This window comes from Podarcis melisellensis, assembly GCF_964234715.1.
Source record: "Podarcis melisellensis genome assembly, chromosome: 2".
Classification (NCBI taxonomy): Eukaryota; Metazoa; Chordata; class Lepidosauria; order Squamata; family Lacertidae; genus Podarcis; species Podarcis melisellensis.
Genome location: NC_138529.1, coordinates 25,855,241 through 26,431,956, shown reverse-complemented (window position 1 = coordinate 26,431,956; position 576,716 = coordinate 25,855,241). Strand labels below are relative to the sequence as shown.

The 576,716-nt window shown below is 45.6% G+C and overlaps 6 protein-coding genes across 30 annotated transcripts in view; 3 read left to right on the top strand and 3 right to left on the bottom strand.

Annotated features, from left to right (window-relative positions):
* Positions 1–116,766: 116,766 nt before the first annotated feature.
* SDK2 (sidekick cell adhesion molecule 2) lies at positions 116,767–446,041 on the top strand. Of its 8 annotated transcripts, none has more exons than XM_081899505.1 (46): positions 116,767–117,322; positions 299,713–299,872; positions 353,465–353,571; positions 361,017–361,164; positions 369,686–369,819; positions 376,135–376,246; positions 377,276–377,466; positions 378,910–378,993; positions 380,979–381,173; positions 382,197–382,313; positions 383,760–383,927; positions 385,247–385,349; positions 386,237–386,413; positions 387,783–387,919; positions 389,163–389,310; positions 390,475–390,615; positions 391,875–392,056; positions 393,053–393,168; positions 399,843–400,038; positions 400,420–400,518; positions 401,657–401,848; positions 404,413–404,534; positions 405,519–405,628; positions 406,247–406,397; positions 407,164–407,401; positions 407,577–407,692; positions 408,592–408,781; positions 409,640–409,738; positions 410,457–410,651; positions 413,698–413,899; positions 414,296–414,399; positions 415,531–415,601; positions 416,781–416,916; positions 417,696–417,752; positions 419,094–419,195; positions 420,966–421,081; positions 423,835–424,021; positions 429,555–429,692; positions 431,050–431,211; positions 431,600–431,725; positions 434,833–434,997; positions 435,136–435,276; positions 437,103–437,174; positions 437,598–437,736; positions 437,859–438,006; positions 443,579–446,041. In XM_081899505.1, the coding sequence occupies exons 1-46, from the start codon at positions 117,241–117,243 to the stop codon at positions 443,930–443,932; spliced, it is 6,630 nt and encodes a 2,209-aa protein (XP_081755631.1). In that variant the 5' UTR covers positions 116,767–117,240; the 3' UTR covers positions 443,933–446,041. The 8 variants fall into 8 exon arrangements, with proteins under 8 accessions (XP_081755631.1, XP_081755630.1, XP_081755633.1 ...); XM_081899504.1 differs by having other exon boundaries at positions 382,197–382,319; XM_081899506.1 differs by having other exon boundaries at positions 116,768–117,322; positions 382,197–382,319; positions 437,880–438,006.
* Positions 446,042–449,284: 3,243 nt separating this feature from the next.
* CDC42EP4 (CDC42 effector protein 4) lies at positions 449,285–494,793 on the top strand. Of its 8 annotated transcripts, XM_081899873.1 has the most exons (4): positions 449,287–449,409; positions 457,239–457,325; positions 461,497–461,631; positions 491,937–494,793. In XM_081899873.1, the coding sequence occupies exon 4, from the start codon at positions 492,085–492,087 to the stop codon at positions 493,108–493,110; it is 1,026 nt and encodes a 341-aa protein (XP_081755999.1). In that variant the 5' UTR covers positions 449,287–449,409; positions 457,239–457,325; positions 461,497–461,631; positions 491,937–492,084; the 3' UTR covers positions 493,111–494,793. The 8 variants fall into 8 exon arrangements, with proteins under 8 accessions (XP_081755997.1, XP_081755999.1, XP_081755995.1 ...); XM_081899871.1 differs by lacking the exon at positions 457,239–457,325 and having other exon boundaries at positions 449,285–449,409; XM_081899869.1 differs by lacking the exons at positions 449,287–449,409; positions 457,239–457,325; positions 461,497–461,631 and adding an exon at positions 466,840–466,946.
* Positions 494,794–505,009: 10,216 nt separating this feature from the next.
* On the bottom strand, positions 505,010–512,098 carry MTNAP1 (mitochondrial nucleoid associated protein 1). 2 transcript variants are annotated; one of them, XM_081900690.1, is made up of 4 exons: positions 511,775–512,098; positions 511,494–511,611; positions 508,371–509,792; positions 505,010–506,129 (listed from the first exon to the last, which is right to left on the bottom strand). In XM_081900690.1, exons 3-4 carry the CDS (start codon positions 509,782–509,784, stop codon positions 505,987–505,989), a joined length of 1,557 nt encoding a protein of 518 aa, XP_081756816.1. In that variant the 5' UTR covers positions 509,785–509,792; positions 511,494–511,611; positions 511,775–512,098; the 3' UTR covers positions 505,010–505,986. The 2 variants fall into 2 exon arrangements, with proteins under 2 accessions (XP_081756816.1, XP_081756815.1); XM_081900689.1 differs by having other exon boundaries at positions 511,494–512,098.
* A 1,417-nt stretch (positions 512,099–513,515) lies between these two features.
* Positions 513,516–519,493, top strand: VCF1 (VCP nuclear cofactor family member 1). The gene is made up of 3 exons (XM_081899972.1): positions 513,516–513,709; positions 516,441–516,537; positions 518,826–519,493. Exons 1-3 carry the CDS (start codon positions 513,663–513,665, stop codon positions 519,066–519,068), a joined length of 387 nt encoding a protein of 128 aa, XP_081756098.1. The 5' UTR covers positions 513,516–513,662; the 3' UTR covers positions 519,069–519,493.
* Positions 519,494–519,826: 333 nt separating this feature from the next.
* Positions 519,827–537,265, bottom strand: COG1 (component of oligomeric golgi complex 1). Of its 2 annotated transcripts, XM_081899597.1 has the most exons (15): positions 536,901–537,265; positions 535,007–535,251; positions 532,800–532,981; positions 530,002–530,172; positions 529,746–529,902; positions 528,314–528,524; positions 526,860–527,648; positions 525,796–525,942; positions 524,926–525,087; positions 523,344–523,471; positions 522,276–522,384; positions 521,358–521,467; positions 521,188–521,266; positions 520,791–520,831; positions 519,827–519,988 (listed from the first exon to the last, which is right to left on the bottom strand). In XM_081899597.1, the coding sequence occupies exons 1-15, from the start codon at positions 537,246–537,248 to the stop codon at positions 519,967–519,969; spliced, it is 2,901 nt and encodes a 966-aa protein (XP_081755723.1). In that variant the 5' UTR covers positions 537,249–537,265; the 3' UTR covers positions 519,827–519,966. The 2 variants fall into 2 exon arrangements, with proteins under 2 accessions (XP_081755723.1, XP_081755722.1); XM_081899596.1 differs by lacking the exon at positions 520,791–520,831 and having other exon boundaries at positions 536,901–537,264.
* A 19,363-nt stretch (positions 537,266–556,628) lies between these two features.
* Positions 556,629–576,716, bottom strand: part of SSTR2 (somatostatin receptor 2) — a 22,409-nt gene continuing 2,321 nt past the window's right edge. For 4 of the 9 annotated variants that reach the window (XM_081899844.1, XM_081899846.1, XM_081899849.1 and 1 more), the window contains exons 2-4: positions 576,272–576,427; positions 570,167–570,308; positions 556,629–559,562 (exon numbers count right to left, since the gene is read on the bottom strand). In XM_081899844.1, the coding sequence (XP_081755970.1) occupies positions 558,350–559,468 (1,119 nt within the window). In that variant the 5' untranslated portion in view covers positions 559,469–559,562; positions 570,167–570,308; positions 576,272–576,427 and the 3' untranslated portion in view covers positions 556,629–558,349. Of the gene's footprint in view, positions 559,563–565,566; positions 565,761–568,221; positions 568,703–570,166; positions 570,309–576,271; positions 576,428–576,716 lie in introns of those variants that run through there. The other 5 variants (XM_081899845.1, XR_014165361.1, XR_014165362.1 and 2 more) reach the window with 5 other exon arrangements.

Below are 576,716 nucleotides of genomic sequence, written 5' to 3'. Positions count from 1 at the left end.
CACCACATCCTTCTTTGTTACCGCAATTGTAAGTGTCTACTCAAAACCTGCTAGTGAGTCTAGTGCTTTACAATATTTCTGTATATATAAAATAAATACATTCCAATCTTTTTTAAAGTCTTTGTTGTCCTTCTCTTTTAATCTTGCTGTAAGTTTCGCCATCTCTGCATATTCCATCAATTTGAGTTGCCAGTCTTCTTTCATTGGCATCTTGTCATCCTTCCATCTTTGGGCTAGCAGCCGTTGTAGCATACATAAATAAATTCTTGAGTTCTTTTGGAGTTTCTTGTCCTGTAATGCCTAATAAAAAAGCTTCTGTTTTTTTGTTAAATGTTAACTTAAACATTTTTTTATCTCATTATAAATCTCCTCCCAGTACCTTTGATTATTTTACAATTCACAACATGGCCCTCTTTTTTAAGTCGAGCAAAATCCAGTGCTTAGCTGAGTGGCTAAGGCCATTCACCTAACAAAGAAACTAGTCTGACCAGTTTTGTGGCTTCTTGTACTGTATTCTGACCTCACAGATGCAGAAACAGAGGCGTGGAGGCAACCCATGGATATAATTCAGAATAACCCCCAATTCTTATAGCAATATGGTTTAAAATTCGGGGCGGGGGTGCAAAGAAGGTGAAATCCATATGATGTGCACACAAACATGTCTGCCTCTACCTTAACCTATGAAGACAGAGCAGAGTTTCAAAATGTGTGCTCATTCCACCTCTCTTTCTAAAACGAATAGATTTCCTATTTCAGACCAGACAGAAACCTCCTGTCTCCATTGGTTGGGCAGAAAAGGCTTATCAGCAATGGGGAAAGATTGATAAACTGGACCAATAGGAACAAAAGACAAACCTTCTCCAATCATTGACGAGGAAATTACCACCTTCTGTGTTAGATCTATTGCCTCATTTTGTGCGCCTTTTCCAGATTTTTGGCAGGAAGCCTCTGATATTATAGCAAGAGCAACTCAGCAGGTCAGTGTGGAATCGGGACTTGGTTTGCTGTCCTTATTTCAGGAGCAGAGTAAATCACTGGTGCACAGGGATCTAATAACTCATCTCATAATGGCGGCTCGCATGGAAATTGCACATTACTGGGAAAGTGAGGAGGGTTTTGTATTGAAGAGATGGTATGATAGAGTACGGCAGTTAGCCTGGCCAATAAACTCACACAGCAATGCAGGCTTGCTAAGGGGAGATAGGGAGGGATATTTTCCTTGAAAACTGGGCTGCCTTTTCTTTCATTTATTAACGCTCCCCCTGGGGAGCCAAAGCTCCCTGCTTCTCAGAAATCATTTTGGAGAGATTAACTAACCAGAGCTTGGATCTACGCAGCTTATGGAAGGCATATGTATATATGCAGACAATGTGATATTGTAAGAACAGTTCAAGGAATGTACACACTCCGCGGCACAGATTACTGCATATCCGTTTGAACAATTATTATTTTTTATGTTGCTATTAAAAACTAATGATGATTCTCTTCAAAAGCAGAAGGAAGACCTCCTGTTAAGTAGTTTAGCCGATTCACACTTGTTGATGCAACAGAATGAAAGGACAGAAAGGGACAGACAACCACTTATACAGGGGGATTACATTTCTGAAACATGCACAGAGTCCTAAGGTAGTGGCTTCTTTAGAATGGGGCATCTGAGACCTTCCAAAATGGAAGGCAGTTAACCAAGCTCTTAAAAATACATTATATGAGGTATAATGTCCAGTACCTACCTTATGGAATCTTTCACCTCCTTTCAATGTCCGATTAGGACTTTTTAATAATTTGGACAGTTTTATTTCCCCCTCTAATGATGGGTATTTTAGATGGTTTAGATGGTTTAGATGGTTTTTAGATGGGTTCTGAGCACTGCTTGTATGATACTTCTTGTGCTAGTTAGAGTTTGATTTGGCTTTATTCTGTAATTACTATATGTTTTAATTATGGTTTTGTTTTAACATCACTTGGGATAATTCCCACCCACCCCCTCTAAAAATTGCCTGTAAGTACACATTTTTCCTGGTGTCCTCATTTGCTGAGAGGATGGGACAAAATGTAGTGATTGACCAAAATAGAATAAAGAAATATGTGGTTTATAGCAAAAATAGGATGATCAATTGTGATTACTACAATAGCGTTCAGCTTCTGCCAGCAATCTGGGGGTTAATTCTGTAGGTGTCCATAGCATTAGCAAAAACCATGATCCATACATTATACCTTATTGATCTTTGCCCAGGTTCTATATACCTCTGCTTCATTCCCCTTCCACCAAACAAAGTAGAGATTTGAGAGTGGAGGCGCTTAGAGTGACATTTGAAATGGCAGCAAAGCTGACCTCTTCGTAGCAAATACAAGCAGAGAGTTTGAAAGGCATGTGATGGAGGCCAGCTATCAAAGTAGCAGCACTTTACCAGTGTGGTTTGGGCTTTCCTGAGGCCAAAATGTCTCATGAGACATTTCCATGCAATTGAATGCTAACAGGCCTGGCTAAGGCAAGGAACCAAGCCAATGATGGTGTGTAACAGGGCATCATGCACAGGGGCCAAAGCTCATAGCAGCCATGTCATTACAGGCCTGTGAGCTTTTTGCAAGCGATAAGACTTAGACGGACTTTCACATGGCCATTTCCAAGCTGAGCAGGTACAGTTCTGAGTGCAGTTTGGGAGAATGCTGTCTTGCCCAAGGCAAGGTGGTTCTTTCAAAATGAGATCCAGAAGCAATACAAAATACACATGTGAGTAAGAAGATTAAAGATTTAATTTCAAAAGAGCAAGCAATGCATACATACCAAGCAAGGACTTCCATCTGCCACTTGGAAGCCCTCAAGAAGCGGCAAAGCGACTCCCCCAAGTAGCCTCAGTTTCCATGGCCCTGCGGTCAATCAGTCCATGCACAAGCATCAAAGAAACTCTGCCCAAACTGTCCAGTTTTATAGATAGCCTGTGTGGCTTCCAAGACTGGCTATGTGCAGATCATCCATTAGACACCCACCCCAATTCCTCACTTTCTCAAAACAATGTCCAACATCAAAGAAAGTACCCAGCACTATCCTCCACAACTTATTAAGGCAACTGCGAGTGGGACTTCACCTCCTCCCAACATTCCCAGGACATTAAAGACTGTTTTCACACCATCCAAAAACTTAAGAGGGGTAAGGGAAGGTCAAGGAACAGAGGCAGGAAAGGTAACCGTGTCAGATCACTAACTCCTTGATACGCTTTTGTCTTCCAGATGCATTTCCCATACAAATGTGCAAGCAAAGTAGCAACAGAGATGAGAATATGTTTCAGATTGGTAAAATGAGAGATGTCAGTGTTTGTGATTTTAAAGGTAAAAGTCCTAATTGATATTAGAGAATACTGGATGGATCAAGAAGGTGAAATGAAACCTAGCAGAAAAGGTATCTCTCTAATTCCAGAACAGTGGAGCCAGCTGAAGGAACAGCTTACTGATATTGATGAAGCAGTAAGAAAACTGTAAAGGTGAACCATGCAGAAACTCCACTGTTATAGGTTTAAGTAGTCTTTTTACACTAGCATTCATTTTCTAAACTATTTGTTTTCCAAGCTATTGTATATTTGGATTGCAAACAATTTGTAAGATGAGTGCTTTTTAAAATGTGCATTAAAAGTGTATTCTGGGTGAAGTTACAAATGTGTATACTTTTATTAAACAGGCGTTATGTTCTCACATCATGGTGTAAAATAAAACACATTCAATTAAAATGAAAAAGAAAGTGCACCCCTCATCCCGAAAGCCAGCAAAAGGGCTAAAGAGATGCTTAAAGTTGTAGGCTAAGTGATGGGACGTGGGTGGCACTGTGGTCTAAATCACTGAGCCTCTTGGGGTTGCCGATCGGAAGATGGCGGTTCGAATCCCTGCGATGGGGTGAGCTCCCGTTGTTCGGTCCCAGCTCCTGTGAACTTAGCAGTTTGAAAGCATGCCAAAAAGTGCAAGTAGATAAATAGGTACCGCTCCGGCGGGAAGGTAAATGGCGTTTCCATGCACTGCTCTGGTTTGGGTGTTCCACTGCACCAATAGCGGCTTAGTCATGCTGGCCACATGACCCAGAAAAACTGTCTACAGACAAACGCCGGCTCCCTCGGCCTGTAAAGTGAGATGAGCGCCGCAACCCCAGAGTCGTCTGCAACTGGACTTAACTGTCAGGGGTCCTTTACCTTTACCTTTAAGGGACAGGAGCTGGATGACCAGAGAGAGATGGGAGAATGCGAAGCAAGAAACAGCAGCGGCCACCCACTCCTTATTTTTATTTATTTGTTTTTCATCAGTTTAGTGGGAGCCAAACAATCAAAGCAGCAAAGAAGGGAACACGCAGCAGCCCCAACACAGGCCTTGCAGGGAGGGAGGGAGGGAGGGCACCCGCTAAACAAAGCTGGGGAGATGCATTTCCTATTTCCTTGGTGCACTAATCGCTTTTGTTCAGCTTGGTGCGTTTGTGCTGTGGGAGGGAGAGGCGTGGAGTAATGTCGCTTGAGTCTTTAATCTTTTGACAATGGCTGTCACAAAGGAATGTGTAATTAGGACATGCTGTACCTTCCTAGGCTGCCTGGTCCCCCTCCGCCCACCTCCCCCTCAGTTTTTGAGGCGCGCAGTGCCTGCGTCTTGGAGAAATGCAGGGCTGGGCTCATCTGATGTTTCCCTATAATTGGTTTATTTGCTTTCCTTTGTAGCTTGTCTTGTCAGAACAAGGATTGCTTTACTACCAGGCATGGTGTATAATATCTTGGCACCATTTGCCTTTGGCATTGATGGGGGAGTGGAACAAAACGGCAGTGGATATCTGAAGGCAATGAATGGAGGGTGGCACCTTTGGGTCGCCACAAGCGAAGAGATCTTTACTTATTGGGATGGACGGTGCCTCATGCTCCCAGTCCAGGATATTTTGGAGGAAACAATGTTCAATCTTCCATACTTCCAAATCGAGTGGGGAATCTTTGTTCTCTGAATACTGCTGAATTACAACTCCCATCAGCCTTGGCAAGCATGGCCAATGGCTAGGAATAATGGGAGAACAGCAACAATTGGAGGGACAGAAGTTCCCCGTCCGTATTTTAAATAAATAGTTTGTGCACTTTATATATGGGCCAGATGCTGCCCCAACCCACATAATGCACACATACTCCATGGTGCTTCCAAAAGAAGAATAAGAATAGAATAAGCTGTAGAATAAGCTTTGGAGGTGAGGCCCATTTCTGAATGTCAGGTGACTCGTACTCAGGCACTTGAAGAAATGCATAGGCTCATTCACAAAATAAAACTACTACATGCAAAATTTGTGCACAGAGAACCCCCATGTTCCAGCTGCCTGGCTGCAGAGGTTGCAAAACAGGCACCCCCTCAGCCATCCTACCACCTAGTTGTCTTGGTAATGGTGTTTGTGTGAAGGACGCTATAGTGGTCTTCTACAATGTGGGTAGGATGGGGCAGGTGGGAACCCTATGCACATGCATTAGAACATTTGTAAGGAGCCCACAGATTTGTGCATGTGGAGACCCTGTCTTTATGGACATTCTAATGAACATGCATTTGTCACGGGGCAGAGCCTGTGCACACACATCTCATGTGTTCCGTGCACCCATATTAAAAGTCTGAAAGGGTTGGTGCTGTGTTTGGGGAGAGCAAGTACCGTGGTACCTCAGGTTAAGTACTTAATTCGTTCCAGAGGTCCGTTCTTAACCTGAAACTGTTCTTAACCTGAAGCACCACTTTAGCTAATGGGGCCTCCTGCTGCTGCCACACCGATGGAGCACGATTTCTGTTCTCATCCTGAAGCAAAGTTCTTAACCTGAGGTAATATTTCTGGGTTAGCGAAGTCTGTAACCTGCAGCATATGTAACCTGAAGCGTATGTAACCCGAGGTACCACTGTAAAGGCAAGCACATTTCCTCTGCTCTGATAGATGCAAGGTCACAAACCAGAGATCATTAATCAATTTGCAAAATATGCATTAGCAGGGTTTTAAAATTACTTGTATTTTGTTATGAATGGATCATAGATAATACAAATAGGTTTTAAACTTAGCAATGGACATGTGGTACATTGATAAATAATGGAACCAAGGAAGGGAGTCAATCTGTTCTGTTTTGTTTTTGTATAGTTCTTGTTTTTATTTTTGTTATTTTTGGAAAATTAATAACATTATTTTGCAAAATATGCTGCTTGTTTGGTACTTGAGGCAAACCTTGCCCAGCCACACCAGCTTTCATGCAACATATCTATGGCAGTGTGAACTAAGCTTCTCTAGTTACAAATGATAGTCAGAGGAGAAGAAGCTGGAGAACAGAAGGAAGATGGAGGATTGCGGAGAAGCAGAATCTGAACCTCTAAACAACATGTCAGAAGTGGGTGCGACTGGAAGAGATGGGAGTCTAGGGAGAATAAGAGGAAAGAAAGAGTGCTGTGTGGCTGCGGTCTTTTGGCTACTATGTGGGTGGGGGGCGGTGAATAAGTATTTCCCTTCTTTGGGAAGTACTGGAGAGAGGTTTGCTTTCCATACTGTGGCCAAAGCAAAGTGACCCTGCTTAGCAGGTGATGGACAATTTCCAAGTCCCCACTGCTCTCCCTTCTTGGGGTTCTTTTGTCTTTAAGACCTTCAGAATAGGAGACTACCGTAAAGTGAGGTCTGTCCTCTGAGAAGTTGGCTACATGGCCACCAAAGAACTCAGGTATCAAATTGCCCCTGTATTGGATTGTGTGGCCCACCCCCAGAGCTCACCAATGCAAAGCAACAGTCAATCTCATAAATAAATGAAGCAAAAGCAAACTGGCAGTTAATGGAATAATGACAAATGTGTAGAGAAACCGAAGGGAAAATGCAAGCAATTTAAGAAGCTTAATTATTTAGCGGGAGAAGCCTGTTCTTGTGTTTGTGCATGTAAAAGTGGGGAGGGGGTTGAATGCTGTCACACTGGATTACAGTGCCTGTCTCCAGAGAGAATGCCAGCTCTTCCTTCCATACCCAAGCAGGGTTTAAGGAGAGAATATGAAACCTGTTACTGAGAGAGGCACATAGTGGAGTTTAAGAGGATATCATTAGCTTGAGATCTATAAAGAGAGTCATTTTGAATTAAGAGAAATGAGCACGTCTAAAGCAATGATGGGAGCAATTTGGATCTAATGTTTGGTTTTGAAGGAGGGAGGCAAAGGCACAGGACAGAGAATAGCCCTCTCTCCTGAATCAAAGACCAAATGCCCAGCTCCAACAGAGGGATGGTTTATACCTTGTGTCTGTTGATACCTGACTATGGAGTTAAAGGCACTGTCAGCTCTTTCTATCTACGTAGTTCCATTCTCTGTAATGAATCTAGTTTCGTTGTTGTTGTTGCTGCTGCTGCTGCTGCTGCTGTCGTTTTATTGTTTATACCCTGCCCATCTGACTGGATTTCCACAGCCACTCTGCGCGGCTTCCAGCAAAATATAAATAATAATAAAATGTCGGACATTAAAAACTTCCCTGAACAGGGCTGCCTTCAGATGTTTTCTAAAAGTTGTGTACAGTGGTACCTCAGGTTACAGGCACTTCATGTTACTGATGCTTTAGGTTACAGACTCCATTAATCCAGAAATAGTACCTCAGGTTAAGAACTTTGCTTCAGGATGAGAACAGAAATCGCACAGCGGCAGCAGGAGGCCCCATTAGCTAAAGTGGTACTTCGGGTTAAGAACACCTCCAGAACGAATTAAGTTCTTAACCCAAGGTACCACTGTAATTCTTTATCTCCATGACATCTGATGGGAGGGGATTCCACAGGGAGGGCACCATAGTCAAGAAGGTCCTCTGCCTCGGAAGTGGACCTCAGTATCTGGGCTGAAGGATGGAGGTGGAGACACCTTCAGGTATTCTGGGCCAAGGCCATTTAGCGCTTTAAAGGTCAGCACCAACACTTTGACTTGTGCTCAGAAACATACTGGGAGCCAGTGAAGATCCTTTAGAACTGGTGTTATATGGTCTCGGCGGCCACTCCCAGTCCAGCTACCACATTCTGGATTAGTTGTAGTTTCTGAGTCACCTTCAAAGGTAGCCCTCTTTGCCGCCGCTATTGCAACTTGGTAGGCTCGACGTTGAGCTTTAACCCATGTTCAGTCCAATTCAGAATGAGTTTTCCACCACCTGCAATCTAGCCATTTCAACAATTGTTACATCACCCTCAGCTCCGGGGAGAACCATAGGGCCGTCCAGGCTCCATGCAATCAGAGAGGGTGCTTCGGAGCCACAGTCAATAGCCCTGGGTTTCTAGAAGGGTTCATTCATAGTGCCTGAACAGAACACATTCTCTATGCGTTTCAGGAATGCAAAAATCCCTTACATCGGGGGGGGGGGGACTTTTCAGCTTGAGAGCTGCATTCCCTCACAGGCTACCATCCAGAGGCTAGATGTGGCCAGAGACACACTTTGTGGGAGGCAAAAAGTGGGTGGAGCAATTAATGTGACCCAGCACATTCCAGCTACAATAATGTCAGGGGTTTCTGCATACTACCATCTCTCCATCCTCCACGCAGACAAGTCAGAGGCATTCTCACAGTTAAGGACACATTCCACCCAGGCAAAAGTGCTCAAGGAAGCAAGGCAGCTAGGGAAGAGGGTTGTGGCGGGGCCAGGGTCCGAAGGGCCAGATGGAGATACATGAAGGACTACATTCTGACCCTAGGCCTCCGATTCTCTGTCCTTACTTTGCTTCCGCTTTTTCTCTCCTGCATTTCTTCTTGCTGTGGGTGCCACAACAGAGAAGACCCTTTCTCTCATTCCCTAGAAGACATCTTCTACTGACCACAGTAGGTAGGAAAGATCATACTGGAAGAGATTGTCCTTTGGGTATACTAGTATTAAGTCAGATGGCCAGGGTAAAATAACAACAACAATTGCAAACTTTATACCCAATAGCCTGTGTAATGGGAATTGGGGTTGCTTGTGCGTAAGCCGCAAACTGCTCCAGGCTGGGTTGCACAGCTAAAGCCTTTCCCTGGCTGGACAGCCCTTACACCGTGGCTGTCTCAATCACTGGCAGAATCCGTCAGTGGGCATTTCCTGAACTTCTTCCAACATAAAAGTTCCTTGACACCAAGTCTCTGCCTAGCCTCCCTGCGCGGAAGCTTTCTGCGCAGAGTGGGCGTGCCAAGCGGAGGTCCTGTACTCTCCTCGCTGATCTCGCTGGAAGAGTCTCGGAGCCCTCCCTCCGAAGCCCTCTCAGCCTCCCCTTTCTTCCTGGCGTCACGCTGATTTCCTTCCCCAGCGGAAGCTCTCCCTCTCTCCTTGCTGGTTCCCTCTCCGGCGTCATTGGGGAGCCTTAGCTCCCCTCTTGGCTCTGATGGCAGTTCCCTGACAGCCTGCAATAGTGATGTTGTGGAATGAAGGACATAGCCTTAGAAATGAGATGTCACATTCAGAATAATATCCATCTGACTACCCTATGTTGTTTTTAGTCAGCTATTCTTGAGAGTCAAGATTAGGTCTACTTCCCTGCAGGCTCATAAAAGTTTATCTGGGCTACATCACATATGGGAAGGCAAACTAACATCAGTCAGTTACATGTTACAGGCCTTTGGAAAGATGCTAAGATGCAGTTCCTGGCTGGGAAGGCAACAAACAGCTTCTTCCAGTGTCTGAATTTGTGAAATATTTTAGGTAGTGATGAAGCGCATCAGATGGGCCTCCGTGTGATGGACAGGCCAGAAGGAATTCATTTACACCTCCACTAGCATGCCAGCATGAAAGCAGCTTTGCGAGCAAGGTGCAAATGGCCTTGTCAAAAGTTTCACTGCCCTTTTGGAAATTTCCACTTCTTGCTAGGCTGATAGTTCAGAGTCTTATCCTGCACATGGCTGCCTGGGATGCAAATGCGTTTTCAGGCTGAATGCACAGTAACTGAGGACCAAGTCCTCAGGATCTTGCAGGATAGGGTCGCTACCAGGGAGCAGAGAACAACCTTTTCCACTTGCGGTTGCAATCTCTGCCAGACAGGCTCTCTCAGCAGTGGGCTACAGAAGGCAAATCAAATGTTTCCAGTTGTGAGCCTCTGAAAGCCGGGGAAGTCGTGATGGTTAAGTATGGCAGGTGTTCACCTACTCTAAATTCAGTGTTGACCAGTGTTAAAATGCAAAGTGATTTGGATTGCTTAACCCGTCTTCAGCCCCACCCCAACCCACAACATTGTTTTGAGATAGTGCCTGAGTTATTTGTTTTTGTCACCTTCTTCTGGCTTCTGTATGCAATCCTCCTAAAATGTGTGACTGGCTCAACTGCATGAGTGTTGACTCTTGGTTTTGCAGGGTCTTTGGACAATACACCTTCCATGGACTCATCTCCATCAATGAGATGACCTCCTCACTGCAGCAAGTCCAGGAGGCTGGGACCCCTCCTGGGGTGTGTGCCCATAGCAGATTCCTGATCATGTTGACAACTGGCATTGACTCTGATAACAAAAGAAAGACAACCTCATCAGGATGTCCCTGAATTTGGCCACCCTGTGGCATAAAGCCCACCCTAATTTGCAAAGTGTAATGCATCTTACCCTGTGTCTTGATGTCATTAAGAGCATCCCAATGTGGTGTAGTGGTTAAGAGTGGTGGACTCATAATCTGGTGAACCGGGTTTGATTCCCTGCTCCTCCATATGCAGCTGCTGGGTGACCTTGGGCCAGTCACACTTCTCTGAAGTCTCTCAACCCCACTCACCTCACAGAGTGCTTATTGTGGGGGAGGAAGGGAAAGGAGAATGTTAGCCGCTTTGAGACTCCTTCGGGTAGTGATAAAGCGGGATATCAAATCCAAACTCTTCTTCTTGGGAAAGAGGGTGGGCAGATGCTGGTCATAATGATCTCAGTCCCCCTTTCTAGAGAGGGAGGTGTGAGCCTAACATGGGTGTGCCATTTTCAACAGCAGCACTGCATTTTTAAAAATATATAATTTGATCCACAGCGAGAAAAATCTGAACGTCAAAATAAATTGCCAACATCTTTAGGGGCTTTAAGAAACCTACTGAGAAGAAAATGGCAGAAGAGAAAATTACAACAGGCTCTGGCAGAACAGGCTTCTGCTAATGTACACACCACAGGTCTGTAACACACACTTAGAAAGCCACTCCAGGGCAACAAGTCATGGGGAAGTGTGCTATCAAGGCACAGTTTATAATTTTTTGCTGGAAACAGAACTGTTGCATTAGTTCTGTCCTAATACAGAATTGTTTCTCTAACAACTGCCTGTCTTGCAGGCTCATCCCTCATAGCAATTTCTGGAGAAACAGTTGCCTAAATTGGCCAGAACAAATCTTGACCTATCCCAAGCTAGGACAGTGGCCTAAATAGTAGGTAACGGTAAAAGTAAAGGTAAAGGACCTCTGGATGGTTAGGTCCAGTCGAATTCGACTATGGGGTGTGCTCACATGTCTGCTTTCAGGCCAAGGGAGCCGGCATTTGTCTACAGACAGCTTTGCTAGGTCATGTGGCCAGCATGACTAAACTGCTTCTGGTGCACAGAACACCGTGATGAATGTCGGAGCACACGGAAACACCATTTACCTTCCCGCTGCAGCAGTACTTATTTATCTACTTGATGTGCTTGCAAACTGCTAGTTTGGCAGGAGCTGGGACAGAGCAATGGGAGCTCACTCCATTGCGGGGATTCGAACCACCGACCTTCTGATTGGCAAAACCAAGAGGCTCCATGGTTTAGACCACAGTACCACCCATGTCCCTTATAAAGTGGATGCCTAGAAGAAAAAAAATGTGTATAATCTCTGTGCTTCAGATTCTGAGAATCATGTTGAATTCAGAATCTTGGTGTTCATTATAAAACAAATTCCTAGCCTTGTGGTGGCAAGAGACAGGAAATAAGCAGAGGCCTGATGATGCACAGCTCTTAAGAAATGTTATCAATAGCTCTCCTCCACATTAGACACATTCCATTTTTACCATCCTCAAAGGTTCAGGAAGTTTGCATCCTTCCCATGTAAGGCTATGCCTTTGCATCAATTGTAAGTGGGAGCAATGGCCATACCGCAAATGGTTCCTGCTTAAACCAGAAGCGGTGTAGCGTTTGGCTCTCCACTGTCAACACACAGCTCTGCTCTCTGCTTCACCGAGTGCAGTGAAGTGCAGCTCCCAGTGTTCTGATATGCTCTAAGGCACAACGGAAATGGTACCAACCTTCATGCCATAAAGGAAACGCTTAGCGGAGTCACGGTGCAGGAATTGTCAGCGCAGTGATCCTGTCATCTTTGTATTATCTTATCACTTGTTACAGCACCGTCCAAGACAGCTGCTCTGAAAGGCAGTGTTGCACATTCCTCTTGGAAGGTTGCAATCAGTCTAGCCACTTCGGTTTTCTTGATGCTGTGCTCCCAGCCATAACTTCTGTCTGTGTTCGTGGGCACTTGCAGAAGCCAGCTGCTTGGACACTGAATTGTGGAAGCCAGTGAAGGCATAGAGTGAGTTGTTAGGAGTTCAGCCTACACTCGAGTAGGACCCTGGCAGAGACACATGCCCGACTGGCATGTTCTCTCCCTCCTGGTCGATCGTTCGGGAGCTTCAAATGTTTTCTTCTGCCCGAACATCACAGCGACCGATGCCAGCTGACACCGGCACACTTAGGGATCCGCAGAGTCTGCGCAACTTGTGTGACAGACAACTCAGCATTTTGGCTAATCTACTTTATTTACATATAAACACACATGGAGCACTGCAACATGACTCCCTCTCTCTCTCTAGCATCAGACAGCAAAGAGAAAGAATAAAGGACAATAGTCCCACTTCATGGAACACAGTAACACAAACATCCTGTCTTCGTCACTTCACACTCTGTGGAGTCAAAACATATACTGTCATGTGAAAGACAACAATCCCATGACTGCAATCATGTCCAGGAATTCTAACATAAGTGTCTTGCCCAAGGGAAGGTGGTTCTTTTAAAATGAGCTATACAAACTACACAAGTGAGTGAGAAGATTAAGGGTTTTTATTCCAAAACAGCAAGCAAGGTATACATACCAAGCAAGCACTTCAATCTGCCAGGTGGAAGCCCTTAAGAAGTGACAAAGCGACTCCCCTAGGTAGCCTCAGCTTGCACGGCCCTGCGGCCAATCAGTCCATGCATGAGCTTCAAAGAAACTCTGCACAAACCTTCCAATTTTATAGATAGCCTGTGTGGCTTCCAAGACTGGCTGCATGCAGATCATCCATTAGACACCCTCTCCCAGTGCCTCACTTTCTCAAAACAATATCCAACATCAAAGAAGGTACCCAGCACTATCCTCCACAACTGATTAAGGCAGCTGCGCATGGGACTTCACCTCCTCCCAAGGTTCTCAGGACCTTAAAGACTGTCTCACACCATCAAAAAATTAAGAAGAGCGAGGGAGGGGAAAGGAACAGAGGCAGGAAGGGTAACCGTGTCAGATCACTAACCCCTTGATACGTTTTTGTCTTCCATATGCATTTTCCATACAGTAAGTCAGCCGGGGCTCCCTGGCATGGTAGCTCTTTTCTGGCTTAAGAATTCTACATTAAATAGTGTAGCCATACATCCAGAATTTCCTGGACATATCTCCAGAATACTGCAGTCGGAAGCAGTGTCTGCGCAGAAATCAGTAAAAAAAATGTCTGGGAAAATCTGGACATATGCCAACCCATGTCGGCAGTGTCGTTTTTGGTGATTTTTCATTTAAAAAATCTAAAAAGCTTTTTTTGTTTGAATTTGCCAAAAATGGCTCAGCAACTTTTCTGTCCAGATTTCCACTGTTTTAAATTTGGCAGCCCTATTTAAAATATATCCATTTCTTCAGTAGCCAGTCTGCCCGAAGCTCTAAGTTCTTTTCCCCCAGAAAGTGGGGTGGAGATCATTGCCACCATGCCACCATTGTTTGATTCACAACAAAACTGAACTATATAAGGACTTAATGCTACCCTATATGGTCACTTCTCCCATATCATCTAGATCAGAGCTTTCCAAACTGTGTGTCATGACACATTAATGTGTCGGCTGCAGTGTGTAGGTATGTCAAACGAACTCTCCCCATGCTAGTAAAATTGAATTACTGTGTCACGAAATGATGTGTGTCTAAAAAGCATGTCACCAACATGAAAAGTTTGGAAAGCTCTGATCTAGATGCTTGGGCAAGCTGAGCTGAAGCACTAGAAGAAATACGCAGCATATTCCTTACTATTAACAAGATGATCACATCACTGCCATAACTCCTATTGACCCCAGGCAACAAGAGGCTGATGAGAACTGTAGCTCAAAACACCTGGAAAGCACTAGGTTGGCAAAAGCTAGTACATGTACGCTTAACCTGTACCGTTCTCCATAGAATTTATTAGCCTTGCATTAGCATTCACAGTCAGGAGGAAAAAGACATCAATGTCTCTTTAAAAGTGAAGATTTCCAGTTAGGATAAGCAAGGATTCAGAGAGCTCCTGTGCAGAAATTCAAAGGCTGCATGCGCACTGTATATTTAATGCTGTCTGACACCACTTTCAACATTTGGGGAGCTGTACTTTCTTAAAGGTACGCGGGTGGTGCTATGGGTTAAACCACAGAGCCTAGGACTTGCTGATCAGAAGGTTCAAAACCCCGCGACGGGGTGAGCTCCTGTTGCTCAGTCCCTGCTCCTGCCAACCTAGCAGTTCTAAAGCATGTCCAAAATGCAAGTAGACAAATAGGTACCACTCCAGCGGGAAGGTAGACAGCGTTTCCGTGCGCTGCTCTGGTTCGCCAGAAGTGGCTTAGTCATGCTGGCCACATGACCCGGAAGCTGTACTCCGGCTCCTCGGCCAGTAAAGCAAGATGAGCACCGCAACCCCAGAGTCGGCCACGACTGGGCCTAATGGTCAGGGGTCCCTTTACCTTTACCTTACTTTCTTAAAAGTTCTGAGAGCTGTTAGGAGACCCCCATTCCCCACACAGAGCTACAGAGAGATTGAGGGTTAAACCACTCTGGGAAATGTAATGGCTCTAATGGAATAGGGTTTCTCTTCACAACCCTCAGCACCCTTAACAAACAACAGCTCCCAGAATTCTTTGGGGGACTGTTCTATGACTGTTTAAAGTGGTATCAAAGTGCTTTAAATGCATGGTGTGAATGTGGCTGAAGTGAATGCCTGACAAGGGCAGTATAGTCACAAGCCTCATCCACAACTGATGGAGGAATTTAGAGGGGTCACAAGGTAGGGGTCAGCTGTCAGGGTACTTGAACATAGACAACTTTTAAAGAAAGCCAGTTATTGATGTCCTCCCCGCCCCCCCATACTTTTTTCTCCACTATGTAACTAGGGGTGGATCTACATGCAGTGGGGGAAAACACCATAAATAAGTCCTAAATTAAATTGTTATAACCAAAGAGGAAAAAACGCTATATAAAATCACATAGAAAAGTTTTGTGCTCTACAGCACCATCTGGTGTTACGTGTTTATAACGGATTCAAAACGCTGCTTTTTGACTAATGTAGCTGAGTCCTGAGACACAGCTGAAATGTGTTTATGCATGGAAGTGGATATAGGCTGTAGGGTTAGAGGTAGAAGATAATGTATTTTAAAATAGCATTATTTGTAAGGGATAAAATATGAAGTTTTTTATGGTAAAAGCAAGTGTGATAAAAAAATGATTAAAAATTATGATATATGTAATCTGCTAAAGATGAGTTAAAATGAAAATCAGATAGGGGGGACTTGGGGAAGCTCACCCAACAATGTTTAGAAAAAATAAGGATAAGAAAAGAATTGGTTTGTATTGTTTGTTTTTCTGTTTTTGTTGTTCATTTTTTAAAAAAATGAATAAAAAATTGGGGGTGGGAATGAAATGTATTTATGCATCTTATGCACACACTCTCTCACTCATACATGCTCACGCGCATGAAGACAAGCATGAACACACACACACACACAAGCTTCATGGCACACACATTACATTTCCATTCCCATCCAGGCAATGGCAGCCTCTCATCTCACTGCCTAGAATTCAGATGGTTTGACCTAGCTAGACTACATTATAAAGGAAGGAGCAGGCAGTGAGGAAGAAATCTGCCAAGCGCACAGAGTGCACACGGGGCACTGAAGCCACTGATATGTAGTCCCTGAGCCAAGTCAGCAAGACGAAAGCGTGGCAAAATCCCACATTTGCCAGCATGCCAACCTGAGACTCGAATTATCGGTGCCTCCGCGTGCCAGGCTTTCACTGGGCACGGATGGCTTCTCCTCGATGCCAGCTCAGTGCTCTTGGGGAATGTCAGTCAGGCTTAATGTGCCATTGTGTAACAATGAGGAATGAGCTGTTGCATAAATTAATTGTTACATTGTTTCAGGCAGATGAAGATCCACCGGGAAGGAGGTTTCTGTGCCAAGATTCTGTGATCTATGCCGTTGCTGGCTCAAAAGAAGATCTGGCAATTTGGCGGTCTCTCACCTTAGAGTGGTATTGATCAATGCAATATGGCTGCAGGAAAGGCTGGTGGGTGATCCCTGGACCCAAACACACTTCTGGCCTTTTACTGCAGTCACAAGATCTCAGGCTAGTTCCATTCCCACAGCATCTTTCCAGCGGTTCCTTCTCCCAGCCTCTCAAGAACAGATGGGGAGCAGAACATTCCTCGGTTCCCACAATACTGGATGCTGTATTATGAGCTGGTCAGTGTGTGCTTGGTCTTTTGATGAGTCTCAAACTTAGACAGATTAGTGGAAAGGGTGTAGCTCAGTGGTATAGCATACGCTTTGCATGTAGAAGGTCGCAGGTTCAATTCCTGGTATCTCCAGGTACAACAATGAAAGGCCCACGCCTGAAACCAGTCAGTGTAGACAGTCCTGGGCTAGATGAGCCAATGGTCTAAGTCAGTATAAGGCAGCTTCCTGTGTTCCTATGGGATGGTGGTCCCTAGTGGGTAGGGCATAGGACAGAAGTGGAAAATCTGTGGCCCTCCAGATGTTGCTAGACTACAGCTCCTGTCCTCCTCTACCATTGCCCATGCTGGCCAAGGCAGATAGGAGCCACAACACCGGAATGGGACCCCAGAATAAGACTTCTCCAGACACACAATTCATGTGCTGTTCATTCCTCTGAAAAGCAGGCAGGTAGGAAGTGGGAGATGCTTTTTTAAAAAATGCCTTCATCTAGTGGATTTAAGTTGCAACTGAAAAGCAGATTACATAGAGGATAAACAGTCATTCTTATGAGTAATTCAAAGAGGCCTCAGAGGCTGCCATTATTATGTCTTGGTTTGCCTGCGTCTTTCAGAGCACTGAGTATGGAGATGTAGGATGTAAATCGCAACCCTAGTAAATATCCCCAGTCCCTATATATCTAAATAGTCCTGTTATCCCCAACACAATCATTAGATATGTTCCAAAAAAGGAAAAGGAAAGTACTTATCTTTGTGTGCTTATTGGTCTGATCTAGGAGCAGCTGATTGAAGAAAGTGTCATTTAATTTCCATCAACTCCGCATCCTTTATCCTTTGTTTCAGGAACACATTGTCTACACTGAAATCCACATCTTGTCTACATTGAAATCTAAAGATAGATAGATGATAGATGATAACTAGATAGCTAGAGATAGATAGATGATAGATAGATAGATGATAGAAGATGATAGATGATGATGATGATGATAGATAGATGATAGATAGATGATAGATAGATAGATAGATGATAGATAGATAGATAGATAGATAGATAGATAGATAGATAGATGATAGATAGATAGATGATAGATAGATGATAGATGATAGATAGATAGATGATAGATAGATAGATAGATAGATAGATAGATAGATAGATAGATAGAGATAGATGATAGATAGGAAAGTACTTATCTTTGTGTGCTTATTGGTCTGATCTAGGAGCAGCTGATTGAAGAAAGTGTCATTTAATTTCCATCATCTCCGCATCCTTTATCCTTTGTTTCAGGAACACATTGTCTACACTGAAATCCACATCTTGTCTACATTGAAATCTAAAGATAGATAAATGATAGATGATAACTAGATAGATAGAGATAGATAGATGATAGATAGATAGATGATAGATGATAAATAGATAGATGATAGATAGATTAGATAGATAGATAGATGATAGATAGATAGATAGATAGATAGATAGATAGATAGATAGATGATAGATAGATAGATTGATAGATAGATGATAGATAGATAGATGATAGATAGATAGATAGATAGATAGATAGATAGATAGATAGATTAGATGATAGATAGACAGACAGACAACATTGGCAACATTAGACAAAGGGAATAACAGATACCATAAATAAGTGTAGGTCCATGCCACTAAGGCAAAGAAATAACAAAGAAATGACACTTTGTGTCAAGAGGTCATCAGAGATCACTTCCCTTGATCTCCTGGAGATGTAAAACAGATCCAGATTGCGAGATAACCAACCTCTTGGTCTGGGATTAACTTTATAGCCTCTTCAAACCCTTTTGGCTGGAGACAAGAAAGAGAAAAGTAGAATCAAGAAGCTGCATATCTAGGACAGGGCTTGTGTTTGGTCTTAAGTCACAGCTGCATAGGAAGATAAAAGAACATTGGGACCAGCACCCAAATATACTGTACTTCCACAGTCAACATATTTTGCAGGAGTTGGCACAGAAAGGAATTACAATTAGCCTCTGCTTACTTATGTGATCCTTCTTATCTGAGCACACCCCAAAGCATCCAGGGTCTTGGATAGCTTTAAAACAGGATCACGCAAATTCATGGAGAAGAATATGGCTATCAATAGCTACTAGTCATAATGGCTAAGCTCTGCTTCCATGGCTGAAGGCAGCAAGGCTTCTGAACACCAGGTGCTAGAAACTGTAGTAGGGGGGAGCGTTCTTGTGTTCGGGTCCTACAGGCATCCGTGAGAACAGGATGCTGGACTAGATGGATCTGTTAGAATTCCTGCTTCATGACTGCAGTCATGAGATTTTTGTCTTTCACATGACAGTATATGTTTTGACTCCACAGAGTGGGAAGTGACGGAGACAGGTTGTTTGTGTTACTGTGTTCTGCGAAGTGGGACTATTGTCCTTTGTTCTTTTTCTCTTTGCTGTCTGATGCTAGAGAGATAGGGAGCCATGTTGCAGTGCTCCATGTGTGTTTATATGTAAATAAAGTAGATTAGCCAAAATGCTGAGTCGCTGAGGTCTGTCATGCAAGTTGCGAAGACTCTGCAGATCCCTAAGTGTGCCAGTGTCAGTTGGCATCGGTCATTGTGATGTTCAGGCTGAAGAAAGCTTTTGAAGCTCCCAAACGATTAACCAGGAGGGAGGGAACATGCCAGTCAAGCATGTGTCTCTACCAGGGTCCTACTTGAGTATAGGCTCAGCTCCTGACAGGATCATGGGGCTGATCCAGCAGGCTCTTTTTATGTTCTTATGTGATCACTGTAAGAATGCACAAGATCTAAAACCTACGGATACGGAATGCCCATGCAAATGAGCCTAGCATCTTACGATTCACCCTTACTTTGTACTCTCCTCTGATATTTTCCCAACTATCAGAGTTAGTCTCTGGAAGGCTACTTTATTCCACCCCTAACCCCAGCATGCAAAGTGCAATGGTACTGATTCGTTATGGTAGACCCACCCATTAATCCTAGGAAAGCCGAGCTTTGTTCCTCATTGTTGCCTTGCTTGTGTGGACTGGGTCCTCTTTTGGAGGGACAAAAGAAAGAAAGAGCCTATAAGGCTGCGCTGTCATGGCTCCAATCACAGTCGTTTAGCGCTAGCCGCCATCAGTATAATCGCTTCGCACGCAGGCACAGCTTTCCCTGAATGGTGCTTATCTGTGAGAAAATGCAAAGCCAGCCACTGCCTAGGTAGGTAGAACCAGAACAATGTTTCTCTGAATCCTCCTGGAAGCTAAGCAGGACCAATGTGTGGGCCAATGATAGCGGTGAGGTTGCCTCAGCACCTGGCTGTCAGAAACAAAAGGTTTCTGCTTCTGTGTGCAAAGGCTTGGCTCTTCTGACAGAGACCGTATGTTGCAATTCTTGGTCGATAGGAACGTAGGAAGCTGCCTTATACTGTGTCAGATCATTGGCATACGTAGCCTAGTATTGTCTTTGTTGATTGGCAGGAGCTCTCCAGAGTTCCAGATGCTCTAGCACTGAGCTATGGGGCTTCCCTAGTTAAAAGCTGGAGAACAAAGAGAAAAAGAGGATGACAGAGACGGAGGAGGGCTGGTGATGTTGAAGTCGGGATAGTTACAAAGGCAGCATGAAAACAGCAGCCAAGCTGTCAGCAAAGTTGAACCAAGTCTGAGCTGGGGATTCTAGGATACCTGAGCAAAACTAAATGCAGACGAAATGTATAAAAAAAATTGTCCAGTGGCACCTTAGAGACCAACTAAGTTTGTTCTTGGTATAAGCTTTTGTGTGTATGCACACTTCTTCAGATACACTGAAACAGAAGTCACCAGACCCTTATATATAGTGGGAAGGTGGGGTGGGATAAAAGCAAGGGATAATATGCAGATGATTAGCATATGTAATGAGACAGGAATCCTTCTTAATAGAGATATTGGATTCCTGTCTCATTACTTATGCTAATCATCTGCATACTATCCCTTGCTTTTTCCTGTAGGACTACCGTATTTTTCGCCCTATAGGATGCACCGGCCCATAGGACACACCTAATTTGGGGGGGGGAATAAAGGGGGGGAATTATTCTCCCCCCCCAGCTGCGGGGGAAGCCCATTCTTTTAAAAATGCACCTAGCATAGTTTTTAGAGGAGAAAAGGATATTTGCCCGAAGCATGGGGCGCTCTGCTTCAGTGTGCCCAGCGCTCCGGGCGGCAGGCTGCTATCCGCAGCCTAGGGAGCCCTGCGGGAACTCCCGCAGGCTCCCCAGGCTTGCTGATAGCTTCCTGAAGCCTGAAGAGTGAGAGGGATCGGTGCACACTGACCCCTCTCGCTCTCCAAGCTTCAGCGAAAGCCTGCATTCGCCCCATAGGATGCACACAGATTTCCCCTTCAATTTTGGAGGGGGAAAAGTGCGTCTTATTGGGCGAAAAATACGGTAATTGCAGTCGTTAACAGTTGTCAACAGGTTTACCATACCATTGAGTCAATCACCCATCTCCTGCTACCCTCCTGAGAAAACCCCCACCCCACTCTCCCACTATATATAAGGGTCTGGTGACTTCTGTTTCAGTGAATCTGAAGAAGTGTGCATGCACACAAAGGCTTATACCAAGAACTTGCTGATCAGAAGGTCAGCTGTTGGACTCCCCGTGATGGGCTGAGCTCCCGTTGCTCAGTCCCTGCTCCTGCCAACCTAGCAGTTCGAAAGCACGTCAAAGTGCAAGTAGATAAATAGATACCACTCTGGCGGGAAGGTAAACGGCGTTTCTGTGAGCTGCTTTGGTTCGCCATAGGAGGCTTAGTCATGCTGGCCACATGACCCGGAAACTGTATGCCGGCTCCCTTGGCCAATAAAGCGAGATGAGTGCCACAACCTCAGAGTCATCCACAACTGGACCTAGTGGTCAGGGGTCCCTTTACCTTTACCTTAAGGTACTACTGAACACAGCTACCTACCTGAATGGAGACAGAAATGGCGAGGCAGGCTGTGCATGTGTTGCAGACTCATGCTTGTGTAGTCTGCAGTACACATAGCCAATGATCAGCATACACAGGAAATACGTACTGTCTCAGACCCTCCAAGTGTCCCTATTTTCCAGGGATGCTCCTGATTTCGAGAAGCTGTCCCAGTTTCTAATTTGACGTAGAAATGCCCAACTTTTCCTTAGGATGTGCCTATTTTCATTGGAGAAATGTTGGAGAACATGCTGTCTACAATCCTGCGTGTGCTCACTTGGATCATGACAACTTGCTCACCTGTGAGTGGCATAGGATTGCCGCTTGAGAGTTGTAACAAAGAAGGTTATGGGTGTTACCAAAAGGCAAGAGGCAGGCTCCGGAGCTAAAATGAAAATTCTTTGTCAAGCAGATCTGGAAATTACCCTGAACAGTAATTTTCCTTTCCACTAATGTAGGGTTGGAGAACATGTGGACCTTCAGAGGTATTCATGAGCATAAGGACTTTCCGCTAATGCAAAGCATGTTGGATAAAAACCCTTTTATTGTTTGGTCCCAATCCCGCCTCCCATTTCAGTGCCCGTGGGTTCTGCCTCATTTGGAATTTCTTGAAAGAACTTCCAGAAATAGGAAGGGCAAGCAGGGAATGAAAGGGACATTTTGTGGATGGGGGTGGAAGAAAATGGAGTTGGGGCAGGGAATTCTGAGCCACTTAAAACCTCACTGTGTTGACTGTAGGAAGGTCCCACCATTCTTATCCTATTGCAGAAATGCCCATCAGTCCCCCCCCCCCCCCCGCGCTAAGAAAGACCAAGTGGGTGAGGAGGGAAGAACCGCCCCATTAGATACAACATTATAACTGGAGGTTTTCCAGATTCCACATTCTGCCTGTGTTCTGCTACAGTCCGCCTTCAGGTGCACCAAACACGCACAACCATCAAGCTAAATGGCAGAGCACTTTGACAAGCTGCAGACTAACCTGCTGAGACAGATTTGGGCAATGTTTTAAAATATTCATTTTATGCACACTGTGAAACTAAAACATTGGTGATGGAGTGCCGGTGTTTTGCCAAAATATAAAATAAAATCTGGCAGCTGGCACCGCCGTGCACTTCCCAGTTGGCCATGGCGCAGGTTGTTCCAGTTAATGCCACCCATGATGTTTATGGTAATCAGCATTTGTTTAGGAAGGGGCACACCTGAGTGTGATCCCCCCTCACCTTCCCACCCCCTCCTCCCTTGAGTGGCTGTGCCTGCGTCAGAACTGCAGGTGAAACACACAAACCGCTTTTGCCGCACAGCCGGGGCAGCTTTCCCTGCTCCACTTCTGCTGCACTTCAATCTTATTTAGTTCTCATTTGTAAATGGGCTGCAACCCAACACAAAGAATCAGGGAGAATATAAAGCTGCTCTCCCATCAGCTTTAATTGGTGCTGGGTTCTTCATTACCTGCACACCTGTTTCCCATGCACCATATGGTCAGAGGTAAATAGACTGTAATTGTTTATCCAGAGCTGAATTTCCTCCCTTCAGTTCAGTGCATCTTGCCACTTGGAGAGAGAGTCACCTTTCTGAAAAGATTCTGGTCTGAAGATCTCAAGGTCAGAGGCAAGGGGAGACTTGTTTGTGGCCTCCCCTGTTTCCCTCCAGCTCTAATCTCTTTGCTCATTTCTGAAGCTCCCCTTAGTACCTTGAGCAACACACTCTTTGCCAAACCTTTGCTTCTCTGCTTAGCGTTGCCTGTGTCTCTCGTACAGCAGCAAGTTTAACACGACAGCTTTCTGTTTTTAAGTCTTTTTTATTTTCTGGCATTGGCAATGAGAGATGAGGGGCATGGCTCATTTTCCTTACCTGCAGCTGGAGGGAGACGAGAGTGAACGCAAGTGGGGGACTTTTCTAATTAGAGAACCGCAGGAACAGGAGGCGTCTCAGAAAGCAATCTAGTCCATCACTGTGCCACGGTGACAGGAGTCTATATTGGTTTTAAAAAATAATCATAGTACTGAAGTGCAAAAAAAGGGACTTGAAGGTCATTGCCTGCGTCTCTGCATTGGGATAAGAATCCTCAGCCCTAGCATTCTCCTCTGGTTTATAATGTGCTATTTTTCAACCAGCCACTGTTGCTTTGTCTTGAGCTGCAGGGCCATATGCAGATCTGAACGTGTGATATCTTCATGCTTCACCTGCTAATTTGTGTGCACTGAGCTCCTATCAAAGAAGCAGAGCAGCCCAATCTTTGCATTGACTGGCTATGAGCAAACTTGAGCCCGAGACAGCTTGCAGGCTGAGGGATAGGTCAAGATGACACCTCCCTCCATTCTATGCATCGAAGGCGGCCAGTCTGGCAGCTGAACCGCATTTTAAAACTGATGGGGTTTTGTTTCTTATGCTTCAAATTTCAATAGCCAATGTTTACCGTACACTCCAGCTGGGGAACTCTGCTTGTATGACTTGATATTGGTGTGTTGTCATCTGGAGGGTAGGACTTGAACCAATGGCTTCAAGTTACGAAGGAAGGAGATTCTTTCTGACAGTAAGAGCTGTTTGATGGTGGAACAGTCTCCCTCAGGAGGTTGTGGACTTGCCTTTCTTGGCGGTATTTAGCAGAGGTTGGGTGGCCTTCTGCCATGGATGCTTTAGCTGAGATTCCTGCACTGCAGAAAGTAGATGATCCGTGGGCTCCCTTCCAACTCTACAATTCTGTGATTCTATGACTTCTTCCACTTATTATTCCATGTTTGACTGCTTTGTATATGGTATGTTGCAATACCCTACTACTGCATTTTTGGGTTATTAATAATGCATGTTGAGTTAAAATAAAAATTCAAAAAAACTGGGGGAAGAACAGTGCCCTCAGCCACCCTGAGCCTGGTCTTGGCTGGGGAGGGTGGGGTATAAATAAATTATTATTATTATTATTATTATTATTATTATTATTATTATTATTGCTCTGGAAGACAGTAAACTAGGGGGCATAGGCAGACTCTGCAGCATTCATAGTTGAGTCCACTATCTGCCACTCAGCAGCTGCCACCTGAGGCAGCTGCCTAAGTCTGCCTAATGGAAGAGCTGGCCCTAAAAGTGACGGCTTTCTTCTTGGCTGCATTTTATTTAGATATTAATATAATATAATATCTATTATATTTAAAATATTTTTAGGCTGCTCTTCAGCTGAACTATCAGGGTGGTGTACAATGAGGATGATAAAATGCTGGAGTAAATATAAAATCGCATATAAACAGAGCAGAGCAAAAGCATAAAAATTCAGCATAAAGCATCCACGCAGTGGATAAAAACATTGCACACCGAATTGATACTACCTCTGAAAAGCCTGCAAATAAAAATGTCTACCAGTGGCACAGGAATGATATTAAAGTTGGCTCCAGGCGAGCCTCCTGGGGCAGCAGGTATTCCATAGCCCATGGTCCTCTTTACAGTTGCCACTCATCTCCATTCTGATCTGGAGGACAGATGGCAAATGCAGGCTGTTGCGGTAAAAAGCAGCTCTTTGGGTACTTGGTACACACAGCTTAGCAACCTGAATTGTGCTTGGAAATGGACAATGAGATCACACAAGAAATGTCGGGATTTGATACCTGTCCTGAGTTTTTTGGTACCTGTTGTTAGTAAACACATGAAGAAGCTAACTAGCTGTCGGAACCCGCCTGGGGGCACACGCAGCCTCCAGAATGAGACAAACCTCTCCAGGCGTCTTCCTGATGCAGTGCAGCCTGGGACGTCCATTAAATACTAAGTCCTGGCATGCACCAGCGACACATATCAGAAGACTATGTGCACGCTCACTCAGCAGAGTATAGCAGAAACGAAGTGGAGCCTTGGTGTGTGCATTCTAAATATTTATTAGCAATATATACAGGACAAAGTAATCATGGCGTCCTCTCCCTTCTCTTCCAAGAGAGAGAGAGAGAATAAAATACGTTATGTACTGAAGTTCTCACCCTGGGCCAGCAGAGGGGTACTGTAGATAGTTTTCACTCAGGTCCACATATGCAAATAAGGGATTGAAAGTGAAGTTCAGTGATTGGATAGTTACAGAAAATGGTTACTGTTGCGTTCTAGTGGAGCTCTATATAAGCAGGCTGGCTGAACCCTTCAGTTCAGTTCTGTTCTTGCCTGTGAATAAACAAGAGCTGTTTGAAGAATCGCTGTGTCGTCTGATATGTTCACCCACAACTTAACAAAATACAAAAGTACAGTAGAGCAGAAGAGATAAGACTGGCTTCCGTTCTCACATTTTCCAAGCCTGGTAAGTAAACACAAACATGTGATGTAACAATCACATATCCAGCAATGGAGGAGTGAAATGCTAACACTAGTCCTATCTTCTAGTCGCCAATGTGTGCAATGGGCACCACCACCATCCTGGCCAACACGCATTTGGCATCAGTCTGAAGGGCCCATATGCACTGCAGAGAGTTGGACTAGATGACCCCTGGGACCCTTCCAATTATACAATTGTATGATTCTGTGTCCTTATCTCCATGCATAGGCTTCAGCGAGATGCTTTTCAATAGCCAAACAATGGTTGGGAACCATGATTGACCATCTGTCTGTTATTATTTATTTCATTTCTAAACCACTTTATATTTTTAAGAAATGTGTTGGGTCCTGATGCTGGTCGCCCATTGGCCTAAGAATGTGGATGGCACATGCATTAGCAGCATCTAGTACATGGGTAGGCATACTAAGGCCCGGGGCCCAGATCTGGCCCAATCTCCTTCTCAATCCAGCCCGCAGACTGTCCGGGAATCAGCGTGTTTTTACATGAGTAAAATGTGCACTTTTATTTAAAATGCATCTCTGGGTTATTTGTGGGGCATAGGAATTCATTCATTTTTATTTTTATTTTCAAAATATAGTCTGGCCCCCCAAAAGGCTGAGGGACAATGGACCGGCCCCCTGCTGAAAAAGTTTGCTGACCCCTGATCTAGGAAATGAGGCTAGGCAGCATGTTCTCAGAATCCCCTCCACACATTCATTCCTGAACACTCCTAGTAGAGTATTACGGTAACTCCACAGAATCAAGGGATTCAAAGTAACCCATTCACTTAATACCACATGGGGCCATACGGGCTGTATACATACACCCCATAAAACCTGGTTTGTCCCAGCTCCACCCCTGCCCCCTTTGTCACTCCCTGTCCTACGACAGCCAGAACTCTGCTTTCTACAGTAGATCTGGCCTCAGGTCAGCAGTAAAGGCTAAAAACAACCCCATTTCTTGTTGCAAAGTATCTCGCTTGATGTCACTAAACTCTTCGGGCCATTCAGTGAAAAGGAGCTGGACTGTTGTTAATTCACTCACCATTCAGGTTCTTGGGTAGTTCAAACAAGCTATTGTTTTCTTTCTTTCTTTCTTTCTTTCTTTCTTTCTTTCTTTCTTTCTTTCTTTCTTTCTTTCTTTCTTTCTTCTGTGTTGCTTTTGTAGCTGACTGTTGAGACGGTGGGTGGGTGGAAACTTCAGTTCCTTTTTTTGCACTTCTCAGGCTGTGGAGTGATTGAGCCAAATCCTGACAGGAGGAAACATTTCCTGTCACCTTAATCTGCAAGCAATTGGTCTTTAGTGTGACAGAAAGTCTCTGTTACTTTCAGAGATGATTAATCATCGGCCAAATAAAGGCATTAATTTTAGCCCAGAGTGTAGTGGGAAAAGATGAGAGCAACATGTAATACAATATGTATGATGTCTCCATGCTGTCATCATCATCTCTGTCTCTCTCACACACACTGCCCTGTGTTTCATACCTCTTCGCAGACATCCTCCACATATGTCAATTTCTTTGTGGTTACTTTTTCTGTTAAAGTGCACTAATCCCTCCACCAGCACCAGAACCCCCCTTCTCTGCCTCATCTATCCCCAGAGCCCTGGCACTTAGGTACCCAGGCGATCAGTGATTTACGGGAAGATGACATACGACCTGCTTGCTCATCGATGTTTGCAACTAATATTGGAGCTGAAATTTCTCTGCAGGAAAAATAAAACGGGGGGGGGGGACTTTCCCTCACCACAATGCTGTCCTTTGATTGTCTGCTCTTCAAAAGGAAAGATGCAGTAATGATAAACTCCGGCTTGAAAGCCGGAGCGAGGCTTATATATATAAAAGAGGGGTTTTTACACAGGCTGGGAAACTGATCCCCAGCGGCCCAGCTTCCAGCTTCAGCCTCAGGTTAGCAGCAAACAAAAAGATTCCCTCATCTACCGTCAGACCCAAGGTTCTTCCCTTGGGCTGAAGTTAGAAGCTTGGGTAGAGAGTGCCCATGTTCCCGTTCCTGCATGCTGTCTGTTTATGGACCTCAGAGAGCTCACAGCAGCCTGCAGGGAGGTCCAAGACGCAGGCTCCAGCCGCCCCACCATCTGCTCCACCAACTCCCATGCCGTAGTCAGTGTCCTTGAAGAAGTCAGGTCATCACATGTTTGGAGATATATGGTTGGTAGCATTATTTCATATACCATCTGGGGAAGCAGCAATAACAAGCATGGGAGCACCGAGGATAAACAGCACCGAAGCACTGAGAGAAATAGCAAATGTTACAAGAACCTGCCCGTCAGTAAACTGGAGAGAATTGGCTCCTCTGCTTGGGTGAACGTCTAACAAGGCAGAACTCAGGGACACACAAAATACAATTGACATTACTTCCACTGACCTGTGTCCTCTCCTCCTGGGCCCAGCCCAGTGTTCTTTATTGCCTGAAGTGAAGAACAAGATGGTGCCCACACTGTTCAATGTACAGAAGCCAACAGAACTGCCAGTTGAATCTGATTTCAGTGTTGGCAAGAAGACAGTGTCTCACCACCACACCTAATAGCAGCAGGATAGTTATGGAGCTACAAGAAAAGTCACATAGCACACACTGCTCTGTCCTCCAATAGAAAGGTACAGTTGTTGTGCCTAATGATAGGGCCTGGCCTGCCTCCTTTTGCTACCTATAGTAAAGGTAAAGGGACCCCTGACCATTAGGTCCAGTCGTGGCCGACTCTGGGGTTGCGGCGCTCATCTCGCTTTATTGGCCAAGGAAGCCGGCGTACAGCTTCCGGGTCATGTGGCCAACATGACTAAGCTGCTTCTGGTGAACCAGAGCAGTGCATGGAAACACTGTTTACCTTCCCGCCGGAGCGGTACCTATTTATCTACTTGCACTTTGACATGCTTTCGAACTGCTAGGTTGGCAGGAGCAGGGACCGAGCAATGGGAGCTCACACCATCGTGGGGATTCAAACTGCCTAGGCTCTGTGGTTTAACCCACAGCGCCACCCGTGTCCCTATATGCATATATTATTATTATCATTGCTACTTTCTAGAAAAAGTGATGCCGGAACTCACCATGAACACCTACCTTGTTCTCTTATGGTGCCCACCTGAGAGGTGCTGGAACTGAGTTCTGGTGAGTTCCAGTTGATAAAAGTCATGATGGTGATGGTGATGATGATGATGATGATGATGCATTTCTATCCTACCTTTTTCTCCAATGAGCTCAAGGTGGTGTACATGATTTTCCTCACCCAACTAATCCAAACAACAATGCTGTGAGGTACGTTAGACTGAGAGCTGGTGATTGGCCCAAGGTCACCCAGTGAGCTTCATGACTGAGTGGGCAATTGAATCCTGGCTTCCCCAAGTCCTGGTCCAACACTCTGACCACTACACCAGGCTTGATCTTTGGTTTTTATCAACGTTTCTTGGATAAAGGAAACACAGGATGGTTCCCCCCATCCCGTTCCAGTTCACTGTCTGATGCTTGCAGGGGGAAGGGAGATGCTAAGCACGATCCCGTCTCATCAGACGCATTTCTTTTGCCAGGATGATGTATGAGGGAGTTGCATGTTGGTGGCAGCCACGGATCCCTCTTAATTAGTGAGGCCACCAGTCGAGGCACCTCAGTGAAATAATGCAATATATGCACAAGAGCAAGAGTTATTGACTTTGGAAGAGTTCAGCCAACAGCCTAGGAAGTTAACAATGTTGCTGTTAGGAAGTGTGTACGCACATGCAGCATTCATGTTTATAAATCAGTCAAATTTTGAGCTGTTGTAAAAAAAAATGTAGTAAAAGTGATAGATGCTTATGCTTGTAAGTGCTGCAGGTAGGCATAGTTTGGGCAGATATATATACAACCCTGGTTTGTAAATCGCCTTTCAGCTATGCTGAAAGGATAGTATATAAATCTTCTAAATAAGTAAACCACAGTGCCTAGAGAAAGTTAGTTCTACTTAAATCTCATTGAAATTAATGGGACTTTGAGTCAAGCAATTATTTGTCCCATTGATTTCAGTGGGGTTTGAGCATTACTTTTTCAAGATCAGGGCCCATGTTTACAAGTGTAATCACCGAAACAGTTCTTTATGCCTCCTTGGGCCTGTGAAATACTGGACACCAGGTGCAGATACAAGGACTAATGTGCACCAATAGACTGTTTATCTTTATGTTTGATTGATATGCGCATCTGATATAGTTCATGTATATGTGTGCATGTGTATGTATGGAACGACTCAAATAAAGAAGGCAATTGGATGTCAAACTGTATTTGAGTAAAGCATTTATACCCACCGGCTTTTATAGACTCCCCACTGATGGATTCCGAGCCCCATACAATTTCCCCCCAGCCGTGTGCATATCTTCCCACCCTTCTCCCTGTCTCCCAGGATGAACGCTCTATTGAATGTGAACTTGATTGACTCTTCGGTCTATAATGGAATTTTATCTGGGATTCCTGTTATGAGTAGCTTATTTTCGGCTTTCTGTCAGTGGCTCATTCCAGATAAAGAATGCAGAAGATGTGCTGGGGTGTCGGAAAATATATGCCGATCCCATCTATCATGCTGTCAAAGTATCAATCAGGACAGATGCTGCATAAAACAGACTCTGGTTGTTGGTATTCTATGTTGTTTTTTCTCCCCTACCTGCAAGGTGATAGTATAAAGGCAAAACTTTTGGTCTGGAATCTTTCTTTCTTTGACCTGATTTGCCTCTGTCTGCAGATGAGAACATTGGATTCAGAGAACATAGGTACAAATCAAAGCCAGATACGTAAGCTCCTGCATCTCTTGACTGTTCAAGGTGTCTTAGGGTTTATTAGTAATATGTTGGGTACCACACTCCATCATACTGAAGCCACAAACTGTTGTACAATTTTGAAAGTCTGGTAATAAGAATGCTCAGGGGAGTTTTGACATTACCAGACACCTCTCTGTTTAATATTACAAACTTTTGCTAGTCACACTTTGGGCTCATCCACACTTTTGCTTGACCCATATATTGATTGCATTGTGTACCAATTAATTCTCCCAGGTCTGAGAGCTTTTCTCCTTGTTCCATGGCTATGCCTAGTGAAATTCCAATCTTTCCCACTGAATTGAAGCTCAGTTAAGCAAAATCCCACTTTGGGTTTTCTGCACATCTGATAACATCCAATCCAGCAGGTAAGATCAGTTTTTCACAAGACACAGCCCCGGAACAATGAGAATAGCTCTCGGATATGTAGGAATTAATTGGTAAATAATGTGGTCAAAATACAAGTCAGGTGAAAGTATGGATGAGCCTTTTATTTTAGAATAAAATAACTTAGTGGCGATTGTTGCAATGCTTTTTAAATCCTACCCCGTCCCCCCAATAATTTACTGGTGTGCCCTGTGCCAGCTTGTCTGCAAACCTATGAGAATACTGAGCAATGCTTGAGCTATGCTTGGCTGGAGTAGGGGTTCTCCAACATCAATCCACTGGGTTCATGTTTCAGAGATCAGGACCCAGATAGAAGAGAGGTCACATTTTCAGGACCTGGGACACTTCCCAGTAAGAGCCACCAAGTAAGAGAGAAGTGGCTTCTGTATGGTTTGTTTTTGTTTGTTTGATGTGTGCGGATTTGTAAAATTAAAAATGATAAATAAAACTGAGAGAGAGAAAGAGAAGTGGCTTCAATGGTAAATTGAACTATAAAGAGCCAAGTGTCACGATCCAGGACCTGCATTGGAAAAGGAGTCATAGGTTATGAAGCAGCTCAACAGCAAGGGATGTACTCTCCCTCAGCAATCTCAGGAAGAAGTCACTAAGGCAACTCCTTCTCGCAGAGATTAAACCTCACCAAAAAGGAAGAAGAATCCACAAGGGCTGGACTTTCTCTGTCCCCTGCTTCCAAGAGCATATTATTGCCAGCATCCTCATATATCAATCTTCTCCCATGAAACTCCTGAGCTCTGGGTCAGAAAGCATGGATCTGAGAGGTTTTCCATTTGCCCCACATTTTCTAGGCACGGGTCCGAGTGGTTTTGCCTTTGCCCCACTGCTTTCATCCAGAAAACCTGCTCTTTAGCACTAAATTGGAACAAACGGCGATCTGCAGAAAACCCGATTGCTGTATGTTCCGATTGATTCAGCACTAAAGATTGGGTTTCCGCAGGGGGAAGCAGTGGGGCGAAGAGAGGTGTGGAGAAGCCTTCAGTTGCAACCTCATTAGAGCACACGCCTAAGCAACAGAGCACTGCCCCTTTAACTAAGGCTTGTTCTCCCTGGGGGAGGAGGGACCTAGAATACACACAACCCTGCAGGAGCATTTCAGTCCTCGATAGGCTTTCATCATATCTGCTCCTGCCAATTAGCCATGCGTCACCTGTCCATGGTGCATTTGTCCTACTCTATATGGTATAAGCTAACTGGGAAGCCCAGTCTGGAAATGCTTCAGTGACAAACGCTAATATGGAACAGTAGCTAGATGAGACATGCACGACTTTTGACTCAAGGCCAACACAGTCCACCTACCATGTATGGCGGTCTAACCTCCAGCTTTTCCTGCTTATCTAGAACTGGTGTGTGTGTTGCAAAGCTATTAACAGACTATGATAAGAAGCTGGACTATATTCAGCTTGGGAGAACTTGAGTTGCAGAGTCCAGACATGAGGGTGTGATGATGTGGGAAATTCCAGGCCCAAATTCCTGCTAAAGTATGCAGTTCATTTGGCGGTCAGTGGCCATAGGCAACTCGATGCCCCTTTATCTAACCTACCTCACAGGATGGCTGCTAGACTAAAATTATGAGCTTCTTAGAGGAAGGACAGGATATAAGCGCCATTCAATAAATAGGACTCTCTCTCTCTCTCTCTCTCTCTCTCTCTCTCTCTCTCTCTCTCTCTCTCTCTCTCTCCCCCCCCCCCAATCATCCTACCATCAAGGCCAACAAGAAGGAGGCCAGTGAAGCTATCACTGTGCAGTTTCGGCAACATGTCAGCCCTGATCACCTCAACTGTCACCCTCCAAAAGCTGTTTGGGAAAGGCATTAAATCTGCTCTTCAATGTGATTAATCATTGTCACTGGAGTTTGAGGCTGCCTCAAGTGAAGAATGGGTGCCACCTCCCATTGTAACAAAGGAAATGCATGCGTGCCTTCACCACCATTTAATGTGAGGCATCTCTACAACTATTACCTGGGCCATCTCCACTGACCGGAAGGTAGCTATGGTTAGGGCAGAGCCCTAGTATGGAGAATTCCCATACACAGCACAGAAAACTTCAGTGTGTTGCTATTGCCAGGTTGGTAAGGAACAACCATGCAATACAACCATGGGGATAGGCAGGGCCCACAAATTTTGGACATCCCACAAATGGGTCTATGTATGTGGTTGCAGGTGCACTGTTAGGTCATGATTGTGGGCATCTGTATGCAAACCTAGATCTGAAGTGTATATATTCCAGTCCTGCAAGGGTGAGGTGAGTGGCAAAAGTCAGAGCCTGAAGGGCAGAACCTCCCAACATTGGGCCTGGCCAACCCCAAGTTTCCATTTGGACAGTCAGTCACAGAGACTGATTTTGTCTACCCCTATCTTCCATTGTGCTTGAAGAGGGCTCTGAGGTAACAGCAGCAGTTAGATCCCAACCTCAGGCTATGAATAGACATGCTAGCAAAGTTTCCCTAAGCCTTTCAAAAGACTGAGCTTGCATCAAAATGACAGCCCATTTTTCCAAGGCCTCAAATTCTTCTCTGGCTTAGATTAACATCTGAGTCGGGGAAGAATTGCTCCACTCCAACTCCACCCTACTCATCTCCACCACCCTTCCCATCCCAAGACCTATCCCTGCCCCCCCCAAAAAACCCAACATGTTCCCCCCACTTTCCTAAAATCATTGGCAGTGGTGGTGGGTACAATGAAGCTGCCTGGGGAGAACATAGGAAGGTGGACTTCTCTCTCTCTCTCTCTCTCTCTCTCTCTCTCTCTCTCTCTCTCTCTCTCTCTCTCTCTCCTCTGTTGCCCGGTTGTGCAGCATAAAGGACTATGAGAGATGTAGTTCTTTCAAAAGCTTTGGTTGAGATACTGGAGCCACTGGCTCGGTTGGCAGGAAGCTGAAGGGGTTGGCTCAAGAAGGCCAGTGCGGGGAGACAGGTTCTGAATTTCACATTCGATTAGAAATAACCAGCCAAGCCTTGGGCTGCTTATCTCCCATCTTTGCATTAGCAAGGAAATAAATCCATATCGAGAAAGTACTATTCAGATTAGTGTGGTTGTTGACAGCTGATGTGATATGGACAACATAGGTAATGACAGAGGGTCTCTCTCTCCCCCTCCACCTTCATTATTTAGCAAGCTAATTTTTCCCTACATCCAAAGAGTTCTGCACTCATTTTTGCCTGTTCCGACTCCTTTCTGCTCCATACAAACAACCCTATCACTCTTCTTGACTATCAGCACCTCTGCTGAGAATGCAGGGAGAGGAAGCGATTCTTCTTCTTGTAAGGCTTATGCTCTCTGCCCACCCCCACCCCGCCTTGCCACCCACACCTCCTATCTCCTGTGCAGCCCTGTTTCTCCCTCCTGCATCTGGCAGGATTAATATTTATAACTCAAGGTACCAGCTGTAGCACAGACTCCGACACAATCAGGCCACTTAAATTATTACACAGGGACTAATAGCGGTGGGCCCGGCACACCATGCCTGTCTCTCGATTGTGATGGCAAAGACAGAGCTGCTTGGTCAATCTAGAGCAGGCATAGGCAAACTCGTCCCTCCAGCTGTTGGGGGACTACAACTCCCATCATCCCTAGCTAACAGGACCAGTGGTCAGGGATGATGGGAATTGTAGTCTCAAAACATCTGGAGGGCCGAGTTTGCCTATGCCTGATCTAGAGGAAATGATGGAGTGGGAGGTGAGAGGCTGAGCCAGTAATGAAGGTATGAGGAATCAAATATTGTTGGGTTCCAGCTCCCACCATCCCCAACTAGCATGGGCAATGGTTGGAAATTATGGGAGTTGTAGCCTAGCAGCATTCAGAAGGCCCTAGGCTCCCCATCCCTGCAATAACAGATACACTGACATCCATGCAGCTTGGTCACTCATGCCCTCTGCTTGTGGAACTCTGTTGGTTGGTTCACAAGGAAATCTGTTGGTGCTGGTTGGGTCCCACCATCGACAAGATCTGGTAAGAAACCAGGAACTGAGAAGAAGCAGAGAATAGGACTATCTAAGGGGGAAAGGTGTGGCTAGACTGGTCCACTGAAGGCTTTGCTAAAAAAGTTGGTTGCAATGATGAAGATGAAAGCCAGTGAGGTGTAATGGTTAGAAGGTTGGACTAAGAAGACCTAGATTCAAATCATTACTCAGATATAGGAAGCTGCCTTAGCAGTTGAGACCACTGGTTCACCTACCTCACCATTGTCTTTCTCAACTTCCAGATATTTTGGACTGCAACTCCTATCAGTCCTGTCTGTTGGCCATGTTGGCAGAGGTTGCTGGGAACTGTAGTCCAACAACATTTGGAAGGCATCAGGTTGAAGAAGACTGGTCTGCTTTGATTGGGAGTGGCTTTCTAGTATTTCAGGCAAGGGTCTTTTCCAGTCCTACCTGAAGCTATCTGACATTTAAACCGCTGTTTTTTGCATGGAAGCTGCACACGGGCTCCCTCGGCCAATAAAGCAAGATGAGCTCCGCAACCCCAGAGTCGGCCATGACTGGACCTAATGGTCAGGGGTCCCTTTACCTTTACCTTTAACCCTGTATACTTCCCTGACCTCTTTGGAGGAACAGTGGACTATAAATGCACTAGATGTAACAGAAAAGAGAGGTGAGATCTGGCAAATATAAACATTGCCCCCATAGCACCAGTGTGGTGTAGTGGTTAGAATGTCAGACTAGGACCTGGGAGACCAGGGTTTGAATCCCCACTAGGTCATGAAGATTACTGGGTGACCTTGGGCCAGTCACTGCCTCTCAGCCTAATCTACCCCACAGGATTAAATGTGGGAGAACCATGCAGACCACCTTGAGCTCCTTGAGGGAAATGATGGGATATAAATGCACAACCGGACGCCTTCATCTGACCCAGCTGTAACAAAATTTGTCTCTCCCTGTCTCTCCACAGCAGACGCTGCAGCCTTCCCATAGCTTGACCTTACCCGCAAAGGCACACTTCTCCATTGTCTCCTGGTGCAGACGGATGCCAACCAACTTCAAAAACTGACTACTTATTTATATATATTTTCTGGGCCTGGCAGGAAAGGTGGATCAGAGGGAGAAAGGTGACTGAGGGTAGCCTAAGTAAACAGCAGCTGGGGACCACTTGTAGAGCTGGATTAGAACCAGGATGAGAGCAAGCTAATACTGAAAGCATCCAGAACATGGCAGCTCTCAACTTGTGCAGGATTCAAATATACCCTAGGACAGTGTTCCCCAACCTTGGGCCTCCAGCTGTTTTTGGACTACAACTCCCATCATCCCTTGCTAGCAAGACCAATGGTCAAGGATGATGGGAATTGTAGTCCAAAAACAGCTGGAGGCCCAAGGTTGGGGAACACTGCCCTAGGACACCTGTGTAGAGGCTTGGCATGTGTGCTCAGACCTCCGGGTATAGGATGGTATCAGTGCCAGATTTACATGTAAGCTAAACCAGCTTTAGCTTAGGGCCCCACACTCTTGGAGACCCCCCAAAAAATTAAAGGGAAAAAACACCTGGATGTACATTTCCAAAATATAAGATAAAAAACAAATAAAATAAAACCTACCTACAGTAACAGTGTTTTGTGTTGTGTAGGCTCCTGTGATGTAAGTAATGGGGCCCCCGCCTGCTAGCCTGCTCTCTAAAATATCACTGGTTTGCTCATTTCTATATATACAGTAACTACATTCTGCATGTGCAAATGGTTTTAGATACTTATTAGGTCCATAAATTACCATATATTCAACACAAAAAAACAGCAACAATTTGTTGTTGACAAAGGACAGCTGGACATATAAAGGCCCCCATTACCTTCAGTAGCTTAGGGCCTCATCAAACCTAAATCCGGCCCTGGGCAGTATATAAATTCAATCATAATCATAATCTGTGTGGGCAGTGGTGGCTCAGCATCTCTGGGAGCCTTTCTCAATCTTCAGGCCCAGTGAAATCATTTCAGATGTATCCCTATGGCTATGGTATATTGTTTCATACCACACCTAGCTTGCAGCTGAACCCACACACATCACATTTCAGCGCAAACTCAACAGCTTTGTGATGAAGACGGTGCACACGCACGTTAAGTAGCAAGGTGGCATATGGTGAAGCAATCATCTTCACCACATGCTGGACACCACATGGATCCACTCAGCCCACAATCTCAGCAAATCAGCTCTTCTCTAGAGTAAGTAGTCAGGATGGGGGGCAGAAGTCTCATTCTGAGATGAGGAGAAATCCTGGACACTTTCCTATCGTCTCGACCCATCTTGTCTGCTTTTTTTTGCATGAAACATACAGAAAACCAGACCCAGGAGCCCAGATTGGTCCTTTCTGCAATCGATTTTGCACTGTGTGAAATTGCTCAGAATCTCTGTGGAGTGAGAATGGGGTGCATACAGCTTCGCCACAAGCCGTCACCACCCTGAGAGCAAATCGCCATTTCTTCCACAGGGAACTCCAATTTGAAGGGGGTTTAAAGGGGCGACATAAAGACAGGCAAAAGTGTTGTCATTTCAGGCACTTACTCACCATCATCTGTGGTGCCAGAGGAGCAACTTGCAAGAAATGGAACAGTGTCATTACACACAGCTTGGTGCCTGCCATTCATCCCCTGTCAGCAAAAGAAGACCACCCATACAGTCATTTCAATGCACACACACCATGGAGGAAGAAAATTTAAAAGATATTGGGCATGACTTGGCCTCTCCCACGGAAAACAATGGGACTTAAATGCATGCTTCACTTTGGCAGGATGGTACCACCTAAATAAGTCATGGCTTGAAAGCAGGATAGTTATTCCTGGTTAATGCTTATGTAATTTATCTTTTGAAATTCCCCACCAGGGAAATTTCAAATCTCTTCTTACAAGACATTTCTTTTCAGTAGTTAATTATAGTTTGTCTCTGATGATGTTAGCCCATCCCTCCCCCCACCGCCTTTCCTAGTCCCTAGAGCTCCTAGTTGAAGCTCTTCACACAATGCTTTCAAACCATCGATGGAACAGGCCTGTTTTATGCTGAGGGTTGAGTCATCGGTCTGGATGAGAGCAAAGGGTGCTTTCTTCAAACCATGCACAGCTCTCTAATTAGAGAGGGTGCTAAATTTCTCAGGTGTTGAATATTGAGGCTGATTCATTTCTCACCCAGAAATTGTTTTCCATTAAACATTCTTGCTTTTGAGGGCAGCCACAGATTATATGATGATGACGACGATGATGATGAAAACCAGCATCAACAGAAAACAAAGATGTATTCAGTGTAAATGTATGCTAACGGTATTGTTATTTAAGCAACAAAAACCACTCACACTTTTAATGCAATATCAGTGGTGTAGCATGGAGGGAGGCCCACGGGGTGGCCGCCTCAGGTGCAAAATTGTTAGGCGCACAAAAGACCTAGTGCTGCCTCAATACAGCTGCGTACTTCCATACCTGGACTCCCCTGAAAACAGCTTCTCCATGTGAACCAGGAAGTGACCACCCCAGACCACAGAACTACTGTTCTTTTCTTATCTCTGCAGCTGCAATCTCCCCGATGACGTGGACGCCATTAGGCAATAGGATGTGCATGCGTACTCCATCGATTTCCCTCCCAACCGCCTCCACACGGCCCTGGGCACCAGCAACCCACGGTACGCCACTGTGTTCTACTGCTGGGGAGCTCAGGAAGACTACATTTGAAATATGGGCACATGAGGTGGGAAGCACATCAGCAGCCCGACTCCCTTTGAAAATTTCAGCTGGGCAACTCTCGCTGCCAAAGAGGCAAGCTGCTCTTCGGTTCTTAAATGGAGACTTGTCTCTTCAGCAGTTCTGATGCTAGAGCAAAGATGTCAGTGGAACTTTGGGCTGTTTGGTTGACTCCTTCCCACAAATGTGCATCGCATCTCCAGGTTGTAACCAAATACTAGTTTTTATAGCATCACTATCCCTTGTCGTCATAAAATCACTATTCTTCCCCTATCCTCCACTCTATATTTATGCATGTAGCGCTTGCAGTGTAGTTCACATTGTAGTGCTGCCAGCAGTGTAGTTCACATAATTCATATATGTTTTATCCAAAAAGCCCTCCAAAGGGTTTAGATTTGTATATGGCAGGGACCAACCTCAGGCCCAGGGACCAAAAGCAACCCTCCGGCTCTCTCCAGGCCACACTCTTTACCAGCCCTGCTTTGGCACTCTGCTTGCATCCCCCCCCCCCAATCTGGCTGGGATGAGCCCTTGAACTCTGGCAATCCTTCTTGCTAGGATGGATGGAGGATAGAGAGAGGTGTGTGACATACCCTCCAACATTTCTCTGATGAAAATAGGGACGTCATATTCAATAGTAATAGTAATAATGATAAAAATATTATTTTATTTTATTTTTACCCCACCATCTCACTGGGTTGCCCTAGCCACTCTGGGTGGCTTCCAACATATATAAAAATATTAAACGTTAAACATTTTAAAAAAACCTCCCTATACAGGGCTGCCTTCAGATGTCTTCTAAAAGTTGTAGAGTTACTTATCTCCTTGGCCCGGGGGTCTCCTGACTCCATGCCCTCCAACATTTCTCCAATGAAAACAGGGACATCCTAAGGAAAAGCGGGACATTCCAGAATCAAATCCAAAACCAGGACGGCTTCTGTAAATCTTTTCAACTGAAAGTGTTTCAGAAGGGCTGATGGACAGGTGATTCTCGGGTCCATTTGGCAATGAAGGAGCTGCTTGTGGAGCCATTGTCACAAAGGTGGGTGTCTCTTCCACATTTGCTAATCTTGCCAAAGATTTGGGAATTGAAAAACATACTGTACTTTTCCGTGTATAAGACTAGGGTTTTTTACTTTAAAATAAGGTTAAAAATCTGGGGGGGGGGTCTTATACGCGGATAGTGCATATGCCCATTTTCTAAATTTGGGGTCCCCAAAAGTACGGGTCATCTTATACATGGGGGCGTCTTATACATGGAAAAATACAGTATGTTTGTTTTTTGTAAACCCACTGCTTCCTGTGTCAACTTTGAACTATATCAGACATGTTAATTGACTCAGGAACCGTCAATGTGGAAAAATCTGTGGGGAAATTATAATTTCTAAAAAGGATTGTTTCGTAAAAAAGAAAATAGCCATAACTTAATGAATGGATGCAATACCAGTCAAGCTTGACCATCTCAAGGGTATAATTAACTATTTCTATTCATAGGAATAGTGTTCTGTCACACACACACACACACAGAAAGTGCAGCCTGTTTATTTGTAAATATGGGTGGGTGGTGCGAGAGAAGGACCAGTCTATTTCCAATCCATATTAGATTCACATATGTTCAGTTGTAAGTCTGCTCTTTTCAGATTATTATTTCTTTAAGTGCAGAAAAGGTTACATTTTCCGCATCTTTCATGGACACATTTCCCACAAAGGTTCACTTTTTAAAAAAGCTGAGGATTTGCATTGTAAAACTCAGCTGCTGTATCAAGAAATGCCTGTATATATTAAAAGAATCCTGGTGAATATTCGCTAACAGAGCAATCTAAACTATAGGAAGGCAGCACAACTTTTGCTGGGTGTTACTTACCCTATTCCAAACTCTATTCAGGAGTGCAGCTACTGCTACCTGAGGGCCTGGCAGAGGGAAAACAATCCTTTAAACTCCCCCAGAATGCGCATTGCGAGTGTAATTTACCACAAGTTTTGGCTGAGCTGGCTGAGTCAGGACATAGGAATTTTGCAGGCATCTCATAGTCCTAACTGAGTCCAAGCTGAGCCAGCTCAGCCAAAATTCAGCCAATTCCAAACTCCCCTCATCCCAGGGAATCTTAGGTTTGAATTGCTTCCTGAACCTACAATTCTATACCCACTTACTTGGGAGTAAGCCCCATTGAACCGGGCTGCCTTCTGGGTATAGAATTGCAGAGGTGCATTTTCTTTCATGCAGGTAATTTTGAGCTATTTTTGTGGCAATTTTGGTTCTGACTGAACATCAGTCAACTTTTTATGCAGCTGAATAAATAAACTGAGATTGTGAGAGGGTGGTGTTTGATAAGTAGGTGGAGATAAGTGATTGAGGGAAAGAGACCTTCTGAGGGCAAATTTTGTCTCTCGTTTTTAACGCTTTTAATTGTAAATGTCTTTATGGGTTTTTTCCTCTGCTACTTTTATTGGTATAGTTTATGTATTTGGTTAATTTGTAAATGATTTACAGATTGAATAGGAGGAGAGCTATAATTGCTTTTTATTATCTATCTTTGATGACTTCTTTATGCTGAACATTCAGTCTTGTATAGTAGTAACATTTGTAGGGGGAGGGGAATATATATATATATATATATATATATATATATATATATATATATATATATCTCCCCGGCTATGACATGTCATTAAATTCATTAAAACGTATCTGAAGATCCAGGATATATTAATTAAGGAAGATAAATTATTGCTAACGTAACACAGAAATGTTAAATGAAAGTCATCAAAGGAATTTCCAGACAACTGAATATTTGTTATGGAAGATGGGATAACAGGTATGTATACGATGGCATTCCTATATTAAATGCAATAAATGAGGAAGGTCTTGCTGTAATGGTTTCAGGGAGCTTTCCCCCCCTTTTATTCTTCTTTTTTAAATACAAATTCATATCTGCTCTAAAAAAATAATAACAATCCCCAGACAGCTCATTAACAAGGCTTGAGCAAAAGGAAGTCAGAGAAATCTGGCCTATTTCTTACAGAGGTAGGTGGTAAATATGTGTCTGGCTTTAGACTGCATGTGGAAACAAGGGATGTGTGCTGGCCGCAAGATTCAGTTCAGATTCAGCATTTCAGAAAACAGCTCAAGTTTTAATTGATTCAAAGACCATCCAATTCTGCTTAGGGTCCAATTCCAAAACCTTAGTTCCCATTCATTATTACAGAGAAACCAAAATAAAAATGGTGATATCTCCCGCACCCCCTTTTGACAGGTATAGATGAAATTTGTAGGCATGGTAGATTATTTTGAGACTATAGATTATGTCAAATATCGGACAAATAGGACCAGGGGGTGTTGTTTGCTTGGTTGTTTTTTGTTGGGGTTTTTTGCTGGGTATAATGTTTTCTGAAGAAGAAGAAGAAGAAGAAGAAGAAGAAGAAGAAGAAGAAGAAGAAGAAGAAGAAGAAGAAGAAGAAGAAGAAGAAACCATCTACAACTTTTGTTTGGCAGAACTGGATGGAATTTGCAGGTATGATACCCTGAGGGGATGAAGCATGTTAAGTTTTAGAAATTTTAGAATTAAATTTAGAATGCTGTGCCCCCCCCCCCAAAAAATAAGGACAGCATTTACAGTTTTAGGGTGGTTTGGAAAGGGATTGACTCAATCTCTCCTATTGCTTTGTGGGGAATTTGTATGAAAACAGTGTGCATGAGAGATATACTCTGAGGTAAGAAGCCTGCCAAATTTCACAACTGGTGCAGGGAGGGGTTGTAGTAGGCACCTTTGCATTTATGTTTTTGGGGAGTGAATTAGATTCACTCCCCTCTCAGAGGTTTCGTGGCAATGTTTTTAATGTGAAAATGGCAATCACCAAGAGCTGCCACTAGGAAAATGCCCTGCAGAAATTCAGAAGGATGGGCACAGTAGCTAAGGTGTTATGATTAATGGGGGTGGGACAGCTTCAGGCTTGTTTTCTGCTCAATTGACCCCCGAGGTCCCAAAAACTAAATGCAAAGCTAGTTTGACAGGAGGAGGTGTGTAAGTATGTGGTACAGAGATAGAAGCACTTGAGTGTCCAGTATTTGCAAGCACCACTAGCAGAACGAGACCAAAGTGCTACATTTCTTCAGAATCCCTTCTCCTAAGCATTATGAGTAGAGATCCCTAATGCAATCATTTCTTCTTATTAGCAGTTTGACCCGTCAGTCAGAAAAGAGCTTTCCCTCCCCTTCATATTTTCCTTAAGTGCCAAGTCTGAAGAGTAATCTTTCCTCCTTCCTTCCTTCCTTCCTTCCTTCCTTCCTTCCTTCCTTCCTTCCTTCCTTCCTTCCTTCCTTTCTTTCTTTCTGCACCGTTTTTCCCCTATGTGCACCGTTCTTTCCTATATGCAGATCTCTGAAATACTCCAAATTGTTCCAGACGTTCCTCTTTCAGTTCAAGGTGCTTCAGAGAGATCCTACTTCAGTTAGCACAAGCCTCAAACCTTTCCAAACTGGCCCATTTCATCCAACAATTTAGGATTTATCTGAATTTGATGCATACCACAAAAGGAAATGCACATTATCAAATACTTCATAAATAGCACATTTTAAAAAAAACTAGGTGTTAAGGAGAAAGTTAGGCAAAAAGCCTTCTCCCTGACACCAACTGTCCTGTGTAGGTAAATTTTTATTTTTATTTTTTTTATTATTATTATTATTATTATTATTATTATTATTATTATTATTATTTTGAATGGAGAAATTTTTAATCATGTGAGGTGCCACTTACAGTGTAAAGCAAGGCTGGGCAGACATCAGGCTTGCAGGAAATATTTTTGTTTGCTTGTCTGTTTCCTGAAACCCTGAGATCTTCCAAATACCAACAGAGGCAAAAGACATACATTTAGAATTAAAGAATTCCAAGCCCAGGAACTGGTTTTGAAAACCAGAACCAAACTGAGCCCACTGTCCATTCCTGGTGACCACTTCCTAGCTTTCTTCATTTTGATAGTATACATTTGTAGAGGAGGGGAGTCATTTTGTTATTGCCTGTCTTAAGCAATTGGAAGTCAGAAAGCTTTGTGCATCTACTTTAAATTATTTAGAGGTATTTCAGTAGATCCTGATGTACGTACCTTCTAAACACGTGTGATCTAAAGCTCATACACTGGTTTATTATCTCAGCAAAACTCAATGTATATGCACTTTTTCTCCAGGGTAATATTTTTGCCCCCAACAAAAAAAATATATGCACCAACATGTAAAGGTAAAGGACCCCTGGATAGTTAAGTTCAGTCAAGGGTAACTATGGGGTTGGGGCGCTCATCTCACTTTCATGCCGAGGGAGCCAGCGTTTGTCCTCAGACAGCTTTCCGGGTCACATGGCCAGCATGACTAAACCACTTCTGGGGCAACGGGACACTGTGACAGAAACCAGAGTGCATGGAAACACTGTTTACCTTCCCGCCTTACCTATTTATCTACTAGCACTGGTGCGCTTTCAAACTGCTAGGTTGACCCTAACATGTACATCCACAGGAAAAAATATGAGCCATATTTTCCTCCTGTTGGGGGGGGGGGGTAAAACATTGTAAGGCATGCTTTTTAACAGCAGAACAACAACTAGTCTTTGTTTGCATTTTGTGAAAAAAAGAAAACTCTTGACCATCATGTGAAGTTCTGGCCTCAGAATTAGGCCAAAGCAAGGGGAGCCAAGGGGTGCCCCTAGTTGCTGCTGAACTGCAATTCCCATTGTCTTCCATCATTAACCATGCTGGCTGGGGCTGATGGGATTTGTAGTTGCACAACATCCAGAGGATACCAGGTTGGCACTTGAGCTTTCCCTAAAAGTTACTGAGCTGAAGAATTAACTTCATCAGCTAGTTCTATGCATCTTTAGCAGGCACCTAACATCTATGCAAAAAATTGGCAGAGACATGTGTCAGCTATCATCTTGCACTGAAATATTTAATTTGCTGAATGAAACTCTACATTTTAAACCATTAAAATGTCTACAGTCTAAGGCCTTTCCCTAGAACTATATATATAGTTAAGTTCCTATACGCAAGAGTTTTGTGGTTGTTGTGGCCTTGAATCTATTAGATCTCCACTCAGGCCTGTCCCCTTTTCCTTGTGCCACCATTTATTTCTTTTTAGATTTATATCTCATTTTTCAGTTTTAAAAAAAATTAAGCCTGAAGGACAGCGCACAATTACAGCAATAAACTTCTACAGATCAAAATCAATCAAAAGGAAAAACTGCAGACACATGAGGCAATGTGTACAGGCACATGGAGTCACTGTGTGGCCTTGGGCAAGTTGCTATCTGTCAGCCTCAATTCTTCATCTGTAAAAGGGGAATAATAGTTCTTAAAAGATCATCCCTTCTTAGAAAAGTTGAGAGACAGCCTTGAGCCAGATAGTGTGCACCCTGCTGTTCCTCAAGGAAAGGCTAGAGTTTTTGTCCCTTTTCTGTTCTCTCCCATCTTCCCTATGAGGAAGAAGAAAACCTTTGGCATCCCCTCTCCTCAAAAATGCCCAGTGCATTGGTCTGCCTCTTGGGGCCCTCAGCTTCCAGCTATTATTGTCATAAGATTTTCCCTCTCCCTGGGAGTAGACTGAGACTGAGAATTCTCATGCTTTGTGTCCTCCTAGAGTTTTCAGCTACCAGGTTTCACACTCCTACATAAAGGATTCATGGATGCAATCACAAGAGCCAGTAAAAGTTGGTGGGGCAGCAGCATTTACCTGACCTCTGGCGGCTAACAGATTGGGGTTGAATCCTGACAAGACAGAAGTACTGTTTTTGAGGGGCAGGAGGTGGGCAGGTGTGGGGGATTCCCTGGTCCTGAATGGGGTAACTGTGACCCTGAAGGACCAGGTGCACAGCCTGGGAGTCATTTTGGACTCACTGCTGTCTATGGAGGCGCAGGTTAATTCTGTGGCCAGGGCAACTGTTTATCAGCTCCATCTGGTATGCAGGCTGAGACCCTACCTGCCCGCAGACTGTGGGCTGTGGGGGAGGAAGGGAAAGGAGAAGGTTAGCCACTTTGAGACTCCGTCAGGTAGTGATAAATCAGGATATCAAATCCAAACTACTACTACTACTACTACTACTACTACTACTCTTCTTCTTCTTCTTCTTCTTCTTCTTCTTCTTCTTCTTCTTCTTCTTCTTCCCTTTCTTCTTCTTCTTCCTGTTGTGACACTAGTTGCCCATGTTTCACATCTCTTTTGAAGGATAAAGCAGGTTGCTGGTGGAAAAGTGTGTGTGTGTGTGTGTGTGAGAGAGAGAGAGAGAGAGAGGGGGGGGGCAGCTATGGAATCTGTTGCTAAAACTTAATTGTATGCACTTTTTTTGTTCCAGGCTGAACTTCTTCCGGGATGTGCCAGATTTCCGTATCCTGGTTTGCAGTGGTGATGACACAGTCAGATGGATCTTGGATGCCATTGGTAGGTCTTTGAGACACTTTAAAGGTTGCCAGCTACACAGAGAAGGGTGACAGAACTGGGCTCCTGAGCCTCACAGGTGTGCTGCAGAAAGAAGGTAATTGGTCAAGGGGACCCCAAGAGAGTGAAAACCTCTGATTTAAAGCATCTACAGAAACAGTGAAATGCAGGATAAAACTTCTCTCTCTGTCTCTCTCTGTGTGTGTGTGTGTGGTGGAGGGGAGAAACAAGATAAAACTCAGGTTATACAATGAGAGCTCAGGTTTCATTTTTAAGGTCTCGGGTGTTGTTGTTTTTAGAAAGTCTGGGTAAATAACAAATTTCTTCACCTGACACTTGAGAAGCTATTGAGCAAGAGCACCCTAGCCAGGAATCCCTACTGTATACTAGGGAATGGGAATGTGTGGGGCTATATCTTGAAACATCCCAGTCCATTGGCCAAGCTGGTCGTACAGAAGTCCCACACTATCTGGAGGGCAACAGGTTATCCCCTCTTGCTGTATGTATACAATAACAGCCATTTGCAGGGTACATACTTGGCCCACTAAAAAAGGAAGATGAAGTTTGAATTTGATGAGTCCAGTATCTTAGGCAGTGGAGGACAATTGCCTCAAAACCTTATTTTAAAGCAAGGATGTGGAAAAGAGGAGTTGCTTGAGTGTGACCCACACAGGCTGTAGAAGTCATGAACGTTTTGGCTTCAGTGACAGAGGTAACCGATCACCTTGTTACTGTATTCTCTACACACACACACACGCACGCACGCACAAAAACATAATGTTTTGTCCTTATATTGGTAGGGCATGGTGTTTTTTCCTCCAATGGCTTGTTTTTCCTTTTTTATTTCTGCTCTTGACAATGTCAAGAAAGAGGGCAGCATGGTATTGATTTAACATCCAGGGGGTTTTTTTTTGGTAGGTGTCCCAGACATCAGATCAATATGGCAGCTCCGCCTTCATTACAAGCCAACGCAAGCGCTAGGAATAATCCTAGCCTAGCACCCACAGGTCTGGAGGTCACTCTTCCAAAAAATGAACACAGCTATTACGCTGGGGTGGCGGTGGCAGAGGAGGAGGGCGTGTTGTCTTTTAAAGGTAGGAGGCTGTCAGGAAACGACAGAGTCAACAACCTCTTTCAAACCTCCAAGAAGATTGCAGCTTCCCTCCAGAATGTGCAAAATCAGCTTTTCTTACCGAATGTGATTCCAATGGTAGAAGGAGCAGGGAGGTTGAACTGGCAACTCCCACTAGCCCCCTTCATTTCAGATTCTCCACTGAACCATGCCAAAATGTGCAGGGCTCCAGTGGAGCATGCTCCACTTCTTGACTTTCAATTTCAACAACAACAAAAAATGGGGAAATGGGCAAGCGAGGCATGACACTTCAGGAATAAATGATGTGCCAGAAAGAGGTGTTGGGAACCGTGAACTGACCCAGCCCTGTGGCTGCAGAGATTAAAACCACAGTTCTGGAACAGCAGAGGTGCAAAGCATGTGCTCAGTTTTACCTGCTCAGTGGCCAGACCAACAGGGTTCATTTCACACAGAAGTAGAGCCACGAAAGGTTTCTAAATATATGCAGATAGCAGCACTGGGCATGTGACAGAAAATGTGATGCTATATCTACTTACACAGGGCAAAAGGGCATTCCAGGTAAAGAAATAATCGTAATTGTAATCTCTGGAACAGCTGACAGAATAGAAAGGGGAGTGGAATATATTAGGAGGAGTGTCGCTGAGCTAAATCCATGAAAGCTTCAGGGCACTGGTAAATACAGAAGTGGGATAGAGAATTCTTTATTCTTTGAGTCTCCACTAATTCTAAGTTTATGCAAATACTTCTGGGGAGCTGGAGCTGCAGTTAGGCAGCATTTATGCTAAGCATTCTGCCACCATATGGAAAGAATGTGGAATCACACATGTTGACATCACCATCATCGTCGGTTTATTTATATGCCACTTTCCCACAACTGTGCCCAAAATGGCTCACACAAGAGGAAGAAGAGTTTGGATTTGATATCCCGCTTTATCACTACCTGAAGGAGTCTCAAAGCGGCTAACATTCTCCTTTCCCTTCCTCCCCCACAACAAACACTCTGTGAGGTGAGTGGGGCTGAGAGACTTCAGAGAAGTGTGACTAGCCCAAGGTCACCCAGCAGCTGCATGTGGAGGAGCGGAGACGTGAACCCAGTTCCCCAGATTACGAGACTACCGCTCTTAACCACTACACCACACTGGCTTCAGTGGCTCACAGTGTGCTCACCACATCAATGAAGTAAGCAGTGGAACCAGTGAGTTCTCCTCCATCCTGTCAGTGTTTGATAATGAAAACAACAATAACCAAACATATTAAGACCAATTGAAAATAATCACAATGTCAATAAATACAGAAAACAAATTCATACATCATTATATTAACAATGCAAATAAGTTAACAGTTCAAAGCCTTTAACGCCCTAAACAGCCTCAGCCCAGTATACCTGAAGGAGCGTCTCCAGCCCCATCGTTGAACCCGGACACTGAGATCCAGCGCCGAGGGCCTTCTGGAGGTTCCCTCACTGCAACTAGTGAGGTTACAGGGAACCAGGCAGAGGGCCTTCTCGGTAGTGGCGCCCGCCCTGTGGAATGCCCTCCTATTAGATGTCAAAGTAATAAACAACTATCTGACGTTTAGAAGACATCTGAAGGCAGCCCTGCTTAGGGAAGTTTTTAATGACTGATGTTTTAATGTATTTTTAATCTTTTGTTGGAAGCCGCCCAGAGTGGCTGGGGAAACCCAGCCAGATGGGTGGGGTTTAAATAAATAATAATTATTATTATTACTACTACTACTACTACTACTACTACTACTACTACTATTACAGTTTAACAGTGAGCAGGAGAGAGAATGATGTCCAACAAAGGAATAAAATGGCACACTCTCAACTGTCCCGATTAAATTGGGACATTCTGCTTTGGGGAGCCATGCTCTCACATGGCACCCAAAAACACACATCTCATGTGAGATTGCAGCACCCAAAAACCTAGAACCCTGATTGGGTATGTGTGCAGTAGTGGAGTTGGAGCCGGTATGTAGGGCCCTGCTGTCTGAAGCTGATTAGGACTCTGTTATGTAACATGGGGATAGCTGTTCTGTTGGTTCTCATTGAAAAACTTTTTGACTAAAACACTCAACCCTTAATGTTATGAAGCCCCCTTACATGTTTGTGCTCTTTTGAATCATCAAATGAATTCAGTCTTTGAAAACTAATGCCTTGCATCTTGAAGTGCTTTATGTTACATTGGGGAGAAGAAAAGAGTTTTGAGCAGTGTTTCTGGGAACGGCAGACTAGGTAACAATCATCACTAGCAATTTGCCTGCTGCAGTGTAAAACTAGACATGCCTGGTCAGGAATAAGTGCCACTGAATTCAGCGCAGCTTACTCATCCCAAGTGTGTGTGTGTGTGTGTGTAGGTTTGCAGCCTTGAACTACTATCTTAGAACATATAGGTTTCTGCATTATACTGTGTGACAATCAGTTTGCAAAAAGCACCAACTGGGCTTGGGTTCCATACAAAAACAGGACAAACCAAATCAGCTTCTAGTCACATAGATCTCCCAAGCTTATTGGCACTCCAGCAAGTTTTCTACCCTAGAAACAGTTGTACTCAAAGGCAACAAAGTCTTCTGGGGGAAGATTGAACCTCTCCATGAAGGTAGTGGCTACTCAAAACTAATTGTTTTGTTCCTATGAAATGTGTTCAGTGGATTTGGTTGCATCTCCTGTGCTTTCTTTTTTTAGAAGAGAACGTGTTTCAACAGAAAGCAAAGAGATTTGATATGATTAATTTCTCAGTTCTGATAGCCTTGGTCTGGCCAGCAAAAAAAGAAAATTATTATTTTCTTATTTATAGGACATCCCTATTTTCACTGGAGAAATGTTGGAGGGTGTGCCATCTTAAAGTCTGAAGCAACAGCCACTCAAAATGGAGGGAAATAAATGGTTTCCAAGTGAGCTGCCTTCGAATAAAAGTTGAACATTGTGAAAACTACCTGGGTAGAGAAGATACGGTGGTACCTTGGGTTACATACGCTTCAGGTTTCATACGCTTCAGGTTACAGACTCTGCTAACCCAGAAATATTACCTCGAGTTAAGAACATTCTTCAGAATGAGAACAGAAATCATGCTCTGGCGGCGCGGTGGCAGCAGGAGGCCCCATTAGCTAAAGTGGTGCTTCAGGTTAAGAACAGTTTCAGGTTAAGAATGGACCTCCAAAATGAATTAAGTTCTTAACCCGAGGTACCACTGTACAGGCAACTCTGCCACCTCAGGGATTGTCAGCCACTTTGTTTTTCTGTATGTGTTCACCAGGCTGTGCTCAGGCTGCAGCTACCCAAAAAAATTAACAAGTTGTTGCTCTGTGCTGTGTCAAAGTCAGTCAGCTCACAAACTAATTTCTAGCATGCCCCAATTGCTTTTCCTATCCAGGAATCCAAGCTTTTTTGCCCTGTCTGGTCCTTTCTCCCTATCCCCCATTGGCCGAATACTGTCTGTTCCTTCCCAAATGGCTAGGGTGGTGATTTACCACGTGTGGGACATTGTTACTTCCTATCATATCTTCCAACAATTAGACACCTGCACAGCCCACCAGAAATATGGGTAAGGGTACACTTCACCTTACCCCATGTATGGATTGAAGATATACATTGCTTATCAAGTGGTTTTAGGCCAATGCTTTTATTTATTTATTTAGACATTTTATATGCCACTTAATTACAGTGATCTCTAAAAGGTGTGCAGGAAGCTCACCGTATACGATAAAGACCAAAATCAATTCAAAAGGATAAAATCTTATATATTTATATATTTATATACTGTGGTACCTCAGGTTACAGACGCTTCAGGTTACAGACTCTGCTAATCCAGAAATAGTACCTCAGGTTAAGAACTTTACCTCAGGATGAGAACAGAAATCATGCGGCAGCGGGAGGCCCCATTAGCTAAAATGGTACCTCAGGTTAAGAACAGTTTGAGGTGAAGAATGGACCTCCAGAACGAATTAAGTTCTTAACCCGAGGTACCACTGTATTTATATATACAGTGGTACCTCAGTTTTTTAACGTCTTGGAAGCCGAACGTTTCGATTTTCAAATGCTGAAAACCCAGAAGTAAATGCTTCCGTTTTCGAACATGCCTCAGAAGTTGAACAATTTCCACTGAGTCCCCCCCCCCAATTTTCTCCATTGAATTTGCAGACTGCCCTTTGCACCTCGGTTTTCAACGTTTTGGAAGTTGAACAGTCTTCCAGAACAGATTACATTCGAAAACCGAGGTACTGCTGTATATGTTTGTTTTGTATACTGCTCTTCATCCACAGATCTCAGGGTGGTCAATAACATAACATTACAATATAAAAACCCACAAGAGTTCCAGCACCTCTCAGGTGGGCGCCATTGCCATTAGAAGAGAACAAGGGAGGCGTTCATGGTGAGTTCCGGCCCCTCTTTTTCTAGAAAAATAGCTTTGGGTACATGGTTGTATATGTTCTCAAAGCAGAGCTGATCCAAGCCAAAGCCATAGACTAGAATACCCAGCAAATCCTAAGCAGTGCTGCACAAAAGAAAATAAAATTCCATTAGTAAAGGGTTTTGGAAACCACTGGCTGAAGTGACTGAAGTAAGATCGTGTTTTTATGACCTTCTTCCCAGATTCCTTTTGACAAAGATGTTTTTGCCACCCACCCACCCCTCTCTCTCACGTATTTATATAGTATATGGAAGCAACTTTCTGGTAATAAAGGATTTAATAACCCACTGTTCCATGTAGAAAGAAAGCTCATTTGTTTAATAGGCTGCTGTTTGGCTTTGTCATGTTCATTTAGTTTTTTAATGACGCGCAGTTGTGCCAATATTGATTTTAGCTTATAGGGAATTTACTATCTGGGATTATCTGAAATTTAACCATTTTATCTTCCGGGCAGGAAGATGGATTGCCTCCTGCTCATACTCTTGAGTTACAGGCTGTGCGCCATGCTTTATGATGGAGTCCGAATCACCCCCTTCCGCTGCTCGCCTAATTCGTTAAATATCACCCCATCAGCTACTGCTGAGGCTGCTGGAGGGGTGGGGAGGGGTGGTAGTTGATGTGTTTTTCATCTGGCAAAGAATAATGGAATTCTGTCAAGAACAGAAGAAAGGAAAGTGAATTTCCTCTGTTCTCTCTCCTCCGCTGCGTGTGCTGTTTTAATCTCTCTCCCTATATATAATTCTCTTCACTTCTGTCTCTCGACGGGATGCTTCTTTCCCTTTATTGCTTTCTTGGTGTGTACACAGAATTCAGCTGCACCTGATGTTTTGGCTCTGAAGCCCCTAGCAACCCTCCGGCATGACTCAAAATCTCCATTCCATGTTAGGAGATACTCCTTTGAGTGGAGGATCTGAAATATACATAGGAACTGAGAATCGCCCTCAGGGCGATGCTGGCCTCTGATTCAGGCAGCGTAGCCAAAAAATATATATATATCTGCTAATAACAATAACCTTCACCCATCTTTTCCCCCCTCCTTTCTTTCTTTTGTGTCAAAGTCCCAATGATAGAAAAGAAGCCCGGTTCTGTCAGGCGTCAGAAGACACGGAATCACTTTTCCTGTTTTGTGTCAAGCTGCAAATAAGGTTGGTTGGAAGTAGCTGGACAAAACGGAGGCAAAACACGCACGTACACAGTGGAGCATCCTGATTCATAGCTGCAATCCAATTCTTGCACATGTTTGGTGCTAAAACAAGAGAGACGACTTCTTCAGAAGCTGGAAAGAGATGCCCTTTTTATTGTGCATCCTTGATGGTTTATGTTCATGACGGTATTGGGGCAGTGATACCTGTTTTTACTTTCAATACTATTTACGCCTGTGGACATACTGCATCATTTCCACTTGGTGCATGTCCTATAGCTTCCTGCTGAAATCCTAAAACTTTTCATACTGCAAAAGTTCCTGTATAGGGAGCGGTGAGTGAGCGATCATCCTGCTTTTGTTATGCTTGGGGCGTTTTTTTGTTTTTGTGCCTGTACTCACAAATGAAGTTGTTACAGTAAGTGCCACACTTTTAACAGGTGTCCATGTGGTGCTGTGGTCTAAACCACTGAGCCTCTTAGGCTTGCTGATCAGAAGGTTGGTGGTTCGAATCCCCACAATGGAGTGAGCTCCCGTTGCTCTGTCCCAGCTCCTGCCAACCTAGCAGCATGAAAGTATACCAGTGCGAGTAGATAAATAGATATCAGCTCATCTTCCTCCTTGAGCTCAGTGGTGGCAGAAGCCGGGATGGCTTTTGTGATTCCAAGACTGTTCCTGGAAAATCGGGACCCTTGGAGGGTATGAGAGTGCAGAACTTGGCAACCGACTACAGATTCCTGGAACTCTATAAGGGCTCAGTCTCTTGTATGAACATACGAAGCAACTTTATGCTGAGTCATGGTAGTCCATATACCTTACCATTTCCTGCTTAAAATAACTTGGTCTTCCCAGGCCTGCTACTACCCAAATCCCTTTCAAACAGGAGATGTGACTTTCTTATATATAAAGCATACACGGAGTCTTGGCCTCCCCTCTCTTTTACTCTGCAAGCTTTTTTTATTTTGCCCTTATAGCTTGCAAGCACATGCTGAAATGTTGCATGTTGAACTGCAGACTGAAACCTTGGAATCCAGAGGCGTGATTTCCACTGGAGAGGAGGGAATTTGGTGCCCCATAGAGCTCCCCATGCCCTAGCAAAACACAAATAAATTATGCACAATAGTAAAAATTGCAGAATAACCTTTCAATCAATTTGCATAATTTATATAGGTCACAAAATCCAGCTTTTTTCTCTTCTCCACCTTTCCCCACTCTTAACGCAGTGTGCACACGCAACCAAGATTTACTGTGCGATCTGGCTGAATCTCACTGAGGTCTGTGCAATGCCTGACCAAATTGGTTCCAAATATTTCCGGTGCATTTGAGAGATGCACCAAAGAAAGCCCTATTCCTCCTCTAAGAAAGGAAATAAAGTCTGATTCAACCGTTGCAGCCCACAGGTGCTTAGCAGTCCTGACTGAATACTGCTCTCTGTTCTGAAATCTGAAGGGGAATCATACTAAAATTCTCCTCATCTGAATTTCCACTTGGTTTTTAGACTTCCAAATTACAATCCTAATCTGAGATAGGGTGCAGAACTGCCGTTGACTAACACATGCCAGCCTTTTTGCTCATTCCATCAAAGTCAGAAGGTCTGTGTGTGTTGGGGGGTGTTGGTGATTTTTGCAGAAACAGCTCCAGGCTGACCCAGCTGAAGGGTCCAGCCTGGGACACTTCTGAGGGGAAACAGCAGATCTGGCTTCAGAAAATCTGCATCTGACTCCTCTTTTCTCTGCTCTACCCCCATAGCACCGTGTTTTTGGACTTGCAACCTCTGATGGAAGCAGCTGCAGAAGTAGCTTCTCAACCACCCCAACTTTAAGCAAGCACAATGGGGCCTTTGCAGCTGCAGAGCCTCTCCCTATGCTAGCAGAGCCCAGTGGAATTTGGTCTATAGACAACCTCTACCATACCTTTAGGCCATCCAGCAGTACAGATCAGGTGCTTAGGATTGCTCTGTTTGCCTTGTTCCTGAAAATGAGTCAATGTATTTGGGATTTCCCATTGTTCTGCTTTTTCAAATGTCTAAATTATAGCGCAAACGCTTATCTCACCTTTCTGTTCCTTCACTACCTTTGCTCCTGTCTCTATACCATCCCATACATCACCAGTGTGTATGTTTGCACACACTGATATAACACTGCAGAAAGCAATCTCCATTGACAATAAAGCTGTCATGATGGGTATATCCTAATGAACCTCTTGGGCTTGCCGATTGGAAGATCAGAGGTTCAAATCCGCATGACGGGGTTAGCTCCCATTGCTCTGTTCCAGCTTCTGCCAAACCAGCAGTTCGAAAGCACTCTGGTGCAAGTAGATAAATAGGTACCGCTGCAGTGGGAAGGTAAACGACATTTCTGTGAGCTCTGGTTTCATCACAGTGTTCCGTTGTGCCAGAAACAGTTTAGTCATGCTGGCCACATGACCCAGAAAGCTCTCTGTGGACAAACACCGGCTCCCTCAGCCTGAAGTGATATGAGCACTGCACCCTATATATCCAGGGATCCTTTACCTTTACTTTACCTATCAGAGGCAGTTGCTGGGGATCCTGAGCGGGGAAGTGTTGATGTTCCCATATCCTACTTGTGGGCTTCCCAAAGGAATCTAGTTGCCCACTGTGAGAACAGAACACTTAGTAGAAGAAACCTGGCAGGAATGGTAAGGTTTTACCTGTTGCTGGACAGATGTCAGCAGAGATGCCAGGCAGACCTCACTGGGGAGAGGCTTTCCACAAGTGGGGAGCCAAAAACTGAAAAAGGCCCTCTCCCTTGTCATCGTCCTCCTGGTGACAATAGCTTTCCTTCTTATTGAAGAAAATTGACCAATGCTGAGTGGTCCCCGTTTCCTACCACCCTGCTGGGTATTCCAGAGAATTAAACTAGAAGAAACAAAAGAGGCATTCAGCAAAATCATCAGGATGACAGGCTTGTTTGCAAACAGAATCTGTGATTCATATAAAGTGAGGTGGGCTCAATGCAAGAGACATTAGGGCCAGGATGATAGACATTGTGCCTGTTTCCCTGTTGAGGCGTTCAGAACATCCACAGCTTTGAAGGAGTTTAAGGATAAAGACTGACAAAACATGCTAAGAGTGGGGGAAGTGGCTTGATAGCACAATCACTGCTCACAATGCAATCATAAAATGTTCAATTTGGTTGTGCAATTTCTCCATGTACTTCAGTCTGTACAGGAGAAAAGCCTACCCAACTCCACATCTCAGAAGGTGGATTCAGCAGTTTTACATCTGCTCCCTGCAGACACCTATTGGCTCCATCCATTTTAATGGATAGATAGATGATAGATGATAAATAGATATAAATAGATGATAGATAGCTAGATGATAGAATGATAGAAAGCCAACAAGGAGGTGAATGATATCCAATATTTCACACAATATGAATGACTTCTTTGCCTTTGGGGCAGAAGTTGTAGGTGTGTGTTTGATGCAATGAGCTTCTGGATCTTAGGAGACAAACAATATTCCTTCACTCTAAGGCAGATTATCTGGATGAACTGAGAAAAGCAGAGAGAGATGTAGATTGGTAAGACCTTCAGGCAGTGAGGTCCCACTTGCATGCGGATGGTTCCTCAACTATTATTGCGAGAAAGAGCCTAAATTCTTGGGCTCTTATTCTTCAAGTAGGATAGTTTTATAATGAGGAATGGGAAATGATCCATTGAAAGGCCCATTTGTCCTGTTCCCATCCAGCATATGCAGACCCTTACTTGTAAGGAAGAAGGTGATATTTATTCAGGCAATTAATGGTACTGACTCAGCAGCAGACATAGAATGAGGCAAGAAGTTCAGCACTGGACAAAAATGATAAAGATGTTCCAATAAGTTTCCATACCCTACCCACCAAGGTTTTGAAGATGAGGTGTTTCGTGCTCACTCCTGAGACTTGCTTGCCTTTCTGGGATTGCAAATGTGTGTCCTGTTGAGGTGGCTGGGTCTGTGCTCATCTGTGAAGGTGGTGCCTGGTTCTAGGCAACAAGACTATGCCCTCCTGTTCAGTCACTGCTGCCTCATGTGGTCTGCCTTCCTCCTTGGCTGCTCACAGCCCCATTACTACAAATGAAATGTCAGAACAAACAAAAGAGGACACTTCTTCAATGGATAATTAACTTTTTCAATTCACTGCCATAATAAGATGTGATAGTGGATGCTGACTTAGATGATAGTAAAAGGACAAATTTATGGAGGAACCATCCGTCAATGGTTGATTGTCATGAAATTTATACAATATCTTTATGTTCAAAACCGTTATACCTCTGAATAATCATTGTTGTTTGGGGGTGGGAGGGGGATGAAAAACAGTTTACCTTCATACTTGTGGGCATCATTGAAGAATCTGGCTAGCCACTATTGTAAACAGGATACTGACCTAGTTGGGACATTGGCATAATCCAGTAAGTTCTTCTTATGTTCTTCTCTTGTGATCTCATGAGAACCAAGTTCTTTTCCCATCACTGATGTAGCTTTGCAACTTTCAAAACACTTAAACATATTTTTAGTAAGGTGAAATATTAATATGTGGGCACATAAGAACATACGCATTATTCAAATAATGCACAACAAGCTCTGCAAGGTTATTTACACAGCTATAATCAATACATTCCCCCCCTTAAATAACTAAAATTGTGAATTTTCATTTCCCAACATTAATGCTCACTTCTAATATTTACCAAAATGAACTTTAAAAAGAGCCAAACAGGTGTTTTCCTTCTGCAGAAACTCTACAACCTCCGTTCTCACCTCCTCAAATCTAGACTCACTCTCCTATATTCCCATTTATGGGTTATTCATCTTTTAAAGCCAGACTGAAGCTATGATAACAGTGAAGGAGAAATCACTCTAAATTGTTTTCTTTTGTACCTACCGTAAGTCACAGGTCTGTTACCCTATTCCTAACACAGTTGCACATGTTTTCTTAGGTCAAGTGGTACCTATAGTCAAATGCCTGGGGCTCCACTTGCCTCTTAAAGATCATTTAAAGACTGGCTTCTTTCCCTTCAGCATCTAACACAGAGGAGGACCCAGTGGCGCTGTAGCACAGTAGCCTTCAGCCTTTTCAACCTTTAACTCAAATATGCATTTCTTACATATTTCTACAGTGGTAGTGCTGCTGCTGCTTCAAACCCACCTTAGATCAGGTTGCAACCCAGTAGTGACTCCTCCTGACCCACCACCTGAAGACCAATGCTGTAGCTGTTGGTGGCATCAGTGCTGATGCATCCCCATCGTCTATCACTCTATTCCTATCCGCTAAATTCCTCATGTGCCCTTTTATTCCATCTCTCCATCTCCTGCTGCATCAAAGAGGGTGATGCAAATGACTTAGAAAATGACCATGGTTAGGGAAGTTGTAGTAGGCTCTCCATCACTGAACATCTTTAAGAAGAGTCAGAGCAGAACCCTGAGGGACAGGGAAGGCTTTTCGGTGTAGTATGTCTGGCCTCAAGGCAGACAACAGATTACATGTTTTGTTCAACTCTCTTTGTTATGGTGTTTGTTATCTACACTGGATACACGTTTGGAAGATTACCTTTCCCCTTCTTTCCATCTCTATAATATTCTATAATGTTACTGAAGTTATCTATTATTCTTAGGAGTTTCTGCCTCTGTGGGCACGTCAAGAATGAAGCCGGATGACATCTTTTTCACAATTCCACAGAATAAACTTTTCAGCAATGAACATGACAGAATGTTTTGTGGGCCCTCCGGTGTTTTGCTAGCGACTTTGAACACTGGGACACATTTAAGTAGGGGTTATAAAACAAGGTGTAACTGCTCCTGCAGTAGATACACACACACTCAGATGCTTATACCCAGTGCTTTTTTTTCTTAAAAAAAATGTTTAGGGGTACTCTCATTTTGACTCACAAAAAACCACCATTTTATAGTTCAAATCGGGGAAAATAAATACAGTAAATGGAGAAAAGTACAAAGATTCACAAAATGTTTGGGGTATGTGTATCCCTCCATCCCCCCAGAGAAAAGCACTGCTTATACCATGATACTCTTCTACTTGTCCCGGGCAGTCAGCATCACTCCCACAGAAACATGCCCGATTACTAATAGCTATTAAGTCTTATGTAACTACAGGGCTGAAGTGGACCTGAAAATGGTGCCCTGCTGCCCATCAGGGAAGAAGAGGTGAGGGAAGACCTACATCAGGAACAAGGGGGGGGGGCTGAGATTGATGTTGGGATCTGCTACCCCAGTGAATCCTTCTACCTGTGTGGTGTAGTGGTTAAGAGCGGTAGACTCGTAATCTGGTGAACCGGGTTCGCTTCCCCGCTCCTCCACATGCACCTTGGACTAGTCACACTTCTCTCAAGTCTCTCAGCCCCACTCACCTCACAGAGTGTTTGTTGTGGGGAAGGAAGGGAAAGGAGAATGTTAGCCGCTTTGAGACTCCTTCGAGTAGTGATAAAGCGGGATATCAAGTTCAAACTCTTCTTCTTCTTCTTCTGCGTATGGAGGTTGCCTCACCTTGTAGGCCAAGGCATCGTGCTCCTCTGTCCCCAACTGTCCCCAACCCCCCAAGAGGATGAAGGATGCCACAGACTGATTTTAGATTGAAACACGCCACAACTTTTTTGAATATAGATGAAAGAGGTTTGGCTTGAGCACGGGGCAATCAATTACCTCTGGCCTGTCGGCCGGAAGTGGCACCATAGGTCGATCTGGCAGTAGGAATTCCTAGGACTTACGTACATAAAATAGGGTGACCCCTGTAGTGATCGCAATCTGGGGGAGTACCATCGGCCCTGGCCCCCAACTAGTCTTAAGGACATAGGCAACTCCCCCCCAGAACCCATTAAAGGGATACCTCAACATTGGAGGTGCAGGCAGAGACTACAACCTCTCCTCCATCCAAAACTAAGATTCACCTTGCCTCATGTGTATGCTGGCCCTGTGTGACTGGCTCCAGAGTGTCAATGCAGGAAGCGTTGTGTCTAGTGCTTCCCCCCTCCCCCCCGAAAAAAAACATGTTTAAGGGTACACTCATTTTCCTACTCGTATTGAAATACTGCCCCTCAATGCAGCCAAACTTAGATTCAGAAAATGTTTAGGTGTATGCATACCCCTGCGTGCCCCCCCCAAAAAAGCACTCTATATATTTTAATGTGCTTGCTTTGTCACGGGAATGCTTCCTGCACTTTTCCCTTACGAATGTAAAGATAGGAGAGCTGCCCTTCTGAAATGGAATGTAGATCGATATAGTCAGCATTCTGTTTTCAACAGTAGCCAATCAGATCCCCCCTGGGGTAGCCTACAAGTAGGGTGTGAAGCTAATAGCTGTCATAAGAATATCAGAGGAGCCCTGCTGAATCAGACCAAAGGCCTATCTAGTCTGGCATCTTGCTTCCCAGAGTGGCCAATCAGATGCCTGTGGGAAGCCCAAAAACAGGACATGAGGGCAATAACCTTCTCTTGCTGTTGTTCCTCAGCAGCTGGTATACTGATACTGGAGACGGTGCACAGTAGGGGTGGAGGCGAATTCGTTCCCTTTGGGTTTTTAAATGAACTGACCTCATTTACAGCTCTTGGACTAACACACAGATTAGAATGTAACAATGCTTTGGATTTTACACTCTTCTGAATGTTGCAGTTCTTGGCCAAAAATGTACCAAAGTGCCCCAAAGTCCATATTTTAGGGTAAAATACATAAATAAATGTCCATTGAGATACAATGGTGGCTTGCCGGTTCCTGCTCCAGGTGGATCATGTTTGGTCAAAACTCTCCACTATGACCTGTCCATCTTGGGTGCCCTGCTCAGCATAGTTCATAGCTCCTCTGAGTTATTCAAGCTCCTTCACCATGGCAAGGCAGTGATCCATGAAGGGGATCCTGAAGGACAGATCGTGAAGCTGAGACTCCAATACTTTGGCCACCTCATGAGAAGAGAAGACTCCCTGGAAAAGCCCCTGATGTTGGGCAAGATGGAGGGCACAAGGAGAAGGGGACAACAGAGGATGAGATGGTTGGATAGTATTCTTGAAGCTACCAGCATGAGTTTGACCAAACTGTGGGAGACAGTGGAAGACAGGAGTGCCTGATGTGCAGATTCCAGTTTCCAGAGCAATTTGAACCAACAACTGAATCCACCTTTGCATCTGAAACCCTGCCAGCTCATGCCAGCCAGGGTGGAAGTTGGGGTGTGTTGCTTTTTGCTCTTTGGAGGATCCATGGGGCTTTGGATCCAGCAGGTTGGATCCACAGCGGGGACTTTCTGCTCTCTACTACCAGTGGGGGAACTGCCAGTAAGCACTTACCTCCTGTCTTGGCAAAGCTCAGCAGCTCCACCAGAGTGGAGCCCCCTCACCACCAATGATGTGCTTCTCCACCAGTGGAGGCCAGCAGACAAGAATCTACACACCATTCTATTCCCCCCACCCCAGCCACCATTGACATGGGGAGAGGAAGCATTGTGCTCACTCTAAATTAACCACCATTGTTTACCCTTTTTCAATGTTATTCTGCCATTCGTCACATAAAAAACATATACAGCGGTACCTCGATTTTCGAACATAATCTGTTCCGGAGGACCGTCTGAGTTCTGAAACGTTCAAAAACCGAAGCATTTACTTCTGGAAGCATTTATTGAAAACTCAATATGGAAGCTGCGTGGCATGTCCGAGTTCCGAAAAATGTTTACTTCCGGGTTTACGCCATTCGAAAACCGAAACGTTTGATAATGGAGACATTCGAAAACTGAGGTACCACTGTATTGAAATACATTTTGAAAAGCACTTTTGAGAGAAAATCTATTTAGAAATGCATCTTTAAATACATATACAAATGTGATTTTTGTGTGTGTGTGCACAGAGGTTGATTTATTTTTAAATGCAGATTAATGAGAATATATATGAGTGAAAACAGGACAAAGCAACAAGGGGCTGGAAAGGGACTGATTCATCCATCACCAGCTGTAATTCTCTATGCACTGACTTGGGCGTAAGCCCTGTGGACACCAGTAAAATCAACTTCTGCGCATACATGAATAGGATTGGGCTATTAATGAAATGCTGGCTGTGCTACTGGAATATATCAAGAAATGTGTGGAATTAACTACCGTGTTTTACAGATTGTAATATTTATCTTTTTGCACTTTTCCCTAATTAGCTGTATCCCTCTTCTGCATTATTGTTCCATTTGTAATCTGCACAGGTTTGTTGTGTAAAGGAATAACAGTATAAAAGGTAAGCAGGATTCAAGGGATACAAGATTCTAAGTTACACTTAATGGGAAAAGCCATAACTCTTTGGCAGAGTGAATGTGTTGCCTGCATAAAGTTTAAAATTCAGTCCCTGCCATCTCCACTGAGCATGAATCATAGGTAAGGTAAAAAGGTAAAGGTAAAGGACATCTGGACGGTTAAGTCCAGTCAAAGGGGTTGTGGTGCTCATCTCACTTTCAGGCTAAGGGAGCTGGCGTTTGTCCACAGACAGCTTTCCAGGTCACGTGGCCAGTATGACTAAACCCCTTCTGGCACAACAGGACACCGTGACGGAAACCAGAGCACATGGAAATGCTGTTTACCTTCCTGCTACAGTGGTACCTATTTATCTACTTGCATTGGCATGCTTTCAAACTGCTAGGTTGGCAGGAGCTGGGACAGAGCAACAGGAGCTCACTCCATCTCAGGGATTCGAACCACCAACCTTCCAATCAGCAAGCCCAAAAGGCTTAGTGGTTTAGACCACAGCGCCACCCATGTGAATCATAGGTACAGTTCTAGAGTCAGGTGGCGTATACACAGTGCTATTTTTCTAGAAAAAGAGGTTCTGGAACTCACAATGAATGCCTCCTTTGATCTCTTATAACGGCAACAGAACCCACCCGAGAGGTAGCAGAACTGAATTTTGGTGAGTTCTGGCTGAAAAAAACAGTACTGCGCATACAGCTCTGGGATAGACGGACTAACAGTGTCACTTGGGAACACACTAAAGAAATTGAAGGAGTACTATTTTATCTTAGGATAAGTTGACCTATGAAATGAGGTTTTTGTGCTCAGCTGAATATAGAATACTACTTAAGGTAAACAGAATTTCTCCTGTGATCTGTGTATCCAACCTACTGATGCTGAGTCCCAGTCAGCATGCTCTCAATCCCAGAGATTTGACAACTTCCCCAACTTGTGCCTTCATTATACACCATCATTCATTCATTCAATTTATATACCACCCTTTATCAGAAGATCCCAGGGTGGTGTGAAACATTAAAAACGCATTACAGAACATCAACGATAAAAACGTAATAAAATAAAGATAGTGACAAATAGCCAATAAATAAAATAGTCATCATAATAACAGTCCTGTCCCCCACACTTTCACAAAGCATAAGTTCTTTAACAGTCATAGGCCTGGGTAAAGAGGGAGCCTCTCTGGGGAGAGCATTCCATAACTGGGGAGCCACCACAGATAAGGCCCTTAAGGCACCAGTCGAAAACATTCCTTTTCAACCAGGCCTTGGGCTGACTAACATCCTATATGCTTTTAACTGAGTTTGAGGGAGGGGTGGAGGAGTGGGGGTTGTTGTTGATGCTGCTGCTGTTATTAATTAAATTTGTATACAGCTCTCCTCTGTTGTTGTTTTTAATTTTGTGTTTTTATCTGGTATTTTTATGCTGTAAACTACCTAAAGTCTATGGACGAAGGGTGGCATACTTATCTAATAAACAACCAAACTCACTGTGTTGGGAATCCTGCCCCTTCATTTTATAATACAAATGGATCTTAAACAGCGAAAATCGAAGCCTTCCACATGATTAAATGGCTTTAGAACAGTGTCCGAGTCTGCAGTCCTAAAACACCTTTGCCTGAGAGTAGTCCCTATGAAATGCAATGGGGCTTACTTGTGAGTACACATGCCTGGGATTGGACTTTAAGTCTTATGGTCATCAGTAGGTAACAGAAGGTTAGCAGCTCTCCATTCTGGTTTCAGACTTTGTTGGGGAGTCAAGTTACACTGATGACTTTATATACCACAGAACTCAGTTTTCAACTGAGAGAATCTAAGTGCATTGGCAGTTCATATTTTAAAAAATTAATATATTTATTGTGTTTTTAAAGAAAACGTGAAGAAAAACAATCTGTGCTATTACATGGCTATTTTAGGTTTGGGTTTTTTGTTTTGGAACCTGCTGTGTAACATTCAATTGAATTATTTAAGCAGAACTTCCCAGAATCAAACTGGGTGATAAACAATTCTTGTGGTTCATTCTTTATCCTGCCCTTTCTTTCTGTGTATTTTTTTAAAAAAATAAATCAGCAGTTTCCACATCAATCCATTCCCCACACCTGAACCTATTAGAGTTGATATTGTACAAAGTGACAGTTGACAGCAAATTCTATTGACAGAGTCTCATTGAACATAATTACTCAACAAGGACCATCCTGAATCCATTAGCCACAGTGTAAGTCAGCAGTAATTTTGTGACACCTTTGACGCTCAGACAATGAGCATAGGGTCATGGAACTGCAAACGCAGCCCCAACCCAAAAGGGCACTGGGTAAAAGTCACCTCAGTCCAATGGAATGGCCTGTTTTGTGTGTCAGTTCATTGCCATTTAGGCCGAATTAATTTCACAGAGATGCATACATAGACACACTGTGTTAATCGTTGTTTCCCCCCTCTTGCCTTTGATACTGCCACATGCTGCTATGATGGACATGAAGAAACAGAGGTTTAAAGCCCAAAATCACCTCGGCCCAGTATACCTGAAGGAGCGTCTCCACCTTTGTCATTCAGTCTAGATACTGAGGTCCAGTACTGAGGGCCTGCCCCTGCCCAATATCTCAGAAGATATTGGAGAATTTTCCGTTCTGTACAAAAGAATCTATGGAAGTCCACAAAGAGAAGAATAGCACTTTCCCAGAACTGATATTCAGAGACATACTATCCTTTTTTGAAAAAAAATATTTTTTATTAGATTTTCCACAGTGATAACACAAACCACAAAGCAAAATGATACACAAAAACAGAAAAAGAAAAAGAAGAAAGAAGAAAGAGGGTGGAAAGGAAAAAGGGGGAACAATAAACAGATAAACAATAACAACAAACTTAATTCTTCACAAATCTAACCTTTTAAACCTCTTGGTTGACTTCCTCAAATCCCTCCCTTCTGAGTTTCCTTGTAATTAAAAGTAACAGCTTTCCAATATCATTATTAAACTAAAACAATTTCCAATTATAGTCCATCTTACTCACTTTTCTTAACATTCTAAATCCCATTTATTTAATTATAACTTAATTTAATCTTAGGCCTATTTGTTTCTTTCAAGTAATTTCTTATTTTTTTATATTACAATATTTATTCAAATAGTCTGTGAATTTCCTCCAGTCTTCTTGAAACTCCTCTTCCTTCTGGTCACGGATTCTTCCAGTCAAGTCAGCTAGCTCCGAAAAGTCCATCATCTTCATCTGCCAATCTTCCACTGTTGGTAGTTCTTGTGTTTTCCAATTTTTAGCAAGTAATATTCGGGCGGCCGTTGTGGCATACTATCATGAAGTAGCACACAGCTATCAAGACTAGTACCATTGGGGGTCTTGCTTGCCATACATTTGTCTAATCCATTTTTACAGCCAGACGAGTTGGTCTCTATCACTGCTTCCTTGGTGAACTACTGGCAAATGAGATTGTGCATCTCCAAATGGACTCCATGGCAGCTGTCGAAGAGCCGTTGGGTTCAAAGCAATGAAATTACTACTGATAACATATGGCCTGGATTGAAAAGGGCATCTGGAGGGAAGGTTCTCCATTGCTGACAGCTATCCATCCTCATATAATATATTGTTTCACTTCACTTTGGACTATGTAGCTGTCACTTTTCAGAAGATGTTGGGAAACTGAATAAAGTTTTGATAAGTGTTATGCAAGGAGAGGAGTTTCTGCAAATGAAGTGAGCATATTAATTCTGTTGAAAAAAGGACATTACGTTGCATGTAATCATTTTCAAATATTGAAGTGGTTCTAATAAAAAACCACCAGAGAACAGTTTGTCTCCCTTGCCAGTGACAGAACATAATGGGGTTCAATTTGTGGAAATTTAATTTCAGTTGCAGGACCAACTCACTGGCAGGGGAATGAATTTTCCAGGGACACTAACTTGATCATTTTGAAACTAGTTTGAATGTTTTAACAGTTTGAATAAATGTCTCACAAATAATCAGTGTTTGAACAAATGATATATCCACTTTGAGGGACAGGCTGACTGAACTTTAGTCTGACCTGATGAGATGGTTCTTCTATGGGTAGATTTGAATGCTGTTAATTCTCCTCTTTCAGTAAGTATATTATTTTAGTAAATGTTGGCCTGGCAAAGGAAATTTAGCATTTGGAACAAAAAGAGGGGTGGGTGGGTGTATGGGTGGGTGGGTGTAGGGGTGTGTGTGTGTGTGTGTGTGTGTGTGTGTGTGAGAGAGAGAGAGAGAGAGAGAGAGAGAGAGAGAGAGAGAGAGAGTCAGAGTCCTGATGGGTGTCACACTGAATCAGTAAAATAGGTCTTGCTGATTACCTTCCTTCATTTCCTGGACAAATAACCATTTGAGACTGCTGAGAGCTGTTGGATGGAATAGCCGTCAGTGATCATATCAGGGATTGCTTAGAGCTCCTTTGGACAACCTGTTTCTTCTGCATTCATCCTAATTTGCTTGTTCAAAACTTAATGGTGGTTAAACGATGTCCTGTTTTTATTGAGCATTCATTCTAATTTGCTGACAGGGTGTTTACACATCTTCACATTAGCCATTCACTCGTCCCACACTTTTCAATGCCCTATCACTTTCCAAACTGCAAAATGTCTGGATTTTTAAAAAAAGAATGGATTTGTTGTGCCAGGACAATAGAGCCCTTTCATCCACTTTAACAGTGAAATCTAAAGTTCCAGTATGTGATTGAGTCCCTTCCAGAAAATAGTGACTATCTGGAGGTTGCCCTGTGATGCTGCTGTTTGGTGAAATGGACATCAGTGGTCATATCAGGGATCACTCAAATTGTGGGAAATAAAACAGGGCCTGGTCTTATGATGCTATCAACCACAGAAACAAGCTACCCAAGGTAAACATGAAGCACTGATGAACATACATCCACTCCTTGGAAGGTAACACCTATAGGCCCCAACCTTTACTTTATCATTCCATCCTTGGGGTCCTTGATCTTCACTCTTCCCAGTAGACAGCACCTGCTATCCCATCTCCACTCATGGGTTACTCTATGCCAGGGATCTGAAAGAGGTAGACCTTTAAAATTCTGCCTACATCCTCCCAGTGGCTATTAAATATTGTTGGAGGACAGAGCACTGGAGATATATAGCACCTTTATAATATTTTTTAATCTACTAATGTACAAATTGAGCAGATATTATATGGTGCAGAATGAAGCACACATGCAGCAGTAAATTTACAGCAACATTATTTATTTCTGTTTATTTATTTTTTTAAGATTTATATCCCATTTCTTGATGGCCAAATAGTTTTCCCAGTGAAGCTTTAATCCAGTTCCCTAAAATCTAAAATCCATCCTGTTGATTTCTAGCTCTCTTCACAAAATACATCAGGTAACAGCGGTTACCTGCCGCAGGCACATCAAGGTGACTCAAGGTGCGTTTCAATATTAAAGAGCCACCCAACTGCCCTTTAATCAAGCTCTTATGATTCTCCATCAACTCCATACCCTCCAACATTTCTCTGATGAAAATAGGGACGTCCTAAGGAAAAGCGGGACATTCTAGGATCAAATCGGAAACTGGGATGGCTTCTGTGAATCTAGGACTGTCCCTGGAAAATAGAGACATTTGGAGGGTCTGCAACTATCAAACTAAATAGCAGAACAGCACAGTTGTAGCAGAATTCAAGATCTGAGCTTCAGGTTCAAGGACTTTGGGGGAGAGAAAATCAGTTCTACCCTTCTAATATAATTTTTAACTTTACTTTTTACATTTGCTATTGTGCTTCTGTGTCTGAAGAGATATGTAAGCATAATATGACTGAACTAATTAGAAAAGCAATGACAAACCTAGACAGCATCTTAAAAAGCAGACTTTACCTTGCCAACAAAAGTCCATATAGTTAAAGCTAAGTTTTTTCCAGTAGTGATGTATGGAAGTGAGAGCTGGACCATAAAGAAGGCAGATCGCTGAAGAATTGATGCTTTTGAATTATGGTGCTGGAGGAGACTCTTGAGAGTCCCATGGACTGCAAGAAGATCAAACCTATCCATTCTGAAGGAAATCAGCCCTGAGTGTTCACTGGAAGGACTGATCCTGAAGTTGAGGCTCCAATACTTTGGCCACCTCATGAGAAGAGAAGACTCCCTGGAAAAGACCCTGATGTTGGGAAAGATGGAGGGCACAAGGAGAAGGGGACGGCAGAGGACGAGATGGTTGGATAGTGTTCTCGAAGCTACCAGCATGAGTTTGACCAAACTGTGGGAGGCAGTGGAAGACAGGAGTGCCTGGCGTGCTCTGGTCCATGGGGTCACGAAGAGTCGGACATGACTAAATGACTAAACAACAACAACACAAAAGTGTTGTTAACTCTGGAAAGAGCTCTAGATCTTTCCAGGCTATTCATTTTTTAGTTCAGTAACACATGCACAATTCTTACACATTTGTTGCTCACAATCTAGATATCATCTGCTGCTGATTCACTTCTGTTGCGGGTATAGTTCATTTCCCCAGCACTGGATGTGATTTATTTCGCACTTTACAAAATGGGATTCTTCTCCCAGATAGTGCAGTCATGGCTATTATTACCATGTTATGGGATGTGAAGCTGCCCAAAATTTACAGCAGACTATGGACGTTGCTAGAAGAAATGCAAGTGGCTCTGAGTCAAGCCCCACACAACTCAATCCCAGTGCTGTTTCTTTATGGAGAGTTTCTGCTAAAAAAAAAGCCTGGTTCTTAGAAGGTTGTACATTGGTCCACTACAGTTCTTTATCTCCTGTCCAATATTTGTTTTTTGTTTCCCTCTTAAGTGAAATCCACATCCTCCAACCGCTTCCAGACACTCACACAGAACCTTCACCGCCTTCACTGGTTCTGATTTAAAAGAGAGGTAGAGCTGGGTATCATCTGCATACTGATGAACACCCAGCCCAAACCTCCTGATGATCTCTCCCAGTGGCTGCATGTTAATGTTGAAAAGCATGGGGGAGAGGACAAAACCCTGAGGTACCCCACAAGTGAGAGCCCAGGGGTCTGAACACTCATCCCCCACCACCACTTTCTGAACACGGCCCAGGAGGAAGGAGCGGAACCACTGTATGACAGTGCCCCCAGCTCCCAGCCCCTCAAGACGGTCCAGAAGGATGTTATGGTCGATGGTATCAAACACCGCTGAGAGATCCAGCAGAACTAGGAAACAGCTCTCACCTTTGTCCCTAGCCTGCCGGAGATCATCAACCAGTGCGACCAAGGCAGTTTCAGTCCCATGATGAGGCCTGAATCCCAACTGGAAGGGATCCAAATGGTCCGCTTTTTCCAGGCGTGCCTGGAGTTGTTCAGCAACCACTCGCTCAATCACCTTGCCCAAGAATGGAAGGTTTGAGACTGGGCGATTATTATTATTATTATTATTATTATTATTATTATTATTATTATTAATGTGTGGCTTGGGTATTGTGCTACTGCCTTTGAGATTATGTAGTATTTACTATCAAAAACTGGCTAAAACTAGAATCTATTTGGGGCATGTCTCCGCAGATAATCAAATAAGCCACTAGAGCTCATAGCTGGGCATGCTACAATTTTCACATGACGTGTGAAATATAGATATGAGTGCAATTCAGAAGCACAACACCCCTTTTAAAGGGGGAAGATGAAAAGCACCAAAAAGAATTGATCATAGACATTTTGCCATCCTTGCTAGGAAACGCCGACATTTTCGGCTCTTATAGGCCCTTCCTAGGGTCCATTCAGGCCTAAAAACAGATTAGGTACATCACAGTTTTGCAATGATAATTGTAATTCAGTTCGAATTGAATTGCCTGAACGCATGAAAGGTCTGCTCTCTTTTTATTAAGTCATGGCCACAGAAGACAAAGTAGGAAGCGCAAAGAGAGAAAGTGTGCAGCCGATGACTTTTAACATGAGTTTCCCTTTTTCGGGAAAAATACTGTCTCAAGGTACAGAATGCTCCTGCTGCCACCACCCCATCTAGGCTGCCAACTTTACACTGCCCTCTGCTACTGTGCATTAAGCAAGAGCTTTTTCTGGCGGAAATGCCCATCCACATGCCAAGAAAAGCTTCTGGTTTTTTAATATATACCAATATATATATAGTGTGGCACTATGTCAGCTTGCAAGGCAAGCTTGAGAAGTCTGACATGACCCCTTTGTGCTGTCAAACAAAGACTGCGATGAGCATGTCCAAAATGCTAAGGACAGCATGAACATCATGGGCAAAACAAGAAGAGCTGGGATATGGTGTGGCTGTCTTGGGATGCTGGAGAATGGCTGTGTGTTTAATGACTTGGTTGGCGTGAATAAATCTGGGAGATGGCATGGCTGTTCTGGGAGAGACACGGTGTTCCAGCCAAAATATGAGGATCCAAATGTCTCCAAGAACATTATTTCAAGGAAGACAGTGCTCACACTATTCTCTGAATTAACCTCCTCTTTCATGCCATCCTCTAGGTACAGGAATTTGATAGGGCATGAGCTGAGCTCACCAGCTAAAATCCAGGAAAGGGTGTGAGGGATTTTCCATTTGCAACACTGGAAAATATTGCTTTATGTCCAGTTCCCTGAGAGTGTGCTAGTCCGTGTTCCACACCTGGGTGTGCCAACTCCTTGGCTGCCTCTCAGTTCCTTTCCTGACTTACTCACTTAGCTAATGCCTACTGGAGGGGGCTGTTGCTAGAACAACCAAGTTATTATAAACAGTCAAGTCACTCCTGGAAAGGAAGTCTTTCCACTTCTGGCCCTGTGGGTTACTAAGTAGTCCATAGAAGTTGACTAGCCCTTGAAGGGTTTCACAGAAGTGAACCACCGAGGTTCCAAACTCTGCTTCTCATATCAGGGTTTCCCATGGCTATGGCCACACACTCCTCCACCACTAACTATGGAGCATGAGACTCCAGTTCTCCACACCACAGATGTCTCAAAATGCTTTTCAGCTTCAGGTAACCTCTCTGCTTCTCTCTAATCTGTTTTGTTTTGTTTTGAAGTACAGTGGTACCTCGGGTTACATACACTTCAGGTTACATACACTTCAGGTTACAGAATCCGCTAACCCAGAAATAGTACCTCAGGTTTAGAACTTTGCTTCAGGATGAGAATAGAAATCGTGCTCTGGCGGTGTGGCGGCAGCGGGAGGCCCCATTAGCTAAAGGGGTGCTTTAGGTTAAGAACAGTTTCAGGTTAAGAATGGACCTCCGGAATGAATTAAGTACTTAACCCGAGGTACCACTGTAGTTACCACTGTAGTTACACAGTACCACTCCATGGAAAAGACCCTGATGTTGGGAAAGATGGAGGGCACAAGGAGAAGGGGATGACAGAGGACGAGATGGTTGGATAGTGTTTTCGAAGCTACCAGCATGAGTTTGACCAAACTGTGGGAGGCAGTGGAAGACAAGAGTGCTTGGCGTGCTCTGGTCCATGGGGTCACGAAGAATCGGACATGACTAAACAACAACAACAACAACAACACTGTAGTTTCTCTGTAAGTCCCCTCCCCTTAGTTGGGCATACATGTGAAGAAATGTGTCTCCTTCCCCAAGCTCTGATGGTTCTCTTCATTAAGAACCTTCTAGAAATCTCCTCCCTGCTTCTGAATCTCAGCTCCCACTGTAGGCCAAGAAGATTGAAGTCCCAAGCTCTGACCAGGTATTGCCTTCAGGCAAAACCATCAAGATTGTCTCACCCATGATAATTCGACAGTAGTCCCTAACTTTGTACTGGGAGTGAGGTATCTTGCTGTTACTCACACAAAAAGTAAATGTCTTTTGGAGATATAATAACTCTCACCACAAGAGAGAAGCTTTGCTTTCTTATGAAGCCTGGGTCCTGACCTTATTAGAGTCAATAAATTGCATTCCTAGCCCTATTCCCTAGCGAACAATCTTGGGCTACTTTCCCCTCTGCCCTCTGCCTTCCACCAGGGCTCGCTCATTTTTTGTTCTCCATCTTAGGGTCAGTTTCCATTTTTCAAAGCACACCTATAACAGGAAAACACACACATGCTTTTTAAAAAACAGTTCTCTTATGGATATGGCAACAGGAGTTTGACTTTTGTGTGTGTGGTTTCATGCTTTGCTCACATACCTGGAAACAATTCATACCCTGAAATAAGCATCCGCCTTCCACTGTCTCCCATGCCACTGAACAGGAATTATTGAAGGATCCCCCTGCTCAGCTTTCACAAAAACCAGTCAAATTCATGTAATATTCGCAAAAATATTCACTCAACATTTTTGCTCAATATTCACAAAAGCCAGACAAATCTATGCAAAAAGGGTGTAACCAACTCAGAAAACACTTCCACCCATTGGAAACCCACAACAAAAACAATTAGGTCTCATTACCTGCCAAAAGTCTGTCCATATCTCTTGCCTATTTCTTTAGCCCTTTGTGGACACTAAGGTCACATCACCGGCATATATTTTAAGCATGTGACTTTCCCCAAAGAATCCTTGGAACTGTTGCTTGAAAATAATTATTGAAATTGTAGCTCTTTGAGGGGTAAACTACAGTTCTTAGTGTAGGAAGTGGTTTGAACCACGGCCGTCGACTTAATTGAAATGTTTAGGCATCACCTGAGTGAGAAAGGATGGGAATGGCTGTTATTTTCACACACATTTCATTTATTCAGATCAGTGTGTGAGCAGGGGAAGAAAGTAGAGCTCCTTCCAGTAAGGAATTCTGGACTATCACCCACAAGGTTAATTTGTCCTTCCTGGACTGCAGTTCCCATCATCCCTCACCAGTGTCTATGCTGGCAGAGTCTAATAGGAACTGGGGTTCAACAACATCTGCAGGGCCATAGGTTCCCCCATGCTTTAGAGCAGGATTTCCCAGTTGTTTTTGGACCACAACTCCCATCATCCCTAGCTAGCCAGGAGTAGTGGTCAGGGATGATGGGAATTGTAGTCCAAAACCGTCTGGAGACCCAAATTTGGGGAACGCTGATTTAGAGGAAGAGAAAGGATACAAATTTCAGTAGATAAAGAGTGGGGCAACTATTTGGGGCTAAAGAAGACCACACTGCCATGCAAGAAGACAGTGTTTGAAAACTCCAGAGGCAACGCTGCATTTCCACAAAGCAAAAATTCCTTCTGTTTATAAATCTCCATGTCAGAACAAAATTCTATTTATCCTGTGTAATTGAGAAGGTGTTGAATTGGAGGCTCCCAGTTCTCAGGCTGGCATGGCAACTTTATGAGCAGTTGAAATAATTCGTCATTTTATTTATCTGGGTATGTGTTTTTAAGACTAATAAGAACTTGGCGTCAGATCTACAAAAGCACTTTCCTCCCCCTTAACTTTGCCGTGCTCTTTTAATCTTGCACAATTGTGGCTTTGGGCTTGTTGTTTTTTTTTAATGATGACAACCCTTTTCTTCTCCCTCTATTTTGCAGGTGAACCTCTTAACAAGACGATAACAGCAGTTTGAAAGAAGGAGCTCTGGAAAAGGATTTCTGATGGGGAGAGCTTCCCCTAATTGTGGCGGGAGAATGACTGCGCCAGCTGAAGGAAGTAATAGAATTTCATTTGAACGAATAATGCTTGCCTCGTCTCCAACACCTTTCATCCACCGTTCTCAAAGTGCCTCAAATGTGCTAATTCCCTGCATTGATGTACTGCTGTCATGCTAACTGTGGGTTGCTGCAATGGTTCCCCACCTCCAATCTTCGCAGCCTGTAATAACATCTTGTGTGTACTTTTTTGAAATCTTCATGGGAGAGGCAAGCAAGCCCAGCCATTGACAAGAGGGATATTTCTGAGACAGGAGGCAAAACACTTTTAGCCACCTTTTTGCAGTCCAGATTCCCCACCCACTCCAACTTTGCATGGCTAGACTCCACTCATAATAATGCCACTTCCAACCTTAGCTTGCCTTGTGAACGTGAATTTTTGGAGTGAATTTAAAGCACAGGGCAGAAGCCATTTGCTGAAGTCTCTCTCTCTCTCTCTCTCTCTCTCTCTCTGTGTGTGTGTGTGTGTGTGTGTAACAGCAGCTTAGGGAGGGACACATTTCATAAGACCCGGGTGTGGCTGCAGTACCAGTGCTGAATATCCCACCTACAACTAGGACTGGGCAATTTCTGCCTTTCAACATTGCAATATATCACCAACTAAACATCGTGATATACCAATATATCACAATGTCTGAAATAAGGATGGAGCTATACAGAGGCGTTGGCTGGCTTCACAGTTTTTCCCACATTGTGATTTTTGCATAGCGCACACACCAGTGGCGTAGCGTGGGTTGTCAGCACCCGGGGCAAGGCAAGTAATTTGTGCCCCCAACCCATGGATTTGCGCCCCCTAACCCTAACCCCCAGATGTTGTGCCCGGTGCAGCTGGCCCCCCCTGCACCCCCCACGCTACGCCACTGGCAGCCACACCATGATTCTTGATATTTTGTCAAAATTATGAAATCCATGATATGGACTTCAAACCAGTTTTAAATAATACATCACCCAGCCCTACTTACAAACCATCTACCCCCAATAAACAGCTGCCTTTAAAAAATAAGGTAGAACCAATAAAAAAATAAAAAAATACATTAATGTGTTGCCTAGGCTGGTGCTAAGTTTCTATATTGGGGCAGTGGGTACAACTGATGAATCAGCTGAAACTGGCCAAAGTACAGCATGCTGTGGCAGCTGTTGAGGACCCCAGAAGCAAAGCTGGGTCTAAGAGTGCCCCCCAACAGCAAACTGTCTCTTTCGGGGCAAATGTAATCCTAACCCAAAAGGTTGGGATTCCATCAGTTTGCTGAGTCTGCCACCATTAGCTTATCCAACTTGTCTGAATTTTGATTAAAATTATTCAGTTAGTTAGTTAGTTAGTTAGTTAGTTAGTTAGTTAATAAGAGAAAAATATGCTAATGCCAGGTAGTTAACGTTTAGTGCAGTGTTTCCCAAACTTGGGTCTCCAGCTGTTTTTGGACTACATTTCCCATCATCCCTGGCCACTGGTCCTGCTAACTAGGGATGCTGGGAGTTGTAGTCCAAAAAGCGCTGGAGACCCAAGTTTGGGAAACCCTGCTCTAGTAGAATCGCATAGGCTGGAATGTAGCCTACTATACGAAGGAAGGCTGCATCTATTGCTCTGGCCAGGTTATTATTATGATTAAAGAACAAAGTAAACAAGTAAAAATATCACAGAACACATACATCATATAAAAATCCTTCCCAAGATACTTATACTGTCCTCAGCAGTATATATGGTTGAATGTATTCCTGCTTCCTTTTCCACAAATAAATACCAAATAAACCCCATTTTTCACTATACAGCTTATTAAGTTGCCTCGTTCTCAATATATCAGCGGACTTGACCATGCATGCCAACTTCCTGGCCCTTAAAATGAAATTCTCTGAGGTACAGAGGCTCATTTCCACACACCCCTTGAGTTGTAGTCAATTTATATATTGGCTGTTTCCCCCCTCTGCTCTGTCCACTTCGTTATTAATTTATTTGTTTGATTTCATCTTACTATGAAGACCTATAAGAATTCACCCTTCACTATACAGTCCCAGGGTGGGGTTCATACCAAATAATAATAATAATCAGTACAGTGGTACCTCAGGTTACATACGCTTCAAGTTACATACGCTCCAGGTTACAGACTCCGCTAACACAGAAATGGTGCTTCAGGTTAAGAACTTTGCTTCAGGATAAGAACAGAAATTGGGCTCCGGCGGCCCGGCAGCAGCAGGAGGCTCCATTAACTAAAGTGGTGCTTCAGGTTAAGAACAGTTTCAGGTTAAGAACAGACCTCCGGAACGAATTAAGTACTTAACCTGAGGTACCACTGTATAATAAATTTAAGCAGCATATAGCAATAACACTTCAATTAACTGTAAAACGGTAATGTAAGATCTCAACGTATTTGAAGCTCACTGGGTGACCTTGGGCCAGTCACTGCCTCTCAGCTTAACCTCCCTCACAGGGCCGTTGTGGGAATTAGAGGAGCGTGGGGAGAACCACATACACAACCTTGAACTCCTTGGAGGTAAATGCAGTAAATGAATAAGTAAATAAATAAAATAAGAAATTTTCAGCATCACTTTATGAAATAAATGAATTTTGTTGTGTTGCATCTTGGAACAACATACCGTACCTTCAAGATACAACACTGCCATTTTCTTTAACGAGAAATATTGTGCGAGTTTCTTTGTTGGTTTGTTTGTTTTTAATCTAATTTGGAGAAATTGTTTTTTTCATATTTGGGCGGGGTGGGTGCCTTGTTACTGCTGGATCGTTTAGCACTCTCAGTGTTTTGTAAAAATTATCTTGTTTTTTACATTTTCTAATTGCTGTTGTGTGTTGTTGTTTTTTAACCCTCAGAAAGGCAGCCTATATTTAAATTTAAAATTAATTAAGTTAAATTTAACTTTTTTAAAAAAGAGAAATCAGCACTACATTAGGGGAGGGGAGACAATAATTTAATCTTTAACTTTCCACCCCCATAGTTTACATTTAAAATATTATAGGGGTGCAGCTAAACATGTAATGGGAGAAGAGGTTCTGTGACCCTTAAATTGCCTGACCTGTGAGAAACCCTTCTAAATCTGATTATTCTTTGTACCTAAGATGATTCTTCTCGCTGACTGCTAGCACACAGTCCTCAGTGTGTGTGTGTGTGTGTGTGTGTGTGCATGCACATGCAACTCTCTGTCTCTGGGGACTGAGTGCTGAATGCGCCACAGGGAGTGTTTGTTGTGCTGCTAATACCCTTATTGTCTCCTGAATCCCCAGGGAAGAGATCACCATGCGACTTAATGCGTCTTCGCTCTCTCTTTCAATCAGCCGCTGCCTGAGCAATTTGCAGCCTGTTCTCCAGGAGTCTGGAACGCCATTTGCCTGTGTGTGGTCTGATTAAAGGTATTTCGCTTCTGGTGCATGGAGAATATCACCCATGTGAGGCATGATGTATATGCAGAGAGGATTAATTCCTGTCAAAACATTGGAATACATCCTAACATGGTAGTTCCCAGCACAGAATCTCCATCTCCTTTCTCCTCTAAGGCCTTGGCAAGAGAACACAGCTAGGCTATCCTGCCAGGAAGATTCCACTCAATGCAGACAGGATACCATTTTAGGGTCAAACTAGAAAAGGCACCAGGGATGCTGATGTTTTTATTCATTAGATATATAGACCGCCCTTCATCAGAAGATCTCAGGGTGGTTCACAAGATAAAAATACAAAGGAAAAACACAAATAAGTACAGTGGTACCTCGGGTTACATATGCTTCAGGTTACATACACTTCAGGTTACACCCTCCGCTAACCCAGAAATAGTGCTTCAGGTTAAGAACTTTGCTTCAGGATAAGAACAGAAATTGTGCTCCAGCGGCACGGCAGCAGGAGGAGGCCCCATTAGCTAAAGTGGTGCTTCAGGTTAAGAACAGTTTCAGGTTAAGAACGGATCTCCGGAACAATTAAGTACTTAACCCGAGGTACCACTGTATATCTATATCTATAGCTATAGCTATCTATCTTGGTTCCCCACTTTTTCCTCTGCCAAAGGCAGCTGTATTTAGGAACAGGGGTGGATCAGGATCTCAACACAGCGGAGTGAGACTTAACTCTTTCTCCCATGCTGCTTCTCTGATACAAATCCCACCAAGCTACTGTTACAGAAGGGAAAACAGACAATCACCCATAATGTCACTGTATGTTTCCGCCTTTACAGCTGATAGCAGCCTGAGGGGGGGAAATGATTTGGGTCACAGCATGACAGAATGCTTGCACCACTCCTTCTGGAATTGTGGCCCTAATTGAAGTTGCCTCTGCCAACCGCCATTAGTATACATATAAAAAAGTCAAGAGACCAAGTCCTTTAAAGAAAGGTTGAAGGAGCTGAGTAGGCTGGAGAAGAGAGGATTAAGCCTCAATACGAGAAATGTCTTTAAATATCTGAAGGGCTGTCACACAGATGACGGCGCATATTTGGGTCCTGTTGCTGCAGAGAGAAGGACCCAGACCTGTGTGCTGAAATGAGAAGGGATTTTAGACTAAACTCTAGTTTCGTTTTTAACGGAACAACCTCCTGTTGGTGCAACCTGTCTAGCAAAGCTGTATGAAGCGTCTGAAATATGTGTTGGCTAAGTCTGGCTGGAGAATATGCACTATACACAGGGCTTTTTTCATGCGGAACTCACCGGAATTCAGTTCCGTCACCTCTCAGGTAGGCGCCATCGCCATTATAAGAGAACAAGGGAGGTGTTCATAGTGAGTTCCAGCACCTCTTTTTCTAGAAAAACAGCGCTGCTCTAAAGCATTAAATCAATTAGCATTTTGAAACTTAAGTAATACAACTATGAGGTGAGAGAACCAAGAGTTTTATCATCTACACTGGGGGCGAATATCCAAAAAGGCGGCTGTTACTCTTGCAAAGACATGCCCAGGGATTGCAAGAAGAGCAGCAGTGATCTCTGGGGTATGAGGATTGCAGGTGTAAAAGCCTATTACAGTGGTACCTCAGGTTAAATACTTAATTCGTTCTGGAGGTCCGTTCTTAACCTGAAACTGTTCTTAACCTGAAGCACCGCTTTAGCTAATGGGGCTTCCTGCTGCTGCTGCACCGCCGGAGCCAAATTTCTGTTCTTCTCCTGAAGCAAAGTTCTTAACCTGAAGCACTATTTCTGGGTTAGCGGAGTGTGTAACCTGAAGCGTATGTAACCCGAGGTACCACTGTACATATTACACCCCGAGCTAGGCAAATGCAATCTCCAACAGAGACACAATCCTGAGGGAAAACATCTGTGGCAGAACCCAACAAACAGGTTGCAACTGAGGGGTTGTGGCGCAGAGGAACAAATAGTCTAGAAAGGCCCTAACTTTAAGCAGGAGGTTATTTTTTCCCCTCCGCTCCCCAATTCTTTCTAAATATACCCCGCCCTCCTTTTGGCTCATCCCTTGGCTATTTTTGGAAGAGGAAGCAGCAGTGAGGTCAGTAAGACATGCATTCCTGCAAATACGCTTGTCCTCTGAGAAGCCAATCAGGTTTCAGCAACAACACAGCCATCGATTTCCATTTTCAGCTCTTATCGAGATTTATTTATCATTCCCACAGGTAAAAATAGTGACCTTGGGCTGGCTTCATTTGATATTCACAGTGCGGGTCAGTGCATCTTCATACAGACCTCGGTGTTTGTCGATAACCAGCTTATTGTTGATCTCTCAAAGTCAATACGAGATCCTTCTGTGGTGGGGGAGGGGCCGGGGATGGAGAGAGATTGGAGGACGGAGGCCTATTTAGCAACACTAGATCTCCTTCTGCTGTGGAAAGAAAAGGCAATCCTTAACTCAAACAAAGCTTTAGCCTGAAAAATCACAGTTTAAAACCAACTAAGCTCCTAGCAAACAGAGAAAGATAACTGTATAACACAGCAAATTACACATAAAATGTAGCAGCTGGTTATTAAAGGGGGGGATTGTAATGTAAGTTGTTCACACACATACCTATGCTGAGCCAGTCTTTTAGAATATGTGGACGGCAAGAAGATCCAACCTCTCCATTCTGAAGGAAATCAGCCCTGAGTGCTCACTGGAAGGACAGATCCTGAAGCTGAGGCTCCAATACTTTGGCCACCTCATGAGAAGAGAAGACTCCCTGGAAAAGACCCTGATGCTGGGAAAGATGGAGGGCACAAGGAGAAAGGGACGACAGAGGACGAGATGGTTGGATAGTGTCTTTGAAGCTACCAGCATGAGTTTGACCAAACTGTGGGAGGCAGTGGAAGACAGGAGTGCCTGGCATGCTCTGGTCCATGGGGTCACAAAGAGTCAGACACAACTAAACGACTAAACAACAACTCTACAGCAGGTTGGCTTAGGTGCCTTTTTCAGAACTCGCCTAGTAGGACAGACATTTTTGTTATATACTGTGAGAGCTGGGTGTGTCTACTCCACCGCAGGCCCATACCCTCCAACACTTTTCTGATGAAAATAAGGACATCCTCTCCCATACCTTCCAACATTTCTCCAATAAAAATAGGAATGTCCTAAGGAGAAGCAGGACGTTCCAGGAGCAAATCAGAAACCAGGACAGCTTCTGTAAATTCGGGACTGTCCCTGGAAGATAGGGACACTCGGAGGGTCTGTGGGCTTTGCCTGTGCCACTCTAAGTGGGATTGGGTGCCTAGTTAGTCAGGGTCCTAAAAGGTGTTGCTGGGCAGCAAGTGTTATGGGAAAAGGCAGAGAAAATTGGGGTTATCAACAGAGGCTAGCAGAAAGAAAATTACACCAGGAAAGGCACTATGGTATGATGTAGGAGCCCACAACCATGAAAGACTCTGGACCTGCCTGTTACCCCAACCTGAAACATGGGGGCCAGTAATATTAATTCTTAATGCAAATGTCTGCCTGTTCCTCCTCTGTTTGTCTCAGTTCAATTTGTATAGAACCAGGATTAAGTTGTAGCATAGATGGACCCCCATACTCTTCCCTTGCCCTTCTCCCGCCATCTTTCTTACTCTATTTTTACTCTATGCAGTGCTACTGGGGATTGACATCAACTTGGATGGCTGCAAAATAGGATTGGACCCATTCATGGAGGGAAGGGCTTGCAACGTCTACTAGCCACAGTGGCTATGTGTTATCTTGAGTGCCGGAGACAGTATGCATGTCTGAATGCCAATTGCTGGGACCCACAAGTGGGTAGAGTATCGTTTCACTTGCATCCTGCTTTTGGGCTTTCCATAGGCATCTGGTTGGCAACTGTGAAAGCAGCATTCTGTATGAGATGGACCATTGGCGTGATCCACCAGGGCTCAATGCTCTTATGTCCGTATCTTAAAATCAGATGCTTTCAGATAGGAATGTTTGCACCAAACCTATGGGATATTTGGCTAGGCGAATGCTTTCAGATAGGAAGGTTTGCACCAAACCTATGGGATATTTGGCTAGAAACATGGTGGTGCTTTGTCTCACCCAAGACCCTTCCCTTGCATACGTTGTTGTTTTGCGAGAGGAATGTTTGCACCAAATCTGTGGAATATTTGGCTAGAAATGTTGGTGGCACCTTCCCTTGTATACGTTGTGGAGGCCAGAAGCTTTCCACTCCAAGCCAGCTGTTACTCCTTGTTGTGATAAATGCATAGCCAGACCAAAATTGGCCAAGCAGCAAAAATCCCCACAAAAAGATGTCTGAAATGGAGACTGGCTTGATTGCTGCTTTACACTTGCTTTTCAACCATGACCAGAATGTTTTCTGGTCAAAAGGGTGGTGGTCTTTTGAAGCAGTCTGTCTCAGCTACGACTTTGTTTCTTTATTCCAAAGAATCCTATGACATGGTGGATTTAACAACAGCGAGAGAGGCAAAGAACCATAAAGGGAGAATTAAGAATGCCAATAACTCTCCATATAAACTGTTCAGAAGAAGTCATTATCTATAATGGCACAGCCAACCAAATTGGAAAAAGACCCATTCACATCCACAGATGAGCAAAAATCCTAGACGTCCCTACATCCAGGGAAAAAAGCACAAAGGAGATGGAGATTACCTTGATGGCCATTTATTTTTTTATTTTAAGTTTCTGTATACTGTGCTCTTCAGCTGTCAGAGGCACTTACGGAAGATCAATAAAAACAATAAGAATTCATTAAAGGTGCAAAAAAGTGTGTGTGGTGTTTTGAACAGCCTGTTCAAAAGGGGTAGAGACAATGACATTTCACTCCATGGGTGATGGCTATTTCTCCACTTCACAAGGCCTAATCATCTCTGATTCTTCTAGCTTTTAGTGGGAATGGCTCATTCATCTATTTCATATTAGAACTTACTCATGAGCCAACAGCAGTTTCACTGGGGCAAGGATTGAGGTGGGGTGTGAGGAGAGAATATTCATCATCCATTTCCCAAGTGTAACTTTAATCACACATTGTATGGTAAAATTTTATAGTGATGATTTGCAGGTCACCAAGCTGTTACAATAAAATACCAAAAGCATACCAAAAGCTATTTTAAAAATAAATAGCAGTATGCAATGATGATAGGACTGTGTATAAACATCCTTGCTAATGTCACCCAAATTTTGAATGACTGGATGCTGCTCCTTGTGTTAAGTTATGCAAATTGTACAAGATGGCATGCTTTCTCTTTCTTCCCTTATTCTCTTCTGATTCTGCAACTCAAGGAAAGAGGTGAAGCTGTACAAGGAACCTTCTAATCCCCTCAAAATCTTATTTGGCAATTGCTCTCTGTCTTCCAAGGTTCCCTCAGCCGCTCTTTACAACCGTAAAGGTAGAAACCTTGCTATTTAAAATGGGAGCTGAGATTCAGGAGGCAGCAAATTCCGTGGACAGTGCCACATCCCACAAAACTGTGTCCTACACCCCGATGCAGCCTTGTTATAACAGGGTGGCAAGATGCGACAGAGGACTAGAGTTCTGACCAGATGTTTTCCCCACCCCTCATGTACAAGAAACTGTTTATACAGTGGTACCTCAGGTTACATACACTTCAGGTTACATAAGCTTCAGGTTACGTACGCTTCAGGTTACAGACTCCGCTAACCCAGAAATATTACCTTGGGTTAAGAACTTTGCTTCAGGATGAGAACATAAATCATGCTCCGGCAGCGTGGCGGCAGCGGGAGGCCCCATTAGCTAAAGTGGTGCTTCTGGTTAAGAACAGTTCCAGGTTAAGAACAGACCTCCAGAACGAATTAAGTTCTTAACCCAAGGTACCACTGTATGTACAAATTACACTTTCGGAAACCCAGTCTTCTTCTGCAAAATCACTGGAGGTCTAGGACCCTCCCCTGTCCTCTTTGTCAAAGGCAGAATTGATGTCCGGGGGGGGGGGGGAGTCAACCGAAAAATCCTGGTTTTTACTTTTTGAAATACGGCAACCCTCCGCATGCTCCAAGATCCTACACTTCTTTAAAGTGACGGCAGGCACTGTTGCTATCATCACATTTCCCCCACACTGTTAGGTGAGACATATTAAACAGCCATCTGCCGAGTGCAGTAGGTTGCAGACTGGCCTTATTTCAGGGTTGAAGAGTAAAGCTTAATTGGCATAGAAGCTAGCAGGGATGAAGAGCTCTGATCTGGGTGGCAAAGAAAAAAGGCAGCTTCCAAGTGCTCTTGTTTATTTCACGTCTTTTCAAACATGCTGCTGCCGCTGCCTTTTTTGCCTTCCCCAACTCTCTCCACCCAACCCCCGCCTCCACCCCCACGGTCATATATTATTTTTTAAACGCCTTCAATTATTTAGCATAAGCGTCGGTTTTTGAAACAATTAGTTCAGCGGCTTGCCTTCAGGTGGAGTAAGGCTGCAGTCAAAGGCATTTCCTCATCTGATACAGCCATTTTCCCAGCTGGTTTTTATTCTCAATATCACACAACCGCAATTGCACTCTGTCTCATTAGTTACATTATCTCATGAGGATTCTCATATCCTGGGTATGTGTCAGGCACTGGCTGGATGCGGAGGAGCTGTGCCAGGCCCCAGGTGGGGGACCCCCAAGCGAACCCCCGGGGGAAGAAGGCTCAGAGCCAGGGGATGGGTGGTGGACGACGACGAATGGTCAGCAGAAGAAGAGGGAGCAGACTGGGAGTTGTCAGAAGCTGAAGAGGCAACAGGGTTTAGTGAGCAGGAAGAGGCTGTGGCAGAGAGCAGTCAGGACTCAGAGACAGGAGTGGAGGGAGGACAGAAGACAGAGATGAGGCAGGCTGCTGAAAAATCCTGGGAGCCTCCCTCTCTTTCTGCAACCAGCTTCCCTCTCCGCTGGTCTCCCAGAACATGCAGAGAAATGAAGAGAGTGGAGCAATGAGAGACAAGATGGAGTCTTAGGCTGCTGGGGAAGGAGCTGGGGGAGCAGTGGGAAGGTAGGTACCTTCATTCTTTGCAACTGCTTCATTGAGTCATGACCTACAGAGAAGGGTCACTGTGACCACTAGCAATGAGCCATTTTGTTTCTTTGAATAAAGAGTTAGCTTCACTGACACCAGGTGCATTATTGTTTGATTGCTGGCATAGGCCTCACCCCAGCTCCTGACGTGGTGAGAAGCCACACAAGATACAGAGGTGAAGCAAAACAATGAAAGAGGCCTCTGTGAAGTGGCCTCAATGTGTTTATAAATTCTTCCTTTTCCACAAGCTTATGAGGAGACTGACCATAGCTCAGTGGTCAGCTTCAAGCCCCAGCATTTCCAGGCGGAGGTGGGAGAGTCCTCTGGAGAGCTGCTGCCAGTCAATGTCAACAACAATGGGTTAGAATCAGGGGTCAGCTATTTTTTTCAGCAGGGGGCCAGTCCACAGTCCCTCAGACCTTGTGGGGGGCCGGACTATATTTTTCTTTTGGGGGGAATGAATTCCTATGCCTCACAAATAACCCAAGATGCATTTTAAATAAAAGCACATATTCTGCTCATGTAAAAACACCAGGCAGGCCCCACAAATAACCCAGAGATGCATTTTAAATAAAAGGACACAGTCTACTCATGTAAAAATATGCTGATTCCCAGATTGTCTGCGGGCCAGATTTAGAAGGCAATTGGACCAGATCTGGCCCCTAGTTTGCCTATCCATGGCTTAGATCAGTGTTTCTCAACCTGTGGGTCCCCAAATGTTGTTGGATTACAACTCCCATCATTCCTAGCCAGCATGACCAGTGGTCAGGGATGATGGGAGTTGTAGTCCAACAACATCTGGGGACCCACAGGTTGAGAACCGCTGGGTTAGATAAAGCAGCTTCCGGTGTTTCTACGACTTACTTCCAGTGAAGTGTTGAGGTGGCGAGCCTGTGGTCCTCCAGAAGTTGCCAGGCACCAACTCTCACCATCTCTGGCCACTGGCCAGGCTGGCTGGGGCTGTTGGGAGCTGGAGCCCAAACACCTCTTGGGGGCTGCCGATTCCCTATCCCTGTGGCCATCTTCTAAGACCTCATCAGTATCACTGCACCAGGTAGAGAGGCAGTGGTTCCTTATGATCTTGAGTCTCCTTTGGGAGCCATAAGTCATGTTGCGATCCACATGGCTTTGCTCCCAGTCTTGTTCGTTTGTGTGCCTTACCCTGTGCTCCAAATACAGAGAGAGGGCTGCCAGCTAAGCCATTTGCCTTTATTGCCAGGAAGGCCCTGATTTTGTTTTGTTTGATTTTACCTGGGAATCTGGCTGGGAAGAAGCCTAAGCACCAACGTCTCAAAGCATTTAATTTATTAGAAGAGTAACTAAAAGAAGAGAAGACTTTATAACCTCCAATAATGTGGGTAATAATGCCTAATTATAGAAAGGAATTATTAACTTTGAGTTAGAAATAACTCAAAGTAATGTGAAGTGAAGTGAAATTCTTTACAAAGAGAGAGTGGTGATGAACATCAACTTTTAAAGCAATATTTGAGTGGTATATTAATGAGATTAATACTCTCAAGACTAAATGCTAGCCTCCTTCTTATGTCAGTTGTCTCAGATTGGCTTAGGTTTGAGAAGGAGTGATTGTGTATATGTGCATGCGTGCGCACCCATGTCCAAGGTGGGTCTAGAATCCTGGAGATGTTCTTATGCTTTTCTGGACCACGTATTGGTCCTCTCCAGTGCTATTTTTCTAGAAAAAGAGGTGCCAGAACTCACCATGAATGCTGCCCTTGTTGTCTTATAATGGCAATGGCACTCAGCTGAGAAGTTCCAGAACTGAGTTCCGGTGAGTTGCGGCTGAAAAAAAGCCCTGGTCCTCTCCAACTGCATGGACTATCTTACCCTGAATCTGAGGAACCAAACATCTCCTACATTGCCTCACCAGTTTGTGGAGCTATCCATGGTCCTGCAACTCCAGCCTTGCCACATGGGGTCCATCATCAGACCAGAACAGGACAGGGTGTTGCTTTTCCTCTGCCTCAAGCAGCAGCTTGTCTTGGGCTTGGTCCTGCTTCCTCAGCACAGCAAGAAGATGAGGATCACTTTGTCTCTAAGGCCCAAACACCAATATCAGGGACTAAAACCAGCTTGCTGAAGTCGTGGCCAATGAAAGAAGAGGGAAGCACCAAACAGAGTACTGTAGAGCGAAAAGGGAGAGAGGTGAACCTCAAAACGATGCTCAAATACATCATGTAAGAAAAAAATGTTGCCTGAAGCATTTCAGTAGGCAACTTCCTCGGGGACAGAAGAATATAATTCCTTAGAATACTCTAGCAAGGCAACATATCTGAAGACATTCTGCCCAATAAAGTCAGGCACAGTCCACAGCCATGCCATGTGGCTTTTCAAGTGTTTGGCAGCCCTCTGGTTTCTTCAGCAAGGACAAAAGCTTTGCCAAGTCCCCAGTAGCTTGCATCCATTCCTATCTGGTGGCACTGTGTTTGACTGAGCGAGTTGCGCAGATCCCTGGAAGAAAGTGAGGTCACCAGAGGTCCTAGTTATCGGCTTCCTTCTGCTACAGTTATAGATGGTGTTTGTGCTCACTAAAATCTAGATATCACCCAAAGTAAGACAAGGGCACTGGTGGCATATGCTTGATTTATTCCATTGCTGCTTTTATTCTGATGTTGTGTTAACAGCTTTTGATTTTACGTTCGTATTCTATTTTTATGCTTTGTGCCACAAACAAACAAATAAATAAAATCTGAGGGTTTTTTGAGACACTGGAATGTATTAGTTGTCACCTTCTTTATATGGCCAGGACTGCAATCCCCACACTGCAAAAACTCTTACACACACACACACACACACTGTTATTTTCTTGAACATACAGGGAGAGTTTTGTGAGCATCAAAGCTTGCATCCTGCATTTTAAAGATCAGTTGTTCTAAATAAAAGGTGTTCTCCCACTTGCTTTGTTTTGTTTTGTTACATTTTGCTCTGTTCTGTGGGACTTTGATGAGCTGTGTGAAGGCCAGTAGAATTCTGAGAGTGTTGACTTTCATATATAAAACAAGCTTCCATCTGTCATGACTACAAAGAAAAGCTTAAGATGTGAAGACGTTGGTTGTAAATAACAGAAGCCAGTGAAGATCTGAGTGAGGTTTACAATGTCCATGATAAGCCTTTTTCATTGTCTGTCAGGTTATTTGTCCATCCCTATGAATTTTAGCCACTGCTCCAGGGTCATTTGCCAAGGAATACTCCACGAGCATCATTCTTCCTGTACTTTTCCTTATTTTCCGCTTGAGAACTTTCTTGAAATTCCGAAGAACATGCATAAAGTTTGTAACTCGACTAAAGCATTTAGAAAATGCATTTAAAGTGTGGGCTTTATGGCTGTAGAATGTGTAGATTTTGTAGGACAGAAATCTAGAGCCCTTGGGTTGATACAAGAAAATGAATGCCTATGAGAGACTTCAAAGAAGTGTGACTGGCCCAAGGTCACCCAGCAGCTGCATGTGGAGGAGCGGAGATGCGAACCCGGTTCCCCAGATTACGAGACTACCGCTCTTAACCGCTACACCACACTGGCTCCAATTTCAAGACATGGATGCACTGCAAAGTAAGACTTGGGAGCACATTCTATGCTATAGTATAACTGTGGGAACCCTTGGCACTCTAGATGTTGTGGAACTACAATTCCTACCATCCTTAGCAATTGGCCAGGGTTGCAGGAGCTGATGGGAGTTGAAGTTCAGCAACATCTAGAGAGTCAAAGGTTCCCCACATCTGCTGTTTCATATACAAGGTCTCACACCTTCTTGTGAATATACTGTAAATAATCAGATTTCTCTGTGTGGCCAATTTCCCCCATACCAATCCTAGTTCAGCTTAGCAACCTCTCCTACTACATGCTATACCTCTTGGAGCTAGGAAAATGTCAACCTTCTGGTTGCCAAGATTAGAAGTGTGAGGAGGTCATTGAGGGCACCTGAACTACTTCCTTTTCTCTAAGTTGGGCTGGCTGGCATCTAAAAATTTGATCCTCAGAAAAAATTGATCCCTCAGAAAAAAATAAATATTTTTTTACTCATTCCTGGCTCCAGCCTACCTATTTCAGGCTACTTATACCAGCCCCTTTAGTGTTTAAAAAAACAAAACAAAAAGGAAATGTAAAATGTCTTAGAACAAAACCCAGACTTGTTACTGCAGAACCGTAGTCCCTGCTTTTGTCCCCTCATGATGCCAATATTAAGAGAGTGAATCAAAAAGTCTCCAATGTAACACAAATTCTCTCTCCCAAAGCAGTACTAACTGCACTGTGGCATGCTTATACCTCTCTCTCTCTCTCTCTCTCTCTCTCTCTCTCTCTCTCTCTCTCTCTCTCTCTCTCTCTTTGTGTGTGTGACAAAGCTTCATTATTCCCCCACATCTCCCCAGCCATTTAATTTCATGCTGACTGCAAGAGAAGATTGAGCTCTGGAATGTTTTCTTTAAAAACAGAAAGAAAAAGTTGCACATGAGGGGGGGAAACTAAGTGAGGGGAGATGGGAGGGTTGTTTGTGGGTTGATATACCCAAGTCCCCTGCCAAACTCATTTTCACCCTGATTTAACAAGTTGGAGATGTATCAAGTGGAGCTGTACCACTTGCTATCTGTACCACACAACTAGACAGGCTTGCCAATTTTTATTTACAATTTCCTGGTGACTAGGTGGTGCCAAGGACAGGTCAAGGGCCGGGCTGCACAAGGATATGACTGTGAGAGCAATTGTCACAGCAGCCACAGCCACTATACCATGTTGCGCAGTTGTCACTCAACCACAAAGTTCAGTAGATGACCTTGGGACAGGCACTCCCTCATCCTTAAGTAGGGATGGGGGAGAAATTTGATTCAATTCATATTTAAAGGCAAAGCAACTAATCTTCACTTTGCAAAGCAATGCCCAAACAAGAACACAGCAATGCTTCAAAATTCGCACTACTCTGAATTTTGCAGTGCAGTTCTCCAGCCGAGCAAAAAAGTGTATATACTAGGTTAAAGTGTGCGTATAAATGCTTATATTAGTAAAGTACAAAATTTGCATCCTATTAAGGGAAATTGCTCTGCAAAATCTGTACATTAAACAAAACTGCATATTAAAATGTTTTGTCATACGAAACTGCTGACGAATTTTCACGAGGACTTTAAAATAAATAAATTGCATGCTTATGTAGAAAGGCAGAGGACTGGATTTAAGATTGGAGCAATGAGAAACCAAAATGGACATTGCCCCCTAACTTTAAAGTATGGCAACAACCAGACAGAATTCCTGGCTTCTGAACAAATAAAAAAACTGGAAATTGCAGGCCCAGGTGGGGGGGGGGGAATAGCTAGGCCACATCCCCCCACCCTCATATTTGTTGGCAACCCAGACTTTCATTTTTTTTTTATAATAATGTTTTTATTTGCTTTTTTCCAAGGTCAGATACATCGTCAGTTATTCAACAAAGGCAGTTTTACAGAAAGAAAAGGAAAAAGGTTATAAGCAAAAAAGAAATCTTACTTTACAAAACAATTTTTCATGATCTACTGGACTTCCCCACATCTTCCATCCCCTGCATCTTTTTCAATAAAATAAAGTTACAGCAAATTAATACCTTGTTTCCTGTGTTTTGTACTTTCCTCAATTGTATATTAGGTTTAGGGGAAATATTGTTAGTTCACAATTCCAACAGTCCTCAATATAGAAACTTTACCCTAGACTTTAGTCATTTCATCATCAGAACTTAAATTCAGCAATATCAAAAATTTGAGATCTGAAGCTTGTTGTCTAAAAACTTAACAAATTCTCAACATTCACATAACTTATAATGTTTTTGTAAATAGTCCTTAAATTTTTTCCAGTCCTCTTCCACTGCCTCTTCTCCCAGGTCTCGGATTCTGCCAGTCATTTCGGCCAGTTCCATATAGTCCATCAGCTGCGTATGCCACTCTTCCAGCGTGGGTAGCTCCTGTACCTTCCAATATTTAGCCAATAGAATTCTTGCTGCTGTAGTTGCATATAAAAAGAAAGTTCTATCCTTCTTTGTCACTCTCTGGCCCACAATGCCCAGGAGAAAGGCCTCTGGTTTCTTAGTAAAGGTATACTTAAATACCTTTTTCAACTCATTATAAACCATTTCCCAGAATGCCTTCACCTTCGGGCATGTCCACCAGAGGTGAAAGAACGTTCCTTCAGCTTCCTTACACTTCCAACACCTTTTATCAGACAAATGGTAAATCTTTGCAAGTTTGACTGGGGTCATGTACCACCTATATATCATTTTCATAATGTTTTCTTTCAAGGCACTACATGCCGTGAATTTCATATCGGTGTTCCATAACCTTTCCCAGTCTTCAAACATGATGTTGTAACCAATGTCTTGAGCCCATTTAATCATAGCTGATTTAACTAACTCATCTTGTGTATTCCATTTAAGCAGCAAGTTATACATTCTTGAGAGCACTTTCGTCTTAGGTTCAAGTAGTTCTGTCTCTAATTTTGATTTTTCCACCTGGAAACCAATCTTTTTATCTTTTTTAAACATCTCTTGAATTTGGGCATAGAGAAACCAGTCTCGCACCTTGTCCTTTATTTTTTCTAAACTCTGCAGCTTCCAATTATCTCCAACTTTTTCTATTATCTCACAATATTTAGCCCAACCACTCTCCATGTTAAGTACTTTGGTGGTCTTCGCCTCCGTTGGTGACAACCACCTCGGTGTCTTATTTTCAAATAAGTCCTTGTATCTAGTCCAGACATTAAACAAAGCTTTCCTGACAATATGGCTCTTGAACAATTTATGTACCTTTACCTTGTCGTACCACAAATATGCATGCCATCCAAAAGCATTGTTAAACCCTTCCAGATCTAGGACATCAGTGTTTTCTAGTAGAAACCAATCCTTCAGCCAGCAGAAGGATGCTGCCTCATAGTATAACCTTAAGTCCGGCAGGGCAAACCCCCCTCTTTCTTTAGCATCTGTTAGTATTTTAAGTTTTATCCGGGGCCTTTTGCCCTGCCAGACAAATTTCGTAATGTCCTTCTGCCACTTTCCAAAACACTCCACTCTATCCACGATCTGCAGGGTTTGAAACAAGAATAACATCTTTGGCAATACATTCATCTTTACAGCTGCAATTCTTCCCGACAAGGTAAGTTTTAGTCTTGACCAGATTTCTAAATCCTTTTTAATTTCAATCCAGCATTTTTCATAATTATCTTTGAATAAGTTCAAATTTTTCCCGGTCAAATTCACCCCCAGGTATTTCACTTTTTTAGCCACATTTAACTCCGTTTCTTTCTGAAACTCATCTATTTCTAAAGAAGTCAGATTTTTCGCCAAAACCTTTGTTTTTTGTTTGTTCAACTTGAATCCTGCCACCTGACCAAACTCATAAATTAATTCTAAAGCTCTTTTAGTACTAGACTCTGGCTCCTGTAGTGTTAAAACCAAATCATCTGCAAAGGCCTTCAACTTATATTGTTTACCTCCGACCTGTATTCCTTGTACCTCCCGATCCTTCCTAATCAAGTTCAACAGTACCTCCAGGACCGAAATAAATAGCAGGGGTGATAGGGGGCACCCCTGTCGTGTTCCTTTTTCAATTCTGAACTCTTCTGTCACCACATTATTCACTATCAATTTAGCTTTTTGCTCTGAATAGATTGCTTCTATACCATTTTGAAACGCCCCTCCCACTCCCATCCCTTCCAAATTTCTCTTCATAAATTTCCAAGATATATTGTCAAAGGCCTTCTCTGCATCTATAAAAATTAATACAGCTCTTGTGTTCAAATTTGTCTGTAGTAGCTCCAGAACATCTATAATGTTCCTAGTGTTGTCAGACAGATGTCTACCAGGGAGAAAGCCTGCTTGGTCTTTATGAATTACTTCATTCAGAACTTTTTTAAATCTACTTGCCAGAATGTCAGCAAAAATTTTGTAATCCACATTCAGGAGTGAGATAGGACGATAATTCTTGAGTTGAGTCTTTTCAGATTCCAATTTTGGTATCAAAGTGATGAATGCTTCTTTCCACGATTCCGGAGCCCCCTTCCCCTCCATAATTTGGTTACACACCTCCACTAATGGTTGAATCAAATAATCTTTTAAAGCCTTGTAATATTTGGAGGTGAGTCCATCTGGGCCTGGGGATTTCCCCAATTGCATGTTCTGAATGGCACTTTCTATTTCCTGCTGTGTTATTCTGTAATTCAGGGTTGTTTGTTTATCTTGGGATAATTTTTTCAATCCGTTACTTTTTAAAAATTGAATAATCTCCTCCTCCGCCTGTGGACCTTGAGTAAACAGTTTTTTGAAGTATCTCTGGAAACACTTTCTAATTTCTTCTGGTTTCTGAATACTTTCTCCATCAACCTCCAAGTTGGTAATAGAATTCAATTTGTGTCTCTTTTTCAGCTGCCATGCTAATAATTTTCCACATTTGTTTGCTGATTCAAAAGATCTTTGTTTCATTTGTTTAATTTTCCATTCTACTTCTTGGTTTATCAATTTGGCATATTGTGCTTGATGGAACTTAATTTCTCTTAACACTTCTTTTGACTTTGGGTTAAGTCTAAGTCTTTTTTCACCCTCTCGTATCTTCTCTAAAATCTTGTCTCTTTTCCCATTCCAGAGTTTTTTCCTAATAGAATTTTGTTGAATCAGAAACCCCCTCATTACAGCTTTGCTTGCGTCCCAGATTGTTCTCTTGTCCACCGGGGTATTCATATTGATTTCAAAATAATCCTTCAACGTTTTTTGGGCCTTCTTCACAATCTCCTGGTCTCTGAACAAAGTGTCATTCATTCTCCATCTGAAGGATCCAGCTGGCACAAGTCTCAGATCCATTTTCAATGCGTTATGGTCGGAGCAGGTTTTAGGGCAGATCTCTATTTTTTTTGTCTTAGGGGCCAGCCCTCTAGTTATCCAAATTTGGTCAATTCTTGTCCATGATAGGTGAGCCTCAGAAAAGAAAGTCCCTTCTTTACCTAGTGGGTTTTTGGTCCTCCAAATGTCGATCAAGTCCATATTGTCTGTCAGTTCAAAAAAAGATTTAGGTAGTCTGCCATCTTTAGTCAAATTTTGGTTTTGTGACTTATCCATATGTGTAGAGACGACTCCATTCATATCTCCCATCAAAATGATGTTAGTGTAGTCTATATGATCCAACATTATCTCATGTAGCTTTTTGTAAAATTCCGCTTTCCCCTCATTTGGTGCATATACTCCTACTATCAAAAATTTTTCTCCTTGTGTTTGGATTTCAATCGCCAAAATTCTTCCTTGTTCATCTTTAAATATCAACTTTGGTGCTAGGTTCTCTTTTGCATAAATCACTACTCCTCTTTTCTTAACTTTGTCTGAGGAAACAAATTCTTGGCCTAATTTTTTGTTAATTAAAACTCTCCTATGGAGCCTAGTCACATGTGTTTCTTGTAGGCATATGATGTCCAATTGTTCCTTTCTCAATATGTGAAAAATCTTTTTCCTTTTCTCAGGGGAATTTGCACCATGAATGTTCCAACTAAATAGCTGCAGAGACATCTTGAATCAAATTGTTAGCCAGTAGGAGTGTCTTTCTTGCTGTCAAGATCTGGAGGTATTGCACCAGGCGGAGGTGGTGGCCAGGCACCTGCTACTCCTTTCCGAAGGTCCTCCCCGTAGTCGTTCAAAAATTTTTCTTGGTCTTCTGCTGATCTAATTCTCACTTTTTTCCCTTTAATGCTAAAGGATAGTCCTTGAGGGAATTCCCACCTATAAGGGATTGTGTTGTTTCTCAGTAGGCTTGCGAGGTCTTTATATGCAATTCTTAAATCCAACAGCTGTTTCGGAATGTCTCTGAAGATTTCTGCAGTTCTTCCCTGAATCACCAATGTATTTTTAAAATGAAGGCCGAGTATGTTATCTTTTTCTTGCTTAGATCTCAAAATGACCAAGCAATCTCTTGGTTTGTCCTTCTTTGCTACTCTTCCCAGCCTGAAGGCGGTGACAATTTTAAAGTCCTTGTCTTCTGCGATACCCCAGAACTTTGATATTTCTGCCGTCAGGTAGCTGATCAAATCTTCTTTCTCAAGTTCTGGTATATTCCTAATCCTAAGGTTGCTTTCCCGGTTTTTCAATTCTGCCATGGACAGGTAGGCTTGCTGTTCATTAAGCTGTCTGCTCAGTGGTCTTACTTCTCCTCTTACTTCCTCTATCCTCTTTTTATTTTGGTCTGCCTTTAAATTTGCTTCTTCGGCTAATTTACGATTTTCTGCTGTTGTTGCCTGCAAATTTCCAATGGCCTCTAAATTTTTAGAAACTTGGTCAGTCAATTTGTTGATTGTGGCTGTCACCTGATCAAACTTAGAGGCCTGCTCATCTGCCTTTTTATTTAACGCTGCCAGCTGTTCCAAAATTTCCTTAGATACAGGATCTAGTCCTCCTGCAGCCATGTCCCGAAAAGCTGGCTGTTTAATTTCTCCTTCTTGCAGACCTGTAACTATTGGAACTGATGATCTGCGAGGCTGCACCGGCAAGGTTGTTTGTATTAGCTCAGATTGTTTTGCTTTTTTGGCAGCTCTTGTTTTTGCGGCTCCACTCATTCCACAGCTGTCCATGTAGCAAGGTCAAATTGTAAATCCCATGGGAAAGACAAACCGAAAGGTAAACATCCAGGCAGAAGCTTTACAAAAAACCCTGCAGTTCCCAGAGACTATATATTCCACAATCCAGTAGGGGGAGCTCCCCAAAAGTTAAGAGAAAAAAAAAGGTGAAAAGTTTCCACCATTAAATTCCCCTCTTTAAAAGTTCCAAAAAGTTCCAAAAGTTAGAGAAAAACCGAAAACCAAGGGGTAGAACCTTCAAAAGTTCATTTAAACTAGCAGAGAGTACGTGTTCTTTACAGTGGTGCATGCACAGTTCCTTATTTGTAACCACAAAGGTAGCCCCAAAGTAACTTTAAAGTCTTATATACAGTTACCGCAGTCTGATGATTTTTGTATCCAGACAGCCCGAGAGCTGTTTTGAAACTTTGTAATCCACACAAAAGAGAAAGGAAGAGGTTGCTGCCTATATCCTCTTGTAAAAAAGAAATTCTCAACTTTTCTTAACTTTCCATGCACTTTAATTCGAATTTGCAAGGTGTACTCCAACTTCTTAAAAGTCCCTCTCAGCGCTTCAGATTTATAGCTCTTTGCTTGGTGTTTAAACAGAGCCGGAAGACGGACTTCCTTTTTAACGTCTCCCGCTTTCAGCCAAATTTCAAAAATTTAGAGTCCCAAATCTCAAAAACCTTACTCACGAGTAAGTTGATTCCAATCGAATGTTCAAGGAAGAAAGGTCAGCGCTCATCAGCAGCAGCCGCGCGGCTTCACTCCCGCGGAAAGAGCGATGAACTCACAGCACCGCTACCCCCTCCACGTTCCGGAGCCCCTTACGGGGTCCCTTCTTCGTTTCCGAGGTCGCTCTTGGTGCCCGCCGAGTCCCACGACCACAGGCTCACTCTACCTGTGGTTTTTCTTAACGGGTCTCCGCTTTGCCGTAGCGGACGACCCTTTTCCGCGGAGCCCCTCTTCACAGCGCGAAGAGGACCGCCATTGCTGTTTCGCGCCGCCTCCGGAAGTCCGGCAACCCAGACTTTCAAAAGCCAGATTTTTATATAACCAGGATTTACAGCCAGTATTGCTATTTTTTTTTTTACCCTGAAAATAGCATTCCTTGTATGTGAGAACAGCATATCTCAGTGGGTTTTAGCCATACCCTCTCACCAAGTCCCCTCAGGTTGCAAGCTTTGAGGGTCTGCTGTGTTGCTCATGTTGTAAATAAAGCAATGACACCAAGGGCTGGATTTAAAGTGACTAAAAAAATTGCACTTGGCAAAATGCTTCAGGTGGCTTCTTTAAAAAAAATAAAATAGTATTTTAATATTTTTATATGTTGGAAGCTGCTCATAGTAGCTAGGGCAACCCAGATGAGTGGGGTATTTTTTATTATTGTTGTTGTTGTTGTTATTGTTATTGTTATTAGATAGGTCATTCCTATTTTAATCGGAGAAATGTTGGGGGGTTTGCAGAATGGTATACATATGCTAAATTTGTGTAAAATCTCTTGTACCAGATGAAAATCAATCATTATTGGCTGAAAATAAAACAGGGATAAAAACGGGTTCAAACAATAGAATAATGACAGATCTGGTTAAATTCCAGCTTTATAGGGCTATACAACCAGTTCTGAAAAAGTCAGTGCTGCTTTGATGGACTGAGAGCTATGCCTTCTTTTCTATCCGTATGAACAGCAACTTCTATGGATGAAATCAGCAAAGTCTGGCCAGAGAACTTTGTACTACCAAGTTTGAGATTGTTTGTCATAGTTTTTCATACTACTCATGGTCTCGCTGTTTCGTCTTCTTTAAAATATCTAATTTAGGCTCCAAATTCCCAGCTGTTAGATGTCCATGCATGTGTCACTTTGCATTTAAAATAATTCTCAGCAAAAATCTGTAGAGTTGAATTAGATCAGTGAGACTTCTTTCCGAGTACATATGTCTAGGATTAGGAGGTTGCAATCTGTAAAGCAGAGTGTTGGTTTATCAGGCGCTAGAGATCAAGAAAGAAAAGAAGAACAGTGTGCATTTTGTCCTATTACAATATTTAAAATATTCTCACCTACTCTCAAGACTCTAGGGATAAAATGGGTTAATAACCTAAATAAATGCCTTTATTACAAAGGTGGTAAGATTTATGGGATAAGAAATTCAGGCTCACTCTTCCATTCCTTTATTTTAAAATGTGGATTGTTGGCTAAAGTAAATTGCTTGATAATTGCTGGATCTTACTCACTTCAATCCTTCACACTTATCTACAAGTCCATCGTATTCTAAGGGATTTGATTTCTATGCATATTTTCTTGAAATGGGCTGCAGAAGTACATTTTGTCTTTAATGCTGTGGGTGGTGGCCATGACACATGTCTTGTGAGTTGTCCAGTTGCTAAAGGGTGAGGGTGTGTCAGGAGTCTAGTCCCCAGCTTGATAACACAGTGAGTGCAGTTAATTAAAAAGGATGATTTGTTGTTAAAACAAACAGATAACTCCAGACGGCTTTAACACAGCCTCCGCCATCATCAATCAAGGTGATCTTTCTGAAGCCTGCTTCCGGCGAGACCAGAAGCAACTGAACTTTCGCTTCATACGTCTTTTGTTTTGCTTCCTCTCTTGCAGCCCTCCCATTCGTCGAGACCTTGGAGTGAGTGGGTCAGCTCCCTCCTCTTCCCCATTCTCTGAGACGCTGTCTCTTAACTCTTTCCCACTAGTGGGTGCTTATGGTGAGCTTTGACTGTGTTCTCGCTTGCTCTCCGCCATTCCCTTATCAGCCAGCATTCCAAGGGGTGGGGGAGTTGGCACTAGCCGATGTTCATCCTGCATGGCAGTTAACCCTCTCTGTTCCCGACTGCTTTCTTCATTTGGCAGCAACCCTTCCCTGGGAGCTGGCTGCAAACCTTCCCTGGGCGCTGGTTCATTCATGACAGGGTGCAACTACTCTGGCTCCATCTATGGTTAGCTGCCTTGCATCTGCTCCACCAGTTCCAATGGGCAACAGTCTCCCATGGCGAACGGCCTCTCCCTCCCTAGTGAGCCCCATCACTAACCTTGGCAGCCCCAACTGCAGGGGGTTATGACCCCAGACCAGAAGTCCAGTGATGACGGCACCTCTGAAAACGAGGTGGAACTGCTCCCTGGTACACTCCACGTGGATCTGCAAGCACCAGAGCTTGAATCTCCTCCACTGAACCCCAAGGAGATACCTCTGTCACTCCATTCCACAGATTCCTTGGAGAATTGGAGGAGCCATGGGGAGATATCGCCACAGCTTGAAAAACCGGGGCCTACAATGCGCCAAGATCTGCAGAAGAAGCACTGGCCTTTTGACTGGCCAGATGCAGCAACCAAATTTGGGACCTATAACAACTAACCTGGGCTACAAAGATCTGATCCAGGACACTACTGAAACAACTTCTGTGCTCTGCCTCAGCTGCAGGATCACTAACCATGGCCATGAAATCCAGACCTCGATCCCTCTGCAAGGCACTGATCTTCCCTCACCTTCCTGTCTTCCAGAAACTGGATTTCCTCCTTGCTTGGGCCATCACCTCTCTAATGAAGCAATGATGCTGAACTGGACTCGAAGTTTCTCTTGGGTGTCTGTGGAGAGATGCATTTAAGGTTTCTGAGCAGACAAGAGTTAATCATCCACCTTACTATCTTTTCTGTTCTCCTTGGCTATTTCTAGTATGTGTGAAGTGCTCCCTTTGTTCAAAGTGTCCTTGAGCCAAACTCCCCACTTGCATGTTCCTAGTTCTTTAGAAATGGAAGCAAAGTGACATTGCCCCTTGCTCTGCATCTTCATATACGGTAGTTGATTTATATCCCTCCCTGCTCAGAGCAGCTAACAACAGTAAAAATAGCACAGTTTACCGGTACATAAAATCACAGTCAATTAATTGAAATACATTCTAAAATCAGTTCAAAATCAAATTAATGGCAACCATTGGGCTAGAGTTCTATGAGGTTTACAGAAGGAGGGGGGTCAGACTGCACCTTGGCCAAAGGCCTCGTGGAACAGCTTTGTCTTGCAGGCCCTGTGGAAAGATGTCAAGTCCTGCAGGGCCCTACTCTTGTGACAGAGCATTCCACCAGATCGGGGCCATGGCCGAACAGATATTGCTGGTGTTATGACAGGGTTGATCCCTTAATTGATATTTTATTCTCCCATGGAGACTGAGGTGGGGTGGAAGAAGGTAACCTCTCCTTTAATCCAACTGAAGTGTATTTACTTACAACTGTTTTGTTGTTGCAGATGGGCCTTCTGGCAGTTCCCTCATTGTGAGAAGCAAAGCTGCAGGGAACCAGGCAGAGGGCCTTCTCGGTAGTGGTGCCCGCCCTGTGGAACGCTCTCCCATCAGATGGCAAAGAGATAAACAACTACCTGACATTTAGAAGACATATGAAGGCAGCCCTGTTCAGGGAAGTTTTTAATGTGTGACATTTTAACGTATTTTTAATCTTTGTTGGAAGCCGCCCAGATGGGCGGGGTACAAATATATTGTTATTATTATTATTATTATTATTATTATTATTATTATTATTATTATCTGGTGGGAGATGTACCCCAGAGGAAGGGAAGATGTGCTAGCTCCTTCCCTGTTGCTCTCTCCAGTTCCAGCTCTCCCCTTCACATCTTTGTGCTTATGACAGCATAGTACTTATGCCAGGCATGCGAAGCCTTTGATTCTTCCGTTGCTGTTGGGTCTCTAACACCCACCAGCCCCACCAGCATGACAAGTAGTCAGGGGTGATGGGAGTTGTAGCTCAACACCTACGCTAACTAGGATCCAATGACAACAGTGTAACTTCATTGCACTGTCATAACTTGGGAGTTATGCTGGCATAGAAGATTGAGTCACAGTCTTGTCCTTGTCCAGCCAGTGTAAACAGAGGATAGGTTAGCTTTGCGCAACTCATAATGACAATATAGCATGTCTGGGCTTTTTAAAAGAATATTTTGTTGCTGGGTTTTATTTATTTTTTGTTTGTTTTTTAAATTTTGCTGCTCCCCACTGCTTTTCCCTTTTCTTTGGTCAAGACCTCAAATCTGATTTCTTTTTCTAATTGCTTGGTGGTTTTTTCCCCCATTCGTGCGTCTGTGTGTTTTAAGGCCTATGGTGAGAAGGAGCAAAGAAGTAAATTGTGATCTCCTTTGGTATTTGCTGCTTTGATCCACGAATGCTTTGTTGGAGTTGATAGTGAGTTTTCACAGAAACCTGACCATCGTTGGCTTTCTGGATTCTTATAGCTCTTGATCAGTGGAATGGGGGGCGGGGGTGGGAAGCAGAGGCTTCTGTTGCTATTAGGCAGCTGAAATACACCTCGGATGTATCACAGCTGGTAGTTGGCTGTGAAGATCACTAAACTGAAGGAATCTTTGCAAAATTCAGAAGCAGGTGACAATCTTGGATATTACAGAAGGGCTGCATTTGGGAGGTAAGAGTCATGGCACTAGTGAACATTCAAAGCCAGTGATTGTGCTGTAAAATATCCACTCTCTTTAGGTTTCTAGGAAACATTATGTTCTACTAAGTGAATTTCCAAAACTGACTTCAAACATTATAAATATAATGTTATATTATGTCTGCATTTTCACACTCACTAAACACCATTAATATTGCAGGACTTGAAACAGAAGCTATTTTTATGACAGTAAAGTTGATAATGCCTGCAGAGGTCTCCACTCTTATTTTAGACTTGAGGCTCCAAAAATAACAATAAAAGATGTCACTGTATTATCCAACTTAGTGTCTTCCAGAATTGCTGGACTAGAGTTCCCATCATTATTTCATTTTTTAACTTACATAGTATATACCACCGATTCACACAATATAACATGGCAGTACTGAATATTGGCCATGCTGGCTGGGGCTCGTGAAAGTTGAGGTTCAATAATAACACGTGAAGGGAACCAGGCTGGGGAAGGCTGAATTGTGCATACACAAGAAATATATGATTAGGTAACCTTGTTATTAAGGGATGCAGGTGGCGCTGTGGATTAAACCACAGAGCCTAGGACTTGCCGATCAGGTCGGTGGTTTGAATCCCCGCAATGGGGTGAGCTCCCGTTGCTCGGTCCCTGCTCCTGCAAACCTAGCCATTCGAAAGCATGTCAAAGTGCAAGTAGATAAATAGGTACCGCTCTGGCGGAAAGGTAAACGGTGTTTCCGTGCGCTGCTCTGGTTCGCCAGAAGCGGCTTAGTCATGCTGGCCACATGACCCGGAAGCTGTATGCCGGCTCCCTCGGCCAATAAAGTGAGATGAGCGCCACAACCCCAGAGTCAGTCACAACTGGACCTAATTACAGATAGGTAGCCGTGTTGGTCTGCCATAGTCAAAACAAAAAAAATCCTTCCAGTAGCACCTTAAAGACCAACTAAGTTAGTTCTTGGTATGAGCTTTCGTGTGCATGCACACGAAAGCTCATACCAAGAACTAACTTAGTTGGTCTTTAAGGTGCTACTGGAAGGAATTTTTTTGTTTTGAACTGGACCTAATGGTCAGGGGTCCCTTTACCTTTATCTTTAACCTTGTTATTGATTGTGAGTGATGGTGGTGAAGTTCTCCTGAGCCAGGCTCAGAATCAAACGTGGAGGTTCGTGAAGCCTAATTAAAGGAAAGGTATTAGAAGCCCCCAGATTTTATTCTGTATTGGTTAAAAATCAGAACAGGTATTATATAGTTCTCCTGCAACCTGCTGCCATTTTAGGTGGGGCACTGAAGAAAGCCCCTCTACACACCACTTTTGCTCCTGCTGCCTGCAAGGGAAGAGTTTGGGGAAATGTCTGGGCTAGTGGGGATAGAGAGTAGGGTTGTTTCTTGAACCTCCATTTTGAAGTTCTTCTTGGTGGGTGGTGTTTTTTTAAAAAAAATCTCTTTTCTGAAGCTCTTCGGTCAAGTCCAAATAAAAATTGGGAGTGCTCTGAAGAACTCATCCATGCCTACTTATTGCATGGGAGGTTTCTTGCATGGCCACAGGATTAGTGCAGGAGACCTTCCTTTACCACTTGTACATACAATGGTGCTTTTGCTCATCTGGGGTTGCCATGTGTCTTCTTTTTCTAGGACGTGTCCTCTTTTCCAGAGGTAAAACTTGAGACAAATCACATTTATTTGCTTTGAATGGCCGTCATAGCGTCCTCTATTTTTGCTCTTCCAAATATGGCAACCCTAGCCTGAGACTCTGTTCTCCTGTCTTTCCCCTCATCAACTTAACAACTCCCTCTCTGCTTCTGCATGGATTAATCTTCCATCATAAGTTGCTTCCATGAATAGAACCTTTGGGGAACTGGCTTGGCTGTGTTCTTGACAATGACAGCTTTGCTCCTGTTTTCGATACAAAGCTACAATTACTCCTGTTGAGCCTTCCTGGTTATTTTTGCCTGTTTCTTTCCCACTGTGCTTTCTATAAAAAAACTTTCAGTGAGTTGAAAAAGAAGGAGAGGAGTAAACACACACATATATTTATATAAAGATACAACAAGACCGGACTCACAATTTGGCATTCTATCTCTAGTACCCTTGGAGGGTCCAAAATAAAAGGGCACAGCATCTACCAGAAAAATAGAAAGTTCTTAATAACACTGCATTACACCACACTGCACCATCCCCGAAAAAAGGCTCTATAAACACGCATATAATTCATATACTTTATTAATAATGAGGTATCAATAAAATCCGTCTACAAACATTAAATCATTCCTGTATAGCTGGATGCATTTCAACTGCGCTGTCTTCCTCAGCAGTTTCTGCTTGCAAATAAATAATATGCCTGTATAACAACATTAAGAGCTTCATGGATCCTCTAGACACTTTGATTAATCTTCAAACTGTGACCATTAAGGTCAAAACAGGAATGGATGATGATGATGATGATGATGATGATGATGATGATGATGATAATGTATTTATTTATACCCCAGCCACTCTGGGCGGCTCCCAACAGAATATTAAAAACATGATAAAACATCAAACATTAACAATTTCCCTAAACAGGGCTGCCTTCAGATGTCTTCTGAAAGTCAGATAGTTGTTTATTTTTTTGACATCTGATGGGAGGGTGTTCCACAGGGATGGTGCCACTACCGAGAAGGCCCTCTGCCTGGTTCCCTGTAGCTTCACTTCTTGCAGTGAGGGAACTGCCAGAAGGCCCTTGTGTCCGGGCTGAATGATGCTTCCATGGCCAAATAATGGTTATTGGAAATCTGCATTTTCACAGTTCTTGCGTTATTTCTTGCAAGAAAAATAGGCGATTTGAGGGGAAAGAGAGGGGAGGATATTTATTTATTTATTTATTCCAACTCTGACTTTCCTTATTGCTAAGAGAAACAAATTATTAACAACATCAGAAGCAAAGTACGTCTCTGTCACAAGAGGGCATTACATCGGAGGACACTGATGAGTTTCACCAATAACTATTTCTGATCAGAATGACAGAAGTCGTTTTTCATCCCCACTCTCTCTTTAGCGCAGATTCTCCCAGGGGCTTCTTGGAACCTCCCAGGGTAATTAAATCAGATTCAACATGTAATTATCGCTGGGGATGTGGCAGCTCCAGCTGCAATACAGTGGATGCTGGAAGGCGATTGCTAAAGCTGTTTCCTGAGCAAGGAGCTGGGGGGGGGGTTAATAGGGCAGCAGGAGGCTAGGGTGGGGAGGAGAATTCCTTGTTTGGAAATTCTCCTGCCTTCAAATACTCTCAAACTGCCAGGAGGACGAGTGTGTGGTTTTTGAGGAGAAGTGTCGCCTTTCCAAGTAAACTCTCTGTTCCCTTTCCTGTCCCTTGCATGTGGGTTTTGGGCAGAAATAAATGCAAACCCAAACCGAGTATTTTGGGGAGTAATTTGCGACACACCCTCAGAACAAAGATGCAAAATAACAGGCGAGGACATCTGCAAATAGCTCTGAATCAGCCCGTGCTCCACATGAGACAGAAGAGGGCTGTGGGTCAACGAAAAACCGAACTCTCATTATGAGTTTTCATGCTTTTCTCTTCTCATCTTTTCAAACAATTCCGCTCATTAACAGCTGGGTGCTAAAGAGAACTCTAACGAGGATCCAATGGAGCCACGTGTGTATATGTTCTGGAGCTACAGGGAGATCCCTTTTATATGCTGCTAATGTCCATGTCCGAGGATCACTTCAAACATGAGGCAAAGATGTTCCTGGCATCACAGGGATAAAGGGATCCCTGACCATTAGGTCCAGTCGTGACTGACTCTGGGATTGTGGTCCTCATCTTGCTTTATTGGCCGAGGGAGCCGGTGTACAGCTTCTGAGTCATGTGGCCAGCGTGACTAAGCCGCTTCTGGCAAACCAGAGCAGTGCATGGAAATGCTGTTTACCTTCCCGCCAGAGCGGTACCTATGGTGTACCAGTGTGGTGTAGTGGTTAAGAGCGGTAGTCTTGTAATCTGGGGAACCGGGTTCGAGTCTCCGCTCCTCCACATGCAGCTGCTGGGTGACCTTGGGCCAGTCACACTTCTGTGAAGTCTCTCAGCCCCACTCACCTCACAGAGTGTTTGTTGTGGGGGAGGAAGGGAAAGGAGATTGTTAGCCGCTTTGAGACTCCTGAAGGGGAGTGAAAGGCGGGATATCAAATCCAAACTCTTCTTCTTCTTATCTACTTGCACTTTGATGTGCTTTCGAACTGCCAGGTTGGCAGGAGCAGGGACCGAGCAACAGGAGCTCACCCCGTCACGGGGATTCGAACCGCTGACCTTCTGATCGTCAAGCCCAAGAGGCTCAGTGGTTTAACCCACAGCGCCACCCGCGTCCCTCATATCACCTGAAGCTTTTCCTTCTTCTTATCAGAGGGATAAGAAGAAGGAAAAGCTTCAGGTTGCTTGTAAAGGGAGAGAAGCAAGGCTATTGCAGGGGTGGGTGATAGATCCTGTCTCCTGATGTTTTCAGGTGCGGATTTGAAAGTGAAACTGATTCAGTTTAATTGATATTGAATAATTACTTTGCACCTGATCACTCATTTGCTCCTGCATAATGAGTGGACATACCTCTATTCCACTATTGAACTGGCCTTCGTTGTGACATATCTCTGTTGGAATTCTTGCCCGTCTTGAGGTATGTGCCTATCTGTTCAGGCACCGGCTGAATTCCTTAGACCTCCCTCCGGCGACTCCCGGCAGGATAAAACATACGCGAGGTCCGTTCCGGCAATTTTCCTCAGGCTGTGAGGAAAACACACCAACTGCTCCTCTCTCCCCTTTGGTGTCCCCAGGGAGGGGAAAGAAGCAGACAGAAATCTATTTACATCTTTTATTCCTGTCTTTTACTTCAGTACAGAGAAAACATGTCTGCACTCATCAGCAGTTAGAATAAACTCCACCTCCACCCATGTACATCCTGTACAGGTCATATGACAAACCCACTGAGCTAACATCCGGTGCTCAGTACAGAATGGACTGCCCCTTTGTTCCCATGGCAACAGTCACAAACTTCCTGTTTGGCTTTCCAGCCACAAGCAGCAGACTTGGCTGCTATAGCCTTTGCTTGCTGCCGCATTGCTGCTTTAGAATAACATACTCCCGCTAAAGTATCAATGCATGCTGCGAGCAAAGCGTCATCCAGAGAAGAAAACAAACAGTTGTTATACTTATGACACTCCCCTGTTGTTTCAGTTCCACCCTTGGAACTACCCGCCACTGGTTTTACCAATGTACCTCTCTGGTTGTGTGACTTCCAAGGAATGAGTGCTTCTGCATTACCTTGGTTAACAACTCTCTGTTGTGCCTTTGTCTCTGACTCAGACACAGCTTCAATCTGACCTTGGTCGTTTACAACAGCAACACATAAGTTAGCAAACTCTTGTGAATACCTCTTGGGTGGTACACCCTTCGTTGCTCTCTCAGACCTACGTAAGAGGTGCTGCTCTTCTTTGATTTCTGGTTCAGCCTCTGAACTCTCTGGAGAACCAGTACTAAGCTTAATCAGTGGTTCATCCTCCTCTTCTGAGGGTCTAGTCATTATCTGAGATTTCCTCTCAATGACTGTGACAACTGAGCTGTCTGAGCTATCGCTGTCATCATCAGTACTACTGAACTCAATAAGATCAAACTCATCATCATCATCATCAGAATCATCATCACCTGTGGGAAATGTTGGAACAATCACTCTCTCCTGTTCAGGAGCACTCTCTAGAAATTTTGTGAGAATCACTTGACCAGATTCAGACAAAATTACTCTGTAGAGACCCTTTTCATAACCCACAAAAATGCCTCTGGCATTCTTTACTCCACCTGGAGCTTCTGTTCTCACATGAGACCCAAAAACCTTGAAATGGGCAACAGAAGGTTTTCTGTGGAACAGTTTCTCAAAAGGAGAACATCCCAACTCTTTTGAAAACTTTCTCAACCACGTGTAACAGAATGACATTAGCGACTCAGCCCAGTACTCATGTGGCAGATGTGAACTAAGCAATTGCGCATGCATTCCCTTTTGCAATTCTTTGTTCACTCTACTACAGACACATTTGTTCCAAGCTTGTTCGGAACTAGCAGTTTTGTGTCTTATCCCTTTCTTCTTCAGGAACCTCTGGAACTCCTGCAAAAAGAAAATTGGCTTCTCATCTGTGCAAAGACAATCTATGTCAGCATCATGCATATTTTTAACCTTGTCACAAAACTCTTTAAACCTTTCTAAGGCTTCTTTCGGTCTCTCCAAAAGATAAATCCAGACAAAACCTGTAAAAGAATCAACACATATTAGGTAATACTTTGCATTGCCTCTAGATGGTGCAAAAGGACCAATAACATCAGCATACACCCGCTGAAATGCCTTGTTGACCCTCGAGGTCACCTGCTTGGTGTTCTTCTTGGCTACACCTGTAAAAGAGATCATGTTAGAATCACAAGAATTACATTTCATGTAATCACTTTGATCAAAAGTCAACAAATACAGTCCATCTTTCTCTTTGGCAGAAAGATACAGCTCTCCATCTTTGTAGATCTCACAGTTCTCATCATCATAGGACAGTTTTAGTCCCTTCTTGGCAATCTGCGAAACGCTGAGCAGATTGTACTTCAACTCTGGAACCAAATAGACATTGCTTATAGTCAAGTTCAGACTTTTAAGATACACAGTTCCAATTCCGGTGGCTTCCAGCTTTCGACCGTTGGCTAGTTGCACAGCGAAGTTTTGCTTCTTAAACGTAGAAAATAGTCCTCTGTGTCGACACATATGCTGCGTGCATCCGGTGTCTAGGATAAAGAAATTCCCCGCTTCTGGTGTGGCTTTTAGCGACATCAAAGCCTTTGCAGTCTTTGCCTTTGGCGTGGTGTGACCTTTGTCTGACGCCTCAGACTTTGTGGAGGTTCCCTTGGCTCCTCTGTTATTACGTGGCTTCTTGCAGTACCGCTGAAGATGCCCAGTCTGGTCACAATTGTAGCATCGGACAACGTTTAAAGCTACAGCATCTCCTCCAGTAGCAACAGCAGTGGGGGCGTTAGAACTCCGTTCTTTGCTCCCCTTGTCCTTGACTTCCAGGGTGGCAAGTCTGTCATGTTCATTCAGCACAATGGCAAAGACCCTGTCCGAAGTCAAATCCGCTGCTGGGAGAGACCCCAGCTGACTGGCAACTGTTTTGTAAGTCCGATTCAGACTGTTGATCACCATGAAGCAAAACACTTCCTCCTGCAGACGGAAGTTGCGTTCCACCATCTGTTGACGCAGAAATTTCATTTCCGTCAGGTGCGCTTGAACATCTCCATCAGGCGCAAGCCTCAGGTTGGTCAGCTTCTCAAAATACAGCAACGCTGAAGAACCTGCATCTCTCTGATGTGTCCTTCTCAGCGTGTCCCAAACAACTTTCGCGTGGTCTAAATCTTGTATGTGGATCAACTGCGAATCTGACACGCACAGAATTATAGCAGTTCTGGCCTTCACATCCTGTGACTCCCAAGCACGCGTTGGTGCTGCTGGAATGGGGTTCTCAATCACCCCAAACAGTCTCTGATTCTGCAGCAAGGCCTTCATCTTAAAAGACCAAGATGCATAATTGTCACTGGTCAGGAGGTCTGGAGTAGGCAGGCCTCCCCCCCTCTTGGCATCCATTTTGAGTCCTTGCATTGACTCTCAAACACAAGCCTCTAAAATCCAATAGCTGGCTTGTTTACACTCTGTGCCACCTGGCAGCTCTGAACGCTAGCTGCGTTGGAAATTTCCAAGAGCTCTTCAGACTCTGAAGACAAAACATTCCATTTTAACTTTCACTTCTCCTCTCTGAGGCATGGCCTTCGTTGCTAAGCAACAGCATTCCTTCCCTTGAACAGGATTAACCACAGGAATGTTTGGAATGCGGTTTCTCTTTTGACTGGAGCTGTTTTACCCAAACGCTGCTCCCCGTGAAGCAGAGAATAACTCAATCTGCATTCACTCTTCTAAGCCCGAAAATCTCATACCTGGGCTCCGTTGCTTGGCTTTCAGATTCTTCTGGTCAGCTTCTGGCTGCAGAGGATCAGCTTTCTCACCTCAGGCTTCCATGGAGGCCACTCCTTGATGCAGAGGTCGATGAAAACAGCAACCGGCGTCTGCTACCACTGTTGGAATTCTAGCCCGTCTTGAGGTATGTGCCTATCTGTTCAGGCACCGGCTGAATTCCTTAGACCTCCCTCCGGCGACTCCCGGCAGGATAAAACATACGCGAGGTCCGTTCCGGCAATTTTCCTCAGGCTGTGAGGAAAACACACCAACTGCTCCTCTCTCCCCTTTGGTGTCCCCAGGGAGGGGAAAGAAGCAGACAGAAATCTATTTACATCTTTTATTCCTGTCTTTTACTTCAGTACAGAGAAAACATGTCTGCACTCATCAGCAGTTAGAATAAACTCCACCTCCACCCATGTACATCCTGTACAGGTCATATGACAAACCCACTGAGCTAACATCCGGTGCTCAGTACAGAATGGACTGCCCCTTTGTTCCCATGGCAACAGTCACAAACTTCCTGTTTGGCTTTCCAGCCACAAGCAGCAGACTTGGCTGCTATAGCCTTTGCTTGCTGCCGCATTGCTGCTTTAGAATAACAATCTCCACCCATCATTTGGCCACGTTCTCCTTCCTTTCCAAGGACTGAACAGTGTAAACTAGCAGGAATTTGCCAAACTTGTGAGTGACAAAATAATAATAATGATCAAGACCTGGAAAATGCACAATTTCAGGCTTACCCTACACACAAAATACCTTTCGGTTTAAATCATCTTTGAAAAGATGATTATCGACCACCCACCCACCCACCCAGCGAGAAGGTGCATTTGTAGCTGTTCGTCCCGTGTATATCCTTTTCCAAGTGATTAAAGCTCAATCTCATCTGCCATTCTTCTTCCTAGTAACCCAGGAGAGATCTTTCTAAAGTTTTCTATGGTATGCTCCAGATTTTGTTGCCCTTAATGCTTCAATGCAGCAATGGTCCCTTGACCTGCTCTTTACACATGGCATGGGTCCTTTTTTAAAGCTAAGTGCATTTTCTTACGCTGGGGCCACCAGACGGGAAGGCTGCTTGAAAGGCTGTTTCAAATTAAAACTCATTTCCTTTTGCTCTCCTGTGCAGCTGTGCTGAAGGCATGGGATGGGGGAATAGAAATGGCTCCTAGTAGGCAAGTCCTGTCAGTTGCTCAGAGACTACAGTGGTACATCGGGTTACATACGCTTCAGGTTACAGACTCCACCAACCCAGAAATAGTGCTTCAGGATAAGAACAGAAATTGTGCTCCGGTGGCGCAGCAGCAGCAGGAGGCCCCATTAGCTAAAGTGGTGCTTCAGGTTAAGAACAGTTTCAGGTTAAGAACGGACCTCCGGAACGAATTAAGTACTTCACCCGAGGTACCACTGTATTTATGTTTCCAAGTGACCAATACATTGGAATAATACCAAGAATAATAATCCCTGTGTCGTGCACGTCACTGAGATATTCACAACTGCAGTGGTACCTCGGTTTACAGACGCTTCAGGTTGCAGACGCTTCAAGTTACAGACTCCGCTAACCCAGAAATAGTACCTCGGGTTAAGAACTTTGCTTCAGGATGAGAACAGAAATTGTGTGATGGTGGCATGGCGGCAGCAGAAGGCCCCATTAGCTAAAGTGGTGCTTCAGGTTAAGAACAGTTTCAGATTAAGAACGGACCTCTGGAACGAATTAAGTTCTTAACCCGAGGTACCACTGTACTGAATAAGCTTGATCCAAATGCACTAGGATGCAGAAGGAGCCAAGTCTGAATTCAGCCTTTGAAACCAACTTGTTCTACCAAATGCATCCATCCTCTTCTAAGGCACCCATTGTTGTCTCATAGCTTGATTCACAGAAGTGTCATGTTCGTTAACTGATTTTCGCAGCATGAAGTGATGAGCTGCAAGCTTGAGTGGATCATCGCAAATACAGGAGTTCCATCTCTGGTGCTTTTCAATAGACAGGTCATCGATTCAGCTGCCTGTTCCCATCGCAAAGGTTCTCGCTGTAAGGGTCGTAGGCGGATGTGTGAACAAGCCCTTTGAATAACTGCTATGCAGGCCCAACCCAATGAATATTGATTCAGAAGCCGAGTCCCAGTATGTGCAATGGAGTGGGGGAGTGGGGGCCTTCATCGCAAGCAAGCTCGTATAGGATTGCAATTACAAAGCCAGTCCTACGCATGTTTACTTGGAAGTTTGTCCCGCTGAGTTCAATGGAACTTACATTCAAGTACGGTAATTGTGTACACAGGGTGCAGCCTCATGTGTCATCTGCATGACTTGGCATTGCCACCAGAGGAAGATACAGTGGCACCTTGAGTTAAGTACTTAATTCGTTCTGGAGGTCCATTCCTAACCTGAAACTGTTCTTAACCTGAAGCACCACTTTAGCTAGTGGGCCCTCCTGCTGCCACCATGCCGCCACCGTGCGATTTCTGTTCTCATCCTGAAGCAAAGTTCTTAACCTGAAGCACTATTTCTGGGTTAGCGGAGTCTGTAACCTGAAGCGTATGTAACCTGAAGCATATGTAACCCGAGGTACCACTGTACGTTCAGAGAAACACATCTACAACACCTGTTCCTACTCAGATCCCTTTTTAGATCATGCATTACAATGCTGCACTGTGAAAACTGGTTCCTTTTGTTCTCCCCCTTTTGTTTCCTACATTTTATCGCATTTACAATTCATAAAAAACACACACACCAAACTGTTCTCTTATCCTGCGATTACCAAGCTTATGTAGGGGGCTTTGAATAATTTTGAACATCCAAAGTAAGTTTTGTCCATCAGGTCATTCAAATCCATGCTCCTCTTGCCATCTTCCATGTTGCTGAGATATGTTTTGCTTTTACTTTTTACAGAAGTCACATGTTAACTTGGGGAGGGGGCATTCTAATTCCCTTGAGACCAGGGGTGCTAACTCCCAGGCTAAAGGACTACAGCCTTATTGTAACCATTCTAGCTTGGGCTGTTGCTCAGAGAGAACCCTACCTGTCATTTCTACTCACTTGAACACCCTATTATTCTGTTTGGATTGAGAGAAGGCCACCGGATATGAGAAGAGCTTCCATCAAGTACAATTCTTCCATCAAGAAGAATTGGAACTGAGGAGGGAGCGCTGTTGCTCAATACTAAAAACACATTATCTGCATGCAGAAGGTCTTGGGTTCAATCCCCGTTTTCCATGCCTGAAATGTGGAAAGTTATTGTCAGTAAATAACAAGAAATAGCCTCACCTATTCTTGTGCCTTCAGTGTAAAAAGAAGGAGCTGAAGCTTTTCACAGACAGGAAGGAAATGTTGTCACCTGGTAATCCTTGCACATCATCACTGCTGTTCAAACGAGGGCATTTTTTTTCAGGCAGAACTCGCTGGAACTCAGTTCCAGCCTTTCTCAGGTGGGCGCCATTGCCATTATAGGAGAAAAAGGGAGTTCCGGCACCTCTTTTTCTAGGAAAATAGCACTGGTTAAAACTCACAACTACTGTGGTTGGCTTAAAAGTTAGCAACCCTACAGAGGCTGGTTATTGCTTGGTTAATACAGAGATGTAAAGTGTAATGCAAGTCTTATGTGATAGATGGGTAATGCTACCACCCAAAATTTAGGAAGTGGAGTGAACCTGAATGGTATACAGACCCAGTGCTGGATTTACGTATAAGCTAAACAAGCTATAGCTTAGGGCCCCACTCTCTTGGGGCCCCCAAAAAAATTTAAAGGAAAAAAACCTGGATGTACATTTCCAAAATATAAGATAAAAACAAATCAAACAAAACCTACATACAGCAACAGTGTTTTGTGTTGTATAGGCTCCTATGATGTAAGTAATGGGCCCCGCCTGCTAGCCTGTTCCCTAAAATATCACTGGTTTACTCATTTCTATATACAGTGGTACCTCGGGTTACATACGCTTCAGGTTACAAACGTTTCAGGTTACAAACTCCACTAACCCAGATATAGTACCTTGGGTTAAGAACTTTGCTTCAGGATGAGAACAGAAATCGTGCTCCAGCGGCACAGCAGCAGCAGGAGGCCCCATTAGCTAAAGTGGTGTTTCAGGTTAAGAACGGACCTCTGGAATGAATTAAGTACTTAACCCGAGGTACCACTGTATAGGGTGCCTACATTCTGGTTGCACGGCAACAAGTGCAAATGGCTTTAAGTCCATTTAAGTCCTATTAAGTCCATAAACTATCATATAGCATATATTCAACACAAAAAACAGCAACAATTTGTTGTTGACAAAGGACAGCTGGACATATAAAGAGCCCCATCACCTTCAGTTGGGACGCGGGTGGCGCTGTGGCCTAGGGCTTGCTAATCGGAAGGTTGGCAGTTCAAATCCCTGCAACGATGTGAGCTCCCATTGCTCAGTCCCTGCTCCTACCAACCTAGCAGTTCGAAAGCACATCAAAGTGCAAGTAGATAAATAGGTACTACTCCGGCGGGAAGGTAAACGGTGTTTCCATGCGCTGCTCTGGTTCGCCAGAAGCGACTTAGTCATACTGGCTACATGACCTGGAAAAACTGTCTGCAGACAGATGTCGGCTCCCTCGGCCAGTAAAGCAAGATCAGTGGCGCAACCCCAGAGTCGTTCGAGACTGGATTTAACTGTCGGGGACCTTTACCTTTTAATGTTTGATGAATTACTGTATTTTAATATTTTGTTGGAAGCTGCCCAGAGTGGCTGGGGAAGCCCAGCCAGATGGGTGGGGTATAAATAAATTATTATTATTATTATTATTATTATTATTATTATTATTATTATTATTATTTACCTTTTACCTTCAGTAGCTTAGGGCCTCATCAAACCTAAATCCGGCCCTGCACAGACCTCTAGGTTGCATAGGTGGAATAAAGCTTTATACTGGCTGCTCTTTTCATCACTTTTTTATGTTCCTTTAAAATGAACGGGGGACCCATGGCCATCCAAGACATTGTTGGACTCCCATAAACTTCAACCCCAGCCAGCATGGCCAATGGTCAAGGGTGATGGGAGCTGCGGAAGGTACCAGGCTGGCTGTCCCAGCTTTAAAACGATCTCAAATATGAAACAACAAATACAATGTTGATTTAAAATATCTTAGGAGTGCAATTAACATGGGATAATAATTCCCTGTTTCATTAGTCTTCCAGTGGGTTGGAATTCACAGTTAGGTTGCATCCCAATCTAGGGTGGGATAACACAAACACACTGCTATCTTTTCCTGTCTCTTAAGTAAAACAGGCATAGCTGTCAACTTTTCCCTTTTCTTGAGAGGAATCCTATTTGGAATAAGGGAATTTCCCTTTAAAAAAGGGAAACGTTGACAGCTATGAAAACAGAAAGAAGAAGAGGAAGAGGAAGAGGAAGAAACAACCACTTGGGGAAGAGAAAGGAAGTGTAACCAGAAGTGTAAAAGAGGCCAGAGCTCTTTTATTTTTGATTATTGCATAATGGAAGAAACTGGTGGATTCATTTCTGTATCATAAAACACACCTGCCCAAACTCTCTCTCAGGACCCGGCCCCCCTAAAAAGAGGAAAGAGTTGGAAACAACTAAAAGCAGGTCATATATTGCAGTTTTTGGTTGGAGGGTGTATGAAAAGATTTCTGGTGTTTAAAAAAAGGAAGAAGAAAAGTGTTCGAAGACCTTACAGTCTTGTAGTATATGAGTAGATTTGATTAACTTATAATATATAACTTTGCTGTTTCCTATTCGAGTTAAGAACTTTCAGGGGAATGTGCCATCTGGCCCTGGCGATTTCTCACGATTTAGCTTGCAGATTAGTTCTAAAAATACTTTGTCATTTTTCTTTGACGCTGTTCTGATTTATTGCCTTTCCAAAAAAAAATAAGTTCAGGTGTAGATATCTCACCCAACATCTTCTGCAGTAAAGACAGATGTAAAGAATTCATTGACATGCCTTAGCAATTTCCCTGTCTTCCCTGAGTGCTCCTGTTACGTCTTTGTCATCTAGGAGCTCACTGCCTGTCTGGCTGGCTTCCTGCTCCTGATGTATTTAAAGAATTTTTGTATGATGAGGTGCAATACATATATATAGCAATTCGTTCTTCAAAAGCCTCCCTGATTGTAGCCTTGCATATAATTTATCCAAGTTTGTGCGATGCTCTTTACCTAGGCAAAACTTTCAGTTTTGAAAGGAATTCACTTTGACTTTATGACTCCCCCCCCCCCATGTTGGCATTTTGGGGGCTACACTTGTTGGGTTTTTGAGCAATGATAGAGACAGGGCTATTTTCCCCAGCCAGAACTCACTGGAACTCAGTTCCAGCACCTCTCAGGTGGGCGACATTGCTATTATAAGAGAACAAGGGAGGCGTTCACGGTGAGTTCTGGCACCTCTTTTTTCCAAAAAATAGAACTGGATAGAGAGATCGTGAAAAAATAGTCTATTTATACCATTACCTTGCTGCCTTTAACTGTATTTTTCACTCTCAAGTAATTAAAAACACACACATAAGGGATGAGTAGATTTTCCATGTTCTGATTTAAGTAGGTTGACTCTGCAAATAGCTTTCCTTTGCACCAGGGAAGGGAAGCCTGTAGCCTTGGGCTATAGCATTTGCTTGCATGCAGAAGATCCCAGATTGAATCTGCAGTCTCTTCAGATGTCCCTGAAACCTAAGAGACCTACGGTTGGGATCTTGGTCTGACTAGGCATAAGGCTGGTTCCTATGCCCTTAAGGACAGTCTCACTATCATTCAATCTGAAGGAAGGGCTGTAGCTCAGTTGTCTGACTCAATAGAAGTGCCCCATGCTCCTTTGACTACAACTCCCAGGATGGACAGCGAGCAGGGAAGCCAGTAGCTGGAGTCCAAGGTAACTGGAGGTACAGGTTCCTCTCCCTGCTGTAAAAAGATATGCAGACAATGAGGTTTGCTTTGCCATTTCTGCTTCTTTTGAGGCCAGGCCAAGGTCAGTTCCCTCAATTTCCCTCCAAGAGCATAGAAGCCAACTTCTAGGGGCTGAGGTCCCTTTAAAAAGGTAAAGGATCCCTGACTGTTAAGTCGAGTCGCAGATGACTCTGGGGTTGCAGCGCACATCTCGCTTTATCGCTTTATTGGCCGAGGGAGCCCCGTACAGCTTCCGAGTCATGTGGCCAGCATGACTAAGCCGCTTCTGGCGAAGCAGAGCAGCGCACTGAAACACCATTTACCTTCCCGCCAGAGCAGTACCTATTTACCTACTTGCACTTTGACGTGCTTTCGAACTGCTAGGTTGGCAGGAGCAGGGACCGAACAACGGGAGCTCACCCTGTCGCGGGGATTCGAACCGCCGACCTTCTGATCGTCAAGCCGAAGAGGCTCAGTGGTTTAGAGCGCCACCCGTGTCCTTCATCCCCCCCAATGAAATATTTGATAAGGTTGCCCCCCCCCCCACCAGGTGATGGGCATTGCCATTCAAATGATGTGTGTGTACCACATCTTACTTGGGACCCCCTATTTCAAGTTGTCACCCCTGTCTGCAGTTATGTGGGGTTGCGATTCCAGTACAATGGTCCCTCAGGTTGAGAACTTAATTTGTTCTGGAGGTCCGTTCTTAAGCTGAAACTGTTCTTAACCTGAAGCACCACTTTAACTAATGGGGCCTCCCGCTGCCGCACCACCACTGTGTGATTTCTGTTCTCATCCTGAAGCAAAGTTCTTGACCCGAGGTACTATTTCTGGGTTAGCGGAGTCTGTAACCTGAAGCATCTGTAACCTGAAGCGTATATAACCCGAAGTACCACTGTACTTAACTACATGCCCAAGGTCCATGTTGTAAAAGGCGTGTAAAACATTTGCAACAGCGTGTTCCCCTGAAAGAGTTTCTGGATCCATTTTGCGAAACTGGGGGAGGAGGGAGTGGGGTCAGGGAGAGACACAGACTGTCTACAAAAGACAGTAAATCCGGATTATTTTTTTGATCCGTGTTAAAACAAAACCAAAACAACACCTTAACGTACCCACCCCCGGAGGCAGGGATGCCGGCACAGCACATCTTCTGCGCGCATCCCTCTCAGGATCGCGCCCTTCCCGCGCACAGAAGTCGCGCCCGCGCCTGGATCTTTTCAGAGGGGGCTTCTCATATCCCCGAAGGCGGAGGAAAGGAAGGCTGTGCCTCCGGTTCGCGCAGAGCGGAGGCTTTTCGTGCCCAGCCTTCAACGTCGCCCTGTTGAGCTACGCTCAGCCAGCCGCCAGTCCTGCCTGGCGCGCACCGGGCGCTCTGGGAGCCGGCGTCGGTCACCAGGTGGCGCTGCCGGCCTCCCTCTTTCTCCGCCTACCCCGGGCTGAGACTGCCGCCGCCGCCGCTACTGCTGGCGGCTCTACTGCTGCCAGATCTTTGGCTCACTCCGCTGCTGCCGAGCCGAGGAGCGGGAGGGCGGCAGCAGCAGCAGCAGAGCCGCTGGAGGAGCCGGCGTGCCCCCCGCAAGAGAGGCGCGTCGCGGCTGCCCTTGGAGACCCGTCGCCGCCAGCTCGCCTTCCGCCTTTCAGCCGGCGCTTGGGGTGGGTGGGGGTGCTGTGGGAGGCGGACACGTTCCGGAGAGAGAGACGCAAGCCGCTGCCTCCGGCCATGGAGAAGAAGACCGCTCGCCTGGCGAGCTGAGCGAGGGGGAAATCGGGGAGGAGAGAACCTCGGACCCCCACCCCGGTCCGGACCCTCCCCCTCCGCGAAACTTTTCCCCCCGTTTTGAAGCCCGCCGCAGTGCCTACCGAGAGAAAACTTCGCGCCGTCTGGGATTTGCGTGTCTGAGTCTGAGTCGATCCCTCCCCCTTTCTTCTCGTGACTCCACGAGTCGATCGTTGCCTTTGCAGGGATCGATCTCCGTAGCCTTGAAGTAATGTTTTGAGAAGCCCGGAGCTCGGAGCAGTTCCTGGAAACCTCCCCCCACCCCCATCTCTTCTCCCCCGTAAAGGTTTCCTCCTCCTTCCCCCCCCCACCCTGTTGAGCTTCCACGAGATCCAGGGAGCCGAGCGCCGTCCGCTCCTTCCGCGCTGCTGCTGCTGCTGCGACCCCGGCGGAGGAGGGCAAGAATTTGCAACAGCTCCGAAGTCCGACGAGGCGCGCCAGTGGGCGCCTTGCCTGCCCAACTCTCTCTGTGCTTCCTCGCCCGCCGAACCCCCTGGAGGATGGAGGTGGTGGCTGCGTTGCAGCGGACTTCACAATTCCCCGTTCCCCCGTAGACTTTTTTTTTTAAGAGTTGATCCTAGGGCGGGATGTTTCAATTGGATATAATTGCTGCCTCCCTGTTTGCTTTTTCAATGCGCCCTGGAGGACGAAGTGGCTTTCTTTAAGGTCTGGCCGAGAAGATCGTTATCAAAACGGAAGAAGAGCGGAGGGAATCCCCTCTCCCCAGCGCGGTTCTTCCTGGGATCCGGCAGCAGGCATAAGGGATATTAGATACAGTACAGAACAAATTAAAAAAACAAAACCCGCTCCAGCAGAAGTTCTCTTCCTTGCAAAGCTTCTCTGGTAACCATGGCTGGGATTGGCAAACGCTGGGAGATAATGTGCTGCGTGATCGTCGTGCTTCTGGGCAGCCCTGCAGCCACAGCCCAAGGTAAATCGAGGAGGGGGTTGCTTACGAAGCCCCCTGCCCGCCTTCAATGGCTTGCATGTGTGGTTTTGGGGGGGGGCGCTGGACGGTGCCACGGAGATAAAGGGGCGCGCGGCAAAATCTGGGTATTTAGCTCCTAGTAGCTGCTGGATAGCAAGACCCGCACTTCGCGTTGAGGGTTGTGCATGACTTTTTTGGGCTGATGGAAGTTGAACAACTCAGCCACAGGCTATGGAGAGACTGTTAAATGGAAAGGGACGGCGGCGGCGGGGGGGGGGGTAAGAGATTGGCAGAGAGAAAGAGGGGGCGAAATCCTCTGCTTTTTTCTTCTTAGTTGGGCGATGGAGACTTTTCTTCAATTCGGTCCGATCTGTGCAGGAGGAGGTTGACGGCGGGGGTGTGTGTGTGTGTTTTGTTGTGGATGCCGGGAGACACGGCTTTGGAGAAGTTTACGTCTGGTCGGTTTGCGGGACTGAAACGCCTGTTCAAAAGTAATCAAGAGATCAAAGCGGAGTGGGAAAGAGGGAGTCGGAGACGAGGAGAGGCAGGCAGGCGCTGGAGATTTGAGGGAGATAAAAAGAAAGGCTTTAAAGAGTAGGGGGAAAGGAGGAGGGCCTCCTGTTGAAGGGCACTTTCTATATTCTCTGCTGGGGGCGGCGGCGGAATTAACAGCGCGATCCTAACTCGACCCTTCTCATTTAAGAAGTGGGGCTCGATCCCTAGCAAGTGGGAAAGAAACGAGCTTTCAGCCCCAAGACAAGTCCGGTGGGGCTTGCCTTCGAGCGCAGCCGTTTCTTTTAAAAAAGCAAAGGATCGGAATGCGCGCCCGTCTGGGTTGCGCGCCCAGGAAGAAGCCTGCGGGGCGAGGTTTACCTAAAGCACCGCCGGCCCCTCTCCAAGCGCGGGCTGGCCGCCGGTGAAGCCGGCTTCTCCTTCGCGCGGCCAAAAGGCTTGAATGTTCCTTGGAGAGGGCTGCGTGTGTCTCCCTTTCTGCGTGCGTTTTGTGTGTGTGTGTCGTGCACGGCCCAGTGCAAAGCAGGCTGCCTGGGATACCCAGAGAACTTCCGGGGGAGAAGAATGCAACACGTGGGGCAGACCGAAAAGAAAAGAAAGAGAAGGAGAGAGAGAGCTCCCTCCTTCTCTCTCTGTCACCACAAAAGAAAATACTGCCTTGGGTGGTGTGTTTTTTTTCAGAGAATAAACCTTCCCTCAAGCTGAGGGGGACAATGAATTGTGCGGCGACTCTGAGGAAATAATAACAATACGGCGACTTCTCCAGGCTCCCTCTCGCCCGCCAGCCAGCCTTTTATTTTTTAAAGGCTAGATGGAGAGGGTGACCTCTTTTCTTGCACAGCCTGTTGTCTCGCGATAAGGGCTTCTCTCTCCAAAGCTGCTTACAGGTGGGCAGGCTTTTCAAAGCGCGCAGAGGCGAAGCGGGGACCGTAGGGCAGCCGTCAAGTGTCGTCGGCGTCGTCCCGGCGCCAAAGCGCCTCATTCTCTCCTCTCAGCCCCCCCCCCGCGCCATTTCACGTCCAGCCTCGTTTGATGTGTATGACTTCATTGGTCAGAGCAACCCGGCGTAGCGAAATTCCCGCGCGCCTGGCATTCCAACTGAGGCGGGGGGGGGGGGGGGAGAAGCGGGCAGAGTGAGGGACTGATTTAAGACAATGGCCGCCACATGCCATTCTTTTCCCATGCCTCAGGAAAGGGTTAATCCTCCTGCAACCCAGGAAAAGCTGGGTTGTCGTAGCAGCCGTTCTTCTCGTTCTGCCTTGTTATAAAAGCACCAATTTGTCCAAAAAACTAAAAAAAAAAAATCCTTTAAACGCCCTGGTTCACAGATGGGGGGGGGCGTTGATGAAAGAAAGCAGACGGTTTTTGGACGATTTGCAAAGAAGAAAAAAGCGAATGATGGGAGACCAACAGCAACAAGGAAAAGTTAGTTGCTGAGGGGATTAAAAACTAGGGTTGTTTGAGGAGGTGTTTTGTTGTGGTCTGGAGAATTCAATCAGTTGCCCTAGAATAGTGTTCCCACTTGGTCTACCTGTTGCCTGTAGCTGTTCGTTTTCTCTCCTTTCCTTCCCCCTCTTTTTTCTTTTTCTTTTACCACAATCTCAGGACTCTTGAAAAAGTTTCAGAAGCTTCCCAAACTCCCCTTTCCCCATCTCCATTCGTGGGCTGATCCAATATTTGGTTAGTTATCCAAACGGCAAATGACTGGCGCAGGTTTTACAGCCCGCCTGTATAATATCTCACCAGGCACCTTCTCCTCGCCTCCTTTTCTATCTCTTGACCTGTCAAGATAACAATACCAGCTAGGAGAGATTTATGGTCAAGAGGCAGGATGCAATGGCCGGCTGAACCCATGGAGGCTGGCGATAGCTCCTTGGGGCTGCCGAGGGAAATGAAGTGGGGGCGAGATGGGCGGCAGTTCCAGGGTCCAACTTGATTTATTTTCTCCCGAGGCTGGCAGTCAGGTGATGGCAAAGCCTTGCTCATAATGGAGAGCATCCGCAGCAAAAGCATGTGTTGTGGAAGCTAATGCAAAGGGCACATAACTGCTTCCCTGTGCTTCTGCTCCCAAGCAAAAATACCCCACACCTGGCTGTGTGGATGGGGGGGGGGAGTGGCAGGAGTCTAAATGTGTATGATGAACTGGTGGGATTTGCAGATTGGATGCTGCGTAATCATCTCTGGGTGGAAGAGGCAACCCTCCCCCCTGTATTTATTCCCTCAAACAGTACACTTAGATGTTTGCCCTCTTTGGGTTGAACTAGGGTATATCCTTCAGCTAAACACACTTTTGACAGCTTCTGGGGCTTGGTTGGTTTGCTTCAGCCACCAGTTGCTAAAATCTTAACGTTCCCTCCCATCCACTGTTCTCAATTTCCTCCCGTCCACTTTCCGCTCTCTGCAGAGCTGCTGGAACCTGGCTATGTAAAACCCACTTAACGTGAATCAAATGAAAAGTTTGCCATTAGAAAAAAAGCTCGTTGGCGAGTACACTTTCATGACAGGCCATGGTCTGCGAGTGCCATAAGCCAGCGCAGGACCATGCGATAAGCTAATTGCCTCCGGGATGCTTATGTGCTGTGCAGACTATTTTCAGCCACTTCTGTTATCTGAACGTGATACATAAATAGACTCCCTCTTTAGGCAGAGAGCATTGATCTGGATGCACCAGCCAATGTAGGCTCTTGGAAACTCTAAACTACCTGAAAGGGCAAGAGGAGGGATGTGTAATGATGCCAAGGAAGGGGGGAAAAGTGCTTTCTTTTTATAGTAGACTTTGGGGATGCAAAAGGGTTTCTTAATACCGCACATTAGGCTTGTGGTATTGGCATCTTCCATGATTACTGTGGGCTGAATGCAATATTTTTTTTTAAAATACCCAAATTTATTAAACCGCTACTTCATACATTGTGCAAGCACAAGTACGGTGGGCAGGTTCTATATCTTCTGCATTTCTTCGCCACCCCATTCCCCAGTGACCCCTAGGGATGATGTGCAGCTGTCAAAATGCATAGTGATGCTTGTCCAATCTTGCCTTTAAAAGTTTGGGGCACTTTGTGCCAAAGCAGGAACTAAAAGAATGTCAGTCTTAACAACTAACTTCAATGGGTGGATAACGCCACTGAAGCTCTATAGGATGCTGTTATGTGACAATAGGGTTGCCAGTGTGTATACGTATATATATATGTATATGTACTGAATATGTATATGTATGTGTGTGTGTGTCCTTCTCCTATGAGCTGCAGTCATTGGCATTGCAACCAAGCATGGGAAGCTTGACTTGCTGACTCAACAGCCGGTTGACCTAAAGAAAAATCACAGGAGCACAACGTAAGTTTGCCCCATGTTTTTCTGGTCAGTTGGGAACCCTAAATCTCCAGTTTGTAAAGGACCAGGAAGCAGATGATGGGAGAAGACCCTTTTCTGCCTCAGACCCTGGGGGAGCTGCTGTCTGAGTAGACAGCATTGGGAAGATGGGAAATATAGTCTGACCTGATGTAAGGCAGCTTCTTATGTTCTCTGTTGCAAGGCCTAAACGAAATGCACATGTGGGTGTGGTCATTTGCACTACATTGCTTTCCGTGAAGTGCACACTGGCCTACTGTCAGGACTGGTTGGACGTAAAGGAATGGTAGGAGGAAGGAGTTGGGGAACCACTAAGGGAAGAAGGCTCAGAGCCTGGGGAGTGGTGGCGGGACAACGATGGGTGGTCAAGAGGGGGGAGAAGAAGAGAGAGAAGACTGGGAAGAGGATGTGTCAGAAGCTGAAGGGTTAACAGAGCTTAGTGAGCTGGGAACGTGCTGTCAAGTGGGAGGAGGCAGAGATGAGTCAGGCTGATGAAGAGTCTTGGGTGTCTCTCCCTCGGCTGCGACAAGCTCCCCTCCCTCCTTTCTCCCAGAATCAAGAGAGGCATGAAGAGAGGTTGGAGATGCACAGACGCAGTCTCTGATTGCTTGGAAAAAGCCCTGGAGAGGAGGGGACTTAGATGGCTGTCTGGAGGCAGAGACTTCCAATCTCGGCAACTGGTTTTTCATGGAGCAAGACCACTAGGAATGAGCTGCTGTGCTCCTTAGGCTTGACTCTCTGCCAAGTATGTGGAGATTGTGCGTTTGCTAATAAAGAGTTAACTCCAAGTTTGAACCGTGTGATGGCTGACCAGCAGGCTCTGTGACACCTACAGAGATGGGTCGTAGGTTAGTGGTAGAGCATATTGTTTGCTTGCAAAAGGCGCTTGGGGACCAGGGCTGGGGAACTCTTTCTAGGTCTGAGGACGCGGGAACCATGTAATGATTAGCAAATGTCTAGTCGTGCTATTTAGGCACACGTAGCACCAGTTTGGTAGAAAGCTTAACAAAATCTTCAGGAGGCACACCAAATCTTCAAGAGGAGGAACAGTTCTTTGCCCAGTAGCTGTGTATGCTGCCCCCTCTAGGTTTCAGAGAAAGGCTATACAAGGGATATCTGTGTTCATAACGACAAAGAATTACAGCCACATTTAGTGACGCTGATGTTGAGGTCAAAACCATTTTTGTCCCACATGTTGTTTGCTGCACAGATGCACAGAGTGAAAAGCTTTGAAAGGGCTTGGCAGGCTAAATGTGTGAGAGAGACTAGCTAGAGGTGAAAATAAAACTGCATCCACAGTTCAGTGGCAAATGTGGGAACCTAGTCCTGTTCCAGCAACATAGAATCATAGAGGATCATCTAGTAAACAATGCAGGAACATGCAGCTTGTCCCATGTGGGGATTGAACCCGCAACCTTGGCATTATCAGCACCGTGGCCAATGAGTACCAGAAACCCTCTTAAAACATTGGGGTGTCAGTAGGTCCATTCCAGGATGGGGAGTAACCCCCCCCGGCATGGAGTAAATGGTTTACATATTCCTGCATTCAAGTCAGGAAGGTTTCTAGCCTGACCCTTAACATCTGTCCCTTTGCTCCAGGGGTGGCATTATGTCTTTGGAAACATTGCCCAGGCAGTGAGGCAGCATTTGTGACTGTGGAGGAGCCTGCGACTCTTTCCTTCAGGTACCTAATATCCAAGGTGCATATCACAATGTATTCTCTCTCTCTCTCCTCTGAATTTATAGCCATTGTTTCCAACAGCTGACGAAGCCAAAGCCTTCTCAGTGCCCCTGGCTCTTAATGCTGCCTCTTCTTTGCACCTAGCCTATAATTTCTCAGTAATTAAGTCCAGAACATAACAGATAAACTCGCAGTATATTATCCAGAAGGGCCCCTGTGTCAGAAACTGTGACGGTCTCTTTGATTGATTCACTTGCGCTCGCCGAGTTCCTCTTCTCCTTGTCTCCGAGTTTCTGTCTCCTGGGCTCCCTTGCATTGTGTTTGCTCTCAGGCATCAGAAGCTATTATGGCCTGCGTTATGAACTTTTCCCAATTTATTTCGTAAACTCCTGCCTCTGTTGTCTTTGTTTAAAAAACTGTAGTGTGTGTTTCACTGAAATACTGTGTGTGTGTCGGCCAAGGGAAGGAGAATTAGCACAAGGTTATCCACTTGAATTTCTTGTTGACTGATGAATGAATTGGGTTTCGTGACTGTAATGCAGTACCATTTCATGGTATGTTTCCTGCAATTAAAAAACACACACACTTAAAATATGCAGAAGAGATGGGCAAAAAAGGAGGCAGTAGTAAGGATAACCTAGTAAAAAAAAGCTGTGGTCTAAAATATTGTACTTTTACTATTAGATTCTTGAATTATTTGGAGACTTATGGTGCAATCTTATACACCAGCGATAGCCAACTTGGTACTACTTCGCTCATCTCTGATCATCGGATATTACTGGCTGGTGCTGAAGGAAGTTTGATGTCCAGTAATGTTTGGAGAGCACCACATTGGCTCACCCTGCTAGACACACTTACCTGGGAGAAAATTTCATTGAACTCATTGTACAGGATTGCAAACTAGACATTATGAGGCACCGCTGTCAACCTATGTCTTTCCCCATGGCCCATGCATTTAGCGAAACAGGTGACATAATATCAATTGGTTGCTGTTTGCAAGGATAAAGGAAATACCGAACGCAAAGAGGTCATGCATTTCCTTTACTGGACCAGGGTTGTAAATAGCCAGTCGCCAGGCTATCAGCCAGGGTAGTTTCTCTGAACCAGAATAGAACTGAATTATCTGCCACCGCCTTGAACTTTAGTATGCCATCAATTGTGGTTCAGAAGGAGCAGTAAAATGCTTTTGGTTGGTAGTCTTTGTGGACTTCCATGCAAGGCTGCACTCGGCTTTCTTACCAGGAAACGAGGGAGATGCGAGCTGGCAGTAGCTAGGCATTTCTGATAATGTATTGTTAGGCTCTTATGTTCTCAAAGCAGATGTAAAAATTAGTGCTTTGGAAGCAATAGCCACTCCTTGTGTTACTGTCAATGTCCACACACCAGCCTGTCTTCTGGATATAAGGGCGGCCATGCATTTCTGTAGTGCCCTCACTGGGGAGCTAGGACTGTAGCATCAAAAAAGCCACCCAAATCCAGCTAGTTAAGTTCTGCGCGCTTACCCATTCATGGTTGAGGAGCTATATATGCAAGCAGGTGTTCTGTTTGTGATTCCTGACTGAATCCAGCTGTATGGTTAGTCGGAAAACCTGCAACAGATCAATTATTTCGGAGACACTCTCTCTTCCCCAAACAGCTAATCTGTGCTATGTGTGCACAGCCAGATGGGGGTGATTAAATCTGGGATCATTTTGGAGTAAGTTGCTTGCTTCTCTGTTTCGTCTTCTTCCGGTTGCCACATGGAATTCTGCTAAACATTTTTGGATGGGCTGCAGGCAGAGGTGGTGACGCTGCTAGTCGTTTTATGTTTACATTTTGATTGTAACGAAGGAAGGTCACGTACTTTGTTCCTTGGGCAGAATAATTAAAGTCGATAACTTTTCCCGAAAGCTTGGTTTTGTTTTGTTTTTGTACATCCTGTTCTTCAAGAACGCATTTCTCCCTAACTATAATCTCAGGGTTTCACTGTAACAATTCCATTCATTTATGTGAGTTTAGGATCCTAGCCCACTGGTGGCCATGGAGACAGCTGCTCTTTATAATGGCCCTGTATGTAGTTGAGAAATGTTGCTATGCTTCCCATCCATCATCCCAAAGCTGAACGTGATCGTTTCGTTCACATCTTGCTCAAGCCTTGCTTTGGACATTTTTATCTCTTCCTCTTCTCCATAAACTTCTTAATTCATCCACTTCACCACTGCATTCTTGGCCATGTGTCTGCTAGGTCTGTCAGTTTCCCAGGAAATATAAATTAAGTGCCATGTTACACACTTTTGTGTGTGTGTGTGTGTGTGTGTGGTGGCCTTTGACATGTGAGATATACATTTTCAAGACCCACACAAATTTTGCATGTGAAAGAGGTACTTAATTAATTAATAATGATAATACATGTGGATGCAACAGACACGTATTTCATGAAGTGACACTTAACGGGGAGCTGCAATTGGCCACAGCTCCTTGTGGAGTGTGCACTTCGTGACAAACCCACATTTGCCTGTGTGTGGTGTAATGGGTAAAATAGCCCTCTGATGAACAGTTGGTAATGCAAACTTAAACTGGCATTGATATTTAACATTGCCTCCCCCTTTTCTTAAATAACTTGAGAAATAAGGCAAATCTCCTATCTCATGCCTGTAGTTCTGGGAACCTCAAATTATACTTGATAATTTGATTTGAGGATAGCCGGTTCTTAAAAACCACTTGTTTATCTAGGTAATGAAATGCCTAAGTTCAGAAGTTTATATTTCTGAGTCAAACTCAGGCCACCTTTTAAACTCCCTGCACTTATCTCTTTTGTGTGGTCGCCTCTGCAATTGGAAGTCCACAAATACGCTGACTAGGAGCTCAAGGAAAATACAGCCAACGATGTGATCCAACCCATGTCTCCTTTTGATGGTGTGTTTGGGGTGTGGAGGTAAGACGTTGGAAAGAATAGTCCATGGATGTGGTGCTTTATATAACCACTAATATCGACTAAATGTAAGCATGTTGTATTACAGGTTTCCCAAACTTGGGTCTCCAGCTGTTTTTGGACTACAACTCCCATCATCCCTAGCTAGCAGGATCAGAGGTCGGGGATGATGGGAATTGTAGTCCAAAAAAACAGCTGGAGACCCAAGTTTGGGAAGCTCTGTTGTATAAGAATGTATAAACAGAAGAAGATGCTGCTGGATCAGGCCCCATCTTGCCCAGCAGCCCTGACAAATCAGATGCCTATAAGAAGCTTTCACATCGGGCATGAATGCAACATCTAATATATAAGGTAAAGGGACCCCTGACCATTAGGTCCAGTCGTGGCCGACTCTGGGGTTGCGGCGCTCATCTCGCTTTATTGGCCGAGGGAGCCGGTGTTTGTCCGCAGACAGCTTCCGGGTCATATGGCCAGCATGACCAAGCCGCTTCTGGCGAACTAGAGCAGTGCACAGAAACGCTGTTTACCTTCCCGCCGGAGTGGTACCTATTTATCTACTTGCACTTTGTGCTTTCGAACTGCTAGGTTGGCAGGAACAGGGACCGAGCAACGGGAGCTCACCCCGTCGCAGGGATTCGAACTGCTGACCTTCTGATTGGCAAGTCCTAGGCTCTGTGGTTTAACCCACAGCACCATTAGCGTCCCTCACCAATATATACTGCTACTAATATATACTACTAATGTTGTAAAAGTATAGCTTTTTCTCATGATAAGAAAAAGTCGCATCAGGTCAATACACCACACTATCCTGTATAGCTGGTTCCGCTGTTTTCCCTTTGTCTGATTTGTATTGGCAGGTTCCAGTTGGGGGAGCTCTTTTCAGAAGCTTATGGGTCTGTGTTTTGGAAGCTGAGCAGGGGTACAATAGCTTGGCATCTTCCTACGAAGATCTGAGCTGACATCCGTCTTTTGTTGCATGATCGATTCAGCTAAAGAAAGGCTGGTCGATAAGAGCTTGAGAAGCAAAGGGGGGAGAAGAAGAATGAAAGAGAAACCAAACCAAAAAAATACTCAAAGCCAGAGAACCACTGCCCTAATGGCTCCGCCTGTGTAGAAGTAAAAAAAAAAAAAGTTTGATTACCCGCAGTTGTTATATACATGCCAGAATGCCAATCGGGGAAGGAACACCGAAAGTTTAATTATTGTCGAGGCAAGCCGCGCCACGTAATTATTAATTACCTAGGGCAAAAATAACTTATTGATTAAAGCCGATTGCTAATTATCCACAGTGGAATGCAATGTTTATCAGGAGGATAATATGTCACGGAGCTGATGGCATTGCAGCTCAGAGGTGGGTCTCAGCTGGAGTGCCCTCAGTGGCTCAACCTCCGCTGGGCGATTAAAGGCCACATTGTGATAGACTCCTCTTTTATTTCCTCCCACCAAATAAGTATTTCAAAGTATGGGATGAGCACAAACAGAATTTCCTGTTTCCGTCTCCCCTGCTTAAAAAAAGTCCTTGCATAGAAATCTGTCAGGAGTGTGTGCAGGAGCCAGGCCCTGTGACCAGTAGGGCTTTGCAGGACTGGGGCTTTCCTAAGTTTGTTCTCAAGAGGCGAGGCGAGGCGAGGCGAGGCAGCCAATTGGTAACTCACAGCACCTGGTGTCAAGAGCCGGGAAGGGATATAAGGTCAGCATTTCCCTTTGGCTCTTTGATACAGCAACACGCTTCTTGCCTTGCTGCGTTTGGCTTCTTGACTCCTTGCTTCCTGATCCTCAGACCCTTGGCTTCTTGACTTCCGACTCTCTGACCCTTGGCTTCCTGACTCCTGGCTTCCTGACTCTCGTTCCTGCTCCCACCCCGCCATCTTGCCCCTGGTCCCGACATCCTCCGCCAGGACTTCGCCGCCCATAAACCGGACCATGACAGAAATCGCTCTTACCCCCTCAACTTCCATTTTCCCAACACCAGATCCAGGACCCCATCCAAGGAAGTCCTGACTCAAGGAAGGAGCTGCTTAGTGCAGTTTTGGCCCTAGGAATGGCCACATCTCATTGGGCGTCCTTCCCCAGCCTGGTGCCATCCACATGTTGTTGGATTCCAGTACCCATCAGCCTCAGCCACTATGACCAGTGGTCATGGGAGATGGGAGCTGTATTTCATCTCGATGGCACCAAGTTGGAATAGACTTCCCTTAGGGATGCTAACCTACTTTGAGGACTGTGGTTTTGAGACAACCCTAACGTGGAATAAAGCTTCCTTGTTCAGCAGATGTTTCTTCTCTGGTGAAGCTTGATTGCTAATAATGCCCCACCTTAAAAATATTGTGATAGACAGAACTGGAAAAGGTGCAACGGATTAGAGCCTCTTGCCAGTGAGGAAAGTCTGAAGTTTAGGGGGGGGGGGAGAGACAACCTAAGTGTTGATATGATAAGAGTTCTATCAATTTATTTGTGATGTTGAGAAAGTAGCTTTTGTCTTACTTTCCACTATATTAGAACTTGGAGTCATGTGATGACATCAGTTGGCAACAGGATGACCAAAAGAAACAAATTCTTCACACAATTCACAGTTAACTTAATGGAATTTACTGTCACACCCTGTGTTAGAAACTCAGATAGATAGATAGATGATTGATAGATAGATAGATGATAGATAGATAGATAGATATAGATAGATGATAGATAGATAGATAGATAGATAGATAGATAGATAGATAGATAGATAGATGATAGATAGATAGATAGATGATAGATAGATTAGATAGATAGATAGATAGATAGATAGATATAGATAGATAGATAGATAGATAGATAGATAGATAGATAGATGATAGATAGATGATAGATAGATAGATGATAGATAGATAGATAGATGATAGATAGATTAGATAGATAGATAGATAGATAGATAGATAGATAGATAGATAGATAGATAGATAATAGATAGATAGATAGATAGATATAGATATAATCTTATTGCCAAATGGCGCTTTAAGCCTGGCTTACAGCCGCCACAGTGGAATGTCTAGGCGCCATTTTTGTTTGTTTGTTCATGTTTTGCAGTGGACTTTATCATCATCATCATTATTTATTGTTGTCCATTTCATTTCTGTAGTGGTTTATAGTTAAAGAACAAATCTCAATGTTATTTACAACACATTAAAGCATTGAATAAAACAACAACAACAACAAAACAACTAATAATAATCATCATCATCATCATCTCCATGTGGTTACAGTTGGACCAGTGCCAGTCACGAAACGCACCTGGCGCCTGTCTGATTTTGAACACTGCACATGACATAATGATGATCTCAGGCCAGATCCGTGGAGGAGGAACTGGTCGTATCAATGGATCGGTCTGTTGACTATGATAGCAAAATGAAACTTCCATGTTCAGGGGCAGTGTATCTGTTGAGTTCCAGTTCCAAAGGTTGGGGAGAGAGACACGAACCCTACTAATTGGCCATCATACCCTGTTATGCATTTCATTCTGTTTGGCAGTATGTGATCTCCGCAACTCCTCTTCTACTTCCTGCATCTGGAGGTGAGGACTGCTTTGCTTCTTACTTAAGATTAGCCAGTGCATTAGTTACCAGCCTTATGTGAGCAGCTGAGGAAGGAGAGTAGTTTGTGGGTGAGCAGGTTGCCGAGGAGGAGGAGGAGGGAAGAAGGAGATTAAAATTTGATGCTTCTTAGGAAGCCATTAGTGGCCTGGTGCGGCCCTGAAATTTTGATGATACGATAATCGTAAAGGAAGGAAATATTATTTGCCGTAATGCGGGCTGTTAATGACTCTGCCGGGGAGCTGAGACCCGGCAACGCAGCTGGCCTCGGGGGCCGCTCATGTGTGTGGTAATGTACAACAATTGTCTGTGTAACCTTGAGAAGTAGCTCTGGGACCGGTGGCACTCTGATCTCTTTCTGTGTATTGGTTTGTGTTCTCCCAGCAGTAGCAGACACAAAAAAAGAACATTAAACCTTTCCTTGGCTTGGAGCTGCTCTGAGTGGCAGCTCAGAGATTGCACTGGGCAAATAAGCAGACTTTGTTTACCCAAGCCTGCTTTTTACATCCAGGTCTCGAGAGGTAGGCAGAAGTCCGCAGGAAACCAGCGAGCCTGAGCACCTAGGTCAGGGATGGGGAAGTCTTTCCCAGCTCGAGGGCCACATTGGCTTCCAGGCAACTTCCCAGGGGCCACATACCAGTGCTGGACAGGGCCAGAGGCAAATGGGAAGCAACAATTTTGAACTTGGGCTTTGTACAGTACAGTGGTACCTCAGGTTACATACGCTTCAGGTTACAGACGCTTCAGGTTACAGATGCTTCAGGTTACAGACTCTGCTAACCCAGAAATAGTGCTTCAAGTTAAGAACTTTGCTTCAGGATGAGAACAGAAATCATGATCCGGCGGCGCAGCGGCAGCAGGAGGCCCCATTAGCTAAAGTTGTGCTTCAGGTTAAGAACAGTTTCAGGTTAAGAATGGACCTCCGGAACGAATTAAGTGCTTAACCTGAGGTACCACTGTAGACTAGTTTCTGCACAGGCTCTCACATCTCTCTTTATCCTCTGTTCAGGCAAACTAGAAACATTATCAGTGTTCAAGGGCGCATTCCAAAGCAAATACAATCCGGGAGGATGCAAAGGAAGGACGTCCGTCAGGGGTGTGGCCCAGAGGGAGCAGGTGTGACCTGGAGACAGTCCTGAGGGGCCAGACAGAGAGGTCTGGGTCCCCACATTTGGCCCCTGGGCCTGGGTGGAACAGCAAGGGATTCAAAACAAAAACAAAAACACCAAGGGAATGCATCTGTTAAATTCCATTTTCACTGCTGGCAGGGGAGGCTATTCCTAGGTTCAGTGTTTCTTGATGGGGAGGTTGCTTTTAGCTTTGATCTGCGTGGGGTTTTTTCCCTCTTCTTTCTTTCTTTTTTTTAATGGAAAGATGAAGGCGGCTGACACTGGAAACCCTTTGAAGAACTGAAGTGCCAGTTGAAAAGCGGGAAAAGTGCTTCTCGCTTTGCTTTTATTACTAGGATCCAACAGGAGAATCATGTCCTTTTCCAGAAGTCGTGCTGGCAAGCCGAGGGGTCGCCTGCTTCTTGCCGCCTCGCAAAGCATCACTCATTGCAGGCTCCAACAATCCTCTGATGGGTTTTGACCCACCTTGTCAAAACAACTTTCCCCTCCTTGTTTCTTTTTTGTTTGTTTTTTACTGCCATATGAAATTTCGCTCCCCGTTTTCCCTCCTCTCTTGCATCATAAAAACGGAATAGAGAAGAGTGAAGGAGGAATGCCGAAGTGGGGCGGGGAGAAGCCAGAGAAACGACGTTTGAAATATTGGGCCCCCTCCTATGGTTGCAAGCCTAGCAACAACCTTCTCTTATGATAGATTGACTTTCCATACACTGTTTGTTCAAATGGGGACAACGCATTGGTTTCCGATGTTGGAAGTGTATGTGCTTCCGTCGAAATCTGCGACAACCTCAGCAAGTGACTGGTAGCAGGGTCAAAGCCAAAGACTTCAAAATCTTTCGCTTTGACTCTGTCTGCACTCCATCCCTTGCAGTATGTACAGTGGTACCTCGGGTTAAGAACTTAATTTGTTCCGGAGGTCTGTTCTTAACCTGAAACTGTTCTTAACCTGAGATTAATTGTGTGGCGACAGCGCGGTGGCAGCAGGAGGCCCCATTAGCTAAAGTGCTGCCACCGCCACACAATTTCTGTTCTCATCCTGAAGCAAAGTTCTTAACCCAAGGTACTATTTCTGGGTTAGCGGAGTCTGTAACCTGAAGCATCTGGAACCCGAGGTACCACTGTATATTGTCAGCTGAATCAAGTGGTAAAGCTTTTTCCTGGGCTGGCTTGTTTCATGTCCTATGATATATCTATCTCTATTCACTGCTAACCACTAATGATGTCTGGGGCTGGGGACCAATGTGCTATTTCACCATCATTTCTAGCATCGCTCCCGCTTTGCAGTGGACTTGTTTGTTTATTATTTAAAAGCTATAACCCACTCTTCCTCTGCAAAGGGAGCTCAGGGAAACTCATAACAATAAGATTACATTAAAAAAATTCATATAAACATGGCAGCACTTGCGTGGCGAGATCCCACCTCCCACCAGTAGAAATAAAGACACATGACACAGTAATTTAGGTTAATGGGCTAAAATTAGGCCACAACTTTATTGGTTACAGGTGATGAGCGGTATTGGCTTAGGCATTGGTCCTATCCGACTATCCGGCTTCAGCCTGATTGCTTGAAGACCGGGAAGGGTTAACACCAGCAGGGGGAGCCCTGCTGATGCACCTCAACTAGGGACTCCCCCGGGGTCACCGCTCAGGGTGCGCTTTAGGTCCTCACTTCCATAGGCTTCGGACGAGGCAACGCCCCCTGGAATCCTTTACCGGACTACCCTTTAATATATTTGGGAGAGGTGATGGCGCTCCCCCCACAATACATCTACAGTGGTGCCCCGCAAGACGAACGCCTCGCAAGACGGAACACCCGCTAGACGAAAGGGTTTTCCGTTTTGGAGGTGCTTCGCAAAACGAATTTCCCTATGGGCTTGCTTCGCAAGACGAAAATGTCTTGCGAGTTCCTGCGGTTTTTTCCCCCTCCCCCTTTTTCTAAGCAGCTAAGCTGCTTATCAGCTGATCCGCTAAGCTGATAAGCTGCGAAAAGCTGCTAAACCGCTAATAGCGCTAATCCGCTAAGGTGTCAATGGGCTTGCTTCGCAAGACGAAAAAACCGCTATACGAAGAGCCTCACGGAACGGATTAATTTCGTCTTGCGAGCCACCACTGTACATAACAATACCCATACCAATGCCTAACCCCCCAAATCCGAGAAAGTTGTGACGATTTGCTACAAGGTAGGCGAAAAACCCAATGGCTGGTGCCAATTTGCCAAGTGGAAAAAAATCCTACCAGGCCCCTTAATGGCGACCAAGCAAGGTCAAAAGAGGAACCTTGAAGGGCGGGTGGGTGGGAAACAAACGCAACTGAGCGGCCAAAGAGGGAGATTCCTGGCTGCGCTTGCCTTAAATGAGGCAAGCCACACCCCCTGGGCCAGCCGATTGGCTGGCCCGGGGATGACGCGGCTGAGGATTTCCCAGATTGCGCGGGGCTGGGAGCCAGCCTCCGTGCCCGTGTTGGGGCGTGATGCCCGCACCACACCTCCTCCCAAGGTCGGAAGTGGCTTTGGAACTAGCATAAAACTACCATCCGAAAGTCTGGATTAGACCCACCTCAGCTGGAGAATGTGCAGGAGGCCCAGGTATTTGCGGTTCCCTGGGCTCCTTGCTTCTTTGAAGCTGAGCTGGGGAACATGTGGTCTTCTAGAGGCTGGGCAGCAGTTCCCATCAGCCCCAACCAACATGGCAAATGATATGGGGTGAGGGGAGTTGTAGCCCAATAACATCTGGGGATCACAAGTTCTCCATCCCTGCCCTGAAGGGTTGCCATTTGGAATGTACAGCTCAGCTGGGAAACGAGGCTGGTGAATGGTGTTCGAAATTCGCCAGGCGCATTTTGTACATGACTATTGCCCACTTGCAACCAAGTGAAGATGCCCAGGCGCCAGGATGGCGCTTGACATCTCCACCATCTGGAGGTGCATGCCTGGGGATTCTTGGATCTTGACTGTTTTCGCACACTGGCAACACATCCGGTAGAATTCTGTCCGCCGTTGTTTTATCTGCACAATCAGAGTTAATTCCAGGAACCAAAGTTGTATTGAAAAATATGATTTTCAAGCTGTCTGGCCCAAAAATGACAATTAGGTACAGTGGTACCTCAGGTTAAGTACTTAATTCATTCCGTTGGTCCATAGTTAACCTGAAACTGTTCTTAACCTGAAGCACCACTTTAGCTAATGGGGCCTCCTGCTGCTGCTGCACCGCCGGAGCACAATTTCTGTTCTCATCCTGAAGCACTATTTTTGGGTTAGCGGAGTATGTAACCTGAAGCGTATGTAACCTGAAGCGTAGGTAACCCGAGGTACCATTGTATTTTGTTTTGGTGACTGTAACCCTGGTTTAAGAAGCCATTTGGCGCCTAGCTTAGATATCTGAGTTCCTGACACTGTTGGTAAAGTATCTGTCCTAGTGCTTTTCTCCAAGTCGCACTGACATTTGGTCTCACTCTCATGCTCCCATCCAATTGTGAAGACAGTGGTTGTGAATCTTAAGCAGCTGGAATGGATAGCTCAGGAAGAATGCAGCTGTAGTCAGAAGTGGTTCCTTTCACAGGGTGCCCCGAGACACCATTTTAAAGGACGAAAAACACCCTAAAAATCAATGCACATTGATTTTACCAGGGATGGGGTTCAAATTAGCTGCTGGGTTGGCTTGGTGGAAAAGAGACTTGTAGAACTTCCACTTACTGCAGCCCCAGCCATCACTAGCTGCATTGATTGCATTATTAGTTGCCCATTGATCCCCTGGGAGACAAGTTTAATCAGCTGGGTTTCCTGGGCAAACAAAATGGGACTTCATCAATGCCAGCTGTAGCCCTCGTGGGCTCAGCAACCCTGTAATTGATGTCCTGGCTGTGACATGTGCCTGCCTGCTAATGCCATCTGATTTCACTGCCCCAGATCACCCCTGGCAGCAAATGGCTTCTCCCATTGTACACCAAGATTCTGTCTCATCTCAGCACAGCTGGAAAGGGCCTTTTAAAAGGGTCGGATATTTCCCCTTTAATTATAGGGATCAGGATGTTCTGGCAGCCTCTGCACAGCTGGAAGCAAGATGGTGCTGTTGTAGAAACTTGGCGGATTGGATATAGCAGAGGGACTACAAAGGGAAGGGTGCCCTTGCTTAGCAGATAGGCAGGAAAAGAGAGAGGTTTTTCAGTTCCTTTTGATCCTTAGAGGTGGAGAAAACTGAAAGCACCCTGTTCAAAATTGTAGAGGGAGTTTGGGAGAGAGGTGAGAACATAGCTCTCATCTGGGTACAAGCTGCAAGGTCTGAACCCAATCTGAGTTTCGGAAGGGATATTGAGAGATCAACCACTCAGCGAAGATGGCAATTTGATCCTATCAGCTGGCCTGGAGTCCCAGTAATTTTTAGGACTCAGTGAGAACAATTGATTTTGCTCGCCACAGATCTCTCTGACATTTCTAGCTCATGTCCCACTTCGTATATGTCTCACTATGCGTTAGAAATCAACGGTGATTTGTTTTGTTGAAGGAAAGAAGGAAGTATGAAAAATATTTGCCCATGTTAACTGCTTCTATGAGAAGATACTGAAAAGCAAAAGAGGCATCGAGACCTTTTATGCCCATCCTACCAGAATGCATATTTGTGTGCCATTTTGCATTTTTTTAAAAATAATTTTTATTCATTTTTTAAACACATAATAAAAAACAAACACCACACAAAACAAAAACATACAAAACATTAAACATATAAAACCTCATAACCTTAATTTCATACACCTTCTTTCCTCCGACTTCCCCATACCTCCCTTTCGCTGCATCCTTATTCTGCAATTCTTTAGCAACCCTTTAGTCAATTTGTCTATTAGTTCCCTTTCATTAAATTTCCTTAAACTTATTATTTACAGTTGTAATTCTCTACTTCTTACCCCTTGACATCTTAACACTCCTCAATATTACAACAGTTTTTAAGATATGTTTTGAATTTCTTCCAGTCCTCTTCCACTGTCTCTTTCCCCTGGTCTCGGATTCTTTTTAACCATTTATTTGATGTGTGCGTATCTTTCATCTGTCTGTCTGTCCGTCCGTCCACCTATCATAGTGACGAAAATCATGTGCTTTCCCCGTCCACCCACCCACTTCTTCTTTTGCAATGTCTTACACCAGTCTTTGGATATATTCTTCTTCAAGTTCTCTGCAGCGTTCTCTGTTGTTTGCTTCTTTCATTCACATAAGACCTACTGCTAGTTTTACATCCTCCGCCCATCACACAGGTGGTTGTCCCATTAGTCTTTCGAAACTGTAGGGTCTCGATATGAACACCGTTTCAATTCCATCAACCTGAATCGCCTCTTGCCCTACATACGTCCATTTTCACTTTGTGGCCTTTTCCACAACATCCACAACTTTTCATATTTGTCATATGGAATTATTAGGGTTTTTGGTTTTTTAATCTTTTAATGATATTCCTAGCATTGCACTTTCCATGGTATGTTGTGTTGTTTTTAAGCTGGTCAGACATAAACGTGCCGCCCCCCCCCCCACTTTAGGGCTGAAACATTAGTTAAAGGTAAAGGTAAAGGTACCCCTGCCCGTACGGGCCAGTCGTGTCCGACTCTAGGGTTGTGCGCCCATCTCACTCTAGAGGCCGGGGGCCAGCGCTGTCCGGAGACACTTCCGGGTCACGTGGCCAGTGTGACATCGCTGCTCTGGTGAGCCAGCACCAGCACAGCACACGGAAACGCCGTTTACCTTCCCGCTATAAAGCGGTACCTATTTATCTACTTGCACTTTTAGGGGTGCTTTCGAACTGCTAGGTGGGCAGGAGCTGGGACTGTTTAACGGGAGCTCACCCCGCTGCGGGGATTCGAACCGCCGACCATGCGATCGGCAAGCCCTAGGCGCTGAGGATTTACCCACAGCGCCACCCGCGTTACAACATTAGTTACAACCCATAAATACACTGATTGCAGATTACATGTATGCATCTCTCAGGATGCTGTCAGCAGCTCCTGGCTGGTTGCCCAGGAAAGTATAAAGATGAGGAAAAGTTTCTTACAGTCTTTTTTTTTTATTTCAGTCTTTACAGAGAGAGGCTATAGAACCCAGCCTCTTGGATAATGGCATTGTCCCGAGTGAATCTCCACCCCCAACTTTCTCACTTCCTCATTTTCATTGTCTCCTCTATGGGTGCTGCTACGTGCCCTCTGTCTTTGAGCTCTTTGCTCTCCTACTTTTAAGGCTTGCCAGGTTCTGGGAGATGGAGGGTTTGGAATGCTTTCTAATGACAACGTGTCAGCCGAGTGTTGCTCTGGCTCCCCCATGATTTCCCCGCTTTCCCCCTCATCTGCCTCTGAGCTTCTAACTCCCTCAAACCCCAGCTGTAAATCTACACTGCCTTCCTCTTCCCCATCCCTGGAAGGGTCAGGATTCGGAGGCGGTCTCCACCAGTCCTCTTCTTCCCAGTCCCTGACAGCACCTCTGGGACAGCTTCAGTCATAATCTGATTAAAAGGATGCTCTGCTAATAGTCCACATGTATTCATACTTTGGCCATGGTCTAGAGAGCTGTGTATGCATGTGATCGCACCCCCCCCTGCTGATGGCTGTAGCTGATGGAGCTCTACAACAGCACTCTTTGCCCTTCCACAGCTAGCAACTGAGAAGCCTTGCTTTTGCAAAGGGGGCTGCATTGCAACCATGGCATTCAGAGAGCTTTCAGACAAATAAAAAGAAGTTGTTTCCCAGTGTTTAGAGAGAAAAGGCACCATTAACTTGGTCAAAGGGTCTTTATATCAACTGGAATTAAATGTTATAGAATCTATTTCCATCTACTAATTAGTTAATTAGACTAATAGATGGCAATTCAATTAGATCAAGAGGTTGCCATTGAGACAGTCACATGGCTAAATGGCTTTGGACTGGCTGTGTGCCTCAAGTCCTAAGGAAATCTGACATTTTCAGGTATGACTGAAGGCTTATCCACAATTCCTCTTGTCCCCCAGGGAAAACTGTTCTTTAGCACTCAGTTGGAGCAAATGTTCTCTGGATCTATGTTGGCTCTGATGTCAGCAAACTTTTTCAGCAGAGGGCCAGTCCACTGTCCTTCAGACCTTGTGGGGGGGGGGGGCGGACTATATTTTGAAAAAAAACAATGAACGAATTCCTACGCCCCACAAATAACCCAGAGATGCATTTTAATTAAAAGCACACATGCTATTCATGAACACCAGGCAGGCCCCACAAATATCCCAGAGATGCATTTTAAATAAAAGGACACTTTCGACTCATGTAAAAACATGCTGATTCCTGGACCGTCTGCAGGCTGGATTTAGAAGGCGATTGGGCCAGATCCGGCCCCTGGGCCTTAGTTTGCCTACCTGTGAGCTAAAGGGGGGGTTTCCTTGGGAAAGGAGCAGGGCAAAGGGAAAACCGAATGGACCCATGCCCAGGAAGTATGGCTCAAGCAAAATGCAACTCAGAGCTGTGCTTTGTATGCATGGGAAAAGCATAAGTGTGGACGAGCCCTGACATAGTAACTTGGAGGAGGAGATTGCATGCTCATGTGCACATTTGTTTTTTCTGTTTTTACAGTGCAAGCAGGGCAAAAAAAGAAACCTGGTCTCATTTTTTTCCGAGAATGTGTCTCGAAAACCCATTCCAGTTCAAGCAGCGGGGAGTGATGGCAGCCCCATCAGTGCTGGCGTGACCTCCTGAGTTAACATTTAATAGGGGGTGCTGAGGGTTCTTTGGAGTGGAATTGTGTGGCTTTCAGCCATTTCCGCCGCAGGCAGGGAGCCTTTTCAAGCTAAGTAGGGTCAGGCACAATCATGGCTTTTTGGACAGGGGACTTTTAAGGAAAACTCGGGAGTGCTGGAGGGGAAACAAGCGCCACTGACAGGCTGTGCTGTGTAGCTGGAGGGCAACGTCAGGCTTCAGATAAGAACAGAATCTAAACCTGGCGCTCCTTCTCTGGCCAGTGGTATGCTGGAGGTCAAACGAAATGTACGGTCTCTCTGTGTGTGATGTATTTAAAACTCCTTTGTCTTCCTTTGAAATGGTGCTTCCCATTCCGGCAGCAGGTGGCGGGAGACAGTGACCGAATTCTGGTACATTACACAGAAGTGGGAAGAATGGCTTGCAGGGCTGATGGGTCTATGTGTTACCAGCTTTCAATTACCCAATTAAAACAAGCGTGGCATCCGGGAGCTTGTTCCTTCAGCCAGCTTGAGATGCTGTCTCTCCCGTATCCCAGCCCCTTTTCATTCTGCGTCATTCGCTGCGCGAGTGTTCTCTTTCTACCCATGTTTCGTGTCATGTTCGCTTTTTGTTGGGTGCCGGCAAATGGCTCTCCAGAACACACGCTAATGGAGAGAGCAAGCTCTCTGTGCGTCTTAGTGCGTGTGCGCTTGAGTAGCTTACTCCATCGCTAAAAGAAAGTCTGTGTGGTTCTGAAAGCACAAGGCAGCTGAGGTCTCATCTACGCGGTTTCCATTTGACAGTAGTTATAAGGCTGGCCATAACTTATAATCAACCTTTTTATACCTACTGCCCACTAATGCATCTTCAAAGGTAAAGGGACCCCTGATCATTAGCTCCAGTCGCGGACGACTCTGGGGTTGCGGCGCTCATCTCGCTTCATTGGCCGAGGGAGCCAGCGTACAGCTTCAGGGTCATGTGGCCAGCATGACTAAGACGCTTCTGGCGAACCAGAGCAGTGCACGGAAACACTGTTTACCTTCCCCCTGGAGCGGTATCTATTTATCTACTTGCACTTTGACATGCTTTCGAACTGCTAGGTTGGCAGGAGCTGGGACCGAGCAACGGGAGCTCACCCGTCCACCAGTGCTCGATGGAAGTATAGGATTAAGCTTGTGCCATAGAACCCCCTACCGCCCACCTAGAATCCTGAAATGCCCTCTAGTGGGGGGTAGTGACCAGGTTGACAACCCCTGGTGTAGCTAGACGCTGCAACAATGACTAACGTCTGCAGAGCACAGGACAGAATAGATGTGGCCAATGTAGGAGAATGCCCCTGATGACCCTTTATTGCGTACAATGGGCAAGGGTTGCATTTCATAGTAACCTTCCATCAGCTTCAGCTGGTGGCCCAGCCGGTCCCCTAACATCTGTTGTCTATGCTCTGGTAACCTCTAGGATGGATTACAATTATGTGTTATACCTCTGAGGATGGTTCACAAACTTCCGCTGGTGCAGAATTCAGCGGCCTGGTTGCTCACCGGGGCAAGATGGTTTGAGCGTGTAACACCAATCCTGGCCTGATCGCACTGGCTGCCGGTTGTTTTGTGGCATTTGGAAATATTCACATGGTCTGAAATCTGATTAATGTCCCAGATATAAGGCCATGCTGCCTGAGCAAGAGTCAGAATTCCTGGGTACCCCTCTTGTCTTTGACAGAACCACCTTGGCTCACCTGCAAGAAGTGCCCACTGGATCTAGAAGCATTTACTTTATTATTTTATTTATCTAGCAAAATTTATATACCACTTGATTGTAAGAGAACCTAAGTGGTTTACAAAAAGGAGAAGCCAAGGAAATTAGCCTTTCCTTTAAGCACTTCCTCCTTCCCAACTCGTTTCCCCCCCAGATCTGCTGAAATACAGAGTTTGTTTCAGTTTGCAATGGATTTTGCACGGCTAAAAGGGAAAAAAAAATACAGATTAATACAGATTGCTCAGTGGGAGCCTGTTTTTATATATATCCAGTGATGGGTAGGCGGTGACTGTTTATGATAGCACGAGGCACAGCATACATACTCCACAGATTGCGGAGCCAGAAATAATTGCAAAGAGCATGCAGTCTGACCTCCTGAATACTGGAGGCCTGCATGCCCTCCCCATTATTGCACTGACAAGACCAATAGCTCGTATATAGCTGGCATTTCGTAAAACAGTTTTTTTCCAATAGTATTCATTGGAAAGAATTCTTTAACCTTTGCAAGTCCATACCCCCCTTTAATTCACACTTCGTTTTCTAAGGCTTTAAAAAGAAATTGTCCCTATTTGATGTTCTTTCCTGCAACCAAAAGCACAAATCCTACTGCAGCATTATCGCGTTCCGCAACAAAGCAATGCAAAACTACATATTCCTCAGATCCCCTGCTTTGGGTTGGATAAACCTTCCTTTAACGCAAATGAACCTTGACTTGTGATGCTCCCTCTACACTATCAAACAAGAGGCTGGTGCAAAACCCTCAATAGGCGATAGTAAAAGTTTTCCTGGCTTCAGCCCCGGAGGGTGTTTTCATCCCACCTGATCCTTTCAATCCGGTGGATACTTGTGTTCTGGTGCCAGCTTCTCATTCAGATAAGTGGCTTTGGGAATGGAAGAAGTAAAACCTGCCATTAAGGTTGAGTAAGCCCAGCCAAGTTTGTTAATCGTCATGTTTGCCCAGATGGAACATGGGAGGAGGGAGGAAATAATCCCTCCTGATCGCTTGCCTCTTTCTCCTTGCATGGCTCCCCCAGCCAGGGAGGCAGGGAACTGGGGCGCAGAGGCACCGGAATGTGCCGCAAGAATAATGCCCTCCAACTCATTCCCAAGTTGCACAATCCTGGGTGAAAAATGGCCAGCGTTCGGCGCAGCCACGAATATGCCGCTGTCAGTCTTGATGTGATTGCGCTAATGACCAGAAACGAACCGCAAAACCCAGGCTGCTGAGCTGGTGCAAGTGTATACTCACTCTCCTCCAGCTTGCCTTCCCCCTGCTCCCCTCAAAAGTCACGTGAAGGGTGTGCAGCAAGAGCTGTGCTGGTGGTGATGGAGCAGGGCAAGAGGGCAGGGAGACAGAAGCCTGCACTTGACCCCCTGTGCTTTCTCCAGCTGATGCAGACCAAGCTGTTGCTGGTACCCTCCCTGCTCTGTCGAGCAAGCTGCTAGAAATGGCCCTACGGGCAAACACAGCTCAGCAGTGGTGCACTGAGCCGGGGCTGCGTGCTCTGCCTCGGGCGGTAGGATGTGCTGATCTGAGAAGAGTTGTAGGCCAGGGCAGCAGGGGTCAACGCTTGCTTTCCTCTCGGATTTCCGATTTTTAATGTGGGTGAGGTGGAGGCAGCAGAGGAAGCTGCAGTTGACTTCAGCATGGGGTGCTCCCCGCCTCACTTACCCCAGCAAAGAATTCCCCACAAGGATAATTTGTCAGAAAAGTTGGGCTAAGACATCCTTTGCCTCTCTGCTTCTGACCAGTGTCTGAAGGTTCACTCTGTGTCCTGAAATGACCTTTTGATCTCAGTGAGTCTTTCTTCATCATACATTACTACTTATGAGTAGTCCAAGGATAATTTTTTTATTGAAAATGGCAGCAGAGTAGCAACCCTGGAGGTCACAGCAGAGTAGCAACCCTGGAGGTCACACACAGACACACACACAATCTTAATGGTTGAAGCCATTGGCTTTACTTGGCTATCCTCTGTTGAACCAAAATACACCTCCTGAATTACCGTTTTTGCACCATAACATAACACTCACTTTTTTCCTCCTAGAAAGTAAGAGGAAATGTCTGTGCGTGTTATGGAGGGAATGCCTATGGGTGGCGGGGGTGGGGATCTGCTGCAGTCGTGAGCAGAGGATCCATGGTTCCCCTTCCTTCCCTCCTCCGTGTCTCACTTTGAAACAGCAAAGCGGGAGAAGAGCCGCTGAGTGGGGAGGAAAGAGGGACAGAGAGCCTGCTTGCTTTAAAGGAGCAAAGTGGGAGAGGAGAGGAGCCGCTTACACGAGTGTAAGCGGCTCCTGTCCGGTTGGTTCCTTTAAAGCAAGCAGGCTCTCTTGTCCCTCTCTCCTCCCCACTCAGCTCGCTAAATAGCAGCAAAGCTTTTCAGCTCGCTAAGCCGGGGATGAGCAGGGAAGAAGGGAGAAAAGCAGAGCCTACTTGCTTTAAAGGAGCAAAGTGGGAGAGGAGAGGAGCCTTCTCCCCTTATATGCCTCTTCTTCATTATTAGCAGCATCCTTCTCCACCCACCCCACGCATGCTTCTTCTCCCCTTAAACCCCTCTTCTGCATTATTAGCAGCATCCTTCTCCTTTTCCCTTGAGTGCTTTTCCTTCCCTCCCCACTTAAAACATGGTTACAAAGCACGGATCAACATGGATCCTCAGGATTTTTGCACTGGGTCACCCTAAATGCACCATCAGATCACATAACATGTCCATGGCTACATCTTGCACCAAAACAATCACACACCCACTGTTGCCTGGGGCCGCAGTGGTGCAAAAATGTGGTTACAAAGCATGGATCCACAGGATTTTTGCATTGGGCTACTCCAAACTCACTGTCAGATCACATGTCTGTGGCCACAGCATGAACCACAAAAATCATACATCCACTGTTTCGTTTAGAATATTTTTTCCCCTTGTTTTCCTCCTGTTTTTCCTCCTCCTCTGTTATGGTCGGGTGCGTGTTATAGAGCGAAAAATACAGTATATGTCTTTCTTGCAAGAATTTACAATTAGTTCCACCCACCCCTGCACCACATATGTAAATAGATACCTCTCTCTCTATAACTCTCTTTCTCTATAACAATATATACACAATATAATTTGATCTATCTCTTTCTTAGTGTCCTTAGGCAACATTTTTGTTGGATCTGGCTGATGACTTCAGTTTTCAACCCAGAACAAGAGTTTGGCACCGGGACAGCTCAGCCAAGCAGCAGTTGATGTCAGGAGCAAGTGTCAGGAATAAATAACACAGAGTAGGCGAAGTTAACGTTTTATTAGAAGATACAAAGTCTGCTCAGGAGTGCCAGGCTTAATAAGCACAGCAACTCTTCCCTATGAGGCAGTGGTGGAGGCCTTTCCACAGCTGCCTAAATATTCTCTTTCCCCAGGTGCTTCCCAAGCAATCTGAGACTGTGCCATGTGTAGTCCTGCTCCTCCCACTTCATACCTCTTCTGGTCTTGGGAGGCCTACAGGGAGGGGAGCTTGTTGCAGCATGAGTGGGAGACACCCTGGCTTCTTCACCAGCCTGCCTCATCTCTGCCTCTTGGCTCCCATCCTTTCCAGCCTCCGCTTCTGCCTCTGATTCTGGACTGCTCTCTGCCACAGCTCCTTCCTGCTCATTAAACCCTGTTACCTCTTCAGCTTCCGAGACCTTCGGCGCCTTCTTCTCCCTCTGACCACTCATCGTCATCCCACCACCAATCCCCTGGCTCTGAGCCTTCTTCCCCAGTTGATGCTTCTCACCATTCCTCTGTGTCGAACCATTCCATGACATCTGAGTATCGTGTATAGAGGATGTCATTAGATGAGGCTTACCAATTTAATTTATATATTCTGCAACCTTTGGGCGTCTCAGCTGAAGTTTGGTGGTTAGAGCCTGCTCTGCACTTGATGGTTGCAGAACTAAGGAAATAATTCAAAACGAAGATTACCTCTGGCCTTTTCTGTAAACTGAGACTGTTGCTTCCAATGCTGATAGTCAAATCCAGGCACAGTAAGCTGAAGAGCAGGGTGGAATATACTTTTTTTATTTGCAAAACTAAAGGAAAAAGGCTTTGACTTTCTATTATCTGGGTTGATAATCCTCTGTACATTGAAGGAGAGGGATACTACTCCATCTGATATGTCCGTCTTTAGATAAGCAGTTTTAATCCAAACTTTAGCCAATATTGCTTTGGAAAACCAACCAACCAAGGTAACAACCTGGGAACACCATTCATGTGAAAACCAAAATTTGCAGGTAAAATTCTGAGCTCCCAACATAACAATAGTTTGCATGTCCAAAGTTGAAGAGCATTCAACGCTGCATAATATAAGGCGGCAACACAAGCAAGCAGAGAGCGTTGGATTTAGCTTTTGAAATTCACCAGGCACATTTTGGACCTGGCTATCGGCCACTTGCAACCAAGTGAAGAAGCACGGGCGCTAGGATGGTGCCTGATGTTTCCACCCTCTGGAGGTGCATGCCTGGGGACCCTTGGGTCTCGCCTGCTTTCACACACTAACAACACGTCCTGTAGAATTCTTACCTCTCATATTTTATCTGCACAATCAGAAGGAATTTCAGGAACCCAAAAGCTGTTTCTACCCGTGTTTGGATCATCCATGGAGCTTTCTCATTTCAGTCGTGGGTTTACTGCAGCTTATGTAAGCAAAGCGTGACATTGAAGGAAGCTGGTGGCCCTGTCTCATGGCTGTAGACCTCATTTGGATGGAAAAGAGCCTAGTACAGTCCATCATATCGGGACTCCTGATAGCGGAAGGGAAGCAAGGTGGGGAAGAGTTTGTCAGCTGGAGCCTGCCTTTCCAGGCAGAATGACTGATGACACCAGCGCACCTGCTTAGCTCCTGCTGACAGCCTGTCTGCAAAGGCCTCTAAGCAGGGAGGCGGTTTATTACTTAGCAGGTTTCTGTGAGCTGGTAATTAAGCTGTGCCCCCATGGAGCCTGCTCGCTGCCCTTTTATAGCCTTGTCTTCCATCACTGGGCGGGCATAGGGCTTTCATCAGCTGACTTGGTTGGCTAATTGGTCTCATCCTGTGGCTGCTGTTAGCCAGATAATTGTCAGCACATGCACACACACACACACACTGCTTCTGGGTATTCAGCCCAGCCTGAACCGTGCCTTTTATTGGCCTCATCCTACCTTGGTGTTTGAAAGGCACAGCGTCTTTCAGGACTGCCTGCGATGGCATCAGCCGAGAAAAGGCTTAGCCAGGAACTCGTGTTGATCTGCTACTGGCATGGAGATAGCAGAGCGTTCTGTGCTGCTTGGCCCCGTACTCTTTGGCAGAGATGGGTGTAATATTCTTGATTCTTTTAGCACTCTAGTTTTAAAGCAAATGAGAAAATCTTTTATGACGCAGCTTTACTGAGGCTCTCAAGGGCAGTCCAAGGACACAATTCATCCTGCTTTGTCAGGAAGACTGCATTGCCTCACAGATGCTTGGGAAATGTTTCCTGATGTGCCCCCTTTAGCTCCTGCAGCTGCCAAAGGAATGTGGTTGGGGGAACATTACCCCTCCTACATTTTAAGCCAAGGCCTACTGGGTTTTGCCCATTCCACCCCAGTGCCCTGTTGTGCCTGTGTCAGTGGAATGAAATTTTGTGATTTGATTTGGGGGGGGGGCATGTGAAATGGGATACCGAGGCAACTCGAGACATATTTATCTTCTAACGCTGGCTGAGATGCCTGGGAAAATTGCTTATCTTCTTGGGAAATACTTCTGCAGCTTGATAAGAAACTACAATGTTATAGCTTTCACTTTGTCTTGATTGTGGATCTGAGAATACAATAAAAATTGGTACCCCGTTGGTATCCCGTAGTCGTGGTCTGTGCTTGTTTGTGATGGAGAAATGACTCACTTGAGATTTAGAGGAGGTCACTTAGTGTGGACAGATAGACATCCAGATCCCAGAGTTGGCCCCTGTTCCCAAGTTCCATAAAAGTATGTGGAGGTGAGCTGTGGTTCATCTCCCCACTCCCATTTGTCCAGAGATCTCCCTCTGTTCTCACTGCCACTTAACATACATAATATAGGCACTGGCTCATCCATGCATACACTAAAATATGCTTTCCCCCGAATGCCAGCGCTCTCTGCCTGGCTTTCCTGCCTACCTCCCCACCCCTGGACCAGTGGGAGGAGGACGGAGACCCTGTGTGGTCACCTCTTTAGTTTAGCTGCAGTCCAAACCACTTCAGCAGGCGCCGTGGGAAACAGAAGAGTGGAATCCCCATAATGCCTTGGACCAGAGAGAGATGCACTTTATGGTCCTTTGGCCCTGCCCTGCTGCGGAATCATAGAATTGTAAAGTTGGAGGTCCTCGGTCCAGTATACCTGAAGGAGCGTCTCCACCCCCATCGTTCTGCCCAGACACTGAGATCCAGCGCCGAGGGCCTTCTGGCAGTTTTCTTACTGCGAGAAGCGAAGTTACAGGGAACCAAGCAGAGGGGCTACTCTGTAGAACGCCCTTCCATCAGTTGTCAAAGAAATAAACAACTATCTGACATTTAGAAGACATCTGAAGGCAGCCCTGTTTAGGGAAGTTTTTAATGTCTGATGTTTTATTGTATTTTTAATATTTTGTTGGAAGCCGCCCAGAGTGGCTGGGGAAACCGAGCCAGATGGGCAGGGAATGAATGAATAAAAATAATTTAGTCCACTGCCCTGCAATGCAGAAATATACATTTGTCCCATACGGGGATTGAACCTTCAACTTTGGTATGAGCAACACCAACTGAGCTTGCGTGACTGGTTATCTCATCACCTTTTGCTAGGGGGGCATGACTGGAGCATCCAGAGCCCCAGTTCTTAAGGAAGGACGGAGCCGCAGCTCACAGTGTTGGGTGGGATGGAAACAGACAGGCAGGGGATATAAGTGGCATCCAGGAAAACCCAACCTACCCACCCCTGCCATACTATTTCCAGCACAATCCAATAGCTGGCTCCTTTCCACCCTGTCAAATCCTTCCCCTGCCCTGCATTCCTTCCTGGGGTCTCTGTTTTCAGCCTCTGTTGTCTGCAGCATCCTGACACAGCCCACCTGTTCGTCAGGAGGCGAGCGTTCAGCTCCTTCCCTCCACCTGTTTCCCCCAGGAATACTTTTGCCTGCAGTTCTGTTGCCTGGGAACACAGTAACCCGATGCTGAGAAGTGGGGTTTGCCTGTCAGGGAGGGGCCTATCTATGGTCACTGGTATGTTGCCCCCCTCCACAGCTCTGCCTTTTGTCTCCCACGAGCAAATAAAATTAGCCACAGGAGGCAGATAGGCTGCTTTCTGCTGACTTTGGGCACAATCCACAAGCTGCGTTATTGGGGCTCCTTTTCTTTTGTTCCAATATGGGGTAGGGGTGTGTGAGTTTAGGAGGAAGAGGGAGGGACTGAAATTGCACAGTAAATGTTCCTTGATAGGCTGGGATTTCTGTCAAGTTTATAGTGTGCTTCGAGGGAAGGAAACAAAGAAATGTGCATGAACAAAACTTTGTGCATTCCACAGCACAGCATCCCTTCTCTGCCTTTGCAGCCCAGTGTTATATACTAAACCAGATGGCAGCCTGTCTTTCTTATATCAGAATCAGAGAGGCCTGGATTCAGATCTTCTCCACTTGTATTTTTAATCTTTGTTGGAAGCTGCCCAGAGTGGCTGGGGAAACCCAGCCAGGTGGGCGGGGTACAAATAATAAATTATTATTATTATTATTATTATTATTATTATTATTATTATTATTATTATCCCCGAAGCTTCTTGGGTGACTGTGGGCAATCACTTTCTTAGCCTAACCTCCCTCGCAGGATAAAATGGGCTCCGTAGGGGCAGCAGAGAGCTCTTTGGAGGAAGAATGGGATGCAATTGTAATGACTGAATGAATGCCAAATAAATCCGTGCAGAGGTCACTTCAGCAAATCTCAGCAAGGCTGGACATGTCTGTGTTCAGCTGTCGAACCCCTTTTGCCCCATCATAAACACCCATAGATTACCCCATCTCTGCCTCTTGGCATTATCTTCATTCCCCCACCCCAACCTTCCTTGTACTTGTTGTTCCCCATCTGGATTTCCAGTTCCATCCATTCCATTCATATCCCTACTTGTGTGATGGAAAGCGAAACAGGAGGAGGAAGACTATGCGTGGACTCCAGCAGATGCTATACCGGGCATGCTTCTTGGTACCTAATCATCAAAATCAAAAGCTGATAAACTTTTAATATAGCTGGAAATCCGCCCCCCTAAAAAAAGAAAAGAAAAAGATAAGAAAAACCTTGTGTGCTATGTAAAAATAGACATATCCATCAATTTCCCCATAACTGAATCATTGACAAGTTGTGACATTTACTATTTGGAACAACTCTCTGTCCATGAACAAACATTTCTCTGCTTCCTCCAGAACCAGTACTGAAAATAAATATTTGATCAGCATAAAACTATTTTCTTCCCACTTTTGAATGCATCTACTTGGTGGCAATTGTTGTGGATTTGAATGAAAGGTGCCCTTTAGATCTTGCGCTTTTACAGCAGCAGCAGTGTGGGAGCTGTTATTCCGGACCTTTCATCATGGGGCCCTGGCTACTCATGCCGTTCCCTGCCATGCAATTGTTGCCTGGCCGGGCTTTTAATGTTAACAGCATCACCATGGGGGGAAGCCGTAGAAAAGCATCTCCAAGCCCCACACCACTTTTGCAGCACCTGAAAGGCCCCTAAGTGCAACCCTGGACGCTTAAGAGCAGTTGTTTGAATATGCCGCATGTCACACAATAAAAAAAGACTTGTTATTTTGGAACTGATGACTGTGAACTTTAAATTGAAAGTTTGCAAGGGGATATTTGAATATTTGTACACCTGCGGCTGGTTGTCAGAGAGCTTGCTAAGCTAACTAAATCTGAACTTATTAAGCACCTGTGCTAGGTAGGACAAACTAAATCAAATAAGGATGGTTGAAAGCTTTGAATTTGACTAGCAGATTGGATAAACCTCATTCAGGTCAGCCTAAATTAAAAGTAAACGTAGTTAAACTTTATTCTGGTATCAGTCACCATGACTTCAGCAGGATTTTGACCATGCTTTAATTCCCATTGAATCATCAACAATCTACGGCCTATCCTACACAATGACAGGTAGGGCTGGGTGATCATTTGGTATTCAACATTGCGATATAATCATCAGCTAAACACTGCGACCTACCGTTATAGCATGATGTTTGAAGGAAGGATGGAGCTATGTAGAGGCATTAGCTGGCTTCATGTTTTCCCCCGCATTGTGATTTTTGCATCTCTCTCACACACACACCACAATTTTGCCAGGCCAAAAATTATGAAGCCAATATCACGATATGGACTTCAGACCAGTTTTGGACGATATATCGCCCAGCCCCAATGACAGGCCCATCTCACAGCAGCAACAGGACACCTGGCAGAGAGATATGCATTCAGGGGACCAGACTCAGGTGCTAACTATGTCCCCATGTCTTCCCTGGCAACCTCATTACAGGACCTAACAATTACATCCAGGATATCAAGGGTTTATTCGCTTCCTCCTCTTCCAGTGTCCTTTCCCCCACCAGCTGCCAGCAGTGCCCTTCTGTATTCTACACAGGACAAAACAAAGGCAGAAGGGTAAATTGACATAAATCTGAAATCAGAAATGGCAGCGCAGCGTAAGCCAGCGGGGAAACGCCACAACCTTCTAGGACACTGCAACTGACTTTAATGTGGCCATCTTGGAGCAAAGGGACTTTGAAGAGAGACGAACATGAAGCCACTGAATTTTGATGCTGTTGCTCTTGGATTGACCCAAGACCAAGGATATAATTTACACATCATATGTGTAAATTGACTTATACCATTGCAGGATAGTCTATGCCAGGCATGTCCAAAGTTTGTTTCGAGGGCAGTTTAGTTCCTGGGGTAAAATCCCAAGAAAACCTCAACAACCTCAATCCTAAAACTTTGGTTGGCCCTTTGGTCGGCCCTCACGGCCCTTTACTTCATCAAATCTGGCCCTCTTTGAAAAAAGTTTGGGCAGCACTGCTATGCCATCAAGAACCGGTCTGTGAATTATTGGGCTAAGAACATCCTTATCACAGACTCTGCTTTTATTTCCCTTTGACCTTTTTACAACCCTCCCACTGCCCCCCACCACCCGCAGTTGTGTATAGATGTGCCTATAACTCAGGATAACACTTCAGGTGCCTGATGAAGTAGACTGTAGTCCACAAAAGCTTTATGACACAATAAATTTGTTAGTCTTTAAGGTATATCGAAGCTGTTGGTCTATCACGGCTACTCCTCTGGGAATTGTTTAGGTGTGATTGCTTTAACCTCAATTTTATACTCTGGAAAGGGGTTGTTTGTGAGGACGGCACTCTTGTGTGGCAGTGTGAGTTGTAATAGCAAGTTACACAGCTTTTCCGGAGACCCAAGAATCTCCTCTTTCAGGTTTCTAGTCCTTGTGACTGCGTAAGAAGAATGAAATTGAAAATTCCGCCGCGCAGTTTCTGTTCAAAGGTTAAACATCTGCTATGGACTGGAACGGTTTTGCAGTCAAGGAATAGGGTTGCTGTGCTCACTGTTTACTCCCCATTTTCAAGGCGCCTAGATGATGTTGTCTTGATGCGATACTGTCTTCCTTTTTTTGTCATCTCAGTCCCTCCGCAAACCCCTCAGCATCTTGCACTTAGAACGAAGCACTGAAATTAAAACAAATCTATGCAAATGTCTCTGCAATTGTTCATTTAAATGTGCTTTAAGATCTTTGCCTCCTTCTGTGCAAACACTGAGAGACAGGCACTTATTACTTCTGTTTGATGGATGGAGCTACTGAAGCTGAAACGCATTGACTTTACCAGTACTACTCAGTGTGCCAGCATTTGAACCCGAGGCTCCCAGCGCCTTTCTATTCACAGAGGCAGATTTTGCAGAATTGATTCCTGCTTACACGAATCTCAGGCCTTTTAAATATGTGATACTTACAGCCATCACTTCCTTGACAATTAAGCGATATATTACTGAGAACTTTTTTTAAAAAAAAATAGTCTTCTGATCTAACCAACCCTTTTGAACTAAAGAAGCATTAGTTGTGTCACATTGATACTTTATAAATGGCTTTTAATGTCGCCATTAGGGTGATCACTGCAGCCTATATTTAAGCTCCTAAAAACCAAGGTGGGTGGGGGGAGATTTAATTCTCCTCACACCTTCCTCAGGCGAAAAGGCTTGGCAAGGCAGAGGCATGAGGACATTCTCATAAACTGAATTATGCCTTAATAGCATCAATAGAGCTTTTAAAGCTCTGAACGGGGCCAAAACTGTAGAGCAGCCTTTTGGCAGCAAGGCAAGAGACAGCATCAAGCATAAAGCTGCGGCTGGCTGAAGCTGCGAGGGGAGTAGCCAGAACAGAAGTGGGATGCTGGGTGGATCCTAGCCAGCCAATCTCTTTAAGTGCAGAAATACAGAGACATTTTCACAAGGCCTAAGGAGGGTTCTGAAGCCTCTGTGATGCTGAAGGTAGCCATGGGTTGCTTTCAGGTCATCCTGTGGGTTGAATTCTCTCATTCAAATAGAGAGCAGCAAATAATAATAATAATAATAATAATAATAATAATAATAATAATAATAATATGCTATTGTTTATACCCTGCCCATCTGGCTGGGTTGCCCTAGCCACTCTGGGTGTCTTCTGACACATATGAAAACATAATAAAATATCGAACGTTTAAAAACTTCCTGATTCAAGGCTGCCTTCAGATGTCTTCCAAAAGTTGTATAGTTATTTATCTCCTTGACATCTGAAGGAGGCCCTCTTTCCTGGTTCTGTGTAACTTCAGTTCTCACAGTGAGGGACCTGCCAGAAGACCCTCGGAGCTGGACCTGAGTCTCTTATGCTGAACAACGGAGGTGGAGACGCTCCTTCAGGTATACTGGGCCGAGGCCGTTTAGGAATTTAATAGTCAGCACCAACACTTTGAAATGTGCTCGGAAATGTACCGGGAGCCAGTGTAGATCCTTTAGGACCAGTGTTATATGGTCCTAGTGGCCACTCCCAGTCACCAGTCCAGCTGCCACATTCGGGATTAGTTATTTCAGAGTCACCTTCAGAGGTAGCCCGACATAAGAAACATTGCAGTAGTCCAAGCGGGAGATAACCAGAGCATGTACCACTCTGGCAAGACGGTGATGTTTTGGTGTCACTATTGGATGATCTTCCCTCAGTCCCAGTTTAATTTCTCCCTCCCAGTCTGTCCACTGTTCACAGTATCCTTGGCACCCCCAGAACTTCAGCATTTAACTGTTTGGAGCGGTAAAATGTTGAATCCAAAAGGAAGTTGTGTATCCTGAACCAAGTAATGTGCACCAGAAAGCTGAAGCCCTCCACCATTCTTCAGCAATGGCCTCTCACTTCAGGTCTCCAAACATTAAGGGGTGTGTAGTATACACAAAGCTGGGTATTAATTTTAGCCGGTGTACTAGGTAACCAATTAGCAGTCGTATCCAACTTAAGTTTCAATTAGAGTAGACCCACCAAAACAGAGCCAAATTAGTCATTAGTTTCAATTGGTTTACTTGGAGTATGACTCATTTTGGACCCTACCCAAAGTCAACGGAGGCTGATTGGATAGCTTTGCCCAGCAGCTGAGGGTCTGTTTCCCTCAGAGTATTAAATGTCGTCTTCTCCTCCTGGTTTAATGGTGCAGCAAGGGCAAGGAAAGGCCCTGCTGCCACCACCTCATGGCAACAGTATGCCAGGTGGTATAATATCCCGCCCCCACCCCCACTTAAGATTCAGCTGTTGAATTCTTAAATTTGGCATTATCCCAAACATGGAGGAAGTCCTTCCATCTTGCCACGGTGACCAAATGCAGACTCTATGGCTCCACCAGAACTCCCCCTTCTCCTCACCAACACCTGATGAAGAGTTCTGGATAATTCAGCCCGGACATTGAGATCCAGTTCTGAGGGCTTTCTGAGAGAAGTGAGGTTACAGGGAACCAGGCAGAGGGCCTTCTTGGTAGTGGCACCCGCCCTGTGGAATGCCTTCCCATTAGATGTCAAGGAAACAAACCAACTCTCTGACTTTTAGAAGATATCGAAGGCAGCCCAGTATAGGGAAGTATTTAATGTTTAATATGTTGGAAGCCGCCCAGAGTGGCTGGGACAACCCAGTCAGATTAGCTTCTTATTCTTATTCTTGATTATGATTATGATTCACAGCAACAATAATGTGAAAGTTGCCACACTGACATTTTGGTTAGTCCAGTAAAGGTATTGTCCTAATATGTTTCTACCCCTTATGGACCAAATGGCTGCTTTAGCTTTTTGTATGAATTATGAAGCAACTCTTCCCTCAAGCCTAGGCTATCCCAACACACTGGTGTGTATGTGTGTTCATACATATTTTGTTCATCTTACACTATACCTCGAATGGAAGAGCCTGTGCCTACCCTCAGAGCCCTGGCGTGAGATGTCACCTTCGTGCTGTTCATAGAAGTAACGGGGGCTGAACAACACCACTCTGTTCTCTCATGCTCTCCTTTGCGCTTGCTCTCTGTCTGTTCCACAGGCTATAAACAACCTTACCTCTGCCTGACCCCTTCCTTCTTTAGTCTCTGCTGTCCTCCTTTTATTTGCTAAACCTCACACATCTCTCATAATCTCTCGCAGTAGAACTTAAAGGAGATGTGACTTTCAACAGACCACCTTAACTGTCATGGAGGCGAAGGCTCCCTTGGCATCCCTCTTGAGCTGAAAAAGAGAGCTAGCTCCATCATTTCAGCTACTCAGCAAGGACCCCTCGAAGCTTACAGGCCCAGAAAACTGCTTTCATTGCCAAGACACAGCTCTGGAACGTAGGGAGCCACCCTAATGAGGTGGCCCCTGCAGACCGCCTTTACCTCACCACAGAGTAAACACAAGTTGGAAACAACTTGCTAAGAAAGCCTAATATGCAGCCTTCAAATGCACTGGCTGTTGGATGGATGCTACGCGGGTGCTTTGAGAAAACAACAGCAATATGGATCTATTGCCCTAGATTGATTAAGCAGCAGTTCTGTGCTTGTCAGGGAGCTGCCTCTGAATGGCGGTGAGGCTACAGCTGGCTGATCTTGTCATGTGTAAAAGCACCAGTCAACAGACTTCTGAAAACGGGGCTGCCCAAATTCCCGACTCTCTATTCTGCCAGCTTCATATCATCTTGTTTTGTGTGTAGTGTCTGCTGACGGCAGACCTGCTAGCTTTGTCTGTTTGGATGGCACCGCCCCCAAAAGAGCTAAAAATTAATATTTGTGTACTCCTTCACTGAAGTTTTCCCAAACAATGGAAAGAAAAACGAAAGTGTTACAAAACTTAGGACGTGAATCAAAACACAACTTCAGCTTCCCTGGGACCAAGATAAATAAATTATATTAGATTTGCACAATGTATCCGGGTTCTGTTAACAAATTTAACAAATTGTGGGTTGTTGTCGTTTAAGTGTTGCCTTGAACATGCAATTAACACCAGTCATTTCTATGGTATTAGAAGGGGACAAATTATTTTAGAAACCTTCTATATCATTTCAGCAATGAGAGGCCACTATTGTTCCCATTTTGCAGTTCGTGAAACCCCACCTGAGCTGCTCGTTATCCACCAGTCATCAAGGTGGGACTGTAGCTCAACGGTAGAGCATTTCTGTGTGCTCTGGTCATATGACTCAGAAAAGCTGTCTGTGGACAAACGCCAGCTCCCTTGGCCTGAAAGCAGAGATGAGTGTCACATCCCATAGTCGAATTTGACTGAACTTAACCATGCAGGGGTCCTTTACCTTTTACCTGGAGCACATGCTATATATACAGAAGATCTTGAGTTTGACCTCTGGTGTCCCCAGTTAAAAGGATCAAGTGGCAAAAGTTGTGTGTCCAAAACCCTGGAGAGCCAGTATGAGGCAGAGTTGGTAATGCTGGGCTTAGTGGACAACTTGGTATAAGGCATCTTCCTCCATTTGTAATAATAATAATAATAATAATAATAATAATAATAATAATAATAATAATACCACCTTGCCCATCTGGCTGGGTTTCCCCAGTTACACTGGGCGGCTCCCAACAGAGTGTTAAAAACATGATAAAACATCAAAAACTTCCCTGAACAGGGTTGCCTTCAGATGTCTTCTAAAAGTCAGATAGTTGTGTATTTCCTTGACATCTGATGGGAAAGTGTTCCACAGGGCAGGCGCCACTACCGAGAAGGCCCTCTGCCTGGTTCCCTGCAGCCTCAGTTCTCATAGTGAGGGAACCGCCACAAGGCCCTCGGAGCTGGACCTCAGTATCTGGGCTGAAGATGCGGGTGGAGACGCTTCTTCAGATATATTGGGCCGATGCCGTTTAGGGTGGAAATGGGATTTGATTCCAGTTCTCCTGCCTCCACGCCCACCATTTCATCAATTACTGCGTATCGCAGCAGGAACTAGTTGATGTAATGTTATAGGCTTGACATTCAGCATAGGTCAGAGGGAGAGCCATAAAGGTACCTCTGGGATTTCTAGTGCGTTGACTGGTACGAGACAATGTTCTTCTGTAATCACAATGCAGATGTTTATGCAGGGTCTTCCGTAAGAAATGCCAGCTGGTTTTCGGTCTATGCTCCCCATAGCTTATTCTGCCTGTGCATGACACTTTTTGCCTCATAAATCATTGCCAGGCCTCGTGCGCAAGAATGCCAAGGTCCTCGCGGGGGGGGGGGGGGAGGCGGCGGCGGCAGGGAAACGAAGCTGCGATGCTTTCGACCATTAACAGCAGGAAGTCATTGATCTAATTTTAGCTGCACTTGCTAATTGCCTTTTATGCAACCAGCTACCTGTAAAAACTCCCTCTGTCCTTTAACCTTGAATTCCTGCCTGGACTCGGGGGCTCAACACCCCAAAGTAGCCCAGGCAGTGATAGATTTTCATTATCAAAAAGTTTGCCGGTTTTCCCGCTCTCCGGGCCCGGGAGGCTCACACGGAGAAAGGAGTTGAGTTGGTGACTGGAGATGAATGACTGTTTCCTACCCGTGGAGCAAAGGTGGCTAACGTTGCAAATTGTTTCTGGAAAAAGCTTGGCTCTGGGATACACGGGAGGTCTTGGGGGGTTAAAAGCAAGCTGAGACAGCTGGCTGATGGTCCTTGCTGCAATTTGTTTACTCTGGATATTTGGCTACTTTCCTGAGTGTTTCCATCCAAATGTTGGGACAAAGCAGGAGGCATCTTATGCAGGCAGCATCCCTCCTGAAATTGCCTGACATTTTAAGTACAGTCATCATCATTTCTCCATTATCACTTGTATATCAAGCCACTTCAGGAAAGCAGGGTCAGCCTAAGACATTTAACTGCCCAAATGGTGTCTCCTCCCATTCCGTATGGTGACCCGCTTTGCCCACTGTGCTGAGTCAAACCGGCAGATCCCTAGATAGGAATGTGCCGTTCCCCAGAGAGAAGCTCTGGTCCTCTTCCTGCTGCTGCTGCTGCAAGCTAAGCCATGGCTTAGTGCGCCATCAGAACACAGGCTGATGGTTTATCTCACTCCAGGTATACCATGGTTGTAACCAAGGTTTGTTCTTGTGTTTGCTTCGATCAGCAAAGGCAAATGACAAGCCTGGGTTCCAACAACATGCTAAGTCGAGCTATGGCTTAGCTTCCAGTAGCAGCAGGACTGGTGAAGGAGCAATACGGCCACAATCTCTCCCATGAGAACATGCATGCTCACACTTTTGTTAAGCAATGGGTTGGTTCAGTGTTAAATGCAAACTTAGCCCTAGAGTCTGCACTTGACTAACCCTGGTTTAGCGAGGGCATCCTCCACTACACCTGGGGAAAGCCAGCTACGTTAGAGACACAGGACAAACCAGCATCTTTTGCCTGACATGACTGCCTCGCTTTGCCTAATCGTAGGGCTGGCCATGCAGGAAAGGACAGTATGCACACACACTTCTATAGAATGTTCACTTCCAGCCATATCAGCCTTAATGTATACTGTTGGCATCTTCTGCTGCAGCGATAACCCAACCATTCTCCATTTTCAGTATTGTGACAATTCTACCAAAAAATGTTGAATAAACAGGCATCAGACTTGTGACCTCCTCTGCCCATGAGGAAACTATCTATATCTATCTATCATCTATCTATCTATCTATCTATCTATCTATCTATCTATCTATCTATCTATCATCTATCTATCTATCATATCTATCTATCTATCTATCTATCTATCTATCTATCTATCTATCATCTATCTATCTAATCTATCTATCTATCTATCTATCTATCATTCATCTATCTATCTATCTATCTATCTATCTATCTATCTATCTATCTATCATCTATCTATCTATATCTATCTATCTATCTATCTATCTATCTATCTATCTATCTATCATCTATCATCTATATCATCTATCTATCTATCTATCTATCTATCTATCATCATCTATCTATTTTCTATACCACTTTAGATTTTTAAGAAAAATCTCAAAGCGGTTTACAGCATATTAAAACAATAAAACATAAATAAAACAATCTGAAGAAAGTCAAATATAGAGTATACAGCCAAAGCAAATACTAAAATATTATCTTAAATATTTCAAAATAAAACATTACAAAGGAGGTCAACTACAGAATACATATTTGACATAGTAGGGCTGGGTGAGTTTGGGCCCCGCCCCCTAGGCCAGGTGGAAAGGGCCTTGCAGGGAGCAGCTTTCATATATAGATGTGCAATGTAATTTGTGTGTAATATAATGCCATTGGGTGACTGTGATCTAAATCACAGAGCCTAGGGCTTGCTGATCAGAAGGTTGACGGTTTGAATCCCCGTGATGGGGTGAGCTGCCATTGCTTAGTCCCTGCTCCTGCCAACCTAGCAATTCAAAAGCACATCAAAGTACAAGTAGATAAATAGGTACCGCTTCGGTGGGAAGGCAAACAGCGTTTCTGTGTGCTGCTCTGGTTCTCCAGAAGTGGCTTAGTCATGCTGGCCACATGACCTGGAAGCTGTACGCTGGCTCCCTCGGCCAGTAAAGCGAGATGAGCGCCACAACCCCAGAGTTATCTGCGACTGGACCTAATGGTCAGGGGTCCCTTTACCTTTAATATAATGCTGCTTCTTCAGTACAGAAGATTGTGGGTCCCTGCAGCCTGTTCTTTGTTAAGCAGTGAGGCAAACTGGTTGAGGAGCCTAGAGGACACCCCAGCACCACTGCTGTCTCTGCTCTTTGCAGGGTGGAAGCTGGTAGAGAGAGCTAGATTGCCAATGGTGCAAAGGCCTGGTTGCAAAACGTTGGCTCCCGTGTGTGCATCTATACATCTGACAGCTGCTGGTGCCGGTGTGGAGACATCCCATTTGACTGGCCAACTTGTTTGGCAATCGGCACGCAACTATTATGAAGCCGCTGCCTTGTTGCGGCATTTTTCTGCCATAATCTTTTGAACGGGCCCATAACAGCTTCAGCTACTATTTGCTCCGGCTTCCTGGCCCCAGCGCCTGCAGGTACTAATACCTGCAACACTAAACCATACTTGAAGCACAGTTAAGAGATGTCACTGTGTGGTTAAGAGATGCCACGTGATGTGCAAAAGGTATTTGATTTGTGAAGAGCTGGTGTTGGGGCTTTATAAATCCCAAGTATCTAGCTTCTGTGGCAAGCTGGTGACCTGCAAATGTTTCGGACTACCACTCCCATCAGCCCAAGCCAGCGCTGGAGGGCACCAGGTGCATGAAAGTGGCTGTATTGAATAATAAAATCATAGATTTGTAGAGTTGGAAAGGACCCTGAGGATTATCTATGATGCAGGAATACGCAATGCAGGATTATACAGCTGCCCCATACGGGAATCAAACCTGCAACCTGGGCATTATCAGCACCAACTGAGCTATCAGGCCAGAGGCCTGTTAGAAATATGCCAAAGGTTGAATAAGGGATGCCTTTTTTGGATTACTTAAAGAAATTGTAGTATGATGAACTCGCCAGCGAGATTTGAGCTATGAGCAACAGAAGTAAGTAGATTGGGGTATAGCGGTTATGATTTAGCAGACAGAAGGTAGGGTGCAGCAGAAGGGGAGAAACAACAACTCCATGGGAAATGAGGTGGGAAGTTGACAAAATAAGAGAAGAAAATTCAAATGTGTATTGGATTGTATACGTTAAGAATGTTGAAACTCAATACAAATATAATTAAAAGAAAAAGGAATATGCCAGAGGCCAGGGCTAAAGTATTTAGACCTGTGCATTGATGGTTCCCGGAAATCAATGCAGAGTCTTGAAACATGGGAATTATACAGTGGTACCTCGGGTTACAGACGCTTCAGGTTACAGACTTCGCTAACCCAGAAATAGTGCCTCGGGTTAAGAACTTTGCTTCAGGATGAGAACACAAATCGTGTGGCGGCAGCGGGAGGCCCCATTAGCTAATGTGGTACCTCAGGTTAAGAACAGTTTCAGGTTAAGAATGCACCTCCAGAACGAATTAAGTTCTTAACTCGAGGTACCACTGTACTAGGTTAGAGTATCAGACTAGGAGGACAAGGAAGACCCAGATTCAGATCCCCATTCTGTCAAGCTCATTGGGTGAATTTGGCCCAGTCGCCACCATAGAGATGTTACAAGGGAAAACGAAAGGAGGAACAGGGTATGGCACCCACAACATTTTGGTGCGATGAGCGAAACATTCCCAGCTCAAAGCCTTGATCCTGGCTTTTTTTTTCAGATTATGAATATTTCTTTGACAGCTGTATGTTGTTGCCCAGCCTATGCAGTGTGTGTGGATTTGTGCTAGGCTGCCAGCAATAAGAATGTTGGCCACTTTGCTTCTCTATCGTTTCACAGGTATGTGGACTCCCACTATAGAACCCACTTGCACCTTGTTGGCAGAAGTAGAAATGCGGTTAAGCATTCCTCTCTGTCTTTGGCCTGTCAGGCGCTTTGAGAAGTGGGACAGAAGAGGGAATCTTCTCTTTGTCCACACCAGAAGCAGAAGTGGTCTTCTTCACAGTGCAGTGAGTGATGCACAACAGACCATTCTAAACAACACCCACTGTTAGAGTAAAGAATGGGAAGTTGAAGGTTGATGTGCTGGGGAAACATGGAGATCTTGCTTTTGTTTTGGAACAGAAAAGTTTGGGAGCTACTGATGAGGAGAGCTACTTTTCCTATGTAATAATTTGCACCGTGCAGCACATCCCAAACAGTGTTAGAAACTCAGATATATCAGCTAGGCACCAAATGGCTCCTCCAGTCGCCAAAACGGAATGCCATTTTGATGACTCAAAAGTCATATTTTTCAGTACGACGTTTTGGTTCCTGAATTTCATTCTGATTGTGCAGATAAAATATCACCGATGGAATTCTTCAGGGTGTGTTGCTGGTGTGAAAACAGTCAAGATCCAAGGATCCTCAGGCATGCATCTCCAGGTGGTGGGGATGTCAGGCCGCATCCTGCAGCCCGGGCATCTTCACAAGTGAAGCAAAATGCATCTTGCGCCTGGGGAATTTCAAATGCTGCTCACAAGCCCAAGTTAACTGGCTGCAAGGCTGTCATCAGCCTGTTTGGATGGTGGCAGTAGCAGTACTTGGCAAGCTACATACCTCTGTTTGGGGACCATAGTCAACTACCCTCAGGGCAGTTTTGTTTGGCTGCAGGCTTCTTATTGAAATGAATGTTATTGTATGTGTGTGTACACCACGCTCCCACCCAAATTCCACTGAAACAGTCTCAGCAACCTGAGGTTGGTATGCACATGCTGGATATAGGGGCCCTTTCGCAGGGAAGTGTTGAATCAATTGACCCCAACATTTGTCGGAAAGTCCTGAACGTCTCTGGAATATATGGATAAAATTGGGTGCTGCAAATGAAGTCCTTCGGTTGACATACACAACTCTCCAGAGAGCTCTGTGTTTGGGAGGAACGGCATCTTGAGACCAGATACGTACGTTGCTGTTAAATGGCAATTCCATGTTCAGAGGTAGTGCAAACGTTGCTGGTTATCAGATTCTGGAGGTAACCGTTTTTGTTGCATTGGGCTTCTTTCGCTAGCGGGCGCTGGATTTGGTCAGATTTCAATCTGATCCCGTAAAGTACCGTATTTTTCACTCCATAAGACGCAACCGACCATAAGACGCACCTAGTTTTTAGAGGAGGAAAGGGAGAAAGCCCCGTTTTGGGGGGGATCAGCTCACAGTTGTGCAGCTTCTTTTGCAAAGGGGAAGAGCCCCCTTTCTTGAAGATCAGCTCAAAGTTGTTGACCTTACTTTGCAAATGGAAAAAAATCCTGGTTTTATGGGGTTCAACTCACAGTTCTGCAGCTTCTTTAGGAAAGGAAAGGGAGCCATTTCTACAGTTTCCAGACTGATAATCTAATCAGCCAATCACATGTCGCTGGGGAAACAAACAGCCTCCATCTGCAGAACCTTCAACAATGGAGGCCTGGCAAGGGGGCAGGGCCGGAAAGGGAGCCAGCGATTGACCACACATTCGCTCCATAAGACGCACAGACATTTCCCCTTACTTTTTAGGAGGAAAAAAGTGTGTCTTATGGAGCGAAAAATACGGTAGTTCTTATGTCTTTATAGGGGATGTGGCACATGATCGGGGAGCTTGCAACCTCTGGTGGGCCACCATAAGACAAAAAAAAAAGTAGCAAGGAACATCAAGTCATGGCAGGCAGGATAAGAAAAGTACAGTGGCATCTATCTGTTCAGGTGAAACTTGTAATGCCCTCTGGGGACTTCTCTCCCTCCCTCTGCCCTCTACCACTCCGTATGTCCCACCTGCCCATTGTTGTGCAACATTAAATGTAAAGTGAGTCTTTGGAGATACCGCATTACTGTCAATAAGGGAGGCACGGAGTCGGAACTTGGGAATTGGAGAATGCGGGTGGTGATGGAATCTGCCTCGCCTGCTTTAGTTTGCTGTGTATTGCACCACACACAAGAACATCTCCCATGCTAGCATAAGCTCTCCCTCCCAGCCTGGCTGAGGGCTTGAGGACAGAGAGGGCAGCTTCATGTAGACGAGCTATCCAGCCGTATTAGTTTATTCATGACTCATAATGATTTGATGAAGTGCAGAGTTATTTTTAGAGCCTTTTAATTGATCACTTTTTTGTGCGCCTGTGTGTGCAAGTTTTCCTTTTAATGAGAGGACATTTCCATGGGACGATTAGCTCAGGGGGGAAAAGGAAACAGTTTTTAAAAAGACCAGGCACCGTTTTCTATGCTGCTCTCCCTAAATTTAGAAGCGGCTAATTGAGGCGCTTTGCAAAGCTGTTAGTCTTGTTTCCTCTTTCTTGGCTTCACAATTAGAAGCCCTGCTGTGAGCTAGATGGGAGAGAAAGGCCTTTTCCACAGGAAGAAATAAACTGCAGTAGCCCCACAAATGCAAGACTGGGGAACCTGTGGCCCTCCAGATGTTGTCGGACCACATCTTCCATCATCACTGGCTAGTGGCCTCTGTGGCTGAGGATCATGGGAATTGGAGTCCAGAAGCATCTTGGAGAGCAAGCATCAGTCTCTCATCCCTGCCATAGTGGAAGGAGGAATAGTCATGCAGATGTTTGAAGCTTATATTTTTTGTTCCCAGCAAGCATGCAAGTTAGTTAAAAATAAATCACTTGAATTACTGGTATCTTGAAATGGTAAAACACAGGAAGGATGATCTTCCTACTTATCTACTACGTTGTTATTATTGTTTTGGATCTCGTGCTGGAAGAGGAGGTGCTGTAGTTGATTTTCATTGTGCCATGGCGACCTGATGAGCGAAACGTGACTGGACATTTATTTTTATTTTTTGTTTATGTTTTTCCTTTTCTTAAATAGGAAAACTGCCTGCACTTCCCATTTGACCAAGGACCAGAACTTGTGCTGCATTTGAAGTTTGATCATTTTGCATCCATGTATAATTTCTTTTCTTTTGTAAAATTTTTATTAAGTTTTAATTTTTCTACATATCAAATTAAACATTTTGCAAACTTTGAAATATCTAATGACTTCCCTTCTTCTCCCTCCATAGTTCATATTGCACATCATCGTTTCCTGCATATTTTACTATAACCATTCAAATCAATTTTCCACTTTTACATCAATCAAATATTATTAACTCTGTTGAATTTACTTTAATGCTGCCAGCATTTTCAACTGTATACAATTATTTTCCATATATTCGATAAATATTTTCTACTCTTCTTTAAATATACTTCTTGCTCTCTTATTTTGTGGGTTAAGCCCACAAGTTCTGCATATTCTAGCATCTTAGGTTCCCAATACAAGGAACGTCACTCACTTTTCATTTTGGGGCCAGCAAAACATGTGCTGCTGTTGTTGCATACATAAATAAAGTTTTCTGGCACCTAGGAATTTCTGTCTGGGTTATTCCCAACAAAAAGGACTCTGGTTTTTTTGGGGAGGGAAGGTAAATTTAAACATTTTTTTCAGCTCATTATAAATCATTTCCCAATATTCTTTCTACTAATTTCTGCTTGTTCCTGGTCCAGTGGCAGGGTTACTCAACAGCAGAATAATCTATCTACCCCAGAAAAAAGCAAAGTTTTTCAGCAGGAGGCCAGTCCACTCTCCCTCAGACCTTGTGGGGGGTCAGACTATATTTTTTGGGGGGGGAATGAACGAATTCCTATGCCCCACAAATAACCCAGAGATGCATTTTAAATAAAAGCACACATTCTACTCATGTAAAAACACCAGGCAGGCCCCACAAATAACCCAGAGATGCATTTTAAATAAAAGGACACATTCTTCTCATGTAAAAACACGCTGATTTCCGGACCGTCCGCAGACCGGATTTAGAAGGCAATTGGGCCAGATCCGGTGCCTTAGTTTGCCTACCCATGATCTACCCCATCAATTACCTTTCTGTTGAATCAGACACAGTTTTGTCCTCAACTAATTTCCATCAGGAATTTCTGTTCAGTCCAAAATGGTTTGTTTGAAGGAGTTTTGTAATCCGATGAAGAGCATTTCTTTGTGTGTTGTTTGCGAGCTTGCATTCGCCTTTGACGGAGACTCAGATCCACGTCCTTTGAAAAGTTCGGTTTTGGATATCCTTTTCATTTACCTGAAAAGCCTCGCTATCAGAAATCACTGCATTCTCCTTTCATAGGATAATAACCCTACACAACTAGTGCTTTGGACGAACCCAAAGCTTTGATGATCACTGCAAAGATGTGCAGGCAGATGACATTAGACTGTGTTGCCCTCCTGTTAGACTGGGTGGGGAATAAGGAAGGGCTGCAACAAACGCTCTAGGTCTGCAGAAGACTTTTGAGCGGTGTCAAAGGGCTGAAAGGAGAGGATGAATGGAGTTGCTGCAGTAAGGACTTGTGTGGTGCAGCAAACTTTTTTTAAAAGCTGTAGGCCGGTGGGGCCGCGGGGAGTCATATGACAGATGAATGGGTTGATATACAGTGGTACCTCGGGTTACATACGCTTCAAGTTACATACGCTTCAGGTTACAGACTCCGCTAACCCAGAAATAGTACCTTGGGTTAAGAACTTTGCTTCAGGATGAGAACAGAAATCGTGCTCCGGCGGCGCGGCAGCAGCAGGAGGCCCCATTAGCTAAAGTGGTGCTTCAGGTTAAGAACAGTTTCAGGTTAAGTACGGACCTCCAGAACGAATTAAGTACTTAACCAGAGGTATCACTGTATATGTTTTAATTGCATTTTATTGCTCTATTGCAGGCATGTCCAACTCCCAAGAGACTGTGATCTACTCCCAGTATAAAAAGAACTGGCAGTGATCTACCCATTGTCATTGGAGGGAGGAGGAACATGCGTGGGGTGGGTGGATTGCCCAGAGTTGTGGAGCTTTTGTGGGGAGGATTGCACAGAGTTTTTAAGCTTTCCCTCCGTAACTTTTTGTACACAATAAGGTTCCCGTAATCTACTAGGATCAGCCAGGGATCTACCAGTAGATCGCAATTGGTTGGACATCCCTGCTCTATGGTACTTTATATTGTTGTGGCCTGGGATCACTTTTGATGAGGAGCCAGGTATACAGTTAATATAGTGGTACCTTGGGTTAAGAACTTAATTCGTTCTGGAGGTCCGTTCTTAACCTGAAACTGTTCTTAACCTGAAGCACCACTTTAGCTAATGGGGCCTCCTGCTGCCACTGCACAATTTCTGTTCTCATCCTGAAGCAAAGTTTTTAACCCGAGGTACTATTTCTGGGTTGGCGGAGTCTGTAACCTGAAGCCTCTGTAACCTGAAGTGCCTGTAACCCGAGGTACCACTGTAAATATTTAACCAAAAGCCCATTACTTTGCTACCTTTAGTTTTCTGTTTTGTGTTGGCAGTGGCCAGGGTGGTGGGGCACAGCATGGAGGTACCCTCCCTACAGCAATGTTGCTGCAGCTTACCTGGGCGTGGTTGGAGGGACAACAAGGTGGTGGCAAGGCCAGGGTAGTGCAGATGCACCAGATTGGCTCTGCTGGGGCACCTTGACCTTGCCATCAGCTTTCCTCACCCCAAAACATCCAGGTAAACAGGAGCAACATCAATGTTGAGAGAGAAGGCAGCTCTGCAGCACTGCCCCCAACCCACTGGCCGCTACCGCATGGTGATGAAATAAAACTGGGCCAGAACACCTGACCCCCAGAGATGCTGAGTCTGTGTCGACACCCATCTAAAGGGTGACTCAGTAAATCAGTAATGAATAAAGTGGGTGGGGTAGGGTGGGAAAGTGGAATCTCTTAAGTGCAGGCCATTGTCTGGCAGTTTTATTGTTGTATTTATTCAACATCTTCCAGGAATATATGCCTCATTGATGCATAAGAATCAGCCGTTTGCACCATATAGGGAACTAACCCTTTTCCTAGCAACTTATCCATTAATCATGAACTTTTACGGCAAGAATGGCCTAAGCAGCTATCGGAGGAGAAAAGAAAAAAAGAAAAATCCTGAGACATTGATTTACTCCTTTATTAAGTCTGCCTGTAAGTTGTGACTGTGCTGCATGAAATTCATTTTTAACTCTGAATGTTTCGCTTGATGGAGAGAGGGGAAATTAATATATTGGAATTCAAAATTTTAAAAATTGAACTGAAGCTGTGTCTCCTGTTTAACAGTGAGAAGCAATTGAGTTTTTCTTCCCTGGAGTTTCAAAGAGGGCTGGAGTGTGTTACCTTAGTTGGACCAAGACTCTGGACCAGGACACTGATGTTTTATGGAAGGGAAGAGATTCGGAGACGAGCATCCTGTCATCCCTGGAGCCAAAACATTAGATTTGTTGAACACACTTATCTGACCTAAACCAGCATCAGAAATTCTGCAAAACATCTCTGCAGGTCTACAGAATAATTCATATTCAGCAAGCAAAGCACCACAGTCCCTTGGGAACATTGTGCCTCCGCTGAAATGTCACAAGGTACCCGAAGTGGCTGGTTATTTTATGCACCTTTTCTACACTTAAGCCATACCTTATTCATCTGGGGCACATAAATAGTGAAGTATTACACAGAATCCATTGTGCTCCCCCCCCCCACTTGCCACACCTGCTGGTAGTCAGGGTGCTTAGTATCATTTGTAGAAGCCGGGAGATGATAGATAGATAGATAGATAGATAGATGATAGATAGATATAGATAGATAGATGATAGATAGATAGATAGATAGATAGATAGATAGATAGATAGATAGATAGATAGATATAGATATAGATATAGATATAGATATAGATATAGATATAGATAGATGATAGATAGATATAGATAGATGATAGATAGATAGATGATAGATAGATAGATAGAGATGCATTTTTGCACAGGGGTTCAAAAAATTGGACTGTCCTTTGTACCCAGACTCCACCAGAAGACACACTGACTTGCTCATGGTTCTGGGTGCTCTTCAGCCCATTGCAAAGAGAGTAGGCAGCTCTGGCTTTCCAGATGACTGTGAGAGAGCAAGGACCAGTTACTCCCCGCCAGGCTGGGAGATGGTTGCAAATGGCAAAAAAAAGAGAGGAAATATGTTCTTACTATTTTGGAGATGCGTTCACACAGCATGGTGGGATCATCTTCTGATGCGGTGCATAGGGATCATTCGCTTCCATCAGCCTGCGGGGGGGGGGGGGAGTCACAGAACTGGCAGGAAGAAACATTCCCACTGCTTCTGAGTCATTAATGCCTGTCACGACTGTCCACCACCTCCTATACTTCTCAAACTAGAAACAATATACCATACTTTTCTGTGTATAAGACTAGTTTTTTTTCCTTTAAAAATCATGCTAAAAAATGGGGGTCGTCTTATACATGGGCGGTGCATAGGGTGGACATTTTCTTGGTTGCTGCCGCGGCTGTTAGCGGTTACTGCGTGTGTTATTGGTTGCTTCTCCAACGGGTGGTGTTGATTGGCTGACAGTGCGACAATTGGGCAGGCGATTGGCAGCTTCTGCTGTCGAGGGGACAGACAACGTGTGTGGTTGAGCAATTTTTGGCAATCCCCCCTCAAAAAAGTTCAACAACCCTGGCTAATCCCCCCCAAAAGAAGCTCAACAACTCTGTGCCATCTCCCCCCATTTTAAAAAATTTGAGTCCCCCAAAATACGGGGCGTCTTATACGCAGAAAAATATGCTATGCTGGCTCTCACAAACTCTATGCTCACCCTGCTGTTACTGTTCTGCGCATGGCCATCTCTACAACTTCCTATGGTATACTGTTTAGGAGGGTTGACATGAGCTACAATGTAAGCAAAAGGCTCGGCGGATAGGATTTTCTTTGATGTTCACGCCATATTGAGTGGAGGCGGTGAGTATTTCCAGGGTCCCTCCCTTCTGAATCTAGTGATCCAGAATTTTTTCTTGGCTTCGTCATGGCATGATCTGCCTGGCCATTCTTTACTAAATGTGGTTGTTGTTGTTTTTAGCAAAGTGAACCGCACTGCCATGGATCCCTTGGTTCTGTCAGGATCCGGCATGGTTTGGCATCCCCAGAAGAAGAGGAGGAGGAGAGACAAAGAACAGGGGGAAGCTAGAAGGTTGGCACCCAGGAGAGGAGGACAAAGTTTCTCCCGTCACAAATCTAGATGCTAAAGAACGGGGAGCAGATCTGCAGACTCTCCTCACCACCCTACCTGTGGAGAGTAGAGCCTCCTTGGGGAGGTGGGAGGACCAGCCAGTGGGAGGAGTTGAGCAGGAGGAGATGGCAGCCAAGGTGGAGTCAGAGAACAAAGCATGGCTTTGTTGAAAAGAACCAGGCCCTGACCCCGTTGGTGGAATCGGGTGTACCAGCCCAGACAGAGCCCATGTTTGCCTGAAGAGCTGTCTTGTTAAGTGTGAGAGTCTCACCAGTAGGTTCGCCCCACCTCTTGGGACATCTTTGTTCTGCATCTTTGGGCTTGTTTGTGCGCCTTGGAATCATGACTTTTGGACCCTGTGCTTTCTGCTGAGCCTGTACTGCCTGAATAAATATCTCTCCCTTACTCTCAATTAAGACCTGCTGCTGTTGATTTTTGTGATGGGAGCGTGACACCTAGCTGTTTGGCCCTCCGATAAGAGCTGACATGGACTTCTTGTTTGGGGTGGGGCATGTGTTTGCAGACAAAAGGCTAGATGTACTTTTCAGATCTGCCCAGCCCTTCTGTGATTTATTAGTTCAGAGCCTGCTCTGTGCTCCTAGTATCTCAAGGTGTCTCCTCCAGCTGGGCTTGGCAGGATTTTGGCTTCCAGACCATGCGGGAAGAATGCCATAGGGGAGGGCAGTGGGGGCACGCTGTTAGAAAGGACCATTCCCTGCTGGCATTGATGAATAGCCCACGGAATGACAGGGAGCTTCTTTGGGTGTGGGAAACAATAGATCCAATTTCACTTGGCCCTCCCCATCTCATTGCTGCCCAAATGCCTGAAAACAGCTGACAACCGTGAAAGGGGATGAAGTGAGATTAGCCCATCCCGGATGAAAGAAAGAATAGATAGCAGTGCATTACATTGTATCTGCTCCCCCAGTGGTTTCATGCTTCATGCTGCCAGGAGTGAGTCGGATCAGGATGTGCCCTGCTAGCGAGGGGGAAGGGTGCACATTATGGTCTACCCGAGAGACTCCTTAGCACAAACAGTTCCGTAACGCCAGAACCCAGAAAGGAATTCCCCATGCCTTGTTCCCCAATGACTTAACACCCAGCAGAACGACACAAACTAACATTGAAATCCTAGAGGTACAGTGGTACTTTGGGTTAAGTACTTAATTCGTTCCGGAGGTCCGTTCTCAACCTGAAACTGATCTTAACCTGAAGACCACTTTAGCTAATGGGGCCTCCTGTTGCCTCCATGCCACTGGAGCACGATTTCTGTTCTCATCCTGAAGCAAAGTTCTTAACCCGAGGTACTATTTCTGGGTTAGCGGAGTCTAACCTGAAGCATCTGTAACCAGAGGTACCACTGTATTTACTTGGAAGTAAGTCCTGCAGTGGATGGAATTCAACATAGTGTTAATTGTGGTATGTGTACATGGAAGAAGGACTTCTCCACCCCTCTCCCTGTCCCCTGAGCACCCCTAAACCTGTTCTGGATCTGTTCCCCCAGAGCAGACTTAGAGGACATAAGGGCAGGAAAGCTGGAAAGTCCCGTTGCACAAGTGGACCTCATTCTGTGCGCACAACTTGGTTGAATCTTGCCCTGTGTGCACCATGCAGTGTTCCAAATTAGCCAGGCACATTTTTCACCTGGCTATCGGCCACTGGCGACCAAGTAACGGCCATCTGGAGGTGCATGCCTAGGAATCATTGGATCGGCACTGTTTTCACACACTAATACCACATCCTGTAGAAATCTCTCTGTTATATTTTATCTACACAATCAGCTTGAGCTGTGCAGCTTGAGCTGTGTCACAATTAAGATAAAGAGGTAAGAATAGGCCAGTATCTATGTGGACTGTCATTGGATCAAGTGACTTTTCTTCTTTAAGTTCTCAAAGTTCTTAACCTAGCTCAAGGTAGCCAGATGCTTATCTGAGAATCAATCTCAGTCGTTCCTTCATTTGAAAAATAAGACTTGGGAGCCGTCTTGCCCCAAAGTGGCCACCAAACATTCAGTTTAACCTTGGTTTAAGGAGCCATTTGGCGCCTAGCTTATATATCTTGAGTTTCTAACACTTACCCTTGTACACTAAATACCAGAGGATTCTATGTACATTGCACACATCTCTCTTATCCCCATCTAAGCATTCAAGAGGCATTTCACAGCTGGAGGACACATTCCAACCAAACAAAAGCATTCAAGGAAGGGGTGGAGCAGGGCTGGGGAGAGGCATTGTGGGGGTTCAGGGAAGGGTATGTGGCTCAGATGACTAGATGAGAGTTCCAGAGGAATGATTGGAGCCCCATGGGTGCATAGCCAGGATTTTTGCTGGGGCAGGACAGGCCTTTTGTCAAGGGGGGGGGGGCAGAACCTCAGTTTGCTATGTATTTTTATTAATTTTTATTGACTTGGGGGAGGGCAGGGAGGCTGCCTTCCCCCTTGGTTATGCCCGTACCTAAGGTTCCCCATCCCTCATATAAAGGGGAAAGAGGACATGTACAGGGGGAGTACAGGATCAGGTTTAAGGTGCTGCTTTTAACCTTTAAAGCCCTATACAGCCTAGGACACTTGTACCTACGAGACCGCCTCTCCTGGTATGTCCCACGGAGAACCTTACAGTCTTCAGCCAAAAACATCTTGGAGATCCCAGGCCACAGGGAGGTTAGGCTGGCCTCAACCAGAGCCAGGGCTTTTTGGGCTGTGGCCCCGATCTGTCACAAGAGACTAGGGCCCTGTGGGACTTGACATCTTTCCGCAGGGCCTGCAAGACAGAGCTTTTCCACCAGGCCTTTGGCCAAGGCACAGTCTGACCCCTTCCTTTGGTAATCCTCATAGAACCCTAGCCCAATGGTTGTCATTAATCTGATTTTGAATTGATTTTAGAATGAATTGATTTTAGAATGCTTTGTTACTTTTATTGTTGTTAGCCGCTCTGAGCCCGGCTTCAGCTGGGGAGGGCGGGATATAAATAAAATTATTGTTGTTGTTGTTGTTGTTGTTGAAGCAATAATGTTTCTGAATACCAGCCTCTGCAAACCACAGGAGAGGAGAGTGCTGCTGTGTTCAGGTCTCGATTCCCGGTTGCTCATAAGGCTACTTTGAGAGCAGGATGCTGAATTTGATTGGGACTACTGTCCCGGTCCACCAAGACTCTTTATTATGTTCTTATCAGAAGCTAGGCTAGATATCTCAGGAAGTTTGAAGCTGCCCATTCCACTCCCCTTTGTTTTCACCCCTATTTTCTTGCCCTGGCCAATGGAGATGAACCTGGGGCCAGTCGAGCTGGGAAAGCCCTTTCTGGGGATAGATGGTATGTCGAAGCCGGGAGTCCCAAGCATCCTTGAGCACTTGATTAATTCGACATAGGCCTTCTCCCCTGTGAGCAGCCGTTCTCTGCTTCAGAAAGCACCCTGTCTCCAAAGAGAGGAGAGGGGTGGCGCCTACCTTGCTGCTCCTTCAGGCCTCGGTTACTTTAGCAACACATTTGGCCAGCAGCTAAAATCCTCTGCGTGGAGAGGGCCGTGTTTTTGTCTCCTGTTGCCGCGTCACGCCTGACTCACTTTGCAGCTGCGATGCTGTTGGTATATCTGTGCCTGCCAGTGTGTGTGAGGGTGGGGAGTGGGAGGGATCTTCAGCGGGCTAAGTGGATTGATGTTTATTTTGATAATGAGTTCTCGATGTGTTCACAAACTAATAAAATCAACTCATTAGGAGGAAGCATGTTTAATTCAGAACTTAGCTGCTAGGAGATTCCCCAGCAGTGGCTGATGGGTAATTTAAATTAGCACCCTCGCCAAAGAATATAGTGTCAATACAGACAGGCGGGCTGAGAATAATGGGGGCAGAAAATTCAATCTGAGCCCTTTGTCCGAATGCGAGAACTTCTGTCTCCAACGCTGGTCTCCTATGGGATAGTTCATGTGCGACTGAAGATGTCAGTGCCTTGCGTTTGCAACCTTTGTCTGACTTGCTTTATTGCAGGAGAGAATTCCAGACCAATTGAAACTGAAATTGAGTGGTGAGACATTCATCCGAGCCTCATCTGGCCTGAAAGGGGGGAAAATCATATGGATGTTGTCAGCATTAAGGCATAACTTCTTTAACCCACTGTCTGGGATTCACAGAAAAAGCAGAGACATCCCCACACTGGAGACTTCTCCCATTTGGAACTTAGCATAAAACTAGACCTACAGAAAATAGACTTCTACAGAGAGGATACTGTCAGAAGATGTGAAGCCAAGACTAGGAGCTTTTTGCTGCAAGGTTGGGGCTTGGTCCAGTCAACCAGTGTTCGAAATTCCCATTGTTCCAGGCACATTTTGCAACAGGGAATTTCATTCATGCAACAGGGAATTTCAACAAGCAGTTTTTGAGTTCTGGGCGCACTATTGTCCCCAAGATTTCAGATTAAAACTGCAGAGTGGAAGGAAAGGAGGACCTTTTTTCTGCCTCCCCACTTCCAACTACTCTCTGAAGACTGGAGAAGAGACCCTCTTAAGAATATTAGGGGGGTGGGCAGGGGAAGGATTGGACCATGTGAAAAATGAATGTAATATATTAGCTGCAGTTCATTCATTTTCAGCTTTGTATACTTGCTATAAAAAGTGCACCTAGACATTCCTTTGTTGCACCCATAACCTAGGATTAAGGTGTGCCATTTGCGTGTTCAGACTCAGAAACCTTCCCCCTAAATAAATTCACACTTGACTCAAAATTTTGGTTTGGTTTTTGGCAGAATTTAGGCCACAACTTTACTGATTACAGAAAGTGACTGGTTGCACAGGCTCTGGTTCGACTAGCTCCCTGCCATGCAAGTAGCGCTGACCCAGGGTTCCAGCATAGGTCAGCCAAGGGTGAACACCTGGATAAGCAGAAAGCTGGGAACGGGCTATCTCCGCTACCCAAGTGTCCCCCTGGACTCAGGCACGGGCACAACCCCCTCTCATGGGTTGACCAAACCATGGAGTCCCTGAATTACTTTAACGGAATACCCTTCACATAGGGATGGTGAGAGCGTTCTCCCATCCCTATCACCTGAACCAGAGCCTATCCGCAACCTTACAAGTTGTGACGATTTGCTACGTGGCAGGCAAACCCCAAATGGCAACAGCCAATCAGCCAAGTGGGGAAAATTCCTGCCATGCCCCAATGACAGACGACACACAACGGCATAGCAAGGTCAAGTGCAAAACCCTAAAAGTAGGGAGAGGTGGGCGGGTGTTCCGAATTCACACGCCTAAAGAGGAAGCTCTGGGTCACGTGCATGGGCATAAATAGGTCTTCTGAACTGTTTGGACTGCGTCCCATTGGCCAGATTGCACCCAGCTTCGAGGGACCTACCAATCGGGTCTTGTGGCTGACCAATCGTACCCACCCACAACACAGGGTGTCGGTTTTCCAGGTCTCACCGCAATACGTACCCTCTTTAAGGGAGGACCCGATTTAGCTCCTAGCTTTCATATCTCAATTTCTAACACTGCAATCAACTATACAGATAGATTTTATTGTCACTGTTGCAAGGGTTTGGGTGCATTAATCTGTACCCCAGAAACCTCATCCCCAGTATGGACCTGGTCTTAGCAATATTTCAACAGTACCGTTACAATAAAGTCATCAGTAGTGGCTAATAAATACAGTTTTGTTAGCACATATGTATAACTAGTACTAAAAATACTAATCCAAAAGAGTGTATGTGCAAGGCAAATCTGGCATAATATGGTTTCGCTTACCTGGGGCCAATAATAGGCTAATTCACCTGTTTAAAACTTGGCATTAGCACAGATGTGTCATAAAAATCAAGGCAGGCTTTGAAGAGAGTTGTAAGAAAAGCTACCAAGCTGTTATAGGCTAAGCCATCATCTTGTGTTCACTCAGAGCATGCAGCAGTCCCAGAGGTTACATAAGAGAGTTGTGATATGTGGCTTTCATTCCCCAGCAAACCGAGCTGAAAGTACTTGTTCCGTCTTCAGTAAAGTCTCATCATCCTTTTCTTCTCTTTTTTGGGGGGGGAGGGGGGCGGTGATGCGGTTATAAAATTTGACTTTCACGGTATCCCATGGCAACAAGTTCCAAAGTGCAATTGAGTGCCGTGCGAAAACCCCCCCAAAAAACTGCATTTTGTTTGCACGGAACTCGCCACATCTTAATTTCTTCTAGGTGTCTGTTAATATTTGTATTGTAGGAAACGTTTTATCTTTAATTCGCTTTCCTTTGCTCCTTTTGTGGTCTGAAAGCTTAATCAGCACAACTGCTACTTGGGGACGCGGAGGATAATAGCAGAAAGGGAAAAGACAGACATCTAGCGAAACAAAGATATTTCAAGGATGCAAATACTGAATATTGAATAATTGAGAAGGAAAGGGGATGTAGCTGCCATGTGTTATGCATTTGTTCGAAAGCCAAGTGGAAATTGCTAAGTTACACAACAGCTTAAGAGCAGTATTAACTTTGTGTACAGCAAGTAAATAAACTGCACAGTTTCTGTCACTTGCCTTACAAATTTCTGTCACTTTCCTGAGAGGGGTGGGTAGGTGCATTCATGGTTGAAAGCTGTTCTCCAGCAAGCTAATGGCATTTCAAAAGCCCAAGAACAGAAATCAAAAGTAAATTCCTACTCCTTTTGTTCCGATTTGAACTAAAAGGCTGAACCATGTGGCAGTAATGCTGACTGAAGCCACTAGTCAGCAGAGTAGGATCTTGGAGATTCAGCAGATCTCTTTGACTCCTAGTTCCTGAGTCGAGTAGCACCTCTCTAATGCACCTCCTTGCCTTTTTTGTAGCTAGAATGCCCCATTGTTTGTCCAAATGATGCAGAAAATCTGTGAAACCTCAAATACTGCATTAAATTTAAACAATGCAAGTTAACTCAACATACACATCTGCGTATTTACCAAACCCGTGTAATAATATATTTTGAGTGCAATTTTGTGCGTTAACACACCAAAACCTACCTAAGATCTGTCATAAGAGCAAAACAGTCGGGTTAGAATATCAAACACCCGTTTTGTTGTTTTGATGCCCTCAGTAGACTATTTGGAAACCACTCATTTATTCATGGGGGTGGGGAAACCCTGATATTGTTTAAGAGGCTAGACTAGAGGCTTAGCCACACTTGTCATGCTCCTTTCCCCTGGAGAAAGCCACTCTTTAGTGCTCAATCAGAGCAAATGGCAGTTCAGGTTTGGTCCCTGGGAAAGCAGGGGGGCAAGGGGGAAACTGCTCATTGGGGACAAGCATAAATCTGGGTGAACCCTAAGATGCTCAGTGTACTCCAAATTGCAACCACTGTTAGACACACGTGTGGCAGGATCATGTTTTGCAGTGTCATTTTAATGCATGCTTGAATGTTGACTGTCACACTCCATTGTGGCTTTTTGTAGTCTTAAAGCTGCATAAACATTCAGTTTCACCTGTGCTTTTCTTTGAATGCCTGCTTTAACTAACCTGTTTATAACTAGTCCTAAAGAAGACGCTTGAAACAGGAGATACAGTTGTGTGTGTGTGTGTGTGTGTGTGTGTGTGTGTGTGTGTATTAGACCTATATCTGTTTCAGATGCTGCTATGCTGTGCTACATCTAAAGGAAAAGGGTGACTGATTTGGGGAAGTCTCCTATCTACTAAAAGCTGGGAAATGGTTTGGAATCCCCCACCCCCAGCAATTCTCCTGTGGCAGAGCAATGTGTTCTTTCTCTTCATGCGGTTAAATATGTGGCAAAGAGGTACTATTTTTAGATGACGTGAAAATGGGTGAGCCTAATCCCCTTCTGAGCTGTGTGAAACATTGTCTAAGTGAAAAGAGATTGACTGTGTTTCTGTGGGCAGCCTACTCTGTGGAAATTGCTGTGTAGTTCAACGCTGAACTTGTTTGCTTGGATGTAAAGTTTTACTTCCATATTGCAGTCCTACAGGTTTACATTTCCTTTGTCATTTCTAGCAAAAAAACTATTGCAAGATGTAGGAAAACTACATCTGAAGCTACAAGATTTAGTCAGACAACCAGTGACTAGCACTTCAGTGAAAGCAAATTATTGGTAGACGATTGACCATCATCATCATCATCACCACCATCATCATATTTACACCCTGCCCATCTGTCTGGGTTTCCCCACTCTGGGGAAACATAGTATATAAAAACATAGTAAAACATCAAATATTAAAAACTTCTTGAAACAGGGCTGCTTTCAGATATCTTCTAAAAGTTGTGTAGTTCTTTATCTCCTTGACATCTGATGGGAGGGCATTCCACAAGGAGGGTGCCACTGCTGAGAAGGCCCTCTCTGCCTGGTTCCCTGCAACTTCGCTTCTCGCAGTGAGGGAACTGCCAGAAGGCCTTTGAAGGCGAACCTCAGTGTCCGGACTGAGTGAGGAGGGTGGAGACACTCTTTTGGGTATTCTGGGCTGAGGCCGTTTAGGGCTTTAAAGATCAGCACTAACAATCTGAATCGTATTGCCAAACTTACAGCTTTGGCATCATTCACATAGCAGCACATTTACCAACACCTTATCATCCGGGCAATTGGACCCATTGGTATCATATCCCATAGTTTGCAATCTGTGCATAGTTATAGTGTGGCCCTTCCTCTATAACAGTTACCATTTGCAATCTTGCACACACCATACATGTCAGCGGGAACAAAGGAAGCAGAGAGTGAAATAAAGCTTGAACAGGAAGCCTTTGTGTCTCTCCATTATTTTGACTTTCATTATTTTGAAAGTCTCTGTTGCAACCAAACCACAACAGAACTGCAGGGTACTGGCTCCTTGTTGCTGCAGTAGTTTATGGTCAAACAAGTATTTTATTGATTTGATGATGCACTTATTAGTCCCAACTAGAGTGAAGCCTTGAGGACATGAAACCAATATCACAGAAGACTTTACAGGTTTTGGTTCCTGCTTTTTTGTACTCAACTGTCTTTGGGTGCTAGGGAGCAGAAAGTAAGGCAAAAATCTACTGTTTCGAAGCAGCACTGTAGAGCTCATTCTGGAGATTAACCACCTGGTGGAGGAAAGAGAGGAGGCCACAATCAATGTGTTTGTAGAATGACTGCCCCGTGTTGTAGAATCCAGCCGGTCTTGACAACTGCGGTTGAAATCTTTTATTTCTAACCTTTTACTCGGGATTCGGCATGTACACTTAGCTGTTAAACATTGGTTCAGTTTTAATCAGGCACCATGTTCCCAACCCTCTCTAAAGCATGTTTCCGAGGTCAGACGTATGCTGAAAGTTGGTGCTGTCTGTCTTCTCCTCTGGTGCTTTGACTTCCTCGTCCCTTTCCTGGTTTGCAGCAACCATAGTTTGCTATGAGTCCCCAAACTGGCCAAGCTATGATTACTGGCTGGGAAACCAACTGTAAAGAATCGATTTCTGGGTTGCAGTAACAAGAGTTTGCGTGAGTAAGCCACCGGGCTTTGCATCGGTGCATCAGCTGGCGACGTGAACAGCCAGGTAACATACGCAGCTTGTTTAAGGTGCAATGTGGGCTTTCTCCTCCATGGCTGGGCAGAGGACAATTTGCAATGGGAAATTATGGCCTGTGAGGAGAAGAAGAAGAGGAGGAGGAGGAGGAGTTTGGATTTGATATCCTCCTTTATCACTACCCTAAGGAGTCTCATAGCGGTTAACATTCTCCTTTCCCTTCCTCCCCCACGACAAACACTTTGTGAGGCGAGTGAGGCTGAGAGACTTCAGAGAAGTGTGACTAGCCCAAGGTCACCCAGCAGCTGCATGTGGAGGAGCGGACACACGAATCCGGTTCACCAGATTACGAGTCTACTGCTCTTAACCACACCACTACATCACACTGGCTTAAAGTACGCCCCCCACCTCCCCATGACACAGCCGTTACCCAATGTCCACAGCTTATTCTTGGAGTGGTGGGAGTTTCAGACATAGAATTCCCTTATTACATCTAGTCTAGCATTGAGTAATGGGCAGGCTGCTTATGTGGCAGTTAGACCTGCAGAGTCCTAGTCAATGCAAAGGGCAGCTGCTCTGAAGCAGATAAATAGAATCAGAGAATCTGGTAAGCACGGGAGTGGATTGCTTCCAAGTAAGAATGGAAATGAATGTACTTTTATTTAAATTTTCAATGTCAAGTAATAAGCACAGACCAGCATAATGTTTACTCTAATTTCCCCTTCTTCTATTTTCCGTGCATATGATGAGCTATTCCGTTTAATGTTTCCCATCTACTGTTAAGATATGGATACCAGATCCAACCATTAACCGTCTCATCTTACATGCAATTCAGCAGTACTCCCTTCTTTCCCTGTGAACCAGAAGTGAACCTTCATTGTTCTAAACCAGGCTGAAATTGCAATAGCTACCGTTATAAGAGAAACAAAGCCAGAAAATGCAATGGGTTGCACCTTTTCATGCGAGATGCTGCGTTGCAATTTTTGCATAGGCCATAGAGTACACTTGAGCAGCAAGGAATGATATAGCCAGATCCCTCTAAATTCAATTTAACTGAAATATTATTCAGTCCCATATTAGCCATGTTAATATGGATTAAGGAAAGGGTTGACCATTTCCTGCTCTGGTATCCTGGTTTTGGAACAGATTTCCAGAACGGATTAAGTTTGAGAATCAAGGTACCACTGTATAAAGCTAATATTAATATTAGTAATGAAATAGGGCGTCCCTATTTTTGTCAGAGAAATGTTGGAGGCTATACCATGGCTATGCCTCAGTGGCAGAACATTTGCTTTATGTGCAGGTTCATTCCTCAGCATCTCCAGGTAGAGCTTGGAGAGACCCCTGTCTGAAACCCTAGAGGACCACTGCTACTCAGGGAAGATGATACTGAGTTAGATGGACCAGTGATGTGATTCAGTATAAGGCAATCTCCTATGTTCCTATTCCACTGCACTATGTGGCTTTCCTAAGCTGTTTTCCCTGCACCCATTCTACCTTAAAAGGCAAGGGTCCTTTAAGATAAGAGACCAAGAGGCAGATGTGCAACTTGCATGGAGGTGTGTTATGTTTCCAGGTCTGTCCCTCTTGGTTATCTGAGGACAAGGGGTGCTCACCACTGGCAATCAGGTAACTGGCAAATGTCAAGGCTTCCCTCTGCGCATTTCACCACTGTCTTTCATTTGACCTTCTGTTCATCGGGACATTTTGATTCTCCCCCAGGCTATTAGGAGGCCCGACTCGTATTATTTTTAAACATAAGGACATAAATATGGGGATACGGAGTCTGAATAAGAAGAGGAGATGGAAGCCCTTCCGTGGTTTCTTTCTGGGAGAAAAATATGCCTTTGATTTACATGTCAGAATGGATTCGCTCAGCATGAAGCAACATTTTCTTGTAATTTGGCAGCCAGGCAGAAATCATTTTTAGCTATAAAACAAGCTAATGTGAAAATGACAACTGGGCTGTTTTCAGTGCAAAATTTCAGCAAGTGTGCAGCGGAGGCGAGTGGGAATCCCCTGCTTTAGGGATGGCTTGGGATGAAATGAAGAATGCAAAGACACGTACTCTCACACTTCTCAACCCTATATGTCCAAACTTTTTACAGAGCTGAGTAGATAAGGGTCACCACCAGCCTATCCTTTTAGCTGTAGACTGAATAGCCTGCCAGATATCTCAGCACCTCTCTTGAGAGCGAGCAGTTAAGTACCGTATTTTTTGCTCTATAAGACGCACCAGACCACAAGACGCACCTAGTTTTTGGAGGAGGAAAATGGGGGGGGGGGATTCTGAATCTCGGAAGCCAGAACGGCAAGAGGGATTGCTACGCAGTGAAAGCAGCAATCCCTCTTGCTGTTCTGACTTCTGGGATAGCTGCACAGCCTGCATTCGCTCCATAAGACGCACACACATTTCCCCTTACTTTTTAGGAGGGAAAAAGTGAGTCTTATAGAGCAAAAAATACGACAATTTTAGGCCCTGGGCTTAATTGCCTTTACCATACTACCCCACCCGTCTCTGAAGATGAACTTTAATGTGTGTTCCATCACTTCTTTCAGAATATGGTAAGAAGCCAACCCTCCTGCTCATCCTGTGGAGCAAGACCCCAGACTTCTACCCCAGAGTCCTGCCTTGCTGGCATCATTGGCAAAGCCTTCTCTAGGCTCTGCACTGACCATCAGCCCAGTATGCCTCAGTTTCTCAAATGGTACAGTGAAGTGGCATATCAACTTCAGAATCCTATGCCTATCTATCTCGTCTGTCTTACCGCTATTGTTGTTTTTATATGTACAGTAGTACCTCGGGTTAAGTACTTAATTCGTTCCGGAGGTCTATTCTTAACCTGAAACTGTTCTTAACCTGAAGCACCACTTTAGCTAATGAGGCCTCCTGCTGCCGCCCTGATTTCTGTTCTCATCCTGAAGCAAAGTTCTTAACCCGAGGTACTATTTCTGGGTTAGCGGAGTCTGTAACCTGAAGCATCTGTAACCTGAGGTACCACTGTATTTGTTCAATTTTGGCAGTTTTGGCTATTTTAATATTTCTTGTAAACTGCTTTTATTACAGTCAATGATGATGATGATGATGATGTAGTATTCTACCTTCCAACAAAAGCTACTCAAAGCAGTAAAGCACAAAATGACAAATGGAAAATAAGAACAGGCAAGAAAAATATTACCGGCATAAGACAAGGGTCCTAAAAAGGGTCCCTGCTCCCCAGCAGTTTGCAGTCTATGCACTGATAACATGGGGAGATGCATGGCCAAGGAAACAATTGAATGGAAGAGGCAAGAGTAAAAATGTGTGGATAAGATTGAATGCAGTTACACACATGCAGACTTCGCTTCAGCCGAAGAGCTGGCCTGAAGCTTCATGATGGAGGCTTTGTGATGGAGGTGGGCTTTGAGAAGGGATCTGAATGATGAGAGTCTTCCTGGTGTAATCTCTAGGGCAACAGTCGCTGCGATAAATACCCACGTCGCTGTTGAGAAAGATAATTCTACGACCCCAATGAATCATGATTTAGAGACGGGGACTTCAGTCTGTTTAGGACTTATGCAAGTTATAAGAGGCAGATCAGTGTATCAGAAGTTGCATGGTTAAACCCAGCCTACATGTGGGGCATCTCATCAAAGCGTGAATGTCCGTGGGACTAAAGCTCTTGGCAGGATTTGGAGTCTACAAATGACTGAAAACAGCCAAATATCTTCGTGCTATCAGGTCAGCTTTTGCCAAACTGGTTTCCTCTTGGGGTGGGGTATGCCGCTGATGGGAGTTGTAGTCCAAAACATTTAGATGGCAGCAGGTTGGCGAAGGCTGTGCTAAGTGAAAGGCATCGAAAGTTGCTCATGTTCTTGGCCACTTTGGTCATTCCTGGGGAAGCTTATAGCTGTCGACATGACCTATCCTCCATCATGGCTTTTAGCTCTTGGTTGCCTGACATTCCCTATCACTTTTAACAAGCATCACGTAGACTGTCACTCTTTTCTTACCCCTCTGGGCAGGCAACAAAGAACTCAGGCCAAGATAAATGGTAGCTCTTCTACTGAGGCCAAAAGCACCTTATCTCAGTTTGCCAGGTGGGGCCTTGGGTATTTACACTTGTACTTACTCTGTGGCATGGAGATGTGGGGAAGGGCCTAACCAACATACCACTCTCGAATGGTAAAGTTGTGTCAGGATGCTGCCAGCAGCTCCCGGCTGGTTGCCCAGGAAAGCATAAAGACAAGGAAAAGTTTCTTACAGTCCTTTTTTATTTCAATCTTTACAGAGACAGGCTATAGAACCTAGCCTCTTGGATAATGACGTTGTCCCGAGTGAATCTCCACCTCCAACTCTCCCACTTCCTCATTCATCAACATCATCATGGGTGCTGCTATGTGCCATCTGTCTTTGAGCTCTTTGCTCTCCTACTTTTAAGGCTCGCCGGGTTCTGGGAGATGTTGGGTCTGAAATGCTTTCTAATGACAATGTGTCAGCTGGGTGTTGTTTTGGCTGTCCCATGACTTCCCAACTTTTCCCCTCATCTGCTTCTGAGCTGCTACCTCCCTAAACCTCCTGTGGGAATTTTATACAGTCTTCATCTTCCTCCTTCCTGGAAGGGTCAAGATGGCAAAACCTCCACTGGATGCTTATGAGGCTGTCTGTTAAAAAAATGCAAAATGGAAGCTGATCCAGGTGAGCACTTTCCTGCCCACCCTACAATTCACAGCTAATAATAATAATAATAATAATAATAATAATAATAATAATAATATTTATACCCCACCTATCTGGCTGGGCTTCCCCAGCTACAGGAAGAAGGGCTTGCTTAGCCAGTTTTGAAAAGTTGTGTTTGCAGTTCCCAATTGCAGTGGGGGGAAGTTCATCAGCCATCTTTGTCTGTCTATCGCATTTGTATCCCAACCTTCCTCCAAGTCTTTCAGGTTTGCATGTGTTTGGAGGGGGGTGGGATATCCTCAAAGCAACTCTTGAGAGGTAGGTTTAAGCTTAAAGTGGCTGATCCAAGGTTATCCAGTGGGCAGTGATTCTCACCAAAATTTCTCTGATCTTTCATACTATCCCTGCCACATTCTGACCACCACATCACACCTGCGGTTCCCATAATTCCTCTGCGCATCAGACGCGGAACATTGGTGCGGTATATGTTTTGCGACACACAAAAAATAGACTTCGTTATGAGCACATGGAAGCTAGGAATGCACAGTCCCTGTCTCCCTGCTACACTTGTTCATAATAATACCTGATAGGAGCTTGACCTGTGCATCACACTTTGTATTTATATGAGTAGGTACCCAGACAAATTAACATAGCAGAGATGATTTCAGGTGACAAGACTGTTAACTCTGATTTCATGCCGAAAGGTGGCTGATCCTACAAAATGCAAGCCTGAGGGCTCGTCCACTTCCACTAGAAAAGTGCAGCTAAGTGGTTTTCTGTTTGTCCAGTGCTTTCTAATCACAGGTCCAAACACTTTTCCCTTTGCCACGGAAAACCCACTGTGTAGTGCTAAATTGGAGCAAATGTCAATATGGAGAAAATCCGACTGATGTTTCCTCTGATCCAGTGGTAAACAACAGGTTTCCCCGGGAGAAAGCAGCAGGGCAAGTCGACCTGCAGATGAGCCCTTAATGTTCTGGAAAGGAATATATAATTTTGCCGAGAATCAGCTGATTTGAGATTGTGGGAAAGGTAGGTACACACACACACACACACACACACACACACACTTTTATAAATTACATGTGAGTGGAGCTTACAAGCAAGGGTGTTACCTCTGTTGTAGATCATGGGTAGGCAAACTAAGGCCCCAGGGCTGGATTCGGCCCAATTGCCTTCTAAATCCGGTCCACAGACAGTCCGGGAATCAGCGTGTTTTTACATGAGTAGAATGTGTCCTTTTATTTAAAATGCATCTCTGAGTTATTTGTGGGGCCTGCCTGGTGTTTTTACATGAGTAGAATGTGTGCTTTTATTTAAAATGCATCTCTGGGTTATTTGTGGGGCATAGGAATTCGTTCATATTTTTTTTCCAAAATATAGTCTGGCCCCCCACAAGTTCTCAGGGACAGTGGACCAGCCCCCTGCTGAAAAAGTTTGCTGACCACTGTTGTAGATCATCTACTTTAAAGGTAAAGGGACCCCTCACTATTAGGTCCAGTTGCGGATGACTCTGGGGTTGCGGTGCTCATCTCGCTTTATTGGCTGAGGGACCCGGTGTACAGCTTCCGGATCATGTGGCCAGCATGACTAAGCCGCGAACCAGAGCAGTGCACGGAAATACTGTTTACCTTCCTGCCGGAGCGGTTCCTATTTATCTACTTGCACTTTGACATGCTTTTGAACTGCTAGGTTGGCAGGAGCAGGCACCGAGCAACGGGAGCTCACCCCGTCGCGGGGATTTGAACCACCGACCTTCTGATCGGCAAGCACTAGTCTCTTGTGGTTTAACCCACAGTGCCACCCACATTCCCTATCATCTACTTTACAGATCCTCAATTCAGTCCCCACCATCTCCAGAATGAAATGTCCCTTCTAAAACCCTGGAGACCAGACATGGTCAGCAATACTGGACTGGATGAACAAATGACCTGACTCAGTATATAGCATCTTCTTAACTTCTCTTCCCAGTCTAATTCCTGTTTGCTCTCATTTTTGTCCCCTGTTTTACTCTACACTACAGTAAAGCAAGACATGTTAAAAAAAAAAAAAGGAGAAGGAGGAAGAGTAAGGAGACTTCAAGCCTCTCCCTGTCCCATGACTTCAGAGTCAGGGCTTCAAAGATAACCACTAGATATCACGAGGCAAGATTGCAGACCCTCCAAGTGTCCCAATTAGTCAGGCACAGTCCTGGATTTACAGAAGCCATCCCGGTTTCTGATTTGATCCCAGAATGTCCCTCTTTTCCTTAGGTCAGCCCTATTTTCATCGGATAAATGTTGGAGGGTGTGGAGACATGTGACCCACCGAGCCAAGGAGATAAGTAACTGTACAACCTTCAGAAGACATCTGAAGGCAGCCCTGTATAGGGAGATTTTTAAGTGTTTAGTGTTTTATTATGTTTCTATGTGTGTTGGAAGTCGCTCAGAGTGGCTGGGGCAACCCGGTCCAATCAGTGAGGTATAAATAATAAAATTATTATTATTATTATTATTATTATTATTATTATTATTAGGAAATAGGACGTCCCTGTTTTCATCAGAGAAATATTTGGAGTGTATGAGATTATGTGCTCTGTTTCAGGCTTGGAGGACTAGAAATAAGGGCTGTTTTCAGACTCACCTCTGGAATAGGAATAATGGCTATGAGAGAGTAGTTGAGACTACAGTGGTACCTCGGGTTACATACGCTTCAGGTTACATATGCTTCAGGTTACAGACTCCGCTAACCCAGAAATAGTAGCTCGGCTTAAGAACTTTGCTTCAGGATGAGAACAGAAATCGCGCAGCGGCAGCAGCAGGAGGCCCCGTTAGCTAAAGTGGTACCTCAGGTTAAGAACAGTTTCAGGTTAAGAACGGACCTCCGGAACGAATTAAGTACTTAACCTGAGGTACCACTGTATTTAGCAGCAATGGGGAACCTGTGGCTCTCCCAGTGCTGTTGGACTACATCTCCCATCTCCCCTGACTGTGGCTGATGGGAGTTAGACTCCAGGAATATCTGGAGGACCATAGATTCTTCACCCCCTGGTGCAGAAGCAGTACCTGCCTCAGTACTGGAATGCTCAGAGCCATTCACTGCAACCCATATATTTGGGGTTGGGGGTGTGTGTCAAAGCCATATGTCTTGTTGACGCATGCTGGAGCCCAGGACTTCTCTTTTTTTAGAAATCCGCTACTGACTAGGCAGCATTTGGAAATGCAGCAGCTGCCTTTTTGGCTTCTGCAGACCTCACCTGTTTGTGTGCACCTGGATCTCACCTTGGTCTCTCTTCTTACCTTGCAAGTCACCACCTAAAGTGCAATTCCTTCCCCTCAGGGTCCTTCCTTGCTGTTGGAACTGCTCCTGAAAGCTGTCTCCCTTCTGTCTCTTTCTCTCTCTCTCTGCTGGAGCGTTACTGACATTGAGTCACTCATCGGAGTGAGTCACAAGAGACCTAAGAGCGGCCCAGAGACCGAGGAGCCATAAGGATCTGTGTCTGGTCTGTCTGAGGGAATTTATAATCTTTTAAGAAGTTTAAGGCAGAAGGTGTCCAGGGCTGCTAGTTAGGACAATGTTATTGATTAATTGAGTGAGGTGTCGGTGTGCGTGCGAGCATGCATGGAAAGAGGTCAAGGATTAAACAAGGCCTGCAAGGGAGCAAAGTTTCTGAACACATTTTGACTGGCCAGGCTACTAATAGGTAGCAAAGGGCATTCATTAGAGGATGCTGGAATAAGTTTGCAAGACAGTGTTAATTGCCTAGCTTGTGTGTCTTTTGAATAGCCGCTTCCTCCCTTCCCTGTGTTGTGGATATTTTATGTGGCAGCATGAGTCTGTGTTGTCTGCATTTCCTCTGAGCGTTTCCTGTGGCTGCATTTAGGTGTGCAGAGTATTTTTGTGTTTTATCAACAGCGTGTGTCATAATCTTGTGTGGGAGTCGGGGAATCATATGCCTTCTATTCTCAGTGTATCTTTGGCACTCTCTCTCTATGGCTCTGCCATGCAGCAGGGGCCAGCAGCTTCCCTAAAACTGCACCATTTATGGCTATCTTCTGAGTCCAGTGACAGAGGCAGTGTGTCTCTGAATACCAGTCCCAGGGCATCATAGGTGGGGAGAGCACTGATTTCTCGCGGGCTTCTGGTTGGCCACTGTGAGAACAGGATGTTGCTCAGGGGAACCCTTGGCCTGATCCAGAGGGTCTTTTCTTATGGTCTCTTCTGGAGGGAGCCGGGTATGTCTACCCTGAAGAAGAGAAGACCGAGAGGTGATATGATTGCCACCTTCAAATTTACGAAGGGCTGTCACATGCAAGATGGAGCATGCTTGTTTTCTGCTGCTCCGGAGGGTACGACCCAAATCAATGGATTCAAATTAAAAGAAAGGAGATTCCTACTAAGCATTTGGGGAAAACTTTCTATTGTGACAGTGGAATAGACTAGATAAAGGATTTCTACTTGCACAATGGAACTTCTCCTCTCCTTACATGCCCTCTAAATCTGTTCTGGGGTTTCCCTAACCATCCAGAGCAGATTCGGGGTAAAGGTAAGGTGAAGGACCCCTGGATGGTTAAGTCCAGTAAAAGGCGACTATGGGGTGCCTCGCTTATCTCACTTTTCAGGCTGAGGGAGCCGGCGTTTGTCCACAGACAGCTTTCCAGGTTATGTGGCCAGCATGACTAGACTGCTTCTCGCGCAACGGGACACCGTGATGGAAGCCAGAGGGCATGGGGGAATAGGAGCACATGGACAGAGGCAAGGAAGTTCTATTGCACAAGCAGAAATCCCTGCATTATTGAATCTGTTCAGCTGGATACCACCCTCTGTGCTATTACAAAGGACTCCAAGATGAGTGTTTACATTGTAAGCTATCTCCTGCTTATTGCTGTTATTGGCTTGGCTGGTGGCACTTCCTGCATAGAGCTGAGGTGCTCACTTTGTTTTTACTTTGCATGGGGAATAAATACCTGCCAAGCCAAGTGTAGCCCACCAGACAGCTGGGCATCACCTCAAATTTAGTTAGCTGCCCTACTTGAAGTGAGCATGTTCTCTGGAGTCTGTTGCAACAGTGTGGGATCGCTCTGGGGCTCAATCTCACTTTGTAGAGCTTTCCTCCCTCTGACCCTTAGGAACACATGAACAATTCTGGTGGATCAAGCCAAAATCCCATCTACTCCAGCATCCCTTTCCCAGGCTAACAACCAGATGCCTGTGGAAAACTCACCAACAAGACATAAGGCAATAGTCCTCTCCTGCACATGTTCCCCAGTGTGTGGTATTCAGAGGTGTCTCTGATCCTAGATGTAATATATCTCCATCATGACAAGTAGACATGGATAGCCTTATCCTTCATGAATTTGTCTCGCCACCCTTTAAAGCCATCTCAGCTGGCACTCATCGCAATTCAAACTAGTGCAACTAACTCAGAATGTGTGCATCCTTTTGACTTTCATCTTCCACCAGTCAATTTCAGCGGGTGACCCCAGGTTCTTACATTATGAAAAAAAGGAGAACTACGCCTCTCTATTTGCTTTCTCCACTTGCTCTTTTTTCTTCCATAACCCAGTTGCTTCTTATAAATGGGGGAGAGCGAGCGTCTTAACGAGGAAAAAAACAAAACCATGAAACAGGGCACGGAGTCCGATGAATCCTTTTGAAGGGGACGAGTTCAGCTCGCTTGCCAGTTGTTGTCAACATTGCACCTGGTACAAGAGCTGATTTGGGGCAGAGGGCAGCTGCCTGCTATCTTCTTTCCAAATAAATCCTCCCAGGGAGAATGTAAGGAGATAGCAGAAATCGGCCCGTGAGTAAGCCAAGTAACTTGCTGCTTTATCTTAAAACACTGTGTTTGTGACACAGGGAACGATGCCAGGCAGCTGATGATGCTACCTCTTCTCTGAGTTTGTCAAGTCCTTCCCATAATTCAGCCCACTAGACTGTAACCTCCTGGAGCTCACTTTCCCATTATCCCTCCCACCCCCTGAAACCCAGTGGCAATTATAAATCTATTATTTATTGGCAGAGTCAGGCAGTAAGATATTTCCACTCTCGTTCCATTACTTCTTTCATTTCTGCGTTCGGTGGTGGTGGGGATTGCTGACATCCTGCTTGGGAGAGGAGACATTCCACCTGGGCTCCTGGGCTCTCACAGCAGAGGTGCCTTACCTTCTCTTTCAATGTGATTTGGCGGGGGGGGGGAGATACAGACAGGTATGGGTAGGAACGGGAAGAGAAAATGTGAAGGTGTTATTTTTGCTTCTGCTGAACTGGTCAGACCTGAGTGGGTTCACAGCCCTGACTGTAAACTCCTTGTAGCCATCTGCTTGTGCCTTTTAAATATGTGGAAATAGCCTTTGCCGCACCTGGGGCCATGCGGGAGAGGCCTCCCGCAAACCTCCTGTTTTAAACTTTCATGATCCATCGGTTCTTCTGCTCCATCCTCCCCTCTCTCCCAGTCACCCCCAAGGTGCCTTATTAGCTCACTGAATATCCGAGATGACAACAGGTAAAGGGTGCTATTTTTAAACCGTCATCTTCTGGCAGGTGCGTTCACCACCGACCCGCTAACCTGAGCTGTGAATGCGTAGCTCCTGGCTCAGCAAGTGGGGAGGGGCAGCTCTAGGGCATTCAAAAACACTCTCTGAAACAGATCCGCACACATGGAGAATCAAGGTTAGGCTCCGCACGTGGGTTGCACCAATCAACTGGCCAACCCACACCTCCGCCCCCCTCGCTACCCTCTGAGCTCATTAATTCCAACAGTCTGGGTGTGAGGAGAGCTCCCAGAGCTCTCTGCCATATTCTTGCAGCAGCTGGCTTTCTCTCCTTGTATCAGCCAGGTGAATTTTAAAATCTAACTTTGCAGTTCTTCTGCTTTGGAGAGCACGGACTGTTTATGTCTCCAGGCAGCAAACTGTGATGCTCTTCCTAGGACTCTTCCCCACCCGCCCCCAGCACCACCACCTCTCCTTGTGACAGGTTTGACCGAGGGGTAGGTGAAAGGAGGTGTCCACTGTAAAACACGTCTGCCCCACGGAGCTGCGAACACACAAACAGCAGCCTTGTTGCTTGTCTTTCCAAAAATGAGAGTAAGTCCAGCAGCTGGCAGGGGGGCTGGTTCAATACCCTTCGCACAGAGCCGGGAGCGCAAATGTTGTTGCTTATTACGCCAGGTAAGAAATGGTGAGTTCCCTTGGCCATGCTCATTTAGAGTTGCCATACAAACCAAATGGAATCAGGCCTTCCTTGAGCAGGCATGGCAAAGGGCATCATATAACCAAATTAGCATATGGTCGATAATGCATACATACACACCTTTCCAACAAAATAAACCCTGTAATGAAATTCAAAATGTGTCTTGAAAATGAGCATAATTTGCTCGTCTTGCCTCTTTTGTTCTTAAGAGTCCCCAGCTGCATGAGACAATGGCTTGGGCATGTAACATTGTGTTCCCCACGCCTATCTCTCTGTGCAAGCCAACATCATCATCATAATAATAATAATAATAATTCATTTATACCCCGGCCCCCGGCCCATCTGGCTGGGCTTCCCCAGCCACTCTGGGCAGCTTCCAACAAAATTAAAATACAGTATTATTCCAATATTAAAATACAGTAATGCATCAAACATTAAAAGCGTGAGATGTCTTCTAAAAGTCTGGTAGTTGTTGTTCTCTTTGACATCTGGAGGGAGGGCGTTCCACAGGGCAGGTGCCACTACCGAGAAGGCCCTCTGCCAGGTTCCCTGTAACCTCACGTCTCGCAGTGAGGGAACCGCCAGAAGGCCCTTGGCGCTGGACCTCAGGGTATGATGGGGTCTTTGGCAACCTCAATGCACAGTACCATGAGTCAAATGTATTATTTGTATTAGGTACTGATTTCAGGACCCAGAGTTTGTTTTGGTATTTTGTCCTCTAATGGACCCAAAGCCTCTACGTTGCTTTTTAGTGCCAGCCTTTCAAGGACTTTTGTTCTGGTGGGGCTGATCCATGGAGTGTCTCATTCAACTCCCCCACTGGGCACCAGTTCTTCAGCACGCCTTACCACCAGCAAAGGGGCCACTCCTTTTTGGCAGCCCATGCTATGTGTTTCTTATAATCTCCTTTTCATGGCTACAGGGGTGGGGTGGGGGTGGGGAATACTTGAATTCAGAAAGTCTGCACTGTGCTGAAGCTCCTTCAAGGATCATTCTCCATCAGTGTCCCTCGCTTCTCCCAGTTTGGCTTCCACTCTGTCCTTCATTTGCTTCAATAGAACTATTAACTGGAGACAAATGAGTTTGGAATGGCGTTATCCAGTGTACAGGCCTCCTATGATGATTATTTGTTTTATTATTATTACGAGAAGAGGAAAAGGGGTCATCTGGGCACTGAGATTAAGCATTCTGTCCAATAGAAAGTAAAAGGTTCAGTGAAATTATACCCTGCTAAGTTCATGTTTCCCAAGAAGGGAAGGAAGGGATGGTCAGTCTTGTAAAAACAACCTCAAATAACTCTCGTTCTCAAATGGACCATCCTGTTTATTAGAGTGAATTCTCTAATTCAAAAGAGGAAAAGTGGTTTTGCTCAGTGATACACCACTACTCTGCAGGGAAGCTGTACCTTTGCTCCAGTATGCTCCCATGTTTTCTCTGAGAGGTGTTTAGTGGCTGCTTGGGTCTCAACTGCCTTGATTTCCTCCATGTGCAGCTGAGCATGAGACCCCTGCAGTTCTGGTTCCTATGGCTCTCCAATCCTTGCAGGAATACCTTTAACGAGCTCTTCTGGGAATCACCACCTGAAATGTTTTGTGGTGGACTTTGGGGGGTAGGACTTGCGTCTGAAACCCTGGAGAGCTGCTGTCAGTCAGTACAGGGAATAATACTGAGCTAGATGGTCTGACTCTGTATAAAGCAACTTCTTGTGAGGTGCTGCCTGACACGATTGTAGGGTCTGACATGTATTTGCAAGATTGTGATTTCTTGCACTCCATCCTATTTTGAAGGACAGTCCTAATGTGATTTTCAGAGTGCCGTTTCTCTCCCCCCACCCCGCCCCACAAGACCTTTCTGTTTGGTATGATACATCATAGTGAGAGGTTGTTCCAATGTCAATGTTTTTCTAAATGGGTGCGCACACCTTAAATCTCCTGGGTACGGAAGGACACAGATTTAACCTGGACAAATAAAAATAGAGAATTTAGTCCATCCATCTCCCCAGTTGTCTGCCTTTGTGTTTGATTGTACCACTCCACTGTCCATCACTCCATGATGCTTGTGTGTGTGTGTTCAGAAAAGACCAGGCACACCAAACTTGAACACTGTGAGTTTTGAGAGATGCTGCCGCCCAACCTGCTAACCCCCTGTTTTCAGCAGTGACTGTGTTGACAAAGTGACTCTCCCTCTTCCTCCTCCCACCTCCCAACCCCAGTCGCCTTGTCCTCTTGTTTCGCTTCCACCTAGCTGCTGTTGGGACTGATTGATTAGGAAGGACGTCTGGTCGTGCTGAGGAACAGGCCAGTCCCCGTCATCCGTGTGCACTGATGTGGCCTGACAAGTGGGTTTGTGCTGAAAATGTGGATTTATAACATTGGCGGCATGCTGGGAGGTGGGGGGAGGAAGAGCACGGAGCGTTGGCGGGGGTGGCTGAGAAAAGACCACACGAGCTGACAAGCGGCAAATGAAGATGAAGCATCAGGCTGTGGCCTGCTGTCCCCTTGGGAACTTCTCATGTACACCTATCTACGGGGGGAAGCTACAAGGGAGCCAGCCCTCTTCAGACTAAGAGCTGGTACGTGCTCTGTAGTTTTGTTTTCCAAGGAAAGGTGGAAGAGGCACAACTTCCTGTGTCAAGCAAGAAGAAGAAGATGAGCCATGCTCATCCATCCATGCAGCTGTGTTTCTCTCTGGCAAATGACCCCTTTGCTCTTGGCTGCAAAGGCCCCAGAAAGCAGCTGTCAGCAGCTTCCCTTTACCTGATGGTAGTTCAAGGTATGACGATCCAAACCTTAGCTACAGAATCAGTCTTGCAGTGGGAGAATGGATGAATCGCTTTAAAGGAATGTTGTTGATAGGTTTGCCCCTCACCGAACGATGTTGGTGAATGAGCATGGAAGGTGCATGTTCCTAAGTTTCAGTGCTTTCTGAAATTTCAACTTGAAATGTTGTTTCTCACTTGTTCATTTTAAAAGTGTGACTTGTGAAGCAGCTACTTTTTTTGTTTCGGACACAGCTTCATTACTTGTACGTGCATCTTCATTTGTTACCTGCTTGCTCGCTTGCTCGCTTGTGATTGGGTGATTGGCGCCGCACGATGCAGAGCATAGGGTTTGATTCGTAGGCGCTATTAAGCGCTGTTGACATTTTGAATAGTTCAGATGTCACTGCACACTAATCAGACACAAGCTACATACTTAATAAATAATTACGTGCGGGTTTTATATTTTTTAAAAAGGTGACTTCAAGTAGCATTTAATCAAGCTGAGGTTGGTATGATTTCAAACAGCTGGATCAGATGTGAAAAGATGTTATTAATGGAAATAAATCTTCAATGCAGTGTGTAAATCTCATAAACCAGGCTCATTTCAAAATTACCAGGAAGTCTTTACTGAGGAGCCTTGTCTTAATCCTTGGTTTGGAGTTCTAGCTGCCAAAAGTTAGTGAAATAACTGTTGTGGCTCAGAGAAGCTAGGTAGCTTTGAAGAGAGTGGCAAAACTGGAATAATATGATCTAAGGAATCGAAACTCTTCTCGCTCTGTTGGCACATGGTTATGTATGTGCATGAAGGTTTAGCTAGATCTCTTTGTGGATGTGGGCAGCACTGGTAGGGGTTGAATGAGCTAGCAGTGAAAGGACTGAAACTAAGGAAATTATCCTCCTGTTCTTTTGGTATGTTTGTATTTAAATATGTTCATGGGGGAAAGGCTGAAAGTTTGTGATTCTTTTAAAAAATGCTTGGGTTGGCTCAAGACAATTTGCTGCCTTAGCCTAAGGACAACATGGCATCCCATCCCATTTCATATGCAGACTCCAACTGGACTGGCAGTCAAAGCTTACTTCAACACTAGCGATTTAGAAGGCGACTAGGCCGCATCCGGCCCCTGGGCCTTAGGTTGCCTACCCCTGATCTAGGATCATTATCTGTACATCCTTTCACTGGCTGTGGAAACAAAGGATCTATAAACTTCCCTTCTTATCATAATTTTAGGAATGTGTAGGCCAAGTTAACCTGACAGCAGAGCAGCAGTGGAACAATGATTGATTAGCTTTGTTGCTTCTGTTGTTCCTGTGTGTATACATGCACATTTAGAAGTTCTGGACTCTCTAGCCACACACACACACACAAAGTCACAAAGCTGATTTAATATTTATAAAACAAAACAAAAAAGACCTCCAGAGATATTCGAAGATAATCCGCATGAAGCTTATGAGGTGGTGAAAGCACGGGTTATTACTATCCATAAGTATATGCAGGTAAAAAAAGGTAAAGGACCCCTGGACAGCTAAGTCCAGTCAAAGGAGACCCTGGGCAGCTAACAACAACAACAACACATCAAGCATTCATCAAATCAGAAACCAGGATGTCTTCTGTAAATCCAGGACTATCCCTGGAAAATAGGGATACTTGGAGGGTCTGCAATCTGGGCAAAGCAGCTAGGAAAATGCCTTCACTACAAAGGCTTTTAAAGGTTTCCCTCTTTCTTCTTTAAAGCTTACGTCACAGTGGCAAATCATTGATGTCCCAGGCATTCTCCTGGCAGAAGGATGCCTTTGGCCCTTTCTCAGAGCTCAGGTGCCAGAGGTGGCGGAGAAACCACCAGCGCTGCTGCTGCTATCTCAACAGCAAAGAAGGCCAGAGAGAGAGAGAGAGAGAAAGTGGGGGATTGTGAGGAAGGGAGGGGGGGAGATGAGAATGTAGAAAAAGGTGTGGGTCCCAGTGGCGGTGGTGGAGCATGGTGAAGTTGGACGGCACTGTGCTAACATCCACAGAAGTCTGCTGCTGGTCCATTCGTTGTTATGAATTGGCAGGATGACGGGAAGAAGATCCTGGCAAGGGGTGGAGCAGGGGACGGGGGAAGGAAGTACTCATAGGATGATATAGGATGACGAGGGGTAGGAACCAGAGCAGCAGGACCAGAGCCAGAGGGGCCCCTGTCTCCATGGATGGGCTCTGAGGCGTAGGGAGCCGCGGGAGTGACGCTCTAGGAGGCTGAGACAGGCAAGGGCCCACCGCCCAGCTCCCTAGCTGGCCATGTGGGGCTCACTAGCTCTGGGAAGAGATACAGTCATACTGTACCTCATGTTACGTCCGCTTCATGTTATGTTCTTTTAGGTTACGTCCTGCAGCAACCCGGAAGTACCGGAAACGGTTACTTCTGGGTTTCGCTGCATGCGCAGATGCACAAAATGACATCATGCGCAGAAGCGGCAAATCGCAACCTACGCATGCGCAGACGCACCGCTGTGGGTTGCACTCTTTTCATGGTGCGAATGGGCCTCCAGAACGGATTCCGTTCGCAACCAGAGGTACCACTGTATGTGATTCCTCAGCTGGAGTCAACTCAGAACAGGTGAGGGTCACCTGCCTCATCAAGCCCAGAGGCTTCAATCAGCAGGCCAAGTACAAAAGGGAAGCAGAGCGGAGGTGCTGTGTCTGTTCAGCTGCCCAGGTTGATGGGCCTCAGCTTGGATGTTCCTGGACTTATATGGGCCTGTGCTTCGGGTTTGATTCTGGACTGTATCTTGACTGCTGGACTTCAGTACTTGGGCTGACCCTGGACTGTTGTTTCCTGGCCTTTGGCTGCATAGACTGACCCCCCCCAGTTTGAAGTGGGGTGCCCTCTGGAGTCTCTTGAGCTATGCACCTGCCTGGCATGATTAAATGCAGGTCTCTTCCCCCCCCCTTGCATCCATCTTCGATTGTCGCTTCAACAGTCAGGTAAGGTCGAATTGGATTCCCGCCTTGTTCCTGAGGTAGAAGTTCACTCTCTCTCCCTTGATCCCACTGTAGATCACTGTAGATCTTTGTCCCATCCTTGTTCCTGGTGTACATCTTCTCTCACTCCTCCTTCCCTGGAGGGGAGGGACGCCATTTTGTGGTCTGCCTCAGGTGTCAAAATGTCTTGGGCCAGCCCTGCATCCAGCCCTGGATAGATGAACACCAAAGAGGCCTGAATTCACCCCCTTGCTTAACCACAAAGCTTATTCATGTGACTTTGGGCCAGACACTTTTCTTTCAACCGAACTTCTCTCACACTGTTGTTGTATTGATAAAGAGGGGAAACCCTGTAGGCTACCCCTGAGCCCCTCAGAAGTAATCCGATATTTTTATTTTATTTTTTAAATCCAGCTCATCAAAAGATCCATTTTTAACATACCAAGTTGCCTGCGCTATCTGTTGTGACTAGAAAGACTTGAAATGGAAGGTAAGGGGAATTTTTAAAAAAGTGATTTTCTGAGGTGATTTTCTGAAGAGGAAACCTTTCCTCTGCTTCCCTCAGCGGCTGGCTGAGAAGAAATGTTCTCTCAGAGGGACAAGCTTGGCCGTTGGAAGAGAACAAAAGTGCTGTGTGTTGGGGGGCTTCTTGAAAGGGGAAATATTGGCTTTTCCAATGTGGTGGGCTGGGCAAGGCTGGCATTTCTCTAGCAGAGCGAGGAGCTGCCTCAATAGGCCCTTCTATGCTTTCCCCAGCTCCTACAGACAGTGGCTCTTTCTCAGCTTGTGTCAACATCCCCAAGCGAGTGAATGGAACTCTGTTAGCCAGCTGGGATTAAGGCTGCTCCAGCAGCTATGGAGAAGATTGATTTGGGGCCAGGCCCAGAGATGTGAATGAACAAAATATGCCCGGGGGCCAAAGATTTTGCCGCCACAGAGGCTCCCTTTCCCTTTGACGTAGGAGGGCGGGGGGGGGGGGGAGGCTGGTGGAAGGAGATGGGAAGAGGCAGCTCTCAAGCTGGTGTTTGAAAGTCATCATCTGTTCTATGACCAACATGGCTTCTGTATTCATGCCAATCTCAAAAGCCATTCTGCGGTGAATCCCCTTGAAAACAATTATTTGCCTCATCCCCTTAGTCTCCCACAGAATGCTCTTGAAGGCCGGCAGAATCGCTGTCCTTCGAATGATTTTTTGTTTGTTTGTTGTTGTTTTGAGAAGGGAAAAGGTGACGGCTGGGTGACTGCAGACACTGTGTCACAGAGGCTCTAAAGGAATTGCCAATTTATTGGTTTTTAACTGGGCTTATTGCTTGGTTTTTGTCTTGGTGGTTGTTGCACCGTGTTGTTGTTTCACTGCTTCAGGACTTCCCAGAGGCATCTGATCAGCCATGGTGGGAAACAGTATATTCGGGGAAAATACCCACGAGAAAAGATTGGCAAATTAAGTTAATGGAATATGCAGAAATGGCTAAACTAACAGAATTTAGAAACAGACTCAGAAATCAGGACAATAACAAATTTAAAAATGAATAGGATTTTTTTTATTGCAGATATATCAAAGCATTGTATACAAGTTGATACATCAGCAGGATTCTAAAAACATTTGCAGTATTATGATAACAGAATCAGATATGTATAGATGGAAAATAAGATATGGACATGTATACATGAATAATAAATATAATGGAACCATGGAGAGGGTAGAGGGAAGTCAAGAGATTGGAGAAATCCCACATTGTGATATTGTATTGATGTTTATTTTATATTGTTTATTATGAATAAAACCAATATTTATTTATTTTAAAGGAAACAGTATATTGAACAAAGATGGGTCTTTGGTCTGATCTAGTTGAGCTCTTCTTATCTTAGCCTTCTTATGACATACCAAACAAGAGAGGCAGTGTGGTGTAGTGGTTAGAGTGCTGGACTAGGACCTAGGGGACCAGGGTTCAATCTCCACTTGGCAGTGAACCCCACTGTGTGATCTTGAGCCAGTCACCATCTCTCAGCTGAAACCTACCTCACAGGGCTGTTGTGAGGACAAAATGGGGAGTAAATGAAGCGCATACAGTACCTTGAACTCCTTGGAGGAAATGTGGGAGATAAATGTAATAAATAAAACAAACAACAGCAACCCCCCACCAACCCTCTTAAGTATTGGAATCTAAGATAAATACATGCATCTATGTAAACTTGTGTAATGGCGGGGTTTCCTTTCCCATCTTGTATTCAAGTTTCAACTTTCCTGTGGACTCTGCATGACTTTGCTGTATGGTCTGAGCATCATTTGGTGGGATATGTGCATTAATGATGACCAGATCCAGAGTAACACATCCAGGCAGCTAGTGCTGGAAGTGGAGAGGACAACAAACAGTTGGGTTCATTTAGAGCTCCTTCAGACATTCCATAGTAGCAGTGAAAGGGAAAACGCTGCTGTCTCAGTGCTTCCTTTTCTCACGCTTCTGGTTTCATCTTTTGTGGGGAGATCGCATTGCAGGAGCCCGGGAGGTGGGGGGCACGTCTGCTTTGGATCTGAAAGGGAAAAGAGAGGATGCATAAGTCACTCATGCTTTGCTTCTCTTGCAAGCTGACTGTCTGAAGTTGCTTTCTGATTAAGCTGCATTTCCATGTCATAAAACATGTAGAAAATGTAAGGCCTTCCTTACAAGCAGGATATGGAATAGCTGAGGAGGTGCTAGAATTAGATTTGTGCATCAGCTGGCAGGAACCATCCTACACCGTTACTAGCAATAAACGCTCCTGAGTCTCAGCTGTTAAGAGAGATTTCAGGATCAGATTCTCTCTCCTTTGAAAAGGTCTTCAGCTCCTTTTTTGCTTCTCCAAACCCATCATGATCTTAACACGGTGGAGTGGGTGAAGAAAATGAGGCATAGCTCCAGTTGAATGAATAGAAGAGGTCTTAATAAATTGAGCACTGCATTGACTTTTTAAAGGATGTTAGAGACCGGAAAATAATGCACAGACGAGTGTAGTTCATGGGTGGAGTTTTGGCATCACTCTCCCCTTGGGACTTGGAAGGGCAGGACAAACAAGAGCATGTCATTCAGACAACCTCTTTTGCATCTTCTGTTGGGTGTCCAAAGTGGCTTACCACCAAAACCATATATCCACCTTTCATTTACGCAAAGTGAAAAATTAAATTGCCTTGCCTTGAGTTGCATGCGCTCTCCCATTTACCTTGGGTTGCAATGCTAACAAATTGTCAGAACTTTCTTCCTTAAACTGGTTATGGTATTTCAACACTGTGTTGATCAGGTCCAGCTCTAGTCTGGTCTTAATGGAAGGTGAAATGTCTAAACCTCTGTGAGGTGCATGCGGGAATAAGTGAAAATGCATGTGATAAACAAAACAAAACAAAAAACAGCAATACCCTAATGCACTTTCACACCAACAGGGACTGTAACAGGTTGTTTTTACTTTTGGGGTATTTTATGTTTTAAAGGAAATCTGAATTAAATGCCCGAAAGAGCATAGGCTGGCCTTTTGATGTTGATGGCAGTGTTTGTCAGCTGCAAAAAGCCATGTGTTTATGAGCGCTACCAATAAACTCCTGTTTAGAAGCACCCCATGTTATAGGTAGTAGGCAAAATCCCCTCCCTCAAGTCTCTCAGCAGTAATAAATGCTCAGGGATTGACTGCTTGGTGTTCCCCACAGGCTCAGTACATGAGAGAGGAAATTCCCATCTGCTAAATGACCAGGATTGGTGCTGGTGCAGAACCATCCAAGCTCCTATCTCTCCTGGATCTTAGCCAGGCTCCACTTTTGTTTGGACATAAATTTCATGCACTGCATGTTTGAAGGTATCTTGATTCCCTTCTTTCCATTGTGCCTCCTCCGAGAGGTGGGCTGTACTGCAGCAGCTTGCTACGAAGGCATCCTGCTTTTAATTAACAAATTAAAATCCTCGTTAACAATCCAGCCCCAGGGCTGTTGGGAGGCCTGCAGTAGCTGAGCATTTGTTCTGGAAACAGACATTAATTAGGGAAAATGTAATAAAATGGGTCCACAGATGTGCACACGTATATGTATGTGCATGGAGGACAAGGGAATGTGCTTGGTGCATCCAGCATCCCTTTGTAGCAAGCCAGGATTGAACCATTGAGGAGAGTGAGGGCCATATCTCGCATGCTAGTAGGTGGGGACTTGGGGATGGCCAAGGCATCTAACCTCACACTGAGAATTTCCATAAATCAGGTATGGCAAACCCACAGCCCTCTTTAGTATTGCAGGACTTCAGCTCCCATCATCCCTAAAAATTGGCTGGGCTGATGAAGTTGTACAACATCTGGAGTGCTGCAGCCTCCCTATCCTTGACCTAACCCTCTTATTGACACACGTCATTGCGGGCTTTTCCCATTGTCTTATAAAGCAGTTAAGTGTTGACTAGCGGTTCCAAGGAGATGGGCTGCAGCAGAGGCAGCCAACATGGTGTTCTCCAAATACTGTTGGACTCCAGATCCCATCAGCCTCAGCCAACATGGCCAGCAGGGACAGATGGTGGGAGTGGAGTCCACCAATGTCTGGAGGGAGCACCATGTTTGCTTCTCTTGAGCAATGCATTGTAACCAAAATTCTGAGTAGTGAATGCCCAAGCTGAGTCCGTGTGAGCCTCCAAGGTTACAAGCAAGGATCTGTTCTCTTTCCCCACCCCCCTCTCCTGGTGTTACGTCCTCTGCTTCAGCCTTCTCCCGTCTGGTGCTTTTGGACTACAACACCCATAATCCCTGGCCATGCTGGTTGGAACTGATGGGAGTTGTAGTCCAAACTGATCTGGAGGGACACTCAATCAGGGAAGGCTGCTCTACCTGATAGCCTGTAGGTTGTGGAAGGGAGGACATACAGTGGCACATTCTACCTGGGTTTTGTAATCAATATGAGGATGTTCTAAGCTTAGGTAGCTCAGAAAACCCTGTTTGACCTGTCCCTTGCTGTGAGTTGGGCTGGGTTGGCCTTCATCACTTGCAACTGAAATTGGGGTGGTTGTACTTGTTGCTTCCTAATGCAAGCGGGATGTGCCTCAGATCACCCATGGGAACTGTCTAGGAATAAGAGCAAGGCAGTCAGGCTATGTTTTCCTTATCGTTATGGGTCCCTAACTCAGATCTAGATACCTATCTCATAGGAGATAGTTTGTTGTTTATAACCTGTCATTTACACTGTGGAGGCTGGTCTATCAGGGCAAGTGGGGCACTGGCCCACCTACTTCAACCAGCCTCCACCTGCCTGCCTTCATAAATCCAAATGCAGCCCATCAGCTTCCTTCTCCTTAGTCTCCGTGTTGCCCATGTACAACTCGGCATGGAGGAGAATGGGAGCAAAAGGAGAATTAGTTGGCTCTGCCTATCATTGGCACTGACTTCACCTCCTGTTGGTCTCCTTACCTTCTGTCCTGCCAGTCTCAATTAGCTGCATTTTCAGGCTTCGGAATAACAGTATTTATGTGCAAGACTTCTCCAGGAAGATGACCCCCCCCCAAAAAAAATCCCCCTTTGCAGACTGCACACCAGGCTTGTAATTGGCCGGCTGGAGAGCTGGAGAGCTCCTGGTGTTGTAAATGCCACTGAGCCCCCATGGAACCTTGGGAAGGAGCAGAGGGAGCCAGCTTCACAATGGTATGGATTTTATCGGCTCATAAACAAGACCTGGGGATAAACAATTTAAAGCAGCTGACAAAGCATTGTGGGCCCTGGAGTTGGCAGAAGGGAGGCATTCCATTACTGGGCAAGCTCTCTGCTCAGTGGCGGTGTATTTAAGGGCAGGGGGTAAGCTGGGAAGCACTGGGAAGCACCGTAGGGAGCCTTGTTGCAGTAAAACATGGCATAGGCTTTGCAAATTTATTTGTGAAGCTGGATTTCTATTCCTGCCTTATCCTGGAGGCTCAGAGCAGGTTACAGGAACTCCAAGATAAATTTTTGTGCACAGATGTTTTCAGTGCTGAGATGTATGTCAGAGGCTAGTTAGTTATGGAGTCTGCTTTGGTTTGTTGTTTGTTTGTCACTAAAAGCACTGTGCTAAGAGCAACATGTGTTTGTGCTAATAGCACCGTGTAGGTGTATCCATCCCGTTAAGTGTGGGTTTCACTGGCAGTTGCCCAGAGCTGATAGCAGAGTGTTTATTTAAGGAACATCAGAAGCAAATTAACAGTAAACAGAAGTCTGGAATGAATGCAACTACTGGGATGATTGGAAACTACTAATCTCCTAACCAGGAGCAGGGAATTTGTTGGTCGCCAGACATGGCCCTCCTACCCAGCACGACCAGGGATTGTCAAGAATGGGTGGAAGTTGTAGTCCAACAACATCTGGAGGGCCAGAGGTTAGCTACCACTCATCCCTACTCAGCCAATTTCTTCTACCTTCCACCTTCTTCCCTCTCTCAGCTGTCAACTGCTAAAATTCCCACAACTGTCAATCCACGCCCCTTTCAACTCCCACTTACTTTAATATTCCATACACCAAGTGATCCAAGTCACCCTCTGGAAACAAATCCCAAACATGGATTATTGCATACTGTGCCATTTATCCCATTTATGCTTAGCGATACTTCCCTTGCTTGGTTGCTGGTGTTCATGCAGAGCAGCCTTCTCCACTGTTCATTTTTCTTCTTATATATGTTAACCTATCTGAAAAATGAGGAACAGCATAAGAACGTTAGAAGGCCCCTGCTAGAATAGACCAAAGACCCTTCTAGTCCAGCATCCTGTTCACCAGATGCTTATGGTGAAGCCCACGACCCGGACATGAGTACAACTGCACTCTCCCCACTTGCGATTCATAGAATTGTAGCTGGAAGGGACCCTGAGGATCATCTAGTTCAACCCCCTGCAATGCAGGAATATGCCATTGCCCCACGGGATTGAACCTGCAACCTTGGCATTATGGGCACCCATGCTCCAACCAGCTGAGCTATTCCCAGCAACAGATATTCAGAGGCAGTAGGCCTCTGATCACACGTGATCATTGTGAATTTTCTTGCCACCGAGTCAGGCAAGGGAGAATAGACATAAGCTGCAAGAAACAAGACTTTCACTACTCAGACTTCGTAGGGCTGAAGGGGCAACCTTGGCAGTAGACCCACATGAACATGTTTCAGGAGCTACCCAAAATGGAAGTTGGGGTGGGGTGGGGTGGGGTAGGCTAGTCAGACCTTCTGAACATCCGAAGAAGTAGACCATAGCCCACAAAAGCTTGTGCTATAATAAATCCGTTTGTCTTTAAGGTCTTTCTTTGCTGCTTTTGCCGCAGCAGACTAACATGGCTGCACTTCTGGAAGACACTTGCGTCCTTCTGATTCTGTTGTTCAAGGCAAGAACTTGGTGTGTGTGTGTGTGTGTTTACACAAGCACACACACTGTCTGCTCAGTAGATTGGACACCACCTCTGTACAATTCCAGCACCATCCCTTAAAACCAGTTGAGGTCAATAGGACGAAAGTTGCCAGGGACCTTGTCAGTTTGCAGGTTGCCGAGTGCAAGGCAGTTGTAGAGCCGTGGTGGGAAGAGGCGTCGGAACTTCTTGTCCTCCCTCCCGCGCCCCCACCACCCCTCATCCTCCATGACAAGGCTGTGGCGCTCTTTCCAAGCTCAGGCTGTCTCTGGACACTGTCAGGGGGCTCGTCAGTGCTGTAAAGCTGTCAGCATGTCTCGTTCCTGTCGTAAGTGCATATGCGAAGGGAGCAGGCGGGCATTGCCCCCTCCCTCCATCACCGGCAGGGTCTTCTGGTGGCGGCGTGATCTTTGCACATAGTTATGCTGTGAGGGAGAGGCTGTCACGGTGCCAAATCTAACCAGTCGTGTGACTTGGCCAAACACTGAGGAGGTGCCGAGAGCAGAGTTATGTCAACTTCATTTCAGCTTCCTGGTCCTGAGCTGCTCTTTCACCTCGCAGCCCTATAGCTTACCCTTGTGGAGCCTCTACTCCACCCCTGTGAGGCAGTACCCCCCTTTAAAATGCCCTCTCTTCTCTGCTGTCTTCCACACTGGCATATTTGCCATCCCGTTGCTGGATGTGACTCTCATTCTGAGAGACAATAGGTCTGTGACTACTAGGGCAAATGCAGCTTAGCTCAGAGCTAGAGTTAGCAACTTTGTCCACATTTTTGTCTTGCTTGTTTCTGGGCTGGAGCTAACATGTTCCTTATTTCCAGTTTGTCACATTGTGAAGCCCAGGCTAGAAGAAGTTTGGGTTTGATATCCCGCTTTATCACTACCCTAAGGAGCCTCAAAGCGGCTAACATTCTCCTTTCCCTTCCTCCTCCACAACCAACACTCTGTGAGGTGAGTGGGGCTGAGAGACTTCAGAGAAGTGTGACTAGCCCAAGGTCACTCAGCAGCTGCATGTGGAGGAGCAGGGAAGCGAACCCGATTCACCAGATTACGAGTCCACCGCTCTTAACCACTACACCACACTGGCTACTTGAATATAGATTTACATAGATAATTATTCTTATCCCAAGAAGAGAGTAAAGTCCCAAATCTTTTGTGCTGGATCTCCTGTCTGTCCCTCCCTCCAATTATTATTATTATTATTATTATTATTATTATTATTATTATTATTATTGCTTTCCGAGTGGCTGGGCATGGTGCAAAGCACTGTGCCAGTAACGCCACAGATGTCTTCCGCCTTTTGTGTCATGGGCCCAAGCCCCAGAGTCCTCTTAGGTACCTAGCCATACCCCTGGGATCATGAGCCCTGTTGCACTTTGAAGAAATGAAATGCGCTATAAGGGCAGACCATGCAGCTCCTGCGACGGTCACGTGCAGTGGGCTTTATTATGTGCTGCTTAGCAGCTCCTCCCAAGCCTGCGCCTCTCTCACTTTGGAAACCTTCTGCCTAATCCAGTTACTGCCTTCGTGCAATCCGATTAGCCCATGTAAGAAATCCCAAATCTGATCAGGCACAGTCATATGAGTGCAAGCGAAGGGGTTTGTGGGTGGGAGGCATTTTGTGTAACCATATGTTCCTGCCAGGAGACCTGGCCACCATGTCTCACTGGGACAGGCTGCGCTTTTCAGCACACTCCTTTGGGCTTCTTCCCCCTCCCTCTTGTGTTTTCCTAGGGAGGTGAGAGGAGGTAAATTGGTCTAAGTCTAAGAGGCATAAAGTAGGGCCACATTCCTCCAAAGGTAGAGGTACCTGACACCTTCCTATTTCCAGAGAATGCATTCAAGTAGAGAAGCAGAAATAAGGGACGCGGGTGGCGCTGTGGGTTAAACCACAGAGCCTAGGACTTGCCGATCAGAAGGTCGGTGGTTCGAATCCCCGCAATTGGGTGAGCTCCCATTGCTCGGTCCCAGCTCCTGCCCACCTAGCAGCTCGAAAGCACGTCAAAGTGCAAGCAGATAAATAGAAACCGCTCTGGCAGGAAGGTAAAAGGCGTTTCCGTGCGCTGCTCTGGTTTGCCAGAAGTGGCATAGTCATGCTGGCCACATGACCCCGGAAGCTGTACACTAGCTCCCTTGGCCAATAAAGGGAGATGAGTACCGTAACCCCAGAGTCGGTCATGACTGGACCTAATGGTCAGGGGTCCCTTTACCTTTACCTTAGAGAAGCAGAAAGGAAGGGGGAGAGAGACACTTCCCAGTGTAGAGAAGTGGCTAGAACAGGGATCAGCAAACTTTTCCAGCAGGGGGCCGGTCCACTGTCAGACCTTGTGGATGGCCGGACTATTTTTTGGGGGGGAATGAACGAATTCCTGTCCCCCACAAATATCCCAGAGATGCATTTTAAACAAAAGCACACATTCTGCTCATGTAAAAACACTCTGATTCCAGGACCGTCCGCGGGCCGGATTTAGAAGGCGATTGGGCCGGATCCAGCCCCTGGGCCTTAGTTTGCCTACCCATGGGCTAGAATGTCACTACATGCCCCTTAGGCCAATTGCAGTCCTTGGGATGGATCCACCTCACAGGGCTGTTGTGAAGAAAAGGAAAGGGAGATGGAGCATGGGTGCCACCTTGAGCTCCTTAGAGGAATTGCAGAATTCAGAAAAGGACAAAACATGTCCCTGCAGGTACAGTACAGTACTCCTTTGAACAGGAGTGATCATAGAATTGTAGTTGGAAAGGGACCATGAGGGTTATTTAGTCCAGCCCTCAGCAATGCAGAAATCTTTTGCAAAACGTGGGGCTAGAATCCATGACCTTGAGATCAAGAGTCTCATGCTCTACAATAGAGTTGTGAATCCTAAAAGCTGCAGTCAAATGTTCATATGGCCCAAAGCCATCAGGTATCCTATATAGCTCTCTTTTCCTTCCTTCCTTCCTTCCTTCCTTCCTTCCTTCCTTCCTTCCTTCCTTCCTTCCTTCCTTCCTTCCTCAGAGTCTCTTGGTCAGGCACTGATGGGATCCTTAAGGAGCCAGTCCAGGGATTCGCCTGACAAGGTGCTCTCTGGAGGTCGCTGGACTACAACTCCAAGCCATGCTGTCTTGGGTTGATTGCAACTGTAGTTCAGCAACATCTGGAGGGCACCATGTTGACTTCACCTGAGCTAGTGCAGGGACACAAATGCTCTGTTCAGAACATTAAATATTGCCATTTATGCCTGTGGCCTCCACTCAAACAGAGATAGGCCTTGCTTTTTAACCACAGGTGCCAGAAACCCATGTATAGGTACCATGTACCACAACCACTCATTTTTTACATGGTAGCCATTGTCTTCCCTTATGTGCCCCCACATGAGTAGAGAGTTTGGCGAACCCATGGATGACCTATATCAACAGTTCTGATCCAAACAAACACCTAGCAATGGGGGATGGAAGGGGAAGCGAAGCTGGGTGTCCTTGCTGCCAAATGAAGGCCTCAGCACTTGTAACCTTGACAGTGCATTGGACTTCCATACTGCGCTCTCCATTCGCTGCCTGATGGCTCTCAGCGTGAGCCTGTCAGCTTCTAGACGGATCCATTTCGGCAAGCAAGGTGAGCATGTTGTGCGCTGGGCCTAGCAGATGGCTGCACTGTGCATGGGGTCCTAGTGCCTAATGGCAGAATTTGCAGGAAGAAAATGCCGCGCAGGTTAGTTTGACGAGCGATAGCTTTCCAGCCAGGCCCATCAATCACCTACGAATAGTATCTTGTGGAGGGATGGGTGACCTTGAGAGGAGGAGGATGCAGGAATGTCAAATAGAGATGTGGAATGCCATCTTAGCCGGTGTGTAAAATGCGATGCAAAGGCTGGGGACCCTTCAGCCGCATAGCTACTTTGCTGGTGGCTGGACTACAACCTAAACTTTTGCCAACTTTTTACTCCTTCAGTTGTGTCCGTATAAGGTGGGGACGGGAGTGAACAGCACAGGAGGGTCTATAGACCCATGGGGGCTCAGCAAATGCAAATATCTTTTTAAACGAAGACATACATCAGATGGGTTTTCCAAAAACCATGGATGAGTTTGCTCATCTCAATTTTTTTTCATTTGCATTTAAGTTGAAAAGTTTTGGATTTTCTTTGAACTAAGTTTAAAGTTATTGATGTAATCATTGTAATGTTTTAATGTAATTTTCTCATGCCAATTAATATTACGTACAAAGTTGGATCTATAATTTTTATACAGTCTGAAGGTTCTTCATGTTTAATTGAATAACTTTTCATAATAATATTTCATCTCCAGTCAGGAGGAATATAATTGGAGACTTGCGTATAACCAAACTAAATTGGGAGGGGGCACCCAATAACCTATTTTGCACAAGGACCCACAACAAAGAACATCCACTATTGCATTAATTGTATGTGATGCAGACAAACTTCCAGTGTACAGGGTGGTGAATTCAAACAGAGCCATCCCAGGCACAGGAAAGCACGAACCATGCCCGCGCTTCTTGCATTTTGCAAACTCCATTTTTTAAAATATTTTGAAACTTCTTACTGAATTGCCAAGGTTTCAGCCATATGCTGCATGCTTTGGAGAGACTGAGCAAGAGCTTGGTTAGCTTCAATACGAAAATAACAGCTTGCAAATGGGCAAATTGCAAATCTATGAATTGCAAACAAAGCAAACCAGCTAACTGACTTTTGCCAATGTTCTGAAAAGGTGTGAAATCAAATTAAGAGGATAAGGAGACAAGACCATTCAACTGTGATTCAGGCACTGGAAACCTGTTTGTTGTCCTGGCGGTTTGCTGTTCTGGCAATTCTTTCAGCTCTGTTGCAGTCTGTCCAGTTACATTGCATCAGGCCCCTAAGTGTCCTTCTCTAAAATCCACCACCCACACTCCCCACTGCTCCTCTGTTTTGCATTGCTATATAGGTACAGTGCAGGATTCCACCCCCACCCCCTTGTTCAGCCCTTGAAACAGCAATTCTTTGCTGCTAGAATTTTCTTTTTTCTTCCTAAAACTTTTTTTTTTAAATTACAGTGCTGAATAATGTCTCTAATATAATAGCGATAACTGGCACAATTTTACTTTTTCCCTTCTCTATGCTCCATTTGTGGACTTCTTAATCTGGGGGGGGGGGATTTAGCTGGAGCTCGGCATCTACCACGTGAAGCATTACAGCTTTTTAAATGGTCACGAGAGAGTGCTTTGTAGGCAACCCTGCTTGATATTAATAAGATTTACTTGGGACAAAGTCACGTTCATTTGAATGAGGACATACTTTCTTCAGTATGTTTGGAATTACAGCTACAGGAAGCAAGCCAAAGCTTGGTTCAGTTCATGTGGCAGAAGGGGTTCTGTCCAGGCTGTTTTTGCCCTTCCTATTACCACATATTGCCCACCTAGCAGTTCGAAAGCACGTCAAAATGCAAGTAGATAAATAGGTACCGCTCTGGCAGGAAGGTAAACAGTGTTTCCGTGCACTGCTCTGGTTTGCCAGAAGTGGCTTAGTCCTGCTGGCCACATGACCCGGAAGCTGTACGCTGGCTCCCTCAGCCAATAAAGCCAGATGAGCACCGCAACCCCAGAGTCGGCCACGACTGGACCTAATGGTCAGGGGTCCCTTTACCTTTTTATTACCACCTATGAAGTGAGGGTGTGTCTGTTCAGCACACTTTTGTAGCTGTACAAACTTGGACATGGTCAGCAATTTTTTGTCCTTCAGAGAAGCATATCTGCCATTACTTTATTTCTGCATTGAGGGGCCCTTGATACAATCTCCCAGGTGACTCCAGCGATTGAAAGCCACAGCTTTATATTTATTGCTTTTGAAGGTACTCTAATTCTCGGCGCTATATGTTACTTTATAACTGCTTACCTTGGGGAACAGGTTGATATCAGATGATGCCCTGAGAATCCATCTGAAGTTGATTGGAACTTGATTTCATGCCCACCTTTCCATTGCGGTGGACTCGGAATGGTGATTTAATTTCTCATTCCCTTGTTTTCTCTTCTGCATAATGAGGCTCATATATTTCTTTCCCTGACTGGTATTTTCAATTAAGCTCTTCAGGGATGAAATGTATCCAAGTATAGGACACATTATGACCAGGCCCATTCCCATTTAAGGCAGTGCTTATTGAAGCAGCCCTGGTTTAAGTCAATGGATTTCAGCCAACATCCATTGGTAATAATAATAATAATAATAATAATAATAATAATAATAATAATAACGTTGATGCTGAGGAGTGAGAAAAATTATAATGCTTGAAGGAGCATCATCCACTCCAGTCCTGTGCGTGAGAAAAGAGATGTCAAATGGCCTGTGAGGTGTCAAGGTGTTTTGATAAATAATAGACATAATTTCATAGGGCTTGACTGAAAGGTAGTCAGAGCTTTGGAGTCAGTGAATTCATCTATTATGAAGGATGCAGGGTTGCAGCTGAAAGGTGACAACCTGTATTGAATTCAATGCAACTTATTCTGTGCCTCAAATGTCATGTCACTGTATGGGGCGGAACCCAACATAACACTATTGTGAATGTTTCATCAGTGCAAGAATTTCTGCTTATGCAACTGAACATTCTTCCCACTCCTCTGTGCACCCACCATATCTGTTATAAGGGTTCCCCCAACCCTCCAGAGCAGATTTGGGGAGGGTGCAGGATTCAATAAGGGGGAAAAGTTCCATTGCACAAATGGAAATCCTTTTGCTGATGGAACTAATGAGTGGAATGCCAACCAATGTGTGTGCCTCATCCCCATAGCAGCAACGAGCCATGGTTTGTGTACAAAGCATCTACCACCATTGTATATGAATATCACTACATGTACTTGCTTCATAGGCTAGAAAAATGCCAGAGTAGTAGAAGGATGGTTGTACGAATCTGTATGAAATGGAGCGCTCTAAAATGCCAAGGTGACATGCCGTCTTTTGACAAGACATTGCATGCCTAGGGAGTGACCACTATTGGACAAGGCTGATGGGAAAGATGGCTATTCCAAAATAAGACTGAAACTTAAGTGTTCTAGAAGGAAACTGAGCCTACATTGGCCAGAGGCGACAGAGCTCAGAAGAAACTTTCATGGAATGAGAGAGTGACAAAGATGGCCCAAGGCCACATGTGTGGTTTGTGTGAGAGTGAGTTTGTGCACTTGCATACGCATATGTAGCAGAGGGATGCTAGTGTGCTCTGTCAAGTGGAGAGATTGCCACCTCTCCAGACTTCTGTGTAGCTTGATTTGTGATTGCACGCTTAGTGGCTTTTGATTGCTTGTGGCAATACCAAAGGACTGGAATTTGCAGATTACACCTGTCAGCTGTGATTTTTGCCCCCATCTTGTTCTGCCTATGTTTCTCCTTTGTTATACTTCTCTTCAGTGGCTCCCATTTCCTTACCAGGAGAAAGAGAAATTTGAATTTGGTCTGTAAAAGAGGATGAACGACCTCTGAAAGGAAATGACTTGTAGGAAGCTCTTGAGACCAGGGGTAGGGAACCTTCTGCAGCCCAAGAGCCGCATCCCCTTCCATGGCCTCATGATCTGGATAGCTCAGTTAGTGTGTGCTGCTGATAGCACCAAGGTTGCAGGTTCAATCCCTGTATGGGACAATGGCATATCCCTGCATTACAGGGGTTGGACAAGATGATCCTCAGGGTCCCTTCCAACTCTATGATCCTATGCCAGTGGTGGGTGGAGCCAGGGGCAATGTGGGTGGAGCCATGGGTGCAACACCTGCCTTTGTACAGTAGGCTGCATTCCAGCTGTGCAGAAGTCAGAGGTGCCTCCATCCAGGCAGACAAGAGTCACTGTTGCAGTTCAAGGGCACCTTCCAGCCAAGTGGAAACACTTGAGGGTGTGGAACAAGGCTGCGGAAGAACGTGGCCTGGGGAGATGGGTGTATCGCCTAGGGCAGAGGTTTTCAACCTTTTTGAGTACATGGCTCCCTTGAGCAACGACATTCTTTCTGTGGCTCCCCTGTGGAGAAACGTGCTCCAAACCTCAGAAGCCCAGTTATGTCACGTCTTCAGAGCCAGCAGCCCCTCTCCTCTTTTTGAACACACTCCCTTGTGGAGTGTGCTCTCAGCCTCCTCTCCTCTCCCCTCTCCTTGGGAGTCCTCCAGGCAGCAGCTGCCACTGCCTCTGGTCTCTGAGGCACACAAACACACACACCCTGCCACAAAGAGAGGTGCCTGCTCATGCCGCCCTACAGGGGCCTGGTGGAAACTGGCGAACATGAGAGTCACCTTGGCCTACGTGGCAGAAAGGCTCCCCTTCAGCAGACTGGCTGGCTGGGCTCCCTCACCCACTTACTTGCTTTCTCCGAGGCCGCCTCAGTTCCTGGCAGCTAGCACCCCTGGCCAGCCCCAGAGGCAACATTCGCCTCAGGAGCCTTGCAACAAACAGGTGCACAAGCTTTGGGAGGTGGAGACATGAGAGGGCATCAGAGGAGGGAGGGAAGGAAAGAAGGATGGGGGGGGCATTTTTGCCTGCGGCACCCTTGACCATTCAAGGCACCCCAGGGTGCCATGGCACACTGGTTGAAAACCACTGGCCTAGGGAGATTTCAGAGTGGACTGAAGCCCCTGTAGTCAAGGCTACCTACCCTTGCTCTAAGGACACGTGGTTGGTTTGGAAGGAACCGATTCTGCTCTAACAACTATCCCTGTCCATCTGGGTGGCTGCTTGCTTTCTCTTTGCCCATCTTGCAAATTCATAAATAGACAGACTCGGCACCAACACAGTAAGTCTGCAGTGATTTCTGCAACAAGGGATGAACATTACGAAAAGGGGTGCTCCTGTAACTTTTTTATCTCTCCGGGAAGCACATACGACAGTATATAGTATGTACAAATGTACATCACAAAGAGTAGGGCGCCTCTAGTGGTTCAGGCAGCTGTATGTTCAGTGGTTATCTGCTGTGTTCTCCTGACACTCGCATTTTCAGGGTTGTGTCTGTCCTATGCTGTCACACGCAGTCGCCTCTTGTCTGCTGCTGCTGCCACTTCACACCCACAGTTGTGGCAAAGCTTCTGTCGCTTGTCCCGACAGACAGCATGCAAGATGTGCTCTCACAATTATTATTGATAAGCCACTTTCCTGTCAGCGGGCAGCAGAGAGGCAGGCAGGCACAAATATTTAGTTCAGGGTCTCCTTGCTCATTCGTTTCCAAGCAGCCATCTGTACTGGGAGGGGATTGCAGAAGGAGATGGATGGTTTGGACCAGAATGAACTTGCTCACTTCCACAGCGAAGAGAAGAGGCAGGGGTTTTCAGATGGGATGCAAATGCACATTTCCTCATGGCCAGCACATGTTCCTCCCAACCCATTCTTCCCCCACTCCCCATTCTGCTGTGTTTGAACTCTCTTCCGCACGGGTCTTCAGCAACTCAGATTCTTTCTCCCTCGCCTACCCATTTTACTTTCTTGGCCCCTTTCCTTTCCTGTCTTTGCTTGTGTTGTCCTGCTTCCAAAGAACACATGGTGCAGGCATTCCACCACTCTTGTTTTCTGATGGGCAAGTCTATTTCACTATGTTTATTAAATCGCCTTCATCTCTCATTTCTCCACCTATCTTTTCGTCCATGCCCCTCTTCTCATACCGTTCTTCAATTTATTTGCGGATAATGTTGCCGCTAATCATGCATGTTTCTTTAATTCTCTTCCTTCCTTTCCTACCTCGGATCACTTTCCTGTTTGCTATTCCCTCTCCCCTTTCCAGTTTTCTTCTCCATTTCTATTTATTTTGAAGGCCTTTCTTTGTATTCCCCCGCCCTTCTAAAATGGGTGGAGAACTGGTGGTCCTCTACATGTGGCAATACTCCAACTCCCATCATCCCTGACCATTGGCCATGATGCCCAGGGCTGATGGGAGCTGCAGTCCAAGCACATCTGGGTATGGATGTATCTCAGGTTTCCAACCTTTGTTCTAAACCAATGACTTGATCCTTTTCTATCTCTTCTATTAAAATATCTTGGGCTCACCATTCTTCCTTTACTATAGTTGTTTCATTTTTTTAACTCTCTTGTGGCATTTGCCCATCTTTCACGCTTTGGCGGGGGGGGGGGGAGCTTCTCTTGATCCTTCCTCCTCCTTCAATTATCATACTCCTTCTCTTTTGCCAATCACCTTGACAATTCTTAAGTGCTGTCTTTCTCAACTTCACCTCCTCTGTTCTCTTCTTAATTTTGCTGTCCATCTCCCCTGCCCTGTATCTCATTGTACTGGTGTTTCTGCTTTGTTACTCTCCCTTCACTGGATCCTGTTTCCGCGTATAATCCAATATTAAGTTACTGCTTTTTATTTTGGTTTTTTGAATCTGTTCGCTCTTATCTATCAGCTCGATCTCTCATCTCTGTTTGTGTGCTTGTCACCTCTGCTCTCCTGATACTCTTCTCTTGTCTAAAGCTTGGGTTACTCTTTCTGCTTATGGTTTCACCCTTTCTCTCTCGCTTCACCCCCTTCTCTGAAACTCTCTGCGCACCTCGCCTCCTGGCAGGGATTGAAAGCTGAAACAGCATCTGAAAAATGTATTTCTTGGAGCACTCGATGAATATTAGGGACACAGGAAGGGCCATGTTGGAACATTTGCATACAAAAGGTGCAAGCTCAATTCCCAGCATCTCCAGGTAATCCTCAGAGACCCCAGGCTGAAAACCTGGAGAGCTAGTGCCAGTTTGTGTAGAAATGTAGATAGTGTTGTGCTATGGACCAATGGGCTGATTTTGCTATAGGGCAGATTCTTGCTTTGCTTTTCTGAGCCCTCACTGGAACTAAGGGGATTCTGTTTTCAAAGGGCAGCAACAAAATAATAATAATTATAGAAATGTTCCTCTTCAGCCAGACCTTTGGCTGATTAATATTCTATCGCCTTTTGAATGTGTTTTTTGTTTAACTGTTTATTTTGTGTTTTCATCCTGTATTTTTATGCTGTGAACTGCCCTGAGATCTTTGGATGAAGGGCAGTATATAAATTTAATTACTACTACTACTACTACTACTACAGTGGTACCTCAGGTTACATACGCTTCAGGTTACATGCGCTTCAGGTTACAGACTCCGCTAACCCAGAAATAGTACCTTGGGTTAAGAACTTTGCTTCAGGATGAGAACAGAAATCGTGCTCCGGCGGCGCGGCAGCAGCAGGAGGCCCCATTAGCTAAAGTGGTGCTTCAGGTTAAGAGCAGTTTCAGGTTAAGAACGGACCTCCGGAACGAATTAAGTACTTAACCCGAAGTACCACTGTACTACTACTAATATAAATAAAATAATTGCCTTACAGTGTGCAAAGCATATCACGTACGTTACCTTAATAATCCTTACAGCAACCATGTGAACTAGAGCAAAATTATTTTACCCACATAGCAGAGAGAGACTTGAGGCTCATAGAATTTTAGAATTGGAAGGGACCCAAGGGTCATCTAGTCCAACCCCCTGCAATGCAGGAATCTCAGCTAAGGCATCCATGACAGATGGCCATCTCACCTCTGCTTAAAAACCTCCAAGGAAGGGAGAGTCCACAACCTCCCGAGGGAGACCGTTCCGATGTCGAACAGCTCTTACTGTCAGAAAGTTTTCCCTTCATGTTTAGTCGGAATCTCATTTTTGTAACTCGAAGCCATTGGTTCAAGGCCTGCCCTCCAGAGCAGGAGAAAACAAGCTCTTCCATGTAATAGCCCTTGAGATATTTGAAGATGGTATATCATAATATGGCTTAGACGGTGGCTTACCTGAGGCCACCTAATGATTTCAAACCGGAGGTGAGATTTATACCAGAAGCTTTCTGGCTCACAGCTCGTGTCATGGGTCTCTATGCTACCTGAGAAGCCAAATATGCTGTAGCAGATGGGGACATGCACACTGAGGCTTAGAGATAGTGGCTTATTTAAGTCTAGCTATTGATTGCAGGTTTGCTTTGCACCAGGAACTTGCTGGCTCATAACTTCTGCTATCCAAGAAGTCAAATATGCAAAGCAGCAGAAGCCCACGGCAAGATCACAGTCGGGGTATGGGCAAATTGCCCTGTTTCCAGAGGTGAAGCCCATGGGTTTCTTGCAAGCGAGTGCATATGAACTCAGCATGCAGCAAGCACCGGTGATGTTAACATTCCCTTCTGCCCACAGACCCGGGGGGTGGGGGTGAAGTTCTTGTAACTTACTGAAATCCACACGCAGGTTGGGAAATATAAACCCACTTGCTCGTTCTGTACTCTTTAAATAATGCAAAAATGTTAGGGCCGTCTGCCGAAGCTGTGTCTAAACGAGGTAAATGGCTGAGAAATGGAACACGTCTTTGGGGAGATGATTCTGGTGCTGTGTTTTGATCTTCTTTTTCTTCTTTTTTTTCCAAGGCTTTTGTCTGTGTCAGTTGAGTTCACATGAAACATAAACACAGTTGTCCAGATATGGGTTGGGATGTTTATTTCCTTCCTTCCTATTATCTGACCCAAATTGTGAGGAATTGGGGTAGGGGAAATTAAATTTCATGCCCTGGTGGACCAAGATACCAAACTCCCGCACCGTGCGTTCGGAGGAGATAAGATTTGATTAAGAAAGGCCGCTATTAATTTGTGGCAAGTACACTTACTATAACAGAGAGCTTGCTTTTAATTAATAGCCAGAAGGAATTTTAAACTCCTGGTCTCAGCGGGGGGACAGATAGAAGAAGGGGAAGACAAATGTGATCGGAACAAAGTGAGTTACAAAGATTAATAGACGTGCCCACAATTATCCGCTATAAACAAAAAATAAGGGAAGAGCACAAATTGGAACAGAAGGAGCAAGGGGGATGTTTGCCTATTGCTTTTTAATTGGCCTTTTTGTCCTGTTTTGCAGCGAGGTGGGGAGGATGAGTTGCTGATGGCAACTCCATCTGGGAGTGGATGTTGAGCCCATATGCTGCTGTGTCTTGGCCCATCCCTTTCCATGGGAAACTTCTGGTTGTGGGCAAGTCCTAACATCTGCGTGCAGTCCTTTTAAAACTGATGTTAGGCTGCTAAGTTTTCCAGGCAGCACAGATCACCCAGGAGGCAAACGCTTTCAGTAAAGTTCTTCATTGCCTGTGCTAAATGTTAGGCTTCGGGGCTCCTTTAGTTACCTGGTTGTTGCTAAATATGTTGATATATAAATCTTAAGGCTGGAAGAATGCCAAACACTGAGGAGGCTCCGGCAGTCTAAATGCCACCCTTCTGTCAATTTCTTCTTCTCCTTCTCTGATCTTCGCAATTCCCAATTCTCTCTTTGGTCAGCTCCTAGAAATCTTCCACAGCTACCATTCCAGCAGGCATATGTCCCAAGGTACTTCCTAGTCTTTAGGGAGGCTGTGTTCTTCATAGCTAATCCTTTTTTTTACTATGGGAGGTGGGGGGGGGCTGTTGTTCCTTACCTACTCTCCACCCAAAGTTGTTCTTTGTTCTTTTTGCTGCCTTGCAATTTTATGTTTTGTTTTTCATATGTGTGTAGGAGAGGGGGAGAGAGAGTGCATATAAATAAAAAAGCCCCCATTTTTAACTCTGCCTCTAGCTTTCACCAAACAATAAAATATGGCAGATGAACTGCCATCCTTCTTGCAGGGAGGCGGGTGGTGCTGTGGGTTAAACCACAGAGCCTAGGACTTGCAGATCAGAAGGTTGGCGGTTCGAATCCCCACGACGGGGTGAGCTCCCGTTGCTCGATCCCAGCTCCTGCCAACCTAGCAGTTCGAAAGCATGCCAGTGCAAGTAGATAAATAGGTACCGCTCCGGCGGGAAGGTAAATGGCGTTTCCATGCGCTGCTCTGGTTCGCCAGAAGTCATGCTGGCCACATGACCTGGAAGCTGTATGCCGGCTCCCTTGGCCAATAAAGCGAGATGAGTGCCGCAACCCCAGAGTCGACCACGACTGAACGTAATGGTCAGGGGTCCCTTTACCTTTTACTAGCTTTCACCAAACAATAAAATATGGCAGATGAACTGCCATCCTTCTCACAGGCTATCTGTCTCTCCCCTCCTTTCTGTATGAGGAAAGGTTTTTTTTAAAAAAAAAAAACAGGAAATTCAGGAGGAGATTCCTCTGTTAGGAGTGTAGGGACAAGAACTACTAGCCAGTTCTCAGCTGGTGACTAAATAGCCGCTATGTGGCAATCAGAACAGAAAGGTTAATTCACCAGCAGGCCCCTGTCTTGTAAATGCTTCTTTCTCCATTAGAGTCTCCCTGTTTTCCGATTTGTAGGCTTAATGGGATCATGTAGCTTTGGGCACCCTGACTGAACTGTAGATCTCATGGATGTAGTACTCTTTCCTCCTCGTTATAAGCAGTAGAGGGCTTAAAGCTGCAGTCGTTGATATGATATGAGTGTTCATATCATATCTACCCAGCTGGGATTGTTGTGTTGAATACCCTCACACACCAACACACATATAACGAGGGAGAAGTTTTTATATCTCAGCAATCGCACAACACGTGCTTTGTGTTAACCACTGCATTTTGTGATTTATAGCTAAGGCTATGCATGTTTACTTAAGCAAATCTAGCTGTTTTCAGCAGCACTTACTCTCAAGGAATCGGGCAGCACACGACTGCTTCCTCAGTCTATATTCTTGTGTTCTTTGCCACTGAATACCAGCTGATAGGAGCCCAAAGAGCAGGAGAGTGTTATTGTGCTTATGTCCTACTTGTGGGTTTACAGAGGCATCTCACAGGCTACTAGGAGCAGGATTCTTGACTCGTGGGCTTTTGATCAGGTTCAGCGTGGATCCTTTGTTGTTTTGTTTTGTTCTAATTATGTATGAAAAACCAGCTTAAAATGGGCCAGCCTGGGAATCATGCCCTTAAGCTTTCCCCCTGCTAATCCCAGGTTTGCGGGCAACAGATAAAGAATGCCATTAATGAAACACACTTTGCACATTCTAAGTATTCTGTGATTTGTGTGTGTGTGTGTAGACTGATGCCAGCACTGTAGAAGGCGGTTCTGGTTCTGCCTTGCCTGCTCCCCACACCCCAAAATCCTTCCCCCCCCCTCCCATATTTTGCAAACCCTTCAAAAGCCCCTATTTTCCAAGGACAGTCCTGGATTTACAGAAGCCATCCCAGTTTCTGATTTGATTGCAGAATGTCCTGCTTTTCCTTAGGACGCCCCTATTTTCATGGGAGAAATCTTGGCAGGTATGAATTTATGTGACACCCCCCTCCAGACAAGGAGATAAGTAACTATACAACCTTTAGAAGACACCTGAAGGCAGCCCTGAATAGGGAAGTTTTTTTAATGTTTTATTATGTTTTTATACATGTTGGAAGCTGCTCAGAGTGGCTGGGGCAATCCAGTCAGATGGGTGGGGTATAAATAATACAATTAGTAGCAGCAGCAGCAGCATTGAATAGAATGCCCCTGTTTTTGTTGGAGAAATGTCGGTGCTAATAGGTTAAACAGAACTTGTTTCTGTAGTAAAGTATGGGGCAGAGAGGGTTTTGTCCTTGAATGCTAATGGGCATTTGGCTATGAGATATAGGTGATGATGATGCCAGTGTCCTTCTTTTCAGAAAAATAGTAAGCAAAATAAGGCCTTGGAAGCATTTTTCAAAGCACAGCTAGGACCTTGTCCTCAAGCTGCCTCCTGCTACTACTGTCCAAGGTCAGTCATCTGTCTTCCCCTCCCTGCTAGTTATGGAGGTTTTTGGCACCTGTCTCCTAAGTCCTCCCAAGCCCTTGGAAGAGTGAGAGCCCATGGCCCCCTCCCAAAACTGCCTGTCATAAGTAGACCCTGACCTTTCTTCTGCCTTTCCCCCCATCACTGCTAGTAATTAGAGAGCTTTGTTCCCCTTGGTGCTTCAGGGAAAGTGTGTCACCTGATGAAAAGTCAAAATCTGCATCTCAATAGAGATTGCTTCCGAAGTGCTTCTGATAGCCACAAGTCTGTCATTGATTCCTGTGAGGAGGTCTAGTCTGAGAATGCAGCCATATCACCTTACAGGGAAAGAAAGATTCTTCATTGCTGCTCCATCCTAGCATTGGAAGGGAGGAAAGTGAGGAAATGATACCAAGATCTGCCCACACAATTCGCTTGACACAGTGCTGCTTCAAGGAAAACATAATTCCAAATATGAAAGGGTGTGCATTTGTGTGTTACAGGTTGAGGAAGGGAGAGCCTTTTTGTTGTCATGCCATCACTGTACAGAGTGCTTTATGGAATGGCATAATCAAAACGGAGGTGGGTGCAGGAGGGGTAGAAAGTCCCATCGAGCTACCAGAATTCATTGTGCTGACTCTCAAGGGAGTTAGTTGAATCTGGCCCAGGTAATTGAGATCACTATTATTATACTAAATCCAAGCTTTCACTGCTGGGCCATTGAATTCTTTCCCTTCCCTGAGAAAAAGATAAAACAGGGCGGCTCATGCCTTTGAACTCTTGTCCCAAGCTTTTTGCAGTTGACTTTAGGTAGCTCTCTCTGAGACTGTCAGAAGGAATTAGCTGCCCCACTGCATGGTAATCGTCACTTGGGTAACTTTGAGTGGACAAGTTCATGAAGGTAAAGTCCATCAGCGATTCCTAGTTGTAAGGAACCAAACCCACCAATTTTCAGACATCTGGTAGGCCACCGTCTCATTAGATGGTCTTGTTCAGCAATAATTCTAAAGGTTACTGTTTCTTTTGCTAATATAAGCCAAGAGAATGGGCCCTCATTCTTGTGCATATGTTACAGCTACGCATTCCTATTGTCCATGCTGGAATTTCAGAAGCAGCTGAGAGAGGAAGGGAGGTCAATGACATGAAAGTAAAGCTGAGTTGGGGTGCAGGGTCTGCAAACATAAAGCATCTCCCATGCTTGTTACACCAGGGGTGGATTTTGGTAATATTTCATAATATGGCACCCTGTGTGAGCCCAAAATTGGGCGCCCCCCCAAATGGATCATCTCAATTATGAATCTTCTCAATTTTTCACCCCCTTGGCTTGGTGCCCTGTGCAGAAGGAGCGCCCGCACTTCCCTGAATCCTGCGCTGGTTACACTCACCTCTTTTGTCCTCTCTCCCCATACCCTATTGCTCATACAGAAGAATGGAACTGGAATAAATTCAATAGGTTTTCACCCCAACCCCCCAACCCCCCAACCTTGACAGGTGCTTGCATACCATCTCAGCCTTCTGTACATTTGACTGCATGGATTTATTGAACGTGTTCATCTCCTAAATCAGAAGAGAACTACTACAGTGCATGTCAACCTCTTCATTTCAAGAAGATTTTTTCTTGTGTTGGTGACTTTCATCTTCACCTTTAGTGTATCTTCGACTCATGGCTCCCAATATATTTCAGGATTTAACTTCTTCACCCTTTCAGGCGCTATTCTTGTCCGGCACCAACCCAGAAACTCAGTGATTCCCCCTCTCCCCAACCAGCAGAAAAAGGTCAGAAGGGAAAATTAGTTTGATAGCTAAAGAACTTGAACTGTAAGTACAAAACTAGGGTGGGTGTGGGGTGGAGAGTGGGTGTGTAACGGATCGGGGCTCTGGAAAACCTCATTTATTTACCTGGATAATTGATGACCTCATAATTCAGGAGTGTTGGAGTGGAGCGGTGCCCTGAGCAAGCTTTGAAAGGTCATCAATAATGTTGCAGCGATAAACGATGTCAGCCCCGTTGTGCCTTCCATTCTACGTAAGAGAGCAGGGTGATAAATGAGCTTTGCTGGGGAGGACAGGAAGGACGGGGCCAAGCCGGCCAAGATCAAAGTGAAGGGGAACGTTCTCACATGGCAGGCCTTAGTCTCTGTCTCTGGGGAAGGTCAGGGAACAGTTATTGGCTTGTAAAACATGCTGCTTTGGGCAGGAAAAGATAGGAAAATGTGAGCCGCAAAAGCAGGAGGCAGGAAGGGACCAGGAAGAACCTCCAACCAAAAGACAGCTTTGATCTGACTTGGCTAAAGGTGGAGCAACCAGGTCAAAGGCAGTACGGATTATCATTTTCTGAGAGCAATGTGAGCAACTTTCTTCTTAAAGCTGCCATGCCGCTAGCCCTAACATGCCACTACTAGCTTGATCAGCGTACAAATGTCATGGTGGTGGGTACAAAGGAAAGATGTGGAGAGGAAAGCATGCTAATTCCTTTTCTCAGCCATTTGTTGTAGTCCCATAAAAGTACACTTCAGGTTAGTACGTACGTACGCTTCAGGTTACAGACTCCGCTAACCCAGAAATAGTGCTTCAGGTTAAGAACTTTGCTTCAGGATGAGAACAGAAATCGTGCTCCGGCGGCGCGGCAGCAGCAGGAGGCCCCATTAGCTAAAGTGGTGCTTCAGGTTAAGAACAGTTTCAGGTTAAGAACGGACCTCCAGAATGAATTAAGTACTTAACTCGAAGTACCGCTGTAACCTGAAATCGATTGTGCCAGAATGCAAGCTGGTGGGGGGGCTCAGTGGGAAGGAAGAATGACACAACACATAGCTAAGCCATAGAATCCAATTCCCCAAGGCATGAAGAAAGCCACCATCTTAAATAATTTTAAAACGAGGATTATTAGACTACTTCATAGAGGATAAGCCCACCAATGGCTACTAGTCATGATGACTGCATATTACCTCCAGGACCAGTATGTCTCTGAATAACAGTGGCTGGGGAACAAGTCTGGGCGTAGGCTGTTGCCCACCTGCCCTTCTCATGGGCTACCACAGTGGACAATAGAATGCTGGACCAAATAGGCTTGGGTTTGCTCCAGCAGAGCTCTTACGTTCTCATGCAATGACATTTTCTCTTTTTTCCCTCTTTTAAACAACCTACTGTGGATATATATTTGTTCTTTGGTTTTTTTTAAGCTTTAAAATATCTCTCGGCATTGCATGTTAGCACACACAACACGCACACTTGGAGATGTGGAAGCTCTCCATCTTGTTGGGCTATATAGCCTGTAGCTGCCAATGACAGTCAAAATACAAACAAATCTCTTGCAGGCAATACTGCATGTTTGGTTTGGCTTTGCTTAGGTACTGCTTTACCTCCCTTCCCCAAGCAAACTGAAAAATAGGTTTGGGCAGAGACCATGGAAAGGGCAGGCAAAAAGAAAGAGAGAAGGGGAAAATAATGTGTGTAAGGATCAGGCTGTAAGTGATGGTAAATACACTGGACTATATGGACAAATAGTCAAACGTGATAGAAGCAGTAGCAATGTGTAGCAGGATAGGCTATAACACTCCCAACAGCAGCTGTATCTGTAGGCCCCAGGAGTGAATTTGGTAGACCTTCTGAATGTTTCAAATCTGAGGTGGCAAGCATATGGCCTGCAGGCTAAATCCAGCCCACCAAGCAACAGGAAATGGCCCCTGCAATTTCATCTCACAATCTGATTGGGAGATAAAATCTATTGTGAAATGGGTGATTTTGTTTTTATCTCTCATCACAGCCCTAAAGCACCACAGCACTGAGATGGGAGATAAGCCCTCTGCCTGCTGCTTTAATCTTAAAGAGCAGGTAGAGGGCTTATCAGAGGTAAAATATCCCCCTATCTGCTTTTTAAAGATGGACAGTAAGAGATGGAACATTTATCTCCAGTTTTTAGCACTGTAAGATTGAAGATAAAGCTGTTTGCTGCTCTTTAAGACAAAAAGGTAGCATTTCCACCCCCAGCTCAGTGTTGCCTTTTAGCTCTTACTCTGGTTTTAGTGCTGTGGTGCTTGTGCTAAGATTGGTGATGAAATTCCTCTGCCTGTTCTTCAGGGCTCTTCTCTAAAGAGGAGGCAGAGGGTTTGGGTTTTTTTAAAAATCTTCAATCTCATTGCTGAGTTCCATGGGCCCACAGCACTACAATCAGAGAAACTGCCTGCAGTGCTGCCTTTTACTTTGCACAAAATATTTCCAGTCGTACCCCACTCCAGTACATGTTGGCGTACGTCGACATTTGCTTGTATGTTTGTGTGCAACAGTGTACGGAATACTGTTGACTGCATTCAAGTGTTTGTGACAAAAAGGGAGCAAATCCCATACATCTGGGGAGTGGGTATGCTATATGTATAATGAGTCTATGTGTGTGTGTGTGATCTCTAGGGGAGGTATGTGTGCATGTGTGTGCATGCCTTCATGCCTGCATACATTGGCCTCACCCATTGCTACACATGGCTCTTGGAGGAATGGCTATCAAGTGCAGCCCTCGGGGGGTGGCAAACATTAGCCACCCTTGATTTAAGGAGTCAGCCTTGCCCCACACAGTTGCAGCAGTTTCCTCCCCTAAAGTTTCAAGTCTCACCTGAGGGAAGCTACTTCCCTGTTCGAAATAATCAGAATCAGCTTGCTTCTTATCTCTAGCCACCAGTGAAGCACTTGCATACAATTCTATATTTAACTCTCCGGCACTATCCAAGCCATCCCTTTCAGTTTGCCACCAGAACCATTTGATAACTCCAGAGCAGATTGGGGTGGGGAGAGAGAAATATCTTCTGAAAATTAGGAAGGAGACCTTTCTACCCTCTTAAACTGCTTGTGAAACTTCAGCAGCTTCTTGCTATTTTAGATTTGCTTCTTTGGACTCCGAGAGGCCTTTTTGCAATAGCAGATGCTGGCTCAGAAAACCAGCAAAACGAGGCCTGGTTGGCATCTGACCTGCGCTCTTAGAGCTGTGCATGTGCGCCATAGAATCAGCATTGTTTCTGATGTGGCACCACATTCCACTGGCTGATCGCTTTGAAAGACTTTCCCTCCATCTGTTCCTCAGATGGGAATAGAATGCCCTAGCATATGTTGAGGGTCTGGCTGCCTCTCCCTGTTATGGTGCGGAGGGGGTTCCCCTGACACTCAGAGAAGCTTCTCGCATTTCACCTAGCAATTCAAACGGATCTGGGGTGAGCCCTTGGCATCCTTGTGCAACTGCGAGACCCCAGAACCCTCCCCCGTACTCAGCGATCCCTACACCAGGTGAAACTTAGGAAGCTGCCTTACATTGATTCAGACCATTGGCCAAGTTAACTCTGTATTGTCTATGCCAGCCTTCACCAACCTGGTGCCCTCCAGATGCTTTAGATTGCAACTCCCGTCATCCCTGCCAGGCTACTGGAGGTTCACCCTAGTTCTACAGTCATCTCATGTCCTCCATGCTAGATGGACCAATGTGTCTGACTGCGTTTAAGACAAGCCTATGTTTGAGAAAGGGACGCAGGTGGCGCTGTGGGTTAAACCACAGAGCCTAGGACTTGCCGATCAGAAGGTCAGCAGTTCGAATCCCTGCGACGGGGTGAGCTCCCGTTGCTCAGTCCCTGCTCTTGCCAACCTAGCAGTTCGAAAGCACATCAAAAGTGCAAGTAGATAAATAGGTACCACTCTGGCGGGAAGGTAAACGGCGTTTCCGCGTGCTGCTCTGGTTTGCCAGAAGCGGCTTAGTCATGCTGGCCACATGACCCGGAAGCTGTACGCCAGCTCCTTCGGCCAATAAAGCGAGATGAGCGCTGCAACCACAGAGTCGCTCACGACTGGACGTAATGGTCAGTGGTCCCTTTACCTTTATGTTTGAGAAACTGGGGAGGAGGGGAGAGGCTGAACTTCCACATTCCACATGTCTACCATGCATCGGTTCTCTTCAGATTCTTTTTAAACCAACTTTTCCTCCGCCTCCTCCCTCCCATATTCTGCAACATAAGTACATTTCTGGTTTTCTTTCTTTTTATGCCATGTAAACTCGGTTTCCTTTAAGCAAATTCAATCTCACTCTTTTTAATTATAATCCTGTGCCTCGGGGCTATTCACACTCTGCCCACCCACGATTGCTCTTGCTATGCGCTACCCAAGTTTGACTAGACATTTCAAACTCTTTTATTTGCATTCTTAGAGGAGGGTTTGACTCAAGCATCTCTGGAGTCTAGGGCAGCCAGAGCAGAGGCAGCTCTACTGAGGTTTTTATAAGTTGCGGCATCTCTGATGAACTGGGGAGACAACAACTAGAAGAGTGAGTTGTGAGTTCAAAATTAATTCTGTGCCCCCAACATCAGTGCTTCACTTTATGGTTGGACAAACCAAAACTTTTATGATACTTTAGTTGCTCCTAATAGATGGTATTACACTAAAATGGTACCTTGGTACTCGAACGGCTCGGCTCCCGAATGTCACAAACCTGGAAGGAACTGTAAGTTTGTGAACGTTTTTGGAAGCCGCATGTCTGATGCTTCCGATTGAGTGCAGGAAGTTCCTGCAGCCAATCGGAGGCCGCGCCTTGGTTTTTGAGCGGTTCTGGGAGTCGAACAGACTCCCAGAACGGATTAAGTTCAACAGCCAAGTTACCACTATACTGTCTCTTTTTGGTTTATAACAATTGTGTGGAGCCTTTGGCTCTCTAAATGTTGCTGAAATGCAGCTCCCATCAGCAAGCATGGGCAATAGCCAGGGATCATGAGAGCTGTTGTTCAGCAACATCTGGAGGGTTCCCCACACCCAGATTATATATAATGTGATGATCACATGAATGCAAAACAAGAGGGTTTTTGATGGCAGAATGTTATGCTTTTTAGGCCTGAGGTATTGATTCCTCTATCTATGACCCCACACCAATGCTAGAATCCTTCCATGCCTCTCTAGTGCTTTCCCCTTTTCCAGTTGGCAGCAACAGTCTTAAAAAAGCCTGCTGTCCATATCTGGCAACCTTTAGCCAGCAGAAAACAAATTTGCTTGATGAATATGAGTGGGGGACAAGAGATGAAGATGTGTCCTTCCTCCTTGATCAGCCCTTGTGCTTATATCCACTGAGTCACCTGTCATAGCATTCGGAGTCCATCCCCACTGCAAGCACCAAACTAAGGAGCTGGGCAAAGGGATGGAAGATAAGACGTTTTCTTCTTGCGAAAATTGCTCTCTGCAGCAGCTAGGCTCCCTGGTTCCAATGGGATCAATCAAGACAAAGTGAACTATGCTATGCAAATGCTTCCTGCGCGGTGTGATCTGAGCTGTAGGGAGCTGTGCGCTTGCTAGGAAGTGCTAATAAAGTCCCCTGGTGATGATGCTGGCAAGTGGAGGAGTTGATTATCTCCCATGGCAAAGAGGGAAAGCAGCCCAACCCAACCGGCGGGGGTGGTATTCCACCTCCTTTGGACATCCTCCTGGAGTGGAGATCACAGCGTTGCCAGCTACAACCAGCCAGGTTGGCGTTTGTCCAGGAGGCAAGGCCACTTCTATTAGGAGGCCTTTTCTGAGCAGTAGCTGCAGCGGCTGCTATTAAAGGTTTTATGGGCCACTTAAAATCTCCTCCCCAAACTGAGCTACGGTTTATGGGCTCTATGGATGACTTACTGGAACCACCCTCGCTGCAGAGAGAGAGAGAGAGGCCTTCTGAGGACTTTGTTTCCTGCTGGCAGCCTGATAGGAATACCTGGTAAAGCATCATCTGCCATTGCAGAGAGCAGCCTACCTACTCAATTCAATTTCTGAAGAAATCAGAGTGCATTCCCTGTCCAGCCGGCTGTAGGTTTTACATATATATAGTTATGAGTGGCAGCAGAAGGGTGACAAAATATTTGGGTCTGTAAGAAGTTAGGAACATAGGAAGCTGCTTTGACAAACCTAGGATTTCCCAAATTTGGGTCTCCAACTGTTTTTGGACTATGGTTCCCACCATCCCTGACCACTGGTGCTGCTAGCTAGGGATGATGGGAGTTGTAGTCCATAAACAGCTGGTCAAATCATTGGCCCCATCTTACTCAGTACTGCCTACAATGCCTTTCCTAGACAGACCTAGAGATACCTGAGATTGATCATGGGATCATCTGCACTGCTCTGAGACGTAGCCCTTCTTAATTCTGGCAAGACTTGCAGCAAGTGTGCTGTGGTCATTTATGGATTTCTACATTTCAGGACTCCTGGGCTGGAGAACACACATACGCTTCATGTCTGTGTCCAAGTGCAGATTCTCATAGTGTAAAATACTCGTTTCCTTATTAGAGCCGGGCAATATATTGATATATCATCCAAAACCAGTTTGAAGTCCATATTGTGATACCAGTTTCTTAGTTTTTGACCTGGCAATATATCGTGAATCATGATGTGTGTTAGGGCTGGGCGATATATCATCCAAAACCAGTTTCAAGTCCATATCATGATACTGATTTCATAATTTTTGTCCTGGCAATATATTGCGATTGATGTGTGTGCATGCGCGCTATGCAAAAATCATGATGTGGGGGAAACCGTGAAGCCAGCCAATGCCTCCACAATGTTTAGCTGGTGATAATATGCTGAAGTTGAAAACCAGATATCGCTCAGCCCTATTCCACACAAGCTGTCCTCTGTATTTACTTAGGCACAAATTCATCACCAGAACATGTAACCCTTTTCACTGTATGTCAGAATGACAAGTCATATAAAGCACACGTGTTCCACTGCCCACCCATCCCTGCTTATAAAATGGAAGTTCCCTGCATAGTTCTTGCACTCCGCACATTCCTGTTCCTGCCTGCCCATACTCTCTTGAGCCCAGAGTCTGCTGAAAAGGCAAAGGTGTATCACAGCCCTTCTGGGTGGCCTTGATTTAGTTGCTCTGATACCACCAAGCTTGGCAGCCTGGAGTTGTTTGGATTGCTTAGGTTGCATCACTGAAAGCCACTGTTGCATAGGGTGTCGGGCTAGGACTTGGGAGACCAGGGTTCAAATCCCTAGTCAGCTATACAGTGGTACCTCGGGTTACATACCTCAGGTTAAGAACTTTGCTTCAGGATGAGAACAGAAATCGTGGTCTGGCGGCACGGCGGCAGCAGGAGGCCCCATTAACTAAAGTGGTGCTTCAGGTTAAGAACAGTTTCAGGTTAAAAATGGATCTCCGGAACGAATTAAGTACTTAACCTGAGGTACCACTGTGTAATAAAACTTATGTACAGTACTGTATTACACTTGACACCGGTGGCTTATTCTAGGATTGTTTTGACTTGAGTGGTAATGAAACACAGCTAGGGTTTTATTAGGAGCATTCCTTGCTGATCTAAAGCTCCTGTTGGTCATTTAGTATAGTATTGGTGTATGTCCACATTTGCAGGCCAGGCCAGGCTACTTTGACTAATCTTTGCTGCTGTTGCAGAGAAGCTGAGGCAATACAGCGGGGTAGGGAACCTGTGGTCCACCAGATGTGGCCAGAGCCCAATTCCCACCAGCCCTAAGGCCAGTGATATTTTTCTAGGAAAACAGGTGCCAGAACTCACCATGAATGCCCCCCCTTGTTCTGTTATAATGGCAATGGTGCCCACCTGAGAGATGCCAGAACTGAGTTCCAGTGAGTTCCGTCTGAACAATGCCTTCGTTTGAACAGCGGTGTGATGTGCAGACATTACCAGGCAACAGCACTTTCCTCCCAAAGAGGTGTTCTCTTATAATGGCAATGGCACGCACCTGAGAGGTGCCAGAACTGAGTTTTCGGTTCTGGCTGGGAAAAAATGCCCTGCCTAAAGCCAATAGGAATGATGGGAATTGGATTCTGACTACATCCTGAGGACCACAGGGCCAATAGGGATGATGGAAGTTGTAGTCCATGTACGTGCACATAAGAGGGGCAGAGGAACCTCTGTTAGTTTGACACCCCCCCATGCTAACAGCATAATCCAGTTTTATTAGGCAGAAGACAGAGGAGCCAACTTGTTGTCCTTGCACAAAAGTGGGCAGAAATCACCTCTAATTACCATTTCTTTTTAGCCAAACATATTTACATCTAAATATGCCACCTAATCAATGCAAAATGCAAATGATCAGATAATGTGTTTTATGGCAATCTAGTAGCTGGTTGCAATTGATTTTCTATTTCTGAAGAGCCAACTGTGTTCAGTTAAAAAGATACCCATGTATCACATGCCTGAGGTTACAGGGAAAACACTGGGTTGCTGGTGCCTTGGAGCTGACTATCCTTTTGTACCTCCTGCAATTGTAACTTATAATCGGACTGCTGTTGCTCAGGCTGCCACTTTGAAATTGCTTGCATTCCTTTTGCGGCTTCCTAAATCAAATGCATTTCTCTTTAGCAACAAATTAGCAGCTACTAGACGGAGTTTACAATCCCTGTGTCTACACAAGGACCATTCTGTGCCACTGAACTAGCTATGAGGGAAGAGTTTTCGATTCCCTCCTTCCAAAGTAAAAAGGGGGGGGGAGTGTTGCAAAGTACTTAAAAATACGAAGTGCTATGAGGGGGCCCAGCACTGCCACTTCTTGTGACATCATGCAGATCCCAGCAGCTCAGCTGGGTTGGGTTGCAGCAGTGCAGATGATACGCCTCATTGTACCCAGGTTGCATTCAGTGTGCGCTCCACACAGGTTGCTCTGTGCACTAAAACATTGATGATAAACCATATTATTGCAATTCATAGAATTGTTTGGCAATCATAAATATATAAGTGAGGCTTTCAGAGACAATGAAACCAAACGGCAACCTTCCATAATCCACTCCAGTCTTCCGTGTAATGAAACCATTGTTGTAATAGAAAATAATTGAAGAAGATATTAATGCCTTAAACTGGGACTAATTAATTGTTTCCCTGGGTGGTAAAAAAACCACTCAGGTAAATACAACGCTGCTGGCACTGAGCAATGTTGATCGGCTTACTGTTTTTCTAGGGTTGCAGTTGGGAGTGAATGGGGTGGGGAGAGAGATCACCCACTTTGCCTTTCCTCTCCCCTTTCTTGAAAGGGGGCACAGGAACATAAAAGTGCCTTGTGTTTTGTTGTTTGTGTGCAAGTCAGAATGGCCTGCAAGTGCCTGTGGTCCCTTTAATTGGCTCTCCTAACAGCTCTGTGTGGAGCGATATCTGTGCTAATGGCCTTGCCGGAGAGCACCCGGGAGGCATGTGCAGTGCTGCTCATCAGGTTGGAGTTTAAGGTCATGTGGAGGGTTTCTTAGCTCAACACTTAAAACCCAGTTCTGGGGAATCCTTCTCTATACAAGCCATTAAAACAGGGCAGCTTGCAGAGACAGCCCCCACTGGGCTGGGCCAGGAGACATCTCCACCCAACCCAACCCCCTGGCCCAGCATAAAGAGGTTGGGGTTGTGCCCTAAATTAGGAGGGGTGCGTGGGCAATATTTCAGGATGACAAATTTCCAATAAGGCTCCAGTGTTGGAACTATTTTTTGCTTGGGAGAGGGAAACAGGATACAGTGGTACCTCAGGTTAAGTACTTACCGCTGCTGCTGCGCCGCCGGAGCACGATTTTTGTTCTCATCCTGAAGCAAAGTTCTTAACCTGAAGCACTATTTCTGGGTTAGTGGAGTCTGTAACCTGAAGCGTATGTAACCTGAGGTACCACTGTAAAAGTATTCTAATAAGAATGAGGCACACAGGTCTGTTTTCTAGGGAAGATGTGCATTCTCCAGAATGGGTGCTGGGGCCAGCTTTTTTCCACCATCCTTGATGATTTTCTCATTAAAATATTTGAAGCAGCTTGCAGCAATACAACAAGCAACTAAAGTAAAATCGAAACCTGCCTTTCTAAGTCAAATTTGGCAAAAGGCACTTCAAAACCAAGGCCAGACTAGCACCATTGTGGGATGGCGATCCTGCCTCCCCTGGAGGTGAGGGATTTTCCTGGGCTTAGATGAACCCTTGTTGGATTCACCCAGGTCCAGGAAGTGGATCGCAGCTTGCCTGGCCATTTGCCTGCTTCTTTCTGTTTGTTTGCTTAAAGAAGGTAGATTTCCAGGGGAGCGCTGAGCAATGGGTTGTTGTTGTTTTCTGAAAAGGGGGCAGTAAGCCAAATAAGTTTGGGTTAGAGCAAGTCACTGCGTCTCCAATACAGTGGTACCTCAGGTTACAGACGCTTCCGGTTACATATGCTTCAGGTTACAGACTCCGCTAACCCAGAAATAGTATCTCGGGTTAAGAACTTTGCTTCAGGATGAGAACAGAAATCGCGCAGCAGCAGCAGGAGGCCCCATTAGCTAAAGTGGAGCTTCATATTAAGAACAGTTTCAGGTTAAGAACGGACCTCCAGAATGAATTAAGTACTTAACCCGAGGTACCACTGTACGTGCATCATAAGATGTGCATTGTAAGTGCCTGCCCACATGGCCTTCTGTGGCATGGCCAGCGGAGGTTTCCCCACTTTTGTCACAGAGTTATATAAACTATGTCTGGACTGGATTTGAAAATTTAGTATAGAGTCTAAACCCATTTCTGAGAAAGAAACATCTTTCAGAACTGGACATGTGCAGTATCCTGCCTTACCCGCCGGCCCCCGTATATTCATTCATTGATATCTCACAGGCATATATATGCCTTCAAAAAGGGCAGTTAACTAGAGCTGAAAAGTAGTATTCAAAGTGAATGGGAAATGAAAGGAATTTTATAAATGCCAATTGGAAAGAAAAAGAAGAGGATGTGTACACCAGCTTTTGCAGCAAGATTGGCAGGCATGTGTGGCTGTTAGGGTTAGTGCCCCTTTCATTGCTTCCCCGCATGTGTTTGTGACATAGTCATTTATCATTAACACATTGGCATTTCAATAGCAGAGATTTAATTTGAATATAGACAGGCAGGCAGGCAGGCAATGTAAATCCCTATCTGCTTTCACCCAACCTGCTACAAACAGCTGGCCAAGCAAAGGGACTATAGGCTTAACCTAACTGGTATTCAATTGCTTTTTACAGGTTGACTTGTTTTAAACTGTTTGGGTGGCTCTGATTTATGCAAGCTAGATGCATTAATTAAACAACGATTGATTCTGTGCGGACAGTCCTTAGCAGTAAGAATTCAGAAGCTTGTGAGTGTTTATCTGCTTTTGATTCCTAATTTCCTCATCGCATCAGTGCATGCTGACAAGATTGACAGCTGTAATGACTCACCCATGGAGCTATCCTTGAAGATAACTTGGGAGCATCAGCCAGTTAAAAATTCAGGAGCAGCCAGGCTGCCAAATGTCACAGGTTATATGGATCGCATCTCAACGGTGTTGAAACAGGTGCCTTTAACCTTGTAATGACTTAGGAACACAAGAAACTGCCTTATACGAAGTTGTTCCATTAGTCCATCTGGTTCAAGCAGGAGTCTTTCCCAGCCTTTGTCAGGAGATGCTAGGAATTGAACAGAGGACCTTCCATGAAGTTCTGCATGACAATAAAATGCTCAACCACTCAGCTACTACACTGCTTGGCCAAGACCCCAGGGTATTTGAAGGGCTACCTGCTCCAAATTGAATCTTCCTCAGATCATCTAGTGAGGCTTAGGTTCCCCTGTCTATTCAGGTCAGGCGAATGGTGCCCCTTTTGCAGAATACCCTCCTTATTTCCACACCTCTGGTACCTAACCGTGCAACTTTTCAGCAGTGGGAAAATTATATTTTTTTATTAACCCAAGCACTTTAACACAGGATCTTGAGCTTTATCTGCTGCTGTTTCCAATGTTGTTTTGTTTTAGTTCTAATTTGTGAATTGTGTTAGTTTTGCATGGTGTTTTCTTGCTACTTGGTGTTTGTTTGTTTTAACCGAAGAGGGCGAACAATCTGAAATGTAATTTGCACAATGCAGGGGTACTGGACACGGGGGGAAACAGCTGATACGGATCAGGGAAGTCAGCTGTTGCTGAACAGGATTGCAGTCTCCCCCACCTTAAGGACTGTGTTCATATATTGAGAGGCCTTCTGGAAGTTGCTGGGAGCGCTTTTTTCCATCTTGTTTCAGTATGGTAGCTGTGATCGAATCTAGGAAGAGCAGACCTAGTCAGTTTTGTATGTAACAATTACACCAAGACTAGATGAAATGTGTGCTCCTTGGGGCTGCATTTGAAGATGACTCAGAAACTTCAGCTGGTAGAGAATGATATTTTTTGAGTCTTTGTTGGGGATAGATGGTTAGATCATATCCCATTGTACTTTTTGCCATTGTGTTTCTGGGTCCAATTCAAGGTGCCGGTTTTGACCTTTCAATGCAGCCCAGGTTCTCTGAAGGACTACCTGCACCCATATGAGGCTACCTTCAGAGATAGGGCCTCCCCTATCTTGTCCATTCTGAAGGCTATACAGACTTTTCTGCTTTCCCTGGCTTTTATTTGAAGGCTAATTACTTTACCACTAGAGTTTTTAATGGCATTTTAAAATGTATTATGCTCAATTTGGTTTCCTTTCATTTTCTTATTCCATTTTCTTATTCTGGCTGTATACCACCTTGATATCTTTTTATGAAGGTCCTTACCAAAATATTTTAAATAAATTTGTTTCAGCTTGTAAGTGACCTTGAACATTTGTAGAGAGGTGGAGGTAGATATTAAGTGTGTTAGGTTTTCTCCTCCCCTCATCTTGCCCCTGAGACAGCAGGGATATTGAACACATTTGGGGCGCATGCTGCCTTTCCTTGTGTGCTTTAAGCATAGGTCAAAAGCTCAGTTTTGCTGTTACCTTGACTCTCTTTCATGCAACTGAGCTTCACCAATGGCTGGGGAGGGAAGCTAGTGGCAGCCTTCCCTATTATACTTATCCCCCCGGATAGAGAGAGGCACGTCTGATCTCAGGGGTTCTTGATGTTCCAGCCGCAGGAAATTCATTCCCAATTTCCTTTTGCAAATACAGAGAGTTAAACATGGGGGGCTTCAGCTGCTGTCTTCTCTCATCCCAATTACTGAGCTGTCAGTCCATCTCGGTGTGCGGAGTTGCTTAGAGATCTGAGCCTGGCTGGGCTGGGATGTAGAGGCAGCATTTGATTGGCAGTGAAGACACTGTCTGTGACAAATCCTCTTTAGCATGTGCATTGGCCAGAGTAGTGACTGCTAGCCTGGGACTGAGGGAGCCCTGTTTGCTTGCTTGTCACCCTTGCGCCACAAAAGTGAGTGGCAGCCTGTGACAAAGACTGGAAAACAGCTTCTTCACTCTGTAGGGGTCAAGACTCTGATTGGCACAAAGGAAGTCAAAGAAGCAAGTGGGTTGCAGCATGCAGGGAGTTCAGAGGGAAGAGGAGACTTGGAAAGTATACTCCGTTTTGGGAGGGGAGTTGGTGCTGCAGAGTCAGTACTGCTTTTGTCTCCTACAAGAAATGGACATTGGAGAGGTCAATGGCTGCACTGAACTCCCTTCCCCAAACTACGTGCTGGGGAAACCCGGCCAGATGGGTGGGGTATAAATAATAAATAAATTATTTATTTATTTATTTATTTATTTATTTATTTATTTATTATTTATTTATTTATTTTTAAGGGTGCTTTATACATTCACAGAATCAAAAGATCTACCGCTGTTGTCTCACATCTAGCTCTTCTTCAACAGGGTGAGGTTTGAGAAGCAAAAGCCTCTTACTCTTCCCTGCTATTGTAGCGGAAGAGAACCCTTTTCTCTGCTGTTTCCTTCCAGCAAAGTTCTCATTGGAAACCGTCACAGGGCAAGGACATCAGTGGCAAATCACATGCTTAAGTGCCAGGTTCAGTCCCCAACATCTCCATGCTCCTGGCATCTTGTATTCTTTATGGTAACCATATGGCGGAGCCAGTAGACTTTTTGGGTCTTCCCCACAGATGTCCCCACATCATCACACCAGCTTTGCCTTAATGCTTGCAACCTGATCTATGCACTCACTGCTGTCCTGCACCAACCTAGATAGGATTCAAGCCCGATGCCAGGTTGAATTCTGCAGCGTTGCTCCTGGAAATGAAGGTGGAAATGCATACAGGTTGCAGAATGCATGTGGAAGATTGGAGGTTCCTCATTTGGAATCTAAGGGACGGATGAGAAGTGTTGTCTGTGAGAGGTGGGTTTGCTGTCTGCTGGGAGGATGACTAGTGAGGGGAACTGCATGATCCTGGGATTCAGAAGAACCATGCCCAACTCCATCGCATAGTCTTTTCTAGTGGAGCCATTTTGATTCCATAACATAAAATGGGGGTCAGAGACTTGTCTCCTGGGTTTCTGCACTGCTGTAGTTGTGTAATGCGTGACAGAGATGCTCAGCCAGCATTCGCTTCTTCCTCTGGGCTGCGGCTGTAGGCCTGTGCGTTGGAAGTGCTGTCTGGTCCCTTGCCTCCTTCCCTTGCAAAGCGTCGGCTCTTGTATTTAATTACGCTAGCATGTAGTTATTGTTCCTGGGTAATTGTTTCCAGGCTGCCTTGGGACGAGGGGATGAGCTGAGCGATTAAAGCACAGGTGCCTGTGAACAGGAGGGAGAGAGCACAGATTTCGGTGCCTCTGAGGAGGAGCACAGTAGCCTAGTTCTCAACATCTCAGCCTAGACACACACTCAATGTCTCCATCCTCAAGCCCTTTACTGTGTGTGTGTGTGTGTGTGTGTGTGTGTGCTCTCTCTCTCTCTCTCTCTCTCTTGTTCATGGCTTGAATGGCACTCAGAATCCCAAATTGCCTCATCCAAAAACGCCCCTTTTTAGCCATTCGCAGATCCGGCCTCTTGGTCCCTAACCATTGCTTACCTGCTGGACTGGGCATGTCTGGCTTTGCATGTGTCAACAGATGTTTTCCATCCTGGGGCTTCCATGCCCCAACCCATAAAGGAAGCTGCAATCACAGGGCGGAGTGATGTGTTCAGTTCCTTCCCCAATAAGCCTCAGATGGAGAGTTGCTTGCTTGAATTGCTTGCTTTGTTCATTTGCATGTCTGTGAAAGTGAAGACCTTGCTCAATGGTGCTTTATTGCCAAGACCCTTCTACCAGTGTTGGAAACCAGATATATAAGCTAATTGCCAAATGGCTCCTTAAACCTAGGTTAGGGAATGTCTAGGCATCTCCAGCACCAAGGACCTTCTGGTGGTTTCCTCACTATGAGAAGCGAAGTTACAGGGAACCAAGCAGAGGGCCTTCTTGATAGTGGTGCCCGCCCTGTGGAATGCCCTCCCACCAGATGTCAAAGAAATAAACAACTATTTGATGAATTATTGTATTTTAATATTTTGCAGGAAGTCGCCCAGAGTGGCTGGGAAAACCCAGCCAAATGGGTGGGATAACAACAACAACAACAACAACCACAACAACCAAAATTGTTGTTGTTGTTCATTTCATTTATATACAGCTTTATATTTTAAAGAAAAAATATCAAAGTGGTTTTCAACGCATTAAAACATCAAATCAAACAGTCCAGAATAATGCTAATTCAAGCTTCAAGGAAAATATTTCAGATCCTTTTCTAAGCGACATTTTGCTTTCCTCATATTTATTTACCTACTTAATTTATATAGGTGCCCCATAACAGAAGAACTCTAGGAAACCAGTGTAGTGTGCTGGGGTGAGTGTGTTGGACCAGGACCTGGGAGATCAAGGTTCAAATCTCCACTCAGTCATGAAGCTCACTGGGTGACCTTGGGCCAGTCATAGCCTCTTAACCTACCTCACAGCGTCATCGTAGGGATTAATTGAGAAGAGGGCTGTACTCCTTGGAGAAAAAGGTGGGATATAAATGCAGTGAATTAGGTCTTCTGCTTCCCTCCTTAAGAAAGCTGGAGGGGCCAACCAGATGGAGATGTCAGTCGCTAACCTGGCATCCAGAGATCTCCACTTGGTCGCAGTTGTACCCATGCCAGTCGCAAAATGTACCTGGCACCTGGTTAATTTCTAACACTGCCTTCTACCTATGCAAGCTGGGGTCTTTCTATGAGAGGGAGCTGGGATTACTTTGCATGAACAAGGTACTTTGGAAGCGTCATTTTTACATACCTGCCAACTTGGCCTCTTTGGGTCATTGACTTCAAGGTTCACTTATCTTGTTAATCGTTACAATACAGTGGTACCCCGGGTTAAGTACTTAATTCGTTCCGGAGGTCCGTTCTTAACCTGAAACTGTTCTTAACCTGAAGCACCACTTTAGCTAATGGGGCCTCCTGCTGCCACCGCACCTCCAGAGCACGATTTCTGTTCTCATCCTGAAGCAAAGTACTTAACCTGAAGCACTATTTCTGGGTTAGCGGAGTCTGTAACCTGAAACGTATGTAACCTGAAGCGTATGTAACCCGAGGTACCACTGTACCACTAAGCATGTGTTCTTGTGCATTGACCCTTCTAGTGTTATTTAACAACTAAGCTTCTCAAGGTCTGGAATTGCTCCCATCAAGGCGGAGAGTCCCGGTCTAAGCTAAGCTTTGCAAGACACCAGCTGCAGGTCAACATTTGCAATTGTAGGAGAATTGCAAGAAGGCCCTATAAAGTAACTTTCGTGTGACATACATGATGCAGGTGGATTAGTCACTACACTGAACACACTTTACTTCCTTAAAGAGCTCAGAACAGCTTACACACAGTTCTCAGGCAGCTTATTATACAGTCAGACTGCTTAGCTTCAGCAGCAAGAATTGCACCGCATTGCTTCAGGCAATTTCCTGGTGTTATCTGAGTGAATGCAAACATCAAGATACTGAGCCCAGTTTTATTCTGATTGCTTTTGAAACGGGCCGGGTGGGGTGTGTGTGATGAAAGTGGCAAGGCATGGTCAAGGCCATGAGCCCAGATTGGGGCTCGTGGAGATTTTTTTTTTTCCAGATTCTAGTAGATTACTGCAACCCTAGGATCACTAGAAACAGGAACAGCTCTCTTCTTTGAACAGTTGTTAGGGATGCTTGAACAATTCCGTCACTTCCAATTCTGATATGAGCTGACCTAATAGCTGGGATAGCTCAGATGGCAGAGCATGAGACTCTTAATTAGTCTCTCTCTTGGACTAGCATATGGGTGGGAACTTCTTCTTCTTCTTCTTCTTCTTCTTCTTCTTCTTCTTCTTCTTATTATTATTATTATTATTATTATTATTATTAAATTTTATTTTTACCCCGCCCTCCCCAGCCAAAACAATTCATTGAAATACAACTTAAAAACAAGATTAAAATACAACATTAAAATGTAGCCTCATTTCAGTAGGAACTCAAATCAACTTAAATATCCTCACTTATCCAGATGTTGTAAAACAGTTCTTAAAAGTTTTAAACCAATGAAAATCCTTTAAATAAATGGGGTGAGAGAAATTTATTCAGTAATGCATATATGTATTTAAACACATAATGCAGTGTGTGTGTGTGTGTGTGTGTGTGTGTGTGTGTGTGTTTTAAAAATGCAGTTTAATGCAGAGAGGTGTTCAGAATGGGCTTGCAAAAGTGAAAATGAGCAAATTGCCCACCCTTAGTAGTCTTCCTAGAGCTGGCCTTGGCAAGTGGCAAGTTCATCTGGGGCTATATCCTGAGGGGAACAACAGTAACTAGGTAAGAGTGGAGCTTTTTCGACAATCTCAACTTTGAGCTGCCAGGGCCAGCAAACATTCTAGATGACATATATCACCCAGCCCGCCCTGTTTTTTGTTGTGTTTTTTACGGCTCTAAAGTCACTCTTTTGGATTCATAAGCTTGGGTGACATGTCAGCCATCAAAGTATGGAAATGTGGTGTTTTTCGGTAGCCGTTCCGCTGTGGATTTACAGCAGCCGTTGGGTGTGGAGCAAAAAAGCACTTTATTTGCTGGGTGAGTTGTGGCTTGTGGGTGGCTTAGAAGCCTGGCAGCTTGTTATTCCGAGAGAAACAGGGTTGCAAGTACTTCTCGCAAGCCGCTTCCCAGCCCGTGACATTTAGTCTGCATTAAGTGGGCCCTGCTTGTCACATATATATACATGGCTCTGGCTGTCCCTCCAAGGGTCAGGGAGGGTTTGAAGTGGTTTGAGTTGTGCATTTTTGTAAGGCCACTTTTGCATTAATTTAACTTCAAGAGGGCCATACTGCTCACATTAACGGCAAGAAAGTATTTTTGCCGCATGCTTAATCCAGTGTTTTCTTTTTAACCTATGATCCGCTCACCTCGTCCCTTTCTCTAGGCCCCTCCAGGCTGGTTGTGGGGCATATTCAGCACAATGTTCTTGACATGGTAGTAGTGCATTACTGGCGGTTTTATTCTGCCTTTTCGGCTGTTCTGTGATGCTTCCCTGTTCAACCGCATTATTGCTGTCTGGAGGAGCTATAGTGCAATCAGAGCACACACACACACACACACACACACACACGTATGAAAATTACACGAGTTCAGCAGGAAATCATAGGATATGTACTGTTTGAAAATGAAGCAGTATGACCACTGCAAAACTCTTGCAGGTTCAAATAGCACCAAGTGCAGGATTCCACAACTACTGCAGTACCATGGTGAGCATAAATTGCCATGAATACGCAATAGAAAGGTAATCTGGAGAGGCCCTCTCTCAAGCACATACATGTCCTTTCTTTGCTCAGCACTGCCCAGGGCTTCCTGTATCACTCTTTTCTCACTGAAACCTTTAGCATGCCTGTCAGGTGGTGAGGTGGTTGCTCACGAGTAACCAGGCAGGACTCAGACCTGTCTTTTGCAGGTTTTTATTTGTGCAAACTATTTACAGTGCAGAACCACAAACCTTCGGGTTTCTCCCCCAGCATAAGAACTTAGACACCCCAAATCTCCTCCTCCCCTCCTTACGTTTCACCTCCCTGCATAAACTGGGCGACGGAAATGGCGTGTCTGTCTCCTGGCCAGCCGGGCTAGATGAGGCGCTTGGGCTCTCCGTAGCATCTTCAAGCCCTCCCCTCGCCTGGCTACCCCCCCTTCCTCCTCCGCTCCACTGGCAGTCCTCTGACAATATCTCCCCATTGCAAATATCTCTGCATCCTCATGTATATCATGTCGTTTTGCTCTGGTTTTCCCATCCAGTGGTGTTGTCCCCCCCCCTCCCTTCCTGTGGTAAGAGCATACAAGGCTTTCACTCTCCCAGCAATTCACACATCAAGGAAATCTCAGAGGGAGGCAGAGGAAAACAGGCCAGAACAATGACATCCACTCCACCTTTGCACCTCTGAAACCAGGAGGAGGACCGCCCACAGTACCCCAATCCCAGCCGTTGAAAAGCACTTGGGGCTACATAGGTGCTCACAAGGAGGAGAAAATGGGCCATGTAACAGCCGGAGGAGAGGTTGGGATCCCCCCCCCCCCCAGGCCACAAGTAGTCAGGACAATGGTGCAATTGGCTTATGGGCGTAATATTGCATCGGCTTGAGCAGTGGGGTATCAGAGATGTCCCAAGCGTTATGCAGAATGAGGTAGTACACTGAGGTGGCAGAGTAGGGTGTGTGTCCGTGCGCACACGCACGCTCTCTCCAGATGTTCCCATCATCCCTGGGCATTCACAGATTTTCGCTGGGACTGATGGGATTTGGAGTACAACAACATCTGGGGAGTCTCAGGCTTCCCCATCCGTGTGTCAGAATGCTAAACTCTACTATTGTTTCTGTTCCCCCTATGTTTAGACCAGCCCTGTGCTCCACCCAATGTAAAAATATACAGTGGTACCTCTGGTTACGTACTTAATTCGTTCCGGAGGTCCGTTCTTAACCTGAAACTGTTCTTAACCTGAAGCTAATGGGGTCTCCCGCGCGATTTCTGTTCTCATCCTGAAGCAAAGTTTTTAACCCAAGGTACTATTTCTGGGTTAGCGGAGTCTGTAACCTGAAGCGTATGTAACTTGAAGCGTATGTAACCCGAGGTACCACTGTACAGGGAGGTTTGTTTGTTTTAACAACAGCAGCAGCAGCAACATTCAGTATTCATTCAAAATTATCACACCCCTGTGGTCCACAATTCTGCTGCCGTTGTCTACCTCTTCATTCTGCATAATGTGTCGAACAGCTCTTGGACAGCAAGTGGGTCTGGTGGAGTGAATCATCATCATCTCTGCCCTCTCTCCCTGAGTCCTCATGAATCATGAGATGAACAGAAGGAGGGGAATTTGAACCAGTGACCTTGGAGACAAAGGTTTCCTAATTCATCGCCAGCAGAATAATTGTGAAGTTCAAATGTTGGAGGCATGCTTCCCACCTCCCGAATTCAAGGTCGCTGTGCCACCTGGCTGTGTTCTGGTGTTCGGCTTTGAATGTCAATATCCTGGCTAGTGTTTAGCCTGGGAAACGTGCATACATTTGATTTACTGACACCTGTACTATTCATTCTCTGTGGGTTGGGGAGAGGAGGGGGGGAATTAAAACACTCAGCATAGTCATTTAATCCCTGGCACCTACCAAATCAATTGCCTCCTCTCAGGGGCAGCCCATCCCATTTCACCACCTGAGATGAAACAGAAAGGTGCTAGCCTGCCATTGAAGCCTCCCTTATTTGGGCTGTGCAGCAGTGCCTGCAAAATAGCAGTGGCAGGTTCCCACAAAGGCACTACTTCTCCACGAGCGGCAGAGGCGGGCAAGGTACCCACAGGGGCAACTACCTCGTGGGGTTCTCAGGCCCCTTCGCAGGCCAGACTGATGGACCGTGTGTTCTTAGAGAGCCACAGTTTGCCCAGCTTTCTGTGCTGTAGAGCTACTATGTTGGGTGTGCAGCAGGGGGAGATTTAACAGTAGAGGGAACATTTCTGGCTGTTTACCAGCTTTGGAGAGTGCTAATTGGGCCACAAGGGCTCTGATGTCCTCCTTACATAGACACCCCCTCAGGCTGTGAAATAAACTCAGGTGGCTGTTTGTTAGCTTGAACAAGGGCTACCAGAACGCTAGCACTGCTGGAGATGGAGGAGGAACGGAGCTACCCATCTGGGTGACTTATCCAGGCAGGCAGTTCAAAGCATGCCCCTGCTGCACTTTAACCTTTGTGTAGGGCATGGGGAGGGAATAACCTTGCAATTCCTGTTTCAAAGGCAGCTTTACAAAATACAATCTATACATAGTTTGGGGGGGGGATAGCCTGGATGCATGTGGAAGGGAGAGTTGTGTAGTTGCCCCCTCCCCTTAAAAAAAAAGTTCCCTGTCCACTTGAGCTTCTAAAAGGCAAAGTGCGCAGCCTGAGAAACTTGCATGAGAATTGAAACAATTGTTTTTCAAAGGGGAACTAGATGGGAAGTGCACTGCTGTCACTTGCATAAATAAATAGCACGTGCAAGGGACATGCGTGCGCGCACGCGCACACACACAATTCTGATCAGGGTTACAGCAGGGTCATGGGTAACTCAGTTATGGCCATGATTGGAAGAGGAGGAGGATGGAGATGAAGTGGAAGTAGGTCTTGAAGACTAGAACCCAAGGATGTAGGATGACAGTTCTTCCATTGCAACTCCAGATGTCAGAGAAGGAGAGGCAGAGCCTCATTACAGTAGGGTAGGACTTTGACCAACTAGTGGAGGGAGGGGCTGAGCAAGCAGACGGTGCTGGAGCTGGAGTGAGAGGGGCAGGATGCAGTGTTGCCAAGAACCAGGTGCCACCTTCATAGGTGGTACCATATGTGTCAGGCATGATGCAGCACACATGGCAATCTCCTAAGGTGAGGCAGTCTTGCAACTGAGACTAGGAGGTAAAATACTCCCTCTTCTTGTCCTTTTAGAGAACTTCACAAAAGGGGGGGGTGGTTCTTCTGCTGCTGATAACAGTGCTAAGCACCACAGCACTGAGATGGGAGATAAAGCTCTCTGCCTGCTCCTTAAGAGTAAAAAAGATAGCATTTCTCCCCACACGTGTTCTAGTGTTCCTGTGTGCTTCATGTGTGGTAAATGTATGGGTCTATGTGGATATACGTGTGTGTGGATAAATGCTACTCCCCTTGCTGGCATGTGGTTGCTGACAGTGAAGCTCTTGATTCGATAAAGGTTAGCCACACCTGGATTAGGTCAAGCAACATCTTGGTTGCAGGCTTGCCAGGGGCAAGATGGGATGGATGAGAAGAGAGGTCAATCTGCTGGCTCTTCACTTATTGGAGGAGCTGCCAGAGAATAAAGGACATGGGGCAGAGTTCAGCTAAGTTGTTGCATGCACAGAATGAGGCCTTCTTGGGCAATAGGGCTTCCCCCACTCCTATATGCTTCCCATGGCCCCTAAAACTTCTCTGGAGAGTTGAGGGGAAACCCAGAACAGGTCTAGGGGAGCATGGGGGAGGAGAAAAGGGGAAGTCACATTTGACAGTAGATATTATTCTGTGCACACATAACCCACTTCGTGTTATGTTGAATTCTACCCACAGTGGGTGGGCCAAGTAGGTGATGCAGATGGTATAGAGACCTGAAAGGCCTGTGGTGGTGGTGGTGGTTGTTTAGTTGTGTCCAACGCTTCGTGGCCCCATGGACCAGAGCACGCCAGGCACTCCTGTCTTCCACTGCCTCCCACAGTTTGGTCAAACTCATGCTGGTAGCTTCGAGAACACTGTCCAACCATCTTGTCCTCTGCCGTCCCCTTCTCCATGTGCCCTCAATCTTTCCCAACATCAGGGTCTTTTCAAAGGAGTCTTCTCTTCTCATGAAAAGAAGTGGTAGTGTAGCTATTTTGTCCTGTATCTGGACATCTGATTGGAAGCGGGGCTTGGTGCGAAAAGCATATCTTGCCCACAGACTTTGGCCCAGGGGTTTGTGCAAGGCACACCAAAAGTTGCTGCATGCGGTACAGCTGCCACACGGAAGCTGCGCTGTTACAGCACTCCATGTGACAGCTGTCACCGTGCGCTAAGCCATTCATGTGAAGTAGCTCGCCACACCATTTGCCTGCTTTTCCTCCGCAGCATCGCAGGCTTCTTCTTTGCTCCATTTTGGGTGGCGTCTGTCGAAATGGGAAGCTCTTTCATACAAAGAGATCAATCCATGGCGGCAGCTGCCAGGTAGAAGTACTTAGAGTTGCAGTGCATAGCTGAAGTAATAGGTTCAGCCAGCTCCGAGGGCCAGGTTAGTAGGAGAGATTCAGGCAAGCGCTCATTTCTGATCTGCCCTCTTTTGCTTCCGTCTCCCGTGTCCACCTTAATGTCTTCTGCCATGGCACCTAGGCCATCTCCCTGCCACCTACTTGCTCTCTCTTTGTAAAGCCACTTCCCTCATGCCCACTTCTTTAACAAATCATTTCATGGATCCTTTTAACTCATGCCTAACCAGCTGGCATCCACGCTCGCTCTTGCTCTCGCTCTCACACACGCGCATACCAGTTCATTTCCTTGACCCTACTTCGCTGCTTTGTCCGCCTGCAATGTATTAATGAGCCTTCCAGCCAGGAACTCTATTGTTTGTGCATTCCGTACAGCATCTCGAGCTCTGCAAATGTTCACTCATAACAGTGGGTTGGGGGCACACTAGAGTGACTGATGGTCAGGACTGGGATGTCTTGCTAACTCATTTGGGAAAACGTGCGCTGTGCCTCTTGCTTTAAATTCAACACACACACCCATTTTTCTCTGTGATAAAATGGGGCACACATACATGCACACACTTAAAAAAAGAACCTTAAAGATATTTGACTCTAAATAAAACCTTTCCCTGAAGCTGATCACCGGCTCTGGCTCTGTATGAAAAGCTCTTTCCCCAACGCCAACCGCTGCATCTGTGAGCCGCCCCACGCTTCTCCCTTTAATGTTCTCACTTTTAACAAATGCATAAAAATTAAACAACTTACTCCCCTCCGGCTTCTATTCCTGCTTTAGCAAATATTTACTGAGGTTATATTTTGCCTGTGGCGTTTGTGTGAGTGAGGGAGATTAGAGCGGTGGAAAAGGAGTGCTCTCTTTTTCCCCCACTTTTGCAATTTTTCCACTTTCCAACAAAGGAGCTGAGGGAAGGAACCCCTTTTGAAACGCTGAACCCCTCAGAAGCCTTTGTGTCCCTGCCAAGGCCAGCCTCTCCTACCACAGATGCGTGGCTGCAATTCAGTTTGAGTGCCTGGAATACCCTGTCCGCACAGGGGCAGGCCATACATTAGGCACAAATGCAATAACAAAGCATGTACAGTATTTTTTAAATGAAAGGGAGCCTTGGCCAGAGAGAGGCAGGGAAGAGGGGGATGTGAAGGAAAGGGACTCCTTAACTCTTTCCCCATTTCCACGCAAAATCTCTCCTCTGCATGCTTTCCTCCATGCAGAGTTCCATATCTTTGTTTACAATGCTAAACAGGGGTGTGTCAAAACACCCAACCCTGTTGCACCACCCTGTTCATGGGCTGCATGGTTGGCTTCCCCTTATAATGATTTTTTGAGGGGTGGGGGAGTGGGATGTCTGGACAGGGACAAAGTACGTGTCCCACTTCTGGTGGCAATTGTCCTTCTGTGTTACCATTTCAGAGGAACATAGGAAATTGCCTCATACCACGACAGACCAACTGTCCATTTAGCTCAGTATTGCCAACACTGACTGCAGCAGCTGTCCCGGTTTTCAGACTGGGAGTCTTTTCCAGCTGTATCTGAATACACCATGGATTGAATCTGCATGCAAAGCAGATGCTCTACCACTGAGGTGTTCCCTTCCCCTTCCCCAATATTGTTACTTAGCTGATTCTCAGGGTCTCACTGATTATGTGAGTTTGTTATGAAACACCATTGGAATGTATGGGGGGGGTTGTGTTGTGTGTGTGTGTGTGTGTGTGTGAGAGAGAGAGAGAGAGAGAGAGAGAGAGAGAGAGAGAGAGAGAGATTTGGCTTGGTGCTGATACCATGCAGGAGGTGCAGTTGGGCTACATGTTTCTTATCATTTATTAAATTTTTATACTGTATTTATGGCTGAAGTCAAATAAGCACAACTCTTTACAATGAGTTATCCCATGCCTTGTTTTATTTCCTTTACTTAGAAGTTTGGGTGCTTGCTCCATAAGAAAGAATTGTACAAATAAATTCATCTGTCAGAGAAGGGACTAGACCTAGCAGTCAAAAAAACCCAGTGGGAAATGGGTGCCATTTGTGTAATTTCTGGTGGGGCTTAGGAGACTTCCAGTCTCATTCACTTCCCAGCAGAGAAACATGCTTTGCTGAGGCCGCTGGACCACCTATCGCCATTGTCTGCTTCCTTCCCTTAACTCGATTAAAGTAACTGAGCCTTTGAGGCAAGGGGCTTGGAGCAGCAGTAACTGGTGTCATCACCCATGACCTCAGTACCCCAAGTTATAATCAGAAGAGCTTGAAGTGCTGGCTGCTTCATCCAGGCAAGAGCTTTCAGTGCCTTCTCTCATTTGCTCCCTGTCAGAGGATGTGGCCTTACCTACATCCTTGGATGCCACCTTACCAACCTCACAGAAAGCAATGGGTGCAAAAACAGACAAAGGCTCTTAAAAAAAATACAACTAGGTCTTCCAGACAGGCAGGCCCAACTAGAGTGCATGCCTTATCGGCCTACAGAAGGCTTCAGCTTTCTGCTGAGACAACATACTTTGGTAGCTGCAATAGGAAGGAGAGCTCCAACCTGCTGGTGCACTGGGAGCTGTCCATGGTTCTGACTTCCCTGATTAGCCAAGTCCAGAAGAAACTCTGCCTGACTGTGTCTACTTTCACTGTGAGGCTCAGTAGCCATTGGATGGGATTCCGGCATATTTATGATATATAGAAAGGTGCCCTCTTAAATATCCCACACAATGTAAGGCTTTAAGAGTTAAAACTGGGAACATTACAAACGTGTAGCTAGTTTGTATGATTCTATGTGAAAGCTGATAGAGAATGGAGAGTAGAGCATCAGAGAAGATATAGGCTGCCATGAAATGCCATGTCTATCTAGCTCAGCATTGTCTATGTACTCTATACAGACAGATAGAAGCTTAGGCAGAGTTCTCTCTCAGCCTTACCTGGAGATGCTCCAACACTAAGCCATGACCCTTCAAAACTCAGTCTCTTGGCCATTACACTCTGGTGGCTGTGATGCGGTGATGGGCTGTCAGACCAGCCTCTGCAGTGACCACATGACAGTGGCTCCTGTAACATGGCTCCCTGGTCCCAGAAGTATTTAAAGAAGTGTACTATCTTCAAATTGAGAGTTGGGAACCTTATCTATAAGGCAGAATGGCAAAGTGTACCCTGATGATCCATGTGGTGCACTAGGGAGCAACCGAACATAGGAGATGCCGTTTTGAATGTTACTGGGGAAATCAAAATTTAAGTAAAATTTGGAGGTACCTTTTTGCAAATGCCCTCATTTGGATATGAGATTCCTCCAGGAAGCACGGTAATGCGGATCCTCTAGGAAGCACATTAACAAGCTCCTCCACAATTCATATCAGCTGCACAGAATTCCTTGATAGTCTGGGAAAGGTAATTTGTATTTGGATCCTTGTGGCAAGGACCTGCTTTTGGTTTTGGTTTTTTATTGTTGCTCCTGTTGCTCTTTAAATTGGCCTTGTGCATTAGCAGAGCTGTATTTAATAGTAAATTTAAATATTGTAGATGGTGGTGACTTGTAATGCGTATTTGAACTTCAGGATGTGCTGTATGCATGTGAGCTGCACATGAACATTTTACAGGACAAAGCCAGTTTCTGAACGTGAATGGCATGTTTGGGCAACTGTGCCTCAATTCTTAGACCAGCCTATTTGCCCCTTCTTTTAATGTTGTATTTTAATCTTGTTTTTTAAGTTGTATTTCAATCAATTGTTTTATATCTGGTGTTAGCCGCCCTAAGCCTGGTCTTGGCTGGGGAGGGCAGGGTATAAATAAAATTTATTATTATTATTACCGTATTTTTCGCCCTATAGGGCGCACCGGCCCATAGGGCGCACCTAGTTTTTTTGGGGGGGGGAAATAAAGAAGGGAAATATCCCCCCCAGCCCCCAGAACAGGCTGCTATCTGCAAGCCTTTGGCAGTTCCCACCAGGCTCAGAAGGCTTGCAGATAGTTGCCCGAAGCCCAGGAAGCCCAGCTCTGCGCTGCAGAGCGCTCCCCGGGTTTCGGGCTGCAGGCTGCTGTCCGCAAGCCTTGGGAGCCCGGCGAGAACTCCTGCTGGGCTCCGAAGGCTTGCGGAGAGCTTCCTGAAGCCTGGAGAGCGAGAGGGGTCGGTGCGCACCAACCCCTCTCGCTCTCCAGGCTTCAGCGAAAGCCTGCATTCACCCCATAGGACGCACACACATTTCCCCTTCATTGTTTTGGGGGGGAAGTGCATCCTATAGGACAAAAAATACGGTATTATTATTATTATTATTATTATTATTATCATCATCATCATCAAAATGGTGGAGCCACCCCACCATTGAAGGGAGTTTTCCATGGTAACAAGGAAACCATGGCCTGCAACTCCTCTCTGCAAACAAGAACGATGGGATGCAATTTTGCCATTGCGCTGCTACCCATTCACGTAAGTGCATTCACACAATGGCATTATCTTGCACAGTGTGGAGTGTTGCACACCAATTGCATATTCACTATCAAACACACACTCACCTGTGTAGCCTCTCCTGTTTACGAACGGTCATGCAAAACCAACCCTCCTGTGCATGCTGTTTTGCATCTTTCTCGCACACGCACACAATCTCTGCCATTTAATCAGCACAACTACCTTCCCAACAGCTGATGAAACATTCATGTCTCCTAACCACATGCTGACATTTTACAAGCAGAAAATGTAGCGTACACAATACAAAGCTGCTCCAGCCCCAGAGTGAAGACAAGGCACAGCACGATCCCATCCTTGGCTTTTGTGTCCCGGCTTTGTCTCCTCACCTGGCTTTTCCTCTTGCAGAGCCTGAGCATCCGCTTGTTAAAGAGGAACCGTGGCCTGGTGTGCCTTTGTATTGGAGCACTGATCGGCGTGCCATGGAACAGAGGGCTAGTTAGACAGCAGAAGGGGGCGGCAGCCAACAGTGACTGTTTGGTGCTTCAGGTCTTTAACCCTGAAGCGTGTGAGATGGAGAATAAGGTCTGGAACATCTGGGGCTTTAGAAAGTCCAGGATTCACAGCTCACCTTCAATCAAAGTCCTAGTTTGCTTCCTTTTATCCTTCCTTTTTGCCTCGTTATATTTTTCTCTTTTTTTCACGGCTGTGTTGACTTCCAAAGTCATCCATTGTTATCCACAGTATTCTTTGACAGTGTGTTCCAAAATACAAAACTCTATTATTGATCAGAAGTTGCCCATAGCCAAGAGTGGGGCCAGTTCAGACACTTGAACATGGGGAAATCGTTCCCTCTCTCACTACATGCTAGAGATGCTGCTGAAGATGTCCTGATTAGTCTGGTCTTACTTGTTTTGCCACTTTTAGTCGTTTGGACCCAAACTGATTCTTTTGGAATGCATGTGCACACAATACTATATTTGTGCAAGGGAGGAAGTGGGAACCCCCCTTTTTTGAATGGGTATGTGCATACGGGGATAAGAAATGAGCCTTGGGGTAGAAAGTAGGACCTTGTGCTTATGTGCCTTCATATGCATATTTGTTTTAAACATTTCTATTCTGCATGTCTGTCTGAAATGGGAAACTTGGCAGCTTACATTGTGTCCAAACTCGTGATCGCCAGCATCTGGTATTCAGTGGCATGCCACCTTCGATGCTGGAGATATGGGAGCCATCACAACTAGTAGCAATTAATACCCTAATCCTTATCCTCTGCAAGTGCATTGGATAGATTTTAAAGTTGCACAACGGGGCATGTTTATGCAGCCATGTGCTATCCACACTGATCCTCACCAGTGCTGTTTGGGCAGTACAATCTGCCTCCCGGGCTCACATGTAGAATAATAGAATTGTAGAGTTGGAAGGGACCCTGAGGATCATTTAGTCCAACCCCCTGCAATGCAGGAATATGCAGCTGTCCCATTCAAGGATCAAGCCTGCAACCTTGGCATGATGAGCACCATGCTTTAACCAGCTGAGCTATTCAGCTTGTCCACCTCCCCTCCCTGCAGCATTCTGTGATTCCTTCTCCAATGTTCAAAAAAGGACATGGCTTGGGCCTAGTTGATGAAAGCAGTGGGGAGGGTTTTTGGCAGCTTTGTGGGGGCCAGGGGTGTGTGTATAGCTGTAAAGCTGGGAGCCTGGCCAAAGGAGGTTGTGTCTGGGAAGCCGGGCTCACACTTGCTCCAGCCAAATGAGCTATATTTAGCAGAGGGAAAATCTTGCTTCATCAGGCGAGATGAACGGCAGGCCAAGGAAGTAAATTCTGCAAGGGCTTGACAGCAAAGGCAGGGCTTTGTGTGGCTGGTTTGAATGGCTGCGATCAACCCATCAACTTCTCGGGTTAAAAAAAAAGTCTTTCAGAGAATGGGATTGCTTCAACTATCAGTGCTGCCATTTCTGACTGCTGAAAATCTGGATTTCCCCCATCATTGTGGCTGAGGGCCAAGAGGACAACAGGATTCTAGGTCTCAGAGTGATACTTGGTTAGAGGGTGGGGGGAACCCGTGAAGATTTAGGCAGGAAGTAATTTAAGCGGTTGGGATTATCCTATAAAGTGATGGAATTTATGGAACGGAACACGCACGGAGCTCTTCGTTCGCTTTTCCTACCCCCTTCCCTGTCACAGAGTTTTTCACGTAATATACATAATGATTATATTAGCAACCCAATGCTTACTAGCCACCCGAAGTCACTCTGCTGATCTCCACTGCTCTGACCAGGAGAGAAAGGAGGGCCAGAATAGAGAACTCACTTCATGCCACCAAATGTCCCGGGTATAAGGAGCCATTTGGCACCTATCTTGTATGTTTGAATTTCTAACACTGTTTCCAGGAGCGCTGGCACTCCTGGCAACTCACTGTTTCTTCACATGCACAGAGCACAGCTTTAAATATTTAATAACAACGCAAGCCACCCAGAATCTGGGCTCTGCATCTGAGGCCGTTCTCCACTCTCTCTTGCTGTCAGAAACCAGGAAGGGGGCAAATAGGAAGTGGGATCCCGGTATACGTTACCCTGGGCTGCAGAAGTGATGCTTAGGTTGTGGGATAAACAGGAGAGGGAGAGGCAGCTTCACCCCTTTCTCCCTCCTGCCTTTTATCCATTTCAGATCACCCCCCTGCAAGCAGCTTTTAGCCTTGGGAGGCAAGGAGATCACCTGGGTGTGTATGGGGGTGGTGGAAACGAGGAAGGATAAATTGAGTACAGAGAAAGGGTTAAGAGCCCCTCTCTGCCGGCCACTGTGCTCTAAATTCCTCCCCATCCGTCCCAATGCAACTTTTCATGTTTGGTTTTGTGTGCTCGTGTTAGTGTGAAGTGTCCACCAGGTCTGCTAAGAGCTGCAAGCTTGAAATAGACCTGCCTGGTTGGTCCAAGAATATGTGAAGCCTCCTTCCCTCCCTCCCTCCCTCCCTTTGCTAGCCTATGCCCATGTTTCATCTAGATTAGCTGAAAGGCAGCATCTGTTATACAAAGAGTGTGAAGTACATGCATATGTTTTTTTTCCAGGACCACATGATATTTTGGCATCCATATACTGTACTCCTCTCTGCTCTGGTCTCCTCTGATGAATTTTAAGTACAGTGGTACCTTGGTTCCCAAATGGCTTGGCTCCCAAACAAATCGGCTCCTGAATGCTGCAAACCCGGAAGGAAGTGTTCTGGTTTGCAAACGTTTTTCAGAAGCCGAATGTCTGACGTGGCTTCTGTTTCAGTACAGGAAGTTCCTGCAGCCAATCCAAAGCTGCACCTTGTTTTTTGAACGGTTTTGGGAGTTGAATGGACTTCCGGAATGGATTAAGCTTGAGAACCAAGGTACCACTGTACCTATATTGAATCTGCATTTTATCCCATTGAACTATAAAAAAGAAGAAGTAAATAATAGCTTTAGGGGGATTTATAGTGGGGAATGGCTTTAAGAAGCTTTCTGTTGTTACCGCTGTTCCAATCAAAATCAGAGGCCACAGGCAAGAAACAAAACAAAGTTTGGCATCCATTTGTTCCTCCCTGGTCAGGATCTGCCATGTCCACTTTTGGTGTGGTTCTGAGTGCCAAGTCACACCCACCGATGAGATAGGGCAAGTCGCCAGCCTTGAGTGGCAGAGAACTCACACCTTTCAGCAGCACCTGTTTCTGGTGAGATCTCGCAAGGTTTCACTGAAATCTCACGAGATCTCATGGAGCGCACAAGATCTCCCCAGAAGTTGACATTGCAGGTAGTGCTTTGCCAGCACCGCTGTGCAATTCAGGTGAGAGGGGCATGGTGGGGGCACAGAAATGGGGGGGAGAAGGCATATTTGTTTCATCTCGAGCAGTGAAATGAGCCGTGCTGCCCCTACTGAGTGCCCTGAAAGATGTAGCACTTGAAACATAGGCAATTCATTCAGCCCTTTGAAAGAAGTGAAGACCTACAAGGTGAAGATTCCCCACCAAAACTCCCAAGCTGCAGCAGCACCTGGCTGTTTCCCCCTCTGATTTGCTGAAGTTTTCGCTCTCAACACTCTAGTGCTGCAGGACACACCTCCCTTGCTGAAAGAATTCAGAAAGAAACTAACCCATTGCAGCACAACTCTCCCCCACTTCCATCAAACTGTAGGGACGCAGGTGGCGCTGTGGTCTAAACCACTGAGCCTCTTGGGCTTGCCAATCACTAGGTCAGCAGTTTGAATCCCTGGGACTGAGTGAGCTGCTGTTGCTCTGTCCCAGCTCCTGCCAACCTAGCAGTTTGAAAGCATACCAGTGCAAGTAGATAAATAGGTATCACTGTGGTAGGAAGGTAAACAGTGTTTCTGTGCACTCTGGTTTCTGTCACAGTGTTCCGTTATGCCAGAAGCGGTTTAATCGTGCTGGCCACGTGACCTGGAAAGCTGTCTGCAGACAAATGCCGGCTCCCTTGGCCTGAAAGCAGAGATGAACACCACACCCCATAGTCGAATTCAACTGGACTTAACCATCCAGAGGTCCTTTACCTTCACCTTACCAGCAAGTTGTCCCCCCTCTTTCTAACACTTGCTTAAGACAGAATATGATTGGGATATGGCTGGTGCTAGTGGTGGTAGCTTTCTGTTTCCCAAAAGGCATCTGGTTGGCCCCTGGGAGAACATGAGGACTAGATAGGTCATTGGCTAGCTCTAGTAGACTCTTCCTTTGTTCTTTATACAACAGTATTACCCCCCCAAGGCTTTTTTTTTCAGCCAGAACTTGCCAGAACTCAGTTCTAGAAAAATAGCACTGATTAGCCCTCCTGCCCAAAGATCCATAGTTTTGGGAACCACATTTATTTTTAAGTCATGTTCATATTACACCCTCCCACTCCCATGTTTCCCGCTATTGATTCCCGTAGCATGAAAGGGAAAGTTCCTCTAATATACTTCCGTAATTATGTGAATTATAATCTGCAAAGAACTCTGCAGTCGTCACTTTTTGCGAGGGTGGAGAAATTGCAGGAGGGGAGGGGTGATAAGCTGTGCACATACACACACAAAGCGCGAGAGGCAGACCCAGCGTTCTCTTCCCAGGTCTTCACACTCTTAACTTCAGGCTGGTCTTACTTTCAGCCTGGCAGTACAGTCCTGTAGCTACACAGATCCCAATGTGTGCCGCACAGGTCAGAGGTCGTTTCCGAATTGGCAGGACCTCATAGCAAGCAGTCTTTGAAGCTGGGCTGTAAAATTTTAGGAGCTCTGATATGCCCAACGGGTGTGAAACTGTCAGAAATTTGGGGGCTCAACACTCAAACACATACGTCTCTCTCCCTCTCTCTCTCTCTCCACACACACACACACACACAGAGAGAGAGAGAGAGAGAGAGAGAGAGAGAGAGAGAGAGAGAGAGAGAGAGAGAGAGAAAGAGCCTGTTTACCCAGATGTACAACCTCTTCCCTTCAGGGCTGGAGAATTATGCCTCAAATATGTTGCACAAATGAATAATAATAACAAAAGAAAATGACCCTCTTTATGGAAACTCATTTTATGAATAAAACAATTATTCTGGTAATTGAAAAAATGTGTCGTTAAATTAAATGCAGTGGTTCCTATTAAAATTTTAGTGGGTTTCTTTTCTTTCTTCCCCACCCACCCCTACTCTCTCTCCCCCCCCCTTCCCTTCCTTTCCCCTCCCTGCCGCTGCTGGCGGTGAAGGGTTGGCAATTAGAGCGGAGGGTTTCGTTTTTCTCTTTATTGTTTTTTAATCTCGCTTCGTGCCGTGCAGCTCCAATGATATTTTGATGTCAATGAGATTTAGAACAATATCCCTGGTGTTGGGAGGGGGAAGAGGCAAAGATGGGGAGGGAATGAGAAGAAAAACAGCTGCTCTTTTCCTGGGCCTGAGCATGCAGGGGCAACGCGTGACCATTGCTGCTTCTGCTCCTGGGCAGTAAGGCAGCCATATTCACATGGTCTGAACAAGCTCTGAGCCAAAGAAAACCCGTCTTGATTCTGTGGGTGAAGCGTATCACTCTGCCCCTTGGAAACCAAAGGGGCTCTGCAAAACATCTCCACTGCTGGCTGGAGAGTGTCCTTGGTTTCCCATTTCCGTTTCAAAGCAGGAAGTGCAGGAAGGGGCAGCACGAGTCTGCAAGCCCGATGGCTTTGACATGGCAGGGCTGCCATAGGGTAGCTCTCACTTTCTGATGGAAACCATATCTGAGTAGATGCCATAACGGAGGAGGATGGGAGATGGAGAGGTATGTTTATGAGGAATCGCTGAGAGAAGAAGAAAGAATGGGGCAGACCCCTGTTTTGAGGGGCTGGCCATGCCAGACATTGGGAGGTTGGAAGAGTGGGAAGAACTGAGGTTAAAGGAACATAGGAAGCTGCCTTATACATTTGCCCATCTAGGTCAGTATTATGTATGTACAGACTGGCAATGGCTCTCCAGGGTGTCTGACTGGTGACATTCCCAGGCTTTACCTGGAGATGCTGAGTATCCAAGCTGCGACCTTCTGCATGCAAAGCAGATGCTTCACCACTGAGCCACAGCCCTTCCCCATGATAATGTGTTGGGGCATAAGAACATAAGAAGAGCTGGCTGGATCAGGCTAGTGGCCCACCAACATTCGGCTCTCACAGTGGCCAGCCAGATGTCTACAAGCAGGACCTGAGTGCTAAAGCACTCTCCCCTTCTGTGGTTTCAAGCAGCCTGTACACAGAAGCATTGCTGTCTCCCAACAGTCTGGGTAACCATCATAGCTAGTTGCCGCCTTATCCTCCAGTCCTCTTTTGAAGCCATCCAAGTTGGCAACCACCAGTGCTTCTTGTGAGTCTGAATTCCATAGTTTAACTATGAGCTATGTGAATACATACTTTTCTTTGCGGAGTTGAAAGAGACCCTTAGGACCATCTAGTCCAGCTCCCTGAAATGCAGGAATATGCCGCTGTCCCAGATCCCAGCGTCCTTGGCGTCATCAGCACCACGCTCTAACCAACTGAGCTATATTCCAACTCTCAGCTTCAGTGGATGTCCCAGAGTTTGTACTGTTAGGACTGAGCCCCTAAATTCAGCCCACCCATAAAAAAATAATAAAAATCTGAAGCAGCCACTGCATCTCATCCCATCTGTGTAGCACACAAGATTCTGATCTTACTTCCTTGCATGTCGATGACAAAGATGGGCAGTGCAGGAGAAGGGAGTGTTGAGGATGGAAGACACATCAGTAGTATCCTCTCCTGCTGCTTCAGGAATTTTAAAGCAGGGGTGGGGGCCTCCAGATGCTGTTGAGCTACAACTCCCATCATCCCCATCCAGCATAGCCAGTGGTTAAATATGCTATGAGTTCAGCAACATTGGGAGGGACAGAGGTTACTTGCCTGTGGTCTTTGTGCACATTCACTAGACTGCATGTTTGCAAAGACCAAAGTGCCTCTCCCTTAACCCTGTCCGTGAGTACAATGGGCAGTAACTCAGTGTAGCTTTTGCAAAAGCTTGTGAACATCTTATTTTGCCAAGGAAGAAAAAGAATGCATGGTTCTTTGGAAGACGATTCCATGTCTACATGAGCCTCCAGATTCCATGACTACACTAGTCTCACAAAAGAACCAACACAATCATTTCTTTAGGAGCATCTTTCCCCACAAGGCTTGGACACATACTTGACACTGGATATGAGTGGCTGCCGTGTCTTACATGTCAAGTTAAATGCTGGTGTTCCAGGGGCTGGAGTTGCAAATTGCTCAGGCACCTCGAAAAGCGCCAAGGCACTTTGCCAAGCATTCAGAGCTGTGCAGGAGGCATGAGCATCAGCAAAAGTGCTCAAGGATATGTACAGAGAAGGTACCCAGGGGCTCCAAATGAATGGATTTCCCTTCCTTGGCTCCTAAAGCAAATTACGTGGCCTCCTTCCACCCCCCATCGCACCCCTCACCATGTAGAATTGCAAACAAAATGTTCTGCTTAAGTGGGAGGCATCTCAGCTTTTAGCTGGTTCCTTGTGTGTGTGTTTAATGGTGTATAAATAGCACATAGGCTTTTAGGCAAGCACCAGGCCAGCTCTTCCTTTGGGGATCAACTTTTTAATCATAGCTGTTTGAGTTAGTTTTTTTCTTAATTCTTCTCCTCTCTCTCGATGCCCCTGGAATGCTCTCAGCTGATGGGAACAGGATTGACAATCCACCTGGTTCAGCATTGCTGGTGCATTTTTATTACAAATACTCAGGGTTTATGGCATGTGGACTCAGTCCAAAGGCAGCTTTTGTGTTTAAAACCAACTGCTCTGTCCACATACAGAAGGGTGCTCCAATAAGGAACTGTTGAGCATCTTCTTCCTATTCTGCAGTATGTCTCAAATGCTCTGCAGTGTGACTGGTTGTTGTCTTCAATGGAAAGCCCATTTGCACCTGCCATGGGAAAATTCAGTGGCCCTCCTTTTCTGCACAGTCTAATCATCCTTGGAGCAGGAGTAGTCTACATCTTGGAGTCCTGGGGAGGAGTAGAGATACTGGGTCTCTTTGTGGAAGGAGCAATAGGATCTTCCCCTGGAAGCAATGGCCCAGTGAGAGGGGATCAAGAAACATTTTGCTCCGCCTAAAAAAAAACCCATTCACATCAGGGGAAAAAACACCCTCAAAAATACAGCATAGCATTAATAGTAGCCCTTGGATTGGTATTTCTGGGTTAGAAATTGTGAAAAATAATGAGTGTGGAGATCTTCTAAGTTCATCCATGAGCTGTGGGGGGAAAGAGATGAATGTGGACATTTAGTCCTTCCCAAGTCATTGCTCTAGAGGAGGGTTGGGGAGCCCTTTGAAGTCCATGGACCAGATCCATATAAGAACCTAGCTTCACAAGTTGAGTTTGACAACAGGGTGGGGCCACCCACCTGTCAATCACCTGGCATCACAATGACATCAAGTTATTGAGTGCTTTGATGTCCCAAAGTTCCGACCTTGGCCTGTCAAAGCACCACCCAGGGCTTGCAAAGACTTCACTGCCCAGCAGCTGAGGGATGGAAGAGACAAGGCCTAATAATGAAAGGTGCAGGGTTTCTTTAACTCAGTCAGTAGGGCATGAGACTAAATCTCAGGGTTGCAGGTTCAAGTCCCATGTTGGGCAAAATATTCCTGCATTGCAGAGGGCTGGACTATATTGTTTTCACGGTCCCTTCCAACTCTACAGTTCTGTGATTCTGTGATGTCACACATAACACAAAGTGAGTGCAGTTTGGAGGAAGGAGCCTCATGGACCAAATTTGAATCCTAAGTGGGCAGAGATTGGCCCACAGGCTGGAGGTTTGCCTCCGCCGTTCTAGAATGTTAAAGCCGCGCATGAGAATTGCTGTACAGGGCCAGATCAGTAGTCAAACAAGCCAGTGCTCTGTCCTTTCTGATGGGCAACTGTGTACAATGCAGGAGAAACCAACATACAAAATTGTGCAGTAATCTGATCATGCAGAGAGGCTCTGGATATACCTTTAAAAAAAAAATGCTTTGGATTTCCAAATGTTGGCAGGTGCATGCTCAGGAACATGCTGAAACACGTTGGTGAGATTACACCAATCTTTCTGAGGAACGGCTGCTCCCTGGCTCCCCTACATGTCTGCAGTTGAGCTCCCAGGAGGTCTGTGAATTAGGCACCACTGCAGCCTATTAATGTGTTTTTGGCGGGGAAGAGCTGGAGACTTTCCATGGGTCTTTAGCATCATTTTCCACTGTAATGTTTCCCAGCTGTTGCGTTGCACTCCTTGGTTAAAGAGGTTTCAGGCCCGTGGCTCCAGTGCGCGGGCGGATGTTTTACAAGCTTTGCGCCACGCTCACTGAGAGCTGCTGGTCTAGCTGGCTGGCTGGGGACCCCCATCCTTTCCCCCACACCATGTGCATGACGCACCGGCCCTTCTACGCACAGCATCTACTTGGATAGAGAGCTAATAGAGAAGGGAGCGAATCCAGGGCATCCCCCAGTTGGACCATTACTGGAAAGATGTCTGTTTAAAATAACCTAGTCTTGGCTGGCTGTGGGCCGGAGCATAAATGAGAAATGCTGGAGGCAGCTTTGCAGGAAACAGAGTGTGTCTTGCGTGCCTGCGGCTGTGTTGGAGACACGAGCTTGGCTACGCTGAGCCAGGACCTTGGCCTTTCCCCGCTCTCATGGAACGGAACAGTCCCCTGCTGCTACAAGCCGTATGCTCTTGCCTTGTTCTCCAGCAGAAGGTCTCCTGGTTTGCACTTAACTCTGATACACACAAACACACACACAAAACTTTCTTGCCAAGACTCTGTGCAGACTGCAGAGTTCTGCTCTGCCTCTGGGTTTTGCTTAGTTTTTCTTCGCTGCAACTCATTCCAAAGCCAGGATTTAAACCCCTTTCAGACAACTCTTTTGCACCTGGCGCACTGGGGAGCTCCCATGCATTGCAGATGCTCCTGGGGCACGTTTCTATGGTGCAAAGTGAGCAAGGGGCGCAGTCGGATCTCATTATTGCTCTGCGTGAGCAGAGACAGCGCTGTTGAACATGCGCAGCCAGTTCTACCCCCATGGTTGTGCATCGCAGGGGACAGTCGTTAGTGCTGGGCAAGCTGTCTTTCAGCATGTGTGCTGCTGCTGTTTTTCCCACTGACGAATGCCCCGTAAGGTTTAAGGATCCCCAGGGTTTCCTGGGAAACAGACTGAAAGCCACCGTTGTAGGAGAAACCAGGTTAAGGATGTTGCAATCGCAGAAAAACGGCTTCAGCACTTGGGGCGAGTGGAATTGTGGGCGCGCTGCTGAGCAACGTCTGATTCTGAAGAAAATTGAATGCAAACAATAAATCTGACTGCTCACATCTCTAAGGATTTATCTAAACTGCAGAATTCTGGCCCTTCGTGTCTTAGAATCCTGTATCTCTGGGACATATGTGCTTTTAGTAAATTTGGATCAGGTTTTCAATATTTATTTTCTATGACTTTCAAGGCTAGAAACTTGCTTTTTAAAAAAAGGAACCAAATCCCATTGGGCACGGCACAGAGCCTTATTCATCTCTCTCACACTCCCACAGCTATGACCTGCCACTGTAACTTTGTTACTCTTTTGAAAGTGGTTTTTTAAGATCTTATTTTAGGACTTAAACAAGAAAAAACCTACAAGGTCTGTTGGATTAAATCAATATCTCAAATATCTTAATGCACCTCTCTGAAGCACAGAGTGTCCACTGAGTTAGACAATGAAGCATGGGAAGTCTCGACCACATTTTGCTTCTTACTTGTTAGAAACAGAGTAGTGGCTCTGGGAAGTGCAGCTGTGTGTATTAGAGAAAGTTCAGAAGAAGTGATGTTCTGAGCCTGCATCCAGTGTTGATTAACTCAAGAAACGCCCTTGTGGATAGCTTTCTCTTTTGCCACCCAGCATATAAGCAAATATGGAAAGCTCCCAAACTGAGTAGAAACCCAGAGTACATACCGTATATTCAGAGATGGGCAGTTCGAAAGCCTTTCCTGCCAGTAAGCCGTTTTTGGAAAGGACTGTGGGTGCCAGTTCTCCCCTGGTTTACCTGGAGAATGAAGGCAGATGGCTGCTCATCTTGCCAAATTAGCACCTGACCTTTAAACTGCTTACTCACCATTTTCATTCATCGCTTGTGCACCTGTGCCAGAGGTGGAGAAACTGGATTCCAACCCCTGATGGTCAGGAATGATGCAAGTTGTAGTCGCAACATCATCAAGAGGGCCACAGGTTCCCCATCCTTGGCCTCATTCCACACTGTTGCTCAGCTGTATGGCTCAGCTATTCTCTCCCACAACTGAGGCAGATAACATCTCCTCCTGAATATGAACAGTTTGCCAGACTCACTCTTGTGGCATATAGGTGTGTGCAGACTGGCAGCTTCTTTGTGTGTGTTGGATGGGGGGGTGGTAAAGTAGTTTATTTTATTTATTTTATTATTTATTTATTTATTTCCAGATTATTATTTTTTGCACTTGTACATTTTCATCACAATCTTACAGATGTTTACTAAGAATCCAGTTCCGCTGTGTTCAGCAACATTTACTCTTTAGTAAGTGTGTCTCGGATTGCAGCCTGGATAGCTCACTAGGCTAGAGCTTGGTGCTGATAACTCCAAAGTTGCAGGTTCAATCCCTGCCTGGGACAGCTGCACATTCCTGCGTTGCCGGGGGTTTATCTTGATGATCCTCAGGGTCCCTTCTAGTTATATGATTCTATGTGATCTGACTGTGTGCGTATGCCTAAAAGGATAGTTTACAAGGTAGACTACAGGCAACAGGTAGCGTCACTGCCCTACTAATCTGCATTATGTCTGTATTTATTCATGTGTACTTCTGTTTGAAATATGTAGACCGTAACTTTCCACCCTATTTAAAGGGCCTTCATTGTGACTACCATGTAATAAAAATCACAATTTGAAGTAATCTAGTAATGAAAGCAAAGCAGAAGTCATTGATTTTGATATTCCCATTCCGCTCCGCTTCGAAATAATGCAGGAAGCCACCGCAGCTTCTAGGTAGGTATACATAAAACTCTCTTTATACTGACGAGCATGTTTGCTGCAATCTCCAAGGTTATTGCTATTATTATATCATAATATCTTATTATATATTATTATATTTCCAAAAAAAGAGACTCAATGTGTTGACTGGCAGCCACTCTCCAGGGTTACCGATGAAGAGTCTCTCTACCTGGAGATGTCAGGGAGTCAACCTGGAATCTGCAGTAAATCAGACAATTGTAGACTTGGAAGGGACCTTGAGGGTCATCTAGTGCAATCCGCTGCAATGCAGGGATGCATACAAGGCAGATACTGAGCTATGGCCCTTCCGCCCATTATACATAATACCAAGTAAGGTAGCAGAATTCTGGACTGCAGCACTTTAGAAGCCAAGTTACAGGGAACCAGGCAGAGGGCCTTCTCGGTAGTGGCACCCGCCCTGTAGAACGCCCTCCCACCAGATGCCAAGGAGAAAAATAATTACCAAACTTGTAGAAGACATCTGAAGACAGCCCTGTATCAGGAAGCTTTTAAAGTTTAATAGGTTATTGTATTTTAGTGTTTTGTTGGAAGCCGCCCAGAGTGGCTGGGGAAACCCAGCCAGATGGGCGGGGTAATAATGTAGTCGACCTTAAACCTTTCCCCTAGGTGTACTAGTTTACTCCATACAGGCATCTTTTTACAGGTGGGTGATATCTTCTCCCTTATGACAACTAGAGTCCTCCTGCCTCCTTCTCAAAGCCTAGTTAGTGCTTGAGAAGAAGATGGGAGAGCTCTAGGACCCTGCCAGAGCTTTGTGCCTCCTTCCCAAAGCCTGGAGCCTCACTTATCCGTCTTTGGGAATGCAGCGCAAGGGCTGGGGAGGGACGTCAAATTCTGGCCTCGCTCCCCACCCCACCCTGTGCATGACAAGGCTGTGTGCGGCCCTGGGCTCTGTGTCAAAATAGCCTTGTGGCTCACTTGGCGTGAAAAGTTGAACCTCCCTGCTCTAAGGAATCAGATGATGAACTCTAAAACCTGTTAGCTGAAGGCAGACCATGCAGTTTGCCACCTGGATCTTTAGGCTTGTGATGGAGTAAAAGGTAAAGGGACCCCTGACCATTAGGTCCAGTCGTGGCCAACTCTGGGGTTGCAGTGCTCATCTCACTTTACTGGCCGAGGGAGCCGGCGTACAGCTTCCGGGTCATGTGGCCAGCATGACTAAGCCGCTTCTGGCGAACCAGAGAAGCGCACGGAAACGCTGTTTACCTTCCCACCGGAGCGGTACCTATTTATCTATTTGCACTTTGACGTCCTTTCGAACTGCTAGGTGGGCAGGAGTTGGGACCAAACAACGGGTGCTCAACCCCGTCACGGGGATTTGAATCACGACCTTCTGATCGGCAAGTCCTGGGCTCTGTGGTTTAACCCACAGCGCCACCAGTGTCCTGTGTGATGGAGACAGCATGCAAAAAAGGAGCAAACGAGAGCTGAACCATCAGCTCCTATGAACAATGTGGCCTGGACGCCCTTGGATAATAACAACTGCCGTGTGTGGAGTGCTGGGGAGGGGGGAGTCCTGATTGTAAGGTCAGCTCTGCCAGAGATTAGACTCTTCTTGCTGCTTTGATGGGTTCTCCCCACCCATAGGACCTAAGCAGAGCAGAACTTTTTTGTAGGCAGCCACCAGAGGGTGCCTCGTTACCTAGTCCATGTCCTGAGAGAGTTCTGTGCAAAGCTTAGGTTCCCCCTGGGGGTTCATGAGACACCTGCAGGGGATTCATAAATGCTGAGGCCTTGGGACTGATTCAGTGTTTCTGGAAAACAAGCAGCAGCTCCACCCTCTGCCTTTCCCAATTCACTGAAGGAGGGGGGTTCACATTGAATGGCTTCAAAAGAGGATTAGACAAATTCATGGAGGATAAAGCTATCAGGGGCTACCCACTATCAGTAATTTCCAGAAACAAATGCAGACACTTTTCTTTTGTTCCACTGGGTATTTCCAGCTGGATTAATGGGGTCTCTGCCATGAGTGCCCTATTTACTGATTTACTTAACATCCCACCTTTCTCCCGGTGCTGAGATACAACTAAAAATATCAAATATTTGTTTTGTTTTGTTTTTAAATGCCTCTGTTGGTTTTTGTGTTTTTTAACTGCTTTTGTTGTTGCCATGTTTATTGTACATTGCCTGGAGGCAGTTGTATTGGAAGCAATTCATAAAACAACCACCACACAACAACACACGGCACAACAACAATTTCTCCACTGTCAGAGGCGGTACAGTTGTACATTGGATCCCAAATGCCCCGGAACTCGGACGTTTTGGCTCCCGAACGCCGCAAACCCAGAAGTGATTGTTCTGGTTTCTGGCGTTCTTTTCGAACCCGAACATCCGACGGTGCTTCCGCGACTTCTGGTTGGCTGCAGGCGCTTCCTGCAGCCAATCAGAAGCTGCAATTTGGTTTTCAAATGTTTTGGAAGTTGAACGGACTTCCGGAACAGATTCCGTTCGACTTCTAAGGTACGACTTGTATACCACTTGCTGGGGATCAGAACTGTTGCCCTGCAACGTTCAACGAGTGTGCAGTCCACGCACACAATGGTTGAGCCGAATGGTTAAACGAGTGTATCCTCTTTTACAATGAAACTTGGATATGTGTAGAGACAGCGTGCCCCTGTGCTCAGTTTAATGTGTGAACAAGCGACGAGTGGAGGCTCTACGTGCAGCAGGAAGAGGGAAGAGCTTGGTTTATGCCTGGGATAACTCATTGATGGGCTATTGGGTGGGGCTGGGGGTGTTGCAAGGTGAGGAAAAGTGAGTGGCATTCTTACTAAAGCAATCTTCAGTATTTTAATATTCTGTTGGAAGCCGCCCAGAGTGGCTGGGGAAACCCAGCCAGATGGGCGTGGTATAAATAATAAATTGTTGTTGTTGTTGTTGTTGTTGTTGTTGTTATTATTATTATTATTATCTTTACAGTCTACCATTTCGTACTACAGGCTGATGTGTGAGGTAGGATACCAGACTGGTGCAGGTGAGGGCAAGGAACCTGAAGAGAGAGTAAAAACCCTTATAGTCCCTCTAAGCACTGTGAAGGTTTGTGTGAGCTCTTCTGCACCTGAGCAAACCTGCTTCTTGCACGCACATCCACGCAGAGACTCAAGCTAATGGATTCTGAACATATGAGAGCAGCTCTCCAGTTCCCTAGCACCAGCCCTGATTTAGTGTGGAAGCATGGCTTGTGTTTGCTCGGCAGCCCTGGGGTGGTCCCTTTGGCTGCCGGAGGATCCCTCAATTATCTCAAGCATATGGCACCCTAGTCCCTCAAATCTCCTCCAGCAAACAGTGCCTTGATGGATTTGCATTTGCAGCCAATGCACTCAGAGCAGCTTTAAATTCCCCTGCTCCCTCCCCGGTCTCTTACCACGTGCCAGCTTGTGTTGAGTAGAGAGATTAATATTGAATGGGATGGGTGGCGGAGGGGATGCAGGGTCTGCTTGCTGCGTGAGGTCGAAGGGCACGGGCAGAGCTGTGTAAGTGGGGGAGGGGGTGTGTGAAAGCAAAGGTATGAGCCTGAAAATGCATCACAACTCCCAAGGCTGGGCTAATGGGAGGCTGGTGCGGAGAACTTCAGGGGCGCCTTCATACCTTTGGACAAAGAGGCCTGAGGCAGGGGCAGTGAGACTATGGGCAGGAGGAGAGCTGCTGGAAAGCAGAGACTGCAAGAGTGTTGTGGGGTGTAAGAACAGTTGGGGGGCACCAGGGCAGAGGAAACAGGGAAGCTGCAATTGAAGCAAAGTAAACAGGGGCCAGGGCAGGAGTCCAGCCCCAGCTGCGTGCATTCAGGTATGCAGGCCTCAGTGTAAGTATTAGACACATATTTTCAAATTCACATTGAAATCAACCCCAATTTAATACTCACCAGGTTTGACCGAGTTGAACTTCCTTGCCACATTCGTGTTCAACCTGCTTTCCACGATTTCTCGAGGCCCATCAAGTTGCAATCTGGATAGTTGTCAAAATGGGAATAAGGCCAGCGCTTGTGGGTGGCATAATGAATAAATCTTGTCTGTGTGGTAGGGGGCACTCAGTGTGAGGTCAACGTGCAAGTACTGGTTGAGTTGTCATCGCACCTTAAACCAGCTTTCCCCAACCTGCTGCAGTCCAGATGTTTCATACTCCTGCTCCCCTTTCTCCTGACCACACTGGCTGGGGATGATGGGAGTTAGAGTCCAACTTCAACCTGGGATGGCGCCATGTTGGAGAAGGCTGATGTACACAATATTTCAGTGCACTGAGTTCTCAGTTTGCATGCTGCTTTTTGACTTTCTGTGTATGCTCGTGTACACAGACACACACAGAGACAGACAGACAGACACACATGCATTGCTGTTGCAGGGCTTTGCCACTGTCTCCCACGAATTGTCCATTTGGCTCCCCATCTTTTGCCCACATTGCCTTCTTTGGCCTCGCATCCATTCCTTGTCCTTCTTTGGCCTCACATCCATTCCTGATGTTGTTGGAGGTTTGCTCTTGCCAAGTTGTGGAAACTTTCCCCTTGGGTGTCTGTCTTGCCTCTTTTGAAAGGTAGCTGAGCTATGAGGACCCTTGCCATTGCAACAGGGTTGAACTACGTCACCCTTGAGGTCCTCCATAGTTCTTGTACTCTTGGCTTTCAGCCCAGTACAGGCAGCTCGTGATGTTTCCTAGCAGCTGCTGTGAGGTGCCACCAGCTCAGTCAGCCAGCGAGGGATTGCTGCACACAGCTGTCAGCCACTGGAGCTACCCAGCTAACTTTCTCACCCAACAGCTGTGATGGGATTAAACAAACCACAGAGATATTGATACGGATTTAGCATATGTGGCAAAGGGAAGGAGTGGGAAGGGAGGGGCAAGTTCGTTTATGAAAATGTAGGGAGGGGCTGACTTGAAGAACAGAGAAGCCAAACTTCCCAAGTCTCCTAAGTTTTAACCTTTTATTTCGTTTCATTTTTAATTTCTTATAATTGCACCCCACCTTTCCAATTCTGAACATGGAGCTATCGAGAGGGCTAATAACAAAGTAACAGCAGTCTAAAATAATAACCGAAACAGCAAAAGCAAGAAACAGAGATAGAGCAGTTAGAACCACCACAACAGGAAAGCAGCAGCAATTTTTAATAAATTACTCCAGAGGGGATAAAAGTCAAGACAAGGTCTTTTGGAAACATCATCTGATACTGGAAGACCAATAAACAATTGACAAGATGGAACTCCCAGGACCCAGGAATTCCACACCCTGTCTTCCCATTCCCACCACCAGCACTTAAGGAGGGGATCAGAACACATGAAACAGCCTCTCCCACTGAGTGTAGTAGATGAGCAAAATTATTTGGGAGGAGATGGTTCTGCAAACTCCAGGGCTTGAAGGCTTTAAATGTAATAACCAGTTCTTTGAGTTGTGCCTGGAAACAGAGTGACAGCCAGCAAAGCTGAGAGAAAACCTTTCTTTCCCCCAGTTTGCCTATTATTTGGCTGTTTTGTTCAATACAGTGCTTTTCAAAATATGCAACATTATTCACAGTTCTCACCTTGCTAATTTAATACATATGACACCTTGGCAAACAAACATGACTGTCTGTAATTATTATACCCCGGGGAAATAATCAGCGCAGCGGTAGCGACGGGGCATTTCCCAAAATTCAGCTGCTTGGTTTTTTTGTTTGGTTTGGTTTGCAGGAAAGGACCATCTAAGCTAGCTTTTGTCACCCTGGTTCCCTCCAGACATTTCGGACTATAGCTCCCATCAATGTCAGGCAGAATCCTAACCCCAAATGACCTTGACCACTTATTTGCCATGCACTGAGCCCAGGCTTGCATGCCACACTGCCTCCCATCTTCCCTCTACCTCCTCACATTCTGTAAGCAGGCACCAGAAATGCTGAATCAATTTACACCAGAATCCATACAGTGTCCTGCATGGTTTGCACAGACGGCTTGCCTGCTAATGGATCTTTCTCTTTCTCTCCCTCCCTCCCTCTGCCTGCCGCCTTCCAATACACAGGAGGCGGCTGGAAATTATCCACCACTAACAAATCACCCCAAGGGTGTCTTTTTAAGGGTACACACAGCCAGATCGATACTCTTTGACATAAGCAAGAAGGGTAGCGTGAAACTGCATCAGGGTACATTAGTTGTGATTCACAGCAGAGAGGCTAGACCTAGTTGGATCAGGGCCAGTGATGGCTGCGGGATTGAATGGCGGAGGCACCGGTGTTGAGATAACACTTTAAAATGCACACACATGGAGCTCAGTGTAGTTCCAGCGCTGCTGTGCTGAAAATCACATCCGTCTGAAGAGGAGTAAATTGCCTCGCTTCTATCTTATCCCTCCACAAACATACGAGCAGATGAAAAAGAATTCGTGTAACATCACAGCTGCCATTTGTAGGCAGAGCCTGTCATGCCCTTCTCTTCCTTTTGACTTTCCCCAGCTCAAAGATGAGATGTTAGCTGCAGGGGCGGGTACTGGTGGTGGCTGTGATTACTTGCAAGCAGGTTCGGGAGAAGATAGGAATGAGTTGGGTGAAGCGATTCTTAAAACGAATCAGAAACAAAGTGCTGCTGATGGGAGACCAAACCACAGTGCTGTCTGTATCTAGGGGAAAGCAACCTAGGAAAATCCCAACGTGTGCAGCTTTTAGTACAGAAACACAGGAAGGACTGGGCGCAAATGGTGCTGTGAGTGATGCCAGCCCCGTCCCCATTCAATAGAAACAAGGAAGCTAAACGGTGGAAGTCTTCCTTCAAGCATAAAGGAGGTAAGCAATGGCCACCAACCTCCATGGCTTTAAAAGAGGATTAGACAAATTCATGGAAGCAGAGGGCTATCAATGACTACTAGCCCTGATGGCTGTGCTCTGCTTCTACAGTTAGAGGCAATAATGCTTCCCGGTACCAGTTGCTGGAAACCACAGGAGGGGAGAGGGCTCTTGTGCTCAAATCCTGCTTAAGGGTATCCATCTGGCTGGCCGCTGGGAGAACAGGATGCTGAACCACATGGGCCATTGGAATGGTCCAGCAGTCTCTTCTTAGGTTCTCATGTAACACAGAGTGCAGAAATATCCCATGTGTCAGGAGCCCAGGTTCCCAGCTTGATAGCACAGTAAGCGTAGGTAATTAAAAAGGAGGATTTATTGCAAAAACAGATAGCTCCGGACGGCTCTGACAAAGCCTCCGGCATCATTGTTCAAGATGACCCTTCTGAAGACTCCATCCAGCGTCTCTAGAAGATACTGAACTTTCGCCCCTTACGTCTGTTGTTTTGCTTCCTATCTAGCAACCCTCTCATTCATTGACTCCTTGGACTGATTGGATTAGCCTCTTCTTGCTCTGATGAACTGTCTCCCTTCCTGTTTGCGCCTGTCTGAACTTCTCAAGAGCTTTGGCTGGGTTCCAGCCCGCTCTCAGTCGTTTCCTCGGCAGCCAGCAATCCAAGGGGCGGGGGAGTTGCCCTGTGTACTGACTGCTGTTCTGCCTGTATCAGATCTAACTCTCTCTGTTCTGCAGCAGGCTGTTAAGTTACACTAGGAGCAGGCTCATTCCTGACACCGTGAGAGAGAGTTACCTATCTATTTGGCATCCCCGTTTCTTAAGAGTTTCCTCCTCCCTCCAATCATTTCTTCCTGGAGATTCCATATAGGGGAAGGGACACGGTTGGCTGGTAGATAATCTGGCTTTGTGCACAGAAACTCTGCTGCATCTCCAGGCAGGACCTCCCTGCCCAAACCCTCTGCTGTCATTGTGGACAATGCTGAGCCTGTGGTGTGACTTGGTGTAAGGCAACCTCCTGGGTTCCTCTATATCTGGTGTTCTCCTCCCACCACCTTTCTCTTACCCATTGTCTCATTCCTTCCGTGTCCAAACCGCTGCGAAACCCAAAGTTTCAGCAACACCCATTCTCATTGGCCTCTCCTCTGTCCCACTCGCATGAATAGGGCCTAGCCTTAAATGTGACATCTTTCTAACGTCGAGCCAGTTTTTTGGGGGGAGGGAGGTATGTGACTGATGGGTATGTTTGGTACACGGTGGAACGTACGTATTTCTAATCCCCTTTTGATGGACTCCTGCATTATCTGCCTTGTTAGCAGCCTTGTCCATTTGGCTGCCTGGCAGGGAATCCGCGTCAATTTTGCAGGCTTAGGAAAAACCACTGTCCCTCTGTACAAAGGGATTTATTGGGAGCGGTGGAGACAGTCGCTCATGCTCGCTCCCTCCCTCCCCTGACTCATTATAGGTGGCATTAGGTTCCATTTACCCATTATCAGAGTCATCCTTGGGCTATCCCAATGCTCTCCTGCCCTATATAATGATTCACCGCCTCCCCCCTTTCCCTAATGCATGGGGCCGCACGCTGAATGTCCGTTATGTAAATAAAGTGGCAAAGAGTTTGATCCCATTAGGAGGGATTAGCCCCTTCTAGTATTAAAAGGCCAGCAGGGACAAGATAGGAGGGAGGTGATTATCTCAATTCTTCCTCCCCACCCACCACATTCTGTTTCCCCCACAATGCTCACCCACATCCAGTCCAAAATCCTCTTAGCATCTTCATGTCTCAGACAGTTTGATCTGGAGACGGCCTTCAAGCAGGGGAGTCTCATCAAGGGTGGGGTTTTGTTTTGAACAGCATCCCCAGCAATGAACAAGCTGTCGGGGGGGGGGGGGGACAAGGGCAGAGAATGTTTTTCATACACCCGTCCTTTTGCAAACATGTGGACAGAGTTGAGACCAGAGTTTTGAAATGGGTGCATTCATCTTAAGTATTTCTAGCCTGCCCTCTTCTTGAAATCAGGGTAGTTTCCTGCAATTAAACAATAAGCATTTTTATTTTTATTTTTTTAAAAATCGTAATAAATGCTTGTAAACAGCCTCTTGCCTGACCCACAGGAAGACACATTTTATAAATCAGAAGGGAGCTGGTTTGCTTTGTCTTGTGAGTCATCAGTGTGCAATAAGTGTTTTAAGTGGGCAGGTAGGCTATTAAACGTTTTTCTGGACTAGTGATTCCCATGGGTTTATTTGCAGAGTTGACATCATAAATAAGCATAAGACCCAATAATAAATGGAATGTCATCCAGTCTTGTTGAGGACAGGCGGTGGCTACATTCATCGTTGGCCAATCCTTCAGTGTTCGCTTGTGTGTGGCCAAAAGTGATTGTGGCTCATTCTTGCACGCATGCAAATGGGCAGAAAGACAAAGCCCCCACTCTTCCATGCAGATCTGCTGAAGATGGGCATTACTGACCCCTCTCCACTCAAATTATTGATACACTACTGCCGACCCCAGCACTGTGGCTATTTAAAAGAAAATCCAACTAATGTATCCCATCAGTATTGGACTTTCCATTTGTGCAGTGGGACTTCTCCTCCTCCCGCTGTCCTCCCCAGATCTGCTCCAGAGGGTTGGGGGAACCCTAGAACAGATTTTGGGTGGGGGGCACAGTGGAAGGAAGTCCAGTTGCTCAAGCAGAAATCCTTGTGTTAATAAGATGGATTACTCAGCGCTACTTTGGATACACCCCAATAACTTTTTCTGCTGCTGTCAAAATTGGTATGGTCCAAAAATGGTTATTTGTGTAAATGTGTGTTTATATGTATGTGTGTGTAACTGGTTATACCTGCTACAGTTCTGGACATACAAAGGGACTTACCATGAATCTGAATTTTGTTGGGCCTCAGTGCTTTATTATAGTGTAAAAGTCAGCTTGGCTTTTCCGCCACAAGAAGGTTTGCGAGACACTTGAGGGGTTCCAGCTTGCCAAAGAAGATTTGGGCAGATTGAAGGATTGGGTTGAAGAGCCCAAGGTGTCTTGTTGGCAAAGAGCAGTCATCTTCCTGCAGTGTGTTAAGTTCCTGTATGAATCATAAAAAATAAGGGTTCTGAATGGCAGCAGAAGGGTTGGGGAGCTTGGGTTGTAATACCAGGAGGGCTGTTGGACATGAGACTGAAAGGTGTCAAGGAAGCAACAGGACAGATAGGATTTAGGTGAATTAATGTGGAGTGGAATTCAAACCCAAGGCTGTGCAATCGGAGTTGTGTGGTGGTTGTGATCCGCATCACAATTGTCGGTGAGTTGGAGTGGGAGGGAAATACTGGCAAATGTACCTAATTCACATTTCCTGAAACAATACATGCACCAAAATGCATTTATCCTTTGAAACTCACACTTCTCTGACTTTTTCAGTCAGTTCTCCACCAAGTAATGTGTACAGAAATGCCTATACAAGGCAAAGTGCACATAAAGATGCATTTATTAGATGAAATAGCATACAAAATATATGGGGGGATTCCGTGCAGAAATGTGTGTATTAGGCAGCATAACAAAAAGAAAAAGAAAGAAAAGAAATTCACACCACAACACTTGATGAATTTTCATAAGGGCTTCTTTCAAAACACACACACACACACACACACAAACAGAATTGGTGAATGGATGTTGGAGAAATGAACTTCATATCTGGAAAGAGTAGAAACCAAAATCGAGATATTTGCCCATCCCTAGTGAAGAGTGCCCTTGAATGTTTGCTGTGCCTGGCCAAAAAAACTGGACACCGGCCTATCCTGGACACATTTGCTGGACCACCCTGGCTGTAAGCTGCAGAACAGATGTTGCTGGCATTGCTGCTGGCTTCTCCCCACCACTATGTGTGTTTGGAAAGTGATGAATTTCTGCACTCACTAATTAGTCTCTAATTAGCAAGCAGAGTGTAAACAGCCACAGCAGATGGGCAAAGAAAGGATTTAGAATGAGCAACCTTTGATGGTGGGGGCCAGTCTGAGTCACCACCAATTGGAAAGCGTGGCAGAGATAGCGAGCTCCTGACACAGATGCATGCAGTGGTGAGAGCTGGGGTTCAGGCTTGGGTATAGACCCATGTGGGATGTGCCGGTGAGGGCAGGTGTATATTCCTGCTTGTGTTTGTGTTGTGCAAGGTAGAACACTTACTGAACTATGCTTGGACGCAGAGAGAATAATACAGAGGTGTGTATATCTGAGTTTTTGTTGACTCTGTGCTCACTTACAAGGCATGCCCGGTAGATCAGCGAGCATTTCAGGCAAAAGCATGAACACTAGGATGTGCGTGACTGCACACTTGCATGCATTTCTGTCTCTGTGAGTTCCCTATGCTTTTTTTAATACACCGCAGATTTTTTCTTCATTCTGGCATCTCGGTCCAACTTGGCACTGGCCATAAACTTGGCATGAGCGGGTACAATCCTTGCACAATCTGCTCCCAAGAGCAGCAGCCAAAGCATATTCAGGTCCTGGGAGAATTTGGAAAGATGAGGCTGACACATTTAGGGCACAACAAAACAAGTATTCACATTCTGCAATAGGAAGGCACAAGCCAAATACAGTGGTATCTCAGGTTAAGAACTTAATTTGTTCTGGAGGTCCATTCCTAACCTGAAACTCTTCTTAACCTGAGGTACCACTTTAGCTAGTGGGGCCTCCCGCGCCGCCCCTGCACGATTTCTGTTCTCACCCTGAAACAAAGTTTTTAACCCAAGGTACTATTTCTGGGTTAGCGGAGTCTGTAACTTGAAGCGTCTGTAACCCAAGGTACCACTGTACCAGGAATGTACGTGGACAATGAACACACAGTGTTGTTTTCAAGGATCCATATAAAAGCAAGATCAGCCTCCCACAACATAAAGCAATCAACAGACAATCCTGACATTAAATGGCTTGCAGCTACTTCCTATACTAAAGAAAACCTTACTTTTGTTTCTGAGTCTGGGGAGTTCCTTTGGCGCATATGGAAAAGGTCTATGCCGAAGAAGAATAGCCAATGTAGTTCCAGTTACAGATAGGTAGCCGTGTTGGTCTGCCATAGTCAAAACAAAATAAAAGAATTCCTTCCAGTAGCACCTTAAAGACCAACTAAGTTAGTTCTTGGTATGAGCTTTCGTGTGCATGCACATGAAAGCTCATACCAAGAACTAACTTAGCCAATGTAGTGTCCTCTTCCTACAGCTCCCACAACCCCATCCAGCAGGGCAAATGGTCAGGGATGATGGGAGGTATGGTCCATCAACATCCAAAGGGCACCACAATGGCCACCCTGGTCTAAGACTTAGGGTTGAAGTCCAGCCAGCCGCATTTAACAATAACAAAAAGGGAAGTGTACCCCACCTATTGAGTAGGGAAGCAGGTGGTCACTGGATTGTTTACTGCTCCCTTCCTTACTTTAAACCATGCATTGATGTGCCTTCACCTTGCTTTCAGCTTTGGCCAAGCTTCTGTTGATGTTTCAGCAACCAAGGAGTCCTTTCCTTTGTGAAAGGCATGGGATAGATAGCCTTTGCTGTTCATGCCGCCCTCCATTCTACGGTTTTGTGAATGGATTTGGAATGAGAAGGAGCCGAGGTTGGTGAGGTGGCGGTGGCGACAATGAATTGCAAAGTGGGAGGCCTGTGTGGCTGCTGCCACCCACAGGAAATGGAGGGATTGAACAGGCAGGTAGGTAGAGAAAAGCAGGAGATGTTGTGAAAACCTGGTGGTTAAATGGAATGATAGGTCAGGTTGTAAAGGGACAGGAGACTGGGGGTGGGAGAAGGAAGTTTCAAAAGGGAGTGGTGCTAGTTGAAGGGTAGGATGAGAGTTGGAGAGTAAAAGAAGAGAAGGAGAAAGGTTTGAAGGTTGGGCAAAATGCCATGGGAACGCCAAGAGATTGGTGCTAATATCACAAATGCATTTATTCCACTCCACAACAAATTCAGGTTAGCATATGTGAGTTAACAGACACACCTTGTAGTGACGTGTGACTTGCCAGGGGCTATTCAGTGAGTTTTTTGGCTGAGCAGGGATTTGAATGTAGGTTCGCCATGTCCAAACCCAACACTTTGACCACAGCCTTAAACTGGTGGGGGGCGTGTCTTGCAGCTTGACCCAAAGATCACTTCCTGTACCTCCAGTTTGATACTGAGGTGCATGACTGGGAAGGTAGGAAGCACCTTTTCACCTGGATGGCCACAATAGTCAGTTGTGAGGACCATGAAGACCCTTCTGTGCCCATGACCGATCCCCATCACTTGCCAGACCTGGCTTGAAGCACTCCTCTGGTCTGAACAGAGTGTGGGTCTTCTGGAATTCTGTCCCCTCAGTGAAAAGCATCTGAATGAGTTTTGGCTTGGACCTCAGGGCTGCCCTTTTGTGCCTGGACTTGAAGATGGAGTGTCTGTGCCTGGCATCCTAAGAGCATTTCCCCCAAAATGTGCTCTCAGGTGACTCCAATGCTCCAAGGGCCTATGGGAGCAACAACATTCAGATCAACATCTCTTCCCTCTCCGATGTGTGAGCCAGGAATGATTTGTAGGCGACAGTGTCTGTGTCACTTGGATATTTTCTGATGCTGGAAGGGAAGCGGCAGATTGTTGGGGAGGGGAGGGGGGGTTAGAGGGGAATGAATTACTCTTCTCCTGGGCAGCCGTTGATTGCAAGAAGTGAATTGGAAATGGCCTGTTGATACACCCAGCCCATCAATCACGGCCGAGTCACCCAAGTTCCCTCCTGACAAAATGTCAATCATCCTCCATCCCTTGCTCCAACTGAATAATGACATCGTCAGTTACCATTAAGGCTGCCAGCGAGGTGGACCCCATTCTGTACTCCACATGCAGTATCGCTGACCACTCAGATGTCTGGAGGAGTTATTGGCTGGGGTGATAAGGGAACAGGCAGGTAAACTTAGCACCAAATGTGAGCCTCTCGTGGACCTAATGTCCAGAAGGAGTCCAGAGCCAGAAGAGCTGGATGGGGACAAATGTGGCTAATAAGAAAACTGACTATTTTCCTTACCCCGACTACACCTCACTATTATGTCTGGGAGTGTGTGAGTTAGGCAACCTGTGCTTCCATAATAATAATAATAATTTATTATTTGTACCCCGCTCATCTGGCTGAGTTTTCCCAGCCACTCTGGGCGGCTTCCAATCGAGTGTTAAAAACAATACAGCATTAAATATTAAAAACTTCCCTAAACAGGGCTGCCTTCAGATGTCTTTTAAAGATAAGGTAGCTGCTTATTTCCTTCACATTTGAAGGGAGGGCATTCCACAGGGTGGGCGCCACCACCAAGGAGGCCCTCTGTCTGGTTCCCTGTAAGCTCACTTCTCTCAATGAGGGCACTGCCAGAAGGCCCTCTGCGCTGGATCTCAGTGTCTGGGCTGAACGATGGGGGTGGAGATGCTCCTTCAGGTATACTGGACCGAAGCCGTTTAGGGTTTAAAGGTCAGCACCAACACTTTGAATTGTGCTCGGAAATATACTGGAAAGCATTCATTGTTTCACTTGTTTATTCAGCATGTCTCAGTCTGTTTCCCCTCTCTCCGGGCCAAACTGCACTTTTATTCATGCTTTTTTTAAAAAAGTGTGCTTAAATTATGGTCAAGAAGCAGCTGTTAGTTCCCAATTTGGAACACAGGTACATACACACCTGGCTTCTGATCTGGATCAAGGGCCCCTGTGTCCTTTTGCTGCTGGAAAACAAATTCCCCTCTCTGGTTGCTGTCTTGTTTCTCTGTTGCAAGCAGCATCTGTGGGGGCAAAAAGCAGGTGTGGACGAGTGGTTTTTGGTAGGAAGCTACAGTGATTTTTAGTGGGCCCCAATCTGGATTGGGAGCACAATCCATCAGGCAGAATCCTTTAAATGCACGCAGTAGGATTTCTGCAAGCAGAAAAACGGGGCAAGCACGGGCTTGCATGGAAATGACCTATTGGCAAATACAGTGGTACCTCAGGTTACAGACTCTTCAGGTTACAGACTCCACTAACCCAGAAATAGTACCTCGGGTTAAGAACTTTGCTTCATGATAAGAACAGAAATTGCACCGCCACAGTGTGGCAGCAGCAGGAATCCCCATTAGCTAAAGTGGTGCTTCAGGTTAAGAACAGTTTCAGGTTAAGAATGGACCTCCAGAACGAATTAAGTTCTTAAACAGAGGTACCACTGTACCACATTAATAGGGCTTCCATTTCCATCTATCACTTCAGTTCGTCTTACATATCTTTCATACCTTGCATGCAAGTTTCCTTCTCTCCCAAACTGCCCCTGTTTTAAAACCCTCTATACCTTCTTCTCTAGTTGCTTTCTTCCCTGCCACTGTAGCTTTTGCACTTTAAGACTATGCTCTTGCCCCCGCCCCCAGCTGAAATGCAACCTGCCCAGGTTACATCTTCTACCTAGAAAACTCCCCCCCTCCTTTCCACTCTCTCCTTAGCAGATTTTCTGGTTTAGTTTTCCCAAGCATGAGCAGAGTGGCTGCCTCCGGCAGCAACCCTTGTTGTGCAAGTGAAGGGAACAGCTGTGAAGGGATAATGAGCCTTTACCGTTTAGCCTGTGTCTGTGCACTCAGCAGCATGGCTGAAATGCAGCCAGTTCTGGGCTGGAGAGTGGCAGCTGACCATGCGAGGCATGCTGAGGTCACAGCTTCTGGCACCAACAAAGGTCGTCTGAATGATAGCCCGGCCTGTGCGTGTAGCAAAGGCCAGAATGCAGCTGGCCTTTCAAGAGTGTTTCCCAAAGGTAGCTGCCTGTCACTTCCCAGTGAGCTCTCATGTGTAAATAAACTGTCACCTTGGTTGCGTTGTTGCATTGTCAAGAGAGTGTGGCTGTCGGGAATGGCTGGGTCTACGTGTGGCTGCCCTGTGTGGTGAATCACTGAACTGCAGGTGGCAGCTTCTCAGTGAAGTACCTTCAGGTCCTAGACTGACTCCACCAACCCATAATGGCTGTTGGATTCCTCTGGGCAGGCAGAAGTATAAGGGGCTCTCTGTCTCAAGATAACATGGGTTATCTTGCTCCTGCTTCCCAGCTTGCCTTTCAGTTGTGACTTGTGGCTTGCTGCTTGCCTGTGCTTTGGTCCTGATTCCATACCTTAATAATGATAAGAATAATTTTATTATTTGTATGTCGCCCATCTGACTGGGCAGCTCCCAACAGAATACAGTGGTACCTCAGGTTAAGTACTTAATTCGTTCCGGAGGTCCGTACTTAACCTGAAACTGTTCTTAACCTGAAGCACCACTTTAGCTAATGGGGCCTCCTGCTGTCGCCGCACCGCCGGAACACGATTTCTCTTCTCATCCTGAAGCAAACCTGAGGTAATATTTCTGGATTAGCAGAGTCTGTAACCTGTAGTGTATGTAACCTGAAGCGTATGTAACCCGAGGTACAGTACCACTGTATTAGAAACACGATAAAACGCCAAACATTAAAAACTTCCCTAAACAGGGCTGCCTCCACATGTCTTCTAAAAGTCAGATAGATGTTTATTTCCTTGACATCTGATGGAGGGTGTTCCAAAGGGTGGGTACCACTACCGAGAAGACCTTTAAAGCACTATTACTATACTCCTTTAACAGCAATGGCTTTCTCCAAAGAACCCTGGGAACTGTTAATTTGTAAGGGGTGCTGAAAGTTGTTAGGAAACCCCTATTCCCAGAATTCCCTGGGAAGAGGAGTTGACTGTAAAACCACTCTCAGAATCGTAGCTCTGTAAGGCATATCTGGGGAACTTGTGGCCTTCCAGACCTTGTGGGACTACATCTCCCATCAGGCCCAGTCATCAGGGTCAATAGGGATAATTATTATTATTATTTATACCCCACCCTTCCTGGTTCAGAAAACCGGGCTCAGGGCGGCTAACAACAAATTTCAAACACTTAATTGTAGAAGCAGCATAAAATACATTATAAAAACATGAATAACAATAAAATTCAAAGTTCAGAAATCAATTTGAGGAAAATCCATCTAATAAGCATTAAATAGTCACCAGGGCTAGCTGGCTGAATTATTCTTACTTGGGCTAGTGTGGAGGCCAGGGGAGAATTAGTTGTGGGGTCTCAGAGCGGGTAATCTTCATAAAAGGGGAGGGGGAAGGAAGAGAAGGGAAATAAAAGATCAGGCTGAATTCAAATTAAAGGCCAGGCAGAATAGCTCTGTCTTACAGGCCCAAGGAAGGAGGCTAAATCCTGTAGGGCCCCAGTCTCATGGGACAGAGCATTCCACCAGGTCGGAGCCATCACTGAGAAGGCCCTGGCCCTGGTGGAGGATAGTCTGACTTCCCTAGGGCCCAGGACATCTAAACTATGGTCATTTATGGACCTTAAGGTCCTCTGCGGGGCGGTCACATAAATACGAGGGCCCTAAGCCACAAGGGCTTTAAAGGTCAAAACCAGCACCTTGAACCTGACCCTATACTCCACCGGGAGACAGTGCAACTGGTAAAGCACTGGGTGAATATGCTCCCATGGCAGGCACCCTGTGAGGAGCCTCGCTGCAGCATTCTGCACCCACTGGAGTTTGTGGGACAGTTTCAAGGGCAGCCCCGCATAGAGCAAATTACAGTAGTTAAGCCTGGAGGTGACCGTCGCATGGATCACTGTGGCCAGATCAGGGTGGGAAAGGTAAGGGACCAACTGCTTAATGCGGCGAAGATGCAAAAATGTTGCCTTAGCTGTTGCTGTAACCTGCACCTCCGTGGAAAAGGAGGCATCAAGGATTACACCCAAACTCTTAATGGATGCCACTGCCACTAATTGGGCCCCTGCAAGAGAAGGGAGTTGTAGTCCAGCAACAGCTGGAAAACCACCAGTTTCCTGCTGCTGTTGTGAGGAGAAGAAAGTCTCAGTGTGCAGGAGAGGTTTTCCAAACATTACAGAGGTCTCTGGCCTGAGGTTTGTTTTCTGGGATATAGCAGATGGCACTGAGGAGCAGGGAGCATTGAAACAGCTAACTCCAAAGGCTCTGCCGTGGCCTAACAATTGCATGATCAATAGAGAAATTAAGGAACACTTTTCTCCTGCATCTGTGCTTCTTCTCTACCTTGAACACAGAGCAGATGGCACTGGCACTTCACAGAGACAAGAATAACCTTAGCTGTTCTAAAATCAAATTAGAAGTTACACAAACCGCATTACAAGCCATTTGGGAAGGTTCATACCATGGCAGCTCCTTCCCACCCCAGCTGGATCTCTCCCCACCAGGGATCAGAGCTCACACTGATGGAGCACAGCAGCACTAAATGCATCTGATGGGTCTTTCATCCTCTCAAGACGTTGTTTGTTCTCAACCAGTCCTAGCCACTGCTGATTGGAAAGCATCTTCATGAACCAATGCACCATGGAATTGTACCTATTATACCTTACCATCTGTGTGGGGTTTGATGGGACAAACCAAATGTGTTCCTAGTCATTCAACAAAGTCCGTAATCGCAGCCCCAACTAACTGAAATGCCTTTATTCATGCCTGCTGTGTCTTTTGAAGCATAACGTTGCCAGACTAGTATATAATTTGATCACTGAAGGGGAGCTACTTACTTATCCCAGTTAGTCACTTCTAAACCAAGAAGGAGAACCGTAGCCCAGTGGTTAGAACATCTGCTTTGTATGAAGAAGGTCCCAGGTTCAATGCCCAGCGGGGTGGGAATGCCTGAAACCCTGGTGAGTCATTGTTAATCAGAGTAAATATTGTGCTAGATGGACCAATGGCCAAGCCCAGTTTAAGGCTGCTTCCTATATTCCTAAACTGCAAGGGATTAATAATCATGGCGGAATGGGGAACCTCTAAGTGTTGTGTAGCCCCAACCATCATGACCAACAGTCAAGGATGATGGAAGCTAGAGGCCAGCAACACCTTAAGGGCTGCAGGTTCCCCATACCTGTTCTAAAAGTGCATGATGTGCTGAAGCAAATACCCTCCAACATTTCTCCAATGAAAATAGGGACGTCCTGTTCTATTATTAGTATCATCATCGCCATCATCATCATCCTGCCCATCTGACTGGGTCGCCCCAGCCACTCTGGTTGGCTTCCAACATATATAAAAACAAAATAAAGCATTAAAAAACTTTCGTATACAGGGCTGCCTTCAGATGTCTTCTAAAAGTTGCATAGTTACTTATCTCCTTGGCTCAGGGGGCACATAAGTGCATACCATCCGATGAAAATAGGGACATCCTACCATACCCTCCAAAATTACTCTGATGAAAATAGGGACATTCTAATGAAAAATGGGACATTCTGGGAACAAATCAGAAAACTGGGGTGGCTTCTGTAAATCTGGGACTGTCCCTGGAGACACTTGGAGTCTGGCCCTGGCCCTGCAAGACATCTGGATGGGAGACTGCCAGGAGACCAGTCTGACCCACTTGAGAAGATCAGAGTATAAACATAGTAACTAAGTAAAATGTTCAGGTGGCAACCAGCGGGAGGGTTTGACATTGCCATTCCATGTTTGTAAACATGATGGTTTCTTGTCGGGCTGCTTACTTTCTGTTTGGACTTGTTGCTTTTCACCAGCCCAGATTCTAACATATCCGGTGGCCCAACAGTTACAGGAGCACTCTGTCCTGGGGACAATTTGAGCCAAAAAATAAACCTGCCTGAATAGGAAAGAAGTAACCAGCCAGTCAGACATATGCCCAAGGCATACATGAAGCTGTCTTCCCGCTTTTTCACCGTTTCCCTGTGCGGCTAACCCTGGTTGCTTATGTGTTTAAACATCTCCCACAACGTACCCAAGAAGTGACTCTATTTCATCACGTAGTGACTGTCTGGTACTCAAGTCAGTGTTGCTATGTATGTGTGTCGGAGAGTAGGCCGTGCCTCACTGAGAAGTGGCTCCATTACAGTGCTGGCTGCACCGCTAATTGGTGCATGTTTTATTTGCTCCCTTAATTACAGTGGGTTACTGCTGACAGAAATGACAGAAATTGCAGACTTAGCCAAAGAGAAAATATTGGGTAGGGGGAGAAAACAGAAGGAGTTATACTCTATCCCTCCCTCTTCTCCTTCTGTCTTCCTGTTTCCATTTTTCAGGAAACACACACACACGCCCCCCAAAATTGACTTAGATACCCCTCCATCATTTGAGCCCTTGCCTTTCGGCTCCAGATGCACCGCATGCTCTTTCTAGCAAGGCACCGCATTGAGTCAGAAGCCATTTGCCCTCTCTGCGGCCTTCATCTCATCCCTGCCCGGGGTTAATTAAAGGACCATGAAATCTGACTTCTCCTTTGCCAATTTTTCTGGGAGAAGCTAATGGAATCACTCTGGTGTGTCATTTGCAGCAGCGAGGGCAGCAGCGTATGAGGGAGGAGGGGAGTGGTGGGTGGCACTGACAAACAGAGGCTGGAGCTCCCTAACAGGCTGAAGCATAAGCCATGCCAGGCCTCAGAAACCCAGTGTGATGGCCTGGGAATCGGATACGGACGCTGAACCTGAGGAATCCCAGCCTGCACAGGATTCCCTGCCTCCAGAACCAGCTGAGCCGGGGCTGGGGCATGAGCCTGAAGGGTCCTCACCTGTGCTGGATCCTCATGTGCAGGCACCAGCTGAGTCTGCTCTGGCTCCTGAGGTGATGGAGGACCCATTGCCTGCAGGTGCTCCACCCTCAGCCCCGTCAGAGGAAGCTGAGGTTGCCTCTGGGTCTGGTAACCCTCCAGCCTCTCCTGAGCTGCAGAGGCTCAGGGCAGAGAGGTGGAGGGAACTAAGTTCCCGCAGGAGGAGTGCTCGCCTCCAGGCCAGGAGAGGCGAGTCATCTGAGGATCAGGGCCGCCCTATGCCTCGGGGGAGATAAAAGCCAGCCAGCCCCAGTCCCAAGTTGCGGGAGCAACATCGCTGGTTGTCAGTTCCAGCCTGATCCCTGACCTGCTTCCCTTCCGGAGCTCCTGACCTCACCCAACACCCTGCCCTGCACCCAGCTTCAACTTCCACAGACTGCCTTCATATTGCACCTTCGACCTTGGACTGGACTCAGACCTCGCCTCTTGGTTAGCCCCCGGGACCAGCACACCAAGGTGGAGGGGCAGCGGACGCAAGTCATATCAACCAATGGCTAGAGGCAGGGAGGGAGCAGTGAGTTTGAGGCTGGAAACCAAGGCACAGTGTAGACAGAGGGAGGGAGGTGTGGTCCACATTTATCATTTGTACCAAGAATGTGAAACGGGATAACAGTTAGAGCAGCCAAGGGAATAGTTCAGCGGTCCCAGGACTTTATTGAGAAATAAAATTTGAACTCCACCAGACAATTGCTCTCCTTGAAAAAAGTGGGAATCTCTGCTGAATCCAGGGTTGGAGACCCTCAAGTATGGGGGCTAAATGTCTAGTTAAAAAAGCAGAGACAACACCTTGCCAACAAAGGCCCATATAGTTAAAGCTATGGTTTTCCCAGTAGTGATGTATGAAAGTGAGAGCTGGACCATAAAGAAGGCTGATTGCCGAAGAATTGATGCTTTTGAATTATGGTGCTGGAGGAGACTCTTGAGAGTCCCATGGACTGCAAGAAGATCAAGCCTATCCATTCTTAAGGAAACCAGCCCTGAGTGCTCACTGGAAGGACAGATCCTGAAGCTGAGGCTCCACTACTTTGGCCATCTCATGAGAAGAGAAGACTCCCTGGAAAAGACCCTGATGCTGGGAAAGATGGAGGGCACAAGGAGAAGGGGGCGACAGAGGACGAGATGGTTGGATAGTGTTCTCGAAGCTACCAGCATGAGTTTGACCAAACTGCTGGAGGCAGTGGAAGACAGGAGTGCCTGGTGTGCTCTGGTCCATGGGGTCACAAAGAGTCGGACACGACTAAACAACAAGGGAGAGACGTATTTTGTTGCAGCTGGGGCAGATGAAGGTGTCTGGTTGTGCTGCTGCAGATGCACCATGGTGTTTCTTCTCTCTTTGCTCCTCCCAGTGGTCCTTCCTCCCATGGTCACTGTCGTGGATGCATGACCTGACTGATTGTTGCCAAGCGCTGCGGTCGTCTACAAGCATTCCCACATGGCGGGGTTAACACTGCCACCCTACATGTCACATTTGCAGCTTCCCTGTATAGAAACACCCCCTCCTTCTCTCTTTTTTTGGTAAGGAATTGATGAGTTTATTTTCTATTGTTTACCATCTCTGGGATAGCAGAGATCTGGGGGCAGCACCAACCTACCGGTATGTTTGATCCTGTCTAGCTGACAAGTAGTTTTCCTCCCCAGTCCTGGTCCTAGGACTGCTACATTCAGATTAGCATTAATACAGATAAATTGGCAAGCTGCTCCACTGGGATGGGTAGCTCGTGCTGTTGCCACATGGCAATCGATCATAGCGTGCTTGCAGAATCGACCTTAAATGACGACACACAACCCCCCGAAGGTGAAGGCCAAAGAGGTAAAATGGTGGAGGAGCTGATGAATCTTTACTAGCATAATGAAACAACTTGTGTGCTTGTGTCCACCTGTAACAGCTGGGAAGAGTTGCCTGCCACGTTACTGCGCGCAGGAGGAGGCGAAGGGAGGGCCGGGGCTGACATAAACCAGGACACAAGGAGGAATTCAGACATAAATTAGCAGGTCATCCTTGTGAGCACAACATAACCAGAGAAAGAGACGGGAGGGTAAGCCAGGAAGGCCCAAGGCCAGACCAGAATAATAATAAAAAAGAAAGTGTAACAATTGCTTTTGGGTTTGTTCGTTTTTAGTAAAGCTGGCCTGAATCACATTGCACCCTGTAGAAACTCCAGGATCTGGCTCCAGGATTTATTTATTTTTAAGTACAGTTGTACCTCGGGTTACAGGCGCTTCAGGTTACAGATGCTGCAGGTTACAGACTCCACTAACCCAGAAATAGTACCTCGGGTTAAGAACTTTGCAGCGGGAGGCCCCATTAGCTAAAGTGGTGCTTCGGGTTAAGAACAGTTTCAGGTTAAGAACGGACCTCCAGAATGAATTAAGTTCTTAACCTGAGGTACCACTGTATGAGGTCTCCTTAGATTTGGGAGAGTTGCTTGCTGAAGGCTTTCAACAGTAGTGCAGTTTGGTAGATGATCCTCAGGATTCCTTCCACTTCTGCGATTCTATTATCTTCTGTCCTGTGGACCAGCGGGGCTCCAAACCAAGAAGCAAGGCTTTACAGTTGGGGGTATAAACAATAAAGCATGCCAGGCAGTCTGAAGCAGGTCACCATGAGGGTGTTCTATTGTTGAACAAGGAGGCTGTTCGTTATAATACCCTGCTTGCATGAATTTTAGCTCTTTTAACCTTATTGGCACTGTCAGTTGTTCCAGGAGGGCAGAGAATCCTTTTGTGCCACTCACTAGCCATGGAGCTGCCATAATAACCTGAACCTAAGAACTGCATTCTACTGCATTCTCAGTATTAATCTCCTTCCACTTCAAATCTCTATCGTCCAGGGTTGGGAAACCTGTGGCTTTCCTGGTGCTGTGGGACTACACTTCCCCTCATCCCTGACCATTGGCTGTGCTGGCTGAAGCTGATGGGAGCTGTAGTGCAACCAAGTGCCTGCTTCCCACCCAGGACTCTCTTTACCAGGGAATGCCTTTGTTCCCTCCTGTGCTCTTGGTCTGTGGCCTTGCATGTTGGCGCTCTGTGAACCAGGCATCTGTAGTTGCCACCCTTCTTTGCTTCCTCTACCCCTCTTGCTACTACCTCTTCCTTCCGCTAGCACTCTTGGTTGCAGCTTTTGCCACTGATACAGAAATGAAAGTGATGGATGACACGGGTCGTTTTCTTTCAAACCACCCTAAAGTTTCAAATTGTTCTTCAGCCATAGTTCAACTGCTCGAGCAGTTGAAACAAACAAAATCTCTGCATGGCATGTTCTCTCTGGTTCCCACACTGCCAAACAAGCAAGAACTAGAGAGGATGATCTGCTCCCTTTTCCCCATTAGTGAGAAAAGCAATCCAATATGCAGCATACCCTCTTTAGGGAGACACCCCGCCCCCCCAAGCTTAAGAAGAAGAATTCTGACTTATGTCTAGTTCCGAGGCTTGAGATGCACTCTTGAGTCCTGAGAGCCTCTTACTGCATTTCGCAAGCAAGCAAACAAGGCAGCAAGGTTGTTTTATCCTGGGCAGCAGAGGTATAAAAACCCAGGAGCCTTTTGCCAGTGCAACTTTCCAAGGTGGAAAATTGAAGCTGGATGTGTTCCAGTCAGGAACGTTGAAGCAGAATGTTTACAACCATGGGACCTTGTCCAGACATTATGGATATTATGCGAACAAGTGTTGAGAGTAGTACACCAGTGGAAGTCTGAGAGGGGTGGGTTGGATTTCCAGTAATGTACATTTTTTCAGATAAAGGCATGGTTAGATCGTAAGGCTGCAAACACGCCATACAATTTAAAGCACATTACTTTCCCCCAAGGAATCCTGGGAACTGTCATGACCCCCTCACCAACCTATAATTACTAGCACCCTTAACACACAATAGTTACCATAATTATTTGGGAAAAGTCATGTACTTTAAATGCATAATGTGTACACAGCCAACAAGTGTGATACAGGCATATTGTATTATTATTATTATTATTATTATTATTATTATTATTATTATTTTATTATTATTATTTTATTATTATTTTATTATTGCTTGTTAGCCGCCCTGAGCCCGGCCTTGGCTGGGGAGGGTGGGGTATAAATAAAAATAATAATAATAATAATTATTATTATTATTATTATTATTATTATTATTATTATTATTATTTTGTCCTCATCATGTGTGCGCACACTTCTTGTGTGTCACTGTCAAGATTTTTTGAGAAAATCCAAAAACCTGCAAAACCTTTTTTCATGAGACATATTAGCGGGATGAGAGTAGACACCAGAGGCAATGATGCCTCTATTATCATATCACTTTCAACTGTCTCCTGTCTGAATTTCTAAAACGCATGCTTTAGGCAAATTAAGATGAGGTCGGCTACACACAATACCTGCAAAATAGGTTAGTGGTTTACAGGTATTGTGCGTAATGGACCTCATCTTAATTAACCTGAAGCATGCATTTTAGAAATTAAACGAGAAACAGTTGAAATTGGTATGATAATAGAGGCATCCATTGCCTCCGATGTCATTTTATGTGGTTCTTGGGTTGCAGGTACAATTTTAAAACTCAGATTTATTTTTAAACATATGACAGTTTCTGGCCTTCATTGTATGAGATACCTATATAAAAATATAAAAATGCAGAAAAAATTCTAAGTGAGCAGAAAGAGAGTAGTAAGTAAAAACAACAAAAGGTCCATTTTCCATTTCCCTCCCTTTCTTTCTCTTGCTCCCAACTCTCATCTTCTCCAACTCATTATATGCTAAGAATTTTTAAGAGCTGAACTGCATCCTTCACATGAGAATATTGTACAATAAACAGAAGACTGCAGTTTAGCATATGCTCCGTTCATCTAAATGCTATGCAAATTCCGGCTAATTACATGGCAGGAAAGATGTAAATTAACTGCCGCCCTAACACTTATTACATATTTGCATACTTTAATTTATTTAAATGTATACAAATTTCAGAAGTCTCATTACCTAACACTGAGGATGAGAATCACACACACATATGGGGTGGGTGGGATAGATCGTTTTAAAGCCAAGTATATGTAGTTCATGAAAGAACTTCCTATGGCCCTCCCACTCTGGGAAGGGATGGTCCCATTGCTGTTGAATCAACTTTCAGTTAGCTCCTGAAGTTGCTCTTCACAGCCTTCCTGTTTGTACCCCATCCTTCCTCCTCTCTGCCACTAATTTTTAGCCAATCCATTTTCGCCTTGTTTATTTCCAGAGCCCACTCCCTTTCTTCTCCCCCCCCCCCAAATAATCTGCTAAACAGGCTTTCCCCAGCTGAAAAGCTGCTCCAATCTTCCTCCCTCTGATCTCACAATTACCCGACAGTTGTGCCCGGGAGGCTGGCAGCCATGGCTTTCTTCACTAATGGGGCCTGTGAATTGGCTTTGATTATCTGCTCAAGCTGCATGGCATAGCACAAGAAACAACATGGACATTCCACTCACTCACACTAACTGCTTTCTAAAACAGGAGAAATCCTAATTGGGTGCTACTAAGTTTAGAAAGAAAGAAAAAATAGTAGTAGAAGAAAGAAGCCCAGAGGTCCCCTCCCTAGAAATCATGTGCTTTTCAGAATCTCTCTTACCCAGGGGTTCTCTTCCAGAGTTGCAAGAGGACACACTTGCAAATTCTGTTCCTTGAACAGTAATAATGAGCCTCATAGTGCGATTTTGCATGTGTTTAACTCAGGAATAAATCCCACTGTGATCAATGGGCCCTGCTCCCTAGTAAGCACTTTAGCATTGCAGTCACAGAAATGCACCCAGTCGCTGCTGTAGCTAATCTGAAACTAGACAGCAATAAACAATGGATGCAAAATTCTGGACCAAATGAGAGCCAAAGGCATCTCCCATGCCTTATCCCGAACATATACCTGGGTGGTGTTGCAACTTTTCTCCAAAAAAAGGAGGGGTCAACAAGAGAGCAGTTTTCAGGAAAAGGAGGGGAAATTTTAAAGTAGCGGATTAAAGAGAAGCAGGTCAGTTTGAAACTATCCAGGTAGCAACTTTGTATGTATGCTTTGCACTTGACTTCCTTATTATGTCAACAGGGTATCATTGTGTATGTTTCCTGCAGTCACAAAATGAGCCCCCCACTCGGTACGTGGAGCTATGGTGCACGTGATGTCTTAGAGCATTTCCTATTTATTGCAATTCAGTTAATCCTGGGCATCTCTTCCATATGTATACTTTCCCCCATAATTGTCCTGAGACCCTCAAGCAGCTTCATCCTGTATACAAAGAGCCAATTCAATCCAATTACTTTATCTATATCAGCTTTGACACATATCCTTTCATAGGAATCAATAAAATATAAAACACAGCCCTGCTATGAATGGCAATGAATAAAATATTTTTTTTTTAAAAAAAAGAACACTACAATGTGGTAGAAATGTCTAGAACATCCTTTTTTTTTAATGTCTTATACCGTAATTTCTGTTGGCAGGTAACATTAACTAAATGAGCATATGTAGCAAATGAACTAATCTTGTTTAAAAATCAGTAAAAAGGAAGCTTTTATGGCATGGATAAGTGATGAAAGCTTGGCTAAGAGCTGCTGAAAGGTGGGAGGGCTTGGGTGATTCTGCTCAAATGTTCATAGCACAGGCAACTCTCTTTGGCATGTCCCTAGCGATTCCTGTAAGGTAGCTCTCTGTGGAATGGGAGGAGTTGTTTTCATCACTAATTGCACCACAAACAATATTCAACAACTGTTCCACATAGCACATGCATTGCTCTTGTGATTGCTGTCTCAGGAAAGTCAATTATTTCCCCCATCACTAAATGCTTGCATTGAAGTGCTTGGGAAACATGACATAGAAGTACCACCTTCAGAATGTTGTGCACAATAAATGCGACATTTTGATTGTGTGAGATGTGCAAAACGTCCTTCACATGCCCTAAACTTTCAGAATTGACAAAAAAAAATGGGGGGGGGGAATTGGGAGTATATATTTGAAAACTTTGCCTTGAATTGCATGCTGTTGCGTTTGGTGAAACGATGATCTTGGGAAAGCTCTTAAAAGTTTTGCTTTAAGAAACCCAGGTTCTACCACACACCTGCATTTAGAGTTCATCCACACTTGTTTTTTCTGTACCTAGAAAGCACAGGTCCGAGCGGGTTTTCCATTTTCCTCGCCATTTTCCCCGGGAAAACCCACTCTTTAGTGCTGAATCGGAGTAAATGTCAATCCATGGAAAACCCAATGGACGTTTGCTCCGATTCAGCGGTAAAGATTGAGTTTTCCCAGGGGAAAGTGGCAGGTCAAATGAAAGTCTGGATAAGCTCTTAATATGGAGGGTGAACTTTCTTACCACTTGGCAGGGTGATGCAGATGATTGAGCTGTGCTGGGATGAGAAAGAGCTCTTGCCATGTTAGCTTGATGGTCTACATGGGTACAGAGTAGATGAAATGGCTGCCTTTAGAGCAACCTTCCCCAAGCTTGACTCGTCCTTTGTTGTTGGACTACAGCCTCCATTGTCTCCCCAGCCAGCCATCATAGCCAATGGTCAAGGATGATTGGGACTGTAGCCCAGCAATACCTGGAGACATAAATTTGGAGATGGATGCTTGAGACTGTGTGAAGTGAAAGTCAAGCTGAAAACCTTTCTAAGCAGGAGAACTATAACTGGAAATTACTAAGGAGCCCTTGAATCTTCAAGGAGGCCTTCCTGTTCTCTTTGCATTCCTCTCCCCAACAAAAAGTAACTAAATTTGGTGTTGATAATGGTTTTGCCTAGATTCCTTTCTCTTTCTTTCACTTTCTTCTCCTCCATCCGTGATTGGTATCCTGTGCCTCTTTCCAACATGGAAGTGCCTGCAAGTGATGTCACTTCAACTTTACTGGTTTCTGTGTTGCTCCAAGACTGCTGTCACCTCCCAGCCAATTGCTGATAATGACAGTGATAGGCAGCTTGCCCTGCCACACAAGTCACAGCCCTGTCTATCCTGAAGGCTGCCTCTTCTTGCTTGTTCTGCCACGGCCCTTCAGATCAGCTGGAGATGCCCTCCTTGTGTGCCAAAGTCAGAACATCAAGGGCAGGCAAGGAGGCAATCTCAGCTTATGGAACTCCATTCTCCTTGGAGGCTAGTTGGAGCTCCAGAATGTCAGAGGCAATGCAAGACCTTTTAATATAGACTTGATTTTTTAGCAGCCTGCGATGTGGTGAAGGCTGATTTTGTTGCCTCTTTTTATTAGTTTTGGGAAGTTGTATACTGATTTTATTGTGATATTTTATGGTGGTGTCTGCATAGAGTGCTTCCCACCCCCACCTCCTTGTACACTGCTAAGTCATTGAACCGGTGGTATATAAAAAACAACAACGATCTCTCTGTAGTTGGTGTGTATGTGTAGCAGAATGAGGCAGAGAGAAATAAAGAGAAAAAAGATGAATCAAATTCTTTCTCAGTGCAGTATAAAGACTACGTACAGTGGAATAATGATGCAGATTTTCAGTTTTTGAATTGTGGGAGGATGAGTACTTAGTAACATATTTAGGTCTACCAAGTCACTGGTGTTTATAGACTGCAAAACCTTACTTACACACAGCCAAATTAATGACACTTTCTCAATAAAGGAACTGATGGGATCAAACCTTGAAGTACTTCCTGAACTGGCACTGTCCCTTATAATCAGTGGCAGCTTAAGATTCCTCCCAACTATGCCTTCCTCCTGAACGGGAGCAAGTGCCAGGTGTAATCCCAGGCCACCGCTGTTGCCGTGCATAGGCTATGCTCCCTGCATGCGCTGACAGCGATTGCTGCTGCTACCCTCCCATGAACAGGCCAGTGGGTGGACTTCCTTCCTTACCCTCACTCTTCCAGAGGTGATAGTCTCAAAACTTAGATTAAGGTCTCAGCCACACTTAGTGCTCTTTCTAGTCGCAAGTCTGCACTTAAAAGCTCAGTGTCCGAGTGTGTTTTTGGCTTTGCACCAGAGCTTTCCCCGCGAAAACCCTCTCCTTGGCCCTCAGTTGGAACAAATGTTTTCTGCAGTTTGCCATTTGGTCTGATTGAGATTTAAAGAACAGGTTTGTGGACCATAACTGGGAAAAGTGCAGAAAGGGTCAGTGTGCATAAGCCCCAAGGAGAGAGAAGTCTGTTCCTTTTTCAGTTGCACATCAGCTGCTTTGTCCACCTTCTCTTCCCCCGTCTTCTTGTAGCTACCATTTTGGAAAAGGAACTAGAGCCTAGAGGCAGCTTGTGTATGTCTTGAGGAAGAAGGGAGAGATCCTTTTCTTGATGCTTGCATTCACCAAAATGCCTCTGCAGAAAAGGGGCTAATTCATGGGCCAGGCTAGACTGGTGGCTGGTGGGAAATGACCTCTTTTCAGTTTTGACAGCATTATCATCATCCCGTGCTTCTCCAGCCAAGGGAGCAATATGAACGGACAATAGGTCTCTCCATTATGTTCATTTCCACTGCAGGAATGCATCAAGATGGGGGCGGCTCACACAGAAGACCTTTGTCCTGATTGGCATCACTTGTCCTTTCTTCCGGCCTTCTTAAGACTTCAGAAGTTTTCTCAGTCTAAAGTGGCCGACTTTGTTCAGGGAACAAAGAGTTAAAGGAGGTGGCAGATATCCTCTCTTTGTCCCGTCCCCCTCCCAATCCATCCATTAAAAATGGAGAAAGAAAAGGGAGAGAAGGAAATGCAGTTCAGCGCTGCCATCATGGGGACCATTTTAGAGGCTGAATCTTTGGAGTCTGAAACGGATAAAAGATGTGTTTAGTGGGTGAATTTTCAAGCCACAAGGGACGGCAGTCGGACAGAATGTGACAGAGATCAAAAGCTTGTGCTGCTGCATGAGTGACTGGAAAGAGTCAAAAAAATGCCTTTAATTATTTTCCTTGGTTCTTCTGTGGTTTTTCTGCTGTGATAAAACTAGAAAGTTTAAGGCAGGAAAAAACCTCTACTGTAGATCTTCCCCATATAGACTTCTCCCTTGCTGGGGCTCCTTTCTTTTCTAAAAAGCAGTCTATGGTATCTTTTTCCTGCAGTCCTTGCCTTCTGGCCTCTTTTAATCACCCTCCTGCCTGCAAGCCAGGGAGGGCAAAAAGGATGCGACTCCCCTGACTGGTCATTTACATTAGATTTATTTGTATCAGTGCAGCTCCATAGGCAATGAGGCTTAATTGGAATGTCTGTGAGAGCTTTGACTTCATTTAGTTGGCGAAGATCACAAATTCCAATATTATTCACAGGTTCAGTTAGGTTAACCTGCACAAACAATTTAATTGGCTTCTGTTTCATGTGGTGGTGGCTTGCAGCACTTTCCAGTACATTTGTGCTTGCTGATAATGCGCGTTGTGCTGTTCCCATAACAGAAGCTACATCTCATGTTCCTTTCAGTTGAGCTGGGCTGTGGCAACTGGGTTTCTTTTCTCCCGGGCATCAGGAATTTCCCAAGATTTGAACAATAATTCTGGCAAGCTTAGGTGGAATTAGGCTAGCAAATAACCCTAATTTCGCATATACATCACTAGGGCCTTTGAAATATACTCTGAGTCCTGTAGTGATTTCATGCTCTTTATTGCAGCTTGTAAAACAGTGATTAAATTGCCCCCCCCCCAAACCTCAGGCTTTTATATACATTATTTACACAATGAGTCCCGTCTGATTGGTTGATTCTGCTTCCCTCCTGGAGCCTGATTGGTCTTTTCCTGCAGGCCAATCGGTTGTTGCATTCTACGATCCTACCAGCCTAATAGGCTGATTAACTTCCTCCTGGAGCCTGATTGGTCTTTTCCTGCAAACCAATCAGTGGTTGCATTCTAGGACCCTACTTGCCTATTGTTCTAGGATCCATAACAGCCTTAATTAGTGGTGAATGACCAGAAACGAGGTTGATGAAAATGTTGATCCAGTGAGCAATTCTACTTTGGGGGTTCTGAGGGAAGGGTCACATGGAGAAGCTTTTTTTCAGTGGAGCCCAGAGATGGAAGCATGCAGCTGTATTGAGGCAGCACTAGGTGTTGAAATTTTGCACCCCTAACAATTTTGAGCCTGGGGCAACTTGTGCCCCCCCAACTCTACACCACTGGCTAGGTCACCTGTGGGGGCAAGTTACCTCCAACAAAAAACACCTTCCTTGCAGGAGCTGCACTGACTGCCAATCTGATACAAGGCCAAGTACTAACAAACAAGGTCCTATGGAGCTCAGGGCCAGGTCACTTGAGAGACCTACTTATCCCTTATAAAACCAGTAGATTCCTGTGGTTTGTGGGGAAATTTCTCCTGCAAGTTCCAAAGACTTAGAAGGCTGCTCCACAGTAATTCAGAACAGGGCTTTTAGTGTGGCTGACTCTGCTCTGTGGCATGCCTGTGAAGATAAAACAGGAACCCACTACCAGCACTTTCTGGAAACAATAGAATACATTTTTTGTTCTGACAGACTTTCTCAGCTGGATAAACGAGTCTTTGCCACAAGTGCCTGCTTGGTTAGGGTTCTCGTTTTGTTTTAAATGGATTTGCTGTTTTTGTTTTTAACCCTTTTTAATAACCTTTTGTCTAAATCACATCGAAACAGGTGTTTAGAAGGTGACTACTTTATCAGCAATGACGAAATAAGTCACACGAAATTTTGTCTTTTATGTTTGCGGCACAGCGTTTAGACAGGGCCTCTGATAGGGAGAGTTCTCACATGCATATGCCAGCTTCTGTGTTTTAAAATAATTTGATGACCATCAGCTGAACCTTTCCTCCTGGCACGGTGATGAAATTGTGGGAGCTTTGAATGCTGGTTTTCTGTGGGTCACGTAAAGGAACAGGAAAATGGAAGAAGAAAAAAAGCTCTATAGCCGTTAACAAAATGGTGGGTTGTAAGAACTTCATGGTTGTTAGGCCCATAACTTGCCAACACTATTAGGTGAGTTGACAAGGTGTGCCAAGGACAATTCAGCACAAAAGTCCAGCATTTATGTAGCCTCAATTCATACTGTGGTATGAAGTTATAAGAGACTTCTCTGTAAATTCTCCTTGTACTTCCCCTTAGAATACTGCCTTCTGCAGGAGCCTAGCAACGTATCGGCAAATGAAGATTACTCTGGCTCTATTTTATTTTCAGAAGATTGTCAGATCCCTAACCCTTGCATGAAACTGCGATACCTTTGGAGTAAAGTGTGCACTTCAAGCGTTTTACTGCCTTGAAGTTGACACTCTTTAGTTTGTTCAGCTCCCAAAAAGCCCCAGAGGACAAGAGAAGCAATAAAATATAAATGCATACCTCACAGCAGATTGCCCTGCGTGGGGGCCTGAAAAGCTTAAACCCTTTTAACATTGTGCTTTCTGCATGTGTGTGTGCTGTTTGTTGGTTGAAGTGGCTCTCTACTCCACCCCCCTCCATTTTTGAATTGGTCCCACATGAAAAGAGGAATTTAATCATACAGGTCCTGGAATGTTATTGTTTTATAACAAATTGATACCAGGAACTAAAGCTGAGGAGGGTGTTTGGATTATTTTTCTCCCTTCTCTTTCTCTTTCTCTTTTCTTTTTTGTATGTGAAAAAAATAAATGTGATTCAAAGCACACTTGAAAGCTGTTGGGAAATATGAATGTGCTTTTGAAGTAAAAAAGAATTCCATTTGTTAAACAGAAAATGAAGCTGTGCACTTCAGCTTTCAGTTTTACACCGCAAATAAAATGGCAGACTTTTGCTTTCTTGTTTCCCCTCTTCCTCAGACTCCCCCCAACCCCGTTCCGCCCTCTATCTTAAAAGCCCAGCATGGTGTTTAAAATGCTAAGGAGCCAGCTGGGAATAAAGGAAGCTAAAGCAGCTTAGAGAAATCCTAGATGGACTTTAAGCTCTTGTTGATATGGTTACTAAATGGCTCAGGTAGGAGCAGGGACGGCAGAGCGGTCACTGTGGACAATATGGCACAGAATGCCAGGTGTGGAAAGGAGCTCTGGTTCATGGGTGTGCACTCTGCATAGCCTTGAAATAATGCTTGTCTCCATTCCCATCATACATAAGGCATCCAAAGGGAATATAGCATGAGGAACAGTTCACACAGTCGCTGGCATGTTCTTTGGTCTTGGAGAGATTGGGGACAGGCTTTCGGTTTGCTTGTGGTAAACTGCTCTTGACCAATCTGAGGCTGTGCTACAGGTTGGGCCCACCTCTGAAGGGTTGGAGTGCAACTTCTTGTTTTAATCTAAGTCCGTGATTAGGTGCCCTTGTGTTCTCCCCCCTCCCCCATGAAATGAATGAGTAACTGTGGACTCATTCAGCCTTCCTTTTTCTGCTGTACCTTCCAAGCACAGGCCTGCACTTTAAACCTCTTTGTCCAAGAGAGGTTGTGGTGTTGGTGTTTGTTTTGTCCCCCCTAGGAAAACCCACAATCCACAGAAAACCTGATTGCCATTTACTCCGGTTCAGCAGCAAAACTCTGGTTTTCCTGGAGAAAGCGCTGGGCCAAAAAAAACACCACTTGGACATTAGACTTTAAAGCCCAGACTTGTACCTAGAAATATGGCACAAAAAGGCTGAGTGAGCCCTATGTTGTTGGTGGCATTTTTGAAACAAACAAACAAAAAAGTGTTAATATACTCCTTGTTATCTGCATTGGCCCTGACAATATTAACCTAGTTTGCTTATCAGGTTGTTGCAGTGCATGTAAATACCAGTAAGTTCCTAAAAATATGTACAAATGTGACATTTTGTTATCTGCATGTGCAGAATCTTCAGTTTCCAACATGGAACCTGGCAAAGGAATAGGATATTTAGGTATTAGGAAATATTAGGAATATACAGTATTTGAAAACATGCATTCAAATGAATATGTTTGGGGGCAGCGGAGCAGTGAGAGGGGAAGCTTCCGGGTGTAGATAGCAATGTGTCTGGTTGCCTATGGTGAATAGAACCATCTCTAGGGGATCAGGCAAGGGAAATGCATTGTGTGGAAGAGGATGAAAGTGGGTTACAAAGCCAACAGGTGGAGTTTTCAAAATATTGTGCACTGGTAGCTTTCAAGGACTTATTAATCGAGATTGGGGAAATATTTGTTGTTGTTTAGTCGTTTAGTCGTGTCCGACTCTTCGTGACCCCACGGACCAGAGCACGCCAGGCACTCCTGTCTTCCACTGCCTCCCGCAGTTTGGTCAAACTCATGCTGGTAGCTTTGAGAACACTGTCCAACCATCTCGTCCTCTGTCGTCCCCTTCTCCTTGTGCCCTCAATCTTTCCCAACATCAGGGTCTTTTCCAGGGAGTCTTCTCTTCTCATGAGGTGGCCAAAGTATTGGAGCCGCAGCTTCAGGATCTGTCCTTTCAGTGAGCACTCAGGGCTGATTTCCTTCAGAATGGATAGGTTTGATCTTCTTGCAGTCCATGAGACTCTCAAGAGTCTCCTCCAGCACCAGAATTCAAAAGCATCAATTCTTCGACGATCAGCCTTCTTTAGGGTCCAGCTGTCACTTCCATACATCACTACTGGAAAAACCATAGCTTCACTCCTTGCCAAAATTTGGGGTGGCACATTCGTGTTCCTCCCCCTGCTGACATGTTTCACTCTGCTGCCATTGCTCCTTGGAACTGTGCCCCTTGCACTTTTGCAAAACATTGTGAAGCATAACAGCTTGTGCAATAGGGGAAGGGTTGTAGCTCAGTGTTGGAGCACTGGCTTTGCATGCAAGAAGGTACCTGGTTCAATCCCCAGCCTCTCCAGGTAGAGCTGGGAGAGGTCCCTGCCTGAAACCATGGAGAGCAGCTGCCAGTCAGTGCAGACAGTACTGAGCTAGATGGACCAACGGCGTGGCTCTGAATAAGGCTGCTTCATTCTCTGTTACTAATAGTTCCGTTTCTTGGCTGTCCATCTTGTATTCAGAGCTTCTTTGTCCACAGCTGCTTACATTCACGGGAATGGTTGGCTTGAAATTCCTTCCAAAAACCATCAGGGAGAGTCAGCTGCTTGCTAACTACTGTATTTAACGCAATATGGTTTGTGCAGCCGAGCCAACTAGACAAAATAATAAAAGGCACCCAGCCCATTACTGCATCACCCAGACCACAAACCAAGGAGTCGCCAGCTCACTTTTGCATTCCCAGGCCCTAAAATGTGTGCTAAAAATAGAGGACGGCTTTTCTGGTTAGGCTGCTCCTCCGTTCTCAGCTATTTCGGTGGAGAGAAGGATACAACGTGCTTGCCAGGGGGAGAGAGGGAAACATTTCTGTGAAGCATTTATTGAGAGGAAATGTAGGTTTGGGGCAATGCCTGGTAGATTATGGGCACAAAGCTAATAATGGCAGAGGTGAATAACAGGAAGTGAGAAGGGGAATAATAGAGGAAAGACTGCTTCCAGACAACAAGAAGACAGATAGGAAGTTGCTTTATACAGAGTCAGACTATTGCACCACCTCATACCCCTCAACTGTCCCAGGAAAACCAGGGCATCCTGTATTTTCATGCAAGAGCACGGTGGCCGTTTTTGGGTGCCATGAATCTCGCACCACAATCTCACCCCCCCCCAAAAAAGCGCTTTTTGGAGGGCTGCAATCTCACACAGGTCACGTGACACATGCAGGAGTGTGCCCCTGGAATATGGCGTCCCAGTTTTCCCCAGTATTATCTACACCAGAAGTAGCTAACCTTGTGCCAGCTGGACTACAATTCCCATCAGCCTCATATATATAATTTTTTATTAAGTTTTTCTTTAACAAATAATTTTGACAACCATGTTTACCAATTTACAGTTTTTGAACTTCCACCAGTACCTCCTTCAAGCATCCATTTTTCATATCTTTACACATTTTCTATGTAGTATTGCCGATTTGATAATAACCTTCCATCTCAGTTTCTTTCTTACAATATACCTTGGTTTATCACAAAGCCTCTTTAAAACCCACTAGCGTTGTCTGTTCATCACATACAGTTTTCAGATATTCCGTAAACTTTCCCCAGTCCTCAATGAATTTGTGATCTTTCTGATATCTAATTTTTCCAGTCATTTTATCCAATTCTGCATAATCCATAAGTTTCATTCTCCACTCAGTCAAGGTCGGTAGTTCCTCTTGTTTCCATTTTTGGGCCATTAGTATTCTTGCCGCTGTAACTGCATATTGAAACAGTTTCTAATCACATCTTTTTATCTCTCTTCCTGTTATTCCTAACAAAAAGGCTTCTGGTTTTTTAACAAACGTATATTTAAACATCTTTTTCAATTCGTTGTATATCATTTCCCAGAAACCCTTTACCTTCTTACATTCCCACCACATATGAAAAAATGAACCTTCTTTTTCTTTACATTTCCAACACTTATTACATGTTTTATACATTTTTGCTAACTTTACGGGTGTAATATACCATCTGTAAACCATTTTCATAATATTTTCCTTTAACGCCGTACATGCAGTGAATTTCATATTATCATTCCATACCTTTTCCCAATCATCCAATTGTATATTATAACCAAAATCTCTGGCCCATTGAATCATGACCGACTTTATCTCCTCATCTTTTGTTTGCCATTCCAAAAGTATTTTGTACATTTTTGACAATATCTTAACATCATTATCAATTATCTCCGTTTGAAATTTCGATTCTTTCTCTGTATATCCCCTCTCTTTGAGGTCCATTTTGAACCTTTCATTTACCTGAAGATAATGCAACCACAATTCCCATCAGCCTCAGCCCGCTAATGGATGATGGGAATTGGAGTCCAGCAACTACTGGAGGGCCACCACTTTGGCTATTCCTGGTCTACATTGACTTGCAGCCATTTTCCAGGATTTCAGGCAGGGCGTCTTTTCTCAGCCTTACCTGGAGATGTCGGGTTGAACCTGATGCCTTCTGCATACAACACTCGTGGTCTACCCCTGAGCTTCAACCCTCCCTTCCAATGGTTTATCAGACATTTTTAAACCCTCCATACATTTGAATAAATGTCCCCTCCTCTTGGGCAAAAGTAACCATCCTACTTTCCCCAACCACCTCCCCAGCTGGCTGCCTTTCTGCCCTAATTCCTGGACTGCCTTTTCGTCTCTCTCCACCAATCTTTTTCTTATCTGTATCTCTTCCCTGCTCCGTAGGTAAAGGGATGTGTTTTCCCTTCCTCCTACAGCAGGAGATTTGCCACCATGGCCAGATAGTGGTTTTGTCATTCTACCTTTTATTCGATGCTAGTAAATACGGCTTGCTTTTAAAAGTCTGCATGCACACAAATGAATTAATGTGTCTGAACTTTGCAGTCGCCCCCCCCCCCAAAAAAAGTGGCAGCACTTTTCATGGCAGGTTGGGTACAAAGTTATCGGTTGTCTTTGCTCCCTCTGCTGGCAGGAAGTGAAACCTGTGACAATCCGAATGGTGCTCTTTCTGTAGGTATTGTGTTGATAGAAACCCTAGTTTCGAGCTCTTGGGAGTCTGAAATCAGGGGCAAAAGCTAGTAAGAAATACAGTAGATATATGTAGGAACAGAGGGCGCAGCTGGACTCAAATGAGGGAGGTATTCAGCATTGTTCAGTTACCCCAACCTATCTCTCTACCCAGTTTGTGTTTGCTTTCTTTGGTTTTTTTGAAATCATCTTCAGATGCTCATCCCCAGTGCGGGCAAGAGACCTCTGGAGAAACTCAAAGTTGTGACCAACTGGATATGGACTTTGAGGCTAAAGCTGTTTGATTTCGGAGTGATATTTTCTTAAAAGACAAAACAAAAAAACTATTTTTATTAAAGCAGAAAGAAAGAAAGAAAGAAAGAAAGAAAGAAAGAAAGAAAGAAAGAAAGAAAGAAAGAAAGAAAGAAAGAAAGAGAGAGAGAGAGAGAGAAACGATTTACAGGAGTTAACATCAAATATCAAGCATTTTTTTAAAAAGCAAGAAAACCAAAAGAGAGAAAATTTTAAAAAATGGAAAGTCTTCCATTTCTCCATCTATCAGCTGTAAAAACTGATGCAAAACTCTTACTCCATAACATCAAATTATTCTGCTTTCCATAAGCTATCCATCTCTGGCCTGTGAAAGTGTGGGGAGGTGGACTGTTATGATGATGATCATTTTACTACAGTGGTACCTTGGTTTATGAACAACTTGGATTAAGAATGCTGCAAACTTAGAAGTAGGTGTTTTGGTTTGTGAACTTTGCCTTGGAATAAGAACATGTTTCGCTTCCTGTTGAGTGTGTTCCATTTGTAAATTGAGTCCCCCGCTGCTATGGGAAAGCATGCCTTGGTTTAAGAATGCTTTGGTTTAAGAACGGACTTCTGGAACATATTAAGTTCATAAACGAAGGTACCACTGTATTAGGCTTCCTTCCATTATGTTTTTATCATTGATGTTCCACAATGTGTTTTTAAAGTTGTGCACTGCCCTGGGATCTTCAGACTAAGCACGGTATATAAACTGAAATAATACCAATACAGTACTACTAATAATAAGCCAACCTTTTTTTCAGTCTCCAGACCTAGATATCTAGAGCTCATTTTTCTTTTCGTGCAAAAAGTCCACAAAGGGCGGCTTTGGAGCGATCTTGACTCTACACTGATTTCAGCTCCTCTTGTTTTTATGGACTGACTCCACATTCCTCCACAGCTACTACTGGCCTCAGTAAATAATGTTTATGAAACTCCTATGTGTCACCTAGTGTGGACCTGCCCACATTAGGATTTTTTTTAATGTTGCATGCCATTCTGTATTCACTACCCTGGAAATATTATAGTAAGTCTGTGACCCAAGAGGGTCAGTGTCAGCTGCTACACTTAGGACTCATTCACACATATGTCTGTCCCCCGAGGCATGGGCCTGGGAGGATTTCCTTTTGTCCTGCCACTTCCCCCAAAACAAAAACTCTTGGACCCATGCCTAAAATCATGGGACAAGTAGAAGACATTGCAAGACACGTGGGTGGCGCTGTGGTCTAAACCACTGAGCCTCTTGGGCTTGCCGATCAGAAGGTTGGCGGTTCGAATACCCGCAGCTGAGTGAGCTGCCATTGCTCTGTCCCAGCTCCTGCCAACCGAGCAGTTTGAAAGCACACCAGTGCAAATAGATAAATAGGTGCTGCTGTGGCCAGAAGGTAAACAGCGTTTCCGTGTGCTCTGGCTTCTGTCGTGGTGTTCCGTTGCGCCAGAAGCGGTTTAGTCATGCTGGCCACATGACCCGGAAAGCTGTCTGCAGACAAATGCCAGCTCCCTCGGCCTGAAAGCAAGATGAGCGCCGCAACCCCATAGTCGCCTTTGACTAGATTTAACCGTCCAGGGGTCCTGTACCTTATTGTGAAACAAAGAGAAGGGTGGATGAGCCCTTACAGAAAATGCTGTCCAAATACAGTTGGGAGGGAATGGTGATGAAAAACGTACAGGGGTTCCGGTTAAGAGAACTGCACTGCCATGCTTAATTTATAACCTTTTTGCTTATTGGTTTTTGCTCACCCAGTCAGAGCAATAGAAACCATTTATATAGGATGATCCAGAGACCTGATATCAAGTTTGATATTTCTCTAAATTTCTGCCGTGAAATAGGAGACAGGGAATGGCACAATAAAGGATAGATACACCCAGAATTGCCCAGCCTTAACCAGCCTGGTGTCGTCCCCCCATATTTTGTACCATGGAACCCATCATCCCTGGGTGGCACAGTACATCCCTGAGATTTGCAGTACAAAACAACTCCCTGGAAAGCACCAAGTTCATGAAGGCTTCTTTATTGCTTTCCATTCATTTATGTAGCTCAGAAGGACCCAATATCACAGAGAAGATACTGGACGAACAAGCCCTTTGGCTGGCTCTTGTGCCCTTTAAATTTGGCAGGGTGCTTAGAAAGAACATACAGCTTGACCCTCTCTCTTTCCCCTCTTCTGTGTCCTTTGCAGATGACGTTTCTCCCTATTTCAAGACGGAGCCGGTGCGCACACAGGTTCACCTGGAGGGAAACCGCTTGGTCCTGACCTGCATGGCAGAAGGCAGCTGGCCTCTGGAGTTCAAATGGCTGCATGACAACAGGGAGCTGACCAAATTCTCTCTAGAGTACAGGTACGTCGCAGGTGGCCTTTCGCTCTTCGGGGCTCTGTGAAGTGGCAGCGAGCGTTCCTCCCTCCACCTGGAGCCTTGTCCCTGCAGGCTGCTTCCTGTCATTATCCCCATGGTAGCAAAAGCCCCCGGGGCATGTGTCATCTGCAGCTCTCAGCTGGTGCACAGGAACCATTCCGGGTCTTTAATCAATTTATTTTCTTTTATAGCAGCTAAAAATAATAATAGTGGCTTTGGGGAGGGGGGTGGAGAGCGTTCAGTTGTTTGACGCATGCAAAAGGTCACACATGAAATGCTAGAAGTGTGAGATTTTCTATGAAGTCTGGGAAAGCTAGAAAGGTGGGGGGGTGACAGTGCCCAGAGCAAACAGGAACGCCATGAGGCAGGACTTGTCCACACTTCCACTAGTGTGGTGCCTATAAAGTAGCCTTTCTCGACCTGTGGGTCCCCAGATGTTGGTGAACTACAACTCCCATCACCCCTAGCTAGCAAGGCCAGAGCTCAGGGATGATGGGAGTTGTAGTCCAACAACATCTGGGGACCCACAGGTTGAGAACCGCTGCAAGGATGGGTCCTAGTGGTTTTCTGCTTGACCCAGGCCTTTGCCCTCATCCTTTCCAAGGGAAAACCCGCTCTTTGCCAACAGATAGGAACAAATGGCTATCCAGGGGAAAGGTGAACTGTTTGCTTTGATTGAGTGCTAAAGAATTGTTTTCCCTGGGGGGAAAGGAGCTAAAGTGTGGACTTAAGCAGTCAGTTAACTCTAACCAGAGTGTGATGGATCCCCCAGCTCATGAATCCTTAAAGCCAAAAACAGAAGGAACGTTTTCAGGGAAACTATATTTCGTCCTTATCTAACATCTCCTTAAAAAGACAAAACTGAACAGAATTTGTCCACCAGTTGTCAGTCAAGCACCCCTCTCCCCACAGGGCTGGCCGTTCCCAAATAATTCGAAACAAACTCCCTCGAAGATGCAAGCAGATGTAGCAGTTGCAACATTATGTTTATTGGGCCAGGTTTGCCCCACTGAAAAAAGTAGATTTCTTCTCTCTAGTGTCTCCTTTCTTATTACTGATTTGCAAACTAGCGCCCCAAATTCTGCCTCTGCCCAAGATGGAAACTTGCTGCTTAGATCAGGAGTAGGCACAGTACACATTTGCGGAATCTACTTTTGTTTGTACTAGAACTCCCAAGATCCGCCAACCAGAGCAAGTTTTTCTTGATTTTAATGTTCTATCTTTTTTGTGGACGCGGGTGGTGCTGTGGGTTAAACCACAGAGCCTAGGACTTGCTGATCAGAAGCTTGGCTGTTCGAATCCCCACGATAGGGTGAGCTCCCGTTGCTTGGTCCCTACTCCTGCCAACCTAGCCGTTCGAAAGCACGTCAAAGTGCAAGTAGATAAATAGGTACGGCTCCGGCGGGAAGGTAAATGGTGTTTCCGTGCGCTGCTCTGGTTCGCCAGAAGCAGCTTAGTCATGCTGGCCACATGACCTGTATGTAGGGAGCTGTATGCTGGCTCCCTCGGCCAATAAAGCGAGATGAGCGCCACAACCCCAGAGTCGGCCATGACTGGACCTAATGGTCAGGGGTCCCTTTACCTTTTAAAAATAATAGTAATAATAGTAGTAATAATAATAATAATTAATAAAGCAGTGTGATTTTTTAAATGAAATAAATGGAGAGAGTTCAAAAGATGGGCTCCCTCTGCCCGAAACATCTGGCCACTTGGTGAGCCAGTTCCAAACCCTCTTGAACTGGGTCAGATGTGAAAGGGGTTCCAACACACTACCCAGTTCACCCTGCTATTGCCCTGCCCCCATTCACCAGGGAAACAAAGAACATAAGAAGACCCTTATAAGATGAGACCAGGGGCCTATCAGTTCCAGCCTTCGAGGTGGCCAACAATGCCTCTGTGTGGCCCATAAGCAGGAGTGCAGCATCCCTCTCCTGCCCAAGCCTTGCCTTGGGAAAGCGGGAGGGTGCACCTATTGGGAGATGTTTGCAAGGAGGAAACTGGCAAGGAAGGCTGCAATGTTTCTTGAATTGGGGCATTTTGAGAGTTCCTACGGAACGCTCCAAAGGGGAGGGGGTTGGTGCATCGCTGCAAACTATTAAGTGCCGATCAATGTAAAATTCGCTTCCCTAGAGTATGGCCTCATTGGCCATATAACAAATTTCCTGGCTTTCATATCCCTCAGTTTCAGGAAGACGTATAAAAAAAAAAATCCTTGCTGACATGATGTCCTGCAAGCTTCAGATATGAGACTCGCCCTAGCCGAATTAATCCACCCCTAATAGGAAGACATCCTCTCTTGATTTAAAGACTTCAAGTGATTTGGGAGCTCTTCTCAGCCTCCTCTGGTGAGCAATTCCTGTGTTTTAATTACTGTCACAGCTAGGAAATGCACTTATTTTAAGCTTGTCCAATTACTTCTCCCAGGTACGGGAACATGTTAGCCCTCTGACTGCAAGATTGAACAGCGTGCTACGAAGCTGTGGCTTACGCGTGTTCAAATATTTATATACATTGATCACATCTCCCCTTCAGCCCTTCTCATGGTTAAGCCAGACAGATAAAGTTCTCAGTGAGAGAAAAATGGGGACGGGGTGTTCGTACCAGCCATTTGGAAGTGTTAGCCTTTCCACAATGTGTATATATATATATCCCCCCCCTTTTCTTGTATACAATTCATGCTTGCATAAAACCAGATAACTTGCTAAGCTGTCAGATGGCAAAGGTGGTTGCTCACGAGTAACCAGGCAGGACTCCGACCTGTCCTTTTCAGGTTTTATTTAGGTGCAAAGCTATTTACAGTGCAGAACCCCAAAATTCATGTCTGCCTCAATCGCTAGCAGAATCTGGGAGTGCTTGTTTCCTGGACGTTACGCCCAGCCTTTTCCTTCCTTCCCTCTTTGCGCTTTAGACTTTTGCGCAGGGTGGGCGACAGAATGGGTGCGCTTCCCTCCTGGCCAGCTTTGCCAGGAGCGGTGTTGAGGCTCCTACTAGCATCCTCTGGTCTTTTCACCTCTTCCCCACTGGAGGTGGGGTTTTCCTCATCACCGGAAGAAGAACTGCTTCGCAAGATTTTCGGAGGCTCACTGTAACACAACTGCCCCTCTGTTTCCCGCCCCTGTTTTGATGGCAGTTCCCTGACATAAGCGCTTCACTTTTCTGAGTTCAGAGCCATCTATAGTACCTGACGCACATTTGTTGACTACTGACAAGCCCAGTAGAACAGACCTTTGCTTATCATTGACTTCTGAGACTGTAACAGTGCAAATCTGTACTCTGAGGTAAGTTCCATTGTGTCCAATGGGATTTTTCTCTCATCTAAGTGTGCATAGGGTTGCAGACTAATTCGGGTTGCGGGTACAGTGCTGCAGCTGCTGGGGCAGAGATGAGGAGGGGCAATGGAGAGATTGGGGGAGCTTCGTGTTGGTAATGGTAGCATCCTGTAGGGATGCAGGATGTTGATGCCACCAACCCAAAGCTCCCCTTCCTGATGCTTCCATTTTGAGTTACTCAACCTGAGCGCACATTGAACTGTTCATAGACTGAGTTGCACCTGATTATCTAGTGGCAGAAAAGCTCATGGCAAGAGGAGGAGGAGACAGCAAAAGTAAATTGTGATAGTCATTTCCGACAGTGGTTGGTTCCTGGGCTTTAGACTTTAGCCGTCTTACAGTAACCTTGCGTAATATAAATAGAATACACTGATGAGCATTGAGTGACAGGGCACTAATTCTAGATCACATCTTTTTATATATATAAAAAGTTAAAAGAAAAAAATATTACAAACTGAACCTTAAGGCATAGTTCTGATGTAAAAATAATAATAATAATAGTAAAGTTTACACAAGGACTGAAGTGGAGAGAGACTGCAAGTTGCTAGTATAAAAGTCTTTCATGGTTTTTTCCCTGAATTTTTGCAATAGTTTCTCAGAAAGTGTGATGTCCCAATCCAAATTACCTTACACCGTTTCCCTACATTTAAACCCTTTCCTTCTTTCCAATTTCTAGCTGTCAATATTCCTGCTGCCATCACTTCTTAACATTGCCCCTTTGGATATCTATACTTCCGAGATTCTTACTTTATTTGCATTTTCAAACGGGAGACCTAAAACTGATAATAATAGCTGAGCTTTGTGTCCGAGCTAGCCTGTCTCTCAAGCAGATAGCACCTTGTGCATTGGCAAAATATACATCAGATATACCAGGTGCCGAAGAACAATTGTCAATCTGGCTTTCGCTGCTTATTAATTTGTGTAATACTTGTCCTCTGTTAATTTGTTGCCATTTTGTCTGAGCACACGGAAGATGAAAAGCACCCCTAGTTGCTTTTGACGCTTTTGTAGAGTTGTTCCTTCTTCAAATAGCTTGTTAATTACCCTCCATTCTGATTGCTATCGTTTATCTGCCGTTTGCTGGTAACTCTGTGCCTCCTGGTTTTCAGCAGTCTCTCTCCATCCTGCCTTAGAAAACTGACAAAAATAATAATAATAATGAAAAGCTTCCTTCCATCTCTTTTGCTCACACTTGGGCCCTGCCGGTAATTTGAAAAGAAAGCGAGTGTCATGGAGTCACAGCCACTTGAGGCTTGTTTTTAAATCAAGCCTATGCTTCTCTGCATCTCCTCTGTGTATGAATGTGTGTGTCATCCTCCCCATTTTAATCAATAATTCAGCCCGAGACAAGCTATTTCCCCATTTAAAGGCATCAAACTTGAAGGCATCTTGCTGCCATGGCAACACCTCCTCACTCTAGGACCCCAGGAAGAAAGGCAGTTTCGCCAAGTGTGCAGTCCCTTCACTGACAGATGCTCAAAAAAGCTGCCTTCGATGCCAGGCCTACATCACACGCTGTGGACAGCAGCTTCAAGTCTTACCTCAGAGGAACAGAGGAAAAACTTCCTTTTTCAATGCAGCATCACACAGCTATGTCTTAACTGAGCTGAGGATCTGAGTATTTCTGTCATGTGAAACTACTTTGAATTGGGTTGTGGGTAGGAAAGCCAGTATTTGTGGCCAAGGTGAGCAGCTCTTAGACCAGGGACTGTGTGCATACCAGCCCTGGTCAGCCACAGCCAGCATGGTGAAATGGGATGATGGGACTTGTAGTCAGTCATCACATTGGCGCCACATCGACTATCCCGGCCTCACAATCTCAATAGCGTCCTGGTTGTTCCCTGCCTCACAAATAATTTGCATGGCTAACACATCATGATCTGCTGTTAACCTTATTCCATTTGCATCAGGTCGTACACAGGAGCTGGTCACTCCAGAGTTAACTTCAGTCGCTGTTTCATATTCAGAATTGTAAGCATAAATTAAGCTAATTGAAAGGTTTATCCAGTGGCACAACTGTAGCTGCAAAAGTCGCTCCCTTGTGGTTCCGGGAACCACAGTTGTGGGGACATATTTATTCCAGTTCCTTTCAGTTGTATAAGGAAATGTTCACATTGCCGCCGCAGGTCTGGCGTAGGCACTTCTTCTGGGATCTAGCAAAGCCATGCGGGGAAGTGCATTCAAACATTTTTGCAGACCTGCAGAGCCACACTGCTGAGCAAAGGATTTGCCTCAGGCCTGCCTGTGTCTCACCCCACTGACAGACATGCCTGAAAGAACAGGGGAAAGCCACTCTTTAGCTCACCTCTTAACAGGTTTTGAGGGTGTCAAAGTTTGCTGCAGGTTGCTCAAGTGCTGACGGTATCAAACCCCCAGGGGTCCAGAGGGAGAAAGCCATCACCCAGAGGCAGCCGGAGTAGTGCAAGTCAGGAACCCAAAGTGGTGGCTTGGCCAGAGGCAGGTATTATATTTCCAAATCAGGTTCTCAGGGCAGCACCAACTGCAATGGAAACTGACCACCAGGAGGCCAGCTTGCCAGCGCCTTCTCTGCAAGAGACAAGTTTGCTCAAACTTTGAGGCTTTATCAGTCCAGGTGGATCTTCATTGGTCCCCTGGGTCATCTGATGAGGTGCCAAGTCAGCTGACAGGGCTTCTGATGCTGCCTAAGTGATGCTTCTGTTCCTTGGTAACAGAGGTCAGCCTAAAATTTGGCTAGCAGCCATACTGCTTCAGTGGGGTAGTAGGTGACGTACTGGAGCCTGGCTACCAGGAGCGCAGGTTGAGACTACTCGTTCATTGCATTAGATTGAATTAGGTGGAATATTGGAGGTCCTCAATATGCTTTTGGGCTCCTGAGACCCAGCCGGCATGACCCCCTGTCAGGGATAGTGGGAATCCAGCATGATCTGAGGAGCCACAGCTAGTGTGGTTTAGCAGTGAGAGCAGTGTTCCTCAAACATGGGTCCCCAGCTGTTGTTGGACTACACCTCCCCACATCCCTAGCTAGCAAGACCAGTGGTCAAAGATGATGGGAGTTGTAGTTTCAACAGTAGCAAGTTCAAGTAACCCAAGTTCAAGAAACACTGAGTGTGTTGGGCAAGGACCTGGGAGACCAGGGCTCAACCTCCCACTCGGCCAGGAAGCTCACTGGGTGACCTTGGGCCAGTCACTGCCTCTTAGCCTAACCTCCTTGAAAGGGTGGCTGTGGTGGTTCAGTGAGGAAGGGGAGAACGGCATAGGCCACTTTGAGCCCTCTGCAGAAGAAAGTGGGATACAATACATTCAATAAATATATAAGCCTGGAAAGCTCAGTTGGACAGAGCATGGTGCTGATCATGCCAAGGTTGCAAGTTCAATCCCTGTATGAGACAGCTGCATATTCCTGCATTGCAGGGGGTTAGATGTGATGATCCTCAGGGTCCCTTCCAACTCTACAGTTCTATGATTCTATGAAATACAGTGGTACCTCGGGTTACATACGCTTCAGGTTACAGACTCTGCTAACCCCGAAATAGTACCTCGCAAAGAACTTTGCTTCAGGATGAGAACAGAAATCGTGCTCCAGCGGCATGGCGGCAACGGGAGGCCCCATTAGCTAAAGTGGTACTTCAAGTTAAGAACAGTTTCAGGTTAAGAACGGACCTCCGGAACGGATTAAGTACGTAACCAGAGGCATCACTATACCTCAGTTAGGGCTAAACTACCCATGACGCTCAGGTTGGTTGGCTTCCACCCAAAGCAACTACATTGAAAGCTGCCATTTCAAAAAGAAATTTGCATGTGGAATAGTAGGTGCTTATTCCATTGCCGCTAAGCTTTCATGTCCAATTCTGCATTATACCAACCCTTGAAAACTATATATGAGCACAGGGAACATTATGCATTACAAGAGCCTAGAGATATGTTCTCCCAGCCCTCACCCCATTCAGCCTTTGATCATTCATCCCAGACAGTGATAATACATCAAAGTTGATTGTTTGCTGGTAGAAGAGAGGAGAATATTCCTTTTTACTTTATTTGTTTTTCATTTGTTGTGGCACAATATAATCATGTGCCACTACAAATGAAGTGCAGTGACCTTAATGTTAAATAGCAAATGGCTGTGTAAACCAGTTTTGCTCAGCAGATGTTCCTAGAGTATTTCTAACATGCACGGAGTGCCTGAAAAACAGCAGATGCATAAGACAAAATATTCAATCACTGTTGGGAGCTTCTGTGCTTTTTTTTTTTTGCCATTGTTAAGATTAAAACCATTTTGTGCAATTTCACTAAGTGGTGTCATCATGGTGTTATAGGAATACACACAACCCACTTGACTTGTTGAATTTGCCATGCTGAAGTTATTTTTGACACTTTCTTTGACTGCAATTATGTATTAGAAAGTGGCAGACCGAATTTGGAAGTGTCCTTTGAAATTGTGGAAACCTGTGGCATTCCAGATGTTGGACTCACATTCCTATCAGCCCTAGCTAGCATGGTCAGTTATCACAGATGATAGGAGTTGTAGTTCAGCAACATCTGGAAGGCCACAGATTCCCTGTTCCTGTAGCAAACGTACGGAGGCACCAACATACTCCTTTCACATGTACCATCCAACAGGATAGGATGTTCCAGACTTTTGGGATACCAAAATTAAACTCTACGAGAACTGTTTCCTGCTCAAATCTTCATTGATGCCCGGTACCACTAGCAACAGTGACCAGTCTGGTTAATTGCCTTTGAAATCTTGAACGAACCCTTAGATGTAAACCCAAACTTATTTGAAATGCACATTTAATTGAGTCGTTTCTCCCATAGCTATTCCTTGTTAAGTAGATTCAAATGCTGAACTCAGATCTGCACATGTAGCAAACCATGCCCAGCCCACCCCCTTGGCCATCTATGTACAGTGGTACCTCGGGTTACATACGCTTCAGGTTACATACGCTTCAGGTTACAGACTCTGCTAACCTAGAAATAGTACCTCAGGTTAAGAACTTTGCTTCAGTATGAGAACAGAAATCGTGCTCTGGCGGCATGGCGGCAGCAGGAGGCCCCATTAGCTAAAGTGGTGCTTCGGGTTAAGAGCAGTTTCAGGTTAAAAACGGACCTCCGGAATGAATCAAGTACTTAACCTGAGGTACCACTGTATTTGTAGACTGGATGTTGTAAAACGGAACACCGGTCAGTGGTAGAATAACGAAGAGGGGGGCGGTGTATTAGCAGTCCTTGAAAACCTCACCTAGCTGTTGAGAGTTAAGAGTCCAAGCCTCCATTTCAGACAGCTCTGCCCACTGTGAAAGTTACCAGGGTTACACCTGTGTTCCTCACAGCAATCCCATAACATACATGCAACTTTTGAGCACCAGTGAGCATGGGCTATGCTGGGAAGGTAAGATACCTCCTTGTCTCACCAGAGTGGACTGTCTCGCCAGAGTGGTGCATGCTCTAGTTATCTCCTGCTTGGGCTACTGCAATCCACTCTACGTGGGGCTACCTTTGAAGGTGACCCAGAAACTACAACTAATCCAGAATGTAGCAGCTAGGCTGGTGACTGGGAGCGGCCCCCGAGACCACATAACACCGGTCTTGAAAGACCTACATTGGCTCCCAGTACGTTTCCAAGCACAATTCAAAGTGTTGGTGCTGACTTTTAAAGCTCTAAACAGCCTCAGCCCAGTATACCTGAAGGAGCGTCTCTTCTCCCACCGTTCAGCCCAGACACTGAAGTTTAGTGCCGAGGGCCTTCTGGCGTTTCCCTCACTGCGAGAAGCCACGTTACAGGGAAGCAGGCAGAGGGCCTTCTCAGTAGTGGCACCCGCCCTGTGGAACGCCCTCCCACCAGATGTCAAAGAGAAGAACAACTACCAAACTTTTAGAAGACATCTGAAGGCAGCCCTCTTTAGGGAAGCCTTTAATGCTTAACAGACTACTGCATTTTAATACTTTGTTGGAAGCCATCCAGAGTGGCTGGGGAAACCCAGCCAGATGGGCAGGGTATAAATAATAAATTAGTAGTAGTAGTAGTAGTATTGTGTCAGGTTCCCCAGATACTTGTATACTTGTATTTAAAGATACAAATATAGGCATGTGTTATCTGCACATGTTGATGCTCTCGCTACAGCAATAAGTAGAGCTGCCCTTTACAGCTGCAAAAGTGAGAATAAGTAAAACCTCTGTAGGGCAGACTGTCTAGAAATGGACCGGTCATCTCCACAAAGCTGATGAAGCCCCAAGGACTCTGTGCAAACCACTTTCAAACCACCCATTTCTTCTCCTCCCGCTCAAAGTGCCACCTGCTGCCGTCTCCTTCATTCAGCCCTGCAGATGAGAGAGAGAGAGAGATATCCTCTCTTTGGAGATTTAATGCAGTGAGACGAGGTTTCGGACATCTTGTCTGGCAATTGAAGGCTGCCGGTGAGGAAGCTAGGGCGGCAGAATTAGTTATGATGGGCATAAATTGAATTTTAATAGAGATGTAGATGGCACTCAGCCAGCTTGCTCAGGTGGTAATTAAAAGTTAACGGGTTTAGAAACATATTAATCCTTTGGGGAAAGAGAGGGCTGTCTTTGATCGCAGGGGAGGGCCCTTTTCTGCACGGGGCAACGTGTCCTGAATTTGCCACTCAGCTGGGCTATTTCAGGAACTATCTTGGTGATTGTGAGGCTGCTGCTAGGTTACTCAAATAAGGGATAGTGGACCAAGGATAATTCACAAGCGATTGTAAGAACACTTTTATTGCCTAATTCACGGCTTCTGAAACTTGCTAATATGATACAGAATATGAAAGAAACCATTTTTTCTGTAATTGCTCGAATGTGATAATCAACTTGGCTCTATTTTCAGACAGGTTACAGATGCAGGAAATTCTAATACCATTCTAAGTCTGCATTCAAACATGGGGTTTCTTGGGGTAGCTTTCTTGGTTATAATGCTGGCGCCTCTGTCCCAGTTTCTAATGTTCCTTTTATCCTGCAATTCCTGCTCCATTATGGAACCGTGGCTTTTGGGTCAGTATATTGACATGTCATGCTAAACTTTAAAAAGCAAGAAAGAACTGCATGCCAGGATACCGCCACAAATTCCATCCCATGAAATCACAATGCAAAACTCCTAGAGTTGCAACAACTGGCATGGAACGATTGTTAAAGAAAAGGATGGAGAGGAAGCTGTAGAAGTAGAAGTTAGAAAAGAGGTAATACATTCTTGAGGTCTTCTAGGTATTTGCGAAGAAAGGCACGGCTGATGCTTTTGCTTTATAATTTATTGTTAGCCAACCTCGGACATCTTTGGATGGAAAAGCAAGGTAGAAAATGCTAACTTAAAGAAAATAAATGCTAGCGTTAAGTAGCAGGAGTCTCCCTTCCTTCAGAAATACCCCACTTGCCAGACCATTGGCTAGACAAGCTAGGGCCATATCCAAATCCTTGAGTACCTTGCAAGTCTCTCCACCACCACCCCACCCCACCCACCACTCTCTGGGTGTGCAGTGCCTAATACTGTGCTGGGTGTGTGCAGGACTTGGTGTTGTACAAATTTGTGCTGCTTTGCAGCCCCACATTCCCCAAAGGTCTCCTTGCAAGATGCAAGAACGTGACCTGAAATCCAACGTGCCAGCCTCTCCTTTTCATCCGAGGTCTTGCTGCTGACTCTCTCTTCCTAGCGTTTTGCAATTCTTGCATTTATGAGGCACTTTGTGCAAATAAAGACAATCACTTGGGGTTTGGTTTAGAAAAAAAATAAGGGGTGGGGAGCTGTAGGATTTCCTCCCCCCCACTTTTTTTTTAATAGTGAAGGAGGGAATAACTGCACAAGTCAAAAATGTTTAGTGCTCCCGTTCTCCTGATTGTTCTGCACTCTGCAAAATTGCTCTGTAGTTGTCCCTTAGCAAAGGCACATTGCAATTAGCAGTGAATGGTGCTGCCGACGGCGAGATTCTTTTCACCTCGCACGTGCGTCAGACAGATGTAATTGCATTATAGATTTTCTTGGGCTATGGGTAAGAATGGGGAGGGGGATTGCTGGTTGTAGGTGCTGGAGGTGGGTTGCTATCTGAGCAAGGTCTTCTCATCTCTTTGTCCCCATGAGGCTGTCCACCTGTTAAGGACCCATTTGCAGCCCAGGGTGATGGCAGTATCTAAGGTGTGAGGAACAAACGGCGGTAGACAAGACAAGGATCTGGGATAAAATTGGCCACCACTTTATTGATTACAGATGTAGGTGAAATTTGGCTCAAGCTTTGGGTGTATGTCCATCTCGGACTCAGTGGCACAGAGATGACTTGATAACAGGAATAGCCTTCCAGATGTTGTCCAGCTCCCATCAAACCCAGCAAACATGGTCAGTGGTGATGGGATAGCAATTGGAGGGCCACAGGTCTGTTATGACTGATTATCAGTTGTCTGACCGACTGATAGAAACAGATCTAAGGATGGTATTGAGGCTAAATGATGACTCAGATCAAAGACGATCCACTAGGACATTCCCAAGGTAGGAAGATGTGATTAGTGTAGCCAAGGAATCTAAAGCAGTGTTGGAATTGGAAGAAACATTAATCTCTATGGCAAAAGGGCAAGAGAGCCAAGGTTTCCCACAGGCATCTGGTTGGCTTCTGTGACAACAGGATACTGGACTAGATGGGCCATTGGCCTGATCCAGCAGGCGCTTCTTATGTTCTGAACAGGCAGGAAAACACCAAAGCCCAGCAAGCAGTAAGTCACCAGAACGAAAACTTGGCATGGGATTTCCTAGAGGTACTAATTTATATAGTTACCCTTAGCCAGTGAGGCATCTAGACTGGAAACAAATCAGGATCCAAGGACTGCATGGTGAAAGGATGGAATATGGCGAGATATTATTTCTTCCCAGGCCTTACTGAGATGACTGAGAGATTGTGTAGTCTACACATTTGGTGGGGACGGGACGGAGGGGGTGATAATATGGCTCTCCTGGAACTGTATTGCCATGGAACGCCAGCAATAATTTTGTGTCTAAATCCTGGCCCATATCAAAACCTCCCTGCTTTGCTATAACTCTTCTCCCTGAAATGCTAGCTCCCGCTAGGCAGTGAGATTTTGAAATCTCTCACCTGCATTTTGAAATGGTACAATCCCAGGATAGTTGTACCACATGCTTCCCCCCCCCCCCGCCCTGAATTTGTAGATCAGTCCTGATTCCTGAGTAGTAGAATTCCCCCGAGGAGTAACAACAACAACAACAATAATAATGTTTATTTATACGCCACCCTGCCCAGCCAAGAACGGGCTCAGGGCAGCTAACACCCGATATAAAACAACTTGATTGAAATGCAACTTAAAAAGAAGATTAAAATACAACATTAAAACATTAAAATACAGCCTCGTTTCAATGGAAACTCAAATCAAAAACTTTTGGGGGGATGAAAACATCAAGTCTTCACCAAGGCTAACTTTCCAAACTGGTCTTACATGGGTCAGAAAAAAGCCAGGGAAGTCCCCAATAGGAGTTCCATCACAGGAGGTGAAAGGAAAAAAGAAGAGGGGGAGGGAATCGAATTGATTCCAAGCCGAAGGCCAGGCGGAACAACTTGGGTTGTGTTAAAAGAGGAGTAGAAAAGGTCAGAGGCAGTATGTTTCTGAATACCAGTTGCTGGAACTGCAGGTGGAAAGAGTGATGTTCTGCTTAGGTCCCGCTCGTGTGCTTCCTCTGGGCCAATGGGAAACGAGAAACAGTGTGGTGTAGTGGTTAAGAGCGGTAGTCTCGTAATCTGGTGAACCGGGTTCGCGTCTCCGCTCCTCCACATGCAGCTGCTGGGTGACCTTGGGCTAGTCACACTTCTCTGAAGTCTCTCAGCCCCACTCACCCCACAGAGTGTTTGTTGTGGGGGAGGAAGGGAAAAGAGAATGTTGGCCACTTTGAGACTCTTTCGGGTAGTGATAAAGCAGGATATCAAATCCAAACTCTTCTTCTTCAATGGAGGCTGATCCATTTGTGCCAATGGGACACTGGCCCACCAACCTCAGCCTGTCCTCAGTCAGCCTCTACCTGCCTGCCTTCTTGACACTCATATAGTCTTCCTCCTCCTTAGTCCCACCGTTGCCCATATACAACTCTTGAGGGAAAGGATGGGAACAAGCTAGAATTTAGTTGGTTCTGCCTACCACTGACTGTAGCTCTGGTTCTGCCTGTTGGGGGCTCTGGTCCCGCCTACTGATGGTCTCCCTGGTTCACACCCTGCCAGTCCTAGTGGGCATCACTGCCCTGGGCACCTGGTTGCCACTCTGAGAACAGGATGCTGGACTAGAAGGGTCACTGGCAAGATCCAGCGAGACTCTTCTTATGTTCTTATGTAATGCTATGCATGAATTCTCTTATCCTGGCATGCGATTCAGTGAAGCCGTTTCAAAGAGAGTGCTCTTGCATCCTCCCATAAAGTTTGGGACGCTTTGTAACACAGGTGAAAAACATTACTGTTTTCCAATTCTGTGTGGATTTCAATTGTGAAAAATAACCGTTCGCATCAAGAGTGGAAGGCTTGGCGTGTGTGATTGCAGTGGCTTGCGTAGGCGTGCTTAACAAACAATTCCATGGAGTCTTGGGTTTGTTTTCTTTGCCCCCACAGTCTTGGCCAAAACTCATTCAGCGCACTAATTATGGGCCTCAGGCAAACTCACAAACAGCTGTAACCTATGCCATTAATTCCAGCATAGTGCTGGATTCAGCACAAGGCTTCAGAAGGTGAGATTGTTTGAGTATTATGTCAAGATAGGGCAGTACACTCCCATCAGCTGTTTTTAGCTGTGGCAACCACAAATTGTTGGTTTGGAGCCGGTGCCCACTCTGGTCCCTCAACCCACCTTTTACTGGCGTCCCTCTTCCTACCTAACCCAGTACCCACACACCTTCCCAAGAATGCTGTGTGACCTCAATGCTGTGTGTGAACGAGCATGTAACCTGCAACCAATTATGTCACCATAATGGCTTTCCAAGCCACAACTGAGCAGTTTTCTTCACTTGGGGAATGTATGAGATGTATGGAAATTTTACTGCTAACTTTTTTCAGTGTAACTCTTTTCTTCCCTCCAAATTTGTCAGACGTTTTACTCAAGCAGGGGTTTGTTTGTTTGTTTGTGTTATACCACCCTTCCTCTGCAGATCCCAGGGCAGTTAACAACATAAAATTGCAATATAAAAACCACAAAATGCATAGTTAAAATAAGAACAACCAATAATCCCCCCGCCCCCTCCACAACACATTTAAAAGGGCATCGGATGTCAATCAGCCCAAGGTTGAAGAGGAATGTTTTCCCCTGTCACCTAAAGGTGTATAATGAAGGTGCCAGCCAAACCTGGCTGGGGAGAGCATTCCACAAAAGGGGAGCGATGGCCCGTTCTCGTGTTGCCACCCTCTGGACCTTGTGGAGGAGGCACATGATCTCAGGGTGTAGGTGATTCATATGGAGAGAGGCTGTCCTTGAGGTACTGTGGTCCTGAGCCATGTAAGGCTTTATAGGCCAAAAGCAGCACTTTAAATTAGGCCCAGAAACTAATTGGCAGCCAGTGTAGTCAGGCCAGGACTTGTGTAATAGGCTCAAACTGTTTTGCCCCACCTGGCTGCTGAATTCTACACCAGCTGAAGTTTCCAAATAGTCTTCATAACATGTTGCAGTAGTTAACCAGAGAGCATGGAGAACAGTAGACTGTCCCTGTCCAGATAGGGGCACAGCTGGGCCACCAGCTGAATCTGATGGAAGGCCTCCTGAGCCTCAAGTGACAGCAGTGGATCCAGAAGTATCAAGAGCAGGCAACCTCCCAGCTACCCAGTCTAGGGAACGATGCACTAACAGTGCCTCGGGTCTTATCTGGACTAAGATTCAGTTTGTTGGCTCTGATTCAGTCCATTACCAAGGCAAGACAACAGTTCAAGACTTCCACTGCTTCACCTGCAGATGTAAAGGAGAAGTAGACCTGTGTGTCTTCAGCATATTGTTGACAACATAACTCCATAGCTCCGGATAACCCCACAAGGTGGAGACGTGTAGATGAAATTCAGTGGTGATTCTCATCCAGATTGATTTAGGAGCGCAACACCACTATCTGCTGATGGATAGATAAATAGATGATAGATAGAAAAAACCTACTACTAAGAATTATCTTCTTGCCTCACACACACCCTACCCAGACTCACCCTTAGCTAGGTAATGTGATATATATTGACTGAGCTGAAGTTTTATAATCCAAAGATTATTACTTCACACAAGGAAAGGCTGCATATATGAATAGCAATGACTGCCCACGGTTCCCATTATTCAGTTCCATGGGTGACCAGCATGAGGAAAAGAGATGCATAGGGGATAAATGATGCAGTTGTATTACACTGAGGAAGGATTCCTTGGGGATTGGGTGTTTCCAGGTCATTCTACCCCTTTGAGTAGGGAACCCCTCTGAGCAACACTTCCAGTTTCCACATGCCTCTGGCGGGTAGGCCTAGAGCCAAAATTTTGCTTTTGTACAATAGGACGTTTTCTGTCCTCCACCCAAGCAAGCAAGAACATACCCTCCCAACATTTCTCCAATGCAAATAGGGGCATCCTAAGGAAAACTGGGACTAAGGAAAGTGGGGTGGCTTCTGTAAATCTGGGGTTGATCATAGAAAATAGGGACACTTGGAGGGTCTGCAAGAGGCATTGTCGGATTTTGGTGTGTAGAGCTTTTGGCAGCCCTGTGTTTGTTCCTCTTTTGCTGGCACCCCAAAAGTTGCATGGAAGACCAGTGTAGGCATTAAAGGGTCCTGCTGGGAAACAGGAAGCAGATTTTTGGCATGGGCTACTCATGGGTCCTTGTTCTTTACCTCTGTTCTGCCACCTCTTGGTTTGTCCTGCCATGATAAATAATTGTCTGCCAGCACACTTGTTCTGTGTCTGAATGAAACCCAGTTTGATGTCCCTGCTTTCAGTCGAAATCCTCAAATGAGTCCAGTTCTTGTTTTGATTCTTATCCTGTCTGCAGAAAGCTGTTCAAGATGGCGGTGGTGGCAGTGGTCAAGTTGTCCTGCCAAATGCAGGAAGTTAGAGGTTGTATGTATGTATATAATTAAATTTAGACCCCATCCACCCTCCGAAAGGAGCCCAGAGCAGCAAGCACACAACTCGTAAAACAATTAAAACATCTAAAAAAATTCCCAAACAGTAGTAGAATAGGAAATAACTCCACTTTAAAGGTTTGTCAGAAGAGAGAGGTCAATAGTAGGCACTGAAAAAGCAACAGAGTCTGATATTTAACAGGAGAAAATTCAAAAGGGAATTTCACAACACCAAAGGCCCAATTTCTATATTGTGTGGGACAGACCTCCTGATAAGATGGCATCTGCTGAAAGCCATCTCTTGAAAAGTATGTGGGGTGAGACCATCTTTTAGGTTTCATTTCAATTACACTGACCCTTGTGGGATGGAAAGTGGGGTGTCTCAGAAAGAGAGTGGCCTGTGTTTCTACACAGCAGCCTACTAAATCCCACAGTGCATATATCTCTGCTTCTGTCTCTTCAACCCAGATGAGACATTTGGCATCCCCTGTGTCAGTGTGGTATCTTCAATAATAGGGTATTTATTTGTATGTTGGTGGCAGTGCCAACCTCTAGATTGGCTAATAAAAATAAATAAGGTTAGAAAGGAAGCCAGCCCCATTTGGAGCATGTTGCAACATGAACCCTGTTGTCCCCCTGGATGTGGTCCCACCAGCCATCAGCAGCATTCACCATCCTTTGATTCCATCTCTCCTTCGCCCGTGGTGCTTTGGTTGCTGCTTGTTATTAAACAGCTGCCTCCTTTCACTCAACAGGTGGTTGCATCTCAGCAGTGGGAGCAGCTATTCTCATCCACCGTTTAATTCCGCAAAGCACGTAGGAACCCTTTGGGACAAAAGAGACGAGGCGAGATCTTTAACCCACGCTTTGCCACGTAAACTCAGATCTTTCGCATGCTAGATGTGTGCATAGTCCTTAAACGGGGGGGGGGGGGGGCGGTGTGTGAATATCACAGCTTCCATTCATTAATCTAATGCCAGGGTAATGCTGGATTGCTGCCAAATATAATCTGGGAAGGTCTCCCTTGACCCCACGTGTGCTCTGTTTTTCTCCCTTGCTGCTTCCTCTTCCATATGCTACCTCTCCACCCCTGCTGGGAGGAGAGACAAAGGGAGGGAGGGCCAGGCAAAAAATTGTTGCATGGGAGGGAGACATACGGACAGATGAGGCCAGTAACACCCCTGCCATTCTTGTAACTAGTCAGGATGCGATGGGCTGAGCTCCCGTTGCTCTGTCCCAGCTCCTGCCAACCTAGCAGTTCGAAAGCATACCAGTGCAAGTAGATAAATAGGTACTGCTATGGCGGGAAGGTAAACGGCGTTTCCATGCGCTTTGGCTTCCGTCATGGTGTTCTGTTGCAGCAGAAGTGGTTTAGTCATGCTGGCCACATGACCTGGAAATATGTTTGTGGACAAATGCCGGCTCGCTCAGCCTGAAGCAAGGTGAGCGCCACACCCAATAGTCGCCTTGGACTGGACTGGACTTAACCACCCAGGGGTCCTTAACCTTTACCCTTTTTTACATGACAGGGACAAAACTGACCTTCCTTGCCCCCTTAATTCTTCAGAATTAAACATTGGACTGTGTTGAATGTAGAATAAGCTCTCACAATGATTAGCTGCTATCATGATTAGGTGGTCACTCATTCATCCAGGCTCTGACCGGACTTAGCTTCAGCAAGGTGGTAGCCTCAGTGCACCTTAATGCCGTACACTAGGATCCCTTGCACATGTAGCCAGGGCCCCCCTGCTCACTCCAGAGTCCCTCCGCTGCAATAACGACAAGAAACAGAAGAAAGAGTCTTCAAGGCAGTCCCCCCAGGACTGAAGGATTCACTGTTAAGTAAGATAGATCCACTGGTGCTATCCCCTCAAAACTATCGGGAAGTAAAGCTCATTTATTATTATTGGGGAAACTAAAACACCACAGGCCATTTTGTGATGAAACTCTGCTTCTGGCAGTCGCATCTGTATTTTCAAATTTATGGTATTGCTTTTATTATATTTCTGCAATATAATAAATATATCCCCATATTGTGCAAGGTGCCTTGAGTGTAAGCAGTAGGTGAGGGAGAGATTTATATATAAATAAAATGTTTATGGGAAGATTCTCGCACAGTTATATTAATCTGTTGTTTTGCTCCAGATTAGTAACCAGGGACATTCTCCTGTTACCAAAACAGATTATGCTTGGATCCTTTAAATGCGCTTTGGAAAAAAATGGGAAATAACCACAAGCATTCCCTACAGGGAATGGGGAGGTGATTAGAATATGCTTGCTCTGCTCCATCTTTCATCAATTCAGCCAGACATGTGTAATAAATAGCGGCCCTGACTAGGCATTCACATCCTCATCCACATCAAAAGATGCATCCAGCCAGTTCAATGAGGCTTGAATGAGCACTGCAGCATGTAACATCTGCATCAGCTGCGGGTGCAGAAACCCTGCATGCTTGGACTGGGGTGACTCTGAAGCCTCCCATTCTTAAAAAGCATCTGAGGGTGTGTGGAAGCAGTCCAGTTCGTCCTTCCAAGCTGTAAGGCTGCAACTGTCCAAGAAACAGACAAATGTTTTTTTCCAAAGCTGCCTCTTTATATGTACTGAATTGGGGGTGGGGGGTTCTGTTATATCTAATGGGTTTTTGTGATGTACGGAAGTGAGAGCTGGACCATAAAGATGGCTGATCGCCGAAGAATTGATGCTTTTGAATTATGGTGTTGGAGGAGACTCTTGAGAGTCCCATGGACTGCAAGAAGATCCAACCTCTCCATTCTGAAGGAAATCAGCCCTGAGTGCTCACTGGAAGGGCAGATCCTGAAGCTGAGACTCCAATACTTTGACCACCTCATGAGAAGAGAAGACTCCTTGGAAAAGCCCCTGATGTTGGGCAAGATGGAGGGCACAAGGAGAAGGGGACGACAGAGGACGAGATGGTTGGACAGTGTTCTCGAAGCTACCAGCATGAGTTTGACTAAACTGCGGGAGGCAGTGGAAGACAGAAGTGCCTGGCATGCTCTGGTCCATGGGGTCACAAAGAGTCGGACACAACTAAATGACTAAACAACAACAACAACATGGTTGCTGCCCACCTTGAGGTTCATTAGAAGAAAGGCTACATAAAATTATTTCCCTGTTTCCAAATGTAATGTGTGGAGTATACACCTATTTGCGGGGCTGACCACATGACATTGTTAACCCAACAGTAACCTCCAATAATGCCACTTAGGTCCTCCAATTTGGTTTCATTTTGCCTGGCTGGTTTTTGTCATTTTGCAACACACACACACACAGCATTGCATGTGTGAGATGAGCCAGCCTCTTCATTCTGCTTGACTTCTGCTGCTCTCCTGAACTGCAACGATGCCAAGGAGAAACCTGAGTGGTTTGTGCCTGGGCTGGAGTTGGAGATTATGCTCACCCAACTCCCAGGCTCGCTAGCAGATGGAAAGGGATTGGAGGAAGGGATCAACTGGATCAAATCTGGGTTTGTGACTGGTTTTAGGACCAAATCAGTTTTGGTCCACTAATGAATGGCCTTTATCAGGAGCAGGAGACAGGTGCGTGTGAGACCCTGGTGTTCCTCCACCTGGATCTCTTCATGGCTTTTGGTACCATCTACCACGGCATCTTGCTGGATTGGTTCCATGGGTTAGGAATGGGAAGCACAGTGATACATGGTTCTGCGCTGAATTACCATATCCTTTCTGTCGTACTCCACATCTTTGAAATTTGTCTTCTACCCAGGGTTGCAGCATCACCAGAAGAATCGCCATGTGATTGGTGGCTTCTTGTTTTTGAGTGTCAAGCCTTCGAAGTTTGCCATGCACCTCCTGCTTCCCAACATCCAATTTCCCCATGGCCACTTCTCCTTGTTGTTCCTTTACATCAGTGTTTCCAAACTTTTGGGGGGGGGGCACGGCCCCTTATTTCCATCAACTCATCCCCAATGCTCCCTATCCTATGAACAAGCATTATTCAGAGTAGTGGTTTGTACAACTCTCTAAGATTCACCATAAGATTCAAAATGCATTTCTTCAAAATGTAACTGAAACTATTTAGTTTTAATCAGTTCAGCAAAACTGATGAACTGTAATCTTCAAAGTCTGGTAGTCATTTAGACCTTCAGTCCCTCCTTCCCTCCACTTCCTTAGAGCATCCCCCTAGGTAATCCTCTCTCTTGGGTGGTGCCACCCATTTAAATACCACTGCTTGACAGCATTTCAGTAGCACCTTCAGTGAGTTCCAGGTGTTGTATAAGGACCGGCTGTGTGGGGTTTTTTTAACGGGCAGTGAAGTAAAGAGGGTGAAAAAAGCAGAGCATCTTTGCGAGTTGATTAGCACAGCGTGAAGTCCAGCAGCCTCTGAGCAGAGCCACACTTTACTCATTATGTCATCCGAAGGCTAATAAGTTGGTTTCGTTCCCTTATTATTTCTTATTCTTCTTTTCTTTCAAGAAAGGAGCCCGTCTTCCAACATTTGCGTTGTTTCCATAGCAACTGCATCTTTCCTCTTCCTTTCATAACTTGTCTCCTGGACTACAAGAGAGGGGAGAGATGTGCTGAAAGCGGGTGGGGGGTGCGGCGTGTGGGCCAGCGGTGCTGTTCAGAAGTGTGTGTTGACTGTGAGAATAGATTTTCGGGCAGCTAGGCATTCAGGGAAGGCTTTGTGTCTGTAGGGTTCCCCTCCTGCGGCCCACCTTCCCTTTCAAAGCAGGCCTTTTGCCTTGTGGGAAAGGGAGACAAAAAAGGGAGCCTTGTGAGGTTCCCTGGCGATACAATACATGGGATGCTGCCAGGCTCTGCTCCTCGCAGGGGTTCTAATAAGCAGACTTGCTGGGATTTGTCAAGGTTAGGGTCTAACAAGGAACACTTTGATCTAATTTCATATCCCACCTGTTGTGTTTGGCTGAGCTGTCCTCTGAAACAACACCCCTTTCCCTGGCTTATTCTCCCCACCCCCTTGCCCAGTGCAGAGAGACTCATAGATTTCTGAGGTCAGGAGACTGTTGAGATGATCCAAGCTAAGCCACTATGAGACAGATCGCTTTGCTGCAGAGCGGGAGTTTCCTTCCCATCAAAGCCTGTGATGTTCCTCAAGGTCGGCAGAGTTTAAGCCCCTCCTCCCCTCTCGCTTCCCCTCCCTGTAGTCTTGCCTGGCGCTGCACTTTGCATCCTCATTTATGCTACCCACCTCTTTTCTTTTCTTCCAACATGCGCTTCGCCATCCCTAGGCTAATATAATTTCCAAGCTTTAATCTCTCCAGTGCATGGATCTCTTGTGGGTTTGGGGGGTGTTCTTCTCTCCTGTGAGGAATCATGAGATGCAAATCAGGCCGTTTTTGATGTCTTTAATGAAATCCTCCCGATCCAGAGGAGATTCTCTAGCGATTTGAACATATTTACTTCTTGCACGAGGAATTTAACATGCAGATTGGTTAGGGCTGATAATTTATCACATGAGATTGTCCTATTAGGGGCCTGGAGCTTGAAATTACTGGAGGCGTGCATTACCGCGGCTTATATGGGCTTAGGGCCTAGAGATGAATGGGGCAGGTAAAGCAGTATTTCAATGCACATCTGTCCCTTCCAGAATGTTCCCTCCCTGCCTCCACATTTTGGCTCCACATCACATCTGGTTCGAGAATCCAGAAGTCACCTAAAGGATTTCCCATTTTCCCCCAAGAGCCTCTGTCAGAGGCAAACTTAATTAGGTCTTTGACTCTCATATTAGCTCCAGCAGACACGCAGCTTACCCAGGAAAATAGAAATCCTTACATGAATAATTCTTCCCAAATGCTCTAGCTTGGGTTTCTAAAGATGCTGCTGCTGCTGCCACACCAGCCCAGAAGCCCCCTGCTTTTCTTAAAAAATAAAAATAAAATAAAGGAATGCTGCTTTCCATTATGATGTGCTGTTATTTCCACCCCACCCCTCTCACTTGCACAAGGCTTGGTGTGATTTTTAGTGCTTTGAAATGATGTTTTTAAAAGGGTTGGGGAGGAACAGTGCTTTTCTGAGCAGGGAATATAGCAAACTGACTCTTGTGGTGCGCTTATTTAGCGAAACCCTCACCCCCATCAGCGGTACACTCAGAGCACGCAATGCAAGCTATGCAACACTCACATTTGTTTTTCTGTGTATACTTGGAACACTGAAGTCACGCCCATGTGTTGCTGGTTTGAATTTTACAAAATGTGTCATTTATTTGCCATTTATTGAATTTATACCCCACCCTTCCTCTCCAAGGAGCCTGCACACTGTATTTTCTTTTCACCACACTTCAGTGACACATTTCACTTCGTCTTAATCATGCCAGTCAGAAATACAGTTCTGACGCGGCAAATTTTATGTGGCTCTCACACTTCCCAGGGAAGGGAAATTGGAAGCCTATGCAAACACATTTGTTGAAACATCTTTTTTATTATCAATGAGGGAAGGAATAACTTTTCGGCAATATATAATACCCCTATGACGGTACGTCTGTCCTTGTACAGTAAGCTAACGCTGCTACCTATTCCCCCAGCGGAGTCTCTTACGGTGCCATTGTTGCCCAGGGGTTCCCATGAGACAACGTTCTCATGGTCTTCCTTGATGTTGCTGTCCTGTTCCATCTGTTTCCACCACAGTCACTCCCAGAACTTGATCATAATCTCCCCTTCCTTCTTTTTTTGTCTCTCTCTCTCTGGCCTAACTACCCTAGTGGTCACTTGCCTCACTCTCCGAGTCCCTTGGGAACAGTTGCCAAGACAGCTTAGAACTGTCTCACCTGCCTCCCAACTAGTTACGATCTTATTTACCCCTCTTTTTATCAGACAACCAGCTTTGTGAAATATACCAAAGCAGAAACATTAAACACACATTTCATCCCCTAAGCCCTGTGAATATACATACATCACCTGCCACATTGGATCACTGCCTGGTAGAGACCATATAAAACATTTTTTTAAAAAAAACATACGACAGCGATAGCATTGACTTATTGCTCATACAGAGATGCCTGTATCCTGAATGTAGTGTATATATTTCCTTTTAAAAACTTTGTGTGTATACCCAACCAGGAAGGATAGAGGCTACATGCAAATTTTCTCAGCCAATGCAAAATCAAAATGGAGATACATAATGATGTATAGAACATTCACAAATCCCTCAGGAAAGCCATATTTTACACATTGGCAAAGCGATGGCATCCTGGAGGCTATTTGTATCCTGAAAGTAATGTGTTTATTCACAAAACCAGTGTGGCAGAATTGTGGGAGTTGGCGGCTTTAATCTGATCTCCTTCAGCTCTATCGCTTCCAAGACAGTCTTGCAGAGCGTGGCCCATTTCTTTGTAGAGGTGGTTCCCCATTACTCCTGGTGCCTGGCTCACAGCCATGGCAGCATAGCAAGCATCTGCAGAGAGAGGAAGTGGCTTCCTTTCCATGCATTGCTGCTACAGGAGCAACAAACAAGCTGCACAAGTGAATGGGAAGGACGTTTGGAAGTGGGCTGGAAGGTCAGGGGGAGAGCATGAATTCTACGGCTTAGATTTTAAGCCTAAGCTACAGAAGAACTTATGAAGGCCACGTCACATGGCTTGTATTTGAAGTTATAGATTCATATTTACAAATCAGGAAAGAAGGAATTTTGTGACACCGACAAAGCTCTCGTTCTGATCGTAGTCATGATTCTGTCTGGTCAGAGCTCCCTCTCCCTATGCTTTCATAGGTTGCATCTGCTTAAAGCCATGCCCCCCCCCCCCCGAATCTTGGGAACTGTAGTTTGTCAATGGTGCTGGGAGTTGTTGCTGGGGGGAGGGCTAAACTACAGTGGTACCTCGGGTTAAGAACTTAATGCGTTCCGGAGGTCCGTTCTTAAGCTGAAACTGTTCTTAACCTGAGGTACCACTTTAGCTAATGGGGCCTCCCGCTGCCACTGCGCCGCTGCCACGCGATTTCTGTTCTCATCCTGAGGTAAAGTTCTTAACCCAAGGTACTATTTCTGGGTTAGCGGAGTCTGTAACCTGAAGCATTTGTAACCTGAAGCTTCTGTAACCCGAGGTACCACTGTATAGCTCCCAGGATTCCTTGGGTGGAAGCCATATGCTATATGGAAGCCATATGCTATATGGTGTGGATGTGGCCCATCCCATGATCCCCTCTGGCCTTTTCTTATTACAATGCTTCCTTGCCAATCTGTCTGGTCTCCTGCAGTTCCCTCCTTTGGCCAAAACTGAATGGTTGTGAGCTGGAACTCACAGAAACTCAGTTCCGGCCCCTCTCAGGTAGGCACTATTGCCATTATGAGAGATCAAGGAAGGTGTTCACTGTGAGTTTCTGGCATCTCCTTTTCTAGAAGAATATCACAGGTGGTGTATCAGCAGATCCCCACCTGACATCCCTCAGGTCCCAGGATCAGCTGCTGCCACAAGCTTAAGCTCTGACAGCTGGGCTGTGCATTTCACAGGGCCGTATGATCCCAGCCTCAAGAGATCTTGGCGATCAGACGCACATAAGACACTTTTAAATGGGGATTTGGTACAACAGAGCATCTGGCTGCCAAGTTGTGTTCACGGCAATTTTTCTTAACTGAGTAAGATAATGCCAAGTCGTCTGTGTGTAGGACCCTCGGCCAGTAACTCTTCAATCTGTTATGATTCAGAAAGTTTGCGGCAGCCCTTTGTTTCTTTCTGGGCTTCCATATAATTAAATTATGCCACACTTTCTTCTGCCATTGCATCATTAGCCCAGGAGCAGTAATATCCATGCAAGAGGCTTTGTGGTGTGCACAAAGGATGGGCCCTCAGCCACTTGACCTTGGCGGTGTTGTCTTTCAGCTCTGAAATGTGCGTCGCCACTGCCTTGCCTTTGCCTCTCTCCTCCTCTTCCTGCTACTTCCCGCTTTCTGTTAATGTGCAAGCATAAATTATTAAATGACTTGTTGTAGCGGGGCCAGTTGAGCCGGCGATTTACAAGGGCCTGGGATTCTTCCGGCCGTTGCGGGAAGGAGGGGAAGGGGAAACGGTTTGATGGCAGCTCGGAGGCAACAGCAACAGTTCTACCCGCATGTGTCAAAAAAAAGGGAGGGCAGCCTCCTGGAATCAGGATTCAATAATACAGTTAGCATGCACTGATTAAATACCAAGGGGATTGTTAAAAACATATTGATTGAAATTCCTGCTGTTGCATGCCAAGGACAGCTCTCCGTGTTTGAAGGTGTTGTGTATGAGGCTCAGGGAGCTGTTTAAGAACATACTTAGCAAAGGCTTAGGACTCACTTGACATTTCATTATTCCACAATAACTATTCAAATGCATGCCCCCCCACTAGAATTAATTAGTCCTTCCGCAGCATGTTAATGAGAGGGGCTGTGCCCAGGATTCTTCAGCCAAACCTGCTCCAACTCCTCATTGGCTTCTGTAAAGACAGCTTGGCAATATTTTATTTGAAGCACTCGCATGTGTGCAAGGAAAAAGCTTTTTATTTGTCTCTCCCTTCCCTTGAAAATAACGAATGAAGGTTGGGGCAAGCTAGGCTTTTTTATGGTTTGCAGGCTGAATTTCTATTAAAGGTTCAGTGTGGTGTCGTGGTTAAGAGCGGTAGTCTCGTAATCTGGTGAACCGGGTTCGCGTCTCTGCTCCTCCACATGCAGCTGTTGGGTGACCTTGGGCTAGTCACACTTCTCTGAAGTCTCTTAGCCTCACTCACCTCACAGAGTGTTTGTTGTGGGGGAGGAAGGGAAAGGAGAATTTTAGCCACTTTGAGACTCCTTAGGGTAGTGATAAAGAGGGATATCAAATCCAAACTCTTCTTTTCTTCTTCTTCTTCTTCTTCTTCTTCTTCTTCTTCTTCTTCTTCTTCTTCTTCTTCTTCTCCTCCTCCTCCTCCTCCTCCTCCTCCTCCTCCTCCTCCTCCTCCATTGAGTGAAGCTTACATTCTCTTGTATTGGAATTGTGCAGGACATACCCCAAACCAGTCAGGTATTCTGATATGTAAATAAATGAGGGGGAAATAATAATAATAATAATAATAATAATAATAATAATAATAATAATAATTATATACCACCTATACCCGGGGGTCTCAGGGCGGTTCACAGAATAAAGTCATGATATCAAACGACAAAATACATAATAAAAAACAACAACCCAATAGCCCCCCCCAACCCAATTATGGTGGGAACATGAAATGAGTTTGATTACCCGCTGGTTCAAAACACAATATGAGTTATATTTGCCCGAGACCAAACTTCCTGAATCCATTAGATTTTGTTCACCCAAATAATTTTACTTTAAACTACGTGTAAAAAGAACAGACCAGCCAATACCTGGCCACCAACAGAGATTCAAGGAATGTTAAAAAAACTGACAGACATAAAGTCCTCAGAAATCAAGGCCACTGTTGCGGAAGTGGGTGGTGGTTATATTTATACACCTCATGATTTCTAACCCTAGAACCAAAATCTGAAGGCGTGGCTCATCATTTTGAATTTTGGGGCTCAACAGAAATAGACTTTTGGTCCACCTACCTCTTCTTTCCCTTAAGATTCCTGACAGCCCAGTTCTGTCCCCCTTTTCTGAAGTTATAACTTTTTTTAAGAAAAGAAAGGAAATCCACTGTAGGGGAAAGCTTCCCGCTTCCATTTTATTAAGCCCCAAGAGTGGAAGGTCAAAGTTTGACAACAGGAGCTGGGCTACGACGCTAATATTAGCTTCTCATATTCCCACCCAGCCTGCTCATGCCAGTTGTACATGCAGTAACTTTGTAAAGTTACTGCCTCTTGAGGAATTCTTCACTCGAGTTCGCAGCAGGATATCTTCTGGTCTTCCAGTGGAAAGGAAGTTGCAGCTCAGAACTTTGCAGGGGAGGTGACAATTACTTCCCCGACTTGATGCTGCCTTAGAATGGATGCAGGGACTTGCCTGTATCTCCTGACCCTCTTTTGAAGTGGTTGGCCGCTCAAGGGAAGACCCCTTTGCTTTAGCTTTCCTCCTTGCTCGCCTGGCTTGACATTCTTCTCTCTGGCTTCAAAGGGAAGGCCCACCAGCCTGTGTCACTCCTGATTTACTGTTCAGCAAGTGAGATTGAAAACATGTCATTGAGCCCTGGGAACTAATGTGTCGTGGCAGTGCAGGGGGCTTCTAACAGCCCTGACCTTTTGGGCCGCTTAGTTTCCTCCCATGGGCCCAGGAAGGGAGCTTAATTAAGCTGTTACTCGTCAGGATGTCAATTAGCGTAGGGTTTTGCCCAGTCATATATAAACTACAGGAGAGGATTCACTGAAACACTGAGAGGGGAGGGTGTCTCAAAGCACCTCTGAAGCAAAGGGGTTTCACCAAGATGTCGCCATCCTTCATCGCCACAGCTTCCCCATCTCCTCTCTGCCCCCTTTTCGAGAAACCCATTTTGTGGTGTGGCGGAAAGGTGACGGAACACACAGCTACTGTACTTCACACATAGAAATACAGTTCTTGACTTGTTTGTAGCTTCCCTCAAGCACTGTGCTTTCTTCTTCTTCTTCTTTTTTAATTGTCTCAGCCGCTGTATAGCCTAAACTGGAAGCAGAAAGTGGGGAGATATCTAGACTATTGTGTCCTTTCTTTCTCCCACTAGCATGAGCTTTTGACCCCTTTCTGCATAGTTATTGTCCTGTCACAGTACATCAGCAGAGCCCAATGTAATTGACATTTCAAAACTGGCCATCAGGCTGTAGGCCTGCGTGCAATATTAAATCACTCTTTGTTCGATTCCCCCCCCCCCCCACTCCTGATCCTCTCACACAGGCATATCCCGTCCCTCAAGCATGGCATTTCTTTGCCTACATAGCCCCTATAAACTGTTCGTCTTTATTTCTCTATAAATGCCCTCGCACCTCCCACTCCATTGCTTTGTTGTAGAGTCATAAATTCATGTAAATACAAACCTAGGGCAACTATTCTACAAGAAAACATAGCTCTGGGTGCAACACCACAACCTTTGTTCAGAGATTCAGTAACATAATATGGGCCCAGAGTTTGATCTGGTGTGAATCAGACCCCTGTCCCTGCCACACTTTCCCGTGCTCTAGGTTACCTAGACCGTTCACAGTAGCAACTAGAGCCAACAAGAACCACAAACATGGAGATTCAAGCCCTCTCTCTGCCATCTGGAAGCAGCTGGGAAACCTAGGGACTCACAGCCCTCCTGAATATAATAGTTTGGTATTGTATATTACAAAGGGACGCAGGTGGCGCTGTGGGTTAAAGCCTCAGCGCCTAGGACTTGCCGATCGAAAGGTCGGCGGTTCGAATCCCTGCGGCGGGGTGCGCTCCCGCTGCTCGGTCCCAGCGCCTGCCAACCTAGCAGTTCGAAAGCACCTCCGGGTGCAAGTAGATAAATAGGGACCGCTTACCAGCGGGAAGGTAAACGGCGTTTCCGTGTGCGGCTCTGGCTCGCCAGAGCAGCGATGTCACGCTGGCCACGTGACCTGGAAGTGTCTCTGGACAGCGCTGGCCCCTGGCCTCTTAAGTGAGATGGGCGCACAACCCCAGAGTCTGGCAAGACTGGCCCGTACGGGCAGGGGTACCTTTACCTTTACCTTTATTGTATATTAGGAAAGACAAAGGCACATGCTGATATCCCCAGTATTTCTGATCTGGTCAGTGGCAGAGCCAAAAACAGAACACTCCATTGAAATGCAATTTCTTCCATGGATGGAAAAGCATTGCATCGGGACTGTATGATATAATTGTCTTGTCCCAAGGAGGAAACAGGACCATATATGCCAATAGTATTGGCATATATGTACAGTGGTACCTCTAGGTTAAGTACTTAATTCATTCTGGAGGTCTATTCTTAACCTGAAACTGTTCTTAACCTGAAGCACCACTTTAGCTAACGGGGCCTCCCGCTGCTGCCAGGCCGCCGGAGCACGATTTCTGTTCTCATCCTGAAGCAAAGTTCTTAACCCAAGGTACTATTTCTGGGTTAGCGGAGTCTGTAACCTGAAGTGTATGTAACCCGAGATACCACTGTATATAGTTTGACTTCCAAAATATTCGAAAACCAAGGAGCAATGGGCAGTTGACAAAATCCATTGAGGAAAAAAGAAAAACATACAGCAGAAGCCATTCGACTTCCGAGGCACGTTTGAAAATGGAAGCAACTACTTCCGGGTTTTTGCTGCTCAGCTTCTGAAACATTCAGCTTCTGAAAAACTCAAAAACCGAGTTTCCACTGTGTGTGTGTGTGTGTGTGTGTGTGTGTGTGTGTACATGTCTATATTTTGTTGAGGAAGAGCAGAGACCTAAATTGCTTTGAGTGTCTTACAGATACGTACAATAGAAATACTAAAATTACAATGCAGCAGCAAAATAAAATGAGTGGTGCAGTAGTGCAAAACAAAATCTTAAGAGTAGCCTCCCCAACTCACCCCAAACCTCAGTGAAATGTTTCAGCTGAGCTGATATTCTGAGCAAGATTCCAGATATTTATTACACCAATAGTTAAAACGTCAAGCACTTTGATTCCAAATAAACAAGTTTGCAAAAATTAAAATGAAATAAAGTGTGATTCCATTTCTTCGATCCTACATCAGGACTATGAATTAATACAACATGGGGAGGTTTATCACACTAGTTTGGCTTTTTTAAAGGGAAGTTTGCACTCGGTACTCAGGCCTAGTCACACCCACACCCAAAAATGGGCTTGGTTTTATGTGAAAGAACGCCGCACTTTCCCTGGATGTTCCGGGCATTTTCTGAGAGATTGGCTCTTTCATTATGAGAGTGACATGCTTAACCACTCCACTGTGCTTCCCTCTCAGGATTAGAACTTAGAACACCTAGAGACGAACGTCACGTGGGAAGGGCCACTTTTTATGCCCCAGGGTTCTCTAGAGGCATAGCCTCATTGGTGCAATACAGTGGTGAGGAACTTGTGATTCTCCAGAGGTTGCTCCCATCAGCCCTCAGCCAGCACTACCGATGGTCAGGAGCCACCGGAGTTTGGGGGCTCCTCTATACATCTTTTTCATCTGCGGCCACAGGTCTATCTGTCTGTCTTTCTCCACACAAATATATTGGCATAGTAACCTTTCGGGCCATGTCTCACATATTTCCATCCCCAATTAATTTCTCCCCATGCAGAAGGAGCTCTGGTACTGCCTTTTGTCAGGAATCATTGAAAAGCCTTTCGCTGAGGAAGATCAGAGAGAAAACAGGATTATACTTAACTTGACAAAGGCTTCCCCGTACAACAAAGTCTTCTCACTCTTTATTTTGTTAATGACAGAAAAAGGCGCACAATGCTGGGTAATTTCTTTTCTAAAAGCTATTTTCATGTATTGAGGTGTGCAGAGATGAGGGGGAGAAAAATACCACCCCTCTTTAATGGTCTCTTAACTTCTGGTGGTGAAGTGAAGAAGTCCATTAATTGGGCCTGCTGGGGTGGTTCACATCACAGACCTGGTGGGGTTTTTTTTGGGGGGGGGGAGCCTCATAATTCTCGCGTCAGAGGCCAAGGGAGATTTCATAGTATTGTCTGAAGCACTCTAGAGAGGCGAAGAATGAAAAGAAAGGCCAGCAGCCGAAGAGACCAAACAGTTTGACAGAATGCATGGAATAATCATTAGTGAAGAGTTGGATCCCACTGAATTTTGAGCCTTGTGCTGGCAGCATTTCCAAGGGATCTGGAAATGCCTGAATTGAGCAAGGGTGTGTAAGAGATGAAAGGTGGGTCTCGATCCAATGCAACACAAACACCTATATGCTAAATACATTGATGTTCTAGGAAGGTATCTATATGCATGTGTTTATGTGTGTGTGTTGCTTCCTACATTGTCCAAATTCCCTCTCATTGATTCCAGGAGGAGGGAATTAATGCCAGCTTCAGGGCTGATGTAGTTTAGATCCATTTAGCAACATGGTTAACATTGGGAAGGGGTTTTTCTAATCTTGTTTTTAATTGTGGCATCATAGCACTATAGGGACCAGGTGGCACTGTGGTCTAAACCACAGAGCCTCTTGGGCTTGCCAATCAGAAGGTCGGCAGTTCGAATCCGCGTGACAGGGTGAGCTCCCGTTGCTCTGTCCCAGCTCCTGCCAGCCTAGCAGTTTGAAAGCACACCAGTGCAAGTAGATAAATAGTTACCACTTGGACGGGAAGGTAAACGGCGTTTCTGTGCGCTCTGGCTTCTGTCATGGTGTTTCGTTGTGCCAGAAGTGGTTTAGTGTTGTGCTTGCCACATGACCCAGAAAGCTGTCTGTGGACAAACGCTGAAAGTGGAGATGAGCTCCACACCTCACAGTCGCCTTTGACTGGACTTAGCCGTCCAGGGGTGCTTTAACTTTTACCTTTATCTATAACACTATACTTCTATTTCAGATTGATGGTAGGTAGATACAGCCAAGAAAGTGTTTTAGTGATACAGTGGTACCTCGGTTTAATAACTTAATTCATTCTGGAGGTCCATTCTTAACCTGAAACTGTTCTTAACCTGAAGCACCACTTTAGCTAATGGGGCCTCCCGCTGTGCCGCCACCATGCGATTTCTGTTCTCATCCTGAAGCAAAGTTCTTAACCCGAGGCACTATTTCTGGGTTAGCGAAGTCTGTAACCTGAAGTGTCTGTAACCCGAGGTACCACTATTTAAAATATCATTATTATTTTTTAAGACAGCTCATAAAATGGCACACACCATAAAGGTTATAATGAACGTGTGCTGAGCTACAATAGTTCACTTAGCCAAAAGCTATGGCGAGGAGTACTGAAGGCATCTACATCTTTTTTTGCGGGGGGGCGGGGAATTAGTATTTCTGTCCTCTGACCCTCTGGTGGAAGAACCACAGGGAAAACGCAGCATGACAATAGCTGGATGACAGCGTCATGTGGCATCCCTGTAAAAAGTGAGTGAATGAAGCATGACAATTCTGCACTAAACACTTAGTGCGGAAGCACCTCTAGATTGAGTGTCCTTTGTAACCCTCATCCCCAAACCGGTTTTCTGTCGTCCTTTTTGTGTGCAGCCGCCATGCTTATAAAGTCAGCCATAGCTGACTCCTGTCTGCAAGAGCTACGCGCTCAACTGTGTCTGTGAATGCTTGTGCTTTCTACAGGAGTGGACATTGGGGTCTTGGTGCACCATATCAAATACTCAAAAATCAGCATTGGCATACCGAAAACTGATTTGCACTGACTTCTGCATGGACCACCGGCATCCACGCGACGACAGTGCACAGCGGCTGTGGCAGCCAAGTCGCCACAGATTGCCTGGAAATAGAGCCTGCCGTAAACTGGGAGCCCTGTAGGAATAAGCCTATTCAAATAGCACTCATATTGATCCAGACTTCCTATTATACAAATGTTTTGAATGCGTACCGCCCTCCTTGCGCTATTCAAGAGGCATTACTGTCTTTTTCTGACATGTCTCTCTAGTTATTTGTCTATCGATTGTGTGTATTACTGGCTTATGGGGGGGGGGGACAACATAAATAGTACCCAGAAGATGAACAAGGCACTATATGACTCAGCACTTCTCATAATCCCAGAGCCGCCTAATTAAATTTGCAGGCTGAATCTTTTAAAAATAAAACAACAATAGATGACAATGAGAAATGGGTCTCGCCTTATTGCCCTTTGGAACTCCATGCTCCAAGACATTTGCATGGCCACTGCTGTTATAAATACAGTGGTACCTCTGGTTAAGAACTTAATTCATTCTGGAGGTCCGTTCTTAACCTGAAACTGTTCTTACCCTGAGGCACAACTTTAGCTAATGGGGCCTCCCGCTGCCACTGCACGATTTCTGTTCTCATCCTGAAGCAAAGTTCTTAACCCGAGGTACTATTTCTGGGTTAGCACAGTGTAACCTGAAGCGTCTGTAACCTGAAGCGTCTGTAACCCGAGATACCACTGTATTAGGTTCAAAGAGATCTACACTGCAAGAGCACTGCGCTTCCAGAAATGGCCGCCTGCCCAGGGATAAGAGTACATCTCTAGCTGAAGGCTAATGGAACCTAGACCTGGCAGGGTCCCTAGGAGGTCATGTGGGTGATGCCTAGGTCTCCATCCTCCTCCCTTGAAAAGGAAACAGTGGGCACTTCAGCAGTACAGTTGTAGCAAGTACTGAGCCCCGAATGTGAGTTACCTTGCTTCAGAAAGTGTCCCTGCTGTCAATTACTTTTCTGCTGGGATTGGCCGTGCTTGGCCCCAGCCTCTTCTGTTCATCTCCCTATCCCCCTCCCTTGGAGAGCCAGTGTGGTGTAGTGGTTAAGAGCGGTAGACTCATAATCTGGTGAACCAGGTTCGCGTCTCTGCTCCTCCACATGCAGCTGCTGGGTGACCTTGGGCTAGTCACAATTCTCTGAAGTCTCTCAGCCCCACTCACCTCACAGAGTGTTTGGTGTGGAGGAGGAAGGGAAAGGAGAATGTTAGCTGCTTTGAGACTCCTTAGGGTAATGATAAAGCGGGATATCAGAATCCAAACCCTTCTTCTTCTTGTGAAGAAATGGAGGAGACCATTAAGCGGTGCAGTAGGACAACTGCTTGCCATCGGAAGCGACTGAAAAGTGCCTTAACTTAGGTTCAGAAGGGATCCTGCTGCCACAGCTGCTCCTCTGCTGGAGGAAACAGTGTGTGGTCCTCCCCATCTCTCCTTACAGCCACTCCTTCCCTCACTTACTTGAAGCATTGGTTCAGAATGTATACAGGCGATCATACTTGGTTATCTATCTATCTATCTATCTATCTATCTATCTAATCTATCTATCTGTCTATCATCTATCTATCTATCTATCTATCTATCTATCTATCTATCTATCATCATCATCTATCTATCATCTATCTATCTATCTATCTATCTATCATCTATCTATCTATCTATCTATCATCTATCTATCATCTATCTATCTATCATCTATCTATCTATCTATCTATCTATCATCTATCTATCTATCTATCATCTATCTATCATCTATCTATCATCTATCTATCAATCATATTTATATACTGATTAAGTGGTATATGAAATAACAGATGCAGCATATATAACAACTAAACTCAGAAACCACAATATGGGCTCCTTCGGGAGGAAGGGCAGGATATAAATCAACCAAATAATAACTATGCAATAAAATATTAAACAAAAACTACACTAACACCCCCCCCAAAAAAACCCCATAGCATATTTAGAAAAAGTGTGTGGCCTCCATCACCTCCTATAGCAAATCCATCCTTCCATTTCTTCAGCTGCCTTCTCATGGTGTCATCTTTTATACAGTGGTACTTCGGTTTACGAACTTAATCCGTTCTTAAACCAAAACTGTTGTTAAACTGAGGTGTGCTTTCCCTAATGAGGCCTCCTGCCGCTGGTGCCCTTCCACTGTTCGGATTCCGTTCTTAGACCAAGGTAAAGTTCAGAAACCGGGACACTACTTCCGGTTTTGCGGAGTTCGTAAACCGAATCATTCGTAAACAGGACTGTTCTTAAACTGAGGTACCACTGTATAAAGTTTACACAATGCTCTTTCTGTGTCGCAAAAATAGTTCAGTGGTCTTTATGACTGAAGTCCGGTGTTTCATTGATCATTCATTTCTTAGTTGACAGCGTTGCCAGAGACTTGAGTTTCTCATCTCAAAACATGAAAGTTTAAATCCTCTTCAGAGCTGAGAACGTTCTCTCTGCCTCTGCTGTTGTCATAGGTGCAGTGACGAGGAGTCTGAGCAATTTCATCATTTTGCTCTAATTGTTTTCGGAGATTCTTTCTCCAAAAGAATCCTGGGAATTGTTCTTTGTTATCCGTGCTGGCTTAGAGGTGGATGGGACTACCAGGCTCAGGGATCAAATTCAGCCCTCCAGGCCTCTCTGTTGGGGCTCAGGCCACCCCCTCTCCAGTCCTCTGAGTGTTTTTGACTAACTGAAAAAATATCTTTGGATGGAAAGTAAGTAAGAGAGCTCTCATCTCACCAGCCTTTTCTTACCCCACCAAAAAAAAAAAACCCACAACTCTTTCCATGTGTCCAATCTAACTCTCTAGCAACTTTTCACTATGCCTTACTTGCTGGAGAGTTAAGATGCTCTCTTGCAAAGCTGGGTATTTCTTGTAAAATGCGGTATTTGAGTGGGACTCTGTGGGCTAGTGGTTTGATAGAGGTAAGGGAAAGAAGAGCATATCTACACTTAAATTTCCTCTGCTTTTTCCAGGCAAGGTCCATGCTTTAAAGCTCTGTGTTCAAACACTTTTTTTCTTTGTTTTTGCCCCAGAGCTTTTCTCGCAAAAACCCGCTCTTTAAAGCTCAACTGGAGCAAACAGCAATTTGTGGAAAACCCATATTGACATTTGCTGTGACTGAGCAATAAGGAGCAGGTTTTCATGGGGAAAGGGTGGGAGCTTTTAAGCACAGACCTGTTCCTGGAGAGGTTGGGTCAAAAGTTAAGTGTGGGTAAGCACTAAGGTGTTGTGGAATGGGGAGGAGAAATGCTGTGGTGAAGCAAGGAGGGAGTGAAATGGCGAAGGATTATTATTATTATTATTATTATTATTATTATTATTGGATAAAAATTGGATGAAATTTTCATGCAAACTTATCTCTTCTGAGGACATGAGTCCTGCCAAGTTTGGGAAGGTGAGATGCAGTTGTTTTCATGCTAGGGCAGCCTTTGCAGTTTTGAGGTGAGTAAAAAAAGGAATTGCTTAATCTTCCTTAGTGTTTTGTTGGCAATCGGTCTGAAAATTGGAAACTTGAGAAAGGTTACTGCGCTTAAGAAACCTGCCAAATTGCAAACAAATAGACTTTTGTGCCAGGCACTTTTAAAGGTGATTTTTTTGGGGGGGGGAGACAACGGAAAGGGATTTGCTTTCCAGGTTATAGTATTCTCTCTGATTGCACATTTCACCTGTCAGCCACAACACAGCTCTCCTTCTGCCCTCTCCCAACTCTGGTGTTTGCTTCTCTTCTCCCATCACCTCACCTTGGTGATGTCTTTTATAGGATCAGGTTACAGATGCTTTTACTTTTAGCAGACACTTATGTGCAGCATTTCTTTTAGATGCCTGGCTCACTGAGGTGTCATGAACTGCTTCAGGGGTCCCTCACTTCAATTAATGGTGCCTCATACAGGTCCCACTTCGCTTCTGGCAAGTGCCAGATCCCTCCAAGATAGTGTGGCTGTGCTCGTGATCCTTCCAAATTACCGTACTTTTGCTCCATAGGGCGCACCGGACCATAGGGCACACCTAGTTTTTAGGGGGGAGATAAAGAAAAAAAATTATCCCCCCCCCCAGCCCCAAGGAGCAAAGAACTCCCGCCATGCTCCGAAGGCTTGCGGATAGCTTCCTGAAGCCTGCATTTGCTCCATAGGACGCACACGCATTTCCCCTTCATTTTTGGAGGGGGAAAAGTGCATCCTATAGAGCGAAAAATACGGTAGATGCTTACCTAATGGTATGCTGTTAGAATCACAGACCAGTAGAGTTGGAAATGACCATGAGGGCCATCTAGTTCAACCCCCTGCAATGCAGGAATTTTTCTGCCCAAGACTGAGATTTCTGGGGTGGCGACAATTAGCCCTAATGAACCAGTCACCACTGCATGTACCTGTAAAGAAATCTGGGCAGCCTTAATGCTGACTATGGGTATATAGAAGCTTATCTTGCTCTCTGAGGTAAAAGTACAAATTGCATTCGATTTGCAACCCATCTGATTTTTTCGAGCTTTGCAAATTCATTCTAAGCCAGGCAAAACCATGAATTTCTGCAAAAACGTAAGCAAAGGCCTGTTTGTTCAGTAACGGCACCTCAGTCACAAGGATGTTGCTTACATATACATATGAGTAAGTTCACCTGTTTTTTGTGATGCCTGCCAGGGTGTCACAAAGCTTGCACAGGCTACAGAGAGTGGAGTGTTTTGCAGATGAAAGGTACTAGAATTCCACATTAAGCGCACTTACTTGCCTCTTTATGTGGAAAGGTCTTTACCTTCAAGCTGTACATACCACAAATATTAGTCATCAGCACACAGAAGGGGAGATGACTCAGTCTGGAGAACAAAGGTGATGCACATAAGTTCTGAACAACCAGTTGCATGGCTTACATCAGCACAGTAGTGATTTGCAGCGCAGGGTAGGGGTGCTCAGCTGTCCTCCTGTCACCCACATTTCTGCTGCTTACCAGGAGGTAGAGAGGGAGGTGGTAGCAAGGTTAAGTGTGGTGTGAACACACCAGCAGAACCAATCCACTGCTTCCACCAGGGGGGTTTACACCTCAACCCACAACACCACCATCTTGCGCCTCTTGTTCTAAGGAAGTAGCCGCAACATAGGCAATGGCAGTGACATAGCATGGGTTGCCAGTGCCCAGGGCTGGACAATACACATTCAGTTCCCAAATGGCGTCTGCATCACCCAGCCACAGAGATAAGAAAAGAAGAGCCATTCCGTTGTCTGGAGAGATCACTTCCTGGTTGGCATGGAGAATCTGTTTGCAGAGGAGCCCAGCGACGGAAGCGCGCGGCTGAATTGAGGCAGCACCGGGTATTGAAGTTTTGCGCCCCTAATCATTTTGCGCTTGGGGCCCCCCACCCCTCATACTACGCCACTGAGCAATGGGAAAACAGGTGAACCCACCACCGACTGTTTACTAGATCAGTTAGTAATTCTGACTCCCAATTATTTAACAACGTCAACAACAAAATGACAACCTTAAAAAAAATCCATACTGCTGAAAAGAAGGAAGTTTTTTTGGGGGGGCGGGGTAGAGATGAGGAGTTTCTGTGTGACAGGACTGTGAACTCAGTTCAGTTCTGGTACCCTGCACAAATTCCTGAGATCTTTTCTTCTACATGTATAGCATTTGCGCTTGGCTCTGGTTGGTGGATCTCAGGGTAAGAATAATAGTAGTGGTAGTAATTTGATGGTAAATCCTACATGCGTCAATTCTTCCCACCCTTAGTTTAACAGACCCAAGCTCTTCAATCGCTACATCAGCACCCCAACCTTGAAGTGCATTCCATGTATGCAGTCTTGTGCTTGCATGATCAGGGCAGAAGAATTTCTGCATCAGCAACCCAAAGAAGTAACATCTTGGAGAGCTGTGACCTAAGCCAAATTCACACACTGTATCTCAGTGCTCAAGGGCTGGCGGAGGCAGGCTCTATCAGCCTGCCTGGAATGGTTGCTGTGCCCCAGTGATCATTGCTTTCTGGCTGACGGCGGAGGAAGTTTCTGAATGGCTGATCAATCCCATATGGACAATGTTCACTCACAAAACAGAGCTCGATGGGGAGACGAGGGTGGGAGTCTGTGCGCAGTGGAAAGCACCATGCTTTGTTGGCTGCCGCTCAGGCATGGGGTGAACAGAAGCATAGATTCTGGGGGGGAATCCTTTGCATTATTTGAAATAAGGATTGCTGGGTGGCACAAACATGCGGTCCACTGTTTACATACAATTACGAGTGCCTAGAAAGGATGCCGGATCAGGAGGTAGCAGGTGTAGTCCTATAAAGCTGTGCACTTCTGGCAGTACATGTGATCTGCGCTTTGCTATGAATTGTATAGATTGGGGTGGGTCTGGAACTACTAGTTGCTATTTGGCTTATTTGCAGTAGATCTTCTGGGATTTCTAACTCCCAGAATTTGAGCAATAGTAACTTATGCACTATGATAGAATACAAGTCTCTGGGATGGCTGACCTTTAGTTAATCACTTACCGGTACTTCTCTGCCTAGTGTTCCTCACCTGTAAAACAGGGGTATTCATTGGGACGTTTGGACCCAGACTTGGAGCAGCTCTGCTGGTGATTTTGGTTTTTTTTTTTTTTTTAGAGTTTTATGTTAGAATTCCTGATCCGTAATAACTCAAATGTAGATATGTACTTATCCCAATGTGTGGCTTAAGAAGTGCAGGAGGTAAGTCCCCCTTCCAACAGCATCATTTACATCAGGATCCAACCCCCATGGCCACTGTTTTGTGCCTGGCAAATAAAGTAGAACTTAAACAAGTATGTGAAGGATAGGCTGATGATTCTTCTCCAGTTGATGTTTTTAATCCGAGCAAGAGAAGAATTTTGAAGTTTGTAAACCTTGCCTTTTCTTTTGAAGAAAGGCCTTTACAATCCCCCAAAGCTCACATCCGAGCCTTAGCTTGGAGAGCTTCACTGGCATCTCTAGTAATTTTCTGAATTCTGAGAAATAACTCAGATACTATAAAAACCCCTGGGTTGTAAAAATAGCAGGGCTGTAATCCAATGTTTGATTTCTGTTCATAGCGCACAAGTGAGATGCTTTAAGACCTTTTCAAAATGAGGAGTTGGAAGGGAAACCTCCAGTATATGACTGGGTGAGCAGAGAGTGGTTGTTCTTCGCTGTTGAGGGCAGGCCCCTGAAACTGGCAGAGAGCCATTACAAATAATCTTCCCTCGGGACAAACTGCAGTTGTGACCTAGAAGCAGGGAGCTGGGAGTACGTCATATTTTATTGAACACCCAGACTTTGATTCTGACCTGGATTTACACATCTACTTTGCAACCAGAGTCCCTCTGCTCTCGATGTCCTCTCCGAATCCACACTTAGTCTCACACTTAGTCTCACTGCCCCAACCTCAGTGGGATAGCTGCGGAGGGGGAAGGTTGGGCCTAGCCCACATAGGCAGAAATGGCCCAGGATTTGTGCTTGACTGCTTTGACTAAGAGTTGTTTCACACCAGCATTTCCTGCAGTACAGTGGACGCTCGGGTTGCGAACGTGATCCGTGTGGGATGCACGTTCGCAACCCGCAGCGGCGCGTCTGCACACACACGGGTTGCGATTCGGCACTCATGCGCAAAACGCAATTCAACGCTTCTGCGCATGCACGACTGCCGAAACCCGGAAGTAATCTGTTCCGGTACTTCTGGGTTTCTGCGGTCCGTAACCCAAAAAAATGCAACCTGAAGCGTCTGTAACCCGAGGTATGACTGTACTAATAAGCTGTGTTTGCATCTTGCTCTTAGGAATAGAAGGGAGATAGATGGTGGCATTCCTGTTGGAATAGGAAAGGGAGAGGTTAAGTGGGTGCCTCTGTTGTCACCCTTAGCTTGCCTAGGTATGTGGGGATGGTACCCTGTGCTTCGTCCTTGTTAGAGTCTAAAATTATGTTTCTAGGTCGGTGTGCATTTCAGGATTTGTGTTACTGTTTGCATCTCTGAATGGTTGGTGTGCCTGTTTGAGGGGGTGAGAGAGAGAGAAAGATTCTATCCCTGCCTTTGTCTGCGTTCGTGTTGTGGCTGATTTATTAACTAGGACAATACAAGGAGACTCGGCCCATTATTCCCAGTGTCCGCCTCAGCTGCTGACAGCTTGGTGGAATTGAAATATCTTATTTAAAGCAAGTGAGGATCATTTTGAATATCAGCAGTGACACTCAAGGACTCACAGCTGAAAGGGTGCAAAACAACAGCTGGGAGGGGGGGTGTAGATGTTCCCACCACCTTTGCCACTGCTTCCCATTGGGCTGTTTTGCTCCCTTAATGCCTTTGCCTTTAGAATCCAGGCAGTCTGCCTCATCACTGCTCACATTTCTGTCAAGCCAGCTGCCAGAAATATTTTGCCCCGGTCCTTCAAGCAGGTGGCACAAGGAGTCTTGATGCTGGTTATCTGAGACAGCACACAGTGTCAGGTATATGGAGAAGTGGCACATCTCGAAACTGAGACTCTGGTAGAAGGACCGTAGCTCAGAGCATCTGCTCTGCATGCAGAAGGTCCCAGGTTTGATCCCCAGTATCTCCAGGGACACGGGCAGAGACACCTGCCTGAGACCCTGGAGAGTCATTGGCAGCCAGAGTAGACAATACTAGACAAGATGGACCAAGCGTCTCTCACCCAATGGTTCCTTCAGTCTCCATACTTTTGTACTAGGAGGGAGCTATTTGCTTGAGAGTTGCTCGCCTGCTTCCTGTCAGCCAACCCATTTGAGTTCTCAGGTGGCCCATCCTTGCAAATTCAGGCTCCTGCTTCCTTGCTTGCTTCCAGACTGCCAATGCTGGCATGTGTGCGCACTGTTAGCCAGTGGATGCTAAACGTTTGGATTCAATTCAGAGGCAGATGGCGGGATCCTTGTGAGCTTTTGGCATTTTGTATTCAGGGGAAACACAGAGCTAACAGTTGAGGACGTAGTGAGGTTTGAGGTTGGGATGGTACTCACAGGTAGGTCTTGAGTGCAGCCTAGATATTTATTTAGATAATCAACCCACCATTTCTCACAGGTCCCAAGAACTCAAAGCAGCCACTGGAATCACATACACACGTAGCTATTAAATCTAAAATGGTTGCCCCCACAGAGCCACATTTTCCAGAATTCCCTGGGAATTAGAATCAAATGTCAAATCACTGAGCATTGTAGATCTGAGGAATACATAAGGTTCTCCTAACAGCATCCGTAACAAACTGCAGTCCCCGGGTTTCTTTGGGAGACTGTTCAAAGTGGTATGATGATGCTTTCAATGTATAGTGCATGTGGAGGGCTGTGAAAGAGTCACTGAGAATGCCTCTCGTTCTACTCTTATAATGTACACTTGTCATATGGCTGGTATTGTGCATGTAGAGAACCATCTTGGTTGATCTTCGAGAGCAGAAGTCTGTATGATGCACCAAGGCTTTGTTTTAAGGGAGCAAGCCATAGGTCGTCTTAGTGTGGTGTGAGTAGGTCATCACAGCTTGAAATTTGAGAGTCACCAATATAAAGCAAATCTTATCAATTTTAGTAGCTGAGCTTCTACCCACAGCTTCTTAGACAATATTTAGTGTTGAGCCAATATTCAGTGCACCCCACATTTTGCTGTCCCTTTCTCTGTGGCAATTAGGTGTGTGTGTGTGTGTGTGTGTGTGTGTGTGTGTGTTTGGTGATTGAAGAATAATTTGGGGGTGGGGGAGCCCCAACCCATTGCTGCTGCTGTCATTCTTGGTCATCATCAGCTGGCGGCCACCCTTCTGCCACCAACCTACACCCCCTGGAGCAGTTATATGATGAGATGGTGCTGCTCTGATGAAGGAAATGACAATCTCTGCTTGTGGCTGACACATTTTACATCAGAGCAACCACTATATCATAATGTAATGTCAATCCAGGCAGCTTTTGCCCCCCCCCCCCCCGCAAAAAAAGAAGGCTGGTAGTCACTGGGGGGAGCTCTGATGGTAGCAAGGCCCCCCTCCCAATTTTAATCCATCCTTTGAATTTCCTGGATCTTGCCCCTGTTCCTTCTCCAACCATCGCCAAAAATCTGAGGAAGAACTTTTTTCTGACTACTGTATCCGACCTTGCATTTCCATATTTTAAAATGCATCCTGCAAGGAAGTGGAGGTTGTCGATTTTGCCATCTGTTAAAAGTACAGGATTTTGCTTTAATGACTAAGCTAACACACTTTATTTGATTCAGTGAAAGAAAGAAAAAAGGACACGATACTTTGTAAAATGGATTAATTTTATTCAATACAGCAAAAAGGGGGATTTATTGTCAAATAAAGGTTATGAATTCACTTAGTTAATAGTAACTTAGATTTAAAAAAACAAAAACAACCAAGCTGATAGATACATCTGGACATTACACAGAGAGACAGAATGCTATTAGTTATAAATGTGACACCCATTAGAGCACTTCTATAGAATTATAAATATTTATGCCCTTGTATTTTCATTCTATGTGCTGGCGCTTTGTGTTTTTGTTGAATGAGGCATTATATTCTACGACTGGTTGTACTAACAAAGTCCTGTTAGTCCAAGCACTTCCTCCTGCGCAACACAACTTCCTCTCCCTTTCCTCTTACGTTCAGAAGGTCCCAGGAGAAACCCTGGAGAACCACCGACTAGCAGTATAGACAATACGGTGTTGATAAGGGAGTGCGTGGCGCTGTGGTCTAAACCACTGAGCCTCTTGGGCTTGCTGATTGGATGGTCAGCAGTTCAAATCTGTGCAACGGAGTGAGCTCTCGTTGCTCTGTCCCAGCTCCTGCCAACCTAGCAGTTTGAAAGCACACCAGTGTAGGTAGATAAATAGGTACCACTGTGGCAGGAAGCTTAACAGCATTTCCATGCGCTCTGCCTTCCGTCACGGTGTCCTGTTGCGCCAGAAGTGGTTAAGTTATGCTGGCCACATGACCTGGAAAGTTGTCTTTGGACAAACGTTGGCTCCCTCGGCCTGAAGCGAGATGAGCGCCACACCCCTTAGTCGCCTTTGACTGGACTTAACCATCTAGGGGTCCTTTACCTTTACCTTACCTTACCTTACCTTGTGTTGACAAACCAGTACAGTGTAGCTGAACCAATAGTTTGACTCTTTCTCTTGACTTAGTACTTCCTAGTGTGGTCCACTTCCTTCCTTGACCATTTGCCCACTTTCCTGTATACAAACATGACTCTGGGACTAGTTCCTGCTCCTTGCAGTGCAACAACATAGTCCCTTGTACCCTGGACTGTTGTTCCAGAGACAGCTCTGGCTTACACCATGCCTGTGTGGCAGTAGCAAACAGCAGGGTGGGACAGCAGGATTCACCTGATCTCCAATCACCAGCGTGTCAAGGGTGCTCCCCAGTCAAAGCAATGCACACAGTAGACAGTTAACTCAGAGCTGACACTTACAGTAGTTTCCACAGCTCCGAATACCCACACACACAAGCCTAGCATATAGGCAGCTATTCCCAGGTCTGCTCTCTATGGAGCAGTTGCAGCGACAGGGGACCACACGCCCTCCTCCATCCTATGTATCTTCCCCCAACGGGCTGCACACATGCAGTCAGAGACTATGCCTACCTGGAAGCTGCCTCTGCTCTTCTCACTTCAGTTCTCTGCTGGTTCTGGGAGACAGTGGTGCAGGAGAGGGTGGGGAAGCACCCACCCTTCGCTTGCCTGACCTGCCTTTTTTTCCTCTTCTTCCCACCCATCTTTTGCTCTATTCTGCAGCTCTGAAGCTTCCCCTGTTTCTGGCACTTGCCTTCTGGCTGTTACAGGTCCCCACAAACCACGAGTCAGATACTAGCCCCATCTTCCCCCGATGCACCTTTATCAGCGTCCTGCCAGTCCCTGACACTGTGCCACTTCTGAATACCAGGACAGAAAAGGGGATGGGGGAGGTTGCTGTGGTGCAAAAGCACCAGCGGAGCCTATCTGGTGCCTCCTGCCAGTGCCTCTGAACCACACTCACCTGCCGCTGCCTTGCCTTTCCACCTCTCCCTCCCAGTATGCAGCAACAACACAGGTGACTTCAGATCAAGTGTTTTAATGACTGAGCTAACACTCTTTCTTAGATTCAAGGAAGGAAAACAAAGGCACAGTACTTGACGATAAGATAGATGAATGTCATTGAATGCAGCAAAGAAAAAGGGGAGAGAGAAACCAGCCACTATCTGCTAGTGCTGTGTGGTCTTCTTTGTCTAGATTGCCTGCTGGCTTGGATTCAGGAGTGTTTAAAGTGTCTTTCTGAATGGCTGAGTTCCAGCAGTTGTACCCAGCATGTAAAAATGTTTTCTCTATATATATCTTGTGAAAACGACAGCTTCAATTGCTTAACCTAAAAAGGTAGACTAGGTGATTGAAGCAGTTAAGAGCAGGGCAGGCGTCAGCACTCAGCATTCGTAGGCCCCAGAATGCTGGCGAAGCCCACCATTTAAATTTCCTACAATGCCCCCGATGATGTGTCGCACTTGGGTATTGTGGGTTAAAATGGCAGCCCTGGAAAAGGGATGAAGGTGATGTTGGAGGGGACCCACCAATGGAGGAAGGATTGCACCAGAGGGACTTTCCCCAGTGCTCTCTCAGATCTAGAGCCCTCCTGTGTAAGATGTCCTTGTAGACTCCTTGGGCGCAGAAGGGGACCATGTTTTTAGGGAAGCTTTTAATGTTTAATGCTGTATTGTGGTTTTAATATTCGATTGGGAGCTGCCCAGAGTGGCTGGGGAAACCCAGCCAGATGGGCAGGGTATAAATAAATTATTATTATTATTATTATTATTATTATTATTATTATTATTATTATTCCCAGTTCATGTAGTTAAAACCTACAACAGGGCTAAAACATAGGAACCAGTGCAGGGCAGGCAGCAGGGAGCACACATGGGGGCATTGTATAACAGTGATTTCTCTCTTATGGAGGCTACTTTGGATGAAGACAGACAGAACATTTTTAAGAATGGCAGAGGAAGTCTGATAGTGCCTCCATTGATGTGTAGACAAATGTACTTTCTCTCCCAAAGAGAACTTGAGGGGGATGGGGATGGACTATTGCAGCCTTTCCGATTGGTTCAAATTGAATGGGATGCCGATTGGCTAGCACCTGTGACATCATTTGTACATTCAGATTCATCTTAAAACATCCAGAAACATTTAAAAAGTAGTAATAAATACTCCAGGATTTGGGGAGTGTCTGCTTTTAGAACATTTCATTTAAAAAAATAAAAAGGGTATCAATGTCTATATGCCATTAAGTAAAGTAAAATGTTAAAAAGGCAGGAAATTCACCTGATGCGCAAGAAGAGGAGAAAGACCCGAGGGCTGGTATACATTTTCGTAATGCAGTCTGTACAGCCAGTGAGCAAAGGGTCAATTCTGCCTGCCATTGAAATCCACATTTGTCTTTATCCAATTCATGGAGCCTTGTTCATTTTATTTATCTATTTAACAACTTTTTTTACTTATCAAAACGTTTATACCTCTTGACAGCAGTTTACAAAACCTTTGCCTTTTGTTGCAGGGAAGACCCCCAATATTAAAATGTCACAGCAGTACCAAAGGACCCTAATGCAATATGCACACCTCAATTCCTTCTGCCCATGCCTTTTATGGTTCGTTTCAATCCTTCCTTTTCTTCCACCTTATTTGTGCTTGAGCGAAGAGATATGAGAGACAAGAGGGAGCACGCACAGAGAGGGAGCAGTAGCAACCAAGCTTGCAGGCTGCATTTTTAATTATTTCTCTTTTCCTTTTTTTCATAGCCTAAGGAGTTCCCTAGAACAACATTTGGAGAGAAAACCCCCCACTTTTCATAGAGGTTGGATTTCCCCTCATTAAAAGCCATCAAGCTCAGTCCCATTTCTAAGCATCACTAACACCTTTTGGGGAATCTGCCTGTTGACATAGTGCCCAAAGGTGACCCAAAGTGATGTTCCCTGCCAATTTACATCCCGGCTCATTTCTGCTAATCACAAATGAATTCCACAATGTCCCCCGTTGGTGTAAAAGGAAGGATTGCTGATAGTATATGGCATGCCTTCCTCAAGCTCATCCAGTGCCCTTTCACTCCTCCAATAAGGCACCAACATCAAGGCCTTGAGAAAAGAGGTTGGGTAATGCAAACTCCCTATGAAAATTCCTATGGACATCAACCTCATTTAACCTGATTGGTGGTTTCCAAGTAGGGCGTCCTATGCTGCCACCTACGGGCTCAATCGAGATATTCACCTTTTCAGTAGTATAGCCGAACTCTTGAGTCCCAGTACAGGGTTGAATAGAGCAGTGTGTTGAACTGGAGCAAACCCAATTCCCATTTCACCTGTCAGGCCTTTAATGCAGGAGAGGGTAAATATGAGGAATTTGTGATGACCACAAACACTGCTGTCTTCATGGCCTAATGAGTCTGTCCGCATTATACGCAGGATGCTGAAAGTTGCATGTGGTACTTGCCCTTGGATAAAATGCAGGTTGGCATTCCAGCCAGTTGGCAAAGGACTTCATAGCTATAAGAAGCAAAGAGGCAGAGAGAGAGAGAGAGGACAGGAGCTGGCAAACAGCCCTGTCAAGCCCAGATAGCCCTCAGGTCCTTGTTTACCCTGCCAACATCCCAGAGCTTTGGCATGGAGTTTTGTCCAAACATCACATGGAGTCTTTGGACAGCTGTGCTGGAATTTGTAGCCTTCCCTTCCACGGAACGTGGGTTTGGAGCACCACCGCTAGGAATTAACAACTCCCTCCAATAGGCTGGCAGAATTAAGAAGTTTGGAGCTAGCCTGTCAAAAGGAGAGAAAGGTGGATTGAAGAATGAGTTGAGGATTATGGTCAGAGCTCTTGTGTGATAAGCTAAGTCAAGTCCTGAAACAGCAGAGATAGAGGCAGTTACTGCTGAAAGGTTGGTGAGCCATTGGAGAGGGGATTAAGACTGACGGCGCAATCCGCTGCGTGCTTACTTAGAAGTAAGCCCCGCTGTATAAAATGGATTTTACTCCCGTGCAAGTGTGTGTGGGGGGGGGGGAATTGCTGCCTAAGAACTGGTATGCAGGCCAACTGAGGCCAAAAGACTCATCAGCGGATTAAACCAGGCCTGTGTTTGCACCCCCAATACCATCCTTTGCAAATCTTCCCCCTCAGCACAGCATTTTGCAGTGTTGAACACTTTGGGTGTAGGTGTGGGGTTTTTGTTGTTGTTTTTCCAGGACCACATTAATACAGGAATGAAAGAGGATGTGAAAATCGAAGGGCACATCACTGTTGAAAGAAATGAAAAAACCAAGAAGAAGCCAGGCAAGGGTTCTCAAGGGTTCTCAGGAGCCTGCGTCAGCATGCAGACTGGTGATTAATTCGCAGCAGCCTGCTAGGATGAGGATCTTAACGTTCATTGGGGCACTTTATTATTTACTTATTTGTCTCGCCAATTTGTATAATGCTTACTTAAATTTTGTCTCTAAGGGGTGTACAGGTAACTCAATACAACAAAGCTAAAAATCAGTTAAAACAATTAAATCAGAATTCAGTTAAATGCCTGGTGTAATAGGAAGGGGGGGTGGAGAGAGCCTGCTGCAGAATTTCAGCAGAGAGAGGGGGGCTGTGTGCCCTTAACTGGAAGGGATTCCATAAAACTGAGTCCACAATATTGAACACACTGCTGCTGGTGGATGAGAGTTCTGCATCTGAGCCATGGGATATAATGAATCAGGCATTGCCTGAGTTATCCTGGACTCAAGTTGTTAAATATCTTATAAATTAATACAGTGGTACCTCGGGTTAAGTACTTAATTTGTTCCGGAGGTCTGTTCTTAACCTGAAACTGATCTTAACCTGAGGTACCACTTTAGCTATTGGGGCCTCCCGCTGCCTCCGTGCCACCGGAGTGCGATTTCTGTTCTCATCCTGAAGCAAAGTTCTTAACCTGAAGCACTATTTCTGGGTTAGCGGAGTCTGTAACCTGAAGCGTATGTAACCTGAAGTGTATGTAACCCGAGGTACCACTGTACAAGAACCTTTAACCTGGCCTGGTAGCATATGGGCAGCCAATGGAAGCTTTTGAACACAAGAGTGGTAGCAATAATCTGAGCCCTATCAACAGTCTAGCCGGCATGTTTTGCACCAAGGGTAGCCACACAAAGAGCTTGCTGCAATAATTGAGGCTTGGCTCAGTGCAGCAGAACAACCGTGGAGAAGCAAGCGGGGCTGCAATCTCCTCTCCAAGAGCCTTGCCCTTTGCTCATTGACATGCCAATCAGGACAGTGGATGAAGAATTGTGAAGGACTCTTGTGTTTATGCATATGGTAGGCCCAGGGCTGCTAGAATGGGGAACTTGCATGGAAGATAAGTTGCTTTTTCTGTTAAGTAATCTCCATATATCCCTGGACTGGCCATATCACAATAAGGGTGATAGCAATGGTGATAAGCAGCCAGAGACTTTGAATGAACCATTGTCCTCTAATTCTAATGGACTCAGAGGCTTTCTCTGACATTTCAAGTATTCTGGAAAAGCACAGCAGCTGTCTATTCCTCCCATGCCCTATTGGCCTTAGCACTTAGGTCACCTTGTTGTCTTGAAACATCCTCTGTACTTCAAAGCCTTCCTCCTTGTAACTACTACATGGGCAGCCACTCCGCCAACATCAGGAGGGCAGGCACTCAGCTCTCCTGCTCTGTCCGATGGGGGTCTCTTGCCCTCTTTATCCACAGGTAGAGATGAATTTTTCTGCACGCCGCAGGCAAACAGCAGTGTGTCTGCACTGGGGAAGAAGTGTCTCCAGACTTCAAGGCAACCATTAGATGATCACCTCTCATTATTAAAGTTTAATTTAAACTGCGTATCGAAAAGAAAAATACAAACAAACTCGTATCAAAGGAGCCTCCGGCACTTTTAATACTTGATTAAATTTTAGGATGTGGGGGCTGGAAGCAGTCTGAATTCCTTCACTTATTTCCTTTGAGTTTCCATCCTCTGGTTTCTTTCATTGCTGCAGAGAAACTACATAAATGAATGCCTGAGATTAATTCACTCTTTCCAGGTTTTCTGCAGCCTAAAGGGAAAGCTTTTCCTGCTAGCCCCATAACATGTTCCTCTTCAGTTTTTCCATGATCTTTTCCTCCTTCATTTCCCAGGCTTTCACACTCCCATGTCCTCAAACTCGTTTCACCATAGCATCCACATCCAGCTGCCATGCTTAGAAAAACCCACATATTTCAGCAAGTCCCCCTAGTTTTCACAGTCTCTCGAAGTTACCATCAGTGGTAAGGATGCTTCAAACCTGTTTGAACATAGATCCATTCCCCCCCCCCATGACATGTAATTACAGCTGCATTGATGATGACACATAGCAAAGTTCCATGCGCATTTTATGGGGTGGGGTGGGGTGGAGCAATGCTATAATGCACAGTGCTGACGAAATAATCTGTGTACATAAAAAAAAGAAGAGCTTGTTGGATTAAACCAGTGTCCCATGTGGTCCAGCATTCTGTTCTCATGGTGGCCAAACAGATGCCTGTGGTTTCCAGCAACTGAGATTCAGAAGGATTACTGTTTCCAACTGCGAAAGCAGAGCATTGCCACCATGGCTAGAAACCATTGGTAGTCTTTATCCTCCATGAATTGGTCTAATCCTCTTTAAAGCCACCCAGTTTGCTGGCCACCACTGCCTCCTATGGGAAGAAGTTTCATAGTTTACGTGCCCATAGTTTATCTGTCCCAAATCTTCCAACATTCAGCTTCATAGCTTCATCAGATGACTGGGAGTGGCCACCGAGAACATATAACACCAGTCCTGAAAGACCTACATTGGCTCCCATTACATTTCCAAGCACAATTCAAAGTGCTGGTACTGACCTTTGAAGCCCTAAATGGCCTCAGCCCAGTACAGTGGTACCTCTGGTTGCGAACGGGATCCGTTCCAGAGGCCCGTTCACAACATGACAAGAGCGCAACCCGCAGAGGTGCGTCTGCGCACGCGCGGGTTGCAATTTGCCGCTTCTGCGCATGCGCCTTGATGTCATTTTGCGCTTCTGTGCATGCACGAGCGGCAAAACCCGGAAGTAACCCTTTCCGATACTTCCAGGTCGCCGCGGGACATAACCTGAAAGAACGTAACATGAAGCAAATGTAACATGAGGTATGACTGTATACCCGAAGGAGTGTCTCCACCCACATCATTCAACCCTGACACTGAGGTCCAGCTCCGAAGGCCTTCTGGCGGTTCCCTCACTGAGAGAACTGAGGTTGCAGGGAACCAGGCAGAGGGCCTTCTCGGTAGTGGTGCCCGTCATGTGGAACGCCTTCCCATCAGATGTCAAGGAAATAAACAACTATCTGACTTTTAGAAGACATCTGAAAGGAACCCTGTTTAAGGAAGTTTTTAATGTTTGATGTTTTATCATGTTTTTAATATTCTGTTGGGAGCTGCCCAGAGTGGCTGGGGAAACCCAGCCTATTATCATCATCATCATCATCATGTCCATGAACTCTCGAGTTGTGGCAGAGGGAGAAAAACTTTTCTTCGGCCACCTTTCCCATGTCATGCATGAAGTTATATACTTCTGTCATGTCACCTCTTAGTCACCTTTTCTCTAAATGAAAAAAAAAAGTCCCAAATGCTGCTACCTTTCCTCGCTTGATCATTTTGGTTTTGCCCTTTTCTGAACTTCTTCCAGCTCTAGAATATCCACATTGGGGATTGCTGGAAATGGAGAGAGAATGGGCAGAAAAGATGATAACAGAGGCTTTCATTTTCACAAGCTATGGGGTAGCCCACATTCCCTCTTTCATTTAAAAAAAAATAAAATTCTAAGCAGGACCAAGGAATACGAATACCTCTGAACCTGAAATAGTGGAAGCTCAAGAACTCTGGCCTTTTCTCTTATTTGCTTCATTTTCACGTTTTGTGATGTTCATTTGAAGCCCAGAGTCTGAAAGAAGAAGTTCAGGAGTTCAGACGCCCAACAACTTTCAGAAAAATCACATGTTGGATATTACTTACTGTTCTTTTTTATAAGTCAGCTTTGTCCTTTATATAATTTCCCAATTTTTATTTCAACCTATCTGTTGTACTGAGAAATACATAATCTTGCACCAATCAACAAGCAAGTTTAATCAAGCAAACCTATCCAAACCTGTGGAAAGTTACATGTGTTTTGTCTCTTTTTAGCTACTGTTGGTTTTAAGCATCATTTGAATTTTTTAATTGTTTCTTATTGAGAATTTTAATGTTCTGTTTTATATTTTTGTCAATGGCTTTAGAGGGTTGTTGTTTTTACAATCGGTTTATAAACGTTAAGGGAAAAATAGAAGCAAATGCTGCCTATGACCTCTGCTATTTTTAAGCAACATTTGAACACGGTTTGTCATGGAGTCTACTAGTTTTGAACAGTCACTGTTGATTTTCGGATCCCTTGAGTGAGCTTCTCCATAGTCGTACAGTCTACAGCACAGAGGCGACTTTTGCATAAAGCCCACAAATTCTCAATGGGATTTACGTCCGGAGAATTCCCTGGCCAATCAAGTACCTGTATTTGCTGCTCTATCATGAATTTCTTCAGCACTTTCCATGTGTGACAAGGGGCTAGGTCCTGCTGCAATATCCCAGTACTGTCAAGATACCTCTTTTCCAGCTCTGGAATAACTCTCTTTCGTAGAACCTCAATATATTGTGGCGAGCGCATCATTCCTTCTATTTGCTGCAGGCTTCCGACACCATAATGATCAACTGACTTTTCGTGTTTGTTTTGAGTACAGGATTACGAGTAAGATAGAAATCATGCTTTGTTTCAATTAATTTGCACAAGGATGTACCATAAGGGCACAGGATGTACCAGCACTGACATACTTGATCTTTGCAGAGCAAGAGAGTGTGACCACACAATCAACTGGTCAAGGTGGTTATATGGCTTCTCAGATTCAGAGATGCAGCAGCATGCAAATTCCATGCTCATATTTTGCCATGAAACTACTTCTCCAAGATGCACCAGTGCATGTATGCTTTAAAAAGCAGTACGGCAATACCATGCAGAGTTGGTGGTCCTGATACCAAACCTGAATTTATGGCTTTCTAGCTCTGCGACGCGGGTGGCTCTGTGGTCTAAACCACTGAGCCTAGGGCTTGCCAATAGGAAGGTTGGCGGTTTGAATCCCCGCAACGGGGTGAGCTCCGGTTGTTCGGTCCCAGATCCTGCCTACCCAGCAGTTTGAAAGCACGTCAAAGTGCAAGTAGATAAATAGGTACCACTCTGGCGGGAATGTAAACGGTGTTTCCGTGCACTGCTCTGGTTCGCCAGAAGAGGCTTAGTCATGCTGGCCACATGACCCGGAAGCTGTATGCCGGCTCCCTTGGCCAGTAAAGCGAGATGAGCGCTGCAACCCCAGAGTCGTCCGCAACTGGACCTAATGGTCAGGGGTCCCTTTACCTTTACCTTTAGCTCTGCTTAGCCTGCTTAGTTTAGTCAGGCAGCCATCCTTGGGAGCAATGATTCTCAGCTTCCTTCCCTCCCCACCCAAATATGTGCACTGCACATTCATTTTATCCAAAACAAGGTGGTCAGTTTCTCTCCCATATAGGTTTAAAATATTTTTTTTAAAAAACCACAAAATTGTAGGGCTGGGACAGAAGGGACATCTTCCGGTCCAAGCAGATACCTAACCAAAGTGTATCCCTCTCCTTTAACTGGAGTGTGACTGTGGGAATGAATCCCAAATTAAAAATGCTTGTTTTCCAAAACTTTAGCATCATGTAAGACCAGTTGCTTTCTTTGAGTCTTCTCTCCTAGTTTTATTCCAACAGCAGATTTAATAATTTTTTGGCTTTTATTTACTTTTACTTTTTTTCATTCTTTTGTCCACGAAAATGGAGTGTAAAGGCCACCACATAATCAATCGGCAAGTAAATAATGAAAGTTTGTGTTGATATAGGCCATGTCGCCACAGTGTACACAACAGTAATTCACTTTAGCCTATCAGGAGATGTATGGGATTACAGTTGCCCTTACTATCTACCTCATTGATTGTGTATTGCATTGATCTGTTTAGTCATCTCCCCCTCCTTTCTCTCTCTTTTTTTCAAGGTACATGATCACATCCCTGGACCGTACGCATACTGGCTTCTACCGCTGCATTGTGCGCAATCGCATGGGAGCCCTTCTGCAAAGGCAGACTGAAGTGCAGGTGGCATGTAAGTGGTGGCGCAAGTCGTGCTCGAAAAGTTTATAAACATATATATATATACAGGGAAATAATCCATGAAGTGAGCTACAGAGCAAGAGGGCAAAGGATGATGGCAAAAGAGGTTGACCATTCCCACCACCTCTGGAGTGCTGGGGAGGCCCCAAGACCCAATGAGATTCCAGGGCCACCTGGAGGAACAAGAGCAACAACCTGGGGAATAATTTCCTTGAGTAGGAGCTGTTCCCCTGCTCTGCCAGGATGCCCCAGGCATGCCCATGCTCCCTACTCTGAATGAAGGGACTTGCCTGTTGGATGATAGGGCTTCAACAAAATGACTGGAGGACCAATAAACTATTTGAATATGTGTCCTTCCTGAACAATGATAGGTCTACACTCTAAACCAATAGCAGTTTAATGCCCGTTTTACTGTCATGCCTTTGCCCCAAAGAAACTTGGTGATGGTAGGTTGGCAAAGCCATGACAGTAAAACGGGCATTAAACTGCTATTGGTTTAGAGTGTAGAACTATCATGTGCCTTCTCACAGAATCCCAGTCATGTCATATTCCTTCATTCAAACATTTTCACAATAACCTTCATATCGAACACATTGTTTCATAAGTTGACTCAGACCTTTTCTACTGCATTATATCTTTAGCTATTACAAAACGTTTCTCTATTACTAGTATTTTCTCATTTTTCTTTCACTGCTTTTATCTCAAATCCTGCCCTGAATTTCGTTTGACTGTAATATTGTTTTTTAATAGTCCACAAAAGGCCTCCATTCTTATATGAAAAGTTTTTCATTTCGGTATCTTAATTTTGCTGCCAGCTTTGCCATTTCTGCATAGTCCCCATTACTTTCAAAAGCTACTCCTCCCTCGTTTGAACCTTTTCTTCTTTCCATTTCTGTGCATATAATATTCTAGCTGCTGCTGTTGAGACTTACATTAATAACTCGCTCATCATCTTTGGAACATCCTTCCCTATTATACCTATAAGAAAAGCTTCTGGTCTTTTGGGAATAGCCCATTTAAACATTTTCTTCATTTCATTATATATCATTTCCCAAAACCCTAAAAGACAGTCTGAAAGAATTCATGGGAAGAGGGAATGACTGTAATGCTAGTTCATTTCTAATGCTGATGTGCCCTTCAACTCCCCTTCCCGCTCTGAGCACCTCCTGTCCTACTTTTCTAAACTTGTCTGAAATACCCCTTTCCCCATCACAATCAGGAAATGCTCTTTTCAGATCAGAGGTTTGTTAGTTGTGGCCTTATTATCACGTGTGATTTCTCTTTCACACGCACAGAGAGAGAAATGTTTCAGTTGCAGCATATCTTTATGACAAGTAGTCAAGGTCATCAGGCAGCAAGATCTGGGCTGCTCTTGGTGAGCAAAATGTTAGGTGAGAAATTATTGGGTGCTAAAGGGCTCTTCAGTTGAGCAGTGCAAAGTGGATTTGGAATCAACAGCTGGAAGGTGGAGGTGGAGGAATGCAAATTAAAAGAAAGGCACAGTCTCTTTACAGGGTGAGTGATGAACCGCAGGGACAGAACATCATCAAACCAGGGCCTCTTTCACCTTCTTCTGATCAAGATTAGAGGACTTTGTAAAGGACACCACTCAGACGACTGCAGAATTTTTGATACAGCAATAATGAAAGGGTATTCTGTAGCCATGTCCTGTCCATGAGAGGTCACCTTCCAATTTTATCACACTTTATTAATCCTCTGACAACAATGAAGTGACCTTTTGTAGCAGTGCCAAATGACAGAACCTCCAAAGCGATGCCCCTTTCCTCCAAGCTGACAGATCTTAAAATGTCTCTTTTTTCTTTCTTTGTTGGTCTATTTGCTTTCTTCTTTTTTAAAAAAAAAAAGGGGGGAACCTTTCTGATTTCTCCCACTCCCTGTCATCCCTATTTGCAAATCTCCTATGGCAAGCGGAGCTGGGAACTTGTGAAAGCTTTATCTTCAGTCCCTTGTAATGGAGCTGCAGGAAGAAAACAGAGCAGGACTGAGGGGCATTGGGAGATTGGGAGGCAGGTTGCGAGGGGGCCATGTGTGCCCCCCCCAATGCTAACAGAGCCATGAGGAGACAGGAGAGTAGAAGTGGCAAACAAGCATGGAGGAACATTAATGGGACTGCGTGTGAATCTCACCCCAAGGAAGAGGAGGAGGCTGTTTGCCTGAAGTGTTAAATCCCTAAGATGGCTTATAACAAAAGCAAGCAGTTCTTCTCGGCAGCACCCTCTGGAAGGCAGGGAAAGCAAACAACGTTTATAACAATTACAGCACCATTGCCTGACGCAGGGACAAGCCGCCCATATAAATCAGCCCTGGTCTCTCCGACGTGCGGGGAGGTGGGGTGGAAGAGGCCGGGGTGTAGATGACAAATCTTCTGCTGGCGACTGGAGATTGTGGCTCAGTTGGCTGCCTCCTGCGGCACTTAGCTAGAGAGCTTCACGCTTCAGCACAGCTGGTGGGCGGGTGGGTGTCTGGGAAGGGGCTTTTCTGTGAGGATGAATCAGACATTTTACAGTTAGGAAAGTGATGGGGAAAGGCATTTTCAGTGGAGCCCTTTGAAGAAGAAGAAGAGTTTGGATTTGATATCCCGCCTTTCACTCCCTTTAAGGAGTCTCAAAGCGGCTAACATTCTCCTTTCCCTTCCTCCCCCACAACAAACACTCTGTGAGGTGAGTGAGGCTGAGAGACTTCAGAGAAGTGTGACTGGCCCAAGGTCACCCAGCAGCTGCATGTGGAGGAGCGGGGAAGCGAACCCGGTTCCCCAGATTACGAGTCCACCGCTCTTAACCACTACACCACACTGGCTTTCACTTGATCAACTTTAACTGCACAAACTTAAATGGAATCAATGAACTACTTATGGGAAGGTGTATAAACATCCCACAAGCAAATCAGGATGAATGCAGGACAAACGCACATTTTCATATAGCCACGCTGCAAACAACTGCATGATAAAGACCGAGTATAATCCGACCTCCGTAGAAGCTTTGTGAAACAAAATCTGGATGAATGCTCAGCCCTCAAGTCATCTGGAGCAGCCGGAAATGGCAAGCAGGCCTTGATTCTTCTCATTTTTCTAATTTGTTTCTCTTCTGAGATTTGCTAGGTTCTTCCAGGTTAGGATCGGGCTGCACGGGCAGCAGATCCCAAACACCAAAAGGCTAGGTCTGACAACGGATTCTGCATGCCAGATGAGTGCATGCTGTGAGGACTTCAAAAGCCCGGAGAGGAAGAGAAATAACTTGCTGAGCCAAGAGCTGGAGAAGAAAGCAGAGAAAAGCGCCGTGACCACCAACCAGAGGAAAGGAGCAGCGGGAGCGGTGTGTGTGTGTGTTAATTCAGGCCTCAGGCAAGGTTGACAAGGTCCCTGCAAGGCTTCCTATGCTGTCACTACACAGACTATAGAAGCACCGCCTGGGAAAGGGAGATGCCATTTAATTAATCCTAATAAAAGAGATGCTTTGGAGGAGCGTCATCTACAAGCGTGGAGGGGTGGGTGGGTATCAGATGCAAGAGAGCATCTAAGCTGGTGAAAGAACAACTCAGAAAGTCCCGGCATTGGTCTCAGCACTGGACCACAATTGCACTCTTCCGAGCCTTAATTCCCTCTTCTCTTCCTTTGATGTTGCTCTTCCGTATCCTTTGCCCACAACTGTGGGAGCCACCATTTTTAAAAATTCACAACCTGCAGTCAGGCTTCAAATAATGCACAAGCAGCTTCAAAGATACTTTGAGGTTTCTGGGTTTGTTGGGTTGTGTGTTGTTGTTTTTTTTAATTAAGAAAAAAGAAATACATAGGGACACCCATTAAGCGGCTCCACTATCCAGAAGCTAAAGAACTAAAACCCACCCTTTTCTAATTGTGTATTCCTTCACCGCTGCGCATTGCTGCTACAAAGTTAATGCTGCAAAGACTGTGCCAGAACCAATTTCTGTATTGTGGCAGTTACTCTCCGTTGTGCACTTAGCTATCTCCCCGCACTTAAGAGAACCAGGAATTGCTTGAAGAAAAACCGAAAACGTTCACGACTCTTGCAGCTTTCGTTTTTTTAAGGGATCTTCCTCCACGGTTACAAGATTCATGATGAAATTACAGGTGCAGGAAGCCCTGAGGCCAACATCTCCAACGATGGGGGCTTAACCTGCCTCTGACGCTCCTTGTTAGAAGCACTTTCCATCAGGAATAATCTTAAGTGGACTTGGTGCCTCATCAGCATTCTCGGGAATGAAGATCTACGAGCCGAAGCAGGGAAAGAAAATTAAAATCCAGACAGCCACTCGAATGTCTTGGCGAGGGGTGGGGAGGGAAGGAGCACCTTGTTGCTTGCAGCCTAAAGGAGTGCTGTGGGGAGGGGACACCCCCCAAGATTTAGTACACTGAGTTTCACGACTCTCTGCCAGGAAGAAAAATAACCACTGAAAATTGGGAAAAGAAAATAATCACCATCAAAAATGGGGGAAAGGAGAGATCTGTGAACATCTCCTAACTTTGAATTTGTAAATCATATTGCATCTACAGGATGAAAACCTCCTGGTCATAGCCATGCCATATATTTAAAGCACTCTTATTCCACTTTAAACGTCATGGCTCTCACTCCCCGAAGAATCCTGAAAGCTGTAGTTCGTTAAGGGTTTCCTAATGACTCTCAACAAAAGACAGTTCCCAGGATTCTTTGGGGTGGCGGAGAGCCATGGCGGTTAGAGTGGCATAGTAGTTCTTTAAATAAGGTAAAGTAAAAGTAAATGACCCCTGGACAGTTAAGTCCAGTCAAAGGTGACTATGAGGTTGCAGTGCTCATCTCGCTTTCAGGCCAAGGGAGCCGGTGTTTGTCCACAGAAAGCTTTCTGGGTCATGTGGCCAGCATGACTAAACCGCTTCTGGTGCAACAGAACACAGTGATGGAAGTCAAAGTACATGGAAACACTGTTTACCTTACCGCCGCAGCAGTACCTATTTATCTACTTGCACTGGTGTGCTTTCAAACTGCTGGGTTGGCAGGAACTGGGACGGGACAGAGCAATGGGAGCTCACTCCATTGCACAGATTCGAACCGCCAACCTTCTGATCGGCAAACCCAAGAGGCTTAGAGATTTAGACCACATTGCCACCCATGCCCCTTTAAATGTATAGTGTGGGTGAAAGTAGCTAAGAGAACTGGAAGAGGGTGTCTGCTTTCCCCCTTGGTGAGCAGGGCTCTCAGGGGCAGCTCTTTATCCCCTAAAAAGTGAGCAAATATTGACATAATAGAAGGGAAGGGTGGTGTACCTGTTGAAATGTGGAAAGTTGTATAGCCTACACAGGAGAAAAATGAGCGGACAGTGCTTTTAAAAAGAAAAACCACACACCCCTCTGCCTATAAGCACCCAAAGACAGAGATGGGGTACAACAGGTACTTCTGAAAGAAGCACGAAGCAGCTACCCCAAACTTTGAGGGGTTTTCGGCCCCCTGAAGCTGTGGCACATTCCAAATGCGACAGACACCGTCCACCGTTTCCAAGTAGCACTTCCAGGTGTACAGTTTACCTCAGCATTTAACCAATATAAGGCCTATGTTATTACCCAAGCCCTACAGATCACACATAAGAGATCTGAACACCCCTAATTCACTCCATCATCACCTTCTCCCCCCCACCTTCCCCAAAGCAGCCCCCCCTCTAAAGGTTGGTGGCAAATCAGGCAGCTAATGGGAAATTAATCAGGCAGCTGTGCTAACGCTAATGGCCAAGTCATTAAAAAGAGATTCTTTACACGTTTTTAATTACAGCAATTAAAGCAAGTCAATAAAATGTCTCCCCACGCCCCCCCCAATTTTGTCATTAGTACTATTATTATTAAAGGTTCTATAAATTTTCAAGCACACAAGCAGCTGTGCTGCACGAGGAGGCACTGACCTCCATCCCAGCAGCATCAAGGTAACTGTTGATCAAATGGTGTGAGGAGGGGAAAGGGGAAAGGCACCTCTGAATGTAGATTATATGAGTGTTGGGGGGGCAGGCCTGGGAACTGTAAGTGGAGGGTTGTGAGTGTGGGCGTTTGGGAGGGGAGGTGCACAGATGAACGTGCATAGGCAGAGTGTATAAGCAGAGGAGATTGCATCGAGCGTGGGAGAACAAGACATTTGCTTTTTAGCATGGGTCATTGCCAATTTAAAGCACATGAAACATTAATTTGTGCCGTCTATGTTCTAAAGAAACCTGCACGGGCTCAATAATGCCTCGCTGAAAAGCCATACCTGTTTGCAGAAGAGCCACGCTTCTCCACTGCAACTTGTGCCCACTTCTGGTGATTTGCTTGTGCTCGGGGAACCGATTTGCAAGTACAAAACGCGTATCGTATCATGTCAGCCGAGAAGGGTGCTCACTCACACGATATAAATTGCCACCTTTCGAAGTGCACATGGGCGGTGACTGCGAATGGGCCAGGTACTCTTTCCCATCTATTTTTGCAAGGAAAAACCGGCCATTCATACATAAAGATAGCAGCATTTCATGACTGGCATGATATAAGTGTGTGTTTTGCACTTAGCAATTCATGCCCAAAACAAAACTAGCACCGCATGAGAGCTGACTTGCTGCGTAGCCAAGTAAAGGTTGAGGAAATCTATCAAATTTCCAGGTGTCAAGATGACAGCTGCGAACCAACACAGGAATCCTGTAATGAAGTTAGATTATGGCATTTTGATGACACTGGGCTGGATTGCACTGCACTGCTGGCTTGTTCAACTGGGACCCATGGATACAAATGCAGCCCATGAGCACTGCATTGTGGCATGCAGCACACTTGATAGCCACTGCCTCCACCACCACCACCGCGCGTTTATAGTTATAGGCAGAGGACAAGCACAGGAGGGTTATCAGGCCCATACCATGCATATCTGGCAAGCTGTGTTCAGATTGGTGACCCATAAGTTGCATACATTCCAAGTGCCCCAGAAAAAAAGGGACATCCCGTTTTGTCTCACGAGATCTTGGCGACCATTATGTGTCCCGCCATCTCGCACACTCTTGCCCTGAAAAAAAAGTGCTTTTTCAGGGTGAGAGCGAGGCGTGAGTCACGTGACTTGCTCAGGAATATGTCCTGGAAGACATATGTTCTGGTTTTGCATCAGAAAAAGTTGGAAGGTATGAAGGAGCCTAGTTGCCTTTTCTCATAAACTCTGCCTTACCATGTGGCATCTTAAGTTCTCATTGTACCACCCTGTTCTCATAATCTTCCTGATCCACTTGCATAGGACCTCCATGTATAAATTGGAAAATAGCAAAGCTTTGGGTTCTTGGGAACGTCTTTAAATGTAGTGGTAGTGGAGGACACAGGAGCCTACAACTTACCTGCTGTACAGCCAGGCTCTAAGAATGCCAGGTATTTGGTTTCTCTGCCCTTGCACCTAACCTGTTTGCTGCTCTTTCTTCCTTTCTCCTCCCTAGATATGGGAAGCTTTGAGGAGACTGAGAAGCAGCAGAGTGTGTCTCACGGGGAAGCCGCCGTCATCCGCGCTCCCCGCATCGCCAGCTTCCCTCGCCCGCAGGTCACATGGTTCCGTGACGGACGCAAGATCCCTCCCAGCAGCCGCATGTGAGTACAACTGGCCTTTAGAAGAACCACCGGAGTTTAAAAGAATGCTGGAAGGTGTTTGGGAAAAGCAGCACCCACACACTTTGGATAATGGAACCATGTGCCTTCTTATTATCCTCCTCAAAGGCCTGCTATTTCACCTGCATGTTTGGCTTGATAAACATAGAGGGGAGGACTGCAAGTTCACATTTGGATGAGCTGGAGAAGCACGAGGGACAAAAAGCACAATTACCGTATTTTTCGCTCTATGAGACGCACTTTTCCCCTCCTAAAAAGTAAGGGGGAATGTGTGTGCGTCTTATGGAGTGAATACAGGCTCCATGGCTTCGCATTGCTTTCGCTGAAGCCAGGAGAACAAGAGGGGTCGGTGCGCACCGACCCCTCTTGCTCTCCTGGCTTTGCTTCACTGCAGAGGTGCTGTGCAGCTTTCCCTCTCTGCGCAGCGCCCCTTCAGTGAAGTGGGAGGAGAAATGGAAGGGGCTCTGTTTCTCCTGCAGCTTCGCTGAAGGGGCGCTGCGCAGAGAGGGAGAGAATTGTTTTCCCCTTGTTCTCCCCCTCTAAAGCTTGGTGCATCTTAAGGTCGGGTGCGTCTTACAGAGCGAAAAATATGGTAGGTTGTGCTCCCTCTCCTTCCCACCGTGATGGCGGCATCCAAAGCAGCCCACTCACAGGTTAACTGGGGCACTAACCCCTAGAGCAGTGATTTTCAACCAGTGTGCCGTGACACCCTGGGGTGCCTTGAATGATGGCAACACTGGCCTCTGTCCCTTTTTCCTTCCCTCCCTCATCTAATGCCCCCCTCTCGTGTCTCTGCCTCCCAAGGGCTTGCCCATTTGTTGCAGCAGCCCTGGCTACAAGCTCCCCAGGCGAGTGGTGGCTCTGGGGCTGGCCAGGGGGTGCTGGTTGCCAGGAGTTCAGGCCGTCTCAGAGCACGCAAGCAAGTCTGCCACCCCTTTCTGTTGGGAATGGACAGACAGGTCCCAGGCCCCTGTGGTGCCCCACATGAAGAGGCACCTCTCTTTGGGGCATGGAACAGCATCTCAGACACCTGGGGCAGCAGCAATGGCTGCTCAGAGGACTCCCAATGAGAGGGGAGAGGAGAGGAGAGAAGGCTGAGGGAACACTCCAGAAGGGAGGGTGTTTGAAAAAGGGTGAGGGGCTGCCAGCTGTGCAGGTGAGGGGTGACACAACTGGGCTCCTGAGCCCCACAGGGGTGCCACAGAAAGATTGCAGTTGGTCAAGGGAGCCGTGGACTCAGAAAGGTTGAAAACCTCTGCCCTAGAGCAAAACCCACAAACCCACATTAGGTTCTTTACCATTACTCTCCACATACATAAAAGCACTATCAAAGCAAGGAGATTGTCCATGCATCCAGACACATAAACCTTTCCTCTGTTTTAAGCAAAAAAACATGACCAATAGTGGAAATTGCTTTCATTCTCTCAGAAATCCCTGCTTTGTCTCCCTGTTCATCTCAAGGGGTATGTGCCAGCTTTTTTCAGCGTTCACGTGACATTAGCATCAAAATGCCAGCCCTTTTGCCCAACCCCAATTTAATCCTTTCCAGGGAAAATTTGATAAGTTTTTTAAAATGCCTATTGCCAGTTACTTGCTTGCAATACCTTAACAACCAATTTACAGTTTTAAGCCCCCCCCCCATATTAGAATCACCCAGAGAAGCTTTCCCGCTCCCCTGACAGGAGGCATGCCATTCCCATCTAAGGTGGCCAGCATTTCATCACACTTTGCCAGCTAAGTGTCCCCTCGGGAGCCACTTGCGTAACGGCCCGTGTTCCCACCCTGCCTCAGTGACACCGCAGAGTAATGCTTGCATGCCAATTGCCTTCCATTCTGGCTCCGTCAACCATATCACAGCAATTACAGCTGATTAATATTCATAAGAGAGTTCAAAGAGGTCCTTCCTTGAAAAGTGGATCCAGCAGTGGCATCTTGTGAGCGAGAAATCCCTAGCCGGTGAATGCTGTTGGCTTGGCAGACGGAGCTGTGGATTCCTGCTGTTTTCGAACAAACTGGATGCTCATCAAACATTTACCTTTGCTCCCATTTCTAGACACAGGTCCGGGCTTTCCAAGTCTGCGTCCAGGAAAGCGTGGCTTAACTGTGCCTAGAAAGCGTGGGGCAAAAGGTCGGTTTGGATGAGCGCTCCTTAGTTTGTACTCCCTGTTTTTTGTTGGCGATAAGCAACAGTTCCTTTCTACGCATCCCATTGAGCTGAATTGTGGCCTGGAGCCAGGACTGTGTGATTCAGTTTGTTAATGGGCTCACTCTGCTCCATCATTAGCACTTGACTTCAGGTCCCGAGTTCCTGTTGCATGCCTCCCTCCCCCCCCCCAAAAAAAAGAATAAAGCAAATGAATCTTTACAGAGCGGCAAATGTGAACATTCGCAGTTGCGTTAGAAAGAAAGAGCAGAGATTCTTACACACACATACACACACAAACACACATTCTTTTTTTAACCTTAACTCAGACATCAATCGCCATATTATCTTCAGTACCCTTGCTTTGGTGATCTGGGGGTGGGGTTTCTCTGTGTCTTTCCCTTCTCTCCTTGACGGCATTGCTCTCAGCTGTTGTCTTCTTCCAAGAGTCATCATGGATGCTGAAGAGGCGTAACAACTTTCCCAACACCTACAGGGATGTGGGAATTGTTGCAGTCAGCTTGTTACATGGCATGCCAGGGTAGGCGTCTTGAGTAGGTTGCCTATAGATAAAAATATGGTTTGGCAACATGCACAGCATTATGAATATTGATAGGCCAGGATGCTTTCTACTCTGAGAGAGGGAGAGATGCACCCTGGAAGAGGCACAAAGCACATCCTGCAAGAAAACCCGCCGCAACCTCCTCTCCTCAACCTTCTCCCCCATTGGAAAGGCACGAGGCAGACACATTAGCCTGGCTGTTTGTCAGAGAGAACCCTGCCACGTTCCCCTCTTAATGGGAGAAAGTGTGAGGGAATGCGGCAGAATGTGTCCTTGTTAAACTAACATTAAGGATGTTTAACAGATGTCTCAGGCGCATCACATTAAAATCCGGAGATAGACTTGATAAACTAATGGCTTTGTTTATCATGGAGAAAATGAATTTGGGAGAGAAGGGGGGCGGAGAGGGAGGGAGACGTAAGGAAGGGCGTTCGCTCTTTCTTAAGGGTTGTAATACTCTGTTCAGGAAAGAGGGCGAAAAATTGCCATGTCTCCTCATACAGACAGACACATTCATAGTGCGATACAGCATTTCCCCTCTGGCAAAGGGTAATTTTTCATGAGCCGAAGCTTTCCTAGCAGCCAACTCTCTGCTTGTTTGCTCCCAGGCACAGCTCACTCAAAAGGGTACAAAGTTGGGGGCTGTGGAGCCCAGCGCACAGAATTAGCATATAGAAAGTATGTGAAGTCCGACAAATGTTGCATACGTGTGTTCATGCTTCAGTGCATGTGGGGCCCACAATCCAATGAATGGGGCAGCTAGCCCCAGAGTCCCCATAAGGACTTAGCACTTATGCTCCTTAAGCAGCATTCTTCACTCTTCATCTCCTACTGTGTGTTCCTGAGTCTGCCTGTTAACTCTTGCTTCATTCATTTCTCCAGTGTGATGTAGTGGTTAAGAGCGGTGGACTCGTAATCTGGTGAACTGGGTTCGCTTCCCCGCTCCTCCACATGCAGCTGCTGGGTGACCTTGGGCTAGTCACACTTCTCTGAAGTCTCTCAGCCTCACTCACCTCACAGAGTGTTTGGTGTGGGGGAGGAAAGGAAAGGAGATTGTTAGCCACTTTGAGATGCCTTAAAAAGGTAAAGGGACCCCTGACCATTAGGTCCAGTTGTGACCGACTCTGGGGTTGCGGCTCTCATCACGCTTTATTGGCCGAGGGAGCCAGCGTACAGCTTCCAAGTCATGTGGTCAGCATGACAAAGCCACTTCTGGCGAACCAGAGCAGTGCACGGAAACACTGTTTACCTTCCCGCCAGAGCGGTACCTATTTATCTACTTGCACTTTGATGTGCTTTGAACTGCTAGGTTGGCAGGAGCAGGGACCGAGCAACGGGAGCTCACCCAGTAGCCGGGATTCAAACCACCGACCTTCTGATCGGCAAGTCCTAAGCTCTGTGGTTTAACCCACAGTGCCACCCGTGTCCCTTTTGAGACTCCTTAGGGTAGTGATAAAGCAGGATATCAAATCCAAACTACTCTTCTTCTTCTTCTTCTTCTTCTTCTTCTTCTTCTTCTTCTTCTTCTTCTTCTTCTTCTTCTTCTTCTTCTTCTTCTTTGCTGTTTCTGGCCTTGTTTTCTACTCCCAGGTTCCCTCCTTTGTGCTTATCCGTGTGCCTCTCTTCCGACCCATCCTGCTTCCCTTAGGCACAAGGCTATTAAAATGTAGACTCCCAGTGCCTGATATAAGTAATGCCACTCCTGTTCTGCTTTCAGTTGTGTGCCCTCTGCTAACGGCAAGGGTAATAAGAGCTACTTAGGGGTTTATCCACACTAACGTTTCCTCTGCACTTTCCAGCACAAGTCCGTGTTTTAAAGCTCCTGTGTCTGAGCACTCTCTTTTTTGCACCCCAGAACTTTCCCTGTGTAAAGTTGCAGGCCCTCCAAGTGCCCCTATTTTCAAGGGACAGTCCTGAATTTACAGAAGCCATCCTGGTTTCTTATTTGATCTCAGAATGTCCCGCTTTCCCCTAGAATGTCCCTATTTTCATTGGAGAGATATTGGAGTGTATGAAAGCTGTTCTTTACTGCCAAACCAGAGCAAATGTTTGTTAGCAAATCAGTGGAAAGCGGACCTGCAGTAGCCAGATCTATTTTTAAAGGGAGATTCAACGTTGCGAGCTGGTTGACCAATGCAGGTCCCTCTAGAAGAAGCCAGGTAGAAAGGAGGTGACATTTTCCCGCAACTAAAGGAGGAAGGGAGAAGAGGGGTCACCCGAAGAAGCAGCCAGCCTGCCTTCCATCCTAGCAGGGAAATACTGTTTTCTAAGCTGTGTACAACGGTGTTGGAGGGCGAGACTGAAGCTGCTTTGGAAAAAGGATCAGATTAAAGGAGGAATGGATGCCTCGATGCCTAAGAAAATGATGCAGTGTGGACCGTGGACACGAGTTCCGGGCAGAATAGGGTCAGACATCTCATACTGTGCTGAAGCACCAGTTTTTCTCGCAGGAGACAAGCTGGATGGGCTCCTTCCTCAGTGCTCCTAAAAAAGCCACGGAAAGGCTGTTGTTCTTCAGCTTTAAAGAGTGGGTTTTTGCAAGGAAGGCTTGGGGGGGGAGCGCTTGGACACAGCTTCAAAGCACAAACCTGTGCCTGGAAAGCATGGGGCCAAAGGTCAATGTGGATAAGCCCTAAGTTAGGTAATATAACTCAAATACTAGCACTAAAGCAATGGTCTACCAGCCTCAGAGGTTGGCCTACCAGGCTGTTTTGGGTGAACCACACCCACCTTTCCCCAGCCTGGTAAATGACATAAAGCATGGGAAAGTTGGCACCACGACTTGGGAGTCCAAAGGCACCTCTATTCTTTCCTTCGCATTTCCGGTTTAAATTCATGCGCTCTTGATTCTTTCATTTGAAGCTGGGTCACCAAATGTCATGGTGATGCCTGGTGATTGACAGGGGGGTGGCTCTGCCATCGAGATGCTGTTCCGCACCCCTATACCAAGAGATGTTATAAGGCTCTTCTACACCCCCATCACATGTTTAGACAGACTCCTGGAGATGACACAGCTCAGCTCAGTCCGCCGCATTAGCTAATGTCTAATGTCAGTGCATAGATAACAGTGAACCATGGTCAAACTAGACAAAGGAAATCTGTGCCTAGACGGAGATGACATCTGTCATTTTCTGGGCTGTGTGATCCTGTAACCTTTTCTCAGTCCCCTAACTCTGATTAAGGCTGATGTCTGCAAAGGCCTGTTGTGTTGACTACACAAAGCACCTTAACAGGGAAGCCAGCCAAGTTGTTCTCACCTTCCCGAATCAACTCCACCTCCAATTTGGAATGCAGCTGAGGAGCCCAAATTTGATTGGAAAAACAGCCCAAAGGCTAGAGGAATCACCCACTGCTCTCACGTTCAATTTGCAGCACCGCCTCCCCAAAGCTGTGTTTCAGTGTGTGTGTGTGTGTGTGTGTGTGTGTGTGTGTGTGTGTATTTTCCAGGGGGGCTGATCATGCATCTCCCGAGTATCTCATCTAATTTGACCCCTCGAGACACATTTACCCCTTATTACGTGATGTTTTATTACACACGCTGTGCACCCATATAACACACTTCTGCCAAAACCTCCTTCCATTAGTAAGCACAGCAAAAAAAACCACACACACGTTCTTTAAAGAATAAAAGTACACATGGCATCCTAGATTCAACACCGAACAGCTAGGTTTCTCTCCCGTATACAGACATTGTGGTGCAATTGAATATGTAACCTCCATTATGCGGGAAGTGAACTGGTTGCCTTTCCATTTGTGAAGGCGGTTTGAGAAGATAAAGCTCCTTTATCACAAATTTGATGGTAAAATATAGTTCCCCTCCCCCAGCCATTTTATGTCTCCAGCAGATTAGATCATTCTGTAAAAAGGAAAACTATTAATCTAGGAACATCCAACTTGTTCTCCCTCCTGAGCAATTCGTCACTGGGGTAATTTAAAGGCCGGCACCAGGAGATGGGGAAGAATTTTATTTTATTTTTTGCATTTTGTTTGAGGTGAAAGTAGCTTCAACATGTTTGGTTGAGGATTGCAGCTGGCTTGTCTTCTGGAGCCACCTGCATGTATTACATGTGTGTATGCAGAATTGCACACACTCCCAAATTTTCTAGACATACCTGGAATACTGCAGCCGAAAGCTGTCCAGATTTTCACTTTTTAAAATATAGCAACCCTAGTTTATGTACATTAATGCATATATAGATCTATGTGAAAAACACCATATACACAACTACCTAACCTTAACATGCACCCCCCATTGCCACCAGTCAAGGAGCACACATGCAGGTACTGCTTGTGGTTCCATTTTTAAAGGCAAGCAGGTGAAGCCTTGGCCAGAACCTGGATAGAAAACTACCTGGAAATCCCATGTTGACTGCTTTGAGCTCCTTGAAGGAAAGGCAGTATGCTTGTTTAGCTGCCAAAAGAAAAGATACTTGCACACAAGGCATCCAGGAAATGAGAGGGTGGTAGGTTTGCATTTATGTGCTTTTACATGCATTCTGTGTTTAAATATACACTTGGCAATTAGATTATGTGTGCTCAGTCTGCATACCTGCCAGTGCCCAATCCCAGGCATACACCTAATGAAATCATGACCACACTGATGGTCTTTTCCCAAAAAGGCAGCACTAAAAATACCTGAGTGGAAGCATGCACTTTCAGATATTTATGCAGGTATGTGCCGAGTGTGTTTATTATTTGACTGTATATATCTCTCTGTCCTGGGAGCTCAGGCCAAGCAGCAGTCCTGCGTGATAGAAAAAGACTTGCTGCTGTGCAAGTGGTGTGGCTTAGTTTCAGAAGTGCCCCCTTGTCCATTTTTTCAGGCAAGAACCCAACACACTCCCCTAAACATTGCTCTAATACATCTACGGTAACTGCAGACATGACAGGGCTCCTGAACCTTTAAGCAGAAGTGGGCCTTTTGGCAACAAGCTACACCTGCTGAAATTCCCATTTCTACACAACTATTAAAGGTGCAAAAAACTCACCCATGTCCTCTTTTGCAGCTGGCTACCCTAAGTATAAGGGACACGGGTGGCGCTGTGGGTTAAACCACAGAGCCTAGGGCTTGCCGATCAGAAGGTCAGCGGTTTGAATTCCCGCGACAGGATGAGCTCCCGTTGCTCCGTCCCTGCTCCTGCCAACCTAGCAGTTCGAAAGCATGTCAAAGTGCAAGTAGATAAATAGGTACCGCTCCAGCGGGAAGGTAAATGGCATTTCTGTGCACTGCTCTGGTTCTGCTGGCCACATGACCTGGAAGCTGTATGCCGGCTCCCTCTGCCAGTAAAGCGAGATGAGCGCCGCAACCCCAGAGTCGTCCGTGACTGGACCTAATGGTCAGGGGTCCCTTAACTTTTATCTTACCCTAAGTATGTAAAAAGAGAAAGAGGAAAAAACCATTCAGGTTTTTACAGCTCTGACCCAGACAATACTCTTCCTCTGCACTGTCAACCCAAAAAATTTTTTGGCTGCCTATACTTGATTTGTCCCAGATGCCAGAGTTAAGGAATCATTTCCAGGGGGTAAATGGTGAAAGACTGTAGACACACAGCCCACATTGTGTATGTTTGAAGTGTGGAATGCCAAAAGCCTCCTTGGGGAACACAGTGTTCCATATTGGTCCCCAGAATGCAACAGAGCTCATAATCCATGCTGGATTATTTGTGGCAAAGCTTGGGTGGAGTCAGTGGGCTAGCTAGCAAAACTTGTGCACCTCTCCTAGCAACCTCTTTTAAAGTGGGCACCCTGTGCGCTTGAGACGCTCTCTGCTCTAAAGCCATTTCCTCCCTTTCCTTCAGAGCCATCACGCTGGAGAACACCCTGGTCATCCTATCGACAGTGGCACCTGATGCTGGAAGGTACTATGTGCAGGCCGTGAATGACAAGAACGGAGACAATAAAACCAGCCAGCCCATCACCCTCACCGTGGAGAGTAAGTGACCCTTGGGGACGAGGTGGGAGAGACCTTTGAGTTCACAGCTTTTCTAGCAAGGCGCCTATACCTTTAGCGGGGTAGGCAGAAATCCTGCAGGAACCAGGAGAAGGATGAAGCACCCGGTTCTGCTTGCCATTTCTTGCTCGCAAAAGCAACGGGGTGGAGCGCTAGGAAACTAAGCTGCTTGCCAGGAACTTTTGGAAGTAACCATTGGATGGGATGTCCACATAGTTAGCACTGTGTGTGCATATGCATGCTTTTTATGTACACATGTGCATGCTTCTCCGTTAAGAGTTACTGCCTGGACTTTTCATTGCTATGACTGCAATTCTAAAGACACTGACTTGGGAATAGCTCCAACTGAACTCAGTGGGATTTGCTTTCGAGTAAACCTGCATGCACTGGGGGATGCCTGTCACATTTCTTCTCCTATTTATTATTGTCTAGACGCGGGTGGTGCTGTGGGTTAAACCACGGAGCCTAGGACTTGTCGATAAGAAGGTCGCGGTTCGAATCCCCATGACGGGGTGAGCTCCCGTTGCTCGATCCCTGCTCCTGCCAACCGAGCAGTTCGAAAGCATGTCAAAGTGCAAGTAGATAAATAGGTGCCGCTCTGGTGGGAAGGTAAACGGCGTTTCCGTGCACTGCTCTGGTTCGCCAGAAGTGCCTTAGTCATGCTGGCCACATGACTTGGAAGCTGTACACCGACTCCCTCGGCCAGTAAAGCAAGATGAGCGCCGCAACCCCAGCGTCGGCCACGACTGGACCTAATGGTCAGGGGTCCCGTTACCTTTACCTTTAGGGGCTGACAATCCTGGCTTACTTTACTCACCAAGCCCACTACACCCACCAACCTGCTCTCCTCTTCCCCTTACTCCCTACTTGAGCCCCCCTCCCTTACTTCCTCTTCTCAGTGAGAACCTTGTCACTTCCAAAGCCAAGGGACAGCTAGGTGGGCAAGGCCTGTGCTCATTCTAAAGTAAGTTGGCTAACCTGCGCCCCATTGGATGTTGTTGGACTACAACTTCCATCATCCCTGACAATTGCCCATGCCAGCCATGTTGTTTGGGGAGTTGCAGTCCAACAACATCTAGAGAGCCACAGCTCCCTTGCCCTGTTCTAGATGGTTTGAACCACTGCCTGTTTGTATGACTTGGGCAAATCACTTGCGGTGTGTTGACCCACACACTCCATCCAGTGGGGCTTGGCCCCAAGTAAGCCTCGCTGGCCCATTCTTGAGGACAACAGCCGCATATAGTCTGGTTGGTGAGGACTACGCGAATATATAAGGCACAGGCCATAAGGTCCCAAATGCTGATATAATAAATAATGTTAGCCCAAAGAGCCACAACCAAGTGCGAGAAGGGCTGAGGATGTAGTTTATGTCTTGCCTGTTGTTTTTTCCCCCCGCGGACCAACAGGTCCCTAAAGCGCAGCCTGTCGCCCGCATCTCTTTGCATCTGGCTTCTCCGTCGCTTCTGCTGGCTCAGGCCCAAATTTAATTTGCAGTAAATCTCTGGCGAAGCTCCGGCTGGTGCTGACTAAACATTTCTGCCGGCTCCAAATTTATTTAGACACTTTGGGCCTCAGCTACAAGAGCTAGGAGGCTCTAATTACATCATGGGCTTAGGCCCCCCCATCCCTGCTCCCTGCACCACCCAGACAATATCCCTACTTTACCAAGATGCCTGTAGCACAGAGAACAGAAAGCTATATGGATGTCACATCAGTGATATGCTGTTCTTCACTCCAAGGCAGCCTTAGCCAACCTGGTGCCCTCCAGATGTTATGACACTCACCTTTGAGTCACAAGCCTCTGTTGTTGTTACCTATGTAACGGCCTCGGTCCAGTATACCTGAAGGAGCGTCTCCACCTCCATCGTTCTGCCTGGACACTGAGGTCCAGCGCCGAGGGCCTTCTGGCGGTTCCCCTGCTGCGAGAAGCAAAGCTACAGGGAACCAGGCAGAGGGCCTTCTCAGTAGTGGCACCCGCCCTGTGGAACGCCCTCCCACCAGATGTCAAAGAGAAAAATAACTACCAAACTTTTAGAAGACATTTGAAGGCAGCCCTGTTTAGGGAAGCTTTTAATGTTTGACGCACTATTGTATTTTAATATTCTGTTGGAAGCCGCCCAGAGTGGCTGGGGAAACCCAGCCAGATGGGCAGGGTATAAATAAATTATTATTATTATTATTATTATTATTATTACTACTACTACTACTACTACTACTACTACTACTATGTATTCTGCCTTTCCTCCAAGTAGCTCAAGATCCTGTGCAGGGTTGTTCCCTCTCCATTTTATCCTCAAAACAACCCTGTGAGGTAGGTTGTGCTGAAATGTGGACAGTGACTGCCTCAAGGTCACCCAGTGAGCTTCATGGCTGAGTGAGGATCTAATCATAGAATTAAGGAACAAAGCTGATACTGGAGATACCATAGAATCATAGAGTTGTAAGGGACCCCGAGGATCAGCTAGTCCAGCCTTTTTCAATCTGTGTGTCCCCAGATGTTGTTGAACTACAACTCCCAGCACCCCTAGCTGGCAAGGCCAGAGCTCAGGGATGATGGGAGTTGTAGTCTAACAACATCTGGGGACCCACAGGTTGAGAACCGCTGATCTAGTCCAACTCCCTGCAATGCAGGAATATGCAGCTATCCCATGCGGGGATCGAACCTGCAGCCTTAGTGTAATCAGCACCACACTGATTATCCAGGCGCTAAGAATGAACCACCCCTCCCCACATTAGCATTATCAAAGTCTATCAAGCACAACACATAAGCACCTACTCCTTCCCCCTGTTCTTTGCTGCCCCCATACCTATCACTCCCCTTGAATCCTGGTGGGAAGCTGCATCTTGCAAAAATCTCAGCTTCACACAACCTTCATCCTTTTCCCACACCTGTTATGGGATCGCCTCCCCCTTCTCCAAAGTTTTGTCAGTTCACCCGCAGAGAGGTAGACCTGAAGCACAAAATCCAAATGCCATCCTTCCCAGCAGTAAAAGATAATACAGTCATACCTCATGTTGCATCCACTTCAGGTTACGTGTTTTCGTGTTGCATCCTGCAGACGCGGCACTTTGGCTTGCGTCAGTTCTGTGTTACGGACGGGCCTCTGGAATGGATCCCGTCCGTAACACGAGGTTCCACTGTAATAAACTAAATAATGAAAACAAAACAAAAAATAAAAATTCCTTCCAGTAGCACCTTAAAGACCAACTAAGTTAGTTCTTGGTATGAGCTTTCGTGTGCATGCACACGAAAGCTCATACCAAGAACTAACTTAGTTGGTCTTTAAGGTGCTACTGGAAGGAATTTTTTTTGTTTTGTCTATGGCAGACCAACACGGCTACCTATTTGTAACTGCATGCACACGAAAGCTCATACCAAGAACTAACTTAGTTGGTCTTTAAGGTGCTACTGGGAGGAATTTTTTTTGTTTTGACTATGGCAGACCAACACGGCTACCTATCTGTAACTGAAACTAAATAATGGTTATCCCCAAAATCTGTGGCCTGAGGCATGCATCCTCACCCTCCCGAACGGCAGACCCAGCCCTGATTCCAACACAATCTTAATCCCACAATCTTCCTCTCTGCCCCTGGTTTGAGATTGATAAAAGACTTGTCCAAATCCCTCCATCTGGGCCCTGTAGCTGTTAACCTTTCTCTTTCATTAAGCATTGCCAACTTTGCTTTCCCCCATAACTCCCAGCACTTTGGGAATGGCCTTGATTTCTGCCTCCCGGCAAAGCTGTGAAATCCACGTGAATCGGCCTTACGATTCCTCCATCCCTCCAGATGATGTTTACTTCGCAGCTGTTTTATGTCTCCCGGACTTGGCTTTATGTCCCCCCCTCCCCTTCCTTTGCCTCATTAATCTGGAGTGCTGTACCTCAGTGTGTAATAAACACCATAGCACCCGCCTTTATGGATTCCGCTATATCAGCAACCTTGCGATCCCAACCAACACGTCAGGGGAAGGGGGGTTTATCACAGCCATTATTTTGCTTTATGCGCTTATCCTGTTGCTTGCTGCTGCTCCCGCTTTTCCTTTCCTCTCTGATGAGAAGGATCAGACTTAAAACCCACTTGGTCCAGAATCCTTTCCCCCTCCAGTGGCCAACCTAGAGCCTTTGAAAAGCCCATATATGATCTTCAGCCCATGTCCCTCACCAACTGGTATTTGGAGGCCTACTGACTTCAACACTGGAGGGAATATAAAGCCACCGTTATTAGTAGCTTTTGATATGGCCTTATCTTCTAATGAATACTGCCTGCTGCTACCCAGCTAGGGGCCAGGAGAGCACGTGGCAGAGCTCGGCGAAATCTAATGATTGAAGGGGATCTTAAACCTTAATAATAGTGATCTCGGTTCTCCAAATGCCAGTCCTTAGGCAATCAAACTGGCACCATCGAAACGTAAGCGGGAGGTATCAGAAGGTGCAGGGAGATTCCCAAGGCAAACCTAAATATCTATCATCTATCTATCTATCTATCTATCTATCTATCTATCTATATCTATCATCTATCTATCTATCTTCTATCTATCTATCATCTATCTATCTAGGCAGGACTCTATCTATCTATCTAGGCAGGACTCTATGGCGGGGGAAATTCCCCAAACTGTCCAGTGGGGACTGAGGGTCCCTCTAGACTTAAGGGGTTTATTGCAAGTACAGTGGTACCTCGGGTTACAGACGCTTCAGGTTACAGACTCCACTAACCCAGAAACAGTACCTCAGGTTAAGAACTTTGCTTCAGGATGAGAACAGAAATCGTGCTCCGGCGGCAGCGGGAGGCCCCATTAGCTAAAGTGGTATCTTAGGTTAAGAACAGTTTCAGGTTAAGAACGGACCTCCAGAACGAATTAAGTTCTTAACCCGAGGTACCACTGTATATTATTCTGCAACATGCCATAATAAGAGAGTAGCACGCAACCCCCAAACATTTAACATTAATGGTAGGAAGGGCCCCTCTGGACATCTTTTCTGTTGTACATTCACAATCATTTGTGCTCGCGACAGTATCAGGGCAGTTAGTCACGGTAATGCTTTCACTATATTTTGCACCTGAAGAAGTTTGGGGGGGGGGAGGCAGGGGTAGGAAGCAGTGGTGTAGTGTGGGTTGCTGGAGGCCCGGGGCAAGCCCACCTCCTGACAGGCCCCTTGCCCGCTGCCTCCATCAACCTGCCCACTAGACCAACCTGCCTGCTGCCACGCCTCAGCTGCCAGGGCTCTGTAAATGTCTTGGGAGCACCTGATTGCACCCCCTCAAAAATGTGCTCCCATAGCCATGGCTCCCCTGCCCCCCCCCCCCAAGCTACAACTCTGGAAGGGAGGATAAAGGAGAGCTTCCAGGTAAGAACTGGGAGGGTTCACCTCTTTCTGTGTGGGACAAGAATTAAGATCGACCTGTGAGAGAGGACTTTGTATTCTTCCTTTTTCTTTCTTTTTAGATTTTTGTTTAGATTAGTTTGTTTTTTATTGTAATGTATTATGAAAAAATCTAAACAAAACCTTATTTTAAAGAAGAAGTTGCATCAGGGTGTGCATACTGCTTCTAATCAGTGTGTGTCCCATAGCTTTCGGCTGAACTCCTGGCACTTTTCACGCCACAAATTTTCTAGAGGTTTTGTCTTGGTTTTCATTTCGCTTTGTTACAGGATTTCTGCAGGAAGCTACGGGACAAGGGAATTCATTAGATATACTTAAAGAGTTAAAAGAAATTGTTTGATCAGGGAGTGAAAGGCGTTTTTAATTTTCTAGTATCTGGGAAAAGGACTGATAAATAATTTGGGGGTTTTTTTTAAGCATCCGCTTACTATTTATATGTGCATCATATGAATAATTATTTCTATATTTGCTTCATCAACATACGAAACTGTACCAGTTAGTCCTAAATGGTAATTTTGTATGCTATCTTTTTCAATTTTTATTATGATATATTTATAACGTGTAGGGTATTAATTTGCATGTTTGTTTGTTTTAAAAAAAGATGTTCAGGGATTTGTAAGACTTAATAACACCATGGCACTGATACTAGAAGGCTGTGGGAGGAGAGGTTTGATTCTGTGTGCTGGGACTGCTCAGGATAAATAATGAGACTTGGCAAAATATGCTTATTGAGCAGTCTGCTGTTTGCTCCAGGTGCCATCCCATTGTTAAGGGCAGCCTGTGGCTCCTCGATAGTCCTTTGCTTTCATTTTGAAAGGGCCAGTGCACTGCCTTTGTGCGTTAGAGCCTGTGACTGTTTCTGTCTGGTGCATGAACCCGTGTTTGCTGTCAACACCACTTCATCCCTCCTCAGATGTAGGCGGCCCAGCTGACCCCATTGCACCAACCATCATAATTCCGCCACGCAACACCAGCGTCGTCTCTGGCACCTCAGAAGTGACCCTGGAGTGTGTGGCCAATGCCAGGTAAGTCTCCACCGGGCTGCCAGGCTTCGCAAACGGCGTCTTGTGCCTGTGAAGCATAGTTGTCCCGGTTGCTGGGACGTTGAAGGTGATGGCGTGATCTGTTACGAGCCCTTCTTTCCCATGGAGTGTCAGACCCATGACACGTCCGGGCCTGACCCCCCCCCCCCTGGGACTCCCTGCAGAATGCAGCTGAAGTTCTGGTTCATAGGTGCAAAGCTGGGAAATGGCCTTTTTTGTGTGTTTACCTGATGGTCTCTGCTGACAACTTGGCCCCTTCCTTCACCCAGTGCAATCTACCTGCAAAGCGGAAGCCCACCCACGTATGTGAGAAATACTTTTCATCAGCAGAGCTCTTCTCCAGGAGCCCCTCGTGCCTGGCAGTTTGCATCCGTAAAAGCAGCCCAATCTCCCTGAACCCATGTTTACACTCATACCTGCAAACCTGAACCAGAATGCTAGGCAGGGCCGGATTTAGGTTTGATGAGGCCCTAAGCTACTGAAGGTAATGGGGCCCTTTATATGTCCAGCTGTCCCTTGTCAACAACAATTGTCGCTGTTTTTTGTGTTGAATATCTGCTATATGGTGATTTATGGACCTAATAGGTATCTAAAGCCGTTTGCACATAACAAAATATCCAGAATGTAGGCTATATATAGAAATGAGCAAACCAGTGATATTTTAGGGAGCAGGCTAGCAGGCGGGGCCCATTACTTACATCATAGCAGCCTACACAACACAAAACACTGTTGTTGTTTGTAGGTTTTATATTATTTGTTTTTTATCTTATATTTTGGAAATGTACATCCAGGTTTTTTTCCCTTTTATTTTTGGGGGGCCTCCAAAGAGAGTGGGGTCCTAAGCTATGGCTTGTTTAGCTTATACATAAATCTGGCACTGACGCTATGTGTGCGTTTCCTTGGACTGCAGAGACACTTGGGGTCCTGGGTTTGTTTGTTGGTTTGTTTTTAATCTGGTGACACTGGCCCCATTGGAAGGGGTCCCCCCTCACAGGCTTCTCTGCTAACCAGGCCACTCATCAAGCTGCACATCATCTGGAAGAAGGGCGGGGTGCCAGTGTCCGGCGGCATCAGCGACTATAACCGGCGCCTGACCATCCTCAACCCCTCGCTGAGCGACAGCGGCTACTACGAATGTGAAGCTGTTCTGAGAAGTAGCAGTGTACCCTCCGTGGTCCGGGGAGCCTATCTCTCTGTGCTGGGTAAGGATGGGTTCAGGAAAGTGGAGAGTGGATGGAACAGGGCTGCCAACAAGTCTGGGAATGTTTGCTCAAGTTCTGGGGGCTATTATATCCGTAGCAGCAAAGTTAGTTTTTAAACTTGAGAAGTATCAGCCAACTCCACATGTAAATAGGGATGCGGGTATGGTGCTGTGGGTTAAACCACAGAGCCTAGGACTTGCCGATCAGAAGGTCGGCGGTTCGAATCCCCGCAACAGGGTGAGCTCCCGTTGCTCGGTCCCTGCTCCTGCCAACCTAGCAGTTCGAAAGCACGTCAAAGTGCAAGTAGGTAAATAGGTACCACTCCGGCGGGAAGGGAAACGGCGTTTCCATGCGCTGCTCTGGTTCGTCAGAAGCGGCTTAGTCATGCTGGCCACATGACCCGGAAGCTGTATGCCGGCTCCCTCGGCCAGTAAAGTGAGATGAGCGCCGCAACCCCAGAGTCGGTCATGACTGGACCTAATGGTCAGAGTTCCCTTTACCTTTACACATGTAAATGTTTGGGGTTTTCTTTCTTTCTTTCTTTCTTTCTTTCTTTCTTTCTTTCTTTCTTTCTTTCTTTCTTAATATTTATACTCAGCCCTTCATCGTAAGACCTCAGGGCGGTTCACAGAGTAAAAATTCAGGATAAAATGAGGTTGGTGAATACAGCACAAGATATTATGGGCTGTCCCGTGAATCCGCTGGATGAAATAGAGGAAGAAAGTTGCCTCAGGAGAGTGAGAAAAATTCTCAGGGATGATTCACACCCTGGCCGGCACTTTCTTGATCTCCTGCCCTCAGGCAGAAGATATAGAAGCATGATTAGTCGCACCAACAGGGTCAAGAACAGCTTCTATCCATGGGCTGTTAGGCTACTGAATGAAAAGATAACAACAGGGCAACTGACTTTTGGGTTTGGTGGGTGTGCGTCAGTAAACAAGGGGAATTAAGACTAAGAGAACTGAGTGGGGGGGGGCGCTTGTGTAATCTCACTGTATACAAGTTGTACAAGTGACAATAAAGTATTTCAATTTCAATAAAAACATGAAAATAGGTAAAACGAAACAGCAAAACAATAACCTCCCCCTTACCACAGACACATTTAAAAGGCTGTGGAGTATTAATCAGCCCAAGGCCTGGTTGCAGAGGAACATTTTCTCCTGGCCTCATTTTTCTCCGGACCTCAGGTAGAGGAGGCACGTGAGGAAGGGCCTCGGGTGATGAACGCAGAGTCCAGGACCATTTATATGGGGATGTTTAGTGCTGTCAGTAAAAGCACTGAGCTGTGGGTCCATCTAGCCCAGTATTGTCTACTGTGATAGACAGCAGGGGTAATTTCACAACGCCTGGCTGGACATGCCTAGGACTGAACCTTAAACATTGATCACCTTCCCATACAAGTGAGAATTCCGGCCAGTCCCATGTCCATGTTCTGTCTTGCAGAGCCACCTCAGTTCACCAAGGAACCAGAGAGGCACATCACAGCTGAGATGGAGAAGGTGGTTCAGATTCCATGCCAGGCCAAAGGTAATTTTCTTCTGGCTCTTTGGTATTCTTCCTAACCAGTTTGGAAGCTTTGGAACTTGGTTAGAAACTTGGGTATTCAAACAAGCCGTCTCCCAGAAAGAACTAAATCTGGAAGATTTCCCACACGGAGGTGGGGGTTAGGGAGAGATTATAAAGCGCCCACCATTCTTATGCTGCTTTCCCTTCTTCTACATTTTTAAAACTTGCAAATAAAGAGAAGCACATTTTCTATGCATCGCGTCAAGCTGCAGGGATAACCTTGAAAAGACGATCTGAACAAAACAAGGGTGACACAATGACATCTGCCTGAGCCTTCAGACAGCCTAAGACAGGAACCCAGTGCTAGATGGCAACTTCATTCGCAGATGATATGATGTCAGTGTCTATGCTCTCTCCATGAAAGGAACGGAGAGTATCTCAAGACAGTTCCAAAGACGGTGAAGAGGCAGCCGCAAACTTAAATTGCAAGATGCACGCCTGAGCTTAAAACCTAGCAGACGTTGCCTAAGAATAGTCTGTCCAAGTTTGTTGAGTTCCCAGAGGATATAGCGGAGGCGCTGAATTTCCGTATTTACTTACTTACTTACTTACTTACTTACTTACTTACTTACTTACATATACTGACCTTCAGTGGTTGTGATTTGCAGGGTGGTTCACAATAGAAAAAGATCATAAAAGTACAGTGGAAGAAGAACGGTTGATCAAAACAGCAGGGTAAAAGAAGCAATAAAAGAGATATTAAGAGAAAGCTCCCTAAATGTTAAAAGCCTGGGAAAATGAAAAGGTACTCCCTTAGCACCAAAGTGGCATAAAAATAAATGTTGAATGAGCTGCTTTGGGGTGGGATGGGGGACAGTTCCTTAAGCAGGGGCGGTTCAAGAGAGAGGGACCTTTCCCCAGTTTGCCACTTGCCTAACCTCCAATAGCAGAGTCTTCTGGAGATGGGCCTCTGAACTTGCATGGGCAAGTTCATTCAGAAACAGTTGTTCAGTAATAGCAGTGCAATCCTATACATGTCTACTCAGAAAATGAAGTCTCTTTGAGTTCAGTGGGGCTTGCTCCCAAGGGTACAGTACAGCATAGGTGAGGAACTTGTGATCATCCAGACACTCTGCTGGACTACAAGTCCCATTGACCCTGACAGTTGGCCAAGTTGGCTGAAACTTATGGGAGTTTTAATCCAGCAACACCTGAAGAGTCACAGTTTCCCCACCCCTGGCTTAAGTGATCTTGAAAAATAGGATGCTAAACAGCTCTAAGGGAGTGGCTTTGGTGCAACTGTTCCTTTTATACTGGAACATAGGCCAGGATATTCTGGTTTTACCATTGATTCATTACAAGATTCTCATTTCACTTGGGGTTGTCAAATAAAAGTTGTTGCGTCATTTGGAAGAAATATGAAATCTTCTTATAACATTAACCAGAGACTTAGAGGAGGAGGAAGCAGAGGATAATCTTCCACGTGGTTTGATCAACCACAGATATCCGTTGCCCCTTGGCTTTTCGGATGTTAGTGCCGTACCACTGGGATTTGCAATAAATGCCAGCATATGTGTCTTCTGAGAGTTACTCTTGGTCTAAGAAGTTGGGGGTGGGGGATAATAGGCTTGGAAGGGAAGCATTGTGGGTTGGGAGTTAAGGAACTAAAGCCAATGTAAAAAGAAAAATCTACTAGGAAGATACAGTGAGGAAGGAGGGCAATGGATGAAAAAGTTTGTTTTCATTTCCTCATCCCCGTCTAAAGTAGAGTTTCCCAAACTTGGGTCTCCAGCTGTTTATGGACCACAACTCCCATCATCCCTAGCTAGCAGGAACAGGGATGATGGGAACTGTAGTCCAAAAACAGCTAGAGACCCAAGTTTGGGAAACTGGTCTAATGGCACTGTCTGTGGCCAGGTTCTTCTCTTCTCTTTGAACTATTTGAAGAAATTCAAATCAATTCACACCCTGAAAAAATACCGCCGTGGGCATGTTTTGTTTTACAGGTGTGCCTACACCCAGTATGTTCTGGTACAAGGATGCCGTGCTGCTCGGAGTGGAGAAGCTTGCTCGTTTCCAGCTCCTCGCCAACGGGAGCCTGCAGATCAGCGGGCTGATGCCAGATGACACGGGCATGTTCCAGTGCTTTGCCCGCAATGCCGCTGGCGAGGTGCAGACCTCCACGTACCTGGCCGTCACCAGTAGGTGTCAGCAAGTGCTTTTCTTGCCGGTTGCTTCAAAGGTGCTCTTTGTGGGGCAGGGCTGAGAGAAGCAGGGCTTTTAGTAGCTCTGCTGCAGGAAGCACAGACAGGTTCATGGGGAGATGGGTAGTAGTGCAGAAATACAGGACGAGCTACCGCAAGGTCCTGTAGGAAGTGGGTGATGTTTTGATAGAGGAACTCCGGAATAGGAAGAGGACCATGTCAATCTTTTGGGAGCACAGTAGGGAAAGCTGCCCCACCCATGAAACAGGGTGAAGCAGCCACCTCCAGTGACACCCCAGCCACCCTCTGCCAGCAGCGCAGAAGTGACACCAGCATCAATTCCGGTTGCCGGCAAGAATTCGCAAAACCTTGAGAGATCTCATGAGATTTTTGCAGGCAATCATGGGACCTTGCTGCGAACCGGCGCCAATGCCAGCATTGCTTCTCCGGCAGTGACAAAGGTGCCGGTAGAGGTGGGTGGTGTGGCAGCTGGTCGAGCGTCACAGCAGAGTACGGCTCCCCTTCCTGTTTCGCCTCAGGCGGCAAAACGGGATGCGCTGGTCCTGACAGTGGGTGTTCCCTAGACAGTAGGTTGTTCCTGTTTCAGGCACCAACAGGGGATGTCCTAAGAGATGGTTTTCCTCCAGACTCAGTTGAGATTTGCGTGGAGGTGGCTTGTGTGATGGAAAGTCAATGCACATAAAAAATACCCATCATAATACCCAGCAGAGAATCAGATATGAGTTTAAGGGGTCCTTCCTAATGATTCCTTTTATCATCTATGCAGCAATGCGGGTTCAGACAGTTGGGGAAGGATAATAATAATAATAATAATAATAATAATAATAATAATAATATTTGTATCCCACCCATCTGACTGGGTTGCCACAGCCACTCTGGGTGGCTTCCAACGTATATAAAGCATTATAAAACATTACACTGTAACATTGTATTTGTGCTGACAGCTTGGCAATCTGTAACCCTTCCCATCTTCTTCCCTGCCCTCCATCTTCACCTCAGGCATTGCTCCCAACATAACCAAAGGGCCCCTGGACAGCACAGTAATTGATGGGATGGCTGTGGTACTCAGTTGTGAGACTTCAGGGGCTCCCAGGCCAGCTATCACGTGGCAGAAAGGTAATGGTGAGTTGAGAAACTTTTCACTTCTTTTACAAAACTGTTCATTGGATCCAGGCATGGAAGTGAAATATCTTCAAAGAGGGGGGCATAGCTCAGAGGTGGGACACATGCTTTGCTTCCAGAAGGCCCAAGGTTCTACTCCCAGCATCTCCTGGATTTTTGAGGTGGGTTTTTTTTTTTTTAAGAAAATGGCTCAGGTGGCAGCTGGTAGGAAAGAAAATTGCCCTGCCAGACAGAGTAGTCAGTAGTGGACTGGAAGGACCAATTTCATATGCTTCCTTGTACCTTTGAAGCTGTGGATTTGAGCCACTTACTATGGAACTCATATTAATATGCTTAATCAGGCACACTATGGACAAGCCCAGTGCTTGGAATGAACTAGTTCAGCTTAATGAATTAGTTCAAAAATATCTGAAATGAAGCTGAAAGCAGTTCCCCTAACTGCCGGGTGAGCGAATAAATTAAACAATTCATATTCCACTATTCCAGTTACAGATAGGTAGCCGTGTTGGTCTGCCATAGTCAAAACAAAAAAGATTCCTTCCAGTAGCACCTTAAAGACCAACTAAGTTAGTTCTTGGTATGAGCTTTCGTGTGCATGCACACTTCTTCATATTCCACTATGTTTGTGTTTTGATGTTTTCAAAAGTATATTTGACACAGCGGCTTGTGACATTTTGAAGGCTAGAAGAAGAAAAAATCCAAGGATAATTTGGGTGAACTTGAACTGAACTGTGACGTGAACATGGGCTCTCTAAATCCCTAAAAATCATGGTCCACAGCTGCATTCACAAACAAGTCATATAAAGAAAGAAGCTTTTCTTACGCCTGCAGTTCCTTTCTCTTTTTGACTGGGAAAAGCTGAGGCAAAGCCACTGGAAGCAAGTAATCAGGGGTGGAGTTTAGTACTATGGCACCCTAAGCTAGGCCAGAATTTGGCACACACACCCCAACCAGGCCTTGCAGGTCCTGGGCTGTGGGAAGGAAGCATGAAGGCTCTGGTGGGGTCCTAGAGCCTTCCCATCTCCTCCCCAAAACAGGGCATGTGCTAAATAGGCTTTAGGAAGGAGGTGGGAGGACTCTAAGACCCTGTCAGAGCCCTAACACCTCCTACCCTGTAACTGGGAAAGTGCTTACTGGGTGCCTTGTCCTCTTGGTGCTCAGTGCCCTAAACCACCTCTGCAAGTAATTGTAAGACATACTCAAAGTATAGTGGCCAAACCACTTTATTTAGAACAAACGCATGCATTCGGTATTAGAAAAGCCCACCAGAAATCTTATCTCCTCAGCAGCCTCAGGTTATATTATCTCTGGATTTCCTGAACTGGAACTGCTCCAGAATCCAATGAATTGGATCTCATAACACATGGACGGGATTATCTTAACATTATGGTTAACCTGCTGTTGTGGACCAGACAACAAACTCCGCTCTTTCCCATGCAGGCGAACGAATCCTGGCCAGCGGCTCCGTGCAACTTCCTCGTTTCACTCTGCTGGAGTCAGGAAGCCTCTTGATCAGTCCTACACGGATCTCAGATGCTGGGAACTACATTTGCCTGGCCACCAACTCCCGGGGAGTCGATGAAGCATCAGCTGAGCTCGTCGTCTGGGGTAAGGTGCCCGCTGCCTCCGTCAGCCTCCTGGCACGGGACCAGTCCATGATCTTTCACATTGTGTGCAGTTTACATCTCGGTTGCATGTATTCGGGGTCTGTTGGTGCAATCAGACAAGTGTTTCGTTTTGTTAAGAAATGAAATGGGGGCTGAAGCTTCATCTCACAATCCGAGGCACATGGACATGCATGGGAAACATACAGACTTTATTTTCCAGGGCAGTCTGCAGTGCAGCCAGGCAAGAGACTGGTGCAGTCTAAAATCAGTGGCATATGTGGCCTGTGGGCGTCAAATTGGTTTTGAGCACATATCCATCCCCCTTTAAAGCAGCTCTAACTTTGTGGAATAGAGAGATAGAAATAACGTCCACCGGGCTCCAGGTTGAAGTGAATTAGCGCCCCCTGCTGGCCCTATAGTAAATAATACCCTGTCAGCGTCCGAACGCGCACGCTCTGGGAATCTTTGAGTGGGTATATTTATCTATGTGTATGTGTGAGTGTGAGTGGGTGTTTATTTTTATCCTGCCTCCTGACCTAAAAATAGACCTTTATATGAAAGACGGTTTTACCTAGGCTGGTTCTCATGGTGATTGTCACATGAATTCTGCCATATATTAGCCTCTCCCCACTTCCTCTTTGCAGGTTCCCTAAATGCAGTGGCGTAGCGTGGGGGTGCGGGGGGGCCGGGCGCAACATCTGGGGGTTAGGGTTAGGGGGCGCAAATCCACGGGTTGGGGGTGCAAATTACTTGCCTTGCCCCGGGTGCTGACAACCCACGCTACGCCACTGCCTAAATGTACACAGATAGTGAGGTATGTAGCTTGTGTCTGATGAAAAGGCCCTCTCTGTGGTAACTGACTAGCAATGGAGGTTTTGGACTGACCCTGGACGTGGGAGTGAATATGCATGGGAACCAGCAATCTCTCCAGCGTGGGAGTGGGAGGAGGGGAACACTTGAATTTGGAGCTGCAAAACACCGCTTCTTCTAGTTTTACTTACCAAAGTCTGGTCTGTACCACATGATATATGAGGAGCAGGAAGTGGGGTCTCCTGCCGTACAGCAAAGGGGTTGAACTAGATGGCATTTAGCCCCCTTTCAAAACTGTCATGTTTTGAGTCCGTTATTAGATGATCTCACACTCTTATGATAATTGCTGTTGACGCACGTGATTCTGCGGCTTCCTGCTGGTCTCATGCACAAGGAAGCTTTTATCTGTTGAAGTTAGCAGGCCCAAGTGTTGACCTCTGGCATGGCACAGCAATGGCTGGTTCGGTTTCTGATTATGACTGAGTGCCTCCTGTCTCTCTGCATCTACAGCCCGGACTCGCATCACCAGTCCTCCTCAGGATCAAAGTGTCATCAAAGGCACCAAGGCTTCCATGACTTGTGGAGTGACCCATGACCCCAGAGTGGTAGTCAGGTATGTGGCGGTACCTATCCAATCTAGGGTGAAACAAATGGGAGAGCTAACCATCTTTGGAGTACAACTTGGGGAAGTAGAGCTGGAGAGGGAAAGGCAAGGCAGTCCGGTTACAGATGGGTCGCATGGACTAAAAATGCCTTTGTTGGAGAATCTCCTGCTAGAGAGGAATAATCTCCTGGCCTCTGCTAAGCATGGATTTGCACAAGTTTCAGCCGCTTTGTATGTTTTAAACTCTTAGGAAGTGGCCAGCATCATTGTAACCTGAGAGCACCCAGGTTTTCATTCAACTAAAAAGCATGTCTGGAATGCACGCTCAAGTATGACAGTGTTGCAAAGCCAGCAGTCTTCCAGCCACTTCCATCTATGTGTCTCAAAAACACTTACAGGGAAAGGTAATGCGAGGAGAACCTGTGCAAAATCGTGGGCCCACATTGCCACCTGGTGCCTGGCTTAGTGACGGTGCTGAGATTAAAACTGCTGTGATCCCTCTTTGGTGTGAAGGAAGACAGCCGTGGCAAACATTTGTCTTGGACTCCAACTGTGTTATAATGGCAGAGGTGTTGGTGCTGAAAAGGCCAGGTGTCCGTAAGGCAGGACCTTGTGTGTGCCCTGCATCATTAAAAAGTAATAGCTATTCTGTGCTGAGGAAAACTGAATTCTGCAACCAGTATCCATGATGCACATATTTGCTTTAGAAGCAAGAAATAACTGTTTCAGTTCCAGTCAGCTCTGAAGCAGGAGTGGCTTATAGTCCTGGGGTGTGTAGCTTCGGTGAGCTGGGACTCATGGGTACTAATACCAGTCTTGGGAAGCAGAGAGAGGTATTGGTTTTTGGTGAGAGGTAGAATAACCTGGGTCACCCTGGCCCTGCCTTTTCTCCCTAGATACATGTGGGAAAAGGATGGTGCAGCACTGAACGTGGAGAACGTAGCACGCATGAGGCTGGACAGCACAGGAACTCTCCATATTGCCCAGACCTGGTCAGGTGACATTGGCACCTACACTTGCCGCGTGGTTTCTGCTGGGGGCAACGATTCTCGGAGTGCTCACCTGCGAGTCCGGTAAGGATCAACCGTTGAAGGCAGGCATTCGGAACTACTTAAGACCAGGGAGGACGGACCGCATAGCATGGTGCATGAATAAGAAGGAGGGTATGAAGTGTCACCCAACAGGTGACAACAGGTTCTCACAAGACCACAATGAATGATGCACTCGTAGTGATCTAAATGTTACAGGAATCCTCCATGCACAAACTGAGCACAGGTGAACTGTTCTCCCAACTTCTTGGGCTCTCCAGAAGGTCTCTTTTACTCTCTCTCTTGCTTAGGATCCACTCTATTAAACCCCGGATAAACCCAAACTCCAAGTTCCTCCCATGCCCTGCAAACCATTTGTACATTCAAGTATCCCTCACTTGAATGCCCAGCAACACAGGAGTAGCTTTAGTGTAGCGTAGTCCCTTACCGCAGGCATGCATGTGCAAATAACTTGATTGTGCGAGTCTTTACCTATTCCCATGCATCCTTGAAGTGTGGGATCACACACCACATTGAAGCAGATCCCACACAACTTGGTGTGCATGTGTGTATCAAAGAGGAAGTTAATGTGTGAGTGTGACCTGGAAACTGGGATATTATTCTTACTCCCCCCCCCCCCAGGTGCTATTATGGAAAAAACATGGCACTGTGGCTGAAATTCCCATCTTACTTCCCACAATGCCACTTTGAACCACTGGATTATTTTGTGTGTGTGTCTGCTGTCCATCCACAGCATAGCAAGATGCCTGCAACCGGCTCCTAGGGAGTCCTGAGCTGCTGCCTGCAGTATGCAGAAATTAGTCACAGGGCCCAGCACGGTTAATGCACAAAGCGGCTTGGTGTCCCTGGGACGACGTGGTGCACCACCATGCCATCCTCTTGGCTGCAGCAGCCCTGCTGCTTGCCAGAATGAGGTGTTGGCGTGAGGCAGCAAGGATGGGAGAGCACAGCGTTGGGGGTGACCAGGCATATGCATGCTTATGGCCATCATCAACGCAGTGCCAAGTAAGGGCTCATCCACAGTATGGGTCCAAGAGCTTTTCCACATGCCCTGTGCTTTCTAGGCACGGATCCAAGTGGATTTTTGTTTGTCCCGCCGCTTTCCCCAGGAAAACTTGCTGTTTATCTGCGGAAAAGCCAACTGGCATTTATTCCGATTCAGCTGTAAGCAGCAGGCTTTCTCAGGGGAAAGCGGCAGGATGAGCCACCGCTGTTTCTCTTACCCATCTTAGCGAGCAGGGTGGGTGGCAGGGGACAGCCCATGCCATGCCCTGTGACTGCCTGAGACTCTCTCCAAACAGCTTCTCTTTCTGAAGGGGTGACATTCTGTCCTTGGGTCTCTCCGGTTGTGACAGCATCTAAAATAGGCTTCTTCTGTCATTATCCTCATCAGACAGCTCCCGCACGCACCAGAAAACCCCATTGCCATGCTGAGCACTGCAGAGAAGCGAGCGATCAACCTGACATGGACCAAACCCTTTGATGGGAACAGCCCGCTGCTTCGTTACATTCTCGAGGTCTCCGAGAACAGTAAGGCACTGCATATTCCTAACTATATTGAGATCTTGGGGGCAGCCAGAGAAGCCAGCCCCATGGCCTTGGGGCTGAGGCTGATGTACATTCACAAAAAGGGATGCGGGTGGCGCTGTGGTCTAAACCAGTGTTTCCCAACCTTGGGCCTCCAGCTGTTTTTGAACTACAACTCCCATCATCCCTAGCTAGCAAGACCAGTGGTAAGGGATGATGGGAATTGTAGTTCAAAAACAGCTGGAGGCCCAAGGTTGGGAAACACTGGTCTAAACCACTATGCCTCTTGGGCTTGCCAATCAGAAGTTCAGTGGTTCGAAGCCCCACGACGGGGTGAGCTCCCATTGCTCTGTCCCAGCTCCTGCCAACCTAGCAGTTCGAAAGCACACCAGTGCGAATAGATAAACAGGTACTTCTGCGGCGGGAAGGTAAACTGCGTTTCCGTGTGCTCTGGTTTCTGTCACGGTGTTCCGTTGCGCCAGAAGCGGTTTAGTCATGCTGGCCATGTGACCTGGAAAGTCCTCTGTGGACAAACACCGTCTCCTTCTGCCTGAAAGCGAGATGGGCGCAGCACCCCATAGTTACCTTTGTCTGGACTTAATCGGCCAGGGGTCCTTTACCTGAACCTTTTTTTACATTCACAATGTGGTCTGAGGGAGACTGGGTGGAGCGGGAGGCAAATGCAGTAGGAGATGCAGAGCATCGGAGTTCTGCGGTGGCTCTTATGAAGACTTAATTCCAAGGACTTTCCCACAATGCAATTTATCACACCTCATCTATTTGTGGCGTTACGTTGTCAAGGCTTATATACCGCATTTGCTTCAGATTGCTGCTGAATTGCAAGTGAGCTTGTGTATCCTCAGCAGTAGGGGGTGATCCAGTGCCTTTCCTTCATCCTGCCCCATTGCTGCCAAACTCTGACAATGCCATTTCATTCCTCGACAAACCAAAACTGCCTAGTTTTGTAAATCATTTTGAGGTTGTTGGGTGGTGGGTTGTTGCAGCAATGTCCTTTGGGTGCAGCTGGAAGCAGAATAGGCTCCTGGCTTCCAATTTAGTGGGACATCAGGTTTGGGGTCTTCCTCCTCAAATTCTGTGTTGCTCCAGGCCATGAGACTCCTTCCTGCACAGAGGAACTTACATAGAGACGAGGAAGTGAATAGTAAGAATAGGTAGACTCCAACCCTCATCACTTTCTCCCGTATTGCTCCTTTACCTCCCTGCTGCTTTCCTCTGTGCCTGGCAGATGCTCCCTGGACAGTGCTCATGGCCAGCGTGGACCCTGAAGTGACCTCAGTGCTGGTGAGAGGGTTGGTCCCTGCCCGCTCATACCAGTTCCGGCTATGCGCTGTCAATGATGTGGGCAAAGGCCAGTTCAGCAAGGACACTGAGAGGTGAGGTGGGCACATCTTAGATGGGGGACGGACCGACCAGGGTTTGGTTTAATTGCAGGGGTTGGGTGATGGTGGGGTTGGGAATGGGAATGGAGCTGAAGATGATCTGGTGTGTCTGTGCTGAGCCTTAGTTCTTGGAGAGAGCCAAACATAATTTGGGTAGGTGGGCATTGGGGGGTAGTGTCCTGTTTCCCACCACCACAAACCTGGGTCTATCATCTTGAGGTCAAGAGGTCACCACCATTCCTCCTCATTTAGCCAGTCCTTGACAGGTGGGGAGAGAGATTATTGGGTCGTAATTTTTTTTATTAAGCATTTTGAGTTTTATTGTGCATTTTGAGTTTTATTATATTGTGATATTATGTTGTCAACCACCCTGAGATCTCCAGGTATAGGGTGGTATGATAATAATCATAATGATCATAATAATCATAATAATACATTTCAGCTGTGGGTTAAACCACAGAGCCTAGGGCTTGCCGATCAGAAGGTCGGCGGTTTGAATCCCCACAACGGGGTCAGCTCCCGTTGTTTGGACTCTGCTCCTGCCAACCTAGCAGTTCGAAAGCACGTCAAAGTGCAAGTAGATAAATAGGTACCACTCCAGCGGGAAGGTAAACGGCGTTTCCGTGCTCTGCTCTGGTTTGCCAGAAGCGGCTTAGTCATGCTGGCCACATGACCTGGAAGCTGTACACCGGCTCCCTCAGCCAATAAAGCGAGATGAGCGCTGCAACCCCAGAGTTGGCCACGACTGGACCTAATGGTCAGGGGTCCCCTTACCTTTACCTTATGTAGCGAATGGGTAAATGTGGCTGGAAAAGGGACCATCTGAGTAAAGTGTGGCCTCAGAGCTTGGTGGTTTGTGCACAAAGGAGTGGTCTGGCAAGATGGTGGAACTTAGCTTGTAATCATCTATTCATCCAGTATACAAAGAGCTTAGCATGACTAATTATCTGTGTTTAAAAGAGGGTTTGATGCAAACCAATGTGCACATAGTGAGAAGTGGCTATTTGAGAAGCGGCACCAGGCATTGTCTTGGCACATGCCATGGCATGGCTGGGTTGGGCATTGTTTGGCAAGGACAAGCTGACATAGCTTTGAGAGTCTTGCCTACCTTCCAACCATCCCTGAAACATGCCTCCATTGTTACCTTTGCTTTGCCAGGGTTTCGCTCCCAGAGGAACCACCCACCGCTCCCCCTCAGAACGTCATTGCCAGTGGCCGAACCAACCAGTCCATCATGATCCAGTGGCAGCCGCCGCCTGAAAACCACCAAAATGGCATTCTCAAGGGCTACATCATCAGGTGGGTGAGCACAGCATCCAGGTTTCCACCCTACATCTCTAGGTGGATAGACCTCTGTCTCGGACAATGGAATTGCTGGTGATCCTATTGGAATGTGGAACTGGCTTCCTCCCCCTCTGGCAGTAGATAAACAGAAGAAAGGAAAAGGAGTCTTCTTACCAGTTAGAAACTTTAATAATCACAGCGAGAGAACAAAGAACCCATCTCCTAGAAATGGCAGTGCTCCCAGTTAAGAATCCCACCCCCTTACGTCCCTATTAATCCATGTCACTTCTACCTCTTGTAATCTGAGCTTGTCCCCTCTGTGCTTTGTGTGCTTTCTGTTCTGCCACTTTGTCAGCTCTTCTTGACCTTGGGCTGAGTGGATGAATTCTTTCGAGACAGTGAATCTGTTAACCCTCTCTTTCCCAGTGTTTCTTCTCCTAGCTCAGGGGTCTGCAACCTTTAAGACAAAAAGAGTCACTTGGACCCATTTCCGAAGAAAAAACAACTGGGAGCCACAAAACCATTGCATGCACACCGCTGCCCTCCGATCTGACAGCGGGCGGGAAGGTGACGTCGGGACGGTGCGTGACTAACACACGTACCGCCCCTATGCGACGTCACAGCCAGTACAGTGCCTGCTACAGTGGGGAGTGTCGGGGTGCATAATGCGCCTCCTCCCCTCGCTAGTATCTGCCCCGGAGCCACGGCAAAGGTGTAAAAGAGCCACATGCGGCTCCGGAGCCGCGGGTTGCTGACCCCTGTCCTAGCTGTTCCCCATCCAGTATTTCCCAGCTTCTGCCTTCTGAACTATGTCCCTCTGCAAACCACTGTTCCAAATCTATACTGTCCTCCTGCTCCTGGGAAGATGCAGGAGCAGGAGGAGGGGGAGGTTTCCACCATTCCTCCTCAGGAATGGTTTTAAACACAGTGTAAGGTTTTAAACGCAGTGTAAGGAGTCTCTGCGGGAGTTTATTGTATTTAAAAATGGGGTATCAGAGTTTTTAGGGGGCTAACCAGGTTGGGATAGCTGGGATAGCAGGCTTGTTGGGTTTTGAATGTTTTGTGTAAATTTTTCAATTTCATTGTTCTGTATGGGACAATGACAATAAAGATTATCGTATCGTATTGTCAGTTCAGCCCTCCTCAGCACAGCCCCTGACAGAATGCTTCACTGCCAGGTCTGATACTGGAAAAGCAGGAAGTTTTTGCCATATGGTTTGAAAGATCTCTGATGATGTTGTTGGTTCTGACCTGACCTCTTGTCCCTTCCTCAGATTTTGCCTGGCTGGCCTGCCCGTCGGCTATCAGTTCAGAAACATCACCAACGCTGACGTGAACAACCTGCTGCTTGAGGACCTGATCATTTGGACCAACTATGAGATTGAGGTGGCTGCATACAACAGCGCTGGGCTGGGTGTCTACAGTGCCAAAGTCACAGAGTGGACCCTCCAGGGTGGTAAGTTGAAGTACTAGGAAATGGGAGGCGGGGCAGGGAAGATGAGAACACAGATTAATGTGGCCCCAGAGTGGCTCCATAGACCCAAGAGGATTAGAAAGGGAGGTATACTGGACCTAAATATACTCCCATTGTAGGGGCTGAATCTTAGTATGTTTTTAAGAGTTCAGGACGCCGCTGGTAGCAGGCTCAACCAAGAGTTCAGGTTATTTTTATTTATTGACTCTGGGTGGGATTCACCTTACAAGCTTGTGCAATAGGGTTCCCCCCTCTCTTCTTACCCCATACCTTCCCAAATTGGCTCTGGGGGTGGCCAGGAGAACCCACAGAAGAACATGGAGAGGGAGGGGTGAAAAATTCCATCTGGCAAGCTGATATCCTTGCACAGGTGGAAAGCTTGTCATAGAATGACATTGAATTCCACCATATATTTTATCCTGATTTTCCCCAACTCTTGTCTCCCCAAAAGGATCACATCAGTAAGAGAGGGGGTGGGGAAGCAGAGTCCTTGCCATCAAATTGGAAAGACAAGATGCAGAAAGGAAGGGGAGTAGACAAGGAAGGGTTGGGGGGGTCAGTTCTCTTAAAGCCAGGGGAAATTGCTGAGAAGCAACCAATTTATTATTATTATTATTATTATTATTATTATTATTATTATTATTAGTTTATACCCCACCTTTTTCCCTGATGGGACCCAAGGCAGCTTACAGATTTTTTTTAAAAAATCACTAAAAACAATCATTTTTATTATTATTATTAAACATGGATGGGTTTAAAACCTATATAAAATCTACTGAAACCACACAAATAATTCCAATAAAACCACCAGGGCACCATTCCTTTGGCCAACGGATGGGGCCAGAGCATCCCTTCCCCTTCCTTCTCCATTAGATTAGCATCACAGGTAGAACGAGGGCAGGTGGTGTCAGCAGCAGCGCTTTCCATGCTTCCACCTGTTCATACTGAGGCACCTCCTTTAAACTTGCCCTCCCACAGTGCCCACCGTATCCCCGGGCAACGTGCAGGCCGAGGCCACCAATTCCACCACCATCCGCTTCACCTGGAACCCACCCAGTCCCCAGTTCGTCAACGGCATCAACCAAGGCTACAAGGTAAGAAGGGTTGGGAGGAGTAGGAGAAGCCGCTTCTCCTCTAAGCCTAGGGCTGTAGCAAGCTACCCCAATGCTCCTTGGCTGCTTAGGAAGGCGTGGCTGTTTTATCCGTAGGTCCTTTGATTAAGCAATGTACGGAGGTAAGTGGCGATGTGGGCGAGCTGTGTGCCCTTTCCAACATCAGTAAGCAGGTAGTTCTTTTGTCTCAGCGAGGCTAAATAGGTCCAAATTGGTGTGAGACGTTACAGGCATCGCCATCGCGGGCCCCATGTGGCTCTCTTCCCTCCACAAGCAGCATTTAAACAAGAAAGGAATCTGTACTCCTCATTCCCTCTTTGCTCTGTAGTTCCACGGCCTCCCATCAGGAAGGGCTGAGTGCTCCCGCTGTTTCCTGTCTGCACTTCGTTCTGCCTCTTTTCATTACCTAGTTTGGGGCCGTTAATCATTGCACGGGGTTGTTCCTGGGCCAGCCAATTACTGTGGCCATGTCCGTAAATCTCCCATGCAGAGGCCTTCCGAGGCTTTCCTACCTTGCTTGTCACGGCGCAGATTAACAGGGGGTACGGGACTTGGCTAACACAAAGTATGAAATCACGTAGCCCCTCCTCTCCTTAAACAACCATATCTGTATCAGGTCCAGTCCCCCGCAAGCAGCCAGGAAGCAGGCCTGCAAAAAACGTATAGTTGCTCCCACTCTGTTTTCTGTTATCGCTTAGCTGGCTGTAAAACACCAATTAAATGATGTAATTCCATAGTTAGCAGCTATAATAAACTGGTATCCTTTATATGAACCAATTATCTGTGGGGCCGCCGTTTTGGCGTTATGCATTGCAGGAAGCTACTGCACCCAAGTGCTTCGAACTGAAATGGCAACTTGATTTGCAAAGCAAGAGAGTTTATGCCACTGCTTTCCTTGATGAAGCATCACTATATTTGATTTGATCAGTGCAGTCAATGGTATTTAAGCCCCCAGTTCCATATTTCCATGCATTTTGGATGATCCTCTTAGCTCACTGTTATTTCATAATCAGTCCATTTAAAACAAGATTCTACTTAATTCTTTTTCTATTAGAATGGTTATTATCATTGCTTCAAGCTTGTCTATTAAAATATATTTACTAAGATATTATACTTATAAGGGAGCCTCGCCTTGTTCGCTCAGTTCCGAATTGTAATTAATTCAAATTTGCATTAATTAAATTGAATTAAAACTTGTTTCTTAATCTACTCCAAAGAAGTTCGGGAATTTAATTGCTGCCAAACGAGATAACCAACGTTAAGAAGGATACTTAACATACTTATTAAATGCCACTTAGTATTTTTGATTAGTATTTTTGGAGGCCTAATTAGTATCTAATTAACTTGCTATAGGCTATCTCGCACTGTGCCAATTAAATACCCAAACATCCTTGAATGTAACACCATGACAAAGTAGCTGATTATGCATTGTTATCAGTGTCAGTTAATCAGCCAGCTTGTGTTGAATATTGTTTTGGATGCATAAGTACATACACTTATTAAAACTCAGCTATTCCTTTCTCCTCCTCCCCACCCCCCATTAACTGATACTTAATCAACACCAAATAAAAGAGAGGATATGAATGGAGCAATTTAAGCACTAGCTGTTACACCTAAACGCTCTCAGATTTATTTATTTTTCACAAATTGGTCTTACCTTTAACCCTTTATAGAGTAGCCCTCTTATCAGCCCTGTGCTTGATAGTCTTTATGTCATCCATCTGAGACAAAGGCCGCTGTTTTCATTTAAAAAATTAGCAACCACTTCTGGGCTGTGTAGTAAGGTTACCAGATTTTTTCCAATTTATCCAGGGACACTTCAACTTCCTACTAAACAGGGGACTTATTTGTAAATCCGGGGACTGTCCCCAGGAAACGGGGACGTCTGGTAACCTTACTGTGTAGGGCTCCCTTTAACGTCAAAGGAGAACACTCTAATTTCTTGATGGTCAAGGAGCTATAGGACCCAAGCTGCTCTTGCTGGACAGGGCGAAAGGTAGGGGTGCAAATCTCAGCCCTGCCTTCAGAATGCCCCATTTCTTGACATCCCGCAAGCTGCCACATCCTTCAGGCTGCAATTTGACTTGGCCACTGTTTTGACAGGTGAAACAGGCAGGGCTGGCTGAAGACATTTTGGCAGCTGAGGTGAACCACAAAATGGTGCCAACTCCTTTAAGGGAAGAAGGAGTGACTGAAGATCTACACCAGGAGCAGGGAGAATAAAGATCTACATTGGGATCTTTTCACCCCATGGATCGTGCCACCCAAGGCAGGCACCGCATCTTGCCTCCTGGGTGGGCCGGCCCAGGAACAGCGAGTGTTGCACCAGCAGACTGACTCCTCACAGGCAGACAGGTGCAGGGACACCTCCACCCAGTGCAACCCTCCCTCCCACAGCAAAGTGTAAAAGGGGTTCAGATTGCAGCCTCAGCTTTACAAAGAGTGGCTGCATTTTCCTGAGAAAGGGAAGGTAAAGCACACGCCTCAGTATCGGTTTATTCTTTGAGTATTTGTTTTGTTGTCCTGAGCAATTTGGAGGAAGATGGATATATGCAATGAAAAGAAAGTGCAGCACGTGGTTTTTCTCTCACAGCCTCTCACTTTTGTGAGAGAGAAAACAGGTTCTGCTTCCAAACACCAAAAGTGAAAAATGACTGCTGGCAGAACCGGACAGCATTTAAGCTGCTTTTTAAAAATCCTGGCTCCTTCCTCTTCTCCTTTAATTGGTTACCCACATAGGCCAGCCTTTCAAATTCAGTCCCTTCCAGGTCTCCGAGGAAAGAAATCACTCTCTGTGCATGGCCGACCCCCTAACCCTTCAGCACACACCTGTGCTTCAGAGAAACAATCAGCCGCCTTTAATCCCAGCAAGTTTCCCCCTTTATGTCTTTGAAGCGGTGCAGCCGAAGGCAAAAAAAAGATCAGAGGAGCTGAAAGCCATAGAAGAGGATGGTTAAAACCCCATGTGGCTCCCATGCTGCCCTTTTGAGTAATAGTGCAGTAGGGATTAAAGTCAGGATTGTTAAACATGCTTAGACAAGTCTAGGTCCAGCCAAAGCCACATGGGCACTACATGTATGTTCTTCCGTCACCTGCCAGGGTGCTAATGTCTGTCAGGGATGAAGGGAGATGTCTTGGCCTCAAGAACCAAGTGCTTTCAGCCTACAAATACTCCATTTACAATATAGTGGAATGGAGCTAATCAGACCTTGGTCAGCTATAAGGCCATACATTTACAGGTGCCCATACATTTTCACCTGTCTCACTGTTTCAGCTTCAGTCAGGATCACCCCAAGATGCTACTTAGAAGAACCTACTTTTTTGGCAGCGCCTACTCTGCCCGGTGAACAACAGAGGAGTGAAGAGAGGCAGACAGGTCTGGTATGCCCTGCCTGCTGCAGCTGGGCACCCTCTCTGGTGGGTGCCATGACAGGCTGGCATTACCCAGACGTGGGAAGTCCCAGGGACTGTTTCCCAGGCAGAAAAGGAAGCCTCTGGGCGGAGCTTGCTGCCTGGGCAATTGGTCCCACCCACTTGCCTCATCAGCGAATCACAAGTGGACATGGGCTCCCCACGCCTCCAGTATAGGCACTGTGGCTTGCTCTGCAAACCCTTTTTGTTGGATCTTTGCCTTTTGCTTTGGAGCATGTGGCTCACCATGTAACCAAGCCCAGAATACTTCCTGTAGGGGGAAAGTAGGGAGGCAGAGCAAGGCCATCCATGCCTCGGAGGTGCGAATAGGTCCCTTAGGTACCTATAGGTACAGTGTACCTATAGGTACAGTGGTACCTCGGGTTACAGACGCTTCAGGTTACAGGTGCTTTAGGTTACAGACTCCGCTAACCCAGAAATTGTTCCTCGGGTTAAGAACTTTGCTTCAGGATGAGAACAAAAATCGCGTGGCGGCAGCAGCAAGAGGCCCCATTAGCTAAAGTGGTACCTCAGGTTAAGAACCATTTCAGGTTAAGAACGGACCTTCAGAACGAATTAAGTTCTTAACCCAAGGTACCACTCTATTAAGAATGCTGTGTCCTCAAAATCCTTACTCTGTACTGCATCCCACAAAAAAATGAAAATGAAAAGCATGGCATAGCAGGTGACTGGAAGGACTTTAGTTGTTTAAAATATCTGTTCAGGACTAGAGACTAACATGGTTTTAGCGCTTGTTTTGCTGTTGGGCTATGCCGTACTGCTGGCACTAGACAACAAAATTATTGTCTGCAAATGAAAAGCAGCAGCTATTATGTACACAATTTATTAAACGCCTCGACAATGACACTGATTGTTGAGATGAATGCACCAACACTTGTGTTTACACCTTAGGGCTGCAGCACTAAGAATAGCAACTTGGATTACTGAACGCAAAACGTCTATAAGAATCAATTGCTTCTTTCTTTCTTACTTGCACCCGCACCCCCAACCTATAATTTTATTTTATTTTGGTTTTTTATCCCTGAACTCGGGTAAAAAGAATGAGTGGGTCAGTTTCGCTTGGCAATTTCTTCCAGGCATTTGCTGTAATGACTATGTTGCTGGGGACATTTCAAAAACAAAGGATATAATAGCTCTTTGTCTTTCTTCCTTCAAGGGGAAAAAAGGAACCAACCAAAAGAAGGAAAAAACCACCTTGCAGAAATAATATTTCTGTTTACAGAACTTGCAATTTCATCCACATACCCTGTAGTTTTGCCTACCAGATACTACCCAAGGCAGAGCAATTCTGTACCCCGGTTGTGCAGGGGACGAGAATATGCCACTCGGGGGGAAATCCCAAAATGGTGGAAAAGAGCAAATACATCTCCCACCTAGAAGGGGGGGTGTCAGTGATGACACCCACACCCAGAAGGTGCAAGTGAACACAGAGCACCCACATGTCTCTGCATCACCACATGCACAAAACAAAACAAAGCAACGACATCCTGACACCAGAGGCATAGGCAGCAACAATCCCACTACTCCGGTCCCTGGGCAATCAATCACACCGTTCCTTTCTGCCCAGTTTGCAAAAGGGAAGAAGCAGAGTCTGTGCAACACAGCACCCCTATGCTCCCCGTGCAGAATCTTTGCAGGCAGCACATAGAGTCCTCTGCAGTTATGGGTGCTTCCAGACTGTCACTGCTTTGGGATGGGATTCAGTCTCATCACGGCAAGTTCTGGCTGCATGGTTAAAGGATGTGAGGTGGTGGTGAATTGGCTCTCGTCTTGGGGAGGAAGGAAAGGTGGTTTCACCAGTATAATTGAGACGGTTTACACATAAAGCAGTGGGAGAGGGAATATGAGAGACGGCTGCAGCAGTTGCACCTTGTAGCATGGTTAGGGTTGCCACATTTTGAAGAGCAAAAAAGAGGACACATTTTCAGACTTCTACTTTTAACTGTGGATCGCTATGACAACACTCATTTTACATACCCGTGAAAAAGAGGACATGTCCGGGTAAAAGAGGACATATGGCAGCCCTAGATTGGCCTCTTTTCTTGCTTTCCTGTTTGAAGTGCTCTGTCCCAGACCAGAATGGAGTGGGGTTGGGGCAGTCCTGTATGTTTATGTCTGGAGTCCTGAGGCCGAAGTACCCCTTAGGATTCTAGAAAGAGAAGTGTTAGCAGTGTGCCCAAGTTCTGCCCTGCTTGTGCAAAGTGCCCTTTCTCCCCCTCCCCATTCACCAGAGCTCTCCTTGTTTTTGAGCACCCATCCATCCTAATTTGGTTGCACAAAATTTGCAGGGAAATTACTCACTTTTTATCAAGCACCCCCTTTGATTGGTTTGCGTAGATTTTACACAGCATCTCCCAATGTTGCTATTACCCCACACTTTCCAGTGCGTTTTCTCGATACTTTTCTTAACTCAAAAATTCCTCCCCCACCCCCACCCCTACTACTTTCTCCACCCCCCTCACCCATCTTTTGGAAGCAGGTTTGTTGTATAAGAGAGTGCCAAATTGTGGTGATCACACAGGGTCCCCGGACGTTTAACGGTCTATTGATCCCTGTGCCCCCACTGTGCTTGCTGCCCCGCTGCCACCAACCCGTTACTCTCTGGTAAAACACTGAGTCCAGACAGTTGTTAAAATTGAACCAAAAAACCCAAGTTTATTTTACAAACATTAACAAGTTTATGGTTTCTCAGATAATATTCCTGCCAGGTTCTTAACTTTAGTTTCTTTACTGGCCTATACCTTCCTAATACCTTCTGACTGATTATCTCAACTGTTTGACTGACTCCTCTTAACAAATTTTCTCACTCTCTCATACCAGACTAGCCCAACCCACAGACTTCTCTTCTCTGTCTCTTCTAACTCCAGACTGTCTTCTCAACCACCCTAACTCTCTCAAAAAAAATCTCTGTGCTTAATCCTTATACACAGTTAACTCTGCCTCTTGGGTTCCCATTGGTTAGTAATTTTACAATTAGTTAACCCTTTCCTTATGAACCCAGTATGATGTCACACACCTAGGAGGGCAAACACCACACAAATCTACTTTTAATTGTGCAACATAAATTTGCTGTTGCCCAAGTGAATCACACCAGCAAAAGAGTGCTAATCTGGAGCTGGCCCCTGTGCACAATATGGGGCCAGAATGATAAAGCCCCATACTGTGTGGTCTGCCTTCACTTCCTCCTTTCTGAGCAACCACAATGTCGTTCATTTATTCCTCAGCTGATTGCCTGGGAACCAGGACAGGAAGAAGATATGACTGTAGTGACAGTGCGCCCTAACTTCCAAGACAATATCCATGTGGGATATATCCCAGGCCTCAAGAAGTTTACAGAGTATTTCACCTCGGTGCTGTGTTTCACCACACCAGGCGACGGACCCCGCAGCCCCCCGCAGCTGCTGCGCACCCATGAGGACGGTACGGCCTTTCCCTTTGGAGCTGGGCACAGGCACAGCTCTTGGGTTCCTGTATGCCCATGACTATGGGTCCACACACCCCTAACCTTCCGGTCAACATGAGTTTAGAACGTCACCTTCCACTGTGGAAGTCTTGAGTCTGACACTGCCCTCAGTTGTAGAGCCCGACACGTCGTTGCTGAGACTGCAGTGACGCCCTTGAAGGCCCCGGGCTCCATCTTGACTGTGTCCACTGCAGTTATCCTTTCACCCAAACCCCAGAGGGCCTTGGGAAGAGTCAAGTGACCAGCAGCTTCCCTTTTTTGATTTCCTTGAGGAATTCCTATATGAAGCGTTTGTCCTGTTGTAACTTTCTGGGTGGTGGGGTTGTTTGTTTGGCTAGTTCCGGGTCCAGTGGGACACCTCAGCTTCAACGAGATCCTCGACACATCCCTGAAGGTCAGCTGGCAAGAGCCCCTGGAAAAGAATGGCATTCTGACAGGTAATAAATCTCTCCAGGTGGGGAGGAGATGGCTGGGGGGGGGAAGGGTGATTAACTGGACCAGGAAATAGGGAGCCCATTTCTTCCTTGGTGCCAATGGAAAGAACTCAGGGCTTATACAGAATTCCTCTTGTCCCACTGCTTTGCCCTGGGGGCAATTCAGGTTTTCTCTGGAATGACGTTTGATCCAGTTTAGAGCTACAGAGTGAGTTTTCCCTGGGAAGGAGTGGGGCAAGGGGGGAAACCACTCCATATCTCTAAACTGGAGCAAACATCAATCCAGAGAAAACCCGAATTGCCTAGAAATTGTGGATCAAGTGGAAAACCACTCAGACCCATTCTTTCTACTACCTAAGAAAGCTTCTGTAGAGGAGATATGTATCTTGATAGTCCGTGCTATCATATCCACCAGCCCTGTGAACTAACAGCCTGGAAGCCATCTTGATTTCAGCACGAGGAATCGTTTGGGAATTGGAACCAAGCATCACATCTGTTTGCTTCAGGCCCCATGGCGCTTCCCTGGTGATAGATTTCGAAAAGATTTTGAAGGATCCAACTCCATGTTAAGCATAAGACATAGGGAGCAGGTTATCCTGATAACAGTGCATTGGGAATTTAGGTTCATCTCTTCCCTTTCCAAACATGATCGGGGTGGAAATCACATCCTGATCGCTCTCCTCTTCCCACCCACCCCCCACACCCGAATGTGCCCATGAAGCTTAGGTAAACCTCATTTTAGCATTAGTGAGAATTTTTGCTTTTTACTGAGCCCTGTTGCCACATGGGCATGTATGTATGATTTCAACCTTGACTGGCTGGGGAGAGAAGGCACCGTGCTCTCTTATGCTGTGATCAGAACAACAGTTCCCTCTCCACCTGATGCCTCTCATTAAGAAAGAAGAGAAGACATAATAGCATTCTATGCGTTAGCCATAATGTGTCATTCAGCCTCAGGAAGCTTAATGAACTAGTGGAAGCACTAAAGCAATATAAATTAGAATCCCCAAAGAACTGTTGGTGAGACCTAAGTCTCTGGCTTAAGGCCACCAGATTGATTGGACATGTTCTGTTTGTGCCTTGGGTTTTAAATGAACGTTGTGCAGTTCTACACATCTGTGTATGTTTTGGGCTCCTTCAGGCTACCGGATCTCCTGGGAAGAATACAACCGCACCAACACCCGTGTAACGCACTACCTGCCCAACGTCACACTGGAATACCGCGTCACTGGCCTCACGGCCCTCACAACATACACCATTGAAGTGGCAGCCATGACATCGAAAGGCCAGGGACAAGTTTCTTCCTCCACCATCTCCTCAGGAGTTCCTCCAGGTAAGTTTGATTTATGGACCCTGCCTTCAGCAGAGCACAAGGGTGGCAAGAACCACCACAGCCTTGGTCCCTGCAGAATGCTTCAGTTAGTAGTGGAAGTCCCAGATACAGATGATTTTTCTTTCTTTTTTTACATCAGATGTACTGATACCCAGCTGAACCCTCTTTGAGACACTGATAAAGTGAAAATAGGTTATCTGGGCAGAGACCGCTATATAGTTGGACGTATGCATTATCATATTGCAAGCCCACTAATAATAAGAACAGACAGGAATCTCTTGAATAACCCAGTGTCTTCCCAGCTTTAGAAACACTACATCAAAGGGCAACTGGATTCACGTAATAATGTTTCATTTTCAGAAATGCAGTGGCACACACTTCCCTGTGATTATGTGAATATTTGTGGGGAAGAGAGGTTGATTTATTGATCTGTTGTTGTTGTTGTTTTCTCAGCATGAATGCCTCCCTTGTTCTGTTATAATGGCAATGGTGCCCAACTGAGAGGTGCCAGAATGCTGGAACTGAGTTCCGGCAAGTTCCAGCTGAAAAAATGCCCTGCAAGGTTATTCTTGTGCTTTCCATAAACTGCGGCTGGAATGTACTTCTTGTGCAGAAAGACTTGTCCTAAATCAGTACTCCTGTCTTTGCTTTGTTTACCTGTGCTGCGAACCCCGGCATCTCACAGCCACATTTCATGTTTCATTGGCTAGCAGCACCTGCTATGGGGGGGGGGGGCGGGAAGTCTCTCTGAGATTTTGACATCTTACAAGGCCAATTTGCCCCTTAAACATGGAATCAGACTTGAAGGATGAAGCAACAGAAGGAGCTGTTGACTTGGGATAAGTGACCATTATGCTTGTTTTCATGAAGAATTTCCATCTATACCCCATGTAAGCTCTTAGCTCAGTCTTTGAGGGACTTCAGGTTGAGACACTGAGCAACAGACCGTTCGCTGTGGTGATCCTTCAAGACTGAGGATGCAACTACAGGCACCAGCCCAAACCTTATAATTCTGTCTCTGTATATTTCTGCCGCTTTCCTAACCTTCAGGCAGCAAGCCATATCTAAGGTATTAGGAGCATTTATAGAGAGGGACTGCCTTTTACTAAGGATGAATCTACATCTAGTTGTTTCAAGCCCTCATGAGCAGAATTTTAAAAACGCGCTTTCGTGAAGAGATAAGTTGTCCGTATTTGATTTAATTCAGTTTGTCTGTGCGAACTTTGACTTTGCCAATCCCAATTAGCTTCAATATTTGTTCTTTTGAGTAATTCAATTAATTCAAGTGTGGGCCTCCTTCATGCGGGCAGATAGCATGGCCCCCACAATCTGACAACAACCAACCACTCACAAGCTTCAGAGTTATTAAATTAACAAACATCGGAGTAATGAATATGAAATTACAGAAAGCGCTGACAGCTCCCCTTGTGACCTTCATGAGATGGGAGTTTTAAATTTGATGAATATTTGAATCACTTCAAATATTTGTTTGAGGCCTGCACTTTTGTCAGACCTAATCCAAGGATGCCGCAGTCTTATAATGCATCATAATAAGGCACCATGTTGGCCACCAATGAGCCTCTTGTTCTTCAGTTCCTTTTCTTTAATGTGAATTTTGGATGGGCATGGCATTATTTAGTTTATCCCATGTAACAATTAGTTGTCATTTAGACCTTTGTGCCTAGGGAAGAAGAACAATAGCTTTAGAAGCACATAGTGTAACAAATCCACAATGGTTGCTTCTGCCAATGCAAAGCATTTTCAGCAATACAGGCTGGTTGGAGCGAAAGAGAAAGATTCTTAGCCTTGACCTTCCCCTCTCCTCCTGGTTGGATTGCCACACTTGACGTTGTTGAGGGTAAACGCTCCTGGGGGGACGGCACATCTCTAGAATATCATGTCTCTTCACTCCAGAGTGCCCCTCTGTGACACTTCTCATATGAAAAGTGGACACAAGTCTTCTGGCATCACACAGCAAGAAGATAGAAACATCCGTAGATCTAAACTACATTTTATTCACAATATATACAGAGAATCCATAATCACGTCTGTGCCCTCCAAACTCTGGCAGGAAAAAAACGCATACAGCAAAAGCGAAAGTACAGTCCAATAACACTCTCAGACAGAAGAGATAAGACAGTCTTCCGTTCCCACACTCTTCTCAGACATCTCATGTGACTTAGACTAATCACACTAGCCAGCATTGGCTTACGTAAAATCCTAACAGACGTTGATGGATATTTGCCCTTCAACTATAGTGTTTGGCACATGTAGCTTCTTTAATCTGTATTGGCTGCCTTTTTTCCATCCTAAAGACCTTTTTGGTTCACTGCATCTCAGTCCCCATCACCACTGCCACCAGCTGCTCATAGCATACTACAGTTTCGACTTTGCATAATGAAGTGGTGCTTTCTCCTGCTCTGGCTTGTTAGATGGAGAGTTGCAGGATTTGGCCACTGTGTGCTGCCGTCATCCTGAGGAGGACAAAGAATGGCTGAGCCAATGCCTCTAATCCATGGGCTGTAGATATTCAAGTTCCATCTTTGCTCTCTCTTTGCCTGCAGAGCTCCCTGGAGCCCCATCGAACCTGGGCATCTCCAACATTGGTCCCCGCTCAGTCACACTTCAGTTCCGTCCTGGTTACGATGGCAAGACATCCATTTCCAGGTGGCAAGTGGAGGCTCAGGTAAGCCATTGGAAAGGGACACATCTGATGGTAGGAGAAGCTCTCTCATTCCTTTTCTTCTTCTTTTTAGCCCTTAGGATAGCAACTGTCGTATTAAAGTTAAAGAAGCATCTCTGCCATCAGGAGACACGTAAACTCAGTGGCAGGGAGCCAACATCCTCCACTGAGAATACGATTAAATTTTTAATTTTGCATGCACTGACTTTGCTTAAATTCAGGCATCTGTAGGGCAGGCGGAATTGCAGTAGCAGAAGGCAAGGAGGAAGGGAGGAGCCTGGCAGTTTGGATATAGAGAGAACAGTGTGTCGAATAACAGGAAATATGAGCTATAAGCAGGACTATGTATTGTGCGTAATTCACAATCTTATTTGAGAAGCACATCATTTGATACTTAAATATATTTAATATCCTGAAAATTTCTCCTCTTTTCTTTAAATAGTTTATAATCCTTGCTGCAAAAAGAGCTTTGCAGCAAGTATATGAGCAATGTCTAGTGAAATCTCACAAACTAAGAGAAGGCGGAGGTTCAGGGCCGGCCCATCCATGAGGTAGACTGAGGCAACCACCTCAGGTGGCAAAATCGAAGAGGCATCTCTATGTGCACCCCCTCTACTGCCATCAGAGAAGTGGCTGCATCGACTTCTGGGTTCTGGCAAGATCTCGCGAGAGCCTCGCATGATCTTCCCGAGACCCTGGTAAGCAAGGCTTCAGCGGGTGTGGCTGATGAGCTGGCTGGGCAGCCCCTTCCCATTTCACCTCAGATGGCAAAATAGGATGGGCTGCCCCGTGGAGGTTATTTTTACTGATGTTGTAAACACATCAGGGAAAAAGTGTCCTGCTCTTCAGTCTCTGACAACACAAACCAAACTCTACAGCTTTAGCTAATACATTTTACACTGTCAGGGAGCAGAGAAACTGGCCGTACTATATGCAACGATGATGCTGGCCCAGTCCTGCTCATTATCTTGTTTGCCCTTTCCCTAGGTGGGTCAGATTGGTGAGAGTGAGGAGTGGACCCTCATCCACCAGCTGTCTAATGAGCCAGATGCCCGCTCCATGGAGGTGCCCAACCTCAATCCCTACACATACTACAGGTGAGTGCTGCTTTTTGGGGAGATTGAAAGGATGGTGTTGGGTTGAGCATGCATAAAAACATAAGGGCCCTGCTGGAACAGAGTAAAGATCCATCTAGTTCGGCATCCTCCTTTCCGTAATGTCCAACCAGGTGCTTCCAGGAAGCCCAGAAAAGGGTCTGGGCAAAGGGGAGCCAGGCCCTAAATCTCTTGTGACACTCTCATCTCCTAGTATTAGAAAGCTACAGCCAGGAGGGTTGTGGTCTGGCTAAAACTGGGGAATGAGAAGGGATGAGGCTTGTGGGTGTCATTAAGGACCTTCTACCGTTTCCCTCAAAATTAATGCATTAGCTAATAGGATAAAGGAATGGTGTGTAATGCTGGCCTAATTAAGCCATGCTTGCATGTCAACAGAGATTGTGACAACACACCCAGTAGCTCTCCTGTTGGCAGTGCAAGGAAGGGAAAGGAGCCAATGGAGGCCTCTCAGGGCATGCAAATGGGGGTGTTCAAAGTCCTATTGTGTGTGTGTGTGTGTGTGTGTGTGTGTGTGTGTGTGTGTGTATTAGGCAGGGTGGGTGAGTCCTATGCCACCTTGCAGTTCCTTCCAACACTAATCCATTTCCCCTCTCCTCCCAGCTTCCGCATGCGACAAGTGAACATAGTTGGCACCAGCCCACCCAGCCTGCCTTCCCGCAGGATCCAGACATTGCAGGCCCCACCTGATGTATCTCCTGCCAATATTACACTTCGGACAGCCAGTGAAACCAGTCTCTGGCTGAGATGGATGGTGAGCAGTAGCTCAGAAAGGCACTAGGCCTCATCATTGTTTCTGGAGTGGGGGGGACAGGGTTAATGAACCAGCACTGGGGCTGCTCATTGTTTACTAGGCAAGTCAAAATTATGTAGGATAGATCTGAAATTAACTGGAAGATAGATGGGGTGAACAACTCCAGTTGAGGCTGGATTCGATGGTGGCAGGTATAAAACGACTAGGCCAGGGATGTACCTATCCATCTTTAACGATATAGACCTACAGGTCAATTCTACCTCTAACTGCCCTACTGGAAATAGGAAGACCTATGTAACACCAATTGTCTCATGGTGGGCACCATTTTGAATCAATACAGTCTACTCAGTACTTGTTTCCTTAACGCAAATGACAACTGTCTTTTGCCCAGCAGCAACAGAAGAATCCCTAAGTACTTGTCCCAGATAGAGATGCCACCAAATTCTGTGCTAAGCCAAACTTTAGTGGTGGAATTCTGCTCCAATCTGTGGTGCAATCACCTCAAATCAGAACTGAAGTTTGCTTTAAAAGAGTTTTCAGGAGTTCTAGCCCATGCCTTTTAGATGCATGTTACTTGTGCACAGAGGGCAAGGAGATAGGAATTGGGTGTTGGGAGGGTACCACCTACAAGGTCCAGTATGGTCTCTGTCCCATATCCATTGAGGCAAAGAAATTCACTCAAACAGTATGGGATTTGTTTTTTTCATGCGAGGATTCTGGAAAGGACTCAGCTGCAGGCCAACAACGAGGCTCCCTTTCTTTCCAGCCTCTGCCAGAGACGGAGTACAATGGCAGCCCTGAGTCAGTGGGCTACCGGTTGCGTTACTCACGCCTAGACGGGCGTGGCCGCACACTGGCTAACACCATCCATGACCGTGTAGAACGTGAGTTCACCATTGAAGACCTGGAAGAATGGACGGAGTACCGTGTGCAAGTGCAGGCTTTCAATGCCATCGGGCCCGGGCCATGGAGCCAGACCGTTGTGGGAAGAACCCGAGAGTCAGGTATCTTCTCCACCAGGCCCTTGAGACAGTCTGGGCAGGCCTCCCATGGTTGGCCTGGAACTCTGAACATGAGGCTCGAGTCTCTGCTGAGGTGACCTACCTCTCGCAGAGCCATCTCAGAGAAACTCATTGGTGAAGCGCTGACTCCCCTCGGTTCTTCTCTTTGTGCATGCAGTGCCTTCGTCTGGACCCACCAACATATCAGCTTTGGCAACCACCTCTACCTCTATGTTGGTGCGATGGAATGACATCCCAGAGGCTGACCGAAACGGGCTGGTTCTGGGCTACAAGGTGGGTGTGGGGAATGCAGTGAAATGCTGACTTTTCTCTTGCCCCACCTTCCCGCTCCCTAAAATCTGCCGGTCCCTCATCAGCCCCAGCCTGAAGCCCCCTTATCATTCCAGAGCTAGTCTCCTTGTCTTCCTCAGCGGCCTGGCCCATTGGTGTCTACCTGCAGGCCCCCACTGTCACAGGCCTCAGCTAGGCCCTTCTGTCCCAGCCCACAGCTTACTATGATCCTGTGAACCTGTTCACCAACTGCCTCTGCCATTGTAACTCAGTCTCTCGACTGGTGTTGGGCTGAGGTATTTGGCCCAGATTTTCTCAACATTTTGAGGGCGGGGCAAGCTTTTTTGGGGAGGGAACTACCTGCGTTAACTGCCATGCCAAGCAATATCTGGTACTTCTAATATAGGTAAAGGTAAAGGGACCCCTGACCGTTAGGTCCAGTCACGGACAACTCTGGGGTTGCGGCGCTCATCTTGCTTTATTGGCCGAGGGAGCCAGCATACAGCTTCCGGGTCATGTGGCCAGCATGACTAAGCCGCTTCTGGCGAACCAGAGCAGCGCACGGAAACGCCGTTTACCTTCCTGCTGGAGCAGTACTTATTTATCTATTTGCACTTTGACGTGCATTCGAACTGCTAGGTTGGCAGGAGCAGGGACCGAGCAACAGAAGCTCACCCCGTAGCGGGGATTCGAACCGCTGACCTTCTGATTGGCAAGCCCTAGACTCTGTGGCTTCTAATATACAGCAGCCCAATGCTGGTCAGCCAAGCTACGTGCTCTGTGTATATATGTCTGCAACATGGCAGCACAATGCAGCTTTTTCCCACTCGTTGAAGGCCGCAGTGTTAATTTGAGCCGCTGTCTCTTCCTTCCCTCCACGGTTTGTCCCTGTTCTCTTCTAGGTCATGTATAAAGAGAAGGACTCGGACACAAGGGCTCAGTTCTGGTTGGTGGAGGGCAACGCTTCACGGAGTGCCCAGCTCACAGCTTTGGGCAAGTATGTTCTGTATGAGATCCGAGTGCTGGCTTTCACCCGCATCGGTGATGGTGTGCCCAGCAATCCGCCCATCCTGGAACGGACACTCGATGACGGTAGGTGTCCCAACAGCGGAAGGAAAGCTTAACTCTGGGAGAGAAGGGATGGGGGGAAAAGGGTGGTCTGTGAGATATCCAGTCCTTGGAAAGCAAATGAAAAAGAAAGGCTAAGCCTTATAGCACATACCATTTGAGAACAAACTCAATCCCATACATCATGAAAAGCCAGTGGCACAATGGGTCAGTGCGTCTGGCTGTTAACCAGAACGTTGGTGGTTTGAGCCCACCCAGGGATGGCTGTGGGCAGAATTCCTGCATTGGTGGGGGGTTGGTCTAGTTGACCCTCAGGGTCCCTTCCAGCTGTATGATTCTATGATTGTATGGAGTTCTAATAGCACTTGCTGAAATAATAATAATACTTGGCATTTGTAGACTGCTTTCAGGTGCTTAGAGTACGTTGTGTACTTAATTTTGTTTCAGTCATTACAATGAACTTGAACATTATATTAGCATTACTGCCCTAATATTGCAGGGAGGGTGTTGAGGCTTCATGGAAAAGGCAAGATTTGAACCAATGACTTCCTTGATCAGTAGTGCTATGTTTTAGCCATGATGCTAGATATGTACACCGCAGTGGTGATTGCTTTAAAGTCATGACATTCCAAGATTAGCAGCTCCATGTCCCTAAACACAGTCCCAGGCTTCAAATAATAGACCAGGGAGTGTCACCTTAAGCGTAGCATATGTTTGTGTGTGTGTGTGTGTGTGTGTGTGTGTGTGTGTGTGTGTGTGTTTGCACCCTGTGGCTATGTATGTATTTGCATTAAAAGTCTGTTCTCTAGCTAGGTGCACAGAAATGTATGTGTTCCTTCTAAACTTCATCTGTGCACCCCTCTCTGTCTTCCTGTGTTCCAGTACCTGGGCCTCCAGTGGGCATTCTCTTCCCTGAAGTAAGAACAACTTCTGTACGGCTAATCTGGCAGCCACCTGCTGCTCCCAATGGCATCATTCTGGGTAAGCAGGCAACCCCTACGTACCATGGAGATTGTAGACCAGAGTGGCTCCCCACCCAACTTTTGTCTACAATTCTCAATGTCAGTTCAGTGCCACAAGAGCAAGCATGGCCAAACTTGGCCCTCCAGATGTTTTGGGACTACAACTCCCATCATCCCTAGCTAAAAGGACCAGTGGTCAGGGATGATGGAAATTGTAGTCCCAAAACATCTGGAAGCCCAAGTTTGGCCATGTCTGCACTAGAGGAATTATGGGAGGCAGAGCCGGTCCACCCATTAGGCGGGATGAAGCAGCTGCCTCAGCTGATAGAAACACAGGAGAGAGGCCCTTAAGCAGAAGCCCTTGCAAAGCCTCGCCGCTGAGTGGGAAGGGACATTTGGCAAGAGGAGAGGCCCTTGCCAAATCTCCCACAGATACCCAGCAGGGAGGTGAGGCTTTGCAAGGGCTTTTCCTTGGAGGAAAGCCCTTGCAGAGCCTAGCACACGCCCTGTTATGGGGGCAACCGCAGGACCTTTTTGCCTCCAGTGCTTGAAACATCTTGGGCCAACCTTGAACGGAGGATAAAGGAAACCAGCCCACCTCACAAGCCACGTTTAACCTCTCCTAAAACCACTTCCATGGTTCTGATCTACTTCCTCCTGGACTAAAGTCGGGATATGGGGATTGTGTCCTCTCCCCAATCATTTCCTGTTTGGGTTTGTCTTCCTCTTGCATGCAGCCTACCAGATCACTCACCGCCTCAACACCACCACCGCCAATTCTGCCAGCGTGGAAGTTCTCAACCCCAGCGCGAGGCAGTTTACTGCTACTGGTCTCAGACCCGAGTCGACCTACCTTTTCCGTATCACAGCACAGACCCGGAAGGGCTGGGGTGAGGCAGCAGAAGCGTTGGTGGTGACTACAGAGAAGAGAGGTAATTTTTTTCCAGGAAGGGACACAATGCCTGCAATTGGGAGGAAAGCTCTAAAATGCATGCTATGCATCAAGGCCAGTGTGGTTGAGCACACAAAATTGCAGACACTGAATGCCGATAGAAAAAGTAGAATTCTATACGGCCTATATGGCCTAGGACCCTCGTACCTACAGGACCGCCTCTCCTGTTATGTCCCACCTTACGGTCTTCAAATAAAAACATCTTGGAGATCCCAGGCCACAGGGAGGTTAGGCTGGCCTCAACCAGAGCCAGGGCTTTTTCAGCCGTGGCCCCGATCTGGTGGAACGCTCTGTCACAAGAGACTAGGGCCCTGCAGGACTTAACATCTTTCTGCAGGGCCTGCAAGACAGAGCTGTTCCACCAGGCCTTTGGCCAATGCACACTCTGACCCCCTCCTTCGGTAATCCACACAGAACTCTCGCCCAAAGGTTGCCATTAATTTGATTTTGAATTGATTTTAGAATGCATTTCAATTAATTGATTGTGATTTTATGTAAACTGTGTTACTTTTATTGTTGTTAGCCGCTCTGAGCCCGGCTTCGGTTGGGGAGAGCGGGATATAAATAAATTAAATATTATATTATTATTATTATTATTATTATTATTATTATTATTATTATTAATAATAATCATTCTGGACTCTTCCACTTCACATGTTAGGTGGCGGTGCCATATTTTTAGTACTTATCCATATGACTTTTAAAGAAAGCTTCCTGCATGGTTACCTAGCACACCACGCTGATGCACTAGTTTTCTAGATGCAGAGCAGTTATTTTATGATGGAGCATAAAAAATATGGCACGCGCACTCATAGTATGAAGTAGTTCTGTCAGAATTGTACCCCCTCAGGCCTTTACTGTTTGCGATATGCAGTCATGTGTGTCTTTCCTCTAGTTGTTGTTGTTTTTTGCGGGGGGAGGGGGAGTCTTAATCTTTTGATGCTGCCAGTTTTGAGTAGAGGAATGGCAGATATCACCTCCTTTCGGCCATTTTCCACTCAAAATTGCTCTGCCCCCACCCTACAGCTCCTTTTCTTCCCGAGATAAAGCTACATTCACCACCACCACCCCTGCACCTCGGTGAGTGGGAAGATAAGTTGCGGGGGGGGGGCGGATTTTGAATGAAAGAACAGCTGGACAGAAATAGTTAAGCAAACAGCTGTTCATCTGCTTCGACTTGCAGACTTCCGAAGCTGCTTTCAGATTAAATATATCCCATGCCACACCTGGTTTGGGCCTCAGGCTTCTAATTCATTCGGCGAAATATGTTGGCCTTAAGCTAATGCACTGATATAAAAAGGAGGTTGGTCTGTAGTGAATCTACGTGGATTTTAAATTCTCAAGCTACAGCTGGATAGTAAAGCCTTTTTGTTTGCTGCAGACTTGGATTTCACAAAACTGGAAAAGCAATGTTCTGTAGGCTCACCAGAGATCCACAATGCACATCATCTGGTGTTTGTTTGTTTTTAATTGGAAGTGTCATTTGTGTATAAATAATTGAATGGTTCATTAGGGCATTCCTGACCATTTTTATAACATAGAGAAACTAGGGAGGCTCCTCCCAGAGGCGCCAACTTGCGCTGAAGATGGAGGGGGGGTTGTGTTTCAGGAGGAGGAGGGGCGGAGCCAAATACAGTGACTGTGGCTCCTCCTCTCTTGTGCTCGGCCCCCTTCCATGGCAGCAGGAGGAGAAACAGGCCACTGAAGCAGTTCTCAGCTCTGCACTCTGCCTCCTCCGTCCCCTGACGATAAGGAACATTGGGGAGCCAAAAGAGCTTGGCCCTCTGGAGTTAGTGCCCATCACTCCCCCTTTGCACTCATCTAGTATGATTATGAGTGCTGCATAGAATGCGATGGTTCCTGTGTCAAAAGGGCACCCATTGGCTAGAGTCCATAATACAACCCTTCACAAACCCCATGCTGTTTTGTGATTTTTTAAAAAAGTTTTTTTATTTTATACACCTCTGCTTTTTACTACTTGAGTCACTATATCTCTCAGGCACAGGATTTTAAGGCCTCTGTTAAAAACACCATAAAAAGGTAAAGGTACCCATGACCGTTAGGTCCAGTCACGGACAACTCTGGGGTTGCGCACTCATATCGCTCTATAGGCCGAGGGAGCTGGCGTTTGTCTGCAGACAGCTTCCGGGTCATGTGGCCAGCATGACTAAGCCGCTTCTGGCAAACCAGAGCAGTGCACAGAAACGCCATTTACCTTCCCGCCGGAGTGGTACCTGTTTATTTGCTTGCACTTTGACGTGCTTTTGAACTGCTAGGTGGGCAGGAGCTGGGACCGAACAACAGGCGCTCACCCCGTCGTGGAGATTTGAACTGCCGACCTTCCAATCGGCAAGCCCTAGGCTCTGTGGTTTAGACCACAGTGCCACCTGCAAAAACACTGTACCAAATACCAAAAAGAGGTCTCTCATCATCAGCTCATGAATGAACTCCCCCCCCCCCAAATCTTCTGCTTTGATGGCGCTATTTGAAGCATATGTACTTCTCCAGGAGCAAATTGCCCCACCCCTCAGTGCCTCCCAAAGAATCAGAAAACAAGCAGAAAGATAGTCAGGACTCAGGAGTGGTTATCTAGCCCTGTCACTTTCATTGAATTGAAATATCAAATTACTTTTCTGTTTAAAGAAGCCCATGAGAGCATCACATTAAAATACAGATGGTTTCTCCTTTTTGTTCATGGGGGTCGGGGGGAGGGAGCACTTTTAAAAAGGAGAAGAGAATATGATTCTTGGGAACCCAATGAACACTCTGGGTCTCATGCTGGAGCTCAGCTTCTCTGGTTTGTAAACTAACAAGTACTGTGTTCACTCGATCTAGGTTAGAGTCAGATAGGGAAGGTATTGCCTAGAGCTGATGTGCAAATCAGGTTTCTTTCAGGCTGATACTAAACTCTGTTCAAGGTGATAGATGGGTTCTCATATTTGTCCTTAAACCTATACTATCACTGCCATGTCTATTTTCACCCCATGTTTCCAGCCTTCAGTGATCTGTACCCCTCTTGCCCCCAGACCGTCCCCAACCTCCCAGCAAGCCAGTTGTGTTGCAGGAAGATGTCAAGTCAAGAAGTGTACTATTGTCCTGGGAGCCGGGCAGTGATGGGCTCTCACCTGTCCGGTATTACACTGTACAAACACGGGAACTTCCTGATGGGAAATGGGTGCTGCATTCTGCCTCTGTGAACCACAACACCACATCCTTCATAGTCAACAGGTGAGACATCAATGGGTGGAATGAAAGGAGACGTTTATTTGGAAAAGAAGGTGGCATTGACAAGGACGACTGTTATGTGACTGGATCTGGAGCAAATCTTCCAGTCACAGAACTGTCCTCAAATTCCCACCGGTCCAAACTGAAATTTCCTGCCTGAGTGATATTGAGTCTGGAATCAAGGCTAGCCATTAGAATCAAGGCTAGCCATTGAGTCTGGAATCAAGGCTAGCCATTAGTATTAAGATAGCTTTTCTGGGAATGAGCTTGTTAGTCTCAAGGTAGAACGTGTTAAAAATCAGTGGCTTGGCAGGCAGAATACAGCAAGACCTGTACATCTGTTTGCATCTTGTGGTTTTCTTCCAAAAACAAGCCAAGTACCATGTGCTCCCTTTGCAGGCTGAAACCCTTCACTACCTACAAATTCCGGGTCAAGGCAACAAATGATATTGGTGACAGCGAATACAGTGAAGAGTCAGAGTCACTCACCACACTACAGGCTGGTATGTGAATGCATTAAATCATGAGTTACTTTAGAACGAGACACTTTCCTCTTCCAGTTATAGGAGCAGAAGTTCTCGTGCAAGTGAAACCATTGCAGTGTACATGGTTAGAGTGGTTCCGTCTTCCAGTCTACCTGGAGCAGTGCTGTTTCAGCCATTCACTCCTGCATCCAGATCACAAAAACAGAACCAGGAAGGAGTTTGAACCTAGTCAAACCTCTGCAGTCACCTGTCTTCATCCTCAACCACCTCCCTCCCTCTTCCACATCTAGCTTTGCATATCCTTTCGTTATGGGCCAATCTCTTCCATGCATTGCACGTTGCCTGAAGTGGCCCTGATGCTGTTAGAACAGAGGAGGAGAGGAGGGGCTGCAGCTGAGGCTGGCTGCTGTGGACTGCAAAACCAGTGTTGCGACGGACACCTTGGGGTTGAGGAAACCGGTAGATGGGAAAAGTAATTTTGAAGAGCGGTAATAGGGACATGAAAGCATCATAGAGCGGTATCTGTAGAGAAACCGGGAGTCGATGAAAGAATACAGTGGTACCTTGGTAGTCGAATGGCTTGGCTCCCGAACACCGCGAACCCAGAATTGAATGTTCCGGTTTGCAAACATTTTTCGGAAGCCGAACATCCAACGCAGCTTACGCAGCCTCCGATTGAGTGCAGGAAGCTCCTGCAGCCAATTGGAAGCTGCGCCTTGGTTTTTGAATGGTTTTGGGAGTCAAACAGACTCCCAGAACAGATTAAGTTCAAGAACCAAGGTACCACTGTAATTCGAGGAAACAAATGGTCCTAAAGGGGATAGGGAGGGGGCAAAGATGGGCAGAGCAGATTGTACAGAGGGCAAAGGACACCCATTACCAACTGGACCCAAGATATTCCACATCGTGGAAATGTTCCGTCATCAAAAACCATTGTCTCCCTGCTTTCAAATTGCAAAATCCACCAATATTCTGTAAAATGGTAGCCAGTTTGGGCCTTTACCACCAACAGCAAGTTGTCAACTGAGTGCAACAAGTAGCCTGCCATTTCTCAGGGCTCTGTGTCTCATGGAGACAAGCAAGAACAGCTTGGATCTTCTTGCATTTGACTCATATATATATATATATATATATTTCCTTTTCCCTCAGCCCCAGAGGAAGCTCCCACTATCTTGTCAGTGACCCCACACACCACCACATCTGTACTGATCCGCTGGCAGGTAGGGTGATGTACCTTTTCTCTCTCTGGCTGGCATTCTAAGCTTATTTCTGATGGCCAGCAAATCTGGTAGTGTCTCTGTCTTGAGAAGGCATAGGCAAACCCGGCCCTCCAGATGCTTTGGGACTACAACTCCCATCATCCCTGACCACTGGTCCTGTTAGCTAGGGATGATGGGAGTTGTAGTCCCAAAACATCTGGAGGGCCGAGTTGGCCTATACCAGGTCTTGAGCATGGTCTTAGAAAGTTGAGTTTGAAAACGGTCATGAGATTTGCAACCATGTCTATTATGCACAGATATATACCTAGTTTCTGCACTTTAGCCCCAGCTCAGCATTCTTTATTCCACCCACAAAAGAAGGTTTTGCTGTCAAAATGGGGCAGGTGACTTTGGTGATGAAACTGTGGACTCTGTTGAGTTTGCATGCATGTTTCAGCAAGGGGGTGGTGGAAGGCTATGGAGGATCTGAAAAGTGGGAAACAGAAATGTTTAACCAAACCAGTGTGAAAGATTGGCTTGAGGTAAAGGTAAAGGGACCCCTGGCCATTAGGTCCAGTCGCGGCCGACTCTGGGGTTGCGGCACTCATCTCACTTTATTGGCCGAGGGAGCCGGCGTACAGCGTCCGGGTCATGTGGCCAGCAGCACCAGAGCAGCACACAGAAACACAGTTTACCTTCCCGCCGGAGCGGTTCCTATTTATCTACTTGCACTTTGACGTGCTTTCGAACTGCTAGGTTGGCAGCAGCAGGTACCGAGCAACAGGAGCTCACCCCGTCACAGGGATTCGAACCGCCGACTTTCTGATCGGCAAGTTCTAGGCTCTGTGGTTTAACCCACAGCGCCACCCGCGTGTTGCTTGAGGTAGGCATCAGTAGTTTGGCTAGTACACCCAACCCATCCATTCCTCGAGGCAAAGAGCATATAAAGATGCTGAGGCACCTTTTGCGGGTCTCCAGTGATGCTTCCCTCCTGGCAATGACAGGGAAGGGAAGCCCTGGCATTTCAGCACCACTTCCAGCTTTTGACTGGGCAATGGGAGGTGACAGTATTAGAAAGCAGGTATAATATGGGACAGAATCCTTTTGTTGGAAGCCAGTCTCACAAGTGTCAGCTGTGCAAGGGGAAGCAAATGAGAGTTTGTGAGTCCCTCGTTGATTTATCTGTTTCTCCTTCCATAGGCTCCATCTGAGGACAGAATCAATGGCATCTTGCTAGGTTTTCGCATCCGCTACCGGGAGCTGGCATACGAAGGGGTGCGAGGATTCACTGCACGCAGTATCGGCAATCCCAGTGCAAAATGGGCAGAACTCACTTGTGAGTATGCTTGTGAGCACCGAGGGTTCTGGGAACTGGAGACAGTGAGAATTTAGCCAAGGTCTGCCCCTGCCCACTGCCTTCAACTTATGCTGCAGCAAAAAAACCAAAACAAAACAAAACAAGGCAACAAACACCAGCATGGGAACCATCATTCCAGAGCAAGCCACCCATAACAAGCACTGGTCCTAAGTACTGCCCAAGATTTAGCACTATAATTTTACCCAGTGCTTTCTCCAGTAACAAAAGTGACTTGACAAGCATTTTCCCCTGCAGTCATAAGTCAGCGCGGCAAGCATTCAGAAGCTACTCTAGAATAGTACATTGTTGTTCCCAGTGCGTTTGAAATGGAAAACATTGATCTTAGCAAGTGGTTGGTATATTCAGCCCTATCAGCTTGGTCTTTTTAGTGCTAGGGTGTCTCTTTCTGAGAGAGACTTTTCCTTTTGGTGGAATTGCTGGATCCAGTGACAATGGGCTCTTGAGTCATTTGGGAAGATCTATCACTCAGGCTATCCTGATGCCCATAAACTCTTTCTGGTCAGGTTTGTCCATCTTTGGTAACTACAATCCCTCTCTGGGATATTTCCCCCCTTTCCCAATACTTCGTTGGAGACTTCTCAGTGTTCTTTGATGTGGCTGTGAGTTTCTCTCCTAGCTGCTTCTCCCTCACTCCCGATTGATGTCTGTTAGTCCTGCTTGCATTGTCAAGATGTTTATTTACATGTGGCTAACCTGCATTGACTGCTTCTCCCTTCTGACCACCTGCCACCCCACAGCAACGTATGCCATGCGGAACCTGACTGAGGCCTCCCTCACACAATACGAGCTGGACAGTAAGTGGGCGCTTCATCTCTTGTCTGTGCGATTGTTTCTGCTTGTGTTTCTGGTCTCCCTTGAATCCGGTTCCTATCTAGATTTTAGCACTGTCACCAGTGTGGTGTAGTGGTTAAGAGTGGTAGACTCGTAATCTGGGGAACCGGGTTCGCGTCTCCGCTCCTCCATATGCAGCTGCTGGGTGACCTTGGGCTAGTCACACTTCTCTGAAGTCTCTCAGCCTCACTCACCTCACAGAGTGTTTGTTGTGGGGGAGGAAGGGAAAGAAGACTGTTAGCCGCTTTGAGACTCCTTCGGGTAGTGATAAAGCAGGATATCAAATCCAAACTCTTCTTCTCTTCTTCTTCTATGGAGGGTGACAGGCTGCAGGGAGAACAGCAGCTCTTTCCCTGTTTTTGTTGTTGTTGTTAGCTCATCACTTTCTAGAGCCCAGGATGTCCCCTTTGCCCAAGGATAGCTTCTTTCGCTTCCAATTAAAATCCCTAATCTGACAAAAAAGAAAGTGCATGTTCCCCATGAGTAGATGTACCGGTTTCCTGATCACAATATAATAACAGAACTAGTTTTGTGTTTGTCATCCAAACACACAGGCAGTCCACATTTGCTTTTTATAGTGTTTTCCCTGTTAATTTGGGTACTCTTTCCTAACTGCTTAGAGTGGAATAATAGAGAGCAAAGCGGAGATTTGTGGTAAATTTAGGGGCTTTATGTAGGAGCAGGGAAGTAAGGACCATGATTCATGAAGAAGAATTTTGCTTACATGAAATACCTCCCTTTCAATACTGTAAGGCCTGTTAAGGCTGTGTACACACTATATGTTTTTAAAACACATTTGAAGCACATTCTTGCCCTCAAATAATTCTGGGCACTATCACATGCCTGGGTTGCTGGGAAGCAGTAGTAGTAAATTACAGTGCCTGAAATATTTGAGGGAAAGAATGCATTTTGTACATGGTATATAGCATGTACACAGCCTAAGACTCGTTTTACAACAAAGCTTACTTCAGCTTGCTTAGCTTTTGCTTAGAACCCCGAAGGCTTTCTAAAGTGCTAGTTCACATACTGGAAGCCAGACGTCACAATTATTTTTTCTGCTGCCCTCTTACCTTCTGGAGAAATATCCTGGCACCATCTGCCAGCTTCGCAAAGGGCTGTGAAGGAATTAGTACCGTTGTGGGAGTGGTGTCAGGTAGGAGCACGCAGAAAGGAGGGAAACGTGAAATCACATCATAGCCAAGAATGTATATGCCACTACTTTTAAAGGCAACGCCAGAATTAAGAAACAAACTCTGCCTCTGCCTCCATATATGACAATCTCCTTTCCAATCTCACCTCTGCAGACCTGAACAAGCACCGCCGCTATGAGATCCGAATGAGTGTCTACAATGCCGTGGGTGAGGGCCCCACCAGCTCACCACAGGAAGTCTTTGTGGGCGAGGCTGGTAAGCCAGGCATCTTTTTTTTTTTCCTCTAGGAGCCGTTTTCTCTCTCAAGTTTCCCTATATCCTTGTGCTTCCTGAGAGCTTAGAGCATAAGCCTGAGGAGGGAGCAGGCCAGCAGGCTAAAACAGCAACAAATTGTATTGCCTGCAGCTCTAGTGCAAGCCTACAAGTAAGGGCCATAGTTCAGTGGTACGGCATCTGCTTTGCATGCAGAAGGTCCCAGGTACAAATCTCAGCATCTCCAGGTAGGGTTGGGAAGGACTCCCTGGACTGAAACCCCGAAGAGCTGTTGCCTGTCAGTGCAGACAGTACTGAGCTGGATGGACCCAGTGGCCTGATTCCATGTAAGGCAGCTGCCTATGTCTCATGCCCATTAGCTTCCAATCCCACACAACAAGCCAGCAGATCCATTCCTTAATCAATACAGAGGCAGCTGCCAGCAAGAGGTCATTAGGGGTGGATCCCAAGAGCAGACAGGTCTGTGGCCAAGCCCGGAAGCTCATGTAGGGTAAACAAACATCCATTTCAAACCAAAAAAACAGTCCCTGCTTCTCCGTGGACTTGTCAGAGCATCAATTAACTCAGGCACCACACCGACACGGCCCCGAATACACTGACCCGATGCTTGGAGGCTGTGGCTGGATGGTTTCCTGGGAGCCGATTGAAACTAAATCCTTCAAAGACAGAGGTCCTATGGCTAGGTCGGGATGGCATGGGGATGAGGAATAAACTCCCTTCTCTTGCGGGGGTCCAATTAGTGCCAGTGTCTTCCGTTAAGAGTTTGGGTGTAATCCTTGACGCCTCCGTTTCCATGGAGGTGCAAGTTACAGCAACAGCTAAGGCAACATTTTTCCATCTTCGCCTCAGTAAGCAGTTGGTCCCTTACCTTTCCCTCCCCGATCTGGCCACAGTGATCCATGCAACGGTCACCTCCAGGCTTAACTACTGTAATTCGCTCTACGCAGAGCTGTCCTTGAAACTGTCCCACAAACTCCAGCGGGTGCAGAATGCTGCAGTGAGGCTCCTCATGGGGTCCCTGCCATGGGAGCATATTCAGCCAGTGCTTTACCAGTTGCACTGGCTCCCGGTGGAGTATACGGTCAGGTTCAAGGTGCTGGTCTTGACCTTTAAAGCCCTTTGTGGCTTAGGGCCCTCGTATCTACGGGACCGCCTCTCCTGGTATGCCCCACAGCGGACCTTAAGGTCCATGAATAACCATAGTATAGAGGTCCTGGGCCCTAAGGAAGTCAGACTATCCTCCACCAGGGCCAGGGCCTTTTCAGTGATGGCTCCAACCTGGTGGAATGCTCTGTCCCATGAGACTAGGGCCCTTCAGGGTTTAACCTCCTTCCGTTGGGCCTGTAAGACAGAGCTATTCCGCCTGGCCTTTAATTTGAATTCAGCCTGATCTTTTATTCCCTTCTCTTCCCTCCCCCCCCCCCCCATTTATGAAGATCACCTGCTCTAAGACCCCACAACTAATTCTCCTCTGGCCTCCTCGCTGGCCCAAGTAGGACCAATTCAGCCAGCTAGCCCTGGGGGTTATCTAATGGATTTTTAAATGTTATTGTTATTCATGTTTTTATACCGTATTTTATGCTGCTTTTATAATTAAGTGTTTTAAATTTGTTGTTAGCCGCCCTGATCCTGGTTTTTGAACTGGGAAGGCCGGGGTACAAATAAAAATTTAATAATAATAATAATAATAATAATAATAATAATAATAATAATAATAATATTCTCGCTGACATCCGGTTCTCCTCTCTTCAGTCCCTGCGGCTGCACCACAGAATGTGGCCATCCAAAGTGCCACGGCCACCCAGCTCGACATCACATGGGAGCCGCCACCCCCCGAGGCACAGAACGGAGACATCCAAGGCTACAAGGTACCAGGCCATAGGAAGGAGGGATCTGGGCTACAGGTGAAGAAGTGCCTTGCAGCAGTTCGGAATCTACTTTAAAGCCAGCAGATATTCTGGCTGGATCCATTCATAGGGTGGGACTGTGAATGCAGCAGCCCTATATCTGTTGGAAAATGGAAATGAAACAAGCAAGATTTTTTCTTGGGAGGGGGGATGTGTTTCCACATTTCCCCTGCAAGTGATGCTGTTGAGCTTCAAATAAAACATGGGAGTTTCACATGCTGTGCCTTCTCAGGATTGCTTTTGTCCCTGGGGAACTAAGGGCTGCTCTGCGCCTTATGTTTTTTATGGGTGCGTTCAAAATGCACGAGCGTGGCACCTTTTAAAACTGTAAAGTGTGCCTGTGTCAGGTGCAAATTTACAACAGATGCATTCCTCCAGGAGACTGAGATTGGCCATTACAATATACGCTTGAGATAATAATAATAATAAATTTTATTTATACCCCACCCTCTCCAGCCAAGACTGGGCTCAGGGCGGCTAACACCAAATATAAAAAACAATTGATTGAAATACAACTTAAAAAACAACACTAAAATACAACATAAAATATTAAAATGCAGCCTCATTTCATTGGAAACTCAAATCAAAAACTTTTTTGGGGATGAAAATGTCAAGTCTTCACCAAGGCTAACTATCCAGATGGCAAATGTTTGTGGCATGTGAAATGACCTTAGTTCTGGGCTGTTCATGTGATTTGTTCAAGCCTAGCATAGACTCTCTTTTTTTGCAAAGTGCACAGAAGCCTGTCCCCTGGATTGTGGCAGATGTCAGCGCATCCAGCCACCATATTGTAGAACTGGAACTAGTCTCTTGCCAATCCCTGCACAGCCATTCTTCATCCTGTCTTCAAGCATCCCATCCGTGATCTAGCGGGGCATTTTACAAGCCAGTAGAACTGCGGTTTTGGAAAGTTGCTTGCTTGTTTCCTAAGAAACCTCCATGGGTGCCGGGAAGTGTTGCCATGGAGCCTGCTTGCTGCCGTCTCTCCGGCGCCTTGACTTCACGGCTTGGTGGGATGGTCCGGCTTCTCTGTGGAAGTCTGGATATCACCCAAGAGTGACTTCAGAGGTGCACTGTTAACTACCCCATTCTTAGTCCATCCCCATGAGCCAAGGCTGCAAAATGGATTGCCTGTGCTGTCTTGCCTAGTTCAGGGGCCAACATGTCCTAATTGTTATGTGCCCATTTAACGGAAGAAGCTCACCTTCCCCGTTGATAATCCTCAGGGGGAAATCTTTTGAGGTGCTTAATTCATTTCATAGCCTTTAGAAATGTGTTTTCACAGGCCAGCTTAAAAGTTTCTGGAACATAGTGGCATGAGCTAGGTATAAGAAAATTTATCTGTGTGTGTAACAAGGAGATTTAGATCCTGTGCTTTGAATAAATGAAATAAACTTTTGCACACACATTTATTGGGCATTAGGACCTGTATCCTGAAAATTTTTATTTATGTATGCCATTACGGTGGCCCATGTTTTGTTAGTCCCAAAATGGAAAACAAAGGAGGTCCCAACTAAAGAAGAATGGCAACTTAAACTGATGGAGTACGCGCAGCTTGCAGATCTAACTTACAGAATAAGAGAACAAGAAGAATGTTTGATTAAAGAAGATTGGGAAATGTTTATTGAATATATGGGGGAAAATTGTATACACTTGAAACCATTGAGATTAATTTAAGTTAGCCAAGCATATTGATTTCATTGGGCCTCTTCTGAATTTGAGTTATTTGAGTAAATTTGAGCTTATCCACACTTACCTTTTTTTCCCCTTCTCTTTCCAGGCAGAGCTCTACGCTTTAACAGCTAATAATAATAATAATAATAATAGCCCCAAGCTTTCCCTCTGAAACGCCACTCTTTAAAGCTGAACTGGAGCAAACATCAATACGAGGTTTCCCATGGATTGACGTTTGCTCTGATTGAGCTTTAAAGAGCAGGTTTTCACTGGGAAAGATCCGGAGCCCAAAAAGGGCTCTTGGACATGGAACTTTAAATTGAGGACCCTGCCTGGAAAGAGCAGAGAAAAGGTAAAGTGTGGATAAGCCCTGAGTTGGAAAGAACCCAGTGTTTTTGAACTGCATCTGAACTTACGGCAAGGGGCTGGGGTAGCAGAGAGCAGCAAAATAATGGACGGTGGCCAGAGAGCCAAGAGTAAAATATATTTTAGCATTGTACCTGGGCATCTGCTGTTCCCCAGGATAGTAGGGCACAGTCATAGTTAGCAAGCCTATCATGCTGGTGGACTCCCTCTTTCCACCTGTCCCTTCCTCCATCTCTGGATTTCCTCTTTAAATCTCCCTCCCTCTGCAGCCGTACTTGCAGTGGCAAACTTGCTCTATGCCTCCATCATCTGGTTCTCACCAGGTGAGCATCCCTTATCCACGCCGGCTGGGGCTGATGGCAGCTGGAATGCAGCCACACTTGCAAGGCCACAGGTTTCCTTTCCTCTGTTCTAGATGGTTGAGATACTGCCTGACTTGTATGACTTGAGGAAATTATTAGCAGGACAAGCCTATGCTGATAAAGGCGGTAGCGATTCCAAGGAACGAACAATATTAATTAAATATATATATTTATATATGACACTCCACATTTTGGAGTGGAAGAGCAGCATTGTTGGAAACGCATTAGTGACCACAAAGAGAGAAATGGGTGCTACTCCTCCCCCCCCCCCACAATTTTCCTCACTACGCCCCACTTCCTTCTTCCCTACAGATCTATTTCTGGGAGGCCCAGCGGCAGAACGAAACAGAACGGGTGAAAACGCTCTTCCTGCCGGAGAACGGCGTCAAACTCAAGAATCTGACCGGCTACACCGCCTACCTTGTCACCATCCTGGCCTTCAATGCTGCAGGCGATGGGCCCCGCAGCGCCCCCATCAAGGGCAGGACGCAGCAAGCAGGTGGGATAGGAGGGAGGAGAGGCAGCGGCGACTTGGCTGTGAATAGCAGTTTGCAGGTCCTGTGCTGATGTGCTGAGTTGGGCCGGGGATGGGAAGGCATGAGCACGACCACGATGGGAAGTGTTCGTTCTCATTCAGTCTCACAGATGAGGTTGTTTTTTTAACACGTGTGGCCAAAATACTTCTCTCTGTATAAGCAGCAAATCTTTTTTGGTCCAACTACTGTGGTACCTTGGTTTAAGAACAGCCTAGTTTATGAACAACTTGCTGTAGGTGTTTTGGTTTGTGAACTTTGCCTCGGAATAAGAACATGTTTCTCTTCCTATTGAGTGTGTTCCATTTGTAAATTGAGTCCCCCGCTGCTATGGGAAAGCATGCCTTGGTTTAAGAACACTTTGGTTTAAGAACGGAATTCTGGAACGGATTAAGTTCGTAAACCAAGGTACCACTGTATACTGATAGGTCATCACTTTCCTTTTGCATCCTCTTAACTGCGGTCTTAAGCTCCCATCCGCATTCTCCTTTTCCTCTTATTTTTTTTAAATAATATTTATTAAGGTTTATAGAGAAAAATGCAAAGCTTAATACCTTTCGCCCACCCCGCTTCTTCTTAACCAAACCAAGACTTTTATTTTGATACAATAAAAACACAAAAGGGGGGGGATAATAGAAAAAGAAAGAGAGAAAGAGAGAAAGAGAGAGAGAGAGAGAGAGAGAAAGAAAGAAAGAAAGAAAGAAAGAAAGAAAGAAAGAAAGAAAGAAAGAAAGAAAGAAAGAAAGAAAGAAAGAAAGAAAGAAGAACAGAAAAGAAGTTAAAAGAGATAGCTAGAAAAATAAGATTCAGAAAGTGAAGAACTTCCAATTCTTCATCTGTCCACTATATAAAACATTCACTTTGTCCAGTCCTCTTAATTTTGCATGAGCATCCCAGCATGTCTCTGCCTCCACCAGCTGAATCATTGGCTTGCATGTCCTGAGCCCCCACCTCCCCTGTGCTTCGACCCCAAATTCCTGCTTCTCCCGAATATTCAAGCCCCTCTCTGACTAGGAGCTTGGCTCTTGAGCTGGGACATTGCTGTTCTGTGTGCATTGCTGTGCATCAGGCTGAGATTCAGCAGAACCATTGAACTGTTGACCTTGGGCTGCACTTGATGCCCAACAAAAGACACATGCGCCTCTGTAGCCTGAACCCTTGTGCTCCATCCTCAACAGGCACCTGCTTTGTTCCTTTGCGTCACCTGCTCCCCTCCTCTTCCTTCCAGCTATGAGCTTCAAAACATCCTCAGGTTACAAGTTTGGAGATCAAAGCCAACAAGAAAGGAAAGAAGGAGAGGCTTATGGGCCATATCCACCGCCAGCAGCTTTGGCTGGTGAAACCTTCTTTAAGCCAAGGGCACTGCTGAGTGAGGATCTGGGCTTGTATCTGTATTTCCCGCTATGCAGAGAGGAAGTTGGGGCTGTCTCGGACTGCGCTTCGCTGGCTTCCCATTCCTTGGATCTTTGGGGTTGTTGTTGGCACAGCATAAAGGAGCTTGAAAAGAATTGCAGCGATGACTTTGGCCAGAGCAGTTTAGGACAGCTTCTCCCGTTTCCCCTCTTTGCAGGCCCCCTGCTTGGCTCTAAAAATGACTGCGCCAAAGGTTCAAGTCGCTGACTTTGAATGGACACTGCTAAAATACAAAACAAAAAACAAAACAAAAAAACTGCATTCTGCCTAATGCCCTGAGACAATGGTCTCTCTGTTAGAAGTTCCCAGTGCCTTGGTGAGAAAAGAGGTTTGAGATACTGTGCATCTGCAAACAGTTTTTATTCCAGGAGATGCTACTTTAGGAGTTTCTGGTTTTAGGAATACTAATCTGTCGCCAGTGCTTTGCAGAGTATGAGAGGTAGCAAGTAAATAAAGCTAGATTTAGCTTTTCATTAAAGGCGGGGGGGTGTCTTCATTTTGAGAATGTTTTTGGGCTGGATGTTTGTGGTTTATTTTTATTAGCTTTTAATCATTTAATTGCTATGTTTATTCTACCTGTCCATCTCCTTGGAGCCCCCTCTCCTTAAAGGCAGTATAAACACATTTAAAATGAATAAAAATAAGTGCTTAACTAGATAAGCTGCTATTTACTCCAGGAAAGGAAATATACAAATATCTTAGAGTAGTCTTCCCCAACCAGGGGCCCTCCAGGGCTTGATCTAGACACATCAAAGAAGCGTTTCAGTTGTAAACTTTGGATGAGAAATCAGGTTGGCAAAAACCGAACTCCACAGTGCCATCTGGTGTCACAGTGTTGTAATGCATATAAAAAGGTAAAGGGACCCCTGACCATTAGGTCCAGTCGTGACCGACTCTGGGGTTGCGGCGCTCATCTCACTTTATTGGCCAAGGAAGCCAGCGTACAGCTTCCGGGTCATGTGGCCAGCATGACTAAGCCACTTTCTGGCAAACCAGAGCAGCGCACGGAAATGCCGTTTACCTTCCTGCCGGAGCAGTACCTTATTTATCTACTTGCACTTTGACGTGCTTTCGAACTGCTAGGTTGGCAGGAGCAGGGACAGAGCAACGGGAGCTCACCCCATCACGGGGATTCGAACCGCCGACCTTCTGATCAGCAAGTCCTAGGCTCTGTGGTTAACCCACAGCGCCACCCGCATCCCGATTGTAATGCATATACAATGTAGCTAAAGTGCTTTTTCTTTGCCAATGTAGCTGAGTCCCAGAAGTTGTGGGATTACAACTCCCCTTCTCCCAGACCATTGACTATGCTACCTGGGGCTGATGTGAATTAAAGTCTAAAACTTCTGCTGAGGAAAAGGTTGGGGAAGACTGCTTTACAAGTCTAGGTAGATTTCCCCCCAGGTACAAATAATAGCTTGGGGTGTGTGATCTTAAGAAAAGGAAGAAGTTAAAATATACGGTTGGGAATCATTTTGTTTAGGTCTAATAATATATTTGAGAAGATATGGAGGATACAGACCAGGATGTCTGTTTCGCTAGAAGAGGTAGTTGGCCCCGGTAACAATGGAATGCTGGACAAGAAGATTCCTTTACCATCCCTAGGTCCAGCCACGCTTCCAATGAAAACCGTGGCTTGGCTTACTTGCTTAAGCCACCTGGATCATTTAACCCAGCTTTATTTTTTTCACGGTTTTTATAAAACTCCTCCTTCTTCTTCTTGACAAGGTTGTTGTCAGTTCCAGCTAAGATACAGAAAACTGAAAATGAAGAGCAGTTGCTTGTTCAGTACAAAGGAGTGAACTGCTGTTAAGCAGTCTAGGGAATCCCACAAGCATAATAATAGCATTAACTATATATATATTAAACCCTTTATAAAAAAAAAATGATTTTCTGAGGATCTGGCTCATGAGCTGCTCTCTAAACTAGCATTATGAGATGTTTTCTTATTTATTTCATTCATGCTTTCACACCAGTGCCACAGTGTTACTGCCAAAGTAGTAACCATTTCCCAAAATAATCCAGACATGTGAAATGCCTTGGTTGTCAAGGAAACAAGCAGCAGAGCATGGGGTCGGGAAACAATAGCCCTAGCCCAATTCCACCTGCATAGATTTGTTATCTTTATTTCTTTCTACAAACCTTTATTAAATATAGACCATCTTAAAACATCCATATTGCACTCCCCCAAAAAATGAAAATATATACAAAGAAACAGCCATCTAAGATGTATAGCAACATAAATTTTCATTGGGAGTGTCTTCCCGCAATATTATGTGATGTTGTGGAAGAAGCTTTACTATCAAACAATTTAGACGTGCTATAGAGCCCTGTCCCTACTACATTTTCAGAGTCGGCTTGTGGGAATTGTTCGGCCCCGGACAGATTAAAACCGTGAGCATGGTTTCAAAAGTAGTTAACAACTTCCTAGAAAATTAGAAATCTGAGGAGATCAGCTTCCTTCCTGGGATTTCTTGGTTTTCTGCCTGCTTGCTTCCTTCTTTGACTTACGGCTATGGAAAACTCTATTAATAGGCTTGCTGGGGGAGTTTTGTGGAGTCTCACTGCTGCTAGAGCTGGCCTTGAAGGCAGCCCCTTGCTGCTTTGTAAGGCAATGCACATGCAATTTCTACACATGTAGGCTTCCCCTTCTCATATGTTCCCAACCTGTGGTGGTGAGGTGAACGCTGTGATTTCAGGAGTGGGTCCAGCAAGGTGGCGCCACGATCCCTTTAGTTTTTTGAAACTTTGGCCTAGTTAAACATTATTTCAGCCTTCTTCACTTTCCTTTGCCCACCTTTGGTTTCCCAATCCACAGTCTCCTCCGTTTTCAGTCTGCCTCAGGCTCCACTTTTCCCTTTTTTTGGCCTCCACAGCTCCCTTAATCACATCGTCCATTCTCCCCTCCTACATTCCATACGTTACCACCTTAAAACTAAATTTTAACCGTTCTATGGGGTGGCCAGTCCATAGGTTGCATTCTCATCACCACCGTGAACCTGAAAGAGAGATTCTGCCCTGATGTGGTTGCCTTTTAAAACTATGAGATATCCAGAGGTTGAGGTGATTTTCCTCCCTAGGATTCACAAAGGGGAGGCAGCATTTGGCTGGGAGTCTTAAATGGGGAGAGTTCTCTCGCTCTCAGGAAGTGCTTGCAGCCTTCCCATAAGCACCTGATTGGCCATTGTGAGGGCAGGATACTGCACTATAGATGGGCCTTTGGTCTGATCCATCAAAAGTCTTCTTGTGTTCTTGAGGGATAGTTGGGTATACATTCCTTTTTAATCTGTTCTATAAACAGTGGTTATGCAAAGTGTTTTGCAGTCATTGGCATCATTGCTAAATTCTAGTGTGCAAAGTTCTTCCCAGTCCTTCCTGCACCATTTTCACAATAGTTACACACAAGATTCTAACTTCTGTTATTGAAGCCGGGCTGGAAGAAGTTAAAATCAGCTAGTGGGTAGTATTTGTAAGGGACAATCTATGGGTAGGAAAGGCTTAAGCACCCGAGACCTGAAAGTATAGGGTGGTATACTATTTTAATAATAATAATAATAATAATAATAATAATAATAATAATAATAATAATAATAATAATTGGTTCTCCCTAGTAAATTTCCCATCCCCGGCCCATGTATTGCCATTGTGAGGGAAACACAATGTTGGGCTCTCCGTGTTTCCCTTTCAACATCTGTTTTGGCCCTGGTATATTCCCATTTGACAGACGTGATGAAGAGCCACCGTCACTGGTCCATGACCCCCCAGTAAATTCTTGGTTGAGTGGGGGTTACCGTCTCCTCTTCTGGGTTTTTAAGTACTTAACCCTTGTTGTCCCCTTCCCCAGCTGCTCTTAGACCAGATATCTCTGCTTCCCATCCTGCCATTGTTCTGTCTTGTTTTCCTTCACTGGCTGCGCAAAAGGTCACCGGTATTCAAGGACTGATAGAATTTCTTTCAATGGATTGTACTTCCTTCTGGAGATTAGTGGTGGGTAGCTAGACCACCTCCATCCACAAGGCCATGTTGTTGACAGGAAAGCCTAATGTCACCCATAACTTCTAACTCCTTCCTTTTCTTTCCTCGCAGCCCCCAGCTCACCAGGCTCCATCAAATTTAGTGAGCTCACCACCACCTCTGTGAACGTCTCCTGGGAGCCACCAATTTTCCCTAATGGAATCCTGGAGGGCTACCGACTCATCTATGAACCTTGCATGCCTGTGGATGGTGAGGGGCTTTGAGAACAGTGTGTGTGTGCATGTGAAGGTTTATGAAAGTGCATGAATTAGTGAGTCAGTTGTGTGTTTGAAGTAGTGAATCAATTAAAACAAGCAAGACTGATAAAACAAGTCTGTCTCGTGTTTCGAATCATGTGACATTTTTTATCTGGGAATATGTGAAAAGTCCAGTGTCTCAAAGTATTTGAATTTAATAGCAATCTTCTTGCGAACACTTTCCCAATACAAAGTAACCCATATGTCATTTATTCTAGGGCTTTTGTTGGCATTGCTTCAAACGGAGCAGTTAGTGGCATGTAGCCATAGAATAAATAAAAAACTGCCATGTTTAGCCTAGACATCTATTCACAGCTCAAGACCATTTTTATTTTTGGGTTGCCACAGCAGTATAGGGGGAAAGGGTTTTTTTTTATTTTGTGAACAGACAGTACAACGAATCATGACCATTAGAACTTAATTTCCAAAAACTAACTATAAGCCCAGACCCGTTTTATCTTCAAATTCTGTTTCCTAATCTGAGAAATGTAGGTCAGCTGTGCATACTCAGTAGTAATGGAAATGCTCGAATTCCTTTTTTTAATTCTCAGATGGCCAGCGCTAAAAAACGGTTTCCGGAATGTGTGTTTATCAAGCACTGTGTATTCAATATTCCAGTGTGATAATACTCAAGCATATGTTCTATCCCCCTCTTGCTTAAAAATGAGCTTTCTGGTATCACCATTTTTCTACTACTTCCCTTTCCTGGAAAAAAAAAGCTTTATTTAAAATAAAAATAATAATTAGAAAAATAGTTCCCAAGCTGAAATGGCCATACTGTCTTGTACTGCCCCATGAGGTCATATGCCGTTCCATATATATAATTTTCTGATCAACAAAAACAAATGAACAACTAGGCCACAAGTTTTTTCAAAGAATATCCAACTAATATAAAGGAATGGTTGGTTTCACAATCCCACACACTACTAATGTCAGAACATAATCACAGTTAATGCTGAAACATTATTAACTGACCAAATTCCACATCCATCCATGCATCTGAAGTGCCTCTAACATAAGGATCTAGCATTAATAAATGCAATGAAACCATTCCATGGTATTAGGTGCCATTCCTTATCCTGTAAAAACAGCAACATAGACCCATATAAAATACCCAACATATTAAGGTATTTATCTGTGCTGGAAGGAATAAGCAATAATGCAAGCTGTAAGAAACTAGGAACTAAGCCTAAGAGAGTTTGGATTTGATAAATTGCAGCAACTTAGCTGCAGGGAAAGTTCTGTGGCTGCAGGTGGCCATTGATGGAGTTGCGTGCCTAATCCCTAAATTCTGCCTCTCTCCCCTGCAGGTGTGAGCAAGATTGTAACAGTGGATGTGAAGGGAAACAGTCCGCTATGGTTGAAAGTCAAAGATCTAGCAGAAGGAGTCACTTACCGGTTCCGAATCCGAGCCAAGACTTTTACCTACGGACCAGAAGTAGAAGCCAACATCACCACTGGGCCAGGAGAAGGTACACTAAGAGAAGGGGGGGGGCAGGGAAAACCTTCTTTATCTGCCACTTCATATACTTATATATAGATCTTGCACAGTATTGTGAATTGAACTCTTGAGTTTTTCTAGGGAGCAACTGTCCTGGTTGATTGGTGATGTACTAATGATGTACCCCCCAAAAAGTGATGTACTATTTAAAGCCACATGGAATCAATAAACTGGACCTCTGTTGAAAGCATCTACAAACCCACCCTTTGAGGAATAGACATGGTTAGATGTGATTAGCAGTTTTTCTTGCCTAGGGCTTGTATTTAGCAGGAAAAAAGGAAAGAAATGATTCCTTGGTTACTTGCTCCACAGTCTCGCAGCCCATTTTGTGTACTGAAAATGTCTTTCTTGGTTCCCAGGTGCTCCAGGTCCTCCAGGTGAGCCCTTCATCTCCAGGTACGGCTCAGCTATCACAATCCACTGGTCAAGCGGTGACCCTGGGAAAGGTCCTATCACCAGATACGTGATTGAGGCGCGTCCTTCAGGTACCAGCTCTGCGCTCAGTCCACATTCCCCTTGGCTGACTCAGCCATTAGCAGTCCCAAAGTTGGAACTTTAAGAGCAGTTCCTGATATGGCTGCTTCTGTCCTGTGGGCCTTTTGGGATCATGATCCCAAAAGACGAGGCTTCGTTTCCAAACCAAGATGTGCCCAAAGCGTCAGCCTGCCCGAAGGTCAGCGCTTCTGTTATGCAAGTTCTCTCTCCTAGTCCCAGATAACCAAGAGATTGTGCTTACCCACTGGTAACTGCGCTCTGCAAATGTTCAGAGGCATCAGGTGGTATCCAACTAAGTCTTATTCAGTGCAGACCCATTGAAACTAATGACCGTGACTAAGTTAGGTCCATTGATTTCACTGGGTCTTCTCTGAGTAAGCCTTAGTTGAATGCCACCCATTTTCTCTTTATTATTCTGGCATATATTGTAGGCTGATCCCATAGCTGTCAACTTTTCCCTTTTCTTGCGAGGAATCCTATTTGGAATAAGGGAATTTCCCTTTAAAAATGGGAAACGTTGACAGCTGATCCAGTTGTAGCTTGGAAAGGGAAGGGAGGTGCCGTGGTGCAGAGGGGAAAGGGTTGCACTGGGGGACTGCGAGAGTAAGAACAGCCTGCCTTCAGAGACCATAACTGGTGTTTCCCGTATGAGTACAGCCAAGAAATGCAGGGCACCTGCCTGCCAGTTGATTTAGCATCCATAAGACATTCACCTGTCCTGGCCGCATCTGATGGTGCCTGGAATGGATGTCACCTAGCGAGGTAGAACTCAAAGAGCACTGCAGGGTAGGAGCAGGAGTCTTTCAGCACGAGCCTTTGTGGCAATTAACAGGCCCCGTGCCACGCCATCTGCTCTTCCCTGTCCTCTCTCCCTTTTACTCACAGCAGCCTCATTAAAAAGCAAGCCAGAGTCCATTTCAAAGCACTGGAGTGATTTATCCCCTTGCATCTGCCCTGCTCTTGGGCTGCAGGTCCATCAATCATCCTCTCCATTCCCCAGAGGGAGACGGGAGCAGGCAGAATGTTTCACGAGCCACAAGCTTCCGCTTGGGGAGACTCTCCCCCTTGAGTCAATCCCTAAAGGAGCTTACGCGTTAGAAGCAAGCAATCTGCCTGCATTGAGCGACGCAGGTTGTAATCCGCCATCATAAACGACCTCTTGGACACGCGAGGAAATGGACACATACAAGTTGGGAGACCCGACTCGCCTGAGGTTTGCACACTGGGATGTGAGAGCTTGGCTATCCAGTCCCTTGTAGCTATTAGGCTACATCCAACGGTGTTAGGACCCAGAGATGTCCTAATTAAGTAATTGCCAAACTGCATGCTGAGTACAGTATGCTAATGTGGCACAAAAGAGCTGTTAAATGTGCCGTGAGAAATAAATGTTCTGCGAACCCAAAGTACCCACCCACTGAGGAGGCCGCCCATTATCTCTTTAGATGAATTACCAACCTGACCTAGTCTCCTCCAAGTCACCCTCTGCCTTTAGGAAAGACCATTCTGCACCATCTCTGCAGCGAGTGTTAACAGGGTCAATCAAGCTACTCCTGGTTCAGACAGTGCAGGAGCAGAATCTCCTGCCTTGAGGAGGGAGGCAGTGACTCACAATGGCATTTCCGGGGCAGGGATGGTGGGTCAGGTTGAGAGAGTGTGTAGTAATTCAGATCAACCCAAGGAGCCCAGAGTCATGTGAAAGGACATTTTATTTGGCCACAGTGTGCACAGAAAAACCTCATCACCGCTCTGTTAACCTTCCTGTGGGCTTCTCCCATTGTTCTTCTGAGAGTCATGGGGCACGTAGAGATTGCTTTGTCTTCACCTGTCCTTCACCTTGGACGCCGGCAATATAGCCTTGGTCTACGTATGATTTTGATGCTGAGAGGGGGCTGCTTATTTCTGCCAAATTACCATGATGTGCCACAAATGCAAGGTATTTTGTGACACACCCCTAAATTCAAGGTTCCAAAAATATTTTAGCTCATTCAATGATGTTAATGCTATTACTGACAAGGCTGGTCTTTCCTTTAGGACTACACAGGCTTCAGGTCTCCCCAAAAGTCCTCCACCACTGTGACCTGCTGCTGTCTTGAGCATACTGTTCAGCAATATGTCCTTGCCACTCCTCTGAATCAGAGAGCCTTAGGGATTATAATGTCTCAGGAGTCAATTTAGCCCACCCTCTGGGTTGGCTCCATCATCAGATATGTAGAACCAATTAAAGCCGAAGCTTCCTGGACAGTTATGTAGCCGGCATACCTTTTAAAGAACAAGGACATTTTCAAAACCCCTTGTTCCATCAGTCAGCGTCTCTTCAGAGCTGGAGTTTCTTTTGCGTTACTTAATAACCTTATACATGCAGTCAGATGTCTGCAAATACAATTTGTATGAGCAGCTTGAGCTTCATTTGACCATGCTTTATTCAAACGTATAAAAAATTAAGGATCACTGGCATGTACATCATGCTAACATAGCAAATAATTATGTGAACTTTGCAAATGTCTGAAAATAGGTTGTATCAATTATTGTCATTTTTAGGGTGAGGAAACAAGGGTTTTCTGTATATATTCAGCATTATGGGTCCCCTCATTCTGGATATGAAATTATTTCCCCATGCTCTGTGTGTGTGTGTGTGTGTGTGTTTGCAATGAATTTATAGGTGTATATACACACACGAGCATGGGACGCGGGTGGCGCTGTGGGTAAAACCTCCGTGCCTAGGACTTGCTGATCACATGTTTGGCGGTTCGAATCCCCGCGGCGGGGTGAGCTCCCGTCGTTCGGTCCCAGCTCCTACCCACCTAGCAGTTCGAAAGCACCCTTAAGTGCAAGTAGATAAATAGGTACTGCTTTATAGCGGGAAGGTAAATGGCGTTTCCGTGTGCTGCGCTGGTGCTGGCTCGCCAGCTGCAGCTTCGTCATGCTGGCCACGTGACCCAGAAGTGTCTTCGGATGGCGCCGGCTCACGGCCTCTTGAGCGAGATGAGCACGCAACCCTAGAGTCGGACACGACTGGCCCTTTATACACACACCTTTATACACACACGAATGCATTTCCTGTTGCAAATTCACTTGGTTTTTTTGCTCTCTCTTCTAGATGAGGGGCTCTGGGACATTCTCATCAAGGACATCCCCAAGGAAGTGACCTCATACACCTTCAGCATGGACATATTGAAGCAAGGTGTCAGCTACGACTTCCGGGTCATTGCTGTCAATGACTACGGCTATGGGACACCCAGCTCTCCCTCCCCATCAGTTTCAGGTAACAGAGGTGAAAGTCGTAACACTCCCTCAGGTCAGGGTCACTAAGCCCTGAGAAGAGGCTATAGGAAACAATGTGTGTGGGTGGCCTTTCAGGGAAAGGGTGTCTGATTGCTCTGTGCTGCCTGCTGTCTTGCAGCCCAGAAAGCCAATCCTTTCTATGAGGAGTGGTGGTTCCTCGTGGTCATTGCTCTGGTGGGACTCATCTTCATCCTCCTGCTGGTCTTTGTCCTCATCATCCGAGGGCAGAGCAAGAAGTATGCCAAGAAGTCAGACTCAGGTGGGTGCTAACAACATCGTATTGAGATGTCCTTTCCCCCTAATTAAGGCTCCTTCCTTTGAGAGTATTGAATACGAACACGGTGGAGAGATTTCAATAGCAGCTTTGAAGCTGTATTCCATGTGGAGCACATTAGTGAGTATGTAGCAGGAAGAGACACCGTACATTCCACTGGTCCAACAACCTTAGATTTGCTCCTTGTGGCCTTCTTAGCACCAACCAGGAGGTGATACTCCTGCCTGCAGCATCCTAGCTACAAACCTCTTCCCCAAGCCAATGGCCCACCCATGAGAATTTTCACCCAGCTCTTCCTGGATGTTATATTCTTTTGTTCTCCTTCCGCGCCCTGGTCACTATTCCACGTAGCATGACCAAAGCCCAGGGATTATGAGAACTAGAGTCCAACAACATCTGAAGGGCATCACAACATCAACTACCCCAATCTAAGCTAAGACTCCTGAATTCCAATTACCCAATTAAAATTGAACCAGCTCTCTCAGTCACTTGAGCAGGGTGAGGGAATCTTAAATGCAAAACCTAGCTTTAACTGTTCTTCAGCTGTCTGGGACTTACCCTAAGAATCCCCCTCTCTAGTGCCTCCATGTGGTATGTTGGGGGTGGGGTGGGGTGTGGAGTCAGTGACCTTGTTGATGCCACTCCAAGCTGACACTTAAAATAAATGGCTTCGTGTCCCAGCCACCGTCACAGGCAACTGCAGAGGTCACCAAGGCAAGGGAACGCGACTGTGTTTGCTTTGCTCTAATTGTGAGGAAAATCTGAGCTTTCCTCTTAAATAAGCGAAATGGATGGGAGAAGTGGAGTTTGTGTGGGGTGGCATCTTTGGGAACAATGGCTTGCAACGATTGTTTGCAAGTCACTTTCCTTGTGTAGGTCACACAGCTGCAGGGAAAGAAGCTTCTGCGTCATCACGTGTGTAGCAGTTTCCAAACACATCTGCATGTGGCAAAAACCATTTTCATGCAATATGGTGCTCACAAGGGGTCCCTCGCTCCCCCTGCAACCTTGCAGAACTATGTAGAAAAACTGATGTTTTGAATTGGCCCTTAATCTACAAACCTTAGAGATATACGAAGTCATTTTTAACATGCTGGGCCATGTATCCAAAATATCATCTACTCTTGACTGGCAGGGGCTCTCTGAGGTCCCAGGCTGGAGCATTTTAGCCCTTGTTGTCAGGAGTTGCCAGGAATTGAACCTGGGAAGTTATGCATGCAAAGCATAAGCTTTTCCACTGAGCTATGATCTCTGCCCACCTATGGTCCCACCCCAGAGGCCTTCAGAGAGGACTGGGAGGGTATGTGGCAAAGGCAGAAAGTGACTTTTGCTCTTTTGCTTGGGTGGGAAGAATGCATTTATTTCTTTATTTTAACCCTGCTCTTCAGCTGAAAAAGGCTGTCAAATCAGCTTACAGTAAGATGCTCCCTGCACTCAAGCTCAGGAAAGGAAAGGTGATTGAGGAGGGAGGAGGGGTAAAACAAACACAGGCACAAGTTCTTGGCTACAAAGTTCTTATATGTGTTCATTCTGGCAGGGAGGGATGTAGCAAGCTCTTGCTAGAGGCTCCTTCTCTGGCTGGTGGATGGAGCCATGGATTCCTGTTTCCATGATGTTCTTCCAGGGAGGCGGGGGGGGGGAGCCACCCAGCAGCCCTTGGTCTCCTGGCCAAAGCCCCAGGCCCAGAGGATGCTTCCCCTCTGCTCTGCAGCCTCTCTGCAACTAACCTCTTAGAAAGCTCTTCTCAGTGCTTGAAACCAAGAGCATATGAACTGCTTCTTCAGTTCAAGCAAATTCTTAACTCACTTTAGCTCCTGTACTGTTCCCACGGAAGATCTCAAAGAGGAAGATAGTCAAGGAACAGTATGTGGATTTTCCCAGAGGTACAGTACAAGATGTGCTTAAAGTGTGTGTGTGTGTGTGTGTGTGTGTGTGTGTGTGTGTGTACACAATGTGGGAGAGTAAGCTTTGCTCCCCTAAAATTACCCTTACAGGAACACCTAATAACCTGTGCCTTTGATGTACTTGGCATAGCCTCAAAAGGCTGTACCTAGCAGTTTATAGAGGTGGAAGCTGGGCACTCCACATCACTTATTCACCCAAAGGATTTTTGTGCCCCCTTTTTGTTTCCACGCCATCATTTTTAAATCCTCAGATGGCACCCCCTAAATAAAGTCAGGAAAGCTTGAAACAAGCCATTGAGCTTTGTTCTCTCTGGGGCGAGAATTTGGCCGCTGTCTCTTAGCCGCTAAGGAATCCTAAGATGATGACGTCTTCTGTCCCCTTGGCTTCCCCCTCACCCCTAGGAAGCAACTCCAAGTCAAATGCCCTTGGCCACGGTGAGATGGTTAGCCTGGATGAGAGCAGCTTTCCTGCTCTGGAGCTGAACAACCGGCGTCTGTCCGTGAAAAATTCCTTCTGCAGGAAGAACGGAATCTACACAAGGTACCAGAGGCTGTGCCCGTACAGTCGCAGAAAGGATTTGGTGTGGGGAGAGGGACCGAATTTGGGAAGGGCAGTTCTGCTCTCCTGTGCTAAACACTTTCCCTTTTTGAACGGAATCTCAGAGCTTCCATGTCTCTCCCGAGGTCCCCGCCAAGACCCAGCCCCGGCTCCCTCCACTACTCGGATGAGGACGTCACCAAATACAACGACCTCATCCCAGCGGAGAGCAGCAGCCTCACGGAGAAGCCCTCGGAAATCTCTGACTCGCAGGTGAGCCAAACGGAAAGGCTGGCAGTGGAGACATTTTTGGTTGAACTAGATCGAGGAGTACTAAGGTTGTTGAGTGACTGCAGCTGCAGAGAGAATAATAATAATAATAATTTATACCCCGCCCATCTGGCTGGGTTTCCCCAGCACTCTGGGCAGCTTCCAACCAAATATTAAAAACAATACAGTGTCAGACAGGTATGGAGCCCCTCCAGCATAGACCAAGACTTACTGGAATGGTGAGAGGTTTAGAAGGGCTTCAACTTCCTGTATGTGTATGCCATACATTTAAAGCACATGGCCTACCCCAAAGAATCCTACGAAACTGTAGTTAACCCCATCAGAGATCTACAGTTCCCCAGCCTCCTTAACAAACTACTGCTCCCAGGATTATTTGGGGAAATCGTATGCTTAGAATGCACTTTAAAATATATGGTGAACACAGAGCCAGAATCACTGAGAGAACATGGCCTTTGCAAGAAGTGCGCACAGCACAAGAGATGCTGCCATGTGACAAAACGACATTGTCAGGTCGCTTTGTCCACAGGAGGCCTCTGTACAAGATCTTTCACTTCACGGAGCTGTCAGAAATGGCAAGATTCTGATTACATTTGCTGCTAGAAGTAGCATGGGTTCCAGATCAGAAACAGTTTCTCAGAAAAATGGGGGGAAAGGGACTGGGGGAGGTGGAGAAATGAGTTCTAAGAAAGCTAGGTGGCAGAAGGTGGCGGATATCCATCTAAAATGAAAGAACACAGAAAATTTGCTAGAGTGGGTCCCATGTACACTAGGATTTACAATGGACCAACAAAAACAAGCCTTTTCTTTTTCTGGTGCCAATCATCGGAAAAACAAGCGGCAAGGATGGTTTTCTTCTCCTTCCTTGTTTTTGCAAACTTGATAGCTGTTGGGCTGGGATCCACCACAGTTATTTCCAACCACAGGGCTCTACCCCAGGCCTTGAAAAGGTATTAGAGTTTCCCATTTCAAGAGCTGGCAGCTGCCACACTTGTGTGCGTGGTGGTGATACCAAATCCAAATTAAAAGATGCCATTTATTTCTCTATGACAGTGACACAGGTGGGTGGGAAGGGGACATTGCGGGGGGGGGGTCAGAGAGGGCAGTTAGAAGAATTTATGGGCCACAAACAAATGCAAGTCAGGCTCCTATCTTGAGATTTAAATGGGGGGGGTTGTTGTCCTGTCAGTGGGGTGAAGTAGGAGCACCCTATTAAAAAGGTTTTGCTTGTTTTTTAAAGCCTGCTGTTTCCACAATGCCCAGACCTTTACCAGTGTGCTCTGCTTACCCTCTTCTCTTCAAGTTTGTGACTGTGAGTACTGGAGGAGTTTTGCAAAGCAGGAAGGAAAATACAGTGGTACCTCGGGTTACATACGCTTCAGGTTACAGACTCCGCTAACCCAGAAATACAGTGGTACCTCGGGTTAAGTACTTAATTCGGAGCACGATTTCTGTTCTCATCCTGAAGCAAAGTTCTTAACCTGAAGTACTATTTCTGGGTTAGCGGGGTCTGTAACCTGAAGCGTATGTAACCTGAAGCGTATGTAACCTGAGGTACCACTGTAGTACCTCAGGTTAAGAACTTTGCTTCAGGATGAGAACAGAAATTGTGCTCTGGTGGCGCAGTGGCAGCAGGAGGCCCCATTAGCTAAAGTGGTGCTTCAGGTTAATAACAGTTTCAGGTTAAGAATGGACCTCCAGAACGAATTAAGTACATAACCAGAGGTACCACTGTATGTCCCCCCCTTGACAAAGTGCAGAGTGAATTCTCTGAGCAAAGAAACTACCCATGTCCTCAGTCCTGGTTGATTCAACTTACTAGACAGCAGACCTGCCTGAGGCAAATCTGGTGTCTGATCCCTCTACCTCCTTCTGGAGAATGAGGTGGTGATCAGAGGCACCAGCTGGGTACTAGTAAGGGAGAAGCAGGCAGACATCTGCCCCCCAAAAGTCAGGACTGGGACACATTCAGCTTGTTTCAGCCAGGCCTTTCTTCCCCTTGCCCTGTTGCCAATAGCAACAGGCACTAGCAGTTCTGAGGCTGACAGGAGTTGGCAACCCTGCCAGGCTATAACAAAATGGCTCCTTTGTCCTCTCCTTAGAAACAGAAGCCTGGCCAAGTGGCCGGGGCACCCTTGGTGCAATTAGGCAGGCGGAGGAATTGCTGCCATGGCGATGTGTCCACGCCGCTAATATAGCTAGGTGCAAATTTCTCCAGGACTGATCATAGGCCCCTGACATAAGAGGGCATGAGGCATGGTTTGTACCCAGCCAGTGCCCAACAGAAGGCTGCAGAACAGCTGGGTGTTCTGTAGCTCTGTCAGCGGCCACTGCAAACGGTTGCTCCTCAGAGCTGTCATGCCAGGCACTCAGATTTCCACAATGCTGCCATGTACCATATGTCCAGCCCAGCAAAGGATTTCATTAATATCTGAGATTTGTAGCTGGACTCGCAGGCAGCTCTTCCACCAGTCGTAACGAAAGATTCAGGGGTGCCTGGAGGAGCTGCTTTAAAATTGGGCTGTTTCCCAGCAAACGGGAGTCGCCTCTTAACCCAGAGTAAATGTGTTGATATGAATGAAGATCCTGGCATTCTGTGGTATTGCAAATGCTGCATGATGTTGGAGGGGGTAGTCAATGAGACCCAGGGATATCTGGGTTTCCCAGAGGATCCCACTGTATCACAGGTGGCAAACCTTCCAGATGTTGGTACTCTACCTCCCATCTGCCCCAGCTGGCATGTGAATAATGAGATTATGGGAGTTGTAGGCCAGGAACATCTGGAATTCACCATCCCTGCCTGATATACAAGGTGACTGTGAATTGGAATTCACCTATTTTGTCCAAGTGTGATCCTAAAGTTAAGCATATATGAAACTTGGGTTTCCAGAACATGTAAAAGAGTAGAGAGGTGGGGCTCAGAGACCTAGTTTTCGTCCTTTCTGTGTATGTATCTGGCCTTGCTGTTTTATATTGTACCCTTCCTGTCTCTGAAACAATGACCCATCATACTTCTCCTGCCGTCCCCCCACTTTGGAGATCCATAACACACAGCTTTCATTTCCCTCACATGGGCCTAGTGGAGCCTCCTTCTTTCTCTCAGCAACTTCCTCCACCTCGTGGGTCCCCCCTTCCTCCACCACCATCCCTTGAACCGGTGGAATGAGTACTTCTGAGGAACGGCTAAGAGCTGAACTGAGCCGAAAGCTGCCACTTGATCTCTTCCCTGGCTAGGCTGTGGATTCTCATGAATGGTCTCTATTGTGCTTCTGCAAATGGAGAAGCTGAATTCAATTAGGGAGAGCAGAGGGAGAGTTGAAGGGAGGAAAATGAGCCAAGTCTGCCCTGTCCCGGCCATTCCCCCCCCCATCTCCTTCCCTCTACAATTTTTTTTTAACCAGATGTTCCCATAGATGGAATACTTGGTTACTGGCCGATTACTTTTGGAAGTAGAAAAAGAACGTGTTGCTATAGTGGCTTGAGTTGCTGCACTAGGGATTTTAAAGCCCACCATAATTTCAGGAGTTCCTGAAATCTTAAATTGTCAAGCAAAGGGCATGTAAACCTCTCATTTATTTATTTTTAATGATGAAACTTTCCCATTATATTGAGTGATGTGAGTTGTAAATGCTGTGTAAAGGAAGTCTTAAAAGTGGAGCATGAGGATGAAGAAAGAACCAAGAAACTAACTGCAGGTTATCCTCGTGATTTGGCTCATTTCAGCCTCTAAGACTGGCAGTAGAGTTATCGTATGTATCACAGGTGGCAAACCTTCCAGATGTTGGCATCACCAAACTCAGCCCTCCAGCTGTTTTGGAACTACAACTCCCATCATCCCTAGCTAACAGGACCAGTGGTCAGGGATGATGGGAATTGTAGTCCCAAAGGGCTGAGTTTGGGGGTGCCTGCTGTAAAGAATACGGCTGCCATGATGCTCTCCTAAATTGATTTGCATCATTACTTATCTCCTGTTAAAAGAAATAAGCTAGAGATTGCCCTTTTTGCTGGGCCAGTTCTTCCTTACTGTTCCTGCTTCTCTCATCTCTTCCACTCCTCCCCACTTTTTCCGCTGTCCTCACATTGATCCACAGCCTGTTTATATTGCAGATAATCCTAAAACATGAAACAATGATTATATCCCCCTCATTTCTGGGAAGGAGAATGCAGAGAGCAAAAAAAGCAGTTTCCTCTTAGTACTGTAACCAAATGACAGAACGCAATGTGTTCATTTAGGATAGTCAGCTTAATCAAAATTGTTTGCAAATTAATCGCACGCAGCCCTATAATCAGTTAAAACAAGATGAATTTCATCTTTCCTAAATTTAATTGTCAATAACTTTTAGAAATGTTGAGGGAAGTATACTGGCAATCTAATTTAAAAGGAGCTGCCCCCTCATTAGAAGGAAAGTCTGTCTCTCATATTTCCCTTTTCATTTCCCATTAAGGTAAGCTAATATAACAAAAAAAGGAAACAACTGTGCCTTTCATGCACAGCACCGGGTATAGGGCGGCATACTGCTACTAATGATAATAATATTAGTAATAATCATAGTGTTGATGAATCCCTGCTGTTTGAGACCAAAGAAATGCTGAGGTGAGAGAGTGGATTGCATCAGGTAACCATCTTCTCTGGCTGTGTTTGCTTATGGAACTAGAAATCTTCCATATATATCATAACCCACTAAAATACTGTGAGGCTTCCCACTGGGAAAACAAGTTGCTAGTCTATGTAGATGGGCCCTTGGGTAGGGTTACCAGATGTCCCCGGATTTGCAAATCTGTCCCCAGACAAATTCTGTCTCCAGAATGTCCCCAGATTTGCAAATCTGTCCCCTGGAAACGTGGCAACGGCAGCCTCAGCAGCCCGGAGCCAGCCTGGTACTGCAGTTGGCTCTGGCTGGCTTCAGGAGCTGCTCGCTGCTGTGGCATCCGCCATTTTTCCTCACTGGAAGTCCCCATATGATGTGGTTTGTTCCGCTGCCAAAGGGGAACTGGGGACGTCTGGCACTACAGATCTCCTTCCCCCTTCCCCCTTTGTTTTGACTGATTGAGGGAGGCTCGGGAGTTGAGGGCGGCCGGCCGTTGCCCAGTTTTTAAAAAACTCGACGCATTTATGTTTCACAAGAAAAGGGTTTTGCACCTTGCCTGGCAGAGAAACCGCGTGCCTTGCGGCCCTCATGGGCAATGGCCACCCACGGCTCCCAAGCCTCCCCCAGTCTGTCAAAACAAAAGGGAAAGGGGGCAGGAGATCAGGGAAGGATTGGGAGTCATGGGTGGGCGGTGCACCATTGCCCAGATTTTTAAAAACTCTGCACATTTATGTTTCACAGGGTGCAAAAGAAGGGCTTTGCACCTTTACACAATATGCATGTGTGCTTGGGCCCAGGGTCTTTTGCCTCACCATCCCCACTACTGACTCCCTGTTGCTACCCAGCTTCAAAAAATAAACTAAAAAGTGTCCCCGGTTTCATTGGAAAAAATCTGGTAACCATACCCTTGGGTCTAATCCGGCGGATCTCTTCTAATGCTCCTCTTCTCTTTCCCTTTCCCTCCACAGGGAAGTGACAGTGAGTACGAAGTGGATCAGAACCAACAGAAAGCCCATTCTTTCGTCAACCATTATATCAGCGACCCAACTTATTACAACTCATGGAGGCGCCAGCAAAAGGGCATCTCCCGGGCTCAGGCCTACAGTTATACAGAGAGTGACTCCGGAGACCCTGACCACTGCCCAATGTCCAACAGCACCAGCACCCAACAGGGCAGCCTCTTCCGACCCAAACCCAGTAGGACTCCAACCCCACAAACCCCAGTCAACCCTCCCAGCCAGCAGAGCACCCTTTACCGACCCCCCAGTAGCCTTGCCCCAGGGTCCAGAGCCCCTATTGCTGGGTTTTCTTCTTTTGTTTGACATTTCTAAAAGAGAGAAGAAAAAAGAGAAGAAAATATGGATAAAGAAGAACAAAATAATGGATATAATAATAATAATAACAATAATGAAGAACATTTCGGGTCCAGAATTATTATTATTTTCAGAGGCAATGAGAAGATCATGTGGGAGACAATCAGTCATAGTTGAGTTTGGAATCATTGACTGCTGCTGCTTCTAGTATTGCACAGTGCTCTTCAAAGGAACTACCTGTTTGCAAACATACACCTGGAGCAGGACAGGAGATGTGCCTGTTTTCAGGCCTAGAGTTGAAGGAAGGAAGAAAGGCAACAGGGTAAAAGATTGGGAGCCCCAAAGCTAAGACAATGTTTGGTGTTGCAGACCACCTTCTTGCAGATCAACGTTCTAGGCAGGCAAAGAAGTAGGGAATTGATGTTTTTCAGAATAGTCTCTCTGGGTTTGTTTTTGATTTTTGTTCACCAACCAAAGCTCGGAGGGGAACGGGTTAGGGCTCCACAAGCTGTAAATATGAGCCACTTGGACTGCTGCAGCCAGTGCTCCAAGGAGCTCAATGGCAGCACCTAGTAGCGTGCTGTCCATAGGAACATGTTCTCAGTAACTAGCAACTGGCCAATGAGAGAGAGGCAGACTCAAGAAGACCCTCCCACTGGGATGTCATGATGGTTCTTTGGGGGAGCGGCAACAAATGCCGAAGAGGAATCCCAGTCTCTGAAGCTACCTTGAATGGACTATAGTGGATTAGGCTGGGCGACCACCACCTATGTTCAGACCAGCTTTGCCTCCACTTTGCTCTTCCACTCACCTCTGGAGCAGAAGTTAGCCGAGCTGAAAAGCGCTGACCAGAGACAGTGTGGTTTCTTTTTATGCATTTTGGTTTGAGGATAGGAGAGTACGTTTGAGAATCCTTGGGTGGAAGTTGTAGAATTCAAAGGAATCAATGCATTGTCACTTGGCAGGAAAGAGATGCTGTCCGTATCAGCTCAGTGGAAAGCGCTCTCCCCCTGGCTTTGTCGGAGAGCTGAGCACCCGCAGCCAAACCAAGCCACGAGGCAGAATCCATCCCACATGGTTGGATAGTCTCTCAGCGCCCTGATTTCTTCTCAGTTCCCCTTTTTCCCCATTCACTTCATTGGACAGGGAGAGGGCAAGGGGGAAGCCCCCATCCAATCTAAGTGCAATTTGAGGGGGCGTTCAGGGAAAAGGAGATAAACTTGATATAATATAAATGCTGCACAGCCCCTTGGTACTGTCTTTAGAATGGACAACCTCAAGAGGCTGAACTGATGCCTCATTGCAGCGTTTTCTCTCCTCCTCCTGGTATCAAAACTAAACTTTCTCCTTAGTTCCATAGAAAAGGAGAGTTTGTCCCCAATTCCCCTTTTATATAGGTTTTTTTTTATTATCATTCACAGCACACAAACATTTAAGGTGGGGAGAGGGAATGGGAACAGAGTGGAGGGTATTGAGGAAGTGATGCATTGAAAGTGATTGTCTATCCCTCTCCCTGTCTCTCTTTGTTTTGCTATCTTTTCGAATTCTGTTTTAGCACAAGGGTTATGGGAGAGGCAGGTGGGAAATTATGTTTGTTTCTTTTTGGCCTAGCAGAATACACACATGCACACACACACACACACACACACACACACACACAGAGTGCCTACTGAGCCCCAAGATCTGCGGTGGCCATCTCCCCCAACCCCCACAACAGAGTTGTGGGCTAGAGCAGGGCTGGGGGTCCTGTTGCCCTCCAAATGTTGTTGGTCTACAGCTCCCCTTCGGCCTCAGGCAATATGGCCCAGTGATCGGGGATGATGGGAGCTTGAGTAGTCCATCAACACTGGAGTGCTACAGGTTCCCACTCACCAGGATAGAGCAGACAGCAAGCTCAGGAACAGTGGCTGACCAGGTGGGGGAGAGAGGAAAAAAGAAAATATGAGCATTATGCTCTAGCTGGGTACCTTCTTTCCTGGAAGTACTAGGGATATAGCTATTTCCATTATAACCCCTTCACCCCATGCCTTTATTTGCACATTGTTTTCAAAGCCTGGTTTACAAAGAATTGAACCTGGCACATAGGGTCCTTTTAATAAAGAATCAAAATGCAAATCATACAGTTTGTGGGGTTGTTTTGTTGGCTCGTTGTTTCTACTCTCCTGCTTACAAGAGTGATCTTGTCGTGATTTAACAGTTGATTTGTGGAGTACACTCTCTTCAACAGGAATGGTTGCAAACCATTGAAGCTGTCAGCCCAAAGGAGCAAGCCATGAAGTTGTTTGATGATTACGGTAGAAGCATCTTTGGGCTGTCGTTTGATGCCATAGGAGTCGGCGGCCTACCTTAATTCCAAAGAAGGTCAAACAAGCTCATGACAGTATACGTATACCAGGCAGATATACGTATGACAGGCAGATCAGCCATTCCCTCAACTCATGTCTGTCCACCCCTGAACCTCTCTATGCTTTCTCAAAGCTTTGATTGAACAGAGCTGTACCACTCATCATGTCCTTCCTTAGCGCATCTACCAGAGACATTGGGCTAGATGAATTTAATTTTGAACTAATTTCAATACTTGCACAGTCTCTTTCAGGACTATGGAAAAACTAATAAAAATACAGCCTTGAGTTTTAAGCAAACCAAGGCAGTTGTCTGCTGGGAATATGAAGCAATAGCTTGGAGAGGTCTGGGATATGCATGGCTTGCAACAAGCCATATATCCATATTGATCATTATTTAATTCCCCATTACATCTAGCAAAACAGGACCTTAAATCTGTTCTGTTTTCATGCAAGCAAATGTGTGCTTTGTTTCCATGGACTGGTATATTTAGAGAAGGCACCAGAACCAACGTGTCTCAATTCCCTGCACAATTAAAAATCTAAAAGAGCTGAGAGATGACGACAGCCACCAACTTTATTATCACTCACGCTTAGTACCTTGATGTTTTAATGAGATAATTTCCAGGTGGATTTCCAATATACCATAAAGAGTGTAAAGGTATTGCATGGAATCAAAGGTATCTTTCTTCAAGGTTACAACTTCTGTTGTGGAGAAATCTCAACAAACTCATTCACTATCTGTATTTTTTCATGGATGATTTCCTAGTACCACTCTTCTGTTATCAGTCCTGTGAATATCCGTTTCCCTCACAATTAAAAGGGGTAGAGAGCATTTGTCAAGTACCGAAAGGGAAGGAGCAATGCTGATGGTGCAAGGACCTATGCCATTCAGGTGACCCAACATGGTCACATAAGGATCAAGGCTAATGGAATTCAAAATCGAGAGGCAAGGTCAAAATATTGTAGCATGGCTCACTGCATATTGTAGCTCAGCAGTGGAGAATCTTCAGTCTGTGGGCCCAATTAGGCCATGCCCACTTGCCCTACATCTGACATCATACATAATGTCAGGTGTGGGGTCAGTAAAGACTTAGTTGGACCAAAATAGCTCAGGCGGTAGAGCAGCAAACTCTTGATCTCAGTGTTGTGGGTTCAAGCCCCACATTGGGCAAAAGATTTCTGCATTGCATGGGGTGGGTCTAGATGACCCTTCTATGAAAAGGGGCATTACAAGTGTGACAGTACAGTGGTTCCCTGATCCAGTATGTTCCTGTGAAGACAGGAACGTATTGACCAAACAATGTACAAAACTCCTTATCAAAGTGAGAGCATCCTTCAGTCAATGCATCTTAGCCACAAAATGTGCATACCACTGAGAGTCTTCTTTTAGAGATTGGTGGTTAACTACAGGGCCGGATGAGTACATCCATTTGGTCCACTGCCAAAGAGAAGTGAGCTGGAGTTGTTGCTGAGAGTGCCCTGACTACTAAGCAACTGTAACTGTATGTCAATATCAGCTTGTAGTGCAGAATCACTTAAGCGTGGGAAAACCTTCTTTTTAATGTCTTTGTAGTTAAGTTTTTAGTGGCTGGAGATAAAGGAAAAATGATGTCAGGCAACTTCTGAAGGGTCAAATGCCTCCAGTTCAAGCCTGGGATCTTGACAGTTGTGAAATCAGAGAGTAACTACACTGACAGTCATGACTGTGGTCAAACAGGCCATTATATTTTGGGGAAAGATGGAGGAGAAGTCATAGAGAGCAGCGATGGGGCACCTGTGGCCCTCCAGATGCCATTGGACTTAAACTCCCATCAGAATAAGAACGCAAGTAGACATGCTGGATGAGACCAAAGGCCTATCTTGCTAAGTATTCTGTTCTCACAGTGGCCATAGTCAACCAGGGGCCACATTGGCTTGGGCTGATGAGAGCTGGAAACCAATGGCATCTGGAGTGTGGCAGGTCCCCCCCACCACCACAGATGATGCTGCACTTCTGCGTGTGAGAACAGACACAAGTGTGCATGGGCATAACCGCTACCCCACCCTTAAATCAAGTAAGTAAATAAAAATACTTAACGAAAAGTAGAAATAATCAGAATATTTGAAATTGAAATGCTCAGTGAGGTCACTTGTACCATGGAGCAGTCATTCAGTACCTAAGGCAATGGTGGCCAAACTCGGCCCTCTGATGTTTTTGGACTACAACTCCCATCATCCCTAGCTAACAGGACCAGTGGTCAAGGATGATGAGAATTGTAGTCCCAAAACAGCTGGAGGGCCAAGTTTGGCCACAACTGCCTAGAAACTTGCTATAACATAAGTTTGAGAACTAAAGTACCACTGTATATAGAAATGAGCAAACCAGTGATATTTTAGGGAGCAGGCGGGGCCCATTACTTACATCAAAGGAGCCTACGCAACACAAAACACTGTTGCTGTAGGTAGGTTTTATTTTATTTGTTTTTAATCTTATATTTTGGAAATGTACAGACAGGGTTTTTTCCCCATTAAATTCTTTGGGGGGCCCCAAGAGAGTGGGGCCCTAAGCTATAGCTTGTTTAGCTTAAACGTAAATCTGGCACTGCGAGTCATGGCTTGATCTCTACAGCAGAGGATCCCCAATTCCTTGGACCACCGGTGGTCGTCCACGAGCTTTCTGCTGTTGTTGGTCCTCCAAAGAGCAGCAGCAACAGCTCCCTCCTAAGAATCCTGGGCTTCGTTGAGGCGGGAGGGGGGAGCTCCACGTCCGGCCTCCCTCCTCAGCTCCTACCAGTGCAACCCCCCTTGGCTCCTTCGGGGCCTTTCAGCTGCAATGGCCACAAGAGGCAGGGAGCTAGCGAGCTCGTCGAGGAGAACGCCACTTTCTGGCGGCCTTTCCCGCGCTTTCTCCTCCATGTTTGCGTCTGCGTGCCAAGGGTCTTTTCCAGTCACGGCGCGCCAGGCGAGCGCTTGCTTGGTCCAGGCTGCTTTTCCTTTCCCACCCTCCCTCAACTGCTGCCGAGCCCCTCTTAATGCCTTCCAAGTTTCTTTTGCCCCCCACCCCTCCATTTAAATACTTCCGCGCCCTCCCCGTTTGAAGCAGGAGTCTCTTGTTTTCCTTCAACAGCCAACCTGGACGGCTGGCATCGTCGAGGCCACCAGGTAAGGTCAAAGCCAGGCTGCGGATCCGCGAGGTTTGCTTGCAAGAAGCTGCCGAGCCGAGGCTGCAACTTTCTGCACCTCTACCATTAGTTTTGGCGGGCGGGCGGGGGGGGGATTGCTTGTGAGTAAATAGGCAGGGGGAGGTTTGGAGAGAAAGGGTGAAGGATTTGGGTCGATAACGGGGCATCTGTGGAAAGCTTTGAGCACAAGCCTTGTCAGCCTATTCCCTCCCAACCCTCCCTTAAACAGATGACTTGCCTTTTGCAACCAATTCTACCTACACACACAAATCCCCCAGTAAATTCCCTCAATTTCTTGTTCCATGCATCCAGTGCCCAATTTATGTATAAGCTAAACAAGCTATAGCTTAGGGCCCCACTCTCTTGGGGACCCCCAAAAAATTTAAAGGGGGAAAAAAACTATGTACATTTCCAAAATAAAAGATAAAACCTACCTACAGCAACAGTGTTTTGTGTTCTGTAGGTTCCTATGATGTAAGTAATGGGCCCCGCCTGCCAGCCTGCTCCCTAAAATATTCAATACAAAAAACAGCGACAATTTGTTGTTGACAAAGGACAGCTGGACATATAAAGCATTACCTTCAGTAGCTTAGGGCCTCAGCAAACCTAAATCCGGCCCTGCATGTATCCATTGCATTATATATGTATGTGTGTGTGTGTATTTTGTTGCATCTTTTCTTTTTTATCTATTGTATTACAATTTGAATTCAGTTTTAATTCAAAATGTAATAAAAGGCAATTGAAAATCATACAGCATCTAGCACAGTGCATTGAAATTTTCTACAAAAGGCAGAAAAACCATTAAGTGGTCCCTCCAGAGTCCCATCAATTTTCAAGTGATCCATTAGGTGGTTGTGTGGAGTAGTTTAGGAACCCCTGTTCTAGAAGGTTAATGGATGGCTTTCATGTGTGAACAAGCCATCAGATACTGAACAAGTAGAACATTCATGTTTCCTTAGACACACGGGGTTTCAATGGAATCAATCCATACATTCATACACAGAAATCATGTGCATGTGTGAACCAGCCCATATGAGAGTTTTCTCTGACATAGTATTGTTTGGTTATACTTTGTGAGCAGCAGAAGTTGCCCTCTTGATAATTCCACACACACTCAGATGGGAAACTCAGGAAATAAGTTCCCAGAAATAGAAGTTAAAACTCATCTGCTTACTCAAGCAATGTGTGGAGAAAGCCCAACTCAGCTGGCTGTCTTGTATTTTCACTTGTGTAGCCCTGCATCTTCTTCCTAATGGTATAAAAAAGGGCTATATTAATAAAGCTAATTCCATACATTATAGGGCACAGCCCTCTATTCTAATATCTGCCCCATCATTAAGCACTAGCATTATTAGCAAGAGGTTATTGAGGGGAAAGTGGCCAGCTGGCACCCTGCAGACTAGGATTTAATTAACCATTTATGTGAGGATGGGGCCTCTTGCTTGGATAATGTGGCTGCTCACTTGAAAGGGATTAACTCAGAGCCAGGGAATAGGTAATAAAGGCTTCTCTTGAGCAGCTGCCTTGGTGACTGGTAATTTAATTGGAGAGTCTGAAACCCATTAAAGAGAGGAGCATTGAAAATCAGGGCGGAAGGATCAGGGACACTCTGTCCTTGGGAAAGGGTCAAAGCCAAGGGAAGACCTTGACCTGCTCTAAGGGAGGAAGTTCCCAGAGCTAGAAATGTAGATTTAAGAAGGGTGTGTGTGACTGTAGGTGAAGAAACGGCATGAAGTTCTCGGCAGTGGGGTCAAGAAGATGCTTGCAGGTAATGGTAACTGGTGCCCATTGGGACTTGTAGAGTGAAAGCTGAAGATGCCCACAGTAGGTAAAGCCAGAGCCAAAAACAGGCACACCCAACTAATTCTATTTTTGCCCCCACCGCCCTCCTTGCTGAATTCTACAGCAGCAACATTGAGACTGAGAAGTAAAAAGTGCCGGTTAGTGCAGACTGCTTGTAGCACCTAGTTTAGGCAATCCTATCCAGCTGTGTTGATGTGTTTCAATCTTAGTGTTTTTTATATTTATTATAAACTGCTTAGTTTATAATTGAGCAATATGCAAATTGTGCTACGTAAGCAAGTAAATTTTGCCTTAATAGAGAGCAGCCTCCCCTGCTTTTGCAGGTACTGCAGGTTTTGGTGGAAGGGCCTTAGCTCTCCTCTACTTAACCCCACCCACTTAACATCATTCCTCTCCCACCTGTGGCTCTGCTCCTGTGTTAAAGTGGCCCCTTTCTTTCCTGGTTGCCTTAGTTAAGCCCTGTTACATGGAAGCCAAACCAGATGTAAAACACAAGTGAGCAGCTGCGGTTCTTAATAAAGGGAGAGTGCTGGTTGAGCATCTGTTGATGTTCACAGTGGGGAGCAGAGATTTGTCAAAGCCTTTTCGCCTGTGTCTTGGCCATACTGGGCATTATAGGAGAAGTGGAGAACACTCTTCCCTCCAGATTTTATTGGATTCGACCTTCCATCAGCCCCAGCTCCAATGGTCAGGGTCAGCATGATGGAGAAATATAGTGCAAAAACTTATAGAGGGCCACAGGTTCCCCAGGCCTGTGGGTGTTGTCCATTGTCTTCTTCCCTCAAGGATTATTCTTACAATGTTTCTCCAGTGTTTCTCCTTATTGCTTTTAAACTGCTTGAAACCATTTTCCTGCCAGCTGCCATTTTATTACCTTTTTAGTATTGTTTTGTAGCATTTTAAATAGAAATTCAGTATGCCCAAAGACTTCAGTGTATATTAGGGTGGGGGACTATGTACATATGTGAACACATGCAAAACAGTAGTTCAGCTATAATTTCTGGTGTATTAATACCATATGGCGCGCACACACCCACACACATACACACTGCTTGCTTGTGAAGGAGTGGCCCTTTTGCGTTTCAAAACCCCACAGACATTTGCATGGTGGATAAACATGCACATCTACCCCAGTTTGCATTTCATAGAATTACAGAGTCGGAAGGGAAACAGAATCATCTAGTCCAGGGGTAGTCAGCCTTTTTATACCTACTGCCCACTAATGCCTCTTTCTTGATGGTAAATTTTCCTTACCACCCACCAGTGCTCAATGGAAGGAAGGTTCAGCTTGTGCTGTAGAACCCCCTACCGCCCATCTAGAATCCTAAAACGCCCACTAGTGGGCGGTAGGGACAAGGTTGACAACCCCATATCTATTCCAACCCCCTGCAATGCAGGAATAGGCAGCTGTCCCAAATGGGGATTGAACCTGCAACCTTGGCATTATCAGCACCATGCTCTAGCCAACTGAGCTATCCACATGTCCCACTTCATTTCTAGACCACCATAAAGGAATTGTACTCTTAAGTGGTGTGTTCCCCCCCCCCCCCGCAATGTAGGAGGTATCTGTGAGAATGAAACGGAGACCAGCTTTTGAAACAAAAAGTCATACATGTGCCACAGACCATGCCTTACTGTGGCTGGGAAGCAGGGCTGTGGAGGAATGCTAATGCCCACAGCTCTCTGATTCATGCCATAAGTAGTAAATGTGTCAGACAGAGTCATAGGTATTGATGCTTCAGTTTTTCTTGTGTTACGGAGCTTAGCAAATGGAATTAGATGGCGGGGCCTTTCTTCCTGATCCTGCTAGGAAGCACACACACACACACACACACACACACACACCCTTTCCTTCAACATACATACATCCCAGATGCTGGGTGGAAGATTTTGTTGCCTGCTGCTGCTCCAACCTCAAGGATTAACCTCCATAGGAAGAGCTTGGAATGGGGGAGGGGGAAAGGATGGAGGAGGAAAGGCAATTCTGAGCCCACCAGGAGGCCATGCAAAGCCTTCCCCTCCCCCCCCCCACAGCGGCAATGCTAAGCATCTTCTGTCTCCATGGCAACATATCTGTGGCTAGCTGCCCATTAGGTTACTTGGCTGTGGGCTTATTTTGCAATATATTATTTTTTTTTATCCCTCCTCCATTTGCTTGGAGATTTATGCTCTTTCCCAGCTTTTAGAAACAGGATTTCAGTTCTCCCCTCTCCACCCCCCTTTTTTTAGCCCACATTTTTTGTACTGACACATATGGAGAGCACATGTTTTCCCAAAGCCACAGCTCTCTGTTTGAGATGGGAAGGCGGATAGAACAAACCTCCCAGCCTTCATGAGGAAAAGTTGCTGATGCGGTGGCAAATGTTTGAGAGTCAGCTCTCTCACACACACATACCCATGCTGTTAGGAATATGGCATTCAAAATGGAGGCCACAAGAATGTGAGGAAGAGCTCAAGGGGTAACGTGCTAAATTAGAGAGATGAAGCAACAGAGAAATTGAAAACTGGTGGAGAAAGGCAAGGCAAGCTTGAGTACATCAGCAGAGGGGGCAAGAGCACATTTCTACAAGGCATGCTAAATGACCACTGCTTTAATTGATTCACAGCCATGAACCACCAAGGTCTCCTTCAGTGTCTTTTTTCTCTCGATGACTTGTATTCATGAAAGCATTGGTTTGCTTATATGCAATGCCAATTGCAGTCCAAAACGGTCTATGCCTGCAACTGTTTTGGGACAAACATTCTGCTATGTTTCAAAGCAGTGTATGGCCCATAAAGGTAAAGGTAAAGGACCTCTGACAGTTAAGTCCAGTCGTGAACGACTCTGGGGTTGCAGCGCTCATCTCGCTTTACTGGCCGAGGGAGCCAGCGTTTGTCCGCAGACAGGTTTTCCGGGTCATGTGGCCAGCATGACTAAGCCGCTTCTGGTGAAACCAGAGCAGCGCACGGAAACACTGGGAGCCAGTGTGGTGTAGTGGTTGACTCGTAATCTGGTGAACCGGGTTCGCATCCCCACTCCTCCACATGCAGCTGCTGGGTGACCTTGGGCTAGTCACACTTCTCTGAAGTCTCTCAGCCTCACTCACCTCACAGAGTGTTTGTTGTGGGGGAGGAAGGGAAAGGAGAATGTTAGCCGCTTTGAGACTCCTTAGGGTAGTGATAAAGCGGGATATCAAATCCAAACTCTTCTTGCATCTTCCCGCCGGAGTGATACCTATTTATCTACTTGCACTTTGACATGCTTTCAAACTGCTAGGTTGGCAGGAGGCATGGCCCATAGCTTCCTACTTAAACCCTGTAGTTTTTCATACCACAAATGTTCTGCGGGGGGTGGGGGGCTGTCCCGCCTTTGTTGCCCTATATAGCACAAGAATGTTCCTCCAGATGGCAATAATGCCGTACCATTTGGGAAGCGTTGCCGAACAACTAAAAAGAAGCAGAAGGATGTGCGGGCAGTCCAGTACAACTAAATAATTATCATTATTATTGTGTTAATAACTTGTTGCTGAATACACCCACAAAAAAAGTCCTAAGGGGCCCTGATAAAGTTGTGAAAATAAACAGAAGCCAACCACATTTTCAAAGCCTCTGCACTTTACAGATTACACCACTTTCCCTACACAGCAATTGAGTTCCATTTAGCAATGTTATAACGTGTCCCTTAGCTCTGCTTGGCAGAATACATTTCTCCAAGAGTGGAAATGGGATGGGATCCCAGAATGCAACAGAAACATTTTTTGTATCGCTTTAGAGAGGACAAGCAAGGACACACTCAGAGGGGAAGCCATAGACCTATGGAATAATTAATAAGCACATTTTGGCTCTGTGCATATGCTTGTTATTATGAGAGGTGGAATGTTTTCCAAGCATGATTGTGAGCAACTGCAGCGAAGAAGCAATTACATTACATGTTCCATGGACTCTCCAACAAAGCCCTCCACTCTAGCCTCTTCACTATGATGAAGCAGCATCAAATTCATCAGACATGTCACATAATTTCCATTGTCACCAGCTAGAGGAAACTGGTCTGCACCTAGGGCTGTTGAGAAACATCAAGCCCAAGCTCAGACAGTGAACAGGTATGGCCAGTGGGCTACATGTGAATGGGCCTCTCTTTTTCTTAGTGGGAATGTGGTGGTGAACAGGGAAATAAATGCCTTTGAGTTACAATGTACAATGATTACATTAGGTTATGCATTTCATAGTGCTGTAAGTAGAAACCCAAATTCCTTGGTTGTATCACACATGCCACGCAGACACGGCTCTTTGCCACCATTTTCTGTCATAACAGCATTCCTGAAGGACTTGTTCCAGAGCAAAGAGCATCCTTACTTCTCAATTCTATTCCATGTATAAGGTAAAGGTAAAGGGACCCCTGACCGTTAGGGTCCAGTCGTGGCCGACTCTGGGGTTGCGGTGCTCATCTCGCTTTATTGGCCAAGGCAGCCAGCGTACAGCTTCCGGGTCATGTGGCCAGCAGGACTAAGCTGCTTCTGGCGAACCAGAGCAGCGCACAGAAACGCCATTTACCTTCCTGCTGGAGCGGTACCTATTTATCTACTTGCACTTTTATGTGCTTTCAAACTGGTAGGTTGGCAGGAGCAGGGACCGAGCAATGGGAGCTCACCCCGTCGCAGGGATTCGAACTGCCAACCTTCTGATCAGCAAGTCCTAGGCTCTGTGGTTTAATTCACAGCACCACCCATGTCCCTATTCCATGTATACTTAGAAGTAATTCCCACAATGTTCAATGAGGCTTGCTCCCAGGAGTGTGTGCTTGCATTGCAGTCTTAGTGACACTCGTTGAAAAATAGCTGAAGTCATGCAGACACATTTTCTCATATGCAGAGGAAGCTGCCATTAGACCACCTAGCTCATTCCTCTTCTCCAAGTGGCAGGGGCCCTCCAAACGTTTCAGGCAGAGAGGCCTCCCCGCCTTGCTGTCTGTGATCCTTTTAATTAGTGATGCAATGGACTGAATCTGGAGCCATCTGCATCTATGCCTGCCCCTATCAGCATGGCAAAGCCTTCCAAGTTATAAAGGTAGAAATTAAAGGGTATTTGAGGTGAATCAAGGTGTTGTGAAATCAGAATATTACTTTTATACCCATGAAAAGCTAATGTCCAGTTACCGAATTAGAATTGCAAATTGAACTTCCACAGAATTTAGTGCTTGCTTTCTTAATTTATTCTGTGCTTTTTCTCTTGCTGGGGGGGTGGTATGTAAGGAGAAGAGATGGTTGGCATCTCAGCTTCATGGAGCTAACTTGTCAATGGCTTTAGCAGGCACCCAGCTGCCAGTGCTTACAAGGGGAATGGGATGAGCTAGTTGTCTTTGAGGATCAGACTGCTGGGAGTCAATCAGCCTTGACAGCGCTGCTGAGTTTTGCACTGTGATGGCTTGAGCATCTCCCAAGGGCAAAAGGCGGCCACTTATCAGCACTTTGCCAAGCATGGAAGGAGGCAGCAAATAGCTCACAAATAGCAGGGGGAGAAAAAGCCCCATGATCAAAGCTATGGGGAGTGCAAATCTGCTTCCTTAACCCCTCCCACCGTTGCCCACCACTGTTTGTTCTCATAAGTACATTTAGTTGCTGGTTTAATAATGGGAAATGATAAGTGAAGCCTAAGGAGCTAAGGATTTAGGATATTGTGCAGTGGAGCAAATGTACAGGTTGGACTTACACTGGATGCATGCTAGCAATGCACAGTAATGTGTGACCCACATTCTGGAAATTCATGAGCTGTCTGCCTCCTCCTATCTCTTTCTCTAAGCAAAGCTGCTGCATCCCAAGAGCAAGTGGCAATAGCCAGAGGACTACAGACAATTATGGTGACTACCACTCATCCATCCCCTGAATGTCCAGCACTAAGTGAGAAATGTTCTCTACACATTGCAGAGGATTCACTGCTGTGCAATCCTACACATAGGATGGTATCCAATTAACTCTGTTAGCACATGGATTTCCATTTGCACAATGGAACTTCTCCTTCTTCTCTCCCCAGGTGTCCTTGCTGCACCCTCCCCAAATTGGCTGCAGGGGTTTGAAGGAACCACCAGAACAGATTTAGGGGGCAAGTGGTGAAAGGAAGGCGAGAGGAAGTTCTGTTACGCAGCCCAAAGTTCTTCTGCTAACAGAACTGCTTTGTTGGCCACCACCCCCAGTTTCCTGAGAGTAAGCTCCGGATGAACTCATTGATGCTTACGTCCAGACTGCTTAGGTTCAAAACACATTGATATTTAGCAAAAGATCCGCATCCAGCTGAATTCCAACCTTCAGTTTTTAATAAGAATTGCAAACAAGTGTTACGGTTTAAACTGTTAGTGTGAAGTAGGAACCCCATTAAAGAAAAGGAAATACGCATTAGCCTCTGCTTGATTATTTCCCTCCATCTGTTCCTCTCTGCTAATCTGCCACAAACAACCCTGAAAGCCTTATTCACTTGCCAGAGCAAGTGAATTTACTGTGGCAGAAAATGATGTCCTGCTTGGCGAAATAAGTCCTGAAGTTTCACTCGCCTGCATTCGCTTTCCGCTACACAACTGACTTGAAGTATGAGGCAACTTTTGCTTCCCACGGGACCTTCCCGCAGAACTTGAACTAAGTGACCCTTTTACTTTGCACCCTGTGTGGAGAGTTTATTAGAAGCAGAGCTAGCGAGGGGGAATTGTGTTGCTTCTGACCAGTCCAAAGCCCAGATCATAGTGAGAGATAAGATACAGTGCTGCCTGTTGCTCTGCAAAGTAGAAGGCATGGAGACCAAAAGGAGGTGGAACCAGAGCCAATAGCAGGCAGAGCCAACTCGCTCTAATTTTGCCCCTAAATGCCTCCCTGCTAAATTCTACAACACTGAGATTAAGGGAAAGGAAGCAGACAGGCAGTGCCCTCCGCCTGGACTGGTTGCAAGTAAAAAGGCAACAATGCAATACTTGAAAAATCCACCCTGAACCAAGTGGGGAGGGCAAGTAGGTGGAGCACTCCCACTTTTAGAGGAGAATACAGTGGTAGCAGAGACATCACCTTGCCAACAAAGGTCCGTATAGTTAAAGCCATGGTTTTCCCAGCAGTGATGTATGGAAGTGAAAGCTGGACCATGAAGAAGGCTGATCGCCAAAGAATTGATGCTTTTGAATTATGGTGTTGGAGGAGACTCTTGAGATTCCCATGGACGGCAAGAAGATCAAACCTCTCCATTCTTAAGGAAATCAGCCCTGAGTTCTCACTGGAAGGACAGGTCCTGAAGCTGAGGCTCCAATACTTTGGCCACCTCATGAGAAGAGACAACTCCCTGGAAAAGACCCTGATGTTGAGAAAGACTGAGGGCACAAGGAGAAGGGGACAACAGAGGATGAGATGGTTGGACAGTGTTCTCGAAGATACAAACATGAGTTTGACCAAACTGCGGGAAGCAGTGAAAGACAGGAGTGCCTGGCGTGCTCTGGTCCATGGGGTCACAAAGAGTCGGACACGACTAAACGACTAAACAACAACAACACAGTAGTACCTCAGTTTACGAACTTAATCCGTTCCGGAAGTCCGTTCTTAAACCGAAACCATTCTTAAACCAAGGCACGCTTTCCCTAATGAGGTCTGTTCTTAGACAGAGGTAAAGTTCGCAAACCGGAACACTACTTCCAGTTTTGCAGAGTTTGTAAGCCAAATAGTTCGTAAACTGGGCTGTTCTTAAACCAAGGTACCACTGTAACCACTTTTTTTAAAATTCCACTATTTTAAAAAAATAATGCTCTAATTCTTTAAATGGGAGCTGTCACAGCTTAAATACACTTTAAAAAAATTATTAGGTGGGGCAATGCAGTTCCTAGCTGCAGTCCTTTGAAGGCGAGACTCTGCTGTTATACCGAGCCCAAACCAGATAAAGAGTGGGTACAGAGGGGGTTCATTTGTTCATCTGTTGTCATCTTTCCTCCAGAGCAACATTCTATCTTCACAACAACAACCGTGGGAGGTAAAACGGGCTGAGAGATAGCAATTGACCAAAGTCGCCCGGTGAGATTCACAGCTGAATGGGGATTAGAACCTGGATTTCCAATTGAAGAAAAAGAAATAAGGTCATTCACACACACACTATATATATATATATATATATATATATATATATATATATATATATATATATATATATATATATATATGCAGGTTTTGGTGTCCTCGGGTGTCTTCCCGTGTAAAAGTTGGGGTGTCTAGGCGACGTTTCGACGAGGTCTCACTCGTCATCTTCAGGCTGGTGCTTTCGGCTTCTTGTTGCTGGAACAGAGCAGGATCTCAGTGTTTGAGTTCCTATAAATACTGTTGAGGGGGTGTGGTGTATAGCCTCCAATGTTCTGGGCAGAGAGGAAGTTCCCAGGCTAGTGTGCCTTTTCTTCTTTTGTTCCTTAATTACTTGAGGGATAATTACTTGTGTCACATCCCGCTTGCCAGACATCTGGAAATTAGCCCTCCCCACAAAAACTGACACCAGATCCAGAGGCACACAGAACGCTATCACCAATCAACCACACCAGACCCAAACCCAGACCCTCTCCACAGATAAATTACAGACACCATCCAGTAGCCAAACCATGGTGGCACCTCCGGATGCTGCACCCCCCTGCAATCCCTACACAGATCTGGCTGACACAGGCCACAAAACCACAGCTCGCCCCTATACACGAAGCCAAGCCAGAGCACAACTAAGTGCAGTACAGCCATCTTCTCAGAAAAACTCTTCACAAAGTTCAAGAGGTCAAGACACAAAGACTTTAGCAACTAATCCACACCTAATGACCCACCTAAGTGGTACTCAGGATATCACTCAAGAAATCACTCAAGATATCCCTCAAGTAATTAAGGAACAAAAGAAGAAAAGGCACACTAGCCTGGGAACTTCCTCTCTGCCCAGAACATTGGAGGCTATACACCACACCCCCTCAACAGTATTTATAGGAACTCAAACACTGAGATCCTGCTCTGTTCCAGCAACAAGAAGCCGAAAGCACCAGCCTGAAGATGACGAGTGAGACCTCGTCGAAACGTCGCCTAGACACCCCAACTTTTACACGGGAAGACACCCGAGGACACCAAAACCTGCATTCCTGTACCCGTGAAAATCTACGAAAGCATATATATATATATATATATATATATATATATATATAATGTTCATAAATGGCCCCCCAGGGTATCCAATCAAGTAAGCATTAACAGGTAACCTGCCAGACAGGAGGTAAACAATGCACTCAGATTTCTGTTGTAGACCACCCCTTTCTGTGATGTAGGTATGATGTGTCTGGGGGTTGGTCTTGAGTACACCCCTTCTGTGATGTATGTACAATGGTACCTTGGGTTACATATGCTTCAGGTTACATACACTTCAGGTTACAGACTCCGCTAACCCAGAAATATTACCTCGGGTTAAGAACTTTGCTTCCGGATGAGAACAGAAATTGTGCGGCGGTGGTGCGGCGGCAGCAGCAGGAGGCCCCATTAGCTAAAGTGGTGCTTCAGGTTAAGAACAGTTTCAGGTTAAAAACAGACCTCCAGAACGAATTAAGTTCTTAATCTGAGGTACCACTGTATGATGTTTCTGGGGGTGCTCTTAGACTCCAGGGCGGGCAATTTAAAGTGTCTATATAAGGCGCTGGCACGCCTTTGTTCGGGGTCCTCCCCCTTCTGTGAAGGGGGCACCCTGTTGCAACAGTTCAATAAAGATCAGGCTTACTAGCTGCTTTGCTTCTCAATATTCTCTGGTTGGCCTCCGTTCTTTTCTCTGACCAATGGAGAACCTACAAAGGACTCTATAAGGGCTCTTGTGTCCGCCATAAGGGAATAAGGGCAGATTTTCGTTTATTACAGAAGCATTCCAATACTGGCTTTCAAAAGGAAGATGCAACCTCCCCTCAGTTGCAAGCAGAATGAGGAAGGGATGTCTGGGCTTTGGGAGAGGGGCAGTAGGTAGGCAACTGAAGGGTCTGGGGGTGTAAACCGGTGTGGTGTAGTGGCTGGATATTGGATCAGGACCAAGAAACCTAGTTGCTGAATACAGATATGGAGTCAAAGCAACCTTGGCCAACCACTGTCTTCTTTGCCTAACCTACTTCATAGGGCTGTTGTATGCTGCAATACGTTCCTTGGAAGAAGGGTTGGATACAAATACGATAAGTTGGGTAGGGATCCTTCAGAACTTTGCAGTGTATGCAGATTCACGTGTGAGATAAAGGCACTCTTGCAATCCTAATTACCATTCCCTGTCCTCTCCTCCACAGGAAAGTTGGATTTACCTGACAGGACATTCTCCAAGCAGGAGGAGGCTGACAGTGAGGCAAAGCCATCTTGTTTGTCCATTGTAAACCAGCAGAGGACCAATGAGCATGGTTGGGATTTAGAGTGCTGCTAATGAGGTAGGAAAAACAGATTTTTCTAACGGTCCTCACATTTTGTTAGGGTGTGTGTGGAAACAGCCGGCAGTCCTCTCGCAGCATAATCAGGGTTTTCCTTGGGCAGTAGTGACCAAGCCATGGTTGGCAACAGAAATAGCTGTTCCTTTCAGTCCCTTGAAGCATCACATCACATATCCTCAGATGGAATCTGATCTGACCAGCCAGAGAGCTCCCTTCACCTGCACCAGAGTCCTTCTCATCAAGATGCCACAACAACCTTTATACCCTGACAAGACTCTCTAGTAAACCTGGAAGATAATTAAATGAGTCTCTGGGACCGCTGCTCTTACCGGAGGCGATGGTTGGAATTTTGAGACATCATCAATTTCCAAAGAAAGAAGAGGCACTGAGGTGTGTGTGGTTTTTTTTTTTAGTGCATCTGAATAATTAAAATGCCTTGAGCCATCAAAATACAATTGGGAGCTGCCCAGAAGGCTCACCTCAAATCACCTACTCAGAAGAGCAAGGTGAATGATTCAGGAACCTGACTGCCTTGGGCTTGCGTATAAGCTGGAGATAAGTGAAAGCATAGTTTAATCATGAAGATAATTCCTCTGTAGGCCAGGGCTTCTCACCAATCAGTTACAAGGAGCAATCCACTGTGGTGCATTTGCTAGAACTGTTTCTTGGTCTAAAAAAAGGTAAAGTGACCCCTGACCATTATGTCCAGTTGTGGCCGACTCTGGGGTTGTGGCGCTCATCACTTTATTCGCCGAGGGAGCCAGCGTACAGCTTCTGGGTCATGTGGCAAGCATGACTAAGCCGCTTCTGGCAAACCAGAGCAGCGTACCGAAATGCCGTTTACCTTCCCGCCAGAGCGGTACCTATTTATCTACTTGCACTTTGACGTGCTTTCAAACTGCTAGGTTGGCAGGAGCAGGGACCAAGCAACAGGAGCTCACCCCGTTGCGGGGATTTGAACTGCTGACCTTCTGATCGGCAAGTCCTAGGCTCTGTGGTTTAACCCACAGCACCACCTGCGTCCCGTTTTGGTCTAGGTACCTTAAAAAACCCTCTTTTGCTGAAAATCACAGGAACTGATACATTATCACATGACAGGGGAAAAGCAGCCATCCTGTCCAGTGTGGAGAAATTAAAAATGCCTGAAACTAGATAAGTGGTCATGATCTGCAGATGGTGACAGATGTCACAGGATAGGCTGTAACAGTGGGATGATTTCTGCAATTGTGTGCAGTCACATTCTGACAAACAAAAGTGGCTTCTGAGATGCTTAGGGCCCCGAAATGGGGGGGGGGCACACACAAGCTTGGAAATGTTAAGAATCAGCTCCCACCACATGCAAAAGAGTGCAGGTGTTTATCAAGTCCTTTATCTTTCTCTCAGTAATCTAAAACTCCAGATTATTTGAATCCAACATAAATTCTTCACATGCAGAGTCTCTGTAAATAACAGCTCCTTGTTGTATTTGCTCAAACTGTTTCAAGCCCTCTCTCTGTGTGTGTCTCTCTCTCGGCACTTAGTTAAATGAATAATGTTAAAATGTACCAGTTTGAAATTTAGTAACACATTTATTAGAGGAACAATAAAACAGAGGACAACTAGCACTGCTTCTTTCACTGTTTGATACATTTTGGAAGATAATGGAGCCAGGAGAGAAAACCCACCTTTATTAGGTTGTGTCATTCCAAAAAGGGTTCCCCTGGCTACCCGTGCATTTAATTAGATAAGGCCATTGTGCAATTGTTTCACGGGTCTAATTACTGTTCAGAGGAATCCAGAGGTCTGGCTTGTTTTATCTGCTTAGAAAAAGAAGAAAATAGCATCAATCAATGGTTTCCCTCCCCAGTTCTTTTCCATTGTGTCCTTTGGAGTGGCTAAAATAAAATACCTAATCTGAGCAAAAGGATGTCAAATGGGTTTTTCAAAGCTCTTCTCTTGAAGGAGCAGCTGAGAGGTTGGCAGCAGCAGACAAACATCTCCATTGGGCTGGTATCTTAAAATGGGATCCTAAAATGGTTCCATGCCCTCAGGCCTCTGTGCCAACCACTGCCAAGCCCAAGTGGCTGAGTATCAAGACATGCTGCTGCCCAATGGGCAGCTTTTCAACTCCACCACATGCTAGTTCTGCCAAGTTCCCTTTAGGTATCTAAACACCCAGCATTTCCAGCCCAGCTCAAGAGATTGATTTTAATCTCTCCTGACTGCAGTGTCTCATACAGACATGCAGTACACCAGCACTGACTGGGGTACTCTCCAAACTGTGCACTTTTGGTTAAAATTAGCTGGAGTTACAAATCAAGAACTGTTACTCTCCAAATAGAAAGAAGAGAGGTGTGTTGGACAGCAGATTGGGAGAACTGTGCCTGTCTCCTGCTCCAGCAGAATACCTGGGGGAACTCATGGTTCGTGCCTCAGATTTCTCATGATTAAAAATGTGGATCATAAACCACTCACCGTCACCGGTTCCACCTATGGAGGTTGTGATATTCAACAGAGTATTGGAAACTATTCAGATGGAAACACAAGGGCTTACCTAGCATGAAATATATGAACCTAGACAGCCCATCTGATAAGAAGTGGCACTCCTACATCAGAACTATAATGGACATAAGAACAAGGTGCTTGAAAAGGACCAGGGCATGATGTGTCAGTGGAGCTATAAATACGACTCTCTGTTCTTTGCCATTTAATCTGGTTAAAGGAAGAAAATTGCCTGCTCGAAAGCTAGTCCTATTTATTTACATTTTTTTTAAATGCTTAATTGTTTTCAAGCAATGTACAAAATGAGTCCCATAAATGTCAACGGAACCTGTCTCCAAGTTACAGTATTAATGCATACAAGAGTGCAATCTATATCACAGGTCTAACCTTGACCATTTTCTTCAAGCAACATGAATAATTCATGGTATTGACTATGAAGAGATCCACTCCCTGAGACTTCTTTAGAAAGGATTAGGCCAGGGCTTGTATAATCTGTGTTTCTCCAGATGTTGTTGGACCCAAATTCCCATCAGCCCCTGTCAGCATAGCCAATGCTCAGGGAAGATGGGAGTTGTAGTCCAGCAGCACATGGGGGGCAATAGCCCACTCCACCCCTGGAACAGGCAAATCCATGGTGGCTCTCTCAACAGCCGTGTCAGTTACCTGGAATTTCCAGGTTCATATGTTAATAACAAACAACAAGCAGAGGCCAACAGCTTCACTTCCCTACTTTCGAGTTCCTCAGAGGCATCTGTCGATCTGTGGTTGGAAATAAAATGCTGGACTAAGTGGATCTTGTTCCAATTCACTATACCATTCTTTTACTTTCTTTCTGTCTCAGCTTTCGATACCCTGCCCAACTGACTTCATGTAGTTCTGCACTGCAAACCTCAAGTCAAGTATGTTTTCTGTGGGCCAGCAGAACTGTTATCTGCAAACATATCGTTTGCGTGAGACATCCCTCCAGAATCAATGTTGGTGTTAAAATTGCAGGCGGCTCAATTTCTTTCTGCTGGAAGTACATATGGGAGCAATAAAAGCTGTCTCCATCAGATGACACATCAGATTGGGATTCCCTTTTAACCATCACCAGTGGGCTGCTCTCCAAGTGGAGATGGAAGAACAGGGAGCAGTTTTGGCAAAATGCCACAAGGCTAGCGCTAAAGCACAGAGGAAGTGTTGGATGAGTAGTAAGCAGGAGCTCCTCCTGTCTGTATCATGCTTTGCCAGTGGCTTGTTCCATAAACCGGCAGCGTAGCAAATGTTAATTTCCACAGTGAATAAATAATTGACCCAGTCTTGTACTCAGTACATCCTGTTGTGTGGCTATAGAGTAGTAGTGAGGAACCAGTGGCCCCTCTGACATTATTGGACTACAACTTCCATTATCCCTGGGCCATTGGCCATGATAGGAGTCTGGAATTTTAAAGATCTGCCATTTACTGTACATTGCTTGCTAATAAATTGTAGTGAAAAGGAAATCCACATATCTCGCTACTATTTATATGGATAACATTTTCCATGCTCATTTGTCTATATCTATTTTGCGTATATCTATTTTTTGATTTGATATTTTCCTGGTCTCTTTTAAATTGTTAATTACCTTGGCCCTGATTCATTGAAAGGTGAGATATTTATTGTGAATACATAAAACTTAATAGTTATGAATAAATTCCCATGAGGCATCCCAAAGCAATGTATAATTGTAAATTATAATTCTTAAAGGGTAAAAGAAAGAAATGGGCTTTGTCTTAGCCTTCTAATGCAGAATCTTGGATTCTGGTCACATACTTCTGGACCTCGTTTCATTTTCTAAAAAGCGGCTTGCTAGCACTTGTGGGTTAAACCACAGAGCCTAGAACTTGCCAATCTGAAGGTGGGCAGTTCGAATCCCCGCAACGGGGTGAGCTCCCGTTGCTCGATCCCTGCTGCTGCCAACCTAGCAGTTCGAAAGCACGTCCAAGTGCAAGTAGATCAATAGGTACTGCTCCGGCGGGAAGGTAAACGGCGTTTCCGTGTGCTGCTCTGGTTTGCTAGAAGAGGCTTAGTCATGCTGGCCACATGACCCTCGGCCAATAAAGCGAGATGAGCGCCGCAACCCCAGAGTTGGTCACGACTGGACCTAATGGTCAGGGGTCCCTTTACCTTTACCTTTAACCCTTACAGTTAAAAGAGTCGAGTAGGGGTGTGGGCGGGCTATAATTGCCTGACTGCCAAAAATCGAGAAAGGTAGACTGGAAAGCAGTGCTTTGAAACAGCGCACAGATGAGCATCTGCCCTAACCCCGCCTGATTTTGTTGCTGGCCTTTTGGTTCAAGGACTCCCTATGCGGGGGGGGGGGAATAATAATAATAAGTAAGCCTTTCGCTGAGACAATGGCCAGCTAATTCCGACGCCGCCGAGTTTGCAGAGGCCTTCGGGTAACGTGGGCTCGCCTGCTTGACAACACAAATCCCACAAAAGCCTTGAACTTTCAGGAAACCCCATTAGCGAGGTTGAGCGATGTGTCAATCCCTTTCTGGCTCCCCCCCCCCACCCTTGCGCTGCCTTCCTCCTCCACCTCTGCAAGGCACCGGGAAGAGCCGGAGCGAGGCATTCAGATTTTGAATGGAGGAGACCCGGACTAGCCTGATGACGTCGCCTTCGCCTATTGGCCTTTGGGTGGCGCGACGTCACAGATGGGTCGGTGACTTGGACGGCGGGGCGGGGAAGCGGGGAGGAGGGAGGGAGCTTGAGCAGTCTGAAGCCGGAGAGGAACGCGCCGGCGGGGAGCCCTGGGCAAGCGCAGGCATGGGGTGGAAATGCGGGGACGCAGCAACGAAGCAGCTGAGCCGGTAATATATAGCAAGCCCTCCCGTCGAGCCAAGGGGTCCCGAGTAGGTACGGGTGAGAAGGGGCGGGGTGCCTGGCTTGCTGGCTTCGGGGGGGGGGACGGGGACGCGCCAAGGGAGGCGCCAGATATCCTCCGAGGGTTTGGTGGGTGTGTACGGGAAAAGGACGGCGTGGGGTAAAGGGTGCCCGTCGGAAGAAGGGGAAACCCTGCCTTGCCAGGAGGATCTTTGTCTACTTAACCTTGCTGCTGCCGCTTTCTCAACTTCCCTTTGCAGGGAGATTTTGCGGGAAGGGAGTGCCTTACCCTTTTCTTCTTGGAAAAGAAAGCGCCTCCCTTTCATCTGCCTTTCCTTTGGTTAGCTCAGAGATTCTTGTTTGCTTTTGCAACCCCTTTCCGTTGCTTCCTTGCTATTTACAGGTGACGTTCTGGAGGTTTGTGGTTTTTTTTTAAGAAAGGCAATAAAAAAGGTGCGTGTGGAGAATTCTCTGTAAATTAAGAACAAGGGGATTTTTTTTATCAAGAGCTCCTCCCTCGGACAAAATCCCCTCGCAAAGCGCCGCGTTGCAAAACTGGACTTTCTAAAATAAGGAGCGGCTTTTTGCAGAACTGCGAGTGTTTGTAGGGCTGGGAGGCAACGAGCCGCCGTTGTTTTCTGGGCTAATGCATCTGCAACCCATTGATTGGCCGCCGCCCCCCTTCCTCCCATCTCTCCCCTTTCCCATCAATGCCTTTTCCCAAGGGAGGAAAAAGGGAGCGAGGGCGGGGAGGGAGAGCATGGGAAAGAATCGACTAGAATCGCTATTTGGTTTTGATCATCCTAGCTGGGCAAAGAGGAGGCTAATTGGGTTGTCATTTGGAGAGTGCGTACACACGCCGAGGTGATGCAGTTAGCTAGCATCTTGTTTTATTCTTGTCGGAGGGAGGCTTTCCCATTGTCTCGACAAAAAGCGAGCGTGTCTCTTTAAAATTCCGTGAATGAACGCTACGGCTCGGGGATGAGAACTGCAGCTCGGTGTGTGTGTTGTGCGTTTGTGCGCAGAGACCAAAACGCGAGCCAGAGAGAGAGAGAGATAGAGTTGCGGGAAGCCTGGAGTTTGCTTAGGTATAAACGCGCTTGGAAGGGAGCGAGTAGCAGTTCTGGCAAGTGCTAAATCCTAAAGCAAAGGGGAAGCCCAAACAAACCAGTTCTCCTCTGGCCTCTGCGTGGGAAATTCTTCCCCAAAGGGGTAGTCGACAACTTCTGCTGGCAGGCGCGCTTGCAAGGCTTTGAAGCATTTGTTTTAGCTTGTGCGGATCCAAAGGGAGGGAAGGAGGTCACTTCGGAAAGGAGGCGTTTGAAAAGGAGAAGGTAGCCCTGTAGGGTGTCTCTGCTTTTGCAGGAAGGAGGTTTGTGAGTGTGGCTCTGAAATCTTCTGTGCTTTTCTGTCTCCACTGAAGAGAGTCGTGGGTGACTTGGAATATTAGATTTCTGCACCCGCTCAAAAAGTTAAAAGTTCATTTGATGTATGAAGGCAGTGGCTGTGTATTTATGTACTACCCCCACCAAAAAAGCCCACTTTGTAACCAGTCTGTTATCCCAAAGTGACAGCTGCAGAGTATGCTTTCTTGCCTATGGATCATTTCCAGCCTTAGAAGATTCTCTCACCTCCCCTTTTTTGAGGAGGGGGGTATTCCTTTTCCCTTTTACCATGGGGGGATGATGTGCTCTGCAGTCCCTTGTGACTGTTTCAAGGGTGAGAGAGAGGGTTGCTGCCTCCCACCCAATGGGACTGATTGAAATTCAGCTTCACAAAGAGCTCTGAACTAGAGTTCCAGACAAAGGAAACTGCTAGGGTTACGCTTCTCTTCCCTCTGCTTGCTTGAATTTCATGCTGCCTTGCCAAGTTCTCTATAAGCGGCTCTGTTGTGCAGCTTCTAGTTCCCCTCCTGCAATAGACAAGGATAAACTTGTCCTGTTAACTGTAGTTTTAACTTCTTCTTTTTCTGGGCTGATTCCAAGGTGGCCTTCACGCTTACTTGAATAAGCCTGTGTGCCTGACTTGTGAGCCTGAGCAGAGATGCTCCTTTCTATGCTTGTGGTAAGATGTGGCAAATGTTTAGGCCAGCAGTCCCCAGATGTTATGAATTATTTAGCAAACACACGTGCACAGCCATCTTTTGTGTGTGCAAGTAGGGAGCAATAAACAATATAAACCTTGGTGATTTCTGTTTGTTGACCTGTTCAGTCAAGTGACAGTGATGCCTTAACTCCATCAAGGTCTCTGTGATTTTGACCTATTTTTTTTGGGGGGGGGGAGAGGTTGGGATGGCTGTTGAGTTCTACAATATATATTGTTGTTGTTTAGTCATTTAGTTGTGTCCGACTCTTCGTGACCCTATGGACCAGAGCACGCCAGGCACTTCTGTCTTCCACTGCCTCCCGCAGTTTAGTCAAACTCATACTGGTAGCTTCGAGAACACTGTCCAACCATCTCGTCCTCTGTCGTCCCCTTCTCCTTGTGCCCTCAATCTTTCCCAGCATCAGGATCTTTTCCAGGGAGTCTTCTCTTCTCATGAGGTGGCCAAAGTATTGGAGTCTCAGCTTCAGGATCTGTCCTTCCAGTGAGCACTCAGGGCTGATTTCCTTTCCATGTAAGGAAATAAGGAAATCTACAATGTATAGTGTACCACATAATTTAAACTGAGGTCTGGCCCAAGTTTTTTTGCTGCCTGAGGCAAAGAAGTTTGCCCTCCCCATAAGGTAACTGAACTGAACAGGCAGTTTTGAATTAGCACTGATTTGACAGTTTGGGTGGGACATGCTATGCCATGTAATATTCACAACTCTCCAAGAGAGGGAATGGGGGCTTAGGAGGAATAGCATAGGAGCTGCTATAGCATCTGCTTGAGGCAAGTTGCCTTACTTTGCCTAATGATAAGGCCATCCCTGCTTAAGTTTCCCAAAGTGATTTTGCTCTGCAGCCTAATTGTAGAAGTGTTTTAAAGTTTCATTGAGTTCAGTGGGAAAGTGTTCGATGAGCGTGCCATCTTAGTGATAGCTTTGGCTATGGTTGGAGAGTCTTGAATTCTGCATTCCATGCAGCACTTTAAGGATCAGAAGAAAAGTTAAAGCATCTAGCAAGGCATCAGTTTTTTATATATAAAAAACCGTAGTACTGTATAGTTATATCTTACTTGCAATCTAGAACAACCATTTACGTCATAACATTTACTGGGCTAACACTGGCCTGACCCTCATTCCAGTAGTGGTACAGCTATGTGAAGCAGTTGGGAGTGGACACTTCCAGGATATTGACAGCAGAAGAAATGGGTTCTTCAACTTTGTAATGCATGCTTGTGAAGTCTCTTCTGCTTGGTGGTGTGTGATGCTGGAAAGTGTAAATGGTTGGAGGCAATTTCCAAGCCTGAAAGAGCATAGCCTCTAGTGTCTAGATGTTAAATAGCAAATGGGCTTTACCTGCTTGTGGCTTGACCTTTCCATTCTTGGTAAGAAGTAGAAACACCTGGTTGACAAGAAGTTGGTTAAGAGAATAAATCAATCTTGAGTGCAACACTATGACATAATAGCGCAGAGATCTAGCTAGCCATGGTGTGCGGTGCTCCATAAGAGACCCTGTGATACATACAATACACCCCTTTATTGTAGCCTTGAAATGCCGCTTGCAAAGAGTGTGTAGTAGCTGTTGAGCAGTGCTGTTTGTGAACTTTCTCAATGGTCCTCTTTGCATAGGTTGCTGAAGAGAGCTGCACAAGCTGGGGTGGAACAGGTGCTGACATCTTTGCTTCCACCTTTCCAAAATGCTTGTGGCCTTATCAGCAATGGGTGTGTTTCCCCTCTCTGTTAAGAAAATAGTAGTGGTTTTGAGCATAACTGCTTCTTAAATTGACCAGAGTCTCAGCTGGACTGCCAGTCTGTGTTCTACCGCAGGGGTAGTCAGTGTTGGGTCCTCTAGAGTCTAGATATTGTTGAATTGCAACTCCCATCAGCTCCAGCCAGCATGCTCAGCTCAAGGAGGATGGGAGTTGTGATCCAGAACATCTGGAAGGTTTCATGTTTGCCACCAAATCAACCCAGCTGCAATGTGTGAACGATACAGATATCTGTATGTCTGTTGTGTTAGTGAGTAGTCAACACTGCTGCTACACAGATCATTGTTAAAGTTTGCTCATGGTTGATGTAGATCAGAAATGTGTAGACTTCCTTTGGGATAGCTGAGTAACTGGGAGTCTCATTCTGTCTAGTACAAAGATTTGGATGCTGATAAAACTTAAGTTAGGAATATGGATGGTTTTTGCTTCAGGTCATATGATGCAGCAAGTAGGTTTCTTGAGTATCTCAAATCCATGCTTATGTTAAATACATCTTGCACCACTACTGTACCACAGTTCAGCAATGGCTTCTGCCCCTTCTTCATCTAATTCCTTATGGAAATGTGTTCACTGCTGTTTGCATACATGCCAGTGGCTGGATCAGGCCAATATAATAACACATCCTGAAATAACTTCATTTGGTTTGGAACCAGAAAACCCCAATCTCTGTCTTCATTGGAAAAAACATCATCAAAAAAATCAAGGAGTAATGATTTGCCTTAATTGGCTGGCTGCATTGTCTGCTGATTGAGCAAGCCATTCTGCAGCTGAGCTGCCTGGAGAGTGATTGACTAATTGTTAGTTGTTGGTCAGTTCTTCAAATCAATGCATGTTTCAAACCCAAAATACCCCATGTGAGTGAACAGTGGCCAGGTTTAATCTCTAGAAGAGGTAGTAAATCCTAGGCTGTACATTGTGACCAGAGTACAGAGTGTTGCTGCAATGATTTTCCTGCCTGTTCCGACCACAGGTTATTATGCCTTGGGGGGATGGTCACTTAAAATGGTTCTGGCTCTGCTGACGCGATTGGGCTTCTGCTGAGCAGTGCATTCTGAGGATCATTGTCTGGTATGCTTGTTCAGAGCCGAAACAGTAATAAACAATGTCCTGAGCTGCTTGCTATCTTAAGCAGTTTGCCTGCTATCTACAGACAGTAGACTTTGGCTTCACCTGGATTTGAGAAGCTTGATTGTAGCTCTCATGTGCCTAACCAGGTCAGGTGGAGCAAAGCTAGACTGGGGGCAAAAGATGCTTGGATATTTCAGAACAAACAAACACAGATGCCTTTCATAGTTGTATGTGGAGGTTGCTGTAAAATCTGCCATGTGACCAGAGAGTTTATTAGGATTCATTAACATCTTATAGTAGTGAATTCTAAGGATGCACATTTAATAGTTTCACTGCATTTATTGCAAGAGAGTTAATTAAAAATTGCTTCCTGATTATTTGGCGAGGTTAACAAGATTTAGTGACTATGAGCTCAAACACCTTTGTGCTGAAAGAATAATTCATTTCTGTGTCAGATTGTTTTTATAAAGTCAATGCAACTTGCCTCTCTTTCCTTTGTCTAGTTTTTAATTGACAAATTAATTCTTTTGATCTAATCAGTGTGTGGCTTTGACCTTCAGAGCAACAAGTGCCTCGCAGCCAGACTTCAGGTGAGCTACAATAGCAGTCCTGCCACCTTACAAATAAACAAGTAAATAAATTGGTCCCCAAATGAATGTAGTGCTAAAGGCAGTTTCTAAGGTCTGAAAAGGTGTAAACTCCTGGGTAGCTTGGCTCCCAGTTATTTGAAGGGAAGAAAGAAAGAAATTTTGGAGAGCATCTAAGTACAATATTTCATGGCAGGGCAGAGACCCATTTGCTCAGTATAGGGTTTCATGCTTCAGCAGTAGTGATCCTATATGAAGTATAATATAAAGTCTCCCTAATGTAAGATCAATAAGCTTTTTTCTTGTGTTTGTGTTGTGGCAGCATTCTAACAAGAACCTGCAGGCCACTGAAATAGACAGTTTGTGTTTTGAAATTGATGTTGGTACATCTTTTAAACCTGCATCTCTAGCAAATCCAGTGGGTCTTGGTTTTCGTTTTTTTTAAAAAATGCTTTGGATCTGCTATATTTTAACTGGCATATTTAAAAACTGGACGAGAGAGCAAATGAAGAACTACCGGTACCTTCTTTCTTTTTTAGGAAAAGTGCAAGGTTTTCTCATATGCCAACACATTTACTCGAGGGGGTGGTGGGGTTTTTTAAATAAAAAAACCAAAAACATGGGAGTTGTAATTAAGCCTTCTGTAATCAATTCGTTAGGTTCTAGTTCATTTTAGGATCACCAGTCATTCTTTTTCTTACTGTGTGGCAAAACCTTCTGGAAAGGGCCGGTTTACTTTCACTGCTGGCCAGTTGATTCACCTCCTCTGCAGAGTGGCAGTTTCTTCTGATCAATAATCTGAAGTGTTTGTTTGCATAGCTTTTGTCTGTTTGAAATGGAAACCTCCAATGCCTCTCTCTGTAGCAATCGTTGCCCAACCCACAACAGCCTGCCAGGGCAACTTTTTTCACACCCATTCTGCCCTTTGGTCTCTTTTGCCATATGTGGATCCCTGTCTGCAGGTCAGAATTGAGGTCAGGCCGGTTAAAATCCCAGTGCAGGATTGGAAACTCAAGGTAATCGTTTCACTCTTTTTGCTAGCAGGAATTCTGATAAAAAGGCCTTGATAATGCAATTTAAATTTGGTGGGGTGGCGGCAGCAGGGGTTTTGAGTGTAGCAGAACCAGCCCCCAACCCCAATCCAAATCTTTCAAGGAGCCATTAAAACAGAACCAGTCTTCAAAAGCTGGATAGTGTTGTTATTAGTGCTGTGACTTACCTAAAAGGTAGTCTGTACCTGACTTTCCTGGTTGTAGGCATTTGTGGGAGGAGGGAGATCTCCTGCTCTGCCAGCAAAGGTTATTTTAAAGACAACAATATAAAACCAAGTAAATAAAGAGGACTTTGTTTGCTTACCCTGCCCCCTCCTTTCTCTCGTGTTAGATGAAACTCTTAATCTATCTGAAGGGTTGTGGGCAGTAGTGAAGGTTCTGTCTTTTGCTCTGGTGACTCTGATCAAAGCTCAGCTCCTGTGACCTTTTCCTCCCACAAAGTGCTGCCTTGTGAACCAAAATGTACTGTAGGCCCTTAATTCCAGGCCTAGCCAGGCGTTCAGTTGCTGACGAGGGAAAGTTCAGGATGTTGACTGGGAAAGTCTAGCGTGAAAGAGAGGTAGCCTCTCACTGGGATTATGTACTTGAGCACAGTGGAACAGATGTGTGTCCTTACTTGTGACCAGGAGGGGACAAGTACCACATTTTTCCGTGCATAAGATGCCCCCTTGTACAAGACGACCCCTGTTTTTTTCAACCTCAAATTAAGAAGTCAGTACAGTGGTACCTCAGGTTACATACACTTCAGGTTACAGACTCTGCTAACCCAGAAATATTACCTCGGGTTAAGAACTTTGCTTCAGGATGAGAACAGAAATCGTGCTCCGGCGGTGCAGTGGCAGCAGGAGGCCCCATTAGCTAAAGTGGTGCTTCAGGTTAAGAACAGACCTCCAGAATGAATTAAGTTCTTAACCCAAGGTACCACCGTATTTTAAAATAGTTAGGGTTGCCATATTTCAAGAGCCTGAGCCCAAACCCAACCTTGGCCGTCCTTGCCAGAGCTGTTGCTACTAACCACTTACCTTTCTTGTTGGGCTCACTCTGTATCTCCTCCCAGAAAGGTAGGAGAAGAGGTATGTTTATATATTACATGTATATGCACCTTTCCTCTAAGCAGCTCAAGGTAATGTGCAAAGTTCCCTCTCCACATGTTCATTTTATCATCACATTATGAGGCTGAGAGTTGGGTCACCCAGTGCGGATTTGAACCTGGACCTCCTTGGTTCTAGTCCATCCCTCTGACCACTACACTACACTGTCTCATTACAGTTGCTGCTCTTACTGCTCGCTAGACAAGGGCAGGTGAACAAGAAGCACCAGTCAGGAGGATTCAGGGATTGGCAGTTGGCCCCTAGTGGGGCATGGTCCTCAGCGGATACCTGACAGTGCCAACCCCCTGGGTGCTTGTCCTGGTGCAAGTACATTTTGTGTTTCGCTTCTAAGTGGGCCTCTCTGTAGCAAGAATAAACACAGGGCATGTTAATACAAATGGTTTAGTCTGTTGAACAAACTTTGCTCTGACGGAGGAGTTTAAAGTGAGGAAAGAATAAGCATATGGCCTTCTCATTAAAGAAGAGTTTGTGTACCCTTAGCTTTGCAAATTATGTAATGGGGCCCACTTTTCCCTTTGCAGCGGATGCCTTTGTCACCCGCAGTTTGTTATTGTCACTTGTCTTCCAGAATTCTAGAACATTGTCATACGATTTTACTGAGTCTGATGGAGATTTAAATGTGTGTGTGACCAGAGCACAATGCAAGATACATTCTCCTGAATATGAAAACCACAAATGCCTTACAAATATAGGAGGCAGTTTTCTATTGAACCAGACAAGTCCATCTCACCATATTTACTTGCTCTGGCAGTGTAAACCCTAGACTTGGGAAAAGACCTCTGCTTAGATCTTGAGGTGCCTTAACTGGAGATGCATTCAAGACTGGTGCTGTGCCCCTGAGCTTCAGGTGGGATTCACTTGTGTGCATGTAATACAGGAATGCTGGGCTTCTGGGTGTTGCCAGGCATTCCTTAGGTAAAGAGGCACCCTGAATTCAGGGATAATAACCAGTATGCTGCCCTTGCAGACGCTGTTGGACTAAAACTCTTATCGGCCCCATGCAGCATTGTCAATGATTAGGGTTGTTGGGAGTTGCGGTCTAACAGCATGTGATTGGCACCACATTGGCTACCTCCGATTCACCTCCATGGAGTGGGCAAGTAGTTTTGGCTATAAATGGCTATAAATTTGTGGCCATCTAGACTATTAGATCTCAGAATACAGAAAAGTGCAATGTCTTCCCGAACTCCTGTTTCCTTGGGATATCCCTTTTGCCTGCAGGCTGCTGCTCTTCCTTTTTTGTTGCACCTGGCTCAACATATCTGATCCTTGCAAGGTAAACACTGGGGCAGCAGCAAGCTAGCACAGGTAACCCACACAGTGGCAAGCCAGCAAGATTGGGAGTGTATGCTGTATAAAACCCCCATGCAAATCCGAAGTGCTGTTCTGGCAACATGGGAAGATGCTTTTGTGCAACTCTTAATTGCCCCGGGGAAATCTCCTCCCCATTAAGAACTACATTATCACCATGAAACCCTTTCGAAAGCAATTGGTAGAGAGCAGATCTTGGGTACAGTCCTGCTTTTGACAAGGGACATAGCACGCCAAATGGTTCCGACCCCCTCTTTCACACACCTTTTATGATATTTGCCTTGGCTTCCTTCTGTTGATAGCGCTGCTACAAATCACTCTCCCCATGGCGAACTATCTCTGTCCTGGCAATTGCATTTGCAAGTCCTAGGCATGTGACACTCTCTCATCCACATCTAGTTTTCCCTGCTCAGGTTTTTAGAGACTACTGTGGGGAGCATGGAGAATGGCTGTGTACCGTATTGGCCCAAATATAAGCCACACCCACAAATAAGCCACACCCTGAAAATTGAAGGGGGGGGGAGAAAAAGAAAAAATACCAGGCCTGCTTCCAGAGGGAGCCGCACCACTTTGCCAGTGGCACTGTTGCCCCACGCTTCCGGCTGCTCTCTGGGGGCCGTCAAAACAAGGGGGGAGGCCACCAGCAAAGCAGCTTGACCTCCCCCTTTCGTTCTGATGGCTCGAGGGAGGTTTAGGAGCAGCGGGTGGCCGCACTCCTGAGCTGCTGCGGGGGGGAGCCACCCCGCTTTGACAGTGGTGTAAGTTCCTGGATATAAGCCACACTTTTAACTTTTCACGATCAGAATTGGGGGTGGGGGGAGTGTGGCTTATATTCGAGCCAATGCAGTAATTGGGGGCAAATTGGACGGAGAGTCCTTGCAAATGCTGGATAATAATCATAATCATAATTTATTACAGTGGTGCCTCGCAAGACGAAATTAATCCGTTCCGTGAGGCTCTTCGTATAGCGGTTTTTTCGTCTTGCGAAGCAAGCCCATTGACAGCTTAGCGGATTAGCTCTACAGCTGTCAAGCGGCTTCCAGCGATCAGCTGTTAAGCGGCTTATCAGCGGAACAGCTGATAAGCGGCTTAGCGGCTTAAGAAAAGGGCGAAAAAAGCGAAAAAAACCCGTGGGGGGATGCAAGATTTTTTTCGTCTTGCGAAGCAACCCCATAGGGGAATTCGTTTTGCGAAGCGCCTCCAAAACGGAAAACCCTTTCGTCTAGCGGGTTTTTTGTCTTGCGAGGCGTTCGTCTTGCGGGGCACCACTGTATTTATACCCCGCCCATCTGGCTGGGTTTCCCCAGCCACTCTGGGTGGCTTCCAACAAAATATTAAAATACAATAGTCAGTTTAACATTAAAATCTTCCCATAACAGAGCTGCCTTCAGATGTCTTCTAAAAGTCTGGTAGTTGTTTTTCTCTTTGACATCTGGTGGGAGGGCGTTCCACAGGGCGGGTGCCACTACCGAGAAGGCCCTCTGCCTGGTTCCCTGTAACTTGGCTTCTCGCAGCAAGGGAACCGCCAGAAGGCCCTCGGCACTGGACCTCAGTGTCCAGGCAGAATGATGGGGGTGGAGATGCTAGATATGGAGAGTCCATTTTCAGAGACCTCCCACATGGTGACATGCTCGGTCCTCTGACTCTAAAGCAGGTCTGCACAGCCCATCACTTGTGGCTTGCTCGAAAACCCTCCTGTTTCTGTTTCTGCAGTCCCAGGCAGGCACAGCAACAGCAAATACTTGACACTTACTGAATCCTCGAGAGCTTCTGTGCATGGTTGGCAGGTTGCATTCAGCTTGGTACATCACAAGTTATGTGTGCATTTGCTCTAAGAGTCAGCCAAGCTGCTATACTTGCCATGGGGACCAATATCCTTGTAGGGAGCATGTAGCTATTTCATGTAGTGGAACACATCACGTGACTCAACCCATTGTCATGGATGTACAGGGAAACCTGTACATGTAGGATGTCATGTGCAACATTCATGTGTTCAGTTCCACTAAATTTACCCTGGGAATTGGTAGTGGGGCTGCCTAGAAGGCCCCAATACCAAGAATAGTAGAACTTTCCCCTAATGCCAGGCTTAAAGTATTAGTACAGTATTGTGGTCTGGCATATCTTCTTAGGAAAACTGAATTGCCATCTTGTGTAGAATAAGTAAGATTGTTCCTTTTAGTCAGTTCAACCAATTCAGCTTTTTAAAAAAATATTTATGTCGTGATACATATATGAAATATTTACATAGTATTACATATACATTATATTTGTAAATTCACATTTCATGATGTACCAACCTTTAGTCATTTCTTATTTGCTTCTTATTTCTTGCCCTATGTGTTTCTTCCCCCGTGCATGATTTTCTTGTTTTTATTTTATAACTTTATTATTGCGATTGTATTTTTGTATCTTGATAATTAAACATACATTCTTGTATATCTGTTTAACTTAACTTTGTGAAATCACCAATTCAGCTTTTTTTTACACCAACAAATGTTGTGTTCTGGGAGCACTGTCCCCATGCTATCCTTTTTAAATTCAAAGCATAATCTGGTGCTTCTCCCCTCCTCTCCCTCTTTCCCTGTATCTGAGCCATGTTTGTGGCTTTCTTATGGCTGGTCCAGCCAGAAGAACGCAATGCTTGACTGCATATAGTGAAGTGCCGCTTATGTGAGATGTGTTCCTAGAAAGAAAGGGAAGCAGCTGAGTTGTGAAATTATGTTTGTAGGATTCCCAGATCCTACTTCCCCAAACTCTTCCGTCAGCTCCTCTAAACTTCAGTGGACTTTGGGAGCAAAGTTTGCTCTACATACATTACATGAGCGGGAGTCTAGGAGTCCATTGTTAATATCTTGAGTGGGGTGGGGGCAAGCAGGCTACTGTTCTAGTAGGGTGAAGAGACACTGAGATGGCAAAAAGGGGGAAGAGTTGTCCTGGCTCTGTAATGACTGCCTGACTACTCTTGAAGGGTCTTCAGTGAAGAAGATCCGAAACACCACGAGGAGACTTAAGGGGGAGCAGACAGACTTAATGACAGTGCTGAGAATAAGGGATGCCTCTTGCATTCTATGGGATGCTTATATTCTGCTTTAAGCAAATTTTGTCAGTCCTTTGGGGGCACATACTCACAGTTTCTTTACTGGCCAATGTGGCTTCCATGTGTCTTCCTCTCTCCCACTGACTAGATCAAGCTTTCCAAACATAATACATTGGGTTAACACAATATTATAGACTGTCTGACCTCAAAACTGGCCACCAGCCGGGCTGCCTGTTTAAATTTTTTCATAATGTCTTGGCGTTCAATGGAGCTTTTCTTGGCAGATTCTAATATTAGGGGATGGTTTGTTAAGCTTCACTTACCCTCTAGCTTTCTCCAAGTAGCAGCGTGATTGTCACAGGATCCTGTCTCAGTTGTTGCTCAACTGCAGATGGAGACAAGAGGCTCCATTCTTTTCTCCGTCACCCGCCCCAAATAAAGAGGTAGAAGGGGGGAGTTGCCCTTCTCTTGCTTTACTTCTAGATCATGAGACTGGGCAGTAAAGGAAGTGTGCAACACAACAACCTCCAGGTATGTCTCATTCTTTGGATCATTGTGGAACGTTAACTCCAGCTAAGGAGAATAACATCTTTCACGGTTGAATTTTCTGCGAGAGAGAGGGCTCATACAAAAGGCAAAGGCTGCTGTGGTTGAGTAGGAAACTTCTTCATCCATCAGGGTAAGGAGGCTTTGGTGCAAGACTGTTGAGCTGTCCCCTAGCCATAAGTGCACAGGGCAATGAGTCCAGAATGCTTTCACATTGTCCCTAATGGTATTACAGTATAATACTCTCTTAGAATAAAGTCTTTATTAGATGGCTCCAGAACGTGAGATCTGTGCATTTCATTATGAACGATTCGAATTTCCTATTCTGATAAGTGTGAGCATATATGTTAGAATTGGACTAAATGTGGCTAGAAATGCCCACACTTCATTAGATTTATTACCTGCCCATCGCCACAAGTTTCCAGAGTTGGGCTTGCAGCAGTCCAACAGGTTTGATTATTGCATTCATTTAAAATGATAGCTTGAAACAACTTTGCAAACATTGTGTCTTGCAGGCTCTCGGTGCTATAAGCAAGGTAAATTTTGAAGAACCGGTGTTGAGACCTAGAACTCAAAACAGAGTCATGATCTGCATTATTCTGTAACCTTGCACTGTGTGTACCAGTCTTGTTGAGAAGTGCTGTGATGCATCAGGACCCTTTAGCTTTCCGGTTCCACTTTCTGCCCTTCCCTAGCACAAACAATGAGTGATAGGTGAGCAGGGAGACCCCTGGGGGAAAGAGGAGAAGGCAAGGGAATGCAGCTCCGCAAAACAGGCTGCGCATAGAGTGGGGAGCAACAATTAGGCAGCTGGAAGAAGACTATAGGAGAAATCCCTGTGGCTCTGCTACTGTAGAGTGGAGAATGTCAGTTCTCATTTGCCCACATCTGAAATCCTCCCATGTCTTGATGGCAGATGAAAGGGTATGAGACTGGACCATTACAGACAAGTAACTCTTTCTGCTTCATGAAGCTGAGCACTAATTTGATTCACTTGCTGTAACTCAGATTGCCATAAAGGTGAGAGATTTACATGGCATGAAAACCTGAGTTCAAATCCTATAGCCTTGCCCTTGTGCCATTTTTCTGTGAAATGGGGCCACTAATGGCCTAGCTAAGTAGCTTTTTAAGATAAATGTAGGCAACAATTGTTAAAGTAAAAATGTATGCAAATCATAAACTTTTGCTTCTTCTGCCTGACAGGTATATATATTTGTTTTTGGCTATATATATATAGCCAAAAAACAAATACAGAATTGTAAACAAACATGACATGCAGTGTATCCCACTCCCCATCCCTCTTATAACATATCAGTTGTTGTTGTTGTTGTTTAGTCGTCTAGTCGTGTCTGACTCTTCGTGACCCCATGGACCAGAGCATGCCAGGCACTCCTGTCTTCCACTGCCTCCTGCAGTTTGGTCAAACTCATGCTGGTAGCTTTGAGAACACTGTCCAACCATCTCGTCCTCTTTCATCCCCTTCTCCTTGTGCCTTCAATCTTTCCCAGCATCAGGGTCTTTTCCAGGGAGTCTTCTCTTCTCAATCGGTGGTCAAAGTACTGGAGCCTCAGCTTCAGGATCTGTCCTTCCAGTGGTACAGGTTAATAGATATTAATATGTTTCTACTTCCCCATACAACATTACTCAAGACTTAATTTGATCTAGTCCATTTCTGCTTTTGAAGAAGGCAAAACTGTTTGGTCTCTTCATTGGAAGCTTCTGTGAAATCAACCAGCTTGCTTCATATGATCTGCTGGGCAATGACTGCATTGTAGATGCATTATATTGAAGAGGAGCCTTGAAGCAAATGTCTGGCTCCAAATCCCTCTCAATGTTGACTTCATACTTAACCATAAACACTGACACCCCCTGAGTCACAATGTTTGCAGGGCCATTCCTAAGGTTATCACTGGGCCAGATTTTTTCTATTTACCTAGCCTAACTGGTTCTTCCCCTCCACCCGGTCACCCATTATGTATCTGGCGATGGGTGTTCTGTTTTGTTTCTGTAATTCTGTAGTAGACAGATGGAGCTTTCCTGTCTGGGAGAGACTGCAATGCTAGACTCCCTAGTTTTCATCATTTGCTCTGAGTAACTAATTATTTTGTCCGTACTTGCTTATAATGGGTTATGTCACTAGGAGAGGCTCCCCTTGAGGCGTTTTTTTCAAGGAAGTTGCATGCAATTGTTGAAACTCTAGGGAAGTAATATTTAAACATAGGAGGTGTCTTTGAAAAGATGGGGGTTCCTTTCCCACCTGATGAATGCTCCAATGGTTACAATACAAAAATAGATGTGTAGCCTACGTGGATTGCTGTGGTTATGCCCTCTTTCTCCTGTTAGCTGGCTGGACTGCAAAGGAGCTGGTCTTTGCTGGAGCCTCCCATGAGTATTACTTGCAAGAGCTGAATGTGCGCTATTGAGTGCATGCCTTCTTTGAAACAGCCTAAGTCCAGGCATGCCATTGCATCAAGAGTTCTTCGAACTTTCTGGCCATGAGCACAAGCAGGATTTTGAGAGTGTTGTGAGCGCCATCGCAAAATAGCTGGGATGGGGGAGGTGTGCCCATTTATAAAATGGTGACTGCGGTGTGCATGGCCAGCCGCACAATGCTTGTTTCAGGGAAAGCACATTGGCAAGGCAGAATACAGTGGTACTTCAGGTTACAGACGCTTCAGGTTACAAACTTCGCTAACCCGAGAAATAGTACCTCGGGTTAAGAACTTAGCTTCAGGATGAGAACAGAAATCGTGCTCTGGCGGTGCGGCGGCAGCAGGAGGCCCCATTAGCTAAAGTGGTGCTTCAGGTTAAGAACAGTTTCAGGTTAAGAACAGACCTCCGGAATGGATTAAGTACTTAACCTGAGGTACCACCGTACAAGGAACTGAGCGCAAGGTGGGGGTGTACGGTTTTGAGCCTCGAAATGCAAAACCACTCCAGTGCTCATTTTATAAAACACTTTAAAAAAAAAGTCTGTCAGGCAAACCACACATTCCACAGAATGCAAACTTACTTCCTTTCTTACACACACACACACACACACACACACACACAATCTGTTTTTCTCCTCAGTCACTCACACACACCAGGACACACTTTTTCTCCTAAACACTCATGGCCTGCTCCATTTTTCTCCCTTCGTCCATTAACACTGTGGGGGTTTGGGGCAGGGGGGCAGGGCTTGCAGTCAGGCATAGATGCTCACTTGAAATCTCAGACTGGACATGTCTGTTGGCAGCATCCCATTATAACTGTTCCCTCTGCCGGCGGTGTCCAATTAGAAATGTTCTTCTGCTGGCAGCTGGGTGAAGAGAACATGGCTCTAATTGGACACCATCAACAGAGAGAACCGATGGTTCTCTACCCCCTCATTTCCATGCCTGCTGGCCAATCGAAATGGAAGGAGTATCTAAGCAGCCGACACTGGGGTGAGTGAAAAGAAATTCAAGGTTGTTGACCATTGTAGCTCATGATATGACCTAGAAGGGGTTCAAGAGCCTGGTAAGTCTCTGTGGTCTTGTTGGTACCTATGGGCACCATGTTGCTGTTCAGGACATTAATAATAATAATCACCCGCCATTCGCCAGCAGATCCCTTCCAGTTTAAAATTAAAAACAGTTAAAACAAGCACAGCAATAGGATGGGTCCTGGAAACAAACATCTTGGTAAAGAGGTTTGTGTTCAGCATTCAATGAAATGCAGGTTGTCCCTGGCTTGTATATTAAATAGGTAATTCATTTGTTAACAAATCTTTATACGGAGCCGAGAATATGCTGAACTGCCACCTTAAAGGTAAAGGGACCCCTGACCATTAGGTCCAGTCCAGTCGTGACCGACTCTGGGGTTGCAGCACTCATCTCGCTTTATTGGCTGAGGGAGCCGGCGTACAGCTTCCGGGTCATGTGGCCAGCATGACTAAGCCGCTTCTGGCGAACCAGAGCAGCGCATGGAAACGCCGTTTACCTTCCTGCCAGAGTGGTACCTATTTATCTACCTGCACTTTGACGTGCTTCCAAACTGCTAGGTTGGCAGCAGCAGGGACCGAGCAACGGGAGCTCACCCCTTCGTGGGGATTCGAACAGCCAACCTTCTGATCAGCAGGTCCTAGTCTCTGGTTTAACCCACAGCACCACCCACGTCCCTTGCCCTTAAGGGTAGAGGATTGGTATTAGCCAGTCGCAATTGTCTGTATTTTTCTTGTCTTTAAGGTGATTATTTGGGGTTTAATTCTTAGCAGAGATGTGTAAAAGGTGGAGGGGTGGCGGAGCTATGCCCCTACAGTAGTAGCCTGGGTGCCACCACTTGTACCACTGGGTGGGGACGCATGAGGTGGCTGCTGATTAGAGAGCAGCTGCCTGTTTCAGATCTCATGCTTGGAACCCTGTGCATATATACAGCCTGGGGCTATGGAACACAGAATCAGGCTACTATTCAGGTCAAGCTACAAGGAGAACTCTGTGTGCCTTGAAGCACTTCTTGGAACCATCAGAAGCCTCTGCTATTCATTGGTAATCAAGATTATCACAGAAGGAGAAGCCTGTGTATTCTGTGATGCAGGTCTTCCAAAGCCCACTGTAGTCTCTTGAGGACAGAGCTTTCCAAACTGTGTTGCACAAATGCTCCCCGCACTCCTTCTGGGGGTGGTAAGGGGTTAGTTTAACCTCCAGTTTGCTACGAAACTGAATTACTGTGCCATGAAACGATACGTGTCTAAACGGTTCGCCCGCTGCCTCTCCCCCGTCCCCCCCCCCCAGGGTTTTGCCCCAGGCGCAACTTCGTTCCTTGGTTCGAACAGAAAAAGGTGTTGCGTCAGCAAAAAGCCCAGTTCAGCCATGTTTTTTGTTTAATTTTGCCCCTGCTCCCAGCAGTCAGCTATATTGTCCTCTCTCAGTCTCTCGCTATAACAGTATAAAAATACAAGATTAAAAATCATTGGTGACATCAAATATGCCTTAAATCTGACACAAAAGGGACCCAAGGACCCCCCACTGCTTTAAGAGGCTTTATTTTAAAAGAAGATTCAAGCGGGCAAGGCAGGAAGAGAAAGGTGCATGGAAGAAAACACAACCATTCCAGTCGATCCAGTTGTAGCTACTTACAAAGAGGTTTCTGACTTGCCCATGTGTAGCTCTGAAGGTCAGCTGGCTCTGTTGGTCTCTGATTGACAGAAGGGCACTTGCCACATTGGGGAGATGGAGCATCGCAGTGCTATTAACAAAAATATCCCCCCCCCCCCCGTTTCTGCTAGACAGAAATCTTTTCTTGTGTAATTACCTCTCTGCTCTCTGCTTGATGTGATCTCGGGCAGGCTGGCTGGTGTAGGACACGACTGTGTGGTACCCAAATCCTTCAAAAACAGGAGCTGAGTGGTGACATCTGCTAGGAAGAAAGCAGGGCCTCTTCGTTCTCCGGCCCTCTGGCCGCCTACTCCAATACGGTACTAGGGTTGAGTGGCAGAGTTTGAGCTGTGTTCTCAAAAGCTTTAAGTCTCTATTAAAAATAGATTTTTTAAATTTGTAACCATAGGAAACCATGAAATGTTTGCCAAGATACCATAAGCAGAAAATTCAGTACCTCTATCAAAGTTAACCTGCAGGAAATTTTCAGGTAGGACCTGTGCCTAGCTTTTTAAGCAGGCTCAGTGTAGTTCTACCCCAATTATAATATATAAGCCTCATGAAAATGATTAAGGCTGCCATCAACATGGTTTTAAACTAAAGTGGTACCTTGGGTTAAGAACTTAATTCGTTCTGGAGGTCCGTTCTTAACCTGAAACTGTTCTTAACCTGAGGTACGACTTTAGCTAATGGGGCCTCCCGCTGCCGCTGCTGCTGTGTGATTTCTGTTCTCATCCTGAAGCACAGTTCCTAACCCGAGGTACTATTTCTGGGTTAGCATCTGTAACCTGAAGTGTCTGTAACCTGAGGTACCACGGTATAGTTGCAAAACTAACTTTGTATATACTCTTAAGGGGCTTTTGTGGGCAGGGGGCGTGAATTAGAGCTGAGACCCTCAAAAAGCTCAACTCTGCCAGTATCCATTTTGTATTTTTGTGTATACAGTGGTACCTTAGGTTACATACGCTTCAGGTTACATACACTTCATGTTACAGACTCCGCTAACCCAGAAATAGTGCTTCAGGTTAAGAACTTTGCTTCAGGATGAGAACAGAAATCATGCTCCGGCGGCGCAGCAGCAGCAGGAGGCCCCATTAGCTAAAGTGGTGCTTTAGGTTAAGAACAGTTTCAGGTTAAGTATGTTGCACAGAATAACCCTCCCAGCCCCCCCAAAAGCAATGCCAGTTGCCTACATGTAGCTCATTCTGCAGAGGTTTTGCAGCCTGATCTAGATTGTTGCAGTGGGACTTCTTGGCTTTCACAGCTAGGAATGGGAGCTACAGCTGAAGCGAGCCCTTTTGAGGCTGGCAGAGTCAGCCTCCCGTATTTGTTTTCATGCATCCTCTGATTTGAACTTCTCTTCCGCCTCCTGAAAGCGTCGGTTTCAGCTGGCTTTTGTAACTTCAGTTGAAATGAAAGTGTGCTTTGATTTGCACCTACCCACTGCTAGAGTTTGCAGACCACAAATTGCTTACCCCCCGAATTGTAAAATGCAGAACTTGTGGGTTTTGAAATTGGCACATTTCACACAGGGGCTTGACAGCGTGGTTGAATGGAGAGTGGTGATCCTCAGCCACATTCTTTCCTATAAGCAGACTCTTTTACTCTCAACCATTGCCAGCATCATTGCTTTTCTGTGAGAATTTGGCAAAACTACAGCTGCATCAAATCTTCACTCTCTCTCTCACACACCCCACTTTCTGTTACTGCTCCAGTATCTTTGGGGGGGGAGTGGGGCAGGCTTTCTTCTCCCCCGATGATATCACAAAGGACAAATTAAGCCAATAGTAATACAGTGGTACCTCGGGTTAAGTACTTAATTCGTTCCAGAGGTCCGTTCTTAACCTGAAACTGTTCTTAACCTGAAGCACCACTTTAGCTAATGGGGCCTCCCGCTGCTGCCATGCTGCCAGGGCACAATTTCTGTTCTCATCCTGAAGCAAAGTTCTTAACCCAAGGTACTATTTCTGGGTTAGCGGAGTCTGTAACCTGAAGCGTATGTAACCCGAGGTACCACTGTAATAATTAATTTTATTATTTAATCCCTGCCTATCTGGCTGGGTTTCCCCCAGCCAATGGTTTGCCCTCTGTTTAAATGGGGGGGGGGGAGTGAATACTCCCACTGTTGATGTTGTGTGCTTGCTTTGACCATGAAGATGCACAGAACCATAGCTGCAAGCTCAGGGGTAGAACATTTGCCTTGGATACAGGAGGTCTCAAGTCCCTGTCTCAGCATCTCATAGGCCCACCTGGGAAAGAAACCAGGAGAGCTGCTTTGCCGGTCCATGGAGACGAGACTGAGCAAGATAAAGGGAAGTTCTGACTCAATATAAAGCAGCTTCCCTACGCTGCTTAGGTTTCAATGGAGTTGGCAAAACGACGATAAGTGGAGAAAGTCTGAGCGTACTCCCCCATTTTGTGAGTGGCGAGCTCTTTGTCCTCCTGTATCAACGATGCAAGCATGTGTTCTTTTAAAAGTTTGTATGTCCGCTGTTGGCTTGTTCCGGATCTGGCTGGCTTCGCTCTCTCTCGCTCTTTTGTAGTCCCCTTTCATGGCCTGCTCTGATGTCTGTTTCCAATTCCTTCAGCATCTGTGTGCCTGCTTTCTATTCTCTTCAAAATCCCAAGAGTCTTCACTCCCCCTTCCCCCATGTAGCTTAAAAAAAAACACAGACACACAAACTTGAGGATGCCTTAGCCAGCCTTGTGAACTGCGCTTTAAAAAAAAGAAAATGCAGAAATATGTGAGTCACAGCTTAAAATCTTATACCTTTTTTGGCAGTACTCCTGTGTTCTTTTTGGATGTCTTCCCCCCTTAACTTTAGTCTTCTTCAAAGCCTCTGGTGATCTGTTAGTTCAAAATGACAAGGGTATTTCTTTGTTCTGGTATTCTGGTATATGTTATAGTTTTCCTGAGCACTGTCAAACTATTCAGCTCATGGTAGGGCAGCTGTTTGTAGCGGAATGAGACTTGCTACCCCACCTTCCCCCACCTTTTTTTCTTTTTTTTGTTCCAGGTTGGGTACACTCACTGCCATTCTGGGTATTTTCTTCTAATCTTCATGACTTAAGGGTAACTACGAAGGCATGTTAATAATTGATACAACTCTGTCAAAGGTGCAGAATCTTGCTTTGGATCTGCAGCAGCACAATTATGCTTTAAAAAACCAGGGGGTGGGGACTTTTGTGATATCTACTGTTGTTGTGCTGGTGGCGCTGTGGGTTAAAACCACAGAGCCTAGGACTTGCCGATCAGAAGGTCAGTGGTTCGAATCCTCGTGAAAGCTCCCGTTGCTTGGTCCCTGCTCCTGCCAACCTAGCAGTTCGAAAGCACGTCAATGTGCAAGTAGATAAATAAGTACCGCTCCGGCGGGAAGGTAAACTGTGTTTCTGTGCGCTGCTCTGGTTTGCCAGAAGCGACTTAGTCCTGCCGGCCACATGACCCGGAAGCTGTACGCCGGCTCCCTCGGCCAATAAAGCAAGATGAGCACCACAACCCCAGAGTCGGCCACGACTGGACCTAATGGTCAGGGGTCCCTTTACCTTTACCTTACTGTTGTTGTGATAACTCTTAGGTCAGAAATGGTTGAACCATGTGCAGAGGCCCCATAGAATTAACTTTTAACCCAGGAAGAGTTTTAATTTGACAGTGACTGAGAACCATGGCTTGCGGTGCAATCCTGTACCCATTTAACCTGAGAGTAAATGCCATTGAAATCAATAGGACTTCCTTCTGAGTGGATATGTATAGGATTGCTATCATTGTAGCACAATGGAAGGAAATTAGCCATGGGCTAATAATTGGACAAGTTGCCTAATGGAGCTGCTTCTTGGCTAATGATTATCCAGCTTATTTCATAATTTGTCTTGTATAACTAGATCAGGTCTTAGTATCTTAGCTTCAGAATGTTGCACTAGCTTGTGAAATGAGGAAGCCGGGCTGATTTGGGTGGTGCGATCTCTTGTTCATATATCCATACAGGTTGCTCATTTACTTTTGTTTTCCTCTATGTACGCACACACACACAAAAAAAAGTATTTGGATTATTTTTGGGTCTAAAAACTTTGATACTAACCAGTTTAGCATTATCAGGCTATTTTTCTTTTCTTTTACTATCTGAATGTGCACCCCACCACCTTTTGAAAAGGTGGCTTTTTTAATATGCTGGCTTTTCATTGATACCTGCAGCTGCATGTAGATCACTTTTGTTGAACAAGTGGGGCGATTTCTTGCTAGTGGGGTACCGACGCTTCTCCAGTATCAATAGCATGTTGTCAATACATTGAACTGGCATGGGGGACACCTGCAAGGAGAAAAGCCTTTCTTAATTAAAGCTGCTTTCCCTACACGTCAAAGGATCCATATAATCAGTGCTAGAATTTCCCTTCTAGTCTGTTTCATTGCCAAAGGGAACTTTCTACTACCTTACAAACACACACACACACACACACACACACACACCCTCACCACAAGAAGGAAGAGAATATTTGAGTTGCGGGAGTGCACACGTTTCAAAGAAATTGAATTTTAAAAATTAATCAAACAAGAAATCATTGTTCAGTTGGTGAAGTAACTCTATGTGGCAATAGGAAGCCAGTGTGGATTTGCTGCTTCGCTTTAACAACCGCACACAAAAAGTGAATAGTTCAACATTCACATGGCACACTGATATAACCTTTTTTTAAAACAACAACAACATAACAAACCCTTACAGTGGTACCTCGGGCTAAGAACTTAATCCGTTCCGGAGGTCCATTCTTAACCTGAAACTGTTCTTAACCTGAAGCACCACTTTAGCTAACAGGGCCTCCTGCTGCCACTCGCCGCTGGTGCACGATTTCTGTTTTCATCCTGAAGCAAAGTTCTTAACCTGAAGCACTATTTCTGGGTTAGTGGAGTCTGTGACCCGAAGCATATGTAACCTGAAGCGTATGTAACCTGAGGTACCACTGTACATTGCTCTAGGCATGGTGCACAGAGAACATTTTACTAGGTACAAGGCATTGGCACTGACCAGTAGGTGCCCAGAGCAACCAGCTGATCGGCATCGATTGCGGCATTGTTGGTTGTGTTGCTGGCAACCATTTCAGCTCTCTCCCCTCCTCCCCGGGCACTGCTTAAAGGTAACCTGTAGAAACCAGTTTGACCACAGAGCAGGACAGAAACAAAACATGGGGAGGAATGTGTGCATTTGTGGGCAACAATAGTCCTGCTTTACTCAAGGTCCCCAAGAAGTTAGCATCTATACCATGGGTAGGCAAACTAAGGCCCGGGGGCCGGATCAGGCCCAATCGCCTTCTAAATCCGGCCCGTAGACGGTCCATTGAATCAGCATGTTTTTACATGAGTAGAATGTGTCCTTTTATTTAAAATGAATCTCTGGGTTATTTTGGGGGCCTGCCTGGTGTTTTTACATGAGTAGAATGTGTGTTTTTATTTAAAATGCATCTCTGGGTTATTTGTGGGGCATAGGAATTTGTTCATTTCCCCCAAAATATAGTCGTCCCCCCCCCACAAGGTCTGAGGGACAGTGGACCAGTCCCCTGCTGAAAAAGTTTGCTGACCCCTGATCTATACTAATGCCAAATCTCCTGATGTGAGGAACGCGTCTAAGGGGTCACTGACCTCTGTTTCAGATATATATCTGTCAGGAGGATCTGCAGCCGAATGAGCAGGGCTTTATCTGGAGTGGGAAGGGGCAAAGATGGGTGAAGAACAGCACTCCACCTCGTGTAAGCTATGCTTCTGAGAGAGGAGGGGTTGGGGTGCCTGTCTCAAATATTCCTTAGTTTATTGCAAACATGCGCCTCAGCTATGTTCTCTAGGAGCAGACAGGCATTCATTACTGCCTCATTCCTTTCCCTGCCTATGATGGCTGCTCCACTGAGCATGCAAAACTGCCTCAGAGCAGTAAATCAAAAGTGAAGGGAGAAGATTTCTGCAAGCGTGGGGGGAAGGGGAGAGTCAATCTTCTGATGCCCCTGTTTTGAACCATGCTTTCCTACCCCACTGAGCTATTTTCACGTAACTCCCTCCCCTAGAGCTTCCAGCACAACTGCCCTTTTCTGGTTTGCACCAGCGGAGCAGCCCTCAGTGCGGCTGCTTTTTTTGTGTGAAATTAGAAGTGCTCATCTCATGGTTGTCCCCCCGAAATAAAGCGACCACGCAGGGCAGTGAATAGTCTTGTAGGAGCAATTACCTTTTGCCTCCCATATGACAGGGAACACAGCAGCACATAGCACTGTACTTGAATATTTAACCCCTGGTGTATGTTGAAGGGGAAGGCGGAGCTGGGGAGCATTTTTCAAGGGCCACATTCCCTTGTGAGTAACCTCCCAGGGCTACATGCCAGGGGTGGGCAGGGTTATAGGCAAAGGTGGGTGGAGCAACAGAGGTGGTTCTTACCTTCAGCGTTTGAAATTAGCCAGGCGCATTTTGCACCTAGCTATCAGCCACTTGCGACCGAGTGAAGATTCCTGGGCGCCAGGATGGCTGGCACATGACATCTTCACCATCTGGAGGTGCATGCCTGGGGATCATTGGATCATGACTAATACCACACCCTGTCGTTCTATCAGTTACGTCTTATCTGCACAATCAGATTTAATTTCAGGAACCAAAATGCTTTGTCTGTGTAGCCTGAGCAGGAGCAGCGTACAGTGTCATAGTTAATTGTTGTAGCTTGTCTTCCCACTGCCCTGCTTATAGTTGTGAAGAATATACATAATGTTATGAATGGTCCATGCCACCATTAAGAAAAAGAGGTCAGAATGGGCCAATATATATGTGGGCTGTCCCTGGATCAAATGACTTCCCTTCTTTTAAGTTTTCAAAGTTCTTAATCTATCTCCAGGTTGTCCTCTGAACGAGCCAGATATTTAGCTGAGAATCAAATCACAGTCAGTCCATCATTTGAAAAATAAAGACTTGAGAACCTCTTGCCCCAAAATGGCAACCAGACATTCCATTTTGGGCTACTGTAACCTTGGTTTAAGGAGCCATTTGGCACCTAACACTGCTTACCTTTGTGCAGTACATTACATTCCAGCCACTCCAAAGTCAGAGGTTTCTATACAAACGCACCAACTCAGTAAAAGTACTTGAGGAGGGAACAGAACAAGGTTGGAGAGGGGTTTAGGCATTACCTGAGGGAGAGTTTCGCAGGTTGGATGGAGAGCCCCACCATAGATGGTGCCCTCTCATGCCCCCATTAAAGGAACAGAGCAAACAGCACCTCTGTTGTCTTGAGGAGACCTAACCCTCTCTTCCTTTCTTATGTCTGTGTTTTAGGCTTCGACTGTTTGAAGGCCATCAAGAGGCTTGAGGCCTACCTGTGAGGCTGCAGGAGTACAACCTGCTCCACCCACAACTGAACCTGACCTCTCCAGTTCCACCACCCTGACTCCTGTGCAAAAGAGCTCTCACGCTTGTTGCCAAAATGCCTATATTGAAGCAGCTGGTGACAAATTCCGCCAACTCCAAACGCCGCTCTCGGGCCGACCTGACGGCAGAGATGATCAGCGCTCCCCTTGGCGACTTCCGCCACACCATGCACGTGGGACGGGCTGGTGATGCTTTTGGGGACACCTCCTTCCTCAACAGCAAGGCTGGGGAGGGGGAACAGGAAGCCGCTGAGGAGACAAGTTCCTCATCCAAACCAGGCCTGCTCTCACGCAAGTTCCGCAGCAGCAAGCGGTCTCAGTCCGTCACCCGGGGCGACCGTCGGGATATGCTGGGCTCTCTGAGGGACTCTGCCATTTTTGTGAAGAATGCCGTCTCCCTCCCTCAGCTTACTGAGAAGGAGACGGACAGGAGTGGTGGGAAGCAACTGCCCAAGAGCCTTTCCTCCAGCCCTGTCAAGAAAGCCCCTGAGGAGAAGACCCCTGAAGAGAAGCACATGAACGGTGCGGCAGCCGCTCTTAGCTCTGGGCCCCATAGTCCTGGCTTGGAAGAGCGGGCCTTTGGTGACATAACGGACCTGCCTTTGGTAGTGCCCAAGGGCAGCTACGGCATGAAGCACGCAGAGTCCATCATGTCTTTCCATATTGATCTGGGGCCCTCCATGTTGGGGGATGTCTTGAGCATCATGGATAAGGACCCATGGGAGCAAGAGGATTCTGGTTATCATGGTGCAGAAGACCCCCAGAGGGAGGCAGGCCCTGCGGAGGCATTGACAGGCCACTGGCTTGGCCAGGAAAGTAAGCTCCCCCAGGATTCCTTGGTTCAGTCGGATGACAACAGAGCAGCAACCTACAGCCCTGGATCTGCCCGCAGCATTACCAGTCGCCTGACAATGGACAGCAGCTCCATCTCGAGTGGCACCTCTGTGGGAGAGGAACAGCGTACTTTAGTCTCCAGGGGACAGAACCAGGGCGTTCCAGAGCATACTAGGCAGGACGCTGCTAAACAGCCGGAAAAGGAATTCTCCTTCATGGATGAGGAAGACGACGAGATAAGAGTATAAGAAAGGTGACTGGAGCCTTTACACTTGGCTTGGCTCAAGAAGGAAAAAAATTCAACAGATTCTGGAATAAATTGTGGTGCGGAAAAAGTTGAATGCTCTTGACCCCCTTTCTCAACCTTCAGTTTTCAACACCATCATTCCGTTAAACAGACTGTTGAAGAAATATGGTGTTTTCTTTTGCTTAGTTTTCCCTGTTTTTTTGGGGGGGGGGTGTCTGAGACAAGGAGCAGGTGGGGTGAAATTCACATTTAAATGGCCTCTTTAAAATATTTTGGGTGATTCCAGAGTCAAAGGAATAAAAGACAACACTTGAGCATATTTGAAGAAACATTCTTCCCAGGAGACAACTCGGAGTGTAATGAAACAGGTTAAACAAAAACAAAAGCACGCCAAGAGTTATTTACTGGCTGTTCAAAGCAATATAGAGCTGAATACTAGAGCAAAGCTCAAAAGAACTAGTTTCCCTATTAATATATATATATATTTCCTTTACATTTTTACTAGTACTTATTATTATTATTATTTTCTAATTGCCCAGGAGAATACCATTCTGGACCTAGCACAACATTGAAGGATGCAATATATTTGTACAGAGCAAAAAAAGACGAAATAACCAGACCCTCCAAATCTTACATGTTTCGGAAGCTAAGCGTTCTCTCCCTGTGGGCAGGCCTCTGGGAAGATCTACAAACGTTGGAATTTACGCTAGAGATTTCGTTCTTGTTTTTTTTTTCAGATCAGAGCTAGAGGAACTCTTTGGGAATACAGATTGTGGGGGGGGGGGTGTGGTGATGGGAGAAGCACAGCTATTTTACCTTTTGCCTTTACGTTGGGTCCTTCTTTTGGTCTTGTTTTGGGCACACAAGTTGATGCTAGCAATTCTTGGAAGAGCATGACTTAAACCCTCCCTGCCCCTGAATGTTGCCACCTTTGATGGTGGTTATGTGAAACTCTCCCTGTAGTGGAATGTTTTCATTTAGCTCCCAAGGACTGTTTAGAATTCCCCAGTGCGAGGTGAATTTCAAGTGTGGTGGTCAGTCTAGCTGTCCCATTGATAAAGAGAAATATCCCCCCCCCCTTTCTGTTTCCAGGCTCTTCCTCCTTTTATAACACGGACAAGATGTTTGTGTTGCTAGGGAAACTAATGGGGGAATGTGGCTTACCTGCACGCCTACAGGTGTAAACGGAAAGTCCCACAAGCAGCCTAACCTGATACAACTTCATCCTTTCTTAGTTGAGACTCTAGAATATCACCAAGGCTAACCGAAGAATAATGCTCTTGGCACTCCCCATTCCAGGAACAATGGAGACTCTACCCTGCTCAGTTCCTCCCCATTGAAAAGGCTTTTAGGGCCCTCCCTCCCAGGTTATTTGGGAGCTGCTGCTGACATTCCTGCCTCCTAGAGTTTCAATTTTTCTTTTTTTTTCTTTTTGCCTTCATTTTGCAGGGCATTAAACACTTAACTCCTGCCTTAATTTTTTATTTTTTGACTTTTTGTTCATACTGTATATTAGATTTGCCCATCCCTTTGGGAGTAGGTTTATCTCCCTTCTTCGGATTGTGAATTTGTTGCTTGTGTACAGGTGTTTCGTTGGTGCATTGGATGGAGGACTTTTTAACATGGAAGTATGTTTTTGTTTTAAAATTCAAAGAAATTAAACTATAGTGAAAAACAAACAAAACGACAGACCTTAAATCTATTGGGAATGTTTTGTTTTACTTGTGGGAAGGCTGGGTGCAAAAAAGGAAGAACTGGCTAGATGGTTGAACTCACATTACTAAATCAGGAGGAGTTACAAACCAACGAATGGCAGAGATACCACTCTAATCTTAGGCCTCATTTAAGTGTGGTGCATTTTTTGACACTGTGTCCATTGGGAAACCACACTTGTAATCTTTCTCTTTCCTTGAATTACACTCCTCCCCCCCCCCCAAAAAAAAGTCTATGCGGTTTGCACTGTTGACCTACCATAGCAAACACAAGTGACTTTAACCCTGTAGCAAGGCTTTCCAGGAGGAGTCCCCACCTCCACCACCGTGTTCACAGTCAAAAACAGATTTATTGAGCCTGGGGAGGGGGGGCACCCTATATAGGTCATGTGTTATGCAGAGCTGGCGTAATCTAATGATGTCACAGTAAAATGAAATTTGGGACAGCAGCATTCTTTTTGGAGATGTAGAAATACTTGTTGCCTGGAAACCCTTTTATGATGCCCAGGAGCTGAGTTTGAACTGTACTTCCTCTTCCTTTTAAAAGAGTTTCTCAAAAGCACCTCTCTAAGCTTGCATCTCCTTGGGGTGGGAGAATCCAGCTCCTTTCTAGCACCGCATTTAGCCGTCTCACTTGTGAGTTGCATCCATCCGTCTGAAGAGCGCGGCGTCCCAGCCACGCGCAGCTGCTTTCGCTCAAGGCGTGACCTTATCTGCCTCACCCACAAGCCCCCAGTTCCCACACAGCCTGCTTGCCTCCTTCCATAAAGAGCCTTTTCAGCAATGCCCCAGGCACTGCACTGTACAACACACAGTGTGCGGAACCTACGCACTGCTGGTTTCATAACTTTCTGTCACCCTGGGAATATTTATCGGATCTTTGTGTCCCCCTCTCAGCACTTAACGGCCTACTGTCAAACCAACAATAGTGCAAGTTTGTTTTCAGCAGATGGATCTCACAGGGAGTTGGCTTGCCTCGGGTTCCCCTTGTGCTATGGCAGCCTGCTTACAGGTCTAGCTTCCTCAGCTCACTGCAGCCTCAAATGTTTGTAAGAACAGGCTCTGAAGAAAACCCAAGCAAGGGGATATTTCGAATGCAAGCAGCTAGCAGCCATAGTGTTACTGTAAGAGGAAAGGGGGCAGCGTGGAACGATTAGCACAGAGCAATGCCAAAGGATATCGGTGCCCTACATCCACTTTTCCAGCATGTTGCGAGAGTCAAGTCCCTGTTTTGCAGGCAAATACAAGAGCAGACAATGCAGAATCTATCTGAAACCCAGCACTCAATACAATGGAAATGCTAGCCTGGGACACTGATCCATTGTTCTGTGAAAGAAACAACAGCGGCAGCTGGTTGGGGGAGGCCCTTGTTCTCAGCTGAATTGGGGCAGGTTCAGCCTTCTGTTTGCTAAACAGCCAATGCAGTGGTTTGGGGAGCATGGTCAGATAAAGGGGAAAGTCCTCTGCTCTACGTGACAGGCTTTCCAGAGAAGAGGCGAGGCAGGGTTGGAAGTACGGTTTGGAGATGTGAAACAAACACGTGCACTGGAAGTTTTAGATTTGATGCCATGCCGCAGGCCCCTCTAACTCCAGGGGACAACAGATTGTGTCCCCCATTTAGGATGCATTAATGCAGATTATGCTCTGTTCAGCTTTGACTCTGTACAGCCAGTTTGCAGGAAGTCAGTATACTCCCTCAACGGCATTAATTTTGTGGTTAGGAGAAAAGTCAAGCTTATTTCCAAGTTATGAGGGATGTCAGCAGGCAGTACCTTGCCAGCAGATGTTTTCGCACATTCTTTCAAAGAATGGAGGAGCGATATCCTTCCATCTTCTTCATGCACATTATTTTAAAGGTTGGCACAAAGGTTACAGGTGGACAACTGTGGAAAAGGCTCCCTGCGTACCCACCCACGTTCACCTGTTGCCAACTTGGGAATACGATTGCAGAGTGAAAGAAAACACATCATCGTCTTCCATTGACTTAGTGATCTGGTCCTTGATTATGGAGCTGTCACCCAGGGTAGTATACCTGTGTATATGAAGACAGCACAGTCCTTCCAAAATGCATGTTCTATGAGTTACCAGATTATATCCCCCCCCCAAACCAACGTTCCTGCAATGAAGGTACTTGAAAACTTTGCCAAGAAGCTAAATTAAACCTCTTTCCACTACTGCAATTTTGTCTCTTAGTTTGGAAGATGAGCCCTTTTCCATTTTTTGTCTCCCAGCCAGACAGCTGTGGAAACTAGGTTGATGTTTTTTTCCAGAGCCAAAATAACCAAAGGAGATGCTGAAGTTGAAACCTTGTTTGTTTTGGGGTAGGGGGGTTGGCTTTGGGAGCAAAGTAGTGTCTTAGTTCAAAGTGGGTTGTTGTTTTTTCTTGCTCAGCTGTGTGTTTGGATTAGAATATTTTTACATATGCAGAGACTGAGGCTGCAGACTTGAAATTTTGACCATGCCACTTTCTCCCAGGGGCTCCCTTGATACCTTAGAGGCATCTTCAAGTCAGAAGGCTATGCCCATAATCCCTTGGGTGCTGTGCTGGGTGGAGCATGTACAACTAATGGCCTACTTTGGGGACTGAGAGTTCACTTGGAAGTGGAGCCTCTTGACATCTGAGCATCTAGCTACCTACCTTTAAGAGTCTAGGCCCTCAATGAGCCATAGTTTGCAACACAGTGGTGAAAGTAAATGGACCATTAGGTCCAGTCGTGGCAGACTCTGGGTTTGCGGCACTCATCTCACTTTATTGGCCGAGGGAGTCGGCGTACAGCTTCCGGGTCATGACTAAGCATGACTAAGCCACTTCTGGCAAACCAGAGCAGCGCACTTTGACGTGCTTTCGAACTGCTAGGTTGGCAGGAGCAGGGACCAAGCAACGGTAGCTCACCCCGTTGCAGGGATTCAAACCACCAACCTTCTGATCAGCAAGTCCTAGGCTCTGGTTTAACGCACAGCGCCACCTGCATCCCTAATACAGTGGTACCTCGGGTTAAAAACTTAATTCGTTCTGGAGGTCTATCGTTAACCTGAAACTGTTCTTAACCTGAAGCACCACTTTAGCTAATGGGGTCTCCCGCTGCAGCTGCCCCGCGATTTCTGTTCTCATCCTGAAGCAAAGTTCTTAACCCGAGGTACTATTTCTGGGTTAGCGGAGTCTGTAACCTGAAGCATCCGTAACCCAAGGTACCACTGTAGATGAAAAGTGGAGCTCAGGACTCCCAGCTCCCCCACTTCTCTGTTCTCTGACAGTGTTTTGGCCTTTCCAGGGAGGGTGGACCATGCAGAGCCTACAAAAATGGGAGTGGGGGGGGGGGAGTCCAAACATCATCCATTGTCTTCAGCATTTGCTTTGCAGCAGAAGGGTCAATGAATAAGAAGAGCAACGCCCCATGTATTCTCCAGCACCAGAGGCAGGATGCCATTGAATACCAGCTGCAGGGGGTGGAATGCTTGCATCCTGCTTATCAGTTTCCCATAGGCACCTGTGAAAACAGAACTCTGGACTAGCCTGATCCTGCAGGTTCGCTCTTAAGTTCTTGCGACAGCAGCATCACTGAACAAGAAACGTGGGACTCTGGGCTCAGAACTCCCCAGAGTAGCCATGTTTACTTTGAGCGATCACGTAGACATACCTGGAAAGGTGGAGCATGGGCAATAGTAGCGAGAGCGGATTGTCAGAGAAGGGAATCACCGCCATCATCATTGAAAACACTATCTTCTGAGACACCTGTCGTCTTTAAGACTCTCATTTGGCAGCACGAACTTGCTGCAGGCTGACAGAGCAGAAAGCTTGCCATGGGTTGCTGAGCAGGCAGTTTACGAGATCTCATCTAAATAGGAAGGGAGGGGGCGACAGCTATACCCAAAAAGGCTACAGGCAACCAGCAGCGCTGAATGCTTGGTAATTAGGTGACATCCTTTTTGGAAAACTAGGAATGCCACGTCAACTTTACAGTTACGCTGTCCTCTCGGGAACCCTTGTTGTCTTTTGCGCAACCCCCACAACTGCAACACATTTCTTGTCTTAAGCCCCCTAACCATTTCAGTCTCAGTCCTGCCAAAGTTAAGCATTGCTAATTCGCACTGGTTTCAAAAGGAGATTTTTGGCACGTCTTAGTATCTATCCCACTGAGATCAGTTGCACTTTGCTGCCAATAAATATAGACATAGGACACAATTGAATAGCTTTCCTCGTTTTGTTCTCAGCCCTACTGTAACAACGTTGAATCCAACAACGCTCATGTTCCTGATGTCTTTTGCAAGGATTGGGGCTTCCAGAGCTGGAAGCAGATGCGAGTTTACTGCCTGAAGCTCTAGCCAAGCTCCCCTTTTGACACAAGACATAGATGCAATGCATATTAATATTTCCACACTTTTCAAGGGAACAGGTTGCAGTAGGAAGGTTGACCCTCCAGCTGTTACTTCCGTGACAGAGAATTGCCCTGAAAACAGCTCATCAATAACGTTTGATCTTGTGTTCCTGACATAGCCTCTACCTTTTTAGCACCCAATTAGCCAGTGACCTATATTTTTTGATGCCTATTGAGTCCAAGCGAAAATGCAAAGGCCGTGTCATTTGTTGTCTATGTCATGAGCTGCAGAGACCATTCCCTGGGTTGATGGTTTCAGAGAAGCCAATTCTGTCAAAGAAAATGACCTCATTCTGCAGGGTTATAAAATCTCTCTGCCAAATCAGTTCTTTCCTTTCTGCATCCTGTGATGGAGAACTCAATACTATGCAAAGCAGCAAAACTGGTCACTTATCTGGAAAACACTTTTTTTTTTTTAATAGGCCACCATTTGCCGCTTATCAAATTCTGGACTAGTTATGAATGATCTATTACACAGTGTGCGTCCCGGAGGCGGCAGATGGAAATCCAACTGGGAATTTAATTTACTTTGTATAACTTGTTTTGGGGCAGACACAGAAGACGCTACCTTTAATCAAAGTTGGTTTTTTGCTGAAGAATTGGTTTGCATTTGAGCATCACTGAGCCTTTCCTGCAGTATGAAAAATGTTGTAAGGTGATTTAGGGATGCAATTTCCACTTACAGTGGGGCTTCCAAGTAAACATGTAAAGGGATACATTGCCAGTTAAACAAAAATATCCCAGGCATAGTAGCCAAGAGTTGCTTGCAACTACAGCCCTCATAAATCCTCAGGCGGGGAACTGTAATAACACCGTTTTCATTATATATTTTTAAAGTACACGTGGAGGCCACTTGGTTTTTCAAAAAAATCTTCAGTATCAGCAATACATACTCTCAGATATCCATTTTTAAAATCAAATTAAAACCTCCCCTGCTGTTTGTCACAGTGCAGCAGTTGTGATCCAAGAATTTACACCTGGAACAGTGATACTTTACTTATTTCATAAAAGGATCTGGAGTCCAGAGAGTACCACTTAATGGAGAAGTCAAGACCATGGGTAGGCAAACTAAGGCCTGGGGGCCGGATCTGGCCCAATCGCCTTCTAAATCGTGTTTTTACATGAGTAGAATGTGTCCTTTTATTTAAAATGCATCTCTGGGAAATTTGTGGGGCATAGGAATTCATATTTTTTTCCCAAAATATAGTCCGGTCCCCCACAAGTTCTGAGGGACAGTGGGCCAGCCCCCTGCTGAAAAAGTTTGCTGACCCCTGGTCAAGATGCAGACATCATCATATGGATAATGGGAATTTCCCACCAAACCATGCAAGTTCCCACAAAGGGTCTTGTCTTCAAGTTTGTGGTGACTAGGCAACAGTGAGAATAGCAGATGAGAGACTATGTGCATGCCTTCTAGAGCTCCACTGTGGACTGAAGGAAATGAAACACACCAGGCCTGGTTTCCATGATGTAAGAACCATGTTCAGTCGCCCATTTGCACGTCCCCAGCAGCAACCTGTGACCGTGTGTGTATCTAGAAAGCTTGAGCAAGCTGCACAGGAATAAGGACGTAAAAGCAGTCAGCCCTTCTCGGCATGTTTGCAGTAGAGCAACCCGGCATGCCACAGAAGCCCCAAACCCACTTCCCTCATCCTCTGTGGCTCCTAAAAGATGGGTGGAATCACTGTACTGGGAGCCCAACAGACAGGATAGAGAGGTGTGAATGCAGGACTTTTGTTGTTGTTTAGTCGTTTAGTCGTGTCCGACTCTTCGTGACCCCATGGACCAGAGAACGCCAGGCACCTCTGTCCTCTACTGCCTCCCGCAGTTTGGTCAAACTCATGCTGGTAACCTCGAAAACACTATCCAACCATCTCGTCCTCTGCCGTCCCCTTCTCCTTGTGCCCTCCATCTTTCCCAACATCAGGGTCTTCTCCAGGGAGTCTTCTCTTCTCATGAGGTGGCCAAAGTACTGGAGCCTCAGCTTCACAATCTGTCTTTCCAGTGAGCACTCAGGGTTGATTTCCTTCAGTATGGAGAGGTTTGATCTTCTTGCAGTCCATGGGACTCTCAAGAGTCTCCTCCAGCACCATAATTCAAAAGCATCAATTCTTCGGCGATCAGCCTTCTTTATGGTCCAGCTCTCACTTCCATACATCACTACTGGGAAAACCATAGCTTTAACTATACGAACCTTTGTTGGCAAGGTGATGTCTCTACTTCTCAAGATGCTGTCTAGGCCTGTCATTGCCCTTCTCCCAAGAAGCAGGCGTCTTTTAATTTCGTGGCTGCTGTCACCATCTGCAGTGATCATTGAGCCCAAGAAAGTAAAATCTCTCACTACCTCCATTTCTTCCCCTTCTATTTGCCAGGAGGTGATGGGACCAGTGGCCATGATCTTCGTTTTTTTGATGTTGAGCTTCAGACCATATTTTGCGCTCTCCTCTTTCACCCTCATTAAAAGGTTCTTTAATTCCTCCTCACTTTCTGCCATCAAGGTTGTGTCATCTGCATATCTGAGGTTGTTGATATTTCTTCCGGCAATCTTAATTCCGGCTAGGGATTCATCCAGCCCAGCCTTTCGCATGATGAATTCTGCATATAAGTTAAATAAGCAGGGAGACAAAATACAGCCTTGTCGTACTCCTTTCCCAATTTTGAACCAATCAGTTGTTCCATATCCAGTTCTAACTGTAGCTTCTTGTCCCACATAGAGATTTCTCAGGAGACAGATGAGGTGATCTGGCACTCCCATTTCTTTAAGAACTTGCCATAGTTTGCCGTGGTCGACACAGTCAAAGGCTTTTGCATAGTCAATGAAGCAGAAGTAGATGTCTTTCTGGAACTCTCTAGCTTTCTCCATAATCCAGCGCATGTTTGCAATTTGGTCTCTGGTTCCTCTGCCTCTTCTAAATCCAGCTTGCACTTCTGGGAGTTCTCGGTCCACATACTGCTTGAGCCTTCCTTGTAGAATTTTAAGCATAACCTTGCTAGCGTGTGAAATGAGTGCAATTGTGCGGTAGTTGGAGCATTCTTTGGCACTGCCCTTCTTTGGGATTGGGATGTAGACTGATCTTCTCCAATCTTCTGGCCACTGCTGAGTTTTCCGAACTTGCTGGCATATTGAGTGTAGCACCTTAACAGCATCATCTTTTAAAATTTTAAATAGTTCAGCTGGAATACCATCACTTCCACTGGCCTTGTTATTTGCAGTGCTTTCTAAGGCCCATTTGACTTCACTTTCCAGGATGTCTGGCTCAAGGTCAGCAACCACACTACCTGGGGTGTACGAGACATCCATTTCTTTCTGGTATAATTCCTCTGTGTATTCTTGCCACCTCTTCTTGATGTCTTCTGCTTCTGTTAGGTCCTTTCCACTTTTGTCCTTTATTATGCAGGACTTAGGAGGGCCCAAGAACATTTGCAGGATGCATACTGAGAGCAGCAGCAACCCTGTAGCTCAGGATGGTGGAAGGCGTAGACCTCTGAATAGGTTTTGATTGCATGAACAGAGTTCACAACTGCACCAAAACCTTGGGGACTGCAGTTTGTTAAGGATGCTGGGGATTGTCACTCTGCGAGGGGGTCTCCTAACATGATGAGATTGTGGGGTTTATCTGGGCCCCAGTTTCTGAAAGACAAGCTTTGCAAAAACATTTGGGAACCTCAGGCACAGTAAATCAACAGCAAGCAGCCACACGAGGAGGTTACTGGGAAAGGCGGAGAAACCTTCCTAGCAGCTAGGATGTTCTCCCCATAAATTCCCTTCTTGCCGTGATAGACAAGTCCAGGTGGCACATACCTGTCAAGCAAAGCATCTCATCAACACTTACATGTCATCACCATGCGCACGCTTGTCTTCTATACTGACACTTGATCACCATCTGCAGGCTATTGTAACGTACTGCAAGAGGCATGTTCATTCCCACAAAACATTCAGATTCTGAACTGGAATCTTTCCCCTGGCTTGTGTTATATCCCCACATGGTACAGAAACTATTTCAAAGATTAAGATGGCACCTCAACAACGGCAGTTAGGATTTACCAAGCACCTGTTCCCTTCACTTTTCCAGCCAAGAGAGCTACAAATCATTTAAAAGCAACAGTTGGCAAAGGTGTACTGCACGCCTAGCAGCAAAAAAAAAAGGACGACCAGTTGTGTTCTTATAAAAGAAATGCGGCCCCAAGCCAAAAAGCTAGGAAAATCTTCAGGATTTATATTGCAAGCAGTCAAATTAAGTTTCACAGGAACGTGTAAAATGTGGCAATAATATACTTCCTGCTGTTCATCAAGTGCTGGAAGTGAAATGTTTGCAATAAAGACCCAGCAATTAATTGCAGGTGTGGGGTTTCCACAACTACAGAATTATAAATCCATTGTGACTTGAGTACAAAAGAGTCAGCCCTGATTTAAATCGGCGTCTCGCTTTTGTCTGGCGAGCTTCTACTCAAAAGGGCATCTTAGCTAGTTATTGGTATGGATTTCTTCCTCCAGAAATGGAACAGTACATTATTGATGTTACTCCTGCTCAGCTTTAGTACGCTCTAAAATCCATTATTGCTGTAGCACTATTGGCTGCTTTGGGACACTTGGTCAACGTGGAGTAGTTGAAACCATTCCATCTTCACTGGTGCTAGAATGCTCTTAAGCCCGAGACTGTATACACATTATTCACTGAAAGCACTTTCTCCTACCCAAATAATCCTGTCCTCAGGTTCTGCTTGTGAGCTTCCCATGGCCATCTGGTTCACCATCGTGAGAACAGGGTGCTCCAGCAGTGCTCTTCTTATGTTCTTCCATTTGAACAGTCACCCAGAGACACAAATGGCATAGCAGGCTGGAAGTAGATCCAAGTATGTCAATGGAAAGCTGTTGCAGAAGTGGAAATGGATGAGGCTTGTTAGGTGAAACCCACCCACAATCTAGGATGGTGCTAGCCTTCATCCTGCAATATAATTATGGAAGGGGCCCGTTTACTCTTACAAATAAGTCACTAGATCTTCATGGCCCGTCGAAGGAAAATGGATAAATAAGAAATAATAATGCAAGACACTCAGGGCTGATCAGCTCTGAGTGCTCACTGGAAGGACAGATCCTGAAGCTGAGGCTCCAATACTTTGGCCACCTCATGAGAAGAGAAGACTCCCTGGAAAAGACCCTGATGTTGGGAAAGATGGAGGGCACAAGGAGAAGGGGACGACAGAGGACGAGATGGTTGGATAGTGTTCTTGAGGCTACCGGCATGAGTTTGACCAAACTGCGGGAGGCAGTGGAAGACAGGAGTGCCTGGCGTGCTCTGGTCTAGGGGGTCACGAAGGGTCGGACACAACTAAGTGACTAAACAACAACAATGCAAGACAGGCTATTGTTATGAAGAAGCAGCCTTGCACTGATGTTCTTTTCAAAGGTTTACGTGAGTGTTATAAAGTGGGGAAGTTTTTGCCCTTGACTAAACTAAATATATTTTTTTAAACTCCCGTGAAGACAGCTCAAGTGTGCAGGCACAGGAAATACGTCTCATCATTAGCAATGTCATGAGTCTGTGTATAATAACAACCTAAAATAAAGAATGCGTTCACCTGCCACAGTATCAAAGGCTGTGTGTATGCAAAATACATTTTAATACCCAGGATAAAAGCATATTAACCCAGATCCACAGTTCTTCTCAAAAAATGGGGTATGAAAGGTCCGATCATCCCTAAAGAAAAACAGCTGCATTTTAATTCCACTCAGATTCCCACCTGAGACTAATACCATCTTCTTTTATGCAACCTGAGCAGACTTCATATATTCAGAAAAGTAGAAGATAAATAGTTATTTGCTTGTTTAATAGTAGTCAACAACTGAGTTCATACTGCTGCTGGCTCTTGTCAACAATCACAAGACACTGCAGTTGTTGCCAGTCTGTCTAGAACAGGGATGGGGAATCTGCAGCTCTCCAGATGTTTTTGGATCACAGCTTCCTTCATGTCTGACAGGAGCTACTTAACCTCTGGAGGACACCACACTGAGGAAGGCTGCTCTAGGCCAAGACTGATGACTATCTCTCAAGGGTCTCCAGATGGAAGTCCTTATGTAGATGTTGCTCCTAAGTAACAAAGACAAAAGTGTCTTCTGCATAAATTTTCAGCTTGTCTTTTTTTCTCCCGGAACAAACCTGTGGAACAGGGTCCAAACTCTGTTTGCATTCCGACTCCTTCCACCACAACCTCTCGCATCCTCGCCAGCAGTATTTCTGTCAGCGGTATTTCTGTTCTATCGTTGGGAGAGAACAAAACCCCAAAATTAAAACTATAAAAACGTGGAGGTTTATACTTCTGCTGCCATTTCATCAATAGGTATAATCAAAAACAATGGGACTTATTTTCAAATAAGCTTCTATATGATTGTGCAGTGAGAGCGTCTTTCGTAAAACAGCAGCAACATATTTCTCAGCTATGCTCCACAGACGTCTTGTAAGAACTTTCCCTTTCTATTGGGTGCAAAGAGCAGAGACTAAACATCAGTTGCCAACTCAGGGATGGAAAGCACCCCTGGTCTACCACCCTCCATCCACTCCTCAAAGTAGTCTTCTTGTACAAGTAGTTACTGATTAGGGGTATAGCTACTTTCTGATTAAAGGGCATTCTTGGAACAGTTTTTGAACCTTCAGTCGCTTAAGCATAGTGCAAAAAACGTTATCAAGCCTTTAATCCAAAGGCATTGTACATGAGTTTGCATGGTTGCTTTCTTGAACAGCAGGAACCCCACATACCAAAGATCAAGAAATCAAGCAACAATGACCTTGTCTACGCTAAATGCAGATAAAAGGCCTTACTAATGTGTGGATAGCTCCAAGCATAGCTGAGGACACAGCCCAGAATCAGGATGGAGATACCAGCCACTCCGTTCTTTTTCACGTTGATGTATCTGTTGTAGTATCCATTCCAGGCTGTTTAGGAAGAAAGACAGGAGCAGTTTGATTGTTCTTGTCAGTAGTTTTTAAGGGTACAGATCAAGCCTTTCCTTTTTCATGCATAATAACAAGGGCTGTGCAGCCATCCTCAACTCCCCTGCCAGCCAACAGACTATTTCAAAGCAGCACAGAAAGACACAGTGCATGATTTGCTCTCGCACCTCTGCGTTGCTCCAACCATCCCCTGCAGAGACAAGTCACGGGTGGCTAGCCAAGCAGGCAAATCTTGGAATTTTACATCCATCAGACGCCTTTCTACCAGTGGAACTAGGAAGGAAAACAGCTAGATCCTTTCCCCCGCCTCCCCGGCAATAATAAACTCCTCTCTTTGCAAGTTTCCATCAGGGTCCCATCCCCAGATTAAGTATTTAGACTAGCCAGTAAAGCTCATACTGGTTGAATCACTGACCAGTGAGGTTTGTAGGTCAGTGTATTCAGAGTAACTTGCTTCCCTGTGATGTTCTGCATGATGGCCCAAGCAGACATTGTGAGAAATGTTAGATGTGGAATCTGGAAAGAGCTCTAGTTCTGAAACAGCAGGCTGAAATCTCTTCCTTGCCCCTTTGTACCACAGCAAATCAATTGGCTGACTCACAAGCAAGCTGCAAGCATGGGTGCTTCTTCACAAGTAGACCTAAAGGTAGTAGAAAGGGCTCCAGGCTGCCTATGGAAGACTCTGGGGTTGCGGCACTCATCTTGCTTTACTGGCCGAGGGAGCCGGCGTACAGCTTCCGGGTCACGTGGCCAACATGACTAAGCCGCTTCTGGCGAACCAGAGCAGCGCACGGAAACACCGTTTACCTTCCCACCGAAGCGGTACCTATTTATCTACTTGCACTTTGACGTGCTTTTGAACTGCTAGGTTGGCAGGAGCAGGGACCAAGCAATGGGAGCTCACCCCATCGCGGGGATTTGGACCACCAACCTTCTGATCGGCAAGTCCTAGGCTCTGTGGTTTAACCCACAGTGCCACCCGTGTCCGTGTTCCCTGGAGAAGGATGGATTTATGCAAACCAGCTTCATGGTAAAATCTAAAGTGTTCTGGTTCCCAGCTTAGCCTATAGAGCCTGAACTTGAATGTGTACTCAATCTATAGTAACATTCAGAGCTTATTTTCAGCTGGAACTTCTCACATGGGCTCCATTGCCATTATAAGAGAACAAGGGAGGAGTTCGTGGTGAGTTCCGGTACCTCTTTTTCTAGAAAATAACACTGGTAACAGTATCTAGAAGTGTAGCCATGTTATTCTGTAGTGTTACCCTACCTATAGATTACTTGAGGAATTACTTCCCTATTATATACACTTCTGAAACCGAAACAAAAAAACACCCATTGAAATAATAAACAGACAGAAGTTGATTTCCTGGAATAAATTTTTAGCTCTTTGTTGTAGGTTTCTTGCACCGGGGAACCAAGATACATTCCCAATACTAAGGTTACGTTGTTCACACAGCTCCCCGCAGCCTATCCCAAACTACCACCACCTTTTCTAAACATCTGAAATGATTTTTAGAACCTTTGGAATAAAAAAAGTCTGCACGACCACATACCCAAAGCAACCTGAGAATATGCTAGCACCCTCATTCATCCTGCTATAAATTAACTGGAGGACATGTGTGAGGGCAAAACTACAGCTTGCAAGACACAACTTTCTACATTATATATAAATTGGCTTAATAGCCATTTCCTTCCTGCAGGGGGTCCCAGAAGCCATAGCTCTCTGAAAGGGTGTAGGAACATCTAACATTCTCAGAAGAACCCTCAGGAAACCACAGCTCCCAGGTATTCTTCGGGGAAGGTGTAACTATTAAACCTGTATGAAACTGATATAGGGTACGTACTTCTGTACAGTGGTACCTTGGGTTAAGAACTTAATTTGTTCTGGATGTCCGTTCTTAACCTGAAACTGTTCTTAACCTGAAGCACCACTTTAGCTAATGGGGCTTCCCGCTGCCACCACACTGCTGCTGTGCAATTTCTGTTCTCATTCTGAAGCAAAGTTCTTAACCCGAGGTACTATTTTTGGGTTAGCGGAGTCTGTAACCTGAAGCGTCTGTAACCTGAAGCGTATGTAACCCGAGGTACCACTGTAGTGTATACAGCCTGAGAGTAGCCTGCAGACAGTGACTCAATCACCACTTCAACAAACCAGCCCACTGGGTAGCAGCGTGAACTGTTCTCTCTTAGAAATCAATAGTGAAAAACTTCCCCTTTTACCTTGCTGGCCTTGCCAAGGGAGACCGAGTACTTTAGCTTCCGGGATGATTGTAGCCCACTGAGATGGCCTCTTTGAAAATAAACCTAGCCCACGATAATTAGGATACAGTTCTGGAAACCACTCCAGTCCCAAAGGACTTGGGCGTATGCTTCTATCAGGGGGTGTGGGCCAATAGGCAGTAGGCATTTCTAACATTTGGAGTGATGATTGATTCACATATATCCCTGTGCCTTTATCTCCTATAGTCACAACAGAACGCAAAGCAATCTCTTTTCCCAGACTAGTTAAGTAGTAGTTAGAAGTTTCATTATATCTTTCTCTGAGGGCTTCTGTTAATGAGGGGTAGATCTTTGAGTTGAAACGGATGTAAACTGGAGATTCTTTCCAATAGCCCTCCCCTTTGAAACATACAGGATTTTCTTCAATCGTGCTTTTTATTCCTGCAGCCAGCTGAACAGGAGTGTTGGAGACTTGTCTGCAGTTGTCCATAAAACGGCCATCGGAAGTGTGTGCTTTAATTGTAGTCACATTCTTTTTTGTCTCTCCGCTCCAAATATTCCCTGAAAGTTCAAGACCTGAAGCGCTCTTTCCACCCACAGGTTCTGTAATACTTTGCTGCACATCAGCCAAGGCAATCTCTGCATCTCCAGATGGTGGTTTCGCAGGCCAGCACCCTGCCTTCTGGTTGCCCACAACACCTTTATTTAAAGGGATATTCTGAACAGATGACTCACACTTGTTCCTCAATACCCTCACACGATGGTTTTCTATCACTAGTTCTACAGTATCAATAAATCTCTGAGGAATAGGTTGTAAATTATCTGTGAAAGAATCTGGCTTTGCAGGTGCTTCTTTCCTTTGCCTTTGTTTCGTAGAAGGATTAGTTGTCTGGCTAGCTCCACTAGGAGATTCTGAAGTTGATTTTCCATTCAGATTCAGTGGCTTTAAAGTGAGACTGGATGCAGATTCCTCCTCGTTAGGGGTAGGTTTACTTCTGTTTTTCTGTTCTGTGGGTGACTTTTTTGCAAGCTTCGTTGCTGAAAACAGCTTTTCAGCTGATTTTGTTCGGACATCTTCTGAGGCTCCTTGATTTGTGCCTTCAGTAGCACACTTGATTTGCTTTTGTGCATCCTCAACTGAATGCTGATGGCTGCATCTTGCTGATCCAGGTATTTCCTGTGGTTGCAAGGAATGTGTTGTTGCTTTTGCTTTGTTTTTCTTATTTTCTTTTTTGGAGGTAGTTTCTGTGCCTTTGATCTGCTCTTTCTTTTTCCCAGCTTTCTTGCTGGGAGGCAAAACATTCCTTGAGTCTGTATCTCCCGCCATCTTACAGTGAGGCAGGTGAGACTTGAGCCGTTTAAATGGCTTTTTGCAGAAGGGGCAAGTTTCTACTCCTGAAGTGATACCTGCCATTTTTCTGCCTGCAGAGGAAAATAAGACAGCATGGATTGGTAAACTTTCCTACATCCCTTCATGAGGAAAGGAGTGAGTGTAGGAACAATTCTAATGGAACTTATACCAGGTGCATAGTAAAGTGATGCCTGTATTTTGTGTGTCCCATCTGCTACCAGTTTCATTTCTGTATTTTTAATAGATCTTCTTATATTGTTTTAATTCAATTAGGGTTTAATTACTTTTTAATGACTATGTTTTTGGTTTTTCTATTTTATTTGTAAGTCACCTTGAGTCCTGATCTGGGAAAATTGTGAGTTGTAATTATTATTATTATTTCCATTTTACATGGAAATAAAATTAGTTTTGACTTATTAGTTGTGATTTCTTAAAGTCATATTTATAGTTTTAAGATACATTTCTTCCATAAAAAAATACTACAAGGAACACAATTCTTCCTATTACAGTGGTACAGTGGTTGCGGATGGGATCCGTTCTGGAGCTCCGGTCAGATCCCGAGGCAAGGTAGTGCTCATGCGCGTGCGGAGAAACACTTTCGGGTTTGCTGCTTTTGCAACCCGAAGTTTACATTACCCGAGGGTAACGTAAGCAAAGGTTCTACTGTACTAGTGAAAAGGCACATGCAGTCCAACTATAGTTTAGCAAAGCCAGTGGGGGTTACGGGGGTGCGGAGAGCAGGCAGGCGTGTGTCCCGGGGGCATGATGCGCCGCCCATAGGGGCGTGGCATGCTGCCCATGGCACCCAGCGCAGGCAGGGGGCCAGCCGCGATGGCACCCCGCCAGGATCGCACTGCCAGGGGCAGTGCGCTCCCCCCCCCACGCCTCTTCCTCCACCAGTGAATAGATAAAGGTAAAGTGACCCCTGACCATTAGGTCCAGTCGTGACCGATTCTGGGGTTGCGCTCATCTCGCTTTATTGGCTGAGGGAGCCGGCGTACAGCTTCCGGGTCATGTGGCCAGCGTGACTAAGCCACTTCTGGCGAACCAGAGCAGCACGCGGAAATGCCATTTACCTTCCCGCCAGAGCGGTACCTATTTATCTACTTGCACTTTGACGTGCTTTCGAACTGCTAGGTTGGCAGGAGCAGGGACCAAGCTGTAGGAGCCCCCTCCCCCCTCTCGCAGGGATTCGAACCGCAGACCTTCTGATCGGCAAGTCTTAGGCTCTGTGGTTTAACCCACAGCGCCACCTGCGTCCCGCCAGTGAATAAAGCTAGGGTTTAATCAATCGGTACAATAGAGCTGAAACAGGGATGTTGTTTTCATGAACAGAGAGTTGTAGTTCCATTTAAATTAATGGATTGGAATGAGTTGATTATCTAACTGTAAAACATAGAAAAATCAAGCCTTTCCTGGTAGGAAGATATAGTGGAAGGGAAGCTTCCTTTGTTCAATACCGTCATTGTCTCCTTTCATTTAAAAGTATTATTCCTAGACTTAAATGATGGGAATTTTAAGCTTCTAACAAGAAGGAGCTGTTCTTTCAACTTGCAAAGCAGAAAGAAAACACCCCACGCCTCGCAATCACGAAACGAAAGTTTGCGACGCTTTCATTCATTTGCCAGTGGCGAAAAGGAAAGCAAGTTTAGCTTCTTAATTCCCAGGTTGCCTTATAGCCGAGATCAGAGACAGAACTGCTTAGTTTAAATCTGTTTAAATCAGATCTCACTACATCAGGGCTTGTGTAAACTCCACCCCCCCCCCCGTACCTCGATCAATGAAGGTCTAATCCCGCAGCTCCACAAACCGGAGATGAGCTGTGTCAAATGTTCTCGGCATCGCTCTTCCCAGATGCTGCTAGCTGACTTTCCGTAGAAACCATTGAAACTGAAAGTGGGGTTAAATAAAGCTGCTCTTGTTGAAACAGCTGCGCATTGGCCTGGCCATTAGTCACATGAGTCGCATCATGCCGTGATAAGAGATCGCAAGGCAGCAAAGTGCTTCTTAAAATGGCAAGGGAAATGTTTATGCAAAACCGGATTTTCTTTACCTTAGTTTGATATCAGGAGCCTTATTTTGCAGCAGACTATAAATGTGTATTTTTCTATTTCCAGCCAAACCAAAATTCAAGCTAAAAGAATAAAACCACGAAATAATAAAATGATAATAAGCTTGGAATAGAATGAGTGACGTAAAATATATTCCATAGGTGCATATTTGTACCAAACATAGCAAGTAATCATGAAAGTTGCCAAATAAACTCATACTTAATGGGGATTTGCTTTTCTTTCTGCATGGGGGCGCTGTTTGTGATGTATATGATCGCACAATCTCATGATTGGCACATTCCCAGAAAGTGTGTATTTTAAAGTAAAGTTATAAAACTACACACTGACTGTGGTTCATGACAACAATGCAATGTAGCCTGGCGTAATATTTTTTGGGAAGCCGCCCAGAGTGGCTGGGGAAGCCCAGCCAGATGGACGGGGTATAAATAATAAATTTTATTATTATTATTAATAATAATAATAATAATAATAATAATATTGCCCCACATTGCAGCGGGGTAGAGTGCATTTGTAAGACCCTAGGGTGTAATGTAGCCTGTTGTTAACATCTTCACCTTGCAGCCTTTGGTGGAGTTTATAACCATCTCCGCTCGATCACGTTTCAAATGGAGGTTCAGGCTGAGAGTGACATACACCAACTCTAATTAAGTGTCACCTACTCAAGTCTTCATTAGCAAAACACGACGTCGAAAATCTCCGCGGCAAACCTGCCACAGCCACTATCCAAATTTTAGGAACGAAGGCTCTCCAGCTGTTTGGGGTTTTTTTTTGGACTACAACTCCCACCATCCCTAGCTAATAGGATGAACGATGGGGAGAGACGATGGGAATTGTAGTCCAAAAACAGCTGGAGACCCCCGAGTTTGGGAAGCACTGACCAGTCTGTGGCATGTACCGTATTTCAAACGGACTTCGTTCGTTAACAGAACTTGTGAATGGGTGTAGCTGAAACTACAGCAAAATGAGAATCCGCACAGAAATACCACGGGAGTGAGGCGAAGTTAAATTGTTTCCTAGCCCAAAGCTCCATCAAAAGCAGACATGTTGGCCCAAGTAAAAAAGTTGTATATGTGCGTATGTATGTGTGTGTATATGTGTGTGTGTGTATATATATATGTGTGTGTGTGTGTGTGTATAGGAAATGTTGCTGAATTATATTTTGTAGCTTTAAAACACTGCCGTGGCTCGATCCCGTGTTTCCTGCCTCCTCGGTCTTATTCCACACGAATCTGCAGTGGAATCCCATACATGTCTACTCAGAGGTAAATCCCATTTTGCTCAGTGGGTCCTTACTCCCAGGTAAGCGGGCACTGGATCGAAGCCCCGCGGTCAAATCCTACGCCATTTCCCCTTAGAAGCAGGATCCACTGAGCTCAGGGGCATTTACACCTGAGCGGGCAAGTACAACGCCGAGCTCTATGATTATGAGGAAGGCTATTTATTACTGCGACGTATCCCTCTGACGGAACTGAAACGCTTGACCTCCGCACATGCGCAGGACGAGAGGGCGGGGGAAAGAAAAGAGTTTTGTGAAAGCGCATGCGCCCGCCGCATACTGTGCAATCACACTAGGCGCATGCGGGGACGGCCTCGGCGTCGCCAGCCAATCCGGTTACGGGGCTGAGGAGTCTCGGAGGCTGGGGAGGGTGGGGGTAAGGGAGCGCTCTCCCTGTGCTGCCAGTGCGCTTGCGCGGGAGGCGTGCACACCGGAAGCGGCGGCTTGTGGTGGAGGAGGAGAAGAAGAAGAAGGAGGCGGAGGGCGGAGAGCCGAGGGAGGGAGCTGCTGAGGAGAGATTGTTTGGGAGCGTCACAGCGGGGCCTGCTGGCCTTTTCGGCTTTCGGCTCTGCGAGAAGCGGCTCGGCCCGGCCATGAGCTGCCGGGGGGCGCTGCCAAGCGAGCGGGGAGCTCGGCAGAGGTGAGGGAGGCCGCGGGAGAGAGAAAGAAATGGGCGGCGGTGGGGGGAGGCCCTCGGCTTAAGGGGGGGGGGGGAACAAGAACGTACGGTGGCCGGGGGGGGGGAAAACTTCGAACGGCAGGGTGGGGGAGGGGCGGCGGCGTCTGCAGCTGAGGCAGGGGAGGCTCCGTTGGCTGAGGCGCATAGGCGGGGGGAGGCTTCCCGTCGGGGAATTGATGGACGGCGACTACGGGAAGGGCGACTTTGGCGGGGGGGGGGATGGGAGGACCCAAGAAACCACCTGGCAACGTTAATTGTGATCATGGCTGGTCTCGAAAGCGCAGAGGGGCGTTCTGGGTCACTTGAAGGAGAGCCGCCTTCGGTCTCGACGCGAAGCAGGCCCGGCAGTGGCCATTTTAAGCGAAGCTTTTTGACAGGGCAAAAGAAAATAAACAAATGGGCATCTTTATCCTACCCCACCCCTACGCATACACGATTTCCCCTTCCATGTACACGCGCCCCCTCCCCCCGCCGCCGAAATTTAGGTTGCTGACCCTGCAATCCTGATCACCTTTACTCAAAAATATGTCAGTGTGGGGAGGAGGGGGGTATTAGTCGCTTCCGAATTCTTTTTGGAAGGGTCGCAGCATAGATTCCGTGCGTTAGAATGGCTCCTACGTTTATATTGGGGAGGAGAGGTAAGCCCCGCCCCACATAACTGATCACAAGATGTGGCATATGCACACTATTTAAATGGAAATACTGTACCCATAAACTTTGGGGGGGGGTTGGTCCCCTCTCAAATATTTTTTTTTGGGGGGGGATCAAAGGGACCTCAGCCCCTAGGAATTGGCTGCTATGTTCCTCAGTCTTGCTTAGGATGGGATATGTCGTTTTCCTGCCCCAACCCTCTTTTTACATTTGCAACAACCTTGCGAGGTGGGTTAAGGCTGAGAGAAACACAACTGGCACAAGTGGCCCAGTGAGCTGAGTGGGGGGTTTTGAACCTGCATTTCTTTAAGACTAGTTGTATGCTTTTTCGACCATGTAAAGCAGGTTTTGTATTAGCCCTGTATTGCAAATGAGGGGCTGAGATTAAAAGGCTAGTGTTAGTCAAAGGCCACCTAAGTAAGTTCATGGCTGAGGTGAGATTTAAACAGGGCACATGATTTACACTTGTGCAATGCAATCCTGATTGTGTTTAGCCACTTTGCTACTCAAACTTTATGTTCCAGGGTTAGTTAGGGTTTGAATTCTGTAACTGTACACCCTACACAGTTGTCAGCACAGTTCTGTTATATAGAGTGTTAGGCTTCTCATAAAAAATGCAGAAGTCTATTTCCAACTGCCATGTATTTTTGTTCCTTGCCATCCTGCATAGATGCTATTAGCAGTTAGGAAAAACAGCTGCCTGAGGTCTTGTGTCATCACTGGTGTGTAGTTAGAAAATTCAGTGGGATAAAAAGAATGAGGACTTGAGTCTAATCAATATATTAGTTTTGTGATAGTGTCAATAATAGGTAAAGGTTTGTAAATTGTTAATATGCTTTCCCTCTATTTAGCAAATTGGTACCATGTAATTCTATAACCTAATCTCATGGGATAATGCCATAAGAGCATGGATAAATAATATCCAAAACTGAATGTCTAGCCAGATGGAATGTATGTTTAATGATCCTTGGACATTTCTACCCATCAAGGTACCCACGTTGACTTTTGAACCATTTGCTTTACATTTCGTCAAAGAGCATAAAGCTACAGTTTTGGCCCAAAATGTCACTGTACTCTGGATTCCACAAAATGGACAAAACAGGGCTTTTGTTGACGATTAAGTCAAGCCCTTCAGGAAAAGTGAACATACCCATGAATGAAAGATGCTTCCTTTTAGTCTTATTACAATGTTTCCTACAACCTGACTTGATTTTAACTGCCGACATTATATATATATATATATATATATATATATATATATATATATATAGGGGGGGGGGGAGAGAGAGAGAGAGAGAGAGAGAGAGAGAGAGAGAGAGAGAGAGAGAGAGAGAGAGAGAGAGACTGATGTCTAGTTGAAGGCCATAAACCTGAAGAACATAACCGTTCTTTAATATAGCCGGATGTCATTCAGAATACTCCATGGCTAATTTTTAGAAATGGCTGTTGCTTGGAGAAATCTTGAATATTGTACAGTCATACCTCGGGTTACAGATGCTTCAGGTTGTGTGTTTTCAGGTTGCACACCGCGCAGACCCCGGAAGTACTGGAACGAGTTACTTCTGGGTTTTGGCACTATGTGCAGAAGCGCCAAATCACGACCCGTGCGCGCACAGACACGGTACTGCGGGTTGCGAATGTTGTGGGTTCCGAACGTGCCTCCCGCACGGATCACGTTCACAACCCAAGCATCCACTGTGCTGAGATCCTCAGTCTGGGAAGGACCAGGATGGTAATTTCAAGAGGTGATTAATTGTTAAAGGTATTTCCTTCCAAGGTTTCACAGAGTAGTAAGGTGAGTGGTGAAAATACATTCTTCAATTAATTCAGGTTGAACTACATCCTTTGATACTGATCTCTTCTGGGTTTAATGTCTGACTCCTTACTAAAATGGGCAGCTGAAGAAAAATGTAAACACTGCAAAGCAGTTAAACTAGTTGTTGGTAATTAGTGCAGGAGCTGTAACATTGTTTTTTATTAAAGTGTGCTAGGTACAAGGAACGAAACTTAATCTCTGCTTTTCTTGCATTGTTTGTATCAGGAAGAGGAGACGAAATGGCATAGAGGAGGATGTCCACATCCCACAAACAAAACGCAGTAGCCAAAATGCTGTTTTTCATGACTCCTGGGATACAGAGGTAAGATGTGCTCCACTTCATTGCTGAGCTGGTATTGCTTTGGGAATTTGTGTCTAATCAACTGATGGGGAGTGTTTAAGCAATAGATATATGTCCAGATGATCAGTTCCAATTTGGTTACTGTGAGGAAGACCTTGATCCTGCCTTTGAAGTTGGTTCAGAAACCATGAGTGTTTAAATAAGAGATGTGAGCTATATATTCATTAATTGATTTAGAATACCTACATCCTGCTTTCAAGCTCTAAGAAGCTCTCATAGTGACTTATAAAAGATTCTTACAATGTGATCACATTCAAGTGTATCATCAGGAAGAGAAATAACATGATGCCTATATAGTGCCAAGATTGTTCAAACATTTCTGATTTTGTCCTTGGTGGTCTTCTTTGGTTTCACCCCTTTAGCTATTTCCTACTAGGCAGTAGAATTCAATGAGATAATCCTGAAGTGAGGGTAGAGCAGCTTAAACATTCAACTTACGATGGAACCAGGGGCTCCCCTTGCTGGCAGTTACATATATGCAGAACTAGTACTTCATATTTTAAATATAATTAACACAATTCAGAAATCTGTAATTCAAAGTGCAGTTGGTAATGTTATCATTTTCCAAATGCTGCTCATTTTTGTACGGCACCACTAGTTTTTGTGTTCAGCTACGCTCCTGAATTCAATGTAAAAATCTTGTGGTTGGTGTATTCAGGGCTTCTATTCAGAAATAACACTATGAGACAAGCTTATACCAAGTGGTCATAATGACTCAGGGTTTAATATGCTGGAACTTACCTTCTGATCCCAGGCCTGTAGAGCCCAAATTAAGCAGGTTTTGTGTATTTATGTTTGGGTGTGTGTAATTCTTCAATCACTTGAAATGTGTGTGCCTTGTTTGGTAGAATTGGCCATGGAGCTATACGATGTAGAAACATTGGTCTGCTTTTAGATACAGGTGCACGTGCACATCATTTGCATTGTATTATACAGAACTGTACACGGCTATAAATGAACTTATAAGTTGCCTAGCAATTGCTTTTCTACTGTACAGTATGCCTGCAACTTATGCGGGGGTTATGATCTGGGGGTTGCACCTAAAGCCAAAATTGTGTATAGTCAAAACCCAGTGGGTTCAATGGCAGGTAGGATTGCCAAAGTCATTTTCCCCAGAACTCTGTCCACTTTTTAATATTTTTTTTTTTTGCCACATGTGAAAGCTGAATGTGCACAATTTAAATGCATGTAAGTTGCAGGTTTACCATTCAGTACTTGGTTCAACTGTTCAGTACTTGTTTCAAAGGTACTGTAAAAACACTGAGATTGGCAATTAGTTGTCTAGTGTAGGAAGCATAGAAGTATGATACTGCAGAAATAAATAGGGCAATTGAATTATTGAGGAGCTGCAGTAGGCCAGAATTTGCTAAACTTGTGCATGAAGTAGGCTGAAAAGATAATAGGTGTGTGTATACACCAGCAGTGGGGAAGCTCTGATCTACCAGGCTTCCTTAGTTAGTGCATGAAGCCTCTGTATATGAGGTTTGGGGCAGCTAAAAATGCAGCTAAGCCAAAAGGAGTTCTGTTGTCACCACTGTGCACAGGGCTTTGCAAGCACTGATGGTCAACTGATTGGCCAATTTCAGACAGTGTAGCAGGAAGAACAGGTCACCTGACATCAGGTGGGTAGCTCTGCTGGGGTAGGGGGAAGAAAATGATCTGGCTAGTTGGCCAGATCCAATTTCTCACCCTGGTATGGACTCAGTGTCTGTCCATGTTATGCACAACTAACTTGTAGTGAAATGGGCATTTCCTTCCTCCAACAGCAAGCCTTGTTTATACAAGAAACATAATGCAGATTGATTTGTGCATAAAGTGATGGAAAGATCTGAACACTACTTGGGAGACTTGAGGCTACATTGTGGTTTTTTTGCATTTCCTGTAGAATGGGTTAATGCACAAATTCAAGCAAGATGGTTATTTCAGAGTGAGCAAAATTGAAATGCCTATAAATGATCTTTGGAACAGGCAATAGGGTAATATTTGGGGTATGTGAAGATGCAGCCTTTTGTGCCCTTTTTAGTGAATAGGGGAATTCGCAAAGGAATGTTAGATTATTTAAATGTGTTTATGGCTATTAGCACAGCTGAATATGCAATTTGTCAGCTATGGAGTTCACTGAGAACAGGATGATCAGGTTACTCAGCTAACAGAAGGGAGCGCTATCCAGAAAAAATACCTACTTGAGATGTGTAAATAACAATGGCTTAAAAGATGACTTTCATTCTTGTCAATCTTCTGTTCCATAGTCCTCCAGCAGCGAGAGCGGGAGCACCAGTAGTTGCAGCAGTAGCAGCATCAGCAGCCCTGACAGAGCTAGTGGGCCGGAAAGCAGCCTACACCACATAATGCCAGGATCAAGTCCTGTGACCCCTCCTCAGTCTTTCCATGAGCAGTCTGCACTATGCCAAGGTCCTTACTTCCACATCAACCAGATCCTGAAGGAGGCGCACTTCCATAGCTTACACAGCAGGGGCCGTCCTCCCACATGATGAGCCTAGCAGTTCCCTGCCTTCTGTGAAGGGGGACGGCACTGTGTGATGGGGATATTTCAACTTAAAAGTTTGTTAAAATTGCACAAAATGCCTGTTGCCTTTTCAGTCTGTATTTGGAATAACAGGTTAACAGGCAATTGTTTACTTGTGGTTTGCTGCACTATTGCAATGCAAAAGGGGCTTTGGAGCAATTTTTATAGGATTCTTTTGGGGGAGGGATGGAGGGTGGATATCTTTTGACATGTTATGATGGGTCTGAGAATCCACTTCTGTATAATAGGAGTGCATAATAAGTCCAGTCTGACTTCTTAATCTGTTCATTAGTAACTGATGCTTTATGTAAAATCCTTTCAAACATTTGCGTTCAGTTTTATAAGTCTTTTTTTAATTTCAATAAATAGTGAATATGTTTTTATGGTAAATTAATATTTCCTAAGGTTGAATGTTCATGTGCATTAAGGTTATTTGAAAATACTGCTAGTAAGGTTTCTCAGTGTAAATGTAGTAAGTGGAAGACGGCTTTACTCAAGTACAAACAGGAGTGTGAACTTTTGTTTTCTTACTGTACTCAAAACCAATAGTAACCATTTCATTGCTTATGTTTCTTAATACCTAACAGCTATAAAATAGATGTTTTCTGTTAATAGCTTCAAGTTACCTAAGCAAGGGTCCAGTCTCTTTGACAGCAAGTACCAAAACTTAAATTCCACTCCCTTAAGTTATGCTGAAGTAGATGCTTTTTACAATGCCAAAAGTACAATCATTCACATTTTATTGAATCATTTGGTCATGCTAGAGAGCCAGCCAAGTTTAAATAAAGATGGTGCTGCTGTGTCCTCCTCCTCAGCTGCAAGCTGCCTGAACAGGGAGCCAGGGCGGAACGTCTCTTCTGCTCTTAGAAGGGCAGCAGCTGGGATCTGTTAAATTAGCAAAAGAAAGTCAGTAACCTCCTAGGCTTTCTTCTTTTTAAGCTGGCTTGCATTCAGAGCAGGCTCATTAGTAGCTACATAAAACCAGACCAGGGTGGGGGGTTAATATGTGCAGTTCTCTGTGTAGCAGAGAGAACTGTAGAAACAATCATCCTTGCCTTGAAGCCTTTTGGCGTGTTCAGGAAATTTTACACTTCCCTTGTAGGCTTTTGAGACACAGAAACACAGTCTGCTGCTCAAAGTGCCTTCTACTCCCAGCTCCACTTACGGCAACCATCAATAACTTCCTAGGTAAGCGGGCGGACATGTTAAGTCCATTTTCTTACCTACAGTAGTAGCTTTCCCTTATTTTGAAAGGCTTACTCTATTACTACAGGGAAGGCGCATCATAATGGCAAGCAGAAAGGGAGGCAGTTTTGCTTATGTAGTAGTGTCTTACATTACCAGTGGGTTCATTTTAGTCTAAAATTAGGTTCATTAAAATGTATGTGCAACATATGTCCAAACCCTGCCATAGCAACAGATGCTTCTGATATTTAACATGTGAATTTCTTTACATACTGAGAACTTTAGACCTCTTTGTCCACCCTTCCCTGCAGCACCTTCTAGGGTGTAGTTGCATGGCAATACAGAAGGAAACCCATGCCAGCTGCTAGTATGCATTCAATTTCTCATATGTAAACTTGGTAAGTTTGACAACAGCTATCAAGTTCTATGGCTACATAAGCAAGCCTTAGCACAGAAGCCTACAAAGGAGAGGAAGCCACTCAATTCACACATGCATTAATACCCCAGCAAGATTTCTTCAGGGGTTACTTGGTCAGCATCATACTAGAATGAAGGGTACAAGACAGTTAGATTAATCACTCCTTTAACATACCTTATTATTATTAGAGATAAGCTGTCAATGTGCAAGTCTGTACTAACAATATACGCTAATGTTGCTATCGACTCCTATACACAATTTGACAAATTATTTAACTAATTCATCTTCAAACCTAGAAAAGTATATGCTACTCCTAAAGTGTCCAAAGGAAATTGTGGCATGAGTTTCTGATTTACTTTTTTTAAAAAAACCAACAACAACACCCTGGGCTCCCTAGGAAAATCTTAGCATTAACATTACCAGTGCAACTAAACAGTTGGCAAGAGTGGAGAAAACCATAAGCTAGAATAAAGGAACAAACCTGAGCCTTCTGTTCAGTGTTTCTCATAGCTGATTTAGTCTTGCGTGAGCTTGACATGCTGAGTGGCAACAGCCCAAATCTGAAAAAAAGAAAAAAAGAGGTAAAATATTTTGCACCCCCACATGCTTTGTTTCACGGACTTCCTATTGCCTATAGCGTGAGTCACTTACCTGATTTGACTAGATGCTAGAGGTAGGATGTTATGTAATTCTTGAGAAGTTAAATTACTGCTTCGGCTGGTGTACTGATTCTCTGCCCCTGTTAATAAGCCAAACAGGACCTAGAGGAGCACAGAAAAAGGTAATTGCTTGGTTGTGGCGGCAGTACAGTGGTACCTTAGGTTACAGACTCTGCTAACCCAGAAATAGTACCTCGGGTTAAGAACTTTGCTTCAGGATGCGAATAGAAATTGTGTGGCGGCGGCAGCGGGAGGCCCCATTAGCTAAAGTGGTGTCTCGGGTTAAGAACAGTTTCAGGTTAAGAACGGACCTCTGGAACGAATTAAGTTCTTAACCCAAGGTACCACTGTAGATGCAACTGCCAAGTGCTCAGTGAACCAGAAATAGGATTTATTAGATTGGAAAGCAGCAAAGGAAGTACCCTTAAACAAACACAAGGCAAACTCTTAAGGGTCAACCTGGCCATTTGTGTTTAAAACAAACATTTCCCTCCCCCCCCCCCCAGGATTTCAGGTTCACTTTTATATCACTTGGTGTTAGGTGTTTGTCTACTATGAGGCATGAACTTCCAAGGATAAAATCCATACAATCTCATGGGATATTTTTGGTTTTGGCTATTCAGGAGACAAACGATGCTTTGATTCTGAATGCTGCAAATAACAGAACTATTGGACTGCATGATCAAAGTGTACCCTAAAATGTGCTTACATGCTTATACCACTATCCAACTGTATGCATACACAACCCTTTCCCCCTTGGTTTTCATTATTGTACTGGTTCTATTGTTGCTAAGGAACAAAGTGCAAAAGACCATTTCTATGTGTACAATTTTACCAAGTAAAGCACCCTATCTTTAAGTACAGTAGCCAAACAAAATTGCAACAGTTATGTTCTTTTGCCTGAACTTACAGAGGTCCGCTGCACCAGACGATTAAGGTTGCTGTTTAAGTGTGGTGTAAAGACATCCAAGTCGAAGGGATCTATATAACTTTCCAGAAAGTCTATCTCTTTCTCAATCCTGAAACAGAGGGAGTAAAGCTGAATCGGACAGAGATACATTTTTGACAGTCAACAAGAAAAGACTGATGTGAAAACAAAAAAAGCAGGCATTCAATCACTTTCCAACCATAGTAATGGAATGATTAACAGGATCCTGTGCTGAGCTATTTAAAAGTCCCTTAATTCAGTGAGAACAGAGTTTAACATTTTTAAAGCTACATTCTGGTTTCCAGTTACAGTTGAACTGATGCCTTACAAGCCAGAGGAATAACTTAAAATATTCCAAATACATTTTATATAGCAAGATGCCCTGTTTCTAATAAGCTGCCTTAATGTAACCTCTCCTTGAAACTACTGAGACTGGAATCACTACTGTGCTCCTGCTGATCTCCTGGTGTGTGTACAGATCTGCAAGATTTCTGACAAGGATTTCTGTTAAATGGCTCCTTATTTAAGAATTGTTCTGTTACAAAACTTTATGCACAGATTACAGATTTTGGGGAGCATCTTGCTACTCATGATTGCTGTTGTGGGCCCTCTTCTAGTGCTCCTTTCTGCAAATGGAAAGAGTGAGATACAGGTTTGCTTGGTTTGTCTCCAGCCAGCCTCATCTGCTTGTATCCGTGCCCTAAGCTATGGACTGATCTGCATCCAAGTGTATACTCTACCCGCTTCAGCGTAATTTATTATCAATCAATGAACAGCACTGAATTTTAGTAAGTAGTGGTTACATTCAGAGCTGGTAGGAAAATATTAAATTACCTAGATTCAGCTCTGCACAGGTGAGAGAAAATAGCTGAGATATCTAGGCAAGCAAAGTCTGAGCCTACTAGCCCTGCGTGTAGCCTCACATACACACTGATATATCAATGCAAGGTGACTGGAGCACAAAGGGTGCAGTAACATTTTGAGGTTTGCAAAGGGAGTAAAAAATAAACCCACTGTTGAAAACACTCAACTCCTGACAGAACACTGTACCTGGAATCCTGCTTGTTTCTGCTGCCTTTCATATCTTCACTCTTAGTTGTCAGGACTATATTCAGATACCGAAGATCATACAAGAGTTGCAAAGCCCTGTTCTGAGTGATGGGTAACTTCCCTTCTTTCTAGAAACAGGTAGGGGAAGGAAAAATAAGGTTGATTCTTAAGCAAATGTCTAGGCCAGCAGTCCTCACATATATTTAAAGTTTAATCAACAATCACTTTAAGCATCTAGATCATGTGGTTCTGTGCCCAAAATACTAAAAGTAGTCCCCTGATAATCACACTAGTCTGTGAAAATGTTTATTAGGCCCCTGTGAACCTGGATTTTTGTTTTTGTTTTTTTTGTTTTAAATCTCATAGCAGAGATAGCCAAAGAATCGCAGCACTTACATACAGAAGGTAGAGCACGGACAGTTGTAGAACATCTCAATTTATTCAGTGTCCCGTATTTTAGTTACCTGTAACTGCTTGTGTGCGAGCATGCAAAGTGATCTCACACTATTACAAACATACAGGTTTTCCCCATGGAATCATACCCTCCCCCATTAAGAACTTCAACTCTATAAGAAATACCCACGTAATCAGACCTGCTCCTGTGGTTGCATCATTCAGATGCTTCCCCATAAAATGTCAGATCATTGCATGGAGAAGGGTCTCCACTCAGGGTTCAATTCAACATGTTACTCTTCCAATCATTTCCTCTGTGCAAGTATTTCAGCTTGCCAGACAGAACACTACCCCTCCCCTCTCCCACCCCGAGCCAATTGCAGGTGGCAGGGGAGCCCTGTTATGTAGGGCTTCTACTGACTGGACTGGTTAGGTGAATCCTGCCCTTTGTTAACTGAGCTGCTCCGAGATTGGCTGCCTTCTATAGAAAAGGGGAAAGCAAGATTAATGCCACAGTCAAACGCATACATATTTGTAAGTATCGCCAATTCCAATCATATTTATTCATGGGCAAAGATGCTATCAGCCTTCTAGTATACTTTTTTAGTACTGACCTGGGAGTTCAAGTGCTGCTATGAACATGTGCAAGGACTAAAGGTTTGCTGTAAGCCAACATTACTGATTCTCAGAGTAGGTCCACTGAAATTAACGGACATGACCAATTTAGGCCTATTTTTTTTATTATTTACTTGAACATAATAGTTTATTGCTACACAAAAAGGTCTCCAAGCAACGTAACAAAACATTCAGTGGTCTGTTCTGAGTACAACTTGGTTAGTGACAAAACAGTGCAATTAAAGTCCCAAAAGATACACCCTTCGCTTTTTCAACTAGCGAGATGGTCTGAAGGGACAGAATGTGTCACCCTACAAATGTTGTTGAACAACCACTGGCTACACTGACTAGGGCTGATGGGCACTGAGCTCAGCAACATCTGTGGGCACCACATTGGCTGCTCCTGCGTTAGAACTTTCCCCATGAGCGAGCCTTGCAAAGCGGGAGCCGATCAATAGCTTTGCTCTTGACAATTCACATTTTTCATTTCCTGGGTTTTCGAATACACACTTGGAGCAGGATTATCAATCTAGTCAAACACTGTGCAGTGGTCCACAGACCCCCAACAACGCACCTTTTCCTGGCTCGCTCCTGACAGTTTTTCATAGCCAGTTAATACTTCAGTCATACAAGTCTTCAGTAGTTCCTGCAAGGTGACCTTGGGAAGGGTATGGCCTCCAACTCGATTGACTTCTTGGCACAAACTGAAGAGGAGGGACTGGACGCACCATGATGGCTGTGAAGAATACCAGTGGTAAAAACATTATGTTTTCTTGAAAGGACAAGTGTCTGTTTTTTACTTTGGCAGCTCCACACTCCTTTTGACAGTGACACTTATCCTGAACTGCATAAAGTGGTATTACAAATCAAGGGTGGCAACTTGTGGCCCTCCAGATGTTGGACTTCAAATCCCATCAGCCCTTGCCAGCATGCTCAGTAGTTAGGGAAGATGGCAGCTATAGACTAACAACTTCTGGAAGACCACAGGTTAGCCACTCTTGCTATAAATCAACCCCCCATCAGGTTAAGTCTACATACAAACCTTCTAAACTGTGTCATCAAAATCTATACATTTCTAAGACTCAGCAACACAAGCTGGTACTAAATGTGCCTTCTTAGTATGAATAAATATTACTTAGACAGGGACAAGAAACTGGAAACTTGAAACTGGAGGCAGGTGCTGGATCCTAATGACTGTCATTCCTCTTCTCTAGAGGTATGATCAGGGAAAAAAGAAAATCAAACCAAGTGGCTATCACCCCACTGCACTTTTGTAACATTCCACCATCTTCTCAGAAAAGGCACTGAGGAGATTTGGGCTTCAGTCTCAGCTGTGCTGCTGGGTTATTGGGCACATTTGAGAATCAGTTCCCCTCTCCCTTATGTAAACTGAGAACACTGTACAGACTAACCGTTGGTGTGTATCTTACTGCTTTTCACCCACCTGCACAGGGAGCCGTATCTTGGACTTTACACTGCTTCCAGTCTCAGTCTCTTCTTCAATTTCAATCTCTTCCCAGTTGGTGGCTGTTGCCAGAATGGATCCAGCTTGACCCTTTAACAACGACTGTGTGAACCCCTGAACCAGGACCTAGTGTAAAATACAAATAACAGCAGCAGGAGAGCATCAGAACCAATCTTTTTATGCCCAAGTGAGATTTGGGGCCCATAGGTGGTCAGCATGCAACTATCACAGCATCATTTTTCACATATGAAATTTCTGAAAACTGCCTTTTGGCATTCTGGCACCATAAGTGTCCTACCAAATTCCATTCCTTCATTTCAAATCCTTTATTTTATTTTAGTACTATTTCTAACAAAAATTAATCTGTGAAGCAATTTGTTTGGCCTTAGCATGTTGAGAGGCAGACACGGATATGGAGGGAAGCATGGGAAAACAGGCATAATCAGCCTTGATTTTAGCCAAATTCTGCTTTGCTATCTGAGCTAAATGTCATGTCACAGCTCTGGTGAGGAAACATGGAAAAGTCAAGGTTCTTCATTGCATCTAGTAGGATTCAAGACATTTCTGCACACAAGAGAATACTGCTCAGACATTTTCCTGCCTTTTTACAATCTGTTGCAGATTTCAAACATCTAGTAACAGGGTCCCCACAAACCAAGTGGTGGCAAGGTTTACCTTGCCTGGACCTGATCGGTCCCACAGAGATCCGTCTGTGGGCCGGATCGCACGCACTCCTGCGATTTCTGCCATCTGTGCATGTGCAGACATTATTTCCAGCACCGCTGAAGCGAGTCGCTGTGCCAGTTTACTGCAGTGAGCCGGGACTCGCTGAGCAGGTGGCTCGGTTCTGCGGCAGCTCGTGGGCCAGTTAAATGGCCTCCATGGACCGCTTCCGGCCCAGGGGCCGCACGTTGCTGACCCCTGCCACAAACGAAGAAAGCATTTGTTCTTATGGTAAGGTGGGAGGCATTGGATGCAGTAAAAAAACAAACCAAAGCACAAGAGGAAAGGGATATTCCACCACCTTCAAGACAGAAACTCACTTTAGCAACAGCTGTGCTCCAAATCCGATAGGCAGACAGGCTATCCTTCAGCAGCCGTTCTTTTAATTCTTGCCATTTAGCCTTTATGGGATTCACCTCTTGAGTTTTCCCTTTCCCAACCTTTTTCAAAGGCCAAGGCTCCCTCAGAACACTTTCTGTGTAACCTGATTTACCCAGAATGCACTGCTTCAAATGCGGGCATAACTCCCCCAACGATCGGCAGAGCCGTGCCATGAAGAGAACGGTGTTGATTTTGGGGTGGTGCAAAGCGTCTGCACATCCTTGAAGTACGTCCTGAGCCTGATGCAGCTCTTCCCTAACACAACCCAGCACATAATCCACACAGCCAATGCAGTGGCTGCGCAACAGTTCTTCTACTGTGCCTGCATCAGCAAACCTGTCAAAGGCAGAGTTCCTGGGTTGAACACGCAGAGCATCCTTAGGCAGAGAGGAGTCAGAGGGCAAGTAGGACAGAAGGTCCTCCAACTTGGCCTTCAGCTTGGAATCCAGAGCGCTGCAGAAGCTTTGAACTCGTGGGCTGTGGGCCTGGGCCTTCATGGATAACCCACTCTTGGTGAACTGACTGCGGTTTGCCACACTGATCCAGGCTGCATCGGGTGGCAAGTCATTTGGATTCTCTGACCATAAGAAAGAGGCCATGTTATGTTCAAATAGCATATGTTTGTTGTGGGCAGATGCATCAACCTTAGCTTCAAGCTCCTGTACAGACACAACAAGGAGCTCCTTGGAGCTGCTGGAGATGTCATCAAATCCTTCCTTTGTCAGCGTCTGGAAAAGAAAAACTCATTACACAGAGACAAAAGCTGGTGCATCACCACAGACCCAACCAGAAGCATGGGAATGCTTTTAAGATATAGCAGGAAATGGCAGGGTACACACAAACTCCAACATTCAGGTTTTGAGGAATGTCCTTGAGATCTGCCCCCCCTTTAACCCCCAAGGTTCTTCCCAAAGTTCCACTCAAAATTGATGTCAAAGGAACCAATGCACAGTTAAACCAAGTTGGAAAAGTGGTAAGCATAAAAAGTATATTATTGCTACCAAATATGCAGTCAAATGGGTTTCTGATCTCTAGAAAGTAAACATGAAGATGTATCCAGGTACAAAGGATACATATATTATAATTATATACAATTATTATACGAATAATTTCATCCAGCGTGGATTAGGAGGAAACAGGAGCTTATGGGTGCTTTAGTATTTTGCTACAAATGATAAGAATCAGATGATAGTTCTATTCTGAACAAAGTTCCCTTTACACATAAAGAGAACCAGAGTGGAAATTTCCTAATACATCACAAACATCTCTGAACTAGTCCTACACAGGAGTAGCTATTGTCCAAAACCAAAAAGCTCAATTACCATGGCAAATAATATTTTTGCTTAGTTTGTTAACCTTTAAGCTACCTAGCCCAACTGTGACAATATATTACCTGTAATCTGTCCAAGAAAAGCTGTTGTAACAAATCTTCCCAAAAAAAGATGGGTTTGTCAAGGAGTCGGTGACATACTGTCTCCCAGTTCTGACTCATGGACTCACTGGTGAGCAGTTCCCACACAGCATCACGAATTCCAGCTAGACCTTTAAGGCTCTTCACATAAACCAGCAAATTTGTGATCCCAGATCTGATGTCATCATTGCACCTGAAAGAAATACTGGATGAGTCGCTGCCTGAAGGACTCCCTTGGGAGTTACTTTTCCCTGCACAATAATTGCAGAGCCACTACTTCTTCCTGCATAGTAATTAAAAGCTGCATTGAAAAATACTCATCTGCTTACGTGAATTGTGGCCTTTACTGAATCATGTAAACCAGAGGTCAAACAGGCGCAGCTAGGAGCCAATGTGATGGCAAAGGGTAAAAATAAACTCACACTCTCCCTGAACAAAGGATGATGGGTAGGTGAAGTGTCACAATCTTGTAAATACAGATAAAATTATGAAGAACTCAAAATAGGCACTTATCTTTCACTAGTGTTTTAACACAGCAGTGTTCTCAGGAAGAGAGTTCAAATATATTGAGCTTCCACTTTTGTGGTGACTGGAGCATAAGAGGAAGAGTACCCTTTTAAATTATCATGACAAAGAGTATAAATAAGAGTTCAAATGTCCACCTTGCAGTGACAGAAAACTAAAGCACAATATTTGGGTGGTAGGGTGGAGCAACTAAAATGACTTTCCATTGCTGCACCTTACCCAGAACTGAAATGGGGCAGGACAAAGACAAGGATGGGCCTTTGCAGGTGCACTGACGGGAATGCCGGATTGGCCTCACCTGTAAACCTGTGGACCCCAATCTGACCAAGGTAAGGTACAATGGTGCTGAGAAGGCAGCACTACCTGGCTAGTTAGGGCTGTCAGATGGACCAGAATTATCCCAGAGTGAACCCAGAGGCAGCAGGAAGCAAATGAGACCAGCAGAAGGCCATATTCCACAATAGTGAGGGTGCTACGAAATATCTAGATACACTTTTGAAAGCTGCATCTTTTTCTTAATTTGTTCAATCTATGAAATTCAGGTAAACAGTACCAACCACCAGTGCTTTTTTTCTGGGGGGATGCAGGGGTATGCATACCCCTAAACATTTTGTGAATCTAATGGGGGAAGAAACTGAAAATTTTAATTTTTTTAGTTTCTTCTGTAGCACAGTGAATCATCAGTTCCGCTGCTACCCCCGATAGCGACCTCATTTCCTGCCATGATGTTTCCTGACGGAATGAGAGTACCCCTAAACATTTTTTTAAGGAAAAAAGCACTGCCAACCACAATGATTTTCACACAAAGAGTTTTACCCAAGTCTACAATGGACCAGGCAATGTGCTTTTCAAGTGGATCATGATGGCAAAGCTAGTTCCTCAGACTCACATATTGATCCATTTCTGAAGTGTATCTCTAAGGTAATCCTGGCTAATAGGATGTGCCAGAGTTCTGAGTGTTGGCTGGAATTCTGCGATGGAAGATGGCAAATATTTGAATGAGCTGCTCAGCTTGGTTTCTTCCTTCAAAGCTGTGATGCCCTTACCTAGGGGAGAAGAGAGGTCAGGCTACTGAGGATTAAACTAGGCCCTCACCAACGATAACATGGTAATTTTGCATAGTCCCTACCAGTTTTGCTGCTCACCTGCTGGATGCTGGCTTGTGATGGTCTCCAGGGTTGAGAAGAGCAAGCCACAGGGAAGAGATGGGTCTGAAGGCATTCCCTCTGGCAGGGAATAGAAGAGGGCATGTGCTTGATACAGGGTTGTGGCTAGCAGCTCCACCAAGGAACAAACTTGCGCTTTAATGCCAGCATCTGGTTAAAAAAAAAAGCCAGTGAATAATAGCAGCCATTTTGCAAGGTAGAAGTATTGTGCTCATAGACAGACACTTTCTTCTGCATTGCAACTGCTGCCCTGGGTTGCAAAGACAAAAAGTATCATTTGATGGTTAACATATTTCCATATCCTCAAAATTCAACTGGGGGGGGGAGGAGAAACAGCAGTTTTAAAATGTTATCCAAACAACAACTACAATTTAAGAAGGATGTTGACAAGCTAAAACATGTGCAGAAGAGGACAACCAAGATGATCAAGGGTTTGGAAACTAATCCTTATGAGGAGCGCTTGAAGCAGCTGGGTATGTTTAGCCTGGAAAAGAGGAGACTGAGAGGAGATATGATAGCCATTTTCAAATATCTTAAGGACTGTGACATAGAAGAGGGAGCATGCTTGTTTTCTCCTGGAGGGCAGGACTCGAGGCAATGGCTTCAAGTGACAAGAAAGTAGATTTAATACTAAACAAGTGGAAAAACCTTCTGAAAATAAGAGCTGTTTGGCAGTGGAGCAGACTCCCACGAGAGGTAGTCAACTCTCCTTCCTTGGAGGTTTTTTAGCAGTGATTGGATGGCCATCAGTCATGGATGCTTTAGCTGAGATTCCTGCATTGCAGGGAGTTGGACTAGATGACCCTTGTGTCCCTTCCAACTCTTAAGATTCTAACTTTAACAATTCTCCCTCCCAAAACTCAATTTATCTCTAATGCAAACTTAGGTGTTCCTGCAGACAACAGAATTAAGTGGACACCAGTACTCAATCTAGCGCTGACTCACCTTCATGCAGATGACTTAAGGACTAATCATACTGTTATTATCTCAGCTACCTCTGCTGCTGAGGCTATGAATTTACCGTATTTTCGCACCATAGGACGCACTTTTTCCCTCCTAAAAAGCAAGGGAAAATGTGTGTGCATCCTATGGAGCGAATGCAGGGGGGAGGCAGGCGGGAAAAGCCCCCAAAAGCCGCACACAAGCTTCATGCGCTCTTGCGGGCTTTTCTCCAGGAGGGAGAAGGGACTGACTGGCCGCATCAGTCCCTTCTCCCTCCTCGGGGAAAAGCCCCCAAGAGCAGCGCCCTCTTTAAAGGCTGCGCGGCTCCTGCGGGCTTTTCTACGAGGTGGGGGAATCCCCTCACTTCCCAGAAAAGCCAGGAGAAGCCACGCAGCTCCTTTAAAGAGCGCGCGGCTTCTGCGGGAGGTGGGGGAAGCTGCAGCAGATTCCCTCCTCCCAGGCTCCCTTTGAAGCGGCAATGTGGGAGGGGAGCAGCTTACACTCGTGTAAGCAGCTCCTCTCCCACTTTCCTCCTTCAAAGCAACTATGGAGGAGGGAAGGAAGGGGACCATGGATCCTCCGCTGCTCGAGGCTGCAGCGGATTCCCTCCTCCCGGGCTCCCTTTGAAGCAGGAAAGTAGGAGGGGAGCAGCTTACACTCATGTAAGCAGCTCCTCTCCCACTTTCCTGCTTCAAAGTAGAGGGAGTCCACTGCAGTTGCGAGCAGAGGATCCATGGCTCCACTTCCTTCCCTCGAAGCAGGGTGCGGGGGTGCAGGGGGAAAAGAGGGCAGGAAATAGATGCCGGGCAGGAAGACACAACCACACTTTGACCACTGGAAAGTCCACCTCAGCCTCCCCAGATTTCCACTGAGACGGCCAGGCTAATCTCGATGGCCATAAGTCAGGCTCAGCATTATTAACTCGACTTAGATAAGCCATGGTTCCCCTTCCCACCCTCCTCTGAGGCTCGATTTAAAGCAGAAAAGCAGACAGGAGCTGCCCGCTTTGCTGCTTTAAATAGTTTTGTGCAACATTTGATTCAGAATATTTTTTTCCGTATTTTCCTCCTCTAAAAACTAGGTGCGCCCTATGGAGCGAAAAATACGGGTATTTAAGATTTTGACTGAAAGGTTGCAAGACCACTTGAAAACTGAGATCAAGAACAGTGGCTCAAGAAGATTGATCAGATCTTCCAGCTGGTTCGACAAAGAGTGCAAGCAGGCTAAAAGCCAGCTGAAGAGAGATTACCATAAATATAGGAGCTCTAATTTACCCCTCTTAATTAATGAATATGTCACCCTCAGACAGAAGTATAAACTGCTGCTAAGATGGAAAAAAACAGGAAGTAGAAAAACACGCTTGGCATATCTTAATAAAGGCCCCTCACGATAAGGACATCTGCCTCTTCTGGCATACAATATCAGGCCTGCTGGAGAATACTTGTAATGTTCCAGTGTGTACTATCAGATGCAATATTATCACTCTATCATGGGCAGGATGATGAGGTCAACCAAAAACCAGAATCTTTGGAAAACTTACCAGACTGGCCTCCAGTATCTATGACTGAGGCTAAGAACCTTAATTTCACAGTTTAAAAATAACAAAGCACCAGGCATAGACTATTTGCCCCCAGAACTGCTGAAATCTAACATCAATTGGTGGGCCTCCCTGCTGGCAGTGCACGTGGCGGTAGCCTGCTTCTGCGCAGGCGTCAAAAGCCTTCCCATTATTTCTGGGTTTGCCGCGTGCGTATCCTGTAGGATACGCAACAAGGGCAGTACGTAACCTGAGGTTACTGCACACTAATTTAGATGAAAATTTCACTTGCACTCACCATGATGGGGCTGATCCAGAAGCTGCTGAATTGCAGATTTCCTGGCCAGCAGGAAGTCAGCAAGAGCCTGGCGTGGAGAACTCCCCTCAAGAAGCATGGCTGAACACAATGCCTCTGCTACGGCTTGGTCCAAAACGGTCTGGCATTTCAGTAGCAACTTGCTCTCATGTAGGATTGTTGACCTAATTGGTAGACAAAGGAGGCACCGTCAAGAGGTGTGCTGTGCAACACTCAATGAAGAAATGTAAAGTTCAAAACAAGAATCAGTGGTGGGAAATGATAGCTTAGAGCTGCATAACATCATAAAGAAAGTGGTAGCTATTTTACTTCTCTTGCCTAACTGAAGGGAGCTTTGGGTGAATACTAACTCGGATCTATGTTAATAGACTAAAAAGTGATATTAAAGCTATTATGCTGTGGATGCAAACCCCTTTCATCAGCGTGGCTAGGACCAAATCCAGTTTGCTCCTCTCTTCCTAGAATTGCTTTCAGCAGCAGCCATTCCAATTGGCCACATATTAGAAAAGGGCAAGTTAGTAAAAGCGCCATACACCATCAGCTCAGCTGGTCCCTCTTCCCAAAACTGTTTCCTGCAGTGACCATGCTGCCTGGTAATTATGTAACTCCATTATGTACAGTATGAAAGAGATGACACTCAACTGCACAATCCTGTTCAGAAGTAAGTCCCACTTAATTCTTGGAGCTTACTCAAAGGCAAATGGGTACAGAACTGCAGCAGGTATATGCTTATCTTCCTTTCACTCTATTTTTTATTTTCTTTTTTAAAATATGTCTGTTAGATTTTTTTAAACCATCACTATATCCAACATTTTTAGTGCTTTGGCAGGAAAGTGGCATATGTGGAGTACGCATTTCATAAAACCAACAGCAATAAGGGTCAGAGATAGACCTAAATATAATGTACAGTCCCAAAGTTTCCTGATCTTCTTCCTTCTCCCAAAAGTATTAGATAAAAAAAAAGCCTAAACAAAGAACACCAATCTAGATGGACAACCAAATCTAACACAGCATACTAATTTTAGGCTTATCATCAATCCTCCGAGGGAACGCATTACAACCAGCAGAATGACCTGAAGCAAGTGTCTAGAGTGGATGCAATCCATTCAGAAGATTGTGTGTGTATGTGTTGTGGTGTGTGTGTGTGTGTGTGTGTGTGTGTGTGTGTAAAGTAAGCAATCAATATTCATGTGAAATGTCCAACTCAAACATCAGGGAAGTTTGCAACCAAAACAAACTTCTCCCAGATTCTACAGTAATTTGCATGCATAACATAATCCAAAAGCTAGGGCTAAGCAATACATAGCTCCAGATAGTCTCCGCAATGGAGTCAATCATATTTTCAACTTAGCCATAAGGCAGAGGAGCTGTTGCAGAAACTGACTGGAGCTGCAGCTTCTAAACCAGAAATGTGTATGCACCCATTTACTCACACACCTGCTTCTGTTGCAATGTCAGAACTTTTGGCAGCCCTCAGGAGCCTATCCAATCACCAACACACACTTGGTTCAGTTTTCCATAAGGAAAGCAAGAGATAGAACTGAACACATCCAAGAGACTAATTTTTCAGGGGCAACTCGGGAAACAATTTGAATATTGTTTGTTTAATTTTTTGAACTCTCTACTTCCTTGTAGAGGTTCAACAGCCAAGCTATGCAGCTTAAGCATACACTCACCTTAAGCATACACCCATCACCACTGGGTTTTAAAGTTTTAAGAACCCATTTATTGCTTGTCATAAATCCTTCACAACAATGGGTGGTAGAAATCAGATAGTAGAGATTCTCAGAATATTATGGAAACTGACAGATTTGCAGTTAAAATACCTTATTCTGTGCTTAGTGACAAAACTGCAGGACTATAGTTCTCTAAGCTACTTAGCAGCATCTTTTATGTCTCTGATACCATTTCTAAGTCCAAGTTCTTGGGAGAGGAAGGTCTACTGTTCAAAATAAGCCTTTTAGTTAATATTGACATTTTTATCTCACTTTCCACAAAGGCACGCAAAGCAGCTAACAAACCCCAACAGCATTTGCGGTAACATTTCACAGCAACTAAAACATTCTAGTTGTTTTCGAGGGCAGCCCTGTAGTTAAGTGTGTTACTGTAATCCAATCTTGATGCAGCTAATGCATCACAGCAACAAGATGAGCAAAGCTAGAAGAAGAAGAAATTGGCTGGCTACTTACCGGAAATGGCTAGCTGCAGCTACTTGTCGTGCAAGGATAGGAAAACGTGCCAGAATTGGGCTGTAGCTGGTGCCAGAAGAATCCAGCTGCAGGAGGCGCTGGAGGTGGCAGCATAGCAGGTACAACTGGGTGGCATATAAGTACTGAGAGGATTCCATAGCACTCCAGATTTTCTCAGGAATCTGCAGTAGTAGTTGGATCTGTGCTGCCAAACAGTAGAACTTTTCCTGTGACTGGCGTACTGCCTAGGTAGGGAAAAATACGTGCAGCCTATGAAATAAATTGATGCACATACAGAAACTACTGGAGCATGGATTGAAATCGTTTTGAAAAAGAGGAGATGTTGCTAGCATATATTCAGAATTATAGTTCATATAACTATATGCCACAGGGTTTGTTATATTAAGTGCACAGTTTACCCATGTTTACTAACTCAAAAAGGACAAAAGATTCCCGCAGGAGCTGTACTAATAGATAAGCAACATGGGTAGCTAGCTACTTATAAGAAAGTTTATAATACGATCATGGAGGTTAAGGTATAAGTTAACATAACACATATCAGTTCTCTTTGCCACAGGGGCAAAAGTAGGCTTTATTTCACCGGGAACAAAGACCCAGTTTGGCACACAAACGCCACATATTTGCAAATGCACAAACACAGGCTGGAAGCCTCAATGGTGCCCCCTTCTGGAGGCTTCACCCAGGGCAAAAACCCCAGCTAGTCCCCACCTGTGTTTTGCTTTATTGGCTCTGCTTTGCTTTATTAATCTTTTACTTTGGAACGCTTACCCAGGAGCTCACCCATCAAAACACTGATCAGACTAACTCACTTTTCAAGTCTTAAATGATGTAACAGCTTCGCATTACCCAGATCATTTTCTGAATGATTCCAGTGCTATTTTCCTAGAAAAAAAGATGCCAGAACTCACCATAGACACCTCCCTTGTTCTCTTAAGAATGGCAATGGCGCCCACCTGAGAGGTGACAGAACTGAGTTCGGGCTGAAAAAATAAAGCCCTGCCTGAACCTGTAGTGCGCTTACGTCTTCTCCTGCTTCCTCATACATTTTGATGGGTAGAATGTCTCTAACTAGCAAAGTTAACTGTTAATTAAGGGGGGGGGGAGAGAGAGACAAAGGAAACCCCAAGCAGACACAAGTTTGGGAAACACTGCTTTAAACAACGTAACAGCTTCACATTGCCCCAGATAATTTCCTGAACCGCCTACAATGCACTTACACCTCCTCCTGCTTCCTCAATAGGGTATGAAGCTTTTAATGAACAAAGGCGATTGCTAATTAATTGGGGGGACCCCCCCCCCAGCGGGTAGTCTAGTGCTTCTCAAACCTGAGTCCCCAGCAGTTGTTGAGACTGCAACTCCCATCCTCCCTAGCCAGCAGGTATGGGGTAGTAGGAGTTGTAGTCCAAAAACAGCAGGGTGTAGCCATGTCCTCCTTGTGGGGTGTGTATGTTTGTATCTATGCATATATGTGTGTGTGTGCGCGCGTGTATACACACACACACACACACACATATAAACACACACACACACGTGATATATATATATATATACACACACAAACACACATAACCGGGACACCCCCATTCAACAACTTTGGTGTATCCCCTTTATAAAAACAAAAAAAAGCTCAGCAACTTTGCCTGCAAACCCCCCCCCCCACCCCGAAACAAACAATAAATAAATCCATGAGATTGGGAAGCAGTGTATTAAACGGCGTAATGGCTTCCCAATCACCTCAGACCATTTCCTGAACCTGTGATGCACTTACGGGAGTTGTAGTCCACCCACAGCAGCTGGCGGGAGCCAGGTTTAAGACACCCCCCCCCCACACACACACGCCCTCCCCTCACCGCGCCCCTCAGCAAGACCCCACCTCAACCGCCGGCCTCCGCGCGGGGGGCTGGCCGTTATGAGGGGCGCCGCCCCCTCCGGCGCGTCCCTTGGCCCGCCGCTGCTGCAGCCCCCGCACGGCCTCCACGAGGTGCTCGGCGCTGAGCCGCATCTCGGCGATGGTGTCGGCGGCCTCGATGAGGTCCCGGTAGCGCTCGCCGACCATCTGCCGGAGCTCCTCCCGCTTGCCCTCGATGCCCGCGCGGACCTGCCGCTCCACGGCCCTCAGCTCCGCCACCGCGTGCGCCTCGAAGAGCGACTCGGCCGCCCCCGGGCCGCCCCGCTTCAGGGCGTCCAGCGCCGCCGCCTCGGCAGACGCCGTCGCCGCCATCGCCGTCGTCCCGCCGCCGCCTTTCCCTCAACCGGAACGGGCCGCGTCGCCTCCCGCCTCCCACCTCTGACGTGTCAACGTTCGCCATCTTTGACAGGGGCAAGGGCGCTTCTCGGCCCGGAAGGGCAGGCGAGATTTCCACTAGTTCAGCCTCGCGGGCGCCATCTTTGTGTAGGGCAGAGTCGTTGTCTCTCGGCTCTTAAAGGGAACCGAGCGTCTTCCGAACTCAATATTATTTCGTCTGTAGATGAAACTGTAGACGAGGCACAGATAAAAATCTGCAAAACAAGATATATATATTTTTTTAAAATAAAATTTTATTTCATAAATGTTAAAAAAAAATCCTAAAATTTATGCACCACTTAAAAGGACCCCAAAGCGCTTTACAGAAAAAATAAAGCAGTGAAATCAAGAAATCAACCATGTTTTAAAACATACAATAAGGTAAAATACTAAAACAAATCGAGTCACCTTTCTAAGCATCTAGGTAAGGCCTGTCTAAACAGGAATGTTTTAGTAGTGTTTAGCTTTGTCTTGTATCTGAAGACAATAAACACTTTGTTACTTAGAACTGTGTGGGAGAGGTTTGCCTTAACTGGAGAAGAAACTTTTTCTGCTGGGAGCAGGAAACCTCTGAAGACTTTCCCAGGGCTCTTTATACTCTGCTGATGCATCAATGCACTACCTGAGGTGACTTATGGACTCACTGTTAAGTTAGTGTTCATGGAAGACAATCATACTCCTATACAAGCGATTGCCAAAGAAGAAGAGAAAAATGAACTACCAGCCGACTTCTACAAGCACCCAGCGGTGACATAGCATGCAAAGAGCCCATTAAATACTGACAAGGTGCAATGGAAGCAGGAAAGCTAGAACCCTGAACACAAGCATTCCATGCTTCAACCTTTTGTTGCAGTTTCCACTTGTAACCTAAATTGACCAGACTAGAGGTTGGCATCCTAAGGCCCATGGGCTGCTTCTGTCCCATGACCTTCCTGGAACTGGCCCACGGCCATTCCATGGATCGGCATGGGGATTCTGTGCTTTTACCCCCACGGCACCATTTTTTTCCTCGCTGCAGGGACCGACTTCCAGGTCAGAAGAGCGCCGATGGAGGAGCCGGAAATAGCTTGAGCGCATGCACGGGCACACACGCTCCAGCCCACTGAGAGGTCTGTTGCCGACCCCTCGACCACACCCTTCTACAGTGGTACCTCAGGTTAAGAACTTAATTCATTCTGGAGGTCCGTTCTTAACCTGAAACTGTTCTTAACCTGAAGCACCACTTTAGCTAATGGGGCCTCCCGCTGCTGCCCACTGCTGCTGCGCGATTTCTGTTCTCATCCTGAAGCAAAGTTCTTAACCCGAGGTACTATTTCTGGGTTAGCAGAGTGTGTAACCTGAAGCGTCTGTAACACAAGGTAAAGGTACCCCTGACCATTAGGTCCAGTCGTGGCCGACTCTCACTTTATTGGCCGTGGGAGCCAGTGTACAGCTTCTGGGTCAGGTAGCCAGCATGACTAAGCTGCTTCTGGCGAAGCAGAGCAGCACACAGAAACACCGTTTACCTTCCCACCGGAGCAGTACCTATTTATCTACTTGCACTTGATGTGCTTTCGAACTGCTAGGTTGGCAGGAGCAGGGACCGAACAATGGGAGCTCACCCTGTCACGGGGATTCAAACCACCGACCTTCTGATCGGCAAGTCCTAGGCTCTGTGGTTTAACCCACAACGCCAACCGCTGTACCACTGTATTAAAAGCTGCTCTCTTTATAGAGTGAAAAGTAAAGAAAGGTTATGAGTGAGCATATACCGTAGGACGTACACGGTTATACAACCTCTAGCACAGGCCAAAGAACCATTTAACACAACAGCATCCTGCTTTCCTCAGTTGCTAAGCAGATCCCAGCAAGAAGCCCACAAGCAATGCTTAAAGTTAATAGCACTTTCCACAGCTGAACCCAAGCAACTCAATATTCAGAGGCAAAATGCTTCCCTATAAAGCTGATAGCTATTGATAGTCCCACCCCACCCCCTCAGTATGGATCTGGCTGGTCTTCTTTTACAGCTGATGGTCCACAGCACTTCTTGTGACAGTGAATTCCACAAACTACATTGTGTGCAGAAAAGCATTGCTTCCAACTGAAGCAACATGCAATACTTGGCTAAGCCATTAGATGGAGATACATTCACAGGCGTTTAACCAGCCTGCAAAATGCATCATGTATTTTAAATTGGTTTATTTTATTTTTTTATTTTATTTTTAATTGTAATTTTACTGGTGTTAGCCGCCCTGAGCCTGGCTCTGGACGGGGAGGGCGGGGTATAAATAAAATTTTTTATTATTATTATTATTTATCATGTCCTCCAAAAAGTATTTAAAAAAAAGAAAGAAAAATATTTAGATCTCTCCTCCTCCTCCTCCTCCTCCTCCTCCTCCTCCTCCACCCCCCCATCAATTGGCAGATAATGTAATGCTTTGCTTTCCCCTGAAGATGTTATGTTGTATACCGAAACAATGAGGTTGAATGTATAAAAGTTTCACGACAATATCAAAAGGCTGAGGAAATTTTACAGACTGCTGAAACATAAAAGATAGGCAGGTAAGGAAGAGGTTAGGAAATTTAAACAAGATTAAAAACATATATACGAAACTGTTCCAACAACTTTTTATTGAGTGACATGCATGAACACAGTAAAATGTAAGTAGCGTTGTATGCTCAAAACAATCTGGATTGAAAGCTGCAGGACTTAAAATGTGGAGGCATCCCCTTCAGTTTGCACAAACACATTTCTGAGTATGAACGAAAGGTCAATGCTCACCCGCCTTCAAATGAAGGCTTCTCACAGGGCTATTGTTAAGGCAACTGCTTTGCACCAATCTCTCGCTGTTAGGTTATTTAGAATCACATTGCGAAAGCAAAAAAGCATTTCTACATCCTGTCCCATGGCTTGCAAAGAACAAGCATCCATTATACTTAATGAATCTCACCCATGAAGGGGGTATGCATTAATAGACTGAAAGCTATTCTGCTTTCTGCAAACAGCGAAGCAACTAGCAGCGTCAGGGTGTGTTTTTGGAGCCCTTGCTGCATTCTGCACAGGCCACTGCAGAGGAACGGTGAGGATGAGCAAGCACCCCTCTCCCAGACCAGTAGCTTGCCCTCAGTCGTCCCTCCCGGTTCTTGGACCCTTATATTTCCTCGAAGAAAATACCCTTTTATGTACTAGAAGTGCTTTTCTATATTGGGTCAAGGACCTGTAGCCCCCTAGACATTGCTGGACTCCAGTTCCCAGCAGCCTCAGCCAACATGGCCTATGGTCAGTGATGATGAGAGCTGAAGTCCAGCAACTGATGGAGGGCAACAGGTTCCACAACCTTGATCTGTTCATGCAAACATAGACCCTCTGGAACTTATTTCCCGGTCACATCCACACCACTTGGAGGGTATGCACTTTGAATTGTGCTTGGAAACGTACTGGGAGCCAGTGAAGATCCTTTAGGACCAGTGTTGTATGGTCCTGGCAGCTGCCCCCCCGTCGCCAATCTAGCAGCTGGATTCTGGATTAATTGCAGTTTTTGAGTCACCTTCAAAGGTAGCCCCACGTAGAATGTGCTGCGGTAGTCCAAGCAGGAGAAAACCAGAGCATGTACCACCCTGGTGAGATGGTGGGCAGGAAGGCAGGGTCTCCTGGCTTCTTCTCACTCCAAGGCTGTATTCCTGGCCTCCTTTGCAAGAAGTAGTTGTGTTTTCTAAATAAATACATCCATGCTGTGACTGCTTAATTTGAGCCTCAAGAGATGTTTGTTTATGGGGTCTCTTTTGTCTGAAAGGCCTTTTCCTTATTGTGATTTCAATCTGGGTGGTTAATATTTAAAACATAAAAAGTATATCATCGGCCTATGTCAATTAGACTTATTTCAGGGGGAAGTGTGCATAAGATAAAAAGTATTAATGTTAAATAATATCTCTTTTAGAAATTGAACATGCGAGACACAACCCACCCACCAAGAAATGTTCTTTACTTTTCCTGGATATCCCTTTTTCTCTCTCCCTGATGCCATCATGAGCATTATATGAAGGGTTAAAATGTATTGATTCAGCAAAGAAGTGCCTCTCCTATCAGGTTTTATTTTCATCCATGAGATTTCCTGGAAGGAACCTCTTGAATTAGGGCACAGATGTTCTAGTTAGACACTTGTGTTAATGCAATGATTGATCCTGCCTCAGACAGCGAGAGCGCGAGAAACGTAACAAGTGTTCAGTGAATTTCCTCAATGTGTGGCTTAACAAGTTCCTGCTTCTGGTTACATGATGCCTGACAGAGACTGGAAGTTATCGTATGCCCCCCCCCCCCGAAACACAAAGATTCCAATACAAATGTCTCATTTTATCAGCAGAAAGAACAGTATCCTTACATTTACGTGGTTGTAAGTCTTACTGTGTTCAATGAGGTTTCGGTTTAGGCTGCAGAACTCTCAAGCAAAATTCCCACATGGTGGTTTTTTTAAAAAAAAAACCAAAGCACCTTTCGGTGCACATTCTAAAAGGGAAAATCGCTTTTTTAAAATTGGGCACAGATGCTACTCATGGGTATTACTGGATGACAGCCAATATATAAAGTGCCAGGGATGTTCTGGTTCAGGCAAGACAACTCCTAGGGATTGAGGAAGTTTTTGTCCCCCTCAAGTATTTCTTTTTCTTTTGAGAGGGCAGAGCGTCATCAATATTCAGGGAGCATTCGACTCCACCCCCTGGACCTTCACAGCGTGTGCACATGATGTCATGACGTCACACGGTGTGACACGCATGATATCATGACATCGTGCGCCATCACACACAGGCTCCCTCAAACCTCTTTAAGAAGATGGCGTCTCTGTTCCGGTTGCAGATTAATACCCTTTCATTATATATTTTCTGGGCTTTTTTCCACTCCAAACAATAGTTCAGAGTACTGTATAGTTCTTTGTTTTTCTCCACAAATAAATCCTATGGATAGATTCAGTGCATAAAGAGTAAGCTGTAAGACAGTGATAATAAGAAACTGAGAAATTATTGTTTCCTTCCTTCTTCCTTCCTCTTGACATGAGGTGAAACAATACATATATCAGCATCTCTGCATATTCAACTAAAACCCAGTGATCTTTGAAGCTACCAGGAGTAACCAGTTTGTTTATTTTCTTCCATTTGATATATCCCACCTTGCCTCCATTGTGGAAACCAAGATGGCATACATGGGATTCCAGGTGGTCACCCACTCAAGGCCTTCATATTATTGTCATGTGTATTTTATACCATACTGTGAGTTTGTTGGTTCCCCCTGACATTTAGTTTTAAAAAGCCAGTTACACAAATGTTAATTGTGTGATGTGCGTTTCATCTAGTTTGGTCCTCAGTAAGATAGTGAGACACTACCTATTTCCATCGGTGCATGGAGAATGGCATTGCCCAAGCTCAGCATTTTGGATACTGCCTGTGTTTGAAACCCCCATTGTTCTAGGCACATTTTGCGACAGGGAATTTCATTAGCGCAAGCGGTTTCTGAGCTCTGGGTGCAGTACTGCGCCTAAGATTTCACATTAAAACTGCAGAGTGGAAGGAAGAGAGGAGCTTTTCTCTGCCTCCCCACTTCCAACTACTATCTGAAGACTGGAAGAGAGACCCTCTTAAGAATATTAGGGTGGTGGGCAGGGGAAGGACTAGACCAGTGTTTCCCAACCTTGGGCCTCCAGATGTTTTTGGCCTACAACTCCCATCATCCCTAGCTAGCAAGACCAGTGGTCAGGGATGATGGGAATTGTAGTTCAAAAACAGCTGGAGGCACAAGGTTGGGAAACACTGGACTAGACCATGTGAAAAATGAACATAATATTTTAGCTGCAGTTCATTCATCACCATGGTCCCAAGTGACTTCCTTTTCACTGGATGAAATTTTTAGCTTTGTATTCTTGTTATAAAAAAAGCACACCTAGACATTCTGTTGTGGCACCCATAACCTAGGTTTAAGGTGTCATTTAGCTCCTAGCTTTATCTGTTTCTAACACTGGAGACTACAGAGATTTCTCTTTCCAGCCTTTTTTTCCACAGAACATTAACCTTCAAAAAGTCCCCAAGATGGAAAGCTTAGAAAGAATTCCCACAAAACATTGTTCTTGTGACCCTTGCCCCCAAACTTTTAGGAAACCATCCCTCCAGTGTGCAACTGTAAATATTATCAACATTTCTGTTACATTATTAAAGACAAATCACTATCATTCATGGGTTTCTTGACTACAAAAAAGCCAGAACCAGCACAATTGCACGCTCTATTCTCCAAAGGATTGGAGGGGGGGGGAGAGCAGAGTGCTGTGGCTGTTCAAAGATTGACTAGCATACTGCAATAGAAGTGCACAGACTTACATCAGGTGGATGAGGCACACTACAAAATAGGCTGCTACCTATGAACGTTTCTGCAACAATTACCAGTTAAACTCTAATGTACCAGTCATTTGGGTTATTACAGACTTTGCATGACGAGCAATCTTCTAAACATTTCTTCATACCAAAAGGATTAAACCATGCTAGGGGAGAATATACTTTTCTGAGAATGTCTGCAACTTACCACAATGTTTTTGGGTGCTTCCAGATAGGTGTTTAGTGTGGGATGTGTGCTCCTCATGGATGCAATTTTTCCCCCACAAGTGCACACATGGTGTTGTTGGCATTAACATTTTCCCCCATTTAATCCAGATTTATCCTTCCCAAGGGAAACCCAGCATGTTTGTGGTAACCTACTGCTAGTTACCTATTTGCAATATCTAAATTACCCGCACTATTAAGCCCTCACCCAGGAAGCACAGTAGTTTCTGTGGTCCCAAGTAACTTTCTTTTCACTGGATGTAATCAAGTCCATAGGATTTTGAAAGAAAATTCAGGCATTCTTGTTAAAGATCCTTAAAATGGAGGAAAATGGACACTTCCGGGTTGGCGCCATCGCCGAATGGCGGACTCCCTCCGAGCTCCGGAGGGAGCCTGCTCGGCAGGGGTTGGGTCCTCCCGCGCCGGCGACGCGGGGACCCTCAAAAACCATGGGCGCTGAAACCCATGGACATGGTGACTCGGCTGGCACCTTTTAAGCCCCCCCGACCCGCGAAGGAGCCTTTTTAAAGGCTGCGGAGCGGGTGGCAGGGGGGGGTGCTTTGAGTACTCCGCTTCCCCTGCCGAGCGAAGCCGCATGCCATTCGACGGAGAGCGCTGACTTCTTCCATTGGAAATTCGGACTCAAAGTATAACCCGTGAGTAATTGGAACTTGGATTAAAAAGGACTAAATTTATAAAAAATTTGGAACGAGCGGGGAGGGCGTAAAAAGGAAGTCAGCCCCCCCCCTGTTGTAGAGGAGCTAAAGCAAAGGACTTAACATCTAAGATCGAGCGCAACCCTATTTTGAAAAAGTTATTAAATTTCGCGATGGAAAATTATAAGACTGTGCTGGAGGAGAATAGTGGAAGTGAATCAAAAAGCAACCCCCCCACGGAACCTGGGAGCGTTTTAGTTAGAGCGCCCGGAGAAGACAAGGAGAGGTTTTGACAGCTGTCAAAGAGCTGTCAAAGCAGAAGAACAAAAAAGAACTTTGTTGCAAGGACTTTACCGGTTACATTTGTTATAATTTGGATTTAGAATGTTTAAAACAAGGAATACTAAGTTACTATGATTGCTGGTTGTGATCTGGAAGGGAACTGAGTTATTGCAATCCACCTAGAGGAGCTGAGGGATATTACAAGTTGTCAGCATTGAATTTGAACAGAACTCTTTATCTCCTGGGAAACTGCAGAAATGGAATACTATTTTGGCTACAGAGGCTCATACATGCAAAGCAGACAATAGACTTATCTATTGAAGAATGGAAGGGACTTGGCATCATGTTTGGTTCCTGAATAACAGAGCCTTTGCAGAGGAATTTAGAGACTTTTTGAATTGGAACATCTGTGCAGGAAAATAGGAAAAGAAAAGGAGGGGAAAAAGAGGAGACAGATCAACAAGAACAACAAGAACAATTAACAACTGGACAAAGTTGGAAGCGGGAGCATTTGGAACATCTAGACTTGAAAAAGTATAAAGAAGTAAAATTGGAGTTTTCACTCCCAAGTATATAAAAGTCTGGATGGAAAAAATGGGCCTTTTTGAGATAGACTCCTTCCAAGATTGGATATATAAAATTAAAAATGACTGGTAAAGGACTATGGTTTAAAAAAAAATGTGGGAGCTCCAGGAAGACATCAGATTCGAGAAATATTGGGGACGCAACCGGGGAAAGGGGGAGGGAAATTTGGAATCCAAAGGTTGTAAAATTACATCTTATCTTATTATATTTTAACCTATTATGTATATTAAAGGGGAGAACGCGTGGAAGGGACTAAGTCGATTTTAGGAGGTGGGCAAATATTTTTAAAATTGGGATAATGACAATAAGTCTAAAATTTGGGATAAGAAATTGCTGAACTTATTTGTAAGAATTGGAATGCAAGAGGGGGAGGGGAGGGGAAGTTTTGGAAAGATGATATGGAAAATAAGATTCTAAATTGGGATGCTTTGTTTTTTATATTGTTATAATTGGAAATGCCTAATAAATATTATTATAAAAAAAAATGGAGGAAAATGACTCTGATTCACACCACTTTATTAGAAAAAAAAACCACAGGATCTTTTTGTAAAACAGACATAGATCATTCACAATTTTATTTCCAGCCAGCTTTGATCTTCCATTGTCTACAGAAAAGTTTACATAAAGGAGGGCCCCCAGAAGCGAGGTTTCACCCCCCAGGACATCTTATAAAAGTACATATCCAAAGAGAACAAATTGAAATCAAGCAGGTGTAGGAAAGTCATTTGTAACTCTGGTGTCACAGTTTTAGAGGTTATAGCATATAATACAGCAAGCACACATACAATACACATGAGAAACATAAATATTTATACATGTCGTGTGGGTTACATGACTGGGTACAACTTCAATACTGAGTGAATCAGTGTTCAGTATGCATCAGAGGCTAGTACCTTAATCCTAAATATATAATCCTATTTCTCTCAGCGGTGCTTCGTTCCAAGAAACAAGTGTTTTGCGGGCCAGAGTGAAAGTGTACTCTTAGACATCATTAATCCAGTCCTTGTGTTAGCCTGAAACTCTATATTACAAAAAGATAGATTCTGCATAATGGTTAAGGGAAACTACAAGCCGTTCAGCTATGGCAGGCGTTCCCAAACTGTGGTCTGTGGACCATCTCTGGTCTGTGAGCTTCACTCATGTGGTCCAAAGCATATCTATGGATTTGTAGTTGAAGGCAGGAGACAGCGCATCCATCGCATTTAATGTATTGATTTTTGATTGTATTTGTATTGTTTCGTTCCTATATTGCATTTCATTCCATGGAATGCAAATTGTAATGAAATTTAAAGTTGATAAGAAATAAAGGAAGCAATAAAAATACAATTTAAAATCATGTACCATCTAGTAGAGCTCATTACAAGTGCTACAAGTAGAAGGATTACCAAGTGGCTCACCAAGACCCTTCGCGATTTCCAAGTGGTGCTTGGAGGGGGAAAACCGTAGGGGAACCACTGAGCTATGCTATAAGGTAAGTCCAGTCAAAGGTGAGCATGAGAGATGTGGCACTCATCTTGTTTTGCTATGGAATAAATACCAACAAGGTGTGATGAAATTATGTCTGATTAGATTATGTTTGGATGCTTTAAACTGATGGCGTGGGAGGGAGAAGTTGACTCTGCGTTTCCTTTCAAGCATGTTTCTTACTTGCTTAAGGTGCATGTCAAAAACCATGACCAAGACCCATTAAGACACATTGTAAAGTTACTCCAGTTCCCTTCATAAGGACTTCTCAGCATTAAGATTTCAAGCGATGCCCATTCAGTTTGCCAAGAGGGGCTGCTGCCGCCAGCCACCATAAGGTTCCATCACATCAGCAATTATGCATATATGAATCACAGACCTCAGAAAATTATGCTATTCAATTACTTTGCTCCACCAGTGCTGTGCTTGGAAGGAAATTTATATCTGAACTGTTGATCTGTATGCCGATTTTTGTGTGTGTGATCCATCTAGAGCAGAACCACTATTTCACAACCAAGAGAAATGGAGAGTTTAAAAAATAATAATGCAGCACGAAAGCAAAAAGGAGAAAGCCTGAAGGAACAAACGCCACGAATTGACAAGAAATCCATTTGTATTAATATGTATTGCTAAAGCCCCCCTTAAGGAAATTACTTGAGTTTTATTGTTGTTTTGTGACTTTGTAATGGCTTGTTGATTAAACAATCAATCATCTGATGGCAATGATAAAGAAGCTGTTTGCTGTTCTATAGTCTGGGAGTTATATATAACCTTTAGACTAGCGTCTTGATTCATGTATGCAAGTCCTGATGAACCAAGTAGTTATGTGTCGCTGTGGAAGTTTGGTTCTGAATGGAGACCAAAGCCAGCACACAGTATTATGGATCTCAACACATCTCTTAAACTTTCCATTTCCAAGGTGGGGCTGGACTTGTACCCTACCATGAGGTCAAAATAAATTATCTCCAGGTTATTAGTATGTTCCCCTACATGACAAACAAAACAACAGAAAGCCCGATCTAAATTTGCACTGTACATTTATTTAATCATCTCTCATTTCAGGCTATTGTACAGCCAATCGCAGCATGGTTGGGGGAGATCATCATGTTTCTCCTTCCAGAGTGAGGAGGTGGGCTTAATGAACAGGAATGGAACAACCCCAACTATTCTGAGATTCTCAGTGGGGTGTAAGTTGCTTTCCCTGTCTCTTCATGCTTTGCAAGCTATTACTGTGCAGGTGGCATTTCATATGGCGGCATATCATAGATCCGTACAAAAAGATTCCCCTCTGAAGTGGCCAGAACTGCTAGAAATGATCAGATAAAGGCTTAAGACTTTAACCCAACAGCTCACATTATAATAGGAAGGAGCTGAGATAGCCAGACCAAGTTGCCCAGAGGACAGCTACGGCCTGTTGTCCATTGATTATCCAGTTCCTAAAACCAGTTTGCCCCAATGCCAAAGGCTTGAGTGGAGGAGTGCAATGCATTATGGCAGGAGCCTTGCTTACGATCGCTTCTATCCAAAGTGCACGTACAGGGTCTTTCCTACTACAACTCCTGCTCTGTGGAACCAGAGTCCCACTGGGCCAGCATTCATATCAGTTCACTTGCACTGATCCTTGCTAAGACATCTGAATGTGTTGCTTAAAGACCATTGTTGTTGACATCCATCTGTCTCAAGAAACAATGGAGTGCACCTCCAGGGGTGAAGTCAAACTGCTGCGTTAGCAGCACTCAACTGACCTCCCTGGGGTGCGAGCCTGGGGCAGTGTGTATGGAAGTCCTGGGCTGGCCAGATGACAAGACCCTCTTCTCAGCCTCACTGATGTGGTCCAAAGGAAAGCTGAGCAATATGTTTGGCACCAACGTGGCTGCAGGAGTTGCTAAAAGGAAGCATACAAGGCGCCATCCAGCTGTCTTAGGGACTCTACTCCGGATTTGTGCAGGGTTTGCTTCTTAGCCTTCTTCTACTGAGGGCCCTATATTGGGTGGGGAGGAGAGAATACAGCTATGACTAGAGATAGATGGATCTGTCAGCTTTGGTTTCTCTCAGTTTCATGTATTATTTTCCTAATCTTCAGTTCTCCATGTTTCCACATCAGTTTGTGATTATTATTTTTTAGCCTTCATGAAAACTCACCAGCATTTTAGTGTCAATTTCTCCTAATATACACTATCAAGTTTGCTTAATGGACACACGTTTGCAAAGCACTTCTCCCTAATACAGTGCAATTTCATACGCTGCGTTCACTGATATACAATTTTTTTAATTTATACGGTAGTATGTGCATTTATCTAATTTTTAAAATCAGATTAGTTGGCTGGAGAACTGCAGACAAGTGTGAATTTCAAAGTGCTTTGGTTCACACGTTGCTTCAGAAAGTGTGAATTAGAAGGTTCATCCTTGAACTGAATCAAGCTTCCCTCCCATCCCTAGCAACTGACAATCATAGATATGCTGCAACAGTGTGTTTGTTAGGTGTTGCGCTACAATGACATGGGACCAGCCAGAGGCTTACAGCAGGGGTCAGCAAACTTTTTCAGAAGGGGGGCAGTCCACTGTCCCTCAGACCTTGTGGGGGGCTGGACTATATTTTGAAGGGGGGAAAATGAACGAATTCCTATACCCCAAAAATAACCTAGAGATGCATTTTAAATAAAACCACACATTCTACTCAGGTAAAGACACACTGATTCCCGGACTGTCCGTGGGCTGGATTTAGAAGGCGATTGGGCCGGATCCAGCTCCCAGGCCTTAGTTTGCCCACCCATGGCTTACAGTCTAAGTTATGCAGGTGAGACAGGAGAGGTCAGGGGCCGAAAAGGAAGCTGTGGGGTGGGTTACAAATCAGATAGCAGCGAAGAAGAAGAAAGCAGGGTTCATAAGCATGAAATGGCAGGTAGCAGCATTTGAACATCCCTACAGGAGCAGAGAATAAAACTATTCACTGAGGAGCAGAAAGAGACCAGATGTTACCTATCTTGTCACTTTGCCCTGCAATATGCCTGGAGCCAGATGCAGATCACAAAAGCAAAGGAACTGGTTCCCCACCCCCCAGTGAAATGTGTATGCATCTTTAGGTAATACATGGTGTTGCCATGGATACACATTCCTCTGATCAGACCATATAGTTACGTACCCCCTTTACATGCAGCGTGTGATGAGAAGCACAATATAAAAAGCACAGGTCTAACAATGCTAGTTGAGACTACAGATCTGCAATCTAAAAAAATAAATAAATAAAACAAAATAATATCTGTGGTGGTGTGCTGAGTCTTGAGGCTCTTTCTGCAGCACTTTGAAATAGACAGTCATTTTGTTCTGCCCAAGCACAGAACCCTTACCTTAGCTGCAGCAAAGTGGTAGATCATCTGCTTTTGTTTGCAGGAGGTCGAAGGTTCAACTCCTGGCATGGCATCTTCAGATAAGAGATGGGAGAGAGCCCTGCCTGAAACCTTGGGAGAGCTGTTGCTGGAGAAAGGATGGATAATACTGAGCCAGATGCACCACTGGCCTGACTCTGCGTAAGGCATTTCTATACCCCAAAGTATAAGCCTACGCTTTCCAGGAGACAAGTCTACAATGAAGAGAAGAAGAAGAGTTTGGATTTGATATCCCGCTTTATCACTACCCTAAGGAGTCTCAAAGCGGCTAACAATCTCCTTTCCCTTCCTCCTCCACAACAAACACTCTGTGAGGTGAGTGGGGCTGAGAGACTTCAGAGAAGTGTGACTAGCCCAAGGTCACCCAGCAGCTGCATGTGGAGGAGCGGGGAATCGAACCCAGTTCACCAGATTATGAGTCTACCGCTCTTAACCACTACACCACACTGGCTCAAGAAAAGAGGTGCACTGGCTCAAGGTGAGAAGAGGCAACCGAGAAAGCCAAGCAAAAACTCAGAACAGGTATGGTTAGTCAGCAAGAAAGAGGACTGCCTTCCTGAGATGATCAACGTTTTAGCTTGTGCAACATATTAAGGTGAAAGCTGCAGGGCAGCCTGGGCATCTTTCACTGGGAGGGGCCACATAGCTCAGTAGTAGAGAGCATGCAGAATGACACAGGTTCAAACCTTTCCGTCTCTCTTTGTGTGGGGTTTTTTAATGGATCAGGCAAACAGGTGGCATGAGAGCCCTGGCTCTGAGCTCTGCTACCTCTCAGAATAGACCATCCTGGACCAGATGGTCAAATAGCCTGGACTGGCACAGCTTCCTTTGCTCAGCTGGCATGCCCTGGGAAAACAGGAAGAAACCCATTCATCGCCATCTTTTCCTCTCACCTCCCTCTCCCTCCAGATCACAGAAAAGTTTGCAAAAGCTATCCAGGGAGAAGGGAGGGTTTTTAAACTAATGCCATGGCCAAAGATAGGCAGTGTGTTGCTGCACTAAAACTCTCATCAGCTTCCTTCAGCATGGCCAATGATGGAAATTATATTCCAATGACATCTAGAGGGGACCACGTCGCCTACCTTTGTAACAGCCAATAAGAGCCAGTCACAGCTTCCCCCCACTAAAGCTATTCTGAAAGCCTGCTGAACTTTTGGGTTTTTGCCACAGCTTACTACAACAGAGCATAATGTGCACTTGTTTACGGTGCACCAGAGGCGTTGTCAAACTGTCTCTGCTGCACTTAACTTCACCCTGATAGCTCTGCAGAAGAGGGCTTTGGCTGGCAGCTGGGAGGAATGATGCAGCTAAGGTTAATCACTCTTAAATCCTATTGGTTTTAGTTGAAGAGAGGTAAACTTGCACTTAGCACTGAAATCACTTTGTTTTAAAGCAGTCATCTGCAAATGAATAAACTGAAATTATTATCTGGGGACATATACCGTATTTTTTGCACCATAACACTCACTTTTTTCCTCCTAGAAACTATGGGGAAATGTCTGTGCGTGTTATGGAGGAAATGCCTACGGGTGGCATCCCTACGGATTTTCCTCCTCTAAAAACTATGTGCATGTTATGGTCGGGTGTGTGTTATAGAGCAAAAAATACGGGTAAGTAGCCAGGTGTCTAGCAGGACACTGGGAGGTGTCACACAAATCAGATTGTTCTTCTTTCAGTTTTGAACTTTGAAAGAGGAAAAGAGAGAAAATTAAGCTGGAACCAAGCAAATGTTTTATTCCAATGTATCTCTTTCAGGCTTATCTGGATGCATTGACCGCTAAGTTATCTTTCTAGTCTAGAAAACAAATTCGGTGAGAACAAGCTAAAATCAGCTAGCAGTTTTCAGATGTTTAAAGGGATCTTAGAAAAGGAGATGGAAATCAGCTGCTCACTTATCCACCAAGGATAGGACTAGAACCATTGGTTTTCAACCACAAGAAAAGAGATTCAAACCCAACAGCTGAGGTTCTATTAGATCCAGGAATGCTGAACTTCTTCCAAGGCGCCCTGGTAAAAGCTGCAGGATTCCTTTCTTTCAGGTTTCCAAGAAAAAGTTGGCCAAGAATCTGATAGAGACGCTTTATAAATATATTCTTAAATAGACTATAAATATATAGAATAAATATATTTCCCTTAAATACATTCTATGCAGAATATAAATATGTAAAACGAATATATCTATGTCCTGTTTGAACAACATATTGGATGAGAAGATCCATGGGGTCTGTTAACACACTATAATCTGAAAATTATATAAAGGTTTAGTTTAAACTTTAACAGGTGGCCAGGTGCAATCTAGAGGACTGGGTTCCTGTACCAGTGGAACTGATGGGGACATCAGGGCAGCTTCTGCAGCCTGTTGCATCTCTCTGGTCCAAAACTGAGAAAAGATGCACCTGCTATTTTTTTCTTATATATAGAAAAATTGGCTAAAAATGCAGGAGCCTTGCTGTCTAGTGCATATGTCACACTTTCAGTCCTAAATCAAAGATGTGCATACCTTTCATCATTCCCACCACATAAGAACAAGAGCTTTGCACAATGACCCTTCATCTACAAACTTGAAACAAAACCCAGTGAGATGCAACCTGATATTGCACAATGAAGGGGAAGATGGCTTGTCCACCACTCCCTATCTTCTAGAGAAGCAAGCCCACTTTTACTGATCTTCTAATTCAGGAACCTGCAGAAAATCCCACAGTTCCCTGCAATACCATTTGGAAAACACTGCCCTAAAGGAATCATAGATAGGACTAATACATCGCTAAACTCTTCTTTCTCATTCAGATCCTTTAAATTCTCAAAGGAGAATGGATGGGGGGGGGGGAGAGGCAGGGCAGTGAATATTTCATTAGGTGACCACCTAAATAAACATTTAAAGCTGGCCTCCTATTCCTGATACTTCTCAAAAGATGTGAACACGTATGCTTTCCTCTTTGGATGTTTCCTGACTGTTGCTATTTTGGGGTGGGATTCAATCCCATATGGGCAAATTCAGGTTGCACCATTAAAGCTGACTTGCAATGGTTGTGCAACAAACCCACTCCCCCCCCCCCGAAGAACAGCCTTATTTACAATAAGGAAAGGGTAGGATATTACATATTATTCTTTTGATGCAACTGCATCTATGCCCTCCCTGCAAATAAATCAGAAAGAATGCTCAATAAAACAGCCAACGTTATCTGATCTCCTTGCAAACAAATCTCAGTTAGGGTTAGGGTTACCTGGAATGGCCCTTATAGTGAAAAGCAGTGGAGTGGCAAGGTGAACATGCTATTAAAGGAAACAAGGATGCTATTCTCTCCACACAGCTAGAGGATGCTAGAGATCTAAAAGTACTGAATGTTCTTTGGACAAACTTTTCTTGGCCGTTACCGGTATATGTTTCTGAGAGGGAGGACCCTATTGGGAGCAATTCAGCTGTGAGGTCCAAGTGAAATAAGTTGTGATATATAAAAGTGATAGCCACTAAGGAATCCCTCACAGCAGGAAATGGGTGGGCTGTGAAACCACTATCTTTAATTCCCCAAGCAATTAAAAATGCCACCAAGCACAAAAGAGCTTTGTGGGCATTTTGGGAATATTTGGCAGATAAACTCTATATGGATATGCCATGAACACTGAGTGCTAGTACTTGATCTCTCCAGATTGGAGATCAAAATAATATTATCGTTAAGACTGCCATAAGGAAATTGCGTGGGAGAAGCAGCTCCTAGGTTCCCACTATTTCAACTGCCAGAGATTAACAACAGATTAAAATGCTTTGAACCTGGTTGACTTGAAAACTTTCAATGGAAGTCTTCTGAGTACGGAATCACAGAAATGACCGCAGTCTAGTGAGATCCCCCCAAGTCAAGTGTGGTTTACAGAACAGACAAACATTATTGGTGTTGCAGAAGGATGCATGAAGTGAAATGTGCCCAGACTAGCCAACTGAACAATCCACATAGAGCTCACCGGTTTTTCAAAAGGGCTACAGTGCTTTACAGAGTTGTATAGAAGATCAGCATTTACCATGCATAAGCACCTGATTAAAATATTAGCAGGTTCTTTCGGTGAATGATTAAACTGGCATCCTTTTCTGACCTCCGAGCCTAACAACTCTTCCATCCATTCTGGCTTGCCAGAGCCTCTTTCCCCTTCTGACTGAGAAACAAGCCAACTCTACTTGCAAGGTTCTATCACTCCCAGCTCTGCTGTGCGCCTGCCGCTGAATTCCGCCTCCCCCTCGGACAGGGGTCATCAAAGCTGTTGCTTATTCATCCCTGAACCAACACCCCATCTTTCTGTTGCTGCCAGTATACTCCACATACTACAACACGAGGTCTTCCATCTTTTTCGCCTTCTGGGTAGCTGCACCAGGCCATTCGATTGTTGTATGCGACATAAAATGAGATGTACAAATTTCTGAATAGGAGAGCATGGCTGTATTTTAGTAGTCAGGCCAATGGTGGAGCAAAACTCCTCCTTTTTCTCTGCAAATACGCTCCTGTGTTACCCACTTCATACTAAAGTATTAAAGCCACTCTGACGCAATGTTGTGGCCACAACATTAAGCCATCATCTAATAAAAAGAAAGCGCCTTTATCAGCACCTAGCAGCCACAAGGCGATTTTTTTCATCTTAATGTAATGTGCTGAGCTCCCATTTAATCCTCACTGGCATATTCTACACAGTCGCCACAAAGCCTCAGTTAATATTTACTTCCCTTAATAAAGAAGATCTAAGAATGCACATCCTCCGAGACCAAAAGAGATAATAAAATAATTCCACCGCATGAGGCACCAAATGTGCATTGTGCGCTGGATGGAGGCGAAACCCCTCTGCTTTGCCTGTTTGCAAGAGGAAGCTGCAGTGATAGCATTGTAACTGTAAGGAATACTCCTGCAGCCTCGCTTAAGACTTCCAACACCAAGCTAAGCCAAGCCCCTTAGGAGTAACAAGAGACAACCTGGACATGAGGTGTGGGTGGAGAAGGAGGAGTGGTGGCTGGGGCAACTGGGCTTGTTGGAAGGTTGGCTTGGGGCTGAAGGACAGTGCTCTGGTGGGGAACCTGGTGCTCTCCAGATGTGGCAGCACTACAATTCCCATCACCCTGTCTGGCTGCAGTTGATGCCCAACAGCACCAGGTTTCTTACCCCTGTGGCAGAACAACACTTTCTGCCAAAGGAGTTTAATCAAACCACATTGTTTCTTAGGCTCCAAAGTGTCGTTTACATTTTCAACAAGAACAGGGAGAGTTTTACAGGTAAGGCTAAAGTCACAACCCAGCCTTTCTTAAGCTGCTTATCTATATCTTGCTATCCACCCAGAAGAGAAAATGGTGGGGAGGAATTTGTAATGCAAACAAGTGCCTGAATGAAGACATTTGTGGGGTTTTCCATTTCTGCTAGGGCACGCAGGATCTGACTTCAAAAGCTTTCTGTTTGTTTGGTTTTTTTAAAAAAAAGTCATCTAAAAATGGGATATGATTATTTATTATTTCTCATGTTATATTTAAGAAACAATGCAGCCTGGTGCAAGAGGCATTTGGACTGCTCTGTAAACAACTAAGAAATTGTTGCAAGAATGTATTTTAGAGTTGATGGCTTCATTTTGGTTGCCTTTCTCCAGTGTGTCTGCTGATGCATTTTTAAAACCCTGATTTTCCAGGGGTCTCAAATGCAACGGGAACAAGCGTTGCTGAGGAAAAGGTTTTCCATTGCAGAAGTTCACCTTCCACAAGTTTCAGGACACTGAGAACCGAAAACGAGGCTAGGGTGGCAGAGGCAGCATGCTCCTCCTGTTGTTCTAATAGCCTGATGGTGTGGGCTCTTCCTTCTGTTTCTTTTTAATCAATCAGAGATTTGTGATAAATGAAACAATTTACTGTAAAGCAGGGAATTCTCAGCTCCTGCCAACTCCTTCATCAGGGTCCTCTAGTCGTGGCTCTGCTTGCCTATACTCAATAGTAAAAATCACAGCCCAAGACAGTTGTGGGAGTCGCTTGCCATCTGGAACCCTTCCCTGGGCAGAGCTCTTTAAACCTCCCAGGTCATAAAACTTAATAGTCTACACTCAAAACTCCCCGAAACATACTGACAACAGTGCAAATAGCCCCGCAGACAAAGTCTTCTGCTGAGGACAGGTAGCGGGAGAACCAAAACTACTCTTCATCAAACAAGTTGGCTTCTGCAGCCAGGAAACCTTGAACTAGGAGAACAGAAACTCTACAGAAACTGGACATTTATGCACAAGTGGGCTCAATTTGCATACTTTGCTCTGAATGTAAACCTTGGTGAAATTGTGTGGGGATGTGGGATTCATGGGTCAAGCATTTGAATGGAGGAGTATAAGGAGGCATCATAGAATCATAGGCCAGGGCACTGCGGAAACGGGACAATCAACAGGATGATGAAATTGGCTCCTGGTTGCTTACGGAAGCAATCCACCCAACTCTTCTCTTTCTCCACCCCCACCACCATCTCAAGCTTTTATTAAATGTGACCACTCTGTTTTTAAGTAGGCTTAAAGGCTCATTCTTTCCTCTCTCAGCAAGCGCAAGTTCAGCTCTCGAGCAATCTCCACAAGGTTATAGATTCTGAAATGGAAGCCATGCTCAGGCTTTTCCCACCCACAGTGTCCTTAGTACATTAAAGTCCTCTGTCAGTGGCAAACTCAAGACACCTTCTTGGTATGTAGGGGGCAGGGAGGACTTATAAAGGCTCCTTCCTCAATTGACCTGAAGTTGCAACCTAGCTGGTTGCTTGGTTGGTTTTGGAGAGTTGTTGTTTTGTTTTCAGTGTCCAGGCCAGTTGTTTTTTTTTACTGGTTAAAGAAAAGGTGGCAAGCAGAAATTATGTTAAAGCCTTGCCTCTGTTGTTTGATCTGTGATGGCTATTTCACTTATGCAAGACCAAGGAAGTATGCATTCTCACCCGTCTCTGATCATGGTTTTGACAAAAATTGTACGCAGCCATGTTGATGCACTGGGGGGGGGGGGATCCAAAATCCACAATACATTAATACCTCTATTAGGACCAACCAAAATGTCACAAAACTGTGAGCAAGATCCAGTCTGATAAAGAGTTCTGGTGAACTCAAAAGCTCGTTGATGACTTCGTAACGTTTGCGTGGCAAAGTTAACATATTGTGGCTTTTGGACTCAGATGCTGGAGAACTGCTCTCAGACTCTGATAACATCATTCCTATCCACAAAAAAGATTGTTCATTGGGGAAACCATTATGTAGGAGGCAAAGGGATGGAGGGATGACAACATATTTGCCATCTCTTTGAAATCATGGAAAGGGGCTCTCGTTACAGTTAGAGACAAGTCTCTCTGTCACCCTATTAGCATACTATATACTTATTTGATTCAACTATGAAGATTTCTGATCCCATCTCTGAAGACCTCATTTCATTAGCTGTTCCATAAACAAGAGCAATATAATGCAATTACTCATTTACCACTGCACCCTCCCTCCCTCCCAATATCTCATGACAGTTTTTGATTTTTATATAAAACATATGAGCTTAATGTTTTGCCTACTTGAAAAGCACATAGAGCTAAACTTTCAAAGTACCTATCATTTAGATGGGGTGGTGATGGCTGCAAAGAGGCTAGCTTGATAAAAAATATATATAATTCAGTATGTGAATTTGTGGAATACTTATCACCTTCGTCCTTATTCCAGTGTCTTTGTGTGTCAGCCAAGTTCTTCTTTTAATAATTTAACTCAAATTATTGGAGATGGAGCTTTTGAAATTCTAGACCCTGTGTGGAAAATCTGACCCATGAAGGGGTTTTTTTTTTTTAAAGTTCAAATTAATTCAAATGGATTTAGCACAGGGATACTATCAATGCTGCATCATCCCTTGTATTCAAACACGCATGTACAAGTGTGTACACATTTATGACTATTTCTAGTCAATCACTCCCACAATATACTTCTCCTTTCGATTAATATCCTTAAAACCAGCCTGCTGTTGGCCGAGAAGCAAGTCTGTCCCCTGAACCAATCCTTCGCATGCATTACCATTCCTTGAAAGAAGGACCAAAGGCCGTTATGCTGACTTGCTGCGGGCTTCTGTGATGAAGCAGGAAGGAGATGAGTGGGTAGAGATCTTTCAGATGCTTGTCTGAAGGTCACCATTGAGCAATGTCCTCTGGGTTTCTGTGGCCTCGTTTAGCCTAGACTTGTCCTGCTTGCTGTCACTCCTGTCGGCTTCATCCATGCCACTGACTTTCATAAGGCAGAGGACATTTTGGAAGCTCTTCTTGAAGTTGTCGGACAAGAAGGCATAAAGGATGGGGTTGGCACAGCTGTTGGCGTAGGTGAGGACCACTACAAAATCGAACATGCCCTTGAGGACAGGTGTTGGCTCAATCAAAACAGAGACTGACGAGACGTTGAAGATATAGAAGGGAAGCCAGCAAAAGATGAAGACGGCAACGACAATGGAGACCATCCTGGTGACCTTCTTCTCTGACTTTTTCCTCTTGGAGGAGCCCACCCTGATGCCAGAGGACTTGACCTTGATGATGATAAACAGGTAGCAAAGGCAGATGATGGTGAGGGGCACCAAGAAGCCCAAGATGAAGGTATAGATGATGAAGCCAACATACCAAGCAACAGACTCATCTGGCCAGATCATGGTACAGCTACTACTCCCGTGGTTATTGCTCACTCCAGCATATATCATGATGGGTAGTATGACCAGAAGGGAGATGCCCCAGACAGCTACATTGACCATCTTTGCTGTTCTTGGCCTCCTCCACTTGGCAGATTTTATAGGATGGACCACAGCAAGGTACCTATCAATGCTCATGACTGTGAGGCAGAAGATGCTGGTGAACTGATTGATCCCGTCTACTGTCATGACAACCCGGCAGATGGCTTTCCCAAAGGGCCAGTGAACCAGAGCTACCTGCATAGCCAGGAAAGGTAACCCCAACATGAACAGTTCATCCGCTATAGCCAAGTTGAGTATGTAGATGTTGGTGATCGTCTTCATTTTGGCGTAACGGAGGATGACATAGATGACCAGAGTGTTGCCACAGAGGCCCACAATGCACACCACAAAGTAGATGAAGGTGAGGATGGCATTGCTAGTCAAGTCATAGTGGGGGCTTGTGATGTTGATGGAGGTGTTGGCGGCAGGAGTCTCTGGGGGGAAGCTGTCAAACTGAGACGGCGAGGGGAACCAGAAGGCTGTGGTGTTGGGCAAATCATTCTCAAGGCCCATGGTGGAGCTGTTGTCACGGGCAAAGGGAACTCTTCAGGCAAGAAACCCTCTCATGTCGATTGGGTCAGGGTGGTCCAAGGCAATGTGGGAGGATCTGGAACCCAAAGAAGGAAGAAACGCTGTTATACCAACTTCATATGGCTTACTGCATCAGACCAATTTTCTGTTATCAGAGACAGAGCAAACTCATCGGCTGCTACCTTTCTCAAAGGCTCTTGGGCTTTCTTTTGAACAGAACTGCCACTGTGGGTGGGGTGCAGTGTTAGAAAATTCAGATATATAAGCTAGGTGCCAAATGACACCTTAAACCACCAAAACAGAATGTCTAGTTGCCATTTGGGGACCAAAAGTCACATTTTTCAATACGACTTTTGGTTCCGATTGCACAGATAAAGTATCACGGGTAGAATTCTGCAGGATGTGTTGTTAGAGTTTAAAAACAGACAAGATCCAACAATCCCCAGGCAGGCACCTCAAGATGGTGGAGATATTAGGTACCTAGGCATCTGCACTTGATCAGATATGGCCAGGTACAAAATGCGCCTGGTGCCTGGCAAATTTCAAATGCTGGTGGGGTGTTAACGACCCATCTCTTCCAATGTACACTGACTGGGAGAGAATGAAAGTGTCAGGGGTACAGGAGATGTTACAGGGTAATACATGGGTTGCTCTTTCCCTGTGTTAATAATTCTTGTCTTAATGACTAGCCAAGAGACTAATAGCTGTGTCCTGTGACTGCTCATGCAGACTGAAAAACAATACCTAGCTTAGGTTCAAGTAGATAATGTGGCCCACTGAGTTGGCCTTAAGAGACTCCTGCCCAAAACTCTGGAGAGCTGCTTGCTGTTAGTGTGGACAACACCGAGGTATCTGGATCAATGATCTGACACAATATCCAAGCTTCCTATGTTCCCACGACGCAGCCAAGGGGCCCCAGTCCTCCACAGTCTTTAACCACACCATCACTTAACATCTCCTATAGTGCTTTATGTGTATTCCAGACATTTCACACACAGTATCCCAGTCATCTCTGCAGCAGTCCTGTAAGGTAAGGTAAAGGTAAAGGGACCCCTGACCGTTACGTCCAGTCACGGACGACTCTGAGGTGGCGCGCTCATCTCACTTTACTGGCCAAGGGAGCCGGCGTACAGCTTCCAGGTCATGTGGCCAGCATGACTAAGCCACTTCTAACAAACCAGAGCAGCACACAGAAACGCCGTTTACCTTCCTGCCAGAGCGGTACCTATTTATCTACTTGCACTTTGATGTGCTTTTGAACTGCTAGGTTGGCAGGAGCAGGGACCGAGCAACGGGAGCTCACCCCGCACAGTTGCAACCTGCATCGTGTTTTAGTCACCATTTGCGGTCTGCTCCAGCAAATGGCCACTTGCATGCATATACAGTACAGGTGCACATAAAATCACACAGAACTTTGAGGAATAAAATATGAGGATGTGCATTTTTATTTTAGTTTTTAAATGCAGTGGAGAAGAGTTTGTGGGAGAAAGGGCAATATTCAGATCCTGTGGCTTGGCTGAGGAACGTAGAGTTGGAAGTAGTGGCTCTGGTAAAGTTTTGTTGGTTTAGCTGAATATTACTACCTCCCCTTCCTTTCCCTTCTTTGGGCAGTTCTGCCTCAGCATAATTTCTATCCCATGCCATGCAAGAGGGCAGGAGGGGACAGGAATGCTCTGCCCCTCCCCGTATTGATCAGAGTGGTGCTCTCAACCTTGCACACCATTGTTGCAATGCTGGCAGTGTGTGTCGGGGAGGTCTAGGTTCAAATTCCACCTAAGCTATATATTTACTTAGTGGCCTTGCACATGCTGCAGTCACTTAGTATCTCCCAACACCCCCACGATCTACCAAATGGAAAGTATCCGAGAGCCGATGTGTTGTATTAGCGAGAGAGTAAGGCTTGGATTGGAGAGACCCACTGAGCCAGGAATATCACTGAGTGGTCTTTGGCCAGTCACTTTCAACCTAAGCTACCCCAAGGGATCGTTACGACAATTTAGAAAAAGAAAAGCCAAGCAGAACAACTCCACATATACCACATCAAGCATACAGTCACAGTGGTTGTCATGACAGTAGACGGGATCAATCAGTTCACCAGCATCTTCTGCCTCACAGTCATGAGCATTGATAGGTACCTTTGCAGAAGGTCACAACTCATGGCCCAGAGATAGAAGAGGGGCAAAGCTGGGAAATCATGGGGGAAGAGGAGGAGGGAGAAACAGGCTGCAACATTATCACTAGAAAACATTCCAGACCCCCCTTCTCCCAGAACCCGGCAAAGAGTGAAAGTAGTAGAGCAGAGAGCGAAGAGGCAAATGGCCTTAAGCAGCCACCGTAAGGTGGGTGGTGCTGTTGATGACTGAGAAGAGGAGAAGGGGTGGAGATTAATCGGAGCAATGGCATTACCGTACTCCAAGAGGCAGTATTTCTAAGCCTCTCTCTGTGAATATTGAATAAAAGACTTGGTAAGAGCTTTTCTTGTCTACCTATCCCTGGCAGCCTGCCGTGGGAGGGGGGAATCAGATTCCCTGACGCCTGACTTATGGGGTCCAAGAGCCCTTCCTCCACCTTCCCAATTCTTGCCCAGCTTTGGGAAGAAGACAGGAGTGCTCCAGCATCTTGTCAGAGGCTTGATACCTCCTTCCCAAAGCTCAGGAAGCTTTTGCCTGGCTTAGGGAGGGAAGCATGACACTCATGGGTGAGACGTCACAACATTGCCACCCCACCACCAGCACCCATTGCCCTCAGAAGCCGGTGCCTCTGGCCCTAACTGCTCCCCTACAAAAAAAATTCACTGGGTGCCACCTCACTGGACAACATTACTGTAGTTCAAATCTTTGTGTTCTATAGTTGAGGAGCAGATATCACCTTTTGCTGCCCCTGTTTTATACAGAAACCCGTTTAGGATGCAATCCCACACATTAAAAAATAAAACCACACACACCTGGGGTATAAACCCACTGAACTCAATGGGGCTTACTTCTGAGCAGACATGTTTTCAATTGCCCAGTTTAATCCTTTTAATTAAAGGAAGCATTTTAGAAACTCTCAGCACTTCTAATTATCCTAGATGATTTTGAGGAGGGATGACCAGAGCACTCATGTGCATAAAGGAATAAATATCAGCAGGTGTAGGAAATTCCATCTTCTACAAAACTATTGAAAGGGACGGAAGCAATTTTGGGGGAGGATCTGACTACCCTAATTTTCCAGTTATCCCACACACTCCATTGTTGTGGTTTTAAAAATATACAGCCGTTATATATAAATATTTAACTATGCAGTCTCCAAAGATCTGGACCATCTCTTTATTGGAGCTCAGAATATAACTGGATATGCTGAAGTCAATTGTTTCCTCTTTGATTTGTTTCTTTCCACCCCCTTTCGGCTCATCAATGAACAGCCAGTCCCTTAGGGACACAATCCAATGGACTTAAACACATTGAAGCTCACTGAAATAAACAGCCCCAAGTGTGATGAACTCAGTGTTATAGCATAACCTAAAGCTTTTAGGTCCCAGCTCAGACATACTCCTGGTGGATGATGGTCAAACAATCATATCTGAATCTGTGCCGTTCGCTTATTGAATACAGTTGTTTGCCCTTACACATAAACCACAAGCTATTGCGGTCTGCCGCAGATTGCAGGAAATGTCATTCCAAACCACACAGTGTTAAGTCTGGGAAGTGGGGTGTGGGTGTGGGTGGGTGTATGAGAGAGAGAGAACCTCAACAACAAATTGGTTTCCTTTGATTTCTTTCCACCTTCATTAGAAAGGCATTCCCCCTCCTGCAACTTCAACAGTTCCTCTGAACTGCCATGTCTCACGCCAGATTTCCTAAGCCTGCATACACTATCGAAACCCTAGCATCTTATTCATCCCTCTCTTTCCTTTATGTTTACTGTGAGCTCCACGGTTGAGCTGCTGTTACCGGTTGGAGTTTGAGGTCTTAATTAGAGGAGAAGCTACCAGTCCAAACCAGCCCTCCTAGTGTGGAAGCCCCCAATTCCCCCCTCCTTTCATTTCTTTGGTGGACCTCATCAAATTAAATGTTGAAAGAGGAAAATAAAATAATGGTGCAGGCAGGAGGATGCTGAGGTGGGGAGGGTAAGCGTGGGAGGGTCACTTGGTCTTTTGCAGGAATGAGGCTGTTCTCTGCCTCCAGTTAAACACATAATTCCTTCTGTTCTCAGCAGGGTCAGTAGGCAGCTCTGGGTGCTGGCAGAAGAGAGACAACCAAGGAATGGATGAATAGCTCAGTTGGTTAGAGAGCGGCGCTTCTAACACCAAAGTTGCAGGTTCAATCCCTGCAATAACTTGGATTATTGAAGTGAATATTATGGATTAATATTAAGGATGGTGCTGTGGGTTAAACCACAGAGCCTAGGGCTTGCCGATCAGAAGGTCGGTGGTTCGAATCCCCGCAACGGGGGTAAGCTCCCGTTGCTCGGTCCCTGCTCCTGCTAACCTAGCAGTTCGAAAGCACGTCAAAGTGCAAGTAGATAAATAGGTACCACTCCGGTGGGAAGGTAAACGGCGTTTCTGTGCGCTGCTCTGGTTCGCCAGAAGTGGCTTAGTCATGCTGGCCACATGACCCGGAAGCTGTACGCCGGCTCCCTCGGCCAATAAAGCAAGATGAGTGCAACAACCCCAGAGTCAGCCACGACTGGACCTAATGGTCAGGGGTCCCTTTACCTTTACCTTACTCGGAACAGACCTATTGAAGTTAATGGACATGGCTAACTAACATCTGTTCATTTCAATGGTTCTGTTCTGAGTAGGACCAGCATTGGAGACAACTCTTAAACATTATTATTTTTAATGGTTAAATCTATATATCAGTTTTCCTTCAAGAAGCCTATGGGGATGTACTTGCTACCCATCCCCTGCCATGCCAATTTATCATCACAACAGCCCTGTGAGGTAGGCTAGGCTGAAACCTAGTGACTGGCAGAAGGTGCAATCCTGACTCCATTTAACCTGGGAGTAAAACCTACTGAATTCAGAAAGAGCTGCTTCTGAGTAGACAGGGTCACATACTCTGTCCTAGTTTGACACTCTAACCACTATGCTAGCTGTCCCTGTGACACTCACACCCTCTTTGTGGAGCTAATACAATGCAGGGAGAGAATTATGGACCCTGGAGACATTCAGGGTGTTCAGAATGCCTAAATAATATTACACCAATACAACAACCCTGCAAGATTGCTCCATATCCCCTCCACTGCACATGAGAGAGTAAGGCAGAGATCCAGCCAGCTTTAACCTCTGACCATTCAGAGGCAGAATTTGAACTACGGGTTTTCTGGCTCGCTACACAACCTCGCTGCAGGGGGTGAAACTGGGAAAGATGGAAGTGGGTTGGGAAGCAGATGGAGAAGACAACGTGCTGAAGGAGGAGGCAGTGGGTGACACAATCCTAGAAATAAAATTTAGATTTGAAAGAGCCGCTTTCATTGTTCCGCGGATCAAGTGTCAGAAATGCCGATTTAGGTACCACAGCAAAATCTCCACGGACTTTTAAGGCAGATGTTCGCAGGGAAGGGATTTCCTTCCTCTGTGGAGTCTTCAGAAAACAGACAGACAGCAGGAGCCCACCCCAAGGTTGCTGCTGAGGATTCTGCACTGGATTCTCAGGCAGAGAGAAAGAAGCACGCAAGTGAATCCTGTACCTATTTACTGGGTTCGCTTGCTCCCGAGCAGAAGGCGCCTACAATCGCAAGCCGGATCCCTGACCCAGAAACTATGCCCACGGAGTTCGAGGAAATGGATGCCCCTCGGGGTTCGCCCACGTCTGCAGCCCAAGGTCCCCAAGCAAAGCCAGCTGCCACCTCAAATCCCACTGAGGAGGAGGAGGAGATGAGCAACATCAGGATCTCCAAGCGCTGCCCCCCCCCACCCCCAGCTGCAGCCTGCAAGTTGTCCGGGAGCTCCCTTGACAGCTTATCCGGACAGCCTTCGAGGGTTTCCCCTTCCATCCAAGTTTCCACCTGTAGCCTTTCCTCCGAAGACTTGTTCCCCCGGCCGCGCACCGGCAATCCCCACCCCCTCCACCGCTTTCCCAAAGCGAAGCACTCACAATTTCGGCGTCTTTCTGCGAATTCTTCCCTCGCCCTCGACGCACGCTCCCGCTTGCTTGCATGTGTGTGCATGTATAATAGATATATATATATATGCAGATCGCCGGTAAAAAAGGAAAGCCAACGACTTCTTGCAAGCAGAGCGGAGATCGGCTCCGAGTGCAGGGGGCGCCAGACCTGCGCTTGGCGGCGGCGGCTGCTTCGGGACTAGCCCCTCGTCGAGGGAAACGCGAGTGCCAAGGAAGCGCCGGCGGCGGCGGCAGCAGCAGCAGCTCGCAAGCTGGCGCGCAGATGCAGCTCACGCGGCGCAGGAAGGCTGCCGGCTGCACCTCCGACGTGCCAAGTGGCCAGCCGAGCCGGGGAGGCGCTCTCGTCGTCGCCCACCCGCGGCCACTCCCCCCAAGCCCGGGCAATCAATGGGCCCCGCTCGGCGCAAAGGCGCGCCACCTCCGACGCGCAACGGTGGAGAGCCGGAGTCCACCTTTGGGGGCTTTGCCGGAGGCGAGGAGGCGTCAGGCTTTCGTTGGAGATGGGTAGTGGGCGGGGAGGTGAAGCTCCCCGTAAACGAGGGGCAGGATTTCAGCTCCTAAGATGCTTCCCAACCCCTTCCTAAAAAGACATACACTGGCAGCGACTGAGACCCCCGTTGCCATTTCCTGCAATAATCAGTAAAGGGAGTGCGCTTTGGTTTGTAGATGCAGCGTGTGGTTTTCAAAACGCGTTCACACGGCCCTGATCCAGGAGTCTCCCTAGGGAAGAAGAGACTCGGAGGAAGGGCGTGCTCAGGAACTAGGGGTATCGCCACTCCACCCGCGGGGCTCGGTCAACTTCCTTCCAGTCGAGCAGTGTTTCTCAACCAGGGGGCCATATGGTCCCCTGCCCTCCCCCCGATATTCCAAGAGGACTACAGGTGAAATTATATATGATTATAAAAATTATAAATGCAGCATGTCCTATTTACAAACAAAATAGCTACCGGTTGAGAAACAATGCAGTGGGCCACCCATCTTCACCAGGGGTGCCAACTTGAATAAAATACTGGGGCGGGGGCAGGCAAGCCCCACCTGGCATAATCGATCACATGATACTGTGCGCACACACCATTTGAATGGCAATGCCCATCACTTTGGGGGAGCCCCCATATTTTATTGGCGGGAGGTCAAAGGGACCTCAGCCTGCAGGAGTTGGCTCCTATGGTCTCCACCACCACTCCCAAAACAAGAGTGAAAGAGGAATTGGTAGTTGTCTTATATGGAGACTGCTGCTGTAACGGCCGTGGCAGTCATGGAGGTGCGAGTGGTTTCCAGTAAGGTGGTCCTCTAGCAAGACTAGCTGACCGACTGAAAGGCAAAGGCAACAACTCAGCTTTGTAGGAGGAAGAGAGAACCACACTTTAAATGGTATCCTTAGAAGACTGCCTTGATCTCCTTCCATATCCCAGGAAGGTGGGAAATAAGACTTTCCCAGCATGCGCACCATACATTTCAAGCACATGGTTTCCTCCCCGAGAATCCCGGGAGCTGCAATTTACCCTCACATCAATGGAATGGTAAGCTTACCCATCACAGCGCTACAGTTCCCAGCAGCCTTAACAAACCATGGTCCCCAGGATTCTTTATGCGATGTACAAAGCTATGGCTTCAAGTCGCAGACCACAACCAGTTTCCCTTTAGGGAAAACAGTTTTCTCTGAAGAGGCAGGCTGCCAAGTGGATTCCTGACCTAGAACCCATTCTAGGTTCTAGAGACTTCCTCTCTTGTATCTTGAACCCTCTGCAGTCAGCTTGGTGGATTAGCCCACACTCCCAGAATTCCCCTTAAAATGTTTTCTCCTGTCAAAGATGTTAATCGCAGCATTTATCAGCTGAAAAGGCAGAGGAAACAATGAGCAACCAGAGTTGCTTTATTACCTTAATCTTAGGATTATAGACTTGGAAGGGACCATGAAGTTCAAGCCCCCTCCAATGCAGGAAATCTTGCAATGCATTACAGTAATTAATTTTTTGCCCAATGTGGGGCTCAAGTCCACGACCCTCAGATTAAAAGTCCCATGCTCTGCCAACTGAGCTATAGAGACTACCTGTGCAGGGTAAATATTTTGCTCTAAACAAGAAGCCAAGCCAGGAAACTGGGTTGGCCATTTTGCTTTTGCACAAGGGCAATACCAGAAAAGTGGCAGGCATTATAAAGTCTCTTCACCAACAGTATCGCAGAAGTTGGCGTAGAGATCAATAGATCAATGGGGGCGGGGAATGTGGGCACAGCAAGGAGATGGTTAAGGACAACTGTTAAGGTTGGCACAGTAGTTTTTCAGCAAGACGCCTGTGGATTTCAAAATTGCAACCATTAAACAGATAGAAATGGAGAGATATTTGGCTTGCCTGTCCCGCAGCTGTGGCAAAACACCACAGAAATAAGGTGGCAGCCCTAATAATTGATCAGTGAGTTGAGCAGAGTGTGTCTGGTTGTGACTGTTGGGGGGGGGGCAGAAGTGGGATGATTATGTATAGGCATCGAACTGTGTTCCTGTCAGCAGGATCGTGCTGAACCTAGACTTTAAAGCACATTTATCATGTTGGCAGCTGCAGCTCCCTCCAACACATGTTTAATACAAGCATGTTCATATTGCATCAGTTCCAACTGTACCAGCCGTTTTGGAATGGGAGACAGAGGTACAGAGTTGGGCAGAACTTTCTTTCAGTACCTACGCAAGTTTGCTGCCGGAGCCCTTGGTGAATCCTTCAGGTCTAAAGGCAAAAGCCTCAGGCAGCTATTCTCTTGATTTTCAGCAACCTGTTTGCCCCCGACATCAATTGACTGGGAGCCCTATAAAACCTGCTCCAGCTCACATCTAATCTTCTCTAATTTGCAAATGCCTATGGCTACAAGCAATAAATATTTATTGGACCGGAGGAGTTGCTCTCTAGGTGGCCTCCTTGCCAAGGAGTCAGGGTCCCTTTTATGTTGCTCTGTGTTTGTCTGGCCCTGTTGATCTGGCCTTTTGCGACATATTTGCCTTCTTTCTCTCTGCCAAAGACTACAGCTTCATTGCTAAACACAGCAATTGCTAAACCTCAGAAATGGTACACTTGGCTTTGTGACCGAGACCCCCCTTTTGAGCATGTTTCCAAAGTGACTGACAGGAAAAATGGAATAAAATGAAAGCACGTTGAAAATAGCAAATAAAAAAACGAGAAGCGATAAAAATTAATTATATAATAAAGCGCAGCAGCATTAAACCAGCAGATTGGAAATTAATTATAAATAAAATACAAAGCACAGCAGCATTAAACCAGCGAACTCATTATCCAAGTGCAAATCCTTACGAGGCCAAAGTGGTGCCATACATATATATGAGGGAGGTATCGGCAGGCTTGGGATAAACCCCCAAAAGTAGAATCAATATTTAGCAGACACAAACCTCTGGAAGGTGGAAACTTCAAGAGAAGCCAATGAAGATTGAGCATGCTCATGGAATGCTGTTTGTTTGGGGTGGATATCCTCCATGAATACCCTAGAAGGAGGTATGGCTGGCTGGCTGACCCTCTGCACTACACCAGGGCAGGCTGGTTTATTAGAACAAATGGGGCACATTGCACAGCCCCACCAATCTGTCTGCTCTCAGACAGCTCCCATTTTTCTCACAATACATCCAGTCTAGGGGTAGGTAAAAAGGTAAAGGACCCCTGGACGGTTAAGTCCAGTCAAACTTGACTATGGGCGCTCATCTCACTTTTCAGGCTGAGGGAGCAAGTGTTTGTCCACAGACAGCTTTCCAGGTCATGTGGCCAGTGTGACTAAACCACTACTGGCACATGGAGGACCATGATGAGTGCCAGAGCGCACAGAAACGCCTTTACCTTCTCGCCGCAGTGGTACCTATTTATCTACTTGCACTGATGTGCTTTCATACTGCTAGGTTGGCAGGAGCTGGGACAGAGCAACGGGAGCTCACCCTGTCGTGCGGATTCAAACTGCCGACCTTCTAATCGGCAACCCCAAGAGCCTCAGCGGTTTAGACCACAGCACTACCTGTGTCCCTGAATGCCAGCTTCCCCCTCCTCCTTAGCCTCAGTGTCACCCTTGTAGAACTCAGCAGGGAGAAAGACGGAGACAAACCTAGACTTGTGCTTGGTGCAAGGATTAGCTGAGCAGTGCTTCTACCAGACCCATAACTGATGTCGCAAATGGCAGCCATCTGGTGTGGGGCAAGTGGGCATCGCTTGGGGAAAAAGTAATTGCAGGCCAAATTGGGACCCAAATATAGGCACACATTGCAGGGAACCTCAGAGGGATTTCCACAGCTCCTACCAGGTATAGGTATTTAACAGAAGTTTTAAACCGTGTTTTTTAAAAGCACATTATATTTGTAGCATATACACATTACGAATTTGGGGCACTTCCAAGTCCTGCTGCACCCCATCGGAATGGTGATTTGAGGGTCCGTCCTTGCGAAACAAGTCCTTGTCACCATGAAATGTACAGAAACACACCTTAATTGAGGCTAAGGCTTTAAAATTTAATTCACACTATAAAAATCCATCCACAGCCTTAACTATCGCAAAGTAGTAACTAAGACTGCAGTCCTCTGCATATTTACCTGGTGGTAGCAAGTCATCCTGACCTCAGATTGATGGATTTCCAAGTAGACAGGCATAAAACCAGGCTGTAGATTAGGAAAGGACTTCGTATCAGTGGTTTTACAGTGCAATCAAATGCTCGTCTAATCAGAAGCAAGTCCCCTTGAGATAAATGAGACATCACCGGGTAAGTGTATAACAGGATTGCAACCTTTGCTAATATTGGTGTCCAGAGCCAATATACAGTGCTACCTCGGGTTAAGAACTTAATTCATTCTGGAGGTCTGTTCTTAACCTGAAACTGTAATAATAATAATAATAATAATAATAATAATAATAATAATAATAATAATTTATTATTTGTACCCCGCCCATCTGGCTGGGTTTCCCCAGCCACTCTGGGCGGCTTCCAACAAAGATGAAAAATACACTGAAATGTCACGTATTAAAAACTTCCCTGAACAGGGCTGCCTTCAGATGTCCTCTGAATGTCAGGTAGTTGTTTATCGCTTTGACATCTGATGGGAGGGCGTTCCACAGGGCGGGCGCCACTACCAAGAAGGTCCTCTGCCTGGTTCCCTGTAACTTGGCCTCTCGCAGTGAGGGAATCGCCAGAAGGCCCTCGGAGCTGGACCTCAGTGTCCAGGCAGAACGATGGGGGAGGAGACGCTCCTTCAGATATACTGGACCGAGGCCGTTTAGGGCTTTAAAGGTCAGCACCAACACTTTGAATTGTGCTCAGAAACGTACTGGGAGCCAATGTAGGTCTTTCAAGACCGGTGTTATATGGTCTCGGCGGCTGCTCCCAGTCACCAGTCTAGCTGCCGCATTCTGGATTAGTTGTAGTTTCCGGGTCACCTTCAAAGGTAGCCCCACGTAGAGCGCTTCTTAACCTGAAGCACTACTTTAGCTAATGGGGCCTCCTGCTGCCGCCGCGCCACCGCTGCATGATTTCTGTTCTCATCCTGAAGCAAAGTTCTTAACCCAAGGTAATATTTCTGGGTTAGCAGAGTCTGTAACCTGAAGCGTATGTAACCCAAGGTACCACTGTACATACAATGAACAACACAGGCATTAACTGGCAGGTAAGTCCCCAGAGCAGCAGGCTAGATAGAAAGACTCTAACACAGTGTGTCCCAAACTTTGATCTCCAGCTGTTTTTGGACTACAGTTTCTATCATCCCTGACCACTGGTTCTGTTAGCTAGGGATGATCGGAGTTGTAGTCCAAAAATGGCTGGAAACCCAAATTTGGGAAACACTGCTCTAAAATAATTCAGCAGAAGTCAGCTTACTCAGTGAGGAAGTGCAAAGAAGGGGGAAAGAGCCTGACTTCCCTCAATAAAGCCCAGCTGAGCAATTGGCTTCTCCCAGGCCATGACTTTAAGAAGAAGGAGAAGCAGCTAGGAAGGGAAAATAGGAGTTTAGGGTTTTGTTGCTTTTTGTTTTGTTTGTTTTTAAAAAAACTTTTATAATTTGTGTGTCTTTGTTTCTCAGTTTGATCTTTTTACATGGTTTTGTGTGGTGGTATTTTATGCACTGCGTCTTGCAGTTACTTTTATCAGATCATAGTTTGGAAATTATTCATTGTAATTGTTAAGAGTGAATTTCTGTTTAATGTTTGCTGGTGTTTTGAGAGTTAATTTTATTGCGTGCTATTATATTCTAGTAGATTATTGAATATTCCTTTTTTTGATAACACGTTCCATTTTAAAGTTACGTTTTCTTATTGGATCAGATTATTTATTATAAGGTGTGCATTCTTTGTTGTGTATTTTGTTGCTGTAAACTGCCTTGTGTACAGCAAAATGGAAAGGTGGTACCTTGGGTTAAGTACTTAATTCATTCTGGAGGTTTGTTCTTAACCTGAAACTGTTCTTAACCTGAAGCACCACTTTAGCTAATGGGGCCTCTGGCTGCTGCCGCCGCGCCACCGCTGCACGATTTCTGTTCTCATCCTGAAGCAAAGTTCTTAACCCGAGGTAATATTCTTGGAGAAGCAGCCTTCGACTCTTGCAAGGAAGACAGAAGAAGCAGAACCGGATGCAATGCTTTCGCTGCATGAGATAACTGTGTCAAGAGTTAACACTGCCTACACACCCTGTCCATCAAGCAAGAGTCCGTTAACAAGCAGCAGTTCAGACAGGAGGGGTGGTTTAGGTTAGAAAGGTAGACTCTTCACTGGATTCCCGTGAGATTTCAGGTGGCAGTTCAGTTCTAGCTTTCCTTTTCCACCTCCCTCACCACCTATCAAGGAGGCAAAATCATGCTGGGAATTAAGGGAATTAAGATGAAAGGCTGCGTATTGATACCCAGGAGAAAAGGATAAGGTTCAATTTGCATCCTACACATCCATAGGATATTAAGAGAGCAGGATTTCAGGAGCTCAGGGAATAATCACTAGCATAATAAATAACCCATAAGGCAGGGAAATGACCTTTCCCAAAGAAACAGATGAGAAATAAATATCCAAATAAGCTTCATTTTTTTCAATAAAAAGAAAGCCCATGGTATCAGCACGACAGAAGAGCAGATGGTATTGCCACGAGTGTCCTAGTGAATGGGATACATGTACCTCACTGGATTTGCAGAGGTGGATGTTACAGATTTTAAAACGTTCTCCTTGGATGCAAACAACGCCTCTGTGGAAAAGCCAAGGCCAATCTCCAGTTAAAATGCAAAGGTTTATAATTACTCATCAACACCTTTGTCACACAGACTTCATTTGAAATGGAGTCTAGGCCTCACGAAGGCCACTAGAAGACACTGGATTAAATGTCATGAACAGGAGGAATCATGAGGCTTAGAAGCTGAGATATACGGTATATGCACATTTTAGCCCACCAAAGTAGCAGAAATATAAAGATCACAATATAATGGCAAGTAAAAAATATGGATGTGTGTGTGTGTGTGTTTAAAACTATCCCCTTCAATGCAAATAATTTTAATGTGCATACATTAAAATTCTTTTCCTACTAATAATTTGTGGGTTTTTTCCATGAAGTAAGTTACATTTGCTGCTCAACAGCTATATTCCAAGCAGGACGAGGGGGCCGGCATTTGTCCACAGACAGCTTTCCAGGTCATGGTTAAACCGCTTCTGGCACAATGGAACGCTATGATGGAAACCAGAGCGCACCGAAACACTGTTTCCTTTCCTGCCACAGTGGTACCTATTTATCTACTTGCACTGGTGTGCTTTTGAACTGCTAGGTTGGCAGGAGCTGGGACAGAGCAATGGGAGCTCACCCATCGTGGGGATTCGAACTACCGACCTGATCACCAAGCCCAAGAGGCTCAGTGGTTTAGAGTACAGTACCACACACATCCCTTAGGTGGCTGTCAGAGGCAGTGCCCACAGAGAAAGGAGTTGGTAAAAGGGACCTGCTCTTGCTCCTTCCACATTAAGCCCCAATATGGGTGTTAAAGGTTTATTGATTTCTTCTTCTTCTTCTTCTTTTACAAACATGAAGACTAGAAATTGTGCCTCTCTTTTAAAATTTGAAACTAAGCCTTGATAAATGCATCAGTTTTCTTTTTTAAGCTCGGAAGCATGCTAATAATAAACACAGATCTGTCAAGTGCAAGTGAATTGCAATAGCAACAGTTGTATGTATGACGGGTCATATGGTTTCTGTAAACCAATTTGAGGGTTTTTGGTTTTGGGGTTAGATTTTTTTACAATCACATAGTGTGTAAATTTTATGAAATAAATAAATATCAACCAACTTTGGCAGAAGTCCTTCTCTAAAATGGATGGTAAAACTTAGAAGATTTGTGTTAAGTTGTGGGTGAACATATCAGATGACACAGCGATTCTTCAATCAGCTCTTGTTTATTCACAGGCCAGAACAGAACTGAACTGAAGGGTTCAGCCAGCCTGCTTATATAGAACTCCACTAGAACGCAACAGTAACCATTTTCTGTAACTATCCAAAACTGAACATAAAGTAAATCGTACCTTTGGAAAGTGCGCCATTTTCTACACACATTCACACATCCTTCTCTATCTCCAACCAGACAAGCAAGAGGCATTATCGGAGATCAAGGACATATGGCGGATGGGCAAAAACACTCAAGTGCGAAGCCTGGGGAGAGTACCCACTACACCAGCGTGGCATAACGGGTAGTGTCTCAGAGTAGGACCTGGGAGACCAGGGTTCAAATCCCCATTCAGCCATGACCTATGGCCAGTCACCTGTTTTTGCAGCATAAAATACTTCACAGGGTTTTGGTGGAGATTAAATAGTGGGGGTGGGGGAGGAGAAGCAGGTGCAATACTTGAGCTCCTTATAGGGACGCGGGTGGCGCTGTGGGTTAAACCACAGAGCCTAGGACTTGCTGATCAGAAGGTCAGCGGTTCGAATCCCCACGACGGGGTGAGCTCTCGTTGCTCGGTCCCTGCCCCTGCCAACCTAGCAGTTCGAAAGCACGTCAAAGCGCAAGTAGATAAATAGGTACCGCTCCGGCGGGAAGGTAAACGGCGTTTCCGTGTGCTGCTCTGGTTCGCCAGAAGTGGCTTAGTCATGCTGGCCACATGACCCGGAAGCTGTACACCGGCTCCCTTGGCCAATAAAGCAAGATGAGCGCCACAACCCCAGTGTCGGCCACGACTGGACCTAATGGTCAGGGGTCCCTTTAACTTTACCTTTAAATGGCGGGGGTGGGGGGGTGAGGAGAAGCAGGTATAATACTTGAGCTCCTTAGAGAAAAGGCGGGATAGAAATACTTACATACTGTGGAACTAACAGAAGCCTTAATATACATCTTACCATGTAAATTTCATCAGTCGTATATAAGTGCCCCAATCTCGCTTGAGTCGTACTTTTAAAAGTGTATGATTTGTTCAAGCAGAACGGGGATACACAGGCTAACTGGCAAGCCACATCTTTTTGCACATTTTACACTCACGGTTGCTGTTCCAGTGAGTGATACATCCGGAAAAGTCTGTCTAGGTGTGCAGCCGAGGTGAGTGTGGTAAGAACTGAACCAAAGCTCCCCCGCCATAAATCATACATCTATTGCTATCTATTGCTACTGCCTATTTATAAGCTGTGGAATGATGAAGAAGAAGAGTTCTGGGAACATGACAAGTAACTTTATTTATCATGTGGTGGAAACACTTCTGTGCTTTGCCTGTTCCTTCACATCTAGAATAAGATAGATATATGAGCCTGCATTTGATGGGATTATGTAAGAGTATTACAATTCCAAGCTGGGGATGAATGGCTCATCATCTGTTATTTCACTTTTTCCCTCCACCCCTGGTCACTATTTATTGTTGCCTTTTCTTTTAAAAATATATCTAGAACTGTGGACCAAGCTGATGTGGAAATGTGTCTGTTACAAAGCAAAGAGAATACATTCACAGGAAAATTCTCTTAAGATTTTAACAATGGCAGCAAATTTTTTTCATAGGGGAACAGTTAAGGCCAGAGGCACCAGCTCAAGAGGGGAATCGGCGGGTGCTTACATTGTGACGTCCTGCATTTGAGCATTGCATTCCCGCTTCCTGAGCTGGGCAGAAGCTTTCCGGGCTTTGGGAAGGAGGCTTTAATGTTTTAATACTCTAATTTATCAGGAACAAGCCTAGTCACCCTCATCCACTCGCCACACACCACTGAACCTTAATGTCTGTTATGCCTTCACCACCTCATGACCAAGGCAGCAGTAGCCTTGTGGCAAAATGGAAAAATCCCAGAGAGCCCTGTTTCTTTCTCCACAATTCCAAATGCAGATCAGAATCACAACTTAACCTATAAGCATCCACATTTAGTTTCTGAGAGCATGTGCAAAGAGCCAGACTTCTTGTACGTGCCTGAACTTTCCAGTATATTCTCACAGGAAAAAACTGCTGCGTTCTGCTTCTTATATTATAACTGGATGCAACTTGGCATACACGGCCAGGTCTTCCAGACATAAGGAACGCCTGAGGTTCAGCTTTATACTAGATACCGCTTTTATTCATGTGCCTGGCCCAATAAGCATTCAGGCTCTTAAGACCGTCTGTTGCAATGTGTATTTTCAGTTTCCCTCACAGCGAGCGCCGAGCTAGGCAAGCATCCCTGATGCCTCGGGCAAAAGCAAACATTGTTCCCTGAGCAAACCGAAAAGAAATTCACTTACCAAGTGGAAGCAGAAAACGTTTCCTTTTATCAACACTATTAGTGCTTTGGATAAACTGCTGCCGAACTGTATCCTTTGCTCATTCTCTGGCACACACAGGGAGACAGAGAGGCCATTGGAACACCTTGTTTTCTGACAGAGGCATGTTGTCAACAGCTGAAAGGGTGACAAGCAAAGAGTGTGTCGAAACCTACTCGTGAAAGGACTCTGGGTCGGCTCCTCCAAATCTGCCCTTGACCTAGGCTTTCTGGCCCTGTTCCCGAGCAAGTGTTTCCCCTTATCTCCGTCTGTGGTGCTCTGTAGAAGAACAGCTCAGTGGGGACAAAATCCGAAACAATTACCAGACTAGAATCATAGAATCATAGAGTTGGAAGAGACCACAAGGGCCATCGAGTCCAACCCCCTGACTAGGCCTGATTCATTTAAAACCAGCTGGATGGTAGCC

What these genes read in the sequence shown, in the direction of transcription:
- SDK2 (XM_081899504.1), top strand. Translation starts at nt 117,241, where the DNA reads ATGGCTGGGATTGGCAAACGCTGGGAGATAATGTGCTGCGTGATCGTC. An exon ending in GACTGAAGTGCAGGTGGCAT is followed by an intron (nt 353,572 to 361,016) that starts GTAAGTGGTGGC and finishes TCTCCTCCCTAG; the next exon opens with ATATGGGAAGCTTTGAGGAG. An exon ending in GACCCCAGAGTGGTAGTCAG is followed by an intron (nt 385,350 to 386,236) that starts GTATGTGGCGGT and finishes TTTTCTCCCTAG; the next exon opens with ATACATGTGGGAAAAGGATG.
- CDC42EP4 (XM_081899871.1), top strand. Translation starts at nt 492,085, where the DNA reads ATGCCTATATTGAAGCAGCTGGTGACAAATTCCGCCAACTCCAAACGC.
- MTNAP1 (XM_081900689.1), bottom strand. Translation starts at nt 509,784, where the DNA reads ATGGCAGGTATCACTTCAGGAGTAGAAACTTGCCCCTTCTGCAAAAAG. An exon ending in CCCTTGGCAAGGCCAGCAAG is followed by an intron (nt 506,130 to 508,370) that starts GTAAAAGGGGAA and finishes CTTCCTAAACAG; the next exon opens with CCTGGAATGGATACTACAAC.
- VCF1 (XM_081899972.1), top strand. Translation starts at nt 513,663, where the DNA reads ATGAGCTGCCGGGGGGCGCTGCCAAGCGAGCGGGGAGCTCGGCAGAG. An exon ending in GAGCGGGGAGCTCGGCAGAG is followed by an intron (nt 513,710 to 516,440) that starts GTGAGGGAGGCC and finishes TGTTTGTATCAG; the next exon opens with GAAGAGGAGACGAAATGGCA. An exon ending in ATGACTCCTGGGATACAGAG is followed by an intron (nt 516,538 to 518,825) that starts GTAAGATGTGCT and finishes TCTGTTCCATAG; the next exon opens with TCCTCCAGCAGCGAGAGCGG.
- COG1 (XM_081899596.1), bottom strand. Translation starts at nt 537,248, where the DNA reads ATGGCGGCGACGGCGTCTGCCGAGGCGGCGGCGCTGGACGCCCTGAAG. An exon ending in TTTTCTTGGACAGATTACAG is followed by an intron (nt 527,649 to 528,313) that starts GTAATATATTGT and finishes TTTCTTTTCCAG; the next exon opens with ACGCTGACAAAGGAAGGATT. An exon ending in GGAGCACAGCTGTTGCTAAA is followed by an intron (nt 525,943 to 526,859) that starts GTGAGTTTCTGT and finishes ATTTTACACTAG; the next exon opens with GTCCTGGTTCAGGGGTTCAC.